Source organism: Aotus nancymaae, unplaced genomic scaffold (genome assembly GCF_030222135.1).
Source record: "Aotus nancymaae isolate 86718 unplaced genomic scaffold, 86718_ANA_hifiasm-v0.15.2.pri h1tg000007l, whole genome shotgun sequence".
NCBI classification, from domain to species: Eukaryota; Metazoa; Chordata; class Mammalia; order Primates; family Aotidae; genus Aotus; species Aotus nancymaae.
This window is the reverse complement of record NW_026988418.1, coordinates 40188701-40737174: the sequence shown is the minus strand read 5'-3', so window position 1 is coordinate 40737174 and position 548474 is coordinate 40188701. Positions and strand designations below refer to the sequence as shown.

The window sequence follows — 548474 nt, the reverse complement described above, 5'->3', positions numbered from 1 at the left end:
TATAATCAAGCAGCAGTAATAATATCACTAAGGAACAAGCTATAGAATACAAGGAAAGGCCCACACAGCATAGAAAAGTCAGAAGAGGCTTGCCCTAGGACACGGGTATCCAACCCTTTGGCTTCCTTGGGCCACACCGGAAGAATTGTCTTGGGCCACACATAAAATATACTAACAGTAATGATAGCTGATGAGCTAAAAAAGAAAATGTTCTGTGCATAATTTTCACGATATCCACCGCTATGGATAAGCAAAAAAGTTGTCACATTCAAAGGGCTGGACATGGCTGCCCTAGAAGTTGTCCATTAAAGGATGAACAGAGTTCACTTTTGAAAGAAAGGACATTCCATGTATAAGTAAAGTAACCCTAAGTCAGAGAGGCACAAGCAAATGTTTTGCTTTCGGAAAAATGAAATGTAGGTGAGAGTAGCTTGAGGACAGGTGTTTGATTGGGCCTAGCAAAAGGCTAGGGAGGTGGAGTAAATTTGGGTCAAACAAAGGCCATGAGGACTAGGAAGCAAGCAAGGTGCCTAGGGCACACAGTTAGAAGTATTCGCCGGTTCCTGCAAATATAGGGTTCTTAGATATTGCATTCTAGGCAACTTATTTGCCTCATCCTAGGACCTTGTTGAGAAAAAAACTCTTTGAGGCAGTGAAAAGTTATTGAAGACGTACGTGACCGGATGTAAATTTTAAAAAGTTATGTTTAGAAGTATGGCATTGGACTAAAAGAGACTAAAATAGAGTCAGCAAGACATGTGAGGAAGCTATTAAAATAACCCAGGTAAGAATTAAGAGGATCTGTACAGAGGAGCCCTCCTAGGTTCCATCTGCTGTGCGGTCAATTTAGACTGCTCTGGCTGAATGTTCTTGGACAGGCACTGGACACAGGTGAAGACAGTAAATCTATTCTTTGGGATTTTCTTTTTTTTGTTTGTTTGTTTTTTGTTTTTAAATAAGATGGGGTTTCACCATGATGGCCAGGCTGGTCTTGAACTCCTGACCTCAGGTGATCCACCCACCTTGGCCTCCCAAAGTGCTAGGATTACAGGCGTGAGCCACCGCACCCGGCCGGGATTTTCTTTTTTTTTTGAGACGGAGTTTCGCTCTTGTTACCCAGGCTGGAGTGCAATGGCGCGATCTCGGCTCACCACAACCTCTGCCTCCTGGGTTCAGGCAATTCTCCTACCTTAGCCTCCTGAGTAGCTGGGATTACAAGCACGCGCCACCATGCCCAGCTAATTTTTTGTATTTTTAGTAGAGACGGGGTTTCACCATGTTGACCAGGATGGTCTCGATCTCTTGACCTCGTGATCTGCCCGCCTCAACCTCCCAAAGTGCTGGGATTACAGGCGTGAGCCACCGCGCCCGGACGGGATTTTCTTTTTTTAAGATGGAGTCTTGCTCTGTCACCCAGGCTGTAGTGCAGTGGCACAGTCTCAGTGTGTGGCAACCTCTGCCTCCCAGGTTCAAGTGATTCTACTGCCTCAGCCTCCTGAGTAGCTGGGATGATAGGCATCCACCACCATGCCTGGCTGATTTTTGTGTTTTTAGTAGAGATGGGGTTTCATCATGTTGGTCAGGCTGTTCTCAAACTCCTGACCTCGTGATCTGCCCACCTTGGCCTCCCAAAGTGCTGGGATTATAGGCATGAGCCACTGCACCCAGCCATTTTGGGATTTTTTTTTTAAACCAGGAACTCTGCTTTTGGAGAAAACTGTAAGACAGCAAATTAGGAAGTGAGTGATGGGCCAGGTACGGTGGCTCACACCTGTAATCCCAGCACTTTGGGAGGCCACAGCAGGCAAATCACTTGAGCCCAGGAGTATGAGACCAGCCTATGCGACATAGCAAAACCGCATCTCTCCAAAATTACAAAAATTAGCCAGGTGTGGTGAAGTGCACTTGTAGTCCAAGCTTCTCGGGGGGCTGAGACAAGAAGTTTGCTTGAGCCCAGAGGATCACTTGAACCCAGGACGTCGAGGCTGCAGTGAGCCATCACTGTGCCGCTGTACTCCAGTTTGGGTGACAGAGCAAGACCCTATCTCAAAAAAAAAAAAAAAAAAAAAAGAAAGAAAAAAAAATGAGTGATAAAGAGATCATTAGGAAGCCACAGCAATGTTTGAGTCCCTGGTTCTAGCTATCATTCCTTGGATTCTATAAGTCAATATATCTCCTTTTTGCCAAAGATAGAGCATCCAAATTCTGTGTCCCAGCTCACTTGTGGGCTTCAAGTGGCTTACAGGTATGCCAAGACAGTGATTCCTACTGGAAACCTCTAATAGCAAGCATTCTTGTCTATTGATCCTGGTGCATTATAATTTTCTGGATGACCTGATCTGAGAATCTAAGAAAACTTTGAGAAGCACTAGTCTAAACTAGAGCAGCAATTCTCAACTGGGGGTGATTTTGGCCCTTGGGTGGCTTTTGGCAATGTTTGGAGACATTTTTGTTTGTTATCACTGGAGAAGGTGCTACTGCAATCTCGTAAGTAAAGACTAAAGATGCTGCTAAACATCCTACAGTGCACAAGAACCACCCTCCACATCAAAGAATTATTTAATCCAAAATGTCAATGTCATGTCATTTTTTAGAAACTTTCAGCTAGGGTAACCTGAATCATTACTCTAAGAATGAACAGATGATAACAGACTTTTGGCAGAGTCGTCAAATATCAGTGCAAAATTACACATCTAAGTTAAGATACCACCATGATGGGTGGGGAAATACGTGCTTCCCTGTCATCTCAAGCCAAGTCTGAGGGGCTTCAAGAGGACCATTGGGAAAGATGATATGTGCCCCCTGACTCTTAGAGAGATAATATCTGATAACTGATGTACATTTGAAAAGTCCTAAATCAAGAGACTGAGGCTGCTTCTGAGCAGAAGATGCATATAGGGGATGGGTGTGGTGGCTCATGCCTGTAATCCCAGCACTTTGGGAGGCTGAGGCAGACAGATCACTTGAGGTCAGGAGTTCAAGACCAGCCTGGCCAACAATGATGAAACCCTGTCTTTGCTAAAAAAAAAAAAAAAAAAAAAATTAGGTGAGCATGGTGGTGCCCACCTGTAGTCCCAGCTACTTGGGAGCCTGAGGCAGAAGAATCACTTGAACCTGGAAGCAGAGGTTGCAGTGAGCCAGGATTGCACCACTGCTCTCCAGCCTGGGTGACAGAGCAAGACTTAAAAAAAATTCATATAGGACTGATTGGGAACAGTTCACACTTCTGCGCAAGATACGTGTATGCTTTTTGTGGACTAAGTGAGAATCTGATGTAAGAGACTTGGATTGTGTCATTTTGAAAGTGACTGTCCAATAGGAATGCCAGTTTGGGTGAGAAGATCCCTGGAAATCAGGGGACTGAGGAGTGGGTCATAGATGGCCATCTGAAAGATAACATTGCTGAGCCAGGAAACTGCAGGGGAGGGTTCCAGTGATGCACTCCATGAGAGAAGGGGTCAGTTTCAGACCTAAAAGGCATTGACTGCTAAAACTATGTCAGTCCAGAAATATCCTTTCTGTTCTTGTCTTCTCCAACTGTGGAGGGCCCCAAAACAAAAAGCTAATAAGCCAGGGAGAAGGGAGAGCAGGTAGAGAAAGTGGCAGAGAATTTTTCAACTGTGAATTTTTGATATTGCACTGGACAGGATTTTTTTTAATACTGGGGGAAAGGCCATTTTTTAAATTATTACTAAAAAATGACTGGAGGACTTTTTTATTTTTTTGACAGAAAGGGTCTCGCTCTGCTACTAAGCTGGAGTGCAGGCATGATCATAGCTCATTCACTGCTGCCTCAAACTCCTGGGCTCAAGGGATCCTCCCACCTCAGCCTCCAAAGTAGCTGGTACTAGAGGCATGTGCTGTCATGTTCTGCTATTATTTAAAAAAAAAAAATTTGTAGATACAGGATTTCACTTTTCTTTCTTTTTTTTTTTTTTGAGATGGAGTTTTGCTCTTGTTCCCCAGGCTGGAGTGCAATGGCACAATCTTGGCTCACTGCAACCTCCACATCCTGGGTTCGAGTGATTTTCCTGCCTCAGCTTCCCGAGTAGCTGGGATTAGAGGCATGTGCCACCACGCCCAGCTAATTTTGTATATTTAGTAGAGTTGTGGTTTCTCCATGTTGGTCAGGCTAGTCTCGAACTCCCAACCTTAGGTGATCTGCCTGCCTTGGCCTCCCAAAGTGCTGGGATTACAGGTGTTAGCCACCGAGCCTGGCTAGGCTTTCACTTTGTTAACCAGGCTGGTCTCAAATGCCTGTGCTCAATTGATCCTCCCACCTTGGCTTTGAAAAGTGCTGGATTATCGGCATGAGCCATCACACCTGGCCTGGTGGACTTTTTGACTACGTGAAAGTGACTGGAAAAGCAAAATGCTTTGCCTAAGATTTCTTTTAAAATATAAATTTCTTTTTTTTGTTTTGTTTTGTTTTTTGAGAGACAGGGTCTCACTCTATTGACCAGCTGGAGCCGGGTGGCGCAATCATGGCTCATAGCAGTCTTAATTTCCTGGGCTCAGGTGATTCTCCCACTTTACCCTCCATAGTAGCTGGGACTACAGGCATGACCCACCATGCCTGGCTAATTGTTTCATTTTTTGTAGAGACAGGGTTTCACCATGTTGCCCAGGCTGGTCTTGAACTCTGAGCTCAAGCAATTGAGACCTTCCAAAGTGTTGGGATTACAGGCATGAGCCACTGTGCCTGGCCCAAAAACATATTTTATTTTATTATGTTATGTTATATACATTTTTTTGAGACAGAGTTTTGCTGTTGTTGCCCAGGCTGAAGTGCAGTGGCACGATCTCGGCTCATTGCAACCTCCACCCCATGGGTTCAAGTGATTCTCCTGCCTCAGCCTCCCAGAAGCTGGGATTACAGGCACCTGCCACCGTGCCCAGCTAATTTTTGTATTTTTGGTAGAGACGGGGTTTCACCATGTTGGCCAGAATGGTCTCGAACCCCTGACCTCAGGTGACCTGCCCACCTCCCAAAGTGCTGGGATTACAGGCGTGAGCCAATGCACCTGGCCCTAAAACATATTTTAAAGCCTCAGTTTAAATCAGCATTTCTCGATAGTGGCACTAATGATGTTTTGGACTCTCTTGTAACATCAATGCAAAGGAATGTGACTAATTCTTTTTCCCACCAGTCCTCCTCAGAAATATTGCCAACTATCCACTCAGTGGACAAAACCACCCCCAGTTGAATGCCAACAAGTTTTTGAGTTCTTCAGTGCTAGGCTCTGGGAATATTATGAATAAGACAAACACTGTTCCCACTGCGGAGTTCAGTGGAGACAGGCAAAAAATTAAGTATACCAAAAAATTTAAGATAATTACAAATTATAATACATCTCTAAAGGAAATAAGCAGGATGTTGAAATGGGAAATAATGGAGTGAAGAACATTGTGTTAAACAGACAATATCTAGGTAGGAGTTAGCCAGGTGAATGAACGAGAGAGGTTGGGAGTATCTGTAAAATTGTCTCTAAGGAAACAGCATTTACAAAACTTTATTTAGTCTCAGGTACATAAGCACCAAAATGTATATTTTCTACATTGCTATTTTTTACTTGCCATTACTCAGTTACAAAAATGAGAAGGTATTTGTTTTTTATATGACCATTCAATTGTCTTCTTCCCTCCCTATTTCTACCCCTCCTTCTTTTCTTTTCTTTGTTTTCTTCCTACTCTTCATTTCTTCTTTTTACTCCCTTTCACTGGAAGAGATTTCAGTACCTGGCCTAATGCACAACTCTAAGTCATATATTTACATTATATTCTCCATGAATAGTACCTCTAGAATTCAGCTCCAGAATCAGTGTGACTCAGCTGGATGTCCACATACCCTCTAGAATTCTACTCCAGAATCAGTGACTCAGCTGGATTTCCACACTTTGGGATGTATAATCTCTTCTCTCTGGGGAAAGTTGATTGATTTATTTCCTAATGATAGTGTTCTTCCTTATAAGCCATTATAAGCCATCAGGAGATACTGTTTGGGGAAAAGTAAAAGATAAGCAATCTGGACTATGGGATAAAGGATAAAAATAAACACCCAAGGGCGGGAGGCAGGAATCCATGGAAGTTAAAAGTGGGAGAGGTAAAAAAAAAAAAAAAAAAAAAAATAGAAAAGTGGGAGAGGTATTGCACTGTATTCTATCAGAGTGCATTTGTCTCCTGAGAACTGGTCCATTGCAAGGACTTCACCTGGTTGTCCACACAAGAAGTACTTGCCTACTATTATCCAGGCACTAGTCTTGAACTCCCAACCTCAGGTGATCTGCCCGCCTCGGCCTCCCGAAGTGCTGGGATTATAGGCATGAGCCACTGCACCTGGCGATCTAGGCACTAGTCATACCTGCTTTGAACAGCCTTATCAGTTGTCTTCCTTGCATTGACACTGCCCTAGAACTCCTCCAGGACAGGTAAGCCCAGAGAGGATCTTGATTACTAAGCAGAATGGTGGTAGGACTTGGAGGTTGAATTGAATTTGCTATAACACTGTAAGAACAGAATACCCTGATACATTTTCAATATATGAATTTCTGTGCCAGGCGTGGTGGTTTACGCCTGTAATCCCAGCACTGTGGAAGCCAAAGTGGCAGATCATGAGGTCAAGAGTTCCAGACCATCCTGGCCAACATGGTGAAACCCTGTCTCTACTAAAAAAACAAAAATTAGCTGGGCGTGGTGGTGCGCGCCTGATGTCATCTATTCAAGAGGCTGAGGCAGGAAAATCACTTGAACCCGGGAGGCGGAGTTTGCAGTGAGCTGAGATCGTGCCACTGCACTCTAGCCTATTCTCAAAAAAAAAAAAAAAAAAAAAAAGAATTTCTGGAGAAGTGACTTTTGCTTATTTTTCTATTTGGTCACTGTTTTTTTTTTTTTTTTTTTTTTTTTGAGACGGAGCTTCGCTCTTGTTACCCAGACTGGAGTACAATGGCGCGATCTCGGCTCCCCGCAACCTCCGCCTCCTGGGTTCAGGCAATTCTCCTGCCTCAGCCTCCTGAGTAGCTGGGATTACAGGCACGCACCACCGTGCCCAGCTAATTTTTTGTATTTTTAGTAGAGACGGGGTTTCACAATGTTGACCAGGATGGTCTCGATCTCTTGACCTTGTGATCCGCCCGCCTCGGCCTCCCAAAGTGCTGGGATTACAGGCTTGAGCCACCGCGCCCGGCCAGTTTTTGTATTTTTAATAGAGACGGGGTTTCACCGTGTTGGCCAGACTGGTCTCAAACTCCTGACCTTGTGATCCGCCTCCCAAAGTGCTGGGATCACAGGCGTGAGCCACTAAATATGGCCAACAATTTTTATTAATTTAACCTTTTTTATTCACAGATTTGAACCTCAATAGAGTGTATTTTAACAGTTACATAATTAGAAAGCAAGACTCCTTCAATGCTCCAGGCATTAAGCAGATACTAAGGATTCAATAAATATTTTATTTGATTTTCTTGACTTTGGCCTAAGGGGAAAATGGTGAGACAAATTTCTTCTTTGCATAGGTGGAAAAGGGAAACATAATTGCTTTCAGAGAATCTAGGTCCTAAGAAGTTGGGGAAAGAAAGATGAGAGGAGGAAATACAATGTTGAATTGAGATTTTTTTGCACAAGATCGGAAACCTGAGGCCCTTCAGTGGCCAGCCTTAATGCAGTTTCTGTAATGCATCGAGACAAGACCTTATAATGGTTGTAGTGTGTGACTGTGGAAGAGGAGGAGGACACATGTAAAAAACGAAAAAAAAAAAAAATCATAGACTCAAAGTGCTGCACTTACCCTGCACAGTTAGTTTGCAGTCAGAGTAGGGAGCCAGCCCAAGTCGCCGCACCTGGGCCTGGCCCCCGTGGCCCCGCCCCTGGGGCGGGCTCTCTTCGAGGCTCCGCCCCCACCTCCCTTGACGCCCGAGACGCCTGCGGCGGACCCCGACACACCGGAAGGAGCCGCGGCTGCTGCGGGAAGTGGCCGGCTTGGGAGCCTGACACTTCACGGGCAACGCTGCAGGGCCGACCTCCTGACGCGACACTACCCCTCTCCGAGGGCTGAGAAGGAAAAGAGGAGCTTGCGGAGGTGCGGCTGCAGGCCGCTATTGGTCGCGCTGGCGGGTCCTGCAGGCAAGGCCGTGGAGGTGAGCGCGGCGCGGCTGGGAGGGGCGCGGGGCCGAAGGGCGTTTCGCTCTCCTCCCGGGTCCGGTCTCCGTTCTCGCTCCCGCGCGCAGGGGCTCCGGCCGCTACAGCGGCCTGTTTTTCTTGGTCCTAGGTGGCGGTGGGTGCGCAAGCGGGAAGAAGGCCTCGGCCCCTTGGTGCTCGGCGTTGCAGAGATAGTCTGGTGGTCGCCCTTTCAGGGGTCGGCGGAGGACGGGAACCGGTCGTTGATTTGAGGAAGGGTCCTCAGGAGTTCTTCCCTGGAAGCGGGAGGGGCAGGCTCCGCTCCCTTCTCTCGGTCTCCCCATTCAGGCGTGCCAGTCCTTCTCGGTGGGCGACTGAAAGCCCCGCAGCGCGCCGGCTCCTGCGTTCTGGTTTCGCTTTGCGGCGCCGTTGAGGGGGCCCGCCCCGTTATTTATTGTTGTGAACGGAAAAACCGAGGTGTCATCGTACTTGGAATTTTCTTCGACCAATGTTTGATCCTGCCTGAGAGGTTACCCCTTATCTTCTGTCCATCTGTAGCTTTTGTTTGGATGAAAGATCCATAGTGTGTGGTTTCCCAGACCTTTACTCTTAACTATTTCTCATATACAAAACGCTTTTCATTTGAATATTTACAGGGTGCAAGTTGAGCTGTTGGACGATGAGATTTTCCTAGGTATTTTGCACTCAAGTACCGTTGGAGTTTACATTCTCATAGAATCAGTGTTAGGCCTGGAAAACTGAGCCAGAGCGTGAAATACTGGCAGGAGCATAGACTTAATTGAGGATGAATTTTACCATAACGATCTCTAGGCCTTTTGCTTAATAGATATGTGGAATTAGAGATTTTTAAGTTTAATCAGATTATTTTTCCTTTAAGAAAAACGTGTTACAAAAAGTAACGAGGCCGTCCTAATTCTGTTTCTGGTTGAGACAGAATGACTGTATCATCTGGAAAGTACTGACCGTATATTATCACCTTAGGCTATTTGATTTGAACATAATACAAATATTGTTAGTGAATTCATACTATTGTAAATAAGGGAGAAAATTGGAATCTTACTGAAAGACAATGCTAGTGTTAAGATAAGGTAATAGTAATAGTTACGCAATGCTAGGAGTGTTGTATTATTTCATTACTTTGGCAGGATTGAAAGGACAGTGCAAAAAATATTCTTGGAATAAAATATTTGACCTGATATATGCAAGAGAGATAGTCTACTTAAGACTGCTTCTTATTTATGATCTGGTTTATTGCCAACTTTCCCTTTTTTCTGTCTTTTCTGACCTTTTTATAACTTAATAATAAGCAAATCTTTTTATATAACTGTAGTTTAATGACATTAGATTATAGTAAATAGGTGATTTTAAATATTTGAAATTCAGAATTAAGGAGATAATTCTTACATTTATGTAGTACTATTAGAATTTTCAGTGACCTTTCACTTCCACAATCTTATTTGATCCTCATGCCAGTCCTCTGAGTTCGGAATGCCAAGAAATAATGTCTTTCCCCATAACAGAAACATTTCAAGATTGTGTAAGGATCAGAATTTCCTAAAGCCTGAAATAATGTTGCCAAAGCAGCTTTTGATTCAAATTGGGAATTCTGATAGCTTAAGTTTGGAGCACTGCGAGCTATAACATATGACAGACTGTGGACTCTTCACAAGAAAATGAAGTACCTAAAATGCTGAAAGATTTTTGGTGAGAAATGTGAAATGTAACCCTTTCTAAAAAGAAAAGGAATAAGTAACAGCTCTATTTAGTGCAGTTTTTAAACTTTAAAAATCTACATGTGACTGCAGGAGCATTTTGATAAGTGGGAAAACTCTAAATTAGAGTGTGAGATGAGTACAGTTGCTTATAACTGTTTATAAAAAGACACATGGATTAAGTGCTATATATATACTGAGAACTAGTATTTAAGAAACAATAGGTATATCAAAATAAATGTTGCTCTCAAATGTTCAGAAGGCTAAGTAGGTCGATATTTTGACTCTACCAGGGCAAGGCTCTTTGGAAAATAAAAAGAATGAAATGTGGTTTCTGCCTTCAAAGAACTTGTAGTCAAGTGAAGCAATTTTTTACACAGCAACAGTAGATGCCTTAGGAGTTTTATACAAGTTGTTTAGGAATTTAGGTGAAGTAGACATTACTTGTGATTGGGGCTTGGTGAAGATTAGTATTTGAGATCAGTGAGCTTTGAAAGGTAAATATTGGAGGATATTTATAATGTGAACAGATTAATGAACTCCTTGAAGGGTACAACTTATATTCGAGAAAACATCGGTAGAACAAGTTGGCTGATATTCATAGTTTATGTAAGTTAGTAATAAGAGATAAAGAAGACAAATTATGAAAGACTTCACTGAAGGTGTTTGATCAGAAGAGATATGTGATCCACATGAAAGGAGAATGAGCTGTGATTGTTAGAAGATTGAGACTGGAAGACCACTGGTGTGGCTTTATGTTAAGCTAAGTTGTGACCATCATTTTTGTAGCCCTTATGGTTTTTCTGAAATGCATCTCGAACTCGGACCTGAAATGACACGGGTGCAGGTGAGATGCTACCAAGCACAAGCCAGAGAAGGAGGAAAAGTCAGTAATGGAAGGCCAGCTGGAGGCTGCTTAAACCTGTGGAGATTTTTGTACAACTGCTTCAGAGTTTTTTAATAACTGCCCCAAATGAAGTGGTTTTCCACCCAGTCAGTCCTCACTGATTAAGATTGCCCCTGAAAGTGCCAGAATTTCCCAGGTGCACTGGTTAGGTAGGGCTCGGCAAGCTCCTGAGGTGCTGGAGAACTGGAGAGAAGTGGTTCAGATGGGAAGCTGTCAGTGTATTTGGAAACTGTCCATACCAGCTACAAGTTAACATTGAAGTGAGCTGAAAGGAGATGGTTCAGGTATCAACTCTGTGCCTTAACTGGCATTCTAATTGAAGAATCCACTTGTGAAATAAAAGCCTCAATTTAGATGGAGACCTAGAAGGAATGTAAGTTGAAAAGTGGTTAAAAAAGTGGAATTTAGAAACTGATAGAAAGTAAGGAGGGGAGCCAGGTGCTGTGGCTTGAGCTTGTAGTCTCAATCACTTGGGAGGCTGAAATAGGAGATTCACTTGAGCCCAGAAGTTCAAGTCCAACCTGGGCAACATAGAGACTCCTGTCTCTAAAAATGTAAATGAAAAAAGTAAGGCGGGATCTAAGATTGTACTGAAAGTTAGATAACTTGTGAAAAAGAAGGGTTGACAGAAGGACAATTAGTTTTTTAAGGAAAGTAAAAGAATTGCACAGTATTTAGGAGAGTGATGATAGAGTGTTAATGACCAGTCATTCAAAAAGGAAAGCAGGGTAGAGACTTGAACAATGCTGCCATCCCCACTAACTTATTATGTCTGGCCCATACTTGATCATAAGCATTTGTTAAATTAATTTCTATTCCCCAGGGCTTAGCACAGTCCTGAAATACAGTAATGTGGTGAAAATGTAGGGCTAAATGTGAGCTAAGATAAGACCATTTCCTACAGTTTTAACTCTTTATAAAATCCTAGAAGAGGAATTTCTTACATACTTTATTTTTTTTTGAGAAAGGGTCTCACTCTGTTGCCCAGGCTGGAGTGCAGTGGTGTGATCTTGGCTCACTGCAACCTCTGTCTCCTGCATTCGAGCAATTCTCCCCACTCAGCCTCCAGAGTAGCTGGGATTACAGGTGGGTGCAACACAGCCCAGCTAATTTTTGTATTTTTGGTACAGACGGGGGTTTCACCGTGTTGGCCAGGTTGGTCTTGAACTGCTGACCTCAAGTGACCTGCCCACCTTGGATTCCCAGAATGCTGGGATTACAGGCATGAGCTACTGTATCTGGCTGGAATTTTTTTTTTTTTTTTTTTTTTTTGAGACGGAGTTTCGCTCTCGTTACCCAGGCTGGAGTGCAATGGCGCGATCTCGGCTCACTGCAACCTCCGCCTCCCGGGTTCAGGCAATTCTCCTGCCTCAGCCTCCTGAGTAGCTGGGATTACAGGCACGCGCCACCATGCCCAGCTAATTTTTTTGTATTAGTAGAGACGGGGTTTCACAATGTTGACCAGGATGGTCTGGATCTCTTGACCTCGTGATCCACCCGCCTCGGCCTCCCAAAGTGCTGGGATTACAGGCTTGAGCCACCGCGCCCGGCCTGGAATTTTTTATATTTTTTGTGGAAGCATTACTGTGTTTAGAGCAATCAATTTTGATTAGTTTTTAATTCAATGTGAGTCTGTAAACAATTTTAAAAAATGATAATTTCTCTTATGATGGTTCTCATTTGAATATAGTGATAGCATGTCTTCTCATGTTCTTTTTTCTTTTTTCTTTTTCCTAACCAGCTGAATTAAAAATTCACATTTTTCCATGTTTCCATGTGGTTTACATGAATATTTTGAATGACTGTTCCATAATGCTAGTATATTGTTATTTAACTCTTCATCTTGCTCAAAAGTGAGACTTAGAGTGAAAATTATCATCAGTTTGTTTGAGCCTCTATTAGAACTGTATCATATTCATTAATTCATTTCTGTTTCCTCTATCTCTTTCCAATATTTCTCAAAATTATTTCAACAAGATAAGGCTAGAATTGACCATATTTTGCCATTCATTATTGGACAGATTTTTTTAAATCTTTATAGGAAATGATAATTAATATTTACAAATCTCATTTAGAGGATATTTGGAATGAAGATTGCCAGATTGGAGCTATACTTTAGTATTATTAATTGTGGTAATGTTAAGAATAGATTCTATTTTTCTTTCCTTCTAAATATAAAAAGGAAAAAAAGAATAGATTCCAGAACACATAGGTTGTAGCTAGAGAAATCAGTTAGGGGACTGTGTTTTTCTCTTAATAGACTTAAGGCTCTCATTAATTAGACTTGTAAGGAGTAATGAGACAGATTTTCTAGTAAAAGAGAAATAAAAAGATTAGCACTAAATTTCTTTTTCTGTGTTGTGGTTTTGCATGAAAATTAAGAGTGATTAAATAAGTATTATAGGACTTTGTGAAATCTTCAAATCCTCACAGAGGTTTGAATGATTTTATTCTCATAATATTTGTTTAAAGGGCAAGAAACAGTTATTAAAAATGCCTGTCAGCAGGATTCATTTGTGAAAAGTCTCCCTGAACACTTACTTTGGATTGAGAGTAAAATAAACTTTTCTGCTTGTTATTGCACTCTTCATCGATAGTTCCTTCCATTTGTCAGTTTTTTTGGCTTGTGTTTATTGGGTAGCAATTTTCTTCCATGATAAATATGGAAAGATAAGCCATAAGCTTATTATTTCATTGTATTTTTGCTATTAAATAATTCTTAAGTATAATATTTAAAATGGTACTGCTGCATTAGTACTGGTGGAACCATAGTCTAGATTGAAACTGTTGAAGGAGAGATCAATTTTCCTATAATCATAGAATCTTAATTCTGTGTTTTTAGTGCAAAGTGCTTGCTGTCCTTTGAAACACCTATGACAGTTATTCACCCTCTTTGTAACAATTATGAGGAACATGCTCCATACATGAAATACTTGAACCAAAGTCTTCACCATTGATTGGATATGCTGTTCTGACTTTCTCAAGTTGCATAGAAAAGAAAGGATCCTGGCTGGGCATGGTGGCTCACACCTGTAATCCTAGAACTTGGGGAGGCTGAGGCGCACGGATCATGAGGTCAGGAGATCAAGACCATCCTGGCCATGGTGAAACCCCATCTCTACTAAAAATACAAAAAATTAGCTGAGCGTGGTGGCATGCACCTGTAGTCCCACTACTCAGGAGGCTGAGGCAGGGGAATCGCTTGAACCCTGGAGACAGAGGTTGCAGTGAGCTGAGATCGAGCCACTATACTCCAGCCTGGGTACAGAGCAAGACTCCGTCTCAAAAAAGGAAAAGAAAGAAAGGATCCCTTTGGTCATCATGTTCAAGTAATTGGAACATGTGTGTCAAGTCCTGCAGCTTTTGCCTTCTGCTGTGTAAACATCCATGCTTTCAGTTCGTAATGGTTGACATTTACTGAGTACTTACTATATCACTCTCTTCTGAGTACCTTATTTATGCTAATATATAATATGTAATTATATATTAACATGTTTATTATGTGTAATTATATAATTAGTTATATATATTATATATTAATCTCCAAAACTCGATGAAGTAGATATTTGTAATTATATCAGTTTTTTAGATGAGGGAACTAAGGCAAAGAGAAGAAACTTACTACTGGCCCCAAATCTAGGAGTTAGTGGAGCCTTGCTCCAGAAGCTTTACTCTTAGCACAGTGCTATCTTATAAGATACCATTTTCAAATTATTTCTTTAAAGGTTTTCTATGAGAGGTACTCTTATTCTGTAGCTTTTAGTATTCTTCTTGGCACTCTTATTCTGTAACTTTTGGTATTCTTCTTAAATAAAATACTGTATTCCAGATATAATCTACTTAGTGTACTCATTAAGACTGGCTACTCTTCTTTTTTAAAAAAAATGTTTCTTTTTCTCCTTTTGCCACTCTATTCAATTTTTTAAAAATCAATTTTTTTTTGGTAAAGATGGGGGGCGCGTATCACTCTGTTGCCCAGGCTGGTCTTGAACTCTTGGCCTCAAGCCATCGTCATGACCCTGCCTTCCAAAGTGCAGAGATTACAGGTGTGAGCCACCATGCCCAGCAAGACTGGCTACTCTTTTTATTCTGAAACGTATTGTTCTGTTGATTAATTGAGTAGGAATCGCATTGTTTTATACTTCTTCAAGGGTCTAGAATCTAAATGCCTGACCCCTTTTTTTGGTCTCAATTTATATGATAGATTCTTTGAATCCCAATGTTGAATATTATATCCATCATTATTAAATTTCATCCTGTTAATTTTAGCTTATTTATTATTTTTTTGAGACAGAGTTTTGCTTATCACCCAGGCTGGAGTGCAATGGTACGATCATGGCTCACTGCAACCTCCTTTTTCTGGGTTCAAGTGATTCTCCTGCCTCAACCTCCTGAGTTGCTGGGATTACAGGCTCCTGCCACCATGCCTGGCTAATTTTTGTATTTTTAGTAGAGATGGGAGTTTCACTGTGTCGGTCAGGCTGGTCTCGAACTCCTGACCTCAGGTGATCCACCCGCCTCAGCCTCCCAAAGTGCTGAGATTACAGGCGTGAGCCACTGTGCCTGGCCAGTTTTAGCTTATTTTAAAAAATAGTTTAATTTTCCTTTAAAAACTTGTTTTTATAATTTTTTTTTTTGAGATGGATTCTCACTCTGTTGCCCAGGCTGGAGTGCAGTGGCGCGACCTCAGCTCACTGCAACCTCTGCCTCCCGGGTTCAAGCAGTTCTCTTTCTCAGCCTCCCGAGTAGCTGGGATTACAGGTGCCTACCACCACACCTGGCTAATTTTTGTGTTTTTAGGAGAGATGGGGTTTCACCATATTGGCCAGGCTGGTCTTGAGTTCCTGATCTTGTCATCCACTGCACCTGGTCACTTATTTTTATAATTTTAAGTTTATATTTTACTAGCCTGCCTTCTGTAGCTTTATCCAGGTTATTTTTTAACATATTGAACTGTTATGCTGGGCGTGGTGGGTCATGACTGTAATCCCAGCATTTTGGGAGGCTGAGGTGGGCGGATCACGAGGTCAGGAGTTCAAGACTAGCCAGGCCAACATGGTGAAACCCCGTCTCTACTAAAAATACAAGTTAGCTGGGCTTGGTGGCACGCACTTATAGTCCCAGCTACTCCGAGGTGAATGGAGGTTGCAGTGGTGCACATTGCGCCATGGCACTCCCGCTTGGGTGTAAGACTCTGTCTTTAAAAAAAAAAAAAAAATTAAACTGTTCTAACACCCACTAGTGAAGACCTCCTGCATTCATATTAACCTTATGTGTAACTATTAAATAGCTACTAATCCTTCTGACATAAATTTTTTTCTCTGTAATGTGAATCTGACTTTTTATGAAGAGCTTTACTTTTTGGAATAGCCTAGGCAATGGAATTCAGGCAGTTTCACAATATTAAAAGCTCCTCCTCAGGTTACCAACTATCTTTTGATATATAATTATTATATTAAGGCCAGGCACAGTGGCTTATGCCTGTAATCCCAGCACTTCGGGAGGCCAAGGTGGGTGGGTCACTTGAGGCCGGGAGTTTGAGACCAGCCTGGCTAACATGATGAAATCTCATCTCTACTAAAAATACAAAACTTAGCTGGATGTGGTGACACATGCTTGTAATCTCAGCTACTCAGGTGACTAAGGGATGAGAATTGCTCAAACCTGGGAGGCAGAGGTTGCTAGTGAGCTGAGATTGTGCCACTGTACTCCAGCCTGGGCGACGGAGTGAGAATCTGTCTCAAAAAAAAATTAATAACATGGCTCCCTATGTTTTTTCTCATATTAAAATTTGAATAGCTGATTGATGATCTTCTATTAGGGTAACGGGGGTCACAATTTTGACCTGAAATATGGAGACTGTACTACTAAAATATTCCCCCCTTAAAAGTAGTATCTTCAGAAGCAGGTTTGTTTTATTTTTGAGACAGGACCTAGCTCTGTCACTCAGGGTGGAGTGCAGTGGTGAGATCACTGCTCACTGAATGCAACCTCTGTCTCCGGGGCTCAGGTGATTCTCCCACCTCAGCCTCCTGAATAGCTGGAACTACAGGTGTATGCCACCATGCCTGGCTAATTTTTTTTTTTTTTTTTTTTTTGGGTAGAGACAGGGTTTTGCCATGTTGCCCAGGCTGGCCGACTTGTGGGCTCAAGCAGTCCTCCCACCTCAGCCTCCTAAAGTGCTGGGATTACAGGTCTGAGACACCATGCCCAGCCCAGAAGCAGTTTTGAATCTACTTTAATGCAGATGAGCGATTGAGTCACTGGAGGTGTATATCGTAGAGCATGAGTGCAGTTGTTTTCATCTGGAAAAATTTTCAGTTGGTGTTACTGCCATCATTACGGCTGAGAAAACTTCCAGTACAGTTAGTGTGGCAGATAGAGGAAAAAGCTGCCTGATATAAGATTACAAGGATAAGGACAAACTGAGATAAAATCTTGTGCACTCTTTGTGATTTTCAGGTTGTAAGTCACAAGCTTCCATAGGACTCTTAGTTTTGCAAAATCTGCTGTGAATTGAACAATAGCATTTCCATATATAACCATTTTCTGTCTTTTCTAATGTTTGATACTCATCTCCCGTGACTAAATTATCAGACAAGAATGGAAGCATACATGCCTTTTTTCTTGTGGTGTACAATCTGAGAAGAAATTGAATTAGCTAAGAACTCCCTTTGTCTTACCCTACTATATCTGAATACCCTATCCTCAATAAATCTTTGTCAAAGGATTAAAAGAATGATTTTGTTGTCTTAGTGAATAAACTGAATAAAACTATGTAATGAGAATACTAAGGGCTTTCTATTTTGATAGCATTGTATTTATACGGGATACTAAATATTCTTGGGACAAATTGTTAGCCTTTGTGTTTATATGCACTAATTGTTTTTCTTTTCTTTTTTTTTTTATTTGAGTCAGGGTTTTGCTGTGTTGCAGCGGCCTGGAATGCAGTGACAAAATCTTGGCTCACTGCAACCTTTGTCTTCTGGGTTCAAGAGATTCTCTTGCCTCAGCGGAAGTACAGGTGTGCACCACCATACTGGGCAAATTTTTCTATTTTCTCTGGAGAGATGGAGTTTCGCCATGTTGCCCAGGCTGGTCAACTCATGAGTTCAAATGATCATCCCTCCTTGGCATCCAAAAGTGCTGGGTTTACAGACCTGAGCCACTATGCCCAGCAGCCCAGTCAGTTCTTTTTTTTTTTTTTTTGAGACAGAGTCTTGCTCTGTTGCCCAGGCTGGAGTGCAATGGTGTGATCAAGGCTCACTGTAACCTTTGCCTCCTGGGTTCAAGCGATTCTCCTGCTTCAGCCTCCTGAGTAGTTGGGATTACAGGCACCCATCACTATGCACAGGTAATTTTTATATTTTTAGTAAAGAAGGGGTTTCGCCATGTTGGCCAGGCTGGTCTCAAACTCCTGACCTCAGGTGATCCACCTATTTCAGCCTCCCAAAGTGCTGGAATTACAGGCGTGAGCCATTGCATCTGGCCCTGCCCAGCCAATTCTTAGTAAATTGTTTAAATACTACAAAATTAATAGGAGAAGGGAGAGAATTTCTTTATTTATGTTTTATTCTTTTTTTCATCTCAACTCTCAGCAGAGAGAATTTATTTTAATCTTATTTTTTTGCTTGAAATTTTAGAAAAAATTTATTTTGGAAGTTTCTTATCAATCCTCTGATCCCATTTCTTTCTTGTGAGGCAATATAGTATTGCCTAGAAAGCAGTGAGAAGGAGAACATCTCGATTTCATTGACAAACAGCAGAAGTTTTACTTTAGAGGAAAATGCGTAGTTTAAATATTTTCAGTAAACAAAGCACTCAATACTCATCTTTAGGGATGAAGGAAATAAAACTAGGCTGGGCGCGGTGGCTCATTCCTGTAATCCCAGCAATTTGGGAGGCAGAGGTGGGTGGATCACTTGAGGTCAGGAGTTCAAGACCATCCTGGTCAACATGGTAAAACCCGGTCTCTACTAAAAATACAAAAATTAGTTGGGTGTAGTGGTACATGCCTGTAGTTTCAGCTACTTGGGAGGCTGAGGCAAGAGAATCACGTCAACCTGGGAGGTGGAGGTTGCAGTGAGCTGAGATTGCACCACTGCATTCCAGCCTGGTCGCCAGAGCAAGCCTCCGTCTCCAAAAAAAATAAAGAAAGAAAAAAGAAAACCAAAGGCAAGTAGGATATTGATACTAATGGAATTGCAAACAGTTTGGAACAAAAATAGTAGAGAAGATAAATAAATCCTGAAGCTGGTTCTTTGCAAAGACCAATGACCTAAACATCTTGTAGAAGAAAAAAATATGGAATAAAAATATACAAGATTAGGAATGAGTAAACATCATAGACCCCAAATACGGGAGAGATTAATGGAATCTTTCGCAAGTTTTCTTGAGAATGCAATGATGTCAAAGTTATTTCAAGAGGAAATGGATATTGTTATAGTGAAACGTAATGAGTAAAACTGACCCAAGAACTAAAAATGTTAATTGTCTAATCCCCATGAAAGGTTTGAAAAAATGATGGAAGATTGGTCTTTGACAGAGGCAGCATAGCATATGGTTTCACAGCTGAGTTTCATTTATAAAGAACACATCATCATAATAAAAAACTATTTTCCATGATCAAGAATGCAAAACTAGTCAGTGCATTCTGTGAAGCACACATACTTTTATCTCTGATTAAAATGCTGCCAATCCTGATTCAAGCACTAGAGGGGAAAAAAAAAGGAATGTTGCCAAAAAGAACAGTCTCACTTATGTCTAGAAATGCAACATTTCTAAATACAGTATTAGCCAGAGTTCATCAAGACCATTTCTTTTTTTTTTGAGACAGAGTCTTGCTCTGTTGCCAAGCGCCAGGCTGGAGTGCGGTGGTGCGATCTTGGCTCACTGCAACCTCTGCCTCCCGGGTTCAAGCAATTCTCCTGCCTTAGCCTCCCGAGTAGCTGGGACTACAGATGCGCGCCACCATGCCCAACTAATTTTTTTATATTTTAGTAGAGATGGGGTTTCACTATGTTGGCCAGGATGGTCTCCATCTCTTGACCTCGTGATCCACCCACCTCGGCCTCCCAAAGTGCTCGGATTACAGGCATGAGCCACCGCGCCCGGCTCATCAAGACCATTTCTAATAAAATAAGTAAATTAAGAATAGAGGGAAATTACAGCAAATCCCCTAAATATTAAGATCATTAAAATTAGGAACTTGATGGGGTTGTGGAGATGCGCATGATCACATTTGTATTCAGTATTGTCTTAAAGGTTCTGGTAAATGTGTTAAAACAGTAAAAGTGAATAATTGTGTTGATATCAGAAAACAAGAACTAAAACTCCTCCCCCAAAAAAGAAGTAAAACTTTTTCAAAAGTTGAAGCAAAAATTTTTCTTGGCCGGACGCGGTGGCTCACGCCTATGATCCCAGCACTTTGGGAGGCTGAGACGGGTGGATCACGAGGTCAAGAGATCGAGACCATCCTGGTCAACATGGTGAAACCCCGTCTCTATTAAAAATACAAAAATTAGCTGGGCATGGTGGCGCACGCCTGTAGTCCCAGCTACTCGGGAGGCTGAGGCAGGAGAATTGCTTGAACCCAGGAGACGGAGGTTGCGGTGAGCCGAGATTGCGCCATTGCACTCCAGCCTGGGTAACAAGAGTGAAACTCCGTCTCAAAAAAAAAATTTTCTTTAAAAGACCAAAAAAAAAAGTAAACTTATGTTTTTCACTATTGCCAGTGAGTAGCCAATAAAACTGAAAAGGATTAGTGAGGAGGTGTGTCTTTTAGTTATTAAAATATTGTATCTAGCCTCTATAATCAGATTAATATGATACTCTCATAGATTAGTGGAACAAAATGGAAAATCCAGAAACCATTATATGTGCAGATTTAATGAAAGATAGTATTACAGTTCAATGGGAAATGGGGAGATTATTTAATAAGTGGTGCTGGTACAACTGTCTGCGCATCTGGAAAAAAATAAAATTGGGTTCCTGTCTTAAGATAAATTCCAGATGGATCAAAACCTTGTAGAAATATTTAAAGATATGCTACAGATTTAGTTATGCAAACTAGGATAAAGGAAATGTGAAGATTAGAAACTCAGAAGGTATTATAAGAGGCATATTTAATTTTATAAAAATTAAAACCTTTTAATGGTAAAGGATACCATAAGAAAGTTAACAGTATTGGCATTAAGACAGACATACTGACCAATGGAATAGATTAGAAATAGACTTGGTGCAGTGGCTCACACCTGTAACCCCAGCACTTTGGGAGTTCGAGGTTAGGAGAATTGCTTGAGACCAGGAGTTTGAGACCATCCTGGTCAACATCACAAGACTTGTCTCCACAAAAAAAGTAAAATATTAGCCAGGTGGAGTGGCTCACACCTGTAGTCCTAGCTGCTCGGAAGGCTGAGGCAGCAGAATTATTAGAGTCCAGGAGTTGGAGGTTGTAGTGAGCTGTGATCATGCCACTGTAAACTCTAGCCTGAGTGACAGAGCAAGATACCATCTCTTAAAAAAAAAAGCCCAAAAGCCCAGAAATAAAACCTCATGTACTGTATACGATCAAATGATTTTTGACAGTGATGCCAAGACCATTCAATGGGGAGAGGGCAATCTTTTCAGCATGGTGTTTACCATGTTTAATTAAAAAGGTAGATAGGTAAATTTGAAAAAGTATTTTGCAATATAGAGGATAGAGGATTAATTTTAAAAGAAGAGCTTATGAACCCAATAGTAAAAAGGGCAAAAGATTTAAAGAAGCAGTTAATAAAAGAGCAAATCCAGAAGGCTATAACATTTATGAAAAGACATTCAAATTTACTGGCTGTCAGGGTAACACAGATTAAAGTACTAGTGAATATTATAACGTGCCCCTCAAATGACAGAATTAAAAAAAATACCTTTTACTTATAAAGAATAGTGTTGCTGTGCAGAAAAATGATATTCCCTTACATTGTTAGTGAAATATAAGTTGGTATAGGCCTTTTGGTTTTTTTTGTTGTTGTTTTCAGACAGAGTCTTACTTTTTTGTACAGGCTAGAGTGCAGTGGCACAATCTTGGCTCACTGCAACCTCTACCTCCCAGGTTCAAGCAATTCTTGTGCCCCAGCCTCCCTAGTAGCTGGGATTACAGGTGAGCACCACCATGCCTGGCTAATTGTATTTTTAGTAGAGATGGTGTTTCACTGTGTTCACCAGGCGGTTCTCAAACTTCTGACCTCAAGTGATCTGCCTGCCTTGTCCTCCTGAAGTGCTGGGATTGCAGGTGTGAGCCACCGTGCCTGGCCAGGTATAGCCCCTTTGGAAAGTAAACTTACAAAACCTATTTTTCAAATCCAGCCCATGTAAAGTAATATTCATAATATTTATAAGGAGGGGGGGGTGTGTGTGTGTGTATGTGTGTATTTTTTTTTTTTTTTTGAAGACAGGGTCTTGCCCTATCACCCAGGCTGAAATGTAGTAGCATGAACACAGCTAGCTGCAGCCTTGACCTCCTGAGCTGAAGGGATTATCCTGCCTCAGCCTCCTGTGTAGCTGGCATTACAGGCATGCACTGCCATGTCTGGCTTTAACTTTTTTGTAGAGCTGAGGTCTTCTTTGTTAGCCAGGGTTGTTCTGGAACTGGGGCTCAAGTAATCTGCCTGCCTCAGCCTGTAATCCCAAAGTGTTGGGATTACAGGTGTGAGCCACTGTGCCTGTCCTATAAGGTTTTTTTTTTTTGTCTTGTTTTGAGACAGTGTCACTCTGTTGCCCAGGCTGGAGTGCAGTGATGCTATCTCCGGTCACTGCAACCTCCACCTCCCTGATTCAAGCGATTCTCCTGGCTTAGCCTCCCAAGTATCTAGAATTACAGGTGTGTGCCACCATGCCTGGCTGATTTTTATATTTTTATTAGGAACAGCGTTTTACCATGTTGGCCAGACTGATCTTGAACTCTTGACTTCAAGTGATCCACCTGCTTCAGCTTCCCAAAGTGCTGGGATTACAGGTGTGAGCCACTGTGCCTGGCCTATAAGGAAGTTTTTATTGGCAAAATGTGGAAACAGAGTGAATATTCATCAAAGGGAGAATTGATTGAATAATTTATACTGTGCATGCATCACGAAGTATTGTGTATCCGTGAAAATCATGTAGAAGAAGTTCATTAAATCCTTCCTTATTCTAAATAAGAAAAAGATTCAGAAAAGTGGTAAATGATTACATGTTGAAGAAATGATGATAGAAGAAAGCTGCATGTGTCTGTGTTTTTGTATGATTATGTAAGCATGGAAAAATATTGAAGGATACATACAGATTTTAATTTTATAGTGCAGGTATGCTGGTGATAAATTCTTTCTACCTATATATCTAAGGAAGTCTTTCTTTTCTGTAAGATGTTTGTCAGGTATGGAATTCTAGGTTGAGAGTGTTTTTTCAAGACTTTAAAGGTGCTGCCCTAGTGCTTTCTAGCTTGTATTATTTCCAGTGAGAGGTCTCTGTCCTTCTTTGTTCCTCTGAATATTATGGGTCTTTGTTGGCTGTGTTTTTGTTTCTGTTTTTGAGACAGGGTTTGGCTGTTTTTTTGTTTTTGTTTTTGAGACAGGGTCTTGCTGTGTCACTCAGTCTGGAATGCAGTGGTGTGATCATGGTTCACTGTAGCCTCTATCTCCTGGGCTCAGGTAATCCTCCCACCTCAGCCTCCAGACTGGCTGGGACTACAGGCACATGCCACCATGCCTGGATGATTTTTTAAATTTTTAGTAGTTTTCACTATGTTGCCCAGGTTGGTCTCTAATGCCTGAGCTCAAGGAATCCTCCTGCCTTGGCCTCCCAAAGTGCTGGGATTATAGGTATTAGCTACTTTGCCTAACCTGTTGGCTATTTTTTAAGATTTTATTACTAGTTTTAAGCAACTTGTTTTTGATGTTCATGGTGTGGTTTGTTTGTGGTGTTTTTTGTTTGTTTGTTTTTGAGTGGAGTTTCGTTCTTTTTGCCCAGGCTGGAGTGCAATGGCTCGATCTTGTCTCACTGCAACCTCTGCCTCCTGGGTTCAAGTGAGTCTCCTGCCTCAGCCTCCCAAGTAGCTGGGATTATAGGTACCCACCACCATGCCCAGCTAATTTTTGCATTATTACTAGAGACAGGGTTTCACCATGTTGGCCAGACTGGTCTCGAACTCCTGACCTCAGGTGACCTGCCCACCTCAGCCTCTCAAAATGCTGGGATTATAGGTGTGAGCCACTGTGCCCGGCTTTTTTTTTTTTGAGACAGGGTTTCACTCTTGTTGTCCAGTCTGGATTGCAATGACGTGATCTTCACTCACTGCAACCTCCGTCTCCTGGGTTCAAGCGATTCTCCGCCTCAGACTCCCAAGTAGCTGGGATTACAGGTGCCCGCCACCATGCCCATCTAATTTTTTCATATTTTTAGTAGAGAAGGGGTTTCACCATGTTGGCCAGGCTGGTCTTGAACTCCTGGCCTCAAGTGATCTGCCGCCTCAGCTCCCAAAGTGCTGGGATTACAAGCCTGAGCCACCACGCCCGGCCTGTTTGTCTGTTTAGTGCTGAGTTTAAATTGCTTGTGGATCTATAAGGCTCTAGTTTTCATCAAATTTGAGCATTTCCCCCCATATCACTGATGTTCTGATTTAATTTTTAAGATTAAAATTTATTCTGTCTTTGTTTTGTCATCTGTGCTATTTCTTGTTTCTTTTTCTCTTCACTGTGGATCAGATTTTCCTTCTTTGAATGCCTGTCAGCCAGTCATTGTGATTTTTACCTTGTTGGTGTAAGGTCTGTTTTCACCGAAGATGAAATGGAGAAACTGAGGCCAGCACGCAAATAATCCAATGCAAGGGAATTTATTCAGGCTCCCGGACGAGGTTCTGCGGTCCGGACAGGAAGGGCCGGAGAAGTCGCACGGACGCCTCTCAGGCACGGGGTTTTATAGGGAGTGGAGGCATCCGATTGGCTGTGGCCAAGGTGGGTGGGACAAAATGGAGGGGAGTGGGACCCGGATGGAAGGAGGCGTGTCTGAGCTCCCGGCGAGGGGAGGGGGCGTGTCCGAGCTCCCGGCGAGGGGAGGAGGCGTGTCCGAACTCTCCACGACGCGGCCAACCTTACATTCCGACCTTTTGATGATAGATAGAGGGCGCCGCTCTTTCTGACTACTTCCTGCTGAATAGGGGCGAAGTAAGGGGGACAGGTCAGTCGGCTGGCACCTCGACTGAAGAGTTGGACACGTCCAACTTCTCGCATACGAGCTGGTAGCGCTGTATTGGTTTCTAGTGGTGGGGGCCTTGTTTCCAGGATTCCTGCAAGTAGAACTGCCAGGCACAGTAGGGGCTGGCCGATGACTGAGGGTGGTAGATGTGTAGTTTCCAGGAGATGTTGAGAGACTTGACGACCAGCTGGACTACCTGGGCTATGAATGCTGGACCGTTGTCTGACTGGATGGTGGCAGGTAGGCCAAAGCGGGGGATGATCTCTTGAATAAGAATGGATGCTACCGTATCTGCTGTTTCACGAGAGGTAGGGAAGGCTTCAATCCAACCTGAAAAGGTATCTACAAAGGTTAGGAGGTAGCGAAGTTTTTTGTGAGTGGGCATATGGGTGAAATCAATTTGCCAATCCTGAGCCGGCAGATTGCCACGCATTTGGTGGGTGGGAAACTGCAGTCTCAAGCTTCCCTGAGATGAGACCTTAGAGCAAGTAACGCATGTTTTGTGTACCTGCTCAATTGTCTGTTGCAAACCTGGTGAATAAAAGAGGGGTTGCACAAAGCGGTATAACGCTTTGGGCCCTATATGTAAGGATTGGTGGATTTCGGCAATAATTTTAGGAGCCTGTTCCCGTGGAAGGGTGATCTTATTATTTAGGAAGATCCAGCCCTGGTCAGACTTGGTTCCACCCCTTAACATAAGGTCCTGTCTTTCCGATGGCAAGTACACCGGCAACGTGGCTGTGGTAAGGAACAGGACCGGAGCGGGAGCTGGCCTGGTACTGGTTAGAGCCTTCGCTACCGCATCTGCCCTTGCATTGCCCCGAGAAATGGGATCCTGCTGGGTCCGGTGCCCCCGACAGTGGATGACAGCAACCTCTTTGGGGAGTAACAGAGCCTGCAAGAGGTTTGAGATATGGGTGGCATTGACTATGGGGGTCCCCTTTATGGTAAGGAATCCTCGCTCTTTCCAAAGGGCAGAGTGACAATGAGTAATAAGGAAAGCATACTTGGAGTCTGTATAGATATTTGCCCGTTTCCCTTTTGCTAGTGTGAGAGCTCGGGTTAAGGCAATGAGCTCTGCCTTTTGGGATGTTGTCCCATCAGGGAGTTGGCGTGCCTCGAGGGTGGCTGAATCTGTAACTACAGCATAGGCTGCTTTTCGCCGTCCCTCGGCCGTTATTACTGAACTCCCATCTACATATAAGGTAAAGTTGGGGCTGGGGAGTGGAAGGCTAGATAGACCCTCTCGTGGTTTAGCAAATGCCTCTATTAGTTCAGGACAGGAATGAATTGGGGAAGGGGAGTGGGATGGAAGGGGAAGTAAAGTAGCAGGGTTGAGTGGAGAAGAAGGATGAAGACTAACTGAAGGATTTTCAATGAAAAGTAAATGAAACTCTTGTAACCGGGAAGGTCCTAGGTGTGCGAGAGACTTATGGGAGAGAAGGTCAGTGAGCCGATGGGGAGAAAATACCGAGATGGGCTGGCCTAAAGTAAGTTTTAGGGATTCCTTAGTGAGTTCTGTTGCTGCTCCCAAAGCCCGCAGGCAAGGCTGCCACCCCCTGACTGTGGGGTCAAGTTGCTTTGATAAATAGGCTACTGGATGATATACAGGGCCTAGGGGCTGGGTTAAGATTCCCTGTCTTTCATCAGTGAACAAATGGAAGGGGCGGTTCAGATCGGGTAATTGGAGTGGAGGTGACGTGGACAAGGCAGTGTGTAGGGTTTTAAAAGCCTGTTTTACTACCCCAGGGTGGGAGAGGGGTCCTGTGGGTGTGTCTTTAGCTGCTACATACAGAGGTTTAGCCAGGGAGGCAAAATTAGGTATCCAATGGCGGAAAAATCCTACAAACCCTAAAAAGGAGAGAATTTGGTCTGCTGTCTCTGGAAAGGAGTGCCTTTTTCCTGTCTGTCGTTAGGCTCTTGGTTGTAGGGGTGAGGCGTATGCCTAAGTCTGACAACTGCGCCTTGGAAGGGGATACTCGGTATCCTTTAGATCCCAGAAAGTTAAGAAGAGTGGCCGTATGCTGTTGAGACAGGGAGAGGGAAGGACTACAGAGTAAAAGGTCGTCCACATATTGTAGGAGGAAACTGGGTTGGAGAGGGCAGGAGCTGAGGTCAGTTGCTAAGGCCTGCCCAAAAATATGGGGACTGTCTCTGAATCCTTGGGGCAAAACTGTCCAGGTAAGCTGTTGTGACAGATTAGTGTCTGGATCAGTCCAGGTGAAAGCAAAGAGAAAATACGACTCAGGGTGTAGAGGGATGGTAAAGAAGGCATGTATGTGAGATTAGTGAGTTGGAGGGTGGCCCCTACAATCTGGAGAATATCTCGTCCTAGTAAGGGAACTGGGCATGAGGGTATGATTAAAAAGGAGTGAGAGAAGGGGTGTCCCTCGAGGAGACAGGTTAGGGGAGGGGTTTGGTTGGGATAGGAAAGCCTTCCATCAACTCCCATGACCGAGACCTGGGAAGGTATGCTAGGACCTGAGTAGGAAGGTAATACAGAGTAGGTAGCCCCCGTGTCCACTAAGGACATGGACTTACCCGCTACCTGCAGCGTTACCCTGGGCTCAGCAAGGGTGATGGGGGTCCTCGAGTCCGGGCTGCATCAGTCATCCAGAAGGCCAAGAAATTCAGGTGAAGGGATTGCTTCCTGTGGACCGGCCTGCTCCTCACATAGAGGTGTGGGGAGTGGACCTTTGGTCCGGGATGGGCAATCAACCTTCCAGTGTCCAGTCTGTTTGCAATCTGGGCAAGGTCCAGGGGGTGGTCGAGGACGGGGGCATTCCCGGGCCCAATGTCCTTCTCGACCACATTTATAACAGGACCCGGGTGGGACCCTTAAAACATTTCGGAAGCGTTTCGCTGGACCTCCCTCACCAGATGTTCGGTGTGCTGCCGGCCTCAGGGCTGCTACAAGAGCTTGGGTTTGGAGGCCAACCTTTCGCCTTAAGTGGGCCTTTCGGGTGGCCTCAGCTTTATCCTCTCGGCCATTAAAAACTTTAAATGCCATGTTTACCAGGTCTCGCATGGGAGTCTGGGGGCCCTCCTCAGCTTTTTTAAGTTTCCTCCTTATATCAGCTGCTGACTGAGAGATAAAGTGGGTGGCTAGGACCATAGCTCCTATTGAGGAGGCCGGATCCAGCCGTGTATGGAGGATCATAGCATTAGTTAAGCAGTCAAGGAAGACGGCTGGGTTTCCATCAGGTCCCTGAGTTATTTCCCTTAACTTATCGTAATTGACTACCTTTTGAGCTGCGTTTTGCATGCCCACCAGGAGGCACCGTAACATCTGGTCTCGGCGGCGGCGGCCATCTCAACCGTCCTGATAGTCCCAATTAGGGTCGGCCTCCGGGACCGCTGCTGCACCTACTGGCATCTGGTTATCAGTAAGATGTTCCTGATTAGCGTGTTCCCGGGCTGCTGTAAAAATCCGGTCATGCTCGTCTGGGGTGAGGGTGGAGGATAGGATGACAAATGTGTCATGCCAGGTTAAATCATATGCCTGAGTAAGGTAACGGAATTCCTTGGTGTAAGCAGCAGGGTTGGTGGAAAAGGAACCTAGGCGTTTCTCAATGGCCGATAGGTCAGAGAGGGAGAAGGGAGCATGCACTCGGACAATGCCCTCTGCTCCGGCCACCTCACGGAGGGGGCATAGGAGGGAGGCCTTGTCGTTGGGAGCACCGCGTGAGTGGGTGAGAGCACTAACAGGTGAGGCCAGGTTGTAATCAGGAGGTGGAGGAGCTGAAGGGGTTTGAGGTTTATCATAAGGTGGAGGATCATTGGGTCGGGCCAGTGGAAAGGAGAGCCCCTCAGGCGCATTAGGGTCAGAAAAAGAAGAGGAAGGTGGAGGGGCTAAGGGCAGAGAGGAGGTTTCTTTGGCTAGAAGTACCTTGGTGGTGGTGCAAGAGGAACAGAGGTTGGGTTGGGAACTAAGATACCAGAAAGCCTGCACGTTTATAAAAATCATAATTAGGCAAAAACCAAGAAAAGACATGGCCAGGGCTATGTGCCACATGGCTACAATAAACACAGTACTACATGCAAGACTGACAAACAAAGGGTGGGTGCCCCCCCAGATGGGAGGCCAGGCTGATGCTTTCCTGGTCACGTCCCTGTGGAACCCCGGGTTGAGGCCCACACAAGCCCCGCAGCTGTTACGCTGTGGGACTACACATAAACTCACTCACTCACTTGCATTGGAATTAGGCAGAAAGAAAGAAGGATAGGATTGAAAGTGTCTTAAGGGCGAGGCACAGGATAGGACTAAAAGTGTAAGGCGGCCACCACCTTAAGGGCGAGGTACAGGATAGAATTAAAAGTGTAAAGCGGCCACCATCTTAAGGGCGTGGCACAGGATAAGACTAAAAGTATAAGGCGGCCACCACCTTAAGGGCGAGGCACAGGATAGAATTAAAAGTGTAAAGTGGCCACCATCTTAAGGGCGTGGCACAGGATAAGACTAAAAGTATAAGGCGGCCACCACCTTAAGGGCAAGGCACAGGATAGGACTAAAAGTGTTAGGCGGCCACCACCTAAGGGCGTTGCACAGGATAAGACTAAAAGTATAAGGCGGCCACCACCTTAAGGGCGAGGCACAGGATAGAATTAAAAGTGTAAAGCGGCCACCATCTTAAGGGCGTGGTACAGCCACCATTTTGAAAGGGAGAAAGAGAGAAAGCTAAGAGAGAGACAGAAATAGAAAAAAAAAAGACCGAAAATACAGTTTTTTTTAGAAAACGGGAGCCTTTTATGCCAAATGGGCTAATTTACAACAACAAATTTGGTATGAGCCAGGGGTTTGGCTCTGCTGTGAGGCAGGGCTGCTTAAACAGGGCTTCTGAGTACCCACACCTCGGTTGCTGGTGAGGGTTCAGGAAAGTGGGGACGTCTCCCTCAAATTCCTGACCCTAAATATACCCCTCACGGGGAGAGAGAGAACAAGAGTGTAGGGACGTCTCCTCTTACACTCAGGTCCTAAACTGGAGTCACGGACTCGTGGGGAAGGAAGCCGGAGTCCTCACGGACTCACGGCGGGAGGCCTCCTGGGGTCATGGACCCGTGGGGAAGGAAGGGAGGGAAGCCGGAGCCATGGACTCGCGGTGGGAGGCCTGCTGGGGTCACGGACCCGTGGGGAGGGAAGCTGGGGGTCACGGACCCCGCAGTAGGGAAGCCGGGGGTCACGGACCCCACGGCGGTGCGAATCCCTGACGCTGCGCAGCGGTTTCCTGACAGGGACTCCCTGAAAGCAGCAGGTGAGGTAGTGGGTACCAGAAGTCTTACCTTGTGGTGTAACAAACAGCAGCTTCCGGGTCCGGCTCTGCGTGGAGGAGTCAGTTTCCCCGGGGAGGGGTCTTACAACTCCCTCCTGGCTGGCTCGCCATCTGTAAGGTCTGTTTTCACCGAAGATGAAACGGAGAAACTGAGGCCAGCACGCAAATAATCCAATGCAAGGGAATTTATTCAGGCTCCCGGACGAGGTTCTGCGGTCCGGACAGGAAGGGCCGGAGAAGTCGCACGGACGCCTCTCAGGCACGGGGTTTTATAGGGAGTGGAGGCATCCGATTGGCTGTGGCCAAGGTGGGTGGGACAAAATGGAGGGGAGTGGGACCCGGATGGAAGGAGGCGTGTCTGAGCTCCCGGCGAGGGGAGGGGGCGTGTCCGAGCTCCCGGCGAGGGGAGGAGGCGTGTCCGAACTCTCCACGACGCGGCCAACCTTACAGTTGGGTACTGAATTTCTTCAATCCTTTAAATGTCCTTAAGCTTTGTTCTGGGACACAATTTCTTGGGAACAGTTTGATCCTTTTAAGATGTATTTTTGAACTTTTTTTTTTGAAACGGAGTCTTGCTGTGTCCCCAGGCTGGAGTGCAGTGGTGCAGTCTCGGCTCACTGCAGCTTCTGCCTCTGGGTTCAAGTGATTCTCCTGCCTCAGCCTCTCGAGTAGCTGGGACTATAGGCTCCCACCACCACACCCAGCTAATTTTTGTATTTTTAGTAGAGATGGGGTTTCACTCTATTGGCCGGGATGGTCTCAATCTCCTGACCTTGTGATCCGCCCACCTCAGCCTCCCAAAGTGCTGGGATTACAAGTGTGAGCCACCTTGCCTGGTCCTTTTTAAACTTTTTAAAGGCAGAACCAAAGTAGTCTTTACACCAAGGATAATTTTTTCCCATTATTGAGGCAATGCCATTCTGAGTACTTTATTGCCTCTATTATGATGCCTTTCAAATCTGGCTGATGGGAACACAAACAGCTTTTATAGGCTTTGAGAATTTTTTTTTTTTTAAGATGGGGTTTCACCATGTTGGTCAGGCTGGTCTTGAGCTCCCAACCTCAGATGATCCGCCCACCTTGGCCTCCAAAGTGCTTGGATTACTGGCCTGAGCCACCACGCCTGGCCGAGAATTGTTTTACCTAATCCTTTCCCTTGGTTTTTTCCTCTGGCTTGGGGTAGTCTAATCACATGTATGCGTTCATCAGTGCTCAGCTGTATGGATATTTACTGGTAGCCCTCTGCAGATCTCCAGAGCTCATTTGCTGTCTATGTAGTTCTTTCCTCTTCGTTAATTTACCCTGGGAGTTCTAGCCACCCTGTTCTCCTTAAATTCTCTCCCTTCCCCTCTCTTCCCTTCCCCTCCTCCCCTCTCTTCCCCTCCTCCCCTCCCTTCCCCTCCTTCCCTCCCTTCCCCTCCTCCCCTCTTTTCCCTTCCTCCCCTCCCTTCCCCTCCTCCCCTCCCCTTCCCTCCCTTTCTCTACCTTCCTCCCCTCCCTTCCCTTCCCCTTTCTTTCCCTCCTCCCCTCCCCTCCCTTTCCCTCCTCCCCTCCCCTCCCCTTCCCTCCCTTTCCCTCCTCCCCTCCCCTCCCCTTCCCTCCCTTTCCCTCCTCCCTTTCACTCCCTTTCCCTGCCTTCCCCTCCCTTCCCCTCCTCCCCTCGCTTCCCCTCCCTTCCTATCACTTCGCCTCCCTTTTTTAAGAGACAGTCTGGCTGTTTCCCAGGCTACAGTGAGTGGTTGGCTTACTGTACCCTCAAACTCCTGGGCTCAAGTGATCCTCCCACATCAGCCTTCCAAGTAGCCGGGATATAGGCATGCACCACTGCACCTAGCGAATTTAATTTTTTTGTATGGACAAGTCTTGCTGTGTGGAACAGACTGGTTCTGAGCTCCTGGCCTCAAACGATCTTCTTGCCTTGGCCTCCCAAAGTGCTGGGACTACAGGTGTGAGCCACCGTGCCTAGCATACTCTTTCCCTTTAACTCATGTAATTTTAATTCCAGATTCTGTTTAGGTTTTCTTCCATCTAATTTGTGGCCTAAAAATTCTCTTCAGGCAATAAGCTGGGTCAGTCATAGGCTTACCTTGTGTTCTTCTTCTTAGGATCAGTGTCCTACACTGCCTATTGTCTAATGTCTGAAAAACAATGTTTTATGTATTTTGTCTGATTTTTTAGTTATTTAAGGTGAGAGAGTAAATCTGGACTCTGTTACTCCATCTTGGCTAGCAGTGAAAATAATGGGATAAGGGGGCAGAGAGAGCTAATAAAAAAACAGAGGGGTGGGAAATATTGTCAAACCTTCCCCTAAACATAAATAAGAAATAAGAAATATTAATAAATATTTTAAATTTAACTTCATCCTCTGAAAGTCTGGAGCTTGGCTTATTTTAATATGTAGTAATATTCAGAAAAGGGCAGGACACAGTGGCTAATGCTTGTAATCCCAGCATTTTTGGAGGTCAAGGTGGGAGGATTGCTTGAGCCCAGGAGTTCAAGACCAGCTTAGGCCACATGGCAAGACCCTGTCTCTAGCAAAAGTTAAAAAATTAGACAGGCATGATGGCACACACCTGTAGTTGTAGCTACTCAGGAGGCTGACGCAGGAGAATGGTTTGAGACCAGGAGGTTGAAGCTGCAGTGAATTGTGTTTGTCCTGTGTACTCCAGTGTGGGTGACAGAATGAGACCATGTCTCCAGAGAAAAAGGAAATGTTTACACTATTAATCTAAAGTGGTTCCTGGTGAATTTTGTGTGTTGCAGTGTAATAGTAATTGATTATTTGATTTGATTTTGTTCAACTTTTTTTAACTTTAAAAAAGGTATTTACTAATATGTTAATATTTCAGCAAATTTATTGCAATGGTTTTAAGAGGCAGGCAGACACTCATAAGCTATCGGGTAACAAAGCGGTTGTATATAGTTATAAACTATTACATAGACCTGCAGGTTTATTGAATAACTTATAAACCACCAAAGATACTAAATTTATAGTATTTCTGAATGTCAAACTTTTAAACAGTTTCATTATGTCCTAGTAAGTTCTTAACTTTTTTTTGTAAAGTGTTCTCAAACCTCAAAGTTGAATTAACAGCATGAAAAGCCCTGTTAGTAAAAATATACAACCAAAAGAAGATCTAGAAATACTGAATTAGACTTGAGATCTTTGGAAGATCACTCACTTTACTTGAACCAAACACTGCAAACTCAGGAAAGTTTGCATATCTTATCCTCATATGCAAATGAAGCTAATAATGGTACCTACTTCAGGGTTGTAAAGATCATGAAAATGGGGTTCTCAAGCCTGGAGAGATTTTGTCCCCCAGAGGATATAATTTAATACTATCTAGAGACATTGGTCGTCAGAGCTTACAATGGTGGTAAGGGTGGAAGTTTGTTGTGGGTAGAAGCAGGAATGTTGCCAGATAACCTGCAATGCACAGGATAATTCCTCACAGCAAAGAATTATCTGGCCCTAAGTCTCAATAGTGCCTGACAAACCCTGATATAAAGTGCCTATCCTGATATAGGGCCAGGATACTAGATGACTTAGTTTCTGCCATTAGTAGGGGCTCTTGTTAGTAGAAAAATGAAGCTTTCCACTTGAAATTTTTTTGTTTTTCAATTCCTAGTCCAGCCTAGGAATTGAAATTGTTTTTTTAAGAGAAAGGATAAAAATGTTAAAAAATTAATCTTTTTTTTTTTAAGAAAAAGGATAAAAATGCTTCATAATTGAATAACTTGAATATTCCCCCCTTTTATTTATCTATAAAAAGTGAAATGAGAGAGAGGGGAAAAGCAGTAAAAGTCATGAAGAAACAAACTTACATTTGTTTATAGATGTCAATTTTAATAAAATGTTTATGTAGTAGAGAAATTTCCAATGTTCAAATTAACTTCAATTCTGAAAACTCATCTCTGTTTGAAAATACACTTTTTTTTTTTTTTTTTTTTAAAGATGGGGTTTCACCATGTTGGCCAGGCTGGTCTCAACTCCTGACCTCAAGTGTTCCACCCACCTCAGCCTCCCAAAGTGCTGGGATTACAGGCATGAGCCACCACGCCCGGCCGAAAATACACTCTTACAGGGCAAACTCATAAATATATCATTCTTATGTTATCTTTTATCTTAATCATTTTTAATATGTTAGCATTTTTATTTTTTCCTTTGGAATCTTTACAGACATTGTAAACATTTCTTAATTTTTGTGTGTGTGTTACTTTTTCTATAGGTGTTACCTCATTTTGAAAGTCTTGGGAAACAGGAAAAAATTCTTAACAAAATGTCAGCTTTTCAGAATCATTGTCCACATTTGGATTCAGTTGGTGAAATAACAAAAGAAGATTTGATACAAAAATCTCATGTAAGAAACACGTTTTATTTTCCTTAAAAAACTATTCACTTTTCTCTTGAATATATAATTTTCATAAATTGCTATAATACTCTATGTTTATGAACCCTATTTAAAAAATATGTATGATGTCATTAGTGAATTGTCTGTGTTTGTGTCAATATATCCAATGTTGTCTTTTTTATTTCTTTTTACAGGGTACTTGTCAGGATTGTAAAGTCACAGGACCAAATCTTTGGGCATGCCTGGAGGTGTGTATAGGTTTTTTACTGAAAAGATTACTATAATAATCATAAATTTAGATCTGAATAATGACAACCAGAATATTTTTGACACTTTAAGTGATTTTTGTAAATGAAACTTAAGGTCATTATTGAGAACCAAATATTAAACTTTGAAAAGATCTTAATTTATAGTGCTTTTGCAGTTTTTAGTAAATCACTCAGATATTTTATGCTTGCCTTTTATTAGAAATGACATAGCTTTTAGCTTAAAAATATATCTTCTGTTTTTATTTTGTGCCTGGAAACATTTGGTTAAATTTACTGACTGGAAAGTCATTTACTCATTGAGTTTAAAACATGTAATCTGGGCCAGGCGCAGTGGCTCACGCCTGTAATCCCAGCACTTTGGGAGGCTGAGGCGGGTGGATCACGAGGTCAAGAGGTCAAGACCGTCCTGGTCAAAATGGTGAAACTCCGTCTCTACTAAAAATACAAAAAATTAGCTGGGCATGGTGGCACGTGCCTGTAATCCCAGCTACTCAGGAGGCTGAGGCAGGAGAATTGTCTGAACCCAGGAGGCGGAGGTTGCGGTGAGCCGAGATCATGCCATTGCACTCCAGCCTGGGTAACAAGAGCGAAACTCCGTCTCAAAAAATATATATATATATAATCCAAACTTAATTGTAAATATTATTTTAATGCTTGTTATAAATTTACATGTATATTGTAAAGTACCTTATTTTTCTTCCTATATAATTATTTATAGAATAGATGTTCATACGTTGGTTGTGGTGAATCACAAGTAGATCACAGCACCATACATTCTCAGGTATGTATATAAAAAATTTAATGGAAGACTTTTTAAAAAAGTGCCTGAAGGAAAGGGAAAGCCAGTATAACATTATTAATTCAAGTTGTAATTCAAATTTGTGCTCTAAGTTAAAACTTCACTTACATTTTCTGTGAAATGTGGGGAAGGGAATTGCTAAGAGGATGAACTTTAGAATGAGATTGTGATTAAGAAAGCACTGATTTAAAAAGTGTACATCTGGCCTGGTGTGGTGGCTCACACCTGTAATCCCAGCACTTTGGGTGGCTGAGGTGGGTGGATTACCTGAGTTCAGGAGTTCAAGACCAGCCTGGCCAACATGGGTGAAACCCCATCTCTGCTAAAACTACAAAAAAAATTAGCTGGGCGTGGTGATGGGCACCTGTAGTCCCAGCTACTTGGGAGGTTGAGGCAGGAGAATCGTTTGAACCCAGGAGGTGGAGGTTGCAGTGAACTGAGATCGTACCACTGCACTCCAGCCTGGGCAACAATAGCGAAACTCTGTCTCAAAAAAAAAAATAAAGTATACATCCAGATATATGGAGGTGATGTCTGGCATATTAGGAGGTTCAAGCCTGAGAGTGGGTACTTAAGTTTATGACATGGCCTGGCTAACATCTTTAGGTTTCAGCTCAGGTAATACTGCCTTTTTCTGCACATCATCCTAACTGGAGTCAACTTTCTACTTTGCTCTGGTTGTTTGGTACTTCCCATGTAACTCTGGCATGCCTCTTCTACAGTGTTAGGTAGAGCTCCCATTCTAAACAGAAAGTTTCTCGAATGACTGTGTTTTAAGATGCACATTGATACCTCCACAGCATCAACTGTTCTCAACCAGGATTCCTCTAGAGAATTAATTCAGCCTGAATACCCAAGCTCTGAGGCATCATTGTGTATCATTTACTTCTTTTCTCTGCATCTAGAATGATACTTGCTGTGTACCACCCTTGGGAGAGTTGAGAAATTAGTCACTCAGATCATTTTCTGTAGGGCTTAATTCTCCAGCAGAACTCTGGTTGAGAAAGTCTAGACTTTTTCTTTCCAAGATTATATGTTTTGTATTGCTAGAGCTGTTTTATGCTTTTGACTCATGTCATTTGTGTTCTTCTGCCATTTTGATTTCTTACAATAGTTACTTGGTATTGTTAATTGTTTTCTTGTGTTATACTTACTTGTAAACTGGAAAGCAGGGTCTTAAATTCTTGCATTTCTTTTTGTATAATGAATAGTAAGGAGAAAATGACAGAGTAACTTTTAGAGTAGGCTTATATATTGTTACTATTCATTATACCTTAGAATTTTATCTAAATAATTTTTTTTGGTGTTCTAAATTAGCTTTTGAGTATGTTGTTATTCATCAAAGGCCAGCAGTTTATCTTCTGTTGTCTTTTGAAGAAGTATTTTCAAGTATATGTAATTTTGGTTCCTCTTCTCCCTCTACTGTGAAATTATATAGGAGACAAAGCATTATCTAACTGTGAACCTTACCACTCTTCGAGTATGGTGTTATGCTTGCAGCAAAGAAGTATTTTTGGATAGGAAATTAGGAACTCAGCCTTCATTGCCTCATGTAAGACAACCTCACCAAGTACAAGAAAACAATGTCCAGGTAATAATCTAGATCCATTTAGGTTAAGCTGTAAAACTTTCAGGTAATAATTTCTGAATTTTGTCATGTAGCTGAAATTTTAAAAAGGAATCCTGCCTAATCTGTACTTTAAAAATTTCTGGGCTGGGCATGGTGTCTCACGCCTGTAATCCAAGCACTTTGGAGGCCAAGTTGGGTGGATCACCTGAGGTCGGGAGTTCAAGACCAGCCTGACCAACATGGTGAAACCTTGTCTTAAAAAAAAAAAAAAAAAAAAAAAAAATTTTCTGTAATATGCTTTTTTTTTCTCAAAGTGCTCATGCTCCCCTTTCTTGTGTTGCATAGAGTGATAGATTAGGGTGAGATTGAAGCCCACCTGTCTGAAGATGGAAAAGCACCTAATGAAATTTTAAAGTTTTTTTTTAGAAAAATGACTCAAGTAGTCTTTATCTTTTTCTGGTAAATCTGATTCCAAGAGAGGTGGTAGGCCTTCTTCGATAGGGAATGGCAGTTACTAATTCATCTGTCTTCCCCATTCCCTCCCCACCTCCATCCCCTTTGTATTACTGCAAACATTTTACTTATTATTGAAAACAAGGTAGAATATGATAAAGCTTAGCATCAGGTCTTTGGTTAAAGATTTTTCGTCCTTTGGATCAAGAGACTTATAAAACTTATAGGTTTGCTTGCAGAATTGATCACTCAATTTTCAGAATTCTCAAGTCATAAAAATAGGAGAGGGCCGGGCGCGGTGGCTCACGCCTGTAATCCCAGCACTTTGGGAGGCCGAGGCGGGTGGATCACGAGGTCAAGAGATAGAGACCATCCTGGTCAACATGGTGAAACCCTGTCTCTACTAAAAATACAAAAAATTAGCTGGGCATGGTGGTGCGTGCCTGTAATCCCAGCTACTCAGGAGGCTGAGGCAGGAGAATTGCCTGAACCCAGGAGGCGGAGTTTGCGGTGAGCCGAGATCGCGCCATTGCACTCCAGCCTGGGTAACAAGAGCGAAACTCCGTCTCAAAAAAAAATAATAATAATAAGAGAAAGGAAATGAACTTAGAGTAGTTGGCTTCTAACTTACTCTGATCATCGTTTGATCAGAATTTGATCAGATTTGATTAACAACAAGTTTTTTTCCTCATGTGTATTACAGAAATCACATGGTTCTATACTTGTTCATTGATACCAAGTCTCAGGTTTTTCTGTTGTTATGTTTATCACATTCTTATGGTAGACATTTGTGATAATAAATTTGCTTTCCTTACCCATGATATAACTTAAGGTGTCTAGATTTTAGTCAAAGAATAATTTATTGCATTTTCAATTTCTCAGTTAAATGGCTCTAGTTAATCATAACCATTACTGTTTCTCCCGCTGATACATATTTATCATTCACAAACATGTTTAGTCTTTTTCAAAAGTCCAGATAGTATGGAAATAGCAGTTTTGTTGAATCCTCTTACATTATTAACGGAAGTGTTCTGCTGAAGATATCTGAATGGTAATAAGTAGAAAAAATTTTAAAAAGGAAAAAGATGTGATGTTATGATTAAAATTAAAATTTAATCACACAAGGAGCTAATAATCTATAAAGGCAAAATTATCAGTATCACTTACTGGAGAAGTAAAATAAACTATCTGTTTCCACTTCTGCCAGAAAAGATCAACATTACAAACTTTACTGAGTGGTGAATCTGATAGAATAAATATACTGATACTTTCCTGATGGCTTGTTAGTAATTTTCTGGTGACTTATAAATACGATAACACATAAAAGACATGAACTTAATTTCATGCAGCTTCCTTATTCCATTGTTGAAGAAATTACTCAGAAGTAAAAAGTTGTTCAGATAAGTTTTGTGCTGTTTAATCCAGTTTACCACAAGATTATTTGCAAAATAGTAAAATATTTGAAGCCATACAAATATTAATAAGATTTTTCAAATAGACATTTTTTCTAGATAGTAAAATTTCAAGTGATTTCTTTTAAGCCTCTGTACTTTTGTGTATTTAAATATTTTGTACTGAGCATGTATCTTTTTAAAAGCAATTATTTTATAAACACAAAGTGGGAATATGAGGCCTACTCAAACGTCCAGTATCTATAGGTGTCAGGAAAGTAAAATGGTTGGGAATTAGTGCATATGCCTGTGTTGTACAGGTAAAGTAAGGCTGTAATAACTTGGAGAACCAGAGTACATGCTAAATTCATGCTGCTATTCAGTTTCCTTTTCTGTTGCTGAATGTTGGCTCATTGTAGTTCAATCTTCTGATATTACGAGAGAACTTTCAAATTTTGATTTTGATTTGCCGTCTTCCAATTTTTAAAACTTTAAAGCTCAAAGTTGTTTTTTTTTTTTTTTTTTTTTTTTAAATGTTGGCCAGCATTTGGCTAACAGGTTATCAGTTGCAACCTGTGAGTGAAGCCAATTCTTGGAAATTAATATTCGAATATTTTATTATTATTTAAAGTAAGTGCTTGAACTATTTAATATGCGTAAAAGTGTGGAAAGTAAATGTAGTAATAAGTATCAGGAGAGATTGTTGAAGTCTACTGATAATGTGTTATGATGAAAAACTTTTGCCTTTTTCTCTATAGAACATTAGATTTGAGAAGACAGTGTAGGTTAGTATCCTTCAGAGGTCTTTTTAGCTGTGGTTTAATGTCATATAATTGCAGTTATTGTGGAGTTTTAATTCAAAAAATTCAGTTATAAAATGCCTTTTTTACTCAAAACGTATGTTAATAAAGCTGGGCTAACATGCTATTACATAGGGTAGGTCCTTATTTCCTTCAAAATATAAATATAAGTGTTACTTTAATTGCTAATACCACAAATTCGTATGGTTCCACTATTAAAATAACATCTCAATAATTTTTATGGTATAGATGTTATATGTTAAAATTAAAACTTTTTTTAAATTTAAGGATTTGTTCAAATGTGTTGCCTTTTTTTGTTATCAAGGATTTTAAAATACCGAGTAATACAACATTAAAAACTCCTCTTGTTGCCGTATTTGATGATCTGGATATAGAAGTGGACGAAGAAGATGAACTTAGGGCAAGAGGTAAAATAATGATCCTGTGTAACACTTCTTTGTATGGCACTGCCTATTTCTTTAGAAAACTGTATAATGTAAAAGTTTCAACATCTGGAGGTAAAAGGGGCTTGATAATTACAAAAAAAGGACTCTGAAATTTGGCCTAGTAAAATTTTATTTGCAAAAAAAACTTTTGGTTTCTCTGGTATCAGTTTGCCAAAACTGCGATCCTACTTACTCTTTTGCAGTTAAGCCTTATGATCTTTTATGCTTAACTTGCCTTTTGAGATCTGTTTGAACAGTATTTCTCAACTCATTTCTCTATTGTCAGTGATGGGGAGGTATTAGGTATTAAGGTATTCCCTTAGCAGAATTTCCAGAAGAAAACATTGGAAAAAGAATCAGATGATACACTTCTTCCCCTAAATTGAGAACCAGTCTATTCGGATTTTCCACATTTTAGGCCCACTGTTCTTAGTATAAACTGAACATTGTCTGTTTTATAATTGATACTAGTGGTATATTGAATGTATATTTAGATAATTATCTGGAAATTAACACTTTGGGCTAAGTTTAATATGACTAGAGATAATTTATAAATATTTTATGTATTTCCCAGTTTTAACCCATTATTTTAGTCCACACTATTAATTTTACTGGATATTTATCAATTAGTGGTAATTCAGTCTAGTTTTAGAGATTTTTAGAAGTCTAAATTTTCTTCATTTTGCTCCAAATCCCAATAGCATTTATACTTTTTTTGTAGTATTATTTCATCTTTTAATAATGAAAGTGATGAAAGTAAACTTGAATATTTATGGAAGAGATAATAGTCATTCCCTCATTTTGGTATTAGCTTGAACCATATGAAATTGCCATTTTTGTAGATTGTCAGCAGTTTTCTATGGCTCAACCTAATAAATACTGCTTTTTTTTTTTTTTGGGATGGTGTCTTGCACTGTCGCCTGGACTAGAGTGCAGTGGCGCCATCTCAGCTCACTGCAACCTCTGCCTCCTGGTTTCACAAAATTCCCCTGCCTCAGCCTCCCAAGTAGGTGGGGTTACAGGCGCATACCACCACACCTGGCTAATTTTTTGTATTTTTAGTTGATATGGGGTTTCACTATGTTGGCCAGACTGGTCTCAAACTCCTGACCTTGTGATCCGCCTGCCTTGGCCTTCCAAAGTGCTGGGATTACAGGTGTGATCTACCACGCCTGGCCATAAATACTACTTTCAATGCAATACATGAAATGGGATGGAAAAACAAAATACAAAAAAAAAAAAAAAAAGAGAAATGGGAAGGAAAAGGATGTTTGTTTATCATGTATAATGACATTAGTTTTCTTGCATTGTCATTAAACTATTTTCTCAAAATTATTAAACTTTAGTTATAATAGGAAATGTAAAAGTCTCAATGAATGCTTTATAAAAACATCTAGTCTTACTTAAATATTAATAGAAAAGCTATTCGTCCTGTGCAAATTTCAGAAGTTAAAGTGTCTAATCCTTGAATTTATGTAAAACTAAAAGTTTTGGTGATTGTGAGGCTTCCAAAAGTGTGACTTCTCTGAATTGTTCTCATTGCTATTTTGTATTTCTGTGGACCTTAATATAGTTTCGGAAACATACTAATAACCCCCAAAATTGAGTCATTTTGCATTATTGAATGATAACTTCATGTATATTTTTTCTTAATAGGTCTTACAGGTTTGAAAAATATTGGAAATACTTGTTACATGAATGCAGCTTTGCAGGCTCTTTCTAATTGGTAAGTAGAGAAATTAATTTTGTTTTGTTGTATTTTTTTTTTTTAAATTAGTTTTTGAGCAGAAAACCATTCAGCTATAGTAGCTGACTAACTTTTAAGGTAGAATAGGCAAGAATCTGGTTTGGGACATAACCCATTGTTGTCCCAATGGTGTTGAACTAATTATTCTGATCACTTTAGTTCAGAGATCTTATGAAAAATTTTATATTTTTCTGTAGGGGGAAGCCTTTAGTAAAGCAGTCAGTCAGATGTTTTTTCTTTCTTTTTTTTTTTTTCGAGACGGAGTCTCGCTCTTGTTACCCAGGCTGGAGTGCAATGGCGCGATCTCGGCTCACTGCAACCTCCTCCTCCTGGGTTCAGGCAATTCTCCTGCCTCAGCCTCCTGAGTAGCTGGGATTACAGGCACGCGCCACCATGCCCAGCTAATTTTTTGTATTAGTAGAGACGGGGTTTCACCATGTTGACCAGGATGGTCTCGATCTCTTGACCTCGTGATCCACCTGCCTCGGCCTCCCAAAGTGCTGGGATTACAGGCTTGAGCCACCGCGCCCAGCCGTCAGATGTTTTTTCTTAATCATAGGCTTAAAAAATGGAAATGTCAGGTGGTGTTACCCTTAGCTTTGGATGCATTGAGTCAGGTGGTAGTACCCTTTAAATTTAGATGCATTGAGTCTGGACCAAAATTCAGAAGTCACTGACTTTGACATTACCTTTTTCTCTGGATTGAATTATAGAGCAGTGATTGGAGATTGAATATATGTCTACAGGTTGAGTATCCCTCATGTGAAATGCTGGGAATCAGAAGTGTTTCAGATTTTTTTGGATTTTGGAGTATTTATTTGCATTATACTTACTGGTTGAGCATCCCTTATCCTAAAATCCAATATTTTAAATGCTCCAGTGAGCATTGGAATTTTGGATTTTGGAGCATTTTGAATTTTGTATTTTGAATTAGGGATATTAAACTTGTACTTCTTCTCAAAATAATCTAATTTTTATTTAGATATAACCCTCTATAAATATTTTGCCTTCAGTTTTCTTATGTTTCATAACCTTGTGATATGAAGATAACCCAGTTTTTATTAAGTGATCAGAGAACACATCTTTGAAGAAGAGACTTTTTTTTTTTTTTTTTTTTTAATAAGGTTGGATCTCACTGTATTGCCCAGGCTGGAGTGCAGTGGTGCAATTTTGGCTTACTGCAACTCTGCAGGGTTCATATAATCCTCTCACTTCAGCCTCCCAAGTAGCTGAGACTACAGGCACATGCCACCAAACCCAGCTATTTTTAAAATTTTTTGTAGAGATGGGGTTTCGCCATGTTGCCCAGGCTGGTTTCCAACTTCTGGGCTCAAGTGATCCGCTTGCCTCAGCCTCCCAAAGTGCTGGGATTATAGGCGTGGGCCACTGCGCTCAGACATTAAAGAAGAGACATTTAATCTGAAACTTGAGGAACAAGTATGAGCTGATTGTTTGAAAGGATGGGGAGAGCATTCCTAGCAGAGTGCTCCTTTTAAGCAGCCTTGGGATGGGAAAGAGCTTGACACATTTGAGGAACTGGAAGAAAATCAGTGTGACAGGGTACAGTAATCTTAGGGCTGAATGACATGGGTCTAGGTTATGTGGCCACATTAAAGATGTAGGTCTTTATTCTCATGGTAGTAAGACACCATTGAAGTGTTTGTTTAGTAGGGTAGCTAAAAATCTATCTTATGTTTTTAAAATATTACTGTGGTTGCCGTGTGGACAGTGAATTGGAGGGGGAAGAGAGTGGAATTTGAAAGACCAGCTAGGAGACTATTATAATGATTTAGGTAAGAAGTAGTGGTAGTTTAATCATCTGGAGTGGTAGGAAAAGAGTGAAGAAATTGGAGATAAACTTTTTTAGGAGGATGATTGATTGATAGGATGTGGGTAGAGTAAGTAGAGAAAGCCAGAGGAGATTCAAAGTTTAACAGTTCTCTTATGATGAGAGAACTGTAGATTGATGCTGTTGTTATTTTTATACATGTAAGAAAACCAAGGCCGGGCACGGTGGCTCATACCTGTAATCCCAGCACTTTGGGAAGCCAAGGCAGGGGATCATAATGTCAGGAGTTCAAGACCAGCCTGACCAACATGGTGAAACTCCATCTCTACTAAAAATACAAAAAAAAAAAATTAGCCAGGCATGGTGGCTCGTACCTGTAATCCCAGCTACTCAGGAGACTGAGGCAGGAGAATCGCTTGAACCTGGGAGGTGGAGGTTGCAATGAGCCGATAGTGCCACTGCACTCCAGTCTGGGTGACAGAGCAAGACTCCGTTTCAAAAAAAAAAAAAAAAAAAAAAGGAAACCAGACACAGAAGTTTAAATAACTTTACCAACCTAACCACATAGTAAATACTAGCAGAATTCTATTTTTTTGTTTTTTGTTTTTGTTTTTAAGTTGGAGACAGGATCTTACTCTGTCATCTAGGCTATAGTGCAGTGGAGCAATTGTGGCTCACTGCAGCCTTGAACTCCTGGGTTCAAGGGATCTTCCTGCCTCAGCCTGCCAAGTAACTAGGACCACAGGTGCATGCCACTGCTCCCAGATAATGTTTTAAAAGTTTTGTAGAAATGGATTTTTGCTATGTTGCCCAGGCTGGTCTTCAACTCTTGTCCTTTAGTGATGTCCCGCCTTGGCCTCCCAAAGTATTCGAATTATAGGCATGACCCACCATGCCTGGCAGGGACAATATTCTGAATCTTAGATTTTTATGTATATGTTTGTTTTTCTAGATCTTTTGTTGTTGATTACTGTACAATACTGCTTCCACAGATTTACTTTGTAATTCTTCTGATTTTTGTTGAGAAAGATGTGGCTGATACGATTACACTATTGGTGGCTGGGTGTGGTGGCTAATGCCTATAATTCCAGCACTTTGAGAGGCTAAGGTGGGAGGATTGCTTGAGTCCAGGAGTTCTGGAACCAGCCTGGACAACATAACAAGATCCTGTCTCAATCTCTCCCCCTAAAAAAATTGCACTCGGTAAAGAGATAGCTTAGTAGTTATCTAATGCCTTCATAAGAGGTTTAGTTTATTGTAGGTCAGGATTTGGTCCTTTGCCTGGTCAGTTTCCTATAAATAGATTCTGTTTCCTATAAATAGATTTATGGAGGGTCCCTCAAACTAATAAATTCTTTATAAACTGCTTCCTTATAAATTGCTAACCTGAGCCACCAACAAATATTAGTACCATATAATGGAATGTAGAAGGCTGGAGGAAGTGCAGGTTTACTTGAAAGTTAAATTTTGATCCTGTTAAATGTGAAATGCCATGACAGCCATCAGTTTGCCCATTTGATATAAATCTGAAATTTAGATGACATAGTTGACTTTATATAAATTTGACCATCATTGGAATATGGTTGAAAATTTTAGATCACCCAGGGAAAAAAAGTGTATAGGGAAAAATCATAGGATCAAGTCCTGAGGAATCCTTGTATTTATATGTCTTAAGGGCAAAAACAGCAATAAAGAGGGAAAAGGAATTTAGAAAAGTAAAGAGGAAAAGTAGGAAAATGCATTATAGTAGTCCAGAGAAGGTTTGTTCAAGAATGAGGGCATGGTCGTCTGTGGCAGATATTAGTGAGTGGGGACTGAAAAGTGTATCTGGCAGCATGGAGGACTCTGACATGGCGGGGCCAAATCTGATTTGAAAGGACTGAGCTCTTTAATATGAAGGAATAAAGGTGAAGCTGTAAAAGGAATCAGAGAAAGAACAGCTACAGGGATATATGTGTTGTCAGTTAATTGAATGACTAGAAATAATCAGTATTAGCTTTAACTCCACTCTAACGTTTTTCTCTTTTTAAAATTAGCCCACCTTTGACACAGTTTTTTCTTGATTGTGGAGGACTAGCTCGAACAGATAAGAAACCAGCCATTTGTAAAAGTTATCTCAAACTAATGACAGAACTGTGGCATAAAAGCAGGTATAGAACTTAATATATTTTTCTTCTTTATTAAACTTTTAAATGAATATTATAAATATTAAAAGGATGCAGGTCCATTTATGGAGCTAGAAAAAAAGTAGAAGAGAGACATATTTGAGACAGCTTTGTTTCAGGCATGTTACATTTGAAGTTGAATATAGGGTGTTATAGAAGTTGAGAAGCAGATCAAGGTATCATAGAAGTCTAGAAGTATTTGGTTTAGTGAGATAGTGTTGGAATGTTAAAGACGCTATTACTGGAACTTTATAGAGTATTATATTCAGGAGTAGGCATTCTCACACAATGATAAAATCAGCCCCTAAATATCTATATGAATGTTTTTCTGCTTATGTTTATTTGTTCTAAAGTTTAGCATTGGGATCATAGTTTGCTGTAATATGTTAATAATTTTGTTTTAGAGAACTATTTAGGAAATTTGCATTTTTGCAAAGTCATAGAGTGAGGCATAATCATTTAATTGAGGGAAGACAGCATAAAACATCACCTAAAATATCAAGGATAAGATGTTTTGATGTGCCTGTGAAACATAATATTAGGCAGTTTTCGGTGATTTTTTTTTCCAACATAATTTTCAATTTAACACTTTGAATTATTGGTTGTTAGTTTTTAAAATAAAAATTTTAAATCACAAAAGTTATTCTTTAAAAATGTTTTCTTGCTCAGGCCAGGATCTGTTGTGCCTACTAATCTGTTTCAAGGAATTAAAACTGTAAATCCAACATTTCGGGGGTATTCTCAGCAGGTTAGTTTATTGCTTTTTATTCGTAATTTTAATAATCTAAATACATTTTGAAAATAGCACTATGCTTTTTTTGGTCTACTTATCTTTTGGGGTCATCACTTCCTTGTGTCTTTCTTTTGCCATGTTTATTGTTTATATTTTTTCAACTTTTCTTTATTTTTTTTTTGAGGTGGAGTCTCGCTCTGTCACCCAGGCTAGAGTGCAGTGGTTCAGTCTTGGCTCACTGCAACCTCCACCTCCCAGGTTCAAGTGTTTCTCCTGCCTCAGCCTCCTGAGTAACTGGGATTACAGGTGTGTGCCACCACACCCGGCTAATTTTTGTATTTTTAGTAGAGATGGGGTTTTGCCGTGTTGGCCAGGCTGGACTTGAACTCCTGAGCTCAGGTGATCCACCCTCCTTGGCCTTCCAAAGTGTTGGATTACAGGCGTGAGCTACCACACCTGGCTTTTTTTTTTTTTTTTTTTTTTTAAGACGGAGTTTCGCTGTTGTTACCCAGGCTGGAGTGCAATGGCGTGATCTCGGCTCACCGCAACCTCCGCCTCCTGGGTTCAGGCAATTTCCTGCCTCAGCCTCCTGAGTGGCTGGGATTACAGGCACACGCCACCATGCCCAGCTAATTTTTTGTATTAGTAGAGACGGGGTTTCACCATGTTAACCAGGATGGTCTCTATCTCTTGACCTCGTGATCCACCCGCCTCGGCCTCCCAAAGTGCTGGGATTACAGGCTTGAGCCACCGCGCCCGGCCCACACCTGGCTTTTTAAATTAAATTAATTTTTTTTAGAGAGATAATGTCTCATTATGTTGCTCCGGGTGTTCTTGAATTCCTGACTGAAACGATCCTCCCTCCTTGGTCTCCCAAAATGTTAGGATTACAAGCATGAACCCCTGAATCCAGCAGAAATTGACTTTTAGATCATCTTTAGTTTATTAAAACTTGTGTCTGGCTGGATGTGGTGGCTCATGCCTATAATCCCAGCACTTTAGGAGGCTGAGGTGGGCAGATTGCTTGAGCCCAGGAGTTTGAGATCAGCCTGGGTAACATAGGGAGACCTCATTTCTAAAAATAATTTTAAAATATATATCAAGCAGGTGTGTTGGCACATGCACGTGGTCCCAGCTACTCAGGAGACTGAGGTGGGAGAATTGCTTGAGCCTGGAGGATCAAAACTACAGTGAGCTGTGGTCATGCCCTAGCACTCCAGCTTGGACAACAGAATGAGACTCCATCTCAAAAAAAGAAAACTTTTATTTACGTAACGTTTTGGAGTTAATGCATCTCATTTCTCTAGTACCTTATGTTCTACAAACTGGTATTTTCTCAATATAGTGCTGTACATTTATAAATCAGTTGATAATGATATTTTGTATATTTTCCTTTACCTTTCTTTATACACATGTAATGAAGTGGTAACATTATGTTGCTGATATATTAGGATGCTCAAGAATTCCTTCGATGTTTAATGGATCTGCTTCATGAAGAACTGAAAGAGCAAGTCATGGAAGTAGAAGAAGATCCTCAAGCCATAACCACTGAGGAGACAATGGAAGAAGACAAGAGCCAGTCGGATGTAGATTTTCAGTCTTGTGAATCTTGTAGCAACAGTGATAAAGCAGAAAATGAAAATAGCTCTAGAGGCTTTTCTGAAGATAATAATGAAACAACAATGTTAATTCAGGATGATGAGAACAATTCAGAAATGTCAAAAGATTGGCAAAAAGAGAAGATGTGCAATAAGATAAATAAAGTAAATTCTGAAGGTGAATTAGATAAAGATAGAGACTCTGTATCTGAAACAGTTGACTTGAACAACCAGGAAACTGTCAAAGTGCAAATACACAGCAGAGCTTCAGGTGACAATTTAGTAGTTTGTTCGTGAAAATGATAATATTTCGTTTGTAGACATGGGTGTTTAAATAATTGTTACTTTGGGTATTTCTTTTTTTTTTTTGAGCCAGTGTCTTGCTCTGTCACCCAGGATGGAGTGCAGAGGCGTAATTTCGGCTCACTGCAACCTTTGACTCCCTGATTTAAGTGATTCTCCTGCCTCAACCTCCCGAGTAGCTGGGACTACAGGGGCACGCCGCCACGCCTGGTTAATTTTTTGTATTTTAGTAGAGACAGGGTTTCACTGTGTTGCCTGGGCGGGTCTCAGACTACTGAGCTCATGCAGTTCACCACGTTGGCCTCCCAAAGTGCAGGGATTACAGGCGTGAGCCACCGTGCCCGGCCCACTCTGGGTATTTCTGATTAGAATTATAATTTCGCAGTATTCGTATGTGTTAGCCATAAAATTATAGAACTTGAGGATAAAAGGATTGTAGGGGTCATTTAATTATATAAGAAATTCATCTTCCTTTTGAAGTAAACATTTCATCAGATGTCTTTGTATACTATGCAGTAATCTAAAAAATTGGTGTCCTCAGAAGTTTCCCTTTTATTTTAAGCAAATTATGTTGAGATCCTGGAAGAAAGCAAAATAACCCAAATTGCAATTTTCTAATTATTATTCACTAGTAGATTTAGATTGTTGTCGTTGGAGTCACATCAGATGTGTTTTAGTGTAGAAGTTTAATTAACTATAGTGAGCCCTGTTGTGATAGATTATGCCATGATACTTAGTCAGTGTTCCTTTGAGGAAGAGTATGTGGCCAAATGAAAGTTGAATAAAATTGCTTTGTAGTTTATCTCTTCAAGAGTTAACTTATCTTGGCTTAATGTGGTATTTAGTTTTCCAAAGCACACAGGATTGGGCCATTAGAGGTTCAAATAGTGTGATCTTAAAATAAGTTGCAGACATGTAATGTAAAAAAGTTTATTTTCTCTAATGACTCAAGAGTGAGAGTAACTAAACTATTTATTTAGGTATTTTAATGAATCCAAAATTTCTTCTTGAGAAATATTCTTAACTATAGGAAGACTTGTGGTTCACTTGTGTAAAGTGCATAGATGCTTTCTAGTCAGGAAGACTAGGAGTGTTAGGCTCCTTAATTATACTGATCTTATGTAGAAGTTGTTAGTGAATAAATATGTCAGATATTAGTATTGAAAGACTTAGTTTTGACTACTGTCCAGGCTTTTCTTGTCAAAAGCCCAGTTAAGCTTCATTAGGGACATACTGTCTTTTATTGCTCTGTAACAGGTTTGTTCTTATATATGGTAACTAGGGGATGACCTAAATCAGGAGTCTGAGCTTTTAGTGTTTTAAGGGCTTGATGAAAAAAATCTGGCAAAGTCCATAAGGCACACGAAGCTAATATATTTACTGTCTGGCCCATTATAGGAAAAAGTTGCCAACCCCTGACCTCAATTTCATTAACTTTATTCCCTTCAGAAAGTCCTAGCGTGAGTCTTTTTTTCACTCCCAATATTATGCAATCTGATTTAGTCATGGTTGAAATATTGAGAAATGCCTGTGTGAAAAATGATTTTGCATTATCTGGAAAAATTTCTGAGTACATCCCCTTTCAAGATCTCTTATTAACAATTCTCTTTTCTTCATTCAAATACTTACTGTTGTCCGGGAATATGTTAGGCACTAGGAATCCAACAGCATACTATCAAGATAGCTCTTACATTTTCTTGATTCATCTTATAATTTAATTCTAAAAAAAGGTTCTTTCCTGATTAAGTGGTATGTTCTTTCTTTTTATTTTCCTTTTTCTTTTGTCTTTTATTTTTTTAATTCTCTTTTCATTTTTCTTTTTGAGTTGAAGTCTCACTCTGTTGCCCAGGCTAGAGTGCAGTGGTGCGATCTTGGCTCACTGCAACCTCCGCTTCCCAGGTTCAAGCAATTCTGCCTCAGCTTCCCGAGTAGCTGGGATTACAGGCATGTGCCACCACACCAAGCTAATTTTTGCATTTTTAGTAGGGACAGGGTTTCACCATGTTAGTCAGCCTGGTCTCGAACTCCTGACCTCAGGTGATCTTCCCACCTTGGGCAGAGTGCTGGTATTACAGGCGTGAGCCACCGCACCTGGCCCATTTTTTTTTTCTTTTCATTAAAGTAAGAATAAAATAACTTATGATTACTTTATACCTATATTTCCTGATTTTGATTTTGTTAGTTTGGGAGAATAATCTGTTTTTCTCCCACATGGTTTTAGAACTTCTAAAAAAAAAACCTGTTCTGAATTTTTTTTTTTTTTTCGAGACAGGGTCTCATTCTGTCACCCAGGCTAGAGTGCAGTGGCACGATCACATCTCACCATGGCCTTAACCTCTTGGGCTCAAGTGATCCTCCCACTTCAGCTTCCTGAGTAGCTGGCACACAGGCACATCATGCCCAGCTAATTTTTAGATTTTTTTGGTAGAGATGGTGGGGGGGTCTCATGATGTTGCCCAGGTTGGTCTTGAACTGTTGGGCTCAAGCAGTCTTCCCATCTTGGCCTCCCAGTGTTGTGATTATAGGCTTTAGCCACTGGGCTGAGCCTCTTTTTTTTTTTTTTAACACTATATGTGGATAAACAAGATCCTCTTTGGCTTCGTATTTCCACTGCTAACTTCCTAAACTGCCTGTAATAGTAGTGTGTTATAAATATTAGTTGGGGCCAGGCATGGTGGCTGACGCCTATAATCCTAACACTTTGGGAGGCCAAAGTGGGTGGATCACTTGAGGCCAAGAGTTCGAGACCAGTGTGGCCAACATGGTGAAACCCCATCTCTACTAAAAATACAAAAATTAGCCAGGCCTGGTGGCAAACACTTGTAATTTCAGCTACTTGGGAGGCTGAGGCAGGAGAATTGCTTGAACCCCGGAGGCAGAGGTTGCGATGAGTCGAGATCACACCACTGTACTCCAGCCTGGGAGACAGAGGGAGACTCTGTCTGTAAATAAATAAACAAACAAATTTATATTAGTTGCATTTCTGTGTAGAAGATTGCTGTTATTTTGCTTAGTAAATACCTTATTAATTATTTAACTTGACATTTGTTAATAAGAATTGTGTGCAAAATATCAAATTAAGAAACCTTTAACATTATTGGACAGGTGTAATTTTACTATTTAAGGTAATAATACAAATTTTTAAATCTTACAGAATATATCACTGATGTCCATTCAAATGACCTTCCATCAAATGAAGGTGTTAATCCACGTTTATCAGCAAGCCCTCCTAAATCAGGCAATTTGTGGCCAGGATTGGCACCACCACACAAAAAAGGTAAAAAGTTTCTCTTATTCGGTCTCTTTTGCTTTGGGTTTTAGTTTAAAATGATGGTTTTGATATTTGATAATTTGAAGTGTTAATTAGGCAATATGATTTGATATTTTAAAATGGATGGCATAATTTTACACAGACACGATTAAAAATTTTGTGCGTTGGTACTATTTTTAACATTTTACATACAGTTGAATTCACTTTTTCTTGGTAGAGCTTTATGAATTTTAACACTTGCAGCATAGATTCTTGTTACCACCATCACAAATAGAATACAGAACAGCTCTTAACACCCCAAATAATTTCCGAATACTACTACTTTGTAATCAGATCATCTCCCTATCCCTATGCTCTGGCACCCTTGATCCTCTTTTCTTTTTGTTTTGCCTTTTCCCAGAATGTCATATAAATGGAATCATATACTATGTTGTCTTTTGACTTTTTAAAAATCTTTTTATATGTAGTATTTGAAACAGGTTTGCCTATCAGCACAATGCATTTGAGATTCAGTCACGCTACTTACTGCATGTCTGAATAGTTTGTTCCTTTTTATTACTGAATAATGTTTCTTTTTCTTTTCTTTTTTTTTTTTTTTTTTTTGTTTTTGAGACAGTCTCGCTCCGTCTCCCAGGCTGGAGTGCAGTGATGCAATCTCGGTTCACTGCAGTCTCCGCTTGCTGGGTTCAAGCAGTTCTCGTGCTTCAATCTCCTAAGTAGCTGGGACTGCAAGTGTGTGCCACCTTGCCTGGCTAATTTTGTGTATTTTTAGTAGAGACGGGGTTTCACCATGCTGGCCAAGCTGGTTTCAAACTCCTGATCTTGTGATCCACCCACCTTGGCCTCCCAGTGTTGAGATTACAGGAGTCAGCCACTGCACTTAGCCTAATGTTTCATTTTTTTATGGGTATATCACTATTAATATTCACTTATTCATTGGTGGACTTTTGAATTGTTTCCAGTTTTTGGCAATTATGAATAATGTTGGTCTAAAATTTATATACAGCTTTTTATAAGAACGTATTTTTATTTGTCTAGGACAAATACCTGGAAGTGCAGTACTGGGTTTTATGTTTGTTTAATGCTTATAGTTGTATTAAACTGCCAGACTTTTTACCAGAGTGTCTGCCATTTCATATTCCTTCCAGGTATATATGAGAGTTCCAGTATTATGTTTTCTTAGAATAAAACATAGGAGAAAGTCTTCATGGCCTTGGTTTAGACAAAGGGTTCTTAAAGACATCAAAAGCATGATTCATTAAAGAAAAAAATTAAAAGTTTTTCTTGACAAAGGACATTAGTAGAATGGAAAGATAAGGTTTGGAGGAAGTAGTTATAAATCATATAGCTAGCAAAGGACTTGTATCCAGAAATATATAAAGAGTTCTTAAAAACTTTAAATAACAGAACCTTTTCTTCAAATAAAGCCTTACTTGGAACAAAAACAAAGATGGGGAGACCAAATCCCTGCTATTTTATCTTTAGCTTGATAATGACTTTCATCTTTCCCTCACTTTCTAACCTCTTTCCCTCTTTTTTTTTTTGCCTTGTAGAACGTTTAAGTAAACATCTCAATGATGAAGCATTTCCTCCATCTTGCATATGGAGAAAAATGCCTTGAATATTGTGCTAATTTAGAATTTTTTCATTTTCTCATATGTACATTTATGGTGGCCAAGGATCATTTATACTTTTATAAAAAACAGCAAACATCTTAAGCCTTGTCTGCTTGGTTTCTTTTTATGCTCTTTTGAAGAGTATTTTGAAAATTTCCTTTTTAGCACAGTAATTTTTACAGTTTAAAGATTCTAGAGATCATATACAAGTAAGATTGACAAAACAGAAAAAAGATTCTAGAGAAAAATTTTAAAGGAGCTGCTTTGATTTGTTTTTTTAATGTTTTTCAATCCTAGCTCAGTCTGCATCTCCAAAGAGAAAAAAACAGCACAAGAAATACAGAAGTGTTATTTCAGACATATTTGATGGAACAATCATTAGTTCAGTACAGTGTCTGACTTGTGACAGGGTGAGTATGAGGGCATTAGAATACACAGAAAATTCCTGTCAAGTGCGCTTGAAAAATGTGACAAGATGATGTGAAAAGTTTAATTCCTTTTCTTTGCTACTGATGATCATACATGCATTTATTGTGTTTACATCAATACAAATTGATTCTAGGTGTAGAATTTACTTTTTTGGAAATAGCAGCAGCATTCTATTTAAAGGATGGTGACCCATCATTGGACAGGCACGTATTAGGAAAAATTACTAAATTTGTCATTTATTTTGGTTACATGTAAAGGTGAGAAGTTGTTCAGCAACAAGAATTGTAACACATGCATATTCTCCCGAGGCTGATGAAATTTGTATACTGAGAATCTGTTGACATTCACAGGCACGAAGCTGTGAATGTGTCTCTTACATTTGGTTATAATATGGTTTGTAAATATTTTTCCATGTTTAGGTTGGGACTCAGATACTAAAGTTAGTATCAAATTCATAGACAATAGCAAAGGCATAAATTAAAATTATGAATTTTTTAAATAACACTTCAAACCTTCAAAGTTTCTTTGAGCTTTTCTTAAAAACAGTTCTACTTTAGGGCAATGATGAATATGAAGTAACATGTCAAAAACAAAAACAAAAATCAATTATTGTGTTAGAATCTAAAGTCAAATCTAAGGACTTTCAGTAGGGTCATTTTAATGTAGGTGATTTTGGTACTAAATATTTAAGTGGAATTATCAGACATGTTTTTAGCTATTTAAAATTAGATGCCAGGTTTTGCCTTACCCTTTTTAAAAAACATTTTAAAACTACCATCAAAGGTCAGTTTTCAAAAATAAATACAATAGTGTTTAAGAGTTTAGACCTCAAGATGCAGCATCCAAGATGCTGGATTTGGGGTCTATTAGCTGCAATGTCTGTGATTGTAATGGGGATGCTGACAGCTACTGCACAGGGCTTATGTGAAGATTAAATTTGGAAGAGCACCTGATACAGAGCAAGTGTTTGTTTTTTGCTATTATGACTATAAAAGCAGTTTAATTTTTTTTTCTTATTTAAACTTGCTTTGATCTTTGGAGTCTAAAAATCTAACCTTGTAAATGTTTTGCTGGATTATGTTCCTCTTGTTTTTAAAACACAAACAATTGTAGGTGTCTGTAACCCTCGAGACCTTTCAAGATCTGTCCTTGCCAATTCCTGGCAAGGAAGACCTTGCTAAGCTGCATTCATCAAGTCATCCAACTTCTATAGTCAAAGCAGGATCATGTGGCGAAGCATATGCTCCACAAGGGTGGATTGCTTTTTTCATGGAATATGTGAAGAGGTATGTATTTATTTTCTTTGTATTACATGATTGTTAAAACTGCGTTTCTGCTGTACTGGCAGAACACTTCCTTTTTTTTCTATCAATGATGTTTCAGGTTTGTTGTCTCATGTGTCCCTAGCTGGTTTTGGGGTCCAGTAGTAACCTTGCAAGATTGTCTTGCTGCGTTCTTCGCCAGAGATGAACTAAAAGGTAAGAAATATAAACATATCTATGGCTAAATTGTTGTAGGTGAATCTAAAATACTAGTGGAACTAAATAAAATATACTCATAAAAGTTAAGTTTTAAGACAGCTTAATAGTACTTTCACATATTGGCATAGTGTTAATGTCCTCCTTGATGATATAAATATAACAAGAAAAATCACATCCTGAAGGAATTCATGTGAATTCCTGTAGTGTAAGACAAATGAGAGGTGAAATTTTTTTTTTTTTTTTTTTTTTTTGAGACGGAGTTTCGCTCTCGTTACCCAGGCTGGAGTGCAATGGCGCGATCTCGGCTCACTACAACCTCCGCCTCCTGGGCTCAGGCAATTCTCCTGCCTCAGCCTCCTGGGTAGCTGGGATTACAGGCACGCGCCGCCATGCCCAGCTAATTTTTTGTATTAGTAGAGACGGAGTTTCACCATGTTGACCAGGATGGTGTTGATCTCTTGACCTCGTGATCCACCCGCCTCGGCCTCCCAAAGTGCTGGGATTACAGGCTTGAGCCACCGCGCCCAGCCCCGAGAGGTGAAATATTTTATAGCTGTTCTGAGATCCATAGAAGGGCAAACTCAACCAAAATAATGGACTTATTTATGTATCTGTAATTGTGAATTACTCCATATTATTTAAGGTCATTCGCTATTTTTGGGTATCTAGCACCTTGCTTGGACATATGACAGGCAGTCAGTAAGTTTCATTGAATGAATAAATGGAAAAGATATTATTTGAGGCAGGTCTTCAGTGTTGGCAGGAGTTAAGGGAGGGGAAGGTAAACAGTAATCTGATTCATGAGCATAGACTGAAAAAAGGGAACCTTGTTTTACTGTGCTGGGACATCAGCATGGGGCAAAATCAAAGAATTGCAGGACCATAATAAGCAGTTTGCTGTTAATTTGAAAGCAGTGACCAGATCTATTTTATTTGCAGGTGACAATATGTACAGTTGTGAAAAGTGCAAAAAGTAAGTGACATTGACAATGCTTTTAATTGCATGTTGTGTATTTTTCTTGGTTTTTAGAATTGGGTATGTGGAGTTAAATTTGCCACTGTATTTAGAAAAATATAGACCAGAAAGCTTTATTCTAGTAATAATAGAGATTAGCTGTTTTGTGAAACAGATGTGAGGTAAAAACTTGACAAATACAGATTTGATTATTAATAATCAAATCCTTTATCTTTTTTTCCACATATAAGAATAAATTTTTTTTTTTTTTTTTTTTTTGAGACATAGTCTCACTCTGTCGCCAAGGCTGAAGGTGCAGTGGTGTGATTGCAGTTCTTTGCATCCTCAACCTCCTGGGCACAGGTGATCCTCCTGCCGTAGCCTCTCAGGTAGTTGGGACTACAGGTGCATGCCACCATGTTTGGCTAATTGTTCTATTTTTTGTAGAGATGGAGTTTTGTCTTGTTGTCCAGGCTGGTCTTGAACTCCTTGGCTCACGACAATTTGCCAACATTGGCTTCCCCAAATGCTGGGATTACAAGCATGAGCCACTGTGCCCTGCCAAGACTTTGTTTTTTTTGAGACAGAGTCTTGCTCTGTTGTCCAGGCTGGAGTGCAGTGGTGTGATCTCGGCTCACTGCAACCTCCGCCTTCTGGGTTCCAGCAATTCTCCCTGCCTCATCCTCTCGAGTAGCTGGGATTAGAGGCACCTGCCACCAAACCCAGCTAGTTTTTGTATTTTTAGTAGAGATGGGGTTTTGCAATGTTGGTCAGGCTGGTCTTGAACTCCTGACCTCAGGTGATCCGCCTGCGTCAGCCTCCCAAAGTGCTGGGATTCCAGGCATGAGCCACCGTACCTGTCTAAGATTTTGATATATTGACTTGAACTACAAATTTTATAAAACTGAGATTTTGCTTTATCTAGTTTTACTTAATACCTAGATGTTTTAAAGACATAGCCACACCATAAACAGTAGCACATTTGTTAAGACAGAAAATAATTTTCATCAAATAATTATACAACTCCCTAAATTTTTGATTACTGATATATTTGTTTGAATTATTTTTTACAATAAGGGACTCCAGTGTTTTGATTAAGATAATTAATGTAGGCCGGGTACCGTCGCTCATACCTGTAATCCCAGCACTTTGGGAGGCCAAGATGGGTGGATCACCTGAGATTAGGAATTCAAGGTCAGGAGTTCGAAACCAGCCTGATCAACATGGGAAAACCCTGTGTCTACCAAAAATAAAAATATTAACTGGGCATGGTGGTGGGCACCTATAATCCCAGCTACTTGGGAGGCTGAGGCAGGAGAATCACGTGAAGCCAGGAGGCAGAGGTTGCAGTGAGCCGAGATTGCACCACTGCACTCCAACCTGGGTGACAAGAGGAAAACTCCATCTCAAAAAAAAAATGGTATTTAATGTATATGTGTAACATAATTCAGTGGCAAGTATATCTAGTCTGATACCTTTTTTGTTTGTTTGTTTTTAGAGATAGAGTTTTGCTTTTGTTGCCCAGGCTGTAGTGCAATGGCTCAATCTTGGCTCACTGCAACCTCCGCTTCCCGGGTTCAAGAAGTTCTCCTGCCTCAGTCTCCTGAGTAGCTGGCATTACAGGCGTGCACCACCACACCTGGCTAATTTTGTATTTTTAGTAGAGATGGGGTTTCTCTATGTTGGTCAGGCTTGTCTCGAATGGACTCAGGACCTCAGGTGATCCGCCCACCTCGGCCTCCCAAAGTGCTAGGATTAAAGGCGTGAGCCACCATGCCCGGTTCTAGTCTGATATCTTTTGTCTCTGCATTTTCTTTCCTTTTTATTTTTTTTTTTGAGACAGGGTCTCACTCTGTCACCCAGGCTGGAGTCCAATGGCGTGATCTCGGTTCTCTGCAACCTCCGCCTCCTGGGTTCAAGTGATTCTCCCGCTTCAGCCCCCGCCACCGAGTAGCTGGGACTATAGGCATTCGCCACCATGCCTCTCCTAATTTTGTATTTTTAGTAGAGGTGGGGTTTCACCATGTTGGGCAGGCTGGCTCTCTGCATCTTCTAAAAGATTTTTGCTGCAAATTTAAATATACTGTCTTTTTGTTAATTAATTGATTTTCTCTTTTCTCCCCTTAGGTTGAGAAATGGAGTAAAGTTTTGTAAAGTACAAAAGTTTCCTGAGGTATGGGTATTATTTTAACTCAACTTATGTGGTAGGAACACAAAGAATTAATGTAACAAAATATAGTAATAAATTCTCTTTGCTTGGTTGAAGAATTGAATGGTTGCTATGTATGCCTTATTAAGATTATTCATTTTTTGCTGGGTGCAGTGGCTCACACCTGTGATCTCAGCACTTTGGGAGGCTGAGGCGAGTGGATCATGAGGTCAGGAGTTTGAGAGCAGCCTGACCAATGTGATGAAACACCACCTCTACTAGAAATGCAAAAATTAGCTGGGCATGGTGTCGTATGCCTGTAGTCCCAGCTACTCAGGAAGGTGAGGCAGAAGAATTGCTTGAACCCAGGAGGCAGAGGTTGCAGTGAGCCGAGATTGTGCCACTGCACTCCAGCCTGGGTGAGAGAGCGAGGCTTTATCTCAAAAAAAAAAAAAAAAAAGATTATTCATTTTAAAAGTATTGAGTTAAATACTGTAAGTGCTCTTTAACAGCGTGCTATGTTGAATAAAGTTTAATCAAACTTGCAGGATCTTTCTAGGTCTAAAGTGTAACATTATAAAAACAAATAGCAGTGAACTTAGTACCATGTTTCACCATTTCCATATTTTTAGCATCTCTGGAAGCAGGTTATACGTGCAGATTAATACTTAACCTTGACACTTCAGTATATATTGAATAGACTCTTTATCTAGCATTTAAAACTAAATAAAAATCTAAATAACTTTATAATTGTATTTTGATTGAACACCTCAGTTTCTTGGTTATTGAATAAAAATATTACTGAGTTTTACTTGTTATAATGCTTTTTATTTTTTTGTATTGACAAATTAGTTTTGAATTTTATTCTTTTAGATTTTATGCATCCACCTTAAAAGATTCAGACATGAGCTGATGTTTTCCACCAAAATCAGTACCCATGTTTCATTTCCACTGGAAGGCTTGGATCTTCAGCCATTTCTTGCCAAGGATAGTCCAGCTCAAATTGTGACATATGATCTTCTGTCAGTCATTTGCCATCATGGAACTGCAAGTAGTAAGTATATAGGTTTAACAGTTGTTCCTAGATTAAAAAAAAAAAATTAAAATAAGCCTGGGCATGGTGGTTCATGCCTGTAATCCCAGCCCTTTGGGAGACTAAGGGAGACTCACTTAGGAGTTTGAGACCAGCCTAGGCAACATAGTGAAACCCCATCCCTACAAAAAGTAACAACAAAAAAGAACAGATAAACATCCTAATTGATCTTTTAAATAATATCTGAATCTCTAAAAGAAAAAAACATTAAAAACAGATGTTACTGCTAATTATTAAAAACATGTCAGACAATTTTATGAAATTAAATATTTTTTACTACAGTATTGAAAATTGTATACAGTTCAATAATAAGGGGATTAACATGATGATTTTTATATTAGGTTTTTTAAGATTATATGTCCAGCCTGGTCAACATGGTGAAACCCCAGCTCTACTAAAAATAAAAAAATTAGTTGGACGTGATGGCAGGCACCTGTAATCCCAGCTACTTGGGAGGCAGAGGCAAGAAAATCCCTTGAACCTGGGAGACGGAGGTTGCAGTGAGCTGAGATTATGTCATTGTACTCCAACCTGGGCAATAAAAGTGAAACTCCGAGTCAAAAAGAAAAAAAAATTATGTGTTCTAATAGCTGGGTGTTAGTGAATCATGCCTGTAATCCTAGCACCTTTGAAGGCTGAGGCAGAAGGATCACTTGAGGCCAGGAGTTTGAGAACAGCCTGGGCAATATAGCAAGACCCCATCTTTAAAAAAAAAATTAGCTAGGCATGGTGATGTGCACCTGTAGTCCCAATTACTCAGGAGGCTGAGGCGAGAGGATGGCTTGAGCCCAGGAATTTGAGGCTGCAGTGAGCTGTGATCCCTTCCCTGTACTCCAGCTTGGGCAACAGAGCAAGAGTCTATGTCTTAAAAAAAAAAAAAAAAAAAAAAGGATTACATGTTCTGTCATCAAGTGCTGAAGGAATGGTGGCAAGCATACACATTGAAAAAAATACAAGCATAGTTTTTCCTATATCCCAGCTACTGTCCTAGGCCCTGGAAATATAAAAAGTTTATCTTCCATTCTTATGTTGTTTTTGTATTGCTGTAATGATTTCTCTTCCCTCAAATTCAGGTGGACACTATATAGCCTACTGCCGAAACAATCTAAATAATCTCTGGTATGAATTTGATGATCAGAGTGTTACTGAAGTTTCAGAATCTACTGTACAAAATGCAGAAGCTTATGTTCTTTTCTATAGGTAATGGAAATAACTATATATGTGAAAGAACATCTCACAGTTTAGGCTTATCAGTGACTTCTCAGACATTCTAATGGATTGTTGAGTCAAGATTAGAAATTGTTTTCCTCCTATTTTATTATAGTAAAGTATAGTAAAATGTTGTATATGCAGAATTATTCTTTGTTCGGAAAATGTCGTTACATGAAGAGCAAAGGGATGTATTTTGTTTTAGAAAGATTAATTTTAATTTAAAAATTAGGTATTCATAGTCTGAATTAAGTACTAATTTTTCTCCTAAAGTAGCTAATAATGGAAGTATTACTATAAAAATATTTGGTATTTTTAGCATCTTACAAAAGAAGATGCTAGCTCCTGAAACAGAAGCAGATTAATTATTTAGCTTGATCTTATTAACAAACATTTGAATGCCTACTGGGTTCCAGTAGTTATGTAGATACCCACAGGTAAGATACAGTGTCATCCCTATGGGTATATAATGTGTTTGGTGGATAATACAAAGTATATTTCTCTTGAAATTCCCAAGACCTAATAAAGTTAGTGTTAATATGTGTGCTAACTCTAATAAGAAAAATCCATCTACTAGTAATGTAGTAAAATGCATATTGAATTTAATTAATCATTGTCCTTAATAGGAAGAGCAGCGAAGAGGCACAAAAAGAGAGGAGAAGGATATCAAATTTGTTGAACATAATGGAACCAAGCCTCCTTCAGTTCTATATTTCTCGACAGTGGCTAAATAAATTTAAGACCTTTGCCGAACCTGGCCCTATTTCAAATAATGACTTTCTTTGTATTCATGGAGGTAAGAAATCTTGTAATGCAAAGCAGTGGTAGAGTTCTGCTGTAAAATAATTTGCAAATTAGGAGAGCCACAAATTTTCCTCTTGCACTTATTTCCCATTTCCCCACCTGCATTCAAACTTGATGTGTTTAATTCCATATGGTTTCAGAAATAGACTTTCCTTTTTTATTATAGGTAATCTCTAGCTTCTTTATTGTACATATATTTATTGAGTACATGCTTTCTAAACTTTTTGCTAGTGTCTAAAGCCTCTAAAGATCCTTTTTCTTCTGTGAAAGCTCTAATTTCATAGTAGAGTCAGATACTTAAACAGTTGTTTATATTACAGTGAGCTCTTCTATTATACATCATTTTTTCTACCCGAGGCATTCCTGTGCTGGTGATTTTATCTACCAACTATATTGGTGGTTCTTAACCCTGTTGTCTAAATGAATAGTTGGCTTCTTTCCCATGTATGAAAATATATCTGGGATTTAAGTAAAAAAAGCCTCATAATTAAATATAACTTTGGCCCTTGTGAGACTGGCTGGGTTAATGTTTGTTCCTACATTAAATAGGACCTTTGTGTGATGCTGACTAAACTTCAAGGTTGAAGATGGGATATTCATGGTAATTATGTTTGTGGTGAAACCAAAAGGAATAGGGATACCTGTATTGGACATAGAAATTCTAAGGTATAGTCATCTTGAGGAAACACATTCACCAAAAATTCTTTATAATTACCTTTCTTGGGAGAGAGAATGTAAGAATGATGATTGAGCTAGGTGCTGTGGCTCACACCTGTAATCCTAGTGTCTCAGGAGGCTGAGGCAGGAGGATCCCTTGAGTCCAGGAATTTTGAGGCTACCGTGAGCCATGGTCATGCCACTGCACTGTCTAGACTGGGTGACAGAACAAGACCCTGCCACTTAAAAAAAAAAATGATGATCAGTCATTTAGTTACTGTTAAAAAATAAGTTTAATCTTTGAAAGGAATATAAATTAAAGCATGAAACAAGTATGTTTAAATTTTTTTTTAGGTGTTCCTCCAAGAAAAGCTGGTTATATTGAAGACTTGGTTTTGATGCTGCCTCAGAACATTTGGGATAACCTATATAGCAGGTTTGTTTTTTAAATCCGATCATACAGTATTGTGAAAGTCAGTTAAATCCCCCAAGGAGCATTTCACAGATGCTCCTTCTGCTGTATGTTTATGTACAATATCTCTTCTTTTTCCTTCATTTATTCATTCTAAAGTGTGAGTAGGAAGACTTTATGTAGCTACTGTGATGTAGTCTAGATAATTCTAATTTTTTTGTTCTAATTATCTGTCTGTAAAGGTATACTTTAGAAATTTAAGTATCTTGTTTAAAATAGTTTGCATGTCCCCACACTAAAATTTTACATATGTATACACTCCCACAATTGAATATCTTACTTTTTTTTTTTTTTTTTTGAGACGGAGTCTCTCTCCGTCACCCAGGCTGGAGTGCAGTGGCATGATCTTGGCTCACTGCAACTTTCACCTCCTGCATTCAAGCGATTCTTCTGCTTCAGCCTCCCAAGTAGCTAGGACTACAGGCGTCTGACACCCGGCTAATTTTTGTATTTTTAGTAGAGACAGGGTTTCACCATATTGGCCAGGCTGATCTCAAACTCCTGGCCTCGTGTTCCACCCACCTTAGCCTCCCAAAGTGCTGGGATTACAGGCGTGAGCCACCATGCCTGGCTGAATGTCTTACTTTTTTTTTTTGAGACGGAGTCTTGCTCTGTCAGTCATGCTGGAGTGCAGTGGCGTGATCTCAGCTTACTGTAATCTCTGCCTCCTGTGTTTAAGCGATTCTCCTGCCTCAGCCTCCTGAATAGCTGGGACTACAGGTGGCTGCCACCATGCCTGGCTAATTTTTGTATTTTTAGTAGAGATGGGGTTTCACCATATTGGCCAGGCTGGTCTCGAACTCCTGACCTCATGATCCACCCACCTAAGCCTCCCATAGTGCTGGGATTACAGGCATGAACCACTGCACCTGGCAATATCTTACTCTTAAATTGTAAATTTTTTTTTTTTTGAGACAAATTCTTGCTGTGTCAACTAGGCTGGAGTACAGTGGTATGATCTTGCCTTGCTGAGTCTCGATCCCCTGGGCTCAAAGGATCATCTCACTTCTGCCTGCGGAGTAGCTGGGATCACAGGCGTGCACCACCATGTTTGTTTTGTTTTGTAGAGATGGGGTTTTGCCATGTTGCCCAGGCTGGTCTTGAACTCCTGGGGTCAAGCCATCTGCCCACCTTGGCCTCCCAGAGTAATGGGATTATAGGTATGCACCACTGGGCCTGGCCTTAATGTTGTAAATTTTAAAATTTTATTTTATTTATTTATTTTAAAACGGAGTCTTGCTCTGTCGCCCAGTCTGGAGTGCAGTGGTACGATCTCAGCTCACTGCACCCTCTCCCCCGCAACCTTCATTTCAAGCGATTCTTGTGCCTCAGCCTCCCAAGTACCTGGGATTACAGGTGCATTGTCACCACGCCTGGCTAATTTTTGTATATCTATATATATTTTTAAAGACAGCGTTTCACCATGTTGGCCAGGCTGGTCTGGAACTCCTGACCTCAGGTGATCTGTCCGCCTCGGCCTCCCAAAGTGCTGAGATTACAGGCGTGAGCCACCACATCTGGCCTAATTTTTGTATTTTTAATAGAGATGGAGTTTCACCATGTTGGCTAGGCTCTCAAACTCCTGACCTTTAATTTAAAACATTTTGTACCACAATTTTCCTACTAATTATGTTTTCTTTAGTTAAATATTAAAAGTAATTCATACATTAAATGCTTCCTACTTGAGAGGCCAGGGAAGGCCTTCATCTGATGAAAACTTTGACTGTGGCTGTGATATATAGCTAAGATTTATATGTTGCATGATAATTTTTGAAACTACTTCCTTCATTCTGTTGTTGGCTCTAACATTTTGGAGCAGAAGTAGCTATAAGGGAAAGTTGAAATATATATAAGGCAGGTTAAGCAATAAACTGATAATGTCACTGACCTTAATAAACATAATAATAAGTCCTTATTGATTTTTGATTTTTATATTATTTTGAGAATTTTCTTAGTTCTTAAATTAATTGAGAAAAATAAAAGTCAATTTATTTTTAACTGGGTATTTTGCCATTGACTTAAATGTTAGAAATAAACTTCCTGGAATATAAGCTTTCTTAAGATTGCCATAATTTTAATTCTTAAATTTTTTATGCTTTAGATATGGTGGAGGACCAGCTGTCAACCATCTGTACATTTGTCACACATGCCAAATTGAGGCAGAGAAAATTGAAAAAAGAAGAAAAACTGAATTGGAAATTTTTATTCGGGTAAAAAAGTGTTGCTTTTCAAATTCATCTGGGATAAAGATGAAGACCTGACAATTAGCAGAGCTATATGATGTTAAGAAAATGATCAGATGAGAGAGTTGTAATAGATTTCAAGTGTACTGGGTGCACAACAGTGAATGACTTCAGGCAGTTCACTACAGTTGTATTGAGTTATGTTCTCCCTTTGTGGGTGTGTGTGTGTGTGTGTGTGTGAGACAAAATCTTGCTCTGTCACCCAGGCTGGAGTGCAGTGGTGCAATCTTGGCTCACTACAACCTCTGCCTCTTGGATTCAAGTGATTCTCTTGCCTCAGCTTCTCAAGCAGCTGGAACTACAGGCATGCCCCACCACGTGTGGCTAATTTTTGTATTTTTAATACAGACAGGGATTCGCCATGTTGGCCATGCTGGTCTCAAACTCCTGATCTCAAGTGATCTGCTGTCTTGGCCTCCCCAGATGCTGGGATTATAGGCATGAGCCACTCTGCCTGGCCCCTTTGTGGGTTTTTGTTTTTATGGATTGGTAGTTGTTGTTGTCGTTGTTGTTGTTTTTAAGGTATTGGCATTGGCCAAAATCTTACTGAAATGGAAAATTACAGGTTTCCTTAAGTTAGTGTTGTCTACAGTCTATCCAGCAGACTGCATGTACTACTTTCATTCTTTTGTGAGATATAATATCCTTTTTGTTTTTTTGAAGGACTCCTGGGCTTATAAATATACTAATTTTTCACAAATTGAGCAAATTATGAGGTGTCTCTTAATTGTAAGCAACAGAAAGTGTGGTCATAAAATCAAGAGCCTGAACAACTAGGTTTTATAGGCAAGGATTAGTACCCTTCCAGTTATTGAGGTAGCAAGAAGTCTCCACAGTGATGCTATCAGTAATATAGCTCCAATTATTTAAGACAATTGAAAATTTGGATCACCTGAGACACATGTTCATTGATAACTCTACTGAGACACTATTATAGGGAGGAGTAATACCACAAGAGAAAATTGGGATTCTTTTAGTAAAAACAGGGGAGAAGATACTGAGCAGATTAAAATGAGACGTCCAGTGTGTTTTGTATTATCCTTTCCTGCACATGTGTAGACACACACTTGCTTTTCCTCATTGATTCAGGGTTTTTTTTGTGCCCTTGCCTAAAGTTAAGTGAATTTTACAGTAAAAAAAAAAAAAAAAGATACAGGTGTGGATTTATTTATTTTAGTTGGGCTTCATTTGCTTCTCGAATCTAAGGAAGCAAATTTTAGTTGAATATTAAAAATAGTTTATTCCATTGGTGCTTAAATAATGGCCAATGACTGTGTCTGTCAAGGTTTGAATAATAGAAGCTATTGTAAGTATTTTGAATAGAATCAGAATATAGGGAATAAGAGACTTACGTTACTACTGAAAGTACTGGGCAGTGAAGGTCAAGAAGACCACTGCTGACTTTCAGGAAATCTAGAAGTGGGATAGGGTACCACATTGAGGGTGGGAGGGAAGCAGTGGCCAAGAATGGCATTATATAACCACAACAGGGTAAAGAGAGCTTCTGTATAGTGAGTGGCATGAGCCCAATCAAGAGTGTTAGAGCCCAGGCAGGATGAGACTGGATGCCCATGTTGGCCTGACATTGGTGGCTACAAGGGTGCAGCATAGTGGTGGTAGTGGCAGTGAACGATCAGTTCCATATGGGAAAATGATCAAGTCATAAGTGTAATAAGTGCCAAGTTTCTCATTGTCAGATAAGTTTCAAATACGGAAAGGGAGAAAACTAAAATGTACCTTGTGTTGTTATTGGATTGGAGTAATAGGTATCTTTGTGAACTCATGATAATAGCTGAGTAAATATGGAAGTGTGTGTGTGTGCGTGTGTGTGTGTGTGTGTGTTTGTATGCATGTATAGAAACTTGATGTTTCTTAACTCTCATTGAAAATGCCTTGGATCAATGCTTACTCTGGTAGGATTGATCATACCCAGCTCTCAGATCTTGGCTTCTAAAACATCTTTTTTCTTCTATTCATATACATAGAGAATATTTTCAAATTAAACATATATGTATATAAAATATATCTATAGATATATGGTTATGTATCTACATATGTCTATATATTTTTAAATTTTGGTTTAAAAGACAGGGTCCCATTCTTTCACCAGGCTGGAGCAGTGGCTGATTATAGTTCACTGTAACCTTGAACTCCTGGGCTCAAGGGATCCTCCTGCCTCAGCATCCCGAGTAGCTAGGACTACAGAGGCACACCACCATGTGCGGCTAATTAAAAAAAAATTTTTTTTGTAGAGATAATGTCTTGCTGTCTTGCCCAGGTGGTCTCTAATTCCTGGCCTCAAGCAATCTTCTGCCTCAGCCTCCCAAAGCTCTGGGATTATAAGCTTAAGCCACTGTGCCTAGCCTTAAAATAAATTATAGCAACATACAACTCATTAAATAAAATAGGAGATACTGCATCCATATTGGTATAAATAAATGAATAAATGGAAAGGATGAGGAATGGAATGCTTACATCATTTCAACTTAACTCATTAAACACTTACTAATTACAAAGAGAAAAGACTTTCAGTGGAGAATCCTGACACCATCTCGATGAAGATAAAATGAATATCATTAGAAATGAAACAAATGAATTTGTTGGGTGTGGTGGTGTGTGCCTGTAAGTTCCAGATACTCAGGAGGTGGAGGCAGGAGGATCACTTGAGCCCAGGAGTTTGAGACTAGCGTGGACAATGTAGTGAGACACTCTGTATCTTAAAAAAAAAGAAATGAAACCATGTGCCAGGATAGTATACAATTAGAAGAACATGGCACCACTTCTTTGGTATACAGTTGGATAACCTGAATCTCAGATGTGGGAAGTTACAAACCCAAATAGAGGAAAACATTTTATAAAACAACAAGCTATTTGGAGGAAAGGAACATCTATTCAGCAACTTATTCTGAAGTTGAACTAGGTAAAGAAAATTTCTTTATATACTTGGAGTTTTCCTGTAAGTTTGAGATTGCTTCAGTTTAAAAAAAAATTCAAAACTGCATAAAGTCCTTGGAAACAATTTCACCTGTCTGCCTATAACAATGCTTAGAAACCGGAGAAGCTAACTACAGCTGCTATCAGGACCCAAGAGGATTATTCCAGAGGATGCCCAGAAGACACAGGATGCTGCTGTTAATGATGTTAGGTGCTACAATACTAAGTGAGATTAGATTCTTTGGAAGATGCTTGGAAGTGGTGGCAAAACCCTACTTATGCCATCTGTAGATGCCTCAACCTTGCCCAAAGCTGCCACCAGATGGGGGGGAAATTGTTTTTCTTTCACTTAGACCATTCATAATATCATGGTTATATATAGTCTGGTATACTACTGGCAATGGATCCTACAAAATGTAGGCTTGTCTTCACAGAAGGGAATATATGAATAGATGAAAATGATGTTCATTAACAGATAATACAGCACAGTCTGCCCCTTTGTCAACTCAGCACCCATATGCACTTATACAGCCAAACAACAGTGGCAACAATATCATGCTTCTGCCTGACAATACAACTCCTGCACCAATGTATGTTGCATTTGCCCTTTCCCCATATTTGGGAAACCCAAAGTCCCATCAGTCACTCTACCTATTTCTAAATGATGTTCATAAATCTTTTAGTTCAGACAGTATCAGCCTAGTCATGCTTTTCCCTGTTATAGTCTGTAATTTAAAGAATGAACTATAATGTTAACCACCAACAACATACCTTATAATAGTATCAAATGAAAGAAAGGAAAAAAATAAATTGGTAGTTATTTCAACATCTGGTAAATATTTATAAATATGTATGTGGGTCAAGGAAGAAATATGTATCTGTAGCTGATCACTACCCATTCCTTATTTCCTCTATTGTCCGCAAACACCCTCGCTGGTTGTGAATGTGTTTACCTCATAAAATAACCCAGACCTTCGTTGCTGAAGAGTTTGAACCCTTAGTATTCTTGTATGTATTAGGTTTCTCTCTCTCAGTATGGAAATACTAAATGGTGCCTACAGTGGGTTGAATGGTGGTTCCCAAAAAGATATTTGCATGCTCTAATCTCTGTAAATTAACCTTATTGGTGAATGTGACCTTACTTGAAAAAGGGGGTCTTTGCATCTATAAGGATTTTTGAGATGAGATCATCCTCAGTTGTCTGAATGGGCCCTAAATCCAGTAAGTGTCCGTTAACAGAGACACACAGCAGAGAGATACACAGAGAAGAGGTGAAAATCATGAAGACGGAGGCAGAGATTGGAATAATACACCTGCAAGGTAGAAACTTGACAGGCAAGGAATGGAGCCTTCCTCTAGAGGCTCTGCGGGAAGAATGGTCCTGTTGACACTTTGATTTTGGAGTTCTGGTCTCCAAAACTGTGAGAGAATAATACCTTTTCATTTACCAAGTTTGTGGTATTTTGTTGTAGCATCCCTCTGAAACGAATAGAGTGGGTATAATCTGGTTTCCCAACATAATCCTCTTTGCTCCTATTATGTAGTAATGTAGTATTCATTTTATTTACCGTTTAACTGGGATCAGTCATTGCAGCCAGTACTGTAACCTTCTCTTTGCTTGCTGATTCAGTGACATGAGAAACCCAAAATGACCAGGGGGTTGTCTCAACTTTCAGTCCAGTCAAATTGTGTTCCCTTGGGATATAAATCTTCCAAATTTAGTAGAGACCGAAGTTGTGAGTATGGGAAGCAGAGCTTTTGTGAATATGTCAGTAGGTAGTAGTGGATGAGCCCTCTTATTTCCTTTACCTGATTCCTAGGCTTATGCATTCTGGTTATGGGAAAAACCACCATATATTGGTTTCTAGTTTGGAGCAGATACTACATCATGTAAGATAGTACCAACTATCTCACGCCTATAATCCCAATATTTTGGGAGGCTGAGGTTGGTGGATCACGATGTCGGGAGTTTGAGACCAGCCTGGTGAAACCCCGTCTCTACTAAAAATACCAAAAATTAGCCAGACATGGTGGCACATGCCTGTAATCTTAGCTGCTCAAGAGGCTGAGGCAGGAGAATTGCCTGAACCCAGGAGGTGGAGGTTGCAGTAAGTGGAGATCACGCCATTGCACTCCAGCCTGGGCGACAGAGCAAGACTCCATCTCAAAAAAAAATGAAGTAGATATGGCTAATAAGCACATAAAAAGTATGTAATAGTCATTAGGGAATTCTTATAAATATTGATGGTGAGGATCCAAAATGTTGCATGCCAAATGATAAACAGTTTGGTAATTTTTTGTAGGTTCAACCCCTAGTACATGACCCAGCAATCTCACTCTTAGGTGTTCATTCCAGAGAAATGAAAATTTGTGTTCACATAAAACATATAAACAAATGTATTGTTTATGAACAGTATTGTTCATAATTGCCCAAAACTAGAAACAATTGAAATGTCTATCAGCTGATAAATGGATAAACAAAATGTGTTATAGTTTTATAATAAAATGGTGTTCAGCAGTAAAAAGATCATGGTGTACTGATCAATGCAACAGGGATGAATATTAGAAACAGTATGCCAAATGTAAGATTGATACACAAAATACTATATAATGTCTAATTTCATTTATATGAAATTTCTAAAAAGGGAAAAAGCGTGGAGACAAATGATTAGTGATTTCAAGGGCCAAGAGCAGGGGAACTGATTGCAAACTGGTGCAGGACAGCTTCTGGGGGTGCCGGAGGGCTTTAAGCTGGATTTTGGTAACAGTTGCACAACTATATATTTACAGAAAACCATTGAAGTCCATATTGAGTGGGATGATTATACCTTAAAATTGCTTTTTAAAAAAGCACATTGGGGCTGGGCAAGGTGGCTTATGCCTGTAATTCTAGTACTTTGGGAGGCTGAGGAGGGAGGACTGCTTGACCCTAGAAGTTGGAGATTACAGTGAGCTAAGACCACGACCCTGCACTCCAGCCTGGGCAACAGAGCAAGTCCCTGTCTTTACAAATAAAATTGTTCTGAGCTCAATGGCTCATGCTTGTAATCCCACCACTTTGGGAGGCCGAGGTGGGCAGATCACTTGAGGTCAGGAGTTCAAGACCAGCCAGGCCAACATGGTGAAACCTCATCTCTACTAAAAATACAAAAATTAGCCAGGCATGGTGGCAGGTGCCTGTAATCCCAGCTACTCAGGAAGCTGAGGCAGGAGAATTGCTTGAACTGGGAAGGTGGAGACTGCAGTGAGCCGAGATTATGCCATTGCACTCCAGCCTGGATAACAGAGTAAGACTCCATCTGAAAAAAAAAAATTAATTAATTAAAAAATGCAGATCTATTATTATTTTTCTATAACATTAGGTTTTTTAAAATTTTATTTAGCCCTCTTTTTTTTTTTTTTAAACAAAGTACATGTGTTAAAAACACTAGAATATAAAAATAGGTGCCCTTGATGGATCAGCATTTAAGTGAAATTTCTGAAAAATTGAAAAGGCAGATAGAATCAGACCAAAGAAGCAAGCCAAAGGCCACAGGAAATGACTATGTGGGTTTTAATCTTGGAAGTGGCAGATGATGACCTCAGCATTCTACCCCTGTTGCATTATACCAGAAAGATTAAGGTATCTGCCTAGATAGAGCAGTGAATGTAGACATGTGAAGTATGATTGATATTCAGGGAGATACATAAGGATATTGTATCCTAAATAGCAAAACAAAACCTCAATAGATGGGTTGATTGAATGGCAAAATAAATACTAATGGAGAGCAAATTAGTATGCTGCAAGATATAGTGGAAAGATTTCTCCCAAGGTGAAGGACAAAAAGATAAGCAGAAAGAATGAAGAAAAGTTTTGACATGTTGGATAGTTATAGGATCCAATATTTTTCTATTATTTATTTTTAAAAAGAGAACAGGGTGAGAACTACATTTAGAGTAATTGTTTAAAGTTCCCAAAACTAGTGAGAAACACATCTTCAAATCAATGAAGTAACTGTGCTTAATTAATTTTTAAAAAGCCTCTACCTAAACACATAGGAAGTAACTTCTTAATATCAAAGATAAAGTAAGTCCTGAAAGTGTACAAACATGGTAGTAGTATGAATTTAATGGTTTTTATAATCCAGCATCTGGCAGATTCAGTCTGGCATTACATTTTAGAAATCTCAGTTCTCTAGGGATAAGTTGCACATCACAGAAAGTCCCAACTTTAATTCCATGCCTTGAGACAAATATGCCTTGATTTCTTTGTTAACCATCAGAGACTGCCACAGCATTTTTTATTTCATTGTTCCATTGAAGCAGCTACCTTGTGTCCCAGAAAGATCTTTGCCCTCACAGAGTATGATCACAGCTTTCTGCAGCCTTGATCTCCCAGGCTCGAGAGATCTTCCACATCAGCCTCCTGAATAGCTGGAACTATAGGCATGTGCCACCACACCCAGGTAGTTTTTATATATATATATATGTATGTGTTTTTAGTAGAGAGGGGGTTTTACCATGTTGCCCAGGCTGGTCTTGAATTCCTGGTCTCAAGTGAGCCACTGTACCAGGGCAGAGCTTATATTTAATAAATGTGTTATATGTTATATTAAAAGGTGGTGGGTACTATGGAAAAGGGAAACATTGGACAGAATAAGCGGCACCAAGATTACAGTGGTGAGAGGGAGGAGTCAGGTTGGAGTTTTATTTTTTATTTTACTTTTGAGACAGAGTTTTGTGTTTTGCCCAGGCTGGAGTGCAGTGACACAATCTTGGCTCACTGCAGTCTCCTCCTCCTGGATTCAAGTGATTCTTCTGCCTCAGCCTCCCAAGTAGCTGGGATTACTGGCGCCCACCACCATGCCTGGCTAGTTTTTGTATTTTTACTAGAGATGAGGTTTTACCATGTTGGCCAGGCTGGTCTTGAACTCCTGACCTCAAGTGATCCGCCTTGGCCTTCCAAAGTGCTGGGATTATAGGTGTGAGCCACCATGCCCAGCCCAGTTTGGAGTTTTAAACAGGATTTTCAAGATAGGCCTCATTGAGAAGATGACATTTAAGCAAAGTCTTAAAGGAAATAAGGGAGATAGTCATTCAGATACCTGCAAAAAGAAGGGTTACTGAAAAGACTTGTGCGGCAGGGTGTATTTGTTTGGTTCTGGGAATAACAAAGTGGCCAGTGTGACCACCAGTGAAAAATGAGGAAGAAAGTATTAGAAGATGAGGTCAGATTATGGGGCAAGATCATGGAGGTACTTCTGGGCTATTTTTATAAGGATATCTGTAGACAGTCACAGGGTTTTGATTAGATTTGATTAGAGGAACTATATAATCTGAACTTGGTTGTCTTTGTCCATAGGTAGTGTGTTCCATGGATTTAATTGCCTATCATGAGATATTTTTAGGAGTCTTACACACTACTACAATTATATTAATTCCAAATAGCCTTAATTTCCCCAAGCCTCTTTTGCCTGTGCTTCTCTTCTAGAACAGTTTTTCTGTCACTTGGGTTTTTTAAATTGCAAGTGGTACAAGCCAGACTGGCTAACCCAGCAAGAAAGAGAAATTTACTAAAATTAAAAATTGAAAAACCAGACCTCCAGAAGTTTGAGAAATAAGGTAGTCCTGAGTATCTACCTGAATTGACATTGGAATGATTCCCTTCTAACCATTAGGTCACTTCTCTGAAGATTTTTATTTCTGGCAGAGTTGTGTATAGTTTGAGTCACATACCAATTCCTTAGGCCTTAAGGGCTAGAAGAGGGAATTGGTTTCAGGGACGGTTCCACCACTTTCTAGAATTTACCTATACATTTATGTATATTGCTTGTGAAATGATATGTACAAGATCATTGCAGCATGGTAGGTAATAGCAGGTTGTCTACCAGTATCTTCAAAAAGTGTAGACTGTGGATATAGTATATGTACTATAAAGTAAAGTTTACACATTAGATTTTTAATAAATAGGTGGAGTATTTATTTCATTTACCTAATCTTTATGCCCATTTTTCTATATACTTATTACATTTTGAGACATAACCTAGAATTGTTTATTAATAGATGCTACCACGCTTCCTAGTACTAAGTTAGTGTTAGTGTACATCTTACTGTAGCACTTTTTTTTTTTTTTTTTTTTTTTTTGGAGTCAGGGTCTTGCTCTGTCACCCAGGCTGGAGTGCAGTGGTGCAATCAAAAAATGATCCTCTTACGTCAGCTTTTTGAGTAGTTAGAACTATATGCATGAACCACCTCACACAGATAAATAAAAAATTTTTTTTTATATAGGCTGAGTATGGGGGCTCATGTCTGTAATCCCAGCACTTTGGGAGCCTGAGGTAGGTGGGTCACTTGAGGTCAGGAGTTCGAGACCAGTCTGGCCAACATGGCGAAACCCCACCTCTACTAAAAATAAAAAAATTAGTTGGGTGTGATAGCGGGCACCTGTAATCCCAGCTACCCAGGAAGCTGAGGCTGGAGAATCGCTTGAACTTGGGAGACAGATGTTGCAGTGAGCCCAGATTGTGCCATTGCACTCCAGCCTGGGCAGCAAGAGCAAAACTCTACCTCAAAAAAAAAATTTTTTTTTTTTTTGTAAAGACATTGTTCTCATGATGTTGCCTAGGCTAGTCTTGATCTCCAGATTCAAGGAATCTCCTTGCCTCAGCCTCCCAGAGTGCTGAGTTATCAAACACTGAAGTGGATTGATTGTATTGTTTTGCCACAAAGCAAGTTTTAGATATTAGGTGACTGGCTTTTTTTTTCCCCCTTGTAGCTTAACAGAGCATTCCAAGAAGAGGACTCTCCAGCTACTTTTTATTGCATCAGTATGCAGTGGTTTAGAGAATGGGAAAGTTTTGTAAAGGGTAAAGATGGAGGTAAGTGGTTGAAAAATATTTTGTTTTGGTAAATTACTTGTTTTTTTGTTTGACAAATATTTCTTGAATATCTATGTGTACTTGGGGTTACATTATTGAACAGAAGAGAAAAAGATCCTGTCCTTAGGGATCTTACTTTCTAGTTTATATTCTGTTGGTTTTAAATTTTGTTAAACTTATTTAATGAATTATAGCAGGAATAAGAGAACTGAAGAAAATAAGTCTGTGATCTTACATTGAAAAAATTTTAGAAATCTTTAGAAGGAATAAGAGGTTGCTTAAATTATGATTTATTCAATACAGTGGACTTTTAAAGTAACTTTATATGATAGTATTTAAAAATTTGAAAATAAGGTACTCTGCTATGTGCCGGCCACAGTGGCTCATGCCTGTAATCCTAGCACTTTGGGAGGCCGAGGCTGGCAGATCACCTGAGGTCAGGAGTTCAAGACTAGCCTGGCCAACAAAGTGAAACCCCGTCTCTACTAAAAATACAAAAATTAGCCGGGCATGGTGGCAGGTGCCTGTAATCCCAGCTACTTGGGAGGCTGAGCCAGGAGAATTGCTTGAACTTGGGAGCTGGAGGCTGCAGTGAGCTAAGATCATGTCACTGTACTCTAGCCTGGGTGACAGAGCGAAAGTTTGTCTTTAAAAAAAAAAAAGGTATCCTGATATGTGAAAAAGGCTGCAACAATATGCATAGTTAAAACTTTTTTGTGGGCCGGGCGTGGTGGCTCATGCCTATAATCCCAGCACTTTGGGAGGCTGAGGCAGGTGGATCACCTGAGGTCAGGAGTTCAAGACCAGCCTGACCAACGTGGTGTAACTCTGTCTCTACTAAAATAATATAAAACTTAGCTGGACATAGTGATGGGCACCTGTAATCCCAACTACTCGGGAGGCTGAGGCAGAAGAATCGCTTGAACCTGGGAGGCAGAGATTGTAGTGAGCTGAGATCGCACCATTGCACTCCAGTCTCAGTGACAGAGCAAGACTTCATCTCAAAAACAAACAAAAAAAAAGTTTTTGTGTTTATGTATTTTTTCAATTTTAAATTAATAGAGACAAGGTCTTACTCTGTTACCCAGGTTAAAGTATAGCAACATGATCATGGCTCACTGTAGCCTTGACCTCTCAGCTCATGCGATCCTCCTGCCTCCACCTCCTGAGTAGTTGGGACCACAGGCGTGTACTACTACAGTTGGCTAATTTAAAAATTAATTTTTAAAATTATTTTTAGAGACAGGGTCTTACGGTGTTTCCCAGGATCTCCTGTGCTCAAGCGATTCACCCACCTTGGCCTCCCAAAGTGCTGAATTACTGAGTTCTCTATTGCCCAGGCTAGCCTTGAACTCCTGGGCTCTAGCGATCCTCCTGCGTCAGTCTCCTGACTAACTGGGACTATAGGCTCACACTACCATATATGGCTTTTTTTTTTTTCTTTTAGATGGAGTCTTGTTCTGTCGCCCAGGCCGGAATGCAGTGGCACAGTCTTGGCTCACTGCAACCTTTGCCTCCCAGGTTCGAGCAGTTCTCTGCCTCAGTCTCCTGAGTAGCTGGGATTACAGGTGCCCGGCACCACATCCAGCAAATTTTTGTATTTTTCGTAGAGATGGGGTTTCACCATCTTGGCCAGGCTGGTCTTGACTTCTGACCTCTTGATCCACCTGCCTCCGCCTCCCAAAGTGCTGGGATTACAGGCCCGAGCCACCATGCCCAGCCCATATCTGGCTGCTTTTTACAGCTTTTAAAAAAATTTTTAAGCTCAGGAATACACGTGCAGGATGTGCAGATTTGTTACATAAGTAAACATGTGCCATGGTGGTTTGCTGTACCTATCAATCCATCACCTAGGTGTCAAGCCCAGCATGCATTAGCTGTTTTACCTGATGCTCTCCCGTCCCTCATCCCCCAGCCCCCGCCAACAGGCCCCAGTGTGTGTTCCCCTCCCTGTGTCTGTGTGTTCTAATTGTTCAGCTCCCACTTATAAGTGAGGACATGCAGTGTTTGGTTTTCTGTTTGTGCATTAGTTTGCCAAGGATGGCTTCCGGCTTCATCCATGTCCCTGCATAGGACATGATCGCTTTCCTTTTTATGGCTGCATAGTATTCTGTGGTGTATATTTACCACATTTTCTTTATCCAGTCTGTCATAGATGGTAGAATGACTTATATTCTTTTGCATATATACCCAGTAATGGGATTGCAGGGTCAAATTTTATTTCTGGTTCTAGGTCTTTGAGGAATCACCACACTGTCTTCCACAATGGTTGAACTAATTTACATTCCCATCAGCAGTGTAAAAGTGTGCTTATTTTTCCACAGCCTTGCTAGCATCTCTTGTTTCTTGACCTCTATTTTTTTTTTTTGAGGTAGAGTCTCACTTTGTCGCTCAGGCTGGAGTGGTGTGGCGTGATCTCAGCTCATTGCAACCTCCTCCCGGGTTCAGGTAATTCTCCTGCCTGAACATCTTTAGTAGCTGGGATTACAGGCGCCCACCATCATGCCTGGCTAATTTTTCTATTTTCAGTAGAGGCGGAGTTTCACCATGTTGGCCAGGTTGGTCTCAAACTCCTGACCTCAAGTGAGCCACACAACCTTGGCCTCCCGAAGTGCTGAGATTACAGGCGTGAGCCACTGGGCCCAGCCTGTTTCTTGACTTTTTAATAATTGCCATTCTGACTGAGGTGATATGCTATCATTGTGGTTTTGATTTGCATTTCTCTGGTGATCAGTGATGTTGACCTTTTTTTCCATGTTTGTTGGCCACATAAATGTCTTCTTTTGAAAAGTACCTCTTCATGTTCTTTACCCACTTTTTAATGGTTTTTCTTTAAATTGTAAGTTTATTTAAGTTTCTTTTAAAGCTTTTGATGAACATGTGCTTCACTTTTGCCTTAAATTTAAAAAAGAATGTATTTAAATATTTTCTTTTATAATGCTATTTTTTTAATGTTACTTTGATAATCTGAAGCAAACCGATTGCATAATTTCTTTTAAATTACAAAGAAATTGCTATTTTATGCCATTAGTGCTACATTTTGACTTGTAATCTCCCAAATGGTTAGTTAAGAAATAATTTCTGAAAGGCTGGGCGTGGTGGCTCACACTTGTAATCTTAGCACTTTGGGAGGCCGAGGTGGGTGGATCACGAGGTCAGGAGTTTGAGACCAGCCTGACCAACATGGAGAAACCCTGTCTTTACTAAAAATATAAAATTAGCCTAGTGTGGTGGCACATGCCTGTAATCCCAGCTACTCGGGAGGCTGAGGCAGGAGAATCGCTTGAAACCAGGAGGCAGAGGTTGTGGTGAGCCAAGATCGTGCCATTGTATTCCAGCCTGGGCAACAAGACTGAAACTCCACCTCAAAAATAAAAAAAGAAAGAAAGAATTTCTGTTAGACCCTGATGGTTGTGAACGAGCCTCTCTTATCTTCTTTCCTGGTTCTGTTTTGGGTGAACTAAAAACTAAAAAGGAAGACGCTCAGAAGACATTAAGAATTAACTATAGGCCATGCGCCATGGCTCACACCTGTAATCCCATCCCTTTGGGAGGCCGAGGCATGTGGATCATGAAGTCAGGAGTTCAAGACCGCCTGACCAACATGGTGAAACCCCATCTCTACTAAAAAATATACAAAAATTAGCTCAGCATGGTGGCGCATGCCTGTAATCCCAGCTACTTGGGAGGCTGAGGCAGGAGAATTGCTTGAACCTGAGAGGTGGAGGTTGCAGTGAGCTGAGATCGCACCACTGCACTCCAGCCTGGACAACAGAGTGAGACTCTATGTCAAAAAAAAAAAAAAAAAAACTATAATAATTTGGCTAAGAAATAACCAATGTGATTATATAGTTACAGGTCACAATTAATGTCAGGCACAGAATTATGCAAGTTACGTTTCTTTGAAAATGCATTTTGATCTTTTTTCCTTTAGATCCTCCAGGTCCTATTGACAATACTAAGATTGCAGTCACTAAATGTGGTAATGTGATGCTTAGGCAAGGTAAGTTTGACGCATATTTATGCCCTTGTGGGTGATTTGTCACTGTTAGGAATATGTTATCATTAGTCATCTATAGTACTTTTTTACTCAGCTGAAGAATGTAATTCATACATTAGGGCAAATAATGGAAAGCAGCCACTATTTTTTTATCTGAGAAAAGGTCTTAGGGCTGTTGGTAAGAGCTAAGAAAAAGCATCTCTCACTTTTTAAGACAAACCATATGTTGCAGCTTATAACAATATGGGCTGGTAGTCTGCAGATTCATGTTCCAAAAGTTCTCAGTTATCCCTAGAGGATTCATGCTGGGGGGTATATTAAGAAAGCTTTTGCAATATGAATATGTAGGTTTGTAAACATTATTTTTTCTATATAATTTTAAGGAGCAGATTCTGGCCAGATTTCTGAAGAAACATGGAATTTTCTGCAGTCCATTTATGGTGGAGGGCCTGAAGTTATCCTACGACCTCCCGTTGTTCATGTTGATCCAGATATACTTCAAGCAGAAGAAAAAATTGAAGTAGAAACTCGGTCTTTGTAATTTTTAGGATATAGAGAGTTCTAATGAGGAATCATTTTCACTTTCTCTGACATGTACGCATGAGAAAACATTCCTAAAAGTGTGTTTATTGTCTGTATTTTTTTTTTTTTAATCATTTATCCCATTTCTTCTTAGTGGGCATTATGGAAGAATATATTAAAATGTGTAATATACCACAGGTTGGTATATTTAATGCTAAATACTTACCATAAAGTCTTTTAGTGTAAATTCTTTTTTTTTTTTTTTTGAGACAGAGTTTCGCTCTGTCTCCTAGGCTGGAGTGCAGTGGCGTGATTTCAGTTCACTGCAACCTCTGCCTCCTGGGTTCAAACAATTCTCCTGCCTCAGCCTCCAGAGTAGCTGGGATTATAGGCGCCGTCACCATGCCCAACTAATTTTTGTATTTTAGTAGAGACGGGGTTTCACCATGTTGGGTAGGCTGGTCTCAAACTCCTGACCTCAGGTGATCCACTCACCTCAGCCTCCCAAAGTGCTGGGATTGGCTGAGCCACAGCACCTGGCCCAGAGTAACATTTTTGAAAGAGGAGGGACAATTGTGAAATCAGTAGGTTATCTTTAATCTTTATACTACATGGGGATCCCATAGTATCCTTTGTAGTGTTGTAAATACTTTTGCTTTGAAAACTTTTTCATCACCCTGAATCACCATAACTCTGACCAGTCTTTCAGTTCTCCAAAAGACTAATTTAATTGTATAGTTTTGTCATGGCTTCATACAATAAAGAGCCTATTTTAAGTTGAAAGTAGTAGTCAGAAAATTGTTAATTTCCTAAAGCTCAGGAAACTAGGGTGTCACTTTTTTTGCACTGCAGCATATACAGTAGCTTATTAAAATTTACAAAATGTCTTTTTTTGAATGTATCAAGGATGTCTTTTGAGTGGAATTTGTCAGCTGGTATCAGTAACTCATTGCACTTATATTGTACAATGTTAAACTTCAATTCCTGTAACTTTGGTTTAGTATTAATGTCAGTAACTAAAAAACTTAGAGTTAGTTTTAGGGCACTTTTTATTTTGAGAGCATGAAGTGTGGAATGTGTCACTGAGATTGTTGATAATGCTAAGGCTACTTGTAACTTGATTTTTTAAATGAAATAGTCTTTTTGAATAATATAGTATGCACTGCTATTTGCTTGATTATGTAATGTCAAAAGTTTAACTATATTCCAAGTACAAAAACATACTGGATTACATTGAGGATGTTGAATAGCTTTCATGATGGCTTTGTTTTGGTTTGGGGCAGCTGTCACCAGCTAAAGCAATGTTGTTAAAATTAGCTCAATAAAAATGATTTTAAAATGTAAAACTTGAATGTTGAATTTATTTGATAGACATTAAAGGTAAAAGGTATAAAGTTTTTTTTAATATTAATACCTTCTTGCTATTTCTATTTTATTTTATAGACATTAAAGGTAAAAGGTATAAAGTTTTTTTAATATTACCTTCTTGCTATTTCTATTTTATTTTATGTATTATTTATTTTTTGAGATGGAGTCTCACTCTCAGTCAGACTGGAATGCAGTGGCACAATCTTGGTTCACTGCAATCTTCGCCTCCCAGGTTCAAGCGATTCTCCTGCCTTGGCCTCCTGAGTAGCTTGTATTACAGGTGTGGGCCATCACGTCCAGCTAATTTTTGTATTTTTAGAAGAGATGGGGTTTCATCATGTTGGTCAGGCTGGTTTCTAACTCCTGACCTCAGGTGATCCACCTGCCTTGGCTTTCCAAAGTGTTGGGATTATAGGCATGAGCCACTGCACCTAGCCAGTTTTTTAAAAAAATTTATATATTTTGAGACCAGGTTATGAGACTGGCTAAGTTTTGTCTTTTTTTTTTTTTTTTTTTTTTGGCAGAGAAGGGGTTTTGCCATGTTGCCCAGGCTTGTCTCAAACTCCTGGGCTCAAGTGATCCAGCCACCTCGGCCTCCCAAAGAGCTGGGGTTATAGGTGTGAATCACTGCACCTGGCCTCTGGTTATTTCTTAATCAGAAGTATGCAAACCCGTCATTCAGTGTAGTAAAGTTGATTTTTACTTATTTTTTTTTTGACAGGGTCTCTCAAGCTCTGTCACCAAGTTGGAGTGCCTGGCATTGAATACAGCTCACTGCAGCCTCCATCTCCTGGGATCAAGCAATCCTCCCACCTCTGCCTCCTGAGTACCTAAGACCACAAGTGTGTACCACCATACCTGGATAATTTATTTTTTGTCGAGACAAAGTCTCACTTCATTGCCTAGGCTGCTCATCAGTATAGTAAAGTTTTGATGTTTAATGAAACAAATTTTATTAAGAAGCCATTTAAGATCTATTTGAAGTTTTTAAAAATATATAGTAAAATATTATACTATGATCTTCCTCAAGGACTGAATGTTACTGATTTTTTGTGACTCACCAGAATTTAGTGTAATGCCGAATATTTAGTGGTTAATCAAAAAAGATTTGTTTTTAATAATGATTGATATTCATTGAAACTTAGAATGTTTCAGTTACTTTACTAAAGTGCTTTCCTACATTTAATCCTCTTAACAACTCTATGATATAGGTTAAGTGGTTTGCCCAAAGTCACACAGCGAAGAAGTGGCAGATGTAGGACTCCAACTCATGGCTTCATATAATAAAGAGTTTATTTTGAATTGAGAGTGGTAGTCAGAAAATTATTTACCATAATGTAATTTGCCTATGAATTCCTTTGAAACTGGTTGTGGTATCAGTCACATCAGTAGTGTCTGTTATTGGGATATATAATAAGATAAAGATACTGGTCCCTAAGAGCCCATATATATATATATATATATATATATATATATAATTTTTTTTTCGAGACAGCATCTTACTCTGTCACTCAGGCTGGAGTGCAGTGGTGCAATCTGAGCTCACATGCAGCCTCAACCTCCTTGGCTCAAGCAATTCTCCCACCTCAGCATCCTGAGTAGCTGGAACTACAGGCATATGCCACCACACCCAGCTAATTCTTATATTTTTTGTAGAGACAGGGTTTCACCATGTCACCCAGGCTGGGTTTTGATCTCCTGAACTCAAGCAGTCTACCTGCCTTGGCCTCCCAAAGTGTTGGGATTACAGGAATGAACCACCATGACTGGCCAATTTTTTTACATTATAATTGTCAAAATACATAATAAGTAAAGGGCTAGCAATACCATAGACTCGTAGGTAAAGACTGTTCTATGTGTTGACAGATGTGGGATAAAATAAATGGTTTCTCTAAGGATGATTTTCCTAGAAATACTTAAGCTGAGAATTAGGAAAATTGCAAAGGCTAGTGAGAGCCTATATATGTTAAGAGTCTATTGATTTATAGGCTAGGCACAGTGGCTCACGCCTATAATCCCAGCAGTTTGGGAGGCTGAGGCGAGTGGATCACTTGAGGTCTGGAGCTCAAGACCAGCCTAACTAACATGGTGAAACCCCATCTCTACTAAAAAATACAAAATTACTTGGGTGTGGTGGTGTGTGCCTGTAATCCCAGTTACTCCGGAGGCTGAGGCAGGAGAATTGCTTCAACTGAGATCGGTTGCAGTGAGCCGAGATTGCACCACTGCACTCCAACCTGGGCAACAAGAGCAAAACTTCATCTCAAAAAAAAGAAAAAAAAAAGACTATAATACAAAGGTGATTAGTTTTGAGGCCCTGACATCAGTTTGTTTAAATTCAAATCCTAGTAGCTATATTAATGTATAGCTATGATTTGAAACAATATTTAAAGTTCTCTGATCTCCAGTTTTCTTTATTTGCTAAATGAGAATGTTGTAGGTTGGAGTTTCCAGCAAGCAGACACTGAGATGGTGTTAATGCATGCATATGATTTGCTGGGGAATAACATAGGTGAAAGAAAATGAAAGAAACAGGATTGAGCAGGAGTAGTAACCAGAATGATGCAGACCTGACAAATTCTCTGCCAGGCCCATAAAGCAGTATGGAGCTAAGATTACCCATTGGCGGAGCCCTGCACTGGGCAGAAATGGCTAGCCCTCGTACTGTCAGTAGGCCTTGTTCTGTCACTGACTAGTGGCTACCTGGAAAAGAGAGTAAACTCAGCTTGACCCTGATGGAGCTAACAGAGGTTGTCACCCAACCCTATTCCTCTCAGCTGCACAGCAAGTGCTTTCTAGAAGAGGGGTCTGAACAGCAATCTTCATGCCTGCCACGCTCAATCATAGGATTATGGTAATTATGTGTATTGTTATATATGATATACACAACACAATTGGCACTCAGTGATGTAATTCATCATTCTCTTTCTCCTTTTCAAAATGTGTAATTTCTTTCTTTTTTTTTTTTTTTTTTTTTTTGAGATGGAGTCTCTGTTGCACAGGCTGGAGTGCAGTGGCGTGATCTTGGCTCTCTGCAAATGCTGCCTCTCAGTTTCAGGCGATTCTCCTGCATCAGCCTCCCAGGTAGCTGGGACTATAGGTGTGCACCACCAGGCCTGGCTAATTTTTGTATTTTTAGTAGAGACAGGGTTTCGCCATGTTGGTTAGGCTGGCCTCAAACTCCTGACCTCAAGTGATCTGCCTGCCTCAGCCTCCCAAAGTGTTGGGATTACAGGCGTGAGCCACTGCACCAGGCCCAAAATGTGCAATTTCTAAGGATGCAACATTTATCTATGTAAGAGTCCCGTCAAAAACATTTAATCTGAACCTATGAAGAGAAGAGAAGCAAGATAATTTTTTGTATTTAAATTTCAGTAGTTTTGGGGGTACAGGTGGTTTGTGGTTTTGTTTTTTTCTGAGATTTTTGTGTTCTATTAACCAGAGCAGTGTACATTTTACCTGATATGTAGTCTTTTATCCCTCAGCCCCTCCCAAACTTACATCCCAGCCCCCAAAGCCCATTATATCATTATGCTATTGCGTCCTCATAGCTTAGCTTCTACCTATAAGTGAGAACATATGACATTTGGTTTTCCATTCCTGTATTACTTCACATAGAATACCAGCTCCATCCAAGTTTCTACAAAAGACATTTTTTCATTCCTTTTTATGGCTGAGTAGTATTCCATGGTGTATATATACCACATTTTTTCTTTTTCTTTTTTTTTTGAGACAGAGTTTCACTCTTGTTGCCCAGGCTGGAGTGCAATGGCGCAATTTTGGCTCGATGCAATCTCTACCTCCCGGGTTCAAGTGATTCTCCTGCATTAGCTGCTGAGTAGCTGGGATTACAGTTGCCCGCCACCATGTCCAGCTAATTTCTGTATTTTTAGTAGAGATGGGGTTTCTCCATGTTGGCCAGGCTGGTCTCAAACTCCTGACCTCAGGTGATCCACCCACCTCAGCCTTCCAAAGTGCTGGGATTACAGGTGTGAGTCACTGAGGCCGTATACTTTTCTTTATCCGTTTCTTGGTCGATAGGCACTTAGTTTGGTTCCATATCTTTGCAATTGCGAATTGTGCTGCTATAAACATGCATGTGCATGTGTCTTTTTCATATAATGACTTCTTTTCCTTTGGGTAGGTACCCAGTAGTGGGACTGCTGGCTCGAATTGTAGTTCTTTTAGTTTCTTAAGGAATCTCCATACTCTTTTCCATAGTGGTTGTACTACTTTACATTTCCACCAGCAGTGTAAAAGTGTTCCCTTTTCACCACATCCATGCCAACATCTAGACTGTTGGGTGGGGAGCAGTGGCTCATGCCTGTAATCCCAGCACTTTGGGAGGCTGAGATGGGTGGATAGTTTGAGGCCAGGAGTTCTGGGACCAGCCTGGGCAACATGGCGAAACCCCATCTCTATTAAAAAAATACAAAAATTAACTGGGCATGGTGGTGCGTATCTCAGCTACACAGGAAAATAGGACATGGGAGGCTGCAGTGAGCCTAGACTGTGCCAATGCACACCAGCTTGGGTGACAGAGCAAGATCCTGTCTCAAAAAAACAAAAAACAAACAAAAAAAACAAAATAACAAAGGCCACGTAGGAATATATATATCATGATTAGGGAGTGGTATTTGCCAGTAAGTCTGGCAGTGTTTCCCTTTTCCCAGAGCAATGAAGCTCCTCTTTCCCACTCTTAATTGAGGATCTCGGGCTCCTATCCCTTTCCATTTGGCTAAGAGCTACTCTCAGGCCTAGAGTTTTATCTTGATTAACCCCCTTTACCATCCATGAACTGCTTTCTCATCTTGTAGTGATTACCCCAAAGACCTACAGTCCAGCCATTTGGGGTTACTTGTAGTTCTCTCCCATTCACATACTCATTCGTGCAGTTCCCTCAGCTGAGAATTATCTTTTTTTCTCCACTTAGCAAAGTCATCCTGTAACTTAAATGCCAATTTTTTTTTTTTTTTTTTTTGAGACGGAGTTTCGCTCTTGTTACCCAGGCTGGAGTGCAATGGCGCGATCTCGGCTCACCGCAACCTCCGTCTCCTGGGTTCAGGCTATTCTCCTGCCTCAGCCTCCTGAACAGCTGGGATTATAGGCACGCGCCACCATGCCCAGCTCATTTTTCTGTATTTTTAGTAGAGATGGGATTTCACCATGTTGACCAGGATGGTCTCGATCTCTTGACCTCGTGATCCACCCACCTCCGCCTCCCAAAGTGCTGGGATTACAGGCGTGAGCCACTGCGCCCGGCTTAAATGCCAATTTTTGTAAAAAGCTTGTCCCAGAAGCCCTCCTCCTCTCACAATACTTTATTTTTGTATCTGCAGTTCAAATGGGCAAGTTACTTGTTTTGCCAATAAAAAAATACAAATAGTGTCACAGGTTGGGTTCCCAGGAAGCACTCTTACATGATTAGTGTGCAGGAGATTTATTAGGGAATGCTCTTGGGATCATCACTTGCGGGAGGGAAGAAAAGCTGAAATGGGCGGAAGAAGAAGTTGACCTTCAGTGAAGTCTCAATGTAATGAATGCCTCAGCTGATCCTGCAAGTTGTTCTGCAGGACATGAGAAAACCCATCAGAATTGTACCAAATGGAGGTGAGAGGGCTGGGCCTTTTATCCCTGCACTGATCAGTCACTGGATGTGGCCTCCCTGGGAACATTATGACACTGTAATAACACTGGCATGAAAGAGGCTGACAACCGATGGCTGGCTGTGGGTATGACTCTTGGACTCTTGGCAGCAGCAGCTCAGTTCTTTATTCCTGAAATGGGGTCTGAAAAGTGCATTGTAAGGCCTACCACAAATATATATATCTCATAGGGCTGTCGGAAGCCTAAAATAGTGTAACATAGAAAAGTACACAGCATTTGGCCTGGCACACAGGAACCAAAAACATGGCAAGTATGGTTATTATAATAGAATTGGGCTCTGTAAGTAGAAAGAGCAAGGTAGAGAAACGTGTTTATTTTTGTATCTCTAGTCTTAGTATAGAGCACTAGTATATTTTATCTTTCCTTTTTTATTTTTGAAACAGAGTCTTGCTCTGTCGCCCAGGCTGGAGTGCAGTGGCGTGATCTCGGCTCTCTGCAACCTCTACCTCCTGGGTTCATGCCATTCTCCTGCCTCAGCCTTCCAAGTAGCTGGGATTACAGGCGTGTGCCACCACACGTGGGTAATTTTTGTATTTTTACTAGAGACGAGGTTTCGCCATGTTGGCCACGCTGGTCTTGAACTTTTGACCCCAGGTGATCCACTCGCCTCAGCCTCTCAAAGTGGTGGGATTACAGGTGTGAACCACTGTGCCCGGCCCTTCTTCTTCTTCTTTTTTTTTTTGACATACTGCCACCCAGAAACACCAGTATGTTCGATAAATACTTGATGTATTAATCAGTATAAAAACACGTAACCCTTTTGAAGTGGATGTTACTTTGAGTTGAACTCAAAGCTAAAATACAAAATACCATTTAAAAACTTTTATTACCGGGCCGGGCGCAGTGGCTCGCGCCTGTAATCCCAGCACTTTGGGAGGCCGAGGCGGGTGGATCACGAAGTCAAGAGATCGAGACCATCCTGGTCAACATGGTGAAACCCCGTCTCTACTAAAAATACAAAAATTAGCTGGGCATGGTGGCGCGTGCCTGCAATCCCAGCTACTCAGGAGGCTGAGGCAGGAGAATTGCCTGAACCCAGGAGGCGGAGGCTGCGGTGAGCTGAGATCCCGCCATTGCACTCCAGCCTGGGTAACAAGAGCGAAACTCCGTCTCAAAATAAAAACAAAAAAACAAAAAAACTTTCATTACCAACATAAAAGAAGGCACAACATGTATCCACTTGCTTGAAAAAAACATGTTCCAAAGGAAAACAAAAGTAATGAAGCAGTACTTGACAAGTGTCAAAGAAGAGCCCCAGTTAACGGCTTCTACCAGTGGATTTTATATTTTTCGAATATAATCTTTATAGCCAGGGAAGGAGGTTTAGCTCAGTTTTTCCTAAGCTCATAAATGATGATGTTGTTTATCTTCATTAATATGTATTGGACTTTATTTTCCTACATGCTCAATATAGTTGGTAGATCTGTTTTGATACTTACTGAGCACTGCTTTGTGCCAGACACAATTCTGGAGATACAGCAATGAGCAAAATGGCTAAGTCCCTGTCTTTAAAAATCTTACATTCTTGGTGGCGAGGACACTGACAAATAAGGTCTGAAAGGTAAAGAGTTAAAGCAATGGTGCAGTTGTACTTTTTTGGATAGAGTGGTCTGGGCAGCCCTCTGAAAAGGGACCTGAAATACGCATCGAACATCGACGAGTTAAAAAAAAATCTGAAGGGGCCGGGCGCAGTGGCTCACGCCTGTAATCCCAGCACTTTGGGAGGCCGAGGCGGGTGGATCACGAGGTCAAGAGATCGAGACCATCCTGGTCAACATGGTGAAACCCCGTCTCTACTAAAAATACAAAAAATTAACTGGGCATGGTGGCGCGTGCCTGTAATCCCAGCTACTCAGTAGGCTGAGGCAGGAGAATTGCCTGAACCCAGGAGGCGTAGGTTGCGGTGAGCCGAGATCGCGCCATTGCACTCCAGCCTGGGTAACAAGAGCGAAACTCCGTCTCCAATTAAAAAAAAAAAAAAAAAAAAAAAAAAAAATCTGAAGGAAGTGTTCTGCCAGAGAGATCAGCAACCGCAAAGGCCTGAAGTGGTTCGAGCCTGCGTGCTGTGGTACCAGCCAGAAAGCCAGAGGTGAGCGAGAGGAGGCAGAAGCATCATCATAAGTACACATACATGGATGTTCTCCTGGTTTGAGACCACAGCGCATCCCTCAGGAGGCCACAAAGGGCAGGATGAAGCCGATTTCCAACGGCGGAGCTACGCGGACGAGTTTCCTCTGCTAGGGCAGTTTGGACGGTTTCAAGGGATGGACTGCAACCCGCTCTCAGATGATCAACCTTCGCCCAGGGGCAGGGGCGGTCCGGGGAGGGCCCGGGCGGCCCCCGATCCGCGGGCGCTGCACGGGCCGCGGTTACCAGCAGGCGGTGTAGTGAGCGCGCCCGTAGCAGCAGCAGCAGCAGCAGCAACAGCAACAGCCACAGCCGCAGCCGCCGCCGCTGCCGCCGCCCGCCCGTCCCAAAGAGGAGAAAGGAGGGGACCGGAAGGAGCCGCTGGTGCTGCGGGAAGTGGCAGGAGCGGGAGGCGGGGACCCACCTGGAAGCGCCGCGGCGCCGCTGTCGAGCTTCCTGCAGCGGCGGCCACCGGAGCAAGTGCCGTGGCGGGGGCGGAGAGCGGCCACTGCGGTGGCGCCTCCCCAAGTGGCCCGTGGCGTTCGACTCCGCGCGAAAGGTGAGCAGGAGCTCGGGGCACGTGGTGAGGGCCAGACATGGGTGAGGGAGAATGAAGGGGGAGGTAATGCGGGTGGCAAACGATCGGCTTGGGACCTGGATTTGGAGTCAAGCACCGGGAGGGGGTGGGCTGGAGGCGACGGCTGCGACGGCGAAGCCCCCACGTGGGGCGGGGGTGCGCGCGCACGTGTGCGCGGGAGAAAGGGGGGCGGGGAGGGCTCTAGGGAGGGCGTCTGGCGCGCGCTCGCTCAGTAGCGGCCCACGTGACGGGCACGCCGAAAATCTTTCCACGTGACAGGGAGACTGGCTGAGGTAGCGCGATTCGCTGTTTGTGTAGTATAACGGTGGTAATCGGAGGTTTTTAAGATTGTTTGCCGCTTTTCTCCTGTGCTAGGGGAAAGTAGGAGACATATAAAGCGGAAAAGACTTCCTACTTTCTCTGTATTTTAAATGTTCTCTAGTTCGTCAGTGAGGCGCTTTTTAAGTTCCGAAATACTGATTTTTCTGTACCGCCATGTTGGTATTAGAGGAAGCTCGCGAGATGCGAGTGGGTTTGTATCGCGAGATCTCTCGATTCTCGCGGGACCTCGTTGGCAGAGCAGTTGTCCTGGATGGCGGAGCCTTGGGTTCCGGGGGCCTGGGACCCGCAACTCTTTCTACAAGGCAAGTCGTTAGGGAGGGGCCCGGGGCGAGTGCCTCTTGGTGCCGGGTTACGTGCTGCATCAGCTTTCCATAGTCTTGAAGGGAATACAGTAACCCCATTGAGGCAACACTGCCTTCCCCATCCCCCTTGCAGTGTATGCAGCCACTTGCAGAAGCGTATGCACCCCTCAGTCGGGTCCTCCCCACGCAGTGATAGTTCCACCCTGTCCCACTCACTGGAAGTCCGGAGCCGTGCTCGCGCAGACCTGATGATTCCGTTGGATGCCGTTCCTCTTACTTTGAAACGTTCTTGCCAGTTTTTCCCCTTGTTGCCATTTTCTAAAGTATTCCAGACCTGTTAACTATTCTGTCGCGTTTTCTGCTGCAGTACCTGTCTCCCATGTCCTGAAACAGAACACCTCCCATCTGTTTTCTCTGGGTGTCATTTACTCCTTACCCTGACTTTGTATTTTCAGTAACTTTTTGGCAGTATTTGGAGGGCTCATTATGTCTCTGACAGCACGTGAGGTCAGAACAAACTCTCGCTTTTAATCATTTTGCGCGTGCCTATTAACTCATCGGTAGGGTTTTAATTACTACTGTGTTACTGAGGTTGCCATCTTTGATGTTTAGGGATGGTTGTTTTAGGTTATATATTTAAGGTAATAGACTATTTCATGTGAATTTTTCTTTTCTTTTCTTTCTTTCTTTCTTTCTTTCTTTCTTTCTTTCTTTCTTTTTTTTCTTTTTTTTTATGACAAAGTCTCGCCCTTGTCGCCTAGGCTGGAGTGCAGTGGCATGATCTCGGCTCACTGCATCCTCTGCCTCCCGGGTTCAAGCGATTCTCCTGCCTCAGCCTCCCGAGTAGCTGGGATTACAGGCGCGCTTCACCATGCCTGGCTAATTTTTGTATTTTTCGTAGAGACGGGGTTTCATCATGTTGGCCAGGCTGGTCTCAAACTTCTGACCTCAAGTGATCCACCTTCGTCGGGCTCCCAAAGTGTTGGGATTACGGGCGTGAGCCACCGCGCCCGGCCTCAGGTCACCTTTTTAATAAAGAGCAAACTCATAAACTTTGGTATCAGAGTTTGAGTTTTGTTTTTCTTAAGTGAGTTTGAAATCAGTTTTTCTCTCCAATTCCCTAACGTCTCAGAAATGAATTTGCAGCATAACTTTGATGTTTCGTATTCTTAAGTAGTGTTTGGATTTTATTTAGTAGTTGCAGTACTAATTGGGGAGAGGGGAGTTAATTACAAAACAAATCAGGTAACTAGTTAATTCATTTATAGTTTGCTTTTTTAACACTACAAAAGTTTTCTTTCTTTTAATACATAATACAGAGAGGTATATAGCGTAGAGTAACACAGTGCTTGTTTCATGGTACCACAAAGTTCCATTCTTCATTCTTAAATCTGTCTGTAACCAGTCTTTGTGGTTGCTGTGTATCATTCCAGATATTTCCATGTTTTAGTTTAGTTTTTATTTCTTAAATGAATGGGAGAAAGTGTTGTTTTATGGGGTACCACCACAATATTGGCAATCAGTAAAGATTTTTTAACTACATTTTTATTTAGTGATATATGCCTGTTTGTCAAGACTCATGTATGCATACTGAGATAAAAGGCAGATTTTTTTTGTTTGTACTGATTTTTTTGGTCGTATAATCTTGTGAAAATATCACAAGTAACAGTGTTATTTTTGCAGTAAAGTTTATCGTGCTGGGTAAGCTTTGCACAGAAAGTACATGTAAAACAAGATTTAAAGGCGGGGCGTGGTGGCTCACGCCTGTAATTCCAGCACTTTCAGAGGCTGAAGCGGGTGGATCACGAGGTCAAGAGATCGAGACCATCTTGGTCAACATGGTGAAACCCGTTTTCTACTAAAAATGCAGAAATTAGCTGGGTATGGTGGCGCACGCCTGTAGTCCCAGCTACTCGGGAGGCTGAGGCAGGAGAATTGCTTGAACCCAGGAGGCGGAGGTTGCGGTGAGCTGAGATAGAGCCATTGCACTGCAGCCTGGGTAACAAGAGCGAAACTCTGTCTCAAAAAAAAAAAAAAAACAACAAGACTTAAATAAATTAATGTTTCATCACTTGCGTTTTATATTTTTATGTTTAATGTTTGTTATATATTTACTTTTATATATTATATATCCTTTTTTTTTTTCTTTTTTAGTATCCTGGAATTCAATATATATTATATATTCTAAACCGTAACCTAAGTATACCTATAGGAGTTTTTCAGATGTTTTAAAAATGTATCAGCGTGATTAAAATGATAGTTCTGACCATGCAATTTGGTGATCTCAACTGGAGAGTGGTAGATGTATCACTAGTTAGTACAAATGTATGTATACTTAAATTTAAAATTGCTAAGCGGCTATCATTTTCTAAGTGTTGTTTTTGTAATTTTCCCTCAAGCCTACCAGTAATAATATTTATCAGACCAGTCACATTAAAAAAAATGTCCATTCTTTGGGCAGTGTGGTTTTTTTTGTTCTAACAATGCAAGTAGAAATGTTGAGGAATAGAAGTGAGTGTTGAGAGGTGTGATGGAAGGAGGAAAAGGGAACATTGGGAGTGTAGAGGTCGATATTGCAATGGAATTGGACAAACTGGGGAGAAAAGAGGAATGTAGAAGGTTGATGGTGAGGCAAGAGCCATGGTCCAAGAATAGGCAGGCTCATAATAGCTGGAGGAAAACCTAAGTTGACCAGCATTTGGAATCAATATTTGAGGCAATTTTCTCCTCTTAACTAATTTTTTTAGACAGTTCTGGGTCCATTCACAGAATTGCCAGATATCTCCTGTCATAAAAGTCAGCAACTTAAGGTGGTATTTAATTGAAACTTTGTAAATTCTTTACTTTAGATAAAGTCATTCTGTTAAATAATATTTGTTAAGTACATTTTATTATTATTTTTAGAAGTAGGAAATTGTGAAAATGACAGTGAGTTTGAAGGTCACAGTTCTACAATGGCCTTTGCAAAGGTATCTACATAAGTTTAGCTTGGTAATTGGACCTTTAATAGTTCATGTGTGCATCTGATCTATGAAATAACCTATGTTCCTTGCTCTTAAAACTTTTGTTTTATAAACTTTTCAGTAGTGGCTCTTGGGACTTATCAATCTTTTACAGACATGAAACTATTTGAGGTACTTGGTAGAAACATACTGAGAAAAATCCAAGGAAGAGGAAAAATGTTATTTTTACATGGTTTGAGTTTGCTTGAGTAAAATTTAAATAACCAATAGATTTTATTTTCGTTTTTCTCAATTATTATGGTCACAGAAGTGATGAAAGCTAATGAACTTCAGTGATCAGAGGAAATTAGTAACAGTGATATTAGTGATTTATTCTGACTTGGATTTTTTTCCTTAAGGTCTGACACCATGCCAATTTCCACAGACCTGTAACTTTATAAGTTACCTAAAGTTGGGCCTGTTGGCTTATGCCTGTAATACCAGCACTTCGGGAGGCTGAGGTGGGAGGATTGCTTGAGACCAGCCTGAACAACATAGCCAGACCCTGTCTACCAAAAACAAAACAAAACAAAAATTACCTGGGTATGGTAGTGCACACCTATAGTACCAGCTACTTGGGAGGCTGAGGTAGGAGGATTGCTTAAGCCTGGGAGGTCAAGACTGCAGTGAGCCACGATTGCACACCACTGCACTCCAGCATGGGCAACAGAATGAGACCTTGTGTTAAAAATAAAATAAAAACACTTAAATTTCATATGAAAATTCGGTTTGGAGTTACCTACAAGGAATAGTTGCTGGAAGAGTTTCATTTTTAGAGTAGTATTTACTAGAGATTTGGTATAAACTCTGGTGCAAATTTCTGTAATTAATGCTCTGAAAACCACTATAATTGTACTCTGAAAACCACTCTCAGTAAATATTTCCCAAAGTCCAAAGCCTGACTTGGTTATTTTGTTTGATCCTTTCCTTCTCACCTGTTTTTCTTTTCAGCTGATCTTTTTCACTTATGTAGGTAATTTTTGTCTTATTAGAGAGGAGGAGTAGGGTAATTTTCCCTGAGGAGAATATCACATTGTGATTAATCAGACTATTCAGGTATTATTATTACCTTTTTTTGGAACTCCTGTATATTTATAAGTTAGAATCAGTAATTCAACTGACATTTATTGCTAATGATCTCAGCCATTTGAAACATAGCAGAAATCCTGAACATCATCTCTAAGCCTTCAAAATGACTGCAACCAGGTATAATAAGCCATTAGCCTTTATTAGGCAACTACTAATTGGAATTAGTCCACAGATAAGAATCTACAGTGTTAGCTTTTAGAGTTAGGGACATCGGCAGCTGAAATTCCATTTTCAAGAGAAAAGAAAGAACTATTAAAAAGTAGGTGGGACTTTAGTAGAATAGTGTTTTAAGGCCCTTATGTAAAGACCTTCACTTTTATAATCGTTAACTTCTGAAGGAATGACAATATCATAGAGCAGCCTAGTAAGTTGATGCTTCACAATGATGACTTTAATCATAAACTTTTATTCTGTGTATTGTGTTTAAGGAAGTAAGAAATTGATGTCTTTTGAGATTGCTATAAAAGTAAACATTTTCAAAACTTTGTTAATTAAATGTTAAGTTTCAGTTTTCTGGAAAATTTACTTGTAGATCTCTCCTTATCTGATGATACCAAATAAAAATGGTACTATTGTGTATGGAACTTCCTTTGTTCTATTATTTTAACCTATTCGTCTTTCTACTTATTTAATATTTTAAGGAATTACTCCCAAACAAGGCTCTATTACATTTGATAGTTGATATCAGTAATGAACAACCAATTGCCTAAAGATCAGCACATCTGCTAATGAAGAAAATAGTAAAGCAGATAATTAGAATTAGTAAATGACCTATGCATATGATTCAGTTGTATAGTTTCGAATCCTGGTATTGAGTCTCTGTTCTTAGCCCAAGTGTCCTAAGGTGCCAGGTGTTTCATTTTGTAGTGAGTCTTCTTCATTACATTGCTGGCCTTCTCTGTCTCATTTAGTGTGTCTCTTTAAACCTTATGCTTCCATTAGTGGTAGAGTTAAAGTAGATAGTCTTTGACTTGTGTATAAGGTGTGTGTATGTATTTTAATGATTTTGAAACCTGGCTTGAGGAATTATATCTTGGGAATTAATTTAACTATTATTTGCATTTTGATACATTTCTTCCATTATTTTAATGTATATTTTTTACATACTTGTGGATAAAAACATTTAATTTCATGTCTTGCTTTTTAATCTACTGTTAGATGAACACTTTTTCATTCTCACAATGCGTCTTAATAACTACCATTGTAAATGATTGTAAAATGTTCTGTGCAGTGAACATACCATGCTATTCGCCTATGTGAAAAACATATTTATACATGTTTCATGTATATAGTATCATCTCTGTCTTCTGTGTTGCCAAAAGTGATTTTTAGGTATTTTGAAGGCTCTTAAAACATACTGTATGATATTAATCAAAAGAGATAAGTTTGTATTCCCTTTGGAGTGGTAGTTACTCTATACTCATCAACATTTAACATTTTTTATGAAGGTTTAATAGAGGCGTATGACACATTGTGCTTTATTTCTTTATTAGAGGTGAAACATGTTTATAGATGTATTTATCTTGTGAACTTTAAGATAAATGGAATTTTGGCTGGGCACGGTGGCTCACGCCTATAATCCCAGCACTTTGGGAGGCCGAGGCGGGTGGATCATGAGGTCAAGAGATCGAGACCATCCTGGTCAACATGGTGAAATACCGTCTCTACTAAAAATACAAAAATTAGCTGGGCATGGTGGCGCACGCCTGTAGTCCCAGCTACTCGGGAGGCTGAGGCAGGAGAATTGCTTGAACCCAGGAGGTGGAGGTTGCAGTGAGCCGAGATCGTGCCGTTGCACTCCAGCCTGGGTAACAAAAGCGAAATTCCGTCTCAAAAAAAAAAAAAAAAGATAAATGGAATTTTAACATTATCATCAAACATCTTTTTGTTTGTTTTGAGACAGAATCTTTCTCTGTTGCCCAGACTGGAGTACAGTGGTACAATCTCAGCTTACTGCAGCTTCTACCTTCCAGGTTCAAAGGATTCTCCTGCCTCAGCCTCATGAGTAACTGGGACTACAGATGCATGCCACCACACCCAGCTAATTTTTGTATTTTTGTAGAGATGGAGTTTTGCCATGTCGGTCAGGCTGCTCTGGAACTTCTGATCTGAGGTGATCCACCTGCCTCGGCCTCCCAAAATGCTGGGATTACAGTGGTGAGCCACTGTGCCCAGCCCAAACATCTTGATATAATTTTGTTGTATTGATTTTACGAAATTCCCCCCTTATCAGAACTATAATAAATAATACTGATTTAATTGTTTGTTTACTTTTTCCAAGTTAGATTTAAATAAATTTAACTTTTTACCTCATCTGGCATTGGTGTGAAATGAGAATCTGAATGTTTTCCTCCAATTTGGTAATTGTCTCAACTCTATTAAATAATGCTTTAATTTTTAAATTTTTGTCATTTTTTTGTTATGCTTCATTTTTACATTTTAATCATTTTTATTTTATTTTTATCCCAAGCCTTAAAAACATTCATATTGTTTTTAAATTATTCTGTGATATGTTTAATTAATCTTTTGCCTTGGCTTTCGTCTTATTGTGGTGTTTGTTTCCTTATTTATTTTTAAGATTACTGTAAATTGAGGATAATAAAGCTGATTTTTTAACAAAACAATCTTTTGTAATTCCTTTTCTTGTGAGCCAAGATTTGAAATACGATTTTTCCATACCACAGAACTTAGTTGCATTGAATGAAACAGTTTCTCCCTTAAACTTTGAGATAAAATATGAAACTACTTAAAAGTACTATGCTGGCCACAATGGCTCATGCCTGTAATCCCAGCACTTTGGGAAGCTAAGGCAGGAGGATCATGTTAGCCCAGGAGTTTGAGACCAGCCTGGGCAACATAATGTGACCTCATCTTTACAAAAAATACACAAAATTAGCCTAGTGTGGTGGCGTGCACTTGTAGTTTCAGCTACTGGGGAGGCTGAAGTGGAAGGATCGCTTGACCCCAAAAGGGTGAGAGGTTACAGTGAGCCGAGATTGCACCCTTGCACTTCAGCCTGGGTGACACAGTGAGACTCTGTCAAAAAACCCTAACAAACAAAAAAGAACAGTACTAGAAACTGTAAAGAGAAAAACTACTATGGCAGATTTTGGGGAATTAGAGAAATTAACTTCTAAGATCAACAGTTTAGAAAGTGTTTATTAAACACCAGTATACAACTTGACATCATATACCTCTAATATATTTAATGAAAAAGTTTCATTTAACAGCTGTAGGACTCAGGTTACAGAATCACAATACCTTTCTTCAGATGTTGAGATGGCAATATGATACATTTACTGAAATTTAATAATAACATAATACATTCAAGGAAGCATTAGAAACATATCTATGTCAATGAGAGCGTTTTTAATACTGAAAGTGCTTACTCTTTACTATGATGCCTTTTTTTTCTGTTATGAATAATTCATGATCTCAAAACAATTGAAGAAAGGTATTTATGTTTATTTACATTTTAAAATTGTGATGGCTGCAAAGCTGTTATTTTATTAAATAGCTTTAATGTTTTCTGTTTGCAGATTTTTCTGGTTACAATAATGCTAGTAGGAGAAGCGAGATTTAAGTAGCTGAGTATGAAATAATAATAAATGTTTGAAAAAAAAAGTGTTTCCTGTGCTTGGAGAACACCTACAGAGAAGTGAAGATGAAGAATTTAATGTGATGTAATTTACTTCTATCTTGGGTTATGGTGAGATTTAAAGGGATTGGAACATAACTTACACCTTTTTTTCCTGCTGGAATTCTGCTGCCCTGTAAGAGATGAGTTGCTTTTTCAAAATGTCATTGAAGTGGTCTAGGAGATAGAGTTGCTAATTATATTCTAGCACTATTTACCCTCCTTACTAGTTTTTTAAATTGGTCAGAAGTTCAAGGAAAATGGATCCTGCCGTTCTTACACACTTTCCCATTAGAAAGCAGATTGATGTTTCATAAATAAAATGAAATAATGCTTTTAGCTGTCTTGGCTGTATTATAGAGGGAAATACCAAGATTATTTCTCCTGGCAAAGGGTTGTGTGTGTGAGATTTATCCACTGATAGCCCTTGAAGAACTTAGTAATATGTATGTAATACTTCTCTTTTTTTTTTTTTTTTTTTTGAGACAGAGTTTTGCTCTTGTTACCCAGGCTGGAGTGCAATGGCTCGATCTCGGCTCACTGCAACCTCCGCCTCCTGGGTTCAAGCAATTCTCCTGCCTCAGCCTCCCGAGTAGCTGGGACTACAGGCATGCGCCACCATGCCCAGCTAATTTTTGTATTTTTAGTAGAGACGGGGTTTCACCATGTTGACCAGGATGGTCTCCATCTCTTGACCTCGTGATCCACCTCAGCCTCCCAAAGTGCTGGGATTAAAGGCGTGAACCACCGCGCCCGGCCTACTTCTCTTTTTTTTATTTACATTTTTTTATTTCCATAGATTATTGGGGTTGTAATACTTATCTGTGTTAACTCTCCACTCCCCACCCCAAACCTATAATTCTTACCTGAACTGTCTTCACTATGTGTAGATTTTTATGGTGTTTTTGCAGTAAGTTTCTTTTTTTTCTTTTTGAGATGGAGTCTCACTCTGTCACCCAGGTCGGAGTGCAGTGGTGCAATCTTGGCTAACTGCAACCTCCGCATCCTGGGTTCGAGTGATTCTCCTGCCTTAGCCTCCTGAGTAGCTGGGACTACAGGCATGTGCCACTACACCCAGCTAATTTTTGTATTTTTAGTAGAGACAGAGTTATGCCATATTGACCAGGCTGTTCTTAAACCCCTGACCTCAAGTGATCTGCCCACCTTGGCATTCTGAAGTGCTGAAATTACAGGCATGTGCCACTTTGCCCGGCCAGTGTTTCTTTTCATAAGGAGAAATCTTCTTTTTAAATAAATGTAAATACAATTAAAGTATAATACACAGAAAGTTGTGATAAGTGTACAACTCAGTGAATTTTCACAGTGAACAAACTGGTGTAATTGTCACTAAGAAGAACACTGTCAGAACTTGTGTGCACTTATTCCGGTCATTAATGGTCCCCAGGTGCCACCCCCCACTAAGAGAAACTACTCTTTTGATATCTAGTACCATAGAATTATTTTATTTGCTTTTGAGCCTAGGATTATGCATTATGTATTGTTTTTGTGTCTCGCTTTTTTTGCTCAATATTAGCTTTGTGAAATTCAGCTGTTTTATTGTATCTTCATCCTGTTCTGATATGAGTAACCCGAGAAATCCTTGTAGCTCAACCTGTTTTGTACCTTAAGATCTCAACACTTAGACATTTTTCTCATGGCATTCATAGTTTTCTTCTTTTTCTTTTCCTGCCTTTTTTTTTTTTTTTTTTTCCATTAATCTACCACAGTGGGTGAGGCAGGCATTCATAGTTTTCAAGAACTCCTAGTAGGGGACAGCAAATAAAAGCCTTCTTCGTTTTAGACTCTGTGGTAGACCTTTTTTGTGTTTTAATGCTATTTGGGTAACAGTATATTTTAAAATTTCCGTCATTGATGGCTTATGCAGTATCTCAGCTACTTTTTTTTTTTTTCCTACTTAAAAATTTTGTTTTAAAAACTATAGCACAGCATTCCTGACCAGCTAATGGCTTTTTGGACTTTTATCTTATAACTTGGTAGCTTTCTTTTAATTCTTTGAATTCCTCAAGCAGTGATTTCCATTCTAATTTTTATGATACCCTATAGTATCTTCAGTTATTTCAAAGCATGTTGTGAGCCTCCCCACCAAGAAAAAGATTTAAATTTAAGTTTAAGCCACTTTACTTTCAAAATACTGATATTTATGAACAGTATAACTTTTATATTTATGAACAGTACAGCATTGTGGTGTGTGGATTATAAAATCAAATAGGCTGGTAAAAAAAACTGGGGATCAGCCAAAAGCCTTATCTACTTACTAACCCCTTCAGACTGACTTCAAGTATAAAGTGCAACTTTTTTTTTTTTTTTTTTTTGTGACAGAGTCTCACTCTGTCACTCAGGCTGGAGTGCAGTGGTGTGATCTTGGCTCTGCCATCTCCACCTCCTGGGTTTGGGTTATTCTCCCACCTCAGCTTCCGGAGTAGCTGGGATTACGGGTGCCCGCCACTACACCCGGCTAATTTTTGTATTTTTAGTAGAGATGGTGTTTTTCCATGTTGTCCAGGCTGGTCTCGAACTCCTGATCTCAGGTGATCTGCCTGCCTTGGCCTCCCAAAGTGCTGGGATTACAGGCATGAGCCACCCTGCCTGGCTGTAAAGTGCTACTCTCTTCTCAGCAGTTCTCCTTTTGTATTTTCCTCCCATTTCACTTTAATTTTAAAGAAAGTCATAGTGAAAGATTTATGACTGTATTCCTGCACATAATTTTTCTTTCATATAAGTCCCATGGTTAGTTAGCCTAGTGATATGCTTCATTTCCTTTCCAAGCAAATTTTGGTTATTTCAGTCAGTAAATGTTAGGGCCAGAATAAGGGCCAGAATATTATAAATGGCCTATAGTTGCTGAAATTAGATATTTTGGTCATAAGATTAAGAGTAATGTGTATACTTAGCAGTCCTGTACTTCAGTCATTTTTTATTTGCTGAGCTTTTGTGGAAATTAAATGATTGTAAAGTTTTAGCCTAATTTCTAAAATATATATATGTAGATAGATATGATATCTATATATATCTCATTTGTTTTTTAATCTGGAGAGTTTAAATGTCTGACTCTGGGGAAACATCATGCCATAGGGGAACATTATCTCAAGAAGAATGAGGGAGAGATTAACTGACTTTTGTAATGGTTATAGAGTTCCTTCTGAATTTGAATAAATGCTATTCTACCTAGTGAACTAGTCAGAGCATTTTCCAGTTTGATCTAAGCCAAGCACACAGGTAGCTACTTCCATTTCTGTAGTTTGGAGAATTTCACCAAGGACATTTTGATTTATTTGTAGCTGTATGGCAGTGGTTCTCAGTGTTTATCGTTCATCATAATCGCCTGAAAGTTGTTCATTTTAAATAATAGATTGCTGGGCTCTTAGAATTTCAGATTTAGTAGGTCAGGAGACCACACTTTGAGTAGCACTACTTGGGTACAGTCAGGGCATCTGCATTAAAAAACAAAATGAAGGCCGGGCGCGGTGGCTCACGCCTATAATCCCAGCACTTTGGGAGGCCGAGGTGGGTGGATCACGAGGTCAAGAGATCGAGACCACCTGATCAACAAGGTGAAACCCCATCTGTACTAAAAATACAAAAATTAGCTGGGCCTGGTGGTGCGCACCTGTAATCCCAGCTACTTGGGAGGCTGAGGCAGAATTGCTTGAACCCAGGAGGCGGAGGTTGCGGTGAGCCGAGATCGCACCATTGCACCATTACTCCAGTCTGGGTAACAACAGTGAAACTCCGCCTCAAAAAAAAAAAAAAAAAAAAAAAAATGAACAAACAAAAACCCCACAAGCACGATTCTGATACATATCCTAGATGATAGCCTTTGATCAATCATTCTCAATACAGTATGTGATTCTGGGCTTAGCAGCAGAGCATCACTTGGGAAATTTACAAATGCAAATTTTCTCATACTCTGGTGATGGAACCCAGAAATCTGTGTTTTAAACTAGACCACGAGAGGATTCTGGTGTGTGCTAAGGTTTGACGACCATCCTTGTAACTTTATAGTTCCCTGGCACCTGTCAGGGAACTTACTAGAATTCAAATTTCACACTGCACTCTAACCTCTCATATAACAGATACAGTACTGTCTCCTGCACTCTTCAGTTTCGTTTTCCTTGGGCTGAACATATTAAATGGAAAATCTGAGAAATAAACAATTCATGTTTTAAACTGTGTGCCCTTTTGAGTATCCTGATGAAATCTCTTATTGTCCCTCTGGTCCTGCCTGGGATGAATCATCCCTTTGTCCAGCGTGTCCATACTTTGTATGCTTCCCACTGGTTAATCACTTAATAGCCATCTCAGTTATCAGATTGAAAAAACATAGTGTTTATCTGGTTTGGTACTATCCTCAATTTCAGGTATCCACTGGGGATCTTGGAATGTATTGCTTGTGGATGGGGGCGGCGGGGACAACTGTAACTAGATTCCCAGGTGGTTTGTATGTATATTGAAGATTGAAAAGAGCTGCTTTAGGTCATTTTAAAAATTATTATAAAAGTAATACTAATAACCCAAATTTATTGGACATTTGCTGTGGGCCAGATACTGTATTCATTATCATTAGTACTCCCTGCAACCTTATATAAAGGGCTGCTGTAACCCTCATTCTACAAATGGGCAAATCAAAGCAGAGGGGTTTAGTATGTTGCTCAGTGTCGCACAGGTGCTAAATGTAGGATTTGGGACTTGAACCTAAGCACTCAAACTCTGGAGTTTTGGAGTTTGAGGTGCTGTCTTCATGTGTATCGCCAGTACCATTTGTTGCATATATGTCCTTGTTCCAGTGCCATAGCATAGATTATATTCTAATGAATTTTTTTGGTATCACATTTTACAGTGACATTTGAATTTTCTTTCAAGTCATATATTCACCAGAACAATCAGAAGTGGAAATAGCTGTGATTTGAATACTTTGGTCTTGTCAACCTAAATAACAGAGGCTTTCTAAAAGAAAATATGTTTATTTGGCAATAGGGCATTGCAGTGGGAATACTGTTGCTATAGTAAACCATGTGAATATACAGGGAGGTAAAAGAAAACAAAAGTTTTTAAAGGAAAAATGAGGAGGATTACATAATTATTTGAGATAATTATTCTTGGCTATAAGGGTCAGTAACTAAAGTGCCTCCGTTCTGAGGTTGGACTGGCAGTTGCTGGGCAGACATCCTCGAAGAAGTTTTTTTTTTCTTTTTTTCTTTTTTCTCTTTTTTTTTTAAATTTAATTGTATTTATTTATTTATTTTTTTGAGACGGAGTCTTGCTCTGTTGCCAGGCTGGAGTGCAGTGGCGCAGTCTCGGCTCACTGCAACCTCCACCTCCTGGGTTGAAGCGATTCTTCTGCCTCAGCCTCCCGAGTAGCTAGGACCACAGGCGTGTGCCACCACGTCCGGCTAATTTTTGTATTTTTAGTAGAGACGGGGTTTCACCACGGCCAGGATGGTCTCAATCTCTTTACCTCGTGATCTGCCTGCCTCAGCCTCCCAAAGTGCTGGGATTACAGGCGTGAGCCACCGCGCCCGGCCCTTTAATTTTATTTTTTTAAACGGAGTTTTTTAAACAGAGTCTTACTGTGTTGCCCAGGCTAGATGTGAACTCCTGGGGTCAAGCAATCCTCCTGCTTCTTGGGTACCTGGGACTACAGGTGTGTATATACCATGCACCTGGCTTGTTTCTGTGTAACATTTTGTATAAGGTTGTAGTTTTTGCAATAGTTTTTATCAGGTATACCTGCATGAGAGCCCTTCCTTCATGGCCTTCCCTGGCTGTTTGTCAGGGTGGTGGTTTTTGTTTTTTTTTTTTTTTTTAAATAACTACTACTCAGTTTAATTCTGATAGCTTTCATAGAAGTCTGTCTGTTCATCAAGGTGTTGTTATCCATCCAAACGCTTTGTTGCCTTAATAGATTTTGATTTTGTGTATATTTCAGTAAGGCAGTTCTTTTTGTTTCAAAGGCGATTATGAATCAGTAAGGCAGTTCTTACTGGTTAAAAATTTGCATTCTAGGCTGGGTGTGGTGGCTCATCACTTTAGGAGGCTGAGGCCAGCGATCACCTGAGGTCAGGAGTTTGAGACTAGCCTGGCCAACGCGGCAAAACCCCGTTTCTACTAAAAGAAAAAATTAGCCAGGTGTGCTAGCGTGCGCCTGTAGTCCTAGCTACTGGGAGGCTGAGGCAGGAGAATCTCTTGAACCCAGGAGGCAGAGGTTGCAGTGAGCCGAGATCGTGCCATTGCACTCCAGCCTGGGTGACAGAGCCAAACTCTGTCTCAAAAAAAAAAGATATGCATGCTAACTGTCGTGTTCAAGGACTGTATTGGTTTATTAAAGAGGACAACAATGCAGTTCAGAATCTGGAGCCCCCCATGTGCTAAAATTATGCTTTGGAGTTTAATTCAAGTGAAACATGGAGATTTTCCTAATAATAGATCTAAATGTTGGTGTTAATTTCAAGGGAGTAATATGGGGGGGGTCACAATATTTATTATATTAATAGGTTTTTGGGGGAATTTCTTAGTCATATTCTTTTTAAATACACAATTCAGTGCTTTTTAGTAAAATAACAGTGCCATGCAGTGATAGTTTTAGCAGTCCAGTTTTAGAACATTTCTGTCACACCAAAATGATCTCTTTTTACCTGTTTTAAGTGATTTCCACCTTCAGCCTATTACAGTTTTCTTTTCTTTTTTATCAGCTGTTGCATTTTAGAAATTCTTAGCCTAGTAATAAAACCTACCTATAAACTTTAATCTATAAACCTTTTTTAACTTTTAAGAAACTGAGAGGCCAGACGCAGTGGCTCACACCCATAATACTAACACTTTGGGAGGCAGAGGTGGGTGGATCACCTGAGGTCAGGAGTTCAGGACCAGCCTGGCCAACATGGTGAAACCTTGTTTCTACTAACAATACAAACAATAGCCAGGCATGGTGGTGGGTGCCTGTAATCCCAGCTACTCAGGAGGCTGAGGCAGAAGAATTGCCTGAGCCAGGAGGAGCGGAGGTTGCAGTGAGCTGAGATTGTGCACCACTTCACTCCAACCTGGGCAACAGAGTGAGACGCCGTTTCAAAAAAACCAAAAAACTGAAAAGTTTAATGGTATTCTACCTCTTAATTTCTGTTTGCTTGCATTAGTTTAACTTACTGGTAGGATTTAAAGTGATGTGTTTAGAGCTAGGAAACATTCTTTGATTCACTTAATGGACCATTGACAATCTAATGTATGAAGAGGAAATGGGGAGAAGAGAAAGAGAAGATAATTAAGAGAAACTTACTATCTATAGTTCCATGATGATATTGACAGCTGCGAAGTTCTTGTTGGCTATGGTGTTTATCTGGATTCTGAAAAACTACTGTGTGTTTCTGTTGTCTTGATCTGAATGCCTCCCAAGAATGGCACTTTCTTTTAAGAGCTTTATCTCCACAAGGTATGCGTTTTAAGAACTCTGGGGGTGAATAATCACACAGTGTGCTGACTTAGGATATGGTTGTGCATAAGGCTTTTTTTTTGTTTTTAGACAGTGTCTCGCTCTGTCACCAGGCTTAGTGCAGTGACGCGATCTGGGCTCACTGCGACCTCCACCTCCCAGGTTCAAGTGATTGTCCTGCCTCAGCCTCCTGAGTAGCTGGGACCACAGGCGCATGCCACCACACTCAGCTAATTTTTGTATTTTTAGTAGAGACGAGGTTTCACCATGTTGGCCAGGATGGTCTTGATCTCCTGACCTCATGATCCACCTGCCCAAAGTGCTGCGATTACAGGCGTGAGCTACCGTGCCCAGCCAAGGCTTTTTTTGGTAACACAAAAGTATCTGAAGAATATGTTTGGCATTGTTTGATACAGTTTTTGGTTTTGATTAATTAAATAATCCACTAATAATAAAGATGATCAGAGCTTCTCATAAATTATTTTTGCTGGCAGTTTAATCTCCTAAAAGTTGAAGAGAATTGCTTGTATGAAATGGACTCTTACCAACAAGGAAGAACCCTTAGATATAGAATTAACCATTACTGAACATCTGTTTTGAGCAAATGCACTGTTTTTATAGTTACTTTTTTGTGGTGTAGTAAAAAGAACACAGACTTGGATTCAGACAGACTTTGATTTAAATCCTGGCTCTGACACTTATGAGCTTTGTAGCTTTTTTGTTTTTTAAACAGGGTCTTGTTCTTGCTGACCAGGCTGGAATGTAGTGGTGCGATCATATGAGCTCTGTAACTTTAAGAAAGTTACTTATGTCTAAGCTTTGTTTTTCTTATTATAAATAGATATGGTACTTTCTACTTATATAGAGAGCGTATAATGTACTTGATGTAAAATATAAAATAGATGCTCAGTAACTGCTATTTGTTAGTTTATTGATGTGGAAATTAGAGGCTCAGAGAAAGAAGTTTGTCACACAGCTAGTAAGTGACCAATATCTGACTCCAAAGCCCATGCTTTTCCATGACTTCCAGCTAGAAATTGAAATGACGGGAATCAAAAGGTAGTGGTCATGCTATGCTGTTTTGGAGTTTATCTTAGGTAGGAATTCCCAGAAAAGCAGGTTTCAGAAAGTTCAGAAAAGAAACTGGTAATGACCACAGATAGTTTAAGCAATCAGTATTGATAGAAGACTCTTAAAAATGAAACCTGTTATTAAAATCACAAAAAAAAATTCCATTGGGGAAGAAAAACATGAGTAATCTAAAGAAATTAATATGACTTCCTCATAAGTAAATTTTTTCAAAAGAAAAGCATATCAAGGATACCCATTAGCCGGGTGTGGTGGCTCATGCCTGTAATCCTGCCCGTAATTCCTTTGGGAGGCCGAGGTGGGTGGATCCCCTGAGATCAGGAGTTTAAGACCAGCCTGGCCAACATGGCAAAACCCTGTCTCTACTAAAAATATAAAAATATAAAAATTAGCCAGGTGTGGTGGCAGGTGCATCTAATCCCAGCTATGGGAGGCTGTGTCTTCTCATTAGAATATAAGATCCATCAAGGATGGGATTATGTTTTTTCTGCTGTAGTTCTCAAGAGCTTGGAATGATGCCTAGTTCATGGTAGATGGTCAGATTAATTAATTAATTAATTTGGATGGATTTCAACACATGAATGGGGACACATAACACACATTCAGTCCATATAAGTATTTATATTTTTATTATTTTTTGAGATGGAATCTGGCTCTCTGTCACCCAGACTGGAGTGCAGTGGCACAATCTTGGGTCACTGCAACCTCTGCATCCTGGATTCAAGCATGTTCCCACCTCAGCTGGGATTACAAGCATGGACCACCACACCTGGACTCCCAAAGTGCTGGGGTTACAGGTGTGAGCCAACATGCAGTGTGAATGTTAGCTATTACCACTACTGCTGTTTAACTTAATTACCTTCCTTATATTATACATTTAATATACTGTTTTGTTTTTAAGCACTATTCCTTGAGGAGTAAATTTCAACAAGTAGGATTTTCTCAATTACTTTATTTATTTATGTATTTATGAGCTGTAGTCTCACTGTGTCACCCAGGCTGGATTGCAGTGGCATAATCTCGGCTCACTGCAACCTCTGCCTCCTGGGTTCAAGCAATGCTCCTGCCTCAGCCTCCCAAGTAGCTGAGAGTACAGGCGTATGCCATCACACCCAGCTAATGTTTGTATTTTTAGTAGAGACTGGATTTCACCATGTTGGCCAGGCTAGTCTCGAACTCTTGACCTCTGGGGATCCACCCACCTTGGCCTGCCAAAGTGTTGGGATTACAAGTGTGTGAGCCACCACACCCAGCTCCCAAATACTTCAGAACTTTAAAATTTTATGATTTCTCTAGCTTTATTGAGTTATAATTGGCAAATATTAAAACTTTAAATGTAATGAATGAAACTTATAAATACAGTGAATCACAAATTTTCTTAAACATTCCAATATTCTTATTAACCAAACTAAATATTCTTATACTTTTAAACTTAAAATCGTAAGTGTGAAGTCAGTTACTATTTTAAATTTAGAAACTATCATAGTCTATAATGTTAAAATTCTCTTAAATGTTTTAAGAACTTAAAAAATATTTAGGATAGTTTTAAACCAAATAGCACTAGTATCATGAGTTTGATATACTTAATTTTAGTATTCTAATTAATCATGGAGGTTGGGCAGTCACTTACCTACGGGAACAATTGTGCTGTCTTAAACAAGTTGAGATTCCTGTGACATAGTTTATGTCCACAGTTCAGTTACCATCTCTTGACAGGCTGTTTATCAGCTTGACATTGGCCTTAGAAGCTGCCTTTGTCCAGGTGGTTTTTCTCATGCCACAGATGGACATAGTGAACTGTTAGTAAAAATTGTCTAATAAACAGTGGAACTCTAAGATGATGTTGGTTTCATCTGAATTGTTTAAGGCATTTTGTAGTTTTTTTTGTAATTGCTTTTTAACTCTATTGCCAGATCAAGTTTTGTAAACCTCACCCAGATTACTTCACCATTTGATTAGATTCCAGGAATCCATTTTCTGTTTGGCTGATGGCACAGGTTTTAAATCATTTAAATAACGTGAAGGAACTGAGAGGTATTGATACGTTTTTGTTAATTTGTAACACAGAGTATGCCAGAAGACTAGAAACAGCATGAAGTCTTATTTTAAAAAAGCAAAGCAGTAGTTTTGGAGATTGTTTTCCTGGGTATGCCTTTGGAGAAGAGGTAGAGAAATACAGACTTAGCTCATCAGCATCAAGAACATTTCATTAATAGTGTAAAATAAACCTTCTTAAATACTGTTAGCAGAAATTAATGTCAAACTTTGAGAGAAGTATCTAAAAAGGCACTTTTTGTTCATTTTAATATTTTCATTAATGTTTTGAATAGATGTACAGTGTGCTTATAAAATGTCAAAACAATTTAGCTGGCAAGGATAACTAAAACAACTTGTAAGTTCTGTCTTAAACTACAGACAGAAACCTATAGTATGAGCTACTTAAAAGTGTGTAATTAAAAAAAATATGGAATTCAGGTAGAAAAAGTTACATGAGTAAAACTTTGTTCAATTAATAAATTTTAAGACACTGTATGTACTAAGAGAATAAAAATGTATTGCTCTATTCCTTCAAGGAGCCTATAATTGAATATTCTGTGATAGAATTATTAAGCATTATGGGAGCAAAGGAGAGAGCAGTTAATTCTGATGGATCATTGAATTGGCTTTTGAGGAATAAGAGTTTTCTAGGAATTGAAAACAGGAGAGAGTCATCTCCTTTCTTCCCCTCCCCATTTTTCTTTAAGGTACTGAAAAATCAGAGTCAGGGGAGTGTTTATTAAGACAGATATATTTGTGAGCAAATAAAGAGTAGATTGGAATGAGAAACAACTACAGTTATTTAAATGGAATGATGATGGCCTGAGCTGGAGCAATACCAATAGAACAGAAAGAGTAGATAGTTGTTGTTTTTTTTTTTTCAAGACATTCTGGAGATAGAATAATTAGAGTTTATTGATTATATATTTTCAGGAGTTTGGTTTTTTATAGTCTCAAATATCCAACTGGTGAGTTGCTTAAAAAAGAAAAAAACAAATGAACTACCAGGCTGCATTACTAGGATTTTGTCCATAATAAGGGATATAATATTTAGTCCGTGTTGGTTAGGACACATTTACAATGTTGGCCTTATTTCTGAAAGCTATGCTTTAAGAAAAGTAGATAAAAAATTAGATATGTCAAGAGAAGGGTAGCTCATAAGAACCTTTAAAGGAATTGAGAGTGATTATTGTGGTGAAGGAAAGACTTGGTAGGAGTGAGTGAAGGGGTGGAGGGGACAGTTGTTTTCCGGTATTGAAGGGCTGTAATGGGTTGTTCCACAGAATAGAATTAGATCCAGGATACCACCAGACATTTTTTTTCTGAGAACTATGGGATTCTTTTAACTGTAGTTACAAATGATCAAAATTTGGAAATTTAACATTAATATAATACTGTTATGTAATTTATAGTCCATAGTCAAATTTTGTCACTTATCCTAAAAATTACTTTTATAGCTTTTTAAAATCAATGATCATACATTGCATTTAATTTCTTGTCTCTCCAGTCTTCTTTAATCCGGAATAGTTACTCAAATTATTTTTTATTAAATTTTTTTTTTTAGAGAGGGTCTCACTGTGTCACTTAGGCTGGTGTGTAGTGGCATGATAATGGTTCACTGCAGCTTCCACCTCCCTGGCCCAAGCAGTCCTTTAAAGTCAGCCTCCCGAATAGCTGGGACCACAGGCATGCGCTACCATGCCTGGCTAATTTTTTGTTTTTTTTTTTGTAGGGACAGAGTGTCACTATATTATCCAGGCAGGTCTCCAACTCCTGAGCTCAAGGGGTCCTCCTGCCTTGACCTCCCAAAGTGTTGAGATTACAGACATGAGCCCCAGCACCTGGCCTCACATTTCTTTCTTTTATTTTATTTATTTTTTGAGACAGGGTCTCACCTTGTTGCCCAGGCTGGAGTGTAGTGGCATAAATTTGGCTCACTGTAGCTTTGACCTGCTGGACTCAAGTGATCCTCTTGCTTTAGCCTCCTGAATAGCTGGGATTACAGGCCTGAGCCACCATGTCTGGCCTGGCCTCAAATTTCTCGACATTTTAAAGAGGTTAGGCCACTGGTGAAGTGTCCCTCAATTTGAGTTTCTGATGTTTCCTTGTGGTTAGATTCGGGTTGAGTACACTGATACTTTCTTTTTTTTATTTTTTATTTTTATTTTTATTTTATTGCGTCAAGGGTGGAATCAGGTACACTGATCCTTTCAATTCCAGTCACTATGTTCAAATTTCCCACTTTTCCATGTTTGTGATAATTTAGATTTTTTTGCTTTATGTTTAAAAATACCTTGTTGGGTGGGGCACAGTGGCTTATGTCGGTAATCCCAGCACTTTGGGAGGCCAACTCAGGAGGATCTTCAGCCCAGGAGTTTGAGACCAGCCTGGGCAACCAGCTTTGTCTCTACAAAAAGAAAAAAGAAAAGAAAAAATAAAAGCTGGGCATGGTGGCTTGTGCCTGTAGTCCTAGCTACTCAGGAGGTTTAGGTGGGAGGATTGTTTGAGCCCAAGAGTTCAAGGTTGCAGTGATCTATGATTGTGCCACTGCACTTTAGCCTGGGCAACAGAGCAAGATCTTATCTGGGAAAAAAAAAATTCCTTGTTAGCAATTTGAAACTATACTCAAGAAATGAAACTGCCCTAACTTGAAAAAAGAAAGCAATTTAGAGTGCCACTTTATGCCAGACATTCCATAATCTAATATGGAATGATAATTATTCAAGATTGGTGTGCCTTTTTCTTTCATGGAAGAGAAAAGTAGTTAATCTCTCCTCAGAGAGGTTGTAATTTGTTACCAGGTATCTAACCACCATGACTTTAATCATTCCTCTGTGACAGGGCAGCTAAGTGTCAGAAAAGCCAGTACAGTAGGATATGTCTTCCAGGCTAAATAACTTCTGAGGGTCCTTTTAGTCATTGCATTGGAAATTTACTTGATTTTTCTGTACCATTGTTAACTGTATGGTTTTCAGAGTGATTTTCATATAGAGTGTTCAGTGATTTTTTTTTTTTTTTTTTTTGCATTAAAGCAATTAAAGCTCAATTTAATGATGGCAAATTAGGGTAACAAATGCACTTAGAGTAAATTAGGAGTTTGGGTTCTTGAATTTTCCCAGAAAAATATTTATAAATGAAAAAATACGTGTTTGTATTTATTGTGTGTTTATAAATATGTGGTTCTTTTTAGATCACCTATTTCTAGATATAATTGGAAGAAATGGAAATCAATCCAGAATGGTAGAAAGCTTGAATTTGGTCATGATGGTAGCATGAAGTGCAGAGAGAAGCAGTCTGAGAGTTAGGGCCTAAAATAATAGGATAGAAGTAATGTGGCCTTCTGCAATTCCACATCTGGGTTATTCCTGAAAGGATTGAAGGAAGGGTCTTGAAGAGAGATTTGTACACCCATGTTCATAGCCACAGTGTTCACAATAGCTAGAATGTGTAAGCAACCCAAGTACCCATTAATGGATAAGCAAACTGTGGTATATGTGTAAGGAATATTATTTACCTCTAAAGAGGAAGGAGATTCTGACATGTTGCCACATGGAAGAACCTTGAGGACATTATGTTAAGTGACATGAGCCAGTCACAAAAAGACAGATATTATATGTTTCCACATATATGAGATATTTAGAGTAGTCAAAATCATAGAAACAAAAAGTAGAAGAGTAGTTGCCAGAGGCTAGAGGTGGGGGTTACGGGGAGTTAATGTTTAAGGAGTGTAGAGTTTCAGTTTTTACAAAATGGAAAGAATTTTGGAGATGGATGGTAGTGATGATTTACATTTCGAATATATCGAATTCCACTGAACCATACACTTAAAACTTATTAAGATGGTAAATTTTATGTTATATATATTTTGCCACAATAAAAAAAATATTGGGGAGGGGAGAAGTAACTGTGACCTCTCACTAAAGAGGCATACCCTTCTTTACCTTCTAGAAAATGAAATGTCAGCCAGGCACAGTGGCTCATTAATCCTAGCTTTTTGTAATCCCTGGAAGATTGAGAAGATTGAGATTGGAGGATCACTTTGAGTCCAGTAGTACCACTTCAGCCTGGGCAACATAGTGAGACCCTGTTTCTATAAAAAATTTAAAAAGTAGCTGGTTGTGGTGGCAAGCCCCTGTGGTTCTAGCTACTCGGGAGGCTAAAGCAGGAGTATTGCTCGAGCCCAGGAGTTTGAGGTGGCAGTGAGCTGTGATCCTGCCACTGCCCTCTAGCGTGGGTGACAAGAGTGAGATCCTGTCTCAAACACACACACACACTCACTCACTCACTCACTCTCTCTCTCTCTCCCCCTCTTTCCACAGCAGCTGAGCCCTGCCCTTCCCCAATCCCTACTCCTCTAGTAATATTTTGAAAGGAACATTTCATTTTCTTTTCTTTTCTTTTCTTTTTTTTTTTTTTTTTTTTTTTTGGTAATCAAAAGATAGGATTCAGCCTGTAATCCCAGCACTTTGGGAGGCCGAGGTGGGTGGATCACGAGGTCAAGAGATCGAGACCATCCTGGTCAACATGGTGAAACCCCGTCTCTACTCTGCGTGACAGAGTGAGACCCTATCTCTAAAAAATAAAAAAAAAATCCCAAACAATTTAGTCTTTAATTATTTTTATAATTATAAAATAATATTTATAATAATTTTAATAATTATTATAATTTTAATAATTATAAATAAATAATTATGTGGCTTAAATGGGAAACAAAAGCAGGATGCAAAACTGAGTGTGCGTTGTGTGAATTCTGATTTTAAAAATGCACATTGAAATAAGAATGGAAGAGAATACACTAATATGTTTTTGTTTTTATGAGACAGAGTCTTCCTCTGTTGCCCAGACTGGAGTGCAGTGACTTGGTCTTGGCTTGATGCAATCTTTGCCTCCCGGGTTCAAGTGATTCTCCTGAGTAGCTGGGACTACAGGCGTGTGCCATCATGCCCGGCTAATTTTTTGTATTTTTAGTAGAGACGGGGTTTCGCTGTGTTAGCTAGGATGGTCTTGATCTTCTGACCTCATGATCTGCCCGCTGCGGCCTCCCACGTGCCTGGCCTGTTTATCTGTCTGTTTGCTTTTTTTTAGTGTATTTTTTTGAGATGAAATCTTGCTTTGTTGCCTAGGTTGGAGTGCAGTGATGCGGTCTTGGCTCACCGCAACCTCTGCCTCTCAGGTTCAAGTGTTCTCCTGCCTCAGCCTCCCGAGTAGCTGGTATTACAGGCACGTGCCACTGAGCTGGGCTAATTTTTGTATATTTAGTAGAGATGGGGTTTTGCCATGTTGGCCAGGCTGGTCTCGAACTCCTGACCTTAGGTGATCGACCTGCCTCGGCCTCCCAAGTGCTAGGATTATAGGTAGGTAGGTGTAGGTAGGTAGGTGGGTAGGTAGGTGGGTGGGTAGGTAGGTAGGTAGGTAGGTAGGTAGATAGATAGATGATAGATAAAAGTGTTTTTAAATAAAAGCACAGATAAAACGAGGATATGTGTTGTTAGGCTAATGAAAATATTTTAATCAGAGGCTAGCAGGACCTTCGCTCAGAATTTCTCTTAGTGTTGAGTATTTGATAATTAAGTGCTAATGGCAACTTTATGAGAATCAACTATATGATCTGTTATGGCAGTTACAGTTTTTGAAATATTGAAACTAGCTTGGGAACTCTTTTACCTGTCCTGTAGATTCTTAGAGGTGGTGGAGAATCCAGCTAAGAAGTTGATGAATATACTAGTAAAAATGTTTGGGCCCTCTGAAGACAGTACAAATGCAAGAATTTAGAGCAGTACTGCATATCTGATTAAGATTCAAGGTCGCAGTATTTTGATATTCAGACCTTGACATTGATATCAAAAGATATTTCAGGGAGGACTCTGTCCTGTGAGAAATGGTAAAATATCCTAACTCGTTATGAATCTTTACCTTGATTTGTCTCCTTTAGATTTTTTTATTTGCTTTTAAGGTTTTTCCTAGTCTTACTTGTTCTTGATTGTTGTGTTGACAGAAACCATTGAGAATTGTTAAGACAGATGGAGCGTGGCTTTTAGAGAGGATTAAGTCGTCATTTATTTATTACCTGTGGCTGGCTTTTAAAAAAATACTGACATTAAATAACATCCTTAAAGCTAAAAATCACTGAATACAATTAATGGAAAATTTGACTTTTTTCCTAAATTTAACTAATTGACAAATTTTAAAAATATTTAAAGCAAGCAAAGAATTAACATTTTTTGAAAGCATTTTCAAAATGCCATATACATTAGACAGCTATGAAATATAGCTTTGTGAGGAAAACTTAAGTTGATAAAAAGAGAAACATACTTTTGTAAAAACTGAATATATAGATGGATCTTTACATCAGGTGTTTTACCTAGGCATTGCTGAATTATTTATACTTCAATTGTGAATGTCCATTGAAGATGGATGGCTGTCCAGAACTGAGATTATGTCTTAATGATAAGTACATAGTACTCAATATGTGCTAAATTAATGTATCTTTAAATGAATCAGTCTTGCTAGTCTAATAATCATTTTCAAGCTAGTCTGTTCCAGGATTTAACCAAGCTGGTTTGGACCTAAGAATGATACATGGTGCCTTCTCATCTCATTTCTTCTGAGTCATAGGTCAACAAAGGGATTTTATGGAACTGAAAAGTCCAGGGTGTTTATCTGACTTCAGGTTGAGCTAAGTCAAATGTTTAAATGGTGTCATATTAGTGCTCTGCTTCCTTCTGTCTGTTGCTCGACTGCTGACAAATTCAGCTTTATTTTTTGCTACCTGAAGAAAGGTTTTATCTATCTGCCTTGTCTGTCTGTCTCATTGGCTATTGTCATAGTCTGTTTGGGCTACTGTAATAGAAAACCATAGACTGGGTAGTGTATAAACAACAGCCATTTATTTCTCATGGTTCTGGAGGCTGAGAAGTCCAAGGGCAGATTAAGAGTTGGTGAGGGCCCAGTTCCTGGTTTATTAGTGGCCGTCTTCTCACTGTTTCCTCACATGGCTGAAGGGGCTTAAACTTGACTAAACCCAATCAAAGTAAAGGTAATTTTAGAAGAAAATTAATTTTGATCCTAAAAATCCTTTGTTTTATCACATTATATAAATATTAACTCTTTTATTGGCTTATGCTATGCTGTGGTTTGAACTGTCCCGTCCAAAACTCATGTTGAAAGTTAATCCCCAATGTGGCAGTATTGAGAGGTAGGGCCTTTAAAACTGATTGGATCATGAAGTCTCTGACCTCTTGAATGGATGAATGGATTAATTGGCTAATGGATTAATGGGTTCTCATGGGAGGGTAACTGCTGGCTTTATAAGAAGAGGAAGAGAGACCTGAACTAGCATATTAGCACATTCAGCCTTCTCACCTTGTGGTGCTCTGTGCTACCCCAGATCTCTTCAGAGAATCTTCATGAGCAAGAAGGCTCTCGCCAGAGGCAACTCCTTGACCTTGGACTTCTCAGCCTCTGTAACTGTAAGAAATAAATTTCTTGGCTGGATGTGGTGGCTCATACCTGTAATCCCAGCACTTTGGGAGGCAAAGGTGAGAGGATTGCTTGAGTCCAGGAGTTTGAGACCAGCTTGGGCAACATAGTAAGAACTTGTCTCTATGTAAAAAGAAAGAAAGAAAGAAAGGAAGAAATTTATTTTCCACAAATTACCTATTTCTGGTATTCTGTTATAGGCATAGAAAAAGGACTAAACTTGCTTTTCTGAAGTTTTCTAGTGTTGGAGATAGAAAGGAAATAAACATGACTGGCCCTTTTGGCATCAGGCCTTGTATATTGTCGTATGTTCAGTACCCATGCCTCTCCATAGATAGATGGATATCCTTTCCATCTCTATGAATGAAGAGAATGATTTTGTAGGAGAGACTGAATGACTTACAAAGAAGTATTAAATTCTCATCTCTAATTATCTGTTGTGTGGTATCATTTATTAAACAAGAAATATACACAGAAAACAGTAATAGACCTGTCAAAATATCTTCTTTTCTGCATCTGATTTGCACTGGGTTTCTCACAAATTTCATACAATTAGGGTATAGTTGTCCTTGATATTTTCAAATAAATCTCTTTTTTAACTTCTGGAAAACTTGAATGTTGACAGCCATTGGGAAGGTCTTATCATAGATCATGTATCTATTTTTCAGAATTATTCCTCTTTCTTTTGGAAGAATATCCTCATTCTAAGCATTTATAGAATTACTACAATGCAGAGAGCCATCGAGTCTCACAGATTGAACTCAATTTAGGCATTAAGACTTAGCTTTATATTCTGGCTTTATTAGTTGTGTGATCATAGGCATTTCTTGACTCTCTTGGCGTATACCATATTGGAAATGAAGATGATGCCTTGCCTGTCTACTTTTGAGGTTGTGGAAATATAATGAGCAAGTTCTTTGTTACTGTAAAGTACAGTGTCAGTAGAGTGGATAAGACTTTGTATTCTGCCACTTAACTAGCTTTGCAATACTGGGTAAAATATTTACTTACTTTTTTTGAGACAGGGTCTTACTCTGTCGCCCATCCTAGAGTTCAATGTTGTGATCTCGGCTCACTGCAGCCTCAGCCTGCTGGGCTCAAGAGAGATCCTCCCACCTCAGCCCCCCCTGAGTGGCTGGGCCCACAGATGCCTATCACTGCGCTTGGCTAATTTTTGTATTTTTTTGTAGAGATGGGATTTCTCCATCTTTGCCTAGGCTGGTCTTGAACTTCTGGGCTGAAGTGATCTGCCCGTCTTGGCCTCCCGTATTTAATTTTCTTAAGCCTCAGTTTTGTCATCTATTAAATAGGGATAATAATAGTACCTACTTCCAGAGGTTTTTGAGAGTTTTAAATAAGATAATACATAGAAAATATGGTGTCTGGTATATTGCACATAATAAATGTGGGCAATCATTATTTCATTTGTTGATTTTTATACTATGTGGGGCTACTCTATATTATTTATTTCAGTTAATTCTTAGGACAATTCTGTTCGGTAGGAAAGCTTCCCCCTCAACACCCCCAATTTCACAAATAAGAAATGGTGGTCAGGCCACAGCAAGTAAGTGGTTAGTTGGGACTGGAACCTAAAACTTGTGTGTTGTTTTTTTTAGTTGTCTTAGATGCTGCTTAAATAGATGCTCCAGGTGCATCTACACTGTATAGACCAGAGGTGTCCAATCTTTTGGCTTCCCTGGGCCACACTGGAAGAAGAATTGTCTTGGGCCACATGTAAAATACACTAGCAATAGCTGATGAACTGGGAAAAAAACCCCGCATAATGTTTTAAGAAAATTTACCAATTCGTGTTGGGCCTCATTCAGAGCCATCCTGGGCTGCGGATTGGACAAACTTGGTATAGACAGATCATTTTTATTCATGTTTATAGAGTTTTTCAGACTGAGTTTTGTGCATTTCCATTGTTTTCAAATATATCCCAATCTTCTAGATATCTTTAATTTGCTCAATGGGCTAGCACTTCTCTTGCAGAAATAAACATGCTGTGTTAATAGGTAACTAAGAACAGTTAACAATTTGTTTACAAACCACTAGACTCCTTGAATCCGGCCGGTTTAACTATTAGGGAGTGACTTTAGGTTTCACCTTGAGAAAGAGAAAAATACTCTGATTTTGTTTTGTCTTTGTAAAGAGCTTGCAAACTTAATTGCAAAACTGTAGTGACTTTATAGTGAAGGACAAAGGACCAAACAGACCCAGAAATGAAAAAGTACCTAATATATCTGGATGCAGGTTTTTGATGCTGAATCTGGGGAAGTAGAAATAGCCAATGTATTCAAAAGAAATTTTGGAACTATATTGAAGTTTTCTTTCTTTCTTTTTGTTTCTTTTCCTTTGGTATTTCATTTTCTGAACTTGAAAAACTAATGGAGAACTTTGAAATGTTCTTAGTCAAAGTACCTTCTACATGATGACCTTTCATATTTCACTCCGTTGCTGTAAAATGGGCAGCATTCAAGTGTAATATTTTACTTGGTGCTATATATTCATTAAAAATCTCTTTTTTAAAGACAGTTTTTGTGGAAAAATGTATATACTTGGGACCAAAATATTTTTCTGCTCATAATTTGTGAAGTTGAATCGATAAACCATTGGAAATAAGATGTGATTTATGAATTTTATCAACAACTTGGAATTTATCTTCTATGGGTATAAGTTGGGTATAAGTGTTTATGGTAGGTGTGGTGGATCACGCCTGTAGTCCTAGCACTTTGGGAAGCCGAGGCGGGTGGATCACCTGAGATCAGGAATTCAAGACCAGCCTGGCCAACTTGGTGAAACCCCATCTCTACTAAAAACACAAAAATTAGCTGGACATGGTACCATGTGCCTCTAATCCCAGCTACTTGAGAGGCTGAGACAGGAGAATCTCTTGAACATGGTGGGTGGGAGGTTGCAGTAAGCTGAGATAGTGCCACTGTACTCCAACCTGGGCGACAGAGACCAAAAAAAAATTCATTCTTTTACTACCTGAATTAGTCAGCAGAGAAATGAATAATGCACTTTCAGAAATGTGGAATTAACTGATTAGCATATAAAATCAGCATATAATCTGAAATTCACAGGAAAAAAGTGGGAGATAGTCTCTAATGGTTATGGGTCTGCAGCTTATAGAAAAAATATTGTTCCAAATGAGTCTTTTAAACTCCATTTATCTCCTTGAATTCACTTATTTTTATATTTTAGCTTTATTTCATACTCCTTTGGTACACTAATATCAAATACAATTATTGATTAATATTTAGAAATGACAGTCTGGCAGTTCTTTGTCTTTTTAAAACAACTTTTTGTATATGGTGTTATAATGTCAGTATCACTGCAGCTTCATTGTGGCTCTGAGTTATTCTATTTAATACTCCTTTGGTACACTAATATCAAATACAATTATTGAATAATATTTAGAAATGACAGTCTGGCAGTTCTTTGTCTTTTTAAAACAACTTTTTGTATATGGTGTTATAATGTCAGTATCACTGCAGCTTCATTGTGGCTCTGAGTTATTCTATTTAATTAACAAAAAGTTAAAAAATTTTTTTTACTAACCAGACTAATTTTCAGAAAAAATTTATGGGCTTACTGTGGGGTTATCAATTTTTTATTCTGTTAAAAAATGACATGAGAAAATGTAGGCAAACCTCCTTTCATACACAATTTCTAGCACTGAAAAAGAGGAATCACATTAATTCAGAATAAAGGAATTCTTTATATTGAGTAATCTAGCTTTATGGAAAATGGAATGTGTTTTCTGATTTTACCCATTTCACTGAAGACTATGTTTTGGATCTTAATGGCTTAAATATAGAATTTGATTCTTTGAGTTAATCTTTTCAAGATTATGTTCCATTTCTCTGGCAATTTTTTGTCGGTTATTAGAATTGTCATTTCTTTTATATTCTGATACAAGGACATTGGTGACTTTTGAGTTTCCAAAAACCTCTTTTCTCCTTTCCTTGTTTGACTTTATTTACTTCACAGCTTCAGCTGTGATTCATAAATTATGCTTTTGTGGACTATTCACACTCTGAGAATTAGGCTGAGGTTTTCTACTTCTAAAATTGAAGAATATGATATGAGGAGTTTACTCCCTCAGATTTTTCTTTGAACTAATATTTAGAGCATTCACTTATATACCACAAGCCATGCTAAAAAGTTTACTTCTATAATCTCATGTGCTTTTGACAGACAAAGCTACGTAGTAAGTACTGTCTTTATCTCTGGTTTATGAATGAGGAGAAATGGCTGATTCAGAATCATCTAGTTATACCTTGGGCAACTGCGTTGGACTTAGCTGGAATAAATAAATGAATCAAAAGTCAATAAAAGTATGTTTATTTTACTTATTTTTTGAGAAGAAGGGGTTTCACTCTTTATTGCACAGGCTGTCTTGAAGTCCTAGGTTCAAGAGATCTTCCTGCTTCAGCCTCCTGAGTAGCTGGGACTTTAGGCACATGCCACTGCAGCTGGCAATTTTATTTTTAAATCAATCATATAATGAGTACTTACAGTGTGACAGATTGTGACAGACATTGTTCTAATTGCTTTACATTTTACATGGTTTTAAAAAAATTTTTTTTGTGGGGGACGGAGTTTCGCTCTCGTCACCCAGGCTGGAATGCAAGGGCAAGATCTTGGCTCACTGAAATCTCTGCCGCCCAGGTTCAAGGGATTCTCCTGCCTAAGACTCCCTGTGCCTCAGCCTCCCTAGTAGCCGGGATTATAGGCATGCACTACCATGCCCAGCTAACTTTTTATTTTTGATAGAGACGGGATTTCTCCATATTGGCCAGGCTGGTCTTGAAACTCCTGACCTCAGGTGATCCACCTGCCTCGGCCTCCCAAAACAGGCCCTTAAACACCGTCTTGGGCCTGTGTTTTAAGGTAAATCTTAGAAATAACATAGTTGTGTTGTTTACCTCTTTGTTTCATTTTTGTTGCCTTTCCAACCAGATTCTAAAATTTTTGAAAGTGATCATGTTTTAAAGATGAGATTAAAAAAAAATTGAGAAGTCATTTCTCAACTTTCCAGAATATAGCTCCAAACCAGGAAGTTAAAAAGGCTTCAGAGCAGCCAAAATAGGTGTCATGAAGTACACTCTGTTTCATCCACCCACTCACCTACTCACCTACTCACTTATTTATTATTGTGGCTAAAACTGCCTGCCTTCATGTTCCTGCTTTAATGCCAATGAGCACAGAGGTGTTGGACAAATTACTTCAGTTTTCTCATCACTAAAAATATTAATCGAGGATGCATCATAGAATAATTGTACATATTAAATGAAATAATACATAGTCTTAGAAAGTGCCCAGCACAGAATATTCACATCTTAAATGTTAACCTCTTGCAGTTCATTTGTTTATCAACATTTGAATGTTGAAAATGTGCTACGCGTTATATTCAGTGCCTGGGCTTTAATGGTAAACAAGGTAGAGCTGGCATCTTCTTTCACTCCACTGTTGGGGGAAATCAGAGGAGGCCTGATGGTAGTGTGAATCCTTATGGGAGAACCACGATGAAAAGGAAATTTCTAAGATAAGGGAGTATATCGAATCCTTAAGAAGATTTTCTGGAGAAGGCAATGCAGGTATTATTAAAGGACTAGTATTTCATCTCCAGGTTTTTCATTACTGGCTCGCTGACCTTGGGCAAGTTAACTTCTCAGTGCGTCTCATCACTAAACTGGGAATTCTGTAGTAATTGTGATGAGTATTAAATGAGACATGAAAGGCTTGTGTATATGGCTTTGAATTATTAAGTGCTTAATACATATTAGCAAGCATCATTATATTAATAATTATTACTATGAAACTGAGAAAAAGGGTAAAATGAAGTTTATGCAAGTAAAATAGGGTGTGAGGGATGGGAGGGAAAGGATATTCCATGCAGAGAAAACTTTTGAAATAAGACATGGAAGGTGAGAGAGAGTGAGAGTGGGGTCTCTCTGTATCCTCAGAGGATTGGTTCTAGAGACCCCTCTCCCCACCCCCACCAGGATACTTAAAATCTGAGGATGCTCAAGTCTCATATAAAATGCCATAGTGTTTGCATATAATCTATGCACATCTTTTTTATACTTTGAATTATCTCTAGATTACTTATAATACCTAATAAAATGTGAATGCTATATAAATAGTTGTAATACTCTATTTTAAAATTTATATATATATTTTTATTGTTTATTTATTTATTTTTGAGATGGAGTGTTGCTCTGTCGTCAGGCTGGAGCGCAGTGGCACAATCTCGGCTCACTGCAATGTCCACCTCCCACGTTCAAGTGATTCTTCCGCCTCAGCCTCCTGAGTAGCTGGGATTACAGGCACGTGCCACCACGCCCGGCTAATTTTTGTATTTTTAGTACAGATGGGGTTTCACCATGTTGGCCAGGATAGTCTCGATCTGTTGACCTCGTGATCTGCCTGCCTCGGCCTCCCTAAGTGCTGGGATTACAGGAGTGAGCCACCGCACCCGGCCGTTGTTTTTTTTTTTTTTTTTTTTTTTTAATATTTTTGATTCAAGATTGATCGTATCTGTGGATACAGGGGAACAGTAGTTTGTTTGAGATTGGAGGCATTGCTGGGGATTTGACAGAGATGAAACTGCAGAGATTAAGGTAGGGCCAGATTATAAAGGGCTTTGTCATAGATAGTCACTGAAGGGTTTAATGAGGGAGACTTGATGTAATTAGGTAGGCAGATTTGCACTATTAATAGAGTGAAGATAATGGATTGGATAAGGGCAAGATTTGATGTGGGAGACCCAGTATGAAGCTGTTGTACCAATTGAGGCAAGAGATGTTAGTGGTCAGACAGAAATTGAAGTACAGTCATATGCTACATAACTAGGTTTTGGTCAATGACAGATCATATATACCGTGGTGGGCCCCATAAGATTATAACAGCTGAAAAATTCCTATTGCTTAGTGATGTGGTAGCTGTAATAAGGTTGTTCTGTAATGCATTACTCATGTGTTTGTGGTGATACTGGTGCAAAGTAAACTGCACTACAGTGTGGCACATACAATTAGGTATAGTATATAATATTTGATAATAAATGATTACATTACTGGTTTATGTATTTACTATTTATAGTTATTTTAGAATGTACTCCTTTTATTTACAAAAAAAAAAAGAAAATAAGTTAACTGAAAAACAGCCCCAGGCAATCATTACGAGGTATTCCAGAAGAAAGCAGTGTTGTCATATGAGATGACAACTTCATGGGTGTTACTGCTCCTGTAGTCCTTTCAGTGGGACAAAATGTGGAAGTGGAAGACAATGATTGTTTTTCTGTTTTGAGACAGGTTCGTTCTTTGTTGCTCAGGCTGGAGTTCAGTGGGATGAACATGGCTCACTGCAGCCTCGATCTCCCAGTCTCAAGCGATCCTCCTACCTCACTCCCCCAAGTAGCTGGGACTACAGGTGCACGCCACCACTCATGGCTAATTTTTGTATTTTTTGTAGATGTGGGGTTTTGTCACGTTGCCCAGGCTGGTCTCAAACTCCTGAGCTTAAGTGATCTGCCAGCCCTGGCTTCCCAAAGTGTTGGAATTACAGGCATGAGCTGTCATGCCTGGCTAGAAGACAATGATATTGATCCTGATCCTGACCTTGTGTAGGTCTAGACTAAGGTGTGTCTATTTGTCTTAGTTTTTAACCAAAGAAACTTAAAAGAATTAAAAACAAAACAGCATATAGAATAAGAATATAAAGAAAGAAAATATTTTTGTGTAGCCATACAATGTGTTTTAAGCTAAATGTCATCAAAAGAGTCAAAAAGTTAAAAAATAAAAATTTATAATGTAAAAAAGTTATAAGGCTAATTATTGAAGGAAAAACAAATTAATGTAATTTAAGTATACAGTGTTTGTAAAGCCTACAGTAGTATACAGTAATGTCCTAGGCTTTCACATTCACTCACACTCGCTAACTGCCAGTCTTGCAAGCTCCATTCATGGTAAATGCCCTATGTATGTGTACCACTTAAAAATCTTTTGCACTGTATTTACTGTACCTTTCTTGTGTTTAGATACACAGATACCTTTGTGTGACTGTTGCCTATGGTATTAAGTACAGTAACATGCTGTACAGGTTTGTAGCCTAGAAGTGGAGCGATAGGCTATACCATATGGCCTAGGTATGTAATAGACTATACCATCTAGGTTTGTGTGAGTACATTCTATGATATTTGCACAGTGATGAAATTGCTTGATGCTTTCTTAGAACATGTTCCCATTGTTAAGTGATGCTTGCCTATTTAGGAAGTATAATTGAAGGAATATGGTGAACTTTGTCACATTCCCAGCAATACAGTCTGATTTTCTTTTCTTTTTTTTGAGGCAGGATCTCACTTTGTCACCCAGGCTGGAGTGCAGTGGTGCAAACAAGGCTCACTACAGCCTTAACCTCCCAGGCTCGTGTGATCCTTCTGCCTCAGCACCCCCGAGTGACTGGGACCACAGGTGTGTACCACCACACTTGGCCAAGTTTTTCTGTAGAAACAGGGTTTTGTCATGTTTATCAGGCTTTAATTTTTTATTTTTATAGAAATGGGGTCTCTATGTTGCCCAGGCTGGTCTTGAACTTCTGAGTTCAAGCGATTGTCCTCCTAGAGTGCTGGGATTATAGACATGAGCCACTGTGCTCAGCCTTGATTTTCTTAAATATATCTTCCTAAGGAACAAGAGCCAGAGAAAAGAGATAAAAGGAGAAGATGCCACAAAAGGAATTGATGGCCTAAGGGAGAATTTTTATCTCAGGAGAACTAACCTTTCAGAAAAAGCAGATTAAATTTCTTCTTCACTCTTGTGCTGTGACATTATTAGTACCAAAAAGGAAGGAATAAAAAAAAACCAAAACTTCTGGGCACAGTGGCTCATACCTGTCATGTAATCCCAGTGCTTTGAGAGGCCAGGAGTTTGAGACCAGTCTAGGTAACATATTGAGATCCTGTCTATGAAAAAAAATAATAATAAAAAAATTGACTGATCATAGTGGCACATACCTGTAGTTCTAGCTGGTTGGGAGGCTGAGGATGGAGGATTACTTGAGCCCAGGAGTTTGAGGCTGCAGTGAGCTATGATCCCTGCAGTACTCTGGCCTGGGCAACAGAGTGAGACCCTGCCTGGAAAAAAAAAAAAAAGAATATCATAAATGATTGGATATATGTATGTGTGGACAGGCTGTGTGACAGAGAAAAAAGAATTAAAAAGGTGACTCTGGGGTTTTAGTTTGGACAGTAGGGTATGTTATACTATCATTTATTTAGATAAATAAATCTAGAGAAGGAGCAAGGTTATTAGGACTGAAAGGAAGATGGAGAATTCAGTTTCTTTTTTTTTTGAGATGAAGCTTCATTCTGTTGCTCAGGCTGGTTGCAGTGGTGTGATCTTGGCTCACTGCGACCTCCCCCTCCCAGGTTTAAGCAAGTCTTATGCCTCACGTCCCAAGTAGCTGGGATTACAGGTGCCCACCACCACACGTGGCTAATTTTTGTATTTTTAGTAGAGACAGGGTTTTGCCATGTTGGCCAGGCTGGTCTTGAACTCCTGACCTCAGGTGATTCCCCCGCCTCGGCCTCCCAAAGTGTTGGGATTACAGGCATGAGCCACCATGGCCAGCTGTGAATTCAGTTTTGAATAAGAAGAATTGAGGTTTTTTTTTTTTCTCTCTCTTTTTTTAGAGACAGGGTCTCGCTCTGTCACTCAGACTGAAGTGCAGTGGTGCTATTGCAGCTCACTGCAGCCTTGACCTCCTGGACTCCAGCAATCCCCTGCTCAGCCTCCAGAGTAGCTGTGACCTCAGGCAGGCACCACCACACCAACTAATTTTTTCATTTTATTTTTTGAAGAGATGGGGTCTCGCTGTGTTGCCTAGGCTGGTGCCAAACTCCTAGACTCAAGTGGGCTTCCTACCTTGGCCTCACCAAGTGTTGGGACAACAGACATGAGTCACCATGCCTGGCTAGAGTTTGAGGTTCTTACTGAGTCTAGCAGACCGTTGGATGTATGGAACTAAGCTCAGAGGGAAAATGTAGACGTTGACATTTAGATTTAGTATCCTTCATCATAGTGAAGTTGAGTGTACAATGATAAAAGGGCAGGAACAGGAGGAGGACTAGGACAGAACCTTGAGGAATACTGCCTGGGCGGAGGAAAAGTAGTTTGAGAATCTTTGATTTACTCTCTCTCAAAGTCCCACATTCAGTGTATTAGTGAATTATTGGGCCTGCCTTCATAATCTAAATTGAAGTGGACAATTTCTTACCACTTCCACTAATACTGAACTATTATTTCTCCTGTAGTAATAATAACCTCCCAAACCATGTTCAGTTTTTCTATTATTTTGCTCTCTGCAGTCTGTTCTCCACACAGTAGTCTGAATGATCCTTTTAAAATATCAAATTATGTTATTCCCTTTATCAAAATTCTCCAGTGACTCTCATCTCACTAGGTATAAAATCCTAAGTCCTTATGGTAGCCTAGCAGACCCTACATGATTGCTTTTTAAATGTTAGGTCATGGCCAGGTGTGGTGGTTTATGCCTATAATCCTGGCACTTTGGGAGGTTAAGGAGGGAGGATCACTTGAGCCCAGGAGTTTGAGACCACCTGGGACCACATAATAAGACCCTGTCTCTATTAAAAAACAAAATTTAATTTTAGGCCATTAGAGAGTTCCTCCCTGAACATGCCATCATTCTTTATTATCTTACATTGCTTTATTTTTTTGTAGTGTTTCTCACCTGACATAATTTGTATTTGATTTGTTTATACAAAGTGTAAGCTTTGTGAAAGCAGGCACTTTTTGTTTGCCTTTGCACTCCCAGTGACCAGAATAGTGCCAAGACCACAGTTGGTCCAAATTAATGTTTGTTGAGTGAATGGATATATGACAAAATTGGATCAGCGTCATTTTCCTGCTTAAGCTTTTAATTTTTTTATCACCCTTGATTACTACCGATTGATTGATTGATGAGACAGGGTTTCTGTCACCCGGGCTGGAGTGTATTAGCCTGATTTTGGCTCATTGCAGCCTTGACCCCCCCAGCTTCAGGTGATCCTCCCACCTCAGCCTGCCCAGCAGCTGGGACTATAGGCATGCACCACCATACCCAGCTAATTTTCGTATCTTCATAGAGACGGGGTTTCACCATGTTGTCCAGGCTGTTCTTGAATTCCTGGGCTCAAGCGATCCGCCTGCCTTGGCCTCTCAAAATGTTGGGGTTACAGGCATAAGCTACTGTGCCTGGCCTTGATCACATTTATTATTGTACTCTTGTTCCTCTCCCATTGCGCGCTGAGTTCACATTTACACAGAAGCCAGAACAGTCTTTTAAAAACGTATGTTAGATGTGTCATTCTCTTCTTTAAAATTCTTCAATAGAATAAATAATTCAAATAAAACTTTAAAAAGGTAAAAAGAAACATAAAACAACCGGATCAAGGCTGGGTGGCTCACGCCTGTAAATCCCCGCACTTTGGAAATAGCCTGAGGTCAGGAGTTTGAGACCAGCCTTACCATCATGGTGAAACCCCGTCTCTACTAAAAATACAAAATTAGCTGGGCATAGTGGCGGCTGCCTGTAGTTCCAGCTACTCAGGGGGCTGTGGTAGGAGAATCACTTGAATCCAGGAGGTGGAGGTTGCAGTGAACTGAGATTGCGCCACTGCACTCCAGCCTGGGCAACAAGAGTGAAACTCTGTCTCAAAAAGAAAAAAATACCCATCAAATTTCTACCATAGCTTAGAGAGCTCTTTATGGTCTGGAATTTGTCCACTTGAAAGCTCAATTTATGATGCTTTTTCCACTTTGCCTGTTAGGTTTCAACTTCATTGGCCTTGTTCCAGTTTTGCTGATATGCCATGCCCTTTTCTATTTCAAGACCTGTACGGATACTGTTCCCCTTACTTCATAGTTTTTGTTTTTGTTTTGTTTTGTTTTTTAACCTTACTGATTTATTCTCCATACTTTAAGTTTGAATAATGTCCCAATAATGATGTTTAACGTACATTTTCTAGGCACAAAGAAAATGAAAAATAAGATAGGCATTGCTATAAAACAGTTTTAATGGATGAAGCAAACAAGTGAATAGATTAGTATAATAAATAGTAATCTTGAAACTCCTGGTTGGGGAATAGTTTGAGGGAGGGTGGGCAAGCTTACTGTCTTGTACCATACCACTTTTTAAAGGTAAGTGGTAAGGTAAGAGCTATGTACAAGGTTCCCTGGGGACACAGGTTCTTGGAGAAGGTGGGTGCATCTGATCTGTGACTTAAAGGACAAGATAAATAGTAGGTGAGCAAGGAAAGGAAACATGTTTGAGGCAGAGGTGATAGTTTTTGGCTGTTCATCATATCCTTAGAACTCTTAAATTTTATGATAGTTCATCTACATTTTATGATAGTTCATCAAGCTATGCATTTATGATTTTGCACTTCTCTTTCTATGTACTGTCTTTTAACAGAAAAGTTAAAAGTAATACAAAATTGAAAAAGGACAAAAAATTGCCGGGCACAGTAGCTCATGCCTGTAATCCCAGCACTTGGGGAGGCAGTCAGGTGCAGTGAGGCAGTCAGATGCAGTGAGTGGAGATTGCGCCGCCGTATTCCAGTGTAGGCAACAGAGCGAGACTTCGTTATAAAAAATAAATAAATTACAGCTGGACTGAATTCCAGACCTGTGGAACTAGAAACTCCTGTTTTCTTTTTTCTTTAATGTCCCAGGTGATTCTGATACTTTGCTGTAGTTGAAAATTTCTGTCGTATGAGATTGAAATTTAGATCTGGTTAGCTCCTGGGGAAGATTTAGAGTAGAATTAGATAGAGATGGAAAGGCCAGGTAGTTTGTATCTCCGTTAAGATGCTAAGATTTTAACTTGTGTCTCTGAAAGTGTTTTGTTTCTTGGATTTATTTTGAAATAGTTTTATTGAGGAATAATTGGCTGTAGATACTTAAAGTATATAATTTGATATATTTTGATAAATGTATATACTGTGTAACCATCACTGCAATCAATATTATTATCATATCCATCTCCCCAAAGTTTCCTCATACTATTTTCTGAGACTTCCTACTGCTGCTCACTTCTCCCACATCCTCTGGTAATCGCTGATCTGCATTCTGTCACCATAGATGGATGCTAGATGTTGTTAAAACCTCTTTTCTGTATTTGTATAGAAGATCTTATGTTTTGTTTTGTTTTTTCCCCTTTTCGGTTTTGTTTTTTCCGTCTGTTAATATAGAGTGAATTGCATTGAACCAACCTTATGTACATGTAAGCCAATCTTACATTTTTGGGGATAAACACCATTTGGTGATGGTATATTATTTTAAAAATATTATTAGATTTGGTTTGTTAAAAACTTGTTTGGAGTTTTGCCACTATGTTTATGAGGAATATGGGTTTGTAGTTCTATTTTCTTGTAATGTTTTTGTCTGATTTTGAAATCAGACTAATGCTGGCTTCATGGAATGAGTTGGGAAATCTTCCTCTTCAGTTTTCTAGAAGAATTTGGGTAGAATTAGGATTATTGTTTCCTTAAACATGTATCAAGTGTCATAGCTAGAATTCACCAGTGAACTCACCTTGACCTGGAATTTATTTGTTGCTAAGTTTTAAACTATAACTTCACTTTCTTTAAGGATATTTAAGAAATAAATTCTTGAGTGAGTTTTGGGGGCGTTTGCAGTTTTTCATGGAATTCGTTGGGTTTATTGATATGAAGTTATTTGTAATATTCTCTTATCTTTTAAAAAAGTTGAGATAAACACATACCATAAAATCACCCTTTTAAAGTATACAATTCAGTGATTTTTAGTATATTTACAAAATAGGACAACAATCAACAGTACCTAATTGCAGAATACTTGCATCACTCCAAAAAGAAACCCCATACCCCTAGCACTCACTTTCTACCATTGTCCCTACAGTCCCACCCACAGTCTCTGCAATCACTTATCTCCTTTTTGTCTGTATGAATTTGCCTATTCTGTATTTCTTTCTTTCTTTCTTTCTTTTTTTAAAAGACAGAATCTTGCCCTTTTGCCCAGGTTGGAGTGCTGTGGCATGATCATGGCTCACTGCAGCTTCAAACTCCCAGACTCAAGCAGTCCTCCTGCCTCAACCTTCGGAGTAGTTGGGACTACAGCCATGTGCAACTATACCTGGCTAAATTTTTTATATTTTGTAGAAACAAGATCTTACCATGTTGCCCAGGCTGGTCTCGAACTCCTGTGGTTCAGGTGATCCTCCTGTCTAGGCCCCTCAAAGTTCTGGGATTATAGATGGGAGCCATTGCACCTGGCCTATTCAGGATATTTCATATAAATGGGAATCATACAATATGTAACCACTTGTAACTGACCTCTTTCAGTTAGCATAATGTTTTTAAGGTTCATCCACGTTATAGCATTTATCAAGACCTCATTCCTTTTTATGACTGAATAGTATTTCATTGTATTGTTAAAATATACCTTGTTTTGTTTATTCATTCAGCAGTTGATGGACATTTAAGTGGTTTCCACTTTATGACTATTATGAATAAGGCTGCTATGAACATTTTTGTACAAGTTTTTGTGTGGACATGTGTTTTCCTTTATTTTTGGGTGTATACCTAAGAATCGAATTCCTGGGTCATACGGTAATTCCATGTTTAACTTGTTGAGGAACTGCCAAACCATTCTCCAAAGCAGCTGCACCATTTTGCATTCCCACCAGCAATGTATGAGGGTACAATTAACTCTACATCCTTGCCAACACATTTTTTTGTTGTCTTTTTTATTGTAGCCATCCTAGTGGGTGTGAAGTATCTCACTGTGGTTTTGATTTGCATTTCCCTGAGGGCTAATGATATTGAGCATTTTTTCATGTGCTTATTAGCTATTTGCATATCTTATTTGCAGAAACATCGGTTTAAGTCTTTTGCCCATTTTTAGATAATGTTTATTCTTTTATTAAGTTATAAGGATTTTTATAGACAGACAATTACAAATATTTTCTCTCATTCTATGGGTTATCTTTTCATTCTCTTGAGTTCTTGGAAGCACAAAGGTTTTAATTTTGATGATCCCCACTTACCTGTATTTTTCTTTGGTTGCTTGTGCTTTTTCAATTTTTATTTTTTAATTGTGGCAGAATATATGTACATAAAAGTTACCATTTTAACTGGTTTTTTTTTTTTTTTTTTGAGATGGAGTTTTGCTTTTGTTGCCCAGGCTGGAGTGCAGTGGCGGGATCTCAGCTTACTGCAGCCTCCGCCTCCTCAGTTCCAGCAATTCTCCTGCCTCAGCCTCCAGAGTAGCTGGGATTACAGGCATCCACCACCATGCCCAGTTAAGTTTTGTATTTTTAGTAGAGACGGATTTTCACCATGTTGGCCAAGATGTTCTTGATCTCCTGATATTGTGATCCGCCTGCCTTGGCTTCCCAGAGTGCTGGGATCACAGGTGTGAGCCACCATGCCTGGCCCCATTTTAATCATTTTCAAAGTTTATAGTTTAGTGGCATTACAGTCTCACATTGTGTGTAATCATCACTATGGTCCATCTTCAGAATGTTTTTCATCTTGCATAATTAACTCTGTACTCATTAAGCAATGACTGGACATTTCCCCCTCCCTCAGTCCCTAGCAACTACCATTCTGCTTTTTGTTTTCATTAATTTGACAATTTTAGGTAAACTCATATAGTAAGTGGACTCACACATTTGTCCTTGTTGGTTACGCTTTTAGCTTCATATGTAAAAAACTTGTTTAATCCAAGGTCACAAAGATTGCACCTATGTTGTCAGCTGCGAATGGTTTTTATTTTTTATTTTTAAAGACAAATTCTCTCTGTCCCCCAGGCTGGAGTGCAGTGGCATGATCTTGATTCATTACAACCTCCTGTGCTCAAGTGATTTTCCTACCTCAGTCTCCCGAGTAGCTGGGATCACAGGCACACACCACTATGTGCAACTAATGTTGTTTATTTTTTGTAGAGATGGGGTCTCGCTATGTTGCCCAGGCTGGTCACAAACTCCTGGGGCCCAAGCTATCCTCCTGCCTCAGCCTCCTAACGTCTGGGTTTACAGGTGTGAGCAACCATGCCCAGCAAGAACATTATCATTTCAGTGCTTATGTTTAGGTCTTTGATTCATCCTGAGTTAACTTTTGTATATGGCATAAGATAGGGGTCCCATGTCTTTTGTAGGTGGATAGCCACTTGTCCTAGCAGCATTTGTTGGAAAGATTATTATTTCCTCATTGAATTGTTTTGGTACCCTTGTTGGGAAAATATAGAACCATCTTTTAAAATATGTATAGAATCTGTAGTAACATCTCGTCTTTCTTAATATTGATAATTTGTATTTTGTTTCTGGTGAGTTAGAGATTATCAATTTTATTGATTTTTCTTAAGAAATCACCTTTTGGGTCATTGATTTTTCTCTATTGCTTTTTAGTTTTCTATTTCACTGATTTTTGCTCATTATTATTTTTTCTTTTTTTCTGTGGATTATAGTATCCTTTCTTTTTGTAGATTCTTAAGGTAGCAGCCGACTTCGTTGAGACCTTTTTTTCTAATACATATTTACTGCTTTAGATTTCTCTGTAAATACTGTTTTTACTGCTCCCCAGAGATTTTGATATGCTGCATTAATTCCCTTTGATTTCTTCTTTGACTTAATGGGTCATTTAGAAGCATGTTATTTATTTCCAGGTATTTGATGATTTTTGAGATTTTTTTTTATTACTGATTTCTGATTTAATTTCATTGTGGTCACAATTTATATGACTTGAATCTTTTAATGTTCATTTATTGTTATTCTTTCCAAGTAACTGTTTCCAAATTACTAAACTGCTTGGAACTGTTTTTAGACTGTTTATAGTTGAAATGGCTGTCCTAAAGTGATTTTTGATAAAGTTAAGTTTAAATCTATCACCTTGCTATAGGCTTTCTATTTCTTCTATGTGCTCTTTGTTCCCTTTCTTCTCTTATTCTGCTGTCCTTTGCATTGAGTGTTTTAAACATGTACTTATTTTGTTTCTTTTGTTAGCTTATTAACTATTACTTTTTCTCCGTTCATCTGCTTTTTAGTGGTGATTTTAAGATTTATAGTATACATCTAATTTATATAGTGTACTTTGAAGTGCTGTTATACCACTTAACATGTACCATAAGAATCTTACATTGTGTGTTCCCTTTCCCACATTTGTGCTATTACATTTTATTCCCATTTATGTTATAAATCATACAGTATATTGGTATCTTTTTTGCTAGTCAGTTATTTTTAAATGTTTAAAAACTAAGGGGAAAAGTTTTTTTATTTTTTTTTTTTTTGAGATGGAGTTTCATTCTTGTTGCCTAGGCTGGAGTGCGGTGGTGCGATCTTGGCTCACTGCAGTCTTTGCCTCCTGGATTCAAGTGATTCTCCTGCCTCAGCCTCCCTAGTAGCTGAGATTATAGGTATGCACCACCATGCCCAGCTAATTTTGTATGTTTAGTAGAGATGGAATGTCTCCATGTTGGTCAGGCTGGTCTCGAACTCCTGACCTCAGGTGATCTGCCTGCCTTAACCTCCCAAAGTGCTGGGATTACAGGTGTGAGCCACTGTGCCAGTCCGGAAGAAGTTTTTTTTAATAGTTATCTTCATATTTGTCATATTTGCCACTTCCGTTACTTTATATTCCTTTGGATACATTTAAACTTCCATCTAGTGTTTTTTTCCTTCTGCCTAAATAACTTCTTTTAACATTTCCTATAATGCATATCTGTCTGTGATAGGTTCTTTTACTACTTTAAGTTTGAAATAATTTTTATGTTACCTTATTTTTTAAAGCACATTGTTTTTGAGTATAGAATTTTTGGTTGACAACTTTTCTCAGTACCGCAAAGATATACCTCACTGTCTTCTGGCTTGTGTTTCTACCGAGAAATCTGCTGTCATTCTTATTTTTCTCTCTGTGCCTATAATGTATTGTTTTTCTCTGCTTTTAAGATATTCTTTATATTACTGATTTTTAAGCAGTTTGGTTATGTTAGAGATGGAGTCTAACTCTGTTGCCCAGGTTGGAGTGAAGTGGTGTGATCTGGGCTCTCTACAGCCTCTGCCTCCTGTGTTCATGTGATTCTTGTGCCTCAGCCTCCCAAGTAGTTGGGACCACAGGCACACACCACCATGACCAGGTAATGTTTGTATTTTTAGTAGATGGGGGTTTCACTATGTTGGCCAGGCTGGTCTTGAACTACTGACCTCAAATGATTCACCCACCTTGGCCTCACAAAGTGCTGGGATTACAGATGTCAGCCACCATGCCCAGCCATTGAGCTTTTTCCATCAATGAATTTGTCATTTCTGTTGTATTTAGAAAATTTGGGGTCATTTCTTCCAATATTTTTTCTGCTTCTCTTTCAGTCTTTTGGGGGCTTCAGTTACCCATGTTTTAGGTGTCTTGATGGTATGCTGCATCTCATTCATGGTTTTTTTTTCCACTCTTGTTTTTTCTGTTGCTATGGCATCAGATTGATTGACCTTTTCTTTCCAGTGTCTAATCCCAGCATATTTTTTATCCCAAACATCATATTTTTCTAACTTGAAGAATCAATTTGGGTTAAAAAGCCTTCCATACCTCTACTTAGCATGGTTAATATATCTGTCTGCCTTTTTGAACATGTGAACTACAGTTATAATAACTGATTTAATATTCTTGTCTAGTAACTGTCATGTACAGATCTTTTTCTGCTGATTGCTTTTTCTTTTTCTTTTTTTTTTTTTTTTTTTTGAGATGGAGTTTCGCTCTTGTTACCCAGGCTGGAGTGCAATGGCGCGATCTCGGCTCACCGCAACCTCCGCCTCCTGGGTTCAGGCAATTCTCCTGCCTCAGCCTCCTGAGTAGCTGGGATTACAGGCACGCGCCACCATGCCCAGCTCATTTTTTGTATTTTTAGTAGAGACAGGGTTTCACCATGTTCACCAGGATGATCTCGATCTCTTGACCTCGTGATCCACCCACCTCGGCCTCCCAAAGTGCTGAGATTACAGGTGTGAGCCACCACGCCCGGCCACTTTTTCTTATTTTAAGTGGTATTTTCCTCCTTCTTTATATGATTTTTTCTTTTTTTAGACAGGATCTTACTCTCACCCAGGCTGGAGTGCAGGGGCATGACCATGGCTTATTGCAGCCTCAACCTCCTGGGTTCAAGCAAAACTCCTACCTTGGCCTCCCAAGCACCTGAGACTACAGGCATGCGCCACCACATCTGGCTAATTTTAGTAGAAATGGGTGTTGCCACGTTGCTCAGGTGGGTCTCAAACTCCTGGGCTCAAGCAGTTGCCCACTTTGGCCTCCCAAAGTGTTGGTATTACAGGTGTGAACCACCACAGTTGGCCTGTCTGGTAATTTCTGATTGGATTGCAAGCATTCTCAATTTTACCTTGTTTGGTGCCAGATGGTTTTTTTTTTTTTTGATTCCTGTAAATATTCTTGTGCTCTATTCTGGAACACAGTAGAGTTCATTGGAAATGGCTTTATCCTTTTGAGGCTTACTTTTTATCTTTTTAGGTGAGACCAGAACAGTCTTTCGTCCAGAGCTCATTTTGCATCACTGCATCTGTGCAGTACTGTACAGAGAGAGCATTATACTTCATGTCCCATGAATTATGAAATTTTCTACTCTGGTTAGTAGGCTAACTAATTATTCCTATATGTGAGCCACATGTGGTAATATGCTCAAGCTGGCTGATGAGAGCTGATTATTAAAATATCAGGAAGTTTGTGAGCTAGTTTAATTCTTAATATAAATTATATAAACTTATAATTAAATCACTTATATTACAAACTACAAAGGTAGTAAATGCTCAAAACTCATTATCTCATATATTGTATTCTATTAACTATTTTTGTGCACTCATGATAATTTATATCTGTTATGTCTTTTTTTTGTTTGTTTGTTTGTTCTTCCTGAGACAGAGTCTCCTGTCGGCCAGGCTGGAGTGCAGTGGCATGATAATAGCTCACTGAAGCTTCCACCTCCCGGGTGCAAGCGATTCTCGTGCCTCAGCCTCTTGACTAGCTGGGACTACAGGTGTGTACAACCATGCCTGGTTAATTTTTATATTTTTAGTAGAAATGAGTTTTCGTCATGTTAACTGGGCTGGTCTTGAACTCTGGCCTCAAGTGATCCACCTGCCTTGGCCTCCGAAAGTGCTGGGATTGCAGATGTGAGTTGCTGTGCCTGGCTTCATTGTGTTCTCACGGTAGAAACACTATGCAATGTATAATGTGTTGCCGTGTATTTTTTTTAGATTCTCATTCACTGATATGTTGGTAGCTTGAAATTTTCTGTGGTGGAAGTAGATATACCACAGACATTAGTAACCTTATAAACTAAGAACTACATACCACCTACCCTTAGTTATTATATGTTTTCTGGCATATCCTTGCCTGTGGGTATTTTTCCCTGTTTTACTCATCTATACTCAGTGCAAGATTTAAGGAGGTGCCCTGCAGGTTTTCTGAGGTCTTGTTTTTACTGTCTGCAGCTCTCTCCTCTCTCGTACTATGTTCTGGGGGTAGCTGCCTTGGCCTCTCCCAAACTCCTTATTTCATTATCTTAACTCCAGAAAACCACTGAGCTTGCTTGAGATCACCTTCCTTTCTCTGCAGCTTAGAAATTCTCCAGTCAGTAAACTGGAGACAATTGTAGGCTTTACCTCATTTATTTTTTCTCTTTCATTGATCTCCGTCCTGTGTGGTCTGGTTTCTATGTCTGAAAATAATTTTCATACTTTTTTTGGACCAGATTTTTAGTTGTTTCAGGTGGGAACATAAGTTTCATGCCTGTTATTCTATCTTGGCAAGAAGTATAAGTCTCTTGGAAGAGCTTTAGATAGGAAAGTGACATATCATTCTGTAGATCATGCATTTTTAAAGAATAAGATTCAACTAAAGCAGAACTGAGTGCAGTGACTCATGCCTGTAATCCCAGCACTTTGAGAGGCTGAGGTGGGAGGATCATTTGAGCCTAGGAGTTCAGGACTAGCCTGGGCTACATGGTGAAACCGTGTCTCAACAAAAAAATAGAAAAATTAGCTGGGCGTAGTGGCATACACCTGTAGCCTCAGCTACTTCGGAGGCTGAGGTGGGAAGATCATTTGAGTCTGGGAGGTCAAAGGCTGCAGTGAGCAGTGATCAAGCCACTACATTCCAGCCTGGGCAACAGAGTGAGATCCTATCTCAAAGAAACAAAAAAGACTTAATGTAGAGAGACTAATTAGAAGGTATTTGGGTTAGTTCAAATGAGAGATAATGAAGGCCTAAGATTATTCATGGGTGATGATACTACAGAAGTGGGAACAATTTGAGAAATATTTAGGAGGAAGAAGCTAGTGTAGGATTTCTAAAAGGGTGTATTAGAACTCATTTACATGTGAATCTCCTGAATAATGGTAAGTGAAGATTGTATGCTCCATTCCAAGTTTATTTAATCTGATTTTTTTTCCTTTTTTTGAGACAGAGTCTAGCTCTGTCTCCCAGGCTAGATAGAGTACAGTGGCATGATCTCGGCTCACTGCAACCTCCACCTCCCAGGTTCAAGCGATTTTTTTTTTCCGCCTCAGCCTCCCAAGTAGCTGATATTACAGGCATGCGCCACCACACCTGGCTAGTTTTGTATTTTTAGTAGAGGCAGGGTTTCATCATGTTGGCCAGGCTGGTCTCGAATTCCTGACCTCAGGTAATTCACCCGCCTCAGCCTCGCAATGCTGGGATTATAGGTGTGAGCCACTGTGCCAGGCCTGTATCTGAATTTTTAAGGATGAGGTTTAGAAATCTGTATTATATTTCATTTTCTTATTATTTTTTTAAGAGATAGGGTCTCACTATTTTGCCCAGATTGAAGTGCAGTGGCTATTCATAGGTGCAGTCCCGCAACTGATTAGCATGGAAGTTTGGACCTGTTCTGTTTCCAACCTCGGCCAGTTCTCCCTTCCTTAGGCAACCTGGTCGTCTCCTGCTCCCCAGAGGTCACCATATTGATGCTGAACTTAATGTAGACCACCCGATTGACGTAGTGTACTACAACTTAGAACTCCTGGACTCAAACAGTTCTCCTCCCTTAGCCTCCTAAGTAGCTGGGACTATAGGTGTGTGTGACTGTGCCCAGCTAGAATGTACCTAGATTTAATGCTTATAAACACTGAAGTTTTATTTATTTTAATTAATTAATTAATTATTTAGCGACAGGGTCTTACTTGGTTGCCCAGGCTGTAGTGCATTGGTGTGATCATAGCTTACTGTAAGCCTGCGGCCTCGAACTCCAGGCCTCCTGCTTCCTGAGTAGCTAGGACTACAACAGGTGCATACCACCATGCCCCGCTAATTTTTTTGTGTGTATTTTTTTTTTTTTTTTTTGTAGAGATAGGGTCTTGCCATGTTACCAAGCTGGTCTTCAACTCCTGTCCTCAAAGTGATCCTTCTGCTTTGGCCTCTTAAAGAGCTGAGATTACCAGCATGAGCCATTGCTCCCAGCCCGAACACTAAAGTTTTAGAAGAAACTGATGTAGAGTAGTTTTTTCAAAGTATGATCATCATTGGGAGCCCATATTCAATTAAGCACTTCAGGTCATTCCAATCGTATATTCCAATCATATATTGGAATGACCTGAAGTGCTTAATTGAAAATGAAAATTTATGCATTTGTGTTGAGGGCTTTTGAATCTGAATTTATGAGGTGATTGGGTTCAAGAATTTCTTAGATTTCTTAGATATAGCCACTAAAATTTGGGAACCAATAACCTGAAGTACTTCACAGATGTGATCTCTTCTGAACTTCACAATAGCCCTTAGAGGTAGTACGCAGGTTGAAGAAATAAAGCACAGCTACACAAAGTGACTTGCTTATGGTGAAGTGATTGTCGATGACAGAGAATCACACTTCTATCTCCTTCCACCAAATCCTATACTCTTCCTACTATCTTTCTGTTGATTGTGAAATAGGCTTATCTTTGAAAATCTATAGCAGGCATCCAAGACACTGAACATGTGGTTCTGATCAATTTAGGGAGCCAGAAAAACGTACTCTTCTTTGATTAGTGTACCAAATGAAAATTTGGTTCAGCTCTTTATAGCAAGTGACTGTGAAAATTTAATTGTCTAGGAAAGGTGTTTTTGGGCTGGGCATGGTTGCTTATGCCTGTAATCCCAGCACTTTGGGTGGCCAAGGTGGGTGGATCATCTGAGTTCAGGAGTTTGAGACCAGCCTGACCAACATGGCAAAACCCCATCTCTACTAAAAATACAAAAATTAGCTGGACGTGGTGACAGGCACCTGTAATCCCAGCTACTTGGGAGGCTGAGGCAGGAGAATCGCTTGAATCCACGAGGTGGAGGTTGCAGTGAGCTGAGACTGCACCACTGCACTCCTACCTGGGCAGCAAGAGCAAAACTCCATCTCAAAAAAAGAAAGGTGTTTTTTGTCTTTGACCATTATCTTAATGCTTTTTACAACTGACATTGAATGTCTCTTTCTTTACTTTTTTATTTTTATTTTTATTTTTTTAAAGATTCAGTCTTGCTCTTGTCCGCTAGGCTGGAGTGCAGTAGCGTGATCTCAGCTCACTGTAACCTCCGCCTCCCGGATTCAAGTGATTTTCCTGCCTCAGCCTCCCAAGTAGCTGGGATTACAGGCGCCTGCCACCATGCCTGGCTGATTTTTGTATTTTTAGTAGAGACAGGGTTTTACCACGTTGGCCAGGCTGGTCTCAAACTCGTGACCTCAGGCAATCCACCCGCCTCGGCCTCCCAGAGTGCTGAGAAACAGGCATGAGCCACTGTGCCTGGCAAATGTCTCTTTCTTATGAAATCATTTAAAATCATAGTATAGTGTCGGTATGTGGTACTTTCACTTATAACTGAAGAATCAAGTAATAAATATGACTCTGTTGTATGACCTTCCTTTCAAATTTTTTCCAAGCTCTTATAAAACTAAAAAATTTGCAGTGGCTGAAAATTTAGAGATTGTGCTTAGCTTGAACTTCATTGTTTTATTTTAATAGTAACTTGTGTGGCTTATATCCTGGTTATATCACTAGAGCTGTCAGAATCTTCTAGTGAGATTTACTGTAGTCTTTTGAAGTGATTACCTGTGTGCTGTGAATCTGAGATCATGTAATCTATTTAACACAGTAGTACCAGTGTTAAGACTGCAAGAAGTAGGAAAAGTAATTCTTTTTAGTGAAGATTGGTTCTGGGTTTGCTTTTGGAATGCTTGAATAGTCAATGAATTTTATTAGTACATGAAAACAAGCAAAGCTCTGTTCCAAGAAATAAATAAGATGGCCTTAGGAATAGGACTTATATAGATTGTTTTCCATTTTTGTATACTTTTTTAAAAGACAAAATGCTGTTTTTTAAACTTCTGGAAGTAAGTTACTGTAGTTAAATAATTCAAATGAAAAAAATTACTGTGTATTATCGTAATTCCAAGTATTTCTGTTCCAGAAAGCATATAGCAGTTTTGCAGAATGCTTAAGTTTGAAATGTATATTGAGTGAAGTGAAGAACACAATATAGGGGCTGTAAGACTTGTGGCTCGTTTAATTTCCTTGCTTCTGTTACAAGAGAGGTCATGACAATCTTTAAACTTAGAAAATACTTAGATCTGGTTTTTTTTTTTTTTTTTAGTTTGGTTTTTGTTTTGACAAGATCTTGCTTTGTCACCTAGGCTGGAATACAGTGGTGCAATCACGTCTCATTGCAGCTCTAAGGATCCTCCCTAGCAGCTGGGATTACAGGCTCAGACCACTACATGCCACATGTGGCTACCTTTTTCTATTTTTTATAGAGATGAGGTCTCATTGTTGCCCAAGATGGTTTCAAACTCCTGGGCTCAAGCGATCCTTCTGCCTTGGCATCCCAAGTGTTAATTTTTTTATGGTGTTACTTTTAATGTTTGAAAACAAATGAATAAGAAATTGTTGTGTTTGAGGATAGATAATAGTTTCTTAATCACTCTTTTGTTAATGAAACGTCTCACAGAATATCTGAATGGTTGACAACCCTAATAACAAGTTTTATCCAGAAAGCATATGTAAGAAAGCACATATGCATGCATTTTCATTAAAAAAATTTTTTTTTTTTTTTTTTTTAGATAGGGTTTATTCTGTTGCCTAGGCTGTAGTTCAGTGGTACAAGTCATGACTCACTGCAGCCTCAATCTCCTGGGCTCAGGTGATCCTTCCACCTCACCCTTTCAAGTAGCTGGGACTACAGGCACATACAACCACAGCTGGCTAACGTTGTTCATTTTTTTTGTAGAGAAGAGGGCCCACTGTGTTGCCTAGGCTGGTCTCAAATGCTTGGGCTCAAGGGATCCTCCTGCCTTGGCATCCCACAGTGCTGGGATTATAGCATGAGCTACCATGCCCTGCAAGTTTATCTGTATTTTCCATGTAGATTTGTACTCTTTTTCCTGTGTAGTGCAGTGGTACAGAATGGTGAAACATTGTAGAATGCTGTTCATAGGCTGCTTTCTTTTTTATGTATGAATGAATATTCTTTTATAGCTCATTTTTTTCCACTAATAAACTGGTTTAAGTGACTTAAAATTCTGCACAGTGCTTTTGGTCATCATTGTAAGTGTGTGGATATATTTCTCAGATTTGTAATCATCAACCAAGTCTGTTTTTATGAAGCTTACATTTAAGGAATGTTTGTACAGCTACATCTCAGTTTATTTTAAATAACATTTATTTTCTATTTACTTCCAAAATTACTTGAGAAGATATCAGATGTTTAAAGTGACACTTAAAGGACTGTTACTATCTTTTTTTACTTCATTTTTAAGCATTATAGATTTATTTCCTAAAATATAAAAAACACAAAAAAGTACTTTTCTATTTAGACTTGTGGGAAATGACACACACACACACACACATATATATATATATATATATATACTGATAGAAAAGGAACCTGAGGAACTCTTCAGTTTGTAAGGATTTAAGTTTAGAATTACATTTAGAAAACTTGTACATGGGTGCTCTCTAAAAAGAATTTGCAAGTGTTAGCCAATCATCTTAGTTTGTTGAAGACACATATTTCACAGCTAAATGTAAGGAATTATTTATGAAGTTTAATAGAAAATGAAGTATGCTATATAAGTGTTTGGAAATATTACCACTTTTATTCACAAATTTGTAAACAGTAACACATCCATAGTGACTATATTATGGTTTCCCTTCACAGATACCAAGTTGTTCTAGTACAACCATATAAATAAATAATACCTGAAGTCTCAATGTAACATGGACAATTAACAGTGATGACAGATAAATACAGACGCATGGGGATCAAATACTAGGTGAAACACTTTTTAAAAGGTAAGAAAATAATGTAATCTTAATTAAGGCCATTGGGGTTTAGTTAGAAGTAATTGACTGAAATTTCTTTTTCAGTGTATCAGGCTTTTAAGAAACACTGCAGGATCCTGTCTATCTTAATGCCGACAGAGCTCAGCTGTAAGTATCAGTTCTGTGAAAATAACAGTTGCAGATGTTCTTGCCTGCTAAATATCATAGTGGATAATATTTCTATAGTGAACTCTATTCAAATGTGGTTGATTAGAACTTGATAGAGTGCTGGAATGGCCACATTCCAGTATATTCAGAGATGCACGTTAAGTTGTAGATGCTCTTTACTTTTGATGATTGCTACTACCATCACACACTGTAGAACATAATGTTTTGTCATGTTTGTGAAAGGCTTCAGAGTTTGGTACAAAGCAGTTGTCAGTTGGAGTCTGTTATAAGAAGAGTAGATTTTCAAGTCAAGGGTTACTTTTTATAGGATCATGTTTTCACTGAGCTTCTCCCCATGTTAACTTAGAACATTTCTTAATGTACTGTAGTATTAAATGGTTATTAGACAATTTTCCTACCTTGTCCTTTTTAAAGCATTTCCAGGGCATCTTTGGGAGAGGTTGCATCTATATTTATTAGATATTATTAGCCCTATTCTCTTTCTAGCTGCCTAGAACAGTAACCTATTTTTACTAGACAGTCTGCCTTGTAATCACAAGATTTTGTAATTATATCAGTCTTTAAGTTGTAATGCTTCCCCCAGAATAGTATCACTATTACAATATCTAGTTTTATGCTTATAATAAAGTGACAGTTTCCATCATAAACATCTGCTAGTCCTTTTCTTAGTCCTTTTCCTTGTTTCCAGATGGGCACTTATAGTAACCCATTTAGCCAGATTGTACATTCTTTTTTTTTTTTTTTTTTTTTTTTGAGACTGAGTTTCGCTCTTGTTGCCCAGGCTGGAGTGCAATGGTGCAATCTTGGCTCACTGCAACCTCCGCCTCCCAGATTCAAGTGATTCTCATGTCTCAGCCTCCAGAGTAGCTAGGATTACAGGCACATGCCACCACGCCCGGCTAATTTTTTGTATTTTTAGTAAAGATGGAGTTTTACCATGTTGGCCAGGCTGGTCTTGAACTCCTGACCTCAGGTCATCCACCTGCCTTGGCCTCCCAAAGTGCTGGGATTACAGGTGTGAGCCACTGCGCCCAGCCTGTACATTCTTTGAAAAGGATATTGTAATAAATTATTATAAAGTAAAAATTTAATTAGCCAAACTGTTCTAATGTAATTAGATTAATTTAATTATCTGCCTAACTAGGTACAAAACCCGGAAAATCCTTGTTGTTTTGTTCTTGTTAAAAATGTAAGCTGGGCATTGTGGCTCACGCCTGTAATCCCAGCACTTTTTGAGGCCGAGGCAGGCAGATCACGAGGTCAGGAGATTGAGACTTTCCTGGCTAACACAGTGAAACCTGGTCTCTACTAAAAGTCCAAAATGTAGCCAGGCATGGTGGCATGCACCTGTAATCCCAGCTACTCAGGAGGCTGAGGCAGGGGAATTGCTTGAACCCAGGAGGCAGAGGATGCAGTGAGCCAAGATCACACCACTGCACCATAGCCTGGCCAACAGAATGAGACTCTGTCTCAAAAGAAGAAAAACACACACACACACACACACACACACACACGCCAAAAATAATAAAAATATCCTTTTGTAATTGAATTTTGTAGCACTTTAATAAGCATCAAGATTATCCTATAGGTAAGATTTGGTTGATTATCTGTATGATTCTTTTATGCATAACCTAAATGGTTATGTATACTTGAAGCCGACAATTTGGAAAGTCCTCTAGGACAAGAGTAAGAGATGATATTATAAATTCTCTTATGAGAAATGTTATCAAGGGCAATCTTGAGATCACCTCAAAAAAATACTGCCTTAGAGCAGTGTCTAGAATAGAACTGAGTCACATTTGGGCTCGGTTGAAACTAATATTGAGTTGTAAGGATTTGGTATATTTCAGGATCTTTTTGGTTTGCTTTTTGTTGATTTCTAAAAATCCTATATCAGTTTCTTAGTATCCTTGATATTAAGTTACCAAGGAGCACTAAAGATATCACTATGAACAGATTCTGTACCTGTATTTCTTCTTCTTATAGGAGTAAATCTATTAGTAATAAGTTCATTTTCTTCTTTAATTCTTTTTTTTATTATTTTATTTTAAAGAAAGAAATTTAGGAGGTTCTAGTATTCTCCATGGCTGAAGCTGAGTGAGTCTGAAACCCTGATGCTTAAGCTCCGTTCTAGATCATAGCTCCAACTCCTTCAGGAAATAAGGAAAAGAGATTATATTTCCACAATGATAGATCTTTGGTTGTACAGGTAAGTTATAAGTTTTACAGTAGTGAAGACAACTATAGTTTGACTTTTTTTTTTTTTTTAGTTGTGGACACTTGTTATTTCTCCCTATATCTTCTGTGTGGCAAATTGTAGTTTGGCTGGCTGTTTATAGGAGTACGGAGCTAGCTATAGGGAATGGGTTAGGAATGAAATATTTTCCATTCTTTTTTCAACAGGAGTATAAATGAAGTGACTGATTATGTTGGAATTTTTGACTCAAGAGGCATTGTGAAGTTCCTTGACTTTCCTTTTCCTGATTGTCTTTTAAAGTGCGTTTTCATTTACTTTTGTCTGTCTGTCTGTTTGCCTGCCTGCCTGCCTGCCTGTCTGCTTGCCTATCTACCTACTTACTGCCTACGTACCTACTAATTATCTATCATATATCAGTTTCTCTTAATGGGAAAGAAATAAGAAGTCTCTCTATATAAGATAGTACATAATAGAGTTCCCAGACTTCAAAGAGGTGACTAAGAACCTTAAGTTGAATTTCATGGATGGGTTCCCAGGTTTTACTCTTCTACTTTTAACATCATAGATATGGTGTTAATTGGACAGCTGAAGTAATTTGTCTTAAAGTAATTATATGACAAACATGGCCTCAACATTATTAAATAGTTTATGTTCTAGACAACTAGAAAAAGAATCATATTGGTTACATTTTCCAGTTGTTCTTGCTCTTTTTCCCTTTTCCTTTGGTTTGTCTACCTGAATATATACTAGTATCATGACCAGTTTCTTAGAAATTGTTCACTAAATAGAACTAAATATTATGATAATAAATATCAACTAGAACATTGGTGTGATGGAAGATTGCCAATTCCTCAATTCCCAAAACAAACTTTACCACTTTGGTGATTATAGTAGGAGCAAAAGCTTATAGGCAAGGCCTTTGAAATATCTTTTTGAAATTTCTTGCTCTTAAGTAAATAGCTGGAGAAGTGTGTCATTAGGTGGGCCTTTTTTGTTTAATAATTATTATTCCTTTTAGTTCTGATTGATGTAGTTCTACAGGTATGATCACAGGAGCTGGAAATTTATGACCTGAAACATAGCTGATAATACTTCAGAGAGTGTTTTTCAGAATCATGTAGTTGTATTTGGGTAACAGTAGATTCAAATTTATGGGAAGGCAATCCAGCAGCAAATAAGTGGGTAGGATATGTGAAATTATAGGTAGGACTGGGAACTTAATATGAATGGACAAGTTGAAATTTGGTTGACTGGCCCTTCTCAGATATATGGCCTCCAATCGGACAAGAATTTATGAAGGTGGGGAATAGAGGGAAGGAGTCGGGTTAATTCTAGTTACTGATCACATTCTCTTTTCTCTGTAGTCTAGAAAGTTCCACTATTCATTAGTTGGTAGATAACATATAGGAAAATCTCCAGTGCAGTTGTTAGTTCGATTGGGTTTTGCCCATATTAATTAATGGTTCCCCTTAATTCTGAAACTGGAATGATTGCATTTCTAATTTCAAATGGATGCTCACTAAGGTTTTCAACATACACCTCTTATTTTGTTAGCAAGCAGGGGTATTTCCTGAGATAATTTGTAAATAAGTTCATTTTTATTCCTTAATATTTGACAGAAATATAATTTTGTACTCTAAGCTTTATTGTATTCTTAAGTAGCTTTTTGCGATACAGCTAAAAGGAAAACAACTGCTTTAGTCTGTAATATTTTGCTAAGCATGACAAAACAATGTTGAGACTTGGTTGAGATAATACAGACTTTTTATTTTTTATCTAAAAGGTAGGGTCTTACCATTGTTCAGGAAGTTCTCAAATTCCTGGGCTCAAGTGATCCTCCTGTCTCAGCCTCCTGAGTAGCTGTGACTGTAGGTGCCCCCACTTCCCTACCCCTGGCTAATCTAGACATTTGTGATCCCTTTTTGTTAACTGAATTTTGCACTCAGTTTATTAGGTAACTATAGAAAGTATATGCTTTTATATATGCCTATCCAAAATTGAAAAGATAGGAGGAAAAAGGTTAGAACAGAAAAAATACCATCAGAGGGAAGATTGGCAAAATTTTGTTTAACTCTAATCTTAATGGTTTTAATCAGTTTATTACCTCAAGTGCACATCACGTTAATTTTAGGCAAGTTTTTTTTTTTTTTTTGAGACAGAGTCTCACTCTGTCGCCAGGTGCCAGGCTGGAGTGCAGTGGCATGATCTCGGCTCACTGCAGTCTCCGCCTCCCAGGTTCAAGCAATTCTCCTGCCTCAGCCTCCCAAGTAGCTGGGACTACAGGCGCACGCCACCACACCCAGCTAATTTTTGTATTTTTAATAGAGTTGGGGTTTCACCATGTTGGCCAGGATGGCCTTGATCTCTTGACCTCATGATCCACCCACCTCAGCCTCCCAAAGTGCTGGGATTACAGGCGTGAGCCACCGTGCCCGGCTGGCAAGATTTTTTAATAGTCTTCCATTTGGTGCTTCCTTTTCCTTATTTATAATTTTTTTATTATTAAGATCCAATAAGGAATTAAAGGGTATATTATAAATAGGTCTGATTTAGTTTGAAACTTGATGACTATTATCTTATTAAAATTCTGTCCGAGTGCGGTAGCCTAAGGCAGTGCTTCTTAAACCCTAACACATATATGAATCACCTAGGAACCTGATTCACTGGTAGGTTTGGGGCAGGGCCTCATATTCTGCATTCCTAACAAGCTTCCAGGAGATGCCCATGATTGAGTTGCAAGAGTCTGAGGTACCACAGGGATCCTTGTTATAAAACAAGTTCTCTTTCAATACAGCCTAATAGCACAGAATTTGAGAATCCTAAAACTTAGGCTTTGTTCTAGTTATTGAGTGAGATAAAGCATTTTTAGGGCACAAAAGAAATGGAAAGAAGCTTAATCGTTTATATTATAATCAGAATTTTCATATTTTCTTTAACTTTTGTATTCATCAGTGTTTTCATATTTTAATCAGTGGAATGGCGAAGAAATAAGATAGGCCTCACTATAGGTGATTTATTTTTATTTTTATTTATTTAATTTTTTGAGACAGGGCCTCACTCCCATCATCCAGGCTGAAGGGCAGTCACATCACTGCAGCCTCGACTTCCCAGGCTCAGGTGATCCTCCCATTCAGCCTCCCTAGTAGCTGGGACTACAGGCATGTGCCACCACACCTGGATAATTTTTTTGTATTTTTAGTAGAGCCAGGGTTTTGCCATGTTGCCCAGGCTGGTCTCAAATTCCTGGGCTCAAGTGATCCACCAATCTTGGTTTCTCAAAGTGCTGGGATTACAGATTTGAGCCACCATGCCCAGCTTATAGGTGATATTTTATGGTAAAAAATATATGTATAAGAAACAAGTTCTTAGTACTACTAATAATAGGTTCACTTCATCCAAAATAGTCTCTCTTTGAGAACTTTATACTTCAAGGCAGAGATTTTGCTGCCATTCAGATTCGTGTGGAAAGAAAAGGTCAAGGAAGTCTTATTATTGGAATCATTTAAGAGGTTTATATGCCCTTAATTGGGATTGCATTTTAAAAAGTAAAGATTAACAGATTGTTTTGTGTGTTTATAAAATACTGCTATTGCCAGTATTATTTTTGAACCATAAATTATGAATATAATTAAATTTGCATTAAACATAATTTGTGTTAGATTTTATAGGCAGTTTATAAAAGTAACTTACTCATGCTTTTTTGTGCATTTACATACATATTTAATATTTAAAAATCAGTAATCTTCACATTTTAGAGTGCCAGATTTGGATACATGAAACAAATAAGTTGCTTTTCATATACTTCAGTTTGTGTTCTTTTATTTTTATTTTGTTGAGATGGAGTCTCCCTCTGTCGCCTAGGCTGTAGTGCAGTGGCATGATCTCGGCTCACTGCAACCTCCGCCTCCTGGGTTCAAGTGATTCTCCTGCCTCAGCCTCCTGAGTAGTTGGGATTACAGGCATGTGCCACCATGCCTGGCTAGTTTTTGTATTTTTATTAGAGACGGGGTTTTCCCATGTTGGCCAGGCTGGTCATGAACTCCTGATCTCAAGTGATCTGTCCGTCTTGGCCTCCTAAAATGTTTTGATTACAGGCGGGAGCCACTGCCCCCGGCCAGTTTGTGTTCTTTTAAAACATCATTTGAAGTTTAACTTAAATGTTTTGTAATTAAAAGTGGAAAACTGTGGGACACTCAGTGTTTGCTACCCATGAAAAAAGCAGAAAGATTGTAATCTTAATGATAATTTATTAGTAAATGAGAATTAAATGTCAGTAGTTCTTTTAATGAATCCCCAAAACAATAAAAGTTTACTACTGTAAGAAATGTGTTTCTAAGTTCTGATTGGAGTCTCGTACTTACTGTTCACTTGATTGCTATGAAATTCTCTAGAACAAATAACCATGCTTTGATTCCAGGGCTAGTTTTGTGATTCTTAAAAGATTTTGAAAAATTGTAAATTAAAAATTTAAAAGTATGCCATACTCTAAGACAACACTAAACTCAGCCAACTTAAATATTTTATAGGGCATTTTCTCACTTAATTTGCTTGTCATCAGGCAGGAACAGGGAGATAATTTCTTTCAGTGTTTCTTTTTTATATGTGGTAGCATGTTGCTGTGTCTTCTGTAATTCTTCCAACCTTTCCACTATTAGATACTTCTAGTTGAAGCAAAGGAGGGATTGTGTTTGATTTTTAGCGGGAGGGGTCAGAATGGCATTTGGAAGTTTATATGGGAAGGGAGACTGTTGATATCCAAAGGTAGGAGGAAGGGACTGTGAAACTTTGCACTGTAGCCACCACTGGCCTCTTTCTCTAACTAATCATCCTGCATCTCATTCGAAGTTAGGCAATAAAATGGCAGAGTATCTTGTGAAAACAAAACAGAAGAGGAGCAAGGGAATAGAGACTTAAAATGTCAACAGCTCCTTTATTCTGCTTGATGGGAGAGCCTCTGGAAAATATCACCAAGTCACTAGTTTACCCAAATGGATCAATCAAGGCATTTTTCTATATCGCTTACATTTCTGTCACATAAACCTCAAGCATCCACACCAGAAAACCAGCTCATCTCCCAAACCACACATTAAAACAGGCACTGGCATACGCTATACACAGGAGTTAGAGAAGGAAAGGGTGAGATTATGTGAGTACTCGAGCTCTTAAATGTAAGTATTTGCTTCAGAGGCTTCTTTCCCATTTTCTTTTCTGGTCTTTGGAACACTTCGTTTCACTTGCTAATTTCAGGCTTTATTTCTAGAGACTAGGAAGGCTTGGGTTTGCTTTGTTTTGTTCGTAGCCATTGCACGGTAGCATTGTGATTTTTATCTATTTTATTATGAAAAATTATACTGTAATCAAACATTTTTGGATGCCAGATCATTAGTTATCAAGGGATTTGATCTGAAACTTATTTTGGTAAAAGTAGATTAAAAAGAGGAGGGCCTGCCTTTCTGTATACCAGGAACATTTTGAAAGAACATGAGAAATGATTGGAATAGTTTTTGTAAGATAACTGCTATGTAAGTTGAAGATTATTATTTTAATAACCAAAATGAAATCACATCTTTGGGATGGATCTTTTCTGGGTACTTTGTGCCTATCTGAGAGGCAGATACACAGTGAGGCAGGTATGGACTGTAGAGTCCTGCCCTGACACTTAGTAGAGTTGTGACTTTGGATCGATTCATGAGAATGTGCCTTAATCTTATTCGTGAAGTAGGGATGATAGTAGCACTTGTCTGAGTTGTTGTGAGACTTAAGTGAGTTAATGTATGTAAGGCATATAGAAAGACCCATGGAACATATTAAGTGCTGTATACTTACTTATTAGTTGTAATTTATGTCATTATTGGAAATGTTAATAAAAGAATTTTTATCACATAATTTAATATTGGCCGTTATATAGACAGTTATGTAGACCATAACATCCAAGTATACTTGGATTAAAAAGTTACAGCTTTATTCTTTTGTTTTAGGTATATTAACTATTACCTTTTTCTCATTATTTTGTTTACATTTTTGAAGGTTTCCCAATGAGTGGATCATGATGACCGTATTGTAGGGACTTGCCATAGTATGGCTGCTTCCCGATCTACTCGTGTTACAAGATCAACAGTGGGGTTAAACGGCTTGGATGAATCTTTTTGTGGTAGAACTTTAAGGAATCGTAGCATTGCTCATCCTGAAGAAATCTCTTCTCATTCTCAAGTGCGATCAAGATCACCAAAGAAGAGACCAGAGCCTGTGCCAATTCAGAAAGGAAATAATAATGGGAGAACCACTGATTTAAAACAGCAGAGTACCCGAGAATCATGGGTAAGCCCTAGGAAAAGAGGACTTTCTTCTTCAGAAAAGGATAACATAGAAAGGCAGGCTATAGAAAATTGTGAGAGAAGGCAAACCGAACCTGTTTCACCAGTTTTAAAAAGAATTAAGCGTTGTCTTAGATCTGAAGCACCAAACAGTTCAGAAGAAGATTCACCTATAAAATCAGACAAAGAGTCAGTAGAACAGAGGAGTACAGTAGTGGACAATGATGCAGATTTTCAAGAGACTAAACGAGCTTGTCGATGTCTTATACTGGATGATTGTGAGAAAAGGGAAATTAAAAAGGTGAATGTCAGTGAGGAAGGGCCACTTAATTCTGCAGTAGTTGAAGAAATCACAGGCTATTTGGCTGTCAATGGTGTTGATGACAATGATTCAGCTGTTATAAACTGTGGTGACTGTCAGCCTGATGGGAACACTAAACAAAATAGCATTGGTTCCTATGTGTTACAGGAAAAATCAGTAGCTGAAAATGGGGATTCGGATACCCAAACTTCAATGTTCCTTGATAGTAGGAAGGAGGACAGTTATATAGACCATAACGTGCCTTGCACAAATTCACAAGTGCAGGTCAAGTTGGAGGACCACAAAATAGTAACTGCCTGCCTGCCTGTGGAACATGTTAATCAGCTGACTACTGAGCCAGCTACAGGGCCCTTTTCTGAAACTCAGTCATCTTTAAGGGATTCTGAGGAGGAAGTAGATGTGGTGGGAGATAGCAGTGCCTCAAAAGAGCAGTGTAAAGAAAACAATAGCGGCCTGGACCCAAGTCTTGAGAGTATGCCAGCCTCCAGAGAACCTGAACCATCTTCTGTTCTAGACTGTGTTTCAGCTCAAATGATGTCTTTATCAGAACCTCAAGAACATCGTTATACTCTGAGAACCTCACCACGAAGGGCAGCCCCTACCAGAGGTAGTCCCACTAAAAACAGTTCTCCTTACAGAGAAAATGGACAATTTGAGGAGAGTAATCTTAGTCCCAATGAAACACATGCAACTGTTAGTGATAATATAAGTCAGTCTCCCACAAATCCTGGTGAAATTTCTCAAAATGAAAAAGGGATATGTTGTGACTCTCAAAACTATGGAAGTGAAGGACTAAGTAAACCATCCTCAGAGGCAAGACTCAGTATTGGACATTTGCCATCTGCCAAAGAGAGTGCCAGTCAGCACATTACAGAAGAGGAAGATGATGATCCTGATGTTTATTACTTTGAATCAGATCATGTGGCACTGAAACACAACAAAGAGTATGTGTAAATATGGTAACCATGAATTCTGCTTTGTTTATTAGTCCCCAAGTTTTTCAGTATCTATTCATAAATATCTATTCATAATGTTTTTATTACAGCTAAAATTAATGTTTTCACTATAATTTTAGGTTTAACATGTTTTTTTTCAACTCTTAAAAAAGAAAAACTCCAAAAAAAGACTTAAATTCAGCTTTACACATGTATTCTATGACAACATGGTCTTTCCAGTTCTGATATTTCATATCTCAATTAGAAAAGACATGGTTGGTAGTGTTTTTGTTTTTTTAATATGTTTTATATCATTTTTAGTTGATTTATAAAATGGAAACATCTTGAGTTAACCACAGTATGCTTTGATTTATAGTTCTAGATAGCATAGAACAATTAATGAGTGCTTAGACATCATCCAGATATGTGAAGTCTGGCAGGCTTGACATCTGCTTTTATCTTAGTTACTTACATTTAATTCTCAATTAAAATTTTTTATTAAAAAATTTACTTTATGCATTATCTTTGACTTTTGTGACTTAGAGAAGTTGATATTAGTATTAACAGTATATTATCATTAGCATATTAGCAGGAGTCTACTGGATAATTTACATAAAACATTTGACACAGCTTTTCCTGTTACTAAATATAAAGGAGGACTGTATCTTAAAATATTACCAGCTCTGGCCAGGCGCTGTGGCTCACGCCTGTAATCCCTGCACTTTGGGAGGCTGAGGTGGGCGGATCATGAGGTCAAGAGATTGAGACCATCCTGGCCAACATGGTGAAACCCTGTCTCTACTAAAAATACAATAATTAGTCGGACATGGTGGCACGTGCCTGTGGTCCCAGCTACTCGGGAGGCTGAGGCGGAAGAATCGCTTGAACCCATGAGGCAGAGGTTGCAGTGAGCCAAGATTGCGCCACTGCACTCCGGCCTGGTGACAGAGCAAGACTCCGTCTCAAAAAAAAAAAAAAATTACCGGCTGTAAACTTTTGCTAAGTCACTGTTGTAAATAAAGAATTCTGTATCCAAATTTTTCACAATATTGCTTAGATTTCCTATAAAATATTTGGGGCCATAACACAAAGATTTGGAGTTTACTGTGTCTAGATAATCCTGAAAGGAACTATAATCCACAGTGCTCATGATAAATATCATGATTAGCAACAATAAAAGACAGACTTATATAATAAGTTAATCACCTTTACTCCTACAGGATAGGCTTTTGAATTAACATCACAATCAGATGATATAGACTGTACATAAATACTTTAATTATAGGAGCGTTTCTAATGGTTTTGTTGTGACAATTGCCAGACCCTAGTATGTGTCAGATCGAAGTATCAAATCCTGGTTGTGGGACATAATATTATTTTTGCCATGCATTATCGATGGTTTAGATTTGTATATGGTAATACAGTGGTCTTTCAGCATAGGCCTATCTTCCGAAAAATTTTCTTCTGCTCTCTTTTGAAATACTGTTTTAATATTGTAACTGATAGATCATGTCATCTCAGCATTTTACAATTTTGTGAAAATGTTAGGAGTCTAGTGTATTCGGAATATTTGAAGTCCAATTTTAGATAGCAAAATAACTCATAAATGAAGTTTTTTTCTGTTAGAAATAAATTGAGTTCTACTGTTCATATATACCGTCAGTTTTTTGTTTTGTTTTGTTTTAAAGATAGCATCTTGCTCTGTTGTCCAGGCTGGAGTACATTGGTGCAGTCATGACTCATTGCAGCCTTGACTTCCCTGAGCTCAAGTAATCCTCCCATCTCAGCCTCCCAAGTAGCTGGGACTACAGGCGCATGCCACCATGGCTGGCTAATTTTGTTTTGTATTTTGTAGACACAGGGTTTTGCCATGGTGCCCAGGCTGGTCTCAATCTCCTGGGCTCAGTTGATCCTCCCACCTCAGCCTCCCAAAGTATTGAGTACAAACATGAGCCACTGCACTTGGCCTAGTATCAGTTTTTAAAAGTAGAGCTATTTATTGGCTGGTGAAAGGAAGGAGAGCATGTGTCTTAGGAAAATACCAAAAACTAAAGAAATGTGAATTTCTATAAAATTATACTATGTTTGTTCTGTTTTTTGCTTTTTATTGTTTTAGTCTTGACTGGTTGTTGATTGTGGAAAATTTTTTTCTAGTAATTCACTACAGTATTACTTTTTGTAAGAGATTGCCTGGTAATAATTCTGAAGGATGATGTTCACATAAAACAGTTATCTAAAGATACGGCCATAACATTGATATTCCACATTCATAACCCTTTGAGGATGAGAACAAGATAGATTAATGGATGCTTTTATACATTTTATATAGTGTGCTTTATTTTTTTATTTTATTTATTTTTTATTTTTTGCAAGATAACCAGCTATTCCAGGAAATAGTGTGCTTTTATATGTTTATTTTTTGTGGATTCCTTAAGATATAGAGTCCTTTAGAATTTGGATGCTAGTTTCTTTGTTAGGACAGTGTTCTCAAATTAATCTCATTGGGTGACTTTAGGCAAAAAAAAAAAAAAATTACTGATTCTTGCTCTTTTGCCTTGCTCCTGATCTTTTGAAGGATAGCACATTTTGTTTTTGGAGACAGGGTCTTATTATATCACCCAGGCTGGAGTGCAGTGGCACAGTTGTGGCTCACCACAGAATTGACCTCCCAGGCTTGGGTGATCCTCCTACCTCAGCTTCCTGAGTAGCTGAGACTACAGGTGCACGTCACCATGCCTGTCTAATTTTTTATAATTTTAGTCAAGACGGGTACGCCATGTTGTCCAGGCTAATCTTGAACTCCTAGGCTCAAGTGATCTGCTTGCCTTGGGCTCCCAAAGTGCTGGGATTACAGGCATGAGCCACCGCACCCAGCCAGGATAGCACTTTTGAAACTTTATCTTTTTTCTTTTTTCCAAAAGAAGCAAATCAGAAGTGAGATGGAGTATCATGATTAGCATCTCAGTTAGAGCTAATTTAAGGAAAATTGGGAGAGGGTGTTTTGATCACGTCAGATATAATCTCTTTCAGTAAAGTCTCTCTTTCCTCCCCCGTACCTCCTATGCTTTTTGTCTAGAGCCAAGAGATGGTTGGATATAATGTTGGTTCTTCTTACCCAAGTTGCCACTACTAAAAATAGCATTATGACACCTGTCTAGTGCTTTCAAGTCTTAAGTAAATTTCTGGCAGTTTAAAATGATGTTAAAAAGCACTTGGATTTTAAAAAAAGGTACTTAAAGGAGATGGTTTATTATCCTCCTGTACACACATGCATACATACCTTGTCAAATGTTATTTCTGTTCCTTATTCTTCCTATGCTAGAAATGTTCTCCAGGTAACTACTTTTTGAAACTGAGATTTAGCATTTCCCAGCCTAAATATGAATATCCCTAACAGTAGAGAATGAATACTTCCTGATAGCCAGTTTTAAAAGTAAGTTGTTAGTAGAAAATACTGAGCATGGCATTGTTCTTTGCCTAGAGCCAGGAGGACATAACGGTGTTATTCCATTTGAAACTTTTCCTTTAAGCTAACAATGATCATGTGATCAACAGCCTTCTATCCTAGTGTTCAGCTTATAATTTGTCTGTCTTGCATGCAAAGATATCACATATATGATCTGATCACTTGTAAATGTTTGCAAAAGTATAGTGTAGAGTCCTAGTCTTCGATGTGATTTACAGTAAATTAGACAATAGATCAGGGAAACAGATTTGTGGATATTCTGAGCACAAGCTTGTTGCCTCTCTAGATGCCATCCCTCTTCTCTAGCTTCCACAATGTGCTTCTATATATTTATTTTTCCAAATGGAGAACCCCACTGTGAGAAAGGGACCAGAGAATATCTTTTTCTCTGGCAAGATTCCATCTGTGGATCATTTTATTAGACATGCCTTCTGAGAGATTAGGGGTAGAGGATCAAAAGATATATTCTTTATCTGAAAGCTCTTTGATCTTCAGAATTGATACAGTCTGTTAACGTGGTAGATAATATAGTACCTACTAACTTCTTTTTTGGCTTAAATAGCCTCACTGAATGAGATTATTTACTTAACTGTGATTGCCCTTTCTGTTTGGGAATTGTTCTCTTGCTGATTTTTGAATCAGGAGCACTGAAACAGATCTCTAAATTTCAAAGATCTGGCTCTAGGAAGCACAAGTGTGGAAGAAGGTCTTAGGCTTTAATGTTCAGAATGTTTCTTCCAATTCTAAATGTAATCACTGGAAAATAAACTTCCAAATGAAAATGAGTTCAGCTACCTCTGAATTATCATTGTGCAACATTATTTAAATTATATTTGAAAGACCTTGGGTATCTTCATTTAAGGATCTTTTTGGTATTATAATATTTCATGAACAGATAAGAGTGTGGAAAGTCAAATTTAGGGATTCTAGATCCTTGAGATCTTACAAAGATAAACTCATTGATTACAGATTGCTAACATTTATACCAGTTCTTAAGTTTCTAGATACTGAACATGTAAGATAGTTATTGCTCGTCTAAGAGTTGCTCAGGTACTCTGCAGGTGAGAATATTATTTTCAAGCCACATTAAAGAGTATTTCTAAGAATTGTAGTTTTAAACTTGGTTTTTGGAAAACATTAATGAAAGTAAATAATTATATCTGTCCTCCTGTTTGCACCATGCTTATTTCATAGTTGATTAAACAAACATTTGATATTTTCATCAATTTTAGAAGGTGCATAGAGAACATTTTAATCAGTTCTTAGAGATTCACTTCTTGAGAGTCTACCTTTACTGTTGGTCAAAGTTATTTCTTTCGAGGGATCAGAAAAACTCCAGGATAGATCTTGCTTAAAATTCACTGGAGGAGTAATCCCAGCACTTTGGGAGGCTGAGGCGAGTGGATCATGAGGTCAAGAGATTGTGACCATCCTGGTCAACATGGTGAAACCCCGTCTCTACTAAAAATACAAAAAATTAGCTGGGTATGGTGGCGCGGGCCTGTAATCCTAGCTACTCAGGAGGCTGAGGCAGGAGAATTGCCAGAACCCAGGAGGGGATCGTGCCAAAAAAAAAAAAAAAATCACTGGAGGAGTCATCCTGCCCTGAATAAGATAATTTTACATTTGTATTGTGCTTTGTAATTTACAAAGAAATTTCATTAGTTTCTCATTTGACTATGGTGATGGTTTGAAAGTGGACAGGATAGGTGGCATTATACAGTCCCCATTTCATAACTCGTAGTTAAGATTTTCAGGTTATTAATTTCAAGTAACATTGTGAATTACTAAATATGATCAAACTTCTATCTGTTAATTACAAGTTTGAACTATACTTGGTTATCTCATCCAGTAAGGACTTATTTCATGGACTTTTGGGTGTCTATATTGAGAATCCTCATGGAGCAGATCTTGGGGACTCAGTTGTCAGGAATTCTTTACCCTGAGGTTAAGCTCTGTAATTGTAGTCATGATTATCTGATTTTTAATTGTTACAGAATCAGCATTATAGGTAAGTAATTTGCTTTATTTATTGCATGAAATACTTTTATATTCACTATTTTAAAGACCGTTTTATATGTGAAGAACAAACTGGGCAAATAAAACTACAGCGATAGCTTGATTTCAAATAGAGGATTTGGATAATTTGAAAAGAATTCTCTGGGGGATTTTAGAATGTAGTAGGTATATTAAAGTCAAAGATTATTATTATTTTTTTTTTTTGAGACGGAGTTTCGCTCTCGTTACCCAGGCTGGAGTGCAATGGCGCGATCTCGGCTCACCGCAACCTCCGCCTCCTGGGTTCAGACAATTCTCCTGCCTCAGCCTCCTGGGTAGCTGGGATTACCGGCATGCGCCACTGTGCCCAGCTAATTTTTTGTATTTTTAGTAGAGACGGGGTTTCACCATGTTGACCAGGATGGTCTCGATCTCTTGACCTCGTGATCCACCCGTCTCGGCCTCCCAAAGTGCTGGGATTACAGGCTTGAGCCACCGCGCCCGGCCAAGTCAAAGATTATTAAGGAAAACTCATGCTTGGTATACCTTCTCAACCCACCAGAAACGGCTGTAGAATAATAGCCAGATTTACCCCTGTAGTTTGGCACAAAGATTAATGGGAGGAGAGAGGTAGCTTTCTAAGACAGGGGTCCCCAACCTCCAGGCCATAGATTTGTACCAGTCTGTGGTCTCTTAGGAACTGGGCCACACAGCAGGAGGTGAGCAGTGGGCAGGCAAGCAAAGCTTCATCTGTATTTACAGCTGCTCCTCCTTGAGCTGCATCTCCTGTCAGATCAGTGAAATTAGATTCTCATAGGAGCACAAACTGTTGTGAACTGTGCATGTGAGGGATCTAGTTTGCATGCTCCTTATGAGAATCTAATGCCTGATGATCTGTCACTGTCTCCCATCATTGCCAGATGAGATCATCTGGTTGCAGGAAAACAAGCTCAGGCCTTTACATTATGGGTGAGTTATGTAATTATTTCATTAGATATTATAATGTACTACTAATAATAGAAATAAAGTACATAATGGATGTAATTTGCTTGAATCATCCTGAAACTGCCCCTTCTGACTCGCCTACCACCTGGTCTGTGGAAAAATTGTCCTTCATGAAACCAATTCCCAGTGCCAACAAGGTTGGGGACTGTTGCTCTAAAATATATAAATTTTGCTTGTAAGTGGAGTAAACCATTGGCTAATCAAAGCATTAAGTGATTTTTTTGCTTTTTCCTTTGAATACCAACTTCTTTTGTTTCAACTACTGTAGATGGTGTCTAAAAGTTATTCTCTGCTGTAATCCAAGATATTTGTATCCAAGATTATTTGTACCCAAGTATAATTTAACTCTTTTTTTTTTTTTTTTTTTTTTTTTTTGAGACAGGGTCTCACTCTGTCACCAGGCTGGAGTGCAGTAATGCCATCTCAGCTCACTGCAACCTCTGCCTCCTAGTTCAAGTGGTTCTCCTGCCTCAGCCTCCCTAGTAGCTGGGATTACAGACCTGTACCACCACACCTGGCTAATTTTTGTTTTGTTTTGTTTTTAGTAGAGATGGGGTTTCACCATGCTGGCCAGGCTGATCTCTGACCTCAAGTGATTCACCCCCACTCAGCCTTCCAAAGTTCTGGAATTACAGGTGTGAGCCACCATGCCCAGCCTACCTTTTCTTTTTGATTTAGGTTCATCTTTTTGACAGAGGTTATGTAGTAATATTTCACTGGCGTCATTGCCAGAGTAGGTCTGTTTTTTTCCTTTGGTAAGTGATTTTAGGCTACTTGGCTATTTGTGTTCTTATCATTTGTTTCTTTTCTATTGTTTTTCTAAGTTCTGTGACTTTTTATTATTTTCCTGATTTTTTGTTGGCTTTCAGGAGTCGCTGCTATCATAGTACCTTCCTCTAGTAACTACAACTTTCCTTCTAATTGACTGCTTTTAGTTTTCTTTGAACATAGAAATCAGAATAACACTTGTCAGAATTATGTCTCATTTGTTTTTGAGATGAAGTCTCGCTCTGTCACTAGGCTGGAGTGCAGTGGCACAATCTCGGCTCACTGCAACCTCCACTTCCCGGTTCAAGTGATTCTTCTGTCTCAGCCTCTTGAGTAGCTGGGATTACAAGCACGTGCCACCAACACCCAGCTAATTTTTTTTATTTTTTTATTTTTTTATTTTTTTATTTATTAGTAGAGACTGGGTTTTACCATATTGGCAAGGATGGTCTCAATCTCTTGGCCTCGTGACCTTCCCGCTTTGGCCTCCCAAAGTGCTGGGATTATAGGCGTGAGCTACCGTGCCCCTCATGATTCTTTAGTGATGTATTGAGGAGTTTATATTTGAATGAATATGTGTTGGTGTGTGGGATGTTTGATTGTGTTTTCTTGTTTTATGCTTTCAGGTTTGGGCGGCTGTTTCATGTAAGTTACTATATCTAAATTCTGAATAGAGAAACAATAATAGTTTCTTTATAGATGGTAAAAAAGACTTATTTAGCAATAAAACCCACCTAAAACAATTGTTATTTATCTACAATTTTGACACTAATTGAAGCTTAGCCTTTAGTTGCAGAAACTTAATTTTGATAATTTTTTATAGAAGTGTACAGAAAAAAAACAAACTTTTTTCTTTCTGTACTCACTCTGTCTCAGTACTTCACTTCTGACACCAGATGTATAAGGAACCTCAACTGTTTTTCTCTACACTCACATGCAACACTTATGACCAGATTTGTGGTGGTTTTTCCCACACTGACCAATTCTCTGACTCAGTTGACTGTCCTATAATTCCTTTCAATATTCTAACACTAACCGTAGTTAGTACAGACCCCAGAGGTTAAGGTCTCAGTGCTACAAGACTGCCTCCCACTTCAGAAGCCAGACACAAATGATAGGTCATCAGGTTACCCCCAGTTTCTGTCTGAGCTACAAATTGGAGATTCCCACCACTCCCACCTCAGATTCAGTAATTTGCTAGAGTGGCTTACAGACCTCAGGAAAACAATTTACTTATTATGACTGGTTAATTATAAAGGATATTTTGAAGGATACAAATGAAGAGTTAGATGAAGAGATACATATAGCAAGGTCCGGAAGGGTCCCAAGCACAGAAGCTTCTTTTCCTGTGGAGTTTGGGTTGGCGACCCTCATAGCTTGTAGATGTGTTCACCAGTCTAGTAGCTCTCTAAACTTTGTCCTTAGGGGTTTTTCAAAATGGAGCTTCATTTCTCAGGCATGCATGATTATTAACTCAATCTCCGGCTCCTCTCACCTCCCCAGAGCACACAAGGTTTGGGACTGAAAGTTCTAAGTTGTAATGATGGCGCTTGCTCTTTATAATGACCATCTTCCACCCAGGACTCCACCCGGAGTGTCCTTACTAGAACAAAAGCATCTCCTGTCATTTAGGAAATTCTAAGGGATTCAGGAACTCTGAGTCAGGCACTCCTGTCCCTGAGGAAATTGTAGAGGTCTTAGGAGTCCTGTGTCGGGAACTGGGGTCAAAGATCAACTATTAGGAACAAAGATTCTTCTAGCATCCCTATTTACAAGAGTTTTAGGAGTTCTATTCCCAGAACTGGGAGTAAAGACCAATATATTTATTTATTCTTATTTCACAAGTAGGCTTAGAAATGTGTTTTTACATATTAGTAAGAAAAGTATACCACATATGCTGTTTTTAGTGTTGTTTCATGTTATCTGATATTATAATGTATAGTAATAAATGGGAAGATCTGTGTTGTGATCGCTCTCTTCTTTTTTTTTTTCTTGTCTCACTTTTCAGTGGAGTCTTTTTGTTTAACTTTTATTTCTCTTATTGTGGAAAGCTGCTTTTGTTTGTCTCTTTAGTCTCTGATTTTAACATAGGGAAAATCTGAATGTGGCCAGAGGAGACTAAGTAATTCACTCAGGACCCTCTCAGGCAAAATTTTCTGTGGTGCACTATGATTTAATTTTTACATGTCTAGTAATCTTGGGAATTGGATGATAGACATTGTACATATGTTGCTGAGGGTCAGGATTTTGTTTTCTTTCCTTAGAAAGTGTTGACATTTGTTCTTACAGGCAGTTAATTTGGGAATAAACTTGGTCCTATTAAGGCTTATGCTTTTGCCTTTGTTAGGAGAAGTACAAAGTAGCCTGTTATCTAGATCTCGGTTAGCCTTCTATAATGTTGCCTTTCTAATATCTTGTTTAAAGAGGTATTTACTATGGTTGATAGAATCCTGAATGATTCTAGCTATGTGAGGACACTGTTAGTTATTCTTTATATAGTTCCTTGGTAGTTGTTCTTTGCTTGGTTTGTGGAGTCTCATCTTATGTGTGTACAGCATTATATTCAGTCAGACTTGAGAGGATCTCTACGCAGATTGTGCTTTTTGTCTTTCTATGTTGCTTCTTCCTTTTTTGATACTGTGTCCCACAAATTCTAGCTTCCTCAGCTTCTCCAAACTCCGTTTTCTATCTCTCTGCTCAGCAACACACCTCCCTGTTCTGTAGTACTGACAGTACTTCCAAGTAGAAAGAGAGGGTGGTAATAGGGCTTATCTCATTTGTTTGCCCTCTCTCACAGATCACAATTACATGCTGCCTGTTGTCTAATGTTTGGAAATAGTTATTTTTATATTTTCTCCAGTTTTGTAGTTGTGAATGGCAGGATGGCCATTCCGTGTTAGTTACTCTGTTATGACTGTAAGTGGACATCTCTGATGTAATTTTAGTATGCACTGGGTATGTTTTCTTCCTATAGCACTCAACCCCAAGCCTGCAATTTGATTATTTGGGGATTACTGTGGGCAAGCTTTTACTTATACCTTAAAAAATAGTTTGAGCAACTTCTTTTTTTTAAAAGAAGTTGAAGTCAGAAATTGGAGCAGCAGGAATTTTAATTGAAGAATGATGGTAACTTTTACTTACTTGTTTTAGTTATGATTAGGTGTTGCTGAGGTTGGAACAGAAATAGGTTACTGGTGAGATAAAGTTCATGAAGATGGGTAAAAGAGAGAAGGTGACACAGAAGAAGATATGAATCTTTTTTTTAGTGAGTTTGAAATGGTAACTCTTAAGAGTTTAAGGAATAATGTATTTGTTAAATATTTTTCGTAGATACTTCAAGAATTTTTGTTGTACCAGATTTGCTGTATAATGTTTTAATAAAGCCGTAGTGAATATACTCTTTTTATGTAACATATCAGTTTAATCAAGTTTCTAGTAAATGGTTTTCTTTTTAAATAAAGTTAAATATAGAGTATTTTGGAGAGATTTATTTTTCCTTTTACTTTAATTTTTACTACTTATGAAGTTGGAAAACTTTGATTTAACTTTTTTTTTTTGTTTTTTGCTATTTTCAGTTGTTTTACATTATCATTCCTTTTAGTTTGTTTGTTTGGTTTTGTTTTTTTGAGACAATTTCTCACTCTGTCAGGTTGTAATGCAGTGGCATGATCTAGGCTCACTGCAACCTCAGCCCTTTCACCTCAAGCAATCCTCCCACCTCAGCTCTCCGAATAGATGGGACTACAGCTGTGTGGTACCACATCTGGCTAATTTTTTATTTTTTTAGAGAGAAGGCCTCACTATGTTGCCCAGGCTAGTTTTGAACTCCTGACCTCCTTCCTTTGCCTCCCAAAGTGTTGGAATTACAGGCATAAGCAACCGTACCTGACTCCTTCAGTTTTGTAATGCATTCATTTATTTTAAAGATTCTCAAAACATAATTAAGATTATGCTTAAACTTTTAGTTGGAGGGAATGATCATGTTACTGTCTTATTGACAGCCAGTATAAGATGTGAGATTGAAAAAGATTACAATAAAAACTGGAAGTATCTTTTTTATTTTATCATAATTATATTTATGTATTTTTGAGACAGGATCTCACTCTGTTGCCCAGGCTGGAGTGCAGTGGTGTGATCATGCCTTACTGTAGCCTTGATTTCCTGGGCACAGGAGATCCTCCTGCCCTGGCTCCCTGAGTAGTTGGGACTACAGGTGTGCACCACCACATGTGGCTGATTTTTATGTTTGTATTTGAGATTGGGTTTCGCCGTGTTGCCCAGGCTGGTCTCAAACTTCTGGGCTCAAGCCGTCCGCCCACCTTGGCCTCTCAAAGTGCTGGGATTACAGGTGTGAGCCACCATGCCTGGCCTGTTTTTTTTTTTTTTTTTAATTCTTTCTTTTTGAAAATTTTTCATCAACCAATTCTCCAAAGCAGAGACTGGCCTGTTTTTTTTTAAAATTAAAATTAAAATTTTTTTATTTCTTAAATTTTTTCCCAAACTCTTTATTCACTGCATGTTTTTTTTTTTTTTTTTTTTTTTTTTTTTTCTTAAAGGGAGGGTCTCACTCTTTGACCCAGGCTTAAGTGCAGTGGCATAGTCATGGCTCACTGCAGCCTTGACCTCCTGGGCTCAAGTGATCCTGTTGCCTCACCTTTCTGAGTAGCTGGGAGTATAGGCACATGCTGCCTGGCCTGTCTAATTTTATTTAATTTTTTGTAGAGACAGGGTCTTTCTGTGTTGCCCAGGCTGGCCGTGAACTCCTGGTGTCAGGTGATCTTCTCAAAGTCTTGGGATTATAGGTATGAGCTACTGTGCCTGGCCAGTAGTGTTTTTTTGAGGCACCAATTATAACTAGATAATATTTTTGTTTTTAAGATGCTTATATGATTTAGATCTAGAATTTCACTATATTGTTAAAGTTTATTTTTACGTTATTTACCAAATTAAGATGATTGGGCTAGATTTGAGGAACTCTACAACTGCCTTCCAGGTATTTTTAGCTGCTTTTGAGGTTGTGAAAATTCTTTTTCTTTGATTTCTGAAATTATAATAGTGTGTTATATACATGATTTTGGACTCACTTCTTTAAACTGTGCCCTTCCCCTTACTTTTGGCACTGTTTAGGCTTTAGTTATTGGCTTTGCTCTTCCTTTGCTTACTCTCTCTGGGTGTTCTCATTCACTGCTGTGGCTTATCCTTAAGGTGGTAACTTCTAGCCTTGATATTCTATCATTACCTAGCATCTGTAGTTGCTGTTCCATTAATTTTGTATAACTAGAGTCTGTGCTTAGGAGATGCATTGGATTTTATAACATTGGATGTGTCTTGATAAGCTACTGTCAGAAACATTCAGTGGCTGAAGTAATTGAAGGATTGTGTTTAAGTCCTGATAGCAATCTGCATATGTTTAAAAAGCATTTTAAAACATATTTTATATTTATTAGTGTCATGTCATTAATCTGTGTATTACTGGAAGATCTTAGTTGAGTTGCGCATTTAAAATAATTTTCTGCTTATTGTTTATAGCTATGTTTTGTAGGGCTTTCTATATTTTTTAAAAGATGTCAGACAATCTGCATCAGAGGTAGCACTGCAGAGCTTTAACTGTTTGCTTTGTATTTGTTATTGAGTTACTGTGGCATTCAGTCTAAGAGCCCTTTGAAATGTTTAATATATTAAAAATATAGACTGTGCTTAAAGAGATCCTAGTTAGATTTTTAAATTTTAATGTGTATTCAATATAGGTGAAAAATCATTATGTAGGATATAACTTCTTTAGTTTATCAGGTAGGAATAGCACTCTTTGTATGTGTTGATATGGGGTCAGGAAGTGTGGCAAGGAATGAACAAGGTCAGGAGAAAAGAGACAGATCCTTGGCTGCATGTCTTTATTTTATTCTAATAAACAGATAGTTTAATTTATTTTCTCTTCTAAAAAAGTCTCTTTACCTATTCTCTCTTATGATTGCATGGCAACACTAGAGATGAGACATTTTGGTTCTTCAGTCTCTACCTACCATATAAACATATACCAAGAAACTAATCACATATACCTGAGAAGCAGGGTTTAAAAATAGATGCTATTTTTTGTTAAAAGAGCAGAATAGCAATGAAGAATAATGAGTTTTATTTATATTGGTTCTAATAAATAATGTAGTAAATGTCTTGATTTTAAGACCTAGTCTTCACAGGTTCATTCTGTGGTTGGGACTTGAAAGTTAGCTCAACTAAATGCAAATGAAAACAAATTTCTCTTTCAGAGAAATCTCGTTTATGATTATATTTTTCTGCAAATGGAAGAGTAATCCCTGTATTCTATGTCGTTAGGGTTTTTGTGATTCATACTAAAGACTAATAATCCATGAAGAAGTTACCAACATCTAGATGATGTCTTAAATGATTTACTGAAGGCAAAATATGTCAACTACAACCTAAATAATTGGTTAAAGTAAAGACTATCAGACATTTTATTTAAAAATTATAAATTGTGTAGATTTGGAGTTTGCAATATGATGTTATAGGATACATGTAAATAGTAAGTGGTTACTATAGTGAAGCGCATTAACATATTTGTCATCTTATATAGTTACTTTTGCTAGTGGTATTTACTGTTTCATTATCTCTGTGTATTAGAGCTCTTTTTCTTTTTTAATATTCCATATATAAATGAGATCACGCCATTATTTGTCCTTCTGTATCTGGCTTATTACATGTAGCATAATGCCCTCCAGGTCCATTGGTGTTGTGGCAAATGGCAGGATCTCCTTTTTGAAAATCAAATAATATTTTATTGTGTATATATGTACCACATTTCTTTATCCATTTTCTGTTGGTGGACATTTAGGTTGTTTCCTTATCTTAGCTATTGTGAATAATGCTTCAGTGAACATGGGAGTGTGGATATCTTTATGAGGTGGTGGTTTCATTTCTTTTTTTTTTATAATTATCATCTATCTTTTTGCTAATAGCCATCCTTATGGGTGTGAGGTGATATCATATAGTAGACTAACTTGCATTTCTCTAATGATTAGTGATGTTGAGTACCTTTTCATATACCCATTGACCATTTTTATGTCTTTGAAGAAATGTCTGTCCAAGTCCTTTGCTCATTTTTAAATTGGATTATTTGTTTTCAAATTTTAGATACTAATCCCTTATCAGATATGTGGTTTGCAGATATTTTTCCCACTTTGTATGTTGCCTTTTTATTTTGTTGATTGTTTCCTTTGCTGCTTAGAAGCTTTTTATTTTAATGTAGTCTCATTTATTTTTACTTTTGTAGCCTAAACTTTTGGTGTGTTACCCAAAAAATCATTGCCAACACCAATGTGGAGGAGCTTTCTTATGTTCTCTTCTAGTTTATGGTTTCAGGTCCTACGTTTAGGTCTTTCACCTATTTTCATTTGATTTTTGTATATGGTGTGGGATATAAGTCTAATTTTGGTTTTATGCTTGTGGATATCCAGTTTTCCCAGCATCATTTATTGAATTGACTGTCCTTTCCTCATTGTATGTTTTTGCTACCTTTGTCAAAGATCAGTTGACTGCAAATGCATGGGTTTATTTCTGCACTATTTTATTCCATTGTTTGTTTTTTATGTCAGTACCATCCTATTTTGATTGTAATAGCTTTGTGTAGTGTATTTTGAAATCATTGAGTGTGATGCTTCTGGCTTTGGGTTTTGTTTTGTTTTGTTTTGTTTTTTGGTCAAGATTGCTTTGACTATTTGGAGTCTTTGGTGCCTCCATACAAATTTTAGATTGTTTTTTCTGTATCTGTGAAAAATGACATTGGAATTTTGATAGGGATTGCATTGAATCTGTAGGTTGCTTTGAGTAGTATGGACATTTTAACAATATTAATTCTTCCCATGTGTTTCTATCTTCTTCAGTTGCTTTCATCAGTATTTTATAGTTTTCAGTGGAGAGTTATTTTACCTTCTTGGTCAAAGTTTATTCCTGAGGGTTTTTTGTGGGTTTTTTTTTTTTTTTTTTGATAGCTATTTTTAAATGGGATTATTTTCCTAGTTTCTTTCTTGGATAATTCATTGTTAGTGTGTAGAGATGCTACTGATTATTGTATGTTGATTTTGTATCTTGTGACTTTACTAATACTAAATTTGTTTATTAATTGTAAAAGTGTTTTGATGGAGTCTTTAGGGTTTTCTATGTATAAGATCATGTCATCTGCAAATGGGGACAATTTAATTATTTTTCCTTTCCAATTTTGATGCCATTTATTTCTTACTCTTAACTAATTGCTCTGTCTAGGACTTCTGTTAGTGGGTTGAATGGAAGTGGTTAGCATGGGGATCCTTGTCTTTTTCCAGATCTTAGAGGAAAAGCATTCAGCTTTTCACCATTGAATATGATGTTAGCAGTGGGCTTGTCATATATGGACTTTATTGTGTGGAGTGTGTTGAAGTACATTCCTTCTATACTTAATTTGTTGAGAGGTTTTTTGTTTTGTTTTTTTAATAATGAAGGGATGTCAAATTTGCCAGTGCTTGTTCTGCACCAATTGAAATGATCATACAGTTTTTGTCCTTCATTCTACTGATATGATGTATCACATTGATTTGTATATGTTGAACTATCCTTTCATCTAAGGGATAAATCTGAATTGGCCATGATGAATTTTTTCTTTTTTTTGAGACAGAGTCTTGCTCTGTCTCCAGGCGCCAGGCTGGAGTGCAGTGGAATGATCTCGGCTCACTGCAACCTCTGCCTCCCAGGTTCAAGCAATTCTTCTGCCTCAGCCTCCTGAGTATCTGGGATTACAGGCACACGCCACCATGCCCAGCTAATTTTTGTATTTTTTAGTAGAGACAGGGTTGCACCATGTTGGCTAGGATAGTCTTGATCTCTTAACCTCATGATCCACCTGCCTCGGCTTCCCAAAGTGCTGGGATTACAGGCATGAGCCACTGTGCCTGGCTTTTTTAAAAAAATGTAATGTTGAATTTGGTTTGCTCGTATTTTGTTGAGGGTTTTTGTATCAATAATCATCAGAGATATTGACCTGTAGTTTTCTTTTTTTAAACATGTCTTTGTCTGGTTGAGTATGAGGGTAATATTTCATATAATGAGTTTAGAAGTATTCCCTCCTCCTCTGTTTTTTGCTATAGTTTGAGTAGGATTGGTATTAGTTCTTCTTTAAATGTTTGGTAGAATTCAGCAATGAAGCCATTGGGTCCCAGGCTTTTCTTTACTGGGAGACTTCTTATTATGGCTTTGATCTTGTTACTTGTTATTGGTCTATTCAGGTTTTGGATTTATTCATGGCTTAATCTTGGCAGGTTCTATCTAGGAATTTATCTATTCTAGATTTTCCAATTTATTGGCATACAGTTGCCCTAATGATCCTTTGAATTTCTGTAGTGTTGATTGTAATGTCTGCTTTTTTATCTCTGATTTTATTTGGATCTCTCTTTTAGGTCTGGCTAACGGTTTGCCAATTTTGTTTATCTTTTCAAAACAGCCTTTTGTTTCATTGATCATTTGTATTATTTTCTTTGTTTCAATTTCATTTACTGCTGATCAATATGATTTTTTCTAATTTTGGGTTTGGTTTGCTTTTGCTTTAAGATGCATTTTAGGTTATTTATTTCAAGTTTTTTATTTTTTTATGTTGGTGCTAATAGCTATAAACTTTCCTTTTAGTACAGCTTTTGTTGTATCCTATAGGTTATGGTATGCTGTGTTTTCATTATCATTTGTTTCAATAAATTTTTCAGTTTCCTTTTAAATTTCTTCATTAACCCACGGGTCATTCAGGAGCATATTGTTTAATTTGCATGTGTTGGTATTGTTTCCAAAATCCTCTTGTTACTGATTTCTAGTTTTATTCCATTCTAACCAGAGAAGATGCTTGATACTATTTTTAGTTTTTTTTGAATGTTTTAAGACTTGTTTTATGACTTAACATATTCTGTCCTTGAGAATGACCCATTTGCTGAAGAAAAGGATGTGTATTCTGCAGACATTGGACGAAATGTTCTGTATCTGTTAGATTCATTTGGTCTATAGTGCAGATTAAGTCTGCCATTTTTTTGTTTATTTTTCTGTCTGGAAGATTAGTCCAGTGCTGAAAGTGGGCTGTTAAAATCTCTAGCTATTATTGTATTAGGATCTATATCTCTCTTTAGCTCTAACAATATTTGCTTTATATATCTGAGTGCTTCATTGTTGAGTGCATATATATTTATAATTGATATATCCTCTTGCTGAATTGGCCTATTTATCATTATATAGTGACCTTCTTTGTCTCTTTTTATAGATTTTGTCTTAAAATATATTTTGTGTGATAAAAGTATAGCTATTCCTTCTCTTTTTTGGTTTCCATTTGTATGGAATATCTTTTTTCATCCCTTTATTTTCAGTGTATGTCTGTCTTTATAGGTGAAGTGTGTTTCTTGTAGGCAGCAGATCTGTGGGTCTTGTTTTTTCATCCGTTCAACCAGTCTATGTCTTTTGATTGGAAAACTTAGTCCTTTTACATTTAATGTTGATACTGATAAGCAAAGACTTAATCCTGCCATTTTGTTATTTATATTTTGGTTGTTTTGTGGTCCTCTCTGGTCTTCTCTTCTTTCTTTCCTTTCTTCCTATTTTTTTGTTAGTGAACATGATTTTCTCTGGTCTTGTGATTTAATTTCTACCTTTTAATTTTTTATGTATGTGTTGTATGTTTTTTCATTTGAGGTGAGGTTACCATGAGGCTTGCAGATACTATCTTTAACCCATTATTGTAACCTGATAACAACTTTACACTGTCTGCGTAAACAAATAAGCAAAAAGACAACTTAAAAAAACTCTACACTTTAACCTTGTCCCTCTGCTTTTTAACTTTTTGTAGTTTCTACTTATATCGTTTTGTACTGCTTGTGTCTTGAAAAGTTGTAGTTATTATTTTTGATTGGTTCATCTTTTAGTCTTTCTACTTAAGAGTAGCTTACACACGACAGTTACAGTGTTATATTATTCTGTGTTTTTCTGGGTACTTACTATTGCCAGTGAGTTTTGTACCTTCAGATGACTTCTTATTGCTCATTAATGTCCTTTTCTTTCTGATTGAAGTACTTCCTTTAGTATTTCTTGTAGGACAGGTCTGGTGTTGATGAAATCCCTCAGATTTTGTCTGGGAAAGTCACTTCTCCTTCATGTTTAAAGTGTATTTTCACTGCATATACTATTTTAGGGTAAAATTTTTTTCCTTCAGCACTTTAAGTACATCATGCCACTCTCTCTGGGCCTGTAAGCTTTCCACTGATAAGTCTGCTGCCAGACATATTGGAGCTATGTTTTAATTTGTTTCTTTTCATTTGCTGCTTTTAGGATCCTCTCTTTATCCTTGACCTTCGGGAGTTTATTAAATAACTTGAGGTAGTTTTCTTTGGGCTAAATCTCCTTGGTTTTCTAGAATCTTCTTGTACTTGGATACCTTTCTCTAGGTTTGGGAAGTTCTTTGTTCTTATCCCTTTGAATAAACTTTCTACCCCTGTCTCTTTCTCTGCCTCCTCTTTAAGGCTAATAACTCTTAGATTTGTCCTTGTGAGGGTATTTTTTAGATCCTGTAGGCATGATTCATTGTTTTGTATTATTTTGTTGTTGTTGTTGTTGTTTCCTCTGTGTACTTTCTTTTTCTCTTCTTTTTTTTTTGAGACAGAGTCTTGTTCTGTTGCCCAGACTGGAGTGCAGTGGCACATTCTCGGCCCACTTCAACCTCTGCCTCCCGAGTTCAAGCAATTCTCCTGCCCAGCCTCCCAAGTTGCTGGGACTACAGACACATGCCACCATGCCCAGATAATTTTTGTATTTTTTAGTAGAGACGGGGTTTCACCGTGTTGGCCAGGCCGGTCTCAGACTCTTGACCTCATGATATGCCTGCCTCGGCCTCCCAAAGTGCTGGGATTACAGGCATGAGCCACTGTACCTGGCCTCCTCTGTGTATTTTCAAATAGCTTGTCTTAAAGCTCACTAATTCTTTCTTCTATTTTTCTGTTAACAGACTGATGCATTCTTCAGTATATCAATTGCATTTTTCAGCTGCAGAATTTCTACTTGATTTTTATTTCAATCTCTTTGTTAAATTTATCTGATAGAACTTTGAATTCTTTCTTAGTGTTAACCTGAATTTCTTTGAGTTTTCTCAAAACAGCTTGATATGGTTTGGCTGTGTCCCTACCCAAGTCTCATCTTGAATTGTAATAATCCCCATGTGTCAAGGGCAGGGCCAGGTGGAGATAATTGAATCATGGGAACAGTTTCCCCAATACTGTTCTCATGGTAGTGAATAAGTCTCACGAGAGCTGATGGTTTTATAAATGGGCTTTCCCCTGCACAAGTCCTCTTGCATGCCCCCATGTAAGACATGACTTTGCTCCTCATTTGCCTTCAACCATGATTGTGAGGCCTCCCCAGCCATGTGGAATTGTGAGTCAATTATACCTCTTTCCTTTCTAAATTACCCAGTCTCCAGTATGTGTTTATTAGTAGTGTGAGAACAGACTCATACACAGCTATTTTGAATTCTCTGTCTGAAAGGTCACATATCTCTGTTTCTCCAGGTTAGGTCCCTGGTGCCTTATTCAATTCATTTTGTGAGGTCGTGTTTTCCTCTATGGTCTTGTTGCTTGTAGTAGATGTTCATTAGTGTCTAGACATTGAGGAGTTAGGTATTTATTGTAGTCTTCTCAAGTCTGGCCTTATTTGTACCTGTGCTTCTTGGGAAGGCTTTCCAGGTATTTGAAAGGACTTTAGTGGTGTGATCTAAGCTATATCTGTATTAGGGGGCACTCCAACCCCAGTAACGTAGTTCTTACAGACATACTATCTTGGTGTTCTTGGATAAGAGCTGAAAGAATTCTCTGGATTACCAGGCAGAGATTCTTTTTCTTTTCTTTTACTTTTCTCTCAAATGGAGTCTCTTTTTCTGTGCTGAGCTGCTTGGGGCTGGGCGTGGGGTGACAAGCACCCCTGTGGCCACCACCACTGGGATTGGGCTTGGTTAGACTTGAAGGCAGGCAACACAGCACTGGGTCTCACCCAAGGCCTGCTATATCCACTACCTGGCTACAGCCTATGTTCGCTTAAGGACCTAGGTCTTTATAATCATGTAGCAACCCCAGCTAGGCTTGTGTCGTTCCCATCAGGGTGGTGAGTTCCCTGAGGCCCTGCGCAGGTCTAGAGATGCCATCCAGGAGCCAGGGACTGGAGTAAAAAACTTTAGAAATCGACCTGGTTTTCTGTTGTCTCAGCTAGCACTCAGACCACGAGACATGGTGCTTACCACCTTTCCCTGTACTCCATAGGCAGAGGAGCCTCACCCCATGGCCACCATCTCCACAGGCCCATGCGGAGTACTGTCAGGCTACCACCAATTTTCAGTGAAGGCCCAAGGGCTTTTCAGTCAACTTGTAGTCAATGCTGCCAGGTTGGGGAGTAACACTTCAGGGTAGTGGGCTCCCTTCTGGCTCAGGGCAAGTCCAGAAATGTCATCTAAGAGCTAAGGCCTGGAACTGGGGACCCAAAGAGCACACTTGGTGCTCTATCCCACTGTGACTGACTTGGTACTTAACGTACAAGACAAAGTCCCCTTTGCTTTTCCCTCTGCTTTTCTTAAGGAGAAGGAGTTTCTCACCATAGCTGTCATAGCTGGGAATATGCTGGGTCTCACCTGAAGCCAGCACATTTCAGTCTCACCCAAGGCCCATGGTGTATTACCTGAGTGTCACTGCTGGGTATTCCAGGCCCACGCGCTCTTTAGTCAGCAGTTGATGGATGCTACCAGGACTGGTTCCTTCCCTTCAAGGCAGTGGGGTGGGATGTTGTTCAAGAGCTGTGGTCTGGAATTGGGGCCTCGTGACCTTGTCTGGTTCCCTATCCTACTGTGACTGAGCTTATATCCAAGATGCAAAACAAAGTCCTAATTACTCTTCTCTCTCCTTTCCTCAAGTGGAAGAAAGGGGTCACAAGCTGTGTTGCCTGGGGTTAGGACAAGGGTGGCACAATCACTCCCTTAACTGCTCTGGCTAGTGTCTCAGTAGGTCACATGCCCCCATGTCTACTGGCTTCAAGCCCAGCTGACCACTAGGATTACCTAGGCAGTTGTGGCCTAGGCTGCCTTTCAAGTTTATTTAATGCTCCAGAGCACTTTAGCCCAGGTGGCCAGGGTTGCTGGAACTGAACGATGGCCCTCTTGCTAGGGCTGGTGTGAGCGGGTGTTTGCTGCCTGGTTTTGCTTTCTGCTGTGACAGGGCAGCACTGAATCTGATGTAGTCTCATGAGTGCCCTCTCCTTTTCATTAAGCATAGATTTTTCTCTCCATGCCTCGTGGTCACTGCTGGGTGATGGAGAAGGGGTGGCATCTGGAATTCAAGACTGTCTTTCCTACCTTCTTCAGTGCCTCTTTCAGCCACATGAAGTTAAAACCAGGTACTGTGAGTGTTCACCTGCTTTTTGGGTCTCATGAAGGTGCTTTTTTGTGGGGGATGGATGGTAGATTTAGTGTTCCTTTTGGGTGCTCCTTGGTGGAACCTTACATTTGGCTATTTTGCTCTGCCCCTCTTTAGGATTTTTTTCAGTCAGAATCTTCTAAGTGAAAAATTTTCTCCTACACTTTGCAGTTAAAAAAAATTGTGTTGTGTTTGGTGGATATGTGTATAAGTGGATAATAGAGCTCGTCTATAAACAATGATAAGCATTCTTTTAGAAAACTTTATCAGATACAACATAGGAAACTCTGGAATGGGTTAAGTGTATTTTGCACTACAGTGGCAGAGAAAAAAGAAAAAAGAATATGGTTAAGTGTAAACTGATACTATCAAATGCTTATTAAAATATTTTGAGGTGTGTTAAGCCTTAATTTAAACATATTTACATTCAAAAGTAAACAGACTTTCAGCAAGGTTATTGATCTAGGGAATGGGTTTAGAACATAAGGGATGCTTGAGTTGCCTGTTTTCACATAGTTTACTAGAAATATTACTTCTAGTAGATGACACTGATAATTCTTGCTTTCTTGATTTACGAAGATTTTAGAAAGCTAGTCTGCAAATACTTTTAAAAAATTGTATTGCAGTTTTACTTTATCTTTGTACCTTAATGTTTAGAGTTGTTTCATTCCTTCATTTAACCTGTGAATAGCAGTTTGTTTTCTATTACTAGTAATTTCTAATGAATCTATTTCTTTTTAAGAATGATACAGTGTAGTGGTTTTCAAATCCAGCTGCACATTAGAATCACTTGGGATGTTATAAAAATATATGAATGCCTAGTCCTGCCTTAGAGAATCTAATTTAATTAATCTGTGAAGCCTCAGTCATCTCTGTTACTAATTTTTAAAAAATGTTTGTCTCACTACAATATCTCTAGCCTAGGCTAGAGTGTGGTGGCTAACTCATAAGTGCAGACATAGCAGCCTGCAGCTTTGAATCCTGGGCTCAAGCAATCCTCCCACTTCAGCCTCCTGAGTAGCTAGGACAACAGGTGTGCACCACCATACCCAGTAATTCTTAAATTTTTTTGTAGAGATGGGTTCTCACTATGTTGCTTGAGCTAGTCTCAGAATCCAGGCATCAAGTTATCCTCCTGCCTCAGCCTCCCAAAGTGCTAGGATTACAGGCAATGGACAACTCCACCCAGCCTGCTTGATATTTTAATTTTATTGTCAAAAATAAGAATTATGTTGTGAGATATGTATTATGTCAGAAATAAGATCTCAGATTGGAAATATTCCTTTTTTTTTTTTTTTTTAAGGAAAAGCTCTTTGAATCAGTGGCTCATAATATTTACATAAAATTTACCTTATGTATTTGACCTTGAGTATATATTTTAAAAAATTACCTTATCCTGTTAAAAATGTAGATCTGCATTTAGAGAGTGTTTTAGTAGATTTGGCACAGGAAATAGGTACCTGGATTTTTAACTTTGCCTTTTGGGAATATTCATGCAGGTGATGTATACCACTTTGAGAAACTTGATCCTTAAAAGCTTTTTCTTTTATTCTTAAGAGATTCCCATGACCCTACTTTTGCAGGTGGAAGAGAAATAATAATCTTTGCTTTGTTTGGAAGAAAGTTACTGAGGGAAAGAAAATGTAGGTATTGTTTCTTGTGTTATGATTTCTATTGTATTAATAGTTGGGGCCAGGCATGGTGGCTCATTCCTCTAATCCTAGCACTTCAGGAGTCCAAGGTTGTGAGGATCACTTGAGTCCAGGAGTTTAAGACCAGTCTGGACAACATAGCAAGACCCTGACTCTACAAAAAATACAAAAATTACCTGGGCATGGTGGCTTGCACTTGTAGTCCCAGCTACTTGGGAGGTTGAGATGGGAAGATTGATTGAGCCCAGGAGATCGAGGCTGCAGTGAGCCATGATTGTACCCCACTGGACTCCAGCCTGGGCAACAGAGCAAGACCCTGTTTAAAAAAAAAAAAAGTTGGCAGATTCTTGAAGAAGTAAGTATGTTCTGGTTTTCAGAAGTTACTTTCTTATCACTGCTAGACATGGCAATTTTTATTTAAGTTCAGAGTCGTAGGTCTGACAAATTAATTTAAAACTGCCTTGAAGATAGAGTGAAAAAAATTGCAGTACCCTGTTAATCACACTAATAAATAAATCATGTAGCTGCATGTGGTGACTCACACCTGTAATCACAGCACTTTGGGAGGCTGAGGCGGGCAGATCATGAGGTTAGGAGTTCGAGATCAGCCTGACCAACATGGTGAAACCCTGTCTCTACTAAAAATACAAAAATTAGCTGTGTGTGGTGGTGGTGCACTCCTGTAATCCCAGCTACTGGGGAGGCTGAGGCAGGAGAATTGCTTAAACTCGGTAGATGGAGGTTGCAGTGAGCCAAGATCGTGCCCCTACACTCCAGTCTGGGCAACAGAGCAAGACTCCATCTCAAAAAATAACAAGTAAAAATAATGGTTGGGTCTGGATCTACATCTATTTTATTTAGTTTTCTTAATTATAAATGAAATTCTGGTTGATCACTGGCATTATGATTTAGGGTTCCAAGTATAATATTTCAGAGCTAGAGTACTTACCTTTGGTCAAAGCCAGTGCTTTAGATTATACATTCTTTAATTTTATCAGTCAACAAATATGTACTCTGTGCTGCTGTTGGTTTACTCTGAATGGGTGGACAGCTAATAATTGAGAAATAAATACGTAGAAGAATACACAAAGTTCTTTATTTCGTTATAACTGCAACTTTTCTGTATTTCCCCTTACCTGTACTTGCTTCCTTTACTTATCTGGCTTAGATTACCTGTTCTTTAAGTGCATAGCTTTCTTGCCAACAGTTTTTCTTTCTTTCTCCCATTGCCTTTACTTTGCTGTTGTTGAAGGAAAATCACATACTTCCACATATTGCTACAACTCTAAATGCATGGTTTCCAGTTATAGTTGGGAGCCTCTCAGCTGCCCTGTACCTTCCATGTTTCTCTAACCAGCATTTTCTTCATGTCTACTTAAAATCTTTTTCACTTTCATTAAGCTGCCATCATCTCATTCAGTAGATTACAGCAGAACCTCCTCAACCAACATCTTGCCATCAAACCTAATTTATCTGTATCTGTCCCCATCCTTCCTGAGAGTATATAGCCTATTGATTATGCTCTTGAGAGGCTTAGGTGGATTCAAATCCACCCTTGAAATCTTAGGCAAAGTTAGTTAACCTCCTTGAAGTTTAGTTTCCTAATCTATGAAGTGGGGGCGGTAATACTTACAGGACTCCTAGAAGTTGTAAAGGGCTTGGCATAGTATCTTGTAAGTACTAAATTTTCAATGCAAAATGGTGGTGATAATGTAAACAGTATTTTAAACAGAAAAATGAAGGACTCTCTCTCTTTAAGCTGAGCCTACTGCAAGTGAGTTGGGTCCCGTCCCTTTTGGGACCTTACTCTACTTTTCCCTGGTTTTTCAAAATCAGCCTTTCTACTGGCTCTGTTCCTATCAGCATTTAAACATGATTAAATTTTTTCTTATTTAAAAAAACATCTTTTTATATCCTATATACTTTTGCAACTACTGTTCTACTTACTTTCTTCCCTTCAAAGATAAATTTCTTGAATAACTTGATTCTATTTTCTGTTTTCATTTTGTTTTCTATTTGTTTCTGTATTTCGATTGTGTTCATCTTTCACTTACTCTCAAGCCATTGAAATCTATCTTTGACCCCCATCACTTCACTGAAGTGACTTACTAGTGATTTCCTTGTGTGAAATCCAGTGGACACATTTCATTATTTTACCTTAGATTCTTCATTAGTAGTTGGTTTTGTAGGTCATACCTTCCTTCTTGAAACACTTTTTCAGTTTCTGTGGTGTTCTTTTTGTCTAGACAGTCAGCATGTGCTTTATTAGGTGAAACTATGCATGAGGAAAAAAAAAAGTCAGCATGTTCTATAGGGCCTATCTTACAAATCTCTCAAATTCACCCTACTTAATACTTCTGTCTCCATCCTCACTTCCTTAATGCAGTCCACTTTCTCTTGGGTTATCACAACAGCTGCTTAATTGGTCTTCCTCTAGAGTCTTGTTCCATTCTAATCCATTCTTCTTGTTCTAATGTGAGTGATCTTTGTAAAATGCAAAATTACTGTGATTCTTCAGATTAAAACTCCTTCCTAGTTAGTCTAGTCTGAGTCCAGTCTCGGTTTTATAGAGCCCTGTGTAATTGATTCCTTTCTTCTTCTTGAGCCTTAACTGTTTCTTCATTCGAAGTCATGCCAAAGCTTGTTGCGGTCTTAAAGTCCTGTGCTTTGCCTAGAAATGTTTCTGCATAGTATCTCTTCTGTTTGGAACAATCCCTGGAACCCCTTCCCTTTTATTCCCTTTTCTTACCTAAGTCTCGCTCTTCTGTCTGGTCTTTGTTGAGCTTCTTTTAGGAAGCTACCCCTGACCCTAAGAGATTTTTGTTTGATGCCCTCCTATATTATGTGCATCTCTCTTTATAGCACTTAACACCTCAAATTTTATTTAATTGTGTAATAAACATAATTTTGTTAACTTTCTCCCTTGACTGATAACCTGTTAGGAAAAGTTCTTTGTCTATATGTTCACCATTATATCTCCAGTGCTTAATATAGTACCTTAGCTTAATAGGTTAATTAATTAATGAATAATTGATTGGCATCTTCCTGGTTCTCCAGGTATTTTGAACTAAGAAAAAAGATATTAAACATCTTTGCTTTAGCCTAAGTATATTTGGCTTATTCAAGCCTTCTATGTAAACCACACCAAGTGGCCAATCTTTTCTTACAGTTTTAAACCAAATAAACAAAACAGAGAAAATACACTTAGCTGTCAAACATTTTTTTTAAGTCTTGTAGAGACATAGACATATTGTGCAGTCTAATGTGAATGTAGTCTACCTTCCAAATTAAGGTAGATTCTGGAGGAGAAACCTGGTAACCTTTGTAATAGAGGCCATTGAAAGAATGGCTATTATTTTCAGGATTGTTGATGAAACCTTCATGCAAAAGAAAATAACATCTGAAACATATTAGAAAATATACTTCTTTCTGAGGGCTAAGTATACATTGATAACACATATAACGAAGACTTTTCGGAAAGAAGCAAATGTTTTTGTGCAATTGTTTGAGGTTATCAAAACTCTGAAATTACGAAAGACATGTTTTGTTAGAACATTGTCTACTCTGATTAAGATACATTTAATTAAAAAAAAAATCTAGTACTCTTCTTTCTCTGCCTTTATATTCTGTTACTGGATTAGTAACTATACTAGCAGATGAATAAGAGCAGGAAGAGTTTTTAAACAGACTAGTTTTTTTACTCGTTCTGTTGTATTTAAAAGTAAGGCAGGAAATTAAGGTCTCATTTAGGTTTTAGATCATTTCTGAGTTTTAGATATAGATTATCTGTCCCAGTGTATAAAATCTGAGCTCAGTATTATAGATAAATTAGTATATATTATGGAAATAATTTTATGGCAGGAATCTTCCACCCATACTTAACTTTTCTGAATTTTGTTTATGTCACTTGTAAAGTGGTAATAATACCTATTTCAAAGGGTTTTTCATCAAGATATATTCAATAAATATTTTTGGAATGAGAGTATAAGGTAATAACTGTATAAAGAATAAAATTAATAGGATTATAAAAGTATAATAATAATATTATAAGGTAGCAAATAGCTATTATATTTCTTTAAAAGTTTTAATTTCATCTTGTGTTTAAAATTTATATAAACTGAGCCCTTACCAGATACTCATACACCTAAGTACTACTTTTACTATTTATTTATTTAAATACTCTTTTAAAAAAACACTATTCCCCCCCGCCCGCCAGAAATACACAAAACACTGTTCTGTAAATACTCAAGTTGACCTAATATGATTCTGTAAAAGGACAACCATTACTAAATTGAAGGAACTGTTGCCCTTGAATTTGTCCTCCCTCCAGCCTCCTCATCAGAATGTGTTAAGAATATGTAGTAGCTGTGCCAGATATAATGGTGCCTGTTTAACTACTGTGTTAAAGCACTAAAATGGAAAGAGTAGAAGTGTACTTACTTAATAGCTTAAGTTATATAACTTTAGTAAGTCTAAAGATTAGATTTGTTTGACAAAGGTTTTTACAACATGGGAAATGCTTTAGCAGCTATCACTGTTAAGTAGAATAGAGTTAGTATCTAGAAAGGTATTTTGAATAAATCCCTCCATTGAGTCTAGATAGCAGCTGAGAATTATGTACAGATTGGTGAGTTTCAGAACCATTGACAGGTTTGCACTATGTCTTAAATTTTAACCAGAAATAAATGGCAATACATTTGCTAACATAAAAGGTTAATTTTAAATTAATCAGATGGGATCTCTTTAAATTGTGATATTTTAACTGGTGCAATCTTAAATATGTACCTTAACTAAATACTTTCTCATTTGATATTCCAAGATAAAGCAATAGTGGCTACAAGGAAAGTTGTTAAATTTATATTTATGGCACATAGGCTCAAACTGCGCAGGTCCACTTATATGCAAATTTTCTCCTACATCTGACACCCGTGAAACAACAAGACCAACCCCTCCTCTTCCTTCTCCTTGGCGTATTCAACGTGAGGATAATGAAGATAAAGACCTATAGGATGGTACACGTCTATTTAATGAATAGTAAATATATTTTTTCTCCTTATGATTTTCTGAATAACATTTTCTGTTCTTCAGCTTACTTTATTGTAAGAATATAGTATGTATTATAGGTAACATACTAAATATCTGTTAATTGACTGTTTATGTTATATGGTAAGGCTTCTGGGTCAACGGTAGTCTTAGTAGTTAAGTTTTGGGGAGTCAAAAGTTTTATGTGTATTTTAGACTACACTGGGAGCATCTGTGCTCCTAATCCCTGTTGTTGTTCAAGGGTCAACTGTATTTATTTATTTTTAAAAATAGACTTGTTTTAAAGCATAGTTTTAGATTTAAAGAAATATCCAGAACATATTACAAGGTTACTGTATACTCTGTACCCAATTTCCTCTATTATTAATATCTTACAGTAGTATGGCATGGTACATTTGTTACAATATTATTAACTCAACTTTATACATTATTGAGTTCCTTAGTTTTTACCTAATGTCCTTTTTCTGCTCCAGAATCCCATGTAGGATACCACATTGCATTTAGTTTTCATGTCTCCTAAGTCTTCTCTTGGCTGGAGCAGTTTTTCAGACTTGCCTTCTTGTTGTTGATTTGAACAGTTCTGAGGGGTACTAGTCAGGTATTACAGATGCCTCTCTATTTGAATTTGTCTGATGTTTTTCTAATGATTAGACTGGGGTTATTGTTTTTTGGAAAGAAAACAACAGAGGTAAAATGCCATTTCTATCACATCATACCAGGGTACACACCATCAATATTTATTGCTGTTGATGTTGACCTTAATCACCTGGCTGAGGTAGTGTTGGTCAGGTTTCTCCACTGTTTTTATTCTTTTTTCCCCCTCTTTAAATACTGTATTCTTTGGAAGGACATTACTATGCACAGCCCACACTGAAGGAATGGGGAGCTGTGTTTCCTATTTTTGAGGGCAGAGTGTCTATGTAAATTATTTGGAATTCTTCAAGGGAGACTTTTTCTCTTTTCCTTATGTATTTATTTACTCAATCATTTATTTATATCAGTGTGGACTCACAGTTGATTGTTTTATACTTTGGATTATAATGTGGTACTGCTTTATTTATTGTTGCTCAAATTGTTCTCCTTTTGGCTGTTGGAAACCTTTCTATTGGCTCCTGTGTCCCTGTGATATAACCCCATCAAGGTAATGTCTTTTTTTGTTGTTTTTTGAGCAGTTCTTACTTTTTGACACTACAGAATACTTGACACTCATTTTGTATATTTCCTGCCTTAGTTCTAGAATCAGCCATCTATCCAGGGAATCCTAGTTCCCCTTATTGGAGAATGGTATTAGAAACCAAGATTGGGGTGCCAAATGTACTTATTGCTGCTGGGGTGTTGTTGCTTTTATTTAGCTTTCTCAGCTGATAGAGCAAGAAAATATGTGTGTATATTAAGTCATGTATATGCACATATCTATAAACTGAGCTAAACTTGAGTTCATATAATGACTCCCAGCTGTAATCCATTACCATATGGATTATTCTAGCCTTCTTCCCTTGTTTATCTGTATATTTCCACTCCAGAAGTGGCAATCCTGGCCACCTGTAAACCATTTAATTATTTAATTTCGTTATATATGGACATCAGTATCAGAATTGTTCATTGTGAATTGTGAAAAACTCTTATCAACTAGAATACAGTGCTGTGTACATTTCCTCTCGCCTTTAGTCTTAAAGATGCCACTCATTTCCAGTTACTTAGGTTAGCACCTTTTCTTCCTGCCCTTCAGTGAGGTTGTTTCAGACATTTGTAATGCAGTCAGATTTTTTTGTTCCTGAACTTCTAAATGACTTTTTAAAATTTTGCATACATTAAGGTTCATTCTTTGTGCTTAAGGGTTTATGGGTTTTGATAAATGCATGGCATTATATATCCAACACTGCAATGTTATATAGAATAGTTTCACCAGTCTAAAAAAAGTTCCCTTTGCTTCATGTATGCAACCTTCTTCCATCCCCATTGAACTTCTAGGAACTGCTGATGTTTTTATTGTCTCTGTAGTTTTGCCTTTTATATATGTATTGCCATATAATGTGAATCCTACAGCATATATAGCCTTTTAGATGGAAGAAATTTGGTTTTTTAAATATTCTTTCCTAATATCTTTAGAGACTTTGATTTAGAATAACTTTGATGAAAGTCTAATCCAAACTTCCATGCCACCTCTATGCAGCATCCTTTGATGGTTGGTTATTCAATATCTGTTTGAATGTATCTAGTTCTAAGGAATTCACTACTTTATGAAATAGTGCATACCATTGTTTGTTTTAATATAACAGAAATTCTTTACTTGGTATTAAGTTTCAGATTCTTCCCCAGAACTTCTACTCGGTGATTTGGGTTTGACTGTGGGATGACTTGAAATAGATCTGTTCTCTTTTCTATGTAGAAAGTATTTTATCTTGAAGGCAGTTTCAGTATACCCTCTGAAAAGCAGAAAACTTAAAGAAGAGGGTATACTGAAAAGCTTTTACCATACTCTTCTGCTTTTCAGTATAATCTCTTTAAGTTTTCTGCTTTTCAGAACCCTAGTTGGTTAACAGCTTCAGTGCTAAATGTCAGGGTCCTTGGGTTCTTGCTGAGTTTAAAATGAAAAAACTGAGGCCAGCACAAGAAGATCAATGTGAATTTATTCGGCTCCCAGGCGAGATTCTGCGGTCCGACAGGAGGGCCCGGAGAAGTCCCACAGACTTGGGCCTATAAACCTCAGACATGGGGTTTTATAGGGAGTGGAGACGTTTGATTGGTTGTGGGAGAGCAGGGTGTGGGCAAGGCAAGCTTGCTATTGGGTAGATTTACAAGACTTCATTTGCATGCAAGACTCGACTGCTATTGGGTAGAGTTACAAGACTTCGTTTGCATACAAGACTCGACTGCTATTGGGTAGAGTTACAAGACTTCTTTTGCATTTTGGTGGGGTTCTTTAAGGGAGGGCTAGGTTGTGCGAGGGGGTGGACGTGTCCGAGCTCCCGGGGAGGGGGGTGTCCAAGCTCCCGGCGAGTTGACCAGCCTTACACTAAATATTATGCTCAGAGTGTAATTTTATCCATCAGCTACATAACTTTCTATGAAGTTTCCATTGCCATTTTCATCTCTCTCAAGTTTATCTTATACATTGTAATCAGATTAGCCTTCCAAATGCAAATGTTTGCTTGTATCATCATTGTTTAAAACTTGCATTTATTACCTATTGCATTATAATGGTATGCTTTATAATAATTTGTGAAGTACATGCTTCACGATAATCTGTGGAGTTTTAAAAAATATATAGATGTGGGCCGGGCGCGGTGGCTCAAGCCTGTAATCCCAGCACTTTGGGAGGCCGAGGCGGGTGGATCACGAGGTCAAGAGATCGAGACCATCCTGGTCAACATGGTGAAACCCCGTCTCTACTAACACAAAAAATTAGCTGGGCATGGTGGCGCGTGCCTGTAATCCCAGCTACTCAGGAGGCTGAGGCAGGAGAATTGCCTGAACCCAGGAGGCGTAGGTTGCAGTGAGCCGAGATCGCGCCATTGCACTCCAGCCTGGGTAACGAGCAAAACTCTGTCTCAAAAAAAAAATAAAAAATATATATAGATGCTTTACCTCCTGGGGATTCTGGAATTGGAAAGAGATTTTAGAGACTCCTATTTTGTAGAAGAGGAAACTAAGAGCCTGATAGGGTAATAATTGATATTCTGTCTAGAATGTCTTAACCTCTTTTTGCCTTTCCTTTTGAAATCCCTATATTTTTCAGGATTTAACTTGCTTTTTACTTCTTATATGATGCATTGTTTGTATCTCCCAGAAATGATCATTTTGTTCATAACATGCTTATGCATTCATCATGGCTAGTCAAATTTTGCATATGTGTATTTCTCTTAGAGTACATTAATCATTATAATTCTGGCAAATCCTAGGAATTGACTAAGAATTTTATAAGCTTTCTTATTTTTCAATGTTTGAATAAACAACTACAGTTCATATGGGCACATCTTCTTCCCTAAATTGTAATGATCTTGAAGGTAGTGTTGCATGTTGGTTATATGTACATCCTTTAGAATGGTTGATGTAACAGGACAATAATGAATATGGTTGGTAAGCATTTGAATAGTGATCTTTAAGAGGAAAGCCATTTTTTCTACATCTTTAATACTGTCCCATGCAAGATACACATTCAAGTTCAAGATAATATTACATGTTTTTTTGAGCAGCCACGTTATACTTTACCTCATAGTAAGCTAATGATCCAGCTGAGAGGACCACAAATTTTTTTTTTCACTTGTCAAGGCAAGTTCATGCCATCCTATACTTACCTGGTTGTTTTGTAATTCAGTGCCATATTTTTTGTTTGTATAGTTAAATGTTATCTTGTTGTTTTAGTCTGGTATTCTAGCTTGCCTGTTATTTCTTAATCCTGTTTTTTTTAATCTACAGTATTTGCTGTCCTTCTTAGCTTCACGTTCATAAATTTGGCAAGTTTGTCTTTTATGTGTTCATCTAAATGTTAAGTGTTGAAAAGAATTGAGGCATGTATGTTCCTTTAGCATACTTAAAGAACTCCCAAGATGTCATAAACAGAATATTAAAACAATGTTCTAAATATAGTCTAAAACTATATTTGAACTGTCATCACTGAAAAGTCATCCATCTGTATAACTACTCAGCTCTTATTTTCTTTTGTAGTTTCTGTTTTCATTTTTATGAGCACTTTCTATGTTTCTTGAACCTATACTATGCTATGGGACAGTACTAAAGATACTGTCGGGCTGGGCTGGGCATGGGGGCTCACGCCTTTAATCCCAGCAGTTTGGGAGGCAGTGGTGGGTGGACCACGAGGTCAGGAGATCGAGACCATCCTGGCCAACATAGTGAAACCCCGTTTCTACTAAAATATGAAAAATTAGCTGAGCATGGTGGTGCGCGCCTGTAGTCCCAGCTACTCAGGAGCCTGAGGCAGGAGAATTCCTTGAACCTTGGATGCCGAGGTTGCAGTGAGCTGAGATCATGCCATTGCACTCCAGTCTTATGACAGAGCAGGACTCCATCTCAAAAAAAGAAAAAGATATAGAAAAATGGATTTCCTCTTAAAGGTCATACAATATAATAAATAAGACATTCATTTTAAGAACTAAAGGGGTGGGGTACCTAAAAATTTTCACCTTCAGGATGTATACTATTTAGTGACCTAGGGAACAGCCAGTCCCTTCATAAATCAGCTATATTTCTGATAATTTCCTTTTGGAAGTGACTTTTGTGAGAGAAATGTTCTTAATAAGCCTCATGAGTAGACACTACGAAGTAGGGGAAACTTATCACATAGGTCTTTTAAAATATATTCCTCTTTGAGGGCAGTAACTTTGCATACTTCTAGCTGTGGGCAGAGCTGATAAACCCAGGTGTCAAATACGATTCTGTATGAAGAAAGCAGAGACTTAATGCTGTATTTATATATACAACATAGAATCCATTTACAACTCAGAAAGAATGTATAGTAGTGAGTGACCTGAGTGGTACAAGTATCTTAGGATTCTTGAATATTTCGCTTAGAAAAAAGCTTTTGCAATTACCTGTCTTGTCCATTTTCGTTTTAAAGCCAAAGAAGCAAGATTCAAGGTTTAATGACTTGAATAAAGTTTCATGGTTAATGCTGGTAGAGCTGGTACTTGAACTAGATGAATCTTAAACGTTCTAAGAGTACAGGCGATCTCTTTGTAACATTTTTTTCCTAGAAAAGTTATTTTCCCTTTTAAAAAATTGTGCAGTATCTTATGCATACAAGACTAATGAAATATTTATGCACAAGTATAGAGTAATTATGAAATTAAATAGCCTATAATTGTTTAACCACTATTCAGGTTAAGAAATAAAATATTGATAGCACTTCACAAGTCTCCTAGGAATAGTTCTTCAGTTTCACCTTGACCCTTTCATCTTCCCAGTGGTAAATATGATCTTACTTTTGAGAAAATAATTCTTTACTGTTTTAAAAGTTTTTAACCACCTATATGTATATCCTTTAACAATAAAGTTTAGTTTTTCATGCTTTTGAACCATACTGTATCTGTTTGTTTATAATACATTATGTTTGTGAAATTTATGTGTTGATATAAATGTCCATTTTCATTGCTATATTAAGCATTCTTATTAGATGGACTTTGGGGTTATTATTAATAAGGCTGCTATGAACATATGTCTTATATTGTGTATATTCAAGAGTTTCTGGAGGTTGTACCTAGGTATGGAATGTCTGGATCTTAGGATATGTATATCTTCAACTTTACTAATTAATTCCAGACTGAGATATTCTAGTCTTCTGTGAGACAGCTGTTTGCTTCCTGTTCACCCTTATTCCTAAGGTATAACCCTTCAGGATCCTAGCCCAAAGCCTGGGCTGGTTTCAAAGTCCTCCCTTGATAGGCCCTGACTCCAACTCTGATTTTCTACTGTTTTAAGCTGTCAAAAGCACTGCTCAGCCTCTCGGTCCTCTCTTTTGGATCAATAAATTGCTCCAGGCAAAAGTGTCCCAAAAACACATTTTATCTTCCTGGTTTCCATCTTCTTGTGGGCCTTTACCTCGTAATAACTCACGGTTTTGTTAGCTCCTTGATGCTTTTAAGAACTTTAAAATATTTTCTCCGGCTTTATATTGGTTGTCTTCAGGGGGAAGAGTTTGTTCTGAATTTGCCTCGTCTGTGTTTTCCAGAAGTGAAAATTTGAACCTACTGAGCTTTTAGTTTTAATTATTATATTTTAAAATATTTTATCTCCTTTCTTTACAAAGCTATGTGCTCAATTTTTGTAGTTTCCTATACCATATAAATATTTTTGAGCTCATCTTTTACTCTTGTTCCTTGCGTCTTGCTTCCTTGTATGCTTGATGATTTTTTAATGTGAGCAGGCGAGGTGCGGTGGCTCATGCCTGCAATCCCAACACTTTGGGAGGCCGAGGTGGGCAGATCACTTAAGGTCGGGAGTTTGAAATCAGCCTCACCTACATGGTAAAACCCTGTCTCTACTGAAAATACAAAAAGTAGCCAGGTATGGTGGTGTGCACCTGTAGTCCCAGCTACTTGGAGGTTGAAGCAGGAGAATCACTTGAACCCGGGAGGTGGAGGTCATAGTGAGCTGAGATTGCACCACTGCATTTCAGCCTGGGCAACAGAGCGAAACTCTGTCTCAAAAAAAAAAAAAAAAAAAAAATGAATGTGAGCTGTTCACTTTCTTTGGAAAATTACTTATGGATTATCTTTGAGGCCCAGGATGAAAATGTATTTCTCTACAGAGGATTGCATTTGCTTCTGTGGGTAACTTGATTCAGGATTGGAGGTGGGAGGAAGTTGTGTCCCAGTACTGGGCCATTGACTTAAATTGTAGTAATGGGTTGGGGTTTTGGGGATACTCAGGTAATATAATTTGGGGTAGTTAATGTGTGTTCTTTCCTCAGTCCCAAGATAACTCTCCTGGGGGCTGAAAGTGAGGGATAGGGTCCCAGCTTAATGGGGTGAGAGTTTCCTATTAGACTGTCTACGTTGGTTGCTTTGTCTTACGTTCCTTGGCCAAGTGAAGTCCAGAAACTTGAGCTCAAGCTTGCATGGTTCAGTACCTGCCCTCAAACCAAAATCAATTTTAGTTTTCCTTTTGCCCCTGTCAGTTTATTCTTTCACTTAGATTTTGGCCTGTTAATAAAGCCTTAGTATCTTGCTGATTTGTCCATATGTTTAAAATAAACAAGTACCTGGTTTTTTTTTTTTCTTCATTTTGAATTCAGGGTTTTAGTTCTTTTCAATACAGAGTTGATCTTTATATACCTGGAAGATATATTATTGGGTGCAGCAGTATTAGTTTATGTCTTAACACAGAATATCATAAAAGACTTTTGATTACCATTGACTTCTGGAATTTCATTGAAAGTGAGTGGCCTGCTGCTGTGGCTTATGCCTTGTAATCCCAGCACTTTGGGAGGCTGAGCTGGGAGGATCCCTTGAGGCCAGGTGTTCAAGACCAACGTGGGCCACGTAGCAAGAGCCTGTCTCTACAAAAATGTTATTAAAATTAGCCAGGCACGGTGCTTCGCACCTGTAGTCCCAGCTACTTGGGAGGCTGAGGTGGGAGGATCACTTGAGCCCTGGAGTTTGAGATTGCAGTGAGCTGTGATTGTGTACCAGCCTGAGCAACAGAGTGAGATACTATCTCTAAAGAAAGAAAAGAAGGAAGAGGGAGAAGGAGGGAGGGAAGAAGGGAGGGAAAAAAAAGAAAGTGAGAGATTATTTGTGAGTTACTGAATTTGCCCTTCTTGTAAACTCTTTGAGCGCTTCATTAAGAAAAAGAAAGCATCTTATTATACAGCTCTTATTTCACCAAATAATTTTTAAAATTTTGTGTGCTGCATACATACAGTTATTGTTATGTCACCTTTTGTCCTCTGGTTGTTTTTGTGTTTAATGAAGCTCAGTGTTCATAGGGTAATCAAGCTGCTCTTTTTGAGTAGCAAAGTGTAATGAAGACTTTTTGTTCCTTGGTTTTTATATAGGAAAAGTATAAAACTCAGAAAAACTTAGAAAAACAGTATTATGATAAGAATCTGTATAACCTTCACCTAAATTCACCATTTGTTAACAACTTAACATTTTCTAACGTATGTTCTCTCCCTTTACCCTTATCCTTGTTCCCATCTGGTACAATGTACTTTTCAAATTGCTGAGTCATTTAAAGGTAGGTTGTAGACTTACCACTCTTATACTTCAGCAAATATCTCCTTAAAAGAAGGGCATTTTCTTGTATAACTTTAAATACTATTATACTCCAGCAATTTAACATTGGTACAATAAAATTATATACTCCACAATCTATTTAAATTTTTCCATTTATCCACAAAAATGTCCTTTATAGCTGTTTAACCCCTGTGGGGATCTAGTCCAAGATTATGCATTACATTTGCTTGTTGTGTCCCTGTGTCATTTAATCTAGAGCATGGCTTGGCAAACTTTTTTAAAGAACCAGATAGTAAGTATTTTAGGTTTTGTGGGTAATGTAGTTCTATTGCAACTCCTCTACTTTGTCATTGTAGCTAGAAAGCAGCCATAGAAATTATGTCAACAAATGAGTGTGGCTATGTTCCAATAAAACTTTAGACTCCTGGTCTAAAATAGCTCTCCCTCTTTTTTTTTTTTAAACAAAGTCTTGCTGGAGTACAATGGCAAGATCTCAGCTCACAACAACTTCTGCCCCCTGGTTCAAGCAATTCTCCTGCCTCAGCCTTCCAAGTAGCTGAGATTACAGGCATCTACCACCATGCCCAGATAATTTTTGTATTTTTAGTAGAGACAGGATTTCACCATGTTGGTCAGACTGGTCCTGAACTCTTGATCTCTGGTGATCCACCCACCTTGACCTCCCAAAGTGCTGAGATTACAGGCATAAGCCACTGCTCCCGGCCCTCTTTTTTGTTTTTAACAACACTATTTAATGACATTTTGAAGAATCAGGCTGATATTTTGGCAGAATGTCCTTGATATGGATTTTTTTAAAAGTTTCTCCATTCACGCCTGTAATCCCAGCACTTTGGGAGGCAGAGGTGGGTGGATCACAAGGTCAGGAGTTCAAGACCGCCTGGTCAAGATGCTTAAACCTCATCTTTATTAAAAATACAAAATTAGCTGGGCATGGTGGCAGGCACCTGTAATCCCAGCTACTCAAGAGGCTGAGGCAGGGAATCGCTTGAACCCTGGAGGCGGCAGTTGCAGTAAGCCAAGATTGCGCCACTGCACTCCAGCCTGGGTGACAGAGGGAGACTCTTGTCTCCAAAAAAAAAGTTTCTTATTAGTTTTTAAAGATTACAGATGTCCATGGAATCTTAAGGGTTATTACCACAGTAGAAATGGGAATCTAGTTTTTTAAAAAAGATGCAGTTGAATATAAAATCTTTCCTTCTGTTTCCATCTGCCTGTGTCTCCCTCTTGTACTCCTTTCCTCCATTCCTCCCTGATTATTGTGTATGTAATATTACTGCCTAGCTATTGGACAATAAAATAAACTTATAGGCCGAGCACAGTGATTCATGCTTATAATCCTAGCACTTAAGGAGGCTGAGGATGGAGGAGTGCTTGAAGCCAAGAGTTTGAGACCAGCCTGGGCAACAAAGTGAGATCCTGTCCCTACAAAAAACCAAACCAAACCAAACCAAACCCCAGAAAACAAAATTAGCTGGGAATGGTGGCATACTGTGGCCCTAGCTACTTGGGAGGCTGAGGTGAGGGGATCACTTGAGCCCAGGAGTTTGAGGCTGCAGTGAGCTATGATTGCACCACTGCCCTTCAACCTAGATGACAGAGTGAGACTCCATCTAATACATACATACATACATACATACATACATACATACATACATACATAATCAACTTCCAGATTGCTAATTCTTTGATGTTCTCTTCAGATATCAGGATTTTTACCTATATACTCTTTCATAGAAATGTTTTTATATTCATAAATGTGAATAAAGAATTCAAGAGGACTTGGATACTGAAAGGTAGTAAAAATAACTTAGGGACTTGAAAAGGCATTTACAGTTTGACTGAATATATGAAGCTAAAATGTCTTTATGTTGGAGATGTAAAAGTGAAAACAGTTCTGGTTGGGTGTGGTGGCTCACGCCTGTAATCTCAACACTTTGGGAGGCCAAGGTGGGAGGATAGCTTGAGCCCAGGAGTTTGAGACCAGCCTGGGCAACACAGTGAGATCCTTTCTCTACAAAAAAATTAAAAAATTAGTTGGGCATGGTGGTGCACACCTGTCCCAGCTACTTGAGAGTCTGAAGTCAGAGGATCGCTTGAGCTTAAGAGGTAGAGGCTGCCATGAGCCATGATCTGCCACTGCCCACCTGCCAGGGTAACACAGCGACTCCTTGTCTCAAAAGGTGAAAACAAGAAAACCCTAATTCTTTGACAAAAGTAAGTTCACTGTTGTTAGCATTGTGTAGGATTTAAATTTAGACATAAATAATTTTAATAGATTGAATGCAAAGCTATCCTTATGGAAAAAGTATAACTATGATTAAAATTGTATCCATGCGAAACTATGTGTGGTTTTTTGTTTTGTTTTGTTTTTTAGTTATTCCATTCTCTTGCTTGGTTCAGTGAGTAGCAAAAGTAAAAGTAGCATGTTTTACTGGAATTAAAGAATTTCAGGTTTTTAGTGCTTGAATTTCTTTTAAATATCTGTCTGAACATCTATGGTGATTGGGTGCTATCCTACCATTTTTCATTTTGACTGAGACAAAGTTTTTCTTCATATTGTGTCTTTATCATAATTTGCTTCTGGTTTGACCCTTTGTACTCTATAAAACAAGTCTATTTCTTTTCATGCATATTTGTTAAATAAAGATGGAAATGATATTCTAGTGGAGGTTTTCATTTCTTGGCTAAATATTCTCAGAGTCTTTCCTCACATTGCAGCTCTACCATAAATAGCTGGTCTGATCTTGGCGAGTTACTTAATCTGTGCTTGGTTTCCTTATCTTTAAAATAAGAATGTTGGTACGTGGCTCAAATTTATTGTGAGGATTGAGTTATTACATTTAAAATACAACATTTGTCTGGCATGTAGTACACATTCAGTAAATGTTAGACACTACAGTTGACCCTTGAACAACACGGGCTGGGCATAGACCTCCTGCATAGTTGAAAATCCACATATAACTTTTGACTCCCCTAAAACCTTCTAATAGCCTACTGTTGACCCAGAAGCTTTACCATATAACATAAACAGTTGATTAACACAAATGTTGCCTGTTACATGTATTTTATACTGTATTCTTGCAACAAAGTAAGCTAGAGAATAGAAAATGTTATTAAGAAAATCATAATAAAGAGAAAATATATTTACTGTTCATTAAGTGAAAGTGGACCAACCTAAAAGTCTTCACCCTCTTTGTCCTCACATTGAGTAGGCTTGAGGGAGTTCAAACTGTGTTGTGTTGTTCAAGAACAACTGTATTGTTATTTCATCTTACATTGTTTCTCATCCATCTCGTCTATTCGTGAACCTGTTTGTCTTTCTCAAAGCATAGCTGATCAGCCTAGAAGGAGTAGTACAGTCGTTACTTTCCCCCATTAATATGGGTCAAAGTTGGAATTAATTTTTAAACATTCATTGTGGAGAATTTAAAACATGCAAAAAAGTAGACAGACTAGTATGATAGACCCTCATGTACCCATCCTCCATCCCTAGCAACACAACCAATCCAGCCCTATTTGTACTTCATTCAGTTCCTCCATGATATAATTGTAGCTCCTCTATTATACCTAGACTTCATGCCTGATTTATCTTGATAATTACTAAAGCTTTTAGGATAGTGCCTTGTTTTCTTAGTAGATAATTGTTGAATTAATGAAAAATGAATCTCACCTTGGATTCATGCCTGGATCAGCTTCTATAGTTTGCTTGCATAGGTGGATGAGCAGGATTGAAAATAGATTTGTCGATATTTACTAGATGTCACTCCAGTTTTATTTAAATAATTTCTTCCATATCTGCTCACGGATATGTATATATATGGTAATCTTACTGGTGCAGTCTCTGAGTATGCTGGGAAATAATTCCAATTATCTGGGATAAAAGACTTGAATTTGCTGGGATAAAAGACTTGAATTTTCTTAGAGTCTTTATTATTTTGAGCTTGAAGACTTTACCAGTGTTTATCAGGACTTCCAATCTAATAATCATTTTGTCTTAACTAGATGTAAGCAGAACTGAAGAACTGTACTTTATTTGCCATCTTTGTTGGAATTATTTTTTAAGTCAGATTTGTTATGGAATAATTTATATACTGTAAAATTGTTGTAATTTGTTGGCTTCAAATTAGAGGCCTTTCTTCCCAGTGTCCGTTTGCTCCAAACATAACAAAAAGACAGCTGCCATTGTAACTGACTGTAGCACTTTTTTCAAACTTGTTTTTTCATAACTCTATTTTTACTTGTGCCTTATTAGTTGTTACTGTGCCTATAGCATTTACTGAAGTTTTAATAAATTCATGGTTGTTTTTAAAGTGATACTGAAGTGTGTTACTCCTGCTTAAAACAGGGATAGAGACAATATAATAAGCCTTTGGTTGTGTTCAGCTAGTAGGATAGGAATTCTGAAGGTGAAGTATATCAGTTAAGAGTATTATATAGAGAGGATAGCTTCTAGCACTCAGATCACTACCATCACCCTAAAATTGAGTCTCTGTGAACCTGCTTAGTAGAAACAGCCAGCTGAGACAGGATTTGTACACTCCATACACTTCAAAGCAAAAGGAGGCTTAGTGAAAGTGAGTTTAGACTTACCCTCTAATTTATCCAGTAGTGACTTAGTACAGCCCTGCTTTTCCCACTCGTAGTTCTAGTTTTAAATGAAATATCTTTAGCTGGAGAGGAGTCTTACCTTTCAGTGTTAGCAGTTTTACCTTAATTATTAAAAATTTTTTCGAGGATTAGTTGACAAGGACTTGAAAACAAGAATAAGATTTGTTTTAGAGAGGAGGCTGAGAAAAGTGTTCTGATAGAGAACATCATGTTACCATGACACCATGGCCTGTGAACCTCAAAATTGCAGTATTTCACCTTTGATACTTCTGCTAGTTTGCTTACTTCTGAACTTAAAAGATTCAGAGAATATCTATTCACTTACTCATTCAGAAAATATTTATTGAGTATCTGTATGGTGGGGAGTGTGTTGCTTACTGGCTAAACAAAACAATGAACAAAACAGATGAACTTGCCATTATGTAGTTTACGGTCTAGTAGGAAACAAAATGAAAGTTGTTCGAAGCCATAAAGAAAAATTGTGCTTTGCTTATGAACTTCAAGGACTTCACCACTTATTTTAAAGTGAACTTGGAGTGACTTTTTTTTTTAGTTGTTTTGCAAAATGTATTTGAGCATTCAGAACTTTGAGTTTAATGTGTTTTTCTATGTGTATTGATAATGTGAAATTAAACAGAGGCAGGACAATTTAAACAGGGAGAATATTAACTAGAATAGATGTACTATAGTGAGATTTCAGGATAATGACATGTAATATTTTTGTGTGGGTAAAACTATGTGTTAGCTATGCCAAATGGACCTTTGCAAACAGGAAAGTAAAAATATCTTTATGGTCTTTCTTCTCTTTAAATGATTAATACTTAAGAATTGAACGTTTGTCTTTATCTTTCATGCAGAAGAAAAAAATAACAGGTTTGTTGATGGAAAAGTAAATCTTTAAAGTAGGAGGGAGGGTATAATAGAGCAAATGGAAACTGTGAGACTGAGATCACATTGGAATTATGTGACTGTGTCATGTGTCTCTGGGCGAGAAAACATGCCTTAAATTCCTTTTTCCAACATAGTACAACAAAGTGGCTGAATTTAGTGATCCCTCCTAGTGTTAAGATTTTATCATTGTAATGTTTTTTTTTATCTAGCAGTTTCTTAATGACTTAGATTGTTGGAAAGTCAAAATGCTTTTTTTTGTTGTACTTGTTCAGGTTCAAGAATTAAAAACTTAAAATGGGGGAAGAAGGCTTGGCTTTCTCTAACTGTTATTTTCTGTAGGTACTTCGTAACTCAGGAAGACCTCATTTATTCCCAGTAATATGTTTTACTAAACTCTTTCAGGTAACTCTTAAAAGACTGTGTGACTTAATAGTAGATCATGGCTTGAACTCAGTTTTTATTTCTTGTTGTTACTAGACATTTTTTGTGAGATATTTTTCTTTGTCTCTGTAGTTATCAGAGACTATTACAGACGATTGCTGTACTCGAGGCTCAGCGTTCTCAAGCAGTCCAAGACCTTGAAAGTTTAGGCAGACACCAGAGAGAAGCACTAAAAAATCCCATTGGATTTGTGGAAAAACTCCAGAAGAAGGTATACATTGAACACTTTTTAAGATTTACTAAAATCTGTGTGGGAATAGCTTAAGAGAATTTGATTTATTCTTTTTTATGGGTATATGCTTTTTAAAATGTTTAAGTTTTTTCTTCTATAATTAGCCACACAGCTTAAGGCAAGATACCAACTTCTTCCACCTCCACCAGGCATGCAATAAAATATATCCAAATGAAAATCGCTGGAAGCTTTTATCGGATGTTTATATGGGAACTTGTACAATTCCTTAGCCATATTTTTCTAGCTTTTCCTGTTACCTTCCCCTTCTTTGAGTATTTTTCCTCCTCTGTTTCAGGACTTCAGGATTAGTAAGCTAAAAGAAAAAAATACTTCAGAATTAACTACTTTTGTTTCTTTTGCACACTAGTACTTGAGATAAAAAGCAATAGTGATAAAAACAAAATCGGGGCCGGGCGCGGTGGCTCAAGCCTGTAATCCCAGCACTTTGGGAGGCCGAGGCGGGTGGATCACGAGGTCAAGAGATCAAGACCATCCTGGTCAACACGGTGAAACCCCGTCTCTACTAAAAATACAAAAATTAGCTGGGCACGGTGGCGCGTGCCTGTAATCCCAGCTACTCAGGAGGCTGAGGCAGGAGAATTGCCTGAACCCAGGAGGCGGAGGTTGCGGTGAGCCGAGATCGCGCCATTGCACTCCAGCCTGGGTAATGAGCGAAACTCCGTCTCAAAAAAAAAAAAAACAAAAAAACAACAACAACAAAAAAAAAAAACAAAATCGATTTTAAATGTCTTTAGAGTTATGATAGCCAAGTCTATGAGGAAGAAATATAAATTTTGCTTAATTTAAAAATGCCATTTTTAAATGTGAACATTATCCATAATTTTGTTTTTCTTAAAATAAAAGTTTCATGTTTAACACTTAACCACTTAAAAGCGATACAGGTTTTTATAGTGAGTTTCTTGGTGTGTAAATATGGAGATGATCTTGATGTGCATTTGTACTGTAATAGGGACCCACTAATTGTTCATTAGATTTGAGACATGTGATATTAATCAGCATTCTGTGAAAAGATTAAAACTGAAAAATGATGAAAAAGAATCCTCTCCTTAAAAAAGAAATGAAGCCTTATCTTGTATGACAACTCTAGTAGCTTTGTGAGTTACCTGTTTTTAGTGAGTTACAAAAGTAGTCTACCAGGTGTTAGGAGAGCAGTTCTGGGGACTTTATTTCACTAGATGTGTTAACTTATTATTTGAATTTTTCTAGCTATATTATTTAGTTGGTAAACATTTCTTTCTCTTCATGCATTTAGAAAACATTGAATATTATAATAGATGTAGAGTCTATATGTTGATTTGTTAAAACTTCTAAGGTTTTTAGAATTTTGGTGTACCTTCTGTGTTAAAATGAGGCCCCTTTAAGTGTTTATTGATTCTGCATTGCTGTTATTAAATAATTTGCTGGTACAAAAGATATAAGACTTATAATGATTATTTACAGTGGATTCAACTAAAACAGATGGTGTTAGTAAAGTAAGTACTAATGAAAAATTTATTAACCTTAATCTCATTTCATTTAGTTTCCCGAGTAGGCAAAAAGATGCAGTTAGGCATATTTACTGGATTTGTATGCAGTTGATTATTTGCTGATTCTTCATTTTCAGGTTTAGTCTAGAATGGACTTTCTTTTCTTTTTTTTTCTTTTTATTTTGTTTTGAGATGGAGTCTCACTCGGTGACCCAAGCTGGAGTGCAGTGGTCTCATCTTTGCTCACTGCAAACTCTGCCCCCTGCGTTCAAGTGATTCTTCTGCCTCAGCCTCCTGAGTATCTGGGACTGCAAGTGCACTGCACCATGCCTGGCTAATTTTTGTATTTTTAGTAGAGACAGGGTTTCACCATGTTGGCCAGGTTGGTCTGTAACTCCTGACTTCAGGTGATCTGCACTCCTCAGACTACCAAAGTGCTGAGATTACAGGCGTCAGCCACCGTGCCTGGCCTAGAATGGAATTTCTTTTCACTTTATTTCAGAAATAAAGATGTAATGTTGACCATCTTTAGAATTTTTTACAAAAATACACAAATATATTAAAGCCACATACTTTATTAACCATGAAGTTATCAGTGTCTGGGAATATTTTTTAAAGAAAAAATTACCATGAAAGTCCTGTGTTCTTTGGAAAAAATTTTTTCTACTGGATTTAATTTAAAAGGTTGATTCTTCTATTTTTCTGTGATTGCTCATGCAAACTCAGCTTGCCTATTTTATTTAGGTTTGTCATATTAGTTATGTTGTTGACATGTAATATGTTTGTTTTAGTGGACATATAAAAAATTCCTCCTAGTTCACATTAATGAAACTGGTGATATATATTGGTATTTGGAATGCAGAGAACAATTATGGCTCATTAGTTTTATTTAATATTACTATCATTATTTTAAAAGACACTTCCCTCCATCTAGAAGCAGTACTTAGGTTTTGCCAAATTCATTTCTTCTTCACTTATGTATTGTTTTTAGCATTTAATATTTAGACTGTATTAATTAACTTTATTGTCTATTGGATTTAAATATGAATAGAAATACTCCATTGATTATTTGGATTTGGAGTCATCTGAAAATTTGACTGTGGTTGATTATTTCTTCAATTAAATTTAGACTTTTACTTTATTTTGTTTTGTCTCCCCTGTCCCCAGGCTGACATAGGGCTTCCGTATCCACAGAGAGTTGTTCAGTTGCCTGAGATTGTATGGGACCAATATACCCATAGCCTTGGGAACTTTGAAAGAGAATTTAAAAATCGTAAAAGACATACTAGAAGAGTTAAGCTAGTTTTTGATAAAGGTAAGAAATCATACGATAAGAATTTAAGTAGAAAAATATCTGGCAGTGTTTTGCTTTAACGGTTCTGTATGTGGTCTTATTTTTCAGTAGGTTTACCTGCTAGACCAAAAAGTCCTTTAGATCCTAAGAAGGATGGAGAGTCCCTTTCATATTCTATGTTGCCTTTGAGTGATGGTCCAGAAGGCTCAAGCAGTCGTCCTCAGGTAAGCAGTATGAAATATTGGAGTAGGAAAATTTGAATTTTAGGCAAAACATTTTAACATTTTGCTGGTTTGTATTCTTAAAATTAAAAAGTCTTTCACTGGAAGATAAAGGGGACATGAACTTTGAAATTAAGAGAAACTTAGGTTGGCGTCTTAACTTACTAGCTGTGAACCTTCAGATGTCATTTGTGTTGAAGTCTCTAAGCTGCAGTTTCCTCTTATATAAAATGTATGTTGTAGGGTTGTTGTGAGGGTTAAGTAGGTAGTACATGCAATGTGCCTAGTACAGTATCCAACACATAGTATTTACTCTAAACATAGTCTCCTTTGTGTATGGTGACATGTGACCAGGATTTGAGTCCTGGCCTTGCCACTGTTAGTTAGATGAACCTCAGTAGACATGTTACTTTTCAATTCTGAACCCACATTTCCTTTTCCTTTAAAAAAAAAAATGAAGTTACAGTACTATCATGTATTTCACAGGATTGCTGAAGGTATGAAGCCAAACGAAATAAAATAATGTGAAGACATTTTGTAAATAGTAAAAAAATATATATATACATTAAAAAAATAAATATACTCGGCCGGGCGCGGTGGCTCAAGCCTGTAATCCCAGCAATTTGGGAGGCCGAGGCGGGTGGATCACAAGATCAAGGGATCGAGACCATCCTGGTCAACATGGTGAAACCCCGTCTCTACTAATACAAAAAATTAGCTGGGCATGGTGGCGCGTGCCTGTAATCCCAGCTACTCAGGAGGCTGAGGCAGGAGAATTGCCTGAACCCAGGAGGCGGAGGTTGCAGTGAGCCGAGATCGCGCCATTGCACTCCAGCCTGGGTAACGAGCGAAACTCCGTCTCAAAAAAATAAAATAAAATAAAATAAAATAATAAAATAAAATAAAACAAAAAATAAATATACTCAAATATTTTAAAATTAATTTAAAAATTTCACAGTTTGTGTGTTATTTGGCTTTATCAAAGGGTAGACTTTGTTATTTTCTCTCTGACAAAAGCCTTATCTTATGTGCAGATGATAAGAGGACGCCTGTGTGATGATACCAAACCTGAAACATTTAACCAATTGTGGACTGTTGAAGAACAGGTAATAGATATTTCAAAATCATGTAGGCTTAAAAAAAAAGTAAACAGTTAACATTACAGTCAGTATTATGAGGCTGGGTACAGTGGCTCACACCTGTGATCCCAGCGGTTTGGGAAGCTGATGTGAGCAGATTACTTGAAGACAAGAGTTCAAGACCAAGCTGGCCAAGATGGTGAAACCCGTCTCTACTAAAAATACAAAAATTATCCAGGCGTGGTGGTATGTACCTGTATGATCCCAGCTACTCAGGAGGCTGAGGCAGGAGAATTGCTTGAACCTAGGAGGTAGAGGTTGCATTGAGCCAGGATCATGCCACTGCATTCCAGCCAGGGCAACAGAGTGAGACTCTATCTCACAAAGAAGAGAGTCCATATTATGAATTAGGTGTATGTTGTTGTATGTGATCCCTCTTAACCATGAGTTTTAAATATTTAGGCTTTTTTTTGTATACTTTTTTGTGTACTTCAAGAATTTTGGATTTTAAGAATGTGTAAACTCTTGTTTGGAGATAATTTTAAAAGAAGGAACCTGGGTTTTTCAGAAGGCAGTAGAAATGGATGGAATAAAATAGATGTTTTGTAATGTAGCTTGGGGAGAGAGAAAAACCTGAGGCCAGTAAAGCTGAGCTTTAAGTGCATTCTTATTTTTGTTGTCGAGGAGAGATGAGGAAGCCAAGTCAGTTCTGGCATACAGCTAGCATTGTCTTTTGGCTAATGGCAAGGGTTGTTTGTGGGTGAAGTTTGAGGCACATCTCGGTCTCATATGGGTATTAACCCCACAGCGATACATTTAGCAGTTTATAAAAAGCTTTGAGATATCTTTATTTATTTAAAGCATCCAGATTTTTCTGCATCTTTAGGACCAGGAGAAGATACAGGAGACAGGAAAGAATATTAAAATCAAATATTTGAATGAAGGACCACACAAAAGAAGGAAAAGCCTCTTTTAATAGTCCAAATTTAAGTGAATTTACACGTTTTTGTCAAAACTGTACGGGAAAGCCTGACGTAGTCTAGTAAGAAAATATGGTCAGTGGAAATCACTAAAATATGTAATCTACCAACTTGTTTACTTATTTTCTGTTTCCTTGTGCAGTCTTTTAACTTATGTGAATAGAAAATTTTTGTAAACTCCTTCATAAGTTTATTCTCTAATTTCATTGTTCCCTGTGAAGTCTTAAGTTTCTAACTAGAAATTTTTCCTACCACGAGCATTTCTAATAATGTATCCCCCAAAGGTGGGATTATTAGACTTTGAAATGGAATGTGAATGTATTTATTTTAGCAAGTCAATATTTAAAATTAAATACATATTTTCTTAAATTTGGTCTTGGGTATGTCTTAGAAAAAGCTTGAACAGCTGCTCATCAAATACCCTCCTGAAGAAGTAGAATCTCGACGCTGGCAGAAGATAGCAGATGAACTGGGCAACAGGACAGCAAAACAGGTAATTGAGGAGATGACTGCAGATTGCTGGCATGCTTTTGGTAGTTTTTTAATAAAGGAGAATAATGCAGCTGACATCGGGCAATCTGCCATAACACTTTGAGCTACAGAGTGCTGTAGTGTGTTTTTTTGGTTTTTTTTTTTAATTGTATGTATATTTGTTGATTTCAGAAACAATTTGAGATGTTTCTGCTTTGGATCATTACAAAATATTTAAAAAGGAACATATAATGGACTCAGTTTCTCTTGAATGCTTACTAAGCATACTAATTGTATACTTTTTGGTTATACTGTGCAAACAGATTTGTTTCATTGCCTTAGTATTCTCTGGTTGTCTTTCTAAAAATGTATCTTGCAGTTTACTCCTTCATATTCCTATCTATATTAATAGAAGTGTTTTTAGACTACAAACATAAGTGTTCACAAGTTGAAATATGTGTTTAGCTTTGGAATCAATCAAATTTAAATTTACTTCAATAATTTTTCTTTTGCCTAAATTTTAAAATATATGTGTATTTGGTGGCGGTTTATTGTTATTTCTAGATTCATGATGAACATTGAATTGTTAGCATTCATTAGATACACATGTACATTTTAATTTTTAAAAACGACTCAGGTATTGTATGTCATCTCATTGTGTTAAGAGACTTGTCGTGTTTCCTTAGGTTGCCAGCCGAGTACAGAAGTATTTCATAAAGCTAACTAAAGCTGGTATTCCAGTACCAGGCAGAACACCAAACTTATATATATACTCCAAAAAGGTAAAAAGAAAATAAATGAAAGTAAATTGTAGGTTAAATTTATTAAAGTAAGAATTGCTATGTAAAAATGTACATATTTGACAGAATAGCGTTGTTTTATTTTAAAACCTCTGTTGTTTCTGAGCATTTCCTTATATTGTCCATAAATGCAGGGTAAGGACTCCATTGTTGCTGCTCAGTGAAATTCTTTGAGCTTTAATGATTCTTCATTATTTTTTTGGCAGTAATATGAATGAGTGCTACTTGAAAGATTTTAGATTCAGAATATTTTAGAAAGGCCTTTGTGAGGGTAAAGTTTTTAGGATGTTTGATTATTTAATAAGTACAATCAATTTCTGTTTTGTAGATAATGCTACCTAAATCCAAGAATAGAAAGGGTTATTATGATATTCTAAAGCCAGTCACAGTGGTGTGCACCTGTTGTCCCAGCTACTCAGGAGGCTGAGGGATGAGGAGTACTTGAGGCCAGGAGTTCAAGTCCAACTTGGGCAACATAGTGAGATCCCTTGTCTTTAAAAAAGTAAAATATTTTATTTAATGCTTACTACAATTCTTGAAGTATAAATAGTCTTATCTTCACTTTACTCATCATAATATTAATAGCTAACTGTTTACCTTACTGTTGAGGGCTCTGGGCCAGGCTCTACTATTCTATAACCTTTCATTAGATAAGGAAACTGGGCCCTCGGGTATGTTGAGTAAATTATCTAGTCACTTAGCTGTTAAGTCTGGGAACCACTGATTCTCTCATTCTGATGCCAAGCTTTTCCCACTATTCTCTATTGCTTTCTATGGTGGAGAAGCTACTGTTCCTTTCCCAAACAGAACACTGCATTAAAATGTAGCTAGTTTCTTATACTTGTAAAAAATAAAAATACATAATTGGCTGTTTTTCATTTTCTTAATGTTATCCTGGTATTTTCCCCTCCCCACCACTGCCATCTGTTTCGTAAAGAGAAGCTAAGAGTATATCTATTGCTGTTACCCTACCATACTGAAGCCATTTAATGTAATTTTACATTAAGTATATTGTCTATACAGTTTCATACTTTACCTATTAAAAAACATTTTTTTTAAACCAAACTTTGGAAGCTTGTTTTAATTTGCCAGTTGTTTTAAATATTTTGGATTTCCCACCAAATATAGGATAACTTGTGTTAGATATGTAGAGTTCATCCTATAACTTTGGGATATTGGAACCTTACATTAACCAGTGTTCTACATAAGAGCTCTAATTTTCATGATTAATTTCTAAGCTACCTTTATAGATGTGTTGTAACCATATGTTGTCATAGTTAACACTGGATAATGATAACAAAAGGAATACTGGAGAAACTACATGTGTTTTTTTTCCCTTGGGTATACTGTATTTTGGCTGTGAAGATCTAGTACAGCTATAGTTATAATGATTGTTTGCCAATATAGTTAAATTTGGGAACAGGTGAAATGATGGTTCTCCATGTAGCTGAGGGTATTCTTTGTGACTGTGCTATTGATCAAGACAGGCAGGCTACATAGTGGTGGAGAGTGAGAATTTGGGCACCACACAGGCCTAGTTTGTAATCCTGGTTCTACCACTATCCAGCTGCAACACACTGGCTAAGAAACATAACCTCCCTGTCTTCAGTTTCCTCATCTTTAAATTAGAGGTGATGATAACTACCTTATAGGAATGTTGTAAGGATTAAATGATACTGGCATAGAGCAAGCTTGTCCAACCCATGGCCCACAGACCACGTATGGCCTAGGACAGCTTTGAATGTGGCCCAACACAAATTGGTAAACTTTCTTAAAACATTACAATTTTTTTTTTTTTAGTGTTAGTGTATTTTATGTGTGGCCCAAGACAATTCTTCCAGTGTAGCCCAGGGAAGCCAAAAGGTTGGACACTCCTGGCATAAAGTAAGCAGTCAGTCAGTGTTAGATAAGTATTTTCAGATATTGATAATGTTATAGAAATTTTTCTTTTACTGGATAGTTTTATGTCTGGCATAGGCTACTTCATCCTCTCTGATCTTTTATAAGATGATCATAAGAGTTCAGTGCAGCCAGCATTTGACTGCCAAGAGTGGTGAATGCTGGGGATACAAATATAAGGTAGATATTGAGCATGTGGTCCATTTTACTGTTGTTGGGGTACTTCCCCTACATTTTTTTCTTTTTTTTAAGGATAGTTGTGCTTTAAAAACCCGGAAAACATAGAAAAAGCAACAATATAAAAGTGTGCTAAAGGATAGAGGTAAAATTCTTCTGATAGACTTGTTGGAAGTAAATTTGTATTTTTATATTTTCAGTTCTTATAATGATTTTTCACTGTCCCAATTAAAAATTTGTTTTCTTACTTAGTCTTCGACAAGCAGACGACAGCACCCTCTTAATAAGCATCTCTTTAAGCCTTCCACATTCATGACTTCACATGAACCACCAGTGTATATGGATGAAGATGATGATCGATCTTGTTTTCAGAGCCACATGAACACTGCTGTTGAAGAGGCATCAGTAAGTTACCTATTTAGTTATTATACACATCAAGGTATAAAAGGAGAGTAGGATTCTCTAATTATTTCCACTCTTCAGAGAATGTTGGTTTCTTCTCTTTTAATGAACAAGTCAAATGTATGGTTTTTAAGTAATGTGCTTTTGTGAAGAAAATTTCAAACATGTACAGAAATAGATTAGTATAATGAACCTTAACAATTATCAACGTGTGGCTACCTTGTTTTAATCTCTACTCCCTCCCTATGCACCTCAACTCTGCTCTGGATTATTTTGGAGCAAGTCCCAGATATTATACAATATAATTATCATGTTTATAAAAAGATAATTTGTTATACAGTGCAATATATAGTCACTGTTCATTATTTTTTTTCTAATTTGTTCATTTGGGTTTGGATCCTCAGAAAGCCTATAAATCACAATAGGTTCATTCTCCCTCTTTCACTTTCCTTTTCCTTCTCACAATGTTTTTGTTGAAGAACTGGTTCATTTGTCCTGTAGAATTTTCCAGTATGGATTTTATTGATTACATCTCCTTGATGTCATTTAACCTGTTCCTCTGTTTTCTGAATTTCCTGTAAATTCATATTAGGTCAAGAGCATTGGTCAGATTCAGATGTATTTGTTTGTTAGGCTGGGCAGGACTACTTCACGTGTACTTTTATCAGCCTGGTTGTCTCTTTTTTTGCCATAAAAGCCACTGATCATTGCCTAGATTGATTAATTATTTAGATGCTACAAAATAGTGATTATGCTATCATTTCTTCTTCATTTACTTGATGGACTATTCTATAAAGTAATCCTCCTGCCTCCCAGTCAACTATTTGGTTACTTTGAGGTACATATAGAAAAGGTGGGATAATTGCTCAATTCTCCCTTTATTTTTATTTATTTATTTATTTATTTATTTTGAGACAGAGTCTTACCCTGTTGCCCAGGCTGGAGTGCAGTGGTGTGATCTCAGCTCATTATAGCCTCAGCCTCCCAGGTTCAAGCGATTCTCCTGCCTCAGCCACCTGAGCAGCTGGGACTACAGGTGTGCGCCACCACGCCTGGATAATTTTTCTATTTTTAGTAGAGATGGGGTTTCACCATGTTGGCCAGGATAGTCTCGATCTCCTGACCTCGTGATCCACCCGCCTCGGCCTCCCAAAGTGTTGAGATTACAGGCGTGAGTAACCACACCCCGCCTGTTTTCTTGTTTTTAAAATAATGAGTTCAGGCCGGGAGTGGTGACTCACACCTATAATCCCAGTACTTTGGGAGGCTCAGGCGGGCAGATCATCTTAGGTCAAGAGTTCAAGACCAGCCTGACCAACATGGAGAAACCCCATCTCTATTAAAAATACAAAAAATTAACCAGGTGTGGTGGCACATACCTGTAATCTCAGCTACTCGAGAGGCTGAGGTAGGAGAATTGCTTGAACCCGGGAAGCAGAGGTTGCTGTGAGCCGAATCCAGCCATTGCACTCCATCCTGAGCAACAAGAGCAAAACTCCATCTCAAAAAAAAAAAAAGAGAGAGAGAGAAATGATTAATATCTGCCGTGTCTTAAACAGCATTTGTGTATAATTTCATACTTTGTGTTTTATTAGAATTGTACATCTGAGAAATATTTATATAAACTTACTATTTATCAGGCTTTGCTATGGGTTAGATACATAGTTATGAACAAAATATGTTTGATCTTTATGCTTATAAATCTTAGTCTTGTGGGAGGAGATAAATGTGTAATTATATCAGTAAGTCACACATTTTAAAAAGTGCTTCAGGCCGGGCGCTGTGGCTCACACTTGTAATCCCAGCACTTTGGGATGCCAAGGTGGGGAGATCACCTAAAGTCAGGAGTTCAAGACCAGCCTCGCCAACGTGGTAAAAACCCTGTCTCTACTTAAAAAAAAAAAACCAAAAAAACAAACTGAGGATGGTGGTGCATGCCTCTAATCCCAGCTACTTAGGAGGCTGAGGCAGGAGATTGAGTGAACCCAGGAGGTGGAGGTTGCCAGGAGCTGGGATCGTACCACTACACTCCAGGCTAGGCAACAAGACCAAAATCTCTGTCTCCAAAATAAATGAATGAATGAATGAATGAATGCATGCATGCTTCAAAGGAAAAACAGATGCTAACCTAATTATTTAAGAGGTACTTAATTTAGATTGGGAGTTTCAGGGGAAGACCTGAGAAGGTGATAGTGAAGATGGTACTTGAACTATGGATAAAAATTGGCTGCATGAGGAGTGGTGGTGGAGTACTTAAAAGAAGTACAGTTTGGCTAGGTGTGGTGGTTCACAACTGTAATCCTAGTACTGTTGGAAGCTGGGGCAGGAGGATCACTTGAGCCTAAGTTCAAGACCAGCCTGGGCAACATAGTGAGACTCCATCTCTACAAAAAGGAAAAAGAAAAAAATATCAGCCTGGCATGGTGATACATTCCTAAAGTCCCATCTGTTCAAGAGGCTGAGATGGGAGGATCACTTGAGCCTGGGAGGTTGGGCCTGCAGTGAACCTGGATGATGCCACTGCATTCCGGCCTGGGCGATGGAGGGAGATTCTGTCTTCGAAAAGCAAAAAGGCTGGACGTGGTGGTTCACACCTGTAATCCCAGCACTTTGGGAGGCTGTGGTGGGTAGATCATGAGGTCAAGTGTTTGAGACCAGTCTGGCCAACATGGTGAAACCCTGTCTCTACTAAAAATACAAAAGTTAGTCTGGCATGGTGGCACGTGTTTGTAGTCCCAGCTACTCATAGGCTGAGGCAGAATTGCTTGAACCCGGGAGGTAGAGGTTGCAGTGAGCTGAGATCATGCCACTGCACTCCAGCCTGGGCAACAGAGTGAGACTCTATCTCAAAAACAAAAACCAAAACAACAACAAAACCCAAAACCCTCAGAAAAAAACACAAAAAAGTAAAACCCAGAGGTACAGTTTGACAAATTGGCAAAATACGATAGAGTGGATTGGATTTGATGTAATTTTTGTGTTGATTTTATTTATTTTAAAATGAGGACCAGTTCAAATTATTCTGACTGCTTTAAAATAGCTACTCAAAATGTATATTTATGAAGCATTTGATGGAAAAATTTATAGATTTTTGTTTCTCTTTTCAAAAAAGTGATAGATTACTTATATGTTATTTACTCTGTGGCTTCAAAATCTGTATATAGTTGTAGCCCCATTTGATATTAGTCCCCCTTTAAGTAAGTTTAAAGTGGAAATCTTTGAGGCTTTAAAAAGTTTTTAATTACAGTAAAATACACATAACATAAAATTTACCATTCTCACCATTTTTACAGTATATAATTTAGCAGTACTATGTACAGTCACATTATTGTGCAGCTAGTCTCCAGAGCTCTCAGCTTATATGACCGAAATTCTGTACCTATTAAACATCTCCCCAGTGACCCTTCTTTCTAGCCTCTAGCAGTCATCATTCTGCCTTCTGTATCTATAAATTTGACTACTCTGCATACCTCAAATAAGTAGAAGCATACAGTATTTGTCCTTTTGTGACTGGCCTGTTTCACCCAGCATATCGTCTTCAAGGTCCATCTATTTCGTAGCATGTATCACAGTTCCCTTCTTTTTTAAGGCTGCAGTATATTCCATTGTATACTACATTTTGTTTATTCATTCATTTGTTGATGGATACTTGTGTTGCTTCCACCTTTTGGCTATTGTGAATAATGCTGCTGTGAACATGGGTATACAAATACCCTGTTTTCAGTTCTTTTGGGAAGTAGAATTGCTAGATTCTATGGTAATTTTAGGTTACATTGTTTGAGGAGCCACTATACTGTTTTCCAAAGCAGCTCTACCATTTACATTCTCACCAACAGTGCACAAGGATTCCAATTTATTTACATCCTTGCCAATGGTGGTTATTTTTTATTTGTTTTCTTTTTTTAGTAGTAGCCACCTACTGGGTGTGAAGTGATTTATTTTTTCTTAATCTTACCCTTGCTGACCACATTTAATAATATCCTTAGAATTTAAAAGCAAATTTAAAAATTTTAAAGTGTTTACACTCTTTGCATTTGTAAAATATCTGAATTAAGTAAATTTTATGACATTTCTTAGCATATTATCTAATTATTTGGGTCACATATTTATTAGTGTATAGCATTACTTATGTCATCTTTCTCAGTGGTGATATAGGGTGGTAATAACAATTATGTAACATATTTAGTTGACAGGAATTTGAAATGGATGAGACATGGTGGGGCCAGACACGGTGGCTCGCCTGTAATCCCAGCAATAAGTGAGGCCTAGGTGAGCAAATCGCTTGAGCCCAGAAGTTCGAGACCAAGCTGAGCAACATGACGAAACCCCGTCTCTACAAAAAAAAAAAAAAAAAATTAGCCAAGCTTGGTGGTGTGTGCCTGTCATTCCAACTACTCGGGAGGCTAAGATGGGAGAATTGCTTGAGCTTGGGAGGTCAAGGCTGCAGAGAGCCCCCACCATTGCACTCTACCCTGGGTGACAGAGTGAAACCCTGTCTCTTAAAAAAAAAAACAACAAAAACAAAACGGAGAAGTGAGAGATAAGATAGATGAAGTTGGAAATTGTAAAGAATCTTTTATTCAGCTGAAGACTTTGGACTTGATGCTGTAGATAGGAAACCATTGGGAGCTTTTAAGTAATGGTAGGGGCTAAGGAGGGGGTGGGTACTAGCGGACCAATTTGAGAGAGATTATAGAAAGTATTAAGAAATGACAGGATTTGTTACATTTGATATAAGACAGTGAAAAACTGAGGATGACACTTAGATTTCTGACTTGGGCTGCTTTCTGTAAGCTTTCATTTTCTTAATGTAAAATAAACATAGCACTTAATAATACCTATTGTAGCAGAGGAATGGGAGGGGCAGGGCTTGTCTGGTCCAGGATTGGGAATTTACAGAACATGGGTCAAAGAACTGGGGATCCTTTTAGGAAATTAGTGAGCATGGGATCAGTCATTAGGTAACAAAGGAAAGTAATGGATCCTGGGTGACAGAGCACAAATGAATTCGGAGAATAGGTAGTAGAATAGTGATTAGAAATTTCAATGAGGTTAAAAAATAAGCCGATTATTTGGGATGAGAATATGAAAGAAGTAGAAATAATGGTGGAGGTAGCAAATCTAAGCTTAATATTTTGGATGTAAAACACGTATAGTTGAAGGCAAGGTCCAAGGTATGGCTGTTGGAGTGGGAGACTGAGAAGAAATGAAGATGAAGGTCATTTCAGTAGAATCAGTCTAAGATTAGAGGCCAGAAATAGGGAATTGGGCATCAGTGATGATTTTGAATTTGCCTAGGATGATGAACCACAGTGTTGTCAGCAATTTTAAATATTCAAATTTTGCATGTTAACACTTTGAGTAGAAAACTACTTGTCGATTGGGAGGTGGGGGATGGTTCTGAACATATGTATCTAAAAGTTCAGAATCATAAATGGACTTTATACCTTGAAAGCCATTTTATTAAGGGATACTTCAACTTAATACATTTATTTTATTTTTTAAATTTTGAGATGAAGTCTTGCTCTGTTGCCCAGGCTGGAGTGCAGTGGTGCAATCTTGGCTTACTGCAACCTCCGCCTCCCAGGTTCAAGTGATTCTCCTGCCTCAGCTTCTCAGGTAGCTGGGATTACAGGTGTGTGCCATCATGCTCAGCTAATTTTTGTATTTTCAGTAGAGATGGACTTTTGCCATGTTGGCTAGGCGGGTCTCGAACTCCTGACCTCAAGTGATCCACCTGCCTCGGCCTCTCAGAGTGTTGGGATTACAGGCATGAGCCACTGCACCTAGCCTACTTAATACATTTATATAGTTTTTACTTTTTTTTTTTCTTTTATACTCTATTCTAAATAGTCATCTTTGTAACTCAGTTCATGCTGTTGAGTAAGAGAGAAATGTACTACTTTGATCATTGGGAGTACAGAGCAAAAAACAAGAGTAGAGATTGGTTTGATTGTTATTAAGAAACTGTCATGTTTACAGGAGCAAATGTAAAAATCTGTTAGATTGGAAAAAAGAAACTTCCTTAGATGAGGGAGAAGTAGATTACAAGTCACTCAAGTAACCATGGAAATGTAAAGATGGGATTGGGTCTGCAATAGTGTATGACAGAGGTGGGAATCGTGGCCGTCTTCCCCTCGTCCCTGCGTTGAAGCAGTCTACTACAATTCAGAATTACTGTTGTGTTTTTTAAAAAAAAAGCCCTCCAAAAGCATTCATGGAAAATACTGCTAATAGCAGCACTAATTTTCTATGAGTACTGAAAGATATTTTAAAAATTAAACTATCAGTAGAAAAATATTCTATATCAGTATTTCTTACACTTAATTCATTTTAATTATCAAACTAACATTTTTTTTTGATAGGATGATGAAAGTATTCCTATCATGTATAGGAATTTACCTGAATATAAAGAACTATTACAGTTTAAAAAGTTGAAGAAGCAGAAACTTCAGCAAATGCAGGCTGAAAGTGGATTTGTGCAACATGTGGGCTTTAAGGTAAGTTCTAGTATTCATTTAATTTAATTTAATTACTTTTTTGAGACAGAGTCTTGCTCTGTTGCCCGGGCTGGAGTGCAGTGGCATAATCTCAGCTCACTGCAACCTCTTCCTTCAGGTTCAAGTGATTCTTGTGCCTTAGCCACCCAAGTAGCTGGGAATACAGGTGCACGCCACCATGCCCAGCTAATTTTTGTATTTTTAGTAAAGATGGGGTTTCACCATGTTGGCCAGGCTGGAGTTATTCATTTAATTTTAAAAGGATGATAAGAAATACTTTAAAGTGGTTTTTGTAGTGTTAAACTCCAGAATTGCTAAGCATGTAGGAAAAAGTTTATCTTTTATCCCATTCATTTATACGAAGTAGTGGTGCCATCGTTCCTGCTGTGAAGAGTTTATCACTTAGTAGAGTGAAGATAAACATACAGGTAGCTATACATTTAGGTAAAATGTGAGAGACTTTTGTTTAGCTGTTTCTCTTTTTGTTGCTGTTCTTCATGGATCAGAAATGGGTTTTTTCCCTTTCTGATTGAGAGGCTAATAGAAATACATACACTTATTCCACAGAATTTTGTAACACACATTATGTTTCAGGCTAGACATTCAGCAGTAAACAAAACAAACTCAGTTTCTGCCCTTACGCTGTTTTCATTCTCATAAGGAAATTAGAGAAGTTAAACGAATAGTTGAGTGTGACTAGAGTACATACTAGAGAGTAGAGGCAGCTTGCACCGCCTTGGAAATTTTTGCTCAGGAGCTCACACTCTCCTGAGAGGTTGGGGAACCACTGCATGATTTTAAGCAGAAAGTAACATGAAATTTACATTTTGGAAAGATCATTCTAGTTACTTAAACTATTAGGGGTGATGATCTTTAGGAAAGCAGTGGGTTTGGAACTGAAGAGCTCTTCCCCTCATCATTTTGGCCATAGTGTGGAGACTTAATTAGAGGAAGGAAAGACTAGAGTCAAGGACACTGGTTAGAGATTCTTTTGATAATTTAGATAAAAGATGAGGGTGTCCTGAACTTGACTGGTGGCCATGGAAATAAAGGTTGACAAGTTTGAGGAACCTTTAGGCATTAGAATTGACTTGGTTGGACTGGAGGAAGTGATAATGAGGTCATGAACTTGGTGGTGTTGGTGGGTACACATGAAAGTACTGATGTGTGCTATGACTGGTAAACCAAATTGAAAACAATATTATACCTTTGATCCTCTCGAGTAGGCAGTAGCCATACTATATTAAATGATTTTCCCTCTTGATCTTTCAGTGACCCTACTTCTCTATTAGAAATATTCCTAACTGGCAGCTCTGGCCTTTCAAAGAGAAACTTGCTTCACTTCTCATAATTTTGCTGCAAAACCCAGCCATGGCTTGTTTGTCAGTCTGTCAGCCACTCTAGTTGGTCAGATGATCAAAGAAACTAGAAATTATATATCCTTTGATTTCTAAAAGTGCACAGAACACACTGAGGACTATCGTGATGCCACCATGCTGAGAAAGAGGTAGATCTGCCTTTTTGACATGAGGCATTTGTTTAGGGAGCAATTCAGTAAGATAAAAGTTGGGATAGAATTTTATGGTTTCCTGGGTTAATGTTAGCCAAGAAACCTGTTGAAACAATTCTGTATCATATTTACATAGTTTTAACTATGCTATTAACTCAGTGTTTCTCAACCATAGCCGTCATACAATGGTTTGAGGTTCCTATCAAGTAGATGGTTACAAATAATAAAAAACCCAAGTTGGAAATGATTTACTTTTAAACATTTTTTAATAAATTTAAGCTGAAGATTATCCCTTCTAATGTTCTTCTCACTCACCTGTATCTTGATATTGAGTGGATGGAATTTTATGTAGTTTGCCAGAAATTGTCTCTAACATGTAACCATTTGTGTGCTATATTACTGTCCTGTGCATGGAGAGAAAGGAGAAGATGTCTATGTGCACATCATGTGCTTCCTTGCAGAAAATAAAAATGGTCGTGGAACAGTGTAACTGAAAACCGTTTCTCTCTGAATCTTACAGTGTGATAACTGTGGCATAGAACCCATCCAGGGTGTTCGGTGGCATTGCCAGGATTGTCCTCCAGAAATGTCTTTGGATTTCTGTGATTCTTGTTCAGACTGGTAAGTGTTTTCTTCATTGTCGGTCTTCAACTTAGACAAGAAAAGAGCTTCTCAGCCATTAGTGAATTTGATTTCAAACATAGAAAATATTAATAACCACACTTAGTGAATTAAACTTTGTTCTAGGCAATTTTTTTCTGTAATCATACCACATGGCAAGTAACTTTCCATTAGAGATTTTGATAGATTAATGGATTTAAACAGGGAGAGCTGTGAGGAAGCTTTGTAAGATATAGACTAAAATGCATCCAATACCATGTAATGATATGTGTCTTTTTTTCTTTGTAGCCTACATGAAACAGATATTCACAAGGAAGATCACCAATTAGAACCTATTTATAGGTCAGAGACATTCTTAGACAGAGACTACTGTGTGTCCCAGGGCACCAGTTATAATTACCTTGACCCAAACTACTTTCCAGCAAACAGATGACATGGAAGAGAACATCATTTAGTAGTCCTCTTCAACACATAGCAATGGTATCATTGTTAATTATGTGCACAGTTTGGAAAGATTCTCTGCTTTCCCAGAAATGACACTCACAGCATGAGAGCTTCCTGAGTGTTCTCGTCAAGTACAGCTCTGCACCGTTGTGGCTCTAGATCACTGTTCAGCAGCTGAACATTCCTGGTGAGCAAAGGGTTTCCCTGGTGAATTTTTCACCACTGCCTTTTAGGTGGTGATCTTACATGGGTGAGATGGAACAAGAGCACACATTAAAGAGAGAGTAAATTCCAAAGGTTTCAAAGAACTTGGTCATAGATATGATAATGAGAAGACAAAGTATTTATATTAAAACAGTTTAGTAGCTTTCAGTTTTGTGAAAACAGTTTTCAGCACAGAAACTGACTTCTTTAGACAAAGTTTTAACCAATGATGGTGTTTGCTTCTAGGATATACATTTTAAAAGAGCTCACTGTCCCAGTGGTGGTCATTGATGGCCTTTAGTAAATTGGAGCTGCTTAACCATATTGATATCTAATTTCTTTTAACCACAATGAATTATCTTAATTACCAACAGTGAAGCACTACAGGAGGCAACTGTGGCATTGCTTCCTTAACCAGCTCATGGTGTGTGAATGTTATAAAATTGTCACTCAGATATATTTTTTAAATGTAATGTTATATAAGATGATCATGTGATGTGTATAAACTATGGTGAAAAGTGCCAGTGGTAATAACTGTGTAAAGTCTCTAATTCACAAAATTAATTCCTTTAAAATACACAGCCTTCTGCCTCTGTATTTGGAGTTGTCAGTACAACTCATCAAAGAAAACTGCCTAATATAAAAATCATATATATGGTAAAAATTTCCCTCTTTTGTAGTCTGCACAAGATCCATAAAAGATTGTATTTTTATTACTATTTAAACAAGTGATTAAATTTAGTCTGCGCAGTGAGCAAGAGTTCACATGCATTCTTTTATACTGCTGGATTTTGTTGTGCATCATTTAAAACATTTTGTATGTTTCTTCTTATCTGTGTATACAGTATGTTCTTGAATGATGTTCATTTGTCAGGAGAACTGTGAGAAATAAACTATGTGGATACTGTCTGTTTATATTATAGAACGCTTGTTGTGACTTCCTTTTGGTTAGATTTTGGATTTTTTTTTTTAACCAGTGTTAAAACCAGAAATTGGTATTTTTTAAAATGGTTTGCCTCACGTATTTAAGAGTTTTCTTTCTGTTGTTTATGAAGAATATTGAATATATTATGGATAAGAGGGTGATCTTAAGCAACCCTGTAAAATACAGTAATGTTTTTTACTCAGCGTGTGCTGAAACACTAAATCAAATGAGCTTACAAAAAGGAAACACAGACTATGGTTAAAGAAAAAGGCAATTATTAATGCTCAGGTGTGAAAATTAAGTTGAAATTTATTTTTCTAGTTGTGTCTCATGAAAATAATCACCCTCCCCCCAACCATGTATTCAAACAGATGGCTTTGAAAAATCACCTTGTTTTCTGGAAATTACTATTAACTATAGGAAAAGATAGTATAAATATTCTAAGATTGATTAAGTGTTATATTTGACCCAATTTTTAGAATCACCTGTTTTTTCCTCTTTTAAATCAAGAGAACATTATCTACTAGTTCTCTTCAGTACATATCAGGGTACTAAAATCATACCCTGAATTTTTTTAAATTGAGAAAAGTAATAGAATTTTAAATATAGAAATATGAAATTTTTAAAGTAATATATTAAGGATCACTGATGATATAGATATAATATATCATAACAGAAGGAAAAGTAAATGGACTTGAGCTTAACTTCTCACCCTGGAATTATTAGTGGGGTGAAGAGGGGAATTTAGCATTCTGGGCATTTTTATATTAAATGTTTTGTGAATGTGCCAGAAGATATGCCTTCAACTTGTTAATTAGGTGAGATAGTAACACTTGATGGTAACTTCTATGTTTATGTAGAAATAATACCAATTAGTTTTGGAAAGCCATTCAGAAATTCCATGAAGTATGATGTTTGCTTTGGAAGAGGGCTATGAGTGATACAATCGTTATATAAATGGAATAGACAAGCCACTTGAATGCATTTTCAAGGGCAAACATGTTTTGAGATTTTTGAGTAATAAAGAGGATTTTTTGCTTAAGCAGATGATGTGTTTGCTTTGCATTTTTCAGCTCCAGGAAAACAGCCCCATGGCTTTAAAAGGCCCTGAAGTTTGGATAATAGCAGGTAGTGTTTGTTTTGTTGTTGTTTTGAGAGTTGCAAGAATAATGGGCAGAGCTGTCATTTGCCACTAGGCCCCCATCTGCCTACACAGAATTATTGACTGAAAGCTAAACCGGACTATAAAAGACCTGCTTGCTAAAGCATTGCTTATTCAGTGGTATTCAGTAGATAAGATCTGTTTCCTGATATATTGTGCTCAAGTTATTTGCACAACTGAAGAAACATTTAATGATATCTAAAACGACTGCTGTAAGGTTTAGGCAGAGGAAGTTTCCTTTTGTGTGATGCATAATAATAATTGTCAACACTGCTACAGTGTTTACTATGTGCCAAGCAAGCAAATAACAACAATTTAATTCTCAACAACCCTATGAGGCAGGTTCATTTATTATCCTGTTGTCATATGAGGAAATCTAGCCAGAGAGAAGTTAACTAACCTGCCCAAGGTCATATACCTAGTAAAGCGGTGATGCTTGGACTGTAACCTAGACAGATTACTTCAGAGTCAGCGTCTGCCTTACTATCCTGTTTCCTGAGCAGGAGATTTCCCCTTGTGTCAGGCAACACTAGGTGTTAGGAGTGGAGGTGTGCAGATCTTGCCTTACATTCTGTTTTCCTGACGGGGTGTGCTTCCTAAGAGTACAAACCTCACCATATGTCCAGGCTTGCAAAGTCTCAGGCAAAGCTGGGACAAAAGCTTGTGTTTCCTGCCTCAGGTAGGATTTTCTTCTATGCATGTTGGGTGCTTCTCACTTAACTTAATAGTATGCCTTGTCTATTTTCCCCCCTTCCCCTTTTTGTTTAAATTAAATCACAGAACACAGCAATTTACTGAGGTATGAGGAACATTAAAAAAAAAAAGAAATAGAGAAAATGGTATATCACATGTAATAAAGATAAATATTGTTTTGTGAAATGTCTTTTTCAGTCATAAATATAAGTGTTGTGTGCTATATAAAACTGTTTCTTACTGTGGATAATGAAGTTTGAAGCCTGTTATTCATCTATAGATACACTGGATGGGATTGGAAGTCTTCAGATTTCAGTAGGTTTTTCTATAAGCTTATGAAGGCATTGTTTAGGCTGTAAACTGTTTTTACTTCTTGATGAAAAGTGTGCTTCTGTTTATATGATCCCAGAAAAAATATATAACTTTTTTTCCTACAGTTCATGTAGCTAGTTAACCAGATTTTTCAGAGTTATGATACATTTAGCTCCATGAGAACAGAGACCATCCATGTCTGTTTGTATCTCTAGGGCCTGGCGTTTAATAGATTCTCAATAAATATGTGTTGGTTGTATGACCAACATTTTGGTGAGTTTACATTTTTTCCTCCAGGAACTTAAGCGATACCACCTATGACTGAGTGTGTCTGTGAGATCCTTAGAGGGCTTGCCTCAGAAGGTCGTCTTGACAGTGCTGTGAGAGGACAGGGGAATTGGATTCTATCTTGCCTGAGGGCTGTGGTTCAACCCTGGTTGGCAGAGGTGGTTTTGGTTCTTTGTGGGACACTAGTTAGGCTGTGTATCTTGCTTCTCTACCATGTTTTTAAGAGTGATATAACAGAGCTGGGCACGGTGACTCACACCTGTTATCCCAGCACTTTGGGAGGCCAAGGCGGGTGGATTGCTTGAGCCCAAGAGTTCGAGACCAGCCTGGGCAACATGGCAAAACCCTGTCTTTACTAAAAATACAAAAAAAATTAGCTGGGCCGGGCGCGGTGGCTCACGCCTGTAATCCCAGCACTTTAGGAGGCCGAGGCGGGTGGATCACGAGGTCAAGAGATCGAGACCATCCTGGCCAACATGGTGAAACCCTGTCTCTACTAAAAATACAAAAAATGAGCTGGGCATGGTGGCGCGTGCCTGTAATCCCAGCTACTCAGGAGGCTGAGGCAGGAGAATTGCCTGAACCCAGAAGGCGGAGGTTGCAGTGAGCCGAGATCGCGCCATTGCACTCCAGCCTGGGTAACAAGAGCGAAACTCCGTCTCAAAAAAAAAAAAAATTAGCTGGGCATGGTGGCACGTGCCTGTAGTCTTAGCTACTTGGGAGGCTGACGTGGGGGGATTACCTGAACTTGGAAAGTTGAGGCTGTAGTAGATTGCGTAATTAATAGCCTAGGGGAGAACCCTGTCTCAAAAAAAAAATGGTGATGATGTAATGGAAAGGACACTGGAGTGGAAAGTCTGGGTTTTAGTCCCAGTTGTGGAAGTGAAACACTCAAGTGTTGACAAAGAGCTACCTTTCATTGCACATTAGGAGCTAGTAAACGATCTGTGTGTCTTACTAACTTTCGTTTAATCCTCACAGTTCTTCTATGAGGTTCATTACTATTGTGTTCTCCATTGTATACATGAGAAAACTGGACGTGCAGAGAGTATGGTAAATATGTTAGCTCTCAATATTAATAATTACTGTGTGTGGGACTGGAGATACCAAGCCGTGTCCTTATGGAGATTGTAATCTAATGCAGAAGACCAGTAATAAGTAAGTAAATAAAAACTATTACTTAATTTGAGGCAGGGATAAATGCTTTGAAGATATATCATGCTCAGAGAAAAATAATAATGGGAGAATGGGGAATAGTCTGCCATTTTAGATGGAATAAGCAAAGAAATCCTCTATTGGCCAGGGTAAGTTCAAATAAATAGAAACCAGAATGGAGCGAGGGAAATTGCTGCATGAATAATGCACGGGCCCTGAGCCACTAAATTGCTTGGCTTGTTGGGGCAACATTAAGATGGCCAGTGTAGCTTAAGCCAAATGAGCAAGAGGAGAGTAGTAGCTGATGGTGTCAGAGAGGACACAGGCCAGCTCAGATATGGCCCTGAATACAGATCATTGTAAAGGAGTTTAGATTATGTTCTTATGTGTTCTACATACACACAAGTCTTTTGCTAGACACCTCTCAGGTCTTTTCCAGTGTTAAAATCTTACGACTTTAAAGTAGTGAGATCATTTCAAGTCATTCGAATCAGTAACGTGTTCTAGAGAAGAGTTGATTTGTACTTCTAGATACTCTTCAGGGGCAAAGCCATTTCAAGATAGCTGTTAGCTACAGCCATAAAAGCCATGGCTGGACCTTTCTGCCCCTCTGCTGTCTGTCTCATTTTCCTTACCTATGCTGTCAGAGCTGTGCTGGGCATGGACTGTTTGCCAGTATGTGGTATGTATTTCAAGAATGTTAATCCCTACAAGAGTCATTTTATGTTTTCTGGCACAACTGATGATTTTCATCCTGTAACCTTTTCTTTTTTCCAGTTTGCTCAAGTACTTGTGCTCCCCGACAGAGAGTGTGACAACTTGGGGTAGTAATTAATAAAGTATTTGACAACTGTTTGAGTTGTGGGAACATGCCCCTTTTTTTGTTAATAGAGGCATAATTGTAACCAAAGAAATTTAATTTCTTCTTTAGCAAATACTGACATTTCTGTTTCAGAATGAGTGCTAGAGAAAAAAGGAAATAAATATATGAAAATAATTACCATGTATCATGAATACATTGAGTTCTCTCTGTAATAACTCAGAACTGATCTATAGCTAAAATTAAAACCAATAAGTATATCGTAAATCTTGACTATTTCTGTGGTTGCTTCTAATTCTGTTTGTTTGTTTGGAATAAGTCTTCTTCAGATGCTTTCCAGAATGATGTGAAGTTACAAATAAATAGAAAAAGAGTTGTTATCCTGTCTTCATTTATTTTATTTGTACATATCCATTTCAAGAAAAAAATGACTTAAAAAATACAATTCTACCCAGAAATGGATCCTTATCATCTACACAACCACTGAAGAAAAAAAAAACATGCAAACCGAAACTATTATTTTTTTGTAGTGACTGAGTGGAAGATGATGCAGTTAGTTAGTTATTCCAGTAGAATATATAAGAAGCTCTGATTTGACAACTGATGATAACACAAAAGAGGACCCAAACTTCACTGGTAATGCAAGGAAACACAGTTTTGCAAATGGGTATGACAAAGTTGTTTGTTTGCAAACTCCTGGAAAGGGCCCATATGAAACAAACACGACATTGAACACACCACTTACTGACATGCCCCTCCCACCCACATCAGTTTTGTTATGGTATTTTTTACTTGCTTGGCAACAAATAAATGGGTGACCATTTAAAATCAAAATTATAATTTGATACATGTCCAGTGAATGAAATAGCAAATCACTTAATGCTTTAAATTTCTTTTGGTCATTGATAATTAATTAATAAATATATAATTGCTGAAATGCATCACCATGTAGAGAAGAGACTAGGTTCCCCAACTTAACAGATTTGTTCTCTTAGCCATAATGACAGTATTCCAACTTTCTTAAAAATAATAGAGAATGTTACTGATGATGACTAACCTGGGTTTTGCCGTCTTGGAAAAGCTATGCAATTTCATATTTTAAAATTTCTATCATCATCAAATTTTACTTGCTTGATGGCTCTATATCATGTACAAAGCACTGTGTAATCATCAATCAACCTACCTTATGGCTCTGAGCCACTAGTGGATGAGAGTCGAGGAAACAGACACCAAAGAAAATGCCCAGGCCTATCCCCTGTGCCAGGGGCCTTCATCGGGGAACAACAGTATATAAATTTTGGGGAGAAGAAGGTGTGACTGGGACTGAGGGATGCTTAATGAGAACCAGATGATCAGGCTCTAGAAAGGCCTGTGATCACAACGGACACCAACTGGCACGGCACCACTGTTCACGTACTGACTAGCTCTGAGTGCGGCCTGCAAGATACAAAGGGTGCGTGCTGTGAGCACAGACAGTTGTCTGAAGTATGGAGAAGAGGTTGATAATCCCAAATACACCATGCATGATTTCCAGACACCTCACACAGGTCTAGCTGGGAAGTAAACAGTGCTGTCAGGATTTGGGAGGGGGAACACAAAAGGTTTAACTTGAAACATTGAAAGGAATGAACTTTTTAATGCTTTTATCTGTTTCCACTCTAACAAACGTGCATTTTCGCCTTCAGAAAATAGAGTCAATAGCTGTGCAGAGTTGAAGAAAAACATCCTCTGGCGTTCCCTCTGCATTTATCTATATTTAAAAGGAAAAAAAGAGAGTTAGTCTGGAATATGTGTAAATAAAATCATGCTTAATAATGAAAGATCACTTGCTTAGAATTTGCTCTCAAATTTTAAAAGACAAGACCTCCAAAAAAGAAAAAGTGAAGAGCAGTGGTTTTAAAACGAGGTGTCTCAACTAAAACAACAATGAAGTACCACTACACATCTATTAGAATAGCCAAAATCCAAAGCACTGACACGGCCGAATGCTGGTGGGGACGTGGAGCAATAGGGACTCTCATTCCCTGCTTGTGGGAACGCAAAATGGTACACCCACTTCAGAAGACACTGCAGTTTCTTAAGCTAAACATACTCTTACCAGACTTTTTATTGCACTTCTTGGTGTTTACCCAAATGAGCTGAAAACTCAACATCTACCCAAAAACCTGCATACGGATGTTGACAGCAACTTCATGCATAATTGACAAAACCTGGAAGCACCCAGTATGCTCTTCAGTATTTTAACGGTTGGATAAACTGGCATATCCAGACAGACTGGGGAGTATTATTCAGTGCTAAACTTAAATATATATTACTAAGTGATACAAGCTCCTCTGAAGAGGGTACATATTGTATGGTTACAATTAGATGACATTCTAGAAAAGTCAAAACTGGAGACCGTTTTAAAAAGATCAGTGGTTGATGCGTTAGCGGGCACGGAGGGATAGTAGGTAGAGCAGATTTTTAGAGAAGTGTGACTGGTATATGGGAAATCTTTGCTCACTTTTGCAGTGAATCTAAACTTCTCTAAAAAGGATAGTCTAAAACAGTTACTATTTAAGTAAAGCATTGCTAGGGGTCATGGAAAGACTTTGGAGTTACCTAAAATGAGACTTTTTTTTTCTTTTTTTTTGAGACGGAGTTTCGCTCTTGTTACCCAGGCTGGAGTGCAATGGCGCGATCTCGGCTCACTGCAACCTCCGCCTCCTGGGTTCAGGCAATTCTCCTGCCTCAGCCTCCTCAGTAGCTGGGATTACAGGCACGTGCCACCATGCCCAGCTAATTTTTTGTATTTTTAGTAGAGACGGGGTTTCACCATGTTGACCAGGATGGTCTCAATCTCTTGACCTCGTGATCCACCCGCCTCGACCTCCCAAAGTGCTGGGATTACAGGCGTGAGCCACCGCGCCCGGCCCCAAAATGAGACTTCTAAGTGTTCTGGAGCATTTGGGAATAGGGCAGAGATTGGGGGATGAGGGAGAGGGGTGGAGAAGAAAGCAAAAGGCTAGGACCACAGTGTGTAGGTGTGCTAAGGGCAGAGTCTGCTTGGAGACTGTTGGTACACCAGCAGAAGGAGGACATAGCAAGGGGAACTGATTTTCTGGGCATGAAAGTACTGCTCCTCCCTCTCCTAACACTGCACCGACCACTGACATTTGTTTCATCACACCTGCAACAACTACAGAAAGTAAAGGCCTGGCCAAGGACGGGAAGCACCTGGAGGCCAGGGTAATGCTGGTGGCATGCATCAACTTCGAAAAGTGTCACCCAGGTTACTTTGGTAAAGTTGGTTATGAGGCATTACCATTTAAAGAGAAACCAGAGCTTCTGCCCAACTGTCGACCTTGATAAATTGTGGACCTTGGTCAGTCAGGAGACATGAGTAACCACACGTTGACCAAAAAAAAAAAAAAAACAAACAGCTGGAGCTGCTCCCATCACTGATGCAGTGCTATGGGCTACTGCAGATTCTGCGGAAGGGAAACTCCCAAAGTAGCCTGCTGTCATGAAGGCCAAGTTCTTCAGCAGGAGAGCTGGGAGAAGATTAAGGGTGTATATGTGGGGGGAGGGAGGGAGGCTGTGTCCTGGTGGCTTGAAGCCACGTGGAGGGAGGTTAACTAAATGCTAACAAATGAAAAAAAAAAAAAAAAGGTAGAGGGCTAGTGATCTACATGAGTCATGTGGGGGTGGGTGGTAAGCTTACTAAAATGTTTCCAGGCCGTATCTGCGGAGGGTCTTGTTTGGTGGTTTTGGGCTGGGTCTGTAATCTGTATGTTCAACAAATTCTCCACATGATTTTGTTATGTGGAACACACTTTGAGAAACACAGTTTTCAAACACACAACTTTCAAACACACTTTGAGACTCTTGTCTTTTTAAAATCATCTTTGTGCAAACTAGTTTCAATTTTTCTACCCCTAGGGATTTCACTGCTTTCAGAGGTAGAATGAATTCTCAACAACATCAACAAAAAGAATACTGCATGTTTAGATACGGAGAAAATGGATACAACAATGTTAACAGAAGCACTGTTTGTCAAAAAACAAAACAAAACACTGTCATTCCCAAATGACAAATCCTGTATATCCACTAGCAGTAGATGGGTAAATTGTGACATAGTCATAGAATACTATAGTAATTAAAAGAAAAAAGAACCACAGCTATATCTTTAACAACATGAATCAATTTCACTAACTTGAGGGACAGAGGCCAGTCTCAAAAGTATGAATACAGGATGGTTCAGATTATATAAGGTTCAAAAACAAAGCTATATTGGATACGGATTCATACAGAGATGATTAAATCATAAAAAGAAGCAAGGAAATGGTTATCACGAAAGCCAGGACAGCAGTTACTTCTTGGGGAGAGGAAAGAAGCTGAGACAGGGGAGACTTCTGGGGGAGGGTGGAGCTTCTGCAATTCTCTCTCACTTCTCGTCTTGCATGGTGCTTAAAGTGTTAATTTTATTCCTCAAACTCTACATACTACTTTTATGCATTCCTGTAGGTATGATATAGCTCACAATAAGAAAAAAATAAAAAGTTTTTTTAAAGTTCTTTTTCCCTGTCATAAATATATCATACTTTACCCTTACAGGAATCAAATATAGCAATGTGCAGTTTGTCCGTCTGTCCGGCTGGAGGGCTGACATCTGGGGGCAGGGCGTTCATGCCCCTCACAGCACCTTGCTTATTGCTTCCCTTCTTCCTCCTCTTCCTTTCAACCAACAAGCATTTCCTGGTTATCATCAATGTTTTGGAGCTGTCAAGCTGAACAAGAAACGATGGTCCTGTGTTCTAAGAGCTTACGCTCAGTGGTAGAGACGAATATTTAACAGAAATTTACACTGTTAGGAGGTAAGCGCAGGAGCTAAAGGGGCACCTCCCATAATGCTGGGAGGGCAGAGAAGCTTTCCGAGGAAAGTAATAGTTGTCATCGTTTAAAATGATAAACATTACCAGTAATGGCGCAGAAATGCTTTTTTACATAACCAAAGTCATCCTATCAACGATCTTAGAAGTACTGTTATCCCAGTTTTACAGCTGATGAAACAGGGGCTCTGAAAGATGAATGTGGCTAAGTGGAGAGACCTGGTTCACAGCCAGGCCTTTGCCTCCGAAGTCTTTGCACGTGTTGACTACATTACAGTATGCTGGCCAGTTCAAAATGGTGGATGGCCAGATATGGAGGGAGTAGCAAGGAGTGAAGCTGGAATCGTAGGGACAGGCTGGGCTACAAAGAGGCTTATGTACCCTACTGTATGACAATAATGAGGGACCATGTAAGAATTGTGTTTTGTTTTGTTTTTTAAAACCAGGGTCTTGCTCTGTTGCCCAGGCTGGAGTGCAGTGGTGTGACCTTGGCTCACTGCAACCTCTGCCTCCCAAATTCAAGCAATTCTCCTGCCTCAGCCACCCGAGTATCTGTGATTATAGGTGTGCACTACCACGCCTGGCCAATTTTGTCTTTATAGTAGAGATGGGGTTTCACCATGTAGGCCAGGCTGATCTTGAACTCCTGGTCTCAAGTGATCTACCTGGCTCAGCCTCCCAAAGTCCTGGGATTACAGGTGGGAGCCACTGTGCCCAGCCCATGTAAGAGCTTTTAAGGAATGGGCTGACATAATAAAACATGGGTACATAGCAAATATTTGATAAATATTTGTTCTGTCACAAATAACTGCAAAAAGGTTGAAGTGCAAGACAAAGAGCCCTGCATGAGGAGGACCTGGGATTGTCCTCAGTGTGCTTCAGGACTTGGTCAGGCCATCCATCCTCTCAGGGCCTCAGTTTCCTCCTCTGTCATATGAAGGGACTGAACTAGGACTAGATAACCTCCAGGTCTGGTTCCAGCCTGGATATTCTATGCTATTCCAAATGAGTTCACTTTGTAGTGGGGATGAGCTCCTCTCGGCAGGCATCAGGACTGCCCAGTTTAGATTGGTGTTGCCAGTTAAGCTGAGCCTAGAAGAACAGACATGTACTGGAAGATAATAAAGGTGGCAAAGCCGGGCGCAGTGGCTCAAGCCTGTAATCCCAGCACTTTGGGAGGCCGAGGCGGGTGGATCACGAGGTCAAGAGATCGAGACCATCCTGGTCAACATGGTGAAACCCCGTCTCTACTAAAAATACAAAAAATTAGCTGGGCACGGTGGCACGTGCCTGTAATCCCAGCTACTGAGGAGGCTGAGGCAGGAGAATTGCCTGAACCCAGGAGGCGGAGGTTGCGGTGAGCCGAGATCGTATCTCTGCACTCCAGCCTGGGTAACAAGAGCGAAACTCCATCTCAAAAAAATAAATTAATAAATAAAAAATAAATAAAATAAAAAATAAAGGTGACAAAGGCGTAGAGATCTGAGAGCACCTAGATTTTTCAGGGAAGAGTGTTGAGGACAGATCAAATGCTGCATGGGGTGATGGGGCAGGCAGAGAAAAAGAGGAAGCTGGAAAAATAGGTTGGAATGAGATGCCTCCATAGATTTGCCTATTCAGGACATTTTATACCAATGGAATCACACAATATGTGGTCTTTTGTGACTGATTTCTTAGCATAATATTTTAAAGGTTCATTGATGTTGTAGTGGATATCAACACTTCATTCCTTTTTATTGCTGAATAATGCTACACTGCATTTAACCTGGATGTTCCAAACATGCCTTGGGATGTCTGCCTTCCTCATCTCTTTTCAGCAAATCTACTTCTGCCCACAGCCCTGCTATATAGTCACCTGACCTCACCTTATCAAACCCCAGGAGGAGGGAGGAAAGGAAGGGGTTGCTAACACATTCCCGCCCCTTCTCAGGTTTCCTCCCCTGCATCAGGGATGGGTAAGAAGGTATAAATCCACAAAGACTGGGTTTATTATTTACACTGTCCATGACTGTGTCAGTGGGAAATACATCAGGTATGTCACTGGTCCCCAAGAAGTTCCATGCGCACAAAGACTCAAATACAACCCTTTTGTGCATGATGTAAGTTCTTCACCCTAGTGATCTAATTTTTCAACTTTGGCACAAACACTTCCCCAAATCAGCCGCAGATCTTCCCAGAAGAGGAAGATAATTAGCCTAGGAAATGACCCCGAGTGACCTTCTACTTCAAATGCATGTGAATTTTCTCACTACAATACCCCACCTAATTGAGCCACACGTATAGTGGGACTTTAGCCTCGGTTATGCCCTCTGCTTCATCTGCACAAACCCCAACTGTGTTCTAGGTCCTTTCTTGTCCTCACAAAGTGGTGGATATTTTGCAGCGTCTTCCTCATTATTTATCTGTTCTGCAGCCTCTTGCTGAATTCTACCAATTCATTGCATTTAACTGACTTAGCATGTTCTATTTCTGCTCCTTGGCCCTGAAAGATTCCTCTCCTCCAATCCATCTTCTGCAAGCAATACTACCTAACATTCTCAACTTTATATATGATTTCCTAAATTTAACTTCTATCCATAAGAAAGCCATACCTATGTTTCTAATGCTCGTAATGTGTCTTTTAACGCTATTAATATACAATTTTTTTTTAAAGAATGCCTTTTTTTTTTTTTTTTTAAGAGGTAAGGTCTCATTCTCTCACCTAGGCTAGAGTGCAGTAGTGGGATCATAGCTCACTGTGACCTTGAACTCCGGGGCTCAAGCAATCCTCCTGCCTCAGCCTCCCAAGTAGCTGACACTACAGGCGTGTGCCACCACACCCAGCTAATATTTGGTATGTTTTTGTAGAGATGGGGGTCTTGCTATGTTGCCGAGACTGGGCTTGAACTCCTGACCTCAAGCTATCCTCCCACCTCAGCCTCCCAAACTACTAGACTGTAAGTGTGAGCCACTGTGCCTGGCCAAGAACACATTATTAATTTCTATTTCCTCCAAGTTTCATAATTCATAACTTGGTCATCAAACATGATGCCAGTGTTAAACTCTAATAAAAACACATTTGTTCATTACAACAACCTTTGAATGTACTCTATTACCTTCTGCCTGTTACTATCGCAGTGAACTAAAGGCCCTCTCTGTATCACCTTCCCCTCTCACTATCGCAGTGAACTAAAGGCCCTCTCTGTATTACCTTCCCCTCTCACCATCGCAGTGAACTAAAGGCCCTCTCTGTATTACCTTCCCCTCTCACTATCGCAGTGAACTAAAGGCCCTGTCTGTATTACCTTCCCCTCTCACTATCGCAGTGAACTAAAGGCCCTCTCTGTATTACCTTCCCCTCTCACTATCGCAGTGAACTAAAGGCCCTCTCTGTATTACCTTCCCCTCTCACTATCGCAGTGAACTAAAGGCCCTTTCAATATTACCTTCCCCTCTCACTATCACAGTGGACATTTACTCGTTGCAAATCACTGCAATAGTTAACTTTTCACTACTTGCCCAGATAAAACCCAGCCTTAACCCAAATATTTGTACATTGTCTAAAAAATGTTCAGTGATTCCTGTTAAAGCATGGGAAGGGAGACTTTACTGGGGGCCATTATCATAGGTATAGGGACTAGGGCAACAGAATTTTGCATTTGTGGGGAGGGATGGGACTCAACTCTGAATACTACATGGGTAAGTGGGAATTTATAATCAAGGAGCAGAATGGGAGTCAGTGGAAGGAAAATCACTAAGAGGTAATAACATCAGGAGTAAGGAAAATTCTGGAGACAATGACCTAAAAGGACCATTGCTAAAGACAGAACAACATGGGGATGATCGAGGATGAGGACCCCAACTGAGGGTAGGGGATCTGGCTAAGCTGATTTAGGAGTTCTTTGCTAAAACTGGGTTTTACAAGGAAGTGCACAGATGGACCTAAGAGAAGGTTCCAGAGTCTGACTAAAGCTTGATCAGCAGAGAATCTTTGTCAACGTCCAGCTAGACAGTAAGCTCCGTAAGCACGAGGTCATTCCTCAGCATAGCATCCCCATGCTGGGGTCTAGGAAGAAAGGCAAAGAACAAAAAAGGTAAACAAAAGAATGTATCCTCTATTCCCACATTTGCTCTCCCTTTCCTCATAGAAATGAGCTGTTGTGGGGGAAGGCGCATGCTCCTGTGCCCATTTTCTGCAGTCTGGGCTTTATGGAAGGGGAGGGATTCTGCCTTCTGAAAACCAGGCGACTTGGTTTCAGCAGAGGGTTGGAGCACGCAGCGCCTCCAGGGCAGTGCTAATTATTTTCTGTCAATTAGGCCAGAGCTGAGGTTTTGGAGAGAGCTGGGGACAGGGTTCCAGAGCTCTCAGTGGACCACTGCCCACCTCTTTCCATCCCAAACCTCCCTTCTCATTTTGTTTTGTGGCTTAAATATGGAGACTTATTAATTAATGAAATTTAAAAAACTGTTTACTGCCACCCAGTCAGAGTCATGTGCTGTCGTGCTTGCCCCTGTGGAATCCAAAGATATGGGTAGGTTTAAAGACAAAATGAAATAATAAGGCTTTCTAGATGGGAAAAGTAGTCTTTTACTTGGGTGAGTAGAAAAATCTGTGAAGTTATCTGGGATCCTCCTTAGGACCAAGATGCCTAGTTTTGAGAATAAAGGCAATGAGGCAATTTCTGTTTTCTTATAGAAAGAGTGTGTGAGTGTGAGTGTGTGTGTGTGTGTGTGTGTGTTTGGTGGGAAAGACCTGGATTCCTGAAGTGCATTTTTTTTTTTTTTTTTTGAGACAGAGTTTCGCTCTTGTTGCCCAGGCTGGAGTGCAATGGTGTGATCTCAGTTCACTGCAACCTCCACTTCGCAGGTTCAAGGAATTCTCCTGCCTCAGCCTCCTGAGTAGCTGGGATTACAGGCATGTGCCACTATGCTCAGCTAATTTTTGTATTTTTAGTAGAGATGGGGTTTCACCATGTTGGCCAGGCTGGTCTCGAACTCCTGACCTTGTGATCTGCCCAGTTGAACTGGGTGGGAACAAAGCCTTTTGTCTACTCTCCACATTTCTCCGTTGGTTCTACAGATTAGGTTACCTCGATTAAGTCTCAAAGAAGATCACCGTTGCTTATCTAATTCCCATGTGGAGAGTATTTGAAGAGAATAAGTGGTATTTATCTTTCTGTATATACCTGCAACTCAAAGGAAATGGAAAAGAATCAATTACTAAATGCTTTCAAAGTTACAGGAACTTTTCTTGGTGCTTAAGAGTTTTAGCAAATTTAAGCCAGTTAGCCTATAAGGTGCTGGTGTTTAATGTCAAACAGAGAAGAATCCTGCACAATCAGCTTACCGACTGTTTTGTGTGAATGAGACTTCCTCAGTAATTGTGCAAACTTGAAAGTAATATGTCTTCCAAATAGAGTGTGTTTGCTCTATAATCAATGATTATAATATTACTTTATAGTAACTCTCTTTTATCATGAATATTCAAAAGTAAGTTTAATCATGACCTTTCTCCAAAAGATCTGCAATTCTGAGTCAGAAAAGTCAGAATGTGTGAAGTCTTAATGTATTTAATTTAGTTAGAGAAACTAGGTAAGTAGATTTGCTTCTGACTTCAAAAATTTACCAGCTGGATGGAGTAGCTCATGCTGGTAAGCAGCTCTCCGTGGTTTGGGAGGCTGAGGTAGGAGGATTGCTTCAACCCAGCAGCTCGAGACCAGCCTGGGAAATACAGTGTCTCTACAAAAATAAAAAAATTAGCTAGGCACATGCCTGTAGTCCTAGCTCCTGGAGAGGCTGAGCTGAAAGATGGCTTGAGATCAGGAGTTTGAGGTTAAAATGAGCTGTGATGGAGCTACTGCACTCACTCCAGCCTGGGCAATAGGGTAAGACCCTGCTCCTTGGAAAAAAAAAAAAAAAAAAAAAGGCCATCATGGTGGCTCACGCCTCTAATCCCAGCACTTTGGGAGGCTGAGGCAGGCGTATCATCTGAGTTCAGGAGTTTGAGATCAGCCTGACCAATATGGAGAAACCTCATCTCTACCCAAAATATAAAAAATTAGCTGGGCATGGTGGCACATGCCTGTAATCCCAGCTACTCAGGAGGCTGAGACAGGAGAATCGATTAAACCCGGGAGGCGGAGGTTGTGGTGAGCTGAGATAGTGCCATTGCACTCCAGTCGGGGCAACAAGAGCAAAACTCCATCTCAGACAAAAAAACGGCTGAGGTGGGAGGATGGGAGGATCACTTTAGCCCAGGAAGTTGAGGCTGCACTGATTTTGATCATGCATCTGTAACCCAGCCTAGGTGAGAGTGAGATCCTGTCTCAAAAGAAGATGTGGTACATATATACAATGGAGTACTATTCAACCATGAGAAAGAATGAGATCCTGTCATTTGCAGCAACATGTATGGAACTGGAGGTCATGTTAAGTGAAATAAGCCAGGTGCAGAAAGACAGACTTTGAATGTTCTCACTTATTTCTGAGAGCTAAGTATTAAAGCAACTGAACTCATGGAGACAGACAGTAGATTGGTAGTTTCCAGTGGCTGAGAAAGGAGAAGGGGAAGTGGGATGGCTAATGGATGCAAACATTTAGGTAGGTAGAATGAATGCTATCTAGTATTTGATAGCACAAAAGGGTGACTCTAGTCAACAATAACTTATTGTATACTTAAAAATAACTACAAGACTATAATTGGATTATCTATAACAAAAAAAAAAGGACAAATGCTTGAGGTGACAGATACCCCATTCACCCTGATGTGATCACTACACTGCATGCCTGTATCAAAGTATTTCATTTACCCCATAAATATATACAGCTACTATGTACCCACAAAAGTTAAAAGTCTTAAGAAAGAAATAAGCATAAAAAAGGAAGTTACCATTTTTGGTCTGAGATGAGATATAAAATCCTGCGGTAAGTGATGTTCTGACCAGTATAGCAACATATTCTTTTATTAAAAAGCTAAAAGCAGGCCAGATGCAATGGCTCATGCCTGTAATCCCAGCTGTTTTAGAGGCCAAGGTTGGGGGATCACCTGAGGTCAGGAGTTCAAGACCAGCCTGGCCAACATGGTGAAACCCTGTCTCTACTAAAAATACAAAAAGTAGCCGAGTGTGGTGGCACATGCCTATAATTCCAGCTACTCAGGAGACTGAGGCAGTAGAATTGCTTGAGCCCAGGAGGTGGAGGTTGTAGTGAGCCGAGCGACACAGTGAAACTCTGTCTCAAAAAAAAAAAAAAAAAAAAGCTAAAAGCAAGTGAATAGGAAATAGTAAATTTTTGAGTTTTTACCTTGTAAGGCCGGTTGCTTCACTGGGAGCTCGGATGCACACCACCCCCCTCTTTTTTTTCTCCGAAAGCCCGGACATGCTCAGAAAAGCTCGGACAAGCTCAGACAAGCTTGGACATGCTGAGGCATGTTCCCTTCTCCCCTTCTTGCACAGCCTGGCCTTCAAACAAAGGCTTGTAACCATACCCAATAGTAGTCCTGCTTTGCCCACACCCTGCTCTCCCAAACCAGTCGAGCTATTTCACTCCCTATAAAACCCCATGTCTGAGAGGAGTCCGTGCGACTTCTCCGGCTCCTCCTGTCAGACCGCAGAACCTCACCCGGGAGCCTGAATAAACCCTTTGCATTGGATCTTCTTGTGCTGGCCTCAGTTTCTTCATTTTAAACTCGGCGAGAACAAACCTTACAAATGGTGCCGAAACCCAGGAGGAGTTGTAAGACCCCTCCCGGGGGAAATTGACTCCTCCACTCAAAGCTGGACCGAGGAGCTGCCGTTTCACCACAGGGTAAGACTTCTTTACCCACTACCCCACCTGCTGCTTTCAGGGAGTCCCTGTCCGAAACCACTGCACAGCGTCAGGGATTCCCACCGGGAGACCGGGATTCTGACTGCCGTGGGTCTGTGACCCCAGCTTTCCACCGTGGGTCCGTGACCCCAGCTTTCCACCGTGGGTGATTCCGGCTTAGGACTTGAGTGTAAGAGGAGACGTCCCCTGCACCCTTGTTCTCTCCCCGTGAGGGGTTTTTAGGGTCAGGAATTTGAGGGAGATGTCGCCACTTTCCTGAACCCTCACCAGCAACCAAGGTGTGTGTACTCAGAAGCCCTGTTTAAGCAGCCCTGCCTCATGGCAGAGCCAAACCCCTGGCTTATACCAAATTCTTTATTTTAAACTAGCCCGTTGGCATAAAAGGCTCCCGTTAAGTAAGAAACTGTATTTTCGGTTTCTTTCTCTTTCTGTCTTTCTGTCTCTCTCTATCTCTCTCTCTCCCCCTTTCAAAATGGCAGCTGTACCTTGCCCTTAAGATGGCGGCCGCTTCCCACTCTTAGCTTTCTTTCTCTCTCTTCTAAAATGGCAGCTGTGCCTCTCCCCTAAGATGGTGGCCGCTTTCTACCTTTAATTCTATCTTTCTCTCTTCCTAATTCCGATGCGAGTGAGTGAGTGAGTAAGTTTATGTTTAGTCCCACAGCCTAACAGCTACGGGGCTTGTGTGGGCCTCAACCTGCGGTTCCACAGGGACGTCATAAGGCATAACGGTGATTCACCTCAGAGCTGTCCTACTTGGACTTCCTTCCTGGGGTGACCAGGCCCAGGGATTATACGGGTACATCTTAGCCAAGACACACCTGAAAGATCCCTTCGGGGGATGTGGCCGGGAAGGCATCAGACTGGTCTCCCATCTTTGAGGCACCCACCCTTTGTCCGTCAGTCTTGTATGTGGTACTGTCTTTATTGTAACCTCTAATTTTGCCATGTGGCAGACAGTCCTAGCCCTGTCTCTTTTTTTTTTTTCCTCCTTATTATCATCATTGCATTAATCATTGTAGCCTGTAGGTTTTCTCAGCCACCCCCTCCGGGAAAGGAACTCTTCTGCCCCTGTTGGGTGTGGTATCTGTTCCTATCCCTTCCTTGCTTCTGACTGCCCCACAAAAGCCAACTATGGGGAACCAGAAGTCCCGCTTAGACCCCAAGTCGCCATTAGGATGCCTAGCCCAAAACCTACCCAAACTAGGGCTTTCCATAAAGAAAAGAAAAAGATGCCTTCTTTACCATTCCTCTACACTCTGAGTCTTACTTTCTCTTTAAAAATCCTTCAGTCAGCTTTCATCCCACTTCTCTACTCAACTTGGCTACTTTGTTTCCTCTTCCATCCCCCTCCCCCTCCCCAGCCCATTCCTGTCCTAAGCTAATGGATACATTTGTTACACCTCAAGAGGGCCTGTCTAAACTTTCTCTCCAGCCCAGATCTTGCCTTTTTGTAAATGGGAGTTCAATAGTGATAGCTGAGGGGTGAAGAAAAGCGGCCTATGCAGTAGTCACAGATTCAGCCACCCTCGAGGCATGTCACCTCCCCAATGGACCTACAGAATGAGGCCACCTTAACTAACCAACTCAGGCCCTCGAGATGAAGGTAACTTAATAATGGTGGTGGTAATGAAAGTGGTAATGATGATGAAGGTGATGATGAAGGTGATGGTAGTATGTTGTAGGTGATGATGGAGGCGATGGTAATGATGGTAAAAGTGGTAATCATAATGAAGGTTTGATGGTAATGGTAGTGATGGTAAAGGTGATGCTGCTGAAGGTAGTAATGGTAAAGGTTGTAGTAATGACAGTGGTATAATAAAGGTGCAAAAACCTCCAACCTTTCACTGATTGCTTTTATGTGCCTCCCTTAACGAATCCCCCTTAGCCGCAGTTCCCCTCCGAACTGGGTTCAACTGTCTCAATCATCTACGGGACCTGACACCACCCTAACAGGTATCCTGCCGTTCAAGGTACACTCCCAAGATCGTTTCTTCTGCTACAGAACAACCAACAGCTCCAGCTGCAACACAACTGCAAAAGTAAGATCCACCCTTTATACGCCTCCAAGACAATACTTTTGGTGTAATGGGACCCTAACCAAAGTTATAAATGCCTCACTTCCCTCCCGCTGCGTACCTGTTACTCTAGTCCCACAGTTACAGGTATACGGGCAAGCCGAGTTCCTATCCCTCCTTACACCTCCTCCTGTTCGCCGAAACAAATGAGCTGCCTTCCTCCCAGTAGTAGTCGGCCTCTCTTTAGCATCATCTTTGGTAGCCACTGGAATAGGAAGCGGAGTGATGGGCTACAGTGTCACTTTAGCTGCTCAACTGGAGGACAAGCTCCGTGTGGCCATTGAAGCGTCAGCCGCCTCTCTGGCCTCCCTCCAGCGACAAATCACGTGACTAGCCCAGGTAACTCTCCAAAACCGACAGGCCCTTGACCTATTAATGGCGGAAAAAGGAGGTACCTGTATGTTTCTCCAGGAAGAGTGCTGCTACTACATCAATGAATCGGGCCTAGTGGAAGAGAACATCAACACTCTCCACCGCCTCAAAGAAGACCTCCAAAAAAAGCAAAATACAGGAGTCTTGTCCCTAAGCTGGTGGCACCCCATGCTTACCTGGCCGACTCCTATTGTCACTCCTATCATCATAATCCGTTTACTGTTACTAATGGCCCCTTTCCTTCTCAGGTTCCTACAAGCTCACATGCGAGAAATTGGACGAGTGGCTGTTAACCAAATGCTGCTTCATCCCTTCGTCCGCGTCTCGGTCGAGGCACCAGCCAACTGACCTGTCCCCCTTACTTCGCCCCTATTCAGCAGGAAGTAGTCAGGAAGAGTGGCGCCCTCTATCTATCATCAAAAGGTCGGAATGTAAGGCTGGTTGCCTCACCGGGAGCTCGAACGCACACCCCCTGCCCCTGGCTTTTTTTCTCTGAAAGCCCGGACATGCTCGGGCAAGCTCAGACAAGCTCGGACATGCTGAGGCATGTTCTCTTCTCCCCTTCTCGCACAGCCTGGCCTTCAAACAAAGGCTTGTAACCAAAGCCAATAGTAGTCCTGCTTTGCCCACACCCTGCTCTCCCAAACCAATCGAGCTACTTCACTCCCTATAAAACCCCATGTCTGAGAGGAGTCCGTGCGACTTCTCCGGCCCCTCCTGTCAGACCGCAGAACCTCACCCGGGAGCCTGAATAAACCCTTTGCATTGGATCTTCTTGTGCTGGCCTCAGTTTCTTCATTTTAAACTCGGCGAGAACAAACCTCACATACCTGACTTCTTGAAGGAAAAGCAGAGCAGTCAGTGATAATATTTCTACCTAGCAGTCAACAGAACATATTACTAAATGAGGAAAGGAATTACACATTTTTTTCTACTCTTTCCATAGATCTGTAAATCAAAAAACGGTTGGCTGATCCAAGCATTGCTGATGTCTAGTTGTGTTTTTCCTGAATTTTCCCACACGGTTGAAACCATGGCTCGAGTCTCATTTTATTTTTTATGTATTGGCACCGTGGAGCCTCTGGGACAAAGCCAAGCTGTTACAGAGTGGTTTAGGATCACTGTCTGTGTGCCAACACCTTCTTTTTCTAATCTTGTCCCCTGTTAAACAAGACACAGCCTCACACCACAGGGATCCCTCACTGCCAGAGGATAACAGCAGTGGCTCAGCAAGGCAGACCTCAGCATGCAGAGCCTGCGCATGGTCTGGGGAAAATCAGCAAATGCATTTTTCGAAAGTTGGGGTTATGTAAAATACTGCTCATGGGGAGTCATTCAGTTCACATACCCAGTCAGGCCACATAGTTCTGCTCATTATCAAGGCCAAAGAAAGAAGGAGGACTATAAATACATTGACTTTAGAGAGATTTAAGGATAAACTTCAGCAAAACTATAATGATGATTTATAGTCAGCACATGAATGGCTTCTCTATAAATAGGACTTCCCATAGTACAGGCAGTTCGTCCACTTAAATGTTTTAAGTAACTGTTTTTCCTTTTCTCTTTCTCTCCATTCTGTCTGAAGTTTTGAGTAACATCTTTTAGCAGATATGAAAAAAAATTATCCTTTCTAAAAGTGACCTCTCTCAAACACCTGCTCAATCACTTTCCTGTTAAAGTTACTCAGTGCTTCCTTCCTAGAACTGAGTACTTTCAGTATTCAGTCCAAGCACCGTTGGGTCATGTAGAACTGTGCAATATGATAGCCCCTAGCCACACGTGGTTTCTGGGCACTTGAAATCTGACTAGCACAAGGAAAGAACTGAATTTTTAATATTGTTTAATTAAAATTAATCTAAAATTTTAAACTGGTAGTTGACCCAATTTTTTGGAAAATTAAAAATTATATTTGGAGCAACCTGGGTATGTGAAATCTACCTTTCAACTGTAAATTTTATGAAATATAAATATAGTTCCAATATTTTTGATGGAAACTTAGCAACTAAATTTGAGGTAAAGTACCAGCTTTTGAAGACATAGTTTATAACAAAAGAATGTTAAAAATACTTCATTAAGAATTTTATGGCTGGGCACGGCGGCTCATGCCTATAATCCCAGCACTTTGGGAGGCTGAGGTGGGCGGATTACGACGTCAAGAGATCAAGACCATACTAGCCAACATGATGAAACCTCATCTCACTAAAAATACGAGTATTAGCTGGGCGTGGTGGTGTGTGCCTATAGTCCCAGCTACTTGGGAGGCTGAGGCAGAAGAATCGCTTGAACCCAGGAGGGAGAGGTTGTAGTGAGCTGAGATCAGGCCACTGCACTCCAGACTGGTGACAGAGCGAGACTCTGTCTCAAAAAAAAAAAAAAAAAAAAAATTTTATATTGATTACATGTTGAAATGATACTTAGGATATATTAGGTTAAATAAAATATATAGTTAAATTAATTTCATCTGTTTCTTTTTACTTTTCTTTATGTAACTATTAGAAAAATTTAAATTTTACATGTGGCTGACATTATTATTTCGACTGCCAATCTAGCAAATTTACTGACTGTAGGAGGAATGAATGAATGAATGGATTCAAAGCCCTTCACCGCTTGCTTCAATCTTGCTCTTTAAATCTCATCTGCCACGACTTTAATTCATCTGTTTGGCACTTCATCTGGTGCCAGCATTCCTGGCTCTTTCACGTGTCAGTGACTTTGTTCCCTCTCCTCCATCTGGCCTGAGTTTCTCTTCATCCTCCAGGACCCAGCTTAAATGTTGTCTTCTCTCTGAAGCCTTTATCTACCTTTCCAGGCCCGAGCTCTGTGCTCCCAAAGACCTGGAGCATTCTGTAAATCCTATTATAGCACCTACCACTTAGCTGGAGTGCAGACTTTCATGTGTCTTTTTTGTTTTGTTTGGAGACAAAGTCTCATTCTGTCGCCCAGCTGGAGCAGGAAGTCGCAGTATGCGACTTCAGCTCACTGTTACCTCTGCATCATGGGTTCAAGCAATTCTCATGCCTCAGCCTCCTGAGTAGCTGGGATTACAGACACACACCACCATGCCCATCTAATTTTTGTATTTTTAGTAGAGACAGAGTTTCACCATGTTGGCCAGGCTGGTCTTGAACTCCTGACCTCAAGTGATCCACCCACCCCAGCCTCCCAAAGTGCTGAGATTACAGGCAAATGTCTTTTTCCTATGGATTCCCAGCATTAAGTAGCATGCCTTGGACCTTAGAGATGCCCAGTAAATGTCTGCTGAGCATGTCAAAGACCTTACATAGAATTGCGCCAATTCTTTGTTGGTAGAATTCATGTCAGTGACTCCGGGAGGGGTTCTAAGTTAAAGTGGACCTCAGTGAAGGGGGTGCCCTAAGATGGGCAAAGGCAAAATCTGCTACGTGATTACAGCAACCACAGAGGAAGAAATGACGAATGTGTACGGATGAGTGAAAAAGGCCTGGAATTCTCTTCTGCTTGCTGTTTAGGGAGGAGACATGCACACAGCAAGCGCAACTCATTTCAGCAGGACAACAGGGGTGCAAACAGTATTGCACTGAATCAAAAGGTCTCCACGGGAATCTGGTGAAGGTCTGACAATCAGGAAAGAAAGGGGATGGAGCGAAGACTATTTTAAGCAGAGTCATAAAGAAAATGTCTCTTAAGTCTCTCAGAGCCAGATGGAAGATTTATGCTTCATTTATCAAGTGAGAAGATAGAACCTTAGGGTTCCTCTAAGTCACTCTCTCCGTCAGGCACACCTTTCTCTTCACCACGCCAGCAGGAGGGAGGGCTGTATCTAAATCTAGGTTTCTAATTGTCAACCAAGGCAGGTCCAGATTAAGTGCTTCAAACTTTGAACTGATAACACACCTCGCAGAGGTGGGGCACTGATAAAACAGGCTGAGCATCAAGGAGCTGGGAAATTCCAAAGCATTTGTATACTTCAAAGAACCCTTCCCAGGGCAACATGGAGAGACAGGCAAGTAGAAATGAATGGGTTAAAAAAAATCAGCCTCTGCTTAAAATAGCTCAGCAGTCTCTCCTACTAGATAAAAAAATCTAATTAAGCGTATGTTTCCACTGCATAGTTGTTAGTAGTAGACAGAAACAACTAAACTAGAAACATCCTAGTTGAATAAACTATAGAATATCTATATCATGGCATATTATATAACTAATAAAAAGAAAACAATCTTGTGATATGTGTTAAGCTGGAGATGTTTCACAGAAATGTGTACAGGTTGGCAGTATTTTCATGAAATCAGCACTACCCCACCAAGGCTGTGTGTGTGCATCCGTATAAATAGTTTGATTTCAGAGAGAAAGAATGAGGGGCTGGGGAAAGAAGAAAAGAAAGAGAGAAAGAGAAGAGAAGGAGGAAGAAAGGGAGGAAGGGAGGAGGAGAGGCAGAAAGACACACAATAAGCAGTTCAGATTGGTTATTTGAGGGAAGCAAGGGTGTGAGGAGCACAGTTAGTTGTGTGTGTGTGGGCATATATAGTCATGCACCTATAACAATGTTTTGGTAATGACAGACTACTTATACAACAGCAGTCTCATTAGATTATAATGGAGCTGAACAATTCCTAGCACCTTGTGATGTGGTAGCCGTCATAATGTCATAGCGCCATGCATTACTCATGTTTGTGGTGATGCTGGTGTAAGGAAACCCACTGTGCTGCCGGTGTTGGAAAAGTATAGCACGTGGCCGGGCGCGGTGGCTCACGCCTGTAATCCCAGCACTTTGGGAGGCTGAGGCAGGCAGATCATGAGGTCAGGAGATCGAGACCATCCTGGCCAACATGGTGAAATCCCGTCTCTACTAAAATACAAAAAAATTAGCTGGGTGTGGTAGCGCATGCCTGTAGTCCCAACTACTCAGAAGGCTGAGGCAGGAGAACTGCTTGAATCAGCAGGTGGAGACTGCAGTGAGCCGAGATCGTCCCACTGCACTACAGCCTGGGCAACAGTGCGAGACTCTGTCTCAAAAAAAAAAAAAAAAAGTATAGCACGTACAATTATGTAAAGTGCGTAATGCTTGATAATGACAATAAATGACTATGTTACTGGTTTATGTATTTCCTATACTATATTTTTAATTATTATTTCAGAGTGCATTTTTTCTACTTGTTAAAAAAGAGCTGTCAAACAGCCTCAGGCAGGTCCTTCAGGGTGCTCCAGAAAAAGGCCTTGTTATCAAAGCAAATGATAGCTCCATGCATGTCACTGCCCCTGAAGCCCCTCGAGTGGGACAAGCTGTGGAGGTGAAGACAGTGAGGTGGTGACTCTAACCCTGTGCAGGCAGGCCTAGGCTAATGTGTGTGTCTCCATCTCCGTTTTTAAGAACAAAAGCTTAAAAAGTAGAAAAAGATTTTGTAAAGTAGAAAAAAACCTTATAGAATAAGGATATAAAGAAAAAGTATTTTGTACATCTATACGGTGTGTTTGTGTTTTAAGCTAAATTTTATGTAACAGTCAAAAAGATTTTAAATGCTTATAAAGTAAAAAGGTTATAGTAAGCCAAAGTTAATTTACGATTGAAGAAAGAAAAATATTTGATAAATTTAGCATAGCCTAAGTGTACAGTGTTTATAAAGTCTACACCGTGTGCAGTCGTGTCCTAGGCCTTCACAATCACTCAGTGACACCCAGAGCAGCTTCCAGTCCAGAAAGCACTATTCATGCTAAGTGCGCTATACAGCGAGTTTACCATTGAAATATTTTATACTGTATTTTTACTGTATCTTTTCCATATTTCGATATGTTTAGATACACAAATAGTTACCATCGTGTTATAACCGCCACGGTATTCAGTACGGTGACAGGCTGTAATGTGTAGTAAGCTATACGATCTAGGTTTCTGTGAGTACACTCTATGATGTTTGCACAATGACAAAATTGCCTAACGACGCATTTCTCAGATTGAATTCCCACTGTTAAGCGATGCATGACTGTGTGTGTGTGCGTACACTCACATACACGCATAAATGTATACTACTCTCTGTATCCACAAGTTCTACACCTGCAGATTCAACTAACCAGAGGTCAAAAATATTCCCTACATTATCACTACTCTTACTTTGCATGGAATCTGGCAAGCATCTCCGTTACAGCATCCCAGCTTCCTACTAAAATACTCGTGAAGATCCCCAAAAATGAGAACAGTTACAAGAATTCTGAAAAGTTAGACTGCTCCTTATTGCCAGTGATTCATGTCTGTGGTCCCAGCTACTTGGGAGTCTGAAGGGGGAGGATTACTTGGGCCCAGGGAAGTCGAGGCTGCAGTGAGCCGTAATTGCACCACTGCAAACCAGACTGGGCAACACAGAGAGACCCTGTCTCAAAACAAGCAAACAAAAAACCAACAGAGCAATGCTTACTGAAAATAATTATTATGACTTAAATTATATCCAGTGAAACTGTCATTTGTGTGTGAAGCCGCCATAATGGCATTCTCAGATATTCACTGAGAAATTGAACTAAAAATTAGTTACTTTAGCCAACTGAAAGAAGAATCAAAATTAAGAATTTAGTACAGAGAATTCAAGGTATAAAAGTAATTCTGGGTTTTCCTTTACTTGTGTTAAACTACAAACTTGGGAATCCAGTCAGTTGTGAATTACCCAGTAGATTTTGCAACGAAGGGGTGAAATGCGACCTTATGGTACCTTCTGCTTCCGCTTTCCTCAGTAATACCAGACACTGCAGAAACGTGTCAGTCTTCATGCCTCAATTCATAGGGCTTCTCCTGATAACACGGTGACCAGAACAACGAGGACCATTCCATTTCAGGACCTAATGAAAACGGTTAAACTACTAAGAAGCTGAGACATTGCAGCAGCAGAATCGCTGAGGAAAAAAGCTTATTATCTCCTCTACAAAAGCAGAGTTGCCAAGGAACTTGATTTTCTGCATCTGTAAAACTCATGTTTATGGAGTCACTGGGCTCTCTTTTAAAAATTTTTAAATATATTTTTATGTTTATTATTATTATTTGTTGAGATGGAGTTTTGCTCTGTCGCCCAGGCTGGAGTGCAATGGCACGGTCTCAGCTCACTGCAACAACCTCTGCCTCCCAGGTCCAAGCAATTCTCCTGCCTAACCTCCTGAGTAGCTGGGATTACAGGTGCCCGCCACCATGTCTGGCTAAGTTTTGTATTTTTAGTAGAGACTGGGTTTCACCATGTTGGCCAGGCTGGTCTCAAACTCCTGACCTCGTGATCCACCTGCCTCAGCCTCCCAAAGTGCTGGGATTACAGGCGTGAGCCCCTGCGCCTGGCCTCTCTTATTTTTTTAATCAGTTAAGAGTAGCAAATAACACAGGGACAGATACCATCTGTTACCAGGCCCTCTTCATCTATGGCCTGGGGGTGTTTCTGGGCTAATTATGCCATGAACAAAATGTATGTAAAAAATGGAAGAAAACACAATGTAAGGAAATAAAATGTTCATTGGTGATTATCTTTGGGTGGAAAAATTCTGAATAATTTTAATGTTTACATTTATATTCTCAAATGTTCTAGTTTGTTTCTTTTTGAAACATGTAGTTGTTACTTGTATACTTAGGAAACAAAGAGGCTTTAAATATCATTTGATAGAATTCTGCCTATGCCACTTGAGATAGATATTTCTGTGGCTTCTCTCAGCTCACAACCAGCCCTTCTCTCTGGGCGTTCCTTGTCCCTCATCTGCTTCACAGGGAAGACTCCCAGGTAACCACGTTTGTATCAGTCAGGTCCTAGTTCAAATGCTACCTCCTCAGACTTTCCAAACAGCTGCCCACAATGCTCACTCCCGACAATGCATTCTGTTTTGTTTTATCCACAGAACTTGTTAGTGGTTGCTTTATTTTCTTGTATATTGTTTTCCTTTTTTTTTTTTTTTTTTTTTGGCTTTGTCACCCAGGCTGGAATTCAGTGGTGTGATCTTGGATTACTGCAACCTTTGCCTCCTGGGTTCAAGTAATTCTCCTGCCTCAGCCTCCCCAGTAGCTGGTATTACAGATGCGCACCACCATGTCCAGCTAATTTTTGTATTGTTAGTAGAGACAGGGTTTTGCCATGTGTTGTCACACTGGTCTCAAACTCCTGGCCTCAAGTGATCCGCCCACGTTGGCCTCCCTAAGGGCTGGGATTATAGGTGTGAGCCACTGTGCCTGGTCTGTTTTTCTCTTTTCAGTGAGGGACTTTGTCATGTTGACTGTGTTCCCAGCACCAAGTATACTGAACCACACATACCATATGCACTCAATAAAGTACAGAACAAACGAAAAAGCCTCCCATGACCCCAGCTGCCTGTCCATAGCTAAGAGAGCCAGGGAGACCCTGAGCAAAGAAGTTCTAACTTTATTGTACAAGGATGGCATTATGATGACATAAAGAATAAGGGAGTGGCTGTACTTCTGCTTTGCTTTAAAAATTGCCTTTGAAATTTTGCTACACTTTCTTTAGCTAGCTGGTGGCCAAAAGGGCTGACTGTCATGGGGTAGGGGATGGTGGGGCATCAGCTGATGGGTTCAGCGTCAGTATTGCTGGATAGAGGCCTGAGGGTGGTGCCTGTGGCCTATTTGTGGGCTGCATGGGTTGGCCCACCCTGTGGCTTTAATTTCTAAATAAATCTCACGGAACTGCTGATTCGTCTCACTTGCTTTCTTGAAGTACATTCACCAGCCCCACCTAGTTTTAAGAAAGCTCCTTAAGTAACCCAGACATCCTCCTGGGTGAGCAGCTCTTGTCTTGGGTCCAGTAAAACAACAGGGAGCAGGGGCAAACAGTCCAAAGAGCGTCACAGGAGCAGGACACAAGCTGTTACTTAGAAACCGAGGGAGATTAAGCTGATGCAAGAGGACTGGGCAAAAACCCAGAGACCAGACAACAGAATAGCCCAGAGGCTTTCTCAGTCTCCAGCAGCAAACAATCCTATCCCCCGACTCCACCCCAGCTTCTCCTGCAGTCCCGCCTCTGTCGCCCTAGCTGCTGGCTTAGGGTACTTGCAGAAAAACCTCAGCTTCCTGTGCCAGCGCACTGTCTCTATGCTAGGTGTGTAGCGGGGACTCTTCATCTTTGCAGCTGTGTGGATAGGGGTGGCCCCGGGCAGAGGCGGTAGGACAAAGCAGCCTCCCTGAGGCTCTCTGGGAGTCCTGAAGGCTGAAGCCCTCACTGCTTTGCACTCCGGGCTGGAGAGCTTTGACATATTTGTGCAGTGGATCATAATGTTACCTCACCATGGACCCAGCTGCCAGCATCTCCAAAATGCAGGGGAAATTGAAGAAATAAGCCAAAGGGGACTGCAAACCTCTTTTCCACCGTTAAATAAAATTTGTAGGAGGCCATCGGTTTGGACTAGGCTCCTGTTCCTGGCCCAACGGACTGAACCAACATGGAATCATCCATACTAAATGAAACAAACCACATGGGTGTACACTGTAACAGACGGCTGAGTTTGGGTAGTTACAGCAGCTGAGCTTCAGTCAATCGTAGGTGGCCAGCTGATTCACGTAAGGCTGTAACTAATTAACCTCTGTTCCTCACTGCTGTTTTCTAAACATAAATACTGCTTGACCACATGGCTTATTCTTCAAACATTTTCTGGTCCTGAGGTCTGCCCAATTCTAGAGTCATGAATAAAAGCCAATGAAGATCTTTAAATGTGTTGCAATCTGGTCTTTTTGACACCATTAACTTAGAAAGCTCTAAGATTCCAGAAATCAGGTTTGTCTGAGAACTCAACCCTGTACCCATGTGCAGTCATTTGTGAATTTGTGGAATTCAGGTTGTTATAATGCAATAGAAAGCTAAGAGGGATTTTCCAACTCTAAAAGTGGTTAAATCCTTAATTACTTAGGAATTTTCCTATCTTTACAAATCTTAAAAGTGGAAGACACTTCCTTCCTTCCCTTCTTCCTTCCTCCTTCCCTTTCTCCCTCCCTCTCTCTCTCCCTCCTCTCTCTCTTTCTCTCTTTCACAGGAACTCTCTCTGTCACCCAGGCGGGAGTGCAGTGGCATGATTTTGGCTCACTGCAATCTCCACCTCCTGGATTCAAGCAGTTCTCCTGCCTCAGCCTCCGGAGTAGCTGGGATTGCGGGTGTGTGCCACCACACTGGCTAATTTTTGCATTTTTAGTAGAGATGGGGTTTCACCATATTGGTCAGGCTAGTCTTGAACTCCAGCCTCAAATGATAAGCCTGCCTTGGTCTCCCAAAGTGCTGGGATTACAGGCATTAGCCACCATGCCCAGATAGAAGAAATACCTTTTTACCTGGATAACTTCTGTGTATGTTCCAGGCTGCTCAAAAGGTAGAAATTGTAAGGTTGGCCGCGTCGTGGAGAGTTCGGACACGCCTCCTCCCCTCGCTGGGAGCTCGGACACGCCCCCTCTCCTCGCCGGGAGCTCAGACACGCCTCCTTCCATCCGGGTCCCACTCCCCTCCATTTTGTCCCACCCACCTTGGCCACAGCCAATCGGATGCCTCCACTCCCTATAAAATCTCGTGCCTGAGAGGAGTCCGTGCGACTTCTCCGGCCCTTCCTGTCCGGACCGCAGAACCTCGTCCGGGAGCCTGAATAAATTCCCTTGCATTGGATTATTTTTGTGCTGGCCTCAGTTTCTCCATTTCATCTTCGGTGAAAACAGACCTTACAGATGGCGAGCCAGCCAGGAGGGAGTTGTAAGACCCCTCCCCGGGGAAACTGACTCCTCCACGCAGAGCCGGACCGGGTAGCTGCTGTTTGTTTCACCACAAGGTAAGACTTCTGGTACCCACTACCTCACCTGCTGCTTTCAGGGAGTCCCTGTCAGGAAACCGCTGCGCAGCGTCAGGGATTCCCACCGCCGTGGTGTCCGTGACCCCCGGCTTCCCTGCTGCGGGGTCCGTGACCCCCAGCTTCCCTCCCCACGGGTCCGTGACCCCGGCAGGCCTCCTGCCACGAGTCCGTGGCTCCGGCTTCCCTCCCTTCCTTCCCCACGGGTCCGTGACCCCAGGAGGCCTCCCGCCGTGAGTCCGTGAGGACTCCAGCTTCCTTCCCCACGAGTCCGTGACTCCAGTTTAGGACCTGAGTGTAAGAGGAGACGTCCCTACACTCTTGTTCTCTCCCCATGAGGGGTATATTTAGGGTCAGGAATTTGAGGGAGACATCCCCACTTTCCTGAACCCTCACCAGCAACCGAGGTGTGGGTACTCAGAAGCCCTGTTTAAGCAGCCCTGCCTCACGGCAGAGCCAAACCCCCGGCTCATACCAAATTTGTTGTTGTAAATTAGCCCATTTGGCATAAAAGGCTCCCGTTTTCTAAAAAACTGTATTTTCGGTCTTTTTTTTTCTTTTTCTGTCTCTCTTAGCTTTCTCTCTTTCTCCCTTTCAAAATGGTGGCTGTACCACGCCCTTAAGATGGTGGCCGCTTTACACTTTTAATTCTATCCTGTGCCACGCCCTTAGGTGGTGGCCGCCTAACACTTTTAGTCCTATCCTGTGCCTCGCCCTTAAGGTGGTGGCCGCCTTATACTTTTAGTCTTATCCTGTGCCTCGCCCTTAAGATGGTGGCCGCCTAACACTTTTAGTCCTATCCTGTGCCTCGCCCTTAAGGTGGTGGCCGCCTTATACTTTTAGTCTTATCCTGTGCCTCACTCTTAAGGTGGTGGCCGCCTTATACTTTTAGTCTTATCCTGTGCCACGCCCTTAAGATGGTGGCCGCTTTACACTTTTAATTCTATCCTGTGCCTCGCCCTTAAGGTGGTGGCCGCCTTATACTTTTAGTCTTATCCTGTGCCACGCCCTTAGGTGGTGGCCGCCTAACACTTTTAGTCCTATCCTGTGCCTCACCCTTAAGGTGGTGGCTGCCTTATACTTTTAGTCTTATCCTGTGCCACGCCCTTAAGACACTTTTAATCCTATCCTTCTTTCTTTCTGCCTAATTCCAATGCAAGTGAGTGAGTGAGTTTATGTGTAGTCCCACAGCGTAACAGCTGTGGGGCTTGTGTGGGCCTCAACCTGTGGTTCCACAGGGACGTGACCAGGAAAGCATCAGCCTGGCCTCCCATCTGGGGGGCACCCACCCTTTGTTTGTCAGTCTTGCATGTAGTACTGTTTATCGTAGCCATGTGGTACATAGCCCTGGCCATGTCTTTTCTTGGTTTTTGCCTAATTATGATTATTAAAAACGTGCAGGCTTTCTGGTATCTTCATTCCCAACCCAACCTCTGTTCCTCTTGCACCACCACCAAGGTACTTCTAGCCAAAGAAACCTCCTCTCTGCCCTTAGCCCCTCCACCTTCCTCTTCTTTTTCTGACCCTAATGCGCCTGAGGAGCTCTCCTTTCCACTGGCCCGACCCAATGATCCTCCACCTTATGATAAACCTCAAACTCCTTCAGCTCCTCCACCTCCTGATTACAACCTGGCCTCACCTGTTAGTGCTCACACCCGCTCACGTGGTGCTCCCAACGACAAGGCCTCCCTCCTTTGCCCCCTCCGTGAGGTGGCTGGAGCAGAGGGCATTGTCCGAGTGCATGTTCCCTTCTCCCTCTCTGACCTATCGGCCATTGAGAAACGCCTAGGTTCCTTTTCCACCAACCCTGCTGCTTACACCAAGGAATTCCGTTACCTTACTCAGGCATATGATTTAACCTGGCATGACACGTTTGTCATCCTATCCTCCACCCTCACCCCAGACGAGCGTGACCGGATTTTTACAGCAGCCCGGGAACACGCTAATCAGGAACATCTTACTGATAACCAGATGCCAGTAGGTGCGGCAGCGGTCCCAGAGGCCGACCCTAATTGGGACTATCAGGACGGTCGAGATGGCCACCGCCACCGAGACCAGATGCAACGGTGCCTCCTGGTGGGCATGCAAAACGCAGCCCAAAAGGTAGTCAACTATGATAAGTTAAGGGAGATAACTCAGGGACCTGATGAAAACCCAGCCATCTTCCTTGACCGCTTAACTAATGCTATGATCCTCCATACACGGCTGGATCCGGCCTCCTCAATAGGAGCTACGGTCCTAGCCACCCACTTCATCTCCCAGTCGGCGGCTAATATAAGGAGGAAACTTAAAAAGGCTGAGGAGGGCCCCCAGACTCCCATGCGAGACCTGGTAAACATGGCATTTAAAGTTTTTAATGGCCGAGAGGATAAAGCTGAGGCCACCCGACAGGCCCACTTAAGGCGAAAGGTTGGCCTCCAAACCCAAGCTCTTGTAGCAGCCCTGAGGCCGGCAGCACACCGAACATCTGGTGAGGGAGGTCCAGCGAAATGCTTCCGAAATGTTTTAAGGGTCCCACCCGGGTCCTGTTATAAATGTGGTCGAGAAGGACATTGGGCCCGGGAGTGCCCCCGTCCTCGACCACCCCCTGGACCTTGCCCAAATTGCAAACAGACTGGACACTGGAAGGTTGATTGCCCATCCCGGACCAAAGGCCCACTCCCCGCACCTCTATGTGAGGAGCAGGCCGGTCCACAGGAAGCAATCCCTTCACCTAAATTTCTTGGCCTTCTGGATGACTGATGCAGCCCGGACTCGAGGACCCCCATCACCCTTGCCGAGCCCAGGGTAACGCTGCAGGTAGCGGGTAAGTCCATTTCCTTCTTAGTGGACACGGGGCTACCTACTCTGTATTACCTTCCTACTCAGGTCCTAGCATACCTTCCCAGGTCTCGGTCATGGGAGTTGATGGAAGGCTTTCCTATCCCAACCAAACCCCTCCCCTAACCTGTCTCCTCAAGGGACACCCCTTCTCTCACTCCTTTTTAATTATACCCTCATGCCCAGTTCCCTTACTAGGACGAGATATTCTCCAGATTGTAGGGGCCACCCTCCAGCTCACTAATCTCACATACATGAAGTCAAACCCCTCACATACACACCTCCTACTGTCTCTTCTAACGGAGGCTACACCCTGTCCAAACCCTACGACCCAACTCCCTATCCCTCCGGATGTAGTCAATCCCTTGGTGTGGGATACTTCCAAGCCTGTAGTGGCAAGACATCACACACCAGTTAAAATACTTCTCAAAAATGCTACTCGTTTTCCCTCACGTCCTCAGTTTCCTATTTCAAAGACCCACCGTCAGGGCCTGAAGCCTATCATCGCTCGACTCCTAGCCCAGGGACTCCTTATTCCTACCAGTTCCCCTTGTAACACTCCTATGTTACCAGTCCAAAAACCGTCCGGCGACTATCACTTAGTTCAGGACCTACGCCTTATCAACGAGGCAGTAGTACCCCTGCACCCGGTAGTCCCCAACCCATATACTTTGTTATCTAACATTCCCTCCAATACCTCCCACTTCACAGTTCTGGACCTCAAGGATGCCTTCTTTACCATCCCTCTACACCCTGAGTCGTATTTTCTGTTTGCTTTCACCTGGACTGATCCAGACACTAATCTGTCACAACAGCTTACCTGGACAGTTTTGCCCCAAGGATTCAGAGACAGTCCCCATATTTTTGGGCAGGCCTTAGCAACTGATCTCAGCTCCTGCCCTCTCCAACCCAGTTTCCTCCTACAATATGTGAACGACCTTTTACTCTGTAGTCCTTCCCTCTCCCTGTCTCAACAGCATACAGCCACTCTTCTTAACTTTCTGGGATCTAAAGGATACCGAGTATCCCCTTCCAAGGCGCAGTTGTCAGTCACCTCAATAGTTTACTTAGGCATACGCCTCACCCCTACAACCAAGAGCCTAATGACAGACAGGAAAAAGGCACTTCTTTCACTACAGCCTCCAGAGACAGCAGACCAAATTCTCTCCTTTTTAGGGTTTGTAGGATTTTTCCGCCATTGGATACCTAATTTTGCCTCCCTGGCTAAACCTCTGTATGTAGCGGCTAAAGACAAACCCACAGGACCCCTCTCCCACCCTGGGGTAGTAAAACAGGCTTTTAAAACCCTACAAACTGCCTTGTCCACGTCACCTCCACTCCAATTACCCGATCTGAACCGCCCCTTCCATTTGTTCACTGATGAAAGACAGGGAATCGCAGTTGGAGTCTTAACCCAGCCCCTAGGCCCTGTGTATCGTCCAGTAGCCTATTTATCAAAGCAACTTGACCCCACAGTCAGGGGGTGGCAGCCTTGCCTGCGGGCTTTGGGAGCAGCAACAGAACTCACTAAGGAATCCCTAAAACTTACTTTAGGCCAGCCCATCTCGGTATTTTCTCCCCATCGGCTCACTGACCTTCTCTCCCATAAGTCTCTCGCACACCTAGGACCTTCCCGGTTACAAGAGTTTCATTTACTTTTCATTGAAAATCCTTCAGTTAGTCTTCATCCTTCTTCTCCACTCAACCCTGCTACTTTACTTCCCCTTCCATCCCACTCCCCTTCCCCAATTCATTCCTGTCCTGAACTAATAGAGGCATTTGCTAAACCACGAGAGGGTCTATCTAGCCTTCCACTCCCCAGCCCCGACTTTACCTTATATGTAGATGGGAGTTCAGTAATAACGGCCGAGGGACGGCGAAAAGCAGCCTATGCTGTAGTTACAGATTCAGCCACCCCCGAGGCACGCCAACTCCCTGATGGGACAACATCCCAAAAGGCAGAGCTCATTGCCTTAACCCGAGCTCTCACACTAGCAAAAGGGAAACGGGCAAATATCTATACAGACTCCAAGTATGCTTTCCTTATTACTCATTGTCACTCTGCCCTTTGGAAAGAGCGAGGATTCCTTACCATAAAGGGGACCCTCATAGTCAATGCCATCCATATCTCAAACCTCTTGCAGGCTCTGTTACTCCCCAAAGAGGTTGCTGTCATCCACTGTCGGGGGCACCGGACCCAGCAGGATCCCATTTCTCGGGGCAATGCAAGGGCAGATGCGGTAGCGAAGGCTCTAACCAGTACCAGGCCAGTTCCCGCTCCGGTCCTGTTCCTTACCACAGCCACGTTGCCGGTGTACTTGCCATCGGAAAGACAGGACCTTATGTTAAGGGGTGGAACCAAGTCTGACCAGGGCTGGATCTTCCTAAATAATAAGATCGCCCTTCCACGGGAACAGGCTCCTAAAATTATTGCCGAAATCCACCAATCCTTACATATAGGGCCCAAAGCGTTATACCGCTTTGTGCAACCCCTCTTTTATTCACCAGGTTTGCAACAGACAATTGAGCAGGTACACAAAACATGTGTTACTTGCTCTAAGGTCTCATCTCAGGGAAGCTTGAGACTGCAGTTTCCCACCCACCAAATGCGTGGCAATCTGCCGGCTCAGGATTGGCAAATTGATTTCACCCATATGCTCACTCACAAAAAGCTTCGCTACCTCCTAACCTTTGTAGATACCTTTTCAGGTTGGATTGAAGCCTTCCCTACCTCTCGTGAAACAGCAGATACAGTAGCATCCATTCTTATTCAAGAGATCATCCCCCGCTTTGGCCTACCTGCCACCATCCAGTCAGACAACAGTCCAGCATTCATAGCCCAGGTAGTCCAGCTGGTTGTCAAGTCTCTCAACATCTCCTGGAAACTACACATCCCCTACCACCCTCAGTCATCGGGTAAGGTTGAACGGGCCCACGGCATTCTCAAAGACCATTTGGCCAAACTGACCATTGAGCCAGCCCCTACTATGCCTGGCAGTTCTACTTGCAGGAATCCTGGAAACAAGGCCCCACCACTAGAACCCAATACAGCGGCTACCAGCTCGTATGTGAGAAGTTGGACGTGTCCGACTCTTCAGTCGAGGTGCCAACCGACTGACCTGTCCCCCTTACTTCGCCCCTATTCAGCAGGAAGTAGTCAGAAAGAGTGGCGCCCTCTATCTATCATCAAAAGGTCGGAATGTAAGGTTGGCCGCGTCGTGGAGAGTTCGGACACGCCTCCTCCCCTCGCCGGGAGCTCGGACACGCCCCCCTCCCCTCGCCGGGAGCTCAGACACGCCTCCTTCCATCCGGGTCCCACTCCCCTCCATTTTGTCCCACCCACCTTGGCCACAGCCAATCGGATGCCTCCACTCCCTATAAAATCCTGTGCCTGAGAGGAGTCCGTGCGACTTCTCCGGCCCTTCCTTTCCGGACCGCAGAACCTCGTCCGGGAGCCTGAATAAATTCCCTTGCATTGGATTATTTTCGTGCTGGCCTCAGTTTCTCCATTTCATCTTCGGTGAAAACAGACCTTACAGAAATCACTAGACAATCTAATTTTGTAAATGCCTTCGCACCTTGAATTCTTGAGACACTACTCTTACATAACGCACTTTTTGTTTTATGTTTTTGGAGAGACAGTCTTGCTCTGTTGCCCAGGCTGGAGTGCAGAGGTGCAATCATGGCAAACTGCAGGCTCGACCTCCCAGGCTTAAGCAATCCTCCCATTTCAGCCTCCCAAGTAACTGAGGCCACAGGCATGCACCACTACGTCTAGCTAACTTTTGCTGTTTTTGGAGATATGGGGTCTCGAAATGTTGTCTAGGCTGGTCTTGAAACTTTTGGACTCAAATAATTCTCCTGTCTTGGCCTCCCAAAGAATTGGGATAACAGGTGTGAGCCACTGCACTTGGCCCTACTTTTAAAGACTGAAGTCTTTATTTTAAAAATGTGGCTCCAGAGGTTACATAAAGCACAACAAGTAAGTCTCATGTTGCACATCAAGTCCTATTAATTGGCAGTAGCTGCCTGGAGTGCTGTGTTCTCAGGCCACATCTGGGTACTGCAGGAAACGGTGCTGGGATAAATTAGCGATGCCTGCGAAGGATGCGGAAGTAGGGGATGATGGCTCTCATGCCACATATTTGATACCCTGAGTTAAATGGAGAGGCATCTTTCAGACTTCCATACCAAGTGTTTCTTAGGATTCTGGAAAGCGGACGATTCACAGCGTTAGAAGATAAGAATTCATTATCAGTGGTTTTCCCCTGAGGAATCAGTAAGGCAGCTTCCTCAGAGACAAGTTTGTTATCTATTGATGATGTCTTTGATCCTGTCAACAGCGAGAGATCCCACTCTCCCCTCTCTGATTTGAGTCTCAGGATTTTGTTCCTGCTTAAAAGCCCACTCCATCATCCTCATGGATTTGGTCCTGGATACTATTCTAGCCTCTCAGTGGTCTCCCAGCCTTACTTTCTGGCATCCGTTTTCCATAGGGATGATGGAGTGAGCTTTCTAGATTGAAATCCTGGTGAGCTTTCTAGATTGAAATCCTGATTACACCTACCCCTTCGGTAGTTTCCATCACTCACAGGGCAGTTATTTGCTCCTACGTATGATCCATCTTGATCTAGTCCTTGCTTGCCTCTCCATCCCCATCTCTCGTCCCTCTTTTCCTTGGCACTTTATGTCACAGCCACGTGGAGTTACGTGGTTTTCCCGATCTTCTCCACTTGGGGCTTCTCTCGTATGGCATGCACCCCCACCTCAGACACTCAGCTGAGTCCTCCTGATACCACCTTCCTGGATCCTTTCCTTCCCCTTTCACTGGAGGAAAGGGCCCTTGTCACATACTGTGTTTGCTTTGATCCTGTTGTGTGATCACACATTTGTCTTTCTCTCCTACTGAAACCCTAAGCTCTGCAAAGATTCAAGAATCTTATTTATTTGCATCCAAACCACTAGTGCAATTGATGGACTACAGGTGCCTGACACATAGTTATGGGATGAGTGGGAGGATGAGGACTGGGCACTTTTCCCAAATTCATGAAATTGACAGTGACTCAGCAGAGAGCCCATGATCACTAAGTTGATATACTCATTTCCTCACACTATCCTCATTGCTTTACTTAATGACCTGCTTTCCTGGCCCCATATGCAGCTCCTTTTAAAAATATTAATTATCACAAGAAATGGAGGCAAAGGGGCCAAGTGCCAATTATGAATGATGTAAAATTCTTGAAATTCGAAGTCACTGACTCTTAGTTCTAGTGAATAATTTCATAGTCCAGAGTCAGTGGCAGAACCTATGTCTCATCCACACCTCCCTCCTCCCTGCCTTCTTCCCTTTCTCTCTCCCTCTCTTTTTTTTGGAAAAAAGAGTTGTTTTCAGCAACTATAAAGGCATCTGTGAAAATTATATGGCCAACATTTTATGGTCTATATGATGACAGATATTTAATTTTTACTGAGATAAAAGTGGAAAGTAAGGGATTCATATTTTGGTACAAATTCTTCTTATTTTTTCTTTGAGACAGGGTCTTGCTCTGTTGCCCATGCTGGAGTGTAGTGGCACAGTCTCAGCTCACTACAGCCTCCACCTCTGGGGCTCAAGCAGTTCTCCCACCTCAGCCTCTTGAGTAGCTGGGATTATAGGCATGTGCCACCATGCCCAGCTAACGTTTTATAGAGACAGGGTCTCACTATATTGCTTAGGCTGGCCTTGAACTCCCGGGTTCAAGCAATATACCAGCCTTGACCTCCCAAAGTTTTGGGGTTCCAGGCGCGAGCCACTGTGCTGGGCCTTTAGGCCCCCATGCGACAGCTGCACAGAGTTCTAATTCTCAGATCCTTTAAAATGTTCTCAACTTTTTCTTTTTCCTTGAAAAAAAGAAAAAGATAACTGGCTCATTTCAGAGAGGGAAAGGGAAGCGACTCGCCTTGTGTAGCTGTGTTTTTGTCTCGTAGTAGGCGATCACGGGGATGGACGCTCGGTAGTAGGCTTCCAGGCGCTTGGCGATGGTCTTGGCGGTGTCGTCCGCGTGTGGGCTGCTCTGGTTCTTTTGGAGAAGGCGGTTGGTCATGGTGTCTGCCGAGCAGTCCATGCAGATCACCAAGTGTGGGTCTCCAATCTAGGGGTGAGAGTAGAGCATGACACGGTCAGAAACCTCACCCTGCTCGTGTTCTGGAAAGGCCCAGGGCCTCTGGTTTTTCCTTTCTTGGCTTTCTGGTTTCCCTCAAGGCCCCAGCATCACACTGTGGTGCAGGGGGCCTGGACTCCATGGCCCCCACTCCAGGTCGGCTCCTTTCCACATGCTGCCTCAGGGCTGTCTCTTGCCCTCAGCGTTTAGGTCCCCTCACGTCCTGCAGGGGCATCTATGCCACCCACTGCAGCGCTGTCTGTCTTCTGCACTGAGGAGAAAGGAGTATGCGTGTGCGAGGGGGTGTTTCCTCCAATGTGAAGCCTTCCCTGACCACCTGAGGCAGAGCTAATCACTTCTCCTTCAAGCCACCAGGACCTCTTACTCCAGCCACCAGTGGTGCGCTGTGGCTGTGCCGGCACTGTCAGCTGAGTGGCGCGTAAAGGTTGAGCGACAGGCTGAGTCAGGCTGCTTAGGTCAAACCCTGGTATCGTGACTTGTCTCCAAGATGGGCTTCATCAATTCGTTACCTCACTTTACTTGTCAGCTACTCTCCCAACGGACACAGAAACACCTGGAATCTGACCTATAACTGTTTTGACCAACAGACTGTAGCGGAAATGGTGCTCCATGCTTTTAGAGTCTAGGCTTCAAGAAATTTTGCAGTTTCTGTCTGGTTTTGTGGACCACTTGCTGTAGTGCAGAGTCAGCTGCCATCTAAGATGTCCAACTATCCTGAGACTGCCAGGCTGCGAGGAAGCCCAACTTAGCCACGTGGAGAGGTCATGTGGACGGAAATGCCTGACCAGCCCCCAGCTGTTTCAGACATCCCAGCCCTGGCTCCAGATATGCATCTCACCCCCAGCCACTGTCTGACTGCAATTGCATAAGGAACCCCAAGTGATAACCAGCCCGCTGAGCCCCTCAACCTCCAGAACCATGAGAGATAATAGGAAATTGTTCTTTACAGTTTTTATTTTATTATTATTTTTTTGAGATGGAGTCTTGCTCTGTTGCCAGGCTGGAGTGCAGTGGCAGGATCTCAGCTCACTGCAACCTCCGCCTCCCAGGTTTAAGCCATTCTCCTGCCTCAGCCTCCCGAGTAGTTGGGACTACAGGCACCCGCCACCACACTCAGCTAATTTTTGTATTTTTAGTAGAGACAGGGTTTCACCATGTTAGCCAGGATGGTCTCGATCTCTTGACTTTGTGATCCACCCGCCTCGGCCTCCCAAAGTGCTAGGATTACAGGCGTGAGCCACTGTACCTAGCCTATTTTACTTTTTAAGAGGTGAGGTCTCACTCTGATGCCCAGGCTGGAGTGCAATGGCTACTCACAGGCATAATTATAGTGCACTACGGTCTTGAACTCCTGGACTCAAGTGATCCTCTTGCCTCAGCCTCCAGAGCAGCTGGAACTACATGTGCATGCCACTGTGCCAGGCTTCAATCCTGTTCTTTTAAACTGACTTCCTCATTAACTAGAAGGCTGACTTAGCTTCTCTGCCTCTCAGTTTGCTCATTCATACAATGAGGATGGTCACAGGATTGCTGTGAGGATGAAATAAAATTAAATAAGATAATGTATGTATGCTCCTTGGCATACGGCAAACATTCACTAACTATTCACTATTACGCTTATTTCCTCTATGAGGCTCAGGTTCCCCGTGTGCAGGGATTAAGAATTCTCCGCTCTCAGTCCCAAGTCTCGCACACGGTAGGTGATGAAGAAATGTTTTAATGAAGGAATGATGGTGGTAGGAGTCTTCCCATCTCCCTATCCTTCTCTTACATGCTCTTTTGTCTCTGGGACATGCTTACTTTTGACTCCTCCTCCAACCCTGGATCAAAGGAAACCATTACTCCCCCCGACCCTGCAGCATTCAAGCTGTGAGTAGATAAAGGCTTGCCACCACTGTAAAAGGTGTGTGGGGTGAGATGAGAACAAAGTTCAGTCAAGAAGAGGATGTTTAGGCAGCACAGAAAACTCACAGTATCGTGAGTTGCCAGACAATGTTGGTGGAACATTTATCTACCTCCTCTGAGGGGTGTACTTTAAGGAACAGAGTGGAAACATTCTCCAAAATCTACAACAGTGCAATAAACCTCTGGAATAGGTCATGAGACTTTCTGTCTGTATTACATGGAAGGAAAAAAAAAAGCATTTGTGCAGCAAGAAAGGTTCGGTGAGGGTTTAGGAGAAAATGACCCTTGTTCACCAGCAGAGGGCGAGCTTGGGAGGCGGCTTAATGTTCTCCCTGAAACAACTTCGGGTTAGGGCTGCAGGAGGCGGCCAGGTGATTTCTCCAGTTGTGGGGTCATTTTCAGGCCACTCGTGAGGACAGGAAAGATAATTCAGGGACACAGGTACAATAATTCAGGGACACAGGTACAAACAGAGATTCTGTGTCACTGAGCAGGAGCCGGCAGCAAATGACCTTTTAGACCAAAATACGCATGGGGCAGAGAGGTAGCTTTCTCTTCCACACTGATTCCCAAAGCGTGGCCCTTGGACTACCAGCATGTCATTTGGAAGCCTGTTAGAAATGCAGAATCTCAGGCACAACACGTGACCTGCTGAAGCAGAATCTGCATTTTGTGTGTGTGTGTGACTGAGTCTCTTGCTCTGTCTTTCAGGCTGGACTGCAGTGGTGTGATCACTGCAACCTCTGCCTCCAGGGTTCAAGTGATCCTCCTGTCTTAGCCTCCCAACTAGCTGGGATTACAGGTGTGCGCCACCACACTCGGCTAATTTTTGTATTTTTAGTAGAGACAGGGTTTCACCATAATGTCCAGGCTGGTCTTGAACTCCTAACCTCAAGTGATCTGCCCGCCTCATCCTCCCAAAGTACTGGGATTACAGGGAGAGCCATGGCACCCAACCCAGAGTCTTCATCTTAACGAGATCCCTAGGTGAGTCTACACAACATCAGTTTGAGAAGCTACTCTGCCACGTCATTTTCCTGTGCCAAAACTAGGGGGTTTGACCTAACCTCTCTCTCCTGGAATCAGCACTCTCTTCCTATATAAAAAGCTATCGAGCAGTTATTCTATTTGGAAGTGACCGGAACCATTTGTTTTTAGTACCAAAAATTTTTTGAAATGTTTAAATGTGATACCATTTAATTCTTTTCAAAATGCTTTGCTATGTATCGTTAGAAAGTCCCGTGGAGTAGGTGTCTGGCTCCCAGCTCTGCCCTGTTATCACCAGACTGTGGTTAGTCTTTAACATCAAGTGAGCAGGTGATCAGAGAACTCTGCACTTGGCTGAATGAATCAGAGATTTGGGGATATTGCCCTGCCCCCAACATCACTCCGCTGGCACCCTGGAGATCCGCCACCAGCATCACTGGATTCTCCAATGGCCTTTGGTGTTCAGGGGAACTTAGTTAGAGCATAAGTGCCCTTGGAAAGGCTGCTGAGATGCCATCAGCAACATTTCAGCAGCTGACTAAGCTTCACTGTGCTAAGGGCTTTACAGACAGCCATCCCTTAAGCCTCTGGCACCCTTGCCGGGAAGTATGATTATCCCCACTTTAAGAATGAGGAAATGGAGGCCCTCAGAGTAACCTTCCCAAAGTCACTAGGGACTAGTGAGTGACAGGCCTGAAGCAGCTGCATGTAACCCCAAAGCCTGGTGACCTCACCCCGATGGAGAGAGCCAGTGCCTTCAGAATGCGGCTTGGGTAAGAAGCTGGGTGGGCCAAATGGAGCCCTGCCGCGAGAAAGGGAGCAATCGGGATAGGGTGCCTACTCACTTATTTTATTTTTCAGAAGTGGCTTCTGCTGCTTCTTGGGATCTAGTGGGACCACACTCATCCTTGCACCCCTCCGGGCATGAGAGTAGCCCAGCCACCTGAGGACATCAGCATCATGGACTGTGATCATGGTTTTGCCTTGGTCATTCCAGCAAGCGGAGGAGGAGGAGAAGTTTGCCCTCCTGCCCTCTGACTCCACCCCCACCTTAGTTTTCTTCTTATTAAGTCAGAATGGGGTTAGGCCACGTTCACCTGTGGGCAGGAGCTCTCCATGCCATCCAGGAACTCTCTTTGTTGAGAATAACATCTAATTCTTGGTGTGTGCCTTAGTTTCCTCTTTTAAAAATGAGGATAATGAGAGTGTTTGACTCACAGGAGTACTGTGAGGGTTAAATGAGTTGGTGCAGGTGAAGTCCCTGACCCACTTCAAACACTACATAAACGTGAGCTAATGTTATTTAAGGTGGGCGTGGCCACATCATCATCCTTTTGACCTGTGAAGTCTCCCGTTGGTCAGGTTTAGGTCTAGAAAGAGTCAGCGGTCTCACACAGACTTGTGTCCTAAGTCACAGGCTCCTGCATGTCTACCAGAGTCTCCCTGCACTGGCAGGAAAGGGCCCTGGCTGAAAAGGAAGTGGCGTGCTTATTTCTCATTTGCTCTCACCTTGAGGTATGTCCCTGTGGGGGAAGGAACCTCACTACAGAAAGAATATCTGGGTCATGCCAGCATTCCTGAACACACAACTCTAATGATAGTAATACTGCTCAATCCAAGTATGCCTTCTTCCACCCAACACCACCATTATGCAGCTCTAAGTTCTGCAGTGAACCAGAAATCAGGAGAGGAGAAAAATCTCCAGTAGAAAATCCTATGTGGCCTCCAGGGCTTCCCACAATTCTGAACAACTAGAACACACTAACTGGACATTCTCTTGGCCAGACTCAAACTTTGTGTGTGCGTGCATGCACGCATGTGTGTATACGTGTGTTAAGAGCTCATTCTGAAGATTAGAATACTTATAAACAGAAACCCTGGTTCTGTTGATGAAGTGTCATGAGATAGTTGAGAGTCATGAGGCAGAGGGATCACTGTGAAGCCATCGTTCACACATCCACAAGAGTTATGTGCATATCCTGGCTAAAGGCAGAATTTCAGCTAATAATCTTTTGGGAGGGAAAAGCCAAGAGCAAACCCATGCATTCTACTTCTGTTAATATGTGTTTAATTTGGCTGGTGTTCAGTATGAGATTGGCTTAATATAGGAAAGCATTTTGATCTGGAGTCAGGCTAAGCACAGAGCCCTTCTCGAGATGGTAAGAATCTATAAAATGGGGGTAGTAACACCTATTAAGTAGGACTGTAAAAATTAATCAAAAGACATGTGTAAAGCATCGAGTTCAGTTCCTGGCAGATTTGTAAGTACTCAAAACATAGTTATTATTCCTATTTTCTATATGATTTTAACTATGCAAAAATTGGCAGAACAAAGATAGGGAGAATGTCCATCAAATGTTAATAGATATCACTGGGTGGTTATTCTTTGTTTTGTATATTGTTTCATATATACAATTCTTATTTCTTTATTTTTTGAGCTGGAGTCTTGCTCTGTCACCGAGGCTGGAGTGCAGTGGTGTGATCTCAGCTCATTGCAACCTCCACCTCTTGGGTTCAAGCGATTCTCGTGTCTCAGCCTCCCAAGCAGCTGGGACTACAAGGTCCACCACACCCAGCTAATTTTTGTATTTTTAGTAGAGACAGGGTTTCACCATATTGGCCAGGCTGGTCTTGAACTCCTGACCTCGTGATCCACCTGCCTTGGCCTCCCAAAGTGCTGGGATTACAGGCGTGAGCCACCACGCTTGGCCAATTTTTATTTCTATAGTCAGAAAAAACACACATTATTAAAAAAACTAATGATACATTGAACACCGTATGTAGGCTTATAAATGTGTAAAGGCACTTGTCAAGGATCCCATCCCATCTTCCCAACAATCACTGAGGTAGGTATTTCTAACCAACATTTTACAGAAGAGGAAATGGAGATCTACAAAGTTAGCTGACTTGCTTACCACCCAAAACCAGGCTCCAAATGCAGGTCTGTTCACACCAGAGTCACTCTAACCTCTCAGCTGGAGTGGGGGATAGGGATAGTGATCAGAAATCCTGACTCCTCCCTCACATTCCTTCTGCCCTGTTACATACATCTACATGCTTACAGCATACATGCACACACGCACATACACACAGCCTTCCCTCCCCCAGTAAATCATGCTGCAGACTGAAGGCACAGGTTGTCATTCAATAGGGACAAAACCAGTCTGAGGAATAGAAGATAGGAAGGTAAAAGAGAAACCACACATAGACTTACCCTTAAGCCGTGGACATTAGTTTGCATTTGATTTTTAGTGATGTCATATGCAGTGGCCAAGGAAATCCTCAAAGGACCTTGCATCTTAGAGAACTCAGCTACAGGTATGCAAAAGTGTCAGCCTAACTAACTGAAATTTTAAAGTCAACAGATGGTCCAATGCATCGGCACATCAATTTTGGTGACACGGAAAGGCTGGGGAGATTTCTGTGGGCTGGTTAAAACCTCCCAGGCTTGAGTGGACTTCAAACATAGTTGCAGGCCTGATGCGCATACGGGAAACACTATGCTTTCAACGAAGCTTATTACTCTGAATCTCTGGGGAAAATCAGATGTCTACATTTGTCTTTGTCAAATTTCAAATTAACTTCTTGCCTGTAATTCGGAGGGGAGCTACAAATGAAGAGCCCTGCAGGGCATTAATGAGTCAACAGTAGCTCATTCTGTCTTTGTAGCATCTTTGTTCATCTGGTCAGGGTTTTTTTTTTTTTTTTGAGATGGAGTCTCACCTCTGTTACCCAGGCTGGAGTACAGTGGTGCAATTTCAGCTCACTGCAACCTCAGCCTCCTGGGTTCAAGTAATTCTACTGGCTCAGCCTCCTAAGTATCTGGGATTACAGGCATGCGCCACCATGCCTGGCTTATTGTATTTTTAGTAGAAACAGGGTTTCACCATTTTGGTCTGGCTAGTATCAAATTCCTGACCTCAGGTGATCTGCCTGCCTTGGTCTTCCAAAGTGCTGGAATTACAGGCGTGAGCTACCATGCCCGGTCATCTGGTCAGGTTTAAAGCAGGTGCTCATTCTGGAGGGCTGGATGTGTTCTCTTGCACATCTGCTTAATTGATACTAGAATCTTCTAAAGTTACTGTATCCAGGGACAAATCACTATCACTCTTAGTCTCTGTAAGTTCCTCCTAGCAGTATGTAAGAAACTATCTTTGAAGATGTCGCTTAAGGGTTGTATGTTCAGTAATGAAATGGGTCACCTGTGTGTTGTTTAAAATGCATGATGAATTTCAGTACTGGGTGAAACTGTCCAGTCACCATGTGGATTACTTTCTTGTTCCTTAGTTCTATTTAGGCTTCTTCTCTGCCACATTCTAAAACCTGTCTGAACAGGGACTACAGTGGGAGAGGAAGTTTTTGCTTTACTTTAGGGAAGATCACATGGCTCATCTGAATTCATACTTACGCAAAGGCCAGAGGACAGACCAATGCGCTGCACAGAGCTCTGGACTCATCCTAACTGGGTTTTAAGCAAAGGAGGAAGCGGTGATGATGCAGGAATTTTAGAGGCTTGTATGAGGTGTGATTAACACATGAGTGACGCTACACTGACAATATTTTATAAACTTTTATAGCTTAGAAGACATTTTTGTATGTTATATAATCTGATGTTTACAAAACCCTTTAAATAGATGTTAACAGGTATTATGATCTCCATAATATATGACAGAGGTGAAAACCTAGGTTTTCTGACTCCAGAGTACATGAGTGATACGCTTTAATGATGTCACCTTGGGAAGCTCCGGGGCTGTCATTGCTCAAAATGGTGTGGAACCCCATAGGCCTAAGTTCTGGGGTTTGCCTTCAGACTCAATTTTAAAATCCCCCAAAGAAGAATAAGAATCATGATTTAATTTTGTTGTTGTTGACTGAGAGAGCGCGCCTCCTTATTTATTTACTATACATCTTGTCCTTGACATTTGATGGTCTCAAAAGAATATTCTACCACCTCTCACAGCAATAATAATAAAAGACTTCTATTCCTATCACTTCCAAACAAGCGCAGGACCTGTCTTGACTTTCCTGGAGGCTCTCTCAGAGCTCTTCTGACCTTAAGTTCAAGGGCAATGAAAGTGTGAAAAGCCTGAACCTCAGTAAACACTGTTGACCCTGCAGGCAGTTATTATACATCTGCAATTGTACTCTAGTGGCATGCTTACATAACTGCCAGTCCTCATAGACAGGAAGCTTCTTAATGGCTGGACCACACCTTCCTCTCTCTGTACCCCTTCTAACTCCCCAGTCCTGCACAGGCCTTGATTCTGAGGTGGTGTAAGAAAAATATTCCCGTTCCTCAATTACTCAGAATGTATCCCCAGGGACTTATCCACAGCTTAGACGTTGGCTAGAGGATTAGAATAAACAAAATCTAAAACAATCCATGGAAGGCTTAATATTGCTAAGATGCTAATATTACCCAAAATAATCTAAGATTTAATGTAATTCCTATCAAAATCCCAATGTGTGTGTGTGTTTTTTTTTTTGGCAGGAATAGAAATATCATTCTAAAACCATACAGAATCTCAAGAGGCCCTGAATTGCCAAAATAGTCATCAAAAAGAACAGCGAAGTCAGAGGTCTCACATTTTCTGATTTCAAAACTTATTACTAAGCTACAGTAATCAAAAGAATGTGGTACAGACATAAAGACAGATAGACAGACCAACAGAATAGACAGCCCAGAAATAAACCCTCACATATATATGGTCAAATGATTTTTCACAAGGATGCTAACATGGTCTGGAATTTGTCCCCTCCAAATCTCATGTTGAAATGTGACCTCCAATGTTGGAGTGGGGCCACTTGAAGATGTTTGGGTCATGGGGGCAGGTCGCTTGTGAATGGCTTGGTGCTGTCCTCATGGTAATGACTGAGTTATCAATCTATGAGTTCACGGAAGATGTGATTATATAAAAGAGTCGGGGCCTCTGGTGTCTCTCTCTCAACATGTGATGCACTGGCTTCTCCTTCACCTTCTGCTCTGAGTGGAAGCTTCCTGAGGCCTCACCAGGAGCTGATGCCAATGCCATGCTTCCTGTACAGGCTGCAGAACCATGAGCCAAAATCACCTCTTTTCTTTATTAAGTACCCAGCCTCAGATATTCCTCATAGCAATGCAAATGGACTAACATAGATATCAAGATCATTCTGTGGGGGAAAATAGTCTTTCAACAAATGGCATTGGGAAAACTAGATATCCATATGCAAAAGAATGAAATCTGACTCTTATCTGACACCATATACAAAATATTATCTCAAAATGGATCAAGGCTAGGTGTGGTAGCTCATGCCTGTAATCCCAGCACTTTGCGAGGCCAAGGCAGGGCGGATCACATGAGGCTGGGAGTTCAAGACAAGCCTGGGCAACATGGTGAACCCCAGTCTCTACTAAAAGTACAAAAAAAAAATTAGCCAGGTGTGGTGGCATGCGCTTGTAGTCCCAGCTGTTCAGGAGGCTGAGGCACGAGAATTGCTTGAACCCGGGAGGCAGAAGTTGCAGTGAACCGAGATCGCACCACTGCACTGCAGCCTGGGTGACAGAGTGAGACTCTGTCTCAAACAAACAAAATGGATCAAAATACCTTATATAAGAGCTAAAACTACAAAACTTTTAGAAGAAAATACAGAGGGAAGGCTTCATGACATTTGATGAGGCAATAACTTCTTGTACAGGAAAAAAAGCACAGTCAACAAAAGCAAAAATAGATAAACTGGACTACACCAAAATGAAAAGCTTTTGTGCATCAAAGGACACAATCAAAAGAGTGAAAAGACAACCTAGCAAATGAAAGAAAATACCTGCAAGTCATATATCTGATAAGGAGTTACTATCCAAAATATATGGAGAACTCCTACAACTCGACGACAACAAAAAGAAAACAACTTCGTTTAAAATGGGTAAAGGACTCAGACATTTCTCCAGAGAAGATATACAATTGGCCAGAAAGCATATGAAAAGATGCTCAATGTCACTAATCATTAGAGAACTGCTCATCAAAACCACAAGAAGATACCACCTCACACCTATTAGGATGGTGGTAATCACACCTACTATCAAAAACCCCCATAAAATAACGAGTGTTGGTGAGAAGAAATTGAAATCCTCATGCATCGTTGGTAGGAATGTAAAATGGTGTGGCCACTATGTCTGACAGTAGGTATGTATATGTGTAGTATGGTGGCTCCTCAAAAAATTAAAAATAGAATTACCATATGATCTAGCAATTCCACTTTTCAGTAAATGCCCAAAGCAGGAACTTGAACAGATACTGTACATGCATAGTCATGGCAACATTATTCACAATAGCCGGAAAGTGAAAGCAACCCCAGTCTCTATCCATAGGTGAATGAATAAAAATAATGTGGCATACACATACAATGGAATGTTATTTGACCTGGAAACAAAAGGAAATTCTGACACATGCTACAACATGAATGAAGCTTGAGGACATTCTGTTAAGTGAAATAAAAGGTACCTAGAATAGTGAAATTAACAGAGACAGAAAGAAAAATGGTGGCTATCAGGAGCTGGGGAAAGGAGGGAGAGAGTAGAGTTTCAGGCAGTTGCGGTGGCTCGCACCTGTAATCCCAGAACTTTGGGAGGTTGAAGTGAGAGGATCATCTGAGCCCAGGAGTTCAAGTCCAGCCCTGGTAACAGAGTGAGACCCCCATGTCTACAAAAAAAATCAAAAAATTTAGCTGGGTGTGGTGGTGTACACTTGTAGTCCCAGCTACTCAGGAGGCCGAGGTGGGAGGACTGCCTGAGCCTGTGAGGTCAAGGCTGCAGTGAGCTATGATTGCACCACTACACTCCAGCTAGGGCAATAGGGCAAAATCTTGTCTCCCAAAATAAAAATAAAATAATAAGTAAATAAATAAAGGGTGGAGTTTCAGTTTGGCATGATAAAAAGACTTCTCAAGATGGATGGTGGTGATGGCTTCACAACAATATGAACGTACTCAACATCATTTAACTGTACACTTAAAAATGGTTAAGATGATAAATTTAGTTATGTCTGTTTTACCACAACTATTTAAAAAGTAGAACAATGCTCTCAATTCCATTTTGTAAAAAACTAGTTGATTTATATTGAGATTTGTGCTCTTCAAGTGGTTTGTTCATGGGAAAAAGCTCATTAGAATTTGGGCATGAGCGTGTCCCCTATTAAGAACTGCCTGAAACTTCCCCAGTCATGGGACTCTGCTTCACAAATCTACCTCTCCCTGCCTACCCCCACCTTGCTGATGGAAGCCCTGGAGCTGAGGGACAGCCAGAGTGGGTCCAGGGTCCACTCATGCCAACCAGACCTAGAAATGTTTTCTTTGACTCTGGTTTCATGTAGGAGGTATAGGGGAAGATGAGCAATTGACCTTTAAGTATTTTGATACTGTCTGAGGAAGACACGTGACACAGGCTCAGAAGGAAGTCAAAGTAAACCCCCGGAGACACCCAAGTATAATTCACTTCAATCAATGTTACTAGAGATGGATGGTGATGGGCCCCACAAAATCTTAGTCCTGCCAGCAGTTGACACTTATCAGTAAGTTATCACCAACTGTGTGGCCATGGGCAAGTCATCAATCCTCTCTGGGCTTCACTCATCACCTTTAACATGAAGATAACACTTCCCCTATCTATCTAAAATGTTATTTTAAAAAATCAAATAAAAAACGTATATGAAAAATGTTTCAAAACTAGTCTAAAGGAATATCTCTATAAATGTGAATTTCTTGCAGGTTCTCAAAGTCAGTCTTTGTTTAACAAATGGGGCCAGTTGTACCCTTCTTGCCTGGACTTGTAAAATTACAGGTACTCTCTATAAAGTGTGGGCACAGGATCTGGTCCAGAGTGGGTTCCATTCATGGAAGCCACAATGGTTTTTACTTACTGCTGCTCCCCTGTGAGTGGCCCTGACCTACCCTCCTCACTAGGAGAGGCTGGGCTGTGAGGTGGGATGGTGAGAGGATAGCAGGAGGGCAGTGTGTGGTTCTGATTCTGCCTGTCCAGCACCCATTCGCCTTGTCTTCTTGTAAGGGCAGCCCTACTTTTCCTGGAGGTAATTTTCCTTTCCTGTGTGGTTCAGGTGTGGTGCCTGTGCTCCCTCCTCCTTTCCCATCCTTCCCTGGTCCTCCAAGATGGGCCAGCCAGCATATTCCCTCCCCTTCCCTCTTGGCCACAGTGGTTGGTTCAGTGATGATGGTGCTGTGACCAAATCCAGGATGAGAAAACACAACTCTGGGTCTTTTGCTGGACCCACGGGGAAACAGAAACACTTCTATGAGGTCACTAAGATGGTAGAATGTAAGCCTTAAGCCTTGATCAGTAAGAAAATGGGGTCAACACAAAGGAAAGGGAATTTGAGAGAGAGAGAGAGAGTCAGACAATTGATGGACACGTTTGGATATCTGGAGTCAAGCAAATCTAAGCCACTACTGGGTGTTTTAGTTACTTAAGTCAATAAATCTACTCCTCCTTTTAAAATTTCTAGTTTGAGTCAAGTTTCTGCCACTTGTAATGGAAAGTTTTCATTAATGTAATTGGGAAATAAATGGACTTTGAATTTTCCCCCAACCTCAATAATGTCCCCTATTTCTCTTCTGGAAGGATCTCCATAACAGCGACTCACCCTGCGTCCAAACTCTTCTCCTTGCTTCACCTCCCGAGGATAGCCGTCAATCAGGAAGCCCCTGGTGTCCCCAAGGCTGGCCACCATGGCCTCCTTCAGGAGCTCCAGAACGATGCCCTGGAGCAAAGCAAGAGTGATCAGGACCTGAGCTCTTCCACAGAACACTAGAAGTACCCCAAGTCTCCTGCAGTCATCCACTGAGGGACAGAGGAACGTTCTGATAAGGTTAGCAGCAGATAGCAATAGACCATATTTCATTTCATTCTTCCACCCCTGACTCTATATTTTAATATCTATTAAATTGGCAGGTATTTATAATTAGTTCTGCATCATGGTTTAATTGTTAGTGTTTTTTTTTTACTGGTACATTCTTATTGGTTATCTGTCTTAAAATATTGGCATCTTAGATTAGAGGAGATAAGGTAGCTGTATTTTATATGGTAGCACTCCATGAGTTCGGCATAATGGCAATTTAAAACTAGACAAAACATGGTATAAAAAGGATTTTACTGGCTGGGTGCGGTGGCTCACACCTGTAATCCCAGCACTTTGAGAGGCTGAGTCGGGCGGATCACCTGAGGTCAGGAGTTCAAGACCAGCCTGGCCAACATGGCAAAACTCCATCTCTACTAAAAATACAAAAATTAGCCAGCTATTGTGGGTGCCTGTAATTCCGGCTACTCAGGAGGCTGAGGCAGGAGAATCACTCGAACTCGGGAAGTGGAGGTCGCAGTGGGCTGAGATCATGGCACTGCACTCTAGCCTGTGCAATCAGCGAGACTCTGTCTCAAAAAAAAAAGGTATTTTACTGTTAATTTTGTTCCAGTATATATTTTACAAAATTTGACATCTACTGACTTAAAAGACTTTTGGTAGATGTAAAATAGCATTTTCAAGCAACATAACTGTCTTTGTTGAAAATTTGTATTTAACAAGTGCTTATGGAAAAGGAAGTGAGAGAAATACGCCAGAGTCAGGAAATTGGTAGAGGAAAAATGCGATCAGCTGCCAGCAGACGAATTCCTTGCTCGTGGGCTCTCTGGCTTTTGGCAGGGGCTTAGGGAATGTGGCCATCGCAAGTGTGGTCAGAATCTATCCCTAGACAATCGTGAATGAAGTCCACATGAAGTTTATTCTAATGAAGAAGACAAGCAATAGACGAACAAATAAATACATAATAAAAAGTCAGCTGCAGATAACTGACAGGTACAAAATTAGAGCAAGAAAAAGAGATATAGAATGCTCGAGGTGTTACTTCCTATAGGGTGGTCAGGGAAGGCATCTGATAAAGTGTAACACTGAAGTGGAGATCTGGATGAAGTAAAGGAGCAAACTACGTGACTGTGTGAAGGGAGAGCACTCAGGCTGCAGACACAGCTAGTGCGAAGGCCCTGAGGCAGGAACAGTCTGACTTGTGGGAGGAACAAGGAGGCCAGTGGCGGGTGGGAGTGAGCAAGGTGAGAGTGGTGGGAAATGACAGTGGAGAGGGAGCTGGAGGCCGGAGCTGAGGAAGGAGTCTGTATGCCATCCTAAGTGCAGTGGGCAGCCACTGGAAGGTTTTGAGGAAGTGAATAACACACTTTGATAAATGTTTTAAAGAAATAATTCTGGCTGTGTCAGAGGTGTTTGAACCAGAGCAACTCCATCTTGAATAAAGGCTGGGTAAAATAAGGCTGAGACCTACTGGGCTGCATTCTCAGAAGGTTAAGGCATTTTCTTTTTTTTTTTTTTTTCAGACAGAGTCTCGCACTGTTGCCTAGGCTGGAGTGCAGTGGCATGATCTTGGCTCACTGCAACCTCTGCCTCCTGAGTTAAAACGATTCTTCTACCTCAGCCTCCTGAGTAGCTGGGATTACAGGCACCCACCACCACACCCAGCTAATTTTTTGTATTTTTAGTAGAGACAGGGTTTCACCATGTGGGCCAGGCTGGTCTCGAACTCCTGACCTCAGCTAATTTGCCTGCCTTATCCTCCCAAAGTGCTGGGATTATAGGCATGAACCACTGTGCCCAGCCAGGTGAAGGCATTTTAAGTCACAGGATGAGATAGAAGGTCCACACAAGATACAGGTCATAAGGATCTTGCTGATAAAACAGGTTGCAGTAAAGAAACTGGCTAAAACTCACCAAAACCAAGATGGCAACAAGAGTGACCTCTGGTTGTCTTCACTGCTACACTCCCACCAGTGCCATGACAGTTTACAAATGCCATGGCAACGTTGGGGAGGCATGAATAATCCACCCCTTGTTTAGTATATCATCAAGAAATAACCATAAAAATGGGAAACCAGCAGCCCTCAGGATGCTCTGTCCTTAGAGTAGCCATTCTTTTATTCCTCTACTTTCTTAATAAACTTGCTTTCACTTTACTCTACAACTCGCCCTGAGTTATTTCTTGCACAGGATCCAAGAACCCTCTCTTGGGGTCTGAATCAGGACCGCTTTCCAGTAACAGCTGTTGTGAAAAGAGGAGACTGGTTGAGGGGAAGATCCAAGATGGCCAGTTAGGAGCAGCTCAGGATTGCAGCTCCCAGTGAAAGTGCAGAAGGTGAGTGGATGCCGCATTTCCAGACGGATTTTTATTGCCCACAGACCAGGAGATTCCCAGGTGGAGGAGTCCCACGAGTCACCAGCGCGGCTGTTTTGGCTGGCACGGCTGTTTTGCTGGAGTGGAACTGGGTCCCCTGTTAGCCAGCAAGGGGAGCCCCGGGAAGCTCCGGGAAGGCAGAGTCGCTCATTCATCTGATTAAAAAAAAAAAAAAAGTGGGGGTACTGAAACAGGGAGCCAGGCCAGGAGATTCCAGGGCAAAAAAGCTCCACGAATCTCAGTGCCGCTGTTTCAGCCGGCACAGTGGGTTGCCGCACGGGAAATCACACAGATCCCGGCGCCTTTTCAACAGGCGACCAGAACACCTGGGAGAGAGCTGACCGTTCAACTAAAAAAAAAAAAAAGGCTCTGAGGCAGGGAGCCAGGTGACCAGGCCCGGCTGGTCCCACCCCGCCCCCCGCCCCCATGCACAAAAAACAGCAATTGGAAACGCTCTGGGTTGAGAGTTTCACAGCAAGCACAGCTGAACCCAGGACAGTCCAGCTCTGTGGGGGAGGGGCGTCCGCCATTACCGAGGCACTCCACCACTACGGAGGTAGTCCACCATTGCTGAGGCAACCCGCAGTTACAGAGAGAGTCCGTCATTACAGAGGCGGACCACCATTGCCGAGGCAGTTCTAACTGCACCCAAATAAACAGAACTGCTGGGAAGTTCACAACGCAGCTGGGCAGAGCCCACAGCAGCTCAGCAAAGCCTCTGCAGGCAGACAGTGACTAGGTTGCCTCCTTGCTGGGCAGGGCAGCCCTGAAAGAAAGAAAAAAAAAAGGCGGCAGCAGCACAGCAGAAACTCATAAATACAGCCCTAACTCCCCGCGACAGAACACCTGGGAAAACAAAGGGGTTTATGAGTTCTGCTGCAGCAGACTTAAACGTACCTGCCCAGCAGCTCTGAATGAACAACAGAGCTCACAGCTCAGCACTTGAGCTCCTATAAAAGACAGACTGTCTCCTCAAGCAGCTCCCTGACCCCCGTATATCCAAAGAGTCACCTCATAAAGGAGAGTTCAGACTGACATTTGGCGGGTATCCTTCTGGGACAAAGCAGAAGAAGAAACTGGCGGCAACCCTTACTGTTCTTCAGCTGCTGCAGGTGATCCCCAGGCAAGCAGGGCCTGGAGTGGACCTCAGCAGTCCTACAGTAGAGGGGCCAGACTGTTAGAAGGAAAACTAAGAAAACGAAATAACTTCATCATCAACAAACAGGACATCCACTCAGAGACCCAATTAGAAAGTCAGCAACTACAAAGATGACAGGTGGATAAATCCACAAAGATGGGAAGAAACCAGTGCAAAAAGGATGAAAACACCCAAAACCAGAACACCTGTCCTCCAACAAGGGATCACAACTCCTCACCAGCAAGGGAACAAGGCTGGATGGAGAATGAGTGTGATGAAATGACAGAATCGGGCTTCAGAAGGTGGGTAATAAGAAACTTCCGTGAGCTAAAAGAACATGTTCTAACCCAATGCAAAGAAACTAAGAACCTTGAAAAAAGATTTGATGAAATGCTAACAAGAATGGACAACTTAGAGAGGAATATAAATGAATTGATGGGGCTGAAAAACACAACACAAGAACTTCGTGAAGCATGCACAAGTTTCAACAGCCGAATTGACCAAGCAGAAGAAAGGATATCAGAGGTCGAAGATCAACTCAATGAAATAAAATGAGAAGGCAAGATTAGAGAAAAAAGGGTAAAAAGGAATGAACAAAGTCAACAAGAAATATGGGACTATGTGAAAAGACCTAATCTATGTTTGATAGGTGTACCTGAATGTGATGGAGAATGAATCCAAGCTGGAAAATACTTTTCAGGATATTATCCAGGAAAACTTCCCCAACCTAGCAAGGCAGGCCAATATTCAAGCCCAGGAAATACAGAGAACACCACAAAGATATTCCTCAGGAAGAGCAACCCCAAGGCACATAATCGTCGGATTCACCAGGGTTGAAACGAAGGAGAAAATGCTAAGGGCAGCCAGAGAGAAAGGTCGGGTTACCCACAAAGGGAAGCCCATCAGATTCACAGCAGATTTCTCAGCAGAAACCCTACAAGCCAGAAGAGAGTGGAGGCAAATATCCAACATTCTTAAAGAAAAGAACTTTCAACCCAGAATTTCATATCCAGTCAAACTAAGCTTCAAAAGTGAAGGAAATATAAAATCCTTTGCGAACAAGCAAGTACTCAGAGATTTCATCACCACCAGGCCTGCTTTACAAGAGCTCCTGAAAGAGGCACTACACATAGAAAAGAACAACCAGTACCAGCCACTCCAAAAACATACCAAATGGTAAAGAGCATCAACACAATGAAGAATCTGCATCAACTAATGGGCAAAACAGTCAGCTAGCATCAAAATAGCAATATCAAATTCACACATAACAATATTAACCCTAAACATAAATGGACTAAATGCCCCAATTAAAAGACACAGACTGGAAAATTGGATAAAAAGCCAAAACCCATCGGTGTGCTGTATCCAGGAAACCCATCTCACATGCAAGGATACACAAAGGCTCAAAATAAAGGGATGGAGGAAGATTTATAAAGCAAATGGAGAGCAAAAAAAAAAGCAGGAGTTGCAATTCTCATCTCTGATAAAATAGACTTTAAAGCAACAAAGATCAAAAGAGACAAAGAAGGACATTACATAATGGTAAAAGGATCAATGCAACAAGAAGAGCTAACGATCCTAAATATATATGCACCTAATACAGGAGCACCCAGATACATGAGGCAAGTTCTTAATGACTTACAAAGAGACTTAGACTCCCACACAATAATAGTGGGAGACTTTAACACCCCATTGTCAATATTAGACAGATCAACCAGACAGAAAATTAACAAGGATATCCAGGACTTGAACTCAGACCTGGACCAAGCAAACCTAATAGACATTTACAGAACTCTCCACCCCCAAATCCACAGAATATACATTCTTCTCAGCACCACATCACACCTACTCTAAAATTGACCACATAGTTGGAAGTAAATCACTCCTCAGCAAATACAAAAGAACGGAAATCATAACAGTCTCTCAGACCACAGTGCAATCAAGTTAGAACTCAGAATTCAGAAACCAACCCAGAACCGCACAGCTTCATGGAAACTGAACAACTGGCTCTTGAATGTTGACTGGATAAACAATGAAATGAAGGCAGAAATAAAGATGTTCTTCGAAACCAACGAGAATGAAGACACAACATACCAGAATCTCTGGGACACAATTAAAGCAGTCTCTAGCAATAAGTGGTATATAAATATATAGCAATAAGTGCCCACATGAGAAGCAAGGAGAGATCTAAAATTGACATACTATCATCAAAATTGAAAGAGCTAGAGGAGCAAGATCAAAAAAACTAAAAGCCTAGCAGAAGACAAGAAATAACTAAGATCAGAGCAGAACTGAAGGAAGATAGTGACACAAAAAATCCTTGAAAAAATCAATAAATCCAGGAGCTGGTTTTTTGAAAAGATCAACAAAATAGACCACTAGCCAGATTAATAAAAAAGAAAAGAGAGAATAACCAAATAGATGCAATAAAAAACGATAAAGGGGATATCACCACAGATTCCACAGAAATTCAAACCATCATCAGAGATTATTACAAACAACTCTATGCACATAAACTAGGAAACCTGGAAGAAATGGATAAATTCCTGGACACTTGCCTCCTCCCAAGCCTGAACCAGGAAGAAGTCAAAACCCTGAATAGACCAATAACAAGGTCTGAAGTCAAGGCAGCAATTAAGAGCCTACCACCCAAAAAAAGCCCGGTTCCAGATGGGTTCACAGCCAAATTCTACCAGACATACAAAGAGGAGCTGGTACCATTTCTTCTGAAACTATTCCAAATAATCCAAAAAGAGGGAATCCTTCCCAAATCATTTTATGAGACCAACATCATCCTGATACCAAAACCCGGCAGAGACTCAGCAAGAAAAGAAAACTTCAGGCCAAAATCCATAATGAACATAGATGCAAAAATCTTCAATAAAATACTGGCAAGCCGATTACAACAGCACATCAAAAAGCTTATCCACCATGATCAAGTAGGATTCATCCCAGGGATGCAAGGCTGGTTCAACATACGCAAGTCTATAAATGTAATTCACCACATAAACAGAACCAAAGACAAAAACCACATGATTATCTCAATTGATGCAGAGAAGGCCTTTGACAAAATTCAACAGCCCTTTATGCTAAAAACCCTCAATAAACTAGGTATTGACAGAACGTATCTCAAAACAATAAAAGCTATTTACGACAAACCAACAGCCAATATCATACTGAATGGCCAAAAACTGGAAGCATTCCCTTTGAAATATGGCACTAGACAAGGATGCCCTCTCTCACCACTCCTATCCAATATAGTACTGGAAGTTCTAGCCAGAGCAATCAGGCAAGAAACAGAAATAAAGGATATTCAAATAGGAAAGGAGAAAGTCAAATTGTCTCTATTTGCAGACGACATGATTGTATATCTAGAAGACCCCATCATCTCAGCCCCAAATCTCCTGAAACTGATAAGCAACTTCAGCAAAGTCTCAGGATACAAAATCAATGTGCAAAAATCACAAGCATTCCTATACACCAATAACAGACTTAAAGAGAGCCAAATCAAGAATGAACTGCCATTCACAATTGCTACAAAGAGAATAAAATACCTAGGAATACAACTAACAAGGAACATAAAGGACCTCTTCAAGGAGAACTACAAACCACTGCTCAACGAAATAAGAGAGGACACAAACAGATGGAGAAACATTCCATATTCATGGTTAGGAAGAATCAATATTGTGAAAATGGTCATACTGCCCAAAGTAATTTACAGATTCAACGCTATCCCCATCAAGCTACCAAAGACCTTCTTCACAGAACTGGAAAAAAACACCTTAAACTTCATATGGAACCAAAAGAGAGCCTGCATAGCCAAGTCAATTCTAAGCAAAAAGAACAAAGCGGGAGGCATCACACTACTGCACATCAAACTATACTACAAGGCTGCAGTAATCAAAACAGCATGGTACTGGTACCAAAACAGAGATATAGAGCAATGGAACAGAACAGAGGCCTCGGAGGCAACACAACATATCTACAACCATCCGATCTTTGACAAACCTGACAAAAACAAGCAATGGGGAAAGGATTCCCCGTTTAATAAATGGTGTTGGGAAAACTGGCTAGCCATATGCAGAAAGCAGAAACTGGACCCCTTCCTGACACCTTACACTAAAATTAACTCCAGATGGATTAAAGATTTAAACATAAGACCTAACACCATAAAAACCCTAGAAGAAAATCTAGGCAAGACCATTCAAGGACTTCATGACCAAAACACCAAAAGCAATGGCAACAAAAGCCAAAATAGACAAATGGGACCTAATCAAACTCCACAGCTTCTGCATGGCAAAAGAAACAGTCATTAGAGTGAACCAGCAACCAACAGAATGGGAAAAAATTTTTGCAGCTTACCCATCTGACAAAAGGCTGATATCCAGAATTTACAAAGAACTAAAACAGATTTACAAGAAAAAAAACAAGCCCATTCAAAAGTGGGCGAAGGATATGAACAGATACTTTACCAAAGAAGACATACATGAGGCCAAGAAACATATGAAAAAATGCTCATCATCACTGGTCATTAGAGAAATGCAAATAAAAACTATTTGAGATAACATCTCATGCCAGTTAGAATGGCGATCATTAAAAAATCTGGAGACAACAGATGCTGGAGAGGATGTGGAGAAATAGGAACACTTTTACACTTTTGGTGGGAGTGTAAATTAGTTCAACCATTGTGGAAGACAGTGTGGCGATCCCTCAAGGACCCAGAAATAGAAATTCCATTTGACCCAGCAATCCCATTACTGGGTATATATCCAAAGGATTATAAATCGTTCTACTATAAGGACACATGCACACGAATGTTCATTGCAGCACAGTTTACAATAGCAAAGACCTGGAACCAACTCAAATGCCCATCGATGCTAGACTGGACAGGGAAAATGTGGCACATATACACCATGGAATATTATGCAGCCATCGAAAACGATGAGTTCGCCTCCTTTGTAGGGACATGGATGAACCTGGAAACCATCATTCTCAGCAAACTGACACAAGAACAGAAAATCAAACACCGCATGTTCTCACTCATAGGTGGGTGTTGAACAATGAGAACACATGGACACAGGGAGGGGAGCACTACACACGGGGGTCTGTTGGGGGGAAATAGGGGAGGGACAGCGGGGGGTGGGGAGTTGGGGAGAGATAGCATGGGGAGAAATGCCAGATATAGGTGAAGGGGAGGAAGGCAGCAAATCACACTGCCACGTATGCATCTATGCAACAATCTTGCATATTCTTCACATGTACCCCAAAACCTAAAATGCAATAAAAAAAAAAAAGAAAAGAAAAGAGGAGACTGTAAGGAAAACAGTAGGCTCTAGGAGGCCAGCTAGGTGGCAATTGTAATGGTCTGTTTTCCCTCCCTGAGGACCATTCTGTTGTCCAGGCAGGAAGAGAGTGCAGCTGGTTAGAGAGGAATCAGACAGCTCTGTTGTGAACAGAGACTGTATCATACAGTCCTAATTACAGAGCCTAGCATGGGACCCAGTGTGGCAGGGATGAATATTTCTTGATAACCCTGCCATCCAGCTTCTCAGAGATGGATGGTGACTTAAGAAGAAAAAAGATAGAAAAAAGGATATTCTTAAACTATACAAGAAGATAGCAGATTTCAAGATAATGTCATCATACCTCTCAGAACTAGACCAAAGCATTATATTTTCTGGGAGTTTCTAATTCTAGGCTCTGCTGCACCATACTCACTTCCATTTTGAAACTTTTCCAATTCTAAAGTGGAATGAATCTGGGGGGAAATGTGAAATTAGGCCAACATTCGAGGGGCTGGTAGAGCAACAAGATGGAAGGACCCTGGGCCAGCCAGACCTGGTTGGGCAGAAGCGCTCTCCGCTGTAGACCTGCCTGCATCTGGATTGCTACAAAGGAGGAAGGAAAATACAGCTATTGTTTCTTTGGGATGTTTAGTTCCAGCAGCTCAGACTCATTAGAAAAACTCATTACAAAGACAGGAAAGGCAGTAGTGTGGGGCAGGTTTTGTTGCTTACTGAGGGCACCAGGTCTCCACGTTCCATAATGTCTCTGATCAATTTGCTTCTTTCAGATTCTGATGCCAGTTCCTTATGCAGGAGCTTGCCAGTTGAGAGATGTGTAAATCCATATTTTTCCACCAGCTTTTCACATTGTGTGCCTTTGCCAGAGCCAGGACCACCTTGAAAAGAAGTCATATATCAGACATGCATTCCAAGCCTGGTGCCTCATTTTTAATGGTAGTCACCATGGTGAGCAAGCCTCAGTGTTCCAACCACTAAGGACGTCTTGGGAGCTTGGGATTTACTATACCAGGGGCTGCAAGTGGAGAATGGGATATAGCCCTTGATGTTAAAGAGCTTAGACTATCCACAAAGTGGGAGGGGGGAGTGTCACAGACAAACAAGCAGTTACTTTTCAAAGACCACTTGAAACTCATGGTCACGAAAAGTTAGTGAAGAGGAGTGCAGCCTGTGATCGGGGCACAGAGGAGGGGCAGTCGGCTCTATTTTGGTAGAGATGCAAAGTCAGAGAAGTTTCCTTGGAAAGCCGAAGCTGCTCATGTGGAAAGCACTGGCCACAATTCCTGATACTTAGTGAATGCTCAACAAATGCTAGCTTTTCATTTAAAAAAGAAGGTGTTTTTATTTTCAGCAATCACAAACTTACAAAAGAGTTGTGAGGACAAACAACTTTCAGAAACACTTGGGAATAAGTTGCTCATTGGATGCCTCTTTACTCCAGAACATTTTATGTCATTTCCTACAAACAAGGAAACAAGCATATCCTCCTTCATAATGATATCCTTGGACTCCTGCAAATTTCAATTGAATTGTCCCAATTGACTCAATAAATAAGGTCCGCTGAAGTCAATGGGTCAAGTTCAGGATCACACATTGCCTTTAGTTGTCAAGTCCTTCTGCTCTCCTTCAGTATGGAACAGCTTCTGTGGGTTTCCTTGACACATTTGAAGATTATGAGTAGTTATTTTGTAGAATGTCCCTCAATGTTTTTTCCCCTAGCTATTATCAGTTCTGAGTATCTGCCATATTCCTTTCATGAACAGTACGTCTTTGACTCTCACCTTTGTCAAGTGCTTATCGTACCAGCCCCTGTTCTAAGCATTTTAGGTGTTGTGTATAAGGTTATATAAAATAACCTTAAGAGGCATGTACTGTTATTATTCCCATTTTACAGATGAGGAAGCAGAGGCACAGAGAGGTTAACTCCATTGTCTAAGCTGCACAGTTAGCAAACAGCAAGCCTAGGATTTGGAGCCTGAGCTCTGATTCTCAGAGGTGTTCCCTTTTCTCCTCCCCACTGTGGCCACATTGACCTGGCCACAGTTCAGGTCCTCATCCTCTCCGTCTGGTGTACGGCAATCACTCCACCTCCGCATGTCAGAATGGGAAGGCATCTGGAGCCCCAGAGACCTGCTAGCAGGATGATGTGCCTGGAAAGCAGGGCACTCCCACCTCCAAAGCACTCAATAGCCTCCAATGCCCCCAGAGTAAAATTCAAATTCCCTATAGTGGCATCCCATCCAGAATCTAGTCCTGCTTTACCCTCCAGCATCTTTCCCCTGCTATTTCTTCTTCTCCTTTTTTTTTTTTTTGAAATGGAGTATTGCTCTATCATCCAGGCTGGAGTGCAGTGGTGTGATCTCAACTCACTCCAACCTTCACCCCCCAGGTTCAAGTGATCCTCCTGCCTCAGCCTCCCAAATAGCTGGGATTACAGGTGTACGCCACCATGCCTGGCTAATTTTTATAGTTTTTGATAGAGACAGGGTTTCACCATGTTGGCCAGGCTGGTCTCAAACTCCTGGCCTCAGGTGATCCACCAGCCTCAGCCTCCCAAAGTGCTGGGATTACCAGCGTGAGCGACTGTGCTGGGCCCCTCACCCCCACTTCTTACTCGCCCCCAGCACTGTCATGTCCAAGTAACACAGTTTTTTCAACAAGACAGACTTTTCCATGCCTTTGTTCTTCTTGGTCCTCAGTTTGAAAGGCCCTTCCTTCCTCCTCTTTTGTTTTCTTACCCAGCTTTATTGCAGTATCATTGATAAAACCATAAATTTAAGAGTACAATGTGATGATTTGATATACATATATATTGTGAAATGATTTCCACAATCAAGTTAATTAACCTTCACCTCACACAGTTACTCTTTTTGTGCTGAAGACATTTCACATCTATTCTCCTAATATCAAGTATACAATACAGTGTTGTGAGCTGCACCGTCATGCTATACGTGAGGTCTCCAGAGCCACGTCTCCCCGCCTCCCCTGCCTCCCCCACCTCCCCCGCCTCCCCGCCTCCCCCGCCTCCCTCGCCTCCCCCACCTCCCCAGTCCCTGGCAACCACCATTCTTACTATCTACTTCAATGAATTTGACTTTTTAAGATTCCACATATATGTGAGATCATGCAGTATTTGTCTTTTTTGCTTGGCTTATTTCACTCAGCATAATGTCTTCCAATATGTTATCACAAATGGCAGGATTTCTATCTTTTTACGGCTGGATAATATTCTATATTCCAGCACATTTTCTTTACTCATTCATCTCCTTCCTTCCTTCCTGCACCCATTCATCTCCTTCCCTTCCTTCCCTTATTTCCTTCATTTCTTCCTTATTTCCCTCCTTTCTTTCTTCCTTCCTTCCTTTTCTCTCTTTCTCTCTTTCTTTCTGCAGTGGCACAATCACAGCTCACTCCATCCTTGAACTCCAAACTCCTGGGCTGAAGCAATCCTCTTGCCTTGGCATCTTGTGTAGCTGGGACTACAGGTGCACACCACTACACCTAGCTAAATTTTAAATTTTTCTGGTAGAGACAGGGTCTTTCTTACTATGTTGCCCAGGCTGGTATTGAACTCCTGGCCTCAAGCAATCTTCCCACCTCAACCTGCCAAACTTCTGGGATTATAGGCCTGAGCCACTGTGCCTGGCCACATTCATCCTTTTTTCTAACCATCAAGGTCTTTCTCATCCCTTAGGCACAAATCACATGCTTCCCTCTGTTGGAGCCTATGCTGTGAACAGCACCTGGGTGCTCCCTTCCTGTCTTACTCTCGGGCTCCAGCTCCCTCACTGGTTGTCAGCCCAGAAGGCTTCTCTGGGTGCCCTGAGCACCTCACACAGCACCTTGCACATTGTGAGTACACCATAAATGCCTGACAGAGTTTTCCTGTTGAAAGGAAATATTTACCATCAGCACCCAAGCATGATTGAGATTTTAGCAAGGTAATAAGGATTGACAACTCATTCTGCAATGTTCCTGGTTTGCCTTTCTTTATACATAAAACTCCTTTCTTTATGCAGTTGGCAACTTCCCTCTTAAGGGAGAACACTAGTTGACCCTTTTTAATAAAAGGGCCTCTCATCCCTCTTCTTTGCCTTTCCAGAAAATCCAGGAAAGGTCTGAGTCTTCTGTCTTCTGCTCATCTATACAGCTGCTCTAAGCCAAATGCAGAGGAGGTCAGACCCCTCACAGTATTGTCAGGGATGGGCTGGATATAATAGGAAAACAGCAACTATAGAGGCTCCCCAAAATAATGCAGACCACTTAACGGAGCCGCCAGTTGCCAGCTAATGCTATGTTTACCGTAAGTACTATGACTCCTGTCTCCTGGTATAATGGGAATGGAGAGTGTGGGAACGAGGAGGCCACTCCGGAGAAGTGCTTCCAGGTAAATGACTAAGGGGAGCAAGTGGCTGAGCTCCTGGAGAGGCCATCAGGGCTTCTGTGGCCGGCTTTACCTGGAAATGCTTTTCCTGGAATGGCTGGGAGCCCTCCATGTGGAAAAGATATTTTCAGACTTGGCTTACAAGGCAAAAAATGCCATGTTCCAATTATTTTCTTCCTCCAGCATTCTGCTAATACGACTATTATAGTTTTTGTTCCGCTAAAATGTTATTTAATAAATCTCGACACAAAGGCAATTAAAAATCTTCATCTCAAATTAACAACAGCTGTGTGTTAAACAGCAGCCGCTGCCCCAGTTAGAAACTTTTGTGGGAGCAACAGCTGCAAATTTTTAGCATTCTTTGGCCAAATGGTGCAGGCACTGTGGAATTTTAAGTAATCTACACAATAGCTTGATTCTTCCCTTGGCTCCAAACTGAAGAACAAAGTGATTTTATCACTGCAGTAAAAGCACAAAAACTGCTTGTGGAAACATAAATTTTCATACACTGCCACTGACATATCTTTGAGGTCTTAACTTATGACATTTAAATAAAAAACAATGGGGCCTTGGTATCCCTCCAGGATAATTTGTTACACGGCAAAAGATATTTGAGGAGCCACATCTCAGAATGAATGGGCTGTGTCCTCTGGTGGCAAGATGACTGATAGCAGACAGGAGCTGTCATGTTTACTGTCATCTCACTAATTTTTAGTGTATCATTACCCAAGTGTATCATCACCCAAGGCTGGAGGCCCTGAACAAGCTCATATACCATACCACGTAACGTGATTCACAAAGAGAGTGTGGAATATGAAATTCCATTTTGAAGGTGTCTGTAAATATATCAAAAAGGTGACAAATTAAAAAAGCATTCCCTGTGAGGCCAAAGGTGCTATATTGTGAAAATGCATGTACTATGAACGCCCAGTTCGCATCTCAGTAAGTCATTTCCCTATGGGCCTCGACAGCATTGCCACAGAAGGACGGAGGGGAGAGATTTCATGGGAATTGTGGCCCAGGCAGCCCAAGTCTGTCTTCTCTTCAGTACTTCATGTTCTTTGAGAGGTAGAACTGAAATCATCTGCATCACCTCGGCATGCCCACGGGGGTCACCTTTTCCAGTTTGCTCTTTATTGACTGGAGCAATCCTCTCTTGTGAGATAGCTCCTGGATTCGTTGGCTGGGCTCCTTAAGACAAGGACCAGCCTCTAAAGCAACTGTTGCAGGTACTTGGCCTCGTCGGGGAAAAGAAGAATGAAATAGCAAAGCTGGTGTCTTTCAGCACATGCTGGGCTCAGAACAAAAACCCAAACAAATAAAGATGTCAGGTAGACAATTTGCTGCATTCCAAGTACAAACAAATGCATGCACCCAAGTTTGGATTACACTTTGAAGTGTTTCATATAGAAATGGCACAGTGCAGGCCAGGCACAGTGGCTCATGCCTGTAATCCCAGCACTTTGGAAAGCCAAAGCAGGCGGATCACCGGAGATCAGGAGTTCGAGACCAGCTTGACCAACATGGTAAAACCTTTTCTCTACTAAAAATACAAAAACTAGCTGAGCATGGTGGCGGGTGCCTGTAATCCAGGCTACTTGGGGACTGAGGCAAGAGAATTGCTTGAATCGGGAGATGGGGGTTGCAGTGAGACGAGATCGTGCAATTGTACTCCAGCCTAGGCAACAAGAGCAAAACTCAGTCTCAACAAAAGAAAGAAAGAAGGAAACAAATGGCACAGAGCTGGTTAAAATGATGTGTGTGTGTGTGTGTGTGTGTGTGTGTGTGTGTGTGTGTGTGTGTGTGTTTGATTGAGAGGGAGTCTTGCTTGGTTGCCCAGGGTAGAGTGCAGTGGCATGAGCTTGGGTCATTGAAACCTCCACCTCCCGGGTTCAAACAATTCTCCTGCCTTATCCTCCTGAGTAGCTGAGACTACAGGTGCCTGCCACCACCCCTGACTAATTTTCGTATTTTTAGTAGAGGAGGGGTTTCACCATGTTGATCAGGCTGGTCTTGAATACCTGACCTCAAGTGATCCACCCACCTCGGTCTCCTAAAGTGCTGGGATTACAGGCGTGAGCCACTGGGCCAGGCCTAAAATGACCTTTATTGACATTTTATTGCATCTTACTAACTCCAGAATGTAACCTGGAATTAAGCATGAAGATTAATTAACACAGCTCTTTTTAAAGAAATATCTATTAGACAGCTAGTATGGGTCAGACACTGTGCTAAGTGGTAGAAATAAAAAGACCCAGAACTGGGTCTTTTCCATCAGAGACATCAAATTCTAGTGGGGAGGATGAACAGGTGAACCATCATCATGGCAGTATGATAGGTCCTATGAGTGGGGCCTGTGAACACCATCGCAGAAGCATTGGCTGGGACTCCTTACTCAGGCCAGGAAAGAGTAATCAATCACCTTTGCCAGCATAAGGGAAGTGTGGGAAAGACAGCTTAAGGCTGAGCCTAGTGTCTTCAGTAATGGAACTTGGAGCATGAAAGAGTTCTGCCTCTGCACAGGGGTGGAAGTGGAGGAGTATGATGTATTATGAAGGGCACAGGACGGGTGATCTGAACAACAACACTGGTTCTGCCACTTACTAGTCATGTGGTTATAGAGCAGTCTTTTAATTTCTCTGAATCTTAGTTTCTTCATCTGTAAAATGGGGGGAAATGATCACCAACTTTCTGCCTCATTCACTTTAGACTCTCCCGCTCATCTCCCACATCCGACCAGTTGCCAAGCTCTGTCAAGTCTATGTTTGAAAAAGTCTCTCAAATTTGTCCCCTGTTCCCCCAAATGTCAATGAAAATTTTCCTATTCCCATCTCTCTGTTAAAATATTGGTGCTTGGTAGAAGCTATTTACAATGAAGGGAGGTTATACACCTCTGTAGCTCTTCCTGAGTTACACTGTCCGGCACATCAAGGTTTAAATTAAACATAATCCAAAGTCAGTAATGCATTTCAGGACTAGCCATTACTTACAGATTTCCAGATCACTTGCAGGTACTTAAGATATATCTGTGTGTGCATGCTCTCTCTTTCTCTCTCCCTCCCTCTCTCCCTCCCTCCCTTTCTCTCTCCCTCCCTCTCTCCCTCCCTCCCTTTCTCTCTCTCTCTCCCTCTCTCCCTCCCTCCCTCTCTCTCTCTCACACACACACACACCTGTATATATGTGACAGTGTATGTGCAGATACATGTACCTAGTTTAGAAAATTCAATGTTTATTTTCTCTAAGTTTCAAAGCAGAGAGGACAGTATTCTCTGGGTTGAATTGCTATCAGCAAAGCTTTCCAGGCTTTAACTCCCATTCCACCCCAGTCTGAGAGATATTTAAGCCTCCCCAGCACCAAGTTCATCACTAACCCATTTTCAGCCCCCTGCGGCTCTGGCTGAAGCTGAGTGTTCATTATTTGGATCTATTCTCCCACTCTGATAACATCTTCCTCTCCCTTTCGCTTTTCCCTTGACCTCACTTCTTCTCAACTTGTTCCTTGCCATCATTATGCTCTCATTGGGTTGGCCTATTCCCTGTGGGCTTCACTTGCCTCCCTAGTTAGCTGGACACCAGCTAGCAATTTTGAATCCCTGCTTGATTTCTATGGAAACTGGCACATCACTGTCAGCCTGCTCTCCCTGCCCAGTCCACCATATGTTTTATTTGCATCTACTCTGGACTGCTAAGAGTTCCCTTGAGAGAGTCAGAAAACTGATCCAACTGAGTCATGCTATCTAACTTCAGAATAGATTTTTTTTTTTTTTTTTTTTGAGACAGAGTCTCACTATGTCGCCAGTCTGGAGTGCAGTGGCGCAATCTCAGCTCACTGCAACCTCCATCTCCTGGGTTCAAGAGATTCTCCTGCCTCAGCCTCCTGAGTAGCTGGGACTACAGGTGCCCACCACCATGCCCAGCTAATTTTTGTATTTTTAGTAGATATGGGTTTCACCATTTTGGCTGGGATGGTCTTGACCTCCTGACCTTGTGATTCGCCTGCCTTGGCCTCCCAAAGTGCTGGGATTACAGATGTGAGCCACTGCACCTGGCCCTTCATAATAGTTTTTAATGCCTTTTGGCAAATATACTTCTTTTTTCCTGGTATCAAATTGGATATCAATTGGATGTCCATGAATGGATGCTAATATTTCCCCACTATCCTTCAACACATGCTCATTCCTCTCACTCTTAACATTTTTAACCCTCTTATTCACTAAGATGACGATTGTCACCTTTCTTCGACAATTTCAAAATATCGATGTCTTCATCCTTTGCCCTCTATCTTTCTTTCTCCTGTTTGGAAAACTTTATGCCATTTAGCTTAAAGCTAATTTCTCTGCTTTGGCTCCTGTAAAATATATACACATATTACAGAGAACTTGATACCCTCAGTTTAGTGCATATGAAATTTATTTCTCTTGGTTGAAATCTTTCTGTATAACATCATGCTCAGTCTTCCCCAGTCCACATAATAAGCATCAGAGTTATTATCTGTAAAATGAGGCAGCTACTGTTGGTGATACTTAGAAATCTTTCTAGATTATTCCTAGTAAAATGCCATAATCTTACAAAGGTTAGAAACAGCTTTTTTTATATTGTGGTACTATATATATTATTTCCCTGCTCTGGCTCCTGTGAAATATAAATATGAATTATATATAAAATATATATAATATAAATATATACATTTTACAGGAGCCACAGAAATTATATATATATGAAATATATTAATAGATAAAGCATATGTATCTGGTTTATACGTATGATATATATTATGTACTTAAAATTTTGCCTTCCTTATTAGACTCTATGGTACCTGAGAGTGGAAACTCGGTCTGCTTTGCTCATCATGCTGCCCAAACAGAGTGCCTGAAATACAGTAGATATTTTATAATAGCATCTGAAAGACAAAACAAGGTAATGATAAATGGATCCTTTCCTCCCTGTTCCAGGAATCTGATGCTTTTTTTGCCCATGTGAAATTTATTTCTCTCGGTTAGCATCTTTTCTTCTGTATAACATCATGCTTGGTTCTTCCCAGTCCAAACGAAAATATTTCTACCATTGCATGTGTCCTCTGAGTTATCTTTATATTCTTTCTCTCTCTCTCTTTTGTTTTTTTAGCAGCAGAAAACTGCCTGTTTCCATTTCCTCTTCATTTATTGACTCCCTATCCTCTTGGAAACTATCTCCTACCTCATCACTCTCTGAAATTGCTCTTTTGTAGTTCAACAGTGATTGCATATTTGTCATATTATTTGTTGGCCTGCTTCTTGTCTTTGATACCTTTTACTCCGTAACACCAACGACCAACATCTTGAAATTCTTTCTCTGGCTTCTAGGACACACAGTTTGCTCACGTTCTCTTCCTTTCTTTGCCAGGACAAAGCTCCCAGAGGACAGAAACTTCTTCACTTAGGCTGGCATCCCCACAGAATCTGGCCCAGTGTCACAGAAAATTGTTAATGAAAGCCAGTGTCCAGGAGTCTGTGGCCCCACAAAAGTGACAACTCTGCTCCTTTCACATAAAAGGATCACGGAACTCAAGGGTTTGAGTTCCAGGTTCACACCTCAGCCCATTCTCCATCTGGTTAGAGGACTTTGATCAAGTCACATCTCTGCTTTGAGCTTCAACCTCTTCAATTACAAAATGGGGGTGGTCATAAAGCCTATTGGTTGTGAGGACAAAATACTGCATGTGAATCTTTTGGATCGGTAGCTGGCAAAGTGAAACACATAAGAAGCATCATAGTTATTACCTGCAAAATGAGGCAGCTACTGTTGGTGATGCTTGAAAGTCTTTCTAGCTTACTTCCAGTAAAATTCTATGAGCTTGCAAGGTGGGACACAGCAGTTCTATATCGTGGTACTGTTTCAACATCTTCAAAGATGCATAGTCTTCCCAGTTATAGGTTGTGAGAGGATCGATTATCTTTTGCGAATCAAACTATCTTATTCCTAGATAACCATTATATTTTAGAAATCTATCATATTTCTGCCTGTTGAAATATTTCTTTCTCCCTAAATGAAAATGGGTCCCTATGTTGGGCTGAGGTTTTTGTGACTGAATGACTCTTTTCTGAGAAAAGCTATTATGCCATCAGATCATGAACTGATTGTGCCCTAGGAATGATTCTCAACCAGTCTGGGCCCATGAGTCACTTGAAACATTCTCCATCTGGGAAGAGCTGCATCACTGTGCCGGGATCAGCAGGCTGTTGCTGGAACTGACACTCTTGGACCGAAAACAATTGAGAAAAATAGATCTTTATCCTCAAAGACAACATCTTTATTAGTTCCGAAGTACACTGACTGCTTCAGGTTATTAGGGGAATATGTGGAAATATGTAAGGGTCAGCTGAAGGTTCTATGGAAAAACTTTAAATGGGACTGGGAATGTCTTGACAGCAGAAACTGTGCCTTATCTATCAGTGCCTGTGTATAGTATATCAATTAATGAATGATGAACTATCTGTGAGCTTCACGGAGGCAACCCTGCACATGACAAGAAAGGCAATTAGGAGACCTTGGTTCTTGACCACCCCTGCTTTGAACTAGCTGAGTGAACCTGGGAAAGTCACTTTGCCTCTTTGGATGATAGCTTGCCTGTCTGTAAAGAGAAGAGGCTGAATTAAATGAGTGGCTTCCTGTGTTAGACTGTATTACTTTCTTAAATATTCAAGCTTTCCTTTCACAGTGCTTCTCCCTGTGCCTGTGGAAGGGTTACTCATCCCCACCTTCTTCTTTTTTTTTTTTTTTTGAGATGGAGTCTTGCTTTGTCGCCCAGGCTGGAGTGCAATGGTGTGATCTTGGCTCACTGCAACCTTCGCCACCTGGGTTCAAGCGATTCTCCTGCCTCAGCCTTCTGAGAATCTGGGATTACAGGCACCCACCACCATGCCTGCTATTTTTTGTATTTTCAGTAGAGACGGGGTTTCACCATATTGACCAGGTTGGTCTCGAACTCCTGATCTCAGGTAATCTGCCTATGTTGGTCTCCCACCCTGCCTGGCCTGTCCCAACCATTTGAATTTAAGAGTTCCAAGGGACTTGCTATGGCCAATGAAATGTGGGCAGAGGCAGATGTTACCATTTTTGAGTAGAAGTTTTACACCCGATAGGTGGTGTGCCAGGTCTTTTCACTTTGCCATGAGACTGGTAGTGTTTTGGGTAATAAGGGCTCCATCAGCATGGTTACCAGAGTGAAGCTGGGGGTTGTTTGGAAAAATTCCTGAATTAGCAGACCTGTACATTTCTGGGCTGAGGCCTAGAAACTTATAGTTTTAGAAAATTCACCAGGGAAAGTGTACAGACATCTGCAATTTACTTTGATGTGTACAATAAAAAAAGATGTATTGAATGAATAGAGGGACAGATATATAACAAGACAAGATACACAGGTTGGAGCACTCCTTATCCGAAATGCTTGTGATCAGAAGTGTTTTAAATTTTAATTTTTTTTTGGATTTTGGAATATTTGCATATACTTACTAGTTGAGCATCCCAAATCCTGAAATTCAAAACCCCAAATGTTGCAATGAGCATTTCCTTTGAGCATCATATTGGCATGCAAAAAGATTAGGATTCTGGAACATTTTGGATTTTGGATTTTTGGATTAGGGATAACCAACTTGTAGTAAGATGTTAATTGAAAACTCTAGGTGTTGGGTATACATGTGTTCACTGTAATATTCTTTCAGCTTTGCTGTATGTTTGAAATATTTTCATAATAAAAAAGGATAATTCCCCAGGTGATCCTGATGATTAGCCTGATTCAGAACTTCTAGATTAGATAATCTAAAGGAGGCAATTTGCTGTGAACTCCCCAGCGTCACTGCAGGAAGTCTTTGTTGATTTTTCTTTTTATATTTACAATGTAATAAGGCTAAGATAGTGGCTCTATCATGAATGAATAATTATTATGATGGTTAATACAAATCCTTATCGCCTTATCAAAATCAGGGCCATACCTCTGTCTTGCAGATGAGGGGAGTTTTTGGTTTTCTTAGCATAAAGTTGGAGAGAATAGTAGGGGAACTGTGGCCTATTTTGCACCAACAGTATAGTTGAGAGACCAAATTTGTTTGAGAAGTCATTGCAGACTATTCAGATAAAAGTCACAATACTTTTGGCTTGATATTTTATCTAATAAATATATGTTTTATGTGTAATTATTTTATTCTTACAACAGCTATTTGAAGCAAGTACTATTTGTAATACTATAACAGATGAAGAAACCGTGCCAAGGGCTGACTGTGCACTGGTACCACTAAACTCCACAGCTTCTCCCATGTGGGGCCCTTCTGGCCTGTCTTTCTGGAAATCAGACAGACCTCCTTGGTCACTGGGAGCTGAGCTTTCATCAAGGCCCCATCAGGCGGCCAGATGAAATACAGGACACCCAGTTCAATATTGCATGAGACTTATACTAAACGCCATGTCACTGTTACCTAAAATTCAGATCTAACAATGGCTCTTGTATTTTTATTTGTTAAATCTGGCAACCCTATCAGGCCCCATCACTTATTAACATTTTTTTTTTTTTTTGAGACTGAGTCTCACTCTGTCACTCAGGTTGGAGTGCAGTGGTGTGATACTGGTTCACTGCAGCCTCTGACTCCTGGGTTCAAGTGATTCTCCTGCCTCAGACTCCTGAGTGGCTGGGATTACAGTCTTGTGCCACCACAACTAACTTAATTTTTGTATTTTTAGTAGAGATGGGGTTGCACCATGATGGCAAGGCTGGTCTCGAACTCCTGGCCTCAAGTGATCTGCCCACCTCAGCCTCCCAAAGTGCTGGGATTACAGGTGTGAGTTACCACGCCCGGCCCACTTATTAACTATGAATAGTAGACTTTAGGGATGTGATTTCACCTCTGCGCTAACAGTCTATGATTTTACGATTCATTCAGCCAACACCCACCACAGCCACAGCAAGATGTGAAATCCCTCATTAAGACAAGACTCTGAAACCAAATGCCATGACTCCAGCTCTTACATGGACAGAAAATGCAGAAGGTTCAGGTCTCAGGTGAGAGGAAAGGGCAGACAGCTTTCCTGGTGCCTGTTGGTGGTGGTTCCTAAATGTTTCTACCCCATGAAGCTGGTGACCTCTTATAGTTCACAGCACCCTAACCCCATCTTCACCCTAACCCTACCTCCAAACGGAGACAGAGACAAGATTTCCAAACTGCTCATAAGAAAACACCGTTAAATCACCTGTCCTTTCAGCTGAATACAGATTTACAGAAAAATTAAAAAATGTAAAAACCACAAAAAAAATGAAAAAGACAAAAAACAACCAATCACCTATCAAACACTGATCCTTTGTTGCTTCAGCCAGAGGTCTCCAGGGCCTGTTCCAGACCCAGCTCATCAAGTACATTTGTTTTTTCAAATCGACAGACCAGAGCTGCTTTCCAAAAGTTGCTTCACTCAGGCTCTGCTTGCATTATTGGAATTCATTGTTCTAGAGTTCCTGCCTCTTCCAGATTTTTAAACATGCCATTTTTCCTATTTTTGAGCCTACTTTGTACTAGGTCTTAGTAGGCCTTAGGCATATATTAAGTGTATATAGTAGGAAACTTATAAATTTACTTCCTCCTTTTTATTTTTCCTTCTTTTATTTATTAAGGTTTTTTTTTTGTTTTTTTTGGAGACAGAGTCTTGCTCTGTTGCTCAGGCTGCTGATTTCAGCTCACTGCTACTGCCATCTCCACCTCCCAGGTTCAAGTGATTCATTCTTTCATTCCTGAGCCTCAGCCTCCTGGGAAGCTGAGATTATAGGCATGCAGCATGCACTACCATGCCCAGCTAATTTTTTATTTTCATTTTTAGTAGAGACAGGGTTTCACCATGTTGGCCAGGCTAGTCTCAAACTCGTGGCCTCAAGCTATCCACTTTCCTCAGTTTCCCAAAGTGCTGGGATTACAGGTGTGTGCCACCATGTCCCCTCTTCTTTTAAAGAAATACTTTTTTCTCCACTGGGAAAGAAAGATATGCTCCTTTCAGAAAAGTAAAAAGAAGAAGAAAAATAGTTCCATTCCCCATAGGTAACTGCTAGAGACACATTTTGTTTTGTTTCTCTGCTGCTTTTTTCCTACATGTGGTTTTCTAGTTTGGTTTTCTTTGGGAATCTGTCTGCTCTGATATTTTACCTCTTTGGGCTTGTGGATTCTCACCCGAAAATAAACTTGTTGATGGAAAATAAGTGTCTTGTTCCAAGGTCATTTCTAGCACTATCACTCTAACTTTTGTCTTTGTCAGAGAACTTGGAGAATATCTGTGCTTGTAGTTTATCTGTGTACAGTAAAGGGAAGTGAGGCATTCAGGGTGAATGTTAGTTGGATTACATCTGAGGTTTTATGTTTCATTCTAGACCACATCACGGAAACTGGCAGTCTTATACATAGTAATGGGAACATAGGCACAAATTTTTTGAAGGGGAATTTGGTAATATAAGTTTAAAAATCTTAAACGTTTGATTCATATCTGTGAATTTAACCTAAAGAGAAAAAAAATCACTGTTTTAGTTACATAGATATTCATTACAGAATTTTTTTTCTTTCAAAAACCAAAACATCCTCAAACTGCACCGATACTTCATATTTTGACCAAAAAAATATCTTGGAAGTGCAAAATGCAAAATCAAATGACCAAAAAATGCTGAACAAACAGCATTATTAATATACAAAATATTTATATTACTGAACTAATAACTAGTAACAGGTGATCTTCTCTGTGTCTGTAAAACTTTGGAACCACATAGTTGATTTGTTAAATCTAGTCCGTGCCAACTCCCAAAAACCAAAATTTTAGTTAGCTTCATCTTTGATGCCTCATCAACATTTTCTACAAGATCTGGCACATCATCATTCTCCTCATCAGTGTGTTCTGGTTTTGGTGCTTTACTGCCTAAGACTTGCCGTGGGAACTGTTCAGCTAACTTCCTAAGACTTGTTAAGCTGTCAGCACCAAGCTGACTTAATATTCCAGGAAGCATTTCTGTGATTGGTTTGACTGCTGCATGACCAGTAATTGCAAAGGTGTTAGCAGAAAGGGAAGCTTGGACTTTGGGATTGTTGAAATGAGTAACTGTCCCATCATCTTTAATCATGTTCACCTCTTCAATACCAGCTCTATCTCTATTATTCACAGCTAGTTTTTTCATAGAACTCTGAAGCTTATTGTTATCTGCTGTAGCTGTTCTATAGACTACCTTCTTTCCGCGAGCTGCACCCCTGCCCCTTACCCGGACCTGAGCCTGAAGTTGGGCTAACTTTTCTTGATTCATGCTATTGGTAAATCTGAAGCAGAGAGGGTCCTCCAACACTAGCACGCAGCAAGAGCAAGAGGGCTGCCTCAGCCAAGACAGAGACAGACCTCATTACAGAAGTTTCAATGAAAGCGAAAAAAAAAAAAAAAAAAAAGGAAAAAAATAATGTATCATGAAAATACAACAATAGGTACAAACTGAATGAATTATATTGCAGCAATACAAAGGCAAAGGATGCAGTCATTAAAATGATGTGCTGAAAGAAGACAGATACAAAAGAATAGCTGCAGTGTGATTCCATTTATGGAAGTTAAAAAATGTCTATGGTAATCTTTGCAGGGAGTATTGATGAGGAGGAGACACAAGGAAGACTTCTGAGGTTCTGGTCATGTTCAATTTCCTGATCTGCGTCTTAGTAAGATAGATGCGTCCAATGAGTGAAATTTCATCACACAGAATACTTAGGACTTGTGTACTTTCCTGTTTTTCTATTTCAGTTGAATTACAAAATAACTTTAAAAAATGACATGGCATATTCAGGTATACTGTCTTGGAAAGACGCCCATGAGGTTTTGTTAAACATAAAAAGTAGGTTTTAAAATTGCATCTCATTCTGATGAAAAATGTATATTTAAAATATATATATATATACACACACACACACATACATATATGCAGAAGAAAAACTAAGAGAAATATAAATCAAAATACTAATAGTTTTCATTCCCAGGCATTGGGCTGTTTGGTGATTTTGTTGTTGTTGATACACATTTTCTAGAATGAAGATGTATTATTTTTGTAAAAAGAAGAGAAATCTGGCCAGGCGTGGTGGCTCATGCCTGTAATCTCAACACTTTGGTAGGCTGAGGCGGGGGTGAATCATTTGAGGTCAGGGGTTCGAGACTAGCCTGACCAACACGGTGAAACCTTGTCTCTCCTAAAAATTCAAAAGAAAAATTAGCCGGGCGTGGTGATGGGCACCTGTAATCCCAGCTACCCAGGAGACTGAGGCAAGAGAATCACTTGAACCCAGGAGGCGGAGGCTGCAGTGAGCCGAGATGGCGCCATTGCACTTCCAGCCTGGGCGACCGAGCGAGATGCCATCTTGGGGGAAAAAAAAAAACGGAAATCCTAAAATTTAAAAATGTTCTGGCCAATCTGTTTTAGGAAAGATTTGGGCTGCATGTGTCTAAAGAGATATGACTTAGGGGGAAATGATAAAAGTATAATTCATTCATTCATTCCATAAGAAAATGTGAGGAATCCAAATGAGCTAGCCACTGTAAGGACTGGGCACACAGAGACGAGAAGATAGCACCCTGCTCTCCAGGAGAGGAACCTACAACTGACAACAGAAGAAGCTGCATGCTTTTAACTGGATGAAGACATAAATCACAAGAAAAGTGTATATGTCTTCAAACATTTGAATGGCCAGAGTGGAGAGAAAGCTAATTTTCTATATATGGCAGGAGTAGACTAAATAGTGAATATTTTTCTTCAACCCCAATTCTCTCTTTTTTTTTTGAGATGGAGTCTTGCTCTTGTCACCCAGGTTGCAGTGCAGTGGCAGGATCTCGGCTCACTGCAACCTCCGCCTCCTGGGTTCAAGTGATTCTCCTGCCTCAGCCTCCCGAATAGCTGGGATTACAGGTGCCCACCACCACACCCAGCTATTTTTTTTTTGTATTTTTAGTAGAGACGGGGTTTTACCATGTTGGCCAGGCTGGTATCAAACTCCTGACCTCAGGTGATCCACCTGCCTTGGCCTCCCAAAGTGCTGGGATTATAGGCGTAAGCCAGTGTGCCCAGCTTCAACCCCAGTTTTTAATAAAACCTTATAGACAAATCTATCCAGTGTTAATTGGTTTGACCATAAGGTTTCTCATAAACCTTTTATAACTCTTTACAAATTCTTGTCAAAGAGCAGATCCATGCTCTATGAAAAACCTGTTGTGCTTTATTCCAAAAGCAAGGAAAAAACTGTATAATAGCCCTTTAAATTTAGCCAATATGGTCATACACAGAATCTCTTTTACAATTAATTTTTCACGAACCTTCCAAAACTTGCTCAAACCTTTTAGGTTTATCCTATGTAATTTAAAACAACCCTTTAGCCTTCTAAACTAGGCAAAAATGTACATCCCCAAGCCTTCTTATAATCTTTTACTAAAAGCACATTTCACTTCCTCACAGGCCTTGCATGTGAAACCGATTGTTTTTTGTCATCTTAATTACACCTTACAATGTTAACTCTTAGCAATTTTTCTTTTTGGTGAAAAACCTGTAGGTGATTGTTTTGTTTTGTTTCGTTTTGAGATGGAGTCTCGCACTGTCGCCCAGGCTGGAGTGCAGTGGTGTGATCCCGGCTCACTGCAATCTGCGCCTCCTGGGTTCAAGCAATTCTCCTGCCTCAGCCTCCTGAGTAGCTGGGACTACAGGCATGTGCCACCACGCCCAGCTAATTTATTTTTTGCATTTTTAGTAGAGACGGGGTTTCACCATGTTGGCCAGGATGGTCTCAATCTCCTAACCTCGTGATCCACCCGCCTCGGCCTCCCAAAGTGCTGGGATTACAGGCATGAGCCACCGCGCCCGGCCAGTAGGTGATTTTAATTATGTACTAGATGAGGAGCCTAGGACACCAGACAGAAGTGCCTAAACAGTGGAATTTTTGACAGAGCAGGTTTTGACTCAGTCTTAGGAAGACCTTCCTATGGACAGTAGATGCCCGATAGAAACATACCATCTCCCCTGCTGGGAACCAAGTGGATGCAGCCAGTGTCTCCTAGGGCTCAAGGCTAGGACAGTGCCACCTGAATTCACCTATACCACAGCAGGGCGTGAGAGGGCGTGGCATTTCTGGGGCTTTGGTTAGTAGTCCGAGAGGGATTGTTGGGCAGCTCCAAAAGAACGACTTCAAAAGCAGGGCTGCAGCTCTCAAAGTTTCTGACTTTGAGTAAACTGAAGGCCTGTGGGAGGGGCAGCTAATTCTGCCGCTGCCATGGACGTTGTTGGTAGCAGCCACTCCTCAGATGAGCATCTTCTTCCTATTGTTGTGGTGAGCTCAGTCCTACCAGGGATGATTAAAAACCAAAACCGTTTTTTTTTTTTTTTTTTAAAGCCAAATCTACTTTAACTGCTGTCAGGAGGAGGCTTAGACTTTGTCATAGAAACATGATATCTACTTTCTCCTTCTTTGTAAAAAATTAATGGTTTTTTATTATTTATTTATTTAGAGACAAAGTCTCACACTGTCTCCCAGGCTGGAGTGCAGTGACACGATCTTGGCTCACTGCAACCTCTGCCTCCTGGGTTCAAGTGATTCTCCTGTCTCAGCCTCCCAAGTAGCTGAGATTACAGGCACCCGTGACCATGCCTGGTTAATTTTTTGTATTTTTAGTAGAGATGGGGTTTCACTATGATGATCAGGCTGGTCTTGAACTCCTGACCTTGTGATTCACCTGCCTCAGCCTCCCAAAGTGCTGTGATTACAGGTGTGAGCCACCACGCCCAGCGCATTCTTCATGATGTTTATTGTGGGCACATGGCTATCTGAAATATGGATTACACTTACCAGCTTCTCTTGCAGGTAAAAGTGTCTTCTTGACCAATGAGATGTCAGTAGAACTGGTGAATGCAACTTCCAGGCAGTGTCCTTAAAGGGAAGAAGCAAGTTCTTCTGCCCCATTTCCTCTTTCCTTTTTAATGGGCTTAGGACATAAGGGCTGAAGCTTCAGCAGCCATTTTGGGACATAAGCTAACTCTGGAGAAGCCACACAAAGGAGCAGAAAAATATAGGGAACCTGAGTCTCTCAGGCCATAGCACGTCATACCACTGCTACGACTGCTTGTACCTAGAATTTACATAAAATAAATTTTTACCTTGTTTAGCTACAGTTATTTTTATAATTTTACTTTTTACTTTTTGAGACAGAGTCTCACTCCGTTGCCAGGTGCCAGGCTGGAGTGTAGTGACGCGACCTCAGTTCACTGCAACCTCTCTGCCTCCCGGGTTCAAGCAAATTCTCCTACCTCAGCCTCCCGAGTAGCTGGGACTACAAGCATGTGACACCACGCCAATTTTTATGTTTTTTTTTTAATTGCATTTTAGGTTTTGGGGTACATGTGAAGAACATGCAAGATTGTTGCATAGGTGCATACGTGGCAGTGTGATTTGCTGCCTTCCTCCCCTTCACCTATATCTGGCTTTTCTCCCCATGCTATCTCTCCCCAACTTCCCACCCCCCACTGTCCCTCCCCTATTTCCCCCCAACAGACCCCAGTGTATAGTGCACCCCTCCCTGTGTCCATGTGTTCTCATTGTTCAACACCCGCCTATGAGTGAGAACATGCGGTGTTTGATTTTCTGTTCTTGTGTCAGTTTGCTGAGAATGATGGTTTCCAGGTTCATCCATGTCCCTACAAAGGACGTGAACTCATCATTTTTGATGGCGACTTTTATGTTTTTAATAGAGACAGGGTTTCACCATGTTAGCCAGGATGGTCTTGATTTCTTGACCTCGTGATCTGCCCACCTCGGTCTCCCAAAGTGCTGGGATTATAGGCGTGAGCCACCGCACCCGGCCTAGCTACAGTTATTTTTTAAAAAACTTTCAGCCAAAGAAAATCCCAACTGATTCAGAGGTCAAAGAGGGGCAACTGTTATTCGTTATTTATTATTGATAGGATAGTGAATATCCTGACACTTGAAATATTGAAATCAAGACTAGACAGTTGTCTGTCAGTGATGTTCAAGATTCATTTCCTGAATTGATTAGGGAATTAAGCTAGACTAACCTCTCCCTGAGCTCTGTGCTTCTCCTGTCAGGGAGGAGTGAGTAAAACAGGCAGTCTCTGATTTACACTATCCAGTGATGCTGCACAGTGCTGGGACTAATATTTTAGTTCAGGATTCTTTCTTCTTTGGAGAAGACTAGAAGATAGGGCTCTGATGAGTTATTTTTGTTTGACCTGAACTACTACTCTAAATGTAAGCCTTTTTCTATATTTGTACCCACTAACCCCTACATTCATGGACAGTATTAAAAGAAAAAAGTAAAAGGAGAAGGTATAATGAGATGTCTAGTCATGGGCTGCATGACACTTCAGCCAATGATGAACTGCACATAGGATGGTGGTCCCATGACATTATAATACATTGTATTTTTACTGTGTCTTTTCTATGTTGAAATACACAAATACTTACCATGGTGTTACTATGTATTTACACTATTCTGTATAGTAACATGCTGTATGGGTTTGTAGCTTGGGAGCGATAGGCTATACCATATAGCCTAGGTGTGTAGTAGGCTACACCATCTAGGCTTGTGTGAGTACACACTAGGATGTTCCCATAACACGGAGAGTGCCTAATGAGAGATTTCTTAGAATGTACCCCCGTTGTTAAGAAACACAAGACTGTACATGGGAGAATTCATGGTGTTTCCTTGCCTGCCCTGTTCACCAGCTCTGGGCTGGTCTTCAGTCAACATCACACTCATGCATCCAGGGCTTTCAAGGTTTGGCCCACCTCCTTCCTGTTTTTGGGCCATGAGGGGCATTTCCCTACTGCCATGATTTGCTCCTAATTTGGCATCTCCCTGCCTGCAATCCCTCTCTCCTCAGCCCTCTCTCAAACTTAGGGAATCCCATCCATTCTTTGAGACTCCCCTGAGTTCTTAGCTTTTACAGGAAGAGGCTCCAACCATTGTGCTTTCTTTGTCTTCTCATCCCCGGTAACCTTCACTGAATGGCTCCTTTGTCAGTTAATTCTACACTGCCCTGTATGGGCTGTGAAGTTTGCATCAGCATGAATTCTGGTTTCACTGAATAGATTATAAGCTCTGTGAGGGGTGGGAACATAAAACAGAATAGATCTCCACCATACTTATCACAACAATGATGCATAATCAGTCTTTGCTTGTTATTTTGTCTTTTTTATTTTTTTTTGAGATGGAGTCTCGCTCTGTTGCCCAGCCTGGAGTGCAATGGCATGATCTTGGCTCACTGCACCCTCTGCCTCTTGCCTTCAAGGAATTCTCCTGCCTCAGCCTCCCAAGTAGATGGGATTACAGGTACCTACCACACACCTGGCTAATTTTTAAATATTTTTTAGTAGAGGCAGGGTTTCATCATGTTGGCCAGGCTGGTCTCAAACTCTTGACCTCAGATTTGTCTGCCTCAGCCTCCCAAAATGATGGGATTACAGGAGTGAACCACTGCATCTGGCCTTCTTTGTCTTTAATGGACACTTTATCAACACAACTCCAGTACTCACTCCATTCTTTGAAGGATGGTGACATCTGGGATCTGTATCATCAATGTATTGTTACTTGTTTTGTGTTTTAACTTTGCTTCCTGATGTCTAAGCTAGCTACCTAATGGTGGGCTAGAACCTGAGTCTAATACAGAAACCGTGTGCTACTTTACTAAGCAAAATTTACCAGAAGCGGTATCTCCTCTTTTGGTTTTATTTATTTATTTTGTGGGAAGGGGCCATAAAGACTTTATAAAGACTCCACGTTGATCCTTCAGGACCAGAGGAAGAGTTTCTTAGTTATGGATGGTTCTTAAAAATAGCCATGCCTACAGAGTGAGACTCTGTTCAACCCCCCAAAAAATGGCTGGGCTTAGTGGTCATACTTGTAAATAATCCTGGCACTTTGGGAGGCCAAGGCAGTGGAACAGCTGAGGTCAGGAGTTCCAGACCAGCCTGACCAACATGGTAAAACCCCGTCTCTACTAAAAATACAAAAATTAACTTGGCATGGTGGTGGCTACCTGTAATCCCAGATACTCGGGAGGCTGAGGCAGGAGAATTGCATGAACCCGGGAGGCAGGGATTGCAGTGAGCTGAGATTGCACCACTGCACTCCAGCCTGGGAGAAAAGAGTAAAACTCCATCTCAAAAAAAAAAAAAAAAAAAGCACAAAGAACAGTTACAAAACACAAAATGGACGAAAATGTTCAAATTTACATAATTTGAAAAGAGTTAGATATCCCAAATAAATAAGTCTTTCAAAGTTTTATATTTAAAAAAGTAGCCATGCCTCATTGTTTTACCTCAAACCTCTGCTCTTACCATTATGGCTCTGAGATGGTTATTACTGGAAGACAGATTAATACATTTACTTCCAATAATGGGTCTGTATTAGCCACACCTGAGTTTGAGGAACTTGGGGGAAGTAACATAATCTGAGCTTTCATCATTTTCCATTCCATTCCATTCCATTCCTTCATTCTAAAGACAAACACTGACTGCCTACTAAGTGCCAGGCATCCTGATAGGTGCTGTAGAAACAAACCAAAAGGAAAAAGGGCATGGTCTCTGTCATCTAGGAGATTTAGTAAAGGTCCACCCTCCAATCAATTGGCCATCACCGCCTTCTAGCAAATCATCCTCTGAAGGGGTTCCCAAGAGCTGTCTCTAGGAGTCTGCTGGCTGGCTTCTGGCCTCAGACAGGTTTCTCACTGCTAAACATTCTCTTCCTTTCTCAATAGCAGATGTTGGAATGGGGGCAGTCTCAGTGCTGGCCTCAATGGCTCCAGCCAGACCACACTGAGGACTTCCAAAAAAAACAGTGTGTTCTGCTTGTGGCTCTTCCCCACCAGCTTTCCTTGCATTGACTACTAGAGTTAGTTCAAACAGGGTCATATGTAACTGGCCCAAATAGGTTCAACACATTTTACACCGCTGGGCTGGTAGTGATGGGTGGATGCAGGGCAGTAACGTGTGATCCGCTTTCTAGTTGAAGGGACTCCCTGCCGCCTGGCAGAACCAGGAGGAACATCTTCAGAGTCAGCGCCCCAGACAAATATGAGAAAAAATATCACTTAGGGGGCAGGAACATAAGTCACAGTAAAGCAAAACAGCTACACTCTGTTACAAGAGGAAAGAGTCCTTTATTGCCTTAACCAGCTGATGGTTGGTTTAAATATGTTTTCATTTGTGGTTAACAAAACACTCAGACTCTTGGTTCAGAGGAGCCTGGAGCAAATTGGAAAGGAAATATTTTGTGAGTGTTAAATTTGGAGGGCCAAAACAGTCACTGGCCCCTTAATCACTGGCTTGTTACTCTGCTTCATTCTTCAAGGCAAAAAAACGGTCTCCTATGGCAAAACGGTCTCCTATAGCGCTGGATTGCTGTAACAACTGCAAGAATGTGTCAGCTAGAGGAAATGGCAGCGTATAGGGAGGTTTAAGCCCAAGGCGTCAGAGACGCATTCTCATTTCAACTGATTGATCTCAGCCAACTACAGCTGGTTGTAGGTGAAATACCACTTAACAGCTCACTCCCTGAGGGAGTGTTTCATTTTAACAAGAAAATGCTGAGGAAACAGGCATTTAACCTGTAAACTTCTGTTACAGTTTCCCCATCGTGTTGCCTTCCTTGTTCCAATTCACTTCTGAACTCATCCTCATCCTCCTTTTCTCAGGCCCTCTCCCTCTCACTGGATGTCTCCCCTCACTCTGCATATAGCAGCTACAGTGACAGCTAACGTTTGTATTCACTAGGAGCCCTGTTGCATGTGCTAACGCATTTCATTCTCACATCAACCCCACGACCTAGGTACGATCAGGACTTCCACACGACAGGTGAGAAACTGAGGAACAGTGAGTGTGAGGATGATGCCCAAGGTCACACAGCCGTACACGTAGGAACAGCATTTGAACTCCTGTAGTGTTGCTCTTAACTAGAGCCTGTACTGCCTCCCTCTTACACAAATGAGCTCGGGTCTCTCACTTGAAAAATATTCCACCCTGGATATTCACTTTCCTTTAGACACAGTCCTAACTCCTGCCCTTCTCTCAGAGTCAACTTTCTTGAAAGTACAGTCTGTACACATCCTCATTTACTTACGTCCTAGTCACCCCTAACTCTCTGGCTTTACCCCTTGCTGTTCCTCTGGAACTGCTCTCACCAGTCACCAATAACTCTTCTGTTGCCAAACCCCACAGACAATTTTCATTATATTTTAGTGAACATTTCCCAGACGGAAACTCTCCTCCCTTGCCTTGATGATGCCATTTGCTCTAGATATCCCACTTTCCTCCCCATGGTCTTCTCCTCTGGCTCTGGCAGGGGTCTTGGGAAGCCTCCAGGTCTTAGCTCTCTTCCATTCTCACCCTAAGCTCACTGGGGTGACTTCTTGCACACACACATGAGTTCATCTACTGTTGAGGTCCTGATGAATTCCACATCTGTGTCTATAGCCAGAACTTGTATTTCTGGGATCAGCTCTGAAAAATCTCTTGTTTAATGGACATCATTGCATGGATGTCCCATAAGCATCTCAATCTTAAGATGTTTAAAACTGGCTGGGTGCATTGGCTCATGCCTGTAATCCCAGTGCTTTGGGAGGTCAAGGCAGGTGGATGGCTTGAGCCCAAGAGTTCAAAGACAGCCTGGGCAACATGTTGAAACCCTCTATCAAAATTACAAAAAAGTAGCTGGGCGTGGTGGTGCGTGCCTGTAGTCCCAGCTACTCCGGAGGCTGAGGTGGGAGGATCAGCTGAACTTGGGAAGTTGAGGCTGCAGTGAGCCATGGCTGCACCACTGCCCTTCAGCCTGGCTGACAACGCAAGGCCGTCTTCAATAACAACAAACAAAAAAGTTTAAAACCGAACTCATCTATCTCTCAAAATCTATTTCTTCTACAAATGCCTCCTCTTTGCATGGCACTTCCATCCATGTGGCTGTCTAAACCAGCTGCTTCTGAGGCGCGTTCATGTCCTTCCATTCACCTGCTCCCACAATGGATCTCCACAGTCCACTGATTCTGCCTTGTAAATCTCTTGGATCTGCTCTTCTTTCTTCCTTCCCTTTCCTTCCTTCTTTCTTCTTCCTCCCTCCCTCCCTCTTTTCTTTTACTTTTCCTTCCTTCCTCTTTCTTTCCTTGTTTCTTTCTTTCTTTTTTCTTTTCCTTCCCTCAACTGTCTCCTTTTTCCTGTCCTGGTTGCCAGAGTGCTCTACCTGAAGTTGGACGCTGACGACATCTTACTGAGTAAAATCCTTCATGGTGCCTCACTGCCACAGGATGAAGTTCATACTTCTTCTCCTGGCATCACAGCCTCTCATGACCCAGATTTTGCCTTGTCTCCAGCTCTGCCTCTTACCACTTCCCATCCCTCTCATCTCTGAGGCTCCCTCCTGCAAACATCGTCCCTCAGCTCTTGCCCTGGGCTCATCCCCACTTCCTTCCACTTAGCACTTGGCCAGTTCCTTTTCTTCTTTCGGACTCAGCTCTGACTTCCTCTCTCAACCCTGATCCCGGCTTCAGTCTTGCTCCCCACTCCCGGTGCCTCTGCCATCGCCTGTGCCAAGCTGTGCTATTTGTTGGCTTCCTCCCTATAACATGAGCTCCTTGAGACTAGGGAGCCTTGCCTTTCATCTTTGTATCCTTAGTCTGCCATTTTGCTGATATGTAGTAGAAACTCAATAAATGTGTCAAATGAACTAATAAAATTCACCCAAAGCCATATATACCTAATGGATGAATGTACTATAGCAGAGAGAGAATCTCTTTCTCATGTGGGGAATTTAAGCATCTCCCCTTAAGTCTATATATCCCCTCCAAGTCCATACTAGGCCTTTATTTGAATCAGTATACAGGGGAGATACTCCATTCCACCCACAAAAAAAGTCACCGCATGACCAGGTTCCCTCAGACCCACCCAGCGTCACACGCTCAAACACTTGCTGATTGCTGCCAATGGTCCTCAGAAGTAGTTTTGGTAATGCTCACAAAACAGGTACCTACGCTCTTTCTTTATGGTAAAAGAGATGGCGTATATTCTGAAATCACTGCACTTTCAGTGATGGGTTAGGATAGTTTTATAGGTCCAAATTGTTTCCTGTTTTGAAGTTAAAATGGAATTTTACATAATTGACAGAAACATGGCTGGGGTAGTCAGAAGTCTGTTTCATTGATACTCACTTGATATCTTCTGTGACCTTTGTTTTCAGACATCGATGGCTAGATATGTAGGAATAAAGTAAAACAGACAATTGCAGCACTGATTCGAATAACGATGGCAAACTTCCCTCACCCACCATTTCCACAGCTTCACCTACGTTTTGGTTTCCTTGCTTTCTATCTACAGACACTTTCAGAGCATGGGCTTTGATGTCTGAGGAACTTGGGTCTGAGTCTGAATTCTGTCACTTATTAACTGTGTAACCCTGGGAAAGTTATTTAATCTTTTTGAGCCTTGATTTCTACAATTTCTTCCCTGTAAAATGGGGAAGAGTATGAGTGTTGATAACTGTGTGAGGATTTAATAAGATACTGCATATGAAGACAGCACAGTATCCGAACACAGTAGGTCACCAATATATGTTCGTTTTAATCTTGTTATTAGGTAATTAAAATGAGTATTTTAAGGCTAGAGGATGGAGTATTTGACTTATTTAATTTCCTTCACACTTCACTTCCTTGGGCTATGTCTCTGTTGTACAAGTTTCCAATTAAGAGAACAGTTAGCAATATGTTAACTTGTTCGTCACTCAAATTTGGAACTGACAGAGAACAAATAACATTTTGCTATTTTAAAAGAAATCCAAAGGAGATAAGGGGTTGGCCCAAGGGTACACAGAACTTGGATACAAACACAAGACTTTGGGTATTCTCTTTTCTCCAGTGTGGGGGCCTAGAGTCTGCAGCATGTGCCACTGTCCCCTGATCGTTCACAGTGGCTCTCTAAACGAGCGAAAGAGCCACTCAGGGAGTCAGCCTGGAGATGTCCCTTAACTCAACTGCCAATCAATAAGCAGGACAACACAGACAAGGAACATTGGTCATTTCCTTGAATGCACTTAGCCTTTAGTGAACAGCTAAATACCTAAAGCTCCATCAGGTAACTCAGTTGATGAATTACGAGTGCTTCCGAAAAGATTTCAACAAATGAGTAGGGACACAATGAGTACAAGGTCTCCATTCCCTTTACTGGGTAACCTCACGTACGTGGGCTCTTTTCTGTTTAGCAGTAATCTGCCCTTCTAGATGAGTCCTAAACTCCTGCCATGTCATGCAGTGTTGCGAGGACTGTTTTATGTCTTTTTGAATTTCACGGTTCTTTGAGCATAGTAAGCCCTTGATAAAGGCTTATTAATTTGCTTTGATTAAATGAAGAATTCATTGCATTCTAGTTCAACACTACTTAGAGCCTTTTTGCAGTGAAAAGGTTTATATAATTAAGTAGGTTCACTGTCACCACAAAATGCCCACATTTCTCCAACATTAGAAAGACATCTCGTTAGTTGGTAAATAAATTTGAGGCTGTCTTGGAAAGCAGTCCAATGTCTCTTTTCCTTTACTCGCTCATCCTGAATGGCCTGGACTTTAAAATACAGTTATTGGGGCTGGGAGAGTATAAAAGGGGCCTTGGTGTCCGCATCCCTTCAAGGGAGAAAGAACTGTGAGATCTGGTGCATGTGTCTGGAGCTGGGACAGTGCTCCAACTGGGCCAGGCCAACGGCGAGAGTCACATGGCAACTCATCCTCTAGGAGACCCCAGCTATATGAGTTAGGGCTCTCTAGAGTAACAGAAGCGACACGATGCATCTATCCTGTTGCTTATTATTCCCATTATAAGCCCATATATACATATGGGCTTACTGTGAGAACTGGCTCACTCCATTATGGAGCCCAAGAAATTCCATGATAGGCTTTCTATAAGCAGAGGAACAGGGAAGGTAAGGGTGTAGTTCAGCCAGGGCCCAAAGGCCTGAGAACCTGGGGGGCTGCTGGTGTCCACGGGCAGGAGAAAATGGATGACCCAGCTCCAGAAGAGAAAGAGTGAATTCATCTTTCCTCAGCCTTTTTGTTCTAGCTGAGCCAGAACAGATTGGATGGTGCCCACCCACATTGGTGAGAGTGGATCTTCCTTACTCAGTCCACTGATTCAAATGCCAATCTCTTCTGGAAGAAATACCTTCACAGACACAGCCAGAAATAATGTTCTACCAGCTAGCTGTGTATCCCTTAACTCAGTCAAGTTGACACCTAAAATTAACCATCACACCCACCCCTAGCTCATGAGCTGCCTGATTTCACTTCATAGTGGAGATTCAATCAAATCCAGTCTGGGTTTTCTTAGTCCTATCCAGTGATTTCTGATAACGTTGATAGTCCAGGTCAAAGTTCAGTCTCCCTGTCAGGGCCATTCTCCCACCTGGAAGGTTTACTTTGCCCTCCCTTCAGTTCCGGTTCTTCCTGGTGCTCTTGATTCCCTGGGCTGTACCGCCTCTTCCTTCCAGCCGGCCCCCTGCTTTGGGACATCCTGCTACAGTCCTCTTCGCTTTCTTCTGACAAGTGCACAGGCTTTCCTTTTAGGCATCCCTTGCACCACTGGGCACAGAGAAACACTCAGAACTTTTTCCAGGCCTACAGGAGCCCAGAGAAACAGGGCTTTCAGCAGATGCCCCTCTTTCCCCCTGACCTCTTCCTCACATTTGTAAGGCTATTTGCTTGGAAAGACACAAGGAACTTTCTCCCTTTGAGATCCCTAAGTGCAAAATCTGGGGTTTCTGTCCCACACACGCACGTTTCTGTCCCACATCAACACAACCACCCCAACACACCCACCCCAACCTCCAAGTCACCCCACAGTGGTAGTTCTCAAAGTGTGGCCCACAGACATTGGAGGCCCCCTATTTTCAACATAACACTAAGAGGTTATTAGCGTTGCAGAGGTGGCGCAGAAGCAATGGTAACCTGTGGTGCGCTGCAGCAGTGTATTAGTCCCGCTGTACTAGTCATGTGCTTCACTACCATGTACTCACGGTAAAAAACAGAGAAAGAAAATGCCAATGTTGCATAAGAATGCCCTTGATGACACGGTAAAAAAGACACATTGTATTTCATTTTGACCCTTAAGTGCACATCATTTTAATATTTTGCATGACAAAATGAGAAATACGCATAAGGCTCTTTAGCACACCTATGGTTTTTGTTCTTTGTTCTGGAAAAAGCATTTGCGTGATTATTTAAGTGGCTGAATCAGTTGCTTTTAAAAGTAAACACTATGTCTACTTTCTGAAAGAATATCTAACAAACAAACTGAGGTTTTCTTCAGACTTCAGTATCTGGCCGACATTTTCTTGAAAATAAAGAAAGCCTGTCACTTCAAGAAAAACCAAAAACAACAAAAACAACAGGCAGTGTTTTTTGCCAAAATCCATGCTTTCAACCTCCAGATCCACCACTTATAGCAATAACTCAATTCCCCAATGTCTTACTTGAAAAATCAGGTTAGTAATAGTGCTTACTCCAGGGGATGTGTAGGAGCATTCAATACGATAACATTATAAAGTGTTTTATGTAGTGCCTGGTACGTGTCAATTGCTCAATAAATGCTGGCTGCTATTACAGCTACACTGAGTTAAAATAATCCGATTTCTTTCATATTTAATTTAACCAAATATGTGAGTTAATTCCATCAAAAGTGTTCACGTTGAGCACCAAGTAGATACTTTAAAAAATCAATTCATGGCTGGGTGCGGTGGCTCATGCACTTTGGGAGGCCAAGGCGGGCAGATTCACCTGAGGTCAGGAGTTTGAGACCAGCCTGGCCAATGTGGTGAAACCCCATCTCTACTAAAAATACAAAAATTAGCCTGGCATGGTGGCATGCACCTGTAATACCAGCTACTTGGGAGACTGATGCAGGAGAATCACTTGAACCCGGGAAGCAGAGGTTGCAGTGAGCCAAGATCATACCACTGTACCTCAGCCTGGTGAAAGAGTGAGATTCCATATCAAAAAAAAAAAAAAATCAATTAATGGTTCTTTAATAATAAGGCAATAATGAAATGATAACATGGCTACAATGAAATAGTGGCAGCAGGCATTGCAATATTGAGTTTTAAGCAAAAATTCTTATTTTTCCAGTTTTCCTTAGGAAAATAAACAGGACTATTTGTGCAGTGGTAAAAAAATGCACAGATTAACATAAAACATTGCCAAAATACCTTCCAAAGATCACTACTTAAAAACAGTTTATCACAGCAGTAATGCCAATGTACACCAGGCTACCTGCATTCCTGACACATTGAAAGCTACGGCCTTTGAATGATATCTTGATCATTACGTCATTAACCTCATACCTCACCTAAAAAGTCAGATGTGTTTTCCAAACTGGAGCACTTCTATCCAAGCTTTGGATATAAATTAGCAGGAATTTAGATTATGTCACATTTTGGGCATAGGTAAGTAATGAAAAATGAAGAAGGGATAAAGAAGCCAAAATAAATTGGCTTATAGCAAAATAATGATCAGGAGATTAAAAAGAAAGAAAGAAAGAAAAAGGAAAGAAATGTACCAGAAAAAAGTTGTGAAAAACGGTAGGAACCTGTTAGTGGGACATAATAAGGCTCCTTAAAGGATATTTTTACATTTTCCAAATAACTTTCAGTTTACGGAAATGATTGAACCCCTGTCTTGTACATCAGCGCAGGTTTTCATATCTTGTGTGTGAACAACTGAAGTCCACAGCATCTTTTCTGATCCTTTTGATCATCTGGTCCTACCCTGTAGGATCCCTTCTTTGTTCTCTGAAAGGTATTTCTTTATAAACAGCTACTGAGCTGCTTTCCTTATGAACAAGAATGTACTATTCACACACTATTCAAAGGGTCGACTGGGTCCTTCCTTGCCACCTTCCCCGTTGGTGCATATGGTACACTCGCCCTCAACATATTTTCTACTCAGATGACCATCAGTGCTTTCCCCTGCTCCCACTTGTGACAACTGCCCTGCAAATGAGCGAGAAACAGCATCAGCTCAGGGGAAGAGCTGCTTTTGCTTGTTCTCAGTGAGAAGGTAGCAGCTACGTGGAGAAAGGAGCATCTGATTAGGCTCCTAATTAACATAAAAACTATCCTGCAAGAAACAGCCACAGCGGCAGCAACAAGCTGCTTGTCAGTTCTAGGCCAGGAATTCCAATTGCAATTTTGGTTGTTATGGAAACAGACCACACTGCTTCTTAAAGAATTCATTATTCCAATAAATATTTGTTGTTCTAGTCATTAACGAATGATGTAGACACAAGGGAGGAGGAGCGCAGAGGAGGAAGGCTGGTGATTACAGCAGAGTACTCAGGGAGCTAGAACTTAACCCTGACCTTGGGGCAGGATTAGTTAGGGGAGAAGGCATTTCGAGTGAAAGGGCTGGCAAAGTGCAACAGGCTCAAGAGGTAATAAGGATGCAGGCGTGGTTGGAGCCAAAGACTGACATGAGAGTGTGGTGGGAAATGGGAAAGACACACTGAGGTAGGCAGCAGAGAGCCTTGAAGGCCAGTCTAAGGAGTTTGGACATTTCTGTGGACAAAAAGGAGCTGATGGATATGTTAAAATAGGGAAAGAATGGTTTAGGTGTATTAAGACAAATAGTGAGGGTGTTAACCTAGACTCTGGCTAATACTGCAGCCCCAATGTAGTTCAGGTAGGTGCCAAGACTATAATTTAAAAAGTGAAAGTTCAGTCATCTCAAACAGCCAAAACCACTGTTTCACTGAAAGAAACTGACTTTTATTTATTAAAACTCATCAAAACAGGCCAGCATGGTGGCTCATGCCTGTAATCCCAGCACCTTAGGAGGCCGAGGTGGGCGGATCACAAGGTCAGGAGTTTCAAACCAGCCTGACCAACATTGTGAAACCCCGCCTCTACTAAAAATACGAAAACAAACAAACAAACAAAAAACCTCATCAAAACAGCTACGGGTGTGTCTATGACATCTGGAATATTTTTATAAGGTTTAAATTGACATACAATAAAGCAGTCCCAAAATACCATTCTGCCGCCTGTCAAGGAAGTATTTGGAACTAAGGCTTTAATTCTCAGAGTCCAGTACATACACCAGAGGAAGAGCAGTCATTTCCCCCTGTATCACAGTGGCTTTATACCTCTACTGCCCAAGCTGAAATCTGTTTTATTTTTGTTTTTGTTTTTGAGATGGAGTCTCACTCTGTCACTAGGCTGGAGTGTAGTGGCATGATCTCAGCTCACTGCAACATCCACCTCCCAGGTTAAAGTGATTCTCCTGCCTCAGCCTCCCAGTAGCTGGGACTACAAGTGTGTGCCACCACACCCACCCAATTTTTGTATTTTTAGTAGAGATGGGGTTTCACCAGGTTGGCCAGGATGGTCTCGATCTCTTGACCTTGTGATCCACCAGCCTGGGCCTCCCAAAGTGCTGGGATTACAGGTGTGAGCTACCATACCCAGCCTGAAATCTCTTTTACAAGAGTAGTGACTGATCAGTAAATTAAAATACAGGAGAGTTTGGTTAGACAGAAGAAAAATCTTTTGCTCAGTGCAGCAGTTCTTAAGAGTGTGGTTTGTGGACCCTTGGAGGTCTCAAGCTTTGTCTAATTCCAAAGTTCTTTTAGTATGCTGTTTGACCTTCTGAAGGGCACAGGACTTAGTAATAGGTGTGAGGTCCTTAGTTATGCCTAGAGAGAGAGAAGTGGCATTTGACAATACCTTTCACAGTTCAACTGTGAGTGCTAAACAGTGGATAAATCTGAAGTAATATTACTGCTAAAGACAGTAACAACGACCACAAAACATATTGTATTATTTTTAGAAGCTTCTTTGGATCACATTATTAAAAACACAGATTTCTATGTGATAATAAAGGGCTCTGTGATGTTTAATACTGAGTGTCAACTTGATTGGATTGAAGGATACAAGGTATTGATCCTGGGTATATCTGTGAGGGTGTTGCCAAAAGAGATGAACATTTGAGTCAGTGGGCTGGGGAAGGCAGATCCACCCTTAATCTGGTGGGCACAATCTAATCAGCTGCCAGCAAATATAAAGCAGGCAGAAAAATGTGAAAAGGAGAGACTAGCCTGGCCTCCCAGCCTACATCTTTCTCCTGTGCTGGATGCTTCCTGTCCTCAAACTCTAAGTTCTTCAGTTTTGGGACTCGGACTGGCTCTCCTTGCTCCTTAGCTTACAGACAGCCTATTTTGGGACCTTGTGATGATGTAAGTTAGTGCTTAATTATATATATATGCACACATACAAACACACACACACACACACATATGAACCCTAATACCCTCTAGAGAACTCTGACTTATATAGGCTCCTACTTTGAATTCCTAGCTGTCAAGTTTAAAGGGTCTCCCCTTTTCTTAACTTGGCTCCTAATATAAAAATTGAATAGAAAAAAACATAAGACACTGTGTATGGTCTGAATGCCAAGAAAATTGATTATTCAAATTTATGTGGAAAAGGTAATTTTAGTAATCTATAGCACAACTGATTTCCCTTTGCAATTATGACATTGGGTTACTCTTCAATAAGATACATAAGCAATATAGTTTTACTTTCTGAAAAAAAAGTAAATTAAGTGTGGAAAGAGTCCATCCAGTTCCCAAGGTTAAGGTCAACTAGAGGTAAGCAGAGGACAAATGGACCTAAGGTAGGCCTCAAGAATTCCCATTGCTTGACACATACGTACAGTTCTCTTTGCCTCCTCTCACCTCCCATTCATCCCTTCACTAGCTCCATCTCTCTTTTTATCTCTCTACTTAAATGTTACATTCTTAGGGAAGCCTTCCTGGTGACCCTCTCTAAAGTAATCAGCTAATTTTACTCCAAATACTTGACCCAAGTTGTTCTCTATTTCAGCTCTTTGGTTCCTTCCTAGTACTTTTCAAGGTTAATGACATATTAATTATTCTCTTCATCTAAGATGGCAGCTCTGTGAATCCCCACTGCCCAGCACGGATCCAATAGTCAGTAAGCATGTGTCAGATGGCTGAATACATGAGACAGTTTGCATTCAGGTTAACAACCAACACAACTGAGTGCGGGAGGAGGGAGAACCCGAGTTAGGAACCACAATCAGAGACCCTGGTCCCCTCCTTGCTCCAATTAATTGAATGACTGTGATCAAACCCCTTAACTTCTCTGGGCCTCAGTTTCCTCATCTGACAATGAGGGAGCTTTACTCAGAGATTTCCAAGGAAGCACTCTGATTTTAACTTGCAGGAATCTAGGTTTATCTGATTATATTTCTGTGGTGTTGACAACCATTCTTTTCCCACTCATTGAGGAGGTGTGGACCTTTTCATTATTTCTGAGTATAAATAGACATTTTCTGGAAAATGTACAGGTAGGTGTACTCATTTTTTGAGGTACTTGAATGATTAGAGGAAAAAATACTAAGTTTTGAAAGGATATATTTGTCCTTTTCTTGTACATTTTTAACTACTGTACAACAGTTCCCTTTATTTCCATGAGGAAAACTGGAAATCTGGCTCTCATACACTCATTAGCTTCGTAATCTTGGACAAGTTCCTTAACCTTGCAGAGTCTCAGTTTTCTTATCTATGTAATGGATATGTATCAGGAATAGACTAGCTAATGGAATTGTATAAGGATTAAATGAGATAACCTGGGGCATAGTGGGTGCTCAGAAAATGTTGGTAAACCTCAAATGCATTTTCTCCCACAAGTAATCCATCAATAAGTTTTACTGTACTAGAGCAAAGAGCAAATTAGACAGTTTTTACTGTTTGCTATGTAGAATACAGGGTCTGGCTATTGAGGTATATTTGAACATGTGGCAATTGATGCGTTCAGCTTAGGAAGGAGGGGTCAGTGTTCAAACAGAAAAGATGTGTGTTAGATTTTTAAAACATGACAATCTCTTACCTTTTTAATGCACTTTGTTATTGTAGAGCTAAACTTGAAAGTTTGACATTCCATCAAGTCCTACTTTTTCTATGCTGAAAAGATGCAAATCCCAAAGAAATATAAAACTGCACATGTGAAAGCAATAACCCGGAAAACTTGGGAGTATTTTTTGACCAAAAAGGAGAAAAGACTTCAAAATAGGGTGAGAAATAGTCTTTTTCATTACCAAATTCTTATTATTAGCAATTGTATTGTTAGAAAACGCAAGGGCTATTACTCACCAATCATGAAAATAACTTTACATTTTTTCAAATCTTCCATGAAACCTTTAAAATAAGAATAACTTAAGTTACTGGCAAGAAAAACGGTATTGAAGTCCTGGTTTTACTCATGTTATATAAAAACCCAAACCTTGTAGTTTTATTTGATAAAAAGCTTGAAGTTGAATATATGTGTGTACAGGCTACAATTAGTAGGCACCAATGAGACCATTTCAGTCTTTGTTTGTTTGTTTTTTGAGACAGTCTCACTCTGTTGTCCAGGCTGGAGTGTAATGGCTCAATTTTGGCTCATGGCAACCTCTCCCTCCTGGGTTCAAGCCATTCTCCGGTCTCAGGGTCCCAAATAGCTGGGATTACAGGCATGCCACCAGCTGCTTTTTGTATTTTTAGTAGAAACGGGCCAGGCTGGTCTTGAACTCCTGGCCTTAAGTGATACGCCTGCCTCGGCCTTCCAAAATGCTGGGATTGCAGGCATGAGCCACAACACCCTGCCCATTTCAGTCTTACCTCCCAACCCAGGTAATGCATTTTTATTTTAACATACGTGATCAACTTTTGCTGGCAAAAATTTATGTCATTAAATAGCATGAATCACAAAGAAAGCTATTTTTAAAAATTACTTTTAAATCATCCTAAGTCTCTTACTTTGGTGTTATTTCACATTTAAAACATTTGCTAAGCTTCCCTTTAACGAAGATGGTTAAAACACAAGTAGAGTATATGGAAAATTATATTTAAAAAAAAGTTTCTGCTTAGAGCAAGTAATGCTATTTTCTATTTAAGGTAGTAATATAAAATTTCCTTTTTAAATAAATGTATTTGAGTAACAACACTTCACATTTTCTGTAGATAACTACTTCTGAAAGTCAGATCATTATTCTGACAGGAAACATTTTTTACTGAAATTGAGGTAGTTCATTTATATGCACAATATCACATTTTGTGGGAATTCACAATTAGCTGAGTGAAAGCCCCAACTCTACCAGAGAAAGAGAGAGAATGGGGCATGATACACTGGGTTGGGGACAAAGAGAGGAAAAAGAGCTTGAAATAGAGGAAGGAAGTAAGTTTGGGGTTGTTGAAACCATATGGTTTTCATAACAAAAAACAAACAAAAAAAGGATTTTTAAATCAAATCAAGTCTCTTTACAGAATAGCCCATGGTGACAGGAAACATCTTACATTGCTTGGAGTTTTCTGTTAAAGGCAGATACATTTGTGTTTCTAACATGTGGGACCAGATGGTCATCTCGGGTTAGCCTGTAAATTTACATTTATGAAGCTGAGGAACTCTGAATCTATTTGTAATCCAGGAAAATAGCCATGGTTATTAGTGTGGTTTTTTTTTTTTTTTTTTGGTATGATTGCATCCTATTTCAGTTTTAAAAAATATAACTATTTTAAAATTAATGATGGCACACAAAATTCATCTAATGTAGTCATTACAAATTAAGTATATAGTTTTTAATGACATGGGAACATTTTTGTTTGTTTTTTGAGATGGAGTCTTGCTCTGCTGCCAGGCGGGAGTGCAGTGGTACGATCTTAGCTCACTGCAACCTTTGCCTCCTGGGTTCAAACAATTCTCCTGTCTCAATCTCCTGAGTAGCTGGGACTACAGGTGTGCACTACCACACCCAGCTAATTTTTGTATTTTCAGTAGAGATGGGGGTTCACCATGTTGGCCAGGATGGTCTCGATCTCTTGACCTTGTCATCTGCCTGCCTCAGGCTCCCAAAGTGCTGGGATTACAGGTGTGAGCCACCACACCCAGCCGGGACATGTTTATGTTGTGATATATACAAAATATTTGGAGATACTTATATATACACATGTATTCTCAACCACGTAAAAATAGATATATAGGGCTGGGCACCGCGGCTCAAGCCTGTAATCCCAGCACTTTGGGAGGCCGAGGTGGGCGGATCATGAGGTCAAGAGATCGAGACCATCCTGGCCAACATGGTGAAACCCCGTCTCTACTAAAACTACAAAAATTAGCTGGGCGTGGTGACATGTGCCTGTAGTCCCAGCTACTTGGGAGGCTGAGGCAGGAGAATTGCTTGAACCCAGAAGGCAGAGGTTGCAGTGAGCCGAAATTGTGCCACTGCACTCCAGCCTGGCGCCTGGTGACAGAGTGAGACTCTGTCTCAAAAAAAAACAAAAACAAAAACATAGATATATAGGCAATGCATTGGAATGAAATGTACTAAAATGTTAACCATGATAATTTATAAGTCATAAGGTTTTAAATGGCTCTTATTTTTAACTTAAAAAATTTCTACAGTGAGTATATGTTAATTTTATAACCAGAAAAAAAGGGAATATTTATTAGGCAATCAGTCATCCCCCATCCAGTTGAGACCAAGTTGATTGTTTGCACCTGGCTAAGTGACAGCTTAGTTATGGCTCATATTTTTATACCTCTCCCCATGAATCACCATGATGTTATTTGGTGACTGTGATTTTCACATACTGCTCTTGCCATTATTATCAAATAACACTTTACCTACCACCTTGTGCTCATGGATCTTTGCAGGATTAGAGCTGGGGTTATTTAAAAAGCCAAATCACTTATTTGTATGTGTTTAGGATCGATACTATAAACATATTTCTATGACCCATATAATAACTTTTATTCCAGTGTAGAAATATTAGAAGGTATTTTTACATAGAACAATTATGAACCTTATCTTTTTTGGATAGTCCGAAATTCACACAATCATATCTATTTTCAGTTACATGCATGGATAATTATGGGTGGATTTTTTACTTTTTGCAAGACTTTTTTTTTTTTTTTTTTTGAGATGGAGTCTCACTCTGTTGCCCAGGCTGGAGTGCAATGATAGAATCTCGGCTCATTGCAACCTCATAGTCCTGGGTTCAAGCAGTTCTCCTGCCTCAGCCTCCCAAGTAGCTGGGATTACAAGTGAGTGCCGCCATCCCTGTCTAAATTTTTTTGTATTTTTAGTAGAGACAGGGTTTTACCCTATTGGCCAGGCTGATCTTGAATTTCTGACCTCAAGTGATCCACCCACCTTAACCTCCCAAAGTGCTGGGATTACATGCAAAGCCACTGCTCCTGGCCATTTGCCAACTTATAATATGACAAAAATTACAAAGCACTATAATCCTGGTGTAGGGTAGGTTCGGTCCCAAAGGTACACTGCAGAATAGTAACTACTATGCAGGAAAAAGGGTTTTGTGGTTCAATTATGTTTAAAGAATGTTGAATTAAAGTTTGACGACTCTTTTTACTGCAGGACCTGTGTGCGAGATTTGGATGCTATTATATACTTGAATCTTCCTGTGGGGACCTGGTGTTAAGCATGTTTCAAAGATATTTGAAGGCAGCATCTTCTTTTCGCTGAGCCTCTCGGGAGTCATGTTCTCTGGGCAGTTGGGAAATGCATCTCTTAGTTATGCACCCCTTTGGTTCTTTACACGGATAGAGGCAGACCCAAAGAGTTCCCAAAGAGTTCTACTCTTAGTCACGCTCCCTGTCTAAGGGAAGAGTACATGGTGTAATATTTTATCTTTTGGTTGGTGTTTAATTAAAAAGGAATGGTCAAAGCTACTAAAATGACAACTTTGATCTGATCAGTAAGGAAAACTCACCTCCCATAGTGTCCTCTCCAAATACATTTAATTGGTCATCACCCTGTTAAAAAAAATCACAATATTAGATAATAATAACAGCACGTATTGTGCTAAACTCCTTGGCAACACGGCATACTTGAACTTCTAAATGACTGTAAGAGGGAGGCATTTCCAAACAATTTTATGAGGGACAACATTTTACAGATGAAGACACTGAGAATTTTAGAAGTTAACTTGCCAAAGGTGACAGGGTAATGAGGGACAGAGCTCAGATTTAAGCCTGGATCATCTGTCCCGAGTCCATGCCCTCTTCTTAACCAGTACAGTATCTCACCTGTGTTTTTTTTTCTTTTAAGTGCAAAAGCTATCTGTGGACAGGAAAGCTGACTTCAAGAAGACAAAAACCTTTGGTATCAGAAGCTTACTGGTAGGTATGATCACAGTTCTTTTACGAGTAACTCCAAATTTTAAAGCTGGGTTTGGCAACCGTTTTCTGTAAAGGGCCAGATAGTAACTATTTTCACGTGAGCCACGTGGCCCCTGTAGCAACTACTATTTTTTTTGAAAGAGTCTCGCCCTGTTGCCCAGGATGGGGTGCAGCGGTGCAATCTCAGCTTACTGCAACCTCCACCTCCTCGGTTCAAGTAATTTGGGCCTCAGTCTTCCTAGTAGCTGGGATTACAGGCATATGCCACGGTGCTGGGCTAATTTTTGTATTTTTAGTAGAAGCAGGGTTTCACCATGTTGGGAAGGGATCTGCCTACCTTGGCTGGGATTACAGGTGTGAGTCACCATGCCCAGCCCCTACAGGGCAACTATTTAACCATAATTTGCCAATCCCTGAACCAAGGCATGAAATCAAGGAAGTTGGAGTGATCAGCTTTTATTGATGCCTACTACCTTTAAATTTTTCATTTTATTTTTTAATCAAACAGATGCTCTATTCCTTATGGAGTAGCCCATGGTGGTTGGAAAAAAAAATTCGGAAAAAAATGTGTAAAAAGGCACTAGGTGAGAACTTTCACTTTGAACTACATCTTCATCTGTATCATTTCTCCACTGTCATCCCTTATAGGTAATCACTTATAGAGAGCTTTCCTGAGGCACATAAAAATGACTTCTAGATATCCAGGGATACATGTGAACTTAAATAGATATTATGATCTCCATTTCTCACATAAAAGCATTATTCTTTTATTATACATACATGTATGTTTATGATATAATACTATTCCATAAAACATTGCTCCTCCACTTGCTTTTTCTCTGATCAATGTATCCTGGAGAAATTTCCAATTAAGTACAGAATGTTCTCAGTACCAAGTATCATCAGTTGCACAATATTCTGTTGTATGTATGGTACCATAGTTGTTTTTGTTTAATTAGTTCTTTATTGATGGATCAGTGAGTTGTTTCCAGCCTTGGACTTTTTTTTGGAAAAAGTGGCACAGTGAATGAATTTGCATAAATATCATCTCATACTGCAGGCTAAGTTTCGAGGGAGGGGACTGCATGGCCAAAGAGTAAATATATTTATAATTCTGATAGAATTTTGCCAAACTGCTCCCCATAGAGGTTGTCCCATTTTGCAGGGACAGCTTCTGGCTGGTGCTTTACACCAGCCTCTTGCCTCTAATTCACTTTGATGTCTGAGTCAGTTAAATGAGGTTGTCTGGTTGTATTAACACTCCCTTGAGGTAAACTGCCCTCAAAAAGCTTTGTTTAAAGACAGAGTCTTGCCATCCTGTTTAGAATATATGCCTTCAGGGAAATTTTACTGCTCTTCTTAGATTTGCCTGTGCATCCAGAGCTATTCCAGGTAGAGAAGAGCTTTGAACAGAGTGATCATTCAGGGACATATTCACATTAATGAATTTTCTTCTGTGATAGAAAAAAACATCGATTATTCCTCAACAAGCCTCTCCACCACTTCCCTTGTTGAAATCATTGCATTTCAGAGCTCAGGGTATGGGGATCACCTAATCCAATCCTGCCACACACTTTCCCATTTTACAGATGAGGAAACTGATGTTCAGAGAGGTCATGTGAGGGGCCCATGGCCATGCCATCATGTCCTTAGTGAGGTCAGGATGGGATAAGAACCACTTCTTTTACCACTTCACATGTCTCCTATGGATTTGGTCTCATCAGTGTAGGGGCGTCCCCTCCCCTCTGCTCTCCTGGCCAGGCACCTATCCACCAAACTGCTGCAAAGGGCCCACTGCAGTCTGGCTCCCTGCCACAAGCTAGGATGAATCCATGGTGCAGGCTGGGCCCCAGAGCTCACTGTGGTCTCAGGCTTAAGTTAGGATGGAACCAGGACCACATCTTTGCTTAGCTCTTACCTCTGCCCTATACTACTACTCCTCAGAGGGCTACCTAACAATGCACTTGCACAAGAATTCTCATCTCAGGTTCTGCTTTGAGGGAAAAAACATCAATTACTCCTCAAGACAGGGACCTGAGGAGTTCCCAAATTCTCAGGGAATTCTGGATTCAAGACAGGGACCTGTTTGAAGCAATTAATAAGTTTGCTTAAGGTGTAGCTGCATAGAGGAGGCTCAGGAGAGTTTCCTGGAAAAGGACTGTTTAATCTAAATTTGCCTATTGTTTGTCAAACAGCTATTGAGTATATCTAGTTAATGTTGAGAGGAAATCATTGAGTCCTCTCCCTCAATTTTTAATATTATTGTTAGATCATCAGACTTACACCCACCTTATAGGCTAAGCTGTATTAGATCTTTCTTGTACATGATTATCATGTCTGGGGAGTTTGATTGTGGTTACTCTGAATTCCTAAAACAGTGCATCCCACTATAAAAGGGCCCATCTGACCTCTGCCAGGCTTCTTGAATCCAACCTATTTGTATCCATAGCTCTTATTCACAGCCTTCTACTATTACACTTGCTCAAATGCCTTACATAAGCCCCATCTTTATTTTCATTAATTCATCAATAGTGAACAGGCTGGATGAAACTGTCATCAGTTTCATCTCACCAGGGATGTGGTACATGGACATGAAAGCCCAGGTGACTGGGATGTTTGATTGGAGGGTGTAATTTTCTAGGGACTCTAAATAAGTCTCATGGCTCCAATATGAATATTTTGTAAATAAAATTAATCTGGCATCACACACACACACACTAGGAGTGAATGGGAAACACTTCTGGTTTTGGTGAAAAAGATACCAAACAGCCCCTGTAAGCACTAAATCTTGTTACTTTTTGAATGTTGGGTGTGTTCTGAATGAAAGGCATTAATTTCAGAATGTCCCTTGGACAAGGGGCCAAAGGTTGTAGCCTTATTCAGGAGACATCTGATAAGCTGTTTGTGCCAAGCTGCCTTGGAGCTTCCTCTTCAATGAGGCATCACTTGAGAAGACTCAACCGATTAGCCACCAATCTGAGTGCCTGTGGGTGGCTCTTTGTGTTCTGGCCTTTTTCTGCATTGAGGCTCCATCTAGTCCATCCTTTGTCACCTTAATGAAGTTAGGCTTTGTGTGTACAGTGGGACACAGGTGACTTTTCATAGTATTAAACTAGGTTTTGGGGTACATGAAGTGGGATACTGAGTCTTCTGAACCGAGAAGGAGAGAGAATATGAATATAGTCACAGATTTGATGTAAGTGTCCTTTATGACTCACAAGTATGAGGCCCAGGCACAGTCTGCAATGCTGTGATTAATACTGTGAAGGTGGGAGAAGCTGCAGCAAAGCCACTAACAACAAAAGACAATTTCAGGTGCTACATCATTTTGATGCTATAGATTGGGTTAATATGTTGCTAATTGATGAGGAGAAATCTAGAATTCTATTGAAGGGACACATTTAAAACCTCAAAATGGGATAAGAGGCGATGGGAAACTGCAGATTTGGATTACAGACTTGCTTTGGTCTCTAGCCCTCATCTTCCAGTCAATCAAGACTCATTAGGAGGGCAAAAGGAACCTACATTCAACTATATATCCCTGTGTAGATGTGCATACAAAAAACCTCCTTTGGCAAGGCTAGGTTCTGGTACTATCACTGGAAGGAAGAGTGGCTAACTGGGGGTGTGGTGTGTATGTGCTTTCCTTTAGGATCAGGGTGCCTATCATCACTACCTTACGATATACATGGCCAGTTGTTCCCACTTCCTTGAATTATTGAATTCTAAATGAGGGAGATCAAAATAGAACAACTTAGTCTCACAGGTGGGTTCACCAATCTTAAGAAACTTTCTTCTTCAACTGGCTTTGATTACAGCATAGTGACTGCTCCTGGTGACAGAACCAATTTCATGTGGCATTGCCACAAGCAGATTATATTAGTCTGCTTTTATGCAGCTGATAAAGACATACCCAAGACTGGGCAATTTACAAAGGAAAGAGGTTTAAAGGAGAACTCAGAGTTCCACATGGCTGGGGAAGCCTTACAATTATAGCAGAAGGGAAGGAGGAGCAAGTCACATCTTAGGTGGATGGCGGCGGGCAAAGAGAGAGCTTGTGCAGATAATAAGACACACATACAGACACACACACACACACACACACACAATAAAAAGAGCAATCAAAAAGGGATCAGACTATTTGCCCATCCTTTTACCTGAAAATGAATTTTTTTGCACTTTTCTTATAACTGTTTTTTTTTTTTAAACAGGAAAACACTTTACACATTAAACAATTTTACAAAATGACTGGAACTATTATTTCAGTAGTACTTAGAGTGTTTTCAGCATGTGCAATTTCATCTGATCTCAGAAAAAAACTAGGAGGTAGGCAAGCTTGATGTTCCCCATTTTTCAAATGAGGAAACTGAAGCTTAGAAAGCTGATGCAACTTGTGCAGGATGCCCCAGTGGGTTGGGCTTCCTGATTCCCAAGCCCATGTTCTGCCCTCCTCCTGCTGACCTGGATGGAGTGAGATGACACATCCATGTATCAAGTGCAGAATGACAGGGTATAGTAAGCCGGTGGGGGTGGGGGGGTGGCATCGCAAGAAACGCTCCTGGTGTCATATGAATAGAGACGAAGATGGATTCATTTGCTAAAAGTGGAGCTGAAGCTGGATCATGTTTAACCAATGATCTGAAAATAAATTTTACAGGTTTTACTGGTAAACTGTGAATGGAGTTTTGAAATCCCTTGGAACTTCAGCAGGAGAATACTGAAAAATAAAAACATAACTATATTTCATCAGCAGGGGGAAGGGAGACTGGTCCTTGAGAAATATTGAGTGGTTACAGTTCTTTTCTAAAGCATGTTTTCATTTAAAGGAATGGGCAATTTGAAAGAAAAAAAGTATGGGAAATGGTATGCAATTTAGTTACACCCCAGAATTTATTCTGCAGCAAGTCCCATTTCCCATTCACTGAAGTCTACACAATTAGAGGTCTGCTTGCTGTAAAGTACTTGTATAATTGAGTTAACAGGGTTGAAAAAAATGTAGTGGATGCTAGGCTAACCTTTTTCCAGTTGTATTAAATTGCAGGTTCTCTATAATAAACTGCTTTAATGGATCTAGTTCTCTAGGAGAAATGGTATTTTTCTCCTCCTATGTATAAAGTGCAATATTGGTGTCTCTAATAAGAAATTTTAAAGAAAAAAATTTTCTCACTGTTTTTCTATAAGTTCCTGTTTTTACCATCTCAAATTTGTGTTCAACTCAACTCTCCGCTAGAAGATTACGAAACACTTTGATCTTGTCTTCAGATGCCAAATGTGGCACCAATGTTAAGAAAAACTTTGTTAGGCTGGTGGTTTAAAGGAAGGGGCAAAGTTCCCATTTTAATTTCATGTAAAGTTAATGTTGGCCATAAAGTCGCATCTGACTAGTCTTGCCAAGGAGAGTATTTGACCTTTACCTCTTTGTTTTCCAATTCCTTGTAAAACAGAAATAAAATGGCAAAGCTGAGTTTGAGTCACTGGAAATTACAGAGTACACTGGCTTGTCTCTTACTTTTGTTAGGTGCTATACACATATAAAGGCTCCATATATAGGTGTACAGATATATATATATATATTTGCCCTGAGCTTGTTTACATTCTGCCCCTTCTTCTACCTCCCCCCTTGAGTATTTTATATATATATTACTCTCTCTATATATCTATATATGGACCCTTTATCTACCTCTCTCTCTCTCATCTATCTATCCATACATACACCTAGCAAAATGGAAAATCAGATTTATTATTAGAATAAAACACACTAGGCTGAGCATAGTGGCTCACACCTGTAATCCCAGCACTTTGGGAGGCTGAGGTGGGAGGATTGCTTGAAGTCAGGAGTTCAAGATCAGCCTGGTCAACACAGTGAGACCCCATCTGTACAAAAATGTTAAAAAAAATAGCTGGATATGGTGCACACCTATAGTTTCAGTTACTCAGGAGACTGAGGTGGGAGGATCACTTGAACTCAGGTGTTTGAGGCTGCAGTGAGCTGTGACTGCACCACTGTGCTCTAGCCTGGGGGAAAGAATGAGACTCTGTCTCAAAAATAAATAAGTAAATAAATAAAAAACACATTATATATGTATTCGTGTGTTTTCAGGGAGAAAAAGGATCACCCAGAGGCATCATCCTTTGTCACATCATCTTTCTTTAAGAAGGAAGTAAGATTGGGGGAAGGTGGGTCCAGATGAGGTGAGCCAGTGGAGAGCTTAAGGGGCTGAAACAACTCCTTCTGCAGTCCTCTTCCTTCTGATTTCCTCCATTGGTCAGACCATACCCTAATTAATGCTTTCCATGCAGCCTAAAGCACTTCTTGATCATCACTGTCATAGAAGCAACAAACAGTTATCCATCAACCACCCCAAGCCTACAGTCTCTGCCCTAGGCCCTACTTCTCCCACTTTCATTATTCCTTGACATGAATGTCTGTGTTCAATTCCCCAGGGCTCTAGAGGGTAAGCATGAGTGGGAAGTGAGACGGGGCTAGTTAGTGGCAGTGGGACACAGAGCCAGGGAGGAATGAAAGATGATATCCAGGTTGGAGATGGGAATCAAAGAGACAGGTCAAAAGAAGTCTTCCCACTAGAAACAATATGGTGACAGGGCTTTACTTTGAGTCTACCAGCCTGAGAAGGGCTCAGGAGGAGACATTCAGGAGAGATTGCTGAGCACTTGGCTAACTATAGCTACTACTGACAACATTTATGAAGTCCCTGCTGGGTTGCCCACGCTAGTTAAGATAAACTCCACATGAGACAAATGAGTCCATTAATTTACCCAGAACTTGCCTTCTGGACACCTGCTTATTGTTTGCCCACCCTGGAATGCCTTCCCCTTTGCCCTGAGCTCATTTACATTCTGCCCCTTCTTCCACCTCCCCTCCTCCCTGAGCTTTCCCTCACCAAACTCCCCATGAATCATCCATTTGGCTCAGAGAATGTGTGAGTGGTAAGAACAGCAACAAGAGCATTTTTGGAGCATTAGCTATATGCCAGGGCACTAAGCACTTTACGCAGATGATCTCATTTAATTGTATTGCTACTTAACTTTGTATGTATAGAATTCGCCTTTCCAAAATCCTTCTCAAAGATGGGGCTGTCTTTTATCTTTTTGCACCCAAATGACTAACAGATGTGCTAAGTAAAGATTTGTAAATGATGAATATAAGAACACACAGTTTCTCTTTTCAAAACACAGTAAAAATAGTGATTGAGAAGACACAATCAGTAGATTTCTCCAGAAGGAAGAAGGGTGGAAGTAATGTCAGTGCATAGGCATTTAGAAAGGTCTAAATGTTTAAGGTCCACAGCTGTCCAATCCTGGAAGAGTGGATTTGGAAGATCCCCAGCACCAGAGGTATTCAAGTGGAGGCAGAGTATCTGGCAGCCAAGAGATTCTTAGACCTTGTAGGAGGTTAAATTAGATACTGTCTAAAGAAGCTTCTGAGGCTGAATATGGTGGCTCATGCCTGTAATCCCAGTACTTTGAGAGGCTGAGGTAAGAGGATAGCTTAAGTCCAGGAGTTCAAGGCTGCAGTGAGTTGTGATGGCACCACTGCACTCCAGCCTGGGCAACAGAGTGAGATCCTGTCTCAAAACAAAACAAAACAAAACACACACAGACAGACAGACACACACACACACGTGCGCGCGCGCACACACACACACACCCCCCCCCAAAAAGCTTCCCATGCTGAGATTCTACTGGTCATGCAACAATTCAATAAATATTTATTGAGTTCTGTGGTAGACAGAATAATCCTCCTACCCCCACCAAAGACATCCACATCCTAATACTTGGAGCTTGTGAATATGTTACCTTACATGGCCAAAGGGACTTTGCAGATTTGGATAAGTTAAGGATCCTGAGATGGGGAGATCATCCTGGATTATCTGGGTGGGCTCAATGCAATCACAATGGTTCTTATAAGAAAGAGGCAGGAGGGGTCAGAGTCAGAGGAGAGGTGGTGATGGAAGCAGAGGTCAGAATGATGCCACTGATGGAAAGAGCCACAAGCCAAGGGAGGTGGGCAACCAGAATCTGAAAAAGGCAAGGAAATGGACTTCCCCCTAGAGTCTCCAGAAGGATTGCAATATTGCTGACACCTTAATTTTGGCCCAGTGAAAATTATTTTGGACTCCTGACTTCCAGAACTGTAGGATCATAAATGTGGGCTCTTCTATCTGCCAAGTTTGTGGTAATCTGCTATGGCAGTAATAGGAAATCCATACAAACTTCTACTACATGCTAAGAACTGTTCCAGGTGCTAGGAATGGAATGGGGAGCAGTCAATTTTCAGTCACTGAGTATATTAGGTATTTGAGTGTGTGCCAAAATCAAGATTTGCAAATGATTTTATCCATGGAAGCTTTTAGTCAAACAGAACCTCACAGGGAAGTGTGACATCTAAGACTGATGAATGGGCCTACTATTAGTGAAGGTGGAATGGGTGGCTCCAGAGCCCTGCCAGCGGTCATTCTTCTGCTTCTCTCAGTGACCTCTTTGGCAGACAATTCTAGACGCCTAGTCTTCCTCCTTAGCCTTTTTTTTTTGAGACAGGGTCTCACTCTGTCACCCAGGTTGGAGTACAGTGGCATCATCTCAGCTCACTACAACCTCTGCTACTCAGGGTCAAGTGATTCTCTCACCTCAGCCTCCTGAGTAGCTGGGACCACAGGTGCGCACAACCATGCCCAGCCTTTTAAAAAGATTTTTTAGTTTTAGTAGAGATGGTGTCTTACCATCTTGTCTTGGCTGGTCTCAAACTCCTGAGCTCAAACAATCCACCTGCCTTGGCCTCCCAAAGTCCTGGGATTACAGGCGTGAGCCACTGTGCATGGCCCGCCTTCCCTTTTCTTTTCTTGCAGGTAGAGCCCACCTCCCTTTTTGGGTGCAGAAAATGCCAGATCCTTGCATTCCATCCTCCCTTGCATTATGGATATGGGTCTGTGACCAAATCAGGGCCAAGAGGATATGAAATACAATATTTTGGGGAGAAAGATGTTTTCTCTATTAAAAAAGAGACACACATGGGAGAATCAGCTTCACTCTCCCATTCTGGTTTTACAAGTGGTTGTGTGAGGTGCCAAGTTTGGATCCATCACCGCCACCCTGCAACCACAAAAGGAGGCATCCCCTCTGCGTTAAGAAGGGCAGGTGGAAATAGGGAAACTGCCTGGGCCCCGTGTGACCTTGTGTCCCTGCTGGACCAACTCTGGGATCATCTATCTTTAAAATGTAAGGAAGAAACTAACATTTTTAATTGTTATGACAGTTTTAGCTAGGTTACTTGCAGGTGGCAGCAAGTTCACTGACTCCTGCTTAACTTATGCACAATTGCAAAATCCTTTCTTGGGTGATTACTGGTATGAGTAGATAGAATTTCATTTTTGGCCTACATTTAAAAGGCCTACATGTATGATTAATCTAATAAGTGAGTTATTAAGGGTTAAGAATATTTGGAATCCATAACCTAGGCTCAGCATGTTTGTGGAGCTTTTAGAGAACTCCAATTCAGCATTCTCTTAAGAATCTGGCCGCTGTACAAGGCTGACAATGTTCAATGCTCCTATAGAATGTGTACACATGCTGGAACTGGCAATCTTAACAGTTTTCAGGAAGGATGCATTTTGCTGCTTTCTTGCTTTTTCATTATTAATTGTGATTACTTTATCTTCATTACTACTAAGGTAATTTGCTGTTGGCTGTTAACGCCACCTTATGTGGCATCCACACATCTTTGGCACTCCAGTGACAGATACTGCCTTTGCACTGGCAATCTTTGGGAATAGGCTTCAAGATCCACAAGTTCTATGGTTTCTAGATGAAACTCCATACTACTCCATTTGCAGAAGACAGGTCTCTCACCAGCTCCGACGTGCTGGTTTAATAAAGGTCAGTACTATTGCAGTTATTTGTTATGGGGAAAAGTATGAACAGGTGAAGTAAGTGGGCAGTGGAAACAATTTAGAGAGCATGTCAGTGCACTCTAAACCCTGAATGAATGTCTCTATCATCATACTATATTGGTTATAATAATAATAACTACATTTACCGCGTATTATTTAATTTGCTTACCACAGCAGCCGACTGAAGGAGGTTTTATCATCCCAATTTTAGAGACGTAAAGCTGTGTCTTAGGGCTTAGGGGATGTGCCTCAATCGCAGAGCCAGAAACTCTGTGAGATAGAGTTTGAATTCAGGTCTGCCTGATTCCAAAACCTGGGCACCGGCTTTAAAAAATATATCTTCTAAATATGCCATTAAAATAAGAAAATAAAAAACCATGAAGACAAATTATGGGGTCTGGGTTGTGTTTGTGCTCATAAGGTGTTTTTTACCTACAAATTCAAAATTGTGTTGGAATTACCACATAAGACTAAACTATTTGTCAAACAAATATTTTCTATTGAACACAGTTTTTACCTATGAATATAGGTCCTAAAAGACACTTAAATAAAATTTCCAGCCCTGTGCCTTCAATTGATTTTGTCTTCTGTATTCTTGCATGCAATACGTGCTCAAGGGCTGCTGGCAAAGACTTGTGTTGTTGTTATTATTATTATTATTTGAGTTAGGGTCTCACTTTGTCATCCAGGCTGGAGTGCAGTGGCATTATCTCAGCTCACTGCAACCTCTGCCTCAAGTGATCTTCCCACCTCAGCCATTTGAATAGCTGGGATGATAGGCACACACCACCACACCTGGCTAATTTTTGTATTTTTTGTGGAGACAGGATTTTGCCATGTTTCCCAGGCTGGTCTCGAACTCCTGAGCTCAAGTGATCCTCCCGTCTTGGTCTTGCTAAGTGCTGGGACTACAGGTGTGAGCCACTGCGCCTGGCCAGGGATGCTTTATTCATTGAGCCCCTGACAGGTAGTGCAACAGGTGCTTTTGTAGCTATCTCATTATTCTCATGCTAACACCACAGGGTAAGCTTCATCATCCTTTGTTGTGAGAAAATTAAGACTATGAGTATTTTACTTCATAGTTTTAACTCCCTTAAGGAGAGGAAAAAGGCATATTGGAAGTTACGAAACATTTTGATGTTTGTCTTTTCCTGAACCGTTGTACCAAACTGTCTATGGCAGAGAAATGACAACCATAGCCTCAGATGTTCACTTTCCCCTGCATTTTTGCCCCCTACAATGCCACTTCATAGACCCTCACATCCAGAGATGATTATTTTTCCCCACCTTTGAACCTGTGCCAGTCTTGTTACTTGTTGTTCAGTCAATAGAATGAGGATGAGGTTACAGTGTGCTAGTTCCAAGGCTACGCTTCAAATATCTTGCATGCTTCATGTATCTTGCACGCTTTCATTTGCCACCTTAGGCCCCTGCCACTGCCATGAGGACATGAGAATGAGGGAGCATGTGGAGCAGAGTTTGGGTCATCCCAGCTGAGGCCATCCCAGATCAGCAAGACTCTGGCTGACCCAGCGGCTGACTACATGGATTAGTTAGGGTTCTATAGAGATATAGAACCTGTTGTCTATTTATGTCGATGTCTGTATCTATGAGATTTATTGCAAGAAATTGGCTTACACAATTGTAGGGGCTGGTTAGGCAAGTCTGAAATCCATAGGGCAGGTGGGCAGACTGAAAACTCTTGGGTAAGAGCTGACACTGCGGGCCATGTGCAGAATTCCTTCCTCCTCTGGGAAACCTCAATTTTGTTCTTAAGGGCTTTCAATGAATTGGATGAGGCTCACCCAGGTTATTGAGGAATTCTGCTTCACTTAAAGTCAACTGATTGCAGATGTTAATCACATCTATAAAACACTTTCACAGCAACACCTAGATTAGTATTTGATTAAATAACTGGGGACAACAGCTTAGCAAAGTTGACACACAAAACTGACCCCACTGTGGATGTGTGAGTGAACTGAGATCAGCTGATCCCAGTCTAGATCAGTGGAACTGCTCAGCCAACCCTCCCTCCCTGCAAAAGTAACGAAGAGGAATAATAAATGGATGTTGTTTTAAGTCACCAAGATCTAGGCAGTGACATAGCAACAGTTAACTAAATATGCAGCACTTCTTACTTTGAAACAATATTCAAAAATTCTTTAGCCCAAGGACTTCCACCCTTTCTATTTTGGCTCTCTGCTATAATTTCCCCAAGACAATACAGAAGACAGCTACCAGGCTGGTTTCTAGAGTGACCTAGCCTAGCTCTGTGCCTCCTAGAAATGTGTTGAACTCAGAGGCCAGCCTTTATAGTTCCTCTTTGTCTTAAAATCTCAGTACCAAGCTCCAAAGCAGGTAAAGAGAAACATTTTACTGTCTTTTGAAAAGCCTTTAGCAAAGAGTATTTGAGGACTATTTAAAGACATGGTGACGTCATCTGGAAAAGCACACATTCAACCAAGTACCAAACACAAATAGATGGAGGAGCCAAGGAAACTGGCCAGCTCTTCTCTACTTCTCAAAGTCCCTCATATACAATGTGGTACAGAAAAAAGAAAACTGCCAGAAGCAGAAATGAAAGAGGCTCAGGTCAGAAAAGCAAGCATGAGAGATGACTCTTAAAAGCTGGGAAATTAAAAACCCAGGCTGGACCCTTGCTGCTGAGTGAAGGCAGCCCTTTCCTGGGGCCTGAAGCCACAGGCCTGCCTCAGAGGCACGGCTGCCAGGTACAGCTCTACAGTTGTGCACTGCACAAATTTTCCTGGCCAAGGAGCTGAATAGGGACTGAATCTTGATGTGTCTGCCGAGAGGGAGATCCTTTTCTAATTTGCACAAAAGTACCATATGGGCTAGCAGTGGCCTGACTTGAGGTGAGGGTTTATCGATTTTTTCCATATTAAATATTAAGAAAGAGAGTATGGGGAAAAGAAGCAAAGCAGAGTTTTACTCCTTTTGCAAATGCTACTTCGATCGTTATCAGTCAGACACTGCAACCACGTCTCCCACCCCGTTCAGGAGTCACAGAAACATGCCTCCATTTATAAGCTAAGGGGCTTGTTGTACTAACGTGGCCTCAGATCAGTCCTCTAAGACCCCCTTTGACCCTACCCCAGCACTTAAGCCCCTCCTCTGTTAACATTCTGGAGCTGCTGCTGCTGGTCTCTGCCTTCGCTGACTCATAATAGAGGAACCATTCCTTTCCTGTGCTTACATGATGACACTGTTGTGAGTACTGGATGAGGGATGAAGAGGAAGGGATGATATGAGTGCAGGGCATGCTCACTGTTTCTGAAAGCAGCCCACCTTGAGGGAGGACAGGGCTGGTCCTCTCAGATATACCATATGAATTCAGAGTGGCCTCCTCCCCTCCTCCCACTGAGGTTGTAAAGATCTAAAACTTTAAAGGACAGGGGACTATTTTCTAGGCTGGAATCGATACTTATCATCAATGCCTCTTCATGTCTTTTCTTTATGTGTACTAAAATCAAAGAATTGAAAACCTTAAAGAAGAGTAAATGCAGAGAAGATTATGCCATGGACTTGACACATTCGTGTATATTTTAGAAAAAAAAATCAGGCATGAAATTACCACATGAGAACTAGGTAGACTCTAAAATAACTATTTTATGCTCAAAACAGTTTTTACCTTTGAACATCAGCTTCACAAAAGCACATTTCTAAATCATCAGCCTTGGATTTCCAAAGTGTTTTTCCTATTCTTTTTCTACTTATTACTGAGCAGCAGGTTCTGCACAGAACAGAGGTCTGTAGGGTGGAAAGAGAAATTCTCATTGTTGTGAATGTGTTCGTTGTTGTCAGGCTGTTCACAGAAACCCTGTGAAGGAGAAATTGGGAGCCTCCACTTTACAAGGAAAGAAAGTGAGGCTTAGGGGAGAGAGTGATACAAGGTCCAATGTCTCACCCCTGGTGTGTAAGAGAGTTGATACCTTGACCCAGGGGATTAAACTCCAAAGAGTCCATGCATTCTTCCCTATCCATGAATGAATACATGAGGCAACTTGATATTATTTTCTATGCAGGAGTATGTTACAATTCAGAGAGAATTACAATTTGATGCGTGTTCACATCTAAGTTAATATGGTCCCATTGAAGCTACTGCATTTTCTTTACATTTCAGTGTCTTTTATTTATATGTTGCTTTACACATGGAAAATATTTTCATTTCTACCACCTGCAATGCAGTATGGTATGTTGGCAAAAGCTCTAGATCCCTACCCTGGGTGCTATGGTTGCTATGGTTTGAATGTTTTGGTCCCCTCCAAAACTCATGTGTTGAAAACTTAATCCTCAATGCAAAAGTGCTACGAGGTGGGGGTCACTGGGAGGTGTGGATGTGGGTTCTCCTCTGCCCTTCTGTGTTCCATCATGTGAGGATGTAGCAAAAAGGCCCTCACCAGATTCTGGCACCTGGATCTTGGTTTCTAGATTCCAGAACTGTGAGGATTAAAATTTTGTTTTTTTATAAATCACCCAGTCAGTGGTATTCTGTTATAGCAGCACAAAATGACTAAGACACTAGGTTTGGGCCAAATTCTGCTGTGCACTCTTGTTAACATCAATGAGGCCTTCATTCAGCTCTGAGGGCATGATCTGCCCTGATCTGTCAGTTACTTTGCCCAGGCTGGGGGTGAAATGGCAGGTTAACAAACATGGTCCCTCTCCTCATGAGGTCTGGTGTCTAGCTAACTGATATTAGGTAACGATATAAGTAAATGTATGTTAAACATGGGTGTATATGAAGTATAGGGTTCTAGGATAATTAAAACAGGATCTCTTATCTGGATTGGGCTGAAGAGTGGACTCTAAGTTGGGCAAGTGTGGGAGATTGGTCAGGGTGGTGGGAGAAATTGTAAGAAAGATGGAAAACCTTCTTGGAAGGTCGGAAGGTTTTGCAAAAGCCTCAGAAGAGAATTATGGCTGAAGGCAGCCTAATCCTCTTAACTTGAGCTAATAGCAAAGAGCACATAACAAGGGAATGTAGAGGAGTTTATTTAAATAGCTTGTTTACCTATTTCCCTGGAAACCGACATTAGATCATCTGTGCATAACTGCTCTCTACTCAAGGGGTCAGCAATGTTAATTACCCACAAATGGTGTTTACTTTAGAACTTTGTCATTAAATCTGTTCTAAAATAAATATGAGCCTGTCTGACATATGCAGGCTCCATGGTCAGAGTCTCTCTTGGGGACCTGTGAGCTGGGGGCTCCTGGCCACACTCACACAGGCAAAACATTTGTGTCTGTATACTTCTGTCATCCGTCACAGGCAGAGTCTACTGGTCAGACTCCACAGGCAAGTCAGGGAGGGAAGGAAAAGGAAGGGTGGATGGGTGGGGAGTGACAGACATGTCCCAGGAAGAGCACCAATGGATGCAAAGGGCTGCAGGAAGAGCCACATATGCCTTAGAGAAGCTGAAAGCAAGCCAGCTGAAAGCAAGCTGGGGCTCAGAGAGCTGGGAGGACGGTGCACAGAGGAATCCAGCAGAGCCTCATAGGCCATGGTGAGGGAGTCAGGTTTTATCCCAGCAGCGAGAAGTAAGACATTAGAGCGCTGCAAGCTGGGAAGTGGCACAATCAGTTTTGTGCTTTTTAATAAAGATCACTCTAGATTCTGTGTAAAGCATGCCCTGGAGGTTTCCTCTCCAGATGGTTTCTTGCCCTTCTGTGTAAAGTGGCAAGAACAATGTTCACTCCAGAGGGTGGCTACTAAGAGGAAATAAGATGATCATAAGTATTTTGTAAATTCTTGTACAAATGTAAGATATTATTATGTCCTTTGTTTCTTAGTATGGCCAAGGCAGGAGCTATTATTCATGTTTTCAGAAAAGTCATATTGCTTGTTTAAGGTTATAAAGAAAGTTTGGGGTCACATCCAGTGCTAGAATCCACCCACTACTCCCACTTACTCTTCTGATACAGGCTCCACTCCACCACCTTAGAATTCTTTCTAAGCATCAGTATAAGCAAACAGTGTTAAAGAGCATTCTGAGGGGAAAATTTTAGGCACATGTGTCCCTAACCACGAATGACAATTCCAGCATTCTGCCCAGTGTGCAGCAGGTGAATAAGACATGCTGGTTAAGATGCAAAGCAAAGAAATGCAAAGTCTTAGGAAAGCTTTGGGGGAAATAACTCACCAAGCATGTTACTTGCTTTTTTTTTTTTTTTAAAGAATGCTTAGCTCAAGAGCAACTGTAGTACATTTATTTCTTCATTTTTTTTCACTTAATTGAGCAGTTGCCAAGGTAACTCAAGAACAGACTACTCATTGCCTTCAATGAATTGCAGATACACATTTTCCATTTACTGAATGTTGCAGTGAACTTTTAAAAAAGGTAATCTTTAGTGTTGCTGTTTTCCCTGGTCTGGCATCAGCATTCTCTCTTTATGGGATCCTGAAGTGGCAGCACTTCCATTTTATGAATGAGACAACTATATCCCGGGAAGAGAGGGTTTGGAAATTTCATCAGGATTCAAACCTTCCAGCTGGCTGACAATATTTATGCAGACAGTGTGCAGAGCAGGAGGGCAAGCATAGTGAGAAGCAGAGAAGCAAAGGGAAGAGGCTGCTTCCTTTTTCCAGGAGCAACCACGAAGTTAGCACGCCGGTTCTTGGCAAAGAGCTCCCAGAGTCTGCCATCAGAATTTAATTCTGGAATTAGATAAAAGGTCCTGCATACAGCTCTCCGTTGTTCTTCTAAATCTCTCTCTCCTCTCATTATTCCCCCTACTTCTTCCCTGCCTCAACCTCTATCATCTCTTTTTGCCCTAATAATTAAAATGCCTGCCTGACTAGCCTCCCTGAAACCAGTCTCTCCACTTCAGTTCATTCTTCACATGGGTGGCAATGTTGTTTCCATGTTATCTCTCTGCTCCAAGGCTGCCAGGGACTTTACACTACTACAGTATGCAAAGCTCCTTCTGATCTGGACCAGCCTATCCTGCAAGCTTATCTTTGCCACAGATAAGCCCATACATGCTCCCAGCTGTCTCTCAATATGCCCTGTCATCTATTCAGCCTATCATCTTCACCTAGAATGACCTGCCTAGCTACCTACCCAACTCATCTGATTAAACAACTTATTTTGAGACTGAACTCAAGTCACTCTTCTTCCCCCATTGGAACCAATTGCCTTTCCAATGTGTTCAGTGAGCATGTTACATCTCTGTAACCGTGCACATCACATCAGACTGAGGCAGCCAGGTGGGAGAGGGTCCCCAGAAAAACTCCAACCAGCCTGTAGACTGGGGTGGAGCCTCAGGAAGCTGGCATCCTTTGCAGCGGGAAGGAGCCTGGCCCCACCTCTTCCTGTGTGGAACCTGGGATTCAATCTGCTGGGTGGGAAGCACTCTAGCAGGGGGACTCTGGCCTGTGAGAGTCCCTGTTTCCCCCTTTTTTCCTTTTCACCCAATAAAACTCTGTCTTACCATTCAAATTGTCTGCAAGCCTGAATTTTCATGGCTATGGGACAAAGGACCCCATCTTTAGCTGAACTAAGCAAAAGTCCTAAAACAATACTGTCCAATGTCAGAGTTAGTTGTGTATTTTATTCAACTTTTCATCTTTCACAGTGCCTTGAACGCAGAAGGCAGAGAAAGTGGCTCCTTCCTCATTAACCCATAGCACTTTTATAATTCTTAATATAGTAGACACCTACTGGACTCTGCTTAGCACCCCTCCTGCCCTATCATGTGAGCCTCACCACAGGTGATTGGATGAGGATTGCACCTGAACCAAGCCTGGATGGTAGACATCCTTCCCGAGGAATTTAAACTGAAAGAGAGTGGCCTTTCTGCTGGCTGTACCAGGTGGTAGATGCTTTTACTATGTGACTATGGGAAGAAACAGGCCTATAATGAGGGAAAAATAGGGGGAAACAGAAACACAATGGAGGGAAATTCTTCATGGCCATTCTATGTCCAGTTCCACACTGTTCCTAGGGTTCAGATGCATTTTATTTTTGAGAGGTCTCCAAAGCTTTGCAATAAATTTACCTTTTTGTTGAAGCTAGCTTAAACATGTTTTTCTGTCTTACAACTTTAACCAAGAATTTTAACCGATGACGGATCCAAGATGGCCGAGTAGGAGCAGCTCAGGATTGCAGCTCCCAGCGAAAGTGCGGAGGGCATTTGCCACATTTCCAGATGGATTTTTATTGCCCACAGACAAGGAAATTCCCAGGCGGAGGAGCCCCATGGGTCGCCAGTGCGCCTGTTTTGGCAGGTGCGGCAGGTCTCTGCACCAAATACACGGGTCCAGGTGCCATTTTAGATGGTGATTGGAGCTCCTGGGAGACAGAGTTGCCCATGCAACTGATAAAAAGGGGACTGAAACAGGGAGCCAGGCCAGGAGATTCCTGGGCAAAAATGCGCCATGAATCTCCACACGGCTGTTTCAGCTGGTGCAGTGGGTCACCGCATGGGAAATCACGCAGATCCCGGCACCTTTTCAACAGGCAACTGGAATACCTGGGAGACAGAGTCGCCTGTTCAACTGAACAAAAAAAAAGGGGGGTCTGAGGCAGGGAGCCAGGAGATCAGGCTCAGCTGGTCCCACCCCCACAAAAAAAACAACAATCTGAAATGCTCTGGGTTGAGAGTTTCACAGCAAGCCCAGCTGAACCCCGGACAGTCCAGCTATGTGGGGGAGAAGCGTCTGCCATTACCGAGGCAGTCCACCACTATGGAGGTAGTCTGCCATTGCTGAGGCAGCCCACCATTGCCGAGGCAGTCCACCATTACAGAGAGAGTCTGCCATTACAGAAGTGGGCTGCCATTGCCAAGGCAGTAAAACTATGCCTGTATAAACAGGACTGCAGGGAAGTTCACATGGCAGCTGGGTGGAGCCCACAGCAGCTCAGCAAGGCCTCTGCAGGCAGACTGTGACTAGGCTGCCTCCTCGTTGGGCAGGGCAGCCCTGAAAAAAGGCAGCAGCAAGACAGAAACTTATAAATAAAGCCCTAACTCCACAGGACAGAGCACCTGGGGGAAAAAAAGGCATTGATGAGTTCTGCGCTGCAGCAGACTTAAACGTACCCGCCAAGCAGCTCTGAATGAACAATGGAGCTCACATCTCAGCACCTGAGCTCCTATAAAGGACAGACTGTCTCCTCAAGCAGCTCCCTGACCCCTGTATAAGAGTCACCTCATAAAGGAGAGCTCAGACTGACATTTGGCGTGTATCCTTCTGGGACAAAGATAGCAGAAGAAGAAACTGGCAGCAATCCTTACTGTTCTGCAGCCACTGCAGGTGATCCCCAGGCAAGCAGGGCCTGGAGTGGACCTCAGCAATCCTACAGCAGAGGGGCCTGACTGGTAGAACGAAATCTAAGAAACAGAAAGAAATAGTCTCATCATCAACAAACTGGATGTCCACATCAAAGACCCAATCTGAAAATCAACAACTACAAAGACAACAGGTGGATAAATCCACAAAGATGGGAAGAAACCAGTGCAAAAAGGATGAAAACTCCCAAAACCAGAACACCTTTCCTCCTACAAGGGATCACAACTCCTCACCAGCAAGGGAATAAGGATGGATGGAGAATGAGTGTGATGAATTGACAGAAACAGGCTTCAGAAGGTGGGTAATGAGAAACTTCTCAGAGCTAAAAGTACATGTTCTAACCCAATGCAAAGAAACTAAGAACCCTGAGAAAAGGTTTAACTAAATGCTAATGAGAATAAACAGCTTAGAGAGGAACATAAGAGAATTGATGGAGCTGAAAAACACAACATGAGAACTTCACGAACCACACACAGGTTTCAACAGCCGAATTGACCAAGCAGAAGAAAGGATATCAGAGGTCGAAGATCAACTCAATGAAATAAAATGAGAAGGTAAGATTAGAAAAAAAGGGTAAAAAGGAATGAACAAAGTCAACAAGAAATATGGGACTATGTGAAAAGACCTAATCTACATTTGATAGGTGTACCTGAATGTGACGGAGAGAATGAATCCAAGCTGGAAAATACTCTTCAGGATATTATACAGGAAAACTTCCCCAACCTAGCAAGGCAAATATTCAAGTCCAGGAAATACAGAGAACACCACAAAGATATTCCTCAAGAAGAGCAACCCTAAGGCACATAATCATCAGATTCACCAGGGTTGAAATGAAGGAGAAAATGCTAAGGGCAGTCAGAGAGAAAGGTTGGGTTACCCACAAAGGGATGCCCATCAGACTAACAGCAGATCTCTCAGCAGAAACCCTACAAGCCAGAAGAGAGTGGGAGCCAATATTCAACATCCTTAAAGAACTTTCAACCCAGAATTTCATATCCAGCCAAACTAAGCTTCATAAGTGAAGGAGAAATAAAATTCTTTACGAACAAGCAATTACTCAGAGATTTCATCACCATCAGGCCTGCTTTACAAGAGCTCCTGAAAGAAGCACTAAACATAGGAACAACCAGTACCAGCCACTCTAAAAACATACCAAATGGTAAAGAGCATCAACACCATGAAGAAACTTCATCAACTAACAGGCAAAACAGCTAGCTAGCATCAAAATGGCAGTATCAAATTCACACATAACAATATTAACCCTAAATGTAAATGGGCAATTTGCCCCAATCAAAAGACACAGACTGGAAAATTGGATAAAAAGCCAAAACCCATCGGTGTGCTGTACCCAGGAAACCCATCTCACATGCAAGGATACACAAAGGCTCAAAATAAAGGGATGGAGGAAGATTTACAAAGCAAATGGAGAGCAAAAAAAAGCAGGAGTTGCAATTCTTGTCTGATAAAAATAGACTTCAAACCAACAAAGAGCAAAAGAGACAAAGAAGGACATTACATAATGGTAAAACGATCAATGCAGCAAGAAGAGCTAATGATCCTAAATATATATGCACCCAATACAGGAGCACCCAGATACATAAAGCAAGTTCTTAATGACTTACAAAGAGACTTAGACTCCCACACAATAATAGTGGGAGACTTTAACACCACATTGTCAATATTAGACAGATCAACCAAACAGAAAATTAACAAGGATATGCAGGACTTGAACTTAGACCTGGACCAAGCAAACCTAATAGACATTTACAGAACTCTCCACCACAAATCCACAGAATATACATTCTTCTCAGCACCACATCACACCTACTCTAAAACTGACCACATAATTGGAAGTAAATCACTCCTCAGCAAATGCAAAAGAATGGAAATCATAACAAACAGTCTCTCAGACCACAGTGCAATCAAGTTAGAACTCAGAATTCAGAAACTAACTCAGAACCACACAGCTTCATGAAAACTGAACAACCGGCTCTTGAGTTGACTGGATAAACATGAAGGCAGAAATAAAGATGTTTTTCGAAACCAACGAGAACAAAGACACAACATACCAGAATCTCTGGGACACATTTTAAGCAGTGTCTAGAGGAAAATATGTAGCAATAAATGCCCACATGAGAAGCAAGGAAAGATCTAAAATAGACACCCTATCGTCAAAATGGAAACAGCTAGAGGAGCAAGATCAAAAGAACTCAATAGCTAGCAGAAGACAAGAAATAACTAAGATCAGAGTAGAACTGAAGGAGATAGAGACACAAAAAACCCTTGAAAAAATCAATAAATCCAGGAGCTGGTTTTTTGAAAAGATCAACAAAATAGACAGACCACTAGCCAGATTAATAAGAAAGAAAAGAGAGAATAATCGAGTAGATGCAATAAAAATTGATAAAGGGGATATCACCACAGATTCCACAGAAATACAAACCATCATCAGAGATTATTACAAACAACTCTATGCATATAAACTAGTAAACCTGGAAGAAATGGATAAATTCCTGGACAGTTGCATCCTCCCAAGCCTGAACCAGGAAGAAGTCAAAACCCTGAACAGACCAATAAGAAGGGCAGAAGTCGAGGCAGCAATTAAGAGCCTACCACCAAAAAAAAAGCCCAGGTCCAGATGGGTTCACAGCCGAATTCTACCAGACATACAAAGAGGAACTGGTACCATTCCTTCTGAAACTATTCCAAATAATCTAAAAAGAGGGGATCCTTCCCAAATCATTTTATGAGACCAACATCATCCTGATACCAAAACCCGGCAGAGACTCAGCAAGAAAAGAAAACTTCAGGCCAATATCCATGATGAACATAGATGCAAAAGTCTTCAATAAAATACTGGCAAACTGATTGCAACAGCACATCAAAAAGCCTATCCACCATGATCAAGTAGGCTTCATCCTGGGGATATAAGGCTGGTTCAACACACGCAGGCCTATAAACATAATTCACCACATAAACAGAAACAAAGACAAAAACCACATGATTATCTCAAAAGATGCAGAGAAGGCCTTTGACAAAATTCAACAGCGTTTTATGCTAAAAACCCTCAATAAACTAGGTATTGATGGAGCATATCTCAAAATAATAAAAGCTATTTATGACAAACCAACAGCCAGTATCATACTGAATGGCCAAAAACTGGAAGCATTCCCTTTGAAATCTGGCACTAGACAAGGATGCCCGCTCTCACCACTCCTATTCAATATATTATTGGAATTTCTAGCCAGAGCAATCAGGCAAGAAAAAGAAATAAAAGGTATTCAATTAGGAAAGGAGGAAGTCAAATTGTCTCTATTTGCAGACGACATGATTGTATATTTAGAAGACCCCATAACCTCAGCCCAAAATCTCCTGAAACTGATAAGCAACTTAAGAAAAGTCTCAGGATACAAAATCAATGTGCAAAAATCACAAGCATTCCTATACACCAATAACAGACTTAAAGAGAGCCAAATCAAGAACGAACTGCCATTCACAATTGCTACAAAGAGAATAAAATACCTAGGAATACAACTAACAAGGAACGTAAAGGACCTCTTCAAGGAGAACTACAAACCACTGCTCAACAAAATAAAGAGAGGACACAAACAGATGGAGAAACATTTCATGTTCATGGTTAGGAAGAATCCATATTGTGAAAATGGTCATACTGCCCAAAGTAATTTACAGATTCAATGCTATCCCCATCAAGCTACCAATGACCTTCTTCACAGAACTGAAAAAAAGCACCTTAAACTTCATATGGAACCAAAAGAGAGCCTGCATAGCCAAGTCAATTCTAAGTAAAAAGAACAACGCTGGAGGCAACACACTACCGGACATCAAACTATACTACAAGGTTACAGTAATCAAAACAGCATGGTATTGGTACCAAAACAGAGATATAGAGCAATGGAACAGAACAGAGTCCTCGGAGGCAACACAACATATCTACAACCATCCGATCTTTGACAAACCTGACAAAAACAAGCAATGGGGAAAGGATTCCCTGTTTAATAAGTGGTGTTGGGAAAACTGGCTAGCCATATGCAGAAAGCAGAAACTGGACCTCTTCCTGACACCTTACACTAAAATTAACTCCAGATGGATTAAAGACTTAAACATAAGACCTAACACTATAAAAACCCTAGAAGAAAATCTAGGCAAAACCATTCAGGACATAGGCATAGGCAAGGACTTCATGACCAAAACACCAAAAGCATTGGCAACAAAAGCCAAAATAGACAAATGAGACCTAATCAAACTCCACAGCTTCTGCATGGCAAAAGAAACAGTCGTTAGAGTGAACCAGCAACCAACAGAATGGGAAAAAATTTTTGCAATCTATTCATCTGACAAAGGGCTAATATCCAGAATCTGCAAAGAACTAAAACAGATTTACAAGAAAAAAACAAATAAGCCCATTCAAAAGTGGGTGAAGGATATGAACAGACACTTTACAAAAGAAGATATACACAAGGCCAACAAACATATGAAAAAATGCTCATCATCACTGGTCATTAGAGAAATGCAAATCAAAACTATATTGAGATAACATCTCATGCCAGTTAGAATGGCGATCATTAAAAAATCTGGAGACAATAGATGCTGGAGAGGATATGGAGAAATAGGAACACTTTTACATTGTTGGTGGGAGCGTAAATTAGTTCAACATTGTGGAAGACAGTGTGGCGATTCCTCAAGGACCTAGAAATAGAAATTCCATTTGACCCAGCAATCCCATTACTGGGTATATATCCAAAGGATTATAAATCATTCTACTATAAGGACACATGCACACGAATGTTCATTGCAGCACAGTTTACAATAGCAAAGACCTGGAACCAACCCAAATGCCCATTGATGATAGACTGGACAGGGAAAATGTGGCACATATACACCATGGAATATTATGCAGCCATCAAAAACGATGAGTTCGTGTCCTTTGTAGGGACATGGATGAATCTGGAAACCATCATTCTCAGCAAACTGACACAAGAACAGAAAATCAAACACCGCATGTTCTCACTCATAGGTGGGTGTTAAACAATGAGAACACATGGACACAGGGAGGGGAGCATCACACACTGGGGTCTGTTGGGGGGAAATAGGGGAGGGACAGTGGGGGTGGGGAGTTGGGGAGAGAAAGTATTTGGAGAAATGCCAGATATAGGTGATGGGGAGGAAGGCAGCAAATCACACTGCCATGTGTGTACCTATGCAACAATCTTGCATGTTCTTCACATGTACCCCAAAACCTAAAATGCAATTAAAAAAAAAGAAAACATCAAAAAAAGAAAAAGACAAAAATAAAAATGTGCCTAACTCACAGGGGTCAATCCCATGAAGGCATGCATATAACACCCTAAGCAAAAAATTAAAAATAAAAATAAATAGAAAAAGAAAAAAAAAAAGTATTTATACTTTGTTAAAAAAAAAAAAGAATCTTAACCAAGACACTCACATAGTAAGGGAATGTTTTTAAATTGCCTGTCTTTCCCAAGAGACTGAAATCTTTGAAAGCAAGGACTAGGTGAATCTTAATTGAGTTTGGTAACTCCAGAGTCTGGCATAGTGCCTAATATTTAGTAGATGTTTAATATGTGCTTGTTGAATTGACCCACTGACATTTTCTTGAATTAAGTGAGATGTACTGAAACTATAAAGCACTCAATCGATGTGAACCAAACTGATCATTATCAGACTAACTGTGCTGAGCTCTGACCCCTCACTTACTCCTCCCCAGAGAGGAAGAGAGTGTTTGGGGACTTCTCAATTGTTCAGAAGTCAGGCAGGGAGGACTTTGGGTGCTTGTCATTGGGAGCAACTTAGACATTAAGAGACAAGGTGGTCCCCTTTCCAACTTCTGTAAGTTCTATAATTTATTTGTAATCCACACCCAATTAATCCATGTTTATGAGAATCCCATTAGAATCTAGATTCTCTGCACATCATAAAAAGAAAGATTTGGTACTAAATTGCAAGTAAGGCAGCAGGGGCATAATCAAACTAGTCATAATAAACTAGAATAAGTTTTAAGATAACTTTAAGGATTGCAGAGCTTCTACTTTATGCAGAATTGAGACAAATTATTTTCTCCAGGAAAGCAGGGTTCAACTTATCAGTAATAATTATCTTCTTAGCTATCTCAATGATATTTTAATAAACTCAGTTTTATTAAAGTACAGGGAATAGTACCACCATATTTATTGATTATAATTCTGAAATTGAGGCTTAGGAAGCCCAGAAAATACCCAAATTATTGTATTTTTCCTACTTTTATGCAACTACTAAAAGTGATAGTGAGAAAGCATATGTATTAATTCTGAAAGAAATTTATTACATATTATGTGAATAGACAGGTAACTAAATAGTGGATATACTGTGATCCCATTTTTACAAAAATTTGTATATATACACAATAATTTATAATAAAAATTAAGATGTTAACATATTAAATAGCTTAAATGTGAGTGCATGGTTACAGATGCTTTTCCTTTTAAATATCTATATTTTATAATATTTACAAAATGAATATGTATTGCTTAAGTGAAACAAATTTTAAAGAAAAATTCAGGACTCATCTATAAATCATCCATCCATCTGCCCATCCATCCATCCATCCATCCAACAAAGATTTGTTAAGTATCTACAACATGCCAGACCCAGCTCCCCTAGAGCAAGGCAGTGAAAGGATTCCTTGGCCTGATCACCTTCTTGTGTGGAAGTTGTGATGCTAAAATGGTGTATATAATATACACCATTGCCTCTTTTGTTTATGGATTTTGAATAGGATAAGAGCTTGTGGAAAAATAGGAAACATTTTAGAAACCATAAACTACTATTTATCTTCCTTCTTCTTCTTCTTTTTTTTTTTTTTTTGAGACAGAGTCTTGCTCTGTAGCCCAGACTGGAACGCAGTGGTATGATCTCAGTTCACTGCAACCTCTGCCTCCCAGGTCCTGGTTCAAGAGATTCTCCTGCCTCAGCCTCCCAAGTAGCTGGGATTACAGGCTTATGTCACCATGCCTAGCTAATTTTTGTATTTTTAGTAGAGACGGGGTTTCACCATGCTGGCCAGGCTGGTCTTGAACTCCAGACCTTGTGATCCACCCACCTCAGCCTCCCAAAGTGCTGGGATTACAGGCGTGAGTCACTGTGCCTGGCCTTATTATTTATCTTTCTATAAAGAAAACATTTCATTATTCAAATAATGTTCCTAGAACATTTTTTTAAACTGACAGATAAAACTGTATGTATTTATCATACATGTTTTGAAGTATATATACATTGTAAATGGTTAAACTAGCTAATTAACAAATACATCATCTCACATAGGTATCATTTTTGTGGTGAGAACACAATATTCACTTTCTTTGCATTTGTCAATAATACAATGTATCTTTGTTAACAACAGTCACTATGCTGTACAATCGGTTTCTTGAATTTATTCTTCTTATCTAACTGTAATTATATATCCTTTGACTCACATCTCCCCATTCTCCACTCTCCACTAACCACCCCAGCCACTGGTAACCACCATTTTGTTTTCTATTTCTATGAGATCAACTTTTAAACATTCCACATACAGGCTGGGTGTGGTGGCTTACACCTGTAATTTCAGCACTTTGGGAGGTCAAGGCAGGCAGATAACTTGGGGTCAGAAGTCCAAAACCAGCCTGGCTAATAAGTGAAACCCTGTCTCTACTAAAAATACAAATACTAGCCAGGCGTGGTGGTGTGCACTTGTAATCCCAGCTACTTGGGAGGCTGAGGCATGAGAATAGCTTAAACCCAGGAGGCAGAGGTTGAAGTGAGCCAAGATTGTGCCACTGTGCCACTGCACTCCAGCCTAGGTGACAGGGTGGGACCCCATCCCAAAAAAAAAAAAAAAAATTCGACATAAAGTGAAATTATGTGGTATTTGTCTTTCTGTGCCTGGCATATTTCACTTAAGATAATGTCCTCCGGGCTCACCCATGTTGTTGCAAATAGCAGGATTTAGTTCTTTTTTATGGCTGAATAGTATTTCATTGTATATGCATAAAACATTTTTATTGTCCTTCTGAATCATTTTAAACCAAGTTGAAATGTAGAGCATTCTCAGGATTGGCAAATTAGCTTCTAAAAGATGGTGGAGATTATATTTCTTTCATTTTTACTGAAGCCAGTGTCTATGAACAAACAAATGTAAGTTCTAATTTTAATTTGGATTCGATAGCAGATCTGTTTAAAGAGGAAGGAGTATCTTTATACACAAATATCCATTCTTTCTTTGTCTTGCTTTGTATATTTCCTGTGACATTTACTATTATTCTAAATGCTCTCCATTTGATTCATCTTTGCAATGAGGCTAGCAATAACATAATCTCTTATCTATACCTTTGCTTAATTTGTGACTATGGTGACACATTCTGTAAGGTCTGAATCGCTTTATCAGCATCAATTGGACACAGTCCTGTGTTTTAAAATGCTCTTTATTTTTGTCCTGATGCCTCAGTGACTCCTTTATTAATGAAATTTGTATTCTTGCACAAGTTCCGGAACTGTGCTGTATCTCCGAGATACCAGATGTACTTTGAGCCTGAAGTGATTGTTCTGCTCATTAAGACCATAAGATCTAGAGCCTTGACAGGTTTCACAGAATGTTAGTGTTTCTTCTTGGTACTTGCTTTATACTAAAGATTATAAATTCCATTTCTTTAAAATATTATAAAATGTATTTTAATGATTCAGAAGTCACAGTTAAGCAACTATTTTCTAGTTCAAGAAACTCCAGAAAAATGTAAACAGTATCTCTTCTTCCTGCTTCTTTTTCTAACTCCTTTTATTAGTGATGGTAATAAAGATAGCCACCATGTACTGAGGCCCTACTATGGGCTAGATACTATGGTAGCTGCCGGGGATATAGAGGTGAATAAGATAATGCTTAGTAAGTATTTGTTAAATCTGTGGTTCTCAAAGTGTGGTCCCTGGAACATGAGCATTACCTGAGGACTTAATACAAAGGCAAATTCTCGGACTCTACCTCAGACCCACTGGATCAGAAACTGTGGGATCCAACAGATTGTGTTCTAATCAGTGCTCTAGATGAGTCTCTTGCTCCTTCAAGTTTGAGAACCACTGGGTTAAAGAGATGAATTAAGACAATGGTTTCTGCCTTTGTGGATCCTCCAGTCTACTGGGGTAGTGGTGGTGGTGGGGCATACAGAAAAATAAATAGGCAAAGACAAACCCCCAAATTGGCTGCAGCAGGGGAAGTAAAGAATGCTTGGAAAACTGTTACAGGTTAGAGAGGCGAGCAAGGGCCTAACCATTTTGAAAAATATAATCCATGTAAGGAGTCTGAAATTCATCTTAAGGGCAGTGAGAAGTCATTAAAAGGGTTTTAAGGAGGAGAGTGATACAATTAGATCCATTTAAAAATAAGATGACTGAGTCCTTTGGAGCAAAGCGTGGAAGTGTGATGTGGATGTTTTCCACACAGGATACATGTGGAAGACAAAGACTCCAGGTCCCAGGACCTATGAGGGAAGCCAGAGGCTGAAAATGAGATTAAAATGTGCTTATATGACAACCTGACCACCAACTCCCTTTGCAGTAAGGAACTAACAGCCAGGATCCTGCTTCCTGGGCAAGACACCAGAAGTTCCCTGTTTAGAAAAAGACAGCAAAATCTCTCTCTTCTGGCTTTGGAGGTCTACTAGGAATGACCCATCCCTGCCTGTGGTAAGCTAAATAATGCCACTACCCTCCCCAGAGAAGTTCATGTACTAATCCCCAGAAGCTGTGAGTATGTTACTTTATGATGTGGTCTGGCTCTTTGCCCCCACTCAAATCTCATCTTGTAGCTCCCACAATTACCACATGGTGGGACCTGGTAGGAGATGACTGAATCATGGGGGCGGGTCTTCCCATGCTGTTCTCGTGACAGTGAATGAGCCTCATGAGATCTGATGGTTTTAAAAACAGGAGTTTATCTGCACAAGCTCTCTCTTTACCCGCCACCATCCACATAAGGTGTGACTTGCTCCTCCTTGCCTTATGCCATGATCATGAGGCTTCCCCAGCCACAGAACTGTGAGTTCTCCATTAAACCTCTTTCCTTTGTAAATTGACCAGTCTCAGGTATGTCTTTATCAACAGCGGGAAAATGGACTAATACATTTTCCACTACAAAAGGAACTTTGCAGAGGTGATTGACTTAAGGATCTTAAGATGGGGAGATGATACTGACTATTCAGGGTTGGCGCACAGGAGGGTCATGTCAGAGAGGAGACATAATGAAAGAAGCAGTGAGAGAGAAAGAGAGACAGTGAGGAAGAGAGGGGGCAATAGAGAAGCGAGAGATTTGAAAAGGCTGGCCTTAAAGATGGCAGAAGAAGCCACCAGGTAAGGAGTGTGTAGCCTCTAGAAACTGAAAAGGGCGAGGGAATGGATTTTCCCCTAGAATCTCCAGAAGGAACCACCCCTGACATTTGTTTTGTTTTGCCCTTTTAATTTAATTATTTAATTTTAAGAAATGGGTTTCATCTTGCCTTTGAAACTGGAGTTGAGTGGCACAACCATAGCTCACTGCAGCCTCTAACTCCCAGGCTCCAGTGATCCCCTTGCCTCAGTCTCTTGAGTATCTGGGACTACAGGTGCTGGCTACCATGCCTGGTTTCTATGACATCTTGACTTTAGGACTTCCAGTCTCCAGAACTGTAAGATGATAAGTTTGTGCTAAGTCACTAAGTTTGTGGTAATTTGTTATAGCAAATAGGAAGCTAACAGACTGCCTAAATATGCTGGACTAAAGCTCACCACTGGCTGAGCCTCTGACTCCACTGGCCCCCAGGCACACATGAATACAAATGGACAGCCCTGAATCTCAAAACTTAGGAGAAAACTTTTAAATATAAAGGAAAGAGGTCCCAATAAACAAAATCCAAAGGAAACAAAAATAATGCAAGAAAGAAAATTTAGAAAGCAATTTAAACATTATTATTCTCAGAACGATATAAGAAGATATTATATCTACAAAATTTTAAAAATGGTGTGAAAAAGGAACAGTTAAAGAAAGAGCTCTTGAAAATTAAAACTATGATAGCTGAAATAAATTCAATAGATCAGATGGAGGTGAAGTTAAGGAAGTTTGCAGAAAGCAGAAGGTAGTAGAAAAATTAGGTAGAAAATGAGAGAAAATAGGTAGAGAAGGGAAGAATCAATTCTGAAAACCTTATATCCGATTCTAAAAAGCAAGAACAGAAATAGCAAAGGGTAGAAAATGAGCAAAGGAAAAAAAACAACTGTAAAATGTCCCAGGCCTGAAGGACCTGAGTCTCCACACTGAGAGATCACACCAAGTGCCCAGCCTCGTGAATGAAAGAAGATAAACACCAAGATACACCAGTGGGATACTTCAGAACACCAGGCACACAGACAGGATCACTTCTAGGAATGTGAGGAGAGAGGAGGGCACAGGTCACAATGACAGAGGACTGAAAAATCAGAACAATGCCTGACTACAACGCAGCAAGGCAGAAGACAATGGCCCAATGCCTCCGACATTTTGAGGAAAATTGATTGCCACACAAGGATTAAAAACCCAGGCAAACTGTCAGAAAATCGTGAGAAAAGAAAAAAGACATTTGCAATGGAAGACTTGGAAGGTACATTTTTTTAAAGAAAACTACTATAGGATGTGCTCCAGAAAAGTGAGGTAATGCATAGAGAGGAAGGCAACAGACCCCATATACTAGAAAGAAGCTCAAACAGGCCCACGCAGAGGAGTTTACTGGTATTCAGAAAACGCTTCATGGGGCAGGTGAGAAGAGCAGGCTTTAGGCTTCAGTGACGCCCTGCACGCCACTCCTTCTTTATTCTGCATGGTTCTTTGGAACTGGGGTGACCATCCCATTTGCTCAGGATAAGGGGGTTTCTCAAGATGGGGGCTTTTACCAGGTAAGCCGGGATGGCTGGTCTCCATACTTGGAACTGAGGCCCATCCTCGTTCTTTCAAGTCTGTGCCTTCAAAGGTGCTGTTCTCACTTCCTGGCATGTGCTTTCTGCCCAGTCAATTGGGCTTCAGCCCAAGCTTGGAGATGGAGAACTGTATCTAGGTCAAGATGACTCTTTTTTTCTAGTAAGGTGTAACACTGGAACAGCCTGTTAACCTTCTGAGACATCTGTATTCAGGCAGACACCTAGTGAAACCTCTCCATGCTCAGCAGTGAGAGCTGCAGTCAGGGTGGGATCTACTCCCAGCTTCCTGGGAGATCAGAAACTAGTGCCCTTAAGCAGGGGGAAAAACAAAGATAAAATCTGCCAGAGGGCTGAATCAGCTGAGAAAACAACTGCAGTAGTAGTCTTTTCATTATAGTTCTCTAAATTCTATGAAATTTCACTCTTACTATTGAAGAATTACTTGCTGTTTCAGGGGCTTCCACCATTCATTTTCTCCAAACAGACCCTGCCTTAGAGTGGACAAAGTCCTAGCTGAAGAACTGCATGGAAACTGCAAAATCCTAGGCACTTCGGGTACTCGTCTCTGATTTTATGGGTCACTTTCATGAATTAGCACATTTCCTTCACATTTAAATGAATTTTAAAAATCATACTTTCTTACATTTTGGAGACCACCACTCCTGGTGCTTTCGATCGCTCTGTTTTGTACACTTGATCCCTTTCAGCTGTGAGCCTTCCTAGCTAGTCACAGTGGGTCTCATGCCAGATGCACATTACAATCACCTGGGGAGCTTTTAAAACCCCATTTTGCTCAGGCTTCACTCTCAGAATCCCTGGGGGTGGGACGTGAACATGCGCAGGTTTTACCAGTTCACCAGGTGATTCTAATGTGCAGCTAGGGCAATGACAACTGAGTGTAGAGCAGTAGTTTTTGCCTTCATCTGTCTGGGCTGCTATAATAAAACATCATAGACTAGGTGAGTTGTAAGTAACAGAAATTTGTACCTCACAGTTCTGGATGCTGGGAAGTGGAAGTTCAAGGCCCTGGCAGATTCAGTGTCTGGTGAGGGCCTGTTTTCTTGTTCATAGATGATGTCTTCTGGCTGTGCCTTCACTAGTAAATCTCAAAACTTACTACTGAGCAATTACTTGCTGTTTTAGGGGCTTCCTCTGTTCATTTTCTCTAACAAACATTGCCTGCCATGGTGGAATTCCTTCTCATGGTGGAATGGGCAAGGCAGCTTTCTGCAGCAAGCTGGGGCCTCTTTTATAAGGCACTCGTGTCTTCATGATGGCTCCGCCCTCAGGACCTAATCACCTTCCAAAGGCCCCACCTCCCGACACTATCAGGTGATTAGGTTTCAACAGGTGAATTTTTGGGGAAAACAATCATTCAGATTATAGCAGTTTTGAAGTCAGGGAAATTTGGTTCAAGTCCTGCGTTAGTGATATACTACATGTTTTTGGCTAATTTCACACTCAAAGTCTCAGTTTTCTCATCTATGAAATGGGCTTACAAATGCCCACTAGATAGGGCTCTGGTATGGATAAAGGAGTATGTGAAACACTCAGTTTAATACCTGACCCATATTGAGTGCTCAGCAAGAGTGAGCTAGTCATCATCATTGCTTGGATAGTGGAAAAAGCTTCCTATCATAGAGCAAAAAAGGAAGGGCAACATGATTATCTTGTTCAACATCTCTGTTCAGAGAGAAGACGAAACTTGAAGTTTTAACTCTTGGTAAAGATTTTAATTTATGAACTAAACGCCACAAAAGAAAAAAAACTTGAGAATATATCCATTTAAATGGCAACTTAGACCCACTCAGGAAAATGTGTAAGACTAATGTCATCCAATTACTTGTGTACCAGATGAAATCAGTTAAAATTTTCCATTGTGAAGAGCTGCAGGTAGAAGTGTTATCTATTTAACTTGATTTTGCTTAATTATTTGATTTAGCGATAAACATTAATATCCTATTTTAGTAAATCTATTAAGTCTTTTGGAAAGTATAAATTAAACAAGATAGCTATGGTCTGGTCTACAGAATTTAAATGTATTTTGAGAATGCAATCATTTTCAGAGTAAATAAAGCTGATGAAAATAAAAATAATTAAAACCTCTAGAAATAAAGTTAGCTAGATATGTGATGAGAAAGTAACCATATCTTTTTTCCCTGCTGTTGTTTCATGAAAAGAGAGACACACACACACACACACACACACACACACACACACACAGAGAGAGAGAGAGAGAGAGAGAGAGAGATACAGAGAGAGAATACCTAAGGTTCTAGGCTCCTGGGGTGGATGGTGTAAACTGACCAAGATGGCATACAATTAGGAGTAGGATTTGAGGGGAGTAAATGAACCAACACTGTGTATCCCAGTCAGGAGAGTGAGACTATTCCAGAGTAAAGGGGGTTGGTAGTCTGTAAATGGAGAAGAACTGAACCCTACTTCCTTGCTGACAGTCCTGGGTTTGGCAGGTAGATGGCTGGGTTCTCAGCTGCCCCTGTGGTCCAGCTGGTCACAGCAGCATGGCTGCTGTAGTAGAGCAGCCCGCTTTTGAGTGGATCACACAGGCTTGAACAATAAGCATCTCATGTTGACCCTACAGAGTTGAAGACTAGAAGCTTCTTCCGCAAACTTTTTGGATCAGGTGAGTCTTTCCAGACCCTATTAAGACCCCAGAGAAGAGGAGGAAGGGGCTCCCCATACCAAGACTGAGAATGAAAGTTCCCTTACCAATGAGAATAGGGCCATGGAACAAAACTGATTCAGAAAGATACAGAAAGTTTACATGGAGGAAGTTAGTCCTTTCCTAACTACTTATACCCTTGCTGCTAATAATAAAGTTGAAGATACACAAACGCATTATAAGATTGCCTGGCCAACTGGCCTCATCTGATTTGTGAGGAAGCTGATGCCCAGAGGGCTGAGCTCATTTCCCAACTTCCCATTCACCTAGAGATTAATAAGAGGAAGAAATATACTAGAGGCAAGAGCCAGCCCCTTCCTATGTTCTCCCCTGCTCTTTATTATAGAAAAACCCTTACACATGGAACAAAAAGACAGTATCATGATATTCACTAAAAAAATTACAATATTAAAAATTGGAAACAACCTAAATGCCCATCATTGGAACAGATAACTAAATTGTCTTCTAATCTTATATTGGAATGCTATATTGCAGTGAAATGAAGGAGCAGTGATATTATCAGCATAGATTGAACAAACAAGTTGCCAAAGAATATATACAATATGAAGCACTTTATAAGGGCTTAAAACATGAAAAAATCCTGACATTATTATGAATATATTATTTATTCAACAGTTAATAAATACTTTTTGAATACCTGCCTTGTGCCAGCACCTATTGCTCTAGGCGCTGGTAATGCATCAGTGAACAAAGAAAAGTACTTGCTTTCTGGGGCATCACATTCTAGAGACATACCTACACTTGTTAGAAGGACAAATATGGGATTGACAAACACTGAATTCAGAATGAGACACATCTGGGGATGGGCCAGAGGAATGTGACTAAAGAGGGGGTGCACAGGAGTTCTCAGTTATTTGCAATATTTTATTTCTTAGGCTGAGAAGTGGATAAATGATGTTTGTTATATCATTGTCTACAGCTTTTAGTCTGTATGAAATATACAATCTATTTTTGTTTCCTAGTTTTGTGTTTACAAATTTCTTTTCCTTTTAATAAAAACACATTCGCCTCCACAGATAAAATGAGATCAAATGAACATAAGAAGATAAATGGATATGTTCTAGGCTCTGGCTGTAGATATTTAAGAAAGCATCTGTGCTTGGAAAATACAAGAACTCTTGGATGTTTTGAATAACGTTGTTTCTAGAAGTTCATGGAAGCACTAGCAGACAGCCAGGCCTGTGAAACTTGTTTGTTCAATCTGTGCTTGGCTGAATGAAGGACTGAGTATGAAGTGAACTTGTTCCATAGAAAAGCATGAGAGGTTCTACTGCATGTGCTCGTGGCTGCATTTTGTAGAACTACCTTATTGATCAACGAACTGCAGGTATTTTAGCATTTAATATGCTCTGCATCGTGAGTCATGTGGGACTAAATTGGATCCAATTTGACAGCTCTTATTCCAAACATAATAAACAGCCTTATCTAAAAATCTTCATTTTCGGAGTGCTTTGCCCCATCAATAATCCTCAATTTATTATTGAAGTATATCTGATTAGAGAGAAGAATACTGGAATGCTATCCTTTATTTTCTTCATAATTCCACAGGCAGTTATTGAAAATTAAAGATATGCCAGTCATGAAAGAATTGTTGACACAGAAGTATGTTAATTTATCAAAATTAAGTAAGACATACATCTATGGAACAACATAGCTCATTTTGAAAATACATCCAAACAAAAAGATACATAAAATTGCATTATAATGGATGCTTGTGCAGGGGAAAAAAATGGAAGGCAGTTATGGGGATATAAAAAAGAATAAATGAAAAAGTAATATATCAAGGGGGGAAAATAAGAAAGGGACTTTCACAGGAATAATGGCAATTTTCCCTGAATTGAGAGATATGACTAACTTGACCTTCTGCACACGAGGAAAGTACATAAATAAAGGAATAAAACATAGTCCTTGTCCTCAAGGAACTCATACATAGAAATATGTGATTGTTCCATATGATTAATTCAGTAAGCACAGACTGCTTCAAGCGGGTACCTTAGACAGATTTCAGGTCCCTGGGGTCGGAGGGTCTTGTCAGGAGAGATTTCTCTGGACAGGTACCAGTTAACCAGGTGAAATGGTGCAAAGGCAATCCCAGACAGAACACAGAATATACAAAAGCACAGTTGAGAGGAAGAGAATGATTTGGAAAACTGCAAGTACAGCCCTGAGAGACTGACGTTACTGTCATGTTTATTTATTCAAGATTATTTATTAAGCAGCTCCTATGTACCCAAGTACTTACATGTGCAAATTGAGATTCGGAGGGTTTGGCAATACTATCCTTTATACCCTTTGGTCCTTATTTACTCCTAGTAATATTCAGAGATGTAGGAAATTTTATGTGCCATGATGTGCCAGGGCAGCATTATTTATAACAGTGAAAAGATGAAAAGAAAAATAAGTGTTCTGCAATAAGGGAATGATGAAAATAAATATGGTATTACCACAGAATTATATTTTATAGTGCCATTAAAATGTGTTTACAAAAATTATTTGATGACATGGGAAATTCTATATTAAATATAAAATCTGATTATAACATTATTAAATGTCTATCAATCAAGGAAATACTTCATAATGCCAATGTTAATTTTCTTCTTCTTTTTTTTTTTTTTTGAGACAGAGTCTTGCTCTGTTGCCAGGTGCCAGGCTGGAGTGCAGTGGCGTGATCTTGGCTCACTGCAACCTCCACCTCCCAGGTTCAAGCAACTCTCCTGCCTCAGCCTCCCAAGTAGCTGGGACTACAGGCGCACACCACCATGACCAGCTAATTTTTGTTTTTTAGCAGAGATGGGGTTTCACCATGTTGGCCAGGATGGTCTTGATCTCTTGACCTCGTGATCTGCCCGCCTCGGCCTCCCAAAGTGCTGGGATTACAGGCGTGAGCCACTGTGCCCAGTCATTAATTTTCTTCTTTATACTTTATTTTTTTCAAATTTTCCATAGCATGTAGTTTTGCTTTTATATATATATTTATTTATTTAGGGACAGGGTCTCTCTGTTGCCTAGGCTGGAGTGCAGTGGTGCAATCAAGGCTCACTGCAGCCTTCACCTCCCAGGCTCAAGCGATCCTCCCAGATCAGCTTTCTGAGTAGCCAGGGCTACAGGCACATACCACAATGCCTGGCTAATTTTAAAAGTTTTTTGTAGGGATGGGGGCTCATTATGTTGCCCAGGCTGGTCTTGAACTCCTGGGCTCAAATGATTTTCCTGCTTTGACCTTCAAAAGTGCTGAGATTACAGGTGTGAACCACTATACCAGCTTAGTTTCGCTTTTATAAATAAGAAAAAAGTTATTAAATTTAAGAAAATAAGGAATTCCCAGAGTATTATGCTTGAAAGAGAAGCAATCACAAACGACATTTCTTACAATCTTAGGCATCTGTTTACATGGCTTGCTCATTTTACAAGCCTGTGAAGAAATTAACTTACATGATTGCAAATACAAGGTTAAAATCAAGCTAGTCTTTGAGGCGGTTGTGAGAAGGTTGCTGAGGATAGTTATTATAGATTCTGGGGCAGCAGCATGCCTTATTGGAAAGAGATGAACTTCGAGTGAGAACATTATTAGTTGTGTAACCTTGGGGATAATATTTTCCCTATAGAGTTGTGGTGAAGATTAAACCAGATCATGAGAATTCTTGGCACAGGATAGGCACTTAATAAAAACTGTTGATACTGATTTTTCTTAAAGGTTATGAATATTCAGTGAAAAACTGGACATTTTAAGTGGTGTTCTTTAGAAGGGGTATGTCTTTATGAGAAGCATGAAAACAGACTAAAACTCTAAATTGGTACCAGTAGAGTGGGGCATTGCTGAAAAGATGCCTGAAAATGTGGAAGCGACTTTGGAACTGGGTAACAGGCAGAGGGTGGAATAGTTTGGAGGGCTCAGAAGAAGACAGAAAAATGTGGGAAAGTTTGGAACTTCCTAGAGACTTGTTCAGTGACTGAAAAAATGCTGATAGTGATATGAACAATAAAGACCAGGCTGAGATGGTCTTAGATGGAGATGAGGAACTTGTTGGGAACTGGAGCAAAGGTGACTCTTGCTACGTTTTAGCAAAGAGAATGGCAGCATTTTGCTCCTGCCCTAGAGATTTGTGGAAGTTTGAACTTGAGAGAGATGATTTAGGGTATCTGGCAGAAGAAATTTCTAAGCAGCAAAGCATTCAAGATGTGATTTGGGTGTTGTTAAAGGCATTTAATTTTAAAAGGAAAACAGCATAAAAGTTTGGAAAATTTGTAGCCCGACAATGCAATAGAAAAGAAAATCCCATTTTCTGAGGAGAAATTCAAGCCAGCTGCATAAATTTGCATAACTAATGAGGAGCCAAATGTTAATCCTCATTACAATGGGGAAAATGTCTCCAGGGCATGTCAGCCCCTCCCATGATTCAATTACCTCCCACCTGGTCCCTCCCACAAAAGGTGGGAGTTACAATTCAGTATGAGATTTGGGTGGGGACAGAGCCAACCCATATCATTCCACCCTTGGCCCCTCCCAAATCTCATGTCCTCACATTTCAAAACCAATCATGCCTTCCCAACAGTCTCCCATAGCCTTAACTCATTTCAGCATTAACCCAAAGTCCACAGTCCAAAGTCTCATCTGAGACAAGGCAAGTCTCTTCTGCCTATGAGCCTGTAAACTCAAAAGCAAGTTAGTTACTAGATACAATGGAGGTACAGGCACTGGGTAAATATAGCCATTCCAAATGGGAGAAACTGGCCAAAATGAAGGGGCTACAGGCCCCACGCAACTCTGAAATTCAGCAGGGGAGTCAAATCTTAAGCCTCCAAAATGATCGCTTTTGACTCCATGTCTCACATACAGGTCACGCTAATGGAAGAGGTGTGGGTTCCCATGGTCTTGGGCAACTCTGCCCTTGTGGCTTTGCAGGATATACCCCCACCTTCTGGCTGTTTTCATGGGCTGGTGTTGAGTGTCTACGGCTTTTCCAGGTGCATGGTGCAAACTGTGTGGATCTACGATTCTGGGGCCTGGAGAACAGTGAACCTCTTCTCACAGCTCTACTAGGTGGTGCCCTAGTAGGGACTCTGTGTGGGGGCTTTGACCCCACATTTCCCTTTCGCACTGCCCTAGCAGAGGTTGTCTGTGAAAGCCTACCCCTGCAGCAAACTTCTGCCTGGACATTCAGGCATTTCCATACATCCTCTGAAACATAGGCAGAAGTTCCCAAACCTCAATTCTTGGTGCCAGTCCCCTGTTGCAGCTGGACCAGGCATACTGCAAGTGGCTTCCACTGTGGGCACCAGGGAACATGGTGGTACCTGGAAGCTCAGAGACACTGGAACCACAAAGCCTCAGAGAGGGTGTCACAGCCCTGGCTCAGGAAGTTCCTAAGTCTGGGCTCCCCGAAGGGCGATAGCTCTTCTCTCCTTCTCTCTTCCCTCCTTCTCGTTGCCTGAAATGTGGTGAGTGAAGGGCATGTTTCAGTCCTGTTTGTGTTACATCTCTTTCAGTCCTGCCATTTGGAGGGTCCCAAGTTCTTGTCCTGCAACCAGGGAGAATGAGGTATGTGGACAACTGGAGGGTGAGCAGGCAAACAGGTGCTTTATTAAGTGACAGTACAGCTCTCAGGAGACTTGAAATGGGTAGCTCTTATCTAGAGGCAGGTTGTCCCGACGTTTCTGTAGCCCTCAGCAGAAAGGAGACCAGGGTTGGTATCTCCTACCTGCAGGCAGGTTGTCCCAATGTTTCTGTAACCCTCAGCAGAGAGGAGACTGGAGTGGATGTCTCCTATCTGCAGACAGGTTGTCCCATTGTCTGCCCAAGTTTGGCTGAGTCTGGGGTATTTATGGGCTTCAGAGGAGAGGAAGTGCATGTTGATTGGCCCATGGGTGGCCATGGGTGGGCCTGGAAAGAGCACCCCATAAGTTCTCACTCCAGTCTGTGGAACTGGCAGCCTGGCCCCCAAACTTCAGGCCATCCCTGGTATGAAGGTGGGGCTTCACTGGGATCTGCCCCTATTCACCCAGGGGCCTGGCCTGGCTGCTTCCTACCACCATCAACTTGCTGCCCACAGTGCCCAGGCTGTTCATGTCAAGGGGTATCTGCAGGCCCGAGCCAAGCCGCCCTCAGCCGCCTGTCAGCCTCCCTCCTGTGCTTGTTAGAGCCCTAAGACTGGCTGGACAATGGTAACTTCTGCTCCTTGGCAACTACCTCTGAGGAACAAAGGTCAACCTCAACACACGTCTCTCCTACCACACACATTTAAGTTTGCATAAGCCTATAAGCCTGTTTGCTTTAGACTGGGTTTCCAGGTTTTTGTATACTACCTGACCCTTTTGTAAATACACAATAATCCCAAAAGGTTCTTTGGTTTCTCATTAACAACAGTTTCCTGTCTTTTAATGCTCTAAGACATACCAAATATGGACCACACCTGAGTTCTTATTCCTTTTCTTTATTAGGCAATGATACTATGTGTTATCACAAATGTTTTCATTTTGCCTTCAGAATTACTTGGCATTCAAGGTTATTCTGGTTAATAAGATGTTAGAGAAGCCATGAAATTAATTATAATACCTTTCTGACAGGAATAATAGGGTTTTTGAAAAGAGAAAAGAAAACAGTCTCTACTGATCACTCCTTCATATGTTTTTCTAACCCTAGAGTATATCCTGCTGCTTTGAAATAAAGAATTCTATGAGTTTTCATTTCCTTCTGCAAAGATTTCTCCTATATTCCTGTGACAGAGCATGCCAGATATGCACAGTGATGAGGCATTTACTTTTATGTCTTCAGAGTGGAAATCTATTGAATTCCTGGCTCAGAATTGGCAACCTAAATGATATAATGTTGCTGTTTAATATTTAATATTTATACTGAAACTATGAAGGACATTCCTGACTTTTTAGTCGAGAATGGTGAACATTTATCTGTATTAATTTATGAGGTTTAAAAGTGGAACTTATCTTTCTTCTTAGATAATCAATTAGCCCTAACTCCCCATGGCCAATGGAGATAGCCAGGAAGTGCTGGCTGCCTGAACTAACTGTGGCAATTATTTTTGGTTTAGTCTTTGGAGAAAGCTAGACTAACATCCTTCTGACCTCTGTTCCTCTTCAATATTCCTGCTCTCATTTTTGCACCAATGGCTTCACCATCAAACACAAATGTTTCCTGCAGAGCCAGGAGGCAAATCTGGCCATTCCATCTTCCTTACTTCAGCTGACCCTCATAGGACTTGCCCCAAACCCTTGACTTACCTATTGGAACAGGACTCATTGTGTCAGCTACAACTTGCTAAGTCCTCACATTATTATCAGCACTGTGTTACTGAAATATATTGCCTTGGGAATGGCACTATTTTAATTTTAAATCAGCTTTACAAATATAAGCTAACACATGCTTCATCTAAATGTAATATTTATTGACCAATGACCTGAACAACAACAACAACAACAACAAAAGCAAGAAAACGATCCCATTTATGATAGCATCAAACAAGTAAAACAGCTAGGAATAAATTTAACCAAGAAAGTGAAAGACCTGTATACTGAAAGCTAAAAAATACTGATGAAAGAAATTAAAAGGATACAAACAAATGCTCACATGGATCAGAGTAATTAATATTATTAAAATGTCCATATAACCTAAAGATATATATATATATATATTCATATATTCAACACAATCCCTATCAAAATCCCAGTGATATTTTTCTCAGAGGTAGAAAAAGCAACTATAAAATTTGTATTGATCCACAAAAGATCTCGAATAGCCAAAGCAATTCTGAGAGGAAAAACAAAGTTGGAGGCATGACACTTCCCAATATAAAATTATATTGCAAAGCTATAGTAGTCAAAACAGTAGGATACTGGCATAAAAACAGAAACACAGAGCACTGGAACAGAATAAAGAGTCCAGAAATAATTTCAAACATATATAGTCAACCAATTTTCAGCAAAGGCACCAAAAAGACTCAATGGGGAAAGGATAGTCTCTGCAATAGATGGTGCTGGGAAAGCTAGATTTCCACTTGCAAAAGAATGAAATTGGTCCTTATTTTACACCATACACAAAACTCAACTCAAAATGGATAAGAGACCCAAAAGTAAGACTGAAATAATAAAACTCCTAAAAGAAAACACAGGAGAAAAGATCTTGACATTGGCCTTGGCAATAATTTATTGTATATCACACCAAAAGCTCAGGCAACAAAAGCAAAAATAAATACATGGAACTACATCAAACTAGAAAGCTTCACACAGTGAAGAAAACAATAAAAAATATGAAAGGCTGGCCAGGCGTGGTGGCTTATGCCTGTAATCCCAGCAGTTTGGGAGGCTGAGGCAGGTGGATCATTTGAGGTCAGGAGTTTGAGACCAGCCTGGCCAACATGGTGAAAACCGATCTCTACTAAAAATACAAAAATTAGTTGGGTATGGTGGCAGGCGCCTGTAATCTCAGCTACTAGGGAGACTGAGGCAGGAGAATTGCTTGAATCTGGGAGGTGGAGGTTGCAGTGACTGGAGATCATGCCACTGCACTCCAGCCTGGGTGATGGAGTGAGACTCCATCTCAAAAAAATAAGATATGAAAGGTTAACCTACAGATTAGGAAAAAGTATTTGCAAACTGTATATTAGATAAGTGGTTAATATTCAAGATTTGTAAATAATTCATACACTCCAATAGCAAGAAAATTTATAAGCTGATTACAAAATGGGCAAAAGACTTGAATAGACATTTCTCCAAAGATGATATGAAAAATGGCCAACAGGTGCATGAAAAGGTACTCCACATCCCTAATCAGGAGGAAAATGCAAATAGTAACCACCATGAGATACCACTTCACACTTGTTAAGATTGCTACTATTAAAACAGACAACATAACAACTGTTGGTGAGGGTGTGAAGAAAAGGGGATCCTGTTGTATACTGTTTATGGGAATGTAGAATAGTGCAGCCATTATGAAAAACAATATGGAGGTTACTAAGGAAATTTAAAGTAGAACTACCATATGATGCAGCAGTCCTTCCCTTTCATACGCAAAGGAAATGTAATCACCACCTTATAAAGATGTCTGCATTGCCATGCTCATTGCAGCATTATTCACGATAGCCAAGACATGGAAACAATCTAGATATCCCAATAGACTATCATCCATCTTTAAAAGAGAAAGAGATCCTGCTATTTGTCACAACATGGATGGATCTGCAGGACATTCTGCTAAGTGAAATAAGCCAGACACAGAAAAATATTGCATGATCACTCACTTATATATGGAATCTTTAAATAAAGATCAAATATTGGCCATCCATGGTGTTTTATACCTATAACCCGAGCCCTTTGGGAGGCCAAGGCGGGAGGACTGCTGGAACCCAGGAGTTCAAGACCCCTGCGGTCAAGAAAGTGAGACCCCCATCTCTACACAAAAAGTCAAACATATATATATATATATATGTATACACACACACACACACACAAATACTGTGTATACATATACACACACACACACATATATATGTGTATATATATGTGTATATATACACATATATATAGACGAATTTCATTCTTTTGCAAGTGGAAATCTAGCTTTCCCAGCACCATCTATTGCAGAGACTATCCTTTCCCCATTGTGTCTTTTTGGTGCCTTTGCTGAAAATTGGTTGACCATATGTGTTTGAAATTATTTCTGGATTCTTTATTCTGTTCCAGTGCTCTATGTTTCTGTTTTTATGTCAGTATCCTACTGTTTTGATTACTATAACCTTGTAATATAATTTTAAACTGGGAAGTATGATGCCTCCGAGTATGTTTTTCCTCTCAGAATATACATATATGTGTGTGTGTGTGTGTGTGTGTGTGTGTATGTGTGTGTGTATATATATGTCTTTAAACAATCAAAAAAGACATATATATATATATATATAGAGAGAGAGAGAGAGACAGAGAGAGAGAGAGAGAATAAAACAGCAGTTACTAGGATCAGGGTTGGGCAGTGGGCAGTGGCGGGGACAGGAAATGGGTAGACATAGGTCAAATGATACAAAGTAGCAAATATGCAGGATGAATAAATGAAAAGATTTAATGTACAACATGAGGACTATAGTTATTAGTAGTGTACTGCAGTCAAGAATTTTTCTAAATAAGTATCTTATAGCTGCTCTTGTCTTGGGTGGGTTGGGGGGACAAATGGGTAATGAGATTATATGTCAATTTGTTCCACTATAATAACTATTTACTATACAGACGTATCTTTTAACATCATGTTGTATACCTTAGATATTCACAATAAAGTTTATGTAAAATATTTACAAAATAAATTACAAAAAATATTTTTCTTGATTTAGAAGCTCAATATCACTATGGAAATTCAGTCGAACACACACCGCCCACAGTAAACTCTGTTCTGGTGATGAAATGTGGCATTATTACTTTATTCATTAAATCTATTTAGATCTCTACAGTGTCCCTGTCACAGTGCAGTGGACACAAAAGAAGTACTGATAGGGCCCTCCCTCTCAAGAAGGAAAGAAGGAAGAAGAAATACTTACTGTGCCAGGTGCTTTTACATAGATTATCTTTTAATCAAAATTGTCTGCAAGTTATATCAATTTTACAGACAAATAAATACAGCCTTGAAGAGGTTAAGTATCTTGCAATTTGTCATCTGATCCAGGTCTATCTGGGTCAATACTCCATGCTTTTATTTGTAATGGATGCATATAGCATATAGGAGACCATTAGGGAGTAATACGAGTCGGTATACAATGAAGTAGAAAATTAAATACCAGTTTTTTTCCCAAAATAGAAAAAATCTGAAATCCCAAAAACTTCTAGTCTCAAGAATTTTGAGTAAGGGATATTCAACATGTATAATCAAGTGCTAAGACTTAAGGTATGAGCCTCTAATGCTTTAGGTGTTTAGTGGCAAGAAATTAATGTTTAATTATTACAGAAGATCTCAAGTCAGAAGATGCAGGATTTAATTTTAAATCCCTGTAGGTGTGAAAGTTGTCAGAATCAAAATGGAGTCACTTGTGTTAAAAACAACTTTGAAAAATGGAGTCAGAGAAGGTCATAAAGGAAAGGTTCTCATGCACAAATGCCTGATAAAAACAATCAAAATAGACTCTGCAAAATCCACAACTTAACACAAAGGCTATTGCTTCTTGACACAAAAAAGTGCTTCTGGGAGGACATCTGCCAAGCAATTGCCTGTCCAGCCTTGGACTGACACCACCCTTGTTATTGATCCTTGTAGCCAAAGATAATTATCTCAGAACAATTATGCAGATAGTGACGCCAGCAAGATGGCTGTCTAGAAGTCCCTAGTGCTTGCGCCCTCAACAAAGACAGCTAAGACAATGAAAAAATAATTACATTTTAATGAAAATAACTAAAGGAGGGCACTGGAATACATCCAAACAGTAACAGAAACCCCGGTGAGCACAGAAACTCAGGATGGTCACACAGAGAACAGAAGGAAACACTTGACTTCCACCACCCTATCCCCCAGTTAGGATAAGTTGGGAACCTGGAGGAACTTCTCTCTATAGGGAAAAAGTAAGCAAGAGGATCCCAGCAGACCCTGTCAGCACCTTGGACACCTACAGTCCTTACCACTGGGGTCCTCACAGGCACTTAAGCCCAGTTTAAGAAGCTTCCTCGAGTCCATACAGCTCTCTTCCTTCTAGGGAAGGCGCCCCACCCTCTGTACCCACATGGCTACTGCCCAACACATCATCTTGGAAATGGAATTACTGCTGGAGTGTATCTTGCTCTGGGTGCAAGTAGCCATGGCAGCCCTTCATCCCTGAGACTAAACTGCTTTTGAATCTTCCCTGCCCCATAGCTTGAAATCCCTAAGCTGAGCTTTGAGCCACTGTTACATCTTTCCCCATCTGTCACCACTACACAGTGCCTCATCCCCAGGGACCCCAGTTGCCACCAAGCCCTATTGGTTCAGGCTTCTAAATTGCAGCCATATCCTGTGCCCTGGGTGAAAACCTCCAGAGTATCCCTTATTCCTTGGAGTCAGGCCGGGGCTGTGCCTTGCCTCCCAGGGGCAGAATCACAGCTACAACCCAACCTCCTAGACCCAAGCTGCTAGGGGGTACCTCAGAGTCACATATCCTTGCTCTGTGAGCAACCTAAATCCAATGCTGCCACAGACAGCAAATCTGTACCCCCAAACCCCAGTATCACAATAGGTTTGAGAGATCTTGAGCGTAGAACCCTGGCCCCACAGCCACTCTGAGTACCTGCCTCTGGAACCAGTGCCACTGCAATTGCTTCTAGGCTGTGTCAGACCTGACATCAAGAAGGATCCTCTCAGCTAAGTGACCCCATGGTGGGAAAAATAAGAATAGGAGGAACCAGAAGCCCTTGCTACTGAGGATACTAACAATAAATACTGCCACTATGGCTACCACAAAGTCCTACACCCTAAACCACTGAGGTGCCTATAGTTATTACTGATGTTGAACACAGTCAAAGAAGCTGCAGAGAGATTATAAAACTGCACCTACTTGGAAACAGAGTCACCACATCTTTCCCAACTAGCACACCAGGACCCAACTGTAGATGAGTCTTTTTTCTATGAAAGTCACTCTAGAAAATTTGGAAGAGGTGATTGGTCCACCCACAGACATGAAGGCAGGGACACAAGAAACGTAAAAGAGCATGGAAGTTTAACATCACCAAAGGAACATAACTCTCTAGTAACAGACCCCAATAAAAACTAAATCAATGAATTGACGGAAACGGATCTCAAAAATAATTATCTCAAGGAAATTCAATGATTTACTAGAAAATACAAATGGATAATTCAATAAAATCAGGAGAACAATTCACAATATGAATGAGAAGTTCAACAGAGATATCATTTTACCTAACATATCCGGCAGCTGAAGAATTCAATGAATGAAATAAAAAATACAATAGAGACCTTAAACAGCAGACTTTATCAAGTAGAAGAAAGAACCTCTGGCTGGGCACAGTGGCTCGCTCCTGTAATCTCAGCACTTTGGGAAGCCAAGGTGGGTGAATCACTTGAGGTCAGGAGATTGAGACCAGACTGACCAACATGACAAAACCCCATCTCTACTAAAACACAAAAAGTAGCTTGGCATGGTGGCCAGCACCTGTAATCCCAGCTACTCAGGAGGCTGAGGCAGGAGAATTGCTTAAACCTGGAAAGTGGAGGTTGCAGTGAGTCAAGATTGTGTGCCACTGCATTCCAGTCTGGGCAACAGACTGAGACTCCGTCAAAAAAAAAAAAGAAAGACGAAAGAAAAGAAAGAAAAGAAAAGAAAGAAAGAAAAAGAAAGAGAGAGAGAAAGAAAGAAAAAGAGAAAGAAAGAAAGAAAGAAAGAAAGCCTCTGAACTTGAATATAGGCCATTATAAATTACACAGTTAGAGAAAAAAAAGAATGAAAAAGACTGACAACAACCTATATAAAACTTATGGGACACCATAAAGTGAACAAATATTTTTATTATGGAAATTTCAGAAAGAGAAGATATTGTAAAGGGTGTTTAAAAAAACCTATTTAATGACATAATAGCTAGAAACTTCCGAAGTCTGAGAGGAGATACGGACATTCAAATCCAGGAAGCTCAAAAGTCCCCAAATAGATTCAACCCAAAAAGTCCTCTCCAAGGTACACTGTAGTCAAATTATCAAATAATAATTTGTATATTCTCTACATATAAGATAATCCCTATTAGAGGAACAGCAGATTTCTTGGTAGAAACCTTAGGGGCCAGAAGAGAATGAGATGATATATTCAAAGTATGGGAAAAAATTGTCAGGCAAGAATACCATATACCCAACAAAGCTACCCTTCAGAAATGAGGGAGAAATAAAGTATTTCCCAGACAACCAAAAACAGAGGAAATTTAACTACACTAGACTGGCCTCACAAGAAATGTCAAGGGAGCCATGCACTTGGAAGTAAAAAGATCATCATCATCATTATGAAAAAACATGAAAGTTCACTGGTAGAAAAGATACTCCAAAGAGAAAGAAAATAATCAATGCTTATCACTACAAAAACCCCACCAAATCACAATAACAACCAATAAGAAAGCAAGAAAGGAACAAAGAATATACAGAAATCCCAGAAAACGGTACACTGAAGAGATATAGCACTTCAAAGTTTATTGCAGCACTATTTACATAGCAAAGTATACACTCAACCTAAGTGTCCATCAATGGATGAATGAATAAAGAAAATGAGGGGGGTGTGTGTGTATACATATACGTGAGTTGAAAATGAGGGGGGTGTGTGTGTATACATGTATGTGAATTGAAAATGAGGGGGGTGTGTGTGTATATATACATATACGCGAGTTGAAAATGAGGGGGGTGTGTGTGTATGTATACATATACGCGAGTTGAAAATGAGGGGGGTGTGTGTGTATGTATACATATACGTGAGTTGAAAATGAGGGGGGTGTGTGTGTGTGTGTGTGTATGTATATAATATTATTTAGCCATAAAAAAGAGGGAAATACTGTAATTTGCAGCACTATGGATGGAACTGGAGGACATTATGTTAAGTGAAATAAGCCAGGCACAAAAAGATAAATATCACAGTTCTGACTCATATGCAAGAGCTAAAAAAGTAAATTTCATGAAGGTAGAGAGTTAAATGTTGGTTACCAGAGGCTAGAAAGGGTGATAAGGGAGAGGAGATGAAGAGAAGTTGGTTAATGGATATAAAACTACAGTTAGATAAGAGGAATAATTTCTAGTGTTTGACAGCAAAGTAGGGTGACTATAGTTAACAATAATTCATTGTATATTTCAAAATGGCTAGAAGATTTTTAATGTTCCCAACACAAAGAAATGATAAATGTTTGAGGTGATGGATATCTTAATTACCTGTTCATTACACATTGTATGCATGTATCAAAATATCACGTTCCCCATATGTATGACTATTAAATAAAAATTATGTAATCATCCTCATTTTTCCTTTAGTAAAACATTCTCTTCCTTTACCTCCCTAAATACATGCATAGATTATGATGGCACATGTATTTCCATGGCAATGTCCATTCCCAAACAAATATCATTTTCTTTCAGGGAGTCTCTCTCTCTCTCTCTATCTTATTTAGGATGATATAAATGGTGTCAGAAGTGAGATCAAGGTCAGCTTACCTTAGATAGATTCTCAGTCCCTGAACTGGAGTGCAGTATCACCTGAGCCCTTTGTGCTCTTCATTTCCATGAGTTGCCTTTTTGGTCCTAGAGAATTTTTCTCAGATTTTCTGACTCTCTCATTTTGGTGTTTTTTTTTTTTGACATTATTTGGGATCTGATTTGATTGTAAGGCTACCTTAATAATGGACGTTGCAGTCCCCTGGAATAATAAACTTTTGTCTTTTCTGGCAAGCCCTCTCTGGTTTAAGGGCAATGTTCTCCTGGTTTGAATATTCTGGTTTTTACAGAATGTGTACTTTGTTTGTGATGCATGTCTTTTCTGGTGAATTCACTTTTGGTCTGCGTGCCTAGTTTGATATTTTGGTTGATTAGCATGCTTGGCTTAACATTTTTGTGAGCACTCCAATTTTGGTTTCATTTTGGTTTGGTTATGCACATCTATAAATAATTTAAATCTTGTAAGTTTTTTCTCTTCTTGCTTGCTTTTGAACATCTTTTCAGAGCAAAAATAAACATTCAAAGTGGTAGGTGTGAGATGGCCAATTAAAAACCACTATCTAAAAGCCACCACCATAGGGTGGTTGCCGCTATCTAAAATATCAAACTCCTGACATTTCCTGATAGAATGCATAGATTTCTTTTCTCTCAAGAGATTAATAACAACCAAAATGGGATTCTCAAACATTAAGGCATGCCAGTTTTTCTAGGATTCCAGCCAGCTACATGGTTTTTCCTCATGCACATTTTTAAACCAATGGCCATCTTAGGCATTATGTGAACTATCCAAGAGTGTTTTCTTTGGGTACCAAAGTAAGAAGCTGTAATTATAGGGTTAAAATGCTGGTATGTAGAGGCTCTCAACTTCTCTCTCTTTTTTTTCTTTTTTCCCCCCTCTCTGCTTCTCTGAATCTGCTGACTTTTTCACTTGTATTAAAATAATCTAATTTTGCTAATTTCCAAGGCTACTTACAAGTTTTTTTTAAGGGCACTTCAGCCAAGATAAGAAAAAAAGAAAGGGCTTTCAAATTACGGTAGTTCCATGGCAACCAAGAAGCTATCCTGTATACTTAAGAGTCATCCCTTTTGGAAATGTTCATTTAGTTTTGCTTGACTAACAATTGCATAGGGTGATTTAACAATTCCTTTAGTTAATTAAAAGCTAGATAGTCTAAAAAGGAAAGAACTAGATTAAGGTTTACAAAAGTTAGGCTCTCAGATCAAACAGGTCTAAGTCTTGAACTGAGAGGAATCTTTGGCATAAGGTATCTTTGGCATAAAATTTTGCTTTGTCTGCTGTATGTGAGCCAGGAAAAACTGAGGGGGAAAAAAAATCTTTAAATACCTTTTTCTAAAATGCTTCCCTGCTTGCATTGACTAATCAAGTAAATCAGACAAACAAATAAAAAGATAAATTTATTACTGGAATTCAAGGCCACTGGGATATTTTGTTTTTCTACACAATTCAGCCAGTGTTAGCTAAAATGAAAATATTTGAATATTTAACCCTGAAACTAATTTAAAACTTGAAGAATAAAAAGAGGTTTATAAAAATCAAACTGCTGTGGAAACTGCTTTACTTAAAGCTTTGGTCCACAGCCTTCATAAGGTCACCTATCAGGGCAAATAAAATCTAGCCATGTGCACAGGTCCCATTTTTTGGAAATATAATTTAGATTCAACTGTCCTTTTATAATCCAGTAAGTTTAAATTACTATGTTTTGCTGTCTCATGATTAACATTTCAAAATGAAAAGTTGAAGAACCTGCTTCTATGTATTCATGTTGTCTGTATGTTTTTGTGTTGTATGCATGCATTTTCTACCAAAGTATATGGAAGAGCTAATTAATTAATTAATTGACTTAAAGGGAAAAATTAAGCACTTCAATCAAATACTTTATCAAAAACATAATAACCACCCCGAAGTTTTTAAGTTCACATGACTTGAGTAAATGTTTGATAAGTAAACTAATTTTAAAATTGTTGATAAAACAAAAATAGAAATGTCTTAAGAATTGTCAGCATATATTTTTTGCCTGAGTTCACTAGTCAGGCAGTTTTACATTTATCTTTGCTAGAAGTTTTAATGAGTCAGTGTTTGACATGAATGTTATAGAACTATAAATCCACCCTAAAAAGAGAATGATCTTTGTTTATGTAACTCCTTGATAAGTAATACTAATTTAATACTGTTGATTTAATGAAAATAGCTGTATTTTCTGAGTTATTGGCAAGATACTGAAGCATTTAACTTTAAAGTTCTTAGCTGGGTGAGGAATGCCTAATTGTCACAGTCTATTAAAAATGGCTAACTAGGAAATAGCTTGAAATAATTACTAGCCTTGTCTAATATCTTAGTTTTCATAAGTAATATAGTTGTTAAAAATAAATTAGATGAATGTAAATGACATAATCACTTATAAATGAATTCTTCTTAGTTTCAAAAAATCTTTTTGATAACTTAAAATCTTAAAGTTATGTTAAATTAAGTAACAGATACTCATTAAATATCTGGGTCATTTCAAAATAAGATAAAATATTTAAACAAATTGCTGAACATAAATATAAGTTTTTTCTTGGCTTCTTAAATTTTATAGAAAAACAAATATATTTGGATTCATTAATATACATTAAAATTATGAGGAAACATGTTTCCAAAATAATAAAATCATCCTTATCCATAAAATACTGATATGGAACAGTTCAAAATTTCTTGCTTCCTATGCTTTCATTAGCAATTAATCTTACTAAGAATTAAAATTCTAATTACTATATATAATTCTGTATACAAAGCAAACCAATAAAAGTAAAATGTTTTTGATGGGAAAAGTTATAAGAAAGGGATAAAAATATGCTCTTTGTTGAGAAAAAGAAAAATTTGTCTAATTTAGAAGTTATTTAAAGATTGTTTCAAAATATGAATTTAGAAAGGAAATAGAAACAAGACAGAAAGGAACCAGTATGTAGGAAACAGAGAGATGTGAAGAAAGTTATAAGTGTGAAGATGTATTTTTGGTATGGAATGTTAAAAGAGAGGAGAATAATTTTTCAGAATAATAAGGAAACAAGGAAAGTACATTTTTATCCTAAGGTGACTTGTTATTTTAAAAAGTGAAAGTATAGGACAAAACTAAAGGCTTAAGCATGTCATCAAAGGTCTGTGCAGACTGTGAAAGGTTTGAGAGGTATGAATTTTATAAAAGCAGTTTTGTGTGTAATCAAGTTTGCTATAAATAAAAGGGAACTATGTATAACTATGTATGTATTAAACAGTATATATGTGTAAGTCTTTCTAAGGATTAAGTTTTGATTATATACATAACGTAGTTTGTAAGTTAAAACTACATTTACAACAAAGATAACTAATATTTTGGTTCTTCATATTAGAACAACAGAGTTTTCATGAAGTATTAATCTGTTCTTAGTAAAATTTGTAAGAGGCTTTGATTTTTAATTCTGAAAAATTTCATCCATCTTCTAAACTGCAGCTTCTGCCTGTTTTGTTTTTTTTGTTTTTGTTTTTGTTTTTGGAGATGGAGTCTCACTCTGTCACCAGGCTGGAGTGCAGTGCTGTGATCTCGGCTCACTGCAACCTCTGCTTCCTGGGTTCAAGAGATTCTCTTGCCTGCCAAGTAGCTGGGATTATAGGTATGCACCACCATAATTTTGTATTTTGTATTTTTAGTAGAGATGGGGTATCACCATGTTGGCCAGGATGGTCTCGATCTCTTGACCTTGTGATCCGCCCCCCTCAACCTCCCAAAGTGCTGAGATTACAGGTGCGAACCACCATGCCTGGCCTCTGTTTTACTTTCTCTATTTACTTTCCCTAGTTTCAAATTAAATGTGCTATGTTCTCTATTTAGGATGGTAATTTCATTTCTTGAGGTAAAGTTCTCCTCTTCAAGCTTTTAAGATTTATATCTCAGAAGTACAATTTTTGTTGTACCTTACAGCACAGATTTGCAGGTCATACAACACTGCCTTCTGCTCTTCCTGTCCCTCCTCGAGAGGATACATCCTTTTACTTGGCTAGGTTGATAACTCTCTTCTTCAACCTTTTTTCAGCTCCTGAAACTTTTTTCTCTACTTCAAGCTCTGCTGTTGTGGCCTGATGCTCAAATGTTTGTCTTGAAGGACTAGAACAGCAATGTTTTCTTCCAGTATAACTTGATTCTGTACTCTTGGCTTTTCTTGATATGTTTGAATTGTTCCATGTAACCAGGTAATTTCACATGCTTTTACTTTTTCTGAGAGCCATGTATTCCTCTGCTCAAGGTACTAGTTTTCTTGTTTACTTCTATGATATGATATAAATTCATACCCTTAGACACACTCTTCTTACATCTGATTAAATTCAAGTAGTTTCTCATCAGGTTTGACTTTCAGGTTATTTAAATAGGCTTCCCATAAGAAGCAATTGTATTGCAGGAAGATTTTTTTCTCCGTTTTAGTCATCAGCCTAAGATGAAGATTTTTATAAGTTCCTGTGCTTCATGTGTTCTTTATCACGTTTTTTTGATTACTTAGGAAAACTGAGCTTTGAAAAGGTTTAGGATTTTTATTTGTTTGTTTTATATTCATGTAACTTTCTGTATTGTTTTTGAAGTCTTTCTGTAATCCAATTTTGATCAAGTGTTTTCAGCCTCTTGACATTTTTGAAAGGCTTCCCTAGGATCAAGTTCTAAATTAAATCTTTCTGACTGAAAACTAACTTTGTGATTTTCCAGTTGGGCCCTGGAGAGCCTCGAAGACTGCATCTTTCATCCTATAGAGATACTAAATGATTAGGTTTATTTAGTAAATTATATGGGAAGCATTGACAAATGATAAGTAATGCTAGATTCTTTTTCAGCTACTTTTTTATGTTATTGATATGAATTTTCCAAGATTATATAAAACTCTTAGAAATCTAATATGTAAGTCAGAATTCTTATTATGTTGTATGCCGCAAAATAACCGAATTTCCTTGTCAATTTCTGGTTATCATAAATTTTCATCAAACTTCATTTACTTATTTACTTTTGCTTTGCACTTGATTTTTCTGATTTCATCAGATTTTAAGGCATGGTTATTTTCTATCTTATTGTCATCCACAGGTACTGGTTTGGGTTCTTTTCTAAAGACATAATGGAAAAAGACTCTAAGAAGTGGTCTTAAATAAAAGTTTCTAATAATTTTAAGATCAAAGTTGTTAGATAATAAAATAAAAATCATTTATGTACTAAATAAAAAAATTCAGAACTCCAATGAAGAAACTGATAAATTTATGAAACTGTTAACTGAGATCAAGCAGGATAAAAATAAATTACATGAAACTAAATGAACTGATAAAAAGAATTTTACAGCCTATTTATTTGAAACACTGCTGGTTCTTTACTTCAATGTTTTGTTTTCCAGACTGAAGAAAACTTTTTGTCTTAAGCTATCTGTTGTTTACACCCACTTGGTAAAGTAAACATTTGTCAACAAAAATGGAAGCATTTACTTTTTCTTCCTGATTCCTCCAAAATTTGAAAACTATTCATGACCATATAATTGTTTACTTAAGTTTGATAAGAATCTGTTCTCTTTATTATGGGATACAAGTAGAAATATTGGTTTTATCAGCAAAGTTTTGACTAAAATGTCATATTTAAATTGTTTACTACAGATAAAGTCTTAAGTCAGCTTTGCTTTGGCTTCCTATGTAGCCTCAAGAAGTTTTTAAGTCTGAGATTATTACATGGTCAAATCACTATTCTTGCTGGCAAAATTTTGATAAAACTAAACTTATTTTACAAACAAATTAGTCTTACTGTAATTATCTTTGGTAAAAATAAGGATGACTATGGAGAGAAAAAGGTTATGTTTCTAAAGAAAAAAACTATAATACACCTGGTATTAGGCTATGGCCCTGTGCATTGTTTCCAAGTTCTTCTCATCTACCTGCAGACTGGATTAGAACCTGAATTCTCCTAATTTTCTTCAATATTTGGCTGCAACTCTCCAACTAAGACCAAAAACTGCTCTGTGCTTGCTGCCTTAGAAGCTGAAGCTAAACAACTTGATATAAATTTCAAGAGACAAGTCTCATGCCTGAAAAAAGAAGGACAAGTCTTGTGCCACACAGAAAGTTCACCAAGCCACTTGATGCCATAGCAGAGGCATTCAAATTGCAAATCAAGAGAAGTTGATGGCTTCATGGTGTAGGCAGCTTTTCCCAAGACACTCCATCAAAATGAGACTCTTCAGGAGGCTGAGGCAGGAGAATTGCCTGAACCCAGGAGGCGGAGGTTGCGGTGAGCCGAGATCGCGCCATTGCACTCCAGCCTGGGTAACAAGAGCGAAACTCCGCCTCAAAAAAAAAAAAAAATGAGACTCTTGCCCCTCTTAATTGTTCCTTTCTTATGCTTACCTTTTTCTTTGGCAAGATAATGATGTAATTCAGATTTCACAATCAGTAGCTTTTGCTCATAACAGAACCTGACCTCTTAGGCATCTATTATTTAAATAAAAAAATGTATATGCTTCTGCTAATACTACATGTTATACCTGGGTAAATTCCTCTGGGGAAGTTGAGACCCATATCCACAAATGTTAAAAAATGGGTCACAGGGTTACAACAGATGTCATTTGATTCTCAATGGTCATTTGCTTTATTCAACTGTTTGTCTTTAAGACTGGGTTCATGGCTCAAAACCATTATACAAACTTGGATTTATCATACTGCCATTAATTTTGTTTTGTATTTTTGTTTTTAAAACTTGTACCTGTTGCTTGTTAAATTTCTGCAGAAGTACAACTCTTAACAGAACAATGCTGGCCCAGTGCTTTGAGATCATGGCCAAAATACTATGGAATAGACAAAACGGAATGTAGCAATAAATTCCAGGTAGACTTAGCCTGAGAGCCATTTCCTCCAAGCCTCCCTTGTTGCTCAAATGTGGCTAAAAGGCTTTTGACACACATTCCTAACTCACCAATCACTTCTTCTGATGTGGGCCCAAACCAACAATTTGGGACACATCCTGGCACCAAGGGACAATCAAAATCTAACTACAGGATGATACTTTCAGAAAAAGATCTTGATCAAAAGGGGGACATGTGAAAGTTATCAGAATCAAAATGGAGTCACTGTGTTAACCGGGAAAAAAAAACAAAAAACACCTGAAAAACGGTGCTTGCGAAGGCCATAAAGGGAGGATTCTCATGCACAAGTTTTTGATAACAAAACTACTACAAAAGATTCTGCAAAAAACACAACTTCGCACAAAGGCCATCACAAACTTACACAAAAAAACACTTATTTGAGGACATCTGTCCAGCAATTGCCTGTCCAACCTGGACTGACACAACCTTTGTTACTTATCCTTGTAGCCAAGGATAATTATCTCAAAACTATTATGTAATCCTCCTTATTTTTTCTTACAAAACCTTTGTCTTTCTTTACCTCTATTGGCACCCATATTCCTATTGCAATGCCCATTTCTGAATAAACATCCTTTTCTGTTAGAGAATTTCCCTATCTGTTATTTAGGATGACACAATTGCTAGGACCAAATATTCTTTTAAATCAAGAGCTAGCACTCTGGATTTAACAGAGCGACATAGACTTATATTTTTAAAGATGTCAAATATGCTTCTAGTTCTTTTGGGCATTGGGCTTAGGGCAATGCCCTAAGCTTAGAGAACAGTTAGCTGTTCTCTACCCACTTCCTTCCTAAATTGCTTAGAATCCTCAGCTCATCACCACTTAAACTCTGTTAATGCTTTGCTCTCTGTCTTTCTGAAGCACATATTTGGTAAAATTCCATCACTGTGTGAAAAAAATTACTGACCTTCCCTGTGTCCTGCTAGAAGTTCTGCAACACTCAGTATAATGCCTACAAAAGTATCTGCTACCTAGGGCCACCCAATAAACATTTGCAAGAAGAATGAAAAAAAGTGAAAATGACTGATTGGTCAAAATAAATTTCCAGTTACTAATTGCAAATGGGCTCTCAATTCACTATCAGATGAAATGCTTGGTAATCCTATTGTGTTTCCTTAGCACGCTGCCTGCTAGATTTCACAACAGTTCAGGCTTCTTCTCTCTTGAAACCTTGAAATCTCAACAGATGGCTTTGCCTCTGGAAGTCATCTTACAGGAACTCATCAACTTCCCACCATTAAATATATAAACCCATCCTTCTATCCTATGTTCCTTCTGTCGTAATTCACATGTGGTTCCTCTGTTGGTCTCAGGCCAGTGTCTCCACCAGGGCTGGAGAACCCAGCCCTACCACATTCAGATAGACTTGCCTCTCTCTTGTGCTTGTATATTCCCCTTTCCACAAACAAGTAGACCTTTCCTGTGAGTTTAAACATGCTTAAGTGTCTTCACTTTATAGCTCTTTGTAAAGTCCTCAGTTTCCTCCGTATTCAATGATTATTTTCCAGTCTCTCTCGTCCTTATCTTCTCAGCTACATTTGGCACTCCCTGCATCCTGAAATACTGTTATTTTTGTTCTTTTTTTTTTGGCTTTTGGAACACCACATTGTACTGATTTTCCTTGAATCTCTCTAATGGCTTCTTCCACATCTTTCTGCTGTTTCATCTTTCTCTACTAAGGCTTTAAATTTCCTCGATGTTCAGCTATAGACCCTCTTCTCCTCTCAATTTTGTTTTCTTTCTCTATCTTATCTCCACTTGCAAATTCAAGTCCATCTATATTAAAAAGGCTCATAAATTTGTATTTCCAGCCCAGATCTTTCCTCTGAGCACCAGACCTGTATATTTAATCACTCACTCAAATTTTCTACTTGGATGTGTTGAGGCACTTTGAACTCAGCATGTCTAAAATTACACTCATGCCCTATCTTTACAGAACTTGTCTTTTCTCAGTGAATGCCACCACTGTCTACCCAGCTGTGCAAGTTAAAAACCCAGAAGTCACCTTCAATAGCTCATTCCCTGTTGGCTCCCATATCATTCCAACATGAAGTCCTGTTGATTTTCCTCATAAGTTCTTCTCAAATACACCTCTTTCTCTCTGTTCTCTTTTTTTACTCCAGTGTCACCATCAACTCTTGTTTGGACCACTGCAGCCTCTCCCTCTGGATTTTATAGATGCCTTTTTTTTTTAACTCCATAGACTGCTTTCCTCTAATGTGTTCTCCACATTGCAGCCATAACAATTTTTTTTTTAAAAATAAACACAAATATGAGTATGTCAACACACTCTCTTCCCTCATAAAAAACCTCAACTCCTCAAGGTTCCCACTGCTCTTAGGATAAAGTCAAAACCCCAAATCTCTCTACAAAGCCCTACTTTCCAGGCTCATCTGCACTCCAGCTATCCTGGTCTTCTTTCGGATGCCATGCTTCTTCCTGCTTCATCCTGCTATTTCCTCTTTTAACATCCCTTTCCCTTCTCCCCAATTCTTTCCTGTTCTCACACATATTTGGTTACCTATGACCAGTCTTTCAGATCTCAATTCAAGAATCTCTTGGCTTAGAGAAGCCTTTCCTCACTTCACAGGCCACATCTACACACAGCACCATGCACCTCTTCTCCCAAGTACTTGACAGTTTTAACTTTATTTCTCTGACTATTCTATTCTTGTCTATTTCTACTATAAGATCTATGATAGCAGAAACTGTGTCATCTTTTGCTCACCACTGTGTCCCCAGCACCTCATATAGAGTCTGGCACATTAAATTTTCTCAGTATTAGTTGAATAAATAAGTAAACCAATGAAGTTGAAAGCATGAGCCTGGATGGATCACTGTGTAATTAGAGAAGAGGTCCTAGGACGGAATTAGTGAACACAACCTTTAGAGAGAGGGCAGAGGAAGAAAAACCATGTTGGGGAGAAAATACAAGGAAATAATGGCCATAGTGCTGGCATAAGCCAAGGGAAGCAAGAGTTTTGAGAAAGTAGAAGTGTCATCAGTGTCTTGGACCCCAGACATTGTAAGAACTGGGAAATAAAGATGGTTTATAGGGCAGAATGGGAGGTGAGGACATGGAATCAGGGAGCCAACTTCTCTTTTATCATATTAGATGATAAAGGGAAGGGGAGAGGAAAGATAATATTTTACTTGGCCTTTCTATGATATTTGGCACTGTTGATGGCTCTCTCCTTTCCTAAAAGTAGGGGTGGTAGGTTAGTAGACAGAGAAGGATACTTTTCAGATGAGAGCATTGTGGAAAAAAAGCAGTACCATTGAATGGAGCAAGGTTCTAGGTAAGATGGGAGGGTTGGGATTAAGAACTTGGATAGAGTATAAGTCTGAAGACAAGCTGCATGTCTCCTCCTTTGAAGCTGGTTGAAGGGACAAAGGTACAAATAAGCCTAACAATGGAGTAGAGAGCCTGCGCTATCACCTGCATCAATGTTTTTGATTTTGGGTTTGGATTTTTGTCCTATGGGAAAAAGTACCTAGTATTATTGATGGGGCAATTGTTCTCCTGGATAGCTGGAGCTGCAGAAGTGTGGCTTCAGGTTTTGAGAACCTAAGTGACAGTTTTCTCTGTGTTGAGCAGGTATTTTCAATGAACAAAAAAGTACACAGAGAAGAACAGCACACATTTTCCTTGGTGTGACCTTTGTCAACCTGGTATCATTTTCAATTTAGTGTGTGGGTTCAGCAACTCTACACACTCTGCTCAGACAATTAGCAGAAGTTTTACATTTTAATGGAGTCCAGCTTGCGAATGTTTTCTTCCATGAATTATGCCTATGGTTTTATATCTAAAAGCCACTGTCATTGATACGGTTTGGATGTTCTATCCCATCCTATCTCATGTTGAAATGTGACTTCCACTGTTGGAGATGAGGCCATGAGAGGTGTTTGGGTCATGGAGGCAGATCCTTCATGAATGGCTTGGTTCTGTCCTTGTGGTACTAAGTGAGTTCCCACTCTATGTGTTCATCTATGAACAAGGACACTTTTATTTATTCCTTCCTAATCTACATTATTTTCTTGTCTTATTGCATTAGCTTAGGCTTCCATGTATAATGCTGAAAAGCAATGGTGAAAGGAGACATCCTTGCCTTGTTTCTTTTCTTAGCAGAAAAGCAGGAAAGCTTAGAGTTTCTCACCATTAAGTATGATGTTAGCTGTAGGCTTTTTACATCTGTTGTTGAGGGTTTTCACATCTGCACTTATAGAGATACTGGTCTGTAGTTTTCTTTTTTGTAATGTCTTTGTCTAGTGTTGGTATATAGAGAATGACTTATAGAATAAGTCAGAAAATATTTCCTCTGCTTCTATCTTCTCATAGGGAATTAGTATGATTTCTTCCTTAAATGTTTGGTAAAATTCACCAATGAATCTAGAGCTTTCTGTTTGGGGAGATTATTAGATATTGATTCAACTTATTTAATGATATATATCTTTTCAGATAGTTTGTTTCTTCTTGTGTGAGTCTTGGCTGTGTTTTTCAAGGAATTGGTGCATTTCATGTCAAATTTGTGGGCATAGCATTGTTAATAATATTTCTTTATTATCCCTTTAATGTCCATGAGATCTGTAGTGATTTCCCATCTTATATCTCTGATAATAATTTGTGCTTCTCTATTTTTTTCCTTGGTTAGCCTGGCTAGAGGCTTATTGATTTTATGGATCTTTTCAAAGATCCAGCTTTTGGTTTTACTGATTTTCTGTTTTGATTTCCTATTTATAATTTCATTGATTTCTGCTTTAATTTTTATTAGTTCTTTTCTTTGGCTTCCTTTGGACTTAATTTGCTCTTCTTTTTCTAGTTTTCTATGGTGGAAGCTTTTATTAATTTTAATTTTTCTTTTATTCTAATATATGAATTCAATGTATATACAAATATATGCAATCAATTGTATGAAGTTCACCATCATCACTGCTTTTGGTGTATCTCCAAAATTTTGTTAAATTTTCATTTTCATTTAGTTCAAAATATTTTAACATTTGTCTTGAGGTTTTTTATTTGGCCCAACGTGTCTGTACATGTACCCTAGAACTTAAAGAGAAAGAGAGAGAGAGAGAGAGAGAGACAGAGTGTGTGTGTGTGTGTGTGTGTGCAAATGTGCTGCTTAATCACCAAGTGTTTGGGAATTTTCTGTCTTTCTGTTATTGAATACTGGTTTAATTTGACTGTGGTCTGAGATCAGACACTATATGAGTTATATTCTTTTAAACTTGTTAAGGTATGTTTTATAATCCAAAATGTAGTCTTGTTGAATATTCCATGTGAGCTTGAGAAGAATGTGTATTCTGTTGTTGTTGGATAAAGCAGTCTATAGATCTCAGTTATATCCAGTTGACTGGTGGTGTTTGGTAGTATTATTGAGTTCAGCTACATCTGTACTGATTTTCTGCTGGCTGGATCTGTCCATTTCTGATAAAGGAGTGTTAAAGTCTCAGTAGTGAATAGCGAATTCATTTATTTCTCCTTGCTATTCTACTAGTTTTTGCCTTATGTGTTTGATGGTTAGTTGTTAGGCACATACACATTAAGAATTATGTCCTCTTGGAGAATTAACCTCTTAATCATTATATAATGCTCTTTTTAAAAATTTCTGATAACTTTCCTTCCTCTAAATTTCCTTCCTGTAAATTCTGCTCTATCTGAAATTAATATAGCAACTCCTGCTTTCTTTTGATTAGTGTTAGCATGGTATATCTTTCTCTATTTACTTTTAATCTATATGTGTCTTTATGCTTAAAGTGGGTTTCTTGTAAACAACATATAGTGGGGTCTTGCTTTTTGATCCACTCTAACAATCGCCGTCATTTGATTGGTGTATTTAAACTGAAATTTAAAGTGATTATTGATATAGTTTGGATTAATATATACCATAAACTGTTTCCTATTTGTTGCATTTGTTCTTTGTTCCTATTTTTATCTTGCATACTTTTTCTGACTTTTGTAGTTTTAATTGAGCATTATGAGTCTTTTTCTCACCTTTAAGAGCATACCAATTATACTTCTTTTCTCACTTTTTTAAGTAGTTTCCCTGGAGTTTGCAATAAACATTTGCAAATAATTCAAGTCCACTTTTAAATAACACTTTACTGCTTCATAGGTAGTGCAAGTACTTTGTAACAATAAAACATTCCTAATTCCTCCCTTCTGTTCTTTGTATCATTGCTCTCATTTATTTTACTTATATATAAACATGTATACATAATCATAAGCATATGTAATTAAATATATTGTTGCTATTATTTTGCACACACTTATCTGTTAGATTAAGAATAAGAAAAATGTCTTTATCTTCACTTATTCATGCTCTCATGTTCTTCCTTTCTTTATATAGATCTGAGTTTCTGAACTATGTCATTTTTCCTTTTTTTTTGAGATGGAGTCTTGCTCTATTGCCCAGGCTGGAGTGCGGTGGCACAATCTTGGCTCACTGCAACCTCTGCTCACTGCAACCTCCGCCTCCCAAGTTCAAGAGATTCTCCTGCCTCAGTCTCCTGAGATTCTGAGACCATAGGTATGCACCACTATGCCCGGCTAATTTTTTGTATTTTTAGTAGAGATCGGGTTTCACTATGTTGGCCAAGCTGATATCGAACTCCTAACCTCAAGCCACCTGCCTTCCTTGGCCTCCCAGAGTGCTGGGATTACAGGCGTTGAGCTACCACACCTGGCCCTATATCATTTTTCTTTTCTTTAAATTTATTGCCAGACAGGTCTGCCAGCAACAAATTCCCCCAATTTTTGTTGATCTCAGAAAGTCTATTTCTCCTTCATTTTTGAAGGATAATTTTGTTGAGCACAGAATTCTAGGTTGGTGCTTTTTTTCCACCTTTCAACACTTTAAATATTCTCTTCCATTTTCTTCTTACATGCAAATTTTCTGAAAAGAAAGTGAACATGATTTTTATCTTCACTCTACTACAGGAAAGGAATTTTTTGCATCTGGCTTCTTTTAAGATTTGTTTCTCTATTTTTGATTTTCTGAAGTTTGAATACAAAGGCTTTTTGTTTTGGGACATTTATCCTGGTTGGTATTTTCTGAGATTCCTGGATCTCTGGTTTGGTGCTGTTCATTAATCTGGGGGAAATTCTCAGTAAATGTTGTTTCAAATATTGCTTCTGTTCATTACTCTCTTTCTTTTCCTTCCAGTACTCCTATTATGCATATGTTACATCTTTTGTAGCTGTCCTACGTTTCTCAGATATTCAGTTCTGTTTTTTCAGTCTCTCCCTTTGTTTTTCAGTTTTGAAAATTTCTATTGTCATATCCTTAAGTTCAGAGATTCTTTCCCCAGCCATGTGTAGTCTATTAAATGTACCCATCAAAGGCATTCTTCATCTATATTACAGTGTTTTTGATCTTTAGAATTTCTTTTTGCTTCTTTCTTAGAATTTCCTTCTCTGCTTACATCATCCATTTGTTCTTGCATGTGGTCTATTTTGTATTATTAAAGTCCTTGGCATATTAATCATAGTTATAAAAATTCCCAGCCTGGACAACATAGCAAGACCCCATCCACACAAAAAATAAAATTAGCCAGGCATGGTGGTATACATCTGTAGTCCTAGCTACTCAAGAGGCTGAGGCAAGAGGATTGCTTGAGCTTAGGAGCTCAAGGCTGCAGTGAGCTATGATCATGCCACTGCACTTCAACCTGGCCAACAGAGCAAAACTCTGTCTCTAAAAAATGAAATAAAATAAAATAAAATATTCTTGGCCTGATAATCCCACATTCCTGCTAAATATGACTGTTTCTGATGCTTAGTCAGTCTATTCAAATCATGTTTTTTGCCTTTTGATATACCTTGTAATTTTTCCTTAACAGATGGACACAATATACTGAATAAAAGGAACCACAGTAAATAATGTTACTAATGCCGTGATAAAGTATGGGACCAGGGAAGTGTTCTATAGTCCTAAAATTAGGTCTCAGTCTCATGGTGAGCCTGTGCCCCTGGACTGTGAACTTTGCCAGTGCTTCTCGATACTTTTTCTCCCTTTGGGTGGGACAGGACGGCTAGAGGGGGCTAGAGTTGGGTTTTCTCTTGCTCTAGAAATGTTAGGCCCTGGTAAAATAGTTTCTTCTGAGGGCAAGCCTTGTTAAGAAGAACAGAATGCTTTAGCATATTTCAAATTTTGTTTTGTTTTGCTTTTTTCTCCTCCTGCTGCCAGAAGACTGAAGGGAATTTTTCCAGATTTTCGCTGTGAAGACCTGGCAAAGCTACTGGAGGTAAGATTTACAGAAGTGTGGTGGTCCCATGACTGGATCTCTCTGGGATTTTTAACTCTCATATTGTCCACATGGAACCTCCATCTACTGTCACTGGTGTTTCTCGCCCAGGTACGGGCTTCCACAGACGTTTCTGCTTGTGGGTTTCTGTTCGGGTAAGCTGTGATTCTCTGGTTGTCTCTCCAATCTTTGGTGCAATGGTTTGTCCTCTAACCTCACTTCTCTGACAGATCTAAGAGTGACTGTTGATTTTTCAGTTGTTCAGCTTTTTACTTGTTGTTAGAATAGAGCAGCAACTTCTAAGTGTGTCACATGCCAGTCCAGGAATCAGAAGTGCTCAGACAACTGGCATTCACTTAGCTGAAGAAGTGGTGGCCTGTCAGCTATAGAAGGCTATCTTAAAAAGTTCAGTCATATTTGGAGGAGGGAGGGTAGGGAACTCACATTTACTCAGCATTTATTCTGTACAAGGTACTCTGAACTCCCTCTGACAACACTACTTCTAAGTGGAGTTGTCACCATCATTTTCTCAAAGGGAAAACTGAGGCTCAAAAGGGGCTCAGTAAGGCATAAAAATGTCACACATTAAGTAGAAGAACTCCAGTTCAAATGGGAATTTACTGAGCATATGTCATATGCCAGGCTCCATGGCAGGCACTGAGGATACAGAGAGCAGAACATATCACCTGAAATGCAAGATAATCTAACAACATAGAGTATCTCGGGCCCCCTGAGAAGGTGAACCAAACTTGTAACAAGAGAAGGGCTTCCTAGAGGGGAAGCTTGGTCCTGATGGTGCATGAGTAGAGGTCACATGGGACAGAAGCAATAGGATTGAGGAAGCTTCCATATAGAGGAAAGGGACTGTGCAAACATGACCCATTTGAGGGAACTGAGAATGGCTTTGTGTGGCAATGGATGAGTTTTAAGAAAAATGTAGCTGTCATATTCAGATTTGAAAGTTTCTATGAATCTTCTAAGAGAGTCTAATTTCATTCTGAAATCAATGAAGAGCCAAGAAAAGTTTTATACCATGGAATGCCATGATTGCGTGTGGTTTCAGGAAGATAATTCGATGGGTGAACAGACTGAGGCAAGGAGACAGGTTAGAAGGCTGGCTGAGAGTGTGAACCAAAGTACAGCCAGTGGAACTGGAGTGGGAGCAGCAATTCCTACACAGGAGAACTGAGTAGCTTCTTGATCAAACTGATGTAGGAAGACAGAGAAAGGAAGGATAGGAAGACACCCTTGTGTCTGGCTTGGGTAGCTGGAGAATGGTGGTATCATTCACAGAAATAGGAAGAACAGAAGGAAGAACAGATTTTGTGGGGGAAGATGGTGAGCATGGTTTTGGACATGTTGAATTTGAGATGCACATGGGAAGTCCAACTGGTGTTACGTAGTAGTCAGACATATGCAACAGGAACTCACCAGGAAGCTCTAAGTAAAGTCAAAGCCATGGCTGTGACTGAGCTTCTCATAGGAGAACATGTGCAGTTAGGAGAGAAGGGGCCACAGTCAGTATGCTGGGGAGTGTCCCCACTTAAATGATGGACTGATGGAGAGGAGTTCAGCAAGGAAACCAAGAATGAGTGAAGTGAGAGGTAAGAGCAAGGGATCATATGGAGGCAGGTGCTGCAGCCTGTGGTAAGGAGCAGAAGCTTTGTGACTGAAACTGGCTTGGTGCTCACCAAGCCCATCTCTCCCTTCCTGGGCAAATAAATAAGCTCCATTTCCCAGCCTCCTTGCATCTAGGTAGAGCAAATAACTAGGGTTGCTACTGAATGTGAGATGGGGTGATCTGCAATTAAACACAGGTGCATCTTCCTCAAGTTCTTCTTCCCATCTATGATCTCTTTGGAAGTCACGTGTAAAAGGACCTCTGGAAGGAAAGCGCTCAGATTTTAGATTTATTTATTACACCAGCATAGCCTAGTCTATCTTTCCTGCTGCTGACTCTGGAGTCACACAGCTGGATTTGAATCCTAGCTCTTCCTTTTGAATCCTGGCTTTACCTCTTGCCAATGGTGTGACCTTAGGTAAACTGCTTAATTTTTCTGTGCCTCAGATTCCTCATCAGTAAAATTGGGGTAATAATAACATAGTTTTTTAAGGGTAAAATGAGGTAATAAATAGGAAGCAAGTAGACCAGTATTAAAAGCTCTAGAAATGCTGGAAGCGAATGGAAAGAATGTCAAGAGCTGGGGAGTGGTTCACGACAGGAGTCAGCAAACTATGGCCTGCAGGTCAAATCCACCCTGCTGCCTATTTTTATATGGCCTTTCAGCAAGAATAAATTTTACATTTTTAAATGGTGAAAATAAATGACGTGAAAGTTATATGGAATTTAAATTTCAGTATCAACAAATAAAGTTTTACTGCAACAAAGCCACATTCATTATTGACATATTGTTATGGTTACTTTTGCACAATGATGGCAAAGTTTGAGTAGTTGTCAGAGACCATATGGGCCCACAAAGCCTAAAATACTTATGCTACCTGGCCCCTTCAGAAAAAGTGTAGTGATCCCTACATTTACAGTGTCAAATGCAGCAAAGGTCAAGAAAGATAACTAAAAAGGGTTAACTGGAATTGGCAAAAGATTACTAGTGACCTTGTTAACAGCTTTACTGGAGTGGGGAAAGTGGAGAAAAAATTTTGGTGCCAGGCAAATCAAAGTTTGATTCCTGACACTAAAATCTGCTAGCTTTATGGTCTTGGGAAGTCAGTTAACTTTTGTGAGCTTCAATTTCCTTGTCTATAAGTTAGGGATTAACAGAGCTTACTTCGTGAGTTATTGTAAGGATCAGCAATAATGCATGTAAACCGTAAAACACATTTCTGCTTTAGAGTAGGTGCTAAATAAATGCAAGTTCTTGTTTCATTTAATCTGCTACAAACAAAATTATTCCTTTATAGGAATTGCATTTTCACTTTTTAATTTTTTTAAAAAATATTTTCTCTGGTCTTTCCAGCAAAAACTAGAAAGCCTGCTGGACAAATTCTAAAAGAGCTGTAACACTACATTTTCACTTTTAATATTTTATGTTTCTCTTCCATCTTCTGCTGGTTTATGTTATATTTTAAGTCATTGCTCGAATTTCACCTCTTTAATGAGGGCATACCATTTAATACGAAGATCCTGATTAATACATTAAGTAATCTGTTCCAACGCCAGCATTCCTAACCCCCTTACCCTGTTCTACTTTCTTTTCTCATAGTTTATCACCTTTGACAATCTAGAGAACTGACTAATTTACTATGTTTATTGTTTACCCTCTGTCTTCCCCAGTCTGATACAGTTAAAGAAATGGGGCTCCACACCCCCAACAACTAGAAAGAACAGAAAAATCTGAAAGAAATCATAATATAAGAATATTCAAAATTTTAAGTCATTGCTCAATTTTCACCTTTTTACAAGAGCCTTTGCTTGTTTTACATAATTATATATTCCAAGTACCTAAAAAGAAACTGGCACACAGTAGGTATCTAATTAATACCTGAATGACTAAATGAAAAACGAATAGATGAGGATTTAAAAAAATCCTGCTCAGGACTGGATATGTTCCTTGCATCTTGGGACTGGGACTTGTCTTTTTCATCTCTGCAAAATTCTCAACTCTTATCTGTTAAAATACAACCTTACCTCCATCCCCTCCATTCTCTCATTCTGGAATTCCTTTTAGAATATGTTGAACCAATCATGCTATCCTCAATGTCTCCTAAGTTCTTTCTTATATTTGACAACTATTTAGCTGCTCTGTGTTTTATTCTACAGCAATTTCCTCTACTCTATTATTAAGTCCCTTTTTAGCTGCATCTAGTCTACTATTCAACCATTAATTGAATTTCTATTTCAATGACAATATTTTTGTATGTGCCTACAATGCCTGTTTCTTTCCTTTTTCTTTCTTCCTTTCCATTTGTTCATGTATTTGTTTCTGGCTTCGAATCTTCCCTTTCAATATTTTGAATATCCTTATACTATGATTTCTTTCAGATTTTTCTGTGCTTTCTAGTTGTTGGGGGTGTGGAGCCTCCATTTCTTTAACTAGCTGGCTTCCTTGTTGTGGATCATTTCTTTGTGCTGTCTGTAATTTTTGATTGTAAGTGGTGGTTTTGCATTAGCCTCTGCTGGGGTCTTAGGGGTCAGCAACTGAAAAGGCTCCCAATACATATCACTGAATGGCCTGTCTTTAGAGGGTAGGATGGGAGGCAGTACATTGTGGCAGGGGCAGTACAACCTCTTTCTTTTGTAAATTGTCCAGTCTTGGGTATGCCAGAGAATGTGCCCTAAGTTCACAACCCCACTGTGAAACCATTTATGTAACGTTGGGTAAATTACTCTTCCAGTCCTATTTTTTTTGTCTGTGCTATAGAGACAATAATTCCTACTTTCTAGAGATGTTGTGAAGAATTGGTGAGTTAATATAAGAAACTTGGCACGATGTTTTACATGTAGTAAGTGCTTAATAGATGTTAAAAAATACTATAAACATGTGGTAGCTATTATAGCACTTGCCAACATCATCTCCTTGCTGTGTGCTATAAGGAAAGAACTTAATACTCAAGAAAATAGCTTCTGAATATGTATGAAATATACAGCCAGCCATTACATGTGGATAATGATCATATCTGTTTGCTTTATTTGTGATGAATATTAGTTAAAGATGGAGACAAAAGCTCCCTCAGGAACATGTTCACTAGGCTTTTAGCCATTGCTAAGGAGCGCTGATGAGAGGCGGAAGAAAGTTTTGGACATTTTCCTTTTTCAAAAATAAAGCCTAATTAGGGAGTTGGATCATTTGCCAACTATTTTGGTTCATTAAAACACAGCAGCAGACAGAGTTCTTCTGTTGAGAGGAAAATGACCCAGATAAATGTCTTCAGTTTTATTCAGAGAGAAAATATACTTACCTTCGTGGCTATGCATTCCTTGGTCATCACTCCCTTCCACAGGTTAGTGATACGGTGTGGCTCTGTGTCCCCACCCAAATCTCATCTTGTACCTCCCAAAACTCCCATATGTTGTGGGAAGGACCTGGTGGGAGATGACTGCATCATGGGGGCTATTTCCTGTGCTGTTCTGATAGTGAATGGGTCTCACAAGATCTGATGGTTTTAAAATCGAGAGTTTCCCTGCACAAGCTCTCCCTTTGCCTGCTGCCATCCATATAAGACATGACTTGCTCCTCCTTGCCTTCTGCCATGATTGTGAGGCCTCCCCAGTCATGTGGAACTGTGAGTTCTCCATTAAACCTCTTTTTTTTTTGTAAATTGCCCAGTCTCAGGTATGTCTTTATCAGCAGCGTGAAAATGGACTGATAGAGTTAGCAATAAAATAGCAGAGCTCAGAACCTGTAGCAGATGCTTAGTAAATATTACTAGTTCATTAGTGGAAAGGGATAGAGACACAGGCAAATTCTTGGGCAAGAGAACCTCACTTCTATCCCATGTTAACTTTCAACCACAAAGTTTTCCTTAATTCACTGCTGTTTTGGATCTTTGGATGAGTGAGTGCCAAAGAGCCAAACTTAGTGAATAAAAGCTGTAGACTACTGTAATTTATCATGTAATATGTTATTACATATACATTTTCACAAAATGAGTATATATTTTACAAAATGAGTTTTTATAATTCAAATTTTCATAAAACATTTATAAATGTTCAACTTAAAAACATTTAAATAGAGTACTATTTTTAGATTTTAATTACCTGATCTTCATAATCAGATCCTGTATCGATGATCTCTCCAGTGTCCAATATCATCGAAGGATCAAGGTCACTTGAACCTAAAATTAGGAAAGAAAAGACTAGTGGATGGAGGTTGTCAGTGTACGTTTTTAAAGCAAACAATCTCTCACTAGATTCCCATATTTTCCTATGTTACATTAAAATTCAGAAACATTTCTGTACTCTTCTCATCTGCCAGGTACAATGTTTTGCTGGAGATTGAAAGTGCAGTGACTCTGGATACTGTCTGCACCCTTAAGAAGAAGAAAATATTGTGAGGGAGAATAATTTGTCAATAAGAGGTTATTATTAAAGGTTCAGCAACCCAAGAGAGTGAGCTACTAATACTGACTAGTAGTGGAGGTGATGGTGGAGTTAGGATCCTTCACAAAGATCTATGATCCTGAACTTTGAATACAGGTCATCAGGAGGGGGAGCAGTTTCAGGATTTGCAATAATAACAGAGGTAGAATGTAGGGTCCAGCCCTACGGGGTCCTGTGAGCCCATCCCTGCTGGTGTGGAGATGAGAAACTGTGAAAATAAAGACACAAGACACAGAGATAGAGAAAAGAAAGTTTGGGCCCAGGGGTCCACTGCCAACCAAAACTCAGAGTCCGGCAGTGGCCTGGAGTGCCTGGACACTCTGACTTTTACTGAGTACAAAACAGGAGGAAGCGTAGGTAGGGAGAGGTAATGGTGGTCAGTGATAGAGTCAGGTAAATCTCATGTCTTGGAGACAGGGGCTCAGGATTTTCAAGAAGCCGAGGCGAGGAGGAAACCTAAGGCATCATCACGTTTTTCATACTTGTCAAGAAATAACAAGGTCACTAAGATTTATGTTACAATTACTAATTCTTATCTTTTAAGAAAGAGAGGAACCAGGTACAGAAGCAGAACATGAAAGTAGACATGGAACGCGACCGCTGAAGCACAGCATCACAGAGACAATTAAGCCCCCAGATGTCTATGGGCCTCCCTGACAGCTGCCAGGCCTACCACAAGAGCTTGGAAGAGCGGCGTTTTCTCCTAACTCCCTCAAGGAAGGAGACATCTCGGCCATCTCGGACGTCTCCTTCCCTAGCTGGCTAAACAGCGGGCGCTTTCACAGTGCTGGTGCTGCCGCACAGCCGAGGCGTCCTCCAGCAGCCCTTATGCGGGCGTGACAGAGGACTTAGAGCATCTTGCCTTAGGGTCCCCTCTTTTTCCAATGCCACCTCAGTCCCATACTTCTTGACCTGAGACATATGAGTAAGATGAAAGATTATATGATATGTGTACATATTTATGATTACATGTCAATAACTATGTGATTATTTATGATTATATATAGGAATAACTATGCAACTATATTTCTAATTCTTTTCTAATTCTATATTTATATGAGAGCAGACTGAGGCCTCGGCTCCTGTGGGGTTTCCCCCGCACAGTAGAAGGAACACCATGAGCAAAGTACAGAGTGGGAGGAGAGTAAGGGGTTTCCAGAAATAGGAAGGGCTGAGTTTGCTTACTCCATGAAAACTCTAGTTTTTCCTCAAGCCTTCGGGTCGCCTTAGTTGCTGAAGGTGAGAAAAATCAGGTTAACTTAATAGAGATTATTTCCCTTAGGTACTACAGGTTTCATTAAATCACTTACCCATGAATCCCCAAGGCTCAGACTTAAACTGGTAATTTTTACAATGAGACTTCTGAAGCACAACTGATTCATCATTCTCATTTAATAACTCTTTCCTGCTAGGAAATATATATCATCTAACTAGCCAGAAAGACTGAATTCAGTGCTGCCCATAAAATATTATATATCCTGTGAAAAAGCAATCCATCCTATATTTCACTGTAAACTTGGCCTTGGCAAATAATTCTTAGTCAAAATATACAATGAGTAATGCATAATGAAGATGAATTTTTTAAAAACGTCAAGCATCTCAAACATTTCTCACATATAGACCTGTCCCTGATGTTGCTTTCATATTTTCTTTCAAAATGAGTTGGGGTATGTCCTCACACAGTCTTTTCTTATCTTTTCTTTTTTCCCTTTCTCTTCTCATCATTGTCCCTGTTGTCTTCTGACTTGACAAATAGCCATTAGCAAGTTGATTAAGTTCTAAGCAGTAAAACCAGTGTTCACTGTGTTTATATCTTTACTTTTTTTTTTAAAGAATGATAAAGTTTTTCAAAATGGACATATTAAACTGTGAAACCATTTTGGAAAAGTAATCACAGAGTTGCCACAAAGAGTTGCATAAGTGTGTTCGGAACAATCCTGGGTGATGCTAGTCACATCGCCAGCACAGCCCTTGCCAGACCACTGTTCAGAAGGTGGATGCTAGACTACAGTTGGCAAGACTACACACCATGCTATTAGCAGAGATCAGAGGGGAGAGGTGGGAAGCTTTAGTTTACATATATAATTTTAAATTAATGGGATTATATATAATTTTTCTACCTTTGTACTTTTGGTATTTGTTTCAAATAAAGAATTTTGTAAGGTACGTCTTGAGGCCAAAATACTTGACTGTGTTAAAGCGCAGTTTGAAGGTGAGTTTGCACTTCTGTTGTGTGGCAGTAAGTATCAGAAACAAAAATATATATATTTTTCCATTATAAGATAATAGACATTTTAGAACTGTCAGGTTGGTACAAAAGAAATTGTGGTTTTTGCCATGACTTTCAATGTCTATTTCACAGGATCCCACTTCTCATTTTAGAAAAGAGGAAAATGAGATGCAGAAAAGTTAAAAAAAAAAAAATCTTGGGCTAGGTCATGTAGAAAGTGCCTGAGACCAAAGGCAGAACCAGTAGCTCCTACTTCTCTTTCTAACAACCATGCTGACTCCAAATTCTAAGCAGGGGCAATCTATATGGGTTTACTCAGACTCTCTTTCACTGCAGTGCTCTACAGGAAAGAACCTGGGGAAGCATACTGCCAAGTCCATGTGCTGAGAAAATGAGGAACAGTTAGTGGTTGATGATCACACAGGTCACAGGGGTGGCTGTGGAAATGGAACAATCAGAAGTGGAATTAAGGAGTCTCATTCAAGCTGGTAACAATCAATGCTCCTTTCTAGGAAGCTGCTATTGACAGCATCATTAAAGATAACACAAATTTTACTTACTTTCATTACCTCCACAATATGATGATCATCTGTCACTGACTAGTGGAAGTTATGATAGCTACTTGGATTCAAATGATACCCTCGCTTCACCTGTATTTAGAGTGATTCATGTGGAGTGAGTACTCTGATTTGAACATGAAATCTTCTTAAACATACAGCTGCTTTTTAGTACCTGTGTCCTACTTATTTTGTTTAGTTAGAAACTGTTCTTTCAGTTGTTTTCAAAAAGGACCACATGAAGTGCTCTTAAACAACTCAATTAATGGATATTACATGTTAACATTTGAAAACAGAGCAAGATAATTGAAAAACTATCTTCAGCAATGGAAGAATAAAAGACCTTTGTTTAAAAGAAAGAGTGATTGGATTTCCTAATAAAATGCTTTTTTTTTTGATGGAGTCTTGCTCTGTCTAAATAAAATGCTCTTAGGAATTTTATTGTATCATTAGGGATGAAATTTCTTGAAACATTGTTGCTCTTGGCAACAGTATTAATATATGATAGGAGGCAACAGACAAAGGATATCATTATCAGCTTGGATAATGATTGAATGGCTTTCATTTTCATTTAGCATTGGTTTCTTGGTTTGCCGAAAATGGGACCTTTAATCATAGTCTAAGGTTTGACACACAAAATAGAGAGGAAAATATAGACAAATGTATACATTACTGCCTTCTTTCGTTGGATAATTTAACACATAAAACAACTGTAATGATCTTGTTACTCAAAAAAGACAGCAAAATTAGGATGTTATGAAAAGGGGATAGTATGGCTTTCATTTCCCCCTATTTTGAATTTTTCAATTTCTTTTCAGATTTAAAAATATTCTTTCTATAGATAACAGAGAAAGGTATGAACTGAAATACAGAACCCCACAAAAAAACACCCAGTGCTACTAGTTTTAGATGCTGAATGGCCTTTTAGAATATTATTTTCAGGTTGGCTCCTTAAATTTAAGTGGGAAGCTGATACAAATTGGCTTTGGAGGTACCAGAGGCTAACCATATTACTTTCTGGGACAAGGTTACAGATGTTTTTCCTCCTAGTGGATCTTTAAGTCAAAGTTTTAGGAAAATCCTCCTCCCACTTTGAGTACCCAATAAAAATACTCTTAGAATTGCCGGGCTTCCTGAGTAGGGAAGGGTGTCTGTAAATAAAACTCTTCCAACCCTTAAACTGCCCCCTCTGAGGAAAGCAGTTTCTCCCTTGTCCTGTCTCATACAGGGTAGCTTACAGTTTAATTTTCATTAAACTGTAAACGTTTAATTTACAGTTTCATTAAAATTAAACTGTAAGGGTTGTTTCATCTCTGAATCTAAGAACAAAACTTAGAAGGTATATGTGTTCAATGTGTATGTACCAAATGACTGAAAATGAAAGTCATTTCACTTTACCTTTACAGTTCTTGCTCATTGATCCACGCTACAAATATTAAATGTCTCCTATAAGTGCCTGCCCTGTATTAAGCACTGAGAATCGAGCTTGAATTCCACCGGCATGGAAAGTGTTCATTACAATGTGTAGGAAGAGCACTGTATTTACTTGGAAAAATATTCTGACAGTATTTGGGACTAGAACTCTTTGAGGGGTCTGGGTGTTGGTGGGCTGCTCTGGGTGAGAAGGGGAAGCAGGAGTTTTTCAGTTACTCCAGGACAGGGTTGGGGGAGGGAGGGAGGCAGAGAGGGAGAAGAGAGCAGAAGTAGACCCAGGAAAAGGGGGAAAGTTGTATTGTGTAAGATGTGGTTTCTCCCCATGAATGCTCAAATCCTCTGCAAAGACATGAACTCACAGATAGCCTTTTCAATGTGACAGCCACATGCTTTGCACACAAAAACCGTTTATTCTTCAGAACAACCCCATGGGGTAGCTGCTATTATTATCCCCTCTTTATAGATAAAGGAATGGAGGCCCAGAGCAGCTGAGTGATGCAGCGAGACGGCTTTGCTAGAAGTGTTGGTGGAGGGCTCCATTGAGAAGGAGATACTGCAGACAGAACTTGAGGGAGTTAAGGGTCAGAGCAATGGTAATCCTAAGAAAAGGCCTGATATACCTATGGGTCACAGGGTGCTATTCAAGGGCCTAATCTAGTCTGGGGTGGGGTCTGAAAAAGTCTCCTTGAGAAAGTCACCACGTTTACCCTGAGGCACAAAGTAGAATCTGGCCAGGTGCAGGATGGGGCTCTATGGAGTTGGGAGAGTAGAGAGAAGCAAAAGAGGAGAGGTGTTTTCTAAGCAGACAGAAGAGCAGGTGGAAACTGCCTGAGGCAGGAAGGTACTGAGGTATTAGGGAACTGGGGGGAGCTGGTGCCAGTGATGTGGAGGAGGTGATGTTGTAGTAACAGGACCACTGCAGGAGAGCAAAGCATTTGGAGCTTTCTTTCATGCTAAGGGTACTGGTGGCCAGCCTACAGGAGTCATGGAAGGTTTTGTTTTGTTTTCACAGAAAGGCAGGATGATTAGAGCTGCATTTTGTGAGGATCCCCAAGGCAGCCGGAGATTCAGGACAGACAAGAAAGGCCAGGGATGAGGAATGACAAAGCGTTTGGTGAATGCAGTGGGAACAGAGACAAAGGTTTGGATTTCCAAGGTGCCCCTGGGGAATGATGATCAGTGTGGAGTGTGCGGGCAAGAACATTTCTGCCTGGCTCCCTGGAGAAAGGTCAAGGTGAGAGAAAGAGAATTGGATGCCATTCATAGGAGGCGATATGGGAGCTGTGGGGCAGCTGAGATTCTGCAGAAAGAGAATTCAGAGAGAAAAGAATAGCGGAGGGACCAAACCTGGAGGCTGACAATTCACAGAGTAGAGGCCATGAATATGACTTATTTATTGGGTGAGTCATCAACATTTATAAGCCAGGAGATTTCACCATTGTTCCTTAACAGGGAGAGTATCCTGGAGTTACACGGTGGCTGGCTCCTGTAGGGGAGGCAGCATTTACTTCTAGTGTACTGCACTTTATTCACCAAGGGCTGTTTTAGAGAAAACAGATTTATTGTAAGGCTGAAGCAGAAACCAGCTTTCAGGGGGTCTCAGGAGGGGAAGAGTTAGTGGGAGTTGAGGCTGTAAGCACAGAGTCTTCTGTTTACAAGCTCAGAGGTATAGAGAGGAGAAAGTAGATAACCTGGAAGCCACTGCTAAGGCTCAGGCACTATGCACTTTACCAAGGGGGCTTTAAGAGAATGAGGACACAGCACCCGTCCTTGGGTAGTTTCCTATTAGTGCAGAAACCAGCACAGTTGCATCACTGCAGGGTAAGGCTCTCTAATGAAGGAACACCACTAGCGAGCCACAAAGTCCTGGGCATCCTAAAGAAGGGGTGGCTTCAATCAGCGCCCCCACCCCACTGTATTAGCAAACTGAGGATATCTAGCAGTTAAATATTTGTTGTTAGAGGTAGTCACCTCTAAAGCATCTTCTATAGAAAATATTAAGTTGAAAAGCACAGGAGTCATAGTATTTTTCAGAGCAGCAATAGTCATGCTTCACAATCTTACACGATTCTCAGTATTTCATCTTTCTTGCAATAGGCCAACTTTTTATAAATCTCACCAGAAAATTAGGCGGATGAGTTTACATCAGTTATCTGCATTCTGTGGGTCTGCCCAGAAAGACTATCGCCTTACCCTTGTAATTTTGCCTTTCTTTGAAGCTGCTCTTAGGTGGCTTCAAATAGTGATTTAAAATGTTAAGTGTTTAACCTTTTTTCTTTACAGCCCCACGCTTTTGGTCTTTACCCTGTGAGATCATTACTCAGAAGAAAGAAGGTCAAGACTGAGAATAAGATTGGAGAGACATCCAGATGGAACTGATGTTGAAGGCACATGTGACAACGAGTTGACTCAGGATCAGGGTAAGGAGAGAATGAGAGGAGGGTCAGGACAGAACCGTGAGTACTGCCTCCATTAGGGAGTGTGATTACTCTACATCAGCGTCCAAAGTCAAAAGTCCGTGAGTACTGCCTCCATTAGGGAGTGTGATTACTCTATATCAGCGTCCAAAGTCAAAAGTCTGTGAGTACTGCCTCCATTAGGGAGTGTGATTACTCTACATCAGCGTCCAAAGTCAAAGCTCAGGCAAGAGCACTTAGGAAGAAAAGGGGGAGGGTCACCCAGGAGCTGTGTGTTGGGATGCGAGTGGCTACCAGATTGGAGGGGATGCCTTTTCCAGGCAACGAGGGAGAAACCTATCCTATGAGTTAGGGGGTCCTGAAGATATTGTAAATTTTAATTGTTACACAAAGTATGGGTTTAGATATTTTTCTTTTATAGTAACATAGGCCCTATGTTACATTGTGACTACCTGCTAATTTACATGTGCAATGACTGGAAGAAAAGCAGCAACCATAAGGAACAGATTTATAGCCCTTCCTCTCTGTTTTGTTTTGTACTTTTATTTTTACACCAGAAAGTATGAGACTTTGAGAATGGTGTCATCCTTAAACCTTGTGTGGCATTTTGTTGAGCTTCATCCATTAATACAAAGTCCCAGACATTTGGCAGGTGATCACGGTGTACTGTTGTCTAAAGGACACAGTGACTTACCTGCTGCAGCCTCTTTGTTTGGAAATAACTTGTTGTCAACTGCCATGCTGATGTCATAGAACACCTCATCCTCATCACGGTCAGCATCAAACTGGGGGAAATGAGGACAGACAAGTTTGGAATGTGAGAATACACAAATTAGTTAATTCAAGAATATAATGAGCATCCATCACACAACTGTATCTCTAATGAAGCAGAACAACAGGAATTAAAGCATTTGAGTCTTTAATCAGACATTCAGAGGGTTTTAAGCCCAGACCTCCTATTGAACAGAGAAGAGTATTAGGGGGTAAATGTACAGTCACTTATGGTTTAAAAAAATGTGTAATATTTTCTTAATTTATGGAGCACATTTTAGAAAAAATAACTGAAATTTACCTTGTGGCTTTCTGACTTCATTTTCCTAATTTGAAAAATATGAAAATATATAGTTCTTAAACAGTAAGAGGAAAGATGTTCTAACCTTATTGTTAAAAACACACACACACACACACAAAGAGGCTGGGTGCAGTGACTCACACCTGTAATCCTAGCACTTTGGGAGGCTGAGGCAGGTGGATTGCTTGAGGCTAGGAGTTCAAGACCAGCCTGGCCAATATGGCTAAACCCCATCTCTACTAAAAATACAAAAAAATTAGCTGGGCATGGTGGCACATGCCTGTAGTATCAGCTATCTGGGAGACAGAGGCCCAAGAATCACTTGAACCTGGGAGGCAGAAGTTGTAGTGAGCCAAGATGGCACTGCTGAACTCCAGCCTGGGGGACAGACTGAGACTCTGTCTCCAAAAACAACACCACCACCACCTCCAAAACAAATTTCAGATACTATACTAGATACAATATTATAGATGCAGTCTACAGATTCTATAGATTTAGATGTAACAAAAATTATAGATTTAAATATTTATTTTACCATTCTCTAAAATTTACATTTTAAATATTTTAAAATGTTATATTTACAAATTCTCTATTTTCCAAGTTTTTCAGTGGTTTGTTAATACATTTTTGTCTCTTTAGTTTTTAAAAATAGCTTTACTATGACAAAAACAAGCAATGGGGTAAAGACTTCCTATTCAATAAATGGTGCTGGGATAACTGGCTAGCCATATGCAGAAGACTGAAGCTGAATCCCTTCCTCACATCATATATAAAAATGAACTCAAGATGAATTACAGACTTAGATGTAAAACCCAAAACTATAAAATTACTGGAAGACAACCTAGGCAATACTATCCTGGACATAGGAACAAGCAAAGATTTCATGACAAAGATACCAAAAACAATTGCAACAACAGCAAAAATTGACAAGTGGCATCTAATTAAACTTGAGAGCTTCTGCACTGAAAAATAAACTACCAACAAATAGAGAACCTACAGAATGGGAGAAAATATTTGCAAACTATGCATCTGACAAAGGTCTATCATCCAGCATCTTACAAAGAACTTGAATTTACAAGAGTAAAACACACACCCCCATTAAAAATTGGAAAAAGGACATGAGCAGACATGTCTCAAAAGAAGACACACATGCAGCCAACAAGCATATGAAAGAAAGCTCAATATCACTGATCATTAGAGAAATGCAAATCAAAATCACAATGAGATACCATCTCACACCAGTCAGAATGACTATTATTAAAAAGTAAAAAAATAACAGATGCTGGTGAGGTTGTGGAGAAAAGGGAATACTTATACACTGTTGGTAGGAGTGTAAATTAGTTCAACCATTGTGGAAAGCAGTATGGCAATTCCTCAAAGAGTAAAAGCAGAACTATCATTTGACCCAGCAATCCCATTACTGGGTGTATACCCGGAGAAGTATAAATCGTTCTCCCATAAAGACACATGCACGTGAACGTTCATTGCAGCACTATTCACAATAGTAAAGACATAAAATCAACCTAAATGCCAATCAATGACAGATTGGAAAAAGAAAATGTGGTACATATACACCACAGAATACTATGCAGCCATAAAAAGGAATAAAATCACGTCTTTTGTGGGAACATGGATGGAACTGGAGGTCATTATTCTTAGCGAACTAATGCAGGAACAGAAAACCAAATGCCACATGTCCTCACTTCTAAGTAGGAGCTAAATGATAAGAACTTATGAACACAAATAAGGACACAACGGACACTGGGGTTTACTTGAGCGGGGATGGGGGAAGAGAGGCAGAGAAGCAGAAAAGGCAGCTATTGGGTACTGGGTTTAATACCTGAGTGATGAAATAATATGTACAGCAAACCCCAGTGATATGTGTTTACCTATGTAACAAACCTTTACACGTGCCCCCAAACAAAAAATTAAAATTAAAAAAAAGAAAAAAAGAGATAAAATCACAAACAAAACTAAAAATAGCTTTACTGAGTTCTAAGTGATGTACAATGAACTGCACATATTTAAAGTATGGTGATTATAACTTTTAAAAATTAACAAGTGGAATTTAATTAAACTAAAGAGCTTTTGCATAGCAAAAGAAACTGTCAACAGCATAAACATACAATCGACAGAATGAGAGAATATATTTACAAACTACGCATCCCACAAAGGTCTAATATCCAGAATTTATAAGAAACTTAAAACAATTCAACAAGCAAAAAAAAAAAAAAAAACCCATTTCAAAGTGGGCAAAAGACATAAATGCTTCTCAGAAAAAGACTCATGAGTGGCCAAAAAACATGAAAAAATGCTCCACATCACTAATCATCAGAGAAATGCAAATCAAAACCACAATGAGATACCATCTCACACCAGTCAGAAGGCAATTATTAAAAAGTCAAAAAAAGATAGATGCTGGAGAGGCTACAGAGAAAAGGAAACATTTTTACTGTTTGTGTTAGTATAAATTAGTTCAGTCATTGTGGAAAGCAGTTTGGAGATTTCTCAAAGAACTTAAAACAGAACTACCATTTGACCCAGGAATTCCATTATTGTGTATATATATCCAAAGAAAATAAATCATTCTACCAAAAAGACAAATGCACTCATATGTTCAATTACAGCACTATTCACAATAGCAAAGACATGGAATCAACCTGGGTCCCCATGGTAGACTGGATAAAGAAAATGTGGTCCATATACACCATGGAATAAGACACAGCCATAAAAAAGAATGAAATCACGTCCTTTGCAGCAACATGGAAGCATCTAGAGGCCACTATACTAAGTGAAGTAGCATAGGAACAGAAAACCAAATACCACATGTTCTCACTTATAAGTGGAAGCTAAACACTGGGTACACAGGGAGATGAAGATGGGAACAACAGACACTGGGACTACTAGAGAGTGAAGGGAAAGAGGGGGACAAGGTCTGAAAAGCTACCTATTGGGTGCTGTATTCACTACTTGGGTGATGGGGTCAATCATACTCTAAACCTCAGCAGCATGCAACATACCCAGGTAACAAATCTGCACATGTACCCTCAAATCAAAATAAAAGTTGAAATTATATTTAGAAAAACAAATAAGTTTTGACATATGTATACACCCATGAAACCATCATAAAAATAAAAATAGTTAACATACCCATCACCCCCAAGCACTCCTCATGCCCCTTTGGATACCTTCTCCTCTCCTCAGGTAACCATTTTATCTGCTTTCTGTAACTACAGATTATTTTGCATTTTCTAGATTTTACATAAAATAATACAGTATGCAATCTTTTTTTGCCTGGGTTCTTTCACTCAGCACTATTATTTTGAGATTCATTAATGTTGTTATATCCATAGTTCATTCCTTTTCATTACTCATTAGTGTTCCATTGTGTAGATATATTGTTAAGCCCATCCTAGATAGCTTTCATCTCAGACATTGTAGTTTTCAACTCTAAATGTTTGACTTGAGCCTTTAAAAAAATTTCCATGTCTCTATTTAAGCTTTTGAACATCTGAAATATAATTACAGTTACTTTTAATGTCTTTCTCTGTTGATTCTAACATTTGTGTCAGTTCTGAGTCAGTTTCAGTTGATTTTTTTACCTCATTATGGGTATATTTTCCTGTTTCTTTGTATGCCTGGTAATTTTTTTACCAGATGCTAGACACTGACAATTTGACCTTGTTGGGTGCTGGATATTTTAGTATTTCTATAAATATTCTGGAATGTAGTTTAGTTACTTGGAAACAATTTCATCTTTCAGGTCTTGCTTCTAAGATTTGTTAGGTTGGATCAGAGCAATGTTTAGTTTAGGGCTAATTATTCCCCACTGTTGAGCAAAGCCTCTCCCCAGCGTTTTGTGAATTATGAAGTTTTCCAGTCTATCTGAAGGACACTGGCACTATTCCAAGCCTGGTGTGAGCACCAGGTACTGTTTCCTCTAATCTTTTTGGATGTTTTTTTCTCAGCATCAGGCAATTTCCCCATGTGGATGCAGAAGAGCTGGGATTTGAACTTGGGATGACTGACACTTTCCATCCTACCAGGTGGTATAAGATCATTGTACTAAGACAAAGGCAGCCATTCTACTCCGGTAAGTGTTTTTTCTAAAAGCAAGGGGAAAAAACCAGGCAGTCACTAAAACAGATACAAGGTGGCCGCTGAATATCTGATTAGGCCCTCTGCATATTTCCAGAGTTATCTGTGCATCTCTCTCATCTCTGATACTTTTGTCCTGCAAACTCTAGCCACTTTGATTTCTTGGACTCTCAGCTCCATCTCCTCAACTCATGGAATCCACCAGTCTCCAAAGGGTTTCGTTTTTCCTGCACTGTCGCCTGGAAACATCTCCAGGCTCTGCAGGACTCACTGCATTTGTTTCCCTTCTACCAGGGACCACTTCATTGCTTGATGTCCAGTTTCTTGAACACTGTTTCCTTAAGAAGGTTTTCTTCTGTTTATTTATTTATTTCATGTGGGAAAGAAAAATCCAGTCTTTTTCATTCCAACTTGGTAAGAGGTGGAAGTCTCAACACTGTAGCTTCTACTCTTTTTTTTTTTTTTTTTTTTTTTTGAGATAGAGTCTCGCTCTGTGGGCCAGGCTGGAGTGCAGTGGCATGATTTCAGCTCGCTGCAACCTCCGTCTCCTGAGCTCAAGCAATTCTCCTGCCTCAGCCTTCCAAGTAGGTGGGATTACAGATATGTGCCACCACGCCCGGCTGCCCAGCTAATTTTTGTATTTTTAGTAGAGACAGGGTTTTACCATGTTGGCCAGGCTGGTCTCGAACTCCTGACCTCAGGTAATCCGCCCACCTCAGCCTCCCAAAGTGCTGGGATTACAGGTGTGAGTCACCGTGCCTGGGCTGCTTTTACTTTTATTTATTATTATCTTGAAGACATTTCAGAATATTTAAGTAATTTATTTCTTTACATTTTCCTACTGAACTGTTTTATTATTTGGAAAAAGCCAGTGAAGGAAGCTAAGTTAGAAAATTATTTCCCTACCTCCCTTTGTAAAATTAAAGCACATCTGTATAATGCTTCAAAGTGCTATCACTATGTCACATCAACCCTTAGGAAAGGTGAGGCAGACAGTCTTATTTCTGCAGTATTTTTTTTTTCCCAGAGGTTGCTCATTTCTTTATTGATTTTTTTCTTAAATAAAATCAATTAATGTCCGTTATAAAAGCTTTAAATTCACAGTAGGGTAAAAATAGAATGTTTAGGAACTTGTTCCACTTCCCTCATTTAGTTCTACTCCATGGAATTAACGATGGTTAATATTTTCCTGTTTATCCTTTCAGAACTCCATTTATTGGTGAGAATGGTGTCATATAAAACATCTCAGCCAGGTGCGGTGACTTATGCCCGGAATCCCAGCACTCTGGGAAGCCAAGAACATATTGCTTGAGGGCAGGAGTTTGAGACCAGCTTGGGCAACAAAGTAAGACTCCATCTCTTACGTCTTTTCTTATGCTTTCCCTTAGACATTTCTTTATTATATTTCTTCCTCTTTTTACAAAACCATTGACTTATCTGTTTATATGTCATGCCAAATTCAAATGAGAGTGCTAGACTCTCTTGTATTGTAGGGCAGTTGTTTAATTTAAACTTTGCCCGAGGGATTTGCTGGCTAGTCTTTTCTTGAGCTATTGTTCTTCATTTTCACGTTTCCTCTCTTTTTCCTGCTCATCTTCCAGCTCCTTTTCCATGTCCTCTTTTGCCTGCTTCTCCTCCTCCTTCTTCTCTCCATTTCTGCTTTCCCTTTCATTCATCTTCACTATAATTTCTATTTGATTGCTCTGGATTTTGATCCCAAGACATAGCTGGTTGTTTCTGTACAACAAGATCTGTGGAATAAAATCAAGTCCAACTTTTCCAACTTTTTAATTTTGTGATGTTATCACCACCTTCCAGCCCTTGCTGATTTAGGTCTGTGATTGTTTTTGCTTTGGGTCTCCTCTCTTAGAGGCTCTGTTTTATTTTTATGTTTTTTGTTTTTTTTTTTTCTTTTTTGAGATGGAGTGTTACTCTGTTGCCCAGTTTGGAGTGCAGTGGCACAATCTCAGCTCACTGCAACCTCTGTCTCCCAGGTTCGAGCAATTTTCCTGCCTCAGCTTCCCAAGTAGCTGGGATTACAGGTGCATGCCACCACGCCTGGCTGATTTTGGTATTTTTAGTAGAGATGGGGTTTCACCATGTTGGTCAGGCTGGTCTTGAACTCCAGCCTCAAGTGATCCACCTGCCTCAGCCTCCCAAAGTGTGGGATTACAGGCATAAGGCACCATGCCTGGCCTGTTTGATTTTTAGAAGTAAAAAATTCTCAGCACCAGATGGTTTTACCTCAGAAAAATCTTGAATTATCAGGGGCTTCTGAAATATCAGGAGCTCTCTCTGCCTTGAAAAACTTTCTTCTCACGCTTCCTGAACACCATCCTGTCCTGGGTTTCCTTCTGAGTCAATGGTTGCTCTTTCAAAGGTTTCTTTGTTGCTCCTCTTTTTCCTACTGTTCTCTGACCCTCCTTATTTCTACTTTATAGGTGAGCAAATATTTACCCAGAGATTTTATGACCTTCTCAAGTCATATAGCTAATAAGCAGAAGAGTCAGGACTTGAACTTGGGATGACTGACACCTTCCTCTTACCACGTGGCATATGATCATTACAATCAGACAAATACAGCCATTCTGTTCCAGTGTGTGTTAACACTGCCCTCTTGTCTAAAAGCAAGGGGAGAAAAGCAGGTATTGTGAGGGCAGACACAAAGTGACCACAAAGGTACAGTGAGTGCCATCTCAGTGCACTGCTTTTTACCTCCACGTATCATGGCTGTTTTTTTCTTTCTGGATATCTGTTACTTATCATCAGTCTGGGGTAATATTTACTAAGAGGGGTTTGTTTTTATTTTTCCTTGGACTTATGAGGGATGGACAGTAGCATTGTCATTTTATATATTAAACATTTATGTTTTAGCCAGAGTTCCCTAGAAAATGGAGACTAGTGGCTCACGCCAATAATCCCAGCACTTTGGGAGGGCAAGGAAGGCGGATCATGAGGTCAAGAGATCGAGACCATCCTGGCCAACATGGTGAAACCCCGTCTCTACTAAAAATACAAAAATTAGCTGGGCATGGTGGCGGGCGCCTGTAGTCTTAGCTACTTGGGAGGCGGAGGTTGCAGTGAGCCGAGATCTCGCCACTGCACTCCAGCCTGGCACCTGGCAACAGAGCGAGACTCTGTCTCAAAAAAAAAAAAAAAGAAAATGGAGACTAAGGCAAAACTTCTAAGTTAACATTTTGAGGGTGTGTGGGCATTAAGCATGAAGTGGAAAAGGGGAGTGAGGCAAAAGAAGGAGGGCAATGTTATAAGAAAATACAGCCGGCAACATGGTCTCTAGAAAGGCTACATGGAGCTACTCTGTCTCAGGCCCATTTGGTAGGGGGAGGGAGTGAGAGGACTTGAGCTGCTGGCTCCTGCCAGGCTCCTGTCTTTCACTGCTCCAAGTTTTCCTATGGGGAGTTGGGTCCCCCCACTTCTTGGTTGCACTGCCCATCCTCTCTGAGCAGCCACTGGGAAGCCAGGCCCCAGGGAGCAGCATAGCACCTGAATCTAGAAGTGCTGAAAGCAGCCAGCGCCTCTGGAAGTCTGGTCTGCTGGGGTCTAGGTACTGGCTCTGCAGGGGATCCCACAATGGTGAGAATGATGAGGCCCCGCCCACAACCTTGAAGAGGCTGGCTGGGGTCCTCACCAAGGTTAGGATATACGGTGACAGTCAGGGCAGTGGCAGACAGGGCTCTCCATTCAAGAAGCAACCGAGGCCAAGGGGCACCTGAGGCCAAGTGAGCTATGGGAGGCTTGTAAACTGGGCTCAGACAGCTGAAAACACAGCTAGTGTTTGACTGGAGTTTCTGTTCTCCCTTGTAGAAGCTGTCCGATGTTGAGCAACTTATTTCTTAGCACCTATACAGTAGCATTGTATGTTACAGAAGCAATCAAAAATATATAGGACATAGTCCCTCAGCCCCAGGGTCTCAAAGAGAGAAGTGAAAGCAACAATTTTCTTCTGTAACATACAAGCATTTGATCTCTTTCTTTCTTAAACACACACAAATTTTTTAAAACTTGGGGAGGTAGAGTGAGGAATATAAGAAACTTCGAGAGTTTCTATGGGATTTTATATCCTCTGGCTAATTTGAACAAGAATATTTTAATTTCCAGTGCAGACTAAAGTGCCTGATTGTCCAATTTAAGAGGCAAAGGTAAAGCACAATTCATGAAATCATTTAACAAGTATTTGTTGAATAACTACTATGTACTATCTATTCACATGTAGATTCTTCACCTGACCACTTAACCTTTAGACATAGAATGTAGAACCATGAGGAATGAAGACAACATTCACATAGTCAACTCAACTATGGGATGACGCACACGCTGCTGAAGCCAATTTACTCTCACATCAGGACCACAGAATTAAGTCAGATTTCATTTTCTACAACATCCCACTTCTACAACTCCAGAGTAGCATGAGACTTTTCTTTTTATTCTTTTAGCAAATATTATGGCAAGGAACCCTGAAGAGCATTCTGATTGCATATTATCATAATTGCCACTTAATTGGCAAAGATTTTTACAAAATGATGACATTCAGTGTTGGAGAGGTTGTGTGTATGGTAAAGGAAGAACTGGCTTTGAAATCATCAAACGGTTATCATTTGTTTTTCAAAAAACACATATGTTGATAGTTAACAACCAGGAGCAATCCCCACTTCCCCAAGGAAACGTGGCAATGGTGGGAGACATTTTTGGTTGTCACACTTGCAGGGGGTGGGGAGGCTACTTGCCAGGGATGCTGCTAAATATCCTACGGTACCCAGGACAGCCATCCTCACAACAAAAATTTATTCCATCTAAAAAAATGTCAGTAGTGACAAAATTGTGAAGCCCTAATATGTATATTAGGCATTCTTGGCTTTAGGATTTTTAACAGTGTTTTGAAATTCAAGTAGCGGTGTTTTGTTTTTTAAAGAAAAAGTTTTAAGCAACAAGAACCTGGGATGTTAACTTCAAAATACAAAGGGTAGCAGGAGTGACAGTGTTGCAGTAGTAGCATCGATAGAGTGATGAATTTCTAGGAATAAAAACTTATTTACATCTCATGGGTCAGAAAAGGATCCAGGGAGATATAATTGTGGGGCAATAGACCAGATGATACCCAAACTTGCTCACAGCTCTGAAATTCTGTGATTAGATGGATGCTGTGTTTTAGGTAATTGCTAATGTCTAGGAATCTTAAGAAAATCCTTTTCTTATTCCTAAGGACAGAATTAGCAGAGGACGTGGTCTGCATAATCTGTTTTATGTCATTTAATGTAAGAGGGCTATGGAGGTCAATTGGAAATTTCAAAATGAAATGCTCACCAAATTCCTTACTTCATTCACACGTTTTAATTTGAATAACAAATGCTGTAACAACTTTCAAAAGTCTACAGAATATATCTAGATTAGGAAAGGGAATTACAGCAGAGGGAGGAGAATTATGCACCATCTGAGGAGAAAGCCACAATCATGGTTTGCATTTTTAATGGTGGAAATGAGTTTTTGTTTTTATTTTCTTTTGGCTCTGATTTTCAGACTGCAGTTGGCTGCCCTAATCTTCTCCATAGAGACAGGGCCTGCCACATAATGAGCAATGTTAGGTCTATGAAACATCCCAGATGGACTGAAAAAGGATGGTACCAGTTCAATCTTTCCTCCAAGCTTCTGCTTTTGATTAAACTTAGGTCTGTCTCCCATTTTTTCCCCCTCTCCTTCTTGGTGGTGAAATAAGTTGGCTGTTATTAGTATTGTTTTAGTGTTATATATCCCATAAGTGTCATTCTCTAAGAACCAAATGAGCTTCTTGAAGTTCTTACTTCTCCCTTGTTTCATGCCAGAGATTTCAATTACCAATTTCATTTCAATTACAGGTTCTCTACCAATGGCATTTCTTGTTTCTTATGGAGCTCCTCCAACATGCAAATAACTGGCCCTTCAAAATTTCTTTTATATGTTTGGAGACATCCCTCCAAAAGATTGATTGATTGTTCTCTTTGCAGTGACTTTTTCTTCAACTAAAAATTGAAGATTGCACTAAAAAGGTAATATACTTTAAAAACTCATGGTTCCTGGAGTGAAATCTGCAGTTAACAGCAATGGAGTAATTATCACTGATATTACTTTGCAGAACCATATTTCTAAAGCTTCATAACTAATGACCAAATTTGAAAGAGAAACACCTAAGTGGACATGGTGAGTAGGATGGGTGGGGACAATTCTCTGAGACAGCCAAGCCAATCCCATGTTTTGATGAGAATTCCTGTGGTACAGTCCCGCTGAACCAAGCTCTGCGGAACATATTATTATTTTTTTGAAACAGAATGAAAGAAGGACAAAACATGAAAGAAGACAGATCTAAAAACAGACATGATTGTTATGCAAAGGGATGGATACAGAACGCTTGAAGGCTGTGGATATCTGAGTAAAAGACTTATTTTCTCAGCCTTCTATACAGAATCTTTATTCACTGGATATATGCAGCACCTAGACAACTCTGTTGGGAAAAAGTCAACACAATAAATAGATATCAGAGAAAATTGTTGTAATATTTATGAACTGTTTTATGAAAAAATTTCTCCTTGAACTTGAAGCTTACCAATGCAATAGTGACTTTAATTTATTCTGCTATAGAAACCTAGAAGAGAAGGCTAACTAAAGATAACTTTGATTATTCTTACTACCTTAGCTCAGAGAATATTTTTCAGAATCTTCATGATCACTCAACAACAGGAGCACCAGGTAACGTTATTTACTGAACAACTACTATGTGCCATGTACTGCATTACAGGTTTTCTTTATACATTTTTTATCAATTGTAATTTATAATTTGGATTTTATATGGATTTATTCAATTCCTACAATAACATTATAGAACATTATCTCCATTTTAAAGATTCAAAACCTGAGCCTCAAAGAGATTAAATAACTCGCCCAGGTTGTGTAACTACATTGTAGGGTCAGGATCCAAATCCACATTTGTCTGCATCAGACAGATGCAGGTGCCAAGGCTGGCAGGATCAGATCTTAGCTTGGCATTTGCAGAACAAAGCCGGGCTTTTGGAAGTAGTCTTAGGATGGACCCCCCAAGAATCCTCAGAAGCCACGCCAAGCCAGGTCTAGATACTCGAATATTCTTTACCTTCTTCCCCATTTGGGGGCCTCAGTAGGTGATTCTGTTTCTCTGCATGATGCATATACCTTGCTTGGTGGCTGTGGTTGTTGGCAGAAGAACTTTCCTTCTAGCCAGGAAATCAGAAGGAGCAAGGGCAGGCAAAGCTGACTGCAAGAGGTGATGACTTCCCGACTCCTATGGGTCTCTGTGGATTGGCAGCTTAGAGCTACAGGGAAACTGGCTCCTGTCCAGCAATCCTCTCTGTCTATTGTTGACTCGACTTGCACCCCACAGCAGCCTTCTGAAACCTCTTTGCAAATAACCCTGCCTTTTAGTTTGTTGAGAGGATCGAGGTCATCCAGCATGGATTCTGGTTTTCTCCTCTCATCACTATTCAGTCTCCCTCAGGAATCAAAGGAAGAGTGGGCCCAGTCCCCTTCTAGGAACCTATATGAGACAAGAGAGTGGATTTCTGATGTGGGTCATGTCTGGTCTGGCACTTCCTAGAAGCTGCTCTGCTTCTGTCCTAGAGCTCCAGCCACCAGGACCCATACACAGAGGCCTGGCTTAGCTGCCACTTCCCACAGCCCAACCAGGGCTTTGGCTCCCTGGCCCTTTGACTGAGAGAAAGCATTCCAGACTCCTTTCCAAGAGCCCCTTGATCTGCTTGTCTCATTAGGGGACAGTGGATTCAAAGTCAGACCACTAACAATAAGAAGGAAGAGGCTAGGTTTTAGGTCATACAGGAGGTTGTGGTTGACAGAAAAAGGCCCAACAGAAAAGAATCCAAGTCAGTGGTGGCAGTCAGGGTTCGGAACCATTCTTTAGCTGAAGGGAGGGTGGCTGCAGTGGCCGACTGTCTAAATTTTATAGATCCAGGTATAGCCCTGGAGCAAACATCCTTAGCTTGACCAACATCCAGATCATGAGTAGGTATCAAGTGTCCAATATTCTGCTCGCTAATCTTAGGGCATTATGACAGAACACTTCTAAAATTAAGTTGCTGCAGAAAGCAATTACTTCTAATGGGGATCGCTGAAATAAACCCCTGTGTAGTAAATACTAAGAGGATTTAAGATTTCATTAAGATGATACTGACAAGATGATACACTGCTTCTCAATCAAAAGTTGACTAAGAAAGGGATCTGTAGCCCAGAAAATAGGTGATTAATAGATTTTGTCAAATAAATAAACTTTTACAATATGTCTTGAGATCCATATAGATTGGTATTCAATCTTGTATACCACCTACACGATGCAATTCAATTCAATAAAGATATATTGAACACCTACTTTGTGCCAGGTATTAGACTGGTCTTTGGAGATGCAGGGAAAGAAGATTACATCATATTGGCTTTTCTGTACTTATTAAAGCACTAGTGAGGACTAAAATACTTTGAAATGACTTGGTAAAGAAAGCATTAATAGGAGAAAATGGAGAAAAATGACATGCTCATTTTAGACAAGAATTACATTATGCAGTTCCCATTTTTTCTCTACTGCACCAACAGCATTCTGAGCCCAGCAGTTAGACAAATACTCGTCAAGCTGAATTAACCAGAAAATTAAATTAATTAACATACCCTTTTCCCCTTTCTATTTTCTCTTCTCTCCTCCCAGCATTCCAGCAATTTGAGGCTTTACAAAACTACAAAGCAGTGGGATAGAGATTTAAAGCTTTGCCAAGAAAGCTTCCAAACTAAAGAAATGAGAGCCTCAGAAGTCAAATTTCAGCCTCATGTGACATTGGTACCTCTCCTAATTACAGGCTCCATTCTCTTTAATGCTTGAGTGTCTCCCTGCTACAGAGCCCTAAGTGGTACCCTGAAAGCCTGAAACAAGCCGCTGTGCTGCCTGAGCAACAGATGTGTGATTAGGGGCTAATTTAGGCCCTGGGAAGATCAGGCTCATTTGATTTTCTTTTATTATTTTTCCTTCTCTTTCCTTTTATTATTACTTTTTTTTAGTCCACATGATTCATCCTTTAAAAAAATTTCTCTCCTGCAATGTTGACTTTAACTATGATGGCCAAATATGGTCAGTTCATAATTATTGTAAGATTCAATGGAGATCAAGTGGAATCAAAAAGAACAGCTTAGAAGATGGAAAACTAAGGGGAATGCATCTTGCAGCAGGAACACAGGACATTATAATGAAAGATACTACCAATAAAGTAGAAAATGCATTTGGGTTTTAAATCAAATTGATTTTAATTTTATTTATTTATTTATTTATTTATTTAGAGACAGGGTCTTGCTCTGTTGCCTAGGCTGGAGTGCAGTGGCATGATTATAGCTCACTGCAGTCTCTAATTTCTGGGCTCAAGTGATGCTCCTGCCTCAGCCTTCTGAGTAGCTGGGGCTACAGGCACGTGCCACCACGCCTGGCTAATTTTTTACTTTTATTTTTTTGTAGAGACAAGGTCTCACTATGTTGCCCAGGCTGGTTTCGAACTCTTGGGTTCAAGTGATCCTACTGCCTTGGCTTCCCAAAGTGCTGGAATTACAGATGTGAGCCAGTGCTCCCGGCCCAAATTTAATTAATATATACATTTAATGTTGTCAGTAGTGAGCAGCTTAACATTTATAAAAACATATTTAATGGGACTAGTGAACGATCATTCTGGATAGTAAAATAGCTGCCAGAAAACTTGTGCTAATGTTTCCCCCTGTTGGAGAAGTGGACACAAAGTAAGGATGACTTGAGAGAAATAATTTAGTTCAGTCAAACACGGCAACATCTCTGCCTTCATGAAGTTGGAGAAAGAGCTGAGAGACTGATAAGCAAATCGTTACCTCGTTGTGGGAAGGGTTGGGATGAAGGTGTGCTTGGAGGTCCTGGGGGCCAGAAGGTGGGCACGTGCTGCAATGTGGGGCTTGGGGAGGTTCTAAACAAGCAAAACTAAGCAAGTGAAGAAAGGAAAGGAAGGGTGTACCAGGGAGAGGAACAACAGTGAGATGAAATGAAGATAAGAAAGATGTAACTTCTTTGAAAAAGATGAGGATGCCTCTCATCTTTCTTGGGAGTTACATCTTTCTTGGGATTCTTCTTCTGAGAAGGAGAGATGTCCTTTCTGGCTTCTTACAGTTATTTGAAAGCTTTCTTGGGATTTTAACATTTGGTAGCTGACTATTCTCTACCAGAAATCTCTGGGCAGGTGTTTGTAGTGAGTGGGTGCTGTGTCACAGGAATGTGACAGATGGGCTCATGTGCATGGCATGAGTTACCATTGATTAAGCATTTACTATATATGCTAGGTAACAGGCAAAGCATCTTGCAAACATCTCTGTTAAATCCCAGAACAACTCCAACATAACACTTTCCCAAGGAAAGTACTTAAAGGGGTGAGTACTTACTTAAGGTCATACAATTAGGGAGGAATACAGCTTGGATAAGAACTCAAGTCTGTGTTACTACGATGCCTGTGCTCTTAAGAACTAGGCTATTTTAGCTCTGGGAAGAACAAATCCTATGTTCCTAATTATCCCACATTCATTTGTTTTTCCTTTCTATTTTTAGCTTGAGGGTCATTTTCAAATTCAGAACCATTTAAACAACCATCCTCACTTTTTCCTTTACTCACTATTCCCAGGTCTATAACTTTGTGTTAATATTGTTTGTACCAAGTTCCCAAAACACCAAATTGATCTTTGTTTCAGGATAATTAACTTATTAGCAAGATGGCTATGACAGGCTTGATTTAAAAAATACATACAGGATGAAAACAGAATGGGGGATTGTTTAACAACTTAATAGCCACCGGGCTCTTTGGATAATTGAACAATTTCCCCCCAAGTTTTAGGAAAAATATAAATGAAGCAGGACAGACAAAGACAATTATGAGACTGGAAATCAGATTTATAATAATGGAATTTACATTTACATCCATGGGCAAAGGAAGAAAATTAATACGCAAATAGATTTTAAAATCCTTATAAATGGTTTTGATGCTAAGACTTTATGTTAATTTAACTAACTCAAGTCTATGGATAATTACTCTTCTTATTCTTCTGCTAAAATGGCTAGACTTTTGACAGGAAGCAACATGTAGAAAAAGAGAATACTTGCCACCCATACCTACATTTTATTAATTGTGGATTACGGGGAAAAATAATTTTATTAAACATGTATCAACAAACTATGAACTCAGCAAGTTCAGATTCATATGTAGACTAGTGTTGATCCTGTTGAGTAAGAATAGTATTGATAGATCTTACAAGCAGTAGTTAAGTTGGGCTCATAGAGGGGATAAAGACAAATGAGTCAGAGGATACAGATGAAGAATCTTGGGATTTTCCTTGTGAGGCTCTTTCCTGCTTCCTACAGTTATTTGGAGGCCTTCGAAAAACTTCTGATTCCATCAAAACCTGTTTATATGTGTCCTGGCTTCACCTTTTCTATTACTTTTGCTTGAAGTTATGTTTTGTTTAGTTATGCCTCTTTTTTTTTTTTTTTTTTCAGATACCCTTGAGCCTTCCAAAGACATTAGCAGTGAGAGATTCTGTTCTGCAAAGGTGTGACTTCACTCAAAGACAAAATGAGCACAGCCTCTGAAGAGCCTCTTAGTCTTGTGCTGCCTCAAGCCAGGTCTGCTTTCTTTGTATTTTCACCTCTGCAACTATGGGCATGGTCAGCGTCTTCCTAAAGAGGACTAGAATTGATAAGCCTACCTAAGGCATAAAAGGTACATAGCATTTATAAAGCAACAGATGCCTTCAAATTTTTATAGAAAATATTCCACTTGGTACACACGGTCAATAACAGAGACAGACACTGACTAGAATTTGTTAGAAGCCTCCTCAGGGCTAACCCTGAGAAAAATGAAATTAATGCCAATTTCAAATGCAATCCTCAGGCTTTGCAGAATGAGTCAAACTTGATCACACAAAAACAAAGGCAATATGTCTGCTTTTACAAAATGACAAAGTGACTTTGTAGGCTACCTAGAAAATTTATCATTTTGCAGAACCCCTCTTCTTCCAAACAAAGCTCCATTCTTATCCTAAAAAAAAAAAAAGAAGAAGCCACTCTGTTCCCAGCAGTGTAGGAAATGAGCATCATGTTTGAACTCTACTACCAAAGTGATCTCTTTCCTTCACTGCAGGAACAACTGAGGGAGAGGGGGGCCCTCATATTTACTTTTAAAATTACTGAGGGGGCTGCAAATTTAAAGGTCTCTTGTCCTGAGTATTCTTAGATCCTGTGTCTCTTAAAAGCTATGCGAGTTATAACTAATTTTTCAGTAAGTTTCCCAGTAAATTCTTGAATTCGCGAGCTCATTGAAAGTTTCTAATAGTTGATTATGACTCAACCAATATTTATTGAGTACCTACATTTGTTGTGGATAGTATGAAAAGATGATTTTCTTTAGTATCATATAATATAGATTATGTTTTGCCCTTTTATTAATGTCTTCTTCCTGTCCAAGTAGGAACTTCCATTAGAGATGGGGTGAGAAAGTGACACTACTAAGTGTGTGGCCATTTATATTAATTAATTCATTAACAAAACTTGTTGTGCACCTACTGTATGCCATGCACTAGGATTCAGTGTTCAGTAAAATAGGACTCTTGCCCTTAAAGAGACCACAATCCAGTCAGGGAGACTTTTTCTTAACCCTAACATTAATGCAAAATAAAGGCTGTCAGAGAGCTGTATAGAGAACTACCATATGAGATCAAAGGAGAAAGAAGGATTATCTGGTCTCAGAGAGAGGAGGAGGATGAAAAAAGTTTTGTGGAGTAAGTGGGAATGAGGATTAAAGAAAGTGTCATAGGAGAGAGGGAATTTGAGCCCACAATATTCCAGGCCCATGAAGATCCCTGTTTGAGTTTGTGGCTGCCCCACCACATACTCTTTATGTGACAAGAATTTATGAATCACAAAGTACACATTCAGATTTACACTTTTTTTTTTTTTTTTGAGACAGACTAGAATACAGTGGTGCAATCTAGGCTCACTGCAACCTCTGCCTCCCAGGTTCCAGAGATTCTCCTGCCTCAGCCTCACAAGTAGCTGGAACTATAGGTGCATACCACCACACCCAGCTAATTTTTGTATTTTTAGTAGAGATAGGGTTTCACCATGTTGGCCAGCCTGGTCTCGAACTCCTGACTTCAAGTGATCTGCCCACCTCAGCTTCCCAAAGTGCTGGGATTACAGGCATGAGCCACTGTGCCTGGCCCAGATTTACATTATTTTAAAAATCTGGCTTGAGAAATCGGTTTCTTAATAATGTCAACAATAATGCATTGTTTCTCTTTGGCCACAGGTCACACTCAAGGGAAGTGATGAGGTGGAGAGGTACACTAGCTGGATCAAATCCCAGGCCCACCTTACTAGCTGTGTGACTCTGGAGGAGTTACTGATTCTCTAAGCTTCTTTCCTCAGCTAGAAAATAGTGTCATGTGATTATGGAGTGCTGAAAGGTAGAAAATCCATTATTATTAGTACACAACTTTGCATGTAGTAAATCTAAGTGTTGCCAATTACCATACTGGGAAGTGGCAAGTGGTTATCTATGTAGGATCACATTTTCTGGAAGTATTTGAGGTGGGATAAATCCTTTTAAGTCCAAAATTATTTACATCTCTTTCTGACAACTTCTTAGCTCTCATGATGACTTCTTTTTAAAAATACCATTTTACATTTATTTCATAAATACCATTATAACAATGATAAAAGAAACAAAAGCCACAGTAGTAACAAATTGCCCCAATTTGTGCCTAGCGTTCACATTTCCATACTCTCTTTTGAACCAAGCAGATGCTAACCTAAAGGAGATGCCCTGCAAGGGAATACATGAATAAATAAATGAATTCCTGTCTCAATGGCTTTGCCTCCAAAAGAAGTATAAGGTATTATAAAAACTATGCACTGACAACTAGCTAGATTTCTCTGTTTACCCTGAGGGTGGTTATAACTATAGTTATAGTATCACAAAATGCTTTCCTGAGTTTTAAAAGATTTTACTAGCCCGAACAATATAGTGAGACCCTGTCTCTAAAATAAATAAATAAATACATAAAAATAGCTGTGTGTAGTAGGGCATACCTGTAGTCCCAGCTACTTGGAAAACTGAGGTCAGAAGATTGCTTGAGCCCAGGAGGTTGAGGCTGCAGTGAGCTGTGATCATGTCACTGCACTCCAGCCTGGGTGACAGAGCAAGACCCTGTCTCAAAAATATAAATAGACAAAGTATTTTAAAGGAAATCACACTACTATGTCCTGGTTGGAAGGGCAAAATGGGACATGGTGGGCAATGTGACAAATTCGAAATGAGAAACTACAACAGTGACATTAATACTAGATCACAGAATAGGTTTCCATGAATTACATTTTCAAAAAAACTCCACCAATCATTCCTTTGGCCACCAAAAGGCCATTTCCTTTTGGCATAAAATCATGACCTACATAGCCGTGTTGTCAGAAGAGTCATAACTATTATTATGAATGCACAGATTTGGACTGTGTTTGCCAGTCACAATTAACACAGCTGAATGACAGCTGAGAGAGTTGAATACAACCCCCTGGGCACACACTGAAGAGAAACCAATATAGGTTCTCTCTTTCTAAACACCAGATATAGTAATTTTAAAAGATTTGTAGGTAGCCAGATACTTACCTCACGTTAAGAAAACATTAGTATTTGTCTAAGATGTGTTATTTTGTTTCTTTCTCTAATATGTCAAGCAAATTACAGAGGGATTTTGGCTTAAACTTTAAGTCAGTTATCTCATATACAGCACAGGACAAATCAGTAATTACCCTGAAGTACAGCTAAGCAACTCATTAAAAAGGCCTCAAATGTATCAGAGGCGGTTTCACATTTGATTCATGAGATTTTGAGCTTGGAAACTTGTGCCCAGGAGGAGTCCTGAAAAATTCACATCCATTTTAATCTCATGCCTTCCAACGATACTCATAGCATATTTTAAACTACAGGCAGGCCTAAACATAAACAATCAATTTAGATTGTATCATTACATATGCTCAAAGTCAATGGTTAATCTGTCATATAGCAGAGACAAAAGTACTGAGAAACTTCTGAATGTTTCAACTACTCTGCATGATCCAAGGATTCTAGAATTTCTCATTTTTATTCAAGAAGTATGTTGGAGCCTACATACCTGTCCTTTTATTATAGAAGGAAGAAAATGCAGCTGTTAATTTTATCTTCTAAAAGGAAAACACAGCTACTCTATGAAGCTAGAAATGACTCAGGATAAGAAGTTGTCAATATTTGTTTCACCCCGTTTATTTCACCTTCCTAATTTCTGAGCATTGGTGTAATGAAGAAGTTAAATGTGTGAGCTCTGAAGTCACACCAGCTATGTGTCTCTAGACAACATCCATCTCAGTTTCTGCAGGCATAAAACCAAGATAATAACAGTTCCTACCTGAGAAAAATAATTCATGCAGTGTGTCTGCACATGGGAAATGTTTTACAGATGCTGGTTATTATTATTTATTTCTCAGAATCTGGTTCTTTAGTGTCTTTTTTTGTAGCACCTATCCATTTGTTCATTCACCCATTTGCTATTAATTGAACACTTGCGATGGACAGATACTGCAACAACAGCCTGAGGAGATATATATATATATATTTTTTTTTGCATAAAGAAGGTACTGAGAGAGACAAATAAATATATGCCAGGTTGATGTGCCTATGCCCCGGCTGTTTCGAGTGCTGGCAGCTAAGAGCTAAGAGCTCACTTCTGCATCCTTTTCTGGAGGACTGCTCTTGGCTACTGGGTGCTGTCTGGGAGCAGGCCTCAACCCCTGGGGCTGTTTCCATAATCATCCTAGTTGCCCGTGCAACCAGGCTGAGGCTAGACCTCTCCTAAACCCATTTATTTCTGTCTGGCTCCTTTACCTCCCTTCTGCTTTTCCCCTTGCTCAATGACAGGTGTCTTCAGGGAGTAGTCCCTCAACAGACCTTGTCAGATGGTCTGTCACTAGGAGATCCAACCCAAGAAAAAGTGTACCCATGGATTGTTTTGATAACAATTTTGATAGCAATGCAGGTTTCAAGTAAATAAATAAATAATGGCTAACCGAATATTTCTAGAGCTTTCTTAAAATACATAGATACAAATAATCTATTGTCCTTCCAAAGTGACTGAACACATACATTTTAAGTATTCTTATTAAGGCATCTCAGCCTTTCTTTGTTACTTCAGTTTCTTTAGAGCTTCCTCATCTTAAAACCTAAAAAAAATCATGCTATTCTATATATAGTATTATATATATAAAATAGATGTAAATCAAGTAGAACAAAAATATTATTTAAGAACTTCTAAACTTTTTGTGTTTGCTTTTATTTCCAATGTTCTTTCAAAGTTGAAATAAAACCCTACTTCTTTGAACAGATGGGTGATTCTGATGATCTCCCTGGTTCCATGTTTATTCCTATTGCCTATTTTCTTTTACTTATTACAAGTGGTCTGGGTTTATCCTTCTGTGTAAGAGTAAGTTGTTAGCATCATCAAGTATGAGCTAAAATGAGTTTCTCTCTTCTCACCTAAATGTCCAAAGTAACAGTTTTATCAGTTAACTATTTACTGATACTGAGTAATGCGGCCATCCAACAAACATGTAGTATCTGAAAAAATAATTTTCGGATAGTGAAATATGTGCTCTAGTAAAAACTTTTGCATCTGTGTTTTGTAAACCATGATAAATAATGCAATTATAAATAATTATAGATGAATGATTGGTACAGGGATTTCATACCATTAGAGATTGTGCTTAAGTGACTTTTTAAAGAAACTAAGCATAACTGATTTAACTGGGTAGGAATGTTGGACATGAACAGAATGAATTTCTTAATATTCTGCAGATCTCTTATTGAATGGCTAATTATGCTTTATAGCTGGTAATTCTTCACCAAATCACAGAATTATAGGGTTAAAATAGAGAATGTCCAGCTGAGACCCTCTTCTCGCTCCTGAATTTGGACAGACCAAATGCTTGAAGTCTGCCTGCCATAATATTATTCTTTCTTTAAAAAAAAGATTTCTTTTCTTTTTGAGACAGGATCTTATTCTGTTGCCCAAGTTGGAGTGCAGTGATGTGATCATGGCTCACTGCAGCCTCCACCTCATGGGTTCCAGTGAACCTCCCACCTCAGCCTCCCAAGTAGCTGGACTATAGGCACGTACCACCACATGTGCCTGTATTTGTATTTTTTGTAGAGATGGGGTTTCACCATGTTGCCCAGGCTGGTCTTGAACTCCTAGGCTCAAGCAATCTGTCTGCCTCAGCCTCCCAAACTACTGAGATTACAGGCATGAGCCACTGTGCCCAGCCTTAAAAAAAGAATTTTAGAGACACTGTGGTTTCATGTTATGCATAAAATAATTTGCAATTATTTAACCTCCCAAATTTCCACAAATTTCCTACAATCACACTATCAGTTTCTATGAAAAGCTAAAATTGTATTCATTTCCTCCATCTTCCTTTTTTCTGCAGTCATTTTCTCCCTTCTCATACATCCTTCTGTCACTTTTCTGTACTTTACTTATGTAATCTAGCATTTCTGCTGTTTCAGGCAGCCTCAGTGGCCCAGATAACCATACTTTCTTCTTTATTAGTAAGAAGAAGCCTTCTTCTTTTTCAGCAAGGCCCAGAAACTATTCTTGCAGTAGCCATCAATTCATACACGTTCTTTCCTAGCATTTGGGACAAGAATTTGCAAACATCTTAACTACACATTTGAAAATGGAATGTTCCTATTCCCCCATCTCCACCATTTTCTTCTCTCAGACAGATGTGGTCTTGGTTTTTACCAAAAGGTTATCACGTCAAAGCAATTCTACAATCTCTCTCCAGAGACATCAGAAAGGTAGCCTTGGGATATACACCTTCATACCTCACAGGGTTTCAGAACACAGTCCCCTGCAATTCAGCCTGCTATTTAGTCAAACAAGTCAGTTACTATTCTCAACATCATAAGCGTCACAGAGCCTTAATGATGCTACTTGGTTATCAGTAAGCCTTCTATTTTCCAGACAGGGTAGTCATTTCGGAGCTAGCTCTGCTTCCATTCAGTCTCTTGGTTCTTCTCTTCTACTTTCCTTTACTCCCCTGATATTGTGAACTTGCTTCCTTAATCTGTGGTCTGTGATTCAGCCTGTCCATTGCAACAGTAGCCCTTCCAGTCACCCTGTCAAAAGGGCCTTCAACACTTCACAAATCTTATTCTCCCTCTGGCCAAGTGGAGAAAGTTCAAGGCTGCAATCAGTATTTTTTTTTTTTTTTTTTTTCATAGAGCTTATGCTTTTTTTTTTTTTTCATAAAGCTTATTTTCAGTAGCGTACAATAGTTCTCTTAAATGTCAGGCTTTGTGTAGCTAACAATATTTTAAATCTTTCTTATAAATTTCATTCTGAATTGTCATAGTTTCCCATACATGAGGAATGCTTAATGCAAAACAAAACAAAACAAATAAACAGAAAAACCAAAAGGTAGGATACAGGTTCTTTTACACACCTTTGGGTTTCTCAGATGTTAAAGATTTGGTGGCAAAGACTACGTGAATGCTGAAAATAACTTACTGATGGAGGACAGTGCTTGGGGTGATAATTCAGAAGATAATACACATATTAATTTGTTCTCTAAATGTAGCATTTAACATTGAATGCATACAGGGACAGAGATGATGTGACTGTTGTTTCACGTTTCCTTCCCTTTAATGACAAACATCTGTTAGTTAATCTAGCAACTTGACTTGTATCATAAAATATGCATGTCACTACGGAGACCAGTGAGGTTGATCTGAATAAGCAATTAATGCCCAACACTTGTGATATTGTATTTGCAGAGTTATGGAAGAAAAAATGTCACAGAGTAGAATAAGAGGAATTCAAACTTGAGTCTCTTAAATCCTCATTTATATATGTGCATGACAATGGAACTTTCAAACAATATGATTGTTAATATGCCATTATGTCACAATGGATCAAGAAACAGTAATGCTTGTCGTTTAAAATGGCAGGATAATAAGAAAATAAGCAGCTGAAAAATCAATGTTAGACAAAAGTATCCAGGTGGTGGTTTTAGCAGCCAATTTTAACACAGCCATAATGGTTTACATTGCTTTGAGCAAATCTTTACTAATGGAAAAGCCAGTCTTAAACAAAAGATAAATGAAAGTATCATTATTTGCTTTTCAAATGATTCAGCTGTTTGCTAAAAACATTACTAATCAGATACCAAGTCCTGTTAATTCCCAGCAGAATGTAGCTAACTTTAAGCAAGATGCAAGAGGCTTGTTTTCACTCCATGCTGCTAATCACTTGGAGTATGTTTTCAGACACATGTGATTAAGCTTTTTCACCTATAAATGAAGACATTCTGGGTCCACTCAGTGGTTTTCAGCCTGGGAGTCTGATTGGGGTTTAGGAAAGCAGTGATCGCTTTCCTAAAGTAACTAATGGAAAGTTACTTTAAAAAATGTCTTGCATTTCAGAATGCCTAATGGGAATTGTATTTCTATCCATGAAGATGCTCTAATGCTCTAAATGTAAGCTAAAACCTTGAGTTTCTTTGCTTGGTGTTGCCAACTTAGTAGTAACAGTGGTTAACTCATGCTGGCCCATGTTCTGATTGATTATAATGACATTCTAGAAATTTACAGTAACAATTAGGGTAAAATAATATTTAATGTTACTCAAATATGGAAAAATTGTGCATCCCTAAGTTTTTGTGTCTTTAACATTCTAATATTCCTCCTTCCTTTGCCACCACCATTGTTTAAGTTAAAGTCACTCTCATGTCCTAGAGGAAAGATTGCAGTAATTGCTTGTCCTTCTTGACTTCTGGTTTGGTCTTCTGGTCACAGCAAGCCACATACTACCAGCAGGCTGATCTTGCCTACATCTTGCTCAAAAACATTCAGGTGCAGCACTATTCACAATAGCTAAGAAATGGAATCAACCCAAGCATCCATGAACAGATGAATGGATAAATAAAATGTAGCATATTTAATATAATGGAATTTGATTCAGCCATAAAAGCAATGAAATCCTGTCATTTGCAGCAACATGGGTGGAACGGGAGGTCATTATCTTAAGTGAAATAAGCTAGATACAAAAAGACAAATATTGCATGTTCTCAGTTTTATGTGAGAGAGAAAATATGAGAATACATAGAGGTAAGAAGTGAAAAAAAGAGCTAACAGAGACCAGCAAGGGTGAGCAGCTGGGGGAGAGGGGAGGATGAAGAGCAGTGGGTTAAAGGGTACAAACATAATGGTAAGATAAAAGGAATAAATTAAATGTTGATAGCAGAGTAGGATGACTGTACTTAACAAAAATATATTGTACTCAAGTTACGGACACCCTGACTTGATCACTACACATTATACATATGTAACAACTTTTCTCATGTACTTCAGAAATTTGCAGACATATACAAGGCATTCAGGGGCTTATCATTTCCTATGAGATAAAATCCACTCCTGACATGGCATCTCCAGGCTTCCCTTTCATACTGATTTTCCCCTACTCTTTTAATACAAATCTCATGCTGCTGCCAATCTGGTTTACTACTCATCTCACAGTCTCATATGAGCTGCCTGCCTCTGCTCCTGTGTGCTACCTTTCACCCTGGAGTCTGCCACACCCCTCTGCGTAATCACAAGGTTCTTCTAAATACTCAGCTCTAGCCCCTTCTCCACGAACTGAAGCCTATGTCATCTCCTCTCTCAAGTCCAGAGACAGACGGTGTCAGTCTGTTACTCTTATTTAGTATTTGGAATATGTTGCCTTATAATATTGCCATCCCAAATGAATGGTAGACTCTTGGAAGGAATGGACTTCTTGCAAGTCTGTAAATTTCACACACAGCCCAAAATAATTTATTTGACTAAGGGCTCAAAGAAAATTAATATTGATTAATTTACTAAAAATTACTCTGTGATTGCCAGGAACACAGCTATTATATTAAGCAAGGTTATGACTATTCCAAGCCTCTTAAAAAAATTAAAAATAATTAAATAAAAGTAATATATCTAGAGAGTTTAAAAAGAAAGATAATATGATATCAAAACATTTTATGAAAAATAGCAGCCTATTCTCTTGCAGGCAAACTCATTTTTATTTTAGCTGTTTCCTCTGGAAGTTATTGCAATTTTAAACAATATATTTGACTGCCCTTTCTTGATTTCTCAGTTTTAGGATTTATCTCTTACATCACTTGGTTGTGATCTCCACATACTATTATGCCACTGTTTTGTATTACATGATTAATTCCCACATGGCATCCTGTTCCTGTTCTGTGGTGACACTACTCCCTCATATTTCTCTGAAGATGTAACTGGATTGCTGCTAATGTTTTCTCACATATCCCGTGTTACCTCCATTTCTTCCAGGTTCACTGTGTTCTGTTGTTTATATTGGACCTGATTTCACATTGAAAGCTTTCCTCAAAAGGCCTTTTGGTGACCACACATATTTACGAAAAGTGGGAATTTGATGCCTAATAGTAAAATGTAGCCAAAATACTTACTATTTTGAGGGGGAGCAGAGAAGGGAGAGAAGACAGAAACAGAAACACACACTTAAAAACTTTGTAAAGTCAGCTAGGTGCAGTGGCTCACGTCTATAATCCCAGCACTTTGGGAGGCCAAGGAGGGCGGATCACGAGGTCAGGAGTTGGAGACCATCCTGGCTAACACGGTGAAACCCCGTCTCTACTAAAAATTCAAAAAATTAGTCAGGCATGGTGACACACGCCTGTAGTCCCAGCTACTCAGGAGGCTGAGGCAGGAGAATCGCTTAAACCCAGGAGGCAGAGTTTGCAATGAGCCGAGATCACACTACCACACTCTGGCCTGGGCAACAGAGCCAGACTCTGTCACAAAACAAAACAAAACAAAACAAAACAAAACAAAACAAAACAAAACAACCATTGTAAAGTCTCAGTTTAACTTCATGGAGTTAGACTACCCAAAACGTCACTGATACATGAAGAAAGCTGCCCTGTCCTGAGCATCTCACCCACTTAATAGCAATCTATTAATCAACAAATTTTGGCTGTTGATGACTAGCGTTTAAAAGTTAAACTTACTGTTCTACATCTAGTAAGGGGCAGAGCCAGGACTTGCACCCAGGCGATTTACTTCCACTATACTGTTCTGCTTCTCCTTCCACAACTACCAAACAATCCTCCCGTCCTGTTACTCACTAATTGGTTATCATTTGTAGTAGTAGTGTCATCATTACCGAATCCTAGATGTATTGCTGCATATAAGGGGTGTGTCCATTTTGATAGATGCTATTATACACTTTGAATTCACTTCCATAGTGACTGTTGGGCATTGGGTTATTTCTAGTTTCTGTTATGAGGCATGTGGACTAGTTCAGAAAGGTTTCCTATTTCTTTTTGAGACAGAGTCTTGCTCTGCTGCCCAGGCTGGAGTGCAGTGGCGAGATCTCCCAGGTTCAAGTGATTCCCCTGCCTCAGCCTCCTGCATAGCTGAGACTACAGGCACTAACCATCACGCCTGGCTAATTTTTTGTATTTAGTAGAGATGGGGTTTCACCATGTTGGCTGGGATGGTCTCGATTCCTGACCTCATGATACATCCGCCTCGGCCTCCCAAAGTGCTGGGATTACAGGCGTGATTCCTATTTCTTTTATTTTCCTTCCTCTTTCTTTTTCCTTGTTTTCTCATCTATTTTGTTTTTCTTTTGCATTGTTTCAGAGGCAGCATGGGGCGGTAGAAAGAGGTTGGGTAAACCAAGACTTGAATCTCTCTGATCTGACTGACTTAGTCTTTCTGAGTCTCAGTTTCCCCACCTTTAAAATACAGTCAGTAATGTCCACCTGTAGTATTTCAGTAAAGATATGAAATAATATCTGTAAAGTGTCCAGTGCTTTAGTTATCCAATAAGTGTAGTAGATACAATTATCACCATCACTACATAGTTCTAGAAATATTGCACATAAAAATAATTTTTAAAAATTTTGTTATATACTTTCAACTATCTCCCATAACAATAGTGTAAAACCTTGCTGCCTGCAATGTATGAATATACTCTACAGCCCTGTCATTGCAGAATTTCATTATTTTTGATAATTTAAGTAGTATTGAGGTGGTACTGCATGTTTGGGTTACTTAATATTTCCTTGATTAGCAGCCAAATGTGAGCATTATTTTCCATATAATGTCGTTCGTGCCCATCTGTACAATGAGGGCCTGCCATTATGCTTATGGCTTTTCAAAAATGTGAAATTTAAATATGAAGAAACTGTAATATTCATGGTGCTTTTGTTGTATCTCTAGTATAACATATTTTCAATATTTTAATAATGAAACTCATTCACCCTTCTATTTGCTCAATAGTGAAGGGAAATACATTTTCCTTAATAATTGGAGTAATTATATTATATTTGAAAATAAAAAACACCATATATTTGACTGTTTCATTCAGCTAGAGTTCACTGTGGCTTATTTTTCTTTATATTTACAGCTACTCATTTCCCAGAGCATTGTTGCCACTTAAAAATACTTGATTTAACATATCCCTGTATTTCACATTTTATAATTATTAAGTTCTTTTCATGTTGATATCACATTTTGATATTTTAATTGGAATTGTAGTAACTTTGACTGCTCTTCAACATTAGGGTCAGAAACAAGAAATATATTGACTTTTACTGAAATTGTCCTTTGCTTTTCCTATGAAGGTTTCATAATTTTTTTTTTCTTCAGTGCTAGAGAATGCCATATCAGCATAAGAAGCAGAGATCTATCATTTTTACTGATACAGAGAATGGCATCTCTTTTCCTTCATTATTATTCATTTTATGATCACTTTACTAGATTTTCTAGATCATCACATATAGCTTTTAGTTTATTACCCTGGATTTCTTAACCATAAATGGTTTGCAAATGGTAATCTTTTTATTTATTCCTGTATTAATCCCCCATTTTTTATGACTTCTTACAGTGGCAGGAATCCTTAATAATATAGATAACTTGCATGCACTAAAGCATACTCTTGTTTTGTTTGGAAATGTGTGTAATATATTTTTGTTAAGTATAGTCACTCTTAATTTTCAGTAAATATTACTTTAAAAGAGTAATTTTATGCCAAAACTTTACTTTTCAAAAACTCCAGAAGAATGTACAATTTTATCAAAGGTTTTTTTAAAGCAATCTATTCAAATAATCATCATGATGCTTCTGAATCATTCTACTGATATTTATCATAACAATGGTTTTTCTAAAATGACACTAAATTGTGTTCTAGGGATAAACTTTATTTAGGTATAGCAAACGAATTGGTGAACATATTCATTTGTTCTCTTTGTATTTCTTTTATTTAGGATCATAAGTGGGTTGTCTGAACAGTTTTACTTTTAGCAATAAACTTGGCAGTATTTAGGCTCTAGATGACAGGTGCCTCAAGAATGCTGTGATTCTGGATGAAGGAGTATTATTAGTAGTAGTAGTAGTAACATCACATCACTACAGTGTTTGAAGACTGAAAGATCTGTTAGTATCTAGTATCCATGTTAACTTTTGATTAGCAGTTGAGGAAACTAAGGCTCCGAGATGTTAATGACTTGCCCACGAATCCACAGATGGCTGGTAGGATAAAATAGAATAAAAACACACAAAAATGTGTTCTAGGCTGGGTGCAGTGACTCATGCCTGAAATATCAGCACTTTGGGAAGCTGAAACAGGTGGATCACTTGAGGCAAGGAGTTTGAGACCAGCCTGGGCAGCAGAGCAAGATCCTTTCTCTACAAAAAATTAAAAATTAGCCAGGCATGATGGTGCGTGCCTGTATTCCTAGTTACTCAGGAAGCTGTGGTGGGAGGATTATTTGAGCCCAGAAGTTTAAGGCTACAGTGAGCTGTGATTATACCATTGCATTCCAGCCTAAGTGACAGAGTGAGACCTTTTCTCTAAAAAAAAAAAAAATTGAAAAATTTAAAAAAGTGTTTTACATCTTTAGTAGAAATGGCAATAATTAAATCTGGCACTAGCATTTGCCTCAGTCTTGCATTTTGAGCATAATTTCCAAACAGAAACAAACAAAAAAAAGATTAAAGGATTATAAAATGGTTCTATGAGGAAATGTAAAAGGATCTGGGTTCATTTTCAGAGAAAAAGATTGAAAGGACTTAAATCATTTTTTTTTTTTTTTTTTTTTGAGACGGAGTTTTGCTCTTGTTACCCAGGCTGGAGTGCAATGGCACGATCTGGGCTCACCGCAACCTCCGCCTCCTGGGTTCAAGCAATTCTCCTGCTTCAGCCTCCTGAGTAGCTGGGATTACAGGCACGCGCCACCATGCCCAGCTAATTTTTGTATTTTTAGTAGAGACGGGGTTTCACCATGTTGACCAGGATGGTCTCGATCTCTTGACCTCGTGATCCACCCGCCTCGGCCTCCCAAAGTGCTGGGATTACAGGCGTGAGCCACCGCGCCCGGCTGACTTAAATCATTTTTAATGCAGAAAAAGAATTCTTAATGAAAAGAATGTCTGAAAATCTGTTTTCTAGAAGTTGATGGAGGAACTGCTGGTGAAAACCGGTTGCCTGAGATCCCCAGGCAATGCAGCAACCAACTTCGACCTGTGCAGCATCTCTCTGTGCTGGAGGGTGGGTGGAGGGGGGTGGCCTCGGCATGGCAGAGGATGTTTGGCAAGCAATAATGCATTTACGTTTTTTTCTCATTAAACTAATACTTTGCTTATCTTAATGCTATCTAGTGTCCTTATTAGGGTTGCTTCTATGTCAATGTGGAATTTATTTCACCTAATACGATGTTAGTTACTGTTAAATAACAGTGTCTCTATAATTTAGCTGAATAGACACAATAGAGAACTCAGAGTGCTCTAGTTGGTAATAATAGGAGAATAGTGGTAATGATAAGATAGAGTTACCTGGGAACCCCAGATATTTACGAGCTGAAGAAAATTGTTCAGACTTTTGTTCAGACCTCTGTTAAGCAAACCCTTGTGAAGTCAAGGATACCCCACCACTGAGGACTTAGTAAAGTTATATTTTGCTACCACCTGTTTGCGTATGTCTTGCCTTCCTGCACACATGTCTTTGAAAGCAGGATCATGTTTTGTTCTTTCAGTGCCAAACAGTGTCTTGTACATGTGTCTTATACATAGCTAGTCTGTGTTAAATATTTGTTGAAGAAATAAACAGATAACCGGAATCTGGGCTGTCTTAGCCCATTGGGTATAACAAAATATCCTAGATTAGGTCAGTTACAAACAACAGAAATTTATTTTTCACAGTTCTGGAGGAGGAGAAGTCCAAAATCAAGGCACGGACAGATTCAGTGCCTGGTGAGGGCTCTCCTCCCAGTTCATAACATTCTTGTTGCTATAACTTCACAGGGTAGAAGGGAAAAGTGAGCTATCTGAGTTCTCTTTAATAAGGGTGCTAATTCCATAAAAGTTCTGTCCTTGTTACCTAATCACCTCCCAAAGGTCTCTCTAGCCCCTTCCAAAGGTTGTTGATGTAGAAGCAACTTCCTAATTCCATTACATGCTGGGTTCCAATGTACAAATTCGGGGGGAACACAAATATTCAATCTATAGCATGGGCTAAAATGAATCTTTTGCTTAAGAAAGAGAGAATTAATGTTCCCAGAGACCCTCAACTTTAAAGCATTAACAGTATTAAAATGAAAAGTGGAGTTAGGATTTTCAGAGTCACTTCTTCCAAATCCCACCTCATTCTAAACTCCAGCTGTAATGGAGTTTCCTCACCATGCCATACTTTCACCTCCATGCTCTCTCTGGCTAGAATGCCTTGGTCCCCACACTTCACCCAGCTAATTCCTATCTTCCCTTCATGACTCAGCTCAGGGCCACCTCTTCTTTGGAGACTTTCTCTAACCTTCTTAGATGGCCCTGTCTGCAGCACAGATCTTGATAGCACATGGTACCCAGGACTGTTGATGACTTGTCTGAGCCCAACACTAGTCTATGCTTTCCTTGCAGTCAGGGAGCATATCTTAGCCATATTTGCACTCACCAATGCTTACGTAGCACAGTGCCTGGTACAGAGAAGATGCTCAATAAATGCTTGTTGATTAAATCAGTAAATATATTCACAATTTTCCACTAGGGCTTAACACAAGTGTTGTACATTGTAAATGGTCAATAAATATTTGAGGAACTGAGTGAGCCTCCTCCAGATGAAATGTAGGGAATGATAGAGCACAACTGGTTGGAAATGCAGGCTCTAGAGTTGTGGCTCTGTCACTTACTAGTTGTGTGACCTGAGGCAGTTACCTACCTTCTCTAAACCTCAGCTTCTAGTCCACAAAAATGGGGGGTTTGGGGAGGACTGGCTATAAAGTACTTAGCACAGAACCTGATACTCAGCAAGTGACCTATTATTATTGCTCTGGGAGCCCTAGGCTTGGGTTTTGCCTGTTATCCCACTATCCTTCCAACCTCCAGGACTGGCGTGATGGTGTACTCAGCAGTTATTTCTGCCATGTCCCCTTGCTGAGGAGGATGCCAGACAAGAACTACACTCTCGTGGTCTTTGCATTTCAGCTGGCTCATTCAGTATCTGCCTTCTTAACAGTTTCAATTATTCTTTACTCTGTGGGCCCAGTGGGAACCTTCAGGATGTTATGATTAATAATTACAAGTTCCTTGGAATCCTGCAAGCTGTTGAGATGCTACAGAAGCAGATTTAAATCCAGTCTTCTTACAAGAAATAATCAAACATGTTTTAGACCCAATTGGTTTTTAAGACCTTTGTGAAATGTATACTTTAAATACTGACCCAGATATGTTATTTATGTTTGTTAGATTCATGTAATATACAAGTTAAAATCTAAGAAAAATACCCATGCAATAAAAGCATGGAGATCAAACAGCAGTAATGAAGTATATTATCTCTCTTGTTTCTGTTCCTTACATTTATTTTACTTTCAGATTTCAACTTGGACATTTTGCATATTCTTTAAAGACAGATGTGCCCTGCTTAAGCTCAAATTCCTACTTAAGATGTTAAGAAAGTAACTAATTAAGTCATAAATTTACAACACCAGAACATGCTCCTTCACCCTCATGTTTCCTGCAGGGTCAGGTGATCCTACTGCCACCATGAAGGTTACCTGGATTACTAGGAACAAAGGACACTAAATACAAAACCAGTGGCCCTTTGCAGTGCAGAGTACCAGGTCAAATCTCTGATGCTAATCTATAGGATTCTGAAGTCCAAAGGATAAATAATTCTGCTGTCACCTGCTGCCAGCAGAGAAAAAAAAGCAAGAAACCTAAAGCCTCTTCCTTTCTGAAATCTGTGATAATGATGATGATTAATGTGCTCTGTGAACCACAGTAGGCAAGTCTCCAGAAGGGGTGCTGAAGATGCCAACAGCATCCATCGCAACGGGGGTATTTATCTACGGAGAAGACTGCCATCAGAATCTTTCTGCCAGGCTCACTCAGAGAAAGGGACCGCTGCCACACAGTGCTTCTTCCTGTTCAACCACTGGTCTCTCTCACGCTGGATCACCCCAGATACACAAAGATCAAAGGGCATATGACAGGTTCGGGCCACAAAACTATGGGCCTGAGGAGCAGGATTAAGAAACATGATTTTACAGAGCAGAAACCCAGCATGTTCTCTCTCATGCCTGCTGTGGTGTATTTTTGCCCAGACCTTCCAAGAAAGCAGGCCCATCTCAAACATTACAGCTGGAATAATAACCTACCTCCAATACTGTTTATTTTACCTCTTTTCTGTTCAGACTGATGGCAGTTTGCCATCCTGCCTATCTAAAACTCCCCTCAGCCTAGAGATTGTAAGCATTCCTGACATTTTAATTACATCAACCTTAGTTCTTGTGACCTTAATAACTCCTTTATCTTCCCTGGAGACTCCCTCAGTTCTATCCGCATATTTTTTTTCACATATTCTCTCTCCAGGTTTTTTTTATTAATCCAAACTTGCTTTAATATGAATTTTTAACTCATCAGAGTCCACCTTCAAATACTATTATACTGGCCGGGTGCGATGGCTCATGCCTGTAATCCCAGCACTTTGGGAGGCCAAGGTGGGTGGATTACTTGAGGTCAGAAATTCACAGGCAGGTGTTGAACAATGAGAACACATGGACACAGGGAGGGGAGCATCACACATTGGGGTCTGTTTGCAGGGACTAGGGGAGGGACAGCAGGGGGTGGGAAGGGTGGGGAGGGATAACACGGGGAGAAATGCCAGATATAGGTGGTGGGGGGATGCAGGCAGCAAACCACCTTTCCATGTATGTACCTATGCAATAATGCTGCATGATCTGCACATGTACCCCAGAAACTAAAGTACAATTTTAAAAAAAAGAAAGAAATTCAAGACCAGACTGATCAACATAGTGAAACTCCGTCTCTACTAAAAATACAAAATTAGCCTGGTGTGGTGGCACATACCTGTAATCCTAGCTACTTGGGAGGCCGAGGAAGGAGTATCGCTTGAACCGGGGAGGCAGAGGTTGCAGGTAGCTGAGATCATGCCATTGCACCCCAGCCTGGGCAACAAGAGTGAAACTCAATCTCAAAAAAAAAAAAAATACTATTATACTTCCTCACCTGTAGTGTAAGGACCTTATAATGTAAGTCATCACACTGCAGAGATTATCAATATGCACATTTAAGAAGAATGAAAAAAATTAAATGTTATTCAAATGGGTATTCAAGACTTGGGATAAAATTTTCATAACACCCTACATGAATTCTTTTAAATTGCTGTGTCTCAAACAGCCTACATGGAAGTGAAGTTGATGCATTCTGGAAAACTGAGAGAACATAAAGAGTAGCTTTAATGATGACATATACCTTGATGTTAGAGATGCACGTAAGAGAACTGCATTTATTCAAAATGCCATTGAAAAAATTGTCTCACGACGTTTAGAAAAAGAAATTCGTAATAAAACAACATGACAAGTGCTATCAAGGAAGTATTTACAGGTTTCTATAGGAACACTAAGGAGAAAAGTTTCGTAAAGATTGTGATATTCAAGTTAAGGCTCAAAGAGTGAGTGGGCATTCTCCAAAGGGTAAAAGGCATGCAAAGGTATACTGGGATGCTAAGAGGATAATAAAAATTAAATAAAAAAACACCAAGGCATGCAAAGGAACATCTCTTAAAGCACAGAAGTATGGAACTGTATCACCCACTTAGGGAACCGCTAGTATTTCTGTACAGTCAGAAGATATGAAGGAGTAGTCCTAAGTGTCGTGCTAAGAGATCCTCATTTTATTCAAGAGATAATAAGAAAGTACTGAAGGATTTTAAGCAGTTGAGTGATGGATCATACACATTGCCTATGAAGCATGTGGATATTGGTTGGAAGGGACTAGGCTAGAAAAAGGGAAAGCAGTGAGTTACTGCAGTAGTGTCAGCAAGAAAAGATGGCATGGGAGAAAGAGATTAAATCAAAACAGTGGCAGCAGCACTGGTGAGGAGGGGCTGACCTGGAGAGACCTTGAGAGGTTGGGATGATGAGAACTTGGCCACTGACTGGACATGGGCCTATGTGAGAGAGGGTGGTCTAGTGTGACAGGTTTTTGACATAGGCTCCTTAGGAGATGGTGGTGGCATTTACTGAGGTAAGGGACATAGGAAAGAAGCAGGTTTGGGGATGGGAAGATACTATAAATTCAGTCTTGGATTTAAACTTAATTGGTTGTGGGACACCCAAGTAGAGAGGACCCCACTGACAGGGAGTCTGATGTATGTGTTTGGAGCCTTCATAAAGAGTATGAGAAGAGTCGAGAGAGAAACCAAGAAAGACAACACACAGTCTGAGGGGAGAAACAGCTCACAAAAGATGGGAGAGGAGCTGCTTCATACTTTGGGGGCAAATTATTGTCATATTTCTTTAAGTATTCAAGTAGAGTCATATAATTGCTTATTTCAGCTTTACTGCAGACCAGTGTTATTTAATGGTATCATTTAATGATTAAAGTGGGACTTCTATATTTCCTTTCTTTTCTTTGAGACCGAGTTTCACTCTGTTTCCCAGGCTGGAGTGCAGTGGCACCGTCTTGGCTCACTGTAGCCTCAACCTTCAGACTCAAGCGATCCTCTCACCTCAGCCTCCCAAGGCTGGACTAGAGGCATGCATCACCATGCTCAGCTAATTTTTTGTTTATCTTTTTGTAGAGAGGAGGTCTCACTATGCTGCCCCAGCTGGCCTCAAACTCCTGAACTAAAGTGATCCTCTTGCCTCGTCCTCCCAAAGTGTGGGGATGACAGGTGTGAGCCACTGTGCCTGGACAGACTTCTGTATTTCTTATTTCATTCATATCCCTTTTACTTTGGCTGACATCGTGCAACCTCTCAGTAAACGTAATATCAAAATGTCAATGGTTCTTTTCAAAAACCAAAGAGAAAAAAAATCAAAGAGAAGACCCATAGAAATAGTTACATGTACTTCTCATGAAGACAGTAATAAAAAGAAAAAAGACAAGGTTTTTGTTTGTTTGTTGTTGTTTTCTTTTTCTGGCACCGAGTGCACTGAAGTGCTTGCTTTTTGGCTTGGTTTTGCACAACTGTAGACTGGGTGGGCTCACTTTCTCTAATCACTGGCAAGCAAACAACATCAGAGTCTGCTTCGACCTACTTGTCCTCCCACTGGATTTGCATTGAGTGAGAGTGAGGAGAGAAGGATGGAGCCCAAGCTCTGTGGCTGCAGACTTTAAATCAAATTACTGTCATGTTCCCTAATTACTGTTCAATGTCTGGAGTCTCAAGTGACATAAACCAGTGGTGTCCTCTTGGAGTTTTCATGCACAGCCAGGAGTCTGAAGCTGTGCTTAATGTGTTCAACACTGCAGTATGAATTTTACTGCTGTGTTTTTCATAAGACACTGCCAAACATTTTAAAAATATCAGCATTAGCTACTACACCAATCTCTAATAATGAGGTCTTGATAGTTTATGATACATTTGTACCTGCATTCTCTCACTGGAGAATCACAGCGGCCTAGGGAAATGAATATTAACATGATTTATTCATTCCCACAAATGAGAAAACCGGAGTTCAGATGTTAAGTCATTAAGTTACACATATAGCAAGTGGCAGGGTGAAGAGTTAGTCGCAGGCTTCCATATTCCAAACCATGATCCTTTGCACTACACTATCTCCTGTATGGAACCAATGCTTTGGATCTATTTGATTATCACAGCGTCTCTGAAGAACTGCATTCCATTGTGTGGCTGTAGGAGAAAAGGGCCGAGTGCAGCACTAAGATGATTCCATATCCCAGCTCTACAGATGACTTATTGCAAATACTCCCAGATAGGGACCTAGGAAGAAGACTTGGAGAGGAGCTGAATATCCAGTTCATCAAAATATTTGTAGCCTATAGGAATTGTAAAAAGAAAACCTCCTGCCACATTTAACAAAGCCCAAGGAGAAGGTAGGAGATGGGGCTCGGAACATCAGCACCTAGGGAAGTACAGCTCTGAGGCTGTCCTCGTTCCCACTTATTTGCATATTGTTTCTTTCAGGCCTGGAATGGCAGATCCCCAGCACACATGCCCTGTGTCCTTGTCCTTTTCCTGCATTTACTGCAGAATGTGACACTCTTTCTGACAGAACTCACATTGTTCGCCTGCCTCAGCACAGCATGTAAGTGGGCTATTGATCGAGTTTGGCATGCCAGATAAAATTATTTTGAAATTCCTGCTTTAGGTTGATGATCTGCACAACTCTGTGTTACCTCCAAGTATCACGAGCACAAGGTCTGACCTGGCTTGAATCAGTCAAAGTACTCTGGCTCTTCAGCTCAGTGACTTGGTCAAGTATCTTCAAGTCTCTCTAGCCTGTTTCCTCATTTATAAAGTGAGGCTAATAATACCCTATATTCTAGTGTTATTGAGAGGACTAAATGAGAATAAATAGGAGTCACTTAGCTCATTGCCTGACATGTAATAAGCACAGAATAAATGGTGACCTTCTTAGTGGGGTTACATAGGCCCATGTCAAAAGGAAAATAATTAATTTTAGGAGTTTGGTAAGAATGCATTTACTAATATAATTAAAATTGACAAATCAGATAAATGTAGTGAATATTTAACTGATTTTTCAATAACTTTTTTTTTTTTTAAGATACAAGGTCTCGCTCTATTGCCCAGGCTGGAGTGTAGTGGTGAGATCATAGCTCACTGTAACCTTGAACTCCTAGGCTCAAGCAATCCTTCTGCCTTGGTCTCCCTGAGTAGCTAGAACTACAGATAGGTGCCACCACACCCAGCTCAATTTTCCCATTTTGTGTAGAGATGGGGTCTCATTGTGTTGCTCAGGTTGGTCTCGCACTGCTGGCCTGACGTGATCTTTCCACCTAGATCTCAATGATAACTTTTAAGTTTTTCTACTATATACTCTTTCTTTAAAACAAACTCGTACTTATAGAAAAGGAGACTCAGTAATATAAAACATATTTGGAAGGGGTATTACTAAATCTGACCTTTGGGCTTCCTTCTCTTGGTTCTAAAAAAGAAAAGCATTACTTCAATTGGCATAAAATAACTGAATTGAAATGCAGTGAGAACTTTAATCCAAAGGAAATTCTATTTGGGAGGATTTCATGATAACCACTTGGAGAATTAATTGGACACTTCACTATTAAGCAAGGTAAAAGAGGAAGAGTAAAAGCAAGCCCAAGGGCATTTTGCTTGGCCAAGAAAAACAAAACTAGGAACTGTTCAAGGACAAACTCCCATCAGCTTTTTTTGGAGCAGTTTTGGGTTTTAAAGAGATTTGCAAACCTCATTTTGAATTATTATGAGATAGTACTGACAATGGTGCAAATAAAAGGCTAAAACTAAATTTCCGTATATTTGGTACATGCCTCAGTAAAGAAACTGAGATACCAATCTAATTTCAGGTGAGTTCTTACAGACTCTGAGCTAGAATTAATCCACTGGGAAATGACAGTGTTCTAAATGAAAATCTCAGAAGTGACACATTTACTCTATATATGTATTTTATGGGCTGAAAGGCATACATATAGTTTCTTGGGCAATTTTTGATGTTAAAATAATATTTTTAAGTAGTCTTTTCTGATATACTTATTATAGTATAATGCTTAAGATTTAGCAGTAATTTAAAAATGAAGAGTTATGGTCACTTCAAAAGCATTTACAATTTACTTCAGGGAATACACAGTTAAATTTTAAATAATAATCTCACAATTAGATGACTATTTGTTAATGACAGCTATTCAATCATATGTTGTTGTTTTTTTTCTTTTTTGTTTGAGATGGAGTCTTGCTCTGTTGCCCAGGCTGGAGAGCAGTGGCATGATCTCAGCTCACTGCAACCTCTATCTCCCAGGTTCAAGTGATTGTCCTGCCTCAGCCTCCCAAGTAGCTGGGATCACAGACACCTGCCACCATGCCTGGCAAATTTTTGTATTTTTGTAGAGGTGGGGTTTCAACGATGTTGGCCTGGCTGGTCTCGAACTCCTAACCTCAAGTGCTCCACCTGTCTAGGCCTTCCAAAGTTCTGAGATTACAGGCACGAGCCATTGCACCCAGCCTCAGTCATATGTTAATTCATGTATTCACTCACTACCTCAGCAAATATTGCTGTATTACTATTAATATATGTAAGCAATTGGGATTATAGTAATGGATAAGACAGAATCTACCTCAAGGAATTAAAGGTTACAGTAAATGGCATCTAAGACTATCTCATCCTTGAAGCCTATGCCTAAATGTAATATTTTTTTTTAAATGAGAGTGCCCATGCTGGCAAGACTGTTGTGAAGTGGGAACTTCCTACACAACTGGTGGGAGTATAAACGGTTACAAGCTTATTCTGGAAAGTAATTTTGCAATATATATCAAGAGGATAAAGAAGAACCAGAAATTTCACTTCTTAGACACAATTACAAAAAAATAATTAAAAGTGTGGACATGAATAAAGCAAAGATGCTTGTCATATATATATATATATATATTTTTGAGATGAAGTCTTGCTCTGTTGCCAGGCTGGAGTACAGTGGCCCTATCTCGGCTCACTGCAACCTCCTCCTCCCAGGTTGGAGCAATTCTCCTGTCTCAGCCTCCTGAGTAGTTGAGACTACCGGCGCACGCCACTACGCCCAGCTAACTTTTGTATTTTTCGTAAAGTCGGCATTTCACCAGGTTGGCTAGGATGGTCTTGATCTCCTGACCTCATGATCCACCTATCTCAGCCTCCCAAAGGGCTGGAATTACAGATGTAAGCCACTGCGCCTGGCCCGCTTGTCACATTTTCGTAACAGTAAAAACTTGTAAACCTAAACATGAAAGAACAAAAGAACGGTGAAACAAATGACACAGATCCCTATGACAGAATACAAGGCGGCCACTGAAATGGTGTTCATGTGGGATTTGCCATTGGTCAATGCTCATGTTAAAATCCTAATAACAAAAATTGGGTACTCATATATACAAGATACTTTCATCTCAAATGTACACACACACACACACACACACACACACACACACACATTTTATTTAGAAAAAAACATTAAAATGTTTGAAAAATTGTAACATTCAGGTGGCTACAAGACTTCCCAAAGTCTCTTTTACCCAATACTACTTTTTGATATATCCAAAGTGATTTGGTAGATACTTTTTCTTCTTCAAAGAAAAAATAAGGTTTAGAAGTCCATTAGGAAACACTGATATTTTGACACTATAAGTTAAATGTATTAACAATGACTAAGAGTCATACTTCTTTTCAGAATATTAAACATAGAGATTTAATCACAAGTCTAGTTTGTTGAAGATGACTCTTCTTTTAATTCCCGTGAGTGTTGAAATGTAATAACTGTTTTTCCATGAAAAGGGTGAGAGTGGTGTGCTGGAAGTCTTTGGATGTTGACATTTTGGTGCTTAAGGGCTCATAAAAATTATTATCATGATTGGGTTAATGGTTTCATTTTCATAACTTACTGTGAAAGAGAAAATGGCATCCATTTCTCTTTGTTGTGCAATTTTTGTCATTAGAATTTCAGTAAGCACTTTTCTAAAATTCACTGTAACATTTCAAAGGGATTTTTTGTGTTTTAAATCTAGTGTTATTATTCCAGGTCTGGTAAGTGACAGTGATTAAAAATGTATGGAAAGTACGTGGTATGATTTGAAGTGGGTTATCAAAGATAAGCCCATGCTACCAACACATGTCGCATTAGTAAGGATTGAGAAGACTGATAAAACCAGAAGCAGATGAAGGAAACCCAAAAGTTCCGCTGAACTCACACCTTCACGGAGAAGTGCAAGTCTCCCTACTAATCACTTCTGAGGGGGTCAAGCAGTTTGGTAGGACCAATTAAATCACCTAATTCTGTTACTTCCTTCCCTCTTCCTTCTCCCAGGAAGGATCGTTCCAAGGAGTATTAATAAGTATCAGAACTTAATAACTATTTCCTTTCCCTCCATTATTCTTTAGTCTGCACACTATTTATGGAGTAGTGAAATCATAGAGATTTCCATTTATTAAATGCCAAGCTCCTTATCTTTTTAAGTCCTTCTAATAACCTGTAGAGTAGGAGTTACTCATTTCTGTCTGTAGAGAAGCAAGCTGACCCAGACAGACAGTAAATTGCTCTAGTGTCAGTTGAGTCAGAAGTCAGCATTTACATCTTCCCAACTTGGAAGCCTACATTCTTTGCACCATACTCTCAAGTTAATGATCAAATACCTGTGGGGTGAGTGACCATGAGAAAAAAAAATTAACCAGATTAAGGTACTCAAGATATGAAGGGACTTACCAGCAGGCCTGATAGTGCCATTGGGTTGAAAATCCTTTCCAAATAGCATCTCCAGTGCTATAAAGTATTCGTTCCACCTGGAGACCTCCTGGCTTCAGGGAAAATTATAATATTGGGCCCCTGCCTCCTCTTGCATTGAGAATAGATAGACTAGATAACCAGCTCCTGGACAGGGTGGGACTGTTCCTTTAAATAACCCATATAAATATGTCCTTGGAAGACTCTAAATGGTGCCAAGAAGGGTTCCTGGTCATGTGAGAACTGTAGTTAGGAACAAAACCACATTACCATGAACCAGAGCCTAAGCAGAATTCTGACTGCAAGGGAGATGTGCCTTAACTGCGTGAAGACATGCAAATGAAAAGGGAGTATAAATATTTATAGTCCCTTCCATAACCACATCCTCTCTGGATCAGCATGGGATGGAGTCGGTAGGTAATGAAATATGACATCCAGTCACACATAAATGATTTAGAAAGAAGAAAACAGAACTGGGAAAGGAAGACTTCAGAAAGAAGTTGTAGAACAAAGCACAGCACTCATCATCAACTTAGGATAGCAATGGACAGCCAGAATAACTTCAGGAGCACTTGAATGATTCAGGAGGCACTGGCGTGTCTCGAAGCTATGTGCAATTAGGATGGGGGTCCCAGAACCTGGTTCCCAAGCTGCTGGCCTGGCATTGCTTGGCAGGTTTGCCAAGCTGGAGCGGGCTGGGGTTGGAGTCTGGCATTCACTTTTTGCCCACAGTGAGGTAAAAGACTTCTTTCCTTCCACTCTCTGTGGCTTTCCAGTACAAGAGACTACTAAATGGGAGAACAGCCAAGAGGAAGAATGTCATTCGGTATTTCCATTCCATTCTATCCATTGTTCCCGTTGAGAATTTTGATCCATCTTTGAAGTTTTTTAAAATTTTAATTTTAATTTTCATTTTTAAAGTTTTAAAACCCCTTTCATTAAAACCCGGTGGATTATCTAGTAATCATGCAAAAAGTTGGAAAATAAATTGTGATGCAAGTCCCCCCAGGTCTGCAGTTTCTTCTGCATGGTGTGAAAGTTTACTTTGAGAGCCTGTAGGTCTTTGAGGTTGTGAGCGAGTTTGTGAGAGAGAGAATATGGGGATGACTTGTTAGTTGCTTCCTTTCAGGAAGGAAGCTTTAAAGCTTAATCACTTTTCAGTGACTTAAGGGGAAAAGTGTTAGGCAGCCAAGCTCACTGCTGGAATTCTCCGCAGGGCTGGAGGTGAAGTATGAAAACAAAAGCTGTGTACCCGTTCGTTGGGACAGGCATGAGCAGGTAAGGACCAGCAGGGTGGGACCAGAACCCTCTAGAAGACATCTGTCTAGTCTCTACTCCCAGGCTCACAGCAGGCAGCTCCTGCCATTTTAGCCTTGTTCTGCAAGGACAGAACAGGAGCTGCGGGGAAAAGTCCCTCAGCAACACTGGATGCTGCTTTGGGAAGAAAAGCAACATGGAGAAATTATATGACTTTCTCAAAGCAGACATAGCTGCTATCTCACATTAATAGCAAATGCCATTTTGCAAATGCCATTTATTGGCAGTGGTATTAACGTGTGTTTTGTGGAAGGGTGACTGTGTTCTTAACTCTAAAACTTCCTTGTTTTCCTTTAATAATTTATGACATATTTATCCTTAATGCTTTTGTCAAGACAGTTTTTGAAACCACTTAAATGTTTCCTACCTTTAGAAAGCAATGGTTACCTCTAAAGTAAAATACTATTTCTTTATAATACAAGTAATTCTAATATTGTACATTCTTATTGTAAACAATTCACATTTACCATTTTTCTATGCTGCATATAATGCAAAAGGCAGTATGGTCCCGTTTTGTCTTCAGATTATATAAAGAGGCCAAAATTAATATAACTCTCATGATTAGTTGATACAAGGGACAAAAAGATTAATACATGTGATGGCAGATCAAGATGACAACAGAGGATTATATTACTAAGAATAATTGGGGAAAGCAACAACATTCTAAGAGAGAAGTATGTATTATTTCTTTGAAGAAGAAAATTAGGAAAAAATAAAAGGAGCATCTGCTTTCATAAGAGAAAAACAATTTGCTAATATAATGCTTCTCTAAAAATTTTGATATTTCTCTATATTTTAAAACTGAATCTTGCTAAAATATATACTCTTCTGATAATTTTGAGCTTGTGCCCTGGAGATAGCACAGGCTTTGGAATTAGATAGAACTTGGTTCGAAGCCTGGCTTTATCACTAACTGATTTTAGAAAGGTTATTTAGCCTCCCTGAACTTGAACTTTCTCATCTGTAAAGTGGATAACAAAAACTCCTTTGAATAGATTTATTTTATAAAACATTTTAAAATATAATTTTCTTTTTTACTGACAAATAATAATTGTGCATATTCATGGGGTACATAGTGATGTTTTGATACATATAATTAATGGTGAATAGATGAGGATAATCAGTATATCCGTCATCTCAAACATTTTGAACAAGGGTTTTAATAAGGATGAATGAGCACCATTTCAATGAATCAAATATGTGCTAGACTTGACATGAACTACAAATATTATAGGTTGACTAAGGAGTGATACATAACCACTTTTGATTGTTAAATGGAGCTGGATCATAAAATTAAGATTATATATTCTGGTTGAACACCCCTAGTATGAAAATCTGAAATGACCAAAATCTGAAACTTTTTGAGTGCTGCCATGATGCCACAAGTGGAAAACTCCACACATGACATTTCAGATTTCGGATACTCAGATTAGGAAGGTTCAACCCATACAGGGATTCTGGTGATGCTACTGTGCTGCTTAGCTACACTGTATATATTATTTTTTCACTGTAATAATGATATACTATATTTTTTTACCATTAAGTCCTTATGTATGAGTAAGTATAAGAAAATGATTCTTATCATTAACATATAAATTCAGTCAAGAATGATGGTGATGCCAACAACCACAGATTGTCCACATGGGTGGCTGAGGTAGTGACATCTTTGTTTTTTGATGGCTCAATGTACACAAATTTTGTTTCATGCACAAAATTATTTAAAATATTTCATAAAATTACCTTGGCTATGTATATAAGGTGTGTATATAAAACACAAATGAGCTGGAACGACATAGGGAAACCCTGTCTCTACCAAAAAAAAAAAAAAAAAAAAAAACTAGCCATGTTTGGTGGTGCATGCCTGTGCTCTTAGCTACTTGGGAAACTGAGATAGGAGGATGCCTTGAGCCTGGGAGGTCTCATTGGGCCATGGTTGCTCCACTGCACTGCAGCCTGGGTGACAAAGTGAGATCCTGTCTCAAAAAACAAAAAACAAAAATCCAAAAAACATAAATAAATCTCATGTTTAGACTTGGGTCCTATGCCCAAGATATCTCATTATGTATATGCAAATTATCAAAAATCTTCCTCCTGCCCCAAGACAAACACTTCTGGTCCCAAGTATTTTGTATAGAGGATACTCAACCCATAAACCATATTAATCCTTAAGGATGCATGTGTAACTATTAAACTATGAATGCATGATTGAATCGGAGGAAAAAAAAGAGCCTTTAATACACCTCACAAGTTTGCCTGAGAATGATTAATTCTGGAACCAAAGACCAACAAAAAATAGCTTCAGAGCCTTGGCATTTCTGAAGTGAAGATGATACTATTCGCAGATAGACCACTGACATTTAACAATGATGAGTGAAGGCTAATATGTGTTGGAAACCTTTATTTTAAAGATGGAAAAAATGCTAAATCTTCTGCTTAAGGTATATATAAGTTAAAAGCCAATTTTAAGCCACTGAGTAATTTACCAGCATTTTAGCCCCGTGACAATGTCTTATCACTATGATTTGACATTACTGAAGAGTAGAGATATTATAAACTAAAAATTGTCCATGAGTTGAAAATCACATGTTCTTTCCTAAAAGTTTAACTCTAAGACATATGGCTCAGGTTCACACATTCACCCAGAGGAGAGTGTCAAAAATAAGGCAGCTGAGTACAGATAACTTGATACTGTGAAAATAACACTTTGCAACCCTTATTCCTGAGGTAGAGGCAGAATGGTGTGGTAGAGAGACCTGGCATGGGCTTTGCATCTAAACAGGAATGAAACAAATTCTGGATCTATCACTCACTTGCTGTGTGAACTTGGACAATTTGATTTCTATAAATGTAGTAGTCTTATCCATGTTATAATTAAAGGTTGTTAAACATGTGGGAGATAACGATGGCAACCAAAACAAAAATAGCAACAGCACCTACAAATTATCAAGGGCTTACAATGTGCTAGGTACCGGACCAAATATTTTATATGCCTAATCTCATTTAATCTGTACAGAAATTCTCTGGTGGTATTGTTAGCCTAGTTCACAGGTGAACAAATAGAGGCTTAAAGACATGAACCTATGTGACTACAAAACTTGTTTTTTCTGTCTCTTTCATAATGTGCATAGAAGACCCAGCCCTTGTGCATAAAGTCTCTGACACTCTTAATGCTAGTAGCTATAATTATTATAATGACTTTATTTTCATATCATGGTGTTTTTTTTTTCATTCTTCTTATTTTTATTTCAATAGGTTTTTGGGGAACAGGTGGTGTTTGGTTACATGGATATGTTCTTTAGTGGTGATTTCTGAGATTCTGGTGCACCCATCACCCAAGCAGTGCCATTATATATTTTTTGAAAAGAAACATGAATTATATGGCCTTTGGGGAAAAAAAAATCCCTCTGATTATAAAAGCAACGTGCACATTTAGAAATAAAAGAGTTAAACCTCTTGGAAACGTCACCTAGAGCAGGGGTCCCCAAGCCTCAGGCCACAGATTGGTACTGTCCATGGCCTGTTAGGAAACGGGGCGAACAGCAGGAAGTGAGCAGTGGGCAAGGGAGCGTTACTGCCTGAGCTCCATCTCCTGTCAGATTAGCAGTGTCATTACAGTCTCACAGAAGCTCGAACCCTGTTGTGAACTGCACATGCAAGAGATTTAAGTTGCATGCTTCTTATAAGAATCTAACTAATGCCTGACCATCTGAGGTGGAACAGTTTCATCCTGAAACAACCCCTCAATCTCATGGAAAAACTGTCTTCCACAAAACTGGCTCCTAGTGCCAAAAAGCTTGGAGACTGCTGACCTAGAGAACACCAGAATAAAGAATTTACTGTATTTCTTTCAAGATGAAACAAATAAGATAACACTGGCAAGCCCAGGAGTTGGGGCTGCAGTGAGCTAGGATCGTGTCACTGCATTTCGGCCCAGGTGATAGAAAAAAAAAAATTTTTTTTTTAACAGAGTAAAAAGCCAACCTATAGAATGGGAGAAAATACTTGCAAACTATTCATCCACAGGAGATTAATATCCAGAATATACAAGGAACTCAAACATCTCCACAGCAGAAACACAAACAATCCAATTAAAAAATGAGCCATTGACCTGAACAGACGTTTCTTAAAAGAAGACAAATGGCCAACAAATTAAAAGAAACAATGTTCAACTTCACTAATTATCAAGGAAATGTAAATCAAAAACACAACGAGGTATCATCTCACCCAGTTAGCATGAATGTTATCAAAAAGATAAAAGAATAAGAAAACAAATGCTGGTGAATGCGCAAAAAAAGGGATATGCTCATATACTGCTGTTGGGAATGTAAACTAGTACAGCCACTATGGAGAATGGTACGGAGGCTCCTCAGAAACACTAAAAACAGAACACTATATGGTCCAGCAGTCCCACTACTGGGCATTTATCCAAAGGAAAAGAAATCAGTATACCGGAGAGACAGCTGTACCCCCATGTTTACTGCTGCTCTATTCAAAAAAGCCAAGATATGGAATCAACCTGTGTGCATCGACAGATAAATGATAAACAAAATGTGGTATACATACCCAATGGAATACTATTCAGTCATAAAAAAGAATGAAATCCTGTCATTTGCAGCAACACAGAAGGACATTATGTTAGGTAAAATAAGCCAGGAACAGAAAAGTAAGCACTACATGCTCTCACTCACAGGTGAAAGCTGAAAAATGTTGATCCCACAAAAGTAAAAAAAAAAAAAAAGATGCTAGAGGCCAGGAAGAGTAGGGGGAAGGGGATGGTACAGAAATTTTTTTAAGGCTACAAAATTATAGCTAGATAGGAAGAATAAGTTCTAGAATTACATACTACTACAGGATGACTATAGTTAACAATAGCGTACCACACAATTTCAAATAGCTAGAAGATAGTTAATGTTTCCAACACAAAGAAACGATAAATGTTTGAAATGACAGATAAGCCAATTACCCTGATCTGATCACTGCACCTTATATGTATTGAAATATCACTATGTGCCCCAAAATAAGTACAATTATTATATGTCCATTAAAAAATAAAACTTAAAAAGTATAATGTGTTAAGATAATTTTCAATTTCATACATTTCTATGGTGTTAAAAGTCTCTGAAAACATAATTCTTAATGTCCATAAATATATCATTGTTTGAATGCACCATGATATAATTGACAATTCTATTGTTGGAGTTTATTTCCTTTTTTTGCTCTTGCAAATTTATTAACTCATTCAACAAATATTTATTGAACACCTTCCATGTACCATGCACTATTCTAGGCATTGCACAGCAATGAATAAAACAGACAAAAAAAATTCCTACCTTCATGGAGCTTACCATCTAACCAGAAGAGGTAGACAATGAATAACATAAATTAAATGGTATACTAGAAAGTAATAAATGTTCTGGAGAAAAATAAAGCAGGTAAAAGAATCAGGAGTGTGGTTAAGGAGTGTTGCATTGTAAATAGTGGGTCAAGGCAGATCTCAATGAGAAGGTAACACTTGAACAAAGACTTGAAGGGAGTAAGAAGCAAGCCATGTGTCCATCCAGGCACAGCATGTAAGCAAAAGGCCCTGAGGTGGAACTGTGCATGGGGCATCTGAGAACAGAGACGGGCAGTGAGAGAAGTGGGATAAACAAAGAGGAAAGCAGGAGCTGGTGAGGTCAGAGAGAGAACAGGATACCACATCATACAGAAGACCTCATGGGCTATGGGAATGACTTTGGATTTAACTCTGAGTGAGAGTAGACATCACTGAAGGGTTTAAATAGGAAAGTGACATCATCTGATTAGCTTTAAAAAATGTTTCCTTGGGCCGCTATGTGACTAGACTGCAGGAGGACAAGGTTGAAAGCAGGAAGACCAGTTAGGAGGCCATGGCAAGGATCCAGGAGAGAGATGGTGTGGCTTGGACGAGAGTGGTAGTGGTGGACGCTATGGGAGCAGTGGAATTCTGGATATGTTTTGAAGGAAGAACCAATAGCATTTATTGACAAAGATCACAAAGCTTTTGGCTCAGACCCCTGTAGAAGGATAGAGGTGCCACCAATAGAAATGGAGAAGGCTGGGAGTAGCATCGGGCTGTATGTGTCAGGGGCTGAGAAGGCAGGGGATCAGTTTGTACGTTTCACATCTGAGACACCTATTAGACATCCGAGTGGAGATGTCAATGGGCAGTTGTATATAGGAGTCCAGAGTTCAAGGAAAAGGTCAAGCTTGGAAATATAAAGTTGAGAGTGAGCACTGTATAAGTTTATAGACATAAGGGTAAATGAGATCACCAAGGAAGTGAGTATGTGTTTGATGAACATACTTCTTCATAAACACTTATCCTCACTTACGATCATTGCATCAAGACAGATTTCTAAGAGTGAAATTATTGGGTCAAAGGGCATGCACATGGCTAAGGCTTTTGATTCATATTATCAAATTACTTTTCAAAGTGGCAACAATTTATATTACCAGCCAACACTGAACATTATGCTTTAAAGCAATCTCTTTTAAAAGGACACATATAAACACGGAGTCTTACTACTGATTTGATTTTTCTGATGACTTGTAAAAAGTTTTTATAATTTGTTTGATGATCATTTTTATTTCTTCTGTGCATTGATGCTTAATATTCTGCTTAGAGAAAGTTTTCTGTTGAGGTGCTTTTTAAAAGGAATTGTGATTTGCATAATGTATAATTTTATGACTCTTAATTATGTATAATCTTTTGGGATTTTTGGTATATTTATCAAGGAAGTATAAGCTATGAAGAAAGATTAGTTGATAACGCACAGTGATCTTTCCAGTGGTTCATAAGTTGTGACATTCCGGATCATTTAATTAATATATGCTTGGACAGAAAATGGCAGTTTTAAAGTATTGAAGTATTGAACTATAATTAAGGAAGCATATATAATAAAGTCCACTTTTTAAACCACATAATAAAGAGAAAAATCAAAAGAATGCAATGTTTTTAAAAATTAAAACATTGTGCTCACTGAAGTGAAGTGATCTGAAAACTAGAAAGTCAATATTGCTTGAGGGTGAGTTGCAAACATTTTAAGTAAACTATCCTTTACTGTGATAACATAATGGCAGTAAAAAAAAAAAATCACAACAAACATTTATTTCCTAAGAGCCTGGTCCTGTTCTAAGCACCATATGTGTATTCCCTGATTCTTCCTATTGCCCCATTCTTCTCAACAACACTATGAGATGGATATCAATTAAGAATCCTTTTTTATAAGAAGGAATCTGAGGCACAGGCGTGTTAAGTCACCAACCCAAGATGCCACAGCAGAGCAGGGTGATATGGCTTGTCTGTGTCCCAACCCAAATCTCACCTTGAATTGTAACTCCCACAATTCCCATGAGTCCTGGGAGGAACCTGGTAAGAGGTATTGAGTTATCGAGGCGGGTCTTTCTTGCTCTGTTCTCGTGATAGTAAATGAGTCTCATGAGATCTGATGGGTTGAAAAATGGGAGTTTTCCTGCACAAGCTCTCACTTTGCCTGCAGTCATCCATGTAAGAGTTGACTTGCTCCTCCTTGCCTTTCACCATTACTGTGAGGCCTCCTCACCTACGTGGAACTGTGAGTCCAATTAACCTCTATCTTTTGTAAGTCGCCCAGTCTCAGTATGTCTTTAACAGCAATGTGAAAACAGATGAATACACCAGGTTCATGACACATACAATCTGGGTCAAGAGCCCAAACTTTGTATAAGTTGCTTTATACATATTATTTCACTTACTCTTGATAGTAACCATCAAAGGTAAACTTTTCTGTCCATTCTAGAGATGGAGAAACTAAACAGTGCTTGTCAGGTCCTATGGGTAGTAAGTGGTAGAAGCTGGATTTGAACCAGGTCACTTTGAGACCAAAGTTAGAGCTCCTTTCCTTAATACCACATTGCCCCTTAGGAAATACTTAAGAACTAAAATGTCTGGTACGAACATTAAGTAGTAAAGGAATTCAGAAACAGAGGAGGCTGGTAGAGGCTTGAGTAGTCAGGGGAAAGAGGTAAAATAAGAATGACAGCAAAAGATACGATCAGAAAGGTAGAAAGAGCCAGAGCATCTCAAGTGAGTGGGAAAACTTGGACAGGACAACTGGACAGGGAGCATCAGGAGGCCAAGCTAGAAGGGAGAGTTTGTGGTGGCTTGTGGGCTTGCATTGGTCTTTATTTTTCTGGCAATTTTCTTCTGGACTGTATTTTGTCACATTTTAATTATGGCCTCCTCCCTGTTGCCTGAGCATCCCTCCTATGAGCATGTTTCCCCCCAAACTGTAGCTTCTAAAAGGCAGGGAGTTTATCTTGCTCATGTTTGATCCCTGGCCCGTAAGGACAACACCTATTTATTGAAGTTAGTTGAATTGCTGGTTTTGATCTATTCTAGACTTTTCAACAAGACTGCTTACATTCACAGATTAAAAGTCAGTCTTGCTCTCTCAAATGTGTACTTTCCTCCAGCACTGAAGCATGCTCAATTCTGTCCTTCCCAAAAACAAAACCAACGTAATACAAAACCAAAACAAACCAGCACACAAACCAAAAGCTCTTTCCTCCATTCCTCCCGTCCCCTTCTAACTGCTGCCTTAGTTGTCTTCTTTCATTTGCTGTCACATGTCTTCAGTTTTCTGCATCTGCTCATCCGACTCCATTTTCTGACCACCACCCGCCCCCGCCAACTTCTCTGCCTACTCCATCCTGGTTTCTGTCTCTTTCAATCTACCAAACAAGCAATAGATGATAAAACTCACAAACTTCCTGCCAGCTGTTGAAATGAACAGGCTTTTACTATTCTCATCTTGCTTGACTTCCCAGAGAGGCATCTTTGGACAGTTGAAACTTCTCTCCCTGGAACATTTTAAATTTAGCATCTATGATACCCAATTCTCCTTTTCTCTCACATCTTTGACCACCTTCTCGTCCCCCGCCCCCCGACTCTTCTCTCTATGAGCTCTAAGACGTTGCTTTTGTGCAGATGTTGTGTCTCTAGTCGGTATTATTCAACTCTAATCTATTCACCAATGGTAATGCATACTTACCTAATTAATGAATGGGGAACAACCTAGTGCTTTGTATGGGCTCGCCCCTAATAAAATCCTTTTCCCTCTCTTTGTGCTGACTGCTTCATTTGACCTTTTTCCTGTGTTATTCTTCATCTTCCTCTGAATATTGGTAAACTCTACTTGGTCCCTTACCAATCTATCTCTCCGCTCCAGCTAACTCAAGGTTTATCCCTTGGCCTATTAATTCAATTCCTGGCTCTGACAAAGTTGTTTAACTTTGGACACCTTCTGGTATTTTTAATTCCTGGTAGACTTCATGAAGGCAAGAAAAAACACTGCCATTGTATGTGGCAGCTGTTTGACATACTAGGAAACCAAATAAATAATGTGAAGTAAAGCTAGTGAATTACATAGGGAGAGGATTTACAAAAGTTCAAATAAGTTATGTATGCACTTTCCCTTATGGAAAATATTTCATTGGTTTCCTGTAGATATCATATTGCAATGTTTTATTTATTTGAGCTAAATTCTCCCATTCTCATTTATTTGAGCTGGCTGGCTTACTGTTATGTTTTACTTTCAAGTGTATGCTGTTTTTAACCATTTTTATCCATTTTTTTCAGATTATGAGTAGTATACGTATTAAAAAATCTCCAGCCTGGGTAACAAGAGCAAAACTCCATCTCAAAAAAAAAAAAAAATTTACAGAATTTTTTTTACAAAAAAGTTTACAGAATACATGTAAAAATTTGTAGAAAAGGATAAGAAAAAATATAAAAACTATTCTTCCAGGCATTACCAAATACATTACATATGGATTTTCCATACTAACATGTTAATCATGAAAAAATATCCCTTATTGGCTTGTGGCAAAAACAAATAGTTTTAATTTTTTCTGTAACATGAATTAATAGAATCTTAAGGGGCTCTCTATTTTATAATTCTTTTTTTCTTTTCCTTTTCTTCTTTAAGTTCGAGATTTTTTTTTTCCCTCAGTACAAACACTGGTTTTAATTTAAACCAATCCTTATAAATAATCTAAATTTACAAAAATAGGCATTTCTTTCCTCTTTTTTTTCAGGGGATAGGAAACTTACTATTCAACTGACAAACCACATTATTGTGGGTAAAATTATAATTTTCTCTGAGGTAAGAAAAAAATAATTTTTTGAAGCATGAGTCATTTTCAAATGGAAAGAGCCAAGGATAGAAGGAATTCAGTATCAGAGAATCTTTTTAAATAATTAAGACAAAGTTCTACTTGTATTCAGAAAGAGAGCTTAACCCTCTATTTTTTTCTTGAATGTTTTCATGTTTTAGCTTTACCTCTGGGATCATTCTGTAAACTCTTAGACCAAGATTTGTCTTGGGTCTTTTCTAGATCCTCAGAGTGATCTGCAGAGGCCTCTGTAGACGCTTAAGTAATGGGGATCTTTCGACTCCTCAAGACATGGAGATGAGAACAAATAATTTCATTTGTACACTCTATAAGTGACTTACAAAGGATTCTCACGTGTTTTCTAATTTGAACCTCATGCCAACTCTGTGAAGTAGAAACACTGGTCATTACTACTGAGGCTTCTAGGGGTAAATTGACCAACTGATGTCTTGTAAATATGCTTATGAATAATTTTAAGTTAAAAAAAAATTTTAAAGCAGAATACAATATGATTTCAACCATCATGCTGTCAAAATATCATAGAAAAACTGCATAGAAAAAGACTCAAAATATTAACAACGGTTATTTCTGAGCTACAGAATAATTGATGATTTTTACTTTCTTCTTGTATTCTTCTGCATTCTTCACCCTCAGCACCCACCCATACACGAGCACATGCTTGCTCTCTCCCTTTCACTCACACACACACACACACACACACACACACTCTCACACCCCTCCATAAATATTACATGTTTTAACAAGGAAGCATAAGATTTTTACATAGAAAGAATTAAAAACAGAAGTAAACTGACTCCATTTTTCTCCTCTTGATAAAAACTTGAAAGCTGCTCATCCTTCAGGCAGCTCCCGCTTGCCAATGTTGAAAAGTAAAATGATAGAAAATAACATGGTATGCAACTGCCAAGACAGATTTGTGGTTGACATTTCTTCTGAAAAATGTCATCATTAAAATAAGTAGCTGTTGGTGTTGTCTCCTGATTTAGACATTTTGAAAAGTAATGAGTAGCTTTCAGAACTGGATTTCAAGTTTCTTATGGAATCCATCACTTTGAATAGATATACCTTAGATATGACTGAGCATGCAATAGAAGAGAATTGATCACTGGGTACCTAATATTTGCATGATGTTGTCCAGCACAGTGAAGTGCTCAATGAATGTAAGCTATTATTTGTCATTATTTAGCACATATTTTGATTAGATCATTCCTGTTTTAAAGTATATGCTACTGTAGATTACACTAATAACTACAGATATAATTTACTTCACCACCCGTGTGATATCAGAGCTTTATATGTATTATCTATAATCCTTAATTAATCTTGCAAGTCAGTTATCTTTATTCCCATTTTACAGATGAAGACATTTCAGCTTAGAGAGGTTAAGAGCCTTACCAGGATTCAAACCCTGGTCTTTGTGACCTCAAAGTCAGCCCTTGGACCACCATACCAAGCTACATTTTGTTTAATGTAATATTTATTATTGAGTCCCTTGTAACATTTCACCAGCATAAGGTTTATTTAAATATGATAAAAATTGAGAAGGTTCATGAATGACATAGGCATGAACAAAATATGAAATTGGCAGTCCTACCCAATGTCCTTGGTGTCTACTGAGATCATGCTCAAAGAGACAGAAGGGAAAAAAATCAATAGAGAGTGGAAGCCAAATCGGAAGAAGACAGAAGAAGAGAGAAAAATCAACACAAATAGCTTCTGGAGGGCTTTTATAGCTGGTGACAGGCTTGGCAACACTTCTTTTGACTGTTAAGCTGTGTTCACTTTTCTCAGTTCATCATTTTATAGGAGCGAAGGGAGCCACTTTCCTGAGATGTAAAAAATACCACTGGAATACGGGAATTTCTCTCGTCAGAAATCCAATACATTGGAAGACTCAGTATGTAAAAGTACATAGCACATATGGTGGCTATAGCACTAATAATACTTCTGAATAGTACCAAGGGCAGTATCATCAAAATAATGAGTATCTGTGTCTTGTCAGCATTTTCGCTGTGCTGGGCACTGTGCTTGGATCTTTAATTACCTTTTCTCACTCAGTCCTCACAGCCTACTTAGGAGGCAGGCATTATGAGATTCCATTTTCAGATGGTAGAACTGAGGCCCTAAGAGTTTGAAAACGTGTGCAAGAGATCAAGAACTCATGAATGGCCTAGAACCATGATCTGTTTGCCTCTGACTTCTGAGTTTATAATCACCAGCCCTGTTTTTGTCCTGTGATAAAAAGAGTTGCTTTCATTTGTCTGGTCCTATTCATTTCTTCTAGATTCTTCTCTTTATGTTTCCAAATCCAGGTTGTGATTAGGGTGTCGGTTTAAATCTATGTTTCACTCAACAAATATTTATTTAGCACTTGCTGCGTACCAGGCAATGTTCTAGGAGATTGTGATATAATAGTAAAGAATTCAGTCATAGAGTAGAGTTTTGTTTAGTGATATTATACATTATTTCTAAAATTTTCATTATTTGAAGAATTTTAATTTACTATATGGGAGTATAGAACCAAAAATGTCAAAATTTGATGTTCACTTTAAGATTCATACTTTGAATCAAGAGATCTAAGTCTTAAAATGAAAACAAAGCATGTTTACATCAATTTAAAGACTAGAAACCTATGATCAACTGCAGAGAAGATTTGAAAAATGATTTCCAAGTGGAAATATTTTTTCTGGCTTTGTTTTTGCTCTTTATTCCCCCACATAAATTAACAATATATATTAAGTTTATATATGTGTATGTGTGTGTGTGTGTGTGTGTGTGTATACATCTCTGTGTGTGTGTACTTAATGAGGGTCATTATAAAATTCACAACCTAATAATAGTCTACTCATTTAGTAAATATATATTGAAGGTGAACTTATGGGCTCCAAGCCAGGGGCTAGAAATAAAATATTGACAATAACAGTAGAATTATAAAAGGAAAGCAGACAGTGGAATTATAAAGACAGAGTTATAGTAGAAAGATGGTAGAATCATAAAGAAGTAGAGTTATAAAATAACATAATTGCCATGAATGAACTCAAAATGGGGTGTTATGGGATCTCAGAGTGGGGGCATCTGTCCCCATCAGGGAAGCCACCTGATGGGGACAGATGCAGCATGGTAAGGTTGATCAGGACTGCAGGGAGAGGAAAAAGTCCTTAGTTGCAGAGAGTGACATTTTGAACAACTACAAGTAACAGAGGAAAATTTGAGATGACTGAAATTTCCTATGTTTCTTCTCTTCTCTTACAATTCTAAAGTGGGGCTATCATTTCACAAAATATGAAGTGGAACAGTACAACTGTGTAACTACCTATCCATGGGATTTTAGAAAATGCACTACTTGATATTTTTAATATCAAATTTCATTAAGAATTCAGATTGAACTGATGAAATGAGCCAGCAATCAGAAGTACACTGCAGTCATCCAGCAGCTGCTCATTGAGCCAAAAGGATTTCACCTAAGGCTTTACAAAATCTTCAGAGACAGACAGGGTTTAGTTGGAAATTACTGCTGCATTACACATTCAGTTGTAAGAGACCACATCATCCTTCTGGACTTCTGCCAGAATTAATTTGTCATTAACATATGAACTCTAAATAAAACTTTGGTTAAAAAAAAAACTAAAAATAAACATTAACAAGTATATATCAAGTGATTGTGATGTTTGTATTCAGATTTTTAAGCATAAGTTTGATAATGGGGAAAAATCATATCTTACAATGTGCAGCACTATTTATCTTTTGAAATTAAACTTTCAGGTAAGACACATGATTTTTTTTTTACAAAAAAAACTATTATTTCTATTTTTCCTCCTTGATCCTGAACTTGACAGCAATTGTGGAAATTGTTTGAAGCAACACTCTGTGGTATTTTCTGAGAAATCTCTCATGGTTGCTGACACCTTCAAATAACCTGTGAATTGGCAATGGTTAGAGACTAGACCACAGTGGAAAGCATGAATTTTTGAAAGCTCAAATTTGAAGCATTACTGAAAAGCTACTTATTCAATCCCAGTGAATGAAGTCTAAACAAGTTCCTCTTCACTCGTAACTTATTAGAATGAACAGATGTAGTCCAACTCATTAATATATGCATTAATTTAACAAATACTTTAAAGCACCTACTATAATCTGGCACTGTGCCAGATTATAAACTCAGAAGTCAGAGGCAAACAGATCATGGTTCTAAGCCATTCATGAGTTCTTGATCTCTTGCACACGTTTTCAAACTCTTAGGCTACACAGTCCCTACTATGTTGACTGCTGAAGAGAACAGCCTGCATTACAACTTACACACATTCAAGCTTCCTTCCCACAGACATCCTTTTAAATTCAGACTTGGCTTTCTTACTGCATACAGGAGCTCTTAAAGCCAAAAATCAACATTTTCATAAATCTTTGAGTACCCTACATTAGCTAGAAATCTCAGAATAAGTGCCTAAAAAGAAATTGATGAATAAATATATTCTGTAGATTATTTTATACTGAGCTAAATTAAATTCCTCAGTGGGGGTGTTGGAGGGGGGAGAGAGCAACAAGAAATTAGAACGGTTTAGATAAAATTTATTTTACTCCCCACTCCTTCCCTGGCTGCTTAGCCCTTGATTCTGTCTTTTCATCCACTTACTCCCATTTCCAATCCTGAACTTGGTAATGGCTGTAACTCCACTTAGAAATTTCAGATGCCTCATTTCTTCTTTGAATGCATGGAGTAATCTCTGTTCCACAGAGTTTCAAGTTCATCCAGTCCCACTGGAGTTACCATGGAAAGGCAGGTGCAGTTTACTCCACCTTGCAGCTCTTTGTACATCCTTCCTCCTATCATTACAATGGTCAGATGCAATGAGGCCACTCACTGATCTCCTTTCCTCCCCTTTCTCCATGGGCTCCTTCGGAGAAGGGGCATATCTGTGCATCTGCCTGTGTCCCATCTGCCAGGTTGGGTTAAACTAGATGGAAGCATCCTGGGGTCATGCCTGGGGAAGGGCCCTCCAGAGGCCAGCTGAGTAGAAGGCAAAAAGAAGATGAGGGAAGCCCATTATAGCAAGGAAGATAACAGCAGTTGAATCTAAAGAGGGAAGCAGGGCAGACTGGGATCAATGAGTAATAGACGAGATGTGGAGTGGGTGAGGCAAGAGTCAGACTGCATAGTTCACGGTTTATCTGAGAAAAGACAGCAAGTCCCTGTCTTTACCTGAAATGAGATAATCTAAATAGAAACACCTGATACACATAAGGCACCAAATAATTTTTTTTTTTTTTGTGGACAGAGTCTTGCTCTGCCACCCAGGCTGGAGTACAGTGTTGTGATATTGGCTCACTGCAACCTCCACCTCCCAGGTTCAAGCCATTCTCCTGCCTCAGCCTCCCAAGTAGCTGGGATTACAAGCATGGGCCACCATGTCTGGCTAATTTTTGTATTTTTAGTAAAGACAGGATTTCACCATGTTGGCCAGGCTAGTCTTGAACTCCTGACCTCAGGTGATCTGCCCACCTTGGCCTCCTCCCAAAGTACTGAGATTACAGGCTTGGGCCACCGTGCCCGGCCAGCACTAAATAATTTTCATACCTACATTACAGAGGTAAGTGATTAAAATAGTTAAAAATTTGTAAACCAGTTGGCGCCACACTTGATATAGTATGTTAGTTCTTCACATCTCCTAAAAATAAATTGCTTATTTTTTTTAAAGAATAGTTAAACATGTAAAGGTAAATTAAAATAGAGACCAGACTTGAATCTCTGAGCAGAAAAAGCCAATTAGTCTCTCATAAGTGATCTGAACTTTGCTTGATTTGCAAACATAAACAAAACTTGTGCTATTTCTTATAAATCCCCATATTAAAGAAAAAAATGAGACTTAAGAACAACCAATCAGAAGCTGCCAAATAACATATAACTAAGAACTTTCCAGCAGGATAGATCAAATAAGGCAACTGTATAACGGTAACCAATTAAATATTTTCTTTTCTTTACTTCCTTCTGTGTTTGCCCTAGAAAACCCTTCTCCTCGTGTTCTCTTGTTGGATCCCCTGAATCACTTCCCACTTGGAGTTGCTCAATTCATCACTAGCTATCTATACAAATAAATTCTTACAAATTTTTTTCAAACTGTGCCTCAGTTTACCTTTTAACAGGTATCATTGCTTCTCCATCAGCAAAAACCTGCAGGTTCACATTAACAGTCACTGTCAATACATTTTCTGGCTGTTTTGAGAGGGGGGTTTAACTCTTATTTGCACATAAGTTCTGGTTCAATTCCCTGTCATTACGGAGGGATCCTATAAAATAGAACCTATTTCAAACCTCAGCTCCCTTGTTTACTGGCATCAGGATTCATGGCATGTCCCTGACCCTCTCTGGGCCTCTGTTTCTTTCACTCATTTTAAAAGACTGTTGGAAGAATTAGATATAAAGTAAACAAAGAGTCTGGTATATTGAAAGTGCTTACTGAAAAGTAGCTAATATTATTAAGTACTTTTTTTATATTTTAACCACTTTTTGGTAGAATTACTTGCAAATGTATTTTACCATATCTTTTCAAACAGAAAAAAGGATTATTTTTAACTTTTTAGTGGTATTGTAGGTTGGCTCACTCATTTATTCTAGCTCCTTTCTCCTTTATCTTCCTCTACATCAGAGGCTGTAAAGCTAAAAACTCCATTTTGCAGCTTCCCCTGAAGGTAGGGGAAACACATGCTCCAGTTCCAACCAATAAAACATAGGTGCCAATCAATGAGGGAGGGAGAGGGGGTTTATGGGAAAGCTTTTGCTTTCCTAAGGAAAGCCAATAGCTGTGGCCTCCCAGCCCTTTACTATCTCACTTTTTTTCCTGTGTGGAAAGTAGATTTGATGACTAGAGCAGTGGTAGTCATTTTGTCACTATGAGAAAGCATTAAAGATGGTGGAACAGAAAGACAGGAGGGGCCTGGGTCCTTGATGACACCATCTAGTCATTGTATCATCCCTAGATCATCTATCTCTGAATATATTTGTACACAAACCAAATAAACCTGTTTACTAAGGCCATAGCTATTTATTTAGAGACAGGGTCTTGCTCTGTTGCCCACGCTGGAGTGTAGTGCTGTGATCATGGCTCACTACAACCTCCACCTCCTGCGCTCAAGTGATCCTCCCACCTCAGCTTCCTAAGCAGCTGGGACTACAGGTGTGCACCAACCACCGTACCCAACTACTTTTTTGTATTTTTGGTAGAGATGGAGTTTCACCATGTTGCCCACGTTGGTCTTCAATTCTTGGGCTAAGCAATCCATCCATCAGCCTCCCAAAGTGTTGGGATTACAGACATGAGCCGCTGCACCCGGCTCAGCTATTCTTTTATTGTAATGAAACAAACCTTTTATTTTTGGTGAAGACTGATTATTACACAGTGCTTTAAGGGAATTATGTCTTCACTGCTATAAGATGGGCAGGTCTGTCTGCCATGAAAATAAATGGTTCCATATATACCTATAATGATTGAATTAATTCATTAACTTATTTACTCAATGAATTAGTTTGAAACAGTTATTAGTGGAAAGAAACACTGGTGATTCAACTGTCTCTACTCTCCCTTTGCTTGGATTTTAATGTCACTTGATAATGCTTTAGCTTATCAGAGTCCTGATTACTTTCCCTTTCCCTCCCTAACTCCTTTCCTTTCAGGCTTGCCGTGAACACTATCCAAAGGGCAAACCAAAATGGTTAAATTGGCAAAATTTATTTTACACCTCAGATGCAGGTGGTTTCTGAGTGCTATTTTTCCTCAGAGCACTTTTTCAGTTACCCCATGTTTGCCATCCATGCCACATGGCTGTAGATCTACCCTACTGAGAAGTAAAACCTTATGTCACTTAGTCACTATCCCAGTCAAGGCCCTTCATGTCCCTTCCAGATGCTTCCTCCATTCACTGTTTCACAGACAGTTAATATTTCTAACCAGCTTAATATTTCTAACTCTGTCACTCCCATGCTCCAAGCCTTTCAATCTAGCCCTTGCCAACAGAAAAAACCTTGCTCCTTAGCCTAGCACTTCAGTGCCTTGCTCAGTTTGATGACAGCACCTCTGTCTCCTGGTTTCTAATTCTCACTACTCTGTTCTACACTCATATCCTGTGTCTGCTTATCGTGCCCTTCTTTCCTATTTCTGGGTTCCAACTCTTCCCCGCCTCTCAAGGGCCAATGTTTCCAGGAGAGCCTTTCCTAATCTTTCCAGGAAGAAGTCCCTCCCTGCCCTTTATTCTTCCTGGCTTATTATATTACTTCTGTGTGATGGCACATAGCCCTTCCCCAGCTGAGTTCAAGTTATTTATGTTTCTATCATCTGTGTGCCTGCACCACAAACTCATGCAGATAGGATCTGGGTCCACATCATCTTTGTATTCCCTGCAGTGTCTGCGGTGGTACCTTGGATATGGGACAATGTCATGATCTGGCATATCAACAGATAGCTGTTGAATGAAAGGAGGATCACTGTTGTCTGATGAAAAGGGTGCCACGCATACATAGGCCCTCAATAAAATGGTTTGAATGAATGACTATAAAAAGACTAGCATAATGGGGAAAAGGAACTGTAAGACTTAAGGTAGACAAGCACAGTGCTTTGCCTGTCCCAGAACTGAAGACCTGGTTTTATGTTTGATTTAGAGGACTGAGCAAGATGGAGTTAGTAGTATAGATAAACAAAAATATAAGGTCCAACAATTGGCCATTTGTAGTATAGTGTCTTTGTTTCTAATGTGTGCTTAATGAATTATCTTAATTATTTTACATCTATCTATTACCTAGTAAAAATTACTTAAAAAAATTTCTCTATGTAATGTACTAATATAATTAATTTTCTCATTTATTCTTTTCTAAAAAACAGAAAAGAAGAGATTGCAGCTGCATAGAGATGCTTGTCAAATGACAAGTGCCGGGAGAAAGTGTCTTAATGAAGGGACAAAAGAATGATCATAAAACAGCCTTTGGGGCCAGCAGTGTGATCTGGGCTGAGATACTCCACTGTTCTTATGGGATCCTGGGTAGGCTACACTTTGATGTGCTGTCATTTTTCTCATTTACAAAGTGGAGATAATAATAGTATCTGCTCCAACAAGATTTGGTGAGAAATAATGAGTTATCAGATGTGAAACATTTTTTGTTTGTTTTTTAGTTTTTTTTTTAACGTTTATTTTAGGTTCAGGGGTACATGTGCAAGTTTGTTATATAGGTAATTGTACTCAATGCTAAGATCCCACTTATCAGTGAGAACAGAAGCATTTTGAATAGTACTAGGCACATAATAAGCACTCAGGAATTGTTAGCTATTGTTTTGAAAGGTACCATCTATTCATAATATTTTGTGGTATTTTCCTGACTAGCAAGCCTTAAATGCTTGTTCTTTTTCTTTTATTTTGTCTTCTTTTGGGGCAGGGGGACATTTAATTTAACTATAGTGCTATCTGTCTTTAAAAGATATTGATTACTTGCAATTAGTTTGGCCTTAAACATAAAAAAAATTTAGTCTATGAACACTCCCAAAAATACTATTTTCTTACTCATGTTCCCAGTAAGTCTTAGTATAATCTTTTAAAGTAAATGAAGACCTAACTCTGAAGTCCAAGATATTTGTTGATATTATTGTCAACATTATTGTTCTGATCACAGAGTGTCTCCTGGAGAGTCAACCAGCCAAAAATGTATGTGCGTGTGTATGTGTGTGTGCGCGCACGTGCACGTGTGTATACATATAGAACCTGCAGGGTTGAAACAGGAGTTTATGGGAAGTTGTCCATATGACATGACATTCAGCAACCAACTATTTAGTAACTTGTTTTCTTTTGCTTTAAAAAAATTAAAAAGACAAGTTACTGTTGAAGCCAGTCCCCTAGAAATAGCACAGACCTTAACTAAAGTATCTGTAGATAGAACTGTGAATAACAGCTCTTGGAATCGGAATTTTCTTAATGTGAATCTCCAAATGTCTTCACTTGAATTATCTCAATTTTGTCTACATTGTTTTATAGTTATCATGTGACAGGCTTGCTTTATACTTAAGATGGTTGAAAAGCTGCTCATGGGGCTCTTTGGACTCTGTTTTATGGGTGTCTGTAATAATAAAATCAACAGAAAAATATTTTACATTCTGTTGGGGAAGGAAGTTGTTCATTTTTAAAGTTCTTCCTTATTTTTCCTGTTGATACCTGTGTAAAACATGACAATAAAATACTGCATTTTTGGTGTAAGAGCTCCTCTCATCAGATGCTGACAGTATATTATATTGCCATATAATCAGCAGCAGCTTCCAACTTCAAGAGAGATGCATTCGCTGAGTCATTTGGTTTGCTTTCTGTCTATGGAGTGTGAAGAGACTGGAAGTGGGGAGCTTTGGATATGGAAAGGTTGTGAGTCAGGGCGTTGCTTATGACAGAGACAGAATGCCAGAATGAGGTATAAATGTGGTATCTGCTTATTCTTCTTATTCTTTTGATGCTGTTCAGGAACCAGCATCATTTGCTCACCAGGACTGTGGATGATATATTTTGCTATATGCCCATTGCCATTTTGTGAACAAATGGCTTTTTCTTTGTGCTTTTATTTTCCTTTCTATCTAAAAGATCAGAAAGAGAAACTGTGATCATGGTATTTTAGGTTTAAGAGCCCACAATAATGACAGTTTATGGAAGCAGATTTACTTTTCAATTTAGTTCTGGATATTTTAAAACCAAAATTACAAATAGGTATGTAAACAGGTAAATTAAGTGTGCAGCACTGAGTAATCCACAGAGATAGCAAGCTCCTTAGGGAAGCAACAGGACTTTTCTGAGGGTGGCAGGCACCATCTTGGCAGCTCTATACACAGTAGGATTTGATAAGCGCTTGTTCCCCAGAGGATGTGATTCTTTTTAAGTTGCTCTTTATTACAGTCAAAAATGGATATGGTATTTCTCATGTTACTTCAGGGCTCTGAGGTTCTATCAGCATCAGATTTTGTGCCAGAAGGCACTATCTACTTAATTTAAAAACACTCTGCAACTGAGAAGGAATTTAGAGGACTATATATCCAGGTGAATACTGACATCATTGTTACCTAAGTAAATGTCGTCCAGAATACTTCCATGGCCTTCCTATTTATTAACCTTTAAAAACTCTTAACTGACTATTTTCTTAGTTACTAAATTCGCCAAATAGGAATTAGTGGGAGCTTTTGGTTACATGACAACGGATGCTGAAACAGGATATAAGTGATGATACTTAAAGGAAATACAGCTTCAGCATGTCACATATTACAAACTCATAACCTCTTGCCTACTGAAAAGCAATAAAAGAATTTTCTTCCTAGTGAGTTTAGGAGAATGGGTTTGTTTGGGCAAGTTGTTATCGAAGGGTTGTTGGCTTTCCTTGTGTTTAGGTGGGCTACTGACAAAGATTTAGGCTGTTTGGATTTCTTTTCTCCTGGCTGGGTGTGGTGGCTCATGCCTATAGTCCCAGGACTTTGGGAGGCCGAAGCAGGTAGAGTGCTTTAGATCAGGAGTTCAAGACCAGCCTGGGCAACAAAGTGAGACCCTGTCTTTACAAAGCTCACAAAAAATTAGGTGGGCATGGTGACATACACCTGTAGTTCCAGGAGGCAGATGTGGGAGGATGGCTTTAACCTGGGAGGCAGAGGTTGCAGCGAGCTCAGGTCATGCCACTGCACTTCAGCCTGGGTGACAGAGCCAGACCCTATATCGACAAAAATTTCTTTTCTCCTTCAGGTTATTTTTCTTTCCATTTCCACCACCTGTGCAGTGATGCTAAGTGAAGTTGGTGATAATTAACCAATGGCCATACATCAAGAGTTTAGGGATAAATGTACTATTATATTTTAAATGTTAGTGTTGGTTCCTAGGAAATGTGAAGTCAGTTAACAAATAATTATTCAGCAGTTCTCTCTAAATTAACTTTTACTATTCCTACTTATTTTTCCTTTGGGTGGGAGTGTCTGATGGGATGGGAATTACAGTGCACCCTTCACAACATGGGTTTGAAGTGTGTGGTCCACTTTGGTCTACCTCTGCCACCCTGAGATAGAAACGCCAACCCCTCTTCTCCTCCGCCTCTCAGTCTGCTCGGCGTGAAGATAACAAGAGTGAAGAACTTTATGACGATCCATTTCCACTTAATGAATAATAAATATATTTTCTCTTCCTTACGACTTTCTTAATAATATTTTCTTTTCTCTATCTTACTTTACAGTAAGAACCAGTACATAATATGTATAATATACAAAATATGTGTTAATCAGCTGTTTATGTTATTGGTAAGGCTCTGGTTGACAGTAGTAGTAGTAGTAGCTATTAGTAGTAGTTCTGTTTGGGGGGAATCAAAGTTATACATGGATTTTCAGTTGCATGGGGACTGACACCCTAAACCCGTGTTATTCAAGGGTCAACTGTGCATAATTTCAGTGGTAAATTTGAAATGTATAATGTGGGGATTCTCAAATTCAAAGGAAGTGATATGGGGCAAATGAAGCAACTGTAGTGTGAACGGGGTTATCTGGGACTCGGGACAATGTCTGGTGAATAAACAGTGGTGTGGTTTGACAAGACTGTGCTCTTTATGTCAGTCATTTCCCAGCACTGATGCTAGTTTGTGAAGAGTGTTTCCTAATCCACAGCAAACTGAGAAAAATAAGGCAAGTGTTGCGAGTTTTTTCTAATGCCCTCACTTTGTAAAATTAAAAAGCCTACTTCATCTTACCCCTACTTAAAAAATATTTTTTCTGGCCTAGTAAGTCCTAACATTAGGGAATCATTGGTCTATACAGCCTTGCTAAATGACAGCGTAGCCCTCCCCACATTCCTCAGCCACTTCCCAGGAAACCTGGTATTGATGAACAAGAAATAATCCTGATTTTAACATTTTTTCAGCCTCTGCCTTTCCCGGCTGAAGAGAGTTAGTTGGTAAATCTGGGTATGAATCCTATGACCACAACTTACTCCTGATTTCAAGTTATACTCCTACAAAAAGTCCAGAAGGAAAATAAGTATTTGTTTACTTCTCAGTCTAAACCTAAATGTGGACTTTATCTGATTATTACCAATATTCAGTAGCATTCGATCAATGTACACAAGTGTACATTCATTTTCCTGGTGAATTCCATGTTTTTCTGGCTGAATAGAACATCTAACAGCACAAAATTTTGAACGCATTTTGTAAAAATAACATATATATTGCATCTGGCCATATTATTTTGCACAATTTAAGAAGATCTTTTTCTTTAAACAAAACTGCATATATTTTTTAAAAGAGTTCATCAAACTTACAAAAACTTGACTTGTCTTAATTAACTCTGTTTCTTAAAAAGGGTTCTTGAGGGGGATGAGGGATAAAACACTACACATTGGGTACACATTGGTAAGGCTCTGGTTGACAGTAGGCTATTAGTAGTAGTTCTGTTTAGGGAGAGTCAAAGTTATATATGGATTTTCAATACACTGCTTAGGTGATGGGCACACCAAAATCTCAGAAATTACCACTAAAGAACTTATTCATGTACAAAAAAAATATAAATTTAAAAAAAAAGAAAAAGGTGTTCAAACTTGGTGAGAATGATTAAAACAAAGACTAGTTAAAAAAAACTTTTAAAATAAAGATTAAAAATTATCATGAAACATTCCATTGGAACTTTAAAAATCTATAAAAAGGAAATTATTCAAGAATTATACAGTTTCAAGTCCAAGTGTTTCATAAAGTCAAGAGGTCAAGAGAGACAGCTTACACAGCAATACTAAAAGTAGCTTTCCTAGATCCTGCAATACCTAAACAAACTCCAAGAAAAATCGGACAAACTTTGGGAACTCACAGCATCCCAATCTTTAATTACAAGCATAAAGCAGTAAAAGATGTATTGAGAAATTATATCCAACCTCATGGTAAGTTAAAAACAACGTGCATAAATATGCCTGAGAAAATTCTATGAAGATATCTCTAATATACTAGCCTTATGATTTCATATTATTTTTATTGATACTTGCACACATGACTGCATATGGACATGTATAATAAAAGAATGAAAATGAAGAGGTCCATGTAATGGGAACCATTTCAGTAAGATACAGTATTCAAGCAACAGCATGCTTTTCTTGGCTAATCTGATTAGTTTTTCTCTTCAGTCAAACTGGGTTTGTTCTCTAGTCAAATCTGCCAACAGATACAGTCAATGAAGTAAAAAAGAAAAAAGAGTGGAATACGTCTGTTACTATTCAGCACAGCCATTATATAGTTTGATTGCACAGATGATATAGAGGCTAAAGAAGACGCTGAGTCAATTTTATAACTGATTAATAGACTCTTTAAAATAAAAACATGAATTATGTATAAAGTTTTTACAACCTAAACTGTTCATTTTGGATTTCTTTTTTTTTTTTTTTTTTTTTTGAGACAGAGTTTCGCTCTTGTTACCCAGACTGGAGTGCAATGGCGCAATCTCAGCTCACCGCAACCTCTGCCTCCTGGGTTCAGGCAATTCTCCTGCCTCAGCCATTTTGGATTTCTTTAATAACCTATGTATTGGAGAAAATGCAACAGATTTCCCTCAAAGAGCACAGAATTGCTAGTGATTACTGTAGGTTCTAAAAGATGAGCATTCATTGGGAATGAGACAAAGAAACACAAAAATTGTAAAATAATATCAACTATGACATTTAACCTTACAACATTCTAGACACCATTCTAAGCTCTTGACATCCATTTAATTCTCACAATCACATCGAGGTAGGATTATGATTATGCTTGTTTTCAGGTAAAGCATATGAGCAGCAGAGCAGATAAGTAACCTACAGGAAGTCACACAGGTGGTAGGTGGTGTAGCTGGAATCTGAATCAGGCAGTGTGGCTGCACGGAGCATCTTAAAACAGGCTTTCTGCATTACCATCATCTACCCTGTTACACATTCTCTCATTTCACCCACACAACAATATTATGAGGTAGGTAATACTGTCTCCAATTTACAGATAGAGACACCAAGTCCTAGAGGCTAGTACCTTGTGGGGCATCATGAAATTATTAAATGGCAATGGAACTGAGATTCCAAGGGACCGGATTCAGACACCAAAGCCCCATAGAAGAGGAGAACCAACATGAAGTTTCTCAACTGGACTAAACAGGGACATGGTCTCTGTGGCCCTCAAGAACCTTGTGCAGAGATAAGTGATTCACGCTACTGGAGTGTGGGGACAGAGTCTGTTCTAGTCACTGTAGGAATTCCAATCCCTAAAACAGTGCATGACATATGTGAGGACACCCTGCACATTTTCACACTCAATAATTCATCACAATTATTACACATAATAACTCAACAGTCATCACACTTAATAACTGATTGTTTAGTATCTTTCTCCACACCCCGCAAGCTCTGTTCATTTCCTGGAGCTTACTATGTAGTGAGCAGGTACTGTTCTATCTAGGTGCCTGCAATATGTCAGTGTCAAAATAAAGATCCTTACCCTTTATTTAGTTCTGCACTGCTAGCCCCTAGCAGAGTATCCTGGTTTTCAGTAAATAAATATTTACTGAATGAGTAAATGAATGAATTAGGAGGGGCAGGTAGAAGAAAAGGAAAAAAAAAAAAGCTACAGAGAAAAGGAAATATGTGGGTTTGATCTATTAACCACCAGACTTTTATTAAAATCTTAACATGCTTATGATTAGTATAGATGATCATGTTTATTATCTAACTCATTTTTAAAAGCAGAAGTATCACCAAATATATTTTAATTCCAGCAGTAAACTATGATCCAGGTTCTAAAAGAGGACAAGTGTTTTGCTTCTTTGTCAGACCATTTTTTCAAATTATATTCCCCAGAGCTCAGCCTGTGTTTGTGTTCATTGCTTTCCAAAAAATGACTTGACTAGGCAAGTTTTCTCTCAGTAATTTGAAGTGTTTATCTTAAAGCTCATTTGGTTTTAGCAGTGAGGTTACAGGCTGTCATCTACATTGTTATTGACTCCCTCAATTAGAGGCAATGGCATTTCACCTCTATGCAAAATATTAGTAAATTAACAATCTCTGCTCTGCATTCATTTGAGAAATCTGCTCTGCTTGTGATGACGAATGTGACAAGCAGAGAGTAATCAGAGACACTCTGGTAACACCTTTATGCCTTGCAAACATCAATTAAAAGCGGCCCTGCACCTTACAGTCTGGGTTTGCTTTGTAGGGCAAATTTCTTTTTGTATGACACAATGTGGAAGTTACTGTTGGTAACTGGTGAGAAAAACAAACAACAACCCCAACAAAACAGCCACAGGAGCATCCACCCTGAGTTTCCCAAATCTTTCCAATTCCTCAATGCCTGCTTTAGATTAAAATAAGAACCCCGGCATTGTGAACAACTTCCCGATCAGATTGACAACTCTCCGACATGACAACTTTGACTCAAAGAGCAAATCATAGTAAACATTTCTTTATGGAGCTAAAAAGATTGCAAAGAAATTATTTTTCAAATGTCATGTCTGTCTCTTTCAGGCCTAAGAGCATCCTAGTCTAATGAAGAGAGTTTTAACCCAGGAATTGCTAAGATCACAGGAGCTCTCTGGATGGGCTTCAGCTGATTTACCTAAAATTTGTGAAAAAAGAAAACATCTTTATGGTCTTTTTATTGCGATGGGCATGCGTCACTTTGATCAGATTCTCTATAGAGGCTTGTAACCCAACTAGACAAGACTCTTTGGTCTGCTGGCCAGGGCCCACGGGTTGAGAGGAGGATTCTGCCAAGGCTGGCCACCATCCAGCTGTCAAGGAGCTGCTGTGGTTTTAGTGTTCTCTTGCATAAAGTGCTTTCTTCAGATGACCTATTATCTTCTTTGTCTCCTCTGCACTTTAATACTGGAATCTGATGTTGTGACAATAATAAATTTAGCTGAACCTTCACCTCATGTTCTAGATTCTAAAAACTGTATAACCTAATGATTCAGTGTCATCTTTCATCAACACATTGAATATCATTAGCCATAAAACAAACTAAAAAATTAGGAAAACATTAATATTTGCATTGTATCAAAGGAGCAGAAGGGTGACTACCTCCCATTTTCATATATTATCACTTCTTTATGACAAGTCAAACCCTTAGGCAACTTTTTTTTGTGAAGTCAGAATCTCATTTCTTTATGCGGCACATTATGATAAACAATGCTTAGCTTAAAATTTAAATCTATTATAACCCCACATCAACTGTGTGCTTTTAAGTCTATCAATTTTGTTAGGATTCCAAAGACAGACAGAGGAGTGGAGAGATTGGACAAGTATTGCTTACAATCACCCAGACAGTTATTTTAAAACAATTTTTTACTTGAGCACTACAGAATTCTGGCCAAGGTTAAAATTTATCTTCTTTCATAAAAATCAATTAAACTAAAATGAAAGTTTTTTTTTTTTTTAAATATGACTTAAAAAGGCAAATCAGGTCAAAATGGTAAATTCTTTTCCATTGGTTCTGTATCCCCAAAAAACCACTTTTTAGGGTAAAGAGGATTTCTAAATGAGAACATGGGCTAGTGAGAAATCTGAAAGAGCGTTCTTGTACTGGATTTGTAAAATCGAGCTAACTTACTGTCATGATGAGCCCCTTTTCCTGGAAGTATTTAACCAGTGGAGCAGCATTCTGCTTGAAGTTCATTAGTCTCCTTTGGGTAGCTTTCACATTGTCGTCGGGTCGGCCCTGCTGTTCCGCACGCTTCAGTAATCTTTCTTTGAGTCTCTGATTAGCACAAGCCAGGAAGACCACCAAGTCAGGGGTACAGATCTGTGGAGAGCATGGACAAATAGAGAGGCATTCAACATACCAACCAATCCATGTGTGAACAGTGGCATCCATTTCCTTTTGTTCTGTGAAAGCTGCCATATAGTTGGCCCTCTCTGTTTTTGCCACTGTATTTCCAGGGCTGCTGCTGTCCCCAATGCCAGGAGCAGCCATTCCTACTGTAGTTCATGTAAATGGCATTCCCCAACTCACGTGGCCATATGCAGTAGCCCTACATGTTTTGGCCACATGCAGTAGCCCTACGCTTTCCATATATGCTCAAATAAGTTTCCAAGGTGAATAAATAACAGTCTCAGCCAAACTTTGCTAAAATATTGTATATGCGACTTGATTTTAGAATGGAGGGACTACTGGGCCCCAGATGTTCTCTACAGCAAACTAGTACTACTGCTATGGGATGTCATTTAAAAATTATCTACTATATGCCAGGTCCAATGCTATTCCCTTAAGATATTGCTCAATTTTACAACAATCTGCAAGGTAAAGGTTATCTCCATTTTATAGATGAACAAATCGAGTCTCTGAGAAATTAAGTACTTGTCTGAGATCACACGGTCAGTAAGTAAAAGTTAATATTTGAACCTAAGTCTGTCTGGTCTAAGGCCTCTGTTTCTTTCACTATCACAAAGCACCAAATGGCCCAAAGGTCTTCATAAATTTCAGAAAATACCAAGGAGTGGCATGAAAAGAACCTATGAAGTAAAAAGTTTCTGTGTAACTAAATTAGAACTAGCATTGCATTTAAAACATAACATGACTACATTAAGTGAATGCAGTTTATTATTGAGTGTGGGACAAAGCAAAAAGGCAGTTCGCATAGTGGTTTGAAGCAGTAATCTCCAAAGTGTTTTACTGCATCTTCACATTAGTAAATGTTTTAAGCATATACCCCAATAATCATATACTTGTTAATTTACAAATTATGCATGTACATATGATATGCATATATTACTATACTAGTATAGAATGCACACTGTAAAATATATATAAAAATACAATTTTTAAAGGATGAGAGTCTATCACTGTAATTTTAACATTTTTTTCCCATATCATAGTGGTTTGCTTTGTGTACTCTGGAGACCACTAGTTAAAAAATGGACTTGGGAAGCTGGGAGACATGGATTCTTGTTTTTGCCCCAGGACTTACCAGCTGAATGACAGGCACATAATTTAACCTTGCTAAACCTCTATGTCCTCATCTGTCAATAGAGATAAATGAACCTACCTCCCTGAAGATTTAGGAAGATTAAATAATATAAAATACACAGCATGTATGTTCCAGGCAGGTGCTCAATACATTTTAGCCACTTTTACTATCTCTTAGTTTTCATGATTCTTTGTTGTCCTGGTTCTCCTCTAACTTCTTGTTTTTTATTTTATTGTTTTGTCCTCCCCTCACATTTGTTCCTCCTCAAATCCCTGAAGTAGGGGTATTTTCCAAGGCTTAGATCACACTTTTTTCCCTCTCCAGGTTCTCACTCTTTTTTTTTTTTTTTTTTTTTTGAGGCGGAGTTTCGCTCTTGTTACCCAGGCTGGAGTGCAATGGCGCGATCTCGGCTCACCGCAACCTCCGCCTCCTGGGTTCAGGCAATTCTCCTGCCTCAGCCTCCTGAGTAGCTGGGATTACAGGCATGCACCACCATGCCCAGCTAATTTTTTGTATTAGTAGAGACGGGGTTTCACCATGTTGACCAGGATGGTCTCGATCTCTTGACCTCGTGATCCACCCGCCTCGGCCTCCCAAAGTGCTGGGATTACAGGCGTGAGCCACCGCGCCCGGCCGGTTCTCACTCTTTTAGTGCCCTTCCACTGTTTTGGTTTCAGCTACTACCTTTTGCTGATAGAGCTCAAATCTACATTGTCAGCACTGACTTTCAATAGTATCCCAGTTCTATATTTTCAAATGTCTACGTGACAGCTCTATTTACATCTGAATGTTACCTGTGACTCAGCAAGGCCAAAAATTAATCTTAGCACCTTTCCACCTAAATAAAATCTCATCTTATTTATTTTTATTGTAGCAATACTCCTTTCCTAAATCTCTCAGCTAGAAGACTTAGTATCAGTCCTAACCCTTACTCATCAAAACTTCTATCTATCCAAGCTATCACTGTTGCCTATTGATTTTGTCTTTAAAACATTGTTCAGATGGCCGGGCGCATTGGCTCATGCCTGTAATCCCAGCACTTTGGGAGGCCGAGGCAGGTAGATCACAAGGTCAGGAGTTCGAAACCAGCCTGGCCAATATGGTGAAACCCTGTCTCTACTAAAAATACAAAATTAGCCAGGTGTGGTGGCAGATGCCTGTAATCCCAGCTACTTGGGAGACTGAGGAGGAGAATTGCTCGAACCCGGGAGGCAGAGGTTGCGGAGAGCTGAGATTGTGCCACTGCACTCCAGCCTGGGTGACAGAGCAAGGCTCTGTCTCAAACAAACAAACAAACAAAAAACATTGTTCAGACATTTTGTCTCCCAATTCTCATTGCCACCGCGTAAGCACAGGCATATGCTAGGAAAGGTGATTAGGAGCATGGATTGGAGAATCAGACAATCCTGAGTTTGAATCTAGAATCTGCCTTCTATTAGTTGTTTTTCCTTGTGCAAATTGTTCAATCCCTTGAACTTCAGTTTTCTCCACAGTAAAGTTAGGAATAAACTCCCAACTCATAAGTTAGTATTTCCCAATTTTTGAAAAACATGCAAATCATTTTTGAGAAACCTTAAAAAATTAGAAAATCACTTGTAATTTTTGTGTGATATATGATAAAGAGATTACCTGAAGTTAAAGCTCTTAGTTTTTAAATCAAATTTTATAAAATTCATAGTTAACATAATTATCAGTAACATCTAGCTTCACCCACTATAATAAGAGACATATTTTAAAATTTACTTTAGGAAGACTTTTTTTGACAAAGAAAATGATGTATTGTGCTTGCTTTGGTGATAATGCATAGTAAAACATAAGAAAAAATTTCTAACTTAGTGTTGAATGCAGATTTAAAACTTCCTGCATTTTTAAATTTTGGCATTTTGCATGAAAATTTATTATATTTTGTGTTTGTTTAGTCTGTAATGTAAGTGCTTCTCTTTCCTTGACATAAGGTGGCCATGGATAGCCTTCTACCCATGTGTGATTACTACAGTGATTACAATCATCACCATATTTTGTCTTTTACTACAGGTGTTGGCTTTTGATATAGTAGAGACAGCTTCAAATTTATGTGATTTTTTAATACTTTGAATAAAATTGCATTTTGTTTATGTATGTTTTTAGTTAGACTTTTTCCAAGCAGTTTTAGATTTACAGAAAAATTGAGTGGAATATATAAGATTTTTGATCAATAAATGCAACTTCAGGTCTAAAAAAGATGACCTTGAAATGAATCTGCTAAGCTACTGAATGTTGTAACTGTGATAAATTTGCTTTCTTTGGTATAAATTAATACCATATGACTACTTCAGTGGAAACCTTACAGGCCAGGAAAGAGTAGCATGACATATTTAAAGCACTGAAGGAAAAGAATACTTTTACCCTGAAATAGCATATCCAGTGAAAATATCCTTCAAACATAAAGGAGAAATAAAGACTTTTCCAGACAAATAAAAGCCGAGGGATTTCATCAACACCAGACCTGTCCTACAAGAAATGCTAAAGGGAGCACTTCAACCAGAAACAAAAGGTAGTTAATGAGCAATGAGAAATCATCTGATGGCACAAAACCCACTGGCAATAGTAAAAAAGCCACAGAATATTATAACACTGTAGCTGTGGCGTGTAAGCTACTGTTAACCTATGTAGAAAGACTAAAAGATGCACCAGTCAATAATAATAACTATGGCAACCTTGTAAGACATAAAATATAAATAAAAACAAGAAAAAGTTTAAAAATGAGAGGATGAAGTTAAAGCATAGAATTTTTATTAGCTGTCTTTTTGCTTGCTTGTTTATGCAACAGGGTTGTTATCAGATTAAACTATAAGTTACAAGATAGTATTTGCAAGCCTCATGCTAACTTCAAACCAAAAAACATAGAATGGATACGCAAATAAATAAAAAGCATGAATGGGATTGGTACCCTTCTAAGAGAGAAACCAGAGTTTCCCTGACCCTTTCACCATGTAAGTGCACAGAGAAAAGATCGCTGTCTGTGAACCAGGAAGCAGGCCCTCACTACACGCAAAACATGCCTGTGCTTTGATCTTGCACTTCCTAGCCTCCAGAACTGTGAGAGGTAAATTTCTTCTGTTTTTAAGCCTAAATAAGTAAATAAATAACATATGACTGGGAATAAAAAAAATTAAAATACAAAATAGCCACGATCACCACAGCAGGTAGGTGAAATCAGCTGACTGCTCCACCCCAGCCATAAGCCTGCTCATCAGATTCCTTGTAACCCCTGCATACATCCATACATTATGGCCTCATATTCTCCAATAGTGCTCCATTTTGAAGGGAAAATATATTTAAACTGTTTGTTTTCCCCAAACTTTAATAGCAGACATCATTCTATTTTAAAAGATGTGAAGACCCTAGAAAGTTTTTAAGAAATGCGCTGTGAAATGTTGAGAAGTATCAGCAAACAAAATAGTGGTCATAAGATCCTTGGCATCCTTTTACTTAGTGTATGTTCTTAAAAAATATGTGCTGATTGAATGAGTGAATAAATAAGTTAGAAAAAAAACTGAGGCATCACTTGTGTCTACACAGAAGTAAACTTTCAAATTGTTGATATTGTTTCTCCTGCGTAATCAACAAACTTTTGTTTTCCTTCTGTCATTACACAGACAACTCAATCTTCCACTGTTCATTTTTAAAGCCTTTACTTGAATGACTGTTCTGTTATAAAGAACCTGTGACTGCCTTTGTAGAAGCAAAGACATATTCATTGTGTCAAACTGTAAAGTGAGTTCATTTTAATTCTCCTTGTTCTTAACTGTCAGTACTCTTGACTGCCCTATTCTTTATGAAGAAGTGTTAGAGGGTCTAGACTCCATAATTCAGATCAGCTACACTGTCAGAAACCAGAAAGCAAAGCACTAAAGAAAAGAGAAGATCACAGTTGAAACAAAAACTGGAATAACAGAAACTAACAGATGGAAACAATTTGGAGGTTATCTAACCCAAATTAATGCCCAACCTGTAATCATCTCCACAATCTTTTGACAAATAATTTTAAATCTTGAACATTTAAACTCCAATGTTCTGTCTGAGCAATTTCTTGCAATGGTACTTACTACTTATGTGGCAGCCCCTTTCATTACTTTATGACTCTCATAACTGAGAAATTATTTCCAATACTGAGCTAAAATTTGCTTTCCTATTTTACATACAGGGAAATGCAAAATAAATTATTTCTTTTACCCATTAAACATTTATTGAACATATATGCCATTATCATAGAGGCTAGACTAAATCAGTATAAAAGGAAAAAAGACAGACAATTGGACTTCACTATCATTTAACATGGAGAGAATTTCTGGGCAGAGCTTTCAACAGACCACAGGGTTAGGGGACAAAAACTGGAATATGGGGTCCACCCAGGGGAAGAAGCTCTAGAAGGTAAACGCACCAAACCCCACCCCCAGGCTTTTGTTGGAACTCCAAAATAGTATACAATGAGAATGTGTGGGAACTACCCTCAGATAAGTAAATTTCACTTAGGATACTCTCAAATTCTCATTACATTAAGGTGATTGAATGTGTATAACACAGACAAATTAAAAGAGAACAAAAAGGACAGGTCAGAATAATCCAGAATGAAGCAAAAGAAGAAAAGGGTAGAAAAAATATGAAAAGGAGCAAAAGATACACCTGAGACATTGTGAGAAGGCTCTAGAAAAATAGAGAAAATGAAAAAGTAATATTTGAAAATATCTAAAAATTTTCCAAACTGAGAAAAGCCATCAAGTCCCAGATCCAAGAAGCAATGTAAAAACCAACAATAATAAACAAAAAAGTCAGATCTAAGCACATCATAGTAAAATTGAAAACCTAGAGAGACCAAAAAAAAAAAATCTTTAAAGTAGCCAAAAAAGAAATGAGAGATTACTTTCAGAGAAGCAACAATTTGACAGCTAAATTTTCAAAAGAAACAATAAAAGCCAGAAAACAATGACATGATTTATTTAAAGTGTTCATATATAACTGCCAACCTACATTTCTATATCCAGCAAAAAAAATCTTTCAAAACTGAAAACTAAATATAGCATTTCCAAACAAAAACTGAGAGAATTTGTCATCAGAAATTCTATAGTAATTAAAACATCAGAGAGTATTCTTTAGGTAGAAGAAAAATGCTCCAGGATAGAAACTTGGCCCAAAAGAATGAATGAAGGGCAATGAAAATGGTAAATTTGTACATAAACCTAAATAAATGTTAATCATATAAAAGAATAGTAAAAGTATCTTGTAGTATTTACAAATAGAGATAGCACATAAGTTGTGAGGCAGGTAAATGAAATTCAAACTGTTCTAGTCTTTGACTTTTTCAGGAAGTATACCTTTACCACTGTAAAAGTACAAATTTGTATGAGACATTAATAAGTTAATAATAACATACCATAATTTCTAGAACAGGAGTGGGTAAACTCTTTCTGTAAAGGACCAGATGGCAAATATTTCAGGCTTTGCAGGCCATATGGTCTCGTAGCGTGCAAGTAGAACAGACAATAAATAAAATAATGGGCATGGCTATGTTCCAATAAAACTTATTTACAAGGACAGGCAGCCAGTAGGACTTGGCACATGGGCCATAGTTTGCTGACTCCTGCTCTAGAATAACCACTAAAAAAGTTGTCACATAAGATATAATTAACTAGCAAGAGGGGAAAATTTAAAAATAAAAATTGCTTATTCAAAAGAAGTAAGAAAGGAGAGAAGAAACACAATACAAGTGGAACAAATAGAAGGTAAATTATAAAATACTGGATTTAAACCCAATATATAAATAATTACATTACATTTGAACAGAATAAATATTTTAATTAAAAAAACAAATATGGACTGGATACAAACAAAAACAAAACTCAACTACTTGCTGTTCATAAAAGAGTGTCTTAGGCTGAGTTCTCCTGCGCATGTGTGCCTCAGGGCAGAAAGCAAACATACACCAGGAGTTGCTGCGCATTTTACTGGCACAAAGCCAGTCACAGCAAAAATGGCCAAGTAAAAGGTAGAATCAGAGGATATGAGATGGGGCCTCGGAGGTGTTTGATATAGCAGTACACTTTAAAGATGCAAAAAAGCTAAAAGTAAAAAAGCGTACCATGAAGACACTAAGCAAGAGGAAGCTGGTAAAACTATGCAAATATCAAACACAGCAGTGGACTGTAAGAAGAAAAGTATTACCTAGAGCTAAAGGGTGCCATGTCATGATGATAAAAGGTTTAATTATCGAGGAAGAAACAATAACTCCTAATTTGCATGGCCTAGTAAGCTAGCTCAAAGTATTTAAAGCTGAACTTGGACAGAACTAAAAGAAAATCACAAATCCACAATCACAGTAGCAAATTTTAATATATCTTTCTGAGCAACTGAGAGAATAAGTAGCAAAAAAATCAGTAAGAGTATAGAAGATTTCAACACAACTAACAAACCAATATTTATTTATAATACTGCAACCATCCAGTTGAGGATAAAGTCTTTAAAAACACACAGAGAAGTTGTTTTAAAAGTTGAGCATATTCTGAGCCATAAAGGAAGGCTCAACAAGTTTGAAATAACTGAAATCATAAAATCATCAATGACAGCCGGGCATGGTGGCTCACACCTGTAATCTCAGCACTTTGGGAGGCTGAGGCAGGCGGATCATGAGGTCAAGAGTTCAAGACCATCCTGGCAAACATGGTGAAACCCCGTCTCTACTAAAAAATACAAAAATTAGCTGGGTGTGGTGGCACACGCCTGTAATCCCAGCTATTTGGAAGGTTGAGACAGGAGAATTGCCTGGGAGGTGGAGGTTGCAGTGAGCCGAGATTGCGTCACTGCACCCCAGCCTGCCAACAGAGTGAGACTCCATCTCTTAAAAAAAAAAAAAAATGCACATTGATAAGCTCCATTCTGCTCTACTGAACCAGAATCTCTGGAGATGGAACCCATGAAAGTGTGTTTCAATCTCTTCTTTATAAGAAACTTTCTACATAGAAATGAGTAGTCAAGACAGGACCTTAGTGAAGCTGTAGGGTCTTTACAACTAAAATAATAACAACAATAAAAATCCAAAGTGTATCAATATGATTAACCATGAAAATGAAAAAAAAAAACTTTTGTTTTTTACTAAGAAACACAACTAGTGTATGAAACTTTATTTTGGTAGTTTAGACATTTCCTGTTGAAAAGCTGCATTCCATCTGTTATTGTTTGAATGTGTCTACCAAAAGTTCATGTGCTGGCAACTTACTTGCCATTGTGGTGGTGTTAAGAGGTGGGGCCTTTGGGAGGCAACCGGGTTAATACCATTGGAGTGGGAGTTCAGCCCCCTTTGCCTCTCCGTCTTGTGTTCTCTCATCCACCCTCCCGCCATGGGATGAGCCTTGCCAGAAGCTGGCACCAGCCTCTTAGACCTCCCAGCCTCCAGAACCATGAGCCAAATACACTTCTGTTCTTTATCAATGACCCAGTCTGTGGTTCTGTTATAACATCATAAAAGGAACTAAGGCACTATCCATTTCCATGATCCTGTGGTAATCTCTTACAGCCCCAAAGGCATATTGTTTCTACTACTTCAGTAAATAAATTAGTTACTAGGTTACTCTGTCCTTTCAGAAGCCTAATAATCATATCTGCTGAACAGAGTATATCATTAATGGTTTTAAAATATATATCATTAAAATTAGTTTATGAAACATGCATTTCTGTGGCTTGATTTTTATGGCTCTTCATTTCAATAGAAGTGGTTGGGGTACATTGGGCTCTCAAGATGTAGGAATTTAATAAAGAGGAAAATATTGAAGTTTTAATGAATAATATATACCAGGTTGACAATAAGGAAATGAATATAAACTTAAAATGCTATTTTTTTCCCAAGATGTTTTTTCCTCACTACTAATTTGATTATTCAGGCATCTATTTCATTCATTCATATATTTATTTAGCTAGCATTTACTAGGATCCTATTATGAACTAGAAGTGAAGTTCTGGAAAGGTAGACTGAGACTGGATGGGCTGGCATTGTCTTCCATGCTAAGTAGCTGAGGTTTTGTTTTATACACATGGGAGTAATATATTTTATTTTGTGCTTTAGAGTGCCAATGGCAGTGCAGGTAGTAGACTGGATGGGGAGAGACTAGAGGCAAACAGATCATCTGAAAGAGCTAATAAGCCTGAACTGTCTACAATTATGTGCCCTTTATGAAGAGAGGGCAAATAACATATAATATAAAACATGATCTTCATGACCATTAGTACTAACACTAGGCAAACAGCACTAAAATAAGACAAAATAACTTTCTGAGATTAGAGAGGAGAGAGAAATGAAGGCAAATGAGTAAAGTTAAAAAATACCTCAGCTGTTTCTACACCTGCGGGATGAGTTATGCCTGCCTAGTTCATGGTGGTCAGTTTATGGACTTCTCATTACTAGTGCATGGGATGCATGACTGAATAAACTGCAAAGAGTATCTATTAAGAAGCAGTCAAATCACTGGATGATAATGTTGAGTGATGTTGCCAGACTCAGCCAAGAAAAATCACTGTAGGAATTTTCTTCAGCATGTTGTTAATGTCACCATTTAGCAAACTTCTTTTTGAGACAGGATCTTGCTCTGTTGCCCAGGTTGGAGTGCAGTGGCACAGTCATAGCTCACTGCAGTGTCTTTGGCTCAAGTGATTGATTCTCCCACCTCAGCCTCTTGAGTAGCTGGGACTACTGGTGCATGGCACTATGCCCAGCTTGCTTGCTTACTTATTGATTGATTGATTGATTGAGTTGGGGTCTTGCTGTGTTGCCCAGCTGGTCTTGAACTCCTGGCCTCAAGCAACCCTGCTACTTTGGCCTCTCAAAGTGCTGGGATTACAGACATGAGACACTGCACCTAGCTCCATTTAGCAAACTTCTAAGCCAGCTTTACCTGCCTCCTTACAAACATTTAACATTTAAATTCATACTATTGACTATAGAAATGACTGCCCATGAGATTCTGTTATAGGTATGTGAGCACAATCCTGATTTATATCTACTACGTTCATGAATTCATAGAAGCAAAGATTGAGATGAATCCTTAAGGGTCATGTGGTCCAAATTCCTATTTGATCTGCATAGCAATTAATTTAAAAAAAAATTGTAACTAAATACAAAATACATCTTTAATTTTATTGTATTCATTAAAAAAAGAAGTAACAGTGTTCCTTCTCCTTGATCTACCTACTTTGGACAACTGGATTTTATACTTTGAGACATACTGCATCCATTCAAAGGAAGTATTAGAAAAGTAGTTTAGGGCCGGGCAGGGTGGCTCATGCCTATAATCCCAGCACTTTGGGAGGCCGAGGCGGGTGGATCACGAGGTCAAGAGATCGAGACCATACTGGTCAACACGGTGAAACCCCGTCTCTACTAAAAATACAAAAAAATTAGCTGGGCGTGGTGGCGCACGCCTGTAGTCCCAGCTACTTGGGAGGCTGAGGCAGGAGAATTGCTTGAAACCAGAAGGCGGAGGTTGCGGTGAGCCGAGATTTCGCCCTTGCACTCCAGCCTGGGTAACAAGACCGAAACTCTGTCTCAAAAAAAAAGAAAAGTAGTTTAGATGTTCTTAAAGGAAGAAGCACATTTTCAAATATTTTAAAAGCATTTCCTGGAGGAAAATAAAATTCAAGAGTATATTAAATGTGAACGGATATTGAGAGAATATAAAAGAGTGAGGAATTATGTGATAGCACCATTAATACTTCATGTACAAACCTACTGAATGGAAAATAGACTAAAAACTTGACACAAAATGTCATTATTAAAGATTTCCATTTGAAACTTATATGAAAGTACTTTTATTAAAAAAAGAAGAAAAACTTTGGTGTTATTCCAAAGGCAAACTGGTATCTTTTTTTTTAAGAATAAGCTACTTTGATTTATGTAGCTGAAAGAAGCTAACACTTCAAAAGAAGATTCATGCTTAATATAGTTATATTTCACACTTATCCACATTTCTTAGCACTGAAACACAAAGATTGTCTCCAAAGAGATTCATAAGACTATTAAGTTATTAATGGATGGAGGAGTGATGGTACTGCACTCTATTCATTAGGTCTTACCATAGCTCTCTGGTTATCTCAGAGAGTTATCTCAGAATAATTCTTCTCTTTCATACTGGTAATGAAAATACACTTTAAACTTCTATCATCAGCCAATATTTGAGGCATTAAGTAACACCCAAAGTCCAGCCATAGTTTGAGAATGTATCTTTAGAACATCTTGCTCTCAAATTTTTCTTGCACATCCTACATATAAGAACCATTAAGGAAGAATCATTCATTTTTCTACTCATTCAATTCATAAACATTTATTAATTGTTTAATATGTACCTTTAACTGGTTAAACTAACTCACTATTCTTCATTCATTTCTTTTCTTCCTCTTTTTAAACATTTTCTGACAAGTATGGTTCTAAAACCACCTGGAAATGCATTTATAGGTGTCCACTTCAGTTCGGCAGACATTTACTAAGCATTTACTATGAGTCAACTACCATACTGGATGAAAGAGATGCAAAATGGGCAAGATATAGTCCCTTCCCACAAGGTTCTCCCAATCCATTGTGGGAAGCAGACACACAAAATGTTATTTCAATACAGTGGAATTGTATGGAAGTTTTACTACATTGGAATATAATTCCAAAATGGAGTCCAGCACAGGGTGTAACAGAGGTAGAGAAAAGGGCCTTGAGGTCTGGAAACTGGTGGTCGATGTGAGCAGCAGGTAACCATGTAACTGTCGTCTTTCCCTAACAACCTTTTAGGACTCTATTTGTCCCATGAAAGTGTGTAGGGAGAGGAAGAAAAGAAGGAGTTACTTCCAAGTCTATGTCCTGGCAGACAAAATGGGTCTGTGAGAAACCCTAATGATATAATCAAATTACCTTTCTATCGCTCATTCACTTTTAGTGATATTTTATTCGAGTACTACCAGAAATATAATAGTTGCATTTTGTATTTAAAAAGTAGTGGGCAGGCATGGTGGCTCATGCCTGTGATCCCAGCACTTTGGGATGCTGAGGCAAGCAGATCACAAGGTCAGGAGTTCGAGATCAGCCCGATCAACATGGTGAAACCCTGTCTCTACTAAAAATACAAAATATTAGTCAGTGGTGTGCACCTGTAATTCCAGCTACTCAGGAGGCTGAGGCAGGAGAATTGCTTGAACCCGGGAGGTGGAGGTGATAATGAGCCAAGATCGTGCCACTGCACTCCAGCCTGGGCAACAAAGTGAGACTCCATCTCACAAAAAGAAAAAAAAAAGTAGCTCATAATCTGGCATCCAGCTCTAAATTGCTCTGATGTAATAGAGAATGATGAATTCAAGGTTCATGTTAGAAGCTAATGGCCCAGTAGCCACCATCACATCCGGAAGAGAAAGCTAAGCCAAAAGACTACCCAATGAAGTGATCTGCAGAACATGGAATCAAGTCTCCTTCAGACAATCAGGAATAGTTTCTGTTCATCACCTTCCCTATCTTGCCCCATATTCCTTTAACTACAACCCTACTTTCAGGAGGAGGGTAGAGGTTTTGCTTTTTTTCCTATAAAGATCTAATACATGGCTTGGTAGATTCAGGGTTTCTAGAATATCTGAGATGGGAATTCAAACTGTTTAACTCTGCAGTCTACATACTGGGGGGCATGGCCCCATTTGGGTGGATTTATATCTGGAATGAGCAGAGAATTGTCATTACTAATGATGACCACACTTTAGATACGGCTTCAGAATCCTTCTCAGCATACCAGGTTAAGAAGTTGTTGCAATTTTAATGTGGTACACAACATGAAATTTTTTTGCCATCATTGGTTTATACACATAAAAGAGGTGGCTCCATAGGCACACATGAAAATTAGTTTTAGTCCTATTCTATAGCCATAATCAGACACACACACACACACACACACACACACACAAATGGTGAACATTTTTCTAATATGTTCCACACTTAATTAATTGAATTTTTAAAGCAGTGGTGGACAGAAGAGGTATTTTTATTAAAATCAGAAAAGTTATTTCCTAACATTGTTCGTGCCATTTTTTAATGTTCAGCGTTTTCAGCAGGCTAATTTTCATCCTACTTTCTCATTAGTAAATGGGTAGATTGCCAAGGCTCTACAAGGCAATAGCTATTATAAGAACGGGTCTTTTCACATTATGCTGGTGCCTTGAGTTGAACCCAGACTTTGAGTCCCTGTTGGCTGCAGCAGCAGCAGCTGCTTTCACCCTTGTCTTCTGCTCTAGCAGGGAGCCAGAGCACTGAAATATAATCATTCTAACAAGATATTTTTAGATTATTGATTTGGTGCTTTATTGTTTCCTTATTTTTGGAAATGTATGAGTGATTTGGACAGAAACTAATCTAAGCTGGAAACCCTTTCCAAATATTTTCTCTCCTCTATTTCTCTGTGTGTGTATTATATCTATCTACACATACATGTGTACACATGTACACATACATAAACACACACTAAAAAATGATATTATTAGAATATTTGGTAGTTCAAGTGGAATACATTTGAGTTAATTTCCAAAAGGCTTATTATTAAATTATAATAGAAAGAACAAAGAAACTCATATATGGAAAGGCCTGCTCGAGATTTTAAATCATTATTCATTCTAATTATTCATTTCCTCACTCATTTCGATCATTCATTCAGTAAATATTGAGTGTTTATGTGTACAAAAATAATATTAAAGAATTCCTAAAAATTTTCAGACAAGAAGAATCAATGATTGGCTCTAATAATTTGCTCTAATGTTTATGGTATTTTTAAGGAGATTTTTCTCCTATATAATTCAAAATTGTTTTCTTAAATGCAAATTTATTTACTCAGCAGAAAAGAACCAGACAATAAGCTATTTAAAAATTCTTATACATGCATGGGAAACAGCTATGAGGAGATGAGTATAAAGAAAAACAGGCCTGGTGTAGTGGCTCATGCCTGTAATTACAGCACTTTGGGAGGTCGAGGCAGGCGGATCCCCCGAAATCAGGAGTCTGAGACCAGCTTGGCCAACATGGTGAAACCCCGTCTCTACTAAAAATACAAAAAAATTTAGCTGGGCACGGTGGTACACGCCTATAGTCACAGCTATTCGGGGAGGCTGAGGCAGAAGAATTGCTTGAACCGGGGAGGCAGAGGTTGCAATGAGCTAAGATTGTGTCACTGCACTCTAGCCTGGGTGACAGAGCAAAACTCCAACTCAAAAAAAAAAAAGAAGAAGAGCAAAGATTTTGAAATAGAGCAGAAATTGAAAAACTAAATGCACTCTCTCTTATAAAATAGGGAATTTGGAAAATTAAAAATTCACTTTAATATGTTGTCCACTGTTTAGAGCATTTTGGGATCTAACTCCAGAGAGGATCTTTTGAATGCTAAACCTCAGTCCTTTGAGACTAGACTGACCTTTTTTATTGCTCAGGGAGATAGTATAGTTGGGTGGAGAAAGCACTGGAGAAAAGACAGTAGGTGCTTAATCTAGCTCTCATGTTAACTAGATTTGTGAATTCCAGCCAGTCACTTAATCTTGCTGGTATTCAATTTTCTCATTTACAAAATGAGCTCAGTAGCTACCAACCTTTTTTAGTGCAAAGACCGTTTTTAAAGGTCTCTTAAAAAAAAATCTCAAGAATCTCCACGTGGTAAAGCTATACTTTTGGTATCAGTTGATTGAGAAAATGCTTCTGTTTGCCTAGCTTTGTTTCCCTCTGCAATGACTCACCAACCCCCAGAGGCAGGGACCACCAGTTACCTAAGTAGCCTGTAAAACTTGTGCTTGAATTACTCTTCTATGAATCAATGTACTCATGGAAACCATTAGTTAAAGCATGAAGGAAAGAATTTCTTTAGGCCATGACTCACAGGAAAAAATCGAAAAAGAAGAAAAAGAACCAAGGACTACAAACAGATTAAATGCAATAATCAAGGGCTACTCACATTAGTAAATTAGTCACTACTCACTCTTCTGATGCAAACAAAAGCATATTACCCTCTATCCCATCTACATATTTGGACAAATACCCATGACTATGTATTCAAACAATGCTATTTTAAAAATAAAGATGTTATTGTTCCCAGTCAATATTTTAAAAAATCATCATCATGGAAAGTCAAACAATACGCTAGACATGGCTTGCCCTGTTTTTATGGTACATAAAAATTTGCTGCTAATATATAGAAATACAATTGGTTAGTACATTGACCTTGTATTCCATGACCTTTTTAAATTTAACTAATAGTTTTGGTAGACATTTTGTAGATTCCTTAGGATTTTCTTTGTAAACAATCACGTATTTCAAAAGTACAGACAATATTAGTTATTCCTTTCCTATATTTATGCCTTTTGTTTCTTTTTCTTGTCTCAGACCACTATTTAGAACAATGTTAAATAGAAATGGTAAAAGCTGACACCCTCACCATTCCCAGTATTCAACATTTACCAGCACTCAACATTTACCATCAAGTATGACGTTAGCTATAGGTTTTTGTAGATCCTCCTTATTAGACATGAATTCCCTTCCAATTCCAATTTCCTAGGTTTTTTTTTTTTTATGAACTGATGTTCAATGTTGTCAAATGCTTTTTCTGTTACTATGATCGAAGAACATCAAGCTTTCAAAATTTATTGAGACTTGTTTAATGGCTTAGTAAATGGCTTATCTTGGCGAATGTACCATATGCACTCAAAAACACTGTGAATTACTCAGTTGTTTGATATAGTGTTCCAGACATGTTTATTGTTCTTTCGATTTTCTATATATACTGTATTTTGCCTAGTTGTTATATTAAATACTGAGAAAAGATTGTTAAAATTTCCAATTATAAGTGTATATTTGTCTATTTCTTCCTTTATTTCTATCAATTTTAGAGTCATGTATATTGAAACTTTTTATTAGGTATATACACATTTACAATTTGTATGTCTTTCTGATGAACTGATGCATTCACCACTATAAAATATTCCTCTGTCTCTGGGGATACTCTGTCTGAAGTCTACTTTAATGTATAACATCACTCCAGCTTTCTTATGTGTAGTGTTTTCATGGTATATATCTTTTTTTCTTTTTAGATGGAGTCTAGCTGCAATGTCCAGGCGGGAGTGCAATAGTGCAATCTTGGCTCACTGCAACCTCTGCTTACCAGATTCAAGCAATTCTCCTGCCTCAGCCTCCTGAGTAGCTGGGATTACAGGCATGCACCACAACACCTGGCTAATTTTTGTATTTTTAGTAGAGACGGGGTTTCACCACGTTGACCGGGCTGGTCTCGAACTCCTGAGCTCAAGTAATCCACCTGTCTTGGCCTCCCAAAGTGCTGAGATTACAAGTGTGAGCCACTGCATCTGGCCTGGCATACCATTTTTATCCTTTACTTTCAACCTGTGTTTTAATTTTTTTTAAAGTGTCTCTTGTAAAAACAAAGTATGCTTCTTTCTTTCTTTTTTTCTTTCCTGAGACAGAGTCTCACTCTGTCACCCAGGCTGGAGCTCAATGGCATGGTCTTGGTTCACTGCAACCTCTGCCTTCCATGTTCAAATGATTCTGCTGCCTCAGCCTCCTGAGTAGCTGGGACTACAGGCACGTGCCACCACACTCAGCTAATTTTTGTATTTTTAGTAGAGACGGGGTCACTATGTTGGCCAGGCTGGTCTCAAACTCCTGACCTTGTGATCCACCTGCCTCAGTCTCTCAAAGTGCTGGAATTACGGTGTGAGCCACCGCGCCTGGCCAAAGTATGCTTATTTCTACCCATATAATGAAAATCCTATTTTAATCTTTCCATAATGGTAGAAATCCTTCTGATACGGTTTGGCTGTGTCCCTACCCCAATCTCATCTTGAACTGTAGTTCTCATTATCTCCATGTGTTGTGGTAGGGATCAGATGGTAGGCAACTGAATCATGGGGGGGTTTAGCTCCATGCTGTTCTCATGATATTGACTGAGTTCTCATGAGACCTGATGGTTTTCTAAGGGGCTTTCCCCGCTTTGCTCAGGACTTCTTTCTGCTGCCCTGTGAAGAAGGTGCCTTTCTTCCCCTTTGTCTTCTGCCACGATTGTTAAGTTTCCTGAAGCTTTCCCAGTCATGCAAAACTGTGAGTCAATTAAACCTCTTTTCTTTGTAAATTACCAGTCTTAGGTATTTCTGCATAACAGCATGAAAATGGACTAATATGGCTTCTGTAGAAGAAACAATTACCCTGTTTATTTATTTTAGAAATATAGCATCTCTCATATTTTTCTCATAACGTGGGGCACACTTGTACACATATTCATTCTTCACAGAATGCAATGTGCTTACAGTGAGACTAAATCAGTAGGATCTGAGAATAGTATCTTGGACTTCCAATGTATATGACAGCCAGTTTAATTTGAATTTATATTTTTGGCAATTACTTAAGATACCCAAATTATAACTGTCTCTCCATTTTCTCAAGGAACTGGTCTTTTCTATTAAAGAAATTAAGGGAATTGGGCCTGGAAATTAAGGAAATAAAATAGTTTATGTTTGAGTGAATCTCTCTATGCAGAAAATACAAATGTTACCACTAGGAAGCCTTTTGTCACTCATCCTTATGGGGCGTTCTGGGGGAATAAAACCAGTGTGTGCTGGCTTAAAAGAATGAAGACACAGTCATTCCACAAGGGCTGTAGGCAGTGTCTTGCAGAGCAGTGAGAAATACAAAAAATAGATGAAAGAGTTTCAGCCCTTAATGAATCTGAAAATTATCCATTTTCCCTTTGCCCCTCTAGCTCTATTCTACACCATTCTCTCCCCAATTCTGTGCCCTTGTGACTCGTCTGAAATGTATAAATTGGTTTTCTTGATCTCTGGCTTGCAGCTGTTTTTGACCAATAATAAGCATTAGCAGGAGATCAGAGGAAGGGAGGAGAAGAAAGTCTTGATATTTATTCCCTTGGCTCTCATCCTGTGGAATCATCATGAGCTGGCTACCTCTCTCTACTGAAGGTCAAGGCTCCTATAAGGAACCTTTCTTCATACATCTGTCTTTTTCTGGGTTCAAGTAACTCCTCCTCCTCCTTGAACCTGTAAGCCTAGGGATGGAAACAGATCCCACTTCCAGTGACACTGCAATATTGAGCTATCTTTTGTTGTTTGTCCCATGCACACCTTTCCCGTGTTTCCTCATGTCCTATGCACACCTTCATTAAACACTCTGCTGTTTAGGCTATTTGAGTATGCCATTGCTTTCCTGCTGAAACCTGACACAGCAATATGATGAACTAATAATTAACAACATAAAGCATTACACAATAAGAGCCATATAAATATTGCAGATTGCAACATAATTTGCTGAACAAGTGGAGAGTAGAGAGAAATCTTTAATGCTTAGGGTCCTAAAGGAAGGTATTCAAGAGAAGAGGAGACTGGACAAGCAGCAAAAAAAAAAAAAAGACCCATTGAAGAGAGACAAGCAGTGAGGGAGCAAGAAGAAAGTGTATTGAAGGCACAGTGGTAAAACAAGCCAGGTCCTGCTCAGATTGGATTGTTCAGATCAGATTGCTTAGGTTAGTGATTCCAAGGAGACTCATGCACCTAATGACATTAACACATCTTACTTGAAATTCCTCACATTCTAAGGAATTTCTCTTCCCGTCAGAAAGTGTGAAGACTAGGGAAGGTGACATTACTGATGACATGATTTGAATCATGTCCTTGTCCGAACCTCATGTCAAATTTTAATCTCCAGTGTTGGAGAAGAGACCTGGTGAGAGGTGATTAGATCATGGGGGTGAAGTTCTCATGAATAGTTTAGCAGCATCCCCACTTGCTCCTGTATAATGAGTGAGTGCTCATGAGATCTGGTTGTTTACAAGTGTGTAGCATCTCCCTAACTCTCTTTCTTCCTCCTGCTCCAGCCATGTGAAGTGCCAGCTTCCCCTTTAAGATTTCACCATAATTGGGAAGTGTAAATTAATTCAACCATTGTGGAAGTCAGTGTGGCGATTCCTCAAGGATCTAAAACTAGAAATACTATTTGACCCAGCAATCTTATTACTGGGTATATAACCAAAATGTCTTTTATAAAGACACATGTTTACTGCACCACTGTTCACAATAGCAAAGTCTGGGAACCAACCCAAATGCCCATCAATGACAGACTGGATAAAGAAAATGTGGCACATATACACCATGGAATACTATGCAGCCATAAAAAAGGATGAGTTCATGTCCTTTGCAGGGACATGGATGAAACCAGAAACCATCATTCTCAGCAAACTGACACAAGTACAGAAAACCAAACGCTGCATGTTCTCACTCATAAGTGGGTGTTGAACAATGAGAATACACAGACATAGGGAAGGGAACATCATATACCGGGGCCTGGAGAGTGGGGGGCTAGGGAAGGAATAGCAGGGAGTGGGGATATTGGGGAGGGATACCATTAGGAGAAATACCTCATGTAGATGACAGGGCGATGGATGCAGCAAACCACCACCATGGCACGTGTATATCTACGTTAACAAATATGCACAATCACACGTGTACCCCAGAACTTACAGTATAATAAATAAACTCAAAAAAAATCCCAAAAAATTTTAAAAATAAGATAAAACAAAGATTTCACCATGATTGAAGCCAAGCAGATGCTTCCATGCTCCAATTTCAGTGCTTCAGTATTATTAGCAACAGACCACTTGTTTCATAACTATGACAACATGCCATGGCTGAGACTCTTTACTGTGTGCCATTATAGACTAAACTAAAGTTTGCATGTTGATGTGTTTCAGAATAAACTTTACTAAAGGTTGCTGATTTGGAAACTTGCAAATTCTTGGGTTCCACTCACCAGAAATTCTAATTCAGTAATTCTCTCAAGAGGATTGGACAATATCCATTTTTTTTAACAAAATATGTACTTGATTCTGAATCAAACTATATAGGGAGAAACATATTTGTGGACAATAGTTGTCATGAAAGGTTTTCAATCAAAGGGTTGAAATAATGGCAGTGGTCTTTTAGAAAGATTAGTCTGGCCACAGGACACAAGATAGACTGGATGTGGAAAGAATGAGGAGAGGAAAGGTAGCTAAGAGAAGACTAAAAGTTCAAATAGATGGGACTGAACACCTGGCATGAAAAGATTAGCAAGAAAGAAAACGAAAGGAAGGGACACATATGAGCAAAGTGAAAAGTGGGCAGGTATTTATTACTTACTGAGCTTTATAGCGTTGTGATTTAAAACTTGTCAACAAGTGTTTTTTCTACACTTCTCCTATTTAAAAAAAATGGATTCTAATTCCCCTTCTTTTGAATATAGGCCAGTCTTAGTGGCTTATTCTCAACAAACAGTAAGTGATAGAAGTGACACTATATGACTCCTGAAGTTAGGTTAGAAAAGATGATAGGGCTTCCTTCTGGCTCTCTCAAGTTAATGCCTTTAGAGCCTTGAGTTGCTATGGAGTCCAGCTACCCTGAGCCTTCCATGCAGAAAGAGGAGAAGAGATACCCTGAGGAGCCTCAGCTGTTCCAGCCCCTAAGAGCTTGAGTCTTCCCAAACCAAGAATGAGACATACAGATTGAGAAGACTGAGATTACTGCAACCCCAACCACCATTTAAATGCAACCTCAAAAGCCATGTTGAGTTGAAACCAATCAGCTGTGCAGTTCTTAATTTCCTGACCCATAGAAAGCATGTGAAATCATAAATAATTATTGTTGTTTTAAGCCAATAAGTATTGGGGTTGATTTGTTATGCAGCAACCGTGCCTTCATATACATGGCAAAGTCAAAGAGGACTCTGATTTCATCTTTGTACAAAGTTTAGATATTGACTCTCCACTTGGCATAGGGCAATTATAAAAATCTCATCAGCCTTTGGCCGCCTACTGCTGTGGCTCATGCCTATAATCCCATCACTTTGGGAGGCCAAGGAAGGCGGATAACGAAGCCAGGAGTTTAAGCCTGACCAACATGGTGAAACTCCGTTTCTACTAAAAATACAAAAATTAGCCAGGCATGGAGGCCCATGCCTGTAATCTCAGCTACTCAGGAGGCTGAGGCAGGAGAATAGCTTGAACCCAGGAGGTGGAGATTGCAGTGAGCTGAGATCACACCACTGTACTCCAGCCTGGGCAACAGAGCAAGACTCCAACTCAAAAAAAAAAAAAAATCTCATCGGCCTTTTAATTTTAATGGCCTTTCATAGCATCACAGCACATTGCAATAAAAATAAATGAATATCATCTTCTACTAATATATTATCAATTTCAAAACTTAATTGTTAAATAATTATAAACAAGCTTCTAAGTCATCAGTTCCAGGGAAAAGCATCAACATTTTCTTTAATATTTTGCAAGAAAGTGCCAATGCTTAGAAAATATATTGCATAATTAAAATTAAATCACTCTCCCTTAGGAGCCAATCAAATTTGTCTCCTTTAGGAACAGCAAATCAAATTATGAGTTTGTCATATCAATTCACTATGCAAGTAGGATGATAGTCTTCGAGGGTTAATTTTATTTTATCTTTAAGCTTTTTTAAAAAACCATATTTATCTAGTTGAGAATTTTTCATATATCCACTCTCACTCATTCAAACTCAGAACTTACTCTATTTTAGACTCCTTTTAAATGGCAATGCTAAGGCTAAATTACAGATCCTAAAGGAAATCACATACACACACACACACACAAAAAGAACAGATAGTCATTCTACATGCTTCAGCAGGCCTTACTCTCTTCCATCTCACAATGCATGACAAGTGGAGGTCACAAGGGCTGTGTTTGCTCCACGGCCACAACCTGCCTAAGCACAATTCCTGGAGTCCTTTCCGCCTTAAGAAGCCAGAAGGAATGCAACTGAGTAAGAGTGGTATTTGGGGGTCATGGAGGCTTTAAAGTACTTTCCCATCATGACCACTCCACTATGATCTAAGTAAAAATGCTTCGTGTCTGCTAGCACCAAGCATCAGTACTTTTATAAACAGCATACTTCACACCTTAGAAAACAAAAGCACCACCGTGTCATTCCCCACATGATCTCTGAAAGTTAGGTATCACACATGTTCAATTCCCTAGCCTGGGATTCCTTAAGTAGGGTGCATGCATCCAGGAGGATGGCTCAAGATGATAAACTGGGATGCAAAAAGAAATACTAGATATTCTGCTCAAAATCAACTTTTAAATTTAACAAGCAGAAGAAATTGAGCTTCACCAATATTTAGCATATACGCTGACATTGTGGCACCCACTGTATCAGTCACCTGTCGCCTACATAGGATCTACATATCTTGGTGAGGCATTTTTTTGTGACAAAACAACAAATAAAATCAAGTATGACTATCCAGTCAGTTTAGTTTTAATCAAACCTTTGAATCCTGTCTCATAAAGTTTTAGCCAAATTTTTTCAAAGTAGTTTCATTTTAAATCACATTGTGCTTAAAATATTAATGAGATAAAATATTTTTATACTAAAATAAAATATAAATTGCTAAAATTATTAGTTATTTCACCTTCATCTCTCCTTCTTAAATATTCTCTGTGTATGTTTTATAATTCACATTCTAATGCATAATAGCGGCTCAAATAACTTACTGGTAGTATGCATGATCAAAAAAATATGGAGAATAATATCCAAATGTATTAAGTGAAAATAAAAAAAATGTGAGAACAAGAATCTATACACATGCTTCCTTGTATAAAATATCTCTGGAAAGATACATTGTCTACTTTCTGGGAAGGTACCTGGGGACAAAAACAAGAGAGAGTTTCCAGTGTACATAATTTTACATCCTTAAAATAGCCAGCTATCTACATGTGTTGTCTAGTTGAAATTAGAGTTTAAAATAAAAAATACACATAGGAGACCACATGTCAAACATTGTACGTATCTATACTCCATTATGCATGATTTTATGTACATGTATTTTACCACAAGGGTACATTGTTCACTCACCTTTGTGTTTCCAGAACAAAGTACAACAGCCTAGAACATGGTAACAGCTTTAACAATACCAGTTGTTAAATGAAACTTCTTGAAGGGATTATGTGAAAATCTCTCATCTTCTCCTGAGATACCTGTGTCATTTCATAATCTAGAATACTATGGACCTTACAGCTGTTCTCCTCTCTCCCACTCATTTTATTCTCCTGCTAGAATTAAACAGTACCTTTACAAAATTATAGCTAGATTGGTGGAATAAGTTCTAGTGCTCTATACCACTGTAGGATGACTATACTTAATAATAAATATATTATATAATTTCAAATAGCTAGAAGGAAGATGGAGGATATTGAATGTTCCCAACATAAATAAATAATAAATGTTTGAGATTATGCTAATCACCCTGATTTGATCACTATACACTATATGTACTGAAACATCATTCTTTACTCCATAAATATATAGTATTGTATATCAATTTAAAAATTAAACTAAGTTACATTAAAAAGTACAAAAAATAATATCTTTAAATGTATTGTGTTTAAATCATCTGCACTTCTTGTTATATTCTCCTAGTCTTTTTTTTTTTGTCATTCGATTCATTTACTATGAGTGAATTTTAGGTTACAAAAGTCCAACAATTGTAGCAAGAGAATATCCCAGCATATTAATCCATGTTTCTAAAAAAGTAGGTGGTAGTTAAGACTGAAGCCTCAGGACCTGCTTAGACTGCCTGGGTTCAAATCCCACCTCTGCCTGTTGATAGCTGTGCGACTTGGAGCAGATTCCCCAGCCTCCTTGAAAACGTAGCCTGCATTTCCTCACATGTCAAATTGGAACAACTCTTTTATTCATCATAAGACTGTTTAGAGGATCAACATCAATATATTAACATATATGGGTTCAGAACAATGGCACATAAATTCTCAATATATGTTCAATATTGTCATTACTATGACCATAATTATTTTATTATTTCTCCCCCTCTTCCCCTTTGTCCAACAATAGCTAGCTCGGCCCTTTATTGTCTCACAGAAGATATGTGGCAGGCAGAGGCAGACTTCTGCTTTCTTACAGGCTGGGTCTTTAGGTAGAATCTTTTTGGACCAGAGATGCCCTGCAGGGAGCAACGTAAGGGAGAGGAGCTGACTGCATTTGGCATCTTTGTGTGAGGGCATAGGCTGTATTGAAAAAGAAGTAACAGGAGCCTAAGAATCAGGACAGCAGCTGCTACGGTACTCCAGGGAACGGCGAGCAGCCCCACGGACTCAGTTCTGCCAGCAGAGGGCCATAGCCGAGACAGGGGAGGACAGGGTGTGCTATGGAGTATGGACTCCATTGCCTAGAGGACCAGTCTGGTGACAGAAAAGAGAGAGGGCAGGGCTGTGGAGGGACGGGAGCTGTTGTGAACTGGGGACCGCCTACCTTGCCTAACAACAGACACTGCTCACATGTAGGAATGCAGACTCAAAGCTGCCAAATGTCCAAAATTTTCAAGAAAAGCAAAAGTCAGCTTTTTAATTGGTAACCTCCCAATTTCAAAATTTGGCACATACCTAAAAGATTATCTGCAGCTCACATTCAGCCTGAGGGCTGCCTATTTGTAACCTCGAGGTTAGAGAAAGCTAGTGGTCTAGAGTATGTATGCCCTCCAAGATTGGAAGCCTAGCTCTGTTCTTGCCTGCTGGTGGCTTTATGCAAGTTATCATCTAAGCCTCAGTTTCCTTACCTGTAAAGTGGAATAATGACAGCTACCGTTAGGGAATACAGTGATAACATGATAAAAATCAGGGATAAAATGTATACATTTAAATATAAATATTGTAGAAACAATATACTTTGCTTGCACCAAAAACAGAATACAAAAATATAGAAATGGTGGAAAAATCAGGTCAGTTTAACATCAATCAGTGTCTATAAATACAATAGAAAGTAGAAGTCTGGATCTTTGTAACATTTGGGTCACCGAAATAACATTTTTGGTACACACTTGGAAGAGAGCTAACCGGCATCATTATGAAGGAAGGTCTGCATAGGTTCTTAAAAGGCAGCCGGGGACACCAAACCACTCCTCACATTAAAATCACATGCAAGTGAATATACAAGCCTAATTAGGACAGGGAAGAATGCAGCACTGCGGGATCAACCCCTCAGATGGAAACACCGGAAGAAAAACTGGATGGAAAGAAAAGACAGTACATGCAGTGAAGGGATTGGGGGTTTTATTAAATATGTAAAACCAAGATGGGAGATTTGAGAACACCTCAGCTCTGTGGGTGTCTGTGCTGTTTGCATCTGTGGTGAATGGATGAAGCAGATTGCTTAAGGGCACAGTTTTGTTTTTTTTTTTGATACAAAGTCTCACTCTGTCACCCAGGCTGGAGTGCAGTGGTGCAATCTTGCCTCACTGCAACCTCTAACTCCTGGGTTCAAGCAATTCTCTTGCCTCAGCCTTTCAAGTAGCTGGGATTACAGGCATGCACTATCATGCCTGGCTAAATTTTATATTTTTAGTAGAGACAGAGTTTTGCCATGTTGGCCAGGCTGGTCTTGAACTCCTGACCTCAAGTGATCCACCTGCCTTGGCCTCCAAATGTGCTGCGATTACAGGCATGAGCCACCATGCCCAGCCCTACATTGCTTAAGGAACCAATTCTTAGAAGGCAGAGTTGATAGGTGAATTGGTGAAAAGTACAGCAACTATACAACTCAACCCCTATCCCTGTACCTAGAAGGGGTGAGACCACCCAATGCTGAGTTAGAGAGGGGATTGTCAACAACCTCCTCATAGGACTGACATGAATTATAATCACGTATTTAAACCACAGCTAGGTGCCTGGCACTTGGCACATACTTTCTTAATATTAGTTCTCCTATCATGGAGTTATTTTGGAACTCTGGATTATCATCCCTTCTGGCTTCAAATGATGAATTATTATTTCTTTTTTGCTTCAGGAGCAGTAGGGGAGGAAGGAATGAGGGAGATGGGATGTGCTCATTAGTGGGCTTCCAAATGCTTCTTGTGCAGTGGTGTGAATGTCCCAGGACTCCAGCTGACAGATCACTAGAGTAGTTTCTGGGCATTCTTAGCAGTAGAAAACCTTCAAAGTCTTACATGGAACCTCAGAACAGAACAAAATCAGAGCTGTTCTGGGCAGCCTTTAACACCACAAGGTGGCCTCTAAGGGTTTCATCAATCATTTGGAAAACAGTCCCTAGAAGGAACCTGGTCCTTCTGCCTTCAAGGCCTCTGACAATGAGTAATGGATCCAATATCAGGGGAAGAAGGCTCTGACAAAAGAAAGGGAAGACTTGGCCCTTCTCCTTATAAATCTATGGAGTGTTTATCTTTAATATGGTTTAATGACAATAATGACATCCTTTTGTAGAGTGTTTACTATGGGCCACAAACTGCGCTAGAACTATAGGTATTTATCTCATTTAGTCTTCATGACAATCCTGTGAGACATTATTATCTTCATTCTTCAAAGGAAAACACCACAAGAGGGTCAGTAAATTAGCCAGTAGTATGCACTAAATGAGTCAAACCTAATATACTTCACTGATGCTATAATCAACTCCACTGATTTATACTAGGATCTGAGAAATAAGGATCCCAGAAATTGAACTCAAGATCACTTTTTATGCAGTCACTTGAATCTTTCCTTTGTCTGAATACCCATGACACAAATATTTGTCACTTCAAATCAACATATATTTAATCGAACTCAGTGTAGTAAAGGAATGTGCTAAGTTGGCAGGCAGGTGTGAGAGTCCTGGAGGTGGCAGTGGCAAGAAGGGAAGAAGAAAAGAAGGAAGTTTACAACATGAATGAGTCAGCTCTGCCTTAAAGAGAATAGAAGAGAAGCCCGTCTCGGGAGACAAACAGACATACCCACAAAAACAAATTCTATAAAGATGGAGTGTTAAGAATTGGTTAGAAAAATGTGGCTCATTAATAATAGTAGCAAACCTATAAACTATTATACTTAGGAACAAAACTAACAAAACTCTACAAGATTTTTTATATGAAAAACTATAAAACTTTAATGAAGAATATAAAACTAGACTTGAATAAATAGAGTGACATGACAATGTTCACGGAGAATATGTGAGTTCTCTCAAAATTAATCTATATACATAATATAATCTATATTGAAATTCAAATCAAAATCTCAGCAGTTTTTTATAAATCTAACAAACTGATACTAAAATGTATAAAGAATAATAAATGTATAGGCATAGCTAACTTAAGGAAAGAAGGAGTGGGATTTTTCTTTGGATATCAGGATTTAATTTAGATTTCTTCAACTAGAACCATGATATTGGTGCAGAAATATATAAGCCGACAAAAGAACTGAATAGAGAAACCATAAACAGACCCGTGTCTATACAGGAACAAGTCATCTCAGTGAAGAAAAAGAAGCACAAGTCAGCAAATGTTCTTTGGACCACTGAAGACATTTTTCATTCCCATTTAAAACATACAATAAAATTTTACTGCTACCTCACACTATATAAAAGAGTTAGTGCACATAGAATAAATACCTGGACCTTTAAAACAAAACTAAAAATACTAGAAACTATAGAAGTTTTTATGAGACTAGGGGGAACACTTTCTTAAGATCCAAATGCAAAAGCCAAAGGGAAAATAATTGAAAAATATACCACTTCCAATTTAAAATTCCTGTAGGATAAAATATATCTCGAACAAGACTGAGAAAAAACATAAATGGAAGAAAATATTATAATATATGTAGCAAAGGATTAGATCTAGAACATCCAAATTGATTTTAAAAACTCAAACAATCTAACAAAAAAAGACTGGGGGCAAGGTTATGTTTTGGCGGTTCTCAAAAAAAAGGAAATACAAATGGCCAAAAAACAGATTTGTAAATGTTTCAGTTCACTAGTAATTTGAAGAATACAAATTAAAATAGCAAACAGAAACATTTCTAATCCATCAGATAATCTAAAATAAAAAGGTAAGTACTGTTGAGATGTGGGGATACATAAAAATAGTAATCATAAATTTATCAGACCACTTTTTAATAATAAAATCTACAGTACAGAGTTAAAACTACATATAGTACATATTTATGTACGTTGTATGTATATTTTCTAGGATAGAGATTTTTTCCTAACCTAAAAAAAATTCGTTTGCAGAAATACTCCTGAGACATCTTTTGACATATGCAAAGGGAGAAGTGTTCAAGGATGTTGGTCACAACATTGCTGGTAACAAATTTTAAAGCAACATGAATGTTCACTAATACAATACAATGTATTTATAGAATGTAATATGAAATAGTTATAAGGATGAGCTAGATCTATACGTATCAATAGAGATAAGCTCAAAAGCAGAATTGCACAGTGAAAAAAGCAAGTTATAGAATTATATAAATAGCACTGAGGAAAGAACAGGAGCAGATCACTGTGAAAAATAGAAAGTGGTACAGCATGTCGAATGTGTTGATAGGTACATAAAACAGGAAAATTAGCTGGGATCAGATGGTTGAATATATTGTTAATCACTGTCAATTTGGGTGCTTGTGTGTGTTTATAGATTTGGTGTAGACTTCCCTCCTCCATTTTCTTTTTCAATTTTTATTTTTAAGTTCCAGGACACATGTGCAGGATGTACAGGGTACATAGGTACACAGGTAAACATGTGCCATGGTAGTTTGTGCACATATCAACCCATTACCTAGGTATGTATTAGCTATTTTTCCTAATGCTCTCCCTGCCCCCACCTCACCACCCTGCAGGCCCCAGTGTGTGTTTGTCCTCTCCCTGTGTCTATGTGTTCTCATTGTTCAGCTCTCACTTATAAGTGAGAACATGAGGTGTTTGGTTGTCTTATCTTTTTTTTTTTTTAAGACAGTATCTCACTCAGTCTTCTAGGCTGGAGTGCAGCGGCACCATCTTGGCTCACTCAGCCTCAGCCTCCCAGGCTCAAGTGATTCTCCCATCTCAGCCTTCTGAGTAGCAGGGACTACAGGCACATGTCACCACACCCGGATAATTTTTTGTAGAGAGGTACTTCTTTTTTTTTTTTTTTTTGAGATGGAGTTTCGCTCTTGTTACCCAGGCTGGAGTGCAATGGCGCGATCTCGGCTCACCGCAACCTCCGCCTCCTGGGTTCAGGCAATTCTCCTGCCTCAGCCTCCTGAGTAGCTGGGACTACAGGCACGCGCCACCATGCCCAGCTAATTTTTTGTATTTTTAGTAGAGACGGGGTTTCACCATGTTGACCAGGATGGTCTCGATCTCTTGACCTCGTGATCCACCCGCCTCGGCCTCCCAAAGTGCTGGGATTACAGGCATGAGCCACCGCGCTCGGCCCTAGAGAGGTACTTTTGCCATGTTGCCCAGGCTGGTCTTGAACTCCATTTTCAATAATAACATCATGGAGTGCTTATTGGTTTCAGGTTTACTATTTGGTTAATAAATCCTCCCTATGGAAATCCAGCTTTTCTCCCCACTCCCATTCCATGAAATATGAAATTCTATAACCTATTAAAAACACATTGATTAGGGTTTCACTGTGGACTCTGGGCTATCTAGTGAAATCTTGACTAGCAGTATGTTCCATTGGCAGTGAAAAGATCTCAGACTTCCCATGCTTGCTCGTCTTGATTCCTCTTCCCTAACTGACCTTTAAACAATCAAGCCAAAAGGTGACAAAAAGATTTTTTTTTCCAGAGAGGAAGAAACTACTATACAAAGCCAAGAAATACAACCAGGGGGCCGGGCGCGGTGGCTCACGCCTGTAATCCCAGCACTTTGGGAGGCCGAGGAGGGTGGATCACGAGGTCAAGAGATCGAGACCATCCTGGTCAACACGATGAAACCCCGTCTCTACTAAAAATACAAAAAATTAGCTGGGCATGGGTGGTGCGTGCCTGTAATCCCAGCTACTCAGGAGGCTGAGGCAGGAGAATTGCCTGAACCCAGGAGGCGGAGGTTGCGGTGAGCCGAGATTGTGCCATTGCACACCAGCCTGGGTAATGAGCGAAACTCCGTCTCAAAAAAAAAAAAAAAAAAAAAAAAAAGAAATACAACCAGGGGGCTACTATGATAATAAGTACGGTCTTATCTCCTCCTTTTCTTTTAAAATGACAGGCCTGGGGACTGGGAGAGTTCAGCTCTTGGGCTGAGAAGTAAGGGAAAATGGCACTATGCACAGCGACACAGCAAGCAGCTTGTCGTAGAGACTCCCAGTTGTCTACTGAAACCTGTTTTCCTTTCTTCCACAGTAACAGCCCCTGTAGAGACCTATGACTGACCACTTGATCACATTTCCCACTTGCTTTATAGTTGAGATAAACCATGTGACTTAAGTTCTCATCAATGAAGTGTGAGAAATTATGTTTCTGGGACTTAAGAAATTGAGCATAGACCTGAGGCGGAGCAAGATGGCGGAACAGACGGCTCCACCATTGTCATTCTTGCAAAGACACTAAGTTAATGACTATCTACACAGAAAAAACACCTTCATGAGAACCAAAAACCAGGTGAGCACTAACAGTACCTGGTTTTAACTTCATATTGCTGAAAGTGGTACTGACAAGATAGAAAAAACAGTCCTGAATCACAGATGCCACCCCTCCCTCATCTACAGAGGTGGCGGTGTAGTTCTGAGAGCCTCTCTGAGTGCTGGGGGAGGGAGAACACAGGCACATGTCACCACACCCAGCTAATTTTTTGTAGAGAGGTACTTTTTTTTTTTTTTTTTTTAGATGGAGTTTCGCTCTTGTTACCCAGGCTGGAGTGCAATGGCGTGATCTCGGCTCACCGCAACCTCCACCTCCCGGGTTCAGGCAATTCTCCTGCCTCAGCCTCCCGAGTAGCGGGGATATTACATGCATGCGCCACCATGCCCAGCTAATTTTTTGTATTTTTAGTAGAGACGGGGTTTCACCATGTTGACCAGGATGGTCTCGATCTCTTGACCTCGTGATCCACCCGCCTCGGCCTCCCAAAGTGCTGGGATTACAGGCATGAGCCACTGCACCCGGCCCTAGAGAGGTACTTTTGCCATGTTGCCCAGGCTGGTCTTGAACTCCATTTTCAATAATAACATCATGGAGTGCTTATTGGTTTCAGGTTTACTATTTGGTTAATAAACCCTCCCTATGGAAATCCAGCTTTTCTCCCCACTCCCATTCCGTGAAATATGAAATTCTATAATCTATTAAAAACACATTGCTTAGTGTTTCACTGTGGACTCTGGGCTATCTAGTGAAATCTTGACTAGCAGTATGTTCCGTTGGCAGTGAAAAGATCTCAGACTTCCCATGCTTGCTCGTCTTGATTCCTCTTCCCTAACTGACCTTTAAACAATCAAACCAAAAGGTGACAAAAAGATTTTTTTTTCGAGAGAGAGGAAGAAACTACTATACAAAGCCAAGAAATACAACCAGGGGGGCTACTATGGTAATAAGTACGGTCTTATCTCCTCCTTTTCCTTTAAAATGACAGGCCTGGGGACTGGGAGAGTTCAGCTCTTGGGCTGAGAAGTAAGGGAAAATGGCACTATGCACAGCGACACAGCAAGCAGCTTGTCGTAGAGACTCCCAGTTGTCTACTGAAACCTGTTTTCCTTTCTTCCACAGTAACAGCCCCTGTAGAGACCTATGACTGACCACTTGATCACATTTCCCACTTGCTTTATAGTCGAGATAAACCATGTGACTTAAGTTCTCATCAATGAAGTGTGAGAAATTATGTTTCTGGGACTTAAGAAATTGAGCATAGACCTGAGGCGGAGCAAGATGGCGGAACAGACGGCTCCACCATTGTCATTCTTGCAAAGACACTAAGTTAATGACTATCTACACAGAAAAAACACCTTCATGAGAACCAAAAACCAGGTGAGCACTAACAGTACCTGGTTTTAACTTCATATTGCTGAAAGTGGTACTGACAAGATAGAAAAAAAAAGTCCTGAATCACAGATGCCACCCCTCCCTCATCTACAGAGGTGGCGGTGTAGTTCTGAGAGCCTCTCTGAGTGCTGGGGGAGGGAGAACACAGCAATTGTGAGGCATTGAACTCATTGCTGTACTCTTAGAGCAGAAAGGGAAACCAGACCAAACCCAGCTAATGTCTGTCCACAGAGGGGCATTTAAACCAGCCCTAATCAGAGGGGAATCACCAATCCCAGCAGTCAGAACTTGAACGCCCACAAACCTCACTACCCACTGAGGGTCAAAGTGCTCCTAATCTCTAAGTAAACTTGAAAGGCAGTCTAGGCCATAGGACTGCAACTTATAGGCAAGTCATAGGGCTGAACTAGGCCCAGAGACAGTGGATATGGGGGCGGGGAGGGGGGATGTGACATACTGAGACACCAGCTGGGGCATCCAAGGGAGTGCTGGCATCACTCCTCCCCTAATCCCAGACTGCACACAGCTCAGAGCTCCAAAAGTAGATCCCTTTCTTCTGCTTAAGGACAGAAGAGGGAAGAGCTGGGAGGACTTTGTCTTACATATTGGATACCAGCTCAGCCACAGCAGGATAGGGTGCTGGTCAGAGTCATGAGGCTGCCATTCCAGGACTTATCTCCCAAATGACATTTCTAGACACACCCTGGGCCAGAAGAGAACCCACTGCCTTGAAGGAAAGAACCCATTCCCAACAGCATTCATCACCTGCTAACTGAAGAGCCCTTAGGCCCTGAAAAACCAGGAGCAATACCCAGGTACTAGATCAAGGGTCTTGGTGAGCCTCTGAGACTTGCTGGCTTCAGGTACCAACACTGCTACAAGGAGTAGAGCACCAGGTGGGCTCTTGGCATCCCCAATTACAGGACTTGACTCTTGGATGGCATTTTTAGATCTGCCCTGGGCTAGAGGAAAGTCCACGGCTCTAAAGGGTGAATCCCAGGCCAGGCAGCATTCGTACAAGCTGACTTAAGAGACCTTGGGCCTTAAGGGAACCCATTGGTGATAGTCTGACAGTACTCCTCACGGCCAGGGGTAGCAGTATGTATAGGGTGAGTCTCCTCTGCATTTGGAAAGAGGAGGGAAAAGTGGGCAGGACTGTATCTTGTGGTTTGAGTGCCAGCTCAGCTGAAATAAAACAGAATACCAGGTAGACTTCTAAGGTTTTTGACTCTGGTCCCAGATTCCCGGATGGCACTTCTGGACCCATTCAGGGTTTGAGCCACCTCACCACCCTGAAGGGAAGGACACAGGCCAGGCTGGCTTTGCCACTTGCTGATTGTAGAGCCTAGGGACCTTGAGTGATCATAGGCAGCAGCCAGGGAGTGGTTACAGTGGGAGAGACTCAGCACTCTGTTGGCTTCAAGCCTGACCCAGTGCAGTTATAGTGGTGGTAGCCAGAGGGGTGCTTATGTCACTCCACCCCCAGTGTTAGGTGGCTCAGAACAGAGAGAGAGAGAGAGAGAGAGAGAGAGAGAGAGAGAGAGAGAGAGAGAGAGAGCGAGCACGAGAGAGAGAGAGAGGGAGGCTGACTATGTGTCAGAGAAACTAAGGGAAGAGAACAAGAGTCTTTGCCTGGTAATCCAGAGAATTTTGTTAGATCTTATCCAAGATCATCAATGCAGTACCTCCATGAATCTGCACAAACCATAGCATTACTGGGCTTGGGGTGCCCCATAAAGCAGAAACAGCTTAGATCATAAAACTCAAGACCTTTCAAATATCTGGAAAGCTCCCGCCAAGAAGGACAGTTACAAATAAGCCCAGACAGTGAAGACTACCGTAACTAACTCTTCAGTGCCCAGACACCAAAGAACATCTACTAGCATCAGCACCATCCAGGAAAACGTGACCTTAACAAATGAACTAAATAAGGCACCAGGGACTAATCTTGGAGAAACAGAGATATGTGACCTTTAAGACAGAGAATTCAAAACAGCTGTGTTGAGGAAACTTAAAGAAATTCAAGATAACACAGAGAAGAAATTTAGAATTCTAGCAGATAAATTTAACAAAGAGATTGAAGAATCAAGCAGAAATTTTGGAGCTGAAAAATGCAACTGGCGAACTGAAAAATGCATCACAGTCCTTTAATAACAGAATTGGTCAAGCAAGCAAAAGAAAGAATTAGTGAGCATGAAGAGAGGCTATTTGAAAATACATGGTCAGAGGAGACAAAAGAAAAAAAGAATAAAAACAATGAAACATACTAGGATCTAGAAAATGGCCTCACAAGGGCAAATGTAACAGTTATTGGCCTTAAAGAGGAGGTAAAGAAAGAGATGGGGTAGAAAGTTTATTCAAAGGGATAATTACATAGAACTCCCAACAATATCCAAGTACAAGAAAGTTCTAGAACACCAAACAGATTTAACCCAAAGAAGACTACTTCAAGGCATTTAATAATCAAACTTCCAAAGCTCAAGGATAGATAGGATCCTAAACACAACAAGAAAAAAGAAATGAATAATATACCATGGAGCTCCAATATGTCTGGCAGTAGACTTCTCAGTGGAAACTTTACCAGCCAGGAGAGAGTGGTATGATGTATTTTATATGTTGAAGAAAAAACTTTTTACCCTAGAATAGTATATCTGGTGAAAATATCCTTCAAGCATAAAGGAGAAATAAAGACTTTCCCAGACAAATGGAAGCTGAAGAATTTCATCAATACCAGGCCTGTCCTAAAAGAAATGCTAACAGGAATACTTCAGTCAGAGAAAAAAGGACATTATTGAGCAATAAATAATCATCTGAAGGTACAAAACTATCTGGTAACAGTAAGTATACAGAAAAACAGAATTTTGTAACACTGTAGCTATGGTATGTAAACTACTCTTATCCTAAGTAGAAAGACTAAATCACGAACCATCAAATATAACAACAATAACATTTCAAGACATAGTACAATAAGATATAAATAGAAACAACAAAAAGTTTAAAACACAGTTAAGGTGAGTTTGCATTTGTTTTCTTTTTGCTTGTTTGTTTTTGCAAACAGTGTTACATTAAAATCATGATTATAAGATAGTATTTGCAAGCCTCATGGTAACCTCAAATCAAAAAACATACAATGGATACACACAAAAAAATAAAGAGGTAGAACCTAAATGATATCACCAGAGAAAACCATCTTCACTAAAAGAAGACATGAATGCAAGGAAAAAGGAAGAGAAGACCATAAAAAAAAAGGGGGGGGACAGATCCAAGATGGCCGATTAGGAGCAGCTCAGGATTGCAGCTCCCAGTGTAAGCACGGAGGGTGAGTGGACGCCGCATTTAGAGACAGATTTTTATTGCCCACAGACCAGGAGAATCCCAGGCAGAGGAGCCCCATAGGTCACCAGTGTGGCTGTTTTGGTCGGTGTGGCGGGTCTCTGCACAAAATACACAGGTCCGGGTGCTGTTTCAGCTGGCGACTGCAGCTCTTGGGAGACAGAGTCGCCCATTCAACTGATAAAAAATGGGACTGAAACAGGGAGCCAGGCCAGGAGATTCCTGGACAAAAAAAGTGCCACAAATCTCAGCACGGCTGTTCCAGCCAGCGCAGTGGGTCACTGCATGGGAAATCACACAGATCCCAGCACCTTTTCAACAGGTGACTAGAACACCTGGGAGAGAGTTGCCCATTCAACTGAAAAAAAACAAAAGGGGTCTGAGGCAGGGAGCCAGGTGATCAGGCTCGGCTGGTCCCACCCCCACAAAAAAATAGCAATCTGAAACGCTCTGGGTTGAGAGTTTCACGGCAAGCACAGCTGAACCTGGGATGGTCCAGCTCTGTGGGGGAGGGGCATCCGCCTTTACCGAGGCAGTACACCACTGCGGAGGTAGTCTGCCATTGCGGAGGTAGTCTGCCATTGCTGAGGCAGCCCGCTCTTGCCAAGGCAGCCCACCATTACAGAGAGAGTCTGCCATTACAGAAGTGGGCCGCCATTGCCAAGGCAGTTCTAACTATACCCGTATAAACAGGACTGCAGGGAAGTTCACACGACAGCTAGGCAGAGCCCACAGAAGCTCAGCAAAGCCTCTGCAGGCAGGCAGTGACTAGGCTGCCTCCTCCCTGTGCAGGGTAGCCTTGAAAAAAGGCAGCAGCACAACAGAAACTTATAAATAAAGCCCTAACTCCCCAGGACAGAGCACTTGGGGAAAAAAAGGGGGTTTATGAGTTCTGCTGCAGCAGACTTAAATGTACCCGCCCGCCCAGCAGTTCTGAATGAACAACGGAGCTCACAGATTAGCCCCTGAGCTCCTATAAAGGACAGACTGTCTCCTCAAGCAGCTCCCTGACCCCTGTATATCCAGAGAGTCACCTCATAAAGGAGAGCTCAGACTGGCATCGGGTGGGTATCCTTCTGGGACGAAGACAGCAGAAGAAACTGGCAGCAACTCCTACTGTTCTGCAGCTACTGCAGGTGATCCCCAGGCAAGTAGGGCCTGGAGTGGACCTCCAGCAGTCCTACAGCAGAGGGGCCTGAATGTAAGAAGGAAAACTAAGAAACAGAAAGAAATAACTTCATCATCAACAAACTGGACATCCACTCAGAAACCCAATCTGAAAGTCAACAACTACAAAGATGACAGGTGGATAAATCCACAAAGATGGGAAGAAACCAGCACAAAAAGGATAAAAACACCTGAAACAAGAATGCCTCTCCTCCTACAAGGGATCACAACTCCTCACCAGCAAGAGAACAAGGCTGGATGGAGAATGAGTGTGATGAATTGACAGAAACAGGCTTCAGAAGGTGGGTAATAAGAAACTTCACTGAGCTAAAAGAACATGTTCTAACCCAATGCAAAGAAACTAAGAACCTTGAAAAAAGATTTGACGAAATGCTAATGAGAATAAATAACTTAAAGAAGAATATAAGTGAATTGATGGGCTGAAAAACACAACACAAGAACTTTGCAAAGCATACACAAGTTGCAAAAGCCAAATTGACCAAGCAGAAGAAAGGATATCAGAGGTCAAAGATCAACTCCATGAAATAAAACGAGAAGGCAAGATCAGAGAAAAAAAGGGTGAAAAGGAATAAACAAAGTCTCCAAGAAATATGGGACTATGTGAAAAGACCTAATCTAAGTTTGATAGGTGTACATGAATGTGACGGAGAGAATGAATCCAAGCTGGAAAATACTCTTCAGGATATTATCCAGGAAAACTTCCCCAACCTAGCAACGCAGGCCAATATTCAAGTCCAGGAAATACAGAGAACACCACAAAGATATTCCTCAAGAAGAGCAACCCCAAGGCACATAATCGTCAGATTAACCAGGGTCAAAATGAAGGAGAAAATGAGAGTGGGTGCCAATATTCAACATCCTTAAAGAAAAGAACTTGCAACCCAGAATTTCATATCCAGCCAAACTAAGCTTCATTAGTGAAGGAGAAATAAAATCCTTTATGAACAAGCAAGTACTCAGAGATTTCATCACCACCAGGCCTGCTTTACAAGAGATCCTGAAAGAAGCACCAAACATAGAAAGAAACAACCAGTACCAGTCACTCCAAAAACATACCAAATGGTAAAGAGCACCAACACAATAAAGAAACTGCATCAACTAATGGGCAAAGCAGCCAGCTAGCATCAAAATGGCAGGATCAAATTCACACATAACAATATTAACCCTAAATGTAAATGGACTAAACACCCCAATCAAAAGACACAGACTGGCAAACTGGATAAAAAACCAAAACCCATTGGTGTGCTGTATCCAGGAAACCCATCTCATATGCAAGGATACACAAAAGCTCAAAATAAAGGGATGGAGGAAGATTTACCAAGCAAATGGAGAGCAAAAAAAAGCAGGAGTTGCAATTCTTGTCTCTGATAAAATAGACTTTAAACCAACAAAGATCAAAAGAGACAAAGAAAGACATTACATAATGGTAAAAGGATCAATGCAACAAGAAGAGCTAATGATCCTAAATATATATGCACCCAATACAGGAGCACCCAGATACATAAGGCAAGTTCTTAATGACTTATAAAGAGACTTAGACTCCCACACAATAATAGTGGGAGACTTTAACACCCCTTTGTCAATATTAGACAGATCAACAAGACAGAAAATTAACAAGGATATCCAGGACTTGAACTCAAGCCTGGACCAAGCAAACCTAATAGACGTTTACAGAACTCTCTACCCCAAATCCACAGAATACACATTTTTCTCAGCACCACATCACACCTACTCTAAAACTGACCACATAATTGGAAGTAAATCACTCCTCAGCAAATGCAAAAGAACGGAAATCATAACAAACAGTCTTTCAGATCACAGTGCAATCAAGTTAGAACTCAGAATTCAGAAACTAACTCAGAGCCACACAGCTTCATGGAAACTGAACAACTGGCTCTTGAATGTTGACTGGATAAACAATGAAATGAAGGCAGAAACAAAGATGTTCTTCGAAACCAACGAGAATGAAGACACAATGTACCAGAATCTCTGGGACACATTTAAAGCAGTCTCTAGAGGAAAATATATAGCAATAAATGCCCACATGAGAAGCAAGGAAAGATCTAAAATCGACACCTTATCATCAAAATTGAAAGAGCTAGAGGAGCAAGATCAAAAAATCTCAAAACCTAGCAGAAGACAAGAAATAACTAAGATCAGAGCAGAACTGAAGGAGATAGAGACACAAAAAACTCTTCAAAAAATCAATGAATCCAGGAGCTGGTTTTTTTGAAAAGATCAAGAATATAGACAGACCACTAGCCAGATTAACAAAAAAGAAAAGAGAGAATAATCGAATAGACACAATAAAAAAATGATAGAGGATATCACCACAGATTCCACAGAAATACAAACCATCATCAGAGATTATTACAAACAATTCTATGCACATAAACTAGTAAACCTGGAAGAAATGGATAAATTCCTGGACACTTGCATCCTCCCAAGCCTAAATCAGGAAGAAGTCAAAACCCTGAATAGACCAATAACAAGGGCAGAAGTTGAGGCAGCAATTAAGAGCCCACCACCCAAAAAAAAAGTCCAGGTCCAGATGGGTTCACAGCTGAATTCTACCAGACATACAAAGAGGAGCGGGTACCATTCCTTCTGAAACTATTTCAAACAATCTAGAAATAGAGAATCCTTCCCAAATCATTTTATGAGACCAACATCATCCTGATACCAAAACCCAGCAGAGACTCAACAAGAAAAGAAAACTTCAGACCAATATCCATGATGAACATAGATGCAAAAATCTTCAATAAAATACTGGCAAACCGATTGCAGCAGCACATCAAAAAGCTTATCCACCATGATCAAGTAGTCTTCATCCCAGGGATGCAAGGCTGGCTCAACATATGCAAGTCTATAAACATAATTCACCACATAAACAGAACCAGAGACAAAAACCACATGATTATCTCAATAGATGCAGAGAAGTCCTTTGACAAAATTCAACAGCCCTTTATGCTAAAAACCCTCAATAAACTAGGTATTGATGGAACGTATCTCAAAATAATAAAAGGTATTTACAACAAACCAACAGCCAATATCATACTGAATGGGCAAACACTGGAAGCATTCCCTTTGAAATCTGGCACTAGACAAGGATGCCCTCTCTCACCACTCCTATTCAATATAGTATTGGAAGTTCTAGCCAGAGCAATCAGACAAGAAAAAGAAATAAAGTGTATTCAAATAGGAAAGGAAGAAGTCAAATTGTCTCTATTTGCAGATGACATGATTGTATATCTAGAAGACCCCATCATCTCAGCCCCAAATCTCCTGAAACTGATAAGCAACTTCAGCAAAGTCTCAGGATACAAAATCAATGTGCAAAAATCACAAGCATTCCTATACACCAACAACAGACTTAAACAGAGTCAAATCAAGAACAAACTGCCATTCACAATTGCTACAAAGAGAATAAAATACCTAGGAATACAACTCATAAGGAACGTAAAAGACCTCTTCAAGGAGAACTACAAACCACTGCTCAACAAAATAAGACAGGACACAAACAGGTGGAGAAACATTCCATGCTCATGGTTAGGAAGAATCAATATCGTGAAAATGGCCATACTGCCCAAAATAATTTACGGATTCAATGCTATCCCCATCAAGCTACCAATGACCTTCTTCACAGAACTGGAAAAAGCCACCTTAAACTTCATATGGAACCAAAAGAGAGCCCGCATAGCCAAGTCAATTCTAAGCAAAAAGAACAAAGCAGGAGGCATCAAACTACTGGACTTCAAACTATACTATAAGACTACAGTAATCAAAACAGCATGGTACTGGTATCAAAACAGAGATAAAGACCAATGGAACAGAACAGAGGCCTTGGAGGCAATGCCACACATATACAACCATCCGATCTTTGACAAACCTGACAAAAACAAGCAATGGGGAAAAGATTCCCTGTTTAATAAATGGTGTTGGGAAAACTGACTAGCCATGTGCAGAAAGCAGAAACTGGACCCCTTCCTGACACCTTACACTAAAATTAACTCCAGATGGATTAAAGACTTAAACATAAGACCTAACACCATAAAAGCCCTAGAAGAAAATCTAGGCAAAACCCTTCAGGACATAGGCATAGCCAAGGAATTCATGACCAAAACACCAAAAGCATTAGCAACAAAAGCCAAAATAGACAAATGGGACCTAATCAAACTCCACAGCTTCTGCACAGCAAAAGAAATAGTCATCAGAGTGAATCGGCAACCAATAGAATGGGAAAAAATTTTTGCAATCTACCCATCTGACAAAGGGCTGATATCCAGAATCTACAAAGAACTAAAACAGATTTACAAGAAAAAAACAAATAAGCCCATTCAAAAGTGGGTGAAGGATATGAACAGATGCTTTACAAAAGGAGACATACATGAGGCCAACAAATATATGAAAAAATGCTCACCATCACTGGTCATTAGAGAAATGCGAATCAAAACTACATTGAGATACCATCTCACGCCAGTTAGAATGGCGATCATTAAAAAATCTGGAGACAACAGATGCTGGAGAGGATGTGGAGAAATAGGAACACTTTTACACTGTTGGTGGGAGTGTAAATTAGTTCAACCATTGTGGAAGACAGTGTGGTGATTCCTCAAGGACCTAGAAATAGAAATTCCATTTGACCCAATCCCATTACTGGGTATATATCCAAAGGATTATAAATCATTCTACTATAAGGACACATGCACACGAATGTTCACTGCAGCACTCTTTACAATAGCAAAGACCTAGAACCAACCCAAATGCCCATCGATGATAGACTGGACAGGGAAAATGTGGCACATATACACCATGGAATACTATGTAGCCATCAAAAACGATGAGTTCGTGTCCTTTGCAGGGACATGGATGAACCTGGAAACCATCATTCTCAGCAAACTGACACAAGAACAGAAAATCAAACACCACATGTTCTCACTCATTGGTGGGTGTTGAACGATGAGAACACATGGACACAGGGAGGGGAGCATCACACACTGGGGTCTGTCAGGGAGAAATAGGGGAGGGACAGCAGTGGGTGGGGAGTTGGGGAGAGATAGCATGGGGAGAAATGCCAGATATAGGTGATGGGGAGAAAGGCAGCAAACCACACTGCCATGTGTGTACCTATGCAACAATCTTGCATGTCCTTCACATGTACCCCAAAACCTAAAATGCAATTTAAAAAAAAAGAGAAAACAAATAACAAAATGGCAGGAGTGTAAGTCCTTACTTATCAATAATAACACTGAATGTAAACGGACTAGACTCTCCAAACAAAAGACATAGTGTGGCTGAATAGACAAAAAAAAAAGACCCACTGATATGCTGCCTACAGGAAACACACTTCACCTATAATGACACATATACCCTGAAAATAAAAAGATGGAAAAAGATATTCCACGCCAAAGGAAACCAAAAAAGAGAAGTTGCTATACTTGTATCAGACAAAATAGATTTCAAGACAAAAACTATAAGAGACAAAAAAAGTCACTATATAATGAAAAGGGGTCAATTCAGCAAGAGAATATATAATTTTAAATATATATGCAACTGATAAAGGAAATATTAGAGCTAAAGAGAGAGATAGGCCACAATACAATAATAATTGGAGACCGCAACACCTCACTTTCAGCATTGGATAGATCTTCCAGACAGAAAATCAACAAAGAAACTTCAGATTTAGTCTGCAGTATGGACCAATGGATCTAATAGATATTTCCAGAACATTTCCTCCAGGAGCTGCAGAACACACATTCTTTTCCTCAGCACATGGATCATTATCAAGGAAAGACCGTATTTTAGGTCACAAAATAAGTCTTAAAACATTAAAAAAATTGAAATAATATCAAGCATCTTCTCTGACCAAAATGGAATAAAAATAAACAACAAGAGGAAGTCTGGAAACAATACAAATACATGGAAATTAAACATTATGCTCCTGAATGCCCAGTGGGTCAAACAAGAAATTAAGAAGGAAACTAAGAAAAGTTTTGAAGCAAATGATAATGAAAACAAAACATACCAAAATCTATGGGATACAGTAAAAGCAGTATTTTAGAAGGAAGTCTGAAGCTATAAATGCCTACATCCAAAAACAGGAAAACCTTCTAATAAATAATCTAAAGATGTATCTTTAATTTAAAAAAAGTGAAAGCAAATCAAACAAAAATTAGTAGAAGTAAAGAAATAAAGATCAGAGCAGAAATAAACAAAACTGAAATGAAAAACAACAACAAAAAAGATCAAAGAAACAAAAATTTGGTTTTTTGAAAAGTAAAATAGAACTGACAAAGAAAATATCTGCAGCTTTTAGCCAGATTAGGATAAAAAGAGGGAAGATCCAAATAAATAAAATTGGAAATGAAAAAGAAGACATTACGACTGATATTGCACAAATTCAAGGATCATTAGTGGCTACTATGAGCAGCTGTATGACAATAAATTGAGAAATCTAGAAGAAATGAATAAATTCCTAAATGTATGCAACTTATCAAGATTGAATCAGGAAGAAATCCAAAACCTGAACAGACCAATAACAAGTAACAAGACCAAAGCTGCAATAAAAAGTCTCCCAATTAAGAAAAAGCCTAGGACCAGATGGCTTCACTGTTGAATTCTACCAAACATTTAAAGAAGAACTACTACCAATCATATTCAAATTATTCCAAAAAATAGAGGAGAAGGAAATAATTCCAAAGTCATTTTACAATGCTAGTATTACCCTGATACCAAAACCAGAGAAAAACATATCAAAAAAAATAAAACTAAGGGCCATTGTCTCTGATGAATATTGATACAAAAATCCTCAAAAAATACTAGCAAATTGAATTCAACAATACATTAGAAAGATCATTCATCATGACCAAGAGGGATTTATCCCTAGGATGCAAAGATGGTTCAACATGCATATATCAATCAACGTGATACATCATATCAATAGAATGATGGGTACAAATCACATGATTTCATTTATGCTGAAAAAGCATTTGATAAAATTCAACATCTCTTAATGATAAAAAAAAAAACCCTCAAAAAACTGGAGATAGAAGGAAGATATCTCAACATAACAAAAGCCATATATGACAGACCCACAGTTAGTATCATACTGAATGGGGAAAACTGAAGTCTTTCCTCTAAGATTGGGAACATGACAAGGATGCCCACTGTCACCACCATTATTCAACAGAGTACTGGAAGTCCTAGCTAGAGCAATTAACAAGAAAAAGATATAAATGGCATCCAAATTGAATAGGAAGAAGTCAAATTACCCTTGTTTGCAGATGATATAATCTTATATTTGAAAAAGCCTAAAGACTCCACAAGAATACTATTAGAACTGATAAACAAATTCAGTAAAGTTGCAGGATACAAAACCAACATAGAAAAATCAGTAGCATTTCTATATGCAAACAGTGAACAATGTGAAAAAGAAATTTAAAAGTAATCCCATTTATAATAGCTACACATAAAATTAAATATTGGGGAATTAACGAAACAAGTGAACATCTCTGTAATGAAAACTATGAAACTGAAGACACCAAAAAATGAAAAAAAATTCCATATTCATTGATTGGAAGAATCAATATTGTTAAAATATCCATACTACCCAAAGCAACCTACAGATTCAATGCAATCTCTATCAAAATGTCAATGACATTCTTCACAGAAACAGAAAAACAAATTCTAAAATTTATATAGGACCACAAAAGACCCAGAATAACCAAAGATATCTCAGCAAAAAAACAAAACTGGAGGAATCATATTACCTGACTTCAAATTATACTACAGAGCTGTAGTAACCAAAACAGCATGGTACTGGCATGAAAACAGACACACAGACCAATCGAACAATAGAGAACCCAGAAACAAATCCATACATCTACAGTGAACTCATTTTCAACAAAGGTATCAAGAACACACATTGGGAAAAGACAGCCTCTTTCTTCCTTAATAAATGGTTCTTGGAAAACTGGAAATCCATATGCAGAAAAATAAAACTAGACCTTATCTCTCACCATATATACAAAAATAAAATCAAAATAGATTAAAGACTTAAATCCAAGACCTCAAACTATGAAACTACTACAAGAAAACACTGGTGGAAATCTCCAGGACATTGGTCTGGCCAAAAATGTCTTGAGCAATACATAAGCACAGGCAACCAAAGAAAAGATGGACAAATGGGATCACATCAAATTAAATAGCTTCTGCACAGCAAAGGATACAATCAACAAAGTAAAGAGACAACCCACAGAATGGTGGGTTGCAAAAAAAATTTGCAAAGTACCCCTTGGGCAAGGGATTAATAACCAAAATATACAAGGAGCTCAAACAACTCTATAGAAAAAAATCTAATAATCTGATCAAAAGATGGGCAAAATATTTGAATAGACGTTCTCAAAAGACAATATACAAATGGCAAATGGGCATATAAAAAAGTGTTCAACATCACTGATTATCAGAGAAATGCAAATCAAAACTACAATAAGATATCATCTCACCCCAGTTAAATGGCTCATATACAAAAGACAGGCAATAACAAACATTGGCAAGGATGTGGAGAAAAGGGAATCCTTGTATACTGTTTATTGGAATTTAATTAGTCCAATCACTATGAAGAACAGTTTGGAGGCTCATTTAATAAACTAAAAATGGAGCTCCCATATGATCCAGCAATCCCACTGCAGGGTATATAGCCAAGAGAAAGGAAATCAGTACATCGAAGAAATATCTGCACTCCTATGTTTGTTGCAGCACTGTTCACAATAGCTAATATTTGCAAGTAAACTAAGTGCCCATCAACAGATGAACGGATAAAGAAAATGTAGTACATATATACAATGGAGTACCATTTGGCCCTAAAAAAAATGAAATCCTGTCATATGCAACAACATGGATGGAACTGGCAGTGATTATATTAAGTAAAATAAGGCAGTCATAGAAAGACAAACATCACATGTTCTTATTTATTTGTGGGATCTAAAAATCAAAACAATTGAAGTCATGTAGATAGAGAGTAGAAGGATGGTTATCAGAGCCTGGGAAGGGTAATAGGGGGTTATGGGTGTGTCAGGCGTGGAGGCAGGGGTGTTAATGGGTACAAAAAAAGTTAGAAAGAATGAATAAGACCTACTATTTGATAGCACAATAGGGTGACTACAGTCAATAATAATTGTACATTTTAAAATAACTTAGAGTGTAATTGGATTGTTTGCAACTCAATGGATAAATGCTTGAGGGGATGGATATTCCATTCTTTATTTCAAATTGTATGCCTGAATCAAAATATCTCATGTGCCCCATAAATACCTATACCTACTATGTTCCCACAAAAGTTAAAATAAAAAAAGTTTAAAAAAGAATTTGAACATATGCCCTCTGCACTCTTTTCCCCTTCCAATCAGCTGGAACTTGGCCACAGCAGTGACCAAGCTTTCACCATGCAGATGTCTACAATGTCCCAGGGCAGTGGCTCTCAAAATGTGCTCTTAGACCTCTGGGGATTGTCAAGACTCCTTCCAGAAGGTCACAGGTCAAACTATTTTTCTAATAATACTATGACATTATGTGCCTATTTTTGCTTTCATTTTCTCACAAAGGTACAGTGGAATTTTGTGGTGGCTACAGGAAGTGTGATATCACAGCAATTTGAATACAAAAGCAGATATGAGACTAAAACTCTCTTCTATTAGCTAGAAGTTACAGAGATTTGCAAATACATAAAGCAATGTCTCTCTCTCATCACTTTTTAAGTTTTGGAAAATGTGATTACTTTTCTAAAGATATGTTATTCAGGGTAACTTATATGGATTTATTGTTATTTTGAAGAACTAACAAATATTTTTAAATTTGTTTAAATTTCTCATATGGTGAATATTAATAGATACAGCCCAAATAAATGAAAGCTTTTAGAGGTCCTTCATATTTTTTAAAAGTGCAAAGAGGTCCAGTGACTAAAATTTTAGAATGGTTGCTGTAGAGTTAGAAAGACAATGAGCTGGAAAAAACCCTGCATCTCTGAATGAATGTGAGGACTGAAATTGCCCTCCCCTCATTCACGGTGAGGCCATCCATTATATAAAAGAGAAATAAGTTTCTGGACTATGCTACTGTGTCATTGTATTTTTTTATTATAGCACCTCGGATTTACTCTAAATAATACAGACAATATTCACATAAATGGGGGGATGCTACTATATCAAAAAAACTAAAATATGTGGCATTAATTTGCTTGGGTAGGAAGGGCCCAGATATTTTAGGGTGGAATGTTGAAAACGCCTGTTATGTCACTGCATAACACCATTATTACTGTGACAACTTGGGAGGCATGCCAGGTTCCAGTGAAGCCTATAGCTAAAGAAATGGCTGGAAAGAACTAGAGTGCCCATGTATGTTCACTGCTCTTTGCTGTATTTGGCAACATATTACAAGAAATAGATTAACTCAACAAAGAATTGACTACTTTGCAAGCAGATGTAAGAAAAAAGAAAGTATCCAGTGATTTAAGACTTCACAAGTTTAAAAAAGCCAACTGCTTGTATATCTCCAAACAGCAGGAGATTAGGCTGTTGCAAAAAAAATTCCCATTAACCCACCACTACCACCAAAAAAAGTGCAACTAGCTCTGAAGCCAAACCTAGACTAAGGATGTTGCCTTTCCACCCAAGCCTGCTGTTTTAGGTGGCCTCAAGGTAACTGTCATTAAAATGAGAAAACAAAGAAATCACCACTATGCAATATATCTACCTAACAAAACTGCACTTGTACCATCAATCTATAAAAAGAAAAAGAAAAATAGGAAGATAAAAAAGAAATAAAGCAGCTTAATAACGATCTCTGGAAAAGAACTTATGGTAGAGTTACCAGCATGGACTAGAAGTTTTTTGTTTTTTCCTCTTTTTGAGAGGAAATCTACCAAATTTGGAAAGAAATAGTTTTTACCAAAGTAAACGTAATTCTAGCCAAAAAAAGGCTTTAAAAAAAAATAGGTCTCAGCCAATTGTGGTGGCTCACACCTGTAATCTCAGCACGTAGGAGGCTGAGACAGGATGATCACTTGAGGCTAGGAGTTTGAAAGCAGCCTGGGTAACATAGGGAGCCCCTGTCTCTACAAAAAAAAAATTTTTTTTAACTAGCCAATTGTGGTCCAGGAGTTCGAGGCTGCAGTGAGCCACAATGGTGCCCCTGCACTCCACCCTGGCTGACAGAGAAGGATCTTGTCACTTGGGGAAAAAAAAAAGAAAGGAAAGGAGAGCATAATAGATTCCAACATACCACTTCAATGTGTCATGCAGATAATGGACAAGGAAGAAGTTCTCAGAGGCACTGCCAGGGCAAGGACCCTTTGCAATCCCTGCCTAACAGGATTCACTCTGGTTCACTGAATACTATACATTCTCAAACTTTCCTTTTTTGAATAGGAGCCTTTATTTCACTTGTCCTAGGCTTGCTCCTCCACTGTTTATTAGTGGTAGACAAGGAAGATAACTTGAAATTTAGTCTCTAGGTGGCTGAGTATCAGGAGTCAAAGCTAGACCTGATGAAGAAAACTATACATACAGTAGAGATTCTCCACTTTTGAACTAAATGATGGGACTCTGGTTGTTTTACTTGGGGAGTGAGTGAGTACACTGTACGTGTGGGAAGAAGGGAGCAGGCAGGCATTTGCATGGCCAGAGAGGCAAATCGTGGGAGAAACTGCTAGTGAGTTCTCCCAGACTTCCACGGTGATAACATTGCTGCCAGGCACCTGGCTGCCCAGCTGGACCCTACTTCCTGGCCTTCCTCCCAATTCCAACAGGACTAAATTCTCAGCAGTGCTATGTGAGCAGAAACGATGGATGTCACTTCCAGATTTGAGACTTCAGACCTTCACGTTCTCTTCCCCTTCCATGCCAGCTGGAACCCATATGTGATTACAACCCTGTTTCAACCACACAGCCAGTGACAGTGTCCTAGGAGATGGCAGAAAAACAAACCTGGGAGGAACTATGGTCCCTAAATGACCTCAAGGAAAAAAGCTGCCCAATCAAGCTGAACTGTTAACATGGAGTCTATTCCAAAAGAGGAAAAATACACTTCTTCATCCTAAAGCCATTTAAGTGTTAAGGCCTTTTGTTACAATGGTCTGACCATCACCCATATATGGCTGACATCAGAAATTCACCTCTTCTCACACCCCAGATCTATGAGGAAATCTTGGGGAAAATGTTGGAATGAATGTGCCTACATTTGCACTAAAAAACAAACAAATAAAAATTAGTTAAAGCAAAACCTTGAGGAGATGCAGCATAATAAAAATATACATTTAGCTGTAGCCTTTATAATAAACCAGTAAATGTGTTTTCCTGAGTTCTGAGTCACGTCAGTGAATTATACAACCTATGGAGAGTGTTATGAAAACCCTTAATTTATAGATGGTCAATCAGAAGTTCAGGTGGTTGCTGGGACTTGCAACTGATGTCTGAAGCAGAAACAGGCTTGTGGAACTGAGCTCTTAACCTGTGGGGTCTGAAATAACTGTGGATAGTATCCAAGTTGAACTAAATTCTTAGGCATCCAGTTGGTGTCAGAGAATTGGAGAATTGGTGTGGAAGACCCCATACATTTGGGGTCAGAAGTGGTAGCAGTAAAAAAGACACCCCTGAAGCTTAAGCCTACATAGGGTGTGGAATAATCAGGGCTGATCCTGACACTACTTTACATAAACATTTCAGCTTTGCCTCTGTACCTGCTTAACTCCTACGGGATGAGCAAAGGAGACACTGACCTCAGACACCTCTGTACTGCCTACAGTGGCAAAAACCTCCAGGCTGCTACAATTCCAACCTAAGAAGATGTCAAACTGGACCTTTTCAGCCTCAGAAGTGTGGTTGAAAACAATAAATGTAAGTTACTGCACATTCTACATAGAGATAACAGACTATCCTGTAAAATTTGCTAACAGACCCAAATCAGTACTGTTACTCATGATTAGGCTCTATAAGAGAAGATGTAGATTGATCAAGTACCCAGAGAGAGTTGCCGGAGGGTTATGCTTTTCCTACTTCTTCCCTATGTGGACAAGAATCCTCCCTTCCCTCCCTCTCCCACCTACTGCAAGTCACATGAGTAGGAATTTCAGGATGCTGAGATACCGTCTTAGGTTTCTGAGCCTAAATCTGGTCCAAACTGGGGACAGCAGAGATATGTTAAAGTGAATGAGAAATTAAAGTTTTGATTTAGATTGGACTGGACTGGACTTTTTAAGAGCTAAAAATGAGACCTTTTGTTTTTTCAGTGACCAGAAAAGCCAGGGACTCTTCCTGAGTTATTTTTCAACAAAAAAGGAAGATATTCAACATAGCATGTCTGAAAATTGATAAAAAAAAAATCAAGTAGCTTCATCTGCTTGTACCTACCAAGTTTAGCACATTCAATATGTGTGAAGGGGAACCAGGTTTGGGTGGCAATGCCTGCCTGCCTGCCTATCACACTTCTACCAATAACCAAGAACCACACGGAATGGCTGCCATAGCACCCGCTTTCAACAGCAATATCATGTGGCAGCAACAGCAATAAGAAAACTTCATCAGATACTTTCCAGTTTTTCTCTCTTCAAAGCTAGAGCAATTAGGACCAAGCTCCTAGGCTGACTGAGCACCAGAAGTTCTGGATGTATGGTGGGAGAAGAAACCTAAGAAAGGGACACAGACATGCTAGTGTAATAGGTGATCCAAGATGGTTAATGGAAACATTAAGAAAAATGTTTTGTAAAGCTACCTCTGGCCTTCAACTGCCCAATTCTGGGCTTCTTTCATGTGATACATAAACTGACATCTTATTTTACCTAATACTGTATAATACAATATATGTAATACATTAAACGCTCCTTGAAATAAACAAAAAGATAAACAAGTCTGTAGAAAAATGGGATAAGGAGAACAGGCAATTCGCACAAAGAAGAAATACAAATGGCCAATGAATGTATGAAAATATACTTAACCTTAATAGTAACCCAAGAAATGCAAATTTAAAAAACAAAATACCACTTATCAGGTGGGCAAAAATTTTAAATATGAATTATATCTGGTTGGAAAGGGTCTGTAGAAAAAGATCATCTCATTCAACACTGAAATAACTTAGAAAGTCATTATGAAAATTTAGAATGATTCTGTATATGATAAGCATGTACACGTGTGTGCATACATGTATGTATGTAAGTATAGAAAAAGGTCTAGAAGAATATGTAACAAACTTAACAGTACTTCTATTTCTCAGGAGAGCAGGAGCAGTGGAATGCGAGGGTGTTGATAGACTTCTACATTTTACAGATAGACTTAAAATTTGTATGAGCATATATTACTTCTGTAATTAAAAAAATTTTTATGCCAATAATTGTGCTTAACAATGGAGACAGGAAGGAATAAGGGAAGAAAATAACGCCTCTTTTATTGGCATAAAAGAGGTTTTCAATACCCATTTTTAGACTGTATTCTAGCCTGGGCAATAAAGCAATACTCCTGTTCTCTCTCCTCTTTCTCTTCCTTTTTCTTCCTCTCCTTCATTCTTTTATTTTTCTTTTTTCCTTTAAAAAAAAAAAAGTGTCTGCTCCCACTGGTAGCATCAATATGATGAGAATGCTTCTTAGAAATGCTAGATCTCAGGTTCCAACCCAACCTACTGAATCAGCACTTACATTTTAGCAAGGTTTTCGAAGTGATTTGTATGTACCAAAAAGTTCAAAGCACCAATTAAGGGCACAGTTTTGGAGTGGAACAGGCTAGAGTCAGATTCTGCCTTTTTCACTTACTAGTAGCTGCATGACTTGGGCAAGTTATTCTCTAAGCTGCACTCTCATTGTCTATAAAACAGTGATTTTCAAAAGCACCTGACTTCCCAAGGTTATTTTGAACATTCTACAAGTTAATTCACAAAAAATGCTTAGCAGACTGCCTGGTTTATATTAAATGCTCAGTAAATGTAAGCTACTGCTATTATTGTTAAAAAAAAAAAAAAAAAATTTTTTTTGAAGCAGGGTGTTGCTGTGTCACCCAGGCTGGAGTGCAGTGGTACCATCTTGGCTCACTGAAGCTTGGACATCCTGGGCTCAAGTGATTCTACCAGTCTCTTTTAGCCTCCTGAGTAGCTGAGGCTACCCAGATGTGCACCACCATGCCTAGTTAATATTTTGGTTTTTTTTTCTAGAGATGGGGTTTTGCCATGTTGCCCAGGTTGGTCTAGAACTCCTGGGCTCAAGCCATCCACCCGCCTTGGCCTCTCAAAGTGTTGAGATTACAGGCGTGAGTCACTGTGTCCAGCCTTAAATTTTTTTTTTTTGGAGACAGAGTCTAGCTCTGTTGCCCAGGCTGGAGTGCAGTGGCATAATCTCAGTTCACTGCAACCTCTGCCTCCCGGGTTCAACTGATTGTCCTGCCTCAGCCTCCTGAGTAGCTGGGATTACAGGTGTTGCCACCAAGCCCAGCTAATTTTTTGTATTTTAATAGAGATAGGGTTTCACTGTATTGCCCAGGCTGGTCTCAAACTCCTGACTTTGTGATCTGCCCGACTTAGCCTCCCAAAGTGCTGGGATTATAGGCATGAGTCATAGCACCTGGCCAACCTTAAATTTTTTTTTAATGAAAAATCAATAACTTAAGCTTTTTAAAGCTTAAATAGATATATAAAATATTTAAATTTATTTATTTTCCTTTAAAACAGATGTGTTGGGGGTTGAGTAGGCATAGCCTACCCAAATTTTGGCAACTGAACCCTGTCTTAATCTACGTAGGTGGTTCAGTATTTCACAACCCAAAGGAAGTTTCCTTAGTTGGCATGAATATAACTATAGGGTAATGCTTTACATCCCTGGACAGTACTGAATAAGGCTTATTTTTAGTAATTCAAGATAAAAAAAACAATTGTACAAAAAGTATTTTGAAATAAATTTTAGAGAGATTTGCATTTTTCAATAAAAAGAATTCTATTATTAGTTATCATTCTTTTTGGCAGAGACTGTCTTCAATTTTTAAGTGTTTGCCAAAGAAATGACCTTCTGCCAACCCATACTGATGTATTTGCCTGTTTTCAGACCAGAATTCATTCAAAAGCACTGCAAGTCTTCCAAGAAGTCTTTTTGTTTTTATTCCCAGAATTTTAAGCAAAAACTAGTTCATTTAAAATATAAGGAGACATTCTTACTTGGTCCTCAAAAGATAGAGCCTGGGCAACATCTCTTGGAAATCCGTCAATAACAATGCCCTCTTCATCAGGTATTTGCATCAATTTTTGTTTTATCTCTGTAATTGTTGTTTCCTTTTATAAAGAGAAAGGATAGGAAAAAAAACCACACAGTTAAACTTAGTATACTCAATTGGTATGAAAACATTTTGCAGAATAGAGGAAAATTACACAGCAGTACCTGTGGGGCCAATTCTCCAGTTGTAATTATCTTGGCAATAAGACTCCATTTCCTATTGCTGCTGGTACTGTGGATCTTCTTTCTTAATAATTCTCCCACAGAAATGTATTGGAATCCATATCGTTCTGCAATTTTCAAACTCTGAGTACCCTTTCCACTTCCTGGACCACCTAGTATTTAAAACAGGCAAAACTGTGACCTTCTGCTACAATAAGAAACTCCCTTTTATACAATTACTATTTTCATCTGGGATACAGATTCTGTGTCCCCAAGACAGGGTGGTTAATGGTTCCATTTGTGGCATTCTCAGTGCTGCCTTTGAGTGTAAATCAAGTAGAGACTTTGTAAAGGAAAGAAATGTCTTGACCAACTATATTAAATGAGAGACAAATTTTTCCTCTACCTATTTGAGGAAACAGATAATTTTTTTAAAAAGTTTTTGAACAGTGTAGTTGAAAGAAATTTTGACTATTTTTCTACAAAAAATCTAACATTTTTTCCCTCTGTACTCAAAGAAAAATCTGTGGGATATAAAAGACAATGGTCAAAATAACAATAATAGATTCCATGCCAACAAAGAGTTAATGTGTAATTTGGTGAAATGTAACCACTATTTTTAGACAAAGGCCCACCAGTATTTAAACAGCTTATTTAAATCTTTTCTGAAATCTGTTTGCTATGCATGTCCTTGACTTATATCCTTTGAATTCAAAAGTTTTATGCAATGTAAAAACAGACATATAGACCAATGGAACAGAATAGAGGACCTAGAAACAAATCCCCACACCTACAGTGAACTCATTTTCCACAAAGATGCCAAGAACACACACTTAGTAAAAGGCAGTCTCTTCAATAAATGTTGGAAAAACTAGATATCCGTATACAGAGGAAAGAAACTAGATCCCTATCTCTTGTCATACATAAAAATGAAATCAAAATGGATTAAAGATTGCTACCAGATTATTTTGCAAATCAAAAGTAAGTTTTGGTTGTAAGTAGCTGCTTTTAACTAACTAATATATGGGCAAATCATGGATTGGCTTGAAATAAAAAAAAAAAATTCTCCGACCAATTCCATGGACAAATTCAAACTGATTTACTCCTTGAAGAATCAGGTATGTCAGAAATTGTGTTTCCACACTTAATCACAACCACCAAACTAAGAGATTATACACTCCATTAATTAAAAAAATTCAAACACACTGAGAATGTTATGATAGAAAGACAAATTTTTGTCAACTAATGGAGGCAACAGTGGACAACAAAAAATATGATTGGCACAATTGACAGAGATATTCTCTGTCATTAACTTATTGGATGAGTTTAATTACTGAAAGTTTCTATTTATTTTACTTTTCTCTAAGGCCAGAATGGGCTTAATTTTGTTCTGTTCACTTATCTCTAATACTTATAAATATTAGGGTCCATCTCACTGATATTTTATGATTATGTTAACATAACAGAGCTTCATATGTGTTCTAAGGCAGCCAGCTTTAAAAAAAATTCTGCAGCACTGGAAGAGAAACCATGTGGGCATCTCTACCTCTACTCACTTTTTTTGGGTTGGGACTAATACAAATTTGTAAGGTTCAGGTACAATTATTTTGTCATTCCATAAAAGTCATAAAATTGCCCCGGTTATCTCAGAAAACCTGAAATCCACCCTCTCCTTTCTTCCCTTGTTTCAATCATCTTAAAATGATTTACATTTATTGGTTCTTCATCATTTTTGTGATATATAAAATGTTACAATACGATGTGTAATTCTATAACCAGAATCACAACCTTGGGAAACAAGTTGATTTCACTAAATAAAAAGAAATGTGAAGTGGGGGAGATTTGAGCATTAATATTTTCTCCAAAGATCTTAGTTTATTGACATATTTTAATCATTTTCATATAAAATTCATAATGCACAGAAAAAATATTTGTGCTCTTTTATAGAAGATCAATTTGATATCAAACCATTTTCATGAACAATCAAGCTTCCATTTGTTCATCCTGTTAATAATGACCAATACTTTACTACTAGCAGCAAGAACAACAAAATAGAAAGAATGTGTTCTGTCCACATAAAAATCATAAAATGATGAGAGAACTCCCAATTATTTTTCACCTGTTCTTCCATTATTTATTAAAGTGTTTCCTTGTCTTCTAGGGAAGAACTTGAAATTTTTAAGCATTCTACTTTCAAAAATAGAGATTTATGGCATTAACAGTATCTGCCATAAAGCCCTAAGGCGACCAGGTGCAGTGGCTCACGTCTGTAATCCTAGCACTTTGGGAAGCCAAGGCAGGCAGATTGCCTGAGCTCAGGAGTTCGAGACCAGTCTGGGCAACACAGTGAAAACCCATCTCTACTAAAATACAAAAAAATTAGCTGGACATGGCAGTGTGCGCCTGTAGTCCCAGCTACTCAGGAGGCTGAGGCAGGAGAATTGCCTGAAACCGGGAGGAGGAGGTTGCAGTGAGCCGAGATCACACCAATGCACTCTAGCCTGGGACAGAGCAGGATCTTCCATCTCAAAAAAAAAAAAAAGCCATAAGAATATTTTAACTCTTCAAAAGCTGACTTTAAACTCTCTTCCTATAATTTTGTTTACAAAATATATCTGGCTTTGTTAACAATTCAGGGCCAGATATATTTGCAATTCCATTTTCATTTCACTTTAAAATGTGCAAATGTCATTCCTTCTAGTCTGGTGAGCTTAAATTCTTGTTATACCGTGGTGTGTTTATGTGCATGCTTTTTTCCTAGTTGCCAACATTGCTGTGTCCTCGGGAGCACTACTTCCCTGCATGGGGTCTCTATACATTTGGCACTCTATTAATGCAACCAGCTAGAATAGCTTTGAACATTTCATCCCAGAGTTTTGCTTTTGGTTGTCTCCGTGAAAGGTGATTCTAACTGAAAAGTGAAACAATTACTACGTGTTGCATATTCACAGGTCCCTTCATGATTTTTATAGATTTTGAGAAAGAATTTGCAAAAGTAGCCACAATTCTTTTTCTTTTTTTTTCGAGAATAGGTCTCTCTGTCACCCAGACTGGAGTGCAGTGGAATTTACTGCAACCTTGAACACCTGGGCTCAAGCTATCTTCCCACCTCAGCCTCCCAAGTAGTTGGGACTACAGGTGTGTGCCACCATGCCCAGCTAAGTTTTTAAATTTCTTGTAGAGACAGGGTCTCACTATGTTGCCTAGGCTGGTCTGAATTTCCTGGGCTAAGTGATCCTCCCAGCTTGACAAAAAGGAATTTTTCAAAAATATTTAAAACATTTCCATTTTCTATTCCTTGTGAAACGTCATGGACTGATATTTCCATATTCAACATAAGATTCATGGTGGAAATTTTTTTAAATGAACTATTATCATTGTTATTTTGTTTAATACTCAGACATTATGTGCTATGTAAAACACTATTCGATTAGATTTGCTTGTCTTTTAACAGTGAAATTGGATTTATTGTAGGTGCCAATTTGCCATAAAGAAGATTCATTTATATGAATCTTTACCAATCTATTATTATTTCTTTTTCCCTCTAAAGTTAATAGTGAGTAAAAATTTAACTTGTTGAGTTAAAGGGGAAAAATTACATTATGTTTAGAAAACTTTCTTTTTTCCTTCTAGAAACAGAGTCTCACTATGCTGCCCAAGTTGGACTCCTGGGATCAAGGGATCCTTCTGGCTCAGCCTTCCTACTAGCTGGGACTGCCACAACATCCAGCTCTTAGAAAACTTCAATTGGCTCAGTTACCTATGATAAAGATTAACTAAATAAAACCAAAGGACAATAAATCTTGAAGATAGTACTTTCAATTCATTATAGAGAATTTCTATGACATTTTAATGGGAATCTATGAAAATGCAATAGGCATTAGATTAGATAACAATTTCTATTTTATTGAAACTTATCCTAAGAATATTTCCATTTATTGTCCCTTGAGCTTTTGTTTCTAATGCTTGTCATTATCCAACTAAGTATTTGTACATATAATAAATGATTTACTTTTTTGAAATGTAAATATTTAAACAGAGATAGCAACAGTATGAGAATTTTGCTTTCTGTTCTCATACCTATAACAAGAATGATTTTGGGTCGCGGTCTAGTAGGATCAAAAACCTCATACTCCTCAATCAACTCTGCAGTCTCAGAGAGATCCGTGTCACTTTCTATAGAGAATTGATGGATTGGAGGGAGCCGATCATACCGCCGATATGGAAAGTTTGAATTTTCAGGCATTACTGCAAAAGAGTAAGATAACTTTGAAAAGGAAAAAACACCATAATAAAACACTCTTCACACTTAAATAATTAGTAAAAGCAATTTTAAAATTAAGTGGGTTTATTTTCTCTTAACTGGAAGAAGACTCCCTAAGTGGTCAGCAGGTTTTATCGTAAAGGGTCAGATAGTCAATATTTTGAGCTTTGAGAGCCGTGCAGTTTCTATTCAACTTGGCCATGGTGGTATGAAAGCAGTCATAAACAATATAATAAACAAATGAGTGTGCCTGTGTTTCAATAAAACTTTATTTATAAAAACAGGCAGTGAGATGAACTTGGCTCATGAAACTTTGCCACCCTCTGCCCTACAGTAACCTTCTCAGATACTACCTAGTCTTGTAGGTTGTATACATCTTGGCCTCTGCAAATGGTGCTCTCTGGAGTTATGTAGTACATAACCTTCACAAGCATATGTAGCTGCCTGTCCATAAAACTAATGCTTATATATCATGACTTTCATTCATTCAACAAATATAGATAAGCTACTTACTATGACCCAGGAGTGCTATTGGGGTCCAATAGAATGGCTTGGTGGCACAATGAATAAAAAATTAAGGTACTGTCATAAGTCAGGTAGAAGGGTGCAAATAATTCCTACAATTGGAATATCTTTTAACATCATCTAATTTTACTTTATCAATATACTTATTATTTTTAATCTACTTGATTTAAAGATGTAAAAGCAAAAGTTTAAGTTTGTATCTACGATGGCAATAAATATTTGCTATTTATTGCCATTTATAACATGCCAGACATGTTAGTGTGTTAAGAATGATTTGTTGGAAGAATAAGATACAGTCCTGTTCCTTCAGTGCTTATAAAGTACAGCTTATGTGTTTATATCTGATAGCTGCATGAACACCAGCCAGATAAGTGTTAAAATGAATATCTGTCTGATAAACACCATAGTCATTCAATGAATTACATTTGTGGTGCAGTGGTAAGAAAGGATTTGCAAAGGAGGCAGGACCTGAACTTTGAAAGACAAGCACAGGTGATGAAATGTAGGAAGTATAACCCAATTGGTGGGAACAGTACAAAGACTGTAAGTTGGAAACTCAAATGACATACTCAAAAGGACCAGAGGACAGGGTGGCAAGTCCAAGGGAGATAGTCTCAACTAGTCGTTTATATATAATTTATGGCTCCCTCTTCTTCACCTCAGGTGTCAGTATTCCAGGAGGCATGGAGAAGCATCAACTACCCAAACAGCACTTGCACAAAGCAAACAGGAGGCCATCTGCCCTTCCATGAGGAATTCTGCTAAGGGGACTACCGTATCTTAGCATGGCATAAGGCTTGCATCTCCTCCCAGGGGTGTTGATCCATTAGAACTTTCTATTTTCTGATGATGCAATAAATAAGGGAAATAAGGGCACCGACTACAGACCCACTAGACTCATTTCGGTTTCATAAAAAGCATGGAGCAGTCTGCAGATGACAGTAGATATCCTCTCGAAAGAGCCGGGAAGGGCTACATCAGGAAAAACACTAACAACAATATCCCCCTCTGCCTTGAAATTTAATTATTTCATCCAATGTAAGACAAAACTCAAAACATTATCTTGATTACTTTCTTCTCTCTTTCTGCACATCTACTCTGAGGACTTTATTTGCTAAACATATGCCATATGCATATGCTTCTCTCCATTTCTACTATCACAACTCTTCCAAGCCATCATCATAGTTTACCAGGAATATCATAATAGACTACTTACTGATCTACCTGCTTTCATGCTCGCCCCCACAATCAACTGCCTGAATTGTTCTTCCCCTGTTGCTCCCATGGCTGACTGCTTCTTGTCATTGACACTTTACCTTAAACGTCACCTCCTGCAAGAGGACTTTACTGACTTTCTAATCTAGTGCAGCCTCCCAGTGAATCTCAAGGACATCATTTTAATGCTCTGCACAGCACCTACCACTTCACCATCTCAGAGTTTTTTCATGTATCCATTCATTCATTGTGTGCTTCTCCTATTAGATTAGAAGTGTCATGAGAGCAGGGGCCTTACCTATTGCCTGGAGCTCTGTATCCCTGGAATCTAGAACTGTGCTTGGCAGATGGTTAATGTCCAATAGATATTTGTTGAATTAATAATAAAGAGAACGTCTTACTGAAACAGTTTCCCACAGAGAAAACTCAGAAGATAAAATGGGTGGGCAGAGTGTGGTTCAATGTGGAGGTCTTTGAACTCTTTACCAGGGTAAAGGGTTTAGCTTTAATCCAGTAAAAAGTCAGTGGAGGATTTTTGCCAGCATGTGGTAAGAGAAAGGAAGCAATGAAATATATTTTTTAGGAAGGTTAATCTGCTAGTTAGAATGAATTGGAGCAGGGAACGACTAAGAACAGAAAGAGTAGCAGCTAGGTGGCTGTTAAAGTAATCAACAGATGAGAAATACTTACGCTAGAGTGGCAGCAGTGGAAATGGAAATGGATGGCTATACATAAAACACATGATTAGGGCTGGAATATGAGAAATGAAAGGAGGTGACGGTTCAAAAACAACTTTCAGGTTTCAAGTCTAAAAGGATAAGGAACATACTGCCTTTCATGTAGTATCTTTCTTCTCTCTCTTTTCTGCTCCAGCAATATTGGACTTCTCTCATTCCTGACCAAATTACAGCCTCTTTGTCTGCCTCAGGAACTTCTCTTCTCTGTTCCCTGGTACAATCTCTTCCATTCTTCCCTAGCTAACATATACTTAGCTTCCTGCTCCAAGTATAAGCACATCACTTCTTCCAAGAAGCCAACCCTGAATCCCAGCTTAGGTTAGATTCAGCCCTCTGTTAACTTGGTTAATTCCTTAACATATGAGTTTCCTGTACTACCATTTGCTCCTGCTTATATTTCTACTGCTTGACTTCACTGTTAGACTGTAAGGTCCCTGAGCGAAGGTGCCATGTCTGTTCTTTCTTGGTGGTTGTATTTTCAGTTCTAAAATAATGTCTGAACACATAGTAGTACTCAATAAATGGTCAATTTATTGCCCAACTGACTTACTGACTGACTGCAGGAAACAGGAAAAGAAGTAAGTACTGGTTTTGAAGTAAACATGGTGTGTTTGGTTTTGGACATGTTGAATATAAGATAATGAGATATTCTGGAAGACAGACTCTATGAATGTCTGGGGTTATGGGATTAGAACCCTTGTTCACAGATAATTCTTCAATTGTATGAAAGGGACAGAAAGAAAGGGATGCTTACCTCGTATTTAACACTTTAAAGAGCAAATAATTTAATCCTTGCTTGATCATATTTTAACTTAGAAAAGTAACTTGATAAGATGAAAATGTTTCATTTCTCAGAGTAATTTTTCACGGTAATAATACATTAGCGTAGTTATGGCAATATTTTTGCAAAAAATGCACAAATCATTCTTATTTCTAGAAATAATCACTATGCTTTAATATACTGGGCAGTTAGCAATTTTGTTGAATGTAATAAACTATTCCACACATTACAGCTAAAACCTCCAAAGCACAAAAGAATAAAGCATTTCACAAAATAGAATTGTATTATTACAGGACCAATCAGTTTAGAAACCATTTTCTGTTTTTTAGCATACCTTTTAGATACAAGACCGTGTGATGCAATGTTCTTACCACCATAGGTTTATGAAAAATTTATATTCAATGATTAGCTAAAAGATCTCTGTGTGGGAATTCTGGAAAGTATCGGTAGGTATGGAGAACCTAAAATTAACATGCAATCTTATTTTAATGAAAATTAAGCCGACATTTTCCATTCTTGTTTTAGCTTATCCTGCTCGATCAGGAATTCCAAACTCACAATTTGTGCACCCAATATAGCCCCACAGATGTGTTTTGTTCAGCTGGACATTTTTACAAAATTTGTACTTAACTGTCTGTAATCAATGACTGTTCTCTCCAGTTCTGCTCTCTAGTTTGGCCACAGTCCTTACCATTCTCTATTGACACGTGGCCTGCCTAGCTTCTACGTATAATCAGGACAAGTAACAGTGTAAAATTGTATCAAATAGAAGCATCAAGATTTCATTTTGTTGCAGTCACTTTTACACCCAGTCAGGGCAGCTTTCCAACTAGGTAGATGTCACAACTTCTTAGATTTAGTTTTTAAAATGTATACCTGAGGTTTATTAGTACTTTAAGGTTTAGAAAGCAGGTCCCCTTATTTATCTCCCTTTTAACAAGAGTACAGGGTATGTATTTAACACTAAGTATGATGACACCCTGGAAAGTAAGTTTCACATATGTTGGGGATGTGTATAAACTGCTTAAGGCCACTAAAATATCATTTATTCGCCAAAGCAGTAATTAATTAAGTGGTGTGCTGCAGCAGCAACTGGCTAAAGATACAAACATGAGTACCTGCTGCCCACAGAGCGGACACATCTAAGCTGTGACTGCATAGTTTGGAGTCCTAAACTCCAATTCTGTTCATTTATCACTCTGTGTACCAGGCTGTTCTCAGTGAACTAGAAATCCTGCTGATTTACAAAGAGTGACCTTTATACCTGGGACTCTGTTTGGTTATCAAACCAGAAAGTAGGTCTATGACTAGATTGTATGGTAAGAAAAAAATCTCTTTGGTATTGAAAGAGTTCTAAGGGTTAAATCAAAATATGCAGTGCAAAGTTGACTTAGTAAGCATATGAAGACACAACCCTACCTTAGGACTTCCCACAGAATGTAACCACATGGCTTATATTGTACTGAGTGTTATTTTACCTCCTGTCTATGTAAGATGGACAGCGGTGAGAGACCTTGTACAGTAATGAGATTAATTGCTCTCTAAGTCTCAGAATGCAAATCTTATTACCTTATAGTCACACCAAAAGTTTTCTAATTATTTCTCTGTTTTTTGGTCTGTTATAACATTTGAAGGTTATAAATAGCAATTTCAGACATCTCATTACTTTTCAGCAGCATTGAGAAATTTGGTCGGGGTCATATCATTGACTTCTGCGTGAACAGTGAAGGACTCTTTTCTTTAGAAATGTTTCTGAGGAAAAGCTATTTCTGTTTTTCTTCTTTTGCTTGTGTTTCTTGAAAATTAGCACATTATGACTTTTTCCCACACTGCATTCAAGTAAAACCTAAGTGGGTCATGACTAATGAGGTTAAGCAAACTAAGATTTGCTTCCTGCTTATATTCATTGCAGATAGAATTGTCTCCATTTCAAATTCTGTCTGTATAGCATCAACTTTTTGTGGTACAATTTTTGAGAATGGTTTCAGTTTTAAAAATATAATGATCTTGGCCACTAGAAAAGAATCAATTTAGTTTCCCTGATTCAAACTGATTCACTTGCATATACTATTATACTTCTCAACTTCATCTAGAGCCCAAAAGGCTGGTAGGCTCATGTTGAATCCCTAATTCTGATAAGCATATATTTCAGAAAGAGATCAGAACACCATGAATCTTCTCTAATGAATGCAGTTTTTAGTTCTAAACAACTCCTAAAATTTAAACAAGTTTACTTCTCCAACTTCTTTTATAGCACCCAAATGCCTAATCTAATACATTGCATTCAGTAGCTGCTTAATAAATTTTTATTGAATTAACTAGTGTTAAAGTGAACTAAATATGGCCTGAGAAGGTCTCCGTACTTCTATATTTGGTCCTTGTGGACAAACTGCAACCTAGCCTAATAGGTAGACAAGATTGAAAATCTAACTTAGGTGTATGTGCCTGTAACAACAGCTGAGTCTTGGCCAATCCCGGCGGCTGTACTTCAACCATTCATACACTGCTGAGTGTTCAAACTGTGTTCAAATAAAGCAAATGCTGAGCTGTAACCAATCCAGCCATTCTGTACCTCACTTCTGATTTCTGTACACCATTCCTCTTTTTTTGTCTATAAATCTTCTTCCACCATGTGGCTGTGCTGGTGTCTCCGTGAATCTGCTGTGTTTCTGGGGGCTGACCAATTCACAAATTGTTCATTGCTGAATTAAACTCCTTTAAATTTAATTTGGCTGAAGTTTTTATCACTAGTATAAACTTTACATGTATTTACACAGATCCATTAATATGAACTCTGAACTTGAAAACATTAATAGGCCAAATCTCTTTCTAGCTAATAAAAAATGCTGAACTGTTACATAGTAACTACCAATTTTACCTTATTTATTTATTGAGAGAAATCTTATTTGCAATTTTAAGAAAATTTCATGGTTTGTTAATGTAATTTATTTTGCAAAACAATAAAGTCAGTAATATAAAATTTCATTAAGCCTCTAATGAATTGTTGGACAATGGTATGTAGTTTTGTTTGTCTTTTTATGGAAGTGATTAGAATTAGTAGCAGAGAGAAATTAATCATGATCCAAGGACTTATATTCTTCCAGGCATTTGTAAACTCAACAAATGAAATCACCGTGTAAAGAGTGGCATGTTTTAAAGAGACTGCTATAACTATAAAATTGTCTATTATTCTCCATATACATTACCATTTCTTAGAAAGGATCTCCGTGACTGTCCACCATTTAGTGGAGGTAAGGTCTTCTTTTCCTGGCTGACAAATGTATCCCATTTCACCTTGTCACAGCCACCTAGTTCCTTCACTTTCTGTAAACAACTTTCCAAGTACTCTACTGGGTCTTCGGGCTTAGAACACATCAGTCCATTCAAAAGGCTCTGAAATATAACAAAATATGTACAATAAAATATGTTTTAAACCCACCTTTGTTTTTTCTTTAAATTTAATTTTATTTATGCTTTTTTTTTGAGATAGAGTCTCACTCTGCTGCCTAGGCTGGAGTGTGGTGGCAAGATCTTGGCTCACTGCAACCTCCACCTCCTGGGTTCAAGCGATTCTCCTGTCTCAGACTCCCGAGTAGCTGAGTTTACAGATGCACATCACTATGCCCAGCTCCTTTTTGTATTTTTAGTAGAGACAGGGTTTCACCATGTTGGCCAGGTTGGTCTCAAACTCCTGACCTTAAGTGATCCACCTGCTTTGGCCTCCCAAAGTGCTGGGATTACAGGCGTGAGCCACCGCACTTGGCCCCACCCACCTTTGTTAAAATAGTGTCACGCCTCATCTTTGAATTCTGGTTGTTTTTGTTCTTGGCATTTGTCTTTGAATAAACAATTAGAATTGTAATTACAATCTGACTGAATCACTAAGATAATCCCTTAAATTCTTGCCTAATTAGTTTTCAGTTCAGTATTCTCTGCCTCTTAAACAATTCAGGCAACTACATAGTTTAAAATGGAAGAGCCATTCACTTCATCACAGTGAGATGAAATACAGTATGTGAAAATGCCCCCGGTCATTATTTATCTCACTTCTACCCACCCTTTAAGTCTCTAAGCCTCAGTTTCTACTTTTATAAAATTGGGGTGATTATAAAGACATCATACAGTTTTTTAAGAATTAAATAATTTCATATTGGTACAGTGCATATTAAGTTCCTGGCACACAGTAAGTGCCCAAAAACTTTGTTGGTGGTTTTAGTTATTACTACTATCAAGACATCTTCCCTGAATCCCTAGGTTGGTCTGTGAACCCCTTCTTCTGTGTTCCCATGGTATCTAGAATAAAATATCATACTTGTCATTTATACTGAAACCATTGGGTTATGCATTGGTCTCTCTTATAAACTATAAGCTCTTCAACAACACAGAGTGAGTCTCATTCATTTTTCAATCCCCAGATACTGATGCTTTCCCTGGCATTTGGTAGGTGCATATTTAACTGTTTTACAACTGGAAAAAATAGAAATCCCTCGAAGCTCAAGTCTAAGTGAGACTCAAAAAACTTGAAGTCTGACACTCAAAAAAATTACTATTTGACATGGAGTAAGTCACTCCAGTATCCCATTGAGATTCCAGGGGAGAAAGAAAGGAAAAAAAAACAGGATCCTGCTATTACTTTTTTGGTTCATGGTGTCTGATGTGTCACTGGTACTAGTTTCTAAAAATGCTACCAGTTTGGAAATGCTGATTCCTGGAAGCTGGACTTATGTGCAAAATATTTTCCTTTAGAGTATTTCATGGAAAAAGCATAAAGGATTATTCTTACGAATATACATTGTTAGTATACAAAACACCCTTCTAAGGGTTCACATTCGTTTAAATACAGTATTTTTTTTTTCAATTTGTTTTCTGTGTAATTTGCTCAGAATGGTAGGCAAGTTTCACCAGGTACATTTGTTTTCTGAAATCCTAAATAGAGTAGGCTGGAGTGTGCACCTCGTCAGCCAAGTTCATTTGCAAAGGGAGCAGAAAAAACTACCTGGGCATCCAATCCAGTTTATGTGTCAAAATCTGTCCTACATACACACACATTGCAGTTGAGCTTCTCACATTCCTCCCATAAGCCAACCCAGTATTAGCCTTATTAATACATAAAACCCTCTGTGTCATTTATTTATTTGTATATCCAGTGCATTCTCAGCCCTGTGTGACTTTATTATCCCCATTTTATAGATTAAGAAATCATGGCTCAGAGATGTTAGTGACTAACTCAAGGTTACTCAACTAGAAATTCCTAGGCCCAGGATTTCAACTCAATGATTCTGATTCCAAAACCTGTTTGTTCTTCTCTGTACCTGTCGCAAAAACATGGTATGAGATAAAAGAAAATACAAGATTCTCTGTGCCCTCTGCCTGAAATGGGTGAACACACTCAATGACTCTTTTCTGAAAATATACATTTCCAGCATCCTTAAACAAAACTGGTTCTCCAAAGGGCAAAGATTTTAAAATGTGACAGTGAGTTCCACTCCTTCATGGATAATTCTGATCTTTTCTTCTCATAGCCAGCCACTATCAGGGATTGAAGACAACCAGCACACATTATTGCTCAGTCTCTGAGTTAACCTTTTGAGACCCTGAGTAATCTAATTTGACTTTCCACAGTATTAAAATTGCCAAATCTCTGCTGTAAGGTACAAGATCAATATATACACCATAAGGTTAGCCAGAATTAAGAACTCATGATAAAATAAGAAGAAAGTGGGTTTTAAAAAAATCTAAAAATGATTTGACCGGCCTTAAAAAAAAAAAAATCTAAAAATGGAAACACATTTCAAACATGAACCTACCAGAGATATCCCATATTCTATTTACCCTACATGATGTCTCAAATTAGGAAGAAATCTGAAAAGGTCACTTAGATATCTTTACTTGTCTGACAATATGTCAATACAATAATCAGTTTGTCTATAATGGTGTCTAATATCCACAGCTGGGGCCAATGTCTTAGTGTTTAGTAGATAGCTAATTGTTCAACTTTGTACACCTAGAACATTGTGGTGGGGAAAATCCAACTTAAAAACCTAAAGTATTTAGTTTTGCAGTCTACACTCATCACATGGAGAACTGCCAGATTTTCCTTCTCTCTTGAGCTGCGCATGGCAAAGATTTGTCTTACAGAAGGATGTAGCCTTTGGAGGTCACCAGCAGTCTACTTCCATCTTCTCATTGTCCAGAAGTGAATCGAAGTCTACTATATTACTGTATTTCACCTAAGTTGACTTCCTTTTCTGGATGTGCATTATTTATCCCATTCATATGCAGAAAAGTAAAAAACAAAACCTGAACAAAAACTCCTGCCATCCTTATTTGCATACACAGTGTAGATTTTAATAAACAAACTATGAAAATTCTCTGTGGTTACCTTCCACCAAGGAGGAAAAACAGTACCCACATTTATAAAGAAAAAGGATGTACTATTTAGGGATTTTTGCAATCAGGTGGTTCTCCTACAGATGTTTCTAATGATTCTTTTAGACACTTAGAAATGAAATTTCTCTAAGTAGTAATCTTTGTGAGAAAAACCTTCATCTTTTTTTCCATATTTGCTTTTTGAAAATTAAAAAAAAAAAGAACGACCCTTTGATTCCCACACATTCTCAAGACCCGTCCTTATCCAACACCACCTGATTATTTTCACGCAGGAGTAACACATTTGCCAGATTTGGGCTTCACATACCACGCTTGAGCTCAGTGAGTGGTTTACCTGGAAATCTTGACTTCAGATGACCTGAAAAAGGTGGCTTATAGAAGTGAGAGGAAATGAAGATTTGTAGTTATGGCAACCCATTTTAAAGACAGTTTGGGGAAACTGAGGCAACATTTCCCAAGTGGTGTTTTAAAATTATTTTTAACAGAACAAATACAACAACAACAACAACAAAACCCCTCATGACCTTTAGTTTACGATATCAGGCTATCAGTTTTCAGAAATGGTGGGGGGAGTTTATAATGAAAGGATTTCCCCTTTCAGAGCTCACCTAGGAAGCTCGGCTTGCTTCTATTCTTTTCTCTTCCTCCCCCCACTTCAAGCGAAAGCACTTGAGATTCAGGAATGTTTTTAAATTCAAATATGAAGAGAAGGAAAGGAAGCCAAACAACCTGAGACAGGGGCTGTGGCTTAGAACCAACCAAGGCTCATTCCTCAAGCCTCCTCTCTGTCTCCAGGTGTTTCCCCCATTCCCGGGTCCAGGTGCCAATGATGCCGTGATGCGGTCTGAAGACTGAGCAACAGGAGTCACGCCCGCCTCGTGGCTCCCTCCCCGACCCGCTATCTCCAGGTGGGTTGTGGAGCTCTAGCGAAAGCTGCGGCCCAACCCTTCCTAGGCAACGGAAAAACGTGCTCAGGAGTTCATTCAGCGAAAGCGCAGAGCAACGCTGGGGGCCTGTCACCGGGGAGGCAGCACTTGATAGGTTGGGTTTTGCTTTCTGTATCTTCATCCCTCTCTTCCAAGCTGTCTCCGGGGAGGGCTGCCTTCGTCCACATTTCCTCTTTCCCGCAGGGGTCCTGACCCTCGACTAGCAGAGTGACTAGGGCTCTGGCTCCTTCAGTTTCGAGTCTTTACTCTCTGCTGGGCGACAGTGCACCCACCTGGCCTAGCCCTCTCCCCCAGAGAGCGTGGCCTGGCTGCTGTCTGCAGCCCACCCTGGCTGTCCACATCCGAGGGGCGCGATGGGGGCAGGCTGCTTTCAGAACTCGGCTCCAAGACTGAAACTTGATTTGTGAGATGCAGGCTTCTAAGCCCAGCCATCTGACAAGGACTCTGGCAACCCGAGGGAAAGGTGACTACCCTCGGGCAAGCGGGCGAGTGCGCTTCTACAAGCCCCTTCAATTACATGCCCCGCGTGGGGAAGGTGGGACGGGGCGCGGCTGCCTCACCCCGAACCCCGGAGATGCAGTCCCCGGATGCTCCCGCCCGTCGGCCGGCCCTAACCCCTACCTCAAAAAGCTGAGGGATTTCCCTCCGGGCCAGATATTCCTTGGCATCGTTGGTGTTCATGGCTGTGCCGCGCGTGCCTTGGGGCGCAAGCGGGGAGGATTCCGGGCTGCGGCGACCTGAGCCGGGGCTGGCAGAGTCCGCGCCGAACAGCTGTGCAGCCCTCTTTCTCGCGCGCACTCAGCTCTGCCTCTCCGCCCAGGCCAGGGACCCCCTCCGCCTCTCCCTGAGGGACTGTGGTCTCCGCGCTCCCGCCGCCCCCGCTTCGATGCCAGTCCCCGCGGCGGAGCTGCAGGCTCAGAGCAGCTGTGCCGCGGCTTCCCGGGCTGCCAGGCAGCGCGGCCGCCAGGGGTGGGGCGCAGGGAGCGGAGGAGGGAGGACAGCGTGGCGGACGCAAGACGGCAGTCCGCCCGCCTCTCCGGTTCAGCGCGCCGTGCTCCGCGCCTTCCCGAGCCGGGTCTGCGGCGGCTGCCGGTCACGCTGCGCTGGCGGGTGCGAGGTGCGGGGGTGGGGGCGCGCGCGCGCAGGGGTCGCAGTCAAATCCCAAATCCCTCGGTGCCGCACCGGCGCCAGAGCGCGACGCTTCACTGCGTGAGCCGGTCAGGGATGCAGCGACCCGGACCAGGTGGCCAAGGGAACAGGGTCGGGGTCTCTAGGAACCTGCGGCCGTTTCGCTTCTCCGGACCTTGTACACACAGACACACACATACACGGTTACCTCCGGCGCCCCGAGGAGCTCCCAGGAAAACCTAATAGTCACAGGATTTATCATTTATTCCTAAGATTACCCATCTTTCACTATAGGAAGCTGTGGGGAAGGACGAAAAGGGGATTCATGGTGTGGAATCCACCCCCTTAAGATAATTTTTAGATCTTGAGTATCTCTATTCTTCAGGAAAGTTTTGCTAGCTGGTTTCGAATTTTTTTCCCTGTCCGTGTCACAAATCTTTATAGACTTTAGGATAAGTCCTTATGTAAGACTGAAATCCTAATCAACTGAAGGACTAATAAGTAGTTAACCAGTTAATTATCTCCATGGAGAGGAAGGGACAGTGGAGGAGAAAGGTGGGTGGTGGTGGAGAGCTAGAGATGCTTAAATTGCAAATGTGTTTAGTAGGTGGGGAGGCTGGGCATCATTAATTAGATCTGAGGAGTGTGCAGTCCGTGGACAGTGGCGCATGGGAGCACCCCTGGGGGAATATGAGCGAGTATGGGTGGGTGCGCTAAGGGATAATGGGTAATGGATCTTCCTGCTGCAGACCATAGTCAAGGTGTACCCATATTCCTCCTAGCTCCCAAGATGACTCATTTCCCTACTAAGATGTCTTCTCTTGCCTGTTTGGGAGATAGTCCATGCCCCCGGAGAACATGATCTCTAAGTTCCCACAAAGCCTAACACTGTAGGAGGGTGTGTGAGAGGACACACACCTACCAGTTTGGTAGGCACTGGTATCTGGGGTCTGGCTGGAGAGAGAAGCAACACTGTCAGTGCTTTAAAAAAACTAGAGTCTAAATGTCCATCTCAAGTTCATCTTTGCAGATCTTTTCTTGGTTCTATTTCTTGTTCCGGAAGGAACTGCAGCTCAAGCCTTAACTATAGCTGCAGCTTTGTTTCACCCAAGGGAGTAAGTGAAGTTTTGAGAACACTTGTGAACCTGTATGTCATACAGTAGCCTTAAACGAGGCAGGCATTTGAGATCCATGGAAATTGGGTTTTGCCACTTTACTTACAGTCCCAACTTCCAATATTTCTTTATTTAAGATTGGCTACAGCAGTAGTGAAAGCAGTGTCTCTTCTCTATGCAACGATGCTTGAAAAGTACTGCGGTCTGTAGCATTAAGACTTACTTTGTGAGCAGGCACAGTGAAGGGGAAACACTTAGGAATGAGGAGTCCACTTTCTGCAGGACTTTTCAAGGTCATCCTTTACAGACAAGAATCTGGCAGAGCACGGCTCACCTGTCTCCCCTTGAAGAAATGCATAATTCTAAGTGTACTTTAGTGTTACTGAGCAAGTGATGGCAACTTGCTTGTAAAAAGAGAATGGATAAGAAAGACTGCATTGCACTAAAAATTGTAGATAGCCTGAAAAATGTAGTAAACAGTGATATGGCAAGTTTTCAAGTAGCCTTATGCAGCAACAATCAGTGTATTTTAGTGTGTGCCAGGGTGGAGAGAGATGTGTGAAAGAGGTAAGATGTTCATAATTACTTTTGCAAAGGAAGTTGTGGCCTTGTAGGGAGGGGGCTATTTGAGAGAGGTATGATGCTTAAAAGCCAAGCTGATGGTTTGAAAGAGAGGAAAGAGAAAGGAGAGAGAACACTAAATACATTCTTGCTGTGGGAAAGCTGGACTATCATTCCCTGTGATGAGATTCTATGTGTGGGTATATAGAGTCCCTTTGTTTATTTGGGAATGCTTTCCTGAAAGTTCTAATGAATCAAAATGATTACTGTAAGCCAGATGTCTCTGGATAGACTCTCTTCTCATCACGCTTTGAGAGAGGGTACTAGGTTCTGAGATATAGCATTGAATAACAGACATGATCCTTGCTGTCAAGGAACTTAAATTCTATGAAGAGTGTGTATAAGAAGTACAGACGGACAATAAGCAAATAAAAATGCACAGACAACATCACGTAGTGATAAATAAAGCGGCAGATCACGAGATCAAGAGATCGAGACCATCCTGGCCAACATGGTGAAACCTCGTCTCTACTAAAAATACAAAAATTAGCTGGGCGTGGTGGCGTGCACCTGTAGTCCCAGCTACTCAGGAGGCTGAGGCAGGAGAATTGCCTGAACCTAGGAGGTGGAGGTTGCGGTGAGCCGAGATCCCACCACTGCACTCCAGCCTGGCACCTGGCAACAGAGCGAGACTCTATCTCAAAAAAAAAAAAAAAAAAGGACATAAACAAGAACATATCGGTTAGTGATAACTGATGAAAATCAGAGTTCTTGATGTGAAGCAAGGGGCAGAGGGTCTCGGTCTGTTCTGTGAAAGCAGCTGAGGAAATGGGAGTAAGAATAACCATTGGGATGATGACTAGAACTTCCAAAGGGCTGGGCATCCTTCAGGCTCTTGGTGGGAATGTTTCCCTGAGTCATCATAGGTATGCATGAATGGAGGAAGAAAATATCTATAGCTGTATCTATAGAATACTTCTTAGGTCTCAGCCAAAGAAATTTAGAAAGGTATCCTAGCAGGAAAAAGTAAACTTTCTATTTTAAAAAACAAATATGTTGAAGTCTTTAAAAATTATACCATGATGGCTTAAAAGAGTAAATGCCATATATAGGGATTCCTGATTTACCATGTAGGAGTATGTTTAGGTGCTGAGAAAATCTAGCTCAAGCAATGTCTTCGTAATGTCTAGAAATATAATGGTGTATAAATACATGATTAAGCTACACGAGTCACAATGAAAGTAGTGTTTTATGATCGTTCAGTCAACACATATTTCTTGTACATCTCCTGTGTGCCAGGTATTGCTGGCACTGCTGTGCTGTCAGGCATGTAGGTGAATAAAACACATGAATGGAGCATTTATCGAGGAGCAGGAGGTTATATGCAACAGATATAAAACACAAGTATATAAAATTATTAGACGGTGATAAATACCATGAGAAAAGAAAAAGTAGAGGGGCATAAGGAGAGCCAGAAGGCTGGCTTCAGTTTTATATAGAGTGATCAGGGAAGGCCTCATTGAGAAGGTGACATTCCAGCAAGGTTTGAGAAGGCTAGAGAGCAACCAGTTCAAATGTCCTAGCAACAGCAGATTGCTGCCACTTTCTGGCAACAGCAACGAGGCTAGTGTGGCAGGAACAGGGCGAAGAAGGGGAAGAACAGAGAGGAATGGGGCCAAAGCACTTGGGACATTGTAAACCATTGTCAGTTCTTGCACTTTTACTCTGAATTAAACCAGAGGTTAGAGATGTGTTTCAAGCCAAGACTAACATGATCTGACTTACATTTTAAAGGGTTTGTCTGTCTGCTGGTGTAGGAATAGGTAAGAGAGAAAAGGTAGGAGTGGGGAGAACAGTTGGAAGGCTATTGTGACTCAGAGCAAGATGAGATGACGAAGGCATGGGCTCAAATGTTGGCAGCAGAGACGATGAGAACTGGTTAGATTGTAGATGTATTCTGAAGATAGAACAAATAGGGTTTCTTGACAGATTGTAGTATATGAGAGAAAAAGAAAATCTCAAGTGTGACTTCATGGTTTTTGGCCTGAGGGTAGGATGCAGACAATTAATTGGCCTCAAGAAGCTTACTAACTTACAAAGTTATTTAATAGATAGATGGCAAGGAACTCTATGCAACCCAGAGAAGCGACAGGACAATTGGCTCTGAAGGGAGTCTGGCAGATGGTAGGTTTTCCCTGCTGCTTACTGACCACATTTCTTCATTTTCATCTGCAGCCCTTGGCTTATAGCAGCCATTTGAGCTCCCAAGGTACCCTACATGTTAGGTTGACTCACATGTTGCACAACCTCCTGTGTAAGTAGAAGAGAGGAATTTACACTTGCTTCAGGATATGCTTGCAACTTAAATGTTTTGGAATTTCAATGTCCATTCTGCAGGAATATTTTACCTACCCATGCAAAATCTGTAATTCCATCAAATCTAGTCTTTATCCATCAACCAGTTAATGTAACTTGGCTATGATGGCTATAAATAAGGGAGCAACTTGAACTCCAAAGAATCTTTAAATTTCAAAGCTGCAAGTAAAATACAGAGAGGAGCATTATTGTTTTGATTTAAATAAATATTCTAACATATGCTTAGAAGTAAAAGCTTTTGGGGGGTCCTAGAGAAAAGCGAACAGATCAATTTACCCTTTAAAATTTATTTTCACAGAATGCAAATAACACATTTGAGTTTTTATTATGTTATTTTTATAGTTATTGACAAGCAGCAATTCTGTGAGCCTAGAGGCCTAAAATTTCTAAGTCATACATATGTATCAGGATCGGTATGCCCTTCTGACTTGTTTACATTGCTTATTTTTGTCTTTACTATATGTCTCATGAACAATGTATTAGTGATACATACACTAATCAGCCTAGGATGAGTAAGATAAAATCTTTCCATCCAAGAATAAAATGTGTTTTTTTCTCAGTAGTCACAAGGCATTCATGTTGGTGTGCTAGAAAATTTTAAAACTTACCAGAATTTACCATCTGTTCCTGTTTTTATCTAGTCTGTTTTACCACGTTTCTTCTATTAATTGTCCTTCTGCAATACAATTAACATTCACACCGTTTTTCTAATTAGATGAACTCATAAAAACTAAAGATCTAGTGGAGATATGAGTAGTAATTAGTTTAAAGAGGTCCCTTCCCCAAATAAATAAACATTTTAGATTGTACAAAGGAAAACTAATACTAAAACATTTCCTCAAGAACGCCCCTTTCGTGCAAAAATGTGAGTGGCTACCATTTTCTGCACTGTCCGTTATGGTACTCACTAGCCTCACATGGCTATTTACACTTAAATATTAGATTGGTGCAAAAGTCATTGCAGTATTGGCCATTTTTAAATTACTTTTCATGGCAAAAACTGCAATGACTTTTGCACTAACCTGATATGTTAAACACAATTAGTTTCCTGTTTGGTACCTAGTCAAATATTTCCATACCTTCAAGTGTTCATTTAAAGACAATCTTCTCTATGAAAGCCATCTTTATTTAGCCCTAATGAATTTAAGTGAGTTCTTCCTTTATCCTCTTTAGAATGTAACTTGTACCCCTATCCTGGCTTCTTCCTTATTCATGTACCTTTGTTTTTCTCATCTTCCCCGACCAAAAAATGTGTCTTCATGGTTGTACCCTTATGCAGTTTATCATAGTGTCATGTACATAATAAATACTCTTATAATTTGAGTAACTTATAATACGTTTAAATATTACTTCTGTTTTGTGAGCATATGCAGCTCCATTGCTTGATGTACTTTGAATTTGTAAATGTATTTGCTCCATTATTTTCTAGAGTTATCGTTTTCAAATTCCATCACCATTGACTAATCTTGAGATGTGGAGGGAAAAAAGACTAATTGCAACAAGTTATAGACAGTTTCTCTATTCAGGACTATAATTTGTGCTCGAGCATTTGAATTGCCTTCACGATTATTTCTCGTGCCTGTGGCTAACAAACAGGATGCAATTTAAATCAAACAAACCCTGATAATTGGTGCTAGGTGTCCTTCCCATCCAGCTGTCCCTGGTCACCAGTTTTACAGAATTACAATCAGGACAGAAAAAGATTGTTATGACCTTGTTCGTGCCGTTTCTAAAAACTAGCCTGTTGCTACACTTCCATTATTTGGAACAAAACAAAGCTTTCATCAGTTAATCTATTTTCAAATTTCAAGCTCCAAATAGATTCTCAGAGGTCATTAATCATCTCACCTCTAGAAAATATTAACACAAGCCCATGGCATATTCCTTTTAAGGAAATGTATTGTGTTCCTCTTGTCTTCCACAGAATATCGTCTGTAATTTTCAGAAATTGGAAGGTGCTATTTGTGAAGATTATTTCTTGCTAATGTTGAAGTCTCAACGTTGGAACTACTTTTGACGCGTACCTTTTTGGTCCTTTAGCTCAGTTAAAACCAGGTTCTTATCACACGACCAGGAAAGATTAGGCATGCAGACACATTGAAAGGTGAGAAGAATTTATTAAAAAAGCTCTCAGCAAAAAAAAAAAAAAATGGCCTGCTGACAGACTCCCACCTCACAGACTGAACACCAACCCACCACACAGGAGCTGAAGAGGCCAGGCTCCTCCCCTCTGCACGAGGCACAGATTCCCGTGGCTCCACCCCATTCCCCAGTGCGCATGTGTGCATTATTCAGAAAGAACCTGTTCAGAAAGGGCAGGTCAACAGGGGCAGTTGTCCCTCGGGGACCGGGTTTCATCTGGGACCAGCAGTCTGATCTGTCAGCCTTCAGGCTGTTACAGGCTTGAAGGTGGGATTTTGCCGGGGACCCTTAGCTGTCTCCTGTCTCTGTCACTTTTATGAAAGCAGAAGAGAAGTTTTTGTATATCTCTGTTATCCAGAGCACCCACTTTCAAAAGAAAGTGTTTCTTAACATGGCTCTGGTGGCTTCATGGGGACAATCACCCTGGCGTTTGGGGGCTTCATATCTACCATTCAGTAAGAGTGAAAGGAAGAAGTGTTGTTATGCTCAGCCTGAAGTATTCATTAAATACTTTTTGAATTTATTATAAACAACTTTCAACTTATCTATCATATGGTTACACCAAAGGCTCCTCAGCAGGCGACTTTTTTACCTGTGTATCTTCGGCCTTGGCTTTCTGTGCTCAAGTTCTGTCGTGACAACGGGTTGCTAGATATTTAGTCTTTCGTTTAGCTAACATTTATTGATCACATACTATATGGCACGCACTGTGCTAGGTTTTTAAGAAACAAAGTCATAGCCAGTGTGGCAAAATGCTCATGGTCTCCCCAAAGGAAAAGGCTATTAAACCAAAGAGACTATAAAAACAGAGTGGAACGAGTATAGGCTGTTCATACTTTCTAGCCTTGTCTCATTCTTACTTGGCTGTCTGATGTCCACAATTTATTAACCAGTCCAAGCCTCAGTTTTCTCATTTACGAAAGCAGGCATATTAATCCCTAGCTCATTGAATTATTGTGAGGGTTAATTGAGCTGGTAAGTGCAGAGTTGAAACTTAACCTAATTCTCAGCTTCCAAATTCCAGTTCATTGCCTACTGAATTTCTTAATCTATTATTAAAGACCCTGATCCTTATTAAACACTACTCCCCCTCCCACATTGTTAGGGCACGTTGAATTCAATTGGGCTCACTTGTCTGATGCTCAGAGTATTCTGTCTGCCTGGAATACCTCCCCACTACTGCATGGCTAAATTCTTCCTGCTTCAAGGATCTTATTGAAATATCATCTTCTTGATAAAGCTTTATTGGCCTCTGCATCATAAAATAACTGCTTCCCATAAAATCCTGTAGCAGTTTTTAAAAAATATGCTTTTATGAGGCAAGGTACATGGAGTACTAGAATGAGAATGGTAATTAATATGAATGCATCAAAAAACATTATAACTGTAGCAATAGTTTGTCATTTGAACTTGAGAAAGGTGTGGTGGTGCAATCTTTGAAATGAAAAGAACCTAATGGAGTGTGGAAAAGGGATGATCAGTTTTCTCCATGGCCAACCCTCAGTCTGCCCTTTCTGCTTCTACTTTCCCACATTTACCTTCTCTTTCTCTTCAGAAAGCTGATTCCAAAGCAAATTAGAAATGGAGATAATAAACCAAATATAAAAAACAGCTGACATAAGTCCTTATGAGCAACTTCAAAGTGGGTGTTTTTAAGCTGTATTTGTTATCCTGGTTCTTTGTAAACATGGGTTTGTTGGCTTATTTTTCTTTGAACCATCTCTCTAAAGTCCTGAATGCTTGAAAAGATGTTAACATCTAGAGCTTAGAAATGTTTTAATTATTGAATAAAGAGTGGATTTCACTGTAATCTAATTTGCTTCATATGCCATTAGAGCACTCAACCAATAAATATGTTGAATCTTCATAAATAAGAAATATATTTATAGAAGCAATTTGGTATTCATTGTTGTTATAAAGGTTGATTTCAAGGACCTTGAGAACACATAATGATTTAAATCATTCATTACCAAAGTAACTTCACTTTTTGTGTTTGTGCAAATATTAGTAAATGTCATTGATATCCATTAAATGCCTAGGCTCTCTGAGGAGTAAATATGATTTTATGGTAAACTACACCACTTTCATGGCAGTCATCAACAACTAGGCAAGTACCAGAGGTACTGGAACCAAACCAGTAGATGGTTCCAGATAGTCTTACATGTCCACTGATGCTGCTAATTTACCTCCTTTTATAGGAGTAACTATCATCTCCACTCTGAATTATTTATAATATGAGTGTACATATGAATATGTACAAATGATTCCAATGAACTCTGTGAACACCTCTACCTTATTAATGCCAATTCACAGCTGTACTTTCAGACTCTATGCAATGAAGCAAATGAGCTCTTTTTGTTTACTTTCTTACATTTCTGTATTGATCATTACCAGGAGTTTAAAACACTGTTGATTTAGCACCTCTAGACATTCAAGATCTTGGTCATTTTATCTCTTTCTACCCGCCAAAACACACTATATTATATAAATACCCGCTTTGTGTTGTTGTTAAGGCTGCTGAAGAATTTATTCTTTACTTTCCAGGTCGTCTAGAATTTTATTTCTCTTAATAGCAAAAGATTTTTTATTGAATATCTCTGCTGCATATTTCCCACATTTTCTAAGATTAGATGTGTCATTTTTTCTTTGTTATCTTCATTTAACCAGCATTCTTAGTTATTTTACTCTATACAGAAGGCCTATATTATCCAAATGACCCTTGGAAAACAGTCTGCCGATGGCCATTGCCCACTGCTAAATTTCTATGTGAGACATTTCACATTGAAATACTTGATCCATGTTAGCATGAGGGAACTGGTGATATAAACTTGTTTCCTATTTTAACCATATCCACATCTAGCAGCTGCATCTTCACTTTTACCTCAGTCGTAGGGTGGAGTGCCCAACCTGGGCATCCTCCTGGCGAGAGAAGGTAACTCTAATGGATGGGCAGAACTTATGCCCCTGGGGAAGTGTTCACCGTTCTTCTTTAGTGGCACGTGCCACTTTCTCATTGTTTGTTAGGAAAATAGGATCTGGTAATAATTTGTTGAATGGCTAATATGAGCTGAGAGCACTTCCTTCTTCACAGCCCCATGACTGGAAGTTTGAATGTGAACACAGGAAAGAAGGAAACTCATCTCTCTCCTTTGGTGCCCTCATTGATGGAAAAAATAATTGAACCTGACTATTAATATCACAGCACCACATAGCAATATCTCTAATATCACAGCACCACATAGCAACATCAAAAGGCTCCTGAGGAGACTGGGAAATCAATTCTACACATGATTATGGAACACATATGGAAAAAATTCCACCAGTGTCTTCATTGAACTAGGCAGGCTAGTGCCTTAAATTATTCTGGAACCCGTAAGTTCACAGCTGACTTATAATCATTTCCCTTCATGTGATTTGAACTGTGAGTCATCTGTTCCACTGAAATTGTGGACACACTGGTGTATTTTTAACTTACGATGAGCCACTCTTTTAGAATAAAACAGAACAGAAATGCAATATGCAATTGTCTAAGAGGAAATAGTGTGCAAGGTCTTGAGTGGAGATCTATGTGCTGGATCTTGCAGGAGGTGATGAAGGTCTCCAAGCCTGCGTCTCTCAGTACATATTCCCCAGAGCTGCCTTCCCAATGCAGGAGCAGAAGAAACACAATTTCCCAGAATGAATCATTCCCCTGGGCTCCTGTGCCCTTGGTTTCTGTGTCTGCCCCTCTTCTGGCCCCTGTCTTATTGATCTCTACATCTTCCAAACCAAGCACTGGTGTCTAAATAATAGTAGTATCTGCATACATATCTGTTGACTATATTCACTCATTCATTCAGTCCTTTATTTTGGAGATATTTATTAAACACTTTTTATGTCCAAGAGCCTGTGATAGGCATGGGGGATTCAGCAGAGAACAAAACAGATAATTCCTCCCTAAAAAGAGCGTAAGTGTGTGTGTGTATGTGTGTGTGTTTGAGGGTGGAGTAAGTCTGACTATACATTCATCATTACACAAATAATTCCAGCTACAAGATTTATATGTGCTCTGAAGGACTAGGGAGTCCTGACCAAACTCTCTTAATTAACTAGCAATATGGCACTGGCCAAATTACTTAACCCTCTGAGTCTCGGATTTCTCATTTGTAAAATAAGAAATTTGTTTCAGCTGATGTGTAACATCTCTTTTTACACCTGGGTTTTATGATTCTGTGCTTGCTTTGTGAAAAACTGTTTTGTACAAAGAGCATGTGATTAAAATTATTCCTTAAATAAAAATACCAGTAAAAATGATCAGAAGGCAGTCATTTTATAAATTTTCAACTTTCAGTGATAGTAATGGAAACCACCACATGAAGGGAAATGAAGGAAATCTGTTAAACATACGGTTATATTAAAAATTGAAGAAAAATGAATAAAATGTCTTGAATCTTAAATGACTTGGCATCATTTTGGATGACTAACAGGACAGTGTGAAGTATTACGGGAGACCTTTTCCAGCTCCAGGTGACAAATTGTGTGAGGTTATAAGAGATAAGAGAATAAAACTGAGAATAAAATTACTAAATTTTCTAGTACTGAGTTTTAAAAAGGCCCTGTTCTTGGTAAGAGAATTCTGGTTTATTCCCAGGTGAAAGAGGCCAAACTGAACTGATAGTCTTTACCAGTGAGAAAGATAAGCCACGGGGACTGGGAGAGGAGAGTTTTAATGATTATCTCCTCTCTGATGGAGGAAGGAAGGAGACACTCAAATGCCTCCCATCCTTGAAGCTGAAGGAAGGGATCCCAAGAGATCCTCTCCTAAAGTTTGTGGAGGAGCTGGTAGAAGAACAGGCTAACATCTCAATCCTGGTGGTTGCCTGCTGACTGAGGGCTTGCTGTTCTGCCCTGGGGTTATTGGAGTGAGGGAGAGATCGCTGGCAAGGGATGATATCACTGTAGTAAGCCAGGTGATCTGGGAGAAGAACTTTCCCTCTAAGCTCACTACTCCCAAGAGATACAGCAGAGAGTCCATGAGATGGGAGGGAGCATAGGCTTGTTGGGGATTGCTGCAGCATGAGGCAAAGGGCCTTGCATGCTTTATTAACATGATATAGCCTCATGCTAGTAAGTATTCTCCAATTGAGCAGGCCCAGTCTCACAAAGTACCACCAGTGACCATAGAGAGTTTTAGGGATCTGAGTCTGTTGAGTCCCCCATTCATCCCATACTGAGACAGTAGGTCAGAAGCTAGATCAATGGTGAAAATCACAGAAAGGGGACAATTCTGCCACCACCCCGGTGGAAGGATTCATAAAAGCGAACAGTGGTTACATCCAGGAAAGATTGCATCAGTCAAATAACCCTGGGTGGTCTAGGAAGAATACATTCGTCCCTTTCCCTTGCCTGAGATGAGGCAGAGTTAGATAAGGAGACTGATCCCTGACTAAGCCAATAGATTCCAGATCATGAATTGTATGAGCTTCAGATTTTGGGTTCTAGTAGCTCTAGGTCAAGCAACAGCTAAACAAAGGACATCATCCAGCAGACCTTAGAAAGCAGAGGACCTGGTGCCTGAAAACTCCAAGTCTTTTCTGTTACCTCCTCACCAGGCCACATCCTGCCCTCATCACATGATGTCAATTTCAGGAAGGGAGGCAGGGGAAGGCCGTCTAAGAGCTGAAACCTGTTTAAGACTGAGTACTACCCAAATAGGTATTTAAGACAGTGGATGAGGGGCTCAGGGGAAGTCTAGAATGGTCATAAAATAAAGTATGTATATTGACCGTATACCTAGGTTTTCAAGTCTGGATTTTGAACTCCCTACACACTATTATTGAGTAAACAAACAAATTGGATCACAAAATGTCTGAATAGTTATGTTCTTTTAAGAGCAATGTTTTGTAAAAGTAGTGCAATGCAGAAAAACCATCTATTTTGATACGAAGTAGAGCAGCTTCATGTCTCAGTTCTGCCACCTATTAGGTGTGTGGTCTTGGGCACATTGCTTAATCTATCTGCCTCAATTTCTTTATCTTTAGAAAAGATAAAATAATAGCTACCCTGTTGGACTGTATAAGAATTAGAAATAACATGCATAGAGTTCAAATACACTTCCTGACACACAAATAATGGTGAACATTGGCAATTACTATTAGCATAATTACTATATGCTGTGGCTGTGTTACTTTTTCTTTTTTTTTCCCCCACCTTTCCCACAAGTCTTACTTTTCCCATAACGGGGAAGTCAGAATTTCTGGCCACTGCTTACTATTTGCTTTATATGAATAAGGTTTGATGAATCTCTTAGCCTCAGCCAATTTTCTTACTATATATTGTAGACAGCCTGCACTTGCCAAGAACCACACTGAGGTTAAAGTCTGTTTGTTATTGGTATTACTTTGTAGAGTCTTTAAGCTAAAATATGCTTTCTCAATGAATCATAGGAAAATAAATAAAATGTGAAAATAAACTTTAGACATCAATGAAACTCTTGAGACTTGTTTTTTTAGACAGTGGAAATGGAGAGATGAGAATTTTTTATTTAATACTCAAAAGGTTGCAGGTTGGTTATTTTTGGCTCCAGTTCTCCTTCTCCAAACTAGTAGGAGTATTTTGTCCTGAAACATCAAAAAATTACTTTAATTCCTTTTAAAGAGCTAAATAGGTACATGTCTAGATGGAAAAAAGTATGGAGAAAACAGACTATTTGTGAAAAGAATGTACTCCTAAAATAGTGTAATTTACCAATTCTATAATCATATAAATAACAAAGGATACTGAGATTTTGTTTCTGGTAATTTATTTTTTCTATTTATCCATAGCATTTCTCCATACCAAAAAGATGTTTACTAACATCCATTAAATAAAAAACAACAAAAACATCATTAAAGCTTCCTAATTCAAAATGACACAATGTATGCAAACATAACCCACACCATTGATATGAAAATTCAGAAGCTGTAATGCAGACAGATGTTTCCTATACCCAGATATCTATTATTCTTTAAACAAAAATGTTTCTTTCTGAATTTTCTTAGTTCATATCTGATCTCCTAATCAAGTATACTCACAATTTCAATACTGCCCCGATGTTTCTGCTGCCTGTGCTTACAATGACTCTGTCTTCCATGTTACAACTATAGCAGTTGTACTCCTGGATGTTCTGAGACAACCTGCAAATTCAAATATTCTGTCATCAGTCCCTCATCCCCACTCCCAGCACAGGTACAATTTCAGTGTAATATGACTGTGCATTACTTATGGTATAAAGTTCAAACTCTTAAGCAAATAGATATTATCCTTGCCCATCTCTTCCCTATCTCCCTTCAGTCTACTCCATTCTTTATTCTGCTTGAATTAGCCACATGTAGACACTCCCTCCTCAGTCCTCATACCACCACTCTTAACCAAATTTTAACACTCTCTCTCACCACACACACACACTCACACACACACACACACACACAGAGAGAGAGAGAGAGAAAGAGAGAGAGAGAGCGCTGTTTCATGGCTTATTGCTTTTGCTTATGCACCTGGAATTTTGGAATCATCCATCTAAGATTCAGCTTAAGCATTTTCATTTTCTCTATCAGGAGGTCTTCCAAGAACTCCCTAGGCTGACTTCTTTCAAAGAAACCCCTGTATAAACCTGAGATACTTACCACATTTTATGAAAATTATCTGTTTGTCTACTCCATTAAACTGCAAACGTCTCCAGTGCAGAAATGGCGTCCTTCCATTGCGGGTCTTCAGGGTTTTGCCAGTGCTTTATAGAGAATTCATGGAATTAAGTGGTCCTAAGCAAGAATAGCAAAGATCCTGATGCTATTAGTTCTCCCTGCATCCCTATGACCCAATTTACTTCTAGGCCACTCCCTAGTTACTGCTTAGTTTTTCAGTAGAATGCTACAGCTATGATACCCCTTGTGAAGCAGGTTCACTGTGCACTGGTATCAATCCCAGGAGAGAATCCAAAAAATCTCATCCACTGCACCTTGAGCTGTGCCCATTTCTATCACTTGCCTGAGTCCAGGGAAATCAAACACTTGTCCACAAAGAGTTATATGAAGGATGTTTATTCCTCACAGATAAGTGGTGTTAGAAATGCTGGTGTAGTTCACCACTGCAGGACAAGAGGGTCTCTGGGATCTGTGACGGAACGAGGTCCAGGATGGTTGATCCAACACTTCATTAGGTTACATGCAGTGGTCACAGCTTGGCAGAGCCTAACGAAGGCACTATGCTCCAGTTCCCTGTTCTTACATCCTTATGGGAAAAGCAGATTGACTGTTAGTGCCCCCACTCCCTTCCCCTCCCAGGGCCACAGGTGTTCCCTACCTAAAGGACAGAGGTTGGGCTGAGTTGGTGTGGTGACCCCATCTGTCTGTCACTGTCCTGAGGCTACTGCCTCTGCAGACATCCATTGCCCTTGTTGCTTGACCTAGACCTTTCAACCCTAGTCATCAGACCAGGAAAAGAGGTTATTTCCAGTACAAACTTGACACGTCTCATAATAACATCTACTCCAGTGGAAAGAATAGGTGTCCCTGATGTTACTAGAGGAACCCTAACACACTGGTACTTTTTGGTCCTATCCTCCACCCCTGTGAAATCTCATAAAAGAGAGGTGCCCAGGGGAAGCATCACTTCCAGGTTAGAGTCAGGGATGCTTGTCTGTGGTACTACTCCAATCCAAACTGCAAACCACCCCCAGGATGTGAACTGTAAAGGGAAAAAAGGAAAAAAATTGATTAGAAACACTGAGTTAGGATTTTGCAGGTGCAGTCTACTCAGGCACCTGCCCGGCCCACCTTCATTCCTACCAAGCTCGGTATCTCCTAGCATGCCTTGCAGTGCTGTGTTTCTCTTGCAGTGAGTGCAGTGTTTAGTGTCCATACTGCCCTCGTCAGATAGGGCCACCACCTCATTAGCCAGCCATATTTATGTCCTGGCTTCAATTGCTGTGTGTTGATTGTTCCACCATTCAATGATTCCATTGGCCTGTGGATGACAGAGTGTGTGGAGAGTTCATCTTATTCCGTGAGAGTATATCCATTGTTGTGTATATCCATTGTTGAGCAGTAAATGATATTCCTTGGTCGGAATTAAGTTTTATGGGGTATCCCAAATCATGATATAAGTTCCTCTCGAAGGTGGCTATAATTGTCCCAATGTCTACACAAGTCACGCATATTTTTCCCTTCCAGGCAGCAAGGTATTGCAATAGTCCTTGTCTGTGTGGAGACACAGTGGATCTTTTAGTAGTCCAGTCACTCAGTTGCCATTCTTCTAACCAGATATCTTCGCTTTTGGGCACAGCTCATGAGTCAGTGAAAATGTAGCATGATATAGTGGCAATGGTGGACTTCATGGCCATCACCTCTGAATGAAGTTTGGCACATTGGGTGGAACATTCATATCCAGTCTCAGTCAAAAATAGCAATTGGCTGGGTGCGGTGGCTTGCATCTGTAATCCTAGCATTTCGTGAGGCCGAGACAGGCAGATTGCCTGAGCTCAGGGGTTCGAGAGCAGCCTGGGCAACACGGTGAAACCCTGTCTCTATTAAAATACAAAAAATAGCCAGGCATGGTGGTGTGTGCCTGTAGTCCTAGTTACTCGGGAGGCTGAGGCAGGAGAACTGCTTGAACCCAGAAGGTGGGCCTAGATCATATGCCACTGCACTCCAGCCTAGGTGACAGAGTGAGACTTCGTCTCCACCCACCCCCCTCACACACAAAAAAGGCCATACACTGGCTAGGTGATGGCTGCACCCCAGTGGACCCCATCTGCTTGTTTCTCACAGCCACCAATAAACCATGTCATATTGTATAAGTATACACGTCTTGAATCTAGGGTTCCAGATATCTGTAGAAGGAGCCAAAGCATTCCCTATGGGTTACTTGGTCCCTTATAATAAGCTAGTCATTTGTTCATAGAGCTGAGTAGTCCCTTTGTGTCCTATCTAAGCTCGACCTTAAATTTCTCATTCTTATTTGATGATTGAGCGCTGTTGAACCTGTCCAACTTTATTGGTTGGGTTTGTGAGGCCCATGAGAGATGGGTAGTTCGGGTCACAACAGCCCATGTAGCTCACCACCTGTAAGATGTTCAGTCACCATCAGTGCCAATAGCAAGCAAGGAGTCACCATTCAAAAGGGGATATATCTGCCTCAGGCAATGTATGAATCCAAACTCGAAAAGGTTGGCACAACCTGGTGGCAGTTTTCTGTTGCACACACTCCAGTCAATACATGTAAAGGTTGAGGAAACCTATAATTTCGTCAGGTTAGCAGGCTCTAAAGGTTCCAAGGGTAATGCTTAAGTCACAGCTTGTTGACAGCTTCTGAGGCTTGATGCTGCAAAGGCCCCATTCAAAGTTGGTGGTTTTTCAGGTTACCTTGTCTAAGGGGGGCAAAAGAATACCTAGATGGGGTACATGCTGTCTTTAGTACCCAAAAAGGCCTACCACCTGTTGAGCCTCTTTTATATTAGTGGATGCCACCAGAGCTGACAATTTTTGCTTCACTGTATCTGGGATATTTCTTTGGCTTCTTGCCCAAATGCCTTTGGTATT

The 548474-nt window shown here is 39.7% G+C and overlaps 3 protein-coding genes, 1 long non-coding RNA gene, 1 other non-coding gene and 1 pseudogene across 17 annotated transcripts; 3 read left to right on the top strand and 3 right to left on the bottom strand.

Moving 5' to 3' along the window:
* Window positions 1-7931: 7931 nt before the first annotated feature.
* USP33 (ubiquitin specific peptidase 33) lies at window positions 7932-80686 on the top strand. Of its 3 annotated transcripts, none has more exons than XM_012442754.2 (24): window positions 7932-8132; window positions 34463-34594; window positions 34780-34833; window positions 35573-35635; window positions 37092-37244; window positions 40193-40295; window positions 41970-42039; window positions 45886-45999; window positions 46684-46762; window positions 48199-48616; window positions 51803-51925; window positions 53833-53945; window positions 55078-55250; window positions 55372-55442; window positions 56385-56418; window positions 58528-58573; window positions 59423-59603; window positions 60716-60842; window positions 61478-61647; window positions 62667-62748; window positions 64886-64994; window positions 74716-74818; window positions 78753-78821; window positions 79202-80686. In XM_012442754.2, exons 2-24 carry the CDS (start codon window positions 34514-34516, stop codon window positions 79357-79359), a joined length of 2694 nt encoding a protein of 897 aa, XP_012298177.1. In that variant the 5' UTR covers window positions 7932-8132; window positions 34463-34513; the 3' UTR covers window positions 79360-80686. The 3 variants fall into 3 exon arrangements, with proteins under 3 accessions (XP_012298177.1, XP_012298176.1, XP_064228599.1); XM_012442753.2 differs by having other exon boundaries at window positions 55348-55442; XM_064372529.1 differs by lacking the exon at window positions 7932-8132 and having other exon boundaries at window positions 34503-34594; window positions 35578-35635; window positions 55348-55442.
* An 8238-nt stretch (window positions 80687-88924) lies between these two features.
* ZZZ3 (zinc finger ZZ-type containing 3) lies at window positions 88925-218907 on the top strand. Of its 9 annotated transcripts, none has more exons than XM_012442673.2 (15): window positions 88925-89061; window positions 141743-141876; window positions 141952-142014; window positions 144089-144244; window positions 150260-151812; window positions 194924-195062; window positions 197738-197885; window positions 197976-198088; window positions 199120-199191; window positions 200536-200637; window positions 201302-201397; window positions 203744-203896; window positions 210259-210393; window positions 212424-212524; window positions 212813-218907. In XM_012442673.2, exons 5-15 carry the CDS (start codon window positions 150311-150313, stop codon window positions 212955-212957), a joined length of 2706 nt encoding a protein of 901 aa, XP_012298096.2. In that variant the 5' UTR covers window positions 88925-89061; window positions 141743-141876; window positions 141952-142014; window positions 144089-144244; window positions 150260-150310; the 3' UTR covers window positions 212958-218907. The 9 variants fall into 9 exon arrangements, with proteins under 9 accessions (XP_012298096.2, XP_012298094.2, XP_064228595.1 ...); XM_012442671.2 differs by having other exon boundaries at window positions 197973-198088; XM_064372524.1 differs by lacking the exon at window positions 88925-89061 and adding an exon at window positions 89430-89723.
* On the bottom strand, window positions 218902-531561 carry AK5 (adenylate kinase 5). 3 transcript variants are annotated; one of them, XM_012442778.2, is made up of 14 exons: window positions 531218-531561; window positions 526466-526652; window positions 519818-519985; window positions 515741-515910; window positions 515521-515634; window positions 462622-462813; window positions 392152-392242; window positions 384478-384554; window positions 314159-314201; window positions 310541-310585; window positions 275660-275823; window positions 265918-266034; window positions 253175-253366; window positions 218902-220277 (listed from the first exon to the last, which is right to left on the bottom strand). In XM_012442778.2, exons 1-14 carry the CDS (start codon window positions 531275-531277, stop codon window positions 220209-220211), a joined length of 1689 nt encoding a protein of 562 aa, XP_012298201.2. In that variant the 5' UTR covers window positions 531278-531561; the 3' UTR covers window positions 218902-220208. The 3 variants fall into 3 exon arrangements, with proteins under 3 accessions (XP_012298201.2, XP_064228597.1, XP_064228596.1); XM_064372527.1 differs by lacking the exon at window positions 531218-531561 and adding an exon at window positions 530258-530308; XM_064372526.1 differs by having other exon boundaries at window positions 220124-220277; window positions 519818-519913; window positions 531218-531325.
* Window positions 290181-290622, bottom strand: LOC105710416 (transcription factor BTF3 homolog 4-like; annotated as a pseudogene).
* LOC135273494 (U7 small nuclear RNA) lies at window positions 381724-381785 on the bottom strand. The gene has a single exon (XR_010341284.1). It is a non-coding gene; the product is annotated as a U7 small nuclear RNA (small nuclear RNA).
* On the top strand, window positions 402753-408341 carry LOC105710417 (uncharacterized). The gene is made up of 3 exons (XR_001105780.2): window positions 402753-402819; window positions 403313-403365; window positions 408200-408341. It is a non-coding gene; the product is annotated as an uncharacterized LOC105710417 (long non-coding RNA).
* Window positions 531562-548474: the final 16913 nt, after the last annotated feature.

Bases quoted from the DNA above. Each gene is read 5' to 3' on its own strand.
- USP33 (XM_012442753.2), top strand. From the start codon at position 34,514: ATGTCAGCTTTTCAGAATCATTGTCCACATTTGGATTCAGTTGGTGAA. The intron at 51,926-53,832 runs GTAAAAAGTTTC...TTTCAATCCTAG, and splicing joins GGCACCACCACACAAAAAAG to CTCAGTCTGCATCTCCAAAG. The intron at 58,574-59,422 runs GTATGGGTATTA...TTATTCTTTTAG, and splicing joins AAGTACAAAAGTTTCCTGAG to ATTTTATGCATCCACCTTAA.
- ZZZ3 (XM_012442671.2), top strand. From the start codon at position 150,311: ATGGCTGCTTCCCGATCTACTCGTGTTACAAGATCAACAGTGGGGTTA. The intron at 195,063-197,737 runs GTATACATTGAA...CCCTGTCCCCAG, and splicing joins TGGAAAAACTCCAGAAGAAG to GCTGACATAGGGCTTCCGTA. The intron at 200,638-201,301 runs GTAATTGAGGAG...GTGTTTCCTTAG, and splicing joins GCAACAGGACAGCAAAACAG to GTTGCCAGCCGAGTACAGAA.
- AK5 (XM_012442778.2), bottom strand. From the start codon at position 531,277: ATGAACACCAACGATGCCAAGGAATATCTGGCCCGGAGGGAAATCCCT. The intron at 526,653-531,217 runs GTAGGGGTTAGG...GTTATATTTCAG, and splicing joins AAATCCCTCAGCTTTTTGAG to AGCCTTTTGAATGGACTGAT. The intron at 253,367-265,917 runs GTGAGTCGCTGT...TCTCACCCCTAG, and splicing joins GAGAAGAGTTTGGACGCAGG to ATTGGAGACCCACACTTGGT.